Here is a 576,716-nt window from a genome sequence, read left to right on the forward strand (position 1 = left end):
GAACTTAGTTGTCCACGCTGCTCTCCTTACAACGGCACCCAGAGTGTCAGTGCCATCGCCCAATGCTCCATTTCACAGATGGGGAAACTGAGGCCCAGAGTGGCGGCCCCAAATAATTTCTTGGGGAAGTAGTGCTTGGTCCACAGTCTTCCAAGAGGAAAAGAGAGGCTTGGGGAGTCTTAGTTAAGAAGAGTAAAACCACTGGGTCCTAGTCTCTAAGATCATAGAGCATGTGTGAGGCAGCGACCTTTAGAAAGGGGTGGGGGACTGGAAGAGAAAATGGGTGCAGCCAGGTGTTCCTGGAGATGTGACTGTCCCTTGGCACTTGGTAGGAGAGCCAGACTCTGTCCTTTTTGGGGAAGCCACTGGGACCTGGACTGGAGCCCAGAGACCTCCCGGTAAATTCAACCACCAGCAGCAGCCCCCTAGGCCAGTGCTTCCCTAGTCTTGTGCTAGATGAGGTGCACTGGGGCAAATGCAAGGGAGCAGCTCCTTCCTCCCCTTAGCCCTAAGCAGAGCCACCTGGGAGCTGGATAACCTGGAAGCAGCTTCAGGTGTCCCTCATCAGACTTCCTGGAGGGGGAGGGGGAGAGTTGGGAGGTAGAGTCAGGCTGGTGGTGTGTTACGACTGTGCATGATAAATTCCTCAGGTAAAGCCTAAATACATAAAGTTTGAGAATTACCATGTAAAGTTTCTCAGCTAGCAAGTATCAGAATTTAACATGTGTGCATCCTTTAAGCCAGTAAATCCACTTCTTGGAATCTCATGAAAAATCTCAGAACAAAGATAAATGCTAATCCAAGATTATTTTTTGCAACACTCTTCAATCTACAGGAAAAACTGCAAACAACTCACACTGGGAGCTCCCATCACCGGATGATGACTGCTTACAGCAACTCTGGGACCTCCATACAGAGAATGTTGTAATGAGGTAAGTCTGTGCACACTTAACCTGCGGGGTGGCCAAGGTATATTTAATAGGACAGTTTGCAGTGTCCCAGCAAGAAGGGGCTTTGGATATACTCGGTGAGGACTTTCATGGGAAAACCTCCAACTGGGAAGTTATTTTTATTGTCATTTTCCTCCATCCAATTTTGCCACCCCCTCCCCCCTTTTCACATAGAACAATAAATGGGTCTTGAGAGAAGAAGGGACTTGCTTGATAATGAACCTGGGGTTTCATTGGTCTTCGCCAACCCTACAACTCCTGGGACAGAACTGAGGTGGGGCTAGAAGGGGGCAGGAAAGGTGGGCATGCATCAGAGCCCAGGCTTACCCCGGTTGGTTGCCCCCAGGGGGCCCTTTGAGGACGAGTCCCAGGAACTCACAGCCCTTCAGGCCAGAAAAGGGACTGGATGGGGTGCATGGGCAGTTCCTGCCTCTATACTGTGAAGCCCAAAATGGAGGCCCTGATGATTGTGCCTGTTTCTAGTGAACTTGTTATCACAAAGGTTCAAATGAATGTCATGTAAATCCACTGTAATTAAAAAAAAAAAAAAGCTACCGCTGCCCTTTTTACCTAGGAAGTGGGAAAAGGGACCATTACTATTCAGCAGGAGCCAACATGAGCCAAAGCTCGATCTAGCAGCATAAAGGAGATGGGATTCTGTGGGGCATGGGGACGGCCCAGCCAAGGCCAGGGTCAGCAAGTAATTCAGGAAATAGCCACTCAGTGGGCTGGTAGGGCCTCAAAGGCCAGGGTGAAGAATTTATGTTTGGAAGTGTGAGCAGTAGGCAGTGTGTTTGTGTGGGGTGCAGTGTCCGGCTGGGGAAACTTTCCCCTCACCCCTTTAGTTCTTCTCTAGTATTGCAAATGACATACAGTAGATTCACTGGAAAACCTCAGATTCAAATTTTAATAAACGCATGGGGCACTCAGAAGCACTAACGTTCCAAAGACAGTGAGGCCAAATGAGGTATATATGTCATCTTGGACCAAGGAGGGGGAGGTAGGCAATTCATAAGCAGATGAGAAAGAGCAAAAAGCTGGCCAATTCCTGCAGGGTCACCCAGAAACAATGGGACAGGGGCACAGATTTTTGCTTGGCTCCTCCCTGTCTGTCACACTTCATTCATATGTGCTAAGGTGAATATGCCAAGGTGAATAAACATGTCAAAGTTCCCTTCCTGAAGCCGGTTTTTCTATCTGAATGTCTTTAGGCAGGAAAGGGGGAGGTACCAAACTCTGCCTGAGCTTGTTAGGCTTTAATTGTTTTCAGCTCAGAATAATCTGCAGGGCAGGCTCGCACATTCCGGGGAGACTCCGGACCCACACAGGAGCCCTTGCAGGCTCCTGAGATGGCACCTGAGGAGAGGTGGGAAGAGACTGGAGGTCGAGGGATCAGCTGATGCAGCTCTGGGAAACTGAGGCCAGACAGGTGGAGACCTGTCTCTGAGGTCTTGAAACTCTGTGTGGCTTTCTCACATGAGGTTCTGCGTTTTCATCTAATGTGGCTTTTGGCTTATCAGCATCTTAAAAGCCTGTAGTATCTTGTTGGTCAACCACAATTTGTTTGGCTTTCTCCTCGTTGTTGGGTATCCACTCATTCATTTGGTTTTTGAGTTTCTGGTGCACGTCAGGCTGTGTGCTGAGGATGGGGAACCCACCGCTGAGGCCATCACAAAGGGTTTGGGCAACAGCATGGGGTGGTGGAAAGGGTATGTCTGGGTTTTGGCATTTGGAGCTACTCGCCAGGTAAGGTAGGCAAGTCATCCAGACCCTTCTGAGCCTCCGTTTTCTCATCTGTGGAAACTTCGGCTTTGATGAGAGTCAAAGAAAATAATGGCTGTGGAAGCCCGTTTTGAGTGACGTTCAGTGCTTAGAGAAAAGCTGACACCAATATCAGGGTGTCTTCGCTCTGCTTCTAATAGCTGTGTGGCATTTGACAATCTGAGTTCCAGTGTCTTTAGCTGAGAAATTAGAGGGTTGGGCATGACAGTCCTCAGGGTCCCTGTCATGCAGGGAGTCACGTGGAGTGGCATGCGGGGCCTCTGGTCCCGCTCCCCGCATAAAAATGCAGGATATGGCGAGGCCAAAAAGGGACACCCACGGAGCCATAAATAGGGGAGTCATACCACTGTAGTCTCACTGGCGACTGGGTTGGAGACACAGGAAGCAGGAGCCACAGAATCCGCATTCCACACTCCGCCACATTCCGCCGCTTGCTAGCTCAGCCACCATCTTCTTGCCAGCCCCCATTTTCCTAGCGTAGCCACGGCAGTTATATTAGTGGCCAATGGCTCACTGGTTACAGCTGACGGCCAACTAGCCACAGCTGATGGCCATTCAATCACCGTTGATGGCCATTTACTACCTGAGCCAGCACCTTTCCACATGAGGGCAAGAGCCTGGAAACTGCACTCCTGGCTCTGTCCCCACAGTGCCTCTCTTGACATTCTGCCATCTTAGGTTGACATTTTTTGAAAGTAACACATATGTAAATGTAAATGCCTGTTTGCCCACAGCTTAGGGGTTTATCTTTATTTTATCGTTTTGCTGGTGTAAGGGGTGAGGAATATTACCTAAAAGTTGTATATATCTGCATGGCTTTCTTAAACAGCCAGACTAAGCTGTGTTCTAGTTATGCTTAATTATCTGATTTTCTTCCTGTGCAAACAGTTGGCATGACAAGGATATTTCAGATGGGCCCGAGTTATAGCATATTAACTTGGGGGTGTCAGTGTGGCCCAGATGTGGTGGTGATCTGCAGGTAGGGGTGCCACAGTCTTTTCTATTGATGCCTTCTGGCTTCTGGACACAGATTAAATCGTTGAGTGCTGTGCTTTTAACTAGGGGATTTAAAAAGATCCCTTTTGAGTTTCTGGTAGTCTGCCCTCCTCTCTGTAAGCCACTGGGTCCTGGCACCTGTAAACCATGGCTGTAGAAATCAGCTGGCTATCGAAATCAGCCCATAAGAGTTGGCTGTTGTGGGATTGGGGAGACTTAATGACCGTATTTTAAGTCATTCTTTTTATTAGGGTCCTGGTGATAGGATAGATGGGGATCAGATTCCATTTGGCATGGTTTTATCTTTTTTTATATGTGGGAATTTTTTTCTTATCTCCTGGACTATCTTTTAATTACAAAAGCAAACACACCATGTTAATTATGGCAATTTAAACGCTGCAGAGGCATATAAAGAAAAAGTAAATAACCTTTCTTTTCATTCCCACCTTCCAGCATTAGCAGTCATAACAGGTGGGTATTCTTCCTCACCTTTCTCCATGTTCTTGTAAACACGTAAATATACACACATCCTGAGAGGTGTTTTCTCCCCTCCCTCTTATTTACATTTTCTCCAATTTTCAAAAGGGTTGCAATTAACATTTGCTACATAAATATCATTGCAATTCTGAGAATTTCCTGAAATAGATTATCTGAAATGCAATTACTGGGCCAGAGTGAGTATTTTTAAGGCATATTATGGAAATGCTTTCCATGATAGCATTTATAGAGTTCGAGTGTTTGTCTCACTCAGTCCTTAGCCATATCAAGTGTTGGCAATTTTGAGTTAATCGTTGCTCATTTGGTGGCCGAAGAATAGCCTTTGGTTCTTTTACTCTGCATATTTTATTATTACTATGGGTGATAATTTTAAAATTTCATAATTATTGGATATTTGTCACCTGTGAATTATCTCCACATCTTTTGGGGTCTGCATGAGTTTCTGATGTTGGCCTGGGGAAACTTTCCCCTTCCTCCTTTAGTTTTTCTGGTCAAATAATTCAAATGACATGTAGCAGATTAACAGGAGGAAATCAAATTTTAATACATGCCCACGGAGAATTCACAGAAGCATGAATGTTCCAAAGACAGTGAGGCCAAATGAGATATTTCTGTCATCTTGGACCAAGGAGGGGGAGGTAGGCAATTCATAGGCAGATGAGAAAGCAAACATTTGGCAGACAAATTCCTGCAGGGTCACCCAGAAACAATGGGATAGGGGAACAGATTTTTGCTTGGCTCCTCCCTGTCTGTCACACTTCATTCATATGTGCTAAGGTGAATATGCTAAGGTTCCTTTCTATTTGAATGTCTTTAGGCAGGAAAGAGGGTGGTACTCAACTCTGCCTGTGTTTGTTGGGCTTTAATTGTTTTCAGCTTGAAATAGTCTACTTGGCAGGGTAGCAGGTTCTGGGGAGACTGGCTCCCATCCTGCCCCTGACTTGCAAAGCTGCTTAACCCTTGTTTGTCATAGTTGTTGCAGGTAGGTTCTTCCCGCCCCCCCTCCCCAAGATTATTGTTTGCCTTACTTTTTACTAAGCGGATTTTTTTTTTTTTTTAAACATTTAAGCTTTTTGCTTGGTCAAATGTCAATCTGCGATGTCCATTGTTTTTAGGTTCAGAAAGAATACCGGTGATCAAAGTGTATTCATCTACACTTTCTTTTTTACTTTGTTTTTTAATGGCTTAATTTTTAACATTTAAGCCTTTACTGTGTCTGGAATTTATTTTGGTTTACAGTATGTGATAAGAATCCCGATAATTTGTTTTCTGAATGGCATACCACTTCTTATCATCTTTCCCGTCTTCATGGATGTGTGGTGCCACCTTTTCCAAGGCAGTGAGTTCTTACACTATTTTTCATGGACTGTTTTTCATGTTCTATCCCAAGGAGGGGGTATCTTGAGACTCCTACTTTAGAGGATGAAAGGACAGATTTTGGTCAGGGAAGGAAAGACTTTGAACTTCTGTAGTGGAGATAGATTGCCTTCCATGCAGCTAATGACACTTGTGCATTAAGGACCCTTACTTGCCCTTGTCTCTTCCATGACCCTGGAAGAGGTATATATTTTTCTGAAATGTACAAAATTAAGACATTTTCATTATAATCAGTTAAGACCACTGTCTTATTCCACTGTGACTTCCCTCATTGTTCCCCTCCTATTGAGTGGCCTTGTATTGGCCTGGATCTTTTTTTCTCTCTCTTTTTTCTTTTTTTTGGATCTGGCTAAAGGTTGAGTTAGAATACATTTAGTTTGTGTTTTCTATTTGTGCTTTGCAATCACTTCCATGGATAGTTCAAATACTGACAACTGTCCTGGTATAGGAAAGGCTACCGTGACACAAAGTTGCAGGAACAGGGTAGTATCACCATGTGAAGGTGTCATAGCATCTGTGCTGGAAATACATAAGGAAGGGAAACAAGATTTGAAACATTTGGAGTCAGAAGTTGGTCTATGGAAAATTCTTGTAATCATAAAGACTGTAAAAATGGAAGCAGAGCATTCAGTTCTTCCCACCATTTTTTTTATATAGTTTTTATTGGGGAATAGTGGGGAACAGTGTGTTTTTCCAGGACCCATCAGCTCCATGTTAAGTCGTTGTTTTCAGTCTAGCTGGGGGTGGGGGGCACAGCTCAGCTCCAGGTCAAATTGTTTTCAATCTAGTTGTGGAGGGCGCAGCTCACTGGCCCATGTGGGAATCGAACCGGCGACCTTGGTGTTATGAACACAGCACTCTAACCACTGAGCCTACCGGCTGCCCACCGGCAGCTCAGCTCCAAGCCCAAGCTATTGTTTCTCACTGGTCCATATGAGAATCCAACCGGCGACCTTGGTGTTATGAGCACTGCGCTCTAACCATTGAGCAAACAGGCCACTCATCCCACCAATTTTTAAAGATGAAAGTTTTCTTTTGCCAAGAATGTACTTGATAATGCAGTGCATACTAGTATAAATGTACCTATTAGATGAAAGACTGGGACGTATTTAGTTTTTCTCTATGAAATGATATTACAAAACCCTTGTCATATGAAGGACAAAGAACATGCCCCCAAAAGTAGGACAAAAGACTTATAAGGATGTTTCAGGCAGTTATGAAGAATGCTATGGTATTTTTTTTTTTTTACGCAAAGTACATTTTAAATTACCATTTAATACATTTGCTTTATATTACATTTGAAAATTGAAGTTACACTGTCTTGAAAAGCATAAAAAGCAAAACTCTATCACTTAGCTGGAATTCCAGAATACGTGCCTTGTCTAGGATCTACTGAATTGCATTCACCCATCACCCTGAAATCTGTTAGCCTGTGCATAAATGGTAATACCCGCAGTGCTGCATGCAACTGTTTCTTCTTTTAAAAATTTTTAAAAATTTTTCAATTGCAGATGACATTATTAGTTTCAGGTGTACAACATAGTGATAAGACATTTATATAACTTACGATGTGATCACCCCTATTAGTCTAGTACCCAAATGCTATGTTTTTCCCCCCTGAATTTGTGATATTCATATTTGTTAGTTTTTTTAAAATTAAAGTTTATTGGGGTGACAATTGTTAGTAAAGTTACATAGATTCAGGTGTACAATTCTGTATTACATCATCTATAAATCCCATTGTGTGTTCACCACCGAGTCAGTTCTCCTTCCATCACCATATATTTGATGTTAGTTTTTTAAACAACTGGTTTGTCATAATTTTTTTCTCATTTTGAATAAATATTCACATTGTGCCAAATTTTGGATATTTAATTTTATATTCTTAATGAAGGCTTCCCAAATTATATAAATTTCATGTTCCATAAAACCTGGGTCTGCCTTCAACCCTTAGGGTGAGTACCTTGGCAAAGATTAAACCCCACCCATTTAGAAGATGTGGTTGTAATTTGTCCCCTCTGGCCCTTTGCAAAATGAAGTTTCTTGCCCTTTACTCTGATTTTGATACTGAAATAAAACTTTTATTTACAAAGACAATACCATGTTAATAAAGTATTCAATTTGCAACCCTTAAAACATTGTTTTGAAAGGGGTCATTAAATGAATGCTACTTGAGGCCCTGTTTTTCATCTTGCCTTTTTCACTTATCAGTATATCTTAAAGACCTTTTCTCTCTTCATGCATGAAAAGCTTCCGCTTCCTCATTCTTCTCAGCAATTACCTCGTATTCCTTTGTATGAATATACCACATATATCTTACTGCTGTCCTTGGATTGTCATTTGAGTTGCTGGTGTAAGTAACCTTACACATATATCATTCACATGACTACAACCATAGGATAAATTCTCAGTTGTACTCCCATGTGTGTATGAGAAAAGTTTAGGTTGGAAATAAACAATTTTTTTCATATTTTTTTTTATAGTGGAAAAATATACATAACATAAAATTGACCATTTTAAGCATTTTTAGGTGTTAAGTCCTTTGACGTTGTGCCACCATCACCACCGTTTATCTCCAGAACTTTTCCATCTTCTCAAACTGAAAATCTCCCCATAAGCAATAACTCCCCATTCCTCCCTCTCTCCCATCCCCTGGCAGCCACCATTTTCCTTTTGGTAAGTATCAATCTGACAACTCTAGGTACCTCATATAAGTGGAATCAGACAGTATTTGCCCTTTTGTGTCTGGCTTATTTCACTTCACATAATACCTTCCGGGTTCATCCATGTTGTGTAGCCCGTATCAGAATGGCCTTCCTTTTTAAGGCTGAATAATAATAATTGTGTGTATATATATCACATTTTGTTTATTTATTGTTTATCCATTTATTCATCAATAGACACTTGTGTTGTTTCCACCTTTTGGCTATTGTGAATAATGCTGCTATGAACATGGGTTTTCGAGCCCCCGTTTTCAGTTCTTTTGGGTAAATAGACAGAAGTTTCATCAGCTTTTGAAGGCATTTCTCTGTTGTTCCTCAGCTTTCAGTAGTGCCGTTAGGAAGTCCCGAGTTCTTTCTGAATACTGATACTTTGTGTATTACCTAATTTTTCTTCTCTAGGAATCTCCTCATCCTTAGTGAACTGGAATTTCTTGATAATATGCCCTGACAGGCGTCTGTTTTTCCCATTGTTCTAGGAGTTCTTGGAGTTAAGTGAGGGATGAAAGCCTGGGTTGGGAGGGTCTCACCATAGAGTATTATGAGCTTTGTGCCTTGCTGGCCGTGTTCCCAGAGCTGAGTGGAGGGAGAGGGCTGAGGGCCTGGACAGCGTCAACAGTTAGTACATGAACTTTCGTATAATCCCTCTGTGGTTGATATCTTCTCTGTCTCCTGCATCTAGTATCCACCTGTCCAGGGATCTTCTTCTACCCTCTCCAAAAAATAAAGTTCTGATCTGCCAAGTTCTGGGTTGCAGCCATGGGGACATAGGGGTAGTGTAGGGAGGGGATCTAGGAGTCTGCTGTTTCATTTTTTAAGCTGCTTTAAAAACCCTCTTCTATCAATCTTCCTATAGCAGCTCACCCCCGACCTCACCTTCATGCCTCCTTCTAGTAGTACCACTCATTTCTGAGCCTCTTAAGGATTCTGTGGTATAAATCAGGTTAAGTTTTCACCTTTTTTTACTGCCTGCTTGGCTTTGCTGTCAGATAGCACTTGTCCATTTACTTTCTATCCTCAAAAATTTTGTCCTTTCTCCCATTCTCTTCTTTCTTGTGGATTTATGCATTTTGAAAGTGGAGTTTCAGGAGGGAGCCAGGTTACATGCCTGTGATAAATCCACCATCTTCAACTTAATTTGCCCCCCCACATGGCTTCCCAGTGGTCCCAATACCCTACATAGACTAGTCTGCCTTTCTCCCTATAGTTTGAGATGCCACCTTTATCCTACACCAAACACAAAGTCCCATTTGTCTGTGGGTGGGTCCTATTGCTGAGCTTTTGTTTCTGTTTCAACCGATATTGAATGCATTCTCTATGCCAGGCTCTGATCTGGGCTCTGGAGGTAAAAGCAGTTTGTAAAGCAAAGCCCCCGCCTCATGAAGAGTACATTCTAGTGAAGGGTGACAGGTAATAAACAGATGATGTCAGATAGAGTTAAGTACCAGGGAGAGAAGTCAAGCAGAGTACAGCATAGAGAGTCAGAGGTTGAGCTACTGTAGATAAGTTGGTCAGAAGAGCGCCGTCTCAGGAGGGGACATTGAGTATACTCCTTAATGAACCGTAAACTCCAGACATGCATGGGTCTTTAGAGGAGGGTGTTGCAGGCAGAGGAAATATGAAGAGGAAAGACCCTGAGACAGAAACAAGCTGGACGAGTTTGAGGAATGACAAGAACAGGGTGGTGCTGGAGCCCTGCAGGCAGACCAAGGGGAGCGTGGTGCATGGGGCCAGGGTGTGCAGCGCCTGGGAGGCCGTGGAAGAGAGTGTGTATTTTACGCCACATGCAATGGGAAGTCATTGGAGAGTTGAGAGCCGGAGAATGGAGACACAAGCATCATTACATTGGAAAAGCATGGCTGTGGTTGTCGTGTGGAGAACAATGGGTGGAGGCAAGTGTAGTAACAGGAGGCTGTGACGTAATCCAGGCAAAGAGAATGGTAAGTTGGACTTACTAGGGCTGGGGTGGATGAGGTGAAGAAGCAGTTGGTTCTGGAATAAATTTTGAAGGTAGAGGCAACAAGGCAGATCGGCTGAAGGACTGGATGGTGAGGGGAGGAAAAGAGGGCATGGCAGTGATTAATTGAGCTTGACTAGGTGCTTGACAGAAATTCTTTTATTTATTCTTCATAATTATTGGAGAAAAATGATGTCTTTTTGAAGAGGAGGGGAAATGGAGGCAGGTTATATAAACTGTTATGTAACCTGCCTGCAATTACACACTGGTCTTTGGAGAAGATAAGATTTTATTTCTCTAAGGTCAGTAGTAATGTCCCCTCTTCCATTTCTAATTCTGGTGATTTTGAGTCTTCTCCCTTTTTTTTGGTCGGTCTAGCTAAGGGTTTGTCAATTTTGAAAAAATCAAAGAACAAAATTTTGGTTTTGTTCATTTTTTTCCGTTGTTTTTCTGTTCTCTTTTTCATTAATTTCTGCTCTGATCTTTATTATTTGATTGATTTGATTTAGGTTTTGTTTGCTCGACTTTTCTTCTTTTCCAGTATTTTAAGGTGGAAGGTTGGGTTATTGATTTGAGATCTTTTTTTTTTTTTTTAAAGAGGGTGTAGCTTACAGTGGCCCATGTGGGGATCAAACTGGCAACCTTGGTGTTATCAGCACCACAGTCTAACCAACTGAGCTAACTGGCCACCCCCGAAATCTTCATTTTTAAAAAATAAGCATTTACAGCTGTGAATTTCCCTTTAAGCACTGCTTTAGCTACATCTAAAGTTTTGGTATTTTCATTCATTTCGTAGTATTTTCTAATTTCCCTTGTGATTTCTTCTTTGCATCGTTCATTGGTTATTTAGGAGTATGTTGTTTAATTTCCACATATTTTTTTGTTATTGTTTTCAAATTTTATTCCATTGTGCTCAGAGAACATACTTTGTATTATTTCAGTCTTTTAAAATCTATTGAGGTTTGTTTTATGGCCTAGCATATGGTCTCTTCTAGAGAATGGTCCATATGTACTTGAGAAGAATGTGTATTGAGGTTGCTGGGTGGAGAGTTCTATAGATGTCTGTTAGGTAAAGGTGGTTTATAGTGGTGGTCAGGTCTTCTATTTCCTTATTGATCTTCTGCCTAGTTATTCTATCCATTATTGAAAGTAGGGTGTTGAAACGTCCAACTATTTTTATTGAATTGTCTACTTTTCCCTGCATTTCTATCAGTTTTGCTTTATATATTTTGGTGCTCTGTTGTTAGGTGAATATATGTTTAAAATTTTTATATTTTTCTGAAGGATTGACCCTTTTAATCATTGAAAAATGCCCCTCTTCAAATATATGGTGATGGAAGGAGAACTGACTCTGGGTGGTGAACACACAATGGGATTTATAGATGATGTAATACAGAATTGTACACCTGAAATCTATGTAATTTTACTAACAATTGTCACCCCAATAAATTAAAAGAAAAAATGCAAAAAAATAAAAATTAAAAATAAAATGCCCCTCTTTATCTCTGGTAGGGGATAGTATTTTAAGCCCAGGCAGTCTGACCCCTAAGCCCAGGCTCCTCACCCCACACCGTTGCTTTGCCTCTGAAGATGCATCCTCAGGTGTTCCTCCAGCTCCTGTTTTCCAGACCCACCCAGGTATTCTGTGTCAGCTAAATCTTCCTGCCCTTGGACTTGATAAGAACAGCTGAAATTCTATTCTGTATTCCGGGACAGTCCCAAGCCCTGTTCAAAATGCCTGCGGATTGCTAGAAGTTCTCATTCTCCATCGTCTTGGGCCCTGCAGCTTGCTTGCCCACAAGCACATTCCTGGTTCTGCAGTCTTCACGTTTCACTTTCCCTTGTGCTTCTCCCAGAACCCCTCAGTCTCCTCACCGCTCAGCAAACCTTGCTAACACAAGTGTAATAAGCCATTTACCACAGGCGGTGAGAGGAAAGGCATACTTCACAGAAACACAGAAGACTTCCAGGTTCCACATTCCCCATCCATGGGCATCCTTTGGTGTCTCAGCTACTGGAAGATTCGTCATGGTCCACACCAAACCTTCCATCGCCTGCTCCTGGCTCTGGTCTCCTCTCCCCTCCATATCGAGGCCCTCCTTTCCTCTCTGGAGCAAAAATAAATCTTTCTGCTTTCTGCAGAGCCATTTAATGGCTGCTTTTGTTGTCTTTGTTTCTTTGGCTTCTCAAGGGACAGGCTCTAACTGCCCACTTTGGTCAAACCCTCAAGGTATTTCCCTAAACTCAGTCTAACTTAAGAGTAGTGTGAGGCCAGCAGTTAGATAAGAACACTGCCCACCTGATTCTGCTTTGCTGCGTTATTGTCCTGACTTTCTTCTGTGACTGGGTGAAATGTTGGGATTTCCTGGACATTTTGATTATTTGTGAGAACAGAATATTTGAAGCCACGACTTTCCAGAAGAGTCTCAGAGATCTGTGATGCTGAGTAAATCATCAAACTGAGGTCCAGGAAGAGCCTACACCAAGCAAGTGGTGGAGGCAGTCCTCAAGCCCCTGCCCTGGGATGGACCTTGACCCTGGGGGACTCTGATGCTGGGTGTACCTTGGGTCATCCCCTTCCCCTCCCTGAGCCCGACCTCCTATATGGGGAATAACGGCACTATCTCACTCATCCCAGGGCTATTTCAGAGATAAATGACAAAATGCTTATGCCATGCTCTGCCTAGTGCCTGGCAAGTAGTAAGAGAAAATTATACAAAAGAATCTTCATTAGTTTCATTTTATCACTTCCTACAATTTTGTAATGTGTGTTTCACAACTCTGTGTGTGTGTGTGTGTGTGTGTGTGTGTGTTTCATATGGGAAAGACAAGCTTCTGTAATAAATCAATAGCAAGAGAATATATATATTTTTTGCATGGAGTAGCAGGAAGCACCACAGAGAAATCTGTCATTTTGGGTAGAGAACAAAGTGTATGTCCACACAAAAACGTGTGCATGACTGTTCATAGCAACTTTAGTCATAGTAGCCCCAAACTGTAAGCAACCCAAATATTCATCAGCTGGTAAAAATATAAATTGTGTTATATCCTTACAGTGGAATACTACTCAGCAGTGAAAACAAACTACAGATACATGAATGAGCATAAATGAATCTCAAAAATATGCCAAGTGAAAGAAGCCAGGCACAGAAGAGTAAATATTATATTCATATAAAATTCTAGAAAAGGCAAAGGAATCTATAAACACATCACTGGTTGCCTGGACTGAGAGGAGGGGAGAAGGACTCGACCAAAAATGGGAATGAGAGAACATTTGCCAAAATTAATTTCATTTTGCACTTTAAAGTGGGTAAATTTTATTAACAACTATGGGCCATGGACAAAGCAATAATGAAGAGAAACAAATGCAACAACAATCAATGGTTAAATATAACCACACATTAAATTTAAGTTGATCTTCAGCTTACATACACAACTAAACTATGCTCTCTGTGCAGTGGGTTGTAAATTTACTTTCTCATCATCCCAGATGGAGACATTTTGCAGCTCAGCATCTGGATAAACAGAATCCTTGAAGGTCCAGTACCGTGTGCCTAGCAGCTGCCTTTTAACTGAAACGAATTCCTTTCTTAAGGGTGGATTTCTATCTGACTGTATTTTTCTGTCTCCATGGCCAAAAGTGCTTATATTCTGTTTCTATAGAAGGGGAAGCTGCTGGAGGGTTTTGTCGGGGGCAGTGACATGACCCTTGAATGACACGTGTTTGAACCACGTGGGTCCACTTTTCCGTGGATTTTGCAATTGACCCGCATGGGTTCAAACCCGTGTTATTCAAGGGTCAACTCTTTTTTTTTTTTCAGGATTTCATGAAGGGGAACAGGACTTTATTGGGGAACAGTGTGTATTTCCAGGAGTTTTTGTTGGGGAACAGTAATGTGTTTTTCCCAAGACTCGTCAGCTCCATCCAAGTCAAGTTGTCCTTTCAATCTTGGTTGTGGAGGGCGCAGCTCAGCTCCAGGTCCAGTTGCTGTTGTTAGTTGCAGGGGGCGCAGCCCACCATCCCTTGTGGGAGTTGAACCGGCAGCCTTGTGGCTGAGAGCCCGCGCTCCAACCAACTGAGCCATCTGGCCACCCGGGAGCTCAGCTGCAGCTCATTGACTTCATTCTAGTTGCAGAGGGCGCAGCTCGCTTGCCCATGGGGGAATCGAACTGGCAGCCCCGTTGCCCAGAGCTCACGTTCTAACCACTGAGCAACCCGTCCGCCCCTATACACAGATTTTTGACTGCAGGAGGTCAGTGCCCTTAACCCCACATTGTGCAAGGGTCAACTGTACTTGAAAGAGCAACCCCTAGCTGCCCCGTGGGGGATGATGGGAGGCGGGTCAGAAAAGAGTCAGGATGCCAGTTAAGAGGCGGGTATAGTTCATGGAGCTGTATGCTTAAAATGTGTGCATTTTTCTCTCTATATAAATTAACTTCAGTTTTAAAATAGAACAAAAGACCGTCAGTGGTCCACATGAAGTCCCAAGACCAGAGAAAGGGGCTCCAGGCCAGGCTGGGAGCAGTGGGACAAGTCTAGGGACTTGAGTGGGATTTTGGTTGTAGAACTGACAGGGTTTGAGGAGAGACTGGGAAACTGAGAGGAGGCCCTGGGGGGAGGAGGGGGACCAGGGCAGGGAGAGAATCAAGTCATGTTTGAGCCCTGAAGATGATGAGCATTTCTGAGTGGGGCACAGGGTCCCTGACTTAGTGAATAAACTGACTCTGGGATTGTGCCCCGATGGGGAGCCCCATCCTGATGTGTCATGGCTCAGTGGGCACAGGGGGCAGCCTTCTTGGTTCAGTTAGGGAGGCATGGAGAGAATTTGGGGGAGGAAGCAGCCATCCCTTCATGAGCCCTCCTACACACGTTCTCCTTACTTGTTTGTCTCTTCTCCCTGACCCATGTGAGGGTGGAGGGTTAGTAACCAAGTGGCAAAGGTCTGACCCACCTGGTGTGTGTGAATTCTGGTTCTGAAGTTCCCTAGGGGTGTGACCCTGGACAGGTTGCTTAAGCTTGTTGAACCTCAATTTCTTCATTTGTAAAAAGGGGATAAATATCCTGTTTGCTGGCATGTGACTTTTGCTCCCTTTCTCCCTTCCTAAAAATGCAATTAGCAATTGTCCTGTTACCTTGTAATGTGCCCATATTGTGGATGGAAGGTGATGGTGCGAAGTGTGGTTCTTGGGTTCCCTGGGCTGAAGAATCCCTTTATTTAAGCTCTAGAGGGCCCCATGGGCCCGGGGCAACCGGTTCCTTGAGCATCTTAGAACTGGAGGCACTTTATAGGTCCTAGAGGCAGCTGGTTTGTAGAAAAAAAGCAGACTGGGCTGGGAATTGAATTCTTTGTCCCCGATTCCCTGGGTGACCTTGAGTGACCCCTTGTGGGGAAGTGTGACAGCACACAACATCCCTACAAGGATGGGTTTGCAGTTTTGTACCAGATTTTTGATATATTTACTTTTGCTGCAGGTACCACATAGAAATTCCTTCAGTGTATTTTGTATTGTATTTTGCATATTTTTGTATTATTCACCTAGATGCAGTCCTAGTACTTTCTTTTCCATCATTGTGTGCATAGAATGAGGCTTCATTACCAGCAAATCCAGTGTATCTTGTTAACTTACAATGTATCACTATTCACTGATATCATTTTTTCTTAGCTTGGGGATTTTTGTTCTTTCCAGAGCTTGTGAATTCCTACTAGAATCCTCTGAATTATATTTACAGAACCAAAGTGTTTCTCTCCTAGAAAACCACTTTTAGATTACATTCAATACATGTATTTTAAAATTCGTTTTATGTAATAATAACTTTTTTAAAAGGGGCACTTTCTGTGTACCAAGCACTGTTCTATATATTTTATAACTATAAACTTATTTAATCCTCATAACTATGAGGTGAATGTTACCGTATTTCGCTGTGTATAATGCACACCTTTTTGCCCAAATTTGTGAAGGAAAAACAAGGATGCTCATTATACATGGATAGTACTAATTCCGTACCTATATAAATGTTTTTAATTCTTTTATTTATGTTTATGAGTTAAAGTGTACCTCTAGAAATCAATAACGATATCTGTATGCAAAATAATACCCTGGAATATGATGATCAGTTTTGTTGAATTTACGACAGCTATCTGTGATATGTAAATATCATAAATTTGTTATCGGTACATAACATTTCTTGTATCTTGTATCTGTTCTTCTGTTTTGTAATTATTTATTACATAAAATTTCCTGTACCATACTTTGTAAAAAAAATAAATGCTAAAATTCCTTTATAATACAAAAAAGTACCTAAATATAAACAAATAAAAATTTGAATTAAAAAATTAAAACGAGGGGCTGGCCGGTTAGCTCAGTTGGTTAGAGTGTGGTGCTAATAACACCAAGGTTGCCGGTTCAATCCCCACATGGGCCAGTGTGAGCTGCACCCTCCTTAAAAAAAAAAATTAAAGATTTTTTTCCCCCTGAAAGTTTGGGCCAAAAACGTGTCTGTGCATTATACACGGGAGTGCATTATACTGGCAAAATATGGTACTTTGCCCATTTGCCTGTTAGATTCTCCAACTTCTTGTAATATTTTAGATATTAATTCTTTGTTTCATTTTTAATACAGTAAAATTTCACCCTTAAAAAATGAGTTTTAACAAACATTTGCTATCATAATCACCACCACAATCAAGATATAGAACAGTTCCATCACCCCATCCCAACCCCAGAATTCCCTCATGCCCCTTTTACAGTCAGTCTCTCTTCCCGCCCCTAGCGCCTGGCAGTAGCTAACCTATTTTTCTGCCCTACGGATTTGCCATATCCAGACTGTCATATAAATGGAATCACAGAATAGTCTTGTGAATCACGTAGCCTTTGGAAGCTGTTTGCTTTTAGTGTAATGCCTTTGAGATTCACTCATGCTGTGTACCAGTAGGGAGTTGGTCCGTTTTTTATTGATGGCTAGCATTCCATTGGATGAATGTACCACAGTTTGTTTATCCACTTACTGTTTGAAGGACATTTGCCTTGTTTCCAAATTTGTCAGTTCGTTTTTGAAGACCCCGACAGTTTTGAGTAGTACAGGTCAGGTATTTTGTAGAATGCCCGAGAGTCATGTCTAACTTCTTGGAAAGTATGCGTTGAGTTTTGGCACACATCCCAAATGTAATGCTCAGTGGACTTACCTGCCAGGGCCAATTAAACTGTTGTCTGTCTGTGAATGGGGTGTCATAGGTTAAGGCACACCTTTTTCTGCCCCAGGAGTGAATTTTAAGCATTAATAAAACCACTTTCACTGACTCTATGTTTACCCCACATACCATCCCCCTCTCTCCCTCCCTCGTTTCTTCCCTCCCTCCCTCCGTCCCTCCTTCTCTCTTTCTCTCTTTTCCTTTCCTCCCTCCCTTTTGAATTTCTGACTGTTTTGGTTTAAGTTCTTGGCCAAGGTATCTTCCATTGTTGGAAGCAATGATTGACAATTGGTTTTATGGTCTATTTGTTGATCTTCATCAGGACAGTGGAGGTCTATTCTCTATCCAATGGGATACAAGAGAGAATCACATATTAGTCTTTTTTTGATAGTTTGCTTGTCTATTTGTGAGCTCAAATCAATTAAGAAACTATTGAGAGAAGTAGAATTAGGAAAGCATTAAAAGGAGAACAGCCCATCGAGATACAGGCCAGTGGGTTTTTGTGTTTCTTGATTTACTTCGGCCCATGGCTGAGGTTGTAGAACTGAAGCTGAAAGTTTTCAGTGTGTATGAGTCTGAAATATTTTCTTACCTCCATCGTATGCTAATTAGTACGTGAAATTGTAACATCTCTAAAATTTAAGGAGGTTTATTTTGAATGGTTTATTGGACATAATGGAGCGTAAATACAAGGAAATATAAACATTTCCAGAAAACAAAGAAATGGAAGTTCTAATAGTTTAAACGTGCTAGTCTTTGAAGAGAAAAAAATACAAACCTTACAAAAACATTAGTTTAGGAGGGATTATTTCTTTTTACTAGTTACTATTTGTTTTAACAGGTTTATTGAAAATGTAATTTACATACCATAAAATGCACCCATTTAAAGTATACAATTCAATTAATTTTAGTATATTTAAAGAATTGTGCAACCATCAGCATAATCTAATCTCATTTGCCACCTATATATTCTCCCTACCCCAGCCATAGGCCAACACTAATCTACCTTATTCTCTATGGATTTGCCGATTTTAGACATTTCATATAGATAGAATCATGCAATATGTGGTCTTTTGTTACATAGTTTTTTCACAGCACGGTGGTGTATTTGAGGTGTATCCATGTAATAGCATGGACCAGCACTTCATTCTTTTTGCTGTTGTTTAGTGCCTCAATCTACCACATTTACTTAACTACTCCTCAGTTGACAGACATTTGGTGGTTGTTCTATTTTTTTGGCTATTTTGAATAATGCTGCTATGAACATTTGTGTGTGTAAGTTTTTGTGAATGTATGTTTTTATTTTCTTGGGCATATACCTAGGAGTAGCAATACTGGGTCATCTGGGAACTCTCTGTCTAACATTTTGAGGAACTGTCAGACTATTTTCCAAAATAGCTACACCAGTTTACATTTCCTCCAACAGTGTGTGAGGGTTCTGATTTCTCCACATCATCCCTAACACTTGTATTATTATTTTATTATTATTGTTGCTATTGCCATCCATTTCCCAGGGCGTAGTTATGTTGCGCGTCTTTCAGTTTGCTGATTGGCTGTTTGCATATCTTCTTTGGAGAAATGTCTCCTCATGTCCTTTGCCCATTTTCAAACTGGGTTATTTCTCTTTGTTGAGTTTGTGAGAGTTCTTTATATATGTCTCGTATCAGATATGATTTGAAAATATTTTGTTTTCACTTTCTTCATGTGGATCAGTCTATTCAAATTTTCTGTTGTTTCTTGTATTTCCACTCATACTGTCAAATTGCTTGTGGTCTCTCTTTTTTTTAAAATTTATTGGGGTGACAATTGTTAGTAAAGTTACATATTCAGGTGTACAATTCTGTATTACATCATCTATAAATCCCATTGTGTGTTCACCACCCAGAGTCAGTTCTCCTTCCATCACCATATATTTGATTTGTGTTCTCTTTTTACCCTTTCAGTTACCTAATTAAAACTTTATACCTAGTTGACAGTTATTTAAATAATCTCTGTTGAAATAATTTGAAATAACCAGTGTGGTTTCTATCCCGCGATTGAATCCTGATACAAATGTGTACTCTTTTGTGTCCGATTTTTTTTTTTTTCATTTTATTGGGGAATATTGGGGAACAGTGTAGTGTGTTTCTCCAGGGCCCATCAGCTCCAAGTCGTTGTCCTTCAATCTAACGGTGGAGGGCGCAGCTCAGCTCCAAGTCCAGTCACCGTTTTCAATCTTTAGTTGTAGGGAGTGCAGCCAACCATCCCATGTGGGAATGGAACTGGCAACCTTGTTGTTGAGAGCTCACGCTGTAAGCAACTGAGCCATCTGGCCGCCCCTCAACCTCAGCGGCAGCTCGTTGTCTTCAATCTAGTTGTGGAGGGTGCAGCTCATTGGCCCATGTGGGAATCGAACAGGCAACCCCTCCCAGCTGCCCTGTCTGGTTTTTATGCTTGAGATATATCCATGTTGATGCATGGAACTGTAGTTCACTGTCATTTCTTTGTTCGTTCTACTGGTGAGATTGGGTTGTTACTGAGATTGGGTTGTTTCTAGTATGGGGCTGTTACAGTGGAGCTCCTGTGAACATTCTTGCACCTGCCTTTTGGGCAACGTGTGTCCACATTTCTGTTGGGTATGTACCTACCTAGGAGAGGAATTGCTGAGTCCTGGGGTAGGCACCTGTTTATCTTTAGTAGATATTGCCGAAGTTTTCCAAACTGGTGGTAGTACCTGGTTGCACTCCCCGTCATGTATGAGAATTCTACATGCTCCCCGTTCTCACCCTCACCATTATGTGGCATTGAGAGTTTTTTGCATTGTAGCCCCTTCAGTGGGTATCAGCTCCATTGATTTAGTCCCTCCTTTCCCCTCTGATCTGATACAGCACCTTTGTCATATAGAAAGTTCCACAAATGTGTGGGTCTGTTTCTGGACTCTTTGTTCCACTGACCAATTTGCCTCTCTCTCCACCAATGTCCCTAACCACGTCCCTGCCTTCTTCCATGAAGGCCTTTGGTGCCACCATGGCTCTGCAGAAAGACCTGTGACCCTGGTGTCGGGCATGCATGGCCAGTGCTCTGGGACTCCCTCAGGGCCAGCTGCAGAGTGGGTGGCCAGGTTCAGCGTTGGGTTGAGCTGAGGGTCGCTCAGGGCCCATAGTCTGGGGCTGGGGTCAAAGGTATGGTTAGGACTGAGTCTGGGGCAGTATTTAGGGTCTGGTTGGAACCTGTTCAAAGCAGCTCTGTCTGGAGTTGATCAGGTACTCGTGGGGCTCAATCTGGAGGCAAGAGGAGGGGTTTCATGGGCCTCTGATCAGGACCTGGTTGGGAAGCCTGGCGCCAAGGTCGGGGCAGGTTAGGGTTGGAGTTGAGGGCCTTCTGGGCCATTGCAGATTCCTAGTGCTCAGTCCTCCCTTTTGGTGCTGCTGTTGGACCTTGGCCATGTGCTGTGGCTGCCTGGTTCTGGGTAACCCTCAGGGAGGGCAGCAGGACCAAGCTGGGCCCAGCACCTGCTCCCTGACCCTCGTTGCAATCAGGTGGAGTGTGTCCAACCACAGCCTGAGCGCTGTGTCCAGTCCAGAGGCCCGGGTCCAGCTCTCCCTCTGCGTGCCCCACACTGGCTGACCTCAGGCTGTCCTTGCCCCTCTTGGCTCACTGTGGAACCAATATTTCTGCTCCTCGTACGCCCTAGGCGCTGTTGTCGGTGTCCCCATCACTCAGATCAACAGGAACCCCAGCCCTGCCTGTCTTGTGTGCATGTGGGATATAAAAAGCTGTGACCTGCTGCATTGCTGGTCGTGCGGCCGAACTGACCCTCCAGCTGTGGAGGGTGCAGCCCAGAGCACCCCTGGCGGCTGCCTGGAGCTGACCTCAGAATCCGTGAAACCTCCACCTCTGAGTTACTGGATGCGCCCTCTTCACTGTTCCTGAAGTCTCCATTTTCCTAGGAGCACTGAGGGGACCCTGGAGATCCAGGCTCTAGTCCTGAAGGTCATGTTACCTTGACCCTTGCCCCTCCAGAGGCTCAGAACCCCTCATCAGGATTTGCTATGGTGATTCCCATGGGCCCTCCCCACTTTGCCCTCTCCCTCCCAGGACGGCCATTTCCCTCAGCACCTCTGTCCACTCCCCACTGCAGGTCTGGTCTCAGCTGAACCTTGGGGTCGGGGAGGATAGGGCAGCCACTAGCGATGGGAAGAGAGGGCGGCAGGGTGTTTGGGGCCTTGGGGTGCCCTTATTTCACTGAACACAGACACACGGACCCAAAGCAGTGCTCAGCCTTCTATTAGAGACTCTGCCTCCCCTGGGACCAGTGCCACCCTGCATCTTCTGGAGCACACACCCAGTGGGGTGGGGGGTGTTCTGGGGGCAGGGCGGGCGGAGGGCAGGGTTCTGGCATCCTGCCTCTGAGAAGGACCGTGGTGAGGTTCGTGTGTTTGTGGCAGTGGCTGGGAAAGGGCTTTCATGCCCTGCAAGGGGTGGATGTGAAGTGGTGTCCCAGAGCGGGACACGGGCTCTTTCTGTGGGGCCAGCCCTGGACTGGGCACGCAGCAGCCGCGGCCTGGGCTCTCTGCTGGGGACTCCCCTTGGTGCCTCCAGGCCCCGCCCTCTGGCCCAGCTCCCTAGAGCCTTTCTTGGAGGGTCACAGTGGGCACACCTGCCTCACGTTGGCTGTGACCCCTGCCTGGCACTGTGCCCTCTTGGCCCATTTCCTCTACTGGGAGCTGGGTCCCTAACCCCTCAGAGGGAGGATCCCGTGAGAGGGTCCTGTGGGCATGGGAGCTGGTGCAGACAGTGTGTGTGGGGAGCAGGTGACTGGGACAGGGGCTTGGGCATGGGAGGGTGGGGACGGGGTGCTAGTCGTCTTTCTCCTTGGCTCCATGTTTGAGGATGCGGGTAAACTCCACGTAGTTGAAGTTGCCTTTCTTATCAATGGGTGCCTCGCGGTACATCTCGTCCACTTCCTCATCTGTGAAGCGGTCGCCCATGGTGGTGAGCAGCTCCCGGAGATGGTCCTCATGGATGAAACCTGGGCCAGGGCCAAGGTGCATGAGGCAGGGACTCAGGCGGGGACATCCCAACGTCCCCTACCCCTCGGCCCCCCCACTGGTCTTTGCAGAACTTGTAGTGAGGGGATGGGGCCAGGAAAAGACACAGCCTTAGTCTCTGGTCGGTTTGAACTCACCAGAGCCCCAGAAGGAAGAGTTCTGCAGGGGGACTCTCTGGAGGTGTCTCTGTGGGGAACCTGGGGCTGTCAGTGCTGGGGGGCTGCGTATGTCTTGCTTTAAGAGCAGGAGCCCGAGTTCTACTGCCTGGATTTGAATACTGATCACCCTTCTTCCTAGCTGTGTGACGTTGGGCAAGTTACTTGCACTCTCTGTGCCTGTCTGAACTGGAAAATGGGGATGAAAATAATGCCAACCTGGTAGGGGACCGTGAAAGTCATCAGGAAAATGTTCTCAGGGAACATACTAGGCCTGTGGCCCCTGAGAAACTACTGAAACGACTACTGCCAGCGTCACTTTGGCCTGGGCCTGGGCAAAACTAGCTATGGGACTGGAAGACTTGAGGATGGTGGCTGGTTTCTGTACCTGTTGGCCATGAAGGCCTGAAATGGTTTGGTTTCTGGAAAGGTCTAATGCAGAGGTAGAGTGTGTTGGAGCAACAGGTGAAGTCAAGAAGGGAGCCTTGGCAGATATGGACAGTTTGGGTCTAGCATTTGGGGGAGAGAACAAGGAAACAGCGTATCTTTTACAGTTCTGGCACCAGAAACCAGCAGGTGGGTGGGTGACTTATGTTCTGGCCGGTGCAGACAGGGGCCCCGACGTCCCAGTGTGGCCTGGCGCACACGGGGGCACCCGGCCGAGATGCTCAGCCCCAGCCCTGACCAGGCCACGGGAGGCTGCTGACCTGAGGCCTCCTCATCGAAGCAGGCGAAAGCGTTGCGGATCACGTCCTCGGGGTCCGTGCCATTCAGCTTCTCCCCAAACATGGTGAGGAACATGGTGAAGTTGATGGGCCCCGGGGCCTCGCTCATCATGCCTTCCAGGTACTCATCAGTGGGGTTCTTTCCTGCGGTGGGTGGGGCATTCGTGCCTATTGTCATCACCTGTCCCCTCCTGCCTCCCTTACCCTTCCCTTCATAGTCTGGTGTGAGAGGCTACAGATAGGAGATAGGAAGTTCTGCAAACTGTTGAGCATCTTGCTGGGCAGCCAGCTGTCTGCCTGCTCCCTCCCTCCAGTTCCCCTGGCTGCCTGGACCAGTTTCCTCCTCTGGGCTGGGTACCTGAGATCTGTTGTGCTCTCTGGAGTGTAAGAGCCACCGCCCACTGACTGCTCACTGCGTCTGGGGCTCCATGTGCCTTACTGCATGTAACTTGCCCCACCTGTGAGGTCAGCATTCCTGCACCCATTTCACAGGTTTGGACCCTGAGGCGCAGAGGTGAGGTGACTTGTCAGAGGTTACATGGCGAGTAAGGAGTGGAGCTGGCGTTTGAACTCAGGCAGGCAGGCCCCAGATTCCAGGCAGAGTTTTGAAAGTGGTTAAATCAGTGAGCTTTGGTGTCACAGAGGCCGGGATTTAAATCCCAGCTCTGTGCTTTGGTTTCCCCTGCCTCTTAGGAAGGAGAATTATGAAGATGAAGAAGGCAATGGTTGTAAAACACACATAATGATTAGCACAGCCCTGTGGACTTGAGTCAACTGCTGGGTTCAAATCCCAGCTCTACCACTTAGTAGCTGTGTGACATTGGGCAAATTACTTAACCTCTCTGAGCCTTTGTTTCCTCATTTGTAAAGTGGGAATGATAATCACATCTACCCAATAGGATTGCTTTGAGATTTAAGATTTAAAACCTGCAGAGCTGCTTCTTATTTTATTTGCTGTTCTTGTTTTTAACTTGAGGATTATGTTCTTAACCAAAAAGACCATGACTGATCAGTGGATCAACTAACATGAGCTACAAACAGGAGTGTGGGTTTTTCTGGGTAGACGCCCATCAAGTCTCTGGGCTTTAGGGTCCTGGGTGCAGGGCGCTGCCTCATAAATGGGACGGAGTCTTCGTGTTCCTGTCTCCTCCGACCTGCACTCACCCTGCTGAGGCCTGAGAGGAGCTGTGACCTCAGGACCCACAGCCCCTCCTCCCCCACCAGGCCTCAGTCCTCCTTCCTGCTGGGTGACCTCTTGAGGGGGTGCCCACAAGGGCCTCAGTCACCATTGCACAGGAAGGGAAACGGGCACTAAGTGGGGCCACCCGGCTGGGAGGGGTAGTGCCAGGGACGGCCTTGGGCATATCTGGGCCCCAGCGCTCGGGGCTTGACCACAGGCTGCCTTCTCTGCTGCCAGAAGCTCACCCGCTTCCAGTGTCTGGCCTGGATGAAGGGGGTGCCAGGAACTGGGGCTGAGGGTGGTTGTCCGGCCAGCACATGGGGAGGGCTGTGGAGGCAGGGCCACAGGCCGGGTGGTGGTGTCTGGAGGCCTGGCCTTTGGGCCTCAGTTTCCCCATCTGAGCAATGGTGAATTGTACTAGATTCCTGAGCCCTTTCAGCTCTAAGATTCTGATTCTGGGGAAGGCACTGGAGTCAGAGAGGCTCTGAGAGCCTGGCACAGGTGACCTCTGAAGGACAGGAGGTGCTCTGGCTTCCGCTCTAGGCCTCAGTTTCCCCATCTGTACAATGGAAAGCCTATGCAGTTCAAACTTTAGTCATTGATCCCTGTCTTTAAATGACAGAACTGGGCAGCCCAATCCACACCTCTGCCTGAGGCAGTCCTGCCCTGGTTCATATCCAGTGCCAAACTGCTCTGTGCCTCAGTTTCCCTATTTGTTAAATGGGGAAAGTAATGGCACCTCCTACCCAGGGTGGGTACCGCATGTCACTCCACAGGAAGTGCCCCCTAAGTGGTGAGTGGCCCCACAGCCTGCTCCAGTTGCAGCCCTTCCCAGACCCACTCAGACCCCACCCAGCCCTGCCCTGCTCACCCAGTGAGGCCAGCATGTCGTGCAGGTCCTCCTTGTCGATGAAGCCGTCCCGGTTCTGGTCGATCATGTTGAAGGCCTCCTTAAACTCCTGGATCTGGGACTGGTCAAACATGGCGAAGACATTGGATGTGGCCCGCTGCGGGCGCTTCTTGGTGGTCTTGGCCTTGGCTCGCTTACTGGACATCTTGGCTTCTGGTGGGTGGGGCTTCCCTGCAGGAAGTGGGTGTGGGGGGAGAGAGAGCCTGTGACACTGGGCAGGGGCATCCTGCCCACCCCAGACCGGCTGTCAGTGCCTGGGCCTGGCATTGAAGGCCTCCCACAGGCTTGGGACTCCTGCCACCCAGCTCATGCAGAGCCGCAAGGCTTTAACTTCCTCTGCCTCTCTGAGTGAGTTTCCTCAGCTGGGAATGGGCACGTGAGGAGGGCCCAGCGGTAGAGATTGACTGACTTAGTGCCCAAAAAAGGCCCTGGAATAGGGTCGGGCACGGAGGAAGCTATTTTCACTGTTTGGGTAAAACGCTTAGGATTGTGTCCCATGCCCGTCATTTCCGTGCTTATCTCCTTTAATCCTTAATAGCATTTACACACTGTCCATCTCTCTCTGCACGTGACAAGATGGGTCGACATGTGGGAGGCTCTGAGGCTCCCTGTCTCCCTCCCACAGTAGGAAGGCGCTGGATCAGTGGCCCTGCATTCCTGACATTCCTCTTCCTCCCCATCCCTCTGAGCTCCCTGCTGGGGTTCTGGAAGGTTCTAGAAGGCCCTGCTCTGGCCAGTCTCCCCTCCCCCCAGCTGCCCACACTTGACCAGCCCCTAAGTGGGTGATAGACCTGATTTGGTCCCTACTCCTGGTTCTCACTCCTCAGTGCTTATTGGGGTATGAGGCTCCCCCAGGCTGAGAACCTCAACTTCTTGTCACCCTTGTTTAGACCTGGCCTCCGAGCCTCCAGCCGGTCTCTCTCATCCCATACAGATCCAGACCTGCACCTGTCACTCTGCCTTGAAGCCCTCGAAGATTCCTGCCACCACCTGGAGCAAGTCTGGGCCCATCAGCCTAGCATTCCAGGCCCTTCTCTCTGGCTGACCCTGGCACCCCATACTGTCCTTCCTGCCGTCCGTGATTTTGCCAAGCTGGACTGTTAGCTGTTCCCTAGACACCCCCAGACTTTCCTCCTTGGCCTCTCCCCCTGGGATGCCCTTCCTTCTCCAGCCCAGTCCTCGAGGAACAGTTTTCCCACCTTTGCTTTGACAATAAACACTTAAAGGTCTCTCACAGTCAATGCCCCCACTGTTCGGATGGAGAAACTGAGGCCCAGCAAGGGGCTCTTTCCCTGAACCCTTGCCGTGGCTTGTGGGGACTGTGCCCCTGAACACCTTGCGCTGTGTGTTCCTTGGCTGGGGAAGTTGTGGGCCTGGCTGAGTCCTGAATCCCTTGGTCCAGGGCCTTCAGAAAGCCTTCTCTGTCCATTTTTCCCCCCAAATTGTGTGGTTGTAAGTGTTCCTTGAATTGTCTCCAGGCCTCTATCCCATGTGTATTTAAGTCATTTTCGGGCTTTGGCCTTTGAGTCTTAAACCCTCAGCTGGGATCCTGGCCAGCCCCCCCCCTCCCAGGGCTACAGCTGCCTGTAGTCATGAAGACACTGGCTGCTCAGATACCCTCCTGGCCCTCGGTGTTTCTCACATGACCTACAGTAGGTGGACAAAAGCCCCTCTCTATGGTCTGGGTGCGATGGTGCCGTGGGCAGGGAGTGCCAATATCTCCTGTGGTTTAGGCTTCATGGGGCCCAGTCCTGCTCTGAGCCCGATGTTCTCTAGGAACTTGGACTCACAGCACCCACAGAAGGCAGCTGAGGAGAAGTCCACTGTACCCAGCAGAGGCCATGATGGTCATCCTCACTGATGTCTGCAAAACTCTAGGGCAGACATGGCGAGGAGGAAACCAGGACCAGAGGCAGGAAGGGCTGGGAGCTCACCCACTGCTCTGACACTGGCTGGGCCGCTCGGGGGCCCGCTGCCTCCCTATCCCTGTTCTCTCTATTGGGGTGGGGGAGGTGGTGTGTGACATGGCTGAGAGCGCTGAACTTTACAGTTCGTCCATCCCAGCAATCTTGGGAAACGGTGGGGATGGTGGGGTGCCCCGCACCATGCAGGTAAAAGAGGCCCAAGAAGAGAAATGGAGTGCCCATGACAGGGGCAGAGTCCAGTCAGAAGCCAGGGCCCCTGGACTCGGCTTGGGTCACTGGGTAGCAGTGTTCAGGCCTTCGTGCCTTCAAGGCGTAAACACAGAAGGAAGCATCTACCGTAAGAGGCTCGTGGTGGGCCTGCGGCAGCTGAGGGCTCTATGAGCAGGGGCAGTTGTTAGGCTTGGTTGAGGCACTGGGGTCAGAAACAGACTGGGCCCTTACCCCTGCAGCCAGCGCCTCCCCCTCCTGGGGGTTCTAGACAGCAGGGGTCAGATATGGCTGGTATTTGGCCTGGCTGCAACCAGGTGACTGAAAACCCATCGTAAGGGCAAAGATAAGGCCTGTGTCCCGAATTACCTTACGGTCCTTGTGGCTGACAGAGCCAGGTGCCTGGCTCGTGAACTTCCCTCGTCTGAGGCTGAGTTATCTCTTTCCTGAGAGCAGCCAGCACAGCTAGAGGGCTGGGGAGGAGCTGGCGGGAGTTTCCCCCCAGCCCAGGTTCTTGTCTGGCCCCCAGGGCTGAGCTCCCAGGGCCCTTGGCAGACCTTCCCCACCCATCAGGCACTGATGGGCAGATGGCCCAGCGTGGGGAAGCCCCGGTGCATGGCACATAGCCTTGGTGTGTGTGCAAGGTTACCCCATCCATCCCTCTCCTGCCCCAGGAAGTGTGTGTGTGTGGGGGGCACGGATACTCAGGAGGAGTTTTGAGCCTGACAGGGCTCAGTTTCCAGTCTGTGACACACAGGGATCTACTGGGGCAGGGAACACCTGCGACTACAACCCCCTTTTCTCCTCTTGGGCATCCCAGAGCTCTGAGCTTGGCTCTCTAACTCCACAGCAGAGGGGCAGGGCCTGGACACTCTTACATTGCCAAACGACCACTGGTTCCTAGACCCGGGAACAGTCATTCTGCTGCCCGCCCCGGCCAGAATCCCTGTGGGACCCGTGCCACCTCACAGCCCCGGCCCCACGACCGCTGTCCCTGCCCAGACACCCTCCGACATCCTCCTCCGTGAGACCTGTCCCAAGTTCCAGCCCCAGCCGTCACACAGCCTACTCTATACCACCGGGGCCAGCCGGCGGCTCCCACCTGGTACGAAGAAGACGCTCTTTCCGGGTGCGGAGCCGGGTGCGGTGCGGTGCGGTGCGGGGTGCGGAGCGCGCTGTCTGTGGGGCAGGAGCTGGACTGGGCGGGGGCGGGGCGCAGCGCCCGGCCTTACAAGGCAGAAGAATGTGCGCGCGGCGGGGCGGGGCCTCGGCAGCTAGCCCGGCCTTATTTGGCCTCCACCCACTGGCTGGGAGGTCGGGGCGCTCCTGGTGATTCCCCCAATCCCGGCGAAGGCCTCCCCCATTGCAGGCAGGGGGAGGTGATGGGGTGAGTGGGGGCTTCGGACAGCCTGGCGAGGGGGATTTTATCTGGGCCGTCCCCTCCTCTCCAGCGACGCAGGCAGAACATCCAGTTCTCAGATCCTACCCCCAGCTTTCCACCCAAGGGCCCCCTGCCTGGCGCCGGTTCCCAGGGGAAGCCTTCCTTCCACCAGGCCAAGTATGGCTTTTTTTTCCAGTCCAGAGAGAAGAGGCACGTCAGAGAGGACACTCTGTCCTCATGCAAAGGGCCACCAGTCAGGCCCCTGCCAGTGTGGTGCGCACATAGCATTTGGATAGGACCACAGTGGGTATGGTCCACCTCAGCCAAGTCATTCTCCTCTCCACCTGTCCTCAGTTTCCTCACCTGTAAAATGGGAGGGTGGTGGTGAGGGTTCAGTGAAAGAATAGCCAGAAAGAGCCACGTAGCAACGCCGCACCAGCGGGAGCGGCAGGGGGACATGGGTGCATTCTCAAAGTGGCAACTCCCCCTACCCACCTCTTGTTGGCCTTTGTGAAAGGATGGAGTCTGGGAGGACAGACCCCTCCCCTCCCCTCCACTCCACTCCCCTCCACTCCCCAATCAGGCATCAGATCCTGTCCATCGCTTTGAACCCGGAAGGAACACCTTACCCATCAACCCCCACCTGGACTCCACCCCAACTTTCTTTCCCCAGTCCCCTTTGGTCCAACACAGACGTTCCCAAGGGAACTTTCCAACACCCAATTATGTTATAAATATTAACTAACATCTACTACCTGCCAGGCACTGTGCTGTTTGATGGGGTAACAGCAATGAACTGAGGCATCGCACTCAGAAAGCAACTTGTGGAGGGAAGTACCATGAACAAGTAGCTACATGGCTTGGGGAGTAGAAATAAGTGCCTCGAAGGAGAATAAAGCAGGGTGAGGGGAGAGAGCATAACGAGTGTGTGTGTGGGGGTGCCTCCCGTGCACGTGGCATTTGGGCAGACCTGAAGGAAAGCCATGCCCAGTGAGCGGGCATGGCTTTGTAGCCCTGTAGGGGGCGCTTGTACAGCTCCTGGTTAAGGGGCAGTCAGAGGTCAGTGTGATTGTGGGGAGGGAGTGAGGGGAGAGGGGTGGGAGATGAGGGTGGGGAAGCTGCAGGGACCAAGCCTCTGGCTCCTTGTAGACCACCATAAGACATCCGAGTTCTGAGCAGAAGGGTGACACGATGAGGCTTAGGTTTCTACTGAATCCCTCTGGGTGTGATGTTAAAAATGGACGGAAGGGGCCAAGGGCGGAAGCGGGGAGACCAGTGAGCAGCTCCTCAGCAAGATGATATGTTTAGACTAGTGTGGGAGCAGTGGAGGGGGGCGATTCTGGTAGTATTTTGAAGTTGCATCCAATAGGATTTGCACATGGGGTGGAATGTGTGTGAGAGAGCCGCACGGATGACTCCGAAGGCTTTGGTCTGAGCAAGGGGAGAAGTAGGGCTGCCACTTTCTAGGACGGGTCAGCTATGGAAGGAGCAGGTTTGTGGAGAGATCAAAAGTTCTGTTTGGGACATATTAATTTTTTAAAACTTTATTTTGAAATAATTTCAAACTTACAATGAAGTTATAAAAACTGTACAAAGAGCTCCTGTATACCTTCATCCAGATTCTCCCGTTGTTAACATTTGGCTTTGTTATGTTCTCCCCTCCATGCGTGTATGGTAAAATAACATAAAATTTACCATTTTAACCCTCTTTAAGTGTACAGCTCAGTGGCATTAAGTACATTCACATTATTGTACAACCATCACCGCCATCCTTCTCCAGAACCTTTCCATCTTCCCCAGCTGAAATTCTGTCCCCATTACACAGTAACTCCCTCTTCTCTTCCCTGTACCCCTGGGCAGCCACTGCTCTACTTTCCCAGTATGAATTTGACTGCTCTGGCTGCCTCGTGTAAGTGGAGTCACACAGTATGTGTCCTATTGTGTCTGGCTTATTTCATTTGGCATAGTGTCCTCAGGTTCATGCATGTTGGAGCTTGTGTCAGAATTTCCTTCCTTCTTAAGGCTGAATAATAATATTCCATTGTATGGAAGGACCACAGTTACTTATCCATTCACCTGCTGGTGGACTCTGGGTTGTTTCCACCTGTTGGCTACTGTGTGACTAATGCTGATGCGAACATGGGTGTACAAGTATCTTTCGAGTACCTGCTTTTGATTCTTTGGGGAATATACCTGGAAGTGAAATTGCCTGATCATTTGGCAATTCTGTTTTTAATTTTTTGGAGGAACTGCCATACTGTTTTCCACAGAAGCTGCACCATTTTCCGTTCCCACCAGTAGTGCACAAGGGTTCCGATTTCTCTACATCCTCTCCAACACTTATTTTCTGTTTTGTTTGTTTGTTTCTTTTTTAGAAATAGCTTTCCTAATGGGTGTGGTCTCTCGTTGTGGCTTTGATCTGCTTTCTCCTAGTAACTAATGTTAAACATCTTTTCATGTGCTTAGTGACCATCTGTCTATCTTCTTTGGAGAAATGTCTGTTCAAATTCTTTGCTTACTTAAAAAATCAGGTTATGTTTTTGTTGTTGAGTTGTAAGAGTTCTTTATATATTCTGGATATGAATCCCTTACCACGTGTGTGATTTGTAAAAATTTTCTCCCATTCTGTGGGCTTCTCTGTTTACATTTTTAAAACAAATTTATGACTTACATACCATAAAATTTACCCTTTTCAAGTATACAATTTAGTGGTTTTAGAATATGCACAGTTATACAACCATCAGCATGACGTCTTTCCAGAACATTTTCATCACCCCCAGAAGAAACTCTGAACTCATTAACAGTCACTCCTCACCCCCTTTTCTTCCCATCCCCGGCAAACAGTGATCTACCTTCTGTCTCTGGATTTGTTTACTCTGGAAATGGAATGTAAATGGAGGCATACAATATGTAGCCTTGTGTCTGGCTTGTGTCACTTAGCATAATGGTGTCCAGGTTCATCCGTGTAGCATGTAACAATTCTTTATTCTTTTCATTGCTGAATAGTATTCCCTTCTATTGATACACCACATTGTGTTTATTTATTCATCAGTTGGTGGACCCTTGGGTTGTTTCTACTTTGTGGCTATTATGAATGCTGCAGCTCTGAACAGTGGGGTCCAAGTTTATGTGTGGATGTGTTTTCATTTTTTTTTGATGTATTATCTAGGAGTGGAATTGCTGGGTCCTTTGGTAACTCTATTTTTGAACTTTTGAGGGACTCCCAAAGTGTTTGTCACCATGCTGCTCCATTTTACATTCTCACCAGCAATGTATGAGGGTTCCCGTTTCTCCACATCCTCACTAGCGCTTGTTTCTAGCCAGCCTATTGGGTGTGAAGTGGTGTCTCATTGTGGTTTTAATGAGCATTTCCCTAATGACTAGTTATGTTGAATATCTTTTCATGTGCTTGTTGGACATTTATATATCTTCTTTGCAGAAATGATTCTTCAGATGTTTTTCCCATTACAAAAATTTTGTTGTTGGGTTGCAAAAGTGCTTTGTATTTTCTAGCTATGACACCAGTACCAGATATGTGATTTGCAAATATTTGCTCCCATTCTGTGGATTATCGTTTCATTTTTTTGATATTTTCAAGAAGTACAAGTATTTCTAACTTTGATGAAGTTTCTTATGCTCTTGGTACCATATTCAAGACACTTGTGCCTCAGCCAAGGTCATGAAGATTTACACTTACCGTATGTTTTACTCTAAGAGTTTTATAGTTTTAGCTCTTAAATTTGGGTCTCTAATATTAGGGAACTCCGTAAGGCTTGGGGACCCACAACCCTGGGGGAGCAGGGGTCTAGAAGGGGAACCTCCCTCCTGACTGACCCACAGCCCTGTGGATGGTTCTCAGGGACCCAGTGACAGTGAAGTCTCCTGCTCCCTCTCTCTGCCTCCTCCCAGCACCCTGCAGCCTTCAGGGGGCTGCTTCCTGTCTCTCTATCCTGGTCCTTTCTGTTCCCCCAAGGGCTGGGTTTTGGAACTGCACACACCGAGGACTCATTCCCAGCTTCTCTGGGAAACTGCTGTCAACCTTTCCCTGAAGTGACAAATATCTCCTTGATAGAACAAAGTATAGGAGATGGGACATCATCTAGTCATATTCTTGTTCAAATTGTTCAATCTGAATCTGGTCATGAGGAAACATAAATCCAAATTTTACAATATTCAACGAGATGCTTGGACACTTAAAAAATGTCCGTGTCATGAAATACAAAAAAAGGTGGGGAAACAGTTTTTGATTCGGTGACTACAGAGACATGATAAAGCAATGAAAGGTCTTGGATCCTGGATGGATACAACGGAAAAGCCATAGAGGACTTTACTGGGCGTTTGGAGTGTGGCTGTGCTTTAGCTGGTGTTCACGTCTGGGCCCCGAGTACCCTCCTAAGTGAGGTGCTCGAGTCCACTGGTTTGTTAAGTTAGCGGGTGATAATGGTATTGTTATACAGGCATGTACGTACTTATTCTTAGGAGTTGTGTGGTGTATATGGGAGTGAAGGAGCATGGCATATGCAGCTTACTTGCAGATGGCTCCAAAAAAAAAAAAGTGTATGTACCTGAGAGGGATAATGCAAATATGACGAAATGTTGACAATTGGTGATTCTGGGTAAAGGACAGGGTGTGGTGTTCATTGTACTAGTCTCTCAACTCAGGACAGGGGGTCCCTCCACTGCTATGCCAGTGGGGCTGGGAATGAGGCCCAGATTCTGCACATCAGATGCTTCCATCCCCGCTGTGCTGATACGGGGAGTACAGGTTCCCTCCAGGAGGCCCTGATCTAACCAAGGCCCCTCATGAAGATTTACACCTACCATATGTTTTACTCTAAGAGTTTTATAGTTTTAGCTCTTAAATTTGGGTCTCCCCTGCTGTACACCTCCCCTGCTGTAGCAGAAACACTCAGGCTCAGAAGGGGTAACAGACAACCCACTACTGGTCCATGGCCCGTCAGGAGGAGAGCTGGGCTGCTAGCTGGGTGGTGGCCCTTAAGTCCAGCCTGGCCGCCTCCTGCATTCACTCACACCTCTGAGTATCTGGTTCAGTGCCCCAGGCAACCAGAAACTTCTTCACTTACCCTTCACGTCAACCCCACCCCGTCACAGGGAAGTGGTAGGACCAGGAGTTAATCAGAGCCACCCATGGTCCCTGAACACTCAGCTGTCACTAACAGGGTCCAGAGATGAAAGCAGGCGGCCCTGAGGGCAGGGGGTGCGGCCCGCAGGGTTGGGCTGAGTTCTGAGGGGCTCCACTGAACAAAGTTCCTGGGAAGGTGGTTCTGTGCATCCCCTGGGCCTGCGGTCACTGGGAGACCAGGGCCCAAGAACTTTCTAAGGGGCACGTTCTTACCACTGGGCATTGGAGTCTACTGTTCCTGCCTAGAATGCACTTTCCCCAGGCTCTCCCGTGCATGCCACTCCCACTCACCAAAGCTGGTTACCACCCACTGTCCTTCTGGGCTTGCCCAGCACGTTCCTACCCTGCCCAGTTAGGAGGTGCTGTCAGTTGCCACAGCCACACTGCGTGACGCCACCTTTTCTCCACCTACTGTGGACTTGAAGTCATCTGTGGCATGTTCGGTGTCTGTCTGCCCCACCGGAGCGTGAGCTCTGAGCGACCTGCAGGCACTGGGCCTGGGAGAGCCGCTGCTCAGGAAGTGCACACGTGGCTGTCAGGGTGGAGGCAGCTCCTGGGGAGGGGTACTAAGTACCCCGTCAGAAGATGTGCAAAGACTCGGTGTGTGTTGTCAGCAAGGGCAGCCCGTCTTGGCTCCCACATAGCAGCTATTAAGCATTTAATTCTCAGAGGAAGCTGGTAAGGTATTGGATTGTTGAAAAACTAATTGTGGTTTTTCCAAATTCTTTTTAACCCTTTAAACCGCAATTACTTGTGCACCAACCTAATAGATGTTGCACACATTTTCCATGTTGAGGGAACTGAGCTTAGTTTTCTCACCCAGGATCCCAGAGCTGGTCTCACAATCGGTGCTCTAGTCACCCTGTTTCCATAGCGTGGCCCTTTGAAAGGGGTCTGGCTCAGTCTCCAGGGGAGTCCACTCCCCCCGCCTCACCCCAACCTGGCCCCTCCCAGCCCAATAACACCATGAGCCCTGGTACACGTTACCTCATTTATTCTCACAACATGCCTGTGAGGTAGGGAGGGGCAGGGACTGTCCCCATTTTACAGAGGAGGAAGTTGAGGCACACAGAGGTCAAGTGACTTGCCCATGGTCACAGACGGCGGCCAAGCTGGAATGGGGCCCCAGAGCAGGCCCGCGGGTCACCCATGGCCCCCCCCGCAGCAAGTGCCGGACACAAGGTGTCTCCAGTGCTTAGTCCGTAGAGAGCAGCCCTCGTGCACTGAGCTCGCTGCCTGCTGGGCCTCGCCTTCCCCCTGCCCTCCCCACCTGCCCCGTAGGCCTGGGCCACTGCAGCTCAGGGCTCATGACACCCTGGGAGTGGGGCTGGGGAAAGCGAAGGATGGTCGGGGTTAAAAAAAAAAAAAAAAAAAAGAACAGAACACTCAGAGGCTGGGCAGATGGGCCCATGGTGGGGGGCAGGTGGGAGACCAAAAAAAAAAAAAAGAGGGGGGCTGCTTACACACAAGGTATATATTTTTACACACACTTGTACACACACCTAGATATAGTACATGTAAAAATATATGCTATTCACACACCCGCCTCCTGCCAGGTGCCCCGAGAGCCAGCGGTGGCGCTGGTGGGCATGGGTGAGCAGATGGGCGTTTGTTAAATATACACTCTAAGGTCTATGTGCATATGTACACATACGTACAGACAGCCGCCCGCCCCTCGGGTACTGTACACAGGCTCGGCCAGGGACAAATGGGGTCGCTCTCTCTCGAGTGTCCCCTGCACGTCACTCTGAATCATACATTTTGCTGAAGGAAGAAGGGGCTGGAGAGACGAAAAAGGCGGGAGTCTGGAGTGTGCTAACTGGCTTTTATCTCATTCCCCCCCCCAGTCTTAGACCCTCATCTTCTCAGAGCGGTGCGTCACCCGCCTGACCCTGCCTAGGGCTGGTGGGACGCAGGGGGAGGGCTGCTTCTGCTGAGAGGAACCTCCATCTGTGTGTGTGCGCGTGTGCGGGGTGTGAGCACTTGGCAGGCGAGGGGATGCGTGTCCATCTCTCTGTCCCCTGGGATCTCAACCACAAAAAAGCGCTGAGAACCAGAGAGCCGCCGGCCAGGATGGTGACCCCTGTGTGAGCTCTGAAGGGGAAAGAGAAACGTAAGAATGAAAATTCCGAGGTCAGAGCGGGGGTAGCTGGGAAAAGGAAGGACATGGCAGGTGCCCAAGGCTTGCCCTTGGACTGTCGTCGTCTTGTAAACAAGCTAGTTTAAGTTCTCATTAGATAGAACAAGTAAAAAGACCGCAGTCTGGAGGCTGGGCCGGGGAGTTGCCGAAGTCCACCTATCTAGTCCACCGCGGCCAGCAAGAGAAAAAAAAAGTTTCACTTTTGTGTTTTTGTTGACGTTTTTGTGTGTGACGTCTTCATAACCTAAAGCTGGGCGGGACCCAAAAAAGCCAAATTGTGAGCCCTTATATGCATCAATTTGAAAGTTGGCTCAGGGTCTCTAGATAGAATAACCATACTAAAGGTTGAGAAAATATTTGTTCCATTCGCATTTAGTTTGTGTGTTTTTAAATGACTTAAAATGATTTGCTTCCTGGTCTCAGAGCCGGGTCTGAGCCTCAGGGACATAAATCTCGATGCTGTCCGCGCTCTCTGTGGCTGAGTTCTGCCTCACGGAAGCCGCCCGCTTTGCTGCCAGGAGTCTCTTGCGGGCCTCCTGACGCTGCTTGTCCCCGGCGTCAGAGGCCTTGTCGCGGCTCACTGCTGGCTTGGATTTGGCTGGCTTCTTGGGGACCGGAGGGGGTGGTTTCTTCTCTTCCTTTAGTGAGACAGTGAGGAGGGAAGAAAAATAAAATAAAGGTGCCACCTTTTGTGTGGCACTACCACCCCCTATATGCTGGCAGCTGGAGTGCCCCCCCCGCCCCCCCCACCCCACCCCAGCATCAGGCACAAGCAACACACATTTGGAATCAGGAAGCCACAAGAAGTGATGATAGTGGGAATAGCACAAGGCATAGGAACCAAAAGCAAGCTTAGCATCCTGGAATGCTCTAGCAGGAGAGGATGGACAGGTCACCTGTTCCCACCCATGCTTTGAACCTTTGGGAGCCTGAGTCACACAGCCAGTGATGAGAGTTAAATTCAGGGCCTCTCACTCCCAGGTGCCATTTCACATGCTCTTCTAGAGGATCAGAACTTACAAGGCCCACCGTCCAGTAACCATAGGGGTCACTGGGGGTCCCCGCATACTCCTGGCAGTGCGGCCCCAGGAAAAGGACCGTTTTTCTGCCTCCAGAGTTCTAACAGTCTTGTCTACACGCGTGCTCAGGCTGTGGGCATGTCCCCCCGGAGCCCCATCTTCTGAACATGCAGGTCAGGACGGCATGCTTCAGGGGGCAGCCTCAACTACACGGCGCGAGCGGCATGCTGGACGAGTGCTGAGCATGGACCCCGCGCATGGATGGATGTGAGCCCCCAGCTCAGACGACACACGGAGAAGGGAGCCAAGCAGCACTGACCGATGTGGGCAGCGTTATTGCCGACCAGGAATTTGTCCCTGGACTTCCCCTCCGCACTGCTCCATGCTCACCTTCCTCTTCTCGGGGGTCTCCACCAGCTGCCAGCTGTTGGCCTTGAGGTGGTAGAGCTCATCGAACTTCATGCTGATGTCCTCGATGGACAGCTGCAGCAGGTCCCAGAACCCTGCCAGGTCCTGGGCTGTTGGACGTGGGTTGGCATCAGGGTTCTGTGGGGCAGAGGAGGATCAGTGGGGCAAGCAGGGCAGAGGCTTTCCTGCACTCCACAACAGTGTGGGCTCTAGGCCCTGGTTGGGGGGTCCTAAGGCCTCGTCTCACTCCTCTGTTCCCAGGGTATCGGGATGAATGAAGACACTCCCTGGTCACTGCCAGCCCTGATAGTGGAGCTCTTTGGGGGAACACTCCCATCACGAGAGTAGGCCCTGCACATACGTGGGGGGACTGATGCCTTTGCCCCCAGGGCTACAGTGAGGAAGGCCCTTGGACCCCTAATGCGTGCCAGGCAGACAATGTTCTCATTTACAGGGAGGAAACAGAAGTTCCATAATCTGTCAGGTGGGGAGAAGCCAGGACCCCTCCCCGGTGGGTATGATCACAGGATCCACGTGGTTTTCCTCCTTGTATCATTCTCTTCTCTGACAACACATTCCTCCTCATGACGCCCCAAGGTCTTGGAGACAAACACTCTGACATCGTCCTCTGCCCCTGGCTAGTCAGAGGGCAGATGCCACACTCCCAGCATGTAGCGGGGAGGAAACCCACCAAGCCTAGTGGTGGTATTTTGTAATTTCTTACCTTGACAGTCTTCTTAGATATAGAACATGTCTTATATAAATAAATCAGTTTAACTTTGGCTATTTTTACATCGAACTCACTTTGCCATTTCAAAAGGTATTAGCAATCTGCAAGGACCACTCCGGGCCCCCTTCTTGTGCCAGACACTGATATGCATTGCCATCACCTTCCTAATAGCGCGAGGAGGCCACACAGGCTTCGAGGGGCTTATCTGGCAGGCAAGGCAGCCAAAGGCCTCCTAGAAGCCCTGCTGTGAAGGAAAGAATCACACTCACCAAGTTTTGCTCACAGAGGCCCCGGAACTGCTGGAATTTCTGGGACATCAGTAGCTGGGCACTGCCCACAGCACTGAGGACTTTTCCTAAGACTGAGAAAGAGAAGGTGGAATAAGGCTGATGGAGCACAGGGCTTGTTGGGGTGGAAGGCAGGATCAGGGGCTGGCTTTCATCTTCCCGCCTACCTTCGGATTCCAATCAGTATTTGGTGATGGCAGGTGGTCCTCATTTTATATAGTAATACATTCTCATTGTGAAAAATACAAGTACATATATATAAAGTGACCCTATCCCCTAGTTCCTAAGGACATTTTATGGCAATACATTTGAAAACTGGATTTAAATGGAAAAATTTTCCAGAAAAATGTAAATTATGATCATAGACTCAAGGAGAAATAGAAAATCTGATTAGAATAATAACTGTTTTTAAAAACTGAAGCAGAACTTAAAAATCTTCCCAGAAAAAGGAACCAGATTATATAGTTTTACAAAACCTTCAAGAACAGATGAATCCCTGTCTTATATTCAAATTCTTTGAGAGTAAATAAAGATAGAAAGTGATGAGCTAGCCCCGTGGCTCAGGTGGTTGGAGCGCCAGGCTCGTGCTCTTAACGCTCGTGCTCTTAACGCTGAAGTCGCCGGTTCAATTCCCACATGGGCCAGTGAGCTGCACCCTCTACAGCTGAGATTGTAAACAACAGCTCTCCCTGGAGCTGGGCTGCTGTGAGCAGCCGGAAGTTGGTGTGAGCTGCCGTGGGCTACTATGAGCTGCTGTGAGTGGCCAACACCGACTGCCTCAGCCAGGGGATCGCAAGGCTCATCATACCAGCATGAGCCAGGGAGCTGTGTCCTACACAACTAGACTGAGAAACAATGGCTTGAAGAGCCCTGAGAGCAGACAGGACATGCCAAGCATAAATCACTTTCATTATGAACACAAATGTAAAAGTCTTAAATAAGATATAAGCAAGTAGAACCCAACAAAGGAGTTAACCATGAAGTATTTAGCCAGGAATATAGGTTGAACTTTTAGTGTGACTTCCAGTTTTAAACTATCTCTCATTCCCCTCAGAAATCCCTGAAATGCATATCATTTTGACAGAGCTCTGGAGCACAGTAAGGAAAGCTGTCACATGCAGTGACAGCCACACAAAGAAGGTTCTTGGAGTTGAAGAAGTTGGCAGTTTTAAGTTCCCCACAGGACTCCTTAAGGGGAGAGGCCAATAATCTCTCATTTGAAATAAAAAGGGGGTGTGGCCTGCAGCAGCAGCTTTCCGGAACCTGGTTCTGCACCAAGGACAAAGGGTGGGGGCGCTCTGCATTGTAAGCAGCCCAGTAGTTGCCTGGGAAGAAGACAGGCTGAAGGGACAGTCCTGGCCCCTCCCACAATGATCTACTGAGAAGAGCTCATCAAGGAAGAATTTCACCTCATTAAGAAATTAGTAATTAAAAAGGAACCAACACAGGAGGTAAACAAGTATTACAGGAACAGCAAATGGCAGATGAACATTCACCAGAAAATTGTTGCCAGGGAACAGATGAAAAATGTGACATTAGCCATGAATGTGTAGAACAGTAGTTCAAAGCATAGATGGAGGTGCTTCGAAAACAGATGCCAGGCAATGGAAGGAGATACAGCACGAGTTCTGGAACTAGTGCAAGGGAAAAACCAGGTCAGCACAGAAACAAGGGCCACACTGGAAGCAGCACAGAGAATAAACCCTGCTGAAAACTAGGAAGGACAGGCTAACTAGAAGTGAAAAAGCTCCTGGTGTAAAACATTTAAACTGCTTAATTAAGAAAACATTTTAAAAAATAAATAGCTAAGCTACTTGGAATAAAATGAGCTCCTCCCCTCTCCCAAGGTAGGCAGTGGGATGTGCCTGGCTTGGTCTAAAGTAGAGTGGGAATAAAGGGAAAAGTCTCTCCTGAGAATTCCTAACCATAAGACTGTACTTGGGTACCTTAACTTTTTAAGAAATAAAAGCAACTAAATATTTTAAAAAGAAGAGACTATCAAAAAGAAAGCAATTGAGGGGCATGGAAGAGAGCATGAGATTCTATTAGAGTTCTAAAAGAATAGAGCGAATGGAAGAAAAATATTCAGAGATCATGATTTAGAATTGTACAGAAATGGCTAACACCAGTCCTACGAGTCAGGAAGCCAAATGGATCCCAAGCAAATCCACACTTACTTACAGCAAAACTAAACAGAAACTCTTAAAAGGCAGCCAAAGGGAAGTAAAGATTACTGCCAAAGGAATGAATTAAATAGCAAACTTCTCAACTACAACAATGGATGAAAACGAAATATGGTACTGAGAGAAAAATATTAACTTAGAATTCTAAACCCAGAGAAATCATCATTCAAGAATAAGGAAAGGACAGTCTCTTTAACAAATGGTGCTGGGAATACTAAATGTCCAATGCGAAAGACTGGACTCTTACCATATACCATATGAAATAATTAACTCAGAATGGATCAAAGACCTAAATGTAAGCTAAAACTGTAAAACTCTTAGATAAAAATAGGAGCAAATCTTCATGACATTGGATTTGGCAGTAGTTTCTTAAGTAAGAAACCAAAAGCATAGGCAACAAAAGAAAAAAGATAAATCTGACTTCATTAAAATGGAAACTTTTATGCATCAAAATATACCAGGAAGAGAGCAAACAACCCATAGAATAGGAAAATTACTTGCGAATCGTATCTGATAAGGATTTAATATCCAGACTATATAAAGAACTCCTATAACTCAACAAAAAACCCCACGAATAATCCAACTAATAAATGGGCAGGAACTTGAATAGACATTTCTCCAAAGATATACAAACGGTCAGTAAGCATGCTCAACATCATTAGTCATTAGGGAAATGCAAATCAAAACCACAATGAGATACCACTTCATACCCACTAGGATGGCTACCATAAAAAAGCAACAGCCAAAAAAACCCCAGAAAACAAGAGAGTGTTGACAAAGATGCGGGGAATTTCAGCAACTCTACTCCTAGGTATACAGTGACTTAAACTGATACTTATATACCAACATTCATAGCAGCATTTATTCATAATAGTCAAAGGTGGAAACAACCCAAGTGTGTATCAACAGATGAATGGCTAAACAAAATGTGGTGTATACACACAACAGAATATTACTCAGCCATAAAAAGGAATGAAGTTCTGATATAGGCTACAACACGGATGAACCCTGAAAACATGATCCTAAGGGAAAGAAGCCAGACACAAAAGGCCAACTATTGTATGATTTCACTTACATGAAATACCTAGAACAGGCAAATGTAGAGAGACAAAGTACATTAGAAGTTACTAGGGACTGTAGGTAAGAGCGGGAATGAGGAGTTATTGCTGCATAGGTACCGAATTTCTTTGGTAATGAGTTTGGGAATTACATAGTGGTGACAGGTGCAAAGATTAATGTCACTGAACTGTATACTTAAAAATGGTTAAAATGTTAATCTTCTGTTAATTAAATGGTAGAAATTAATCCAAATATATTAGTAATTACAATCTTTACAAATGAACTAAATTTCCAATGTTACAAATAAGGAAATGGAAAATGGTATACTAGGAAATACTGGGGAGAAAAAAAAAAGAATTCTGGCATAGTTTATACTAATATAAGAATGGACTGTGGGGCTGGCCCGGTGGCTCAGGTGGTTGGAGTGCCGTGCAGGAGCCTAATGCCGAGGTCGCCGGTTTGATTCCCACATGGGCCAGTGAGCTGTGCCCTCTACAGCTAAGATTGTGAACAACAGCTCTCCCTGGAGCTGGGCTGCTGTGAGCCGGGTTGCTGTGAGCTGCCATGGGCTGCTGTGTGCTACCATGTGCTGCCATGAGTGGCAGGTCGCCAGCGTGCGTGGACGGCAGCCGGCGAGAGCTGCTGTGAGATGCTGTGAGCGGCCAACCAACTGCCCCAGCCGGGGAGAGTGCAAGGCTCATAATACCAGCATGGGCCAGGGAGCTGTGTCCTACACAACTAGACTGAGAAACAATGGCTTGAACCGGAGTATGTGTGGGGAGGGAGGTGGAAGAAGTGGGGTGGGGGGAGAATGGACTCTAAGCCAAAAGGTAGAAATAAAGAAGATCATTAAATATTGATAAAAAGTTCAATTCACCAGGAAAATTAAAGTGATTTTATAGGCATTTAATAACAAAGTTTCAAATGTGTAAAACAAAAAGTGACAGCAGACTGTAAGGAGAAACTGACAAATCTGCCATCAGAGTGGAAGACCTTAACATACTTCTCTGAGTAGCGAACAGGCAAAGCAGACCAAAAAATTCAGTAAGGTCAGAGAATAATACATGATTCACTTACGTAATGAACACGATCTAAAAGATGTAACCTAGAACCCTATACCCACTAACTGTAAAATACACTTTCTTTTCACACATTTGTGGAACCTCCTCTAATACTACATTGTAGGCCACACAATACATCTCAACAAATTTCAAAGAACTGGGTATCCTACAGATCATGATTTTTGACAATATAATTAGGTTAGAAACCAGTAATGGAAACATAACTAATAAACCCTCATATATTTAAAGGCAAACAAAAACATACACTTCTAAATAAACCACTGGTCAAAGAAATCACAGTGGAAGTTGGAAATATATTATATGACTGTTAGATATCCTTAAAGTAGTACTTAAAGGGAAACCCACAGACTTCAAAACTTTAATTTTGAAAAGGACAGGATGAAAAACAAATGAGCTAAGTATCCAATTTAAGACATTAGTGAAGGAACAATAAAATTAACCCAAAGAGAGGAGAAATTAATAAAGTAATAAAACAACATATAATAGAGGATTGATAAAATTAAGGACTCCTGCCAGACTGATCAAGATAAAAAAGAAAAAGTTACAAAAATAAAAAAAGATTAGGAATACAAAAAGGACCATATGCTATAACCATACTGGAAAATATATTTTAAAAAAGAGAGTTCTACAAAACAATGAAGTAAAAGATAATTTTGTTTTTGAAAAAGGAACATGAATAGAGGCAACATCCTAAACTCATTTTATGAAGTTAGATAACCTTGATACGACAGGACAAAGATGAGCAAGGAAAATTATCAGCCAATTTTTCATGAGCAAAGGCAAAATTATTAAATCAGATACTAACAAATCAAGTCCAACACTGTACTAAAACGATACTATATACTATATCATAATTCAGCTGGGTTTATTCTGGTAATACAAGACTGACTCAATGTAAGAAAATTCTAATGACTTCTGATTCTGGCCGTGAAAAACAGTTGTATCAGACAACTGAACCCAGCAAGAACAAGTAAAAAAATAAAAATAAAAAATAAAAAATCGAAATAAAATCACCAAAACAACAAAAATTCTATTTCAAGGCATTAAAAATTATCAAAGCAACCAGAATTTGAGAGGCTAAGATCCCAGTGAGAAGGGAAACAATATTTAGGTGTGTCTGATACTCGATACTGCTTTTACCCCAAGGAATCTCCCAGCTTATAAGCAGCACAAGGCTAAGAGGCTAAGAAGCAAAGTAGAAGGTGGTAGTTAAAAGGCTGAGCTGAGCCAAGCTTGTGGCAGTTTCATGGGGACAGGAAGACCAAAATTGGAATTCAGAGTGACTAAGGCAGACAGGGCTTAAAGAAAGTGCTTTAAGTTGAGTGAAGCTTCCAGCAGGCTTAAGGTGTGGGAGAGACAAAAACTGGAGCTCAGGGTCTGCCGAGGAGGATCTTGGTAAAGACCACAGTCTGTCATTGGGATTCTCTGAAGGATGCGCACCAGGATACGGGCAAACTAGAAATAGACCAGCTGTCACAAAAAACTAGCTTTGAATCAGTTCAATTCCATACTGGCTTTGGCTTAAGTTGGTCTGGCCCTACTCTTAATTGCCTGCAAGAAATAAAAGTACATGCTTTCTTGAAGAATAAAAAATATCATCCCTGGGGCCGGCCCAGTGGATCAGGTGGTTGGAGCTCCATGCTCCTAACGCCGAAGGCTGCCAGTTCAATTCCCACATGGGCCAGTGGGCTCTCAACTACAAGGTTGCCAGTTTGATTCCTCGACTCCTGCAAGGGATGGTGGGCTGCGCCCCCTGCAACTAGGATGGAACACGGCACCCTGAGCTTAGCTGCCGCTGAGCTCCCAGATGGCTCAGTTGGTTGCAGCGCGTCCTCTCAACCACAAGGTTGCCAGTTCGACTCCCGCAAGGGATGGTGGGCTGTGCCCCCTGCAACTAACAACGGCAACTGGACCTGGAGCTGAGCTGCGCCCTCCACAACTAGGATTGAAAGGACAACAACTTGACTTGGAAGTACATACTGTTCTCCAATAAAGTCTTATTCCCTTTCCCCAATTAAAAAAAAATTCTTTAAAAAAGAAATATCATCCTGAGCGTCAAATTATCTCTGTAGTTTTTGCATACGGTTTCTGATATTGAATAAAAATTACCAACCATACCAGGAGATAGGACCAAACAACTGCACACCAAAAAAGAAAACAAAACAAAACAGAAAAAAGACCTACAGGTGCTATACATACTAGTTATTGGACAAGGGCTTTAAAATAAATCTGACTATATCCAAGAACATACACGACAAGATGAAGAATTTCAGAATCTAACAAGGAGAATCAAATGGAAATTCTAGAACTAAAAAATACAGTAACTGAAATTAAGACAACAATAGATGGGTTTAATAGATTAGACACAGCTGAATTATACAATAATCCAACAGGAAATACCAGACTGAGGCCCAAAGGAGGAAAAACAAAGGAAAATACAGGAGAGAGCACGAAAAAAGAAACATTATAACATGGCAATCTAACGTGTAATGGGAGGTCACAAGAAGAGAAGAAATAAAATGGGGCAGAAATTTGGAAATAATGGTCAAGACTTTCCTGAAACTGGTGAAAGTTATTAAAGCCAAAGATTCAGGAAATACTGTAAACATCAAGCTGGAAAAATACAAAGACAATCATACCTAGGTGTCACAGTAAAATTGCAGAAACTTGAACACAAGGAGAAAAATCTTAAAAACAGAGAGAGGTGGAAAAACAAATTATTCTTCAAAGGAGCAGCAGGAAAACTGGCAGCAGTTGACTTTTCAGTAGAAAGGCTGGAAACCAGAACATAGTCAAAAACATATTTACAAAAAGTGTTGAAAGAAGCTCAATACTAACCTAGTATTTCACACTTAGCAAAAATACTATTCAAAATAAGAAGGAAAAATACAGACATTTTAAGATAATACATTAAAATAAATACTAAAGGGAATTCTTTAGGCAGAAAAAAAAGATCCTGAGTAGAAGCATGAAATAAAGGAGTGAAAAGCAATAAAAAGGGTAAATATGTGGGTAAAGCTAAGTAAATATTGATTGTAATATTGATTGTATAAAACAAAAATGCCTGTGGCAGTCAGAATATAGAACTAAAATACTTCACAGCAATAGCACACAAGTCAGAAGGGAATAAAAGTGTTCTTAGGTTCTGCATCATCTCTGAAATGGTAAAGGTACTAATTTAGATTAGTCTTTACAAAGTCAAGGATGCAGGATATAATCTTTAGATTTAATGACTAAAAGAATAAGAAGCTAACATGAAAAAAGTGGAAATACTTGATTAATCTAAAAAGGCAAGAAAGGAGAAAAATCTATTAATAAAATTTACCTCATTACTGGATTAAAAAAGAGAAACCACATGATTAAATAGATACAGTAAAAAACTCCATTAAATTCAACAATTTTCTTAACCATAATAAGAGTATCTACAATACACCTACAGTAAATATCATATTCAATGGTACAATTCCTTATTTATGGATAAAAATAATAAGAATATAGCAAGGTTTCCAGGTATAAGATCAACATAAAGGTCAAGAGCATCTCATCAAGAACAAATAGAAAATGTAAGAAAAACACCATTTATATCCCTCTTAAATTAAAATACTAATCTAATAAATCTTAAAAATATACACAACACTTTTATATAGAAAAAATTTAAATCTAATGGAAAGACACTACAGAAGACTTAAATAAATGGAGAGAGATAATTACGTTCTTGGATAGAAAAGACTCAATTCATAAAGATGTCAATTTTCCCTCAAATTGACCTACAGATTTACTATAATTCCAATCAAAATATCAACATGGAACTTGTAAAGCTGATTCTAAAATTTGTATGGAGGGGCAAACAGCCAAGATTAATTAGCCAAGCCATTCTAGAAGATGAATAAGGTTCGGGGAACATGTGCTTCTAATTATCAAGATCCATTATACACTTACAACAAAGAAGAAAATATGATTTGGACCTAGGGATAGACTAATGAACAGAATAGAAAGCTCAGAAACAGGGCCACTTGCGTAGGAAACCTGATTATTTGTCAGAACTGTATTGCATATCAATAGGATAAGGATGAACATTTTAATATATTATTATCCAATAAGAAAAAATTAAGAGAGTCCTATCTCACTCCATGCAGACAAATCAATTCCAAGGGATCAAGGAATTAAATGTGGAAGACAAAACTTGAAAACTGTTACGAGAAAACAGTAAAATATCCTTTTGACTTTGGGAGGATAGATTTCTTAAGATACAAAAAAGTACAAACCATAAAGGAAAAGAGTGATAAATTTAACTACATTAAAATCAAGAATATCTGCTCATTTAAAATAAATCATAAAAGACAAGTCACAAACTGGGAGAAGATATTTACAATACATATAATTGACAAAGTTTCCAGAGTCAGATATATAAAGATCACCTATGAGGCAATAAGAAAAAGACAACAGAAAAATGAGTAAAAAACGTCAGAGGCCTTTCACAGAGGAAGAAACATAAATGGCTAATAGGTGAAAATATGCTCAATGTCATTAGTAACCAACGAAATGCAAATTATAACCACTACTTCATATTTATAAGTAAAGTTGTAGGGCACTGGGTCCTCTCAGAGTGCTGAGGTAATAATAAATTGATATAATCACCTTGGAAAACAGTTTGATAGTTCTTGTAAATCTGAACATATGCATACCCTATTGCCAAGCATTTCCACTCCTAGTACATACCTTAGAGAACTCCGCTATGTGTACACTGGAGACAGGGTAACCCGCAGCTTACATCTTAATGGTGTGAGACGGAATGATTTCTCCCCAAGATCAGGAATGATACAAAAAGAAGGATGTGTGCTCTTCTACTTCTATTCAATATTATATTGGAGCCAGGGCCATTAGGCAAAAAACAAAATATAGGAATCCAGATTGGAAAGAAAAAAATAAAACCATCTCTATTCTCAGATGAAAGGATCTTGTATGTAAGATATCCTAAGGGATTCCCCCCACCCCCACACACAAAAAGACTTAGAACTAATAAACAAGTTCGGCAAGGTAGCAGCATACAAGATCAATATATAAATATCAATTGTATTTCTGTACACTAACAATGCAAATCTTAAAATTAAATTAAGAAAACAATTTCTCTTACAATAGTATCAAAAAGAATAAAATACTTAGGGATAAATTTAACAAAAGAAACAAAAGAAAGGGAAAGAAAAATTTAAAAACCCAAATAAATGGAAAGATATTCCCTGTTCATAGATCAGAAGACTTAATGGTGAGGTGACAATGCCCCTCACATTGAATTAGATTTAACACTGTCCCTGTCAAAATAAAAACCTGGCTGCCTTTTTTGCAGAAATTGACAAGATGATTTTAAAATTACTATGGAAATGCAAGAATGATTAGAACTTTCTTTAGTTATTATAGAACCTGAGAGCTGTCCATCAACAACTTTTATTTGTATTTTTATTTGAAGAATAGAGTTGGAGGCTTCACACTTCCCAATTTCAAAACATATTACAAAGCTAGAGTAATCCTGACAGTGTGGTACTGATGTAAGTATACACATGTATATCACTGCAATGGAACAGACTTGAGAGTCTGGAAATAAATCCTTATGTTTATGGTCCACTGATTTTTGACAAGGGTACCAAGACCACTCAACGGGGAAAGAATAGTCTCTAGCAAATGATGGTGGGACAAGTGAATATCCAAATGTAAAAGAAGGAAGGTGGACCCATACCTCACACCATATATGAAAATTACCTCAAAATGGATCACAGACTTCAATGTAATAGCTAAAACGATAAAACTCTTAGAAGGAAACAGGAGTAAACCTTCATGACCCGGGATTAGGCAATGGTTTCTCAGACTTGACACAAAAGCACACATGACGAAAGAAAAAACCAATTGGACTTCACTAAAATCAAACATTTGTGTTTCAAAGAATATCTAATAGCCAAAAAGTAGATACAACTGATGAACAGATAAGCAAAATGCAATACACCCATACAATGGAATATTATTCAGCAGTAAAAAGGAATGAAGTACCAATACATGCTACAACATGGATAAATCTCAAAAACATTATGCTCAGTTAAAGAAATCAAACACAAGAGAGGCTACATATTGTATGATTCCATTTATATGAAATATCCAGAACAGGCAAATCTATAAATAATAAGGTAGACTAGTGTTTGCCTAGAGCTGAGGGAAGAGAGAGAAAGGGAATGATGGCTAAATTAGTACAAGGTTTCTTTTTGGGGTGATGAAAATGTTCCAAAATTAGGTAGCAATGATGTTTGCACAATGCTGTGAATATACTAAAAACCACTGAATTGTATATTTTAAAGGACTGAATTTTATGGTATGTAAATTATATCTCAACACTGTTATAAAAAATTGCTCACAACCAAAAACTAGAAACAATTCAAATGCTCATGAGTGGAATGGATAAGCAATAGCATGTTTACATGGTGGGACGGTACATATCAATGAGAAGAATGAACTACAGGTACAGGCATTTACATGGATGAATCTCAAAAACAGCGTTGAATAACAAAAGGCAAATCTCAGAAAAATACATACGTTATGCTTCAATTAATACAAATTTTAAAAAGAGTCAAAACTAAACAATATATACCTTAGGGATGCACGTATTTAAAAAAAAGCAAGGTATAATTCACACAAAATTCAGGACAGCGCTTACTGCTGTGGCAGAAGAAGATGGTATCACCGGACTTCAAAGATATTGGCAACATCTACTTTGTAAACAGGTGGTGGGTACATGAATGTTCTTTTTATTTTTCTTTATGCTGTCTACTCTTTGCATATGTACTTCACAATAAAAATAAAGGTTAACAAGAAGAATGAGAGCAAAATAAAGATTGTCAGATAAATATAGAGTTAATGTCAACTCTCAGGTACTCACTAAAGGAAGTTCTAAAGAATGTACTCAGCAAAGAAAATGATCCAAGAAGGAGGAGATGAGATATGAGAAGGAAGGTTGAGCAAAGAAAACAATACACATATAGATAAACCTAAATAAATAACTATAATTATCATAATTACAAATTGAAAATCATAATAATTATTATTCGTCAGGTTTTAACAATAAGATTAATCATATTTTAAGATTCTTGTGTTATTTGGCAGAAAGGTAAAGATGTTGAGTAACTTCATGTTAAATTTTAAGGGTTTAAGAATAGAAATATGGTATATAGCGTCTGTGGCAGAGACGGCTAGTTGTCCTCAATATTTTTTTCTACTTTTCTCTTAGAACTTTTGATTCTTTTTTTCTTCATGTCAAACAGAAACTCTATTCAGATGAAGTGAAAACACAGAAATTTCTTAATGTAAATTTTCTGGGATGAAGTATTATCAAATGGAAAATGTGAGCTACGGTATGCAAAATATAACAAGTTCCACCAGAATCAGAATTAGAATAAGGACCTCTGTTGTTAGTTAGCATCATATCACACCTCTGTGATGTACACACTCTTATCTACTAAGCACAGCACAGGCTTCTGAAAACAAGTGATCTGTGGGGACCTTCCATTTTTAACTGCACACATAGCAGCCTGTAATCAAGTATTTCCTAGGTTCCCTCACAAGATAGTAAGTAGCTATATGTTTAAATTCTGGTCAAAGGGGTAGAGGCTGAAGTGATGTGTGGGGCCAGCTTGCTCTTTTTTGCTACTGGTTCCTTTGCTGGCTGGAATGCTGTTGGGATTCTGGTGAAATCCAGCAGCCACTTTGAAGAATGAGAAGACTTTGTGCATAGTAGCCAATTATGACATCAAACCTCAAGAAAAAGGAAGTCTGGAGCTCTAGCTTTACTATCGCAGACATTCTTGAACTTTAAAGAAACAGTCTTGTTCAAACTACTCTTTTTTTTAATGTTATTTATATGCAAACCTAAACCAATTAATACAGCCTCAAATCTAGTAAAGGTAATGGGGAGAGGAATGCTTAATCCAAAAGAAGGCAAGAAAAGAAGGAAAAAATAAACCTTAAAAAAGTAGAACAAATACCATAAAGTAAAAGAATAAAGTATAATAAACCGAAATATATAGAAATAATATATTTTGGTAAGAATAAACCAAAATATATAGAAATCCCATTGTAAATGGACTACACTGTCTACTTCTGAAATAAAGACAAAACACAAAATCCAGGTATATGCTGATTGTTAAGAGACATGATGATAAGGACAGTGACAGGCTGAAAGTAAAAGGATGGAAACAGGCATTATACCAGCAAAACACTAACCAAAGGAAAGCTGGCACAGCAGTACTCCTAACACATAAAATAAGGCTTTAAGGCAAAACACAAATACATGTCTGGAAAACCAGAGCAAATGAATCACAAAACATTCACTAGGAATATTACAATTCCAAACTTGATGCATCTGAGATATCTTCAGAATAACATAAAGTAAAATTTAACATCCTTTAAGGAGAAATGGACAAACTCACCATCATATAGAACGTGGTGTGGTATAGTCACATTCCCTAAACACAAAACAATAAAAAACGAGCTGATCTTTTGGATTAACACGTTCCTGCTTCACTCCTTTCCTCCCTCTGCAGCCTCCTCTCGGTGGCCCTGCACCCGCCTGGATGGCCATTTCAGGTGTCTGCTTAAACCTAAGCCTCCTCCTACTTGTCACTGCAGTGATGTCCTCACCAGTAGCAGCATGTGACACAGTTGAGTCTCGTTTCCTGAAACTCTTATTCCGTTGGGTTCCAGCGGCCTTTTTGCATCTCACTGGCCACTCCTCCCTTCCCACCATGAAGTATTAGTGTTTGGGAGCTCAGTCCTTGCATTATGTCTCTTCTCTACTCATTTTCTCCTCATTTTTGGCCTTATCTATACTCTGACGACTCCCAAATATAATCTTCAACCTGGACCTCTCCCCAGACTCCTATATGTCCAACTGCCTGCGTGGGGTCTCCACTCTGACACCTAATGATATCGTCAAATTTAACACGTTGCGTACGGATCACAAGAATCTTCACGAGGGATTTAAACCCCGCCGTATGCAACGTGTTAAGATGTTCACAACGCAGCTCCTGACTTTCCTCCTGACACCTGTCTACTCTGCTCTCCCCAGCTCAGGGGCAACTTCATCCTTTTCGTCACTCAGAATCCAAGCCATTTTTTGACTCCTTTCCCTCTTACGTCATACCCAATCCATCAGGAAATCCTGCTCTACCTTCCCAATATATCCAGAATCGGACCCTCCCTTAAATGCTCCATGGCCACCAACTTCTCTGACCCAGATTATGGTTATATCCTCCTGACTCATCTCCCAACTTCCACTTGTGTCTCTCCCTCTACTCTCCTTTGAGAAATCAGATTGATCCTTTTAAAAAGAATGTCAAGTTGCAGCCCTCCCAGTTCTTCTGGGAGTAAAAGCCAAGGCTTTCATAACACTTCTGAGGCCTCTGTGATCTGGAGTGCCACTCTGATGTCCTCTGTCCTCCTGCTCACTCACTGCTGCAGCCACACCGGCCACCTTCCCCAGGCCTGGAACATGCCAAACACTTGCCCACCACAGGGGTTCTCTGCTCCTGCCCTTACCTCTGATCTCCAGATCTCTAAGACCTCTCTCCCTTCCTTCCGGTTTCTGCTCCAGGATCAGCTGATCAGGGAGACCTTCCCTGACCTCCCTACGTGGGCCAGCAACACTGCGTCCACCCCTGCAGCACTCATTACCCGGCTCTTAGTGTGCTTTAGTTGATCTGTTGCACATCGAACTGTCTTATATATTATATGTTTACTTGTTTATTTGGTTATTTTCTGTCTCTCCCCATGAGACTATAAGCTCCACGCAGGCAGGGACTTTGTTTTGTTCACTGCTAAACCCCAGAAGCTAGCACAGGGCCTGGCATCTGGTGGGTATCCAGTAACTGTTCGCTGCATGAATGAAGGTCAGCAGCAAGGGAGGGATGCTGCTTTCTTCCTACTATTCCACGATGCTCTGTAGCTCTTGCAGTTAGACAAGATATGCATGAGACACAGTAAGATTAGAAAGAGACACACAAGTGCCATTTTAGCAGACAGTATGATCATTTATGATATGAATCCAAGAGAACTGAATTATACAGGTTGTTGGACACAAGATCAACATACAAGGATCAAACATCTACTAGCAATAACTAATTGGAATATACAAATATTAAAAAAATTCATTTTAGTATCAAAACAAAAACTATAAACTACCAAGGAATAAACCTAGTAAAAAATATGTAGGACCTTCACATACAAATTAATCAAACTTGAATAAACTTGAATAGAAGGATATAAAGGAGATGTGAATAAATGGAGAGATAATATAAACTTTATTCATAGGTAAGAAGATGCAATATTTTATAGGTATGAGTTCTTCCCAAATTAATCTATAAACTATTTCCAGTCAATGTCCCAGAAAATTTTTTTTGAGGAACTTGATATACTAATTCTAAAGTTAGTCTTGGAAGAATGAAGATATAAGTAGAGTTTTCTTTTTTAGACAAAAAGAATAAGGAAGAAGGATTCACTCTATTCGATACCAAGGCATGTTATAAAGCTATGGTAATTAAAAGTTGTATTAAACACAGAAATAGACAAAAAGCGCTACGGCAGAATAGAACCCAGAAACACACCCCTGTGTACATGGAAATCTGGCAGAGGTTATGACTGACTAGCATTACTAATCAGTGAGGAAAGTAGAGACTTCAATAACTGGCTTCCCATATAAAAAGACACCTGGCTTTCCATATAAACAAAATAAAATGAGATCCTACAATGTACAAATATAAACTGCAGATGGATTAAACATGTACATATGAAAAAACACACAAAACTTTGAAACCATGGAAAATTCTCTATGCCATTGGAATACAGAAAGTGTTCTTAAGAATCAATGGTACTTTCAATACAGCAAGAAGATACAAGTATAAACATACACACCTAATGACAGACCATACAAATATATGAAGCAAAAGCTTCAGAACTGAAGAGAGAAATAGCTCTACAATAACAGTGGGAGACTTCAACACCCCACTCACATAATGGACTTAAGCAACACAATAAACTAATCAGATCTAACAGACACATACAGAACACTCTACCCAGCAATAACAGAATACACATTCTTCTCAAGTATTCATAGGACGTTTTCCAGGACAGATGATACAGTAGGCAACAAATTAAGTCTCAATAGATTTTTTAAAAGATAGATATACAAAGTATCTTCTCTGACCACATGGGATGAAGTTAGAAATCAATAACAAAAGGATAACTGGAAAATTCACAAAATTGTGGAAATTAACACACTTTTGAAAAACCAGTGGATCAAAGAAGAAATCACAAGGGAAAACAGAAAATACTTAGAAATGAGTGAAAACAAAAGCACTACATACCAAACCTATGAGATACAGCAAAAGCAGTGCTAAGGGGGTAAAACTTAGACCTATAAATACTTACATTAAAAAACAAGGAAGACGTTGCTTGTCAGCTTTTTGGTTAAAATCAAGTGTAAAAAAGAAGAAAGGTTTCAAATCAACAACCTAAATAACCTTACTACTACTTAAGGAACTATAAAAAGAAGAACAGGGCCAGCCCGGTGGCTCAGGTGGTTGGAGCACGGTGCTCCTAACACTGAGGTCGCTAGTTTGATTCCCACATGGGCCAGTGAGCTGCGCCCTCCACAGCTAAGATTGTGAACAACAGCTCTGCCTGGAGCTGGGCTGCGGTGAGCAGCAGGAGTTTGGCGTGAGCTGCTGCCATGGGCTACCGTGTGCTTGGCAGCCAGCGTGAGTGGACGACAGCCAGCAAGAGCTGCTGTGAGTGGCCGACCAGAGTCGGTGCGGAGCGCAAGGCTCATAATACCAGCAAGGGCCAGGGAGCTGTGTCCTACACAACTAGACTGAGAAACAACGGCTTGAACCGGAGGTGGGACGGGGAGGTGGAAGAAGGGGGAAAAAATTACAAAAAAAAGAACAAACTAAACCTAAAGCTAGCAGAAGAAATAATAATAAAAGTTAGAGCAGAGATAAATGAAATAGAAACTAGAAAAATAATAGGAAAATAAAAAAATCAACAAAACCAAAAGTTGTTTCTTTGAAAAACTCAACAAAATGGACAAACTTTAGCTAGCCAGACTAAGGAAAAAAAAAACATTCAAATTACTAAAATCAGAAGTACAAGTGAGGACTTGACTACCAATTCTACAGAAATTAAAAGGATTATAAGAGTACTATGAACCACTGTATGGCAACAGATTGGAAAACGTAAATGAAATGGACATTTTCCTAGAAACACAAACCCTACCAAGACTAAATCACAAAGAAATAGAAAATCTGAATAAATCTGTAACTGGTAAGGAGATTGAATTAGTAGTCAAAAATCTCCTAACAAAGAACAGCCCTGGATCTGATGGCATCACTGGTGAATTCTGCCAAACATTTAAAGTACTAATACAACCTTCTCAAACTTTTCCAAAAACTTGAAGAGGGAATACTTCCTAACTCATTCTTTTTTTTTTTTTTTTTTTAACTTTAAAAACTTTAAGTATGTTTTTCCAGGACAGCTCCAAGTCAAGTAGTTGTTTCAATCTAGTTGTGGAGGGTGCAGCTCACAGTGGCCCATGTGGTGATCGAACCAGCAACTTTGTTGTTGAGAGCACCGTGCTCTTACCAATTGAGCTAACCGGCCACGCCAACTCATTCTTATGAACCAGTATTACCCTGATACCAAAGCCAGACAGAGACACTACTAGAAAACTACAGACCAATATCCCTTATGAATACTGATGCAAAAAAACCTCAACAAAATACTAGCAAGCAGAATTCAGCAGCATGCACAATCCCATGACAAAGTAGGATTTATTCCTGGAACGCAAGGGTGGTTCAACATATAAAAATTGATCAATGTAATACACTACATCAACAAAATGAAGGAAAAACTCACATGATCATCTAAACCAGGGGTGTCCAAACTTTTTTCAACGTTTTTCACCAAGGGCCATATGCGGTAAAATACACAAACAGCTGGGCCACTCACTCGAGGTAAAGTATGTATTGCCTCACCTGGTTTATTTAAGTAAACTAAATATATTTTTGGAATTTGCTGTGGGCCAATTAAAAATGGATTGCGGGCTGCAGTTGGCCCGTGGGCCGCAGTTTGGACACCCCTGATCTAAACTGATGCAGAGAAAGCAGTTGATAAACACTTTTCTATGATATAAACACACAAAAAATATGAATAGAAGGAAACTACCTGAGCATAATAAAAAAGCCATATATGAAAAACTCACAGTGAACACCACAATCAATGGTGAAAGACAAAGTGTTTTCTCTAAGATCAGGTACATGGCAAGGATGCCTGCTTTCACCACTTTTATTCAACATAGCAGTGGAAATTCCAGCCGGAGCAATTAGGCAAGAAAACAAATAAATGCCATCTAAATTGGAAAAGGAAGAAGTGAAATGATCTCTGTTTGGAGATGACATGATTTTATATGTAGGAAACCTTAAATATTTCACAAAAATATTTAGAGCTAATAAATGAATTCAGCAAAGTAGCAGGATATAAAGTCAACACAAAAACCAGCTACATTTCTATACACAAACAATTAAAACAAAATTTCATTTACAATAGTACCAAAAAGAATAAGATATTTAGGAATTAACTTATCAAGAAGGAGAAAGACTTGTACAATGAAAACTACAAAATACTGCTAAAACAAATTAAAATAAATGGAATAAATGGAAACCATGTTCATGGACAGGGAGACAATATTGTTAAAATGTCAATACCACCCAAAGTGACCTACAGAGACAGTGTGATCCTATCAAAATCCCAATGACTTTTTTATAGAAAAGAGAAAAGAATCCATCCCTACAATTCATATGTATTCTCAAGGGACCTCGAATAGCTGAAACAATCTTGAGAAAGAAGAATAAAGTAGGATTTGCACTTCCTGATTTCAATACTTACTACAAAGCTACAGTCATCAAAACAGTGTGGTACTGGAATAAAGAGACAAATAGGCCAATGGAATAAAGAGCCCAGAAATTCACGTATGTGGCCAAATGGCTTTTGACAAGGGTGCCAAGACCATTCAATGGGGGAATGGACAGGTCTTTTCAACAAATGGTGCTGGGAAAACATGATACTCACATGTAAAAGAATGAAGCTGTGCCCTTATCTAAAACTACATACAAAAATTAACTCAATGGATCAAGGACCTAAATATAAGTCCTAAAACAATAGAAGAAAATATAGGAGAAAAAATAGGAGAAAAGCATCATGACATTGGATTTGGCAACAATTTCTTGGATATGGCATCAAAGGCACAGGTAACAAAGAAAAAATAGACAAATTGGACTTCATGAAAATTTTAAATTCTTGTGCATCAAAAGACACAATCCACAGAGTAAAAAAGGCAACCCACAGAATGAGAAGAAATATTTGCAAATCATATATCTGATAAGGAATTAATATTAAGAATATATAGAGATCTAAAACTCAACAACAAAAAAAAACCCGATTTAACATGGGCAAAAGATTTGAATAGACATTTCTCCGAAGAAGATATACTAATGGCCAACAAGCCCATGAAAAGATGCTCAACATCACTAATCATTAGGGAAATGCAAATCAAAACTATGAGATACCGCCTCACACGCATTAGGATGGATATATAAAAAATAAAAATCAGAAAAGAATGTTGGTGAGGATATGGAGGAAGCTTTGTTTACTGTTGGTGAGAATGTAAAATGGTACAGCTGCTATGGAAAACAGTACAGTGGTTTCTCAAAAAAATTAAAAATACTGTACGATCCAGCAATTCCACTTCTGGGTATATACCCAAAAGAATTAAAAGCAGAGTCTCAAAGAGGTATTTGTGCACTGCTATGTTCATAGCAACATTGTTCATAATAGCTAACACGGAAGCAACCCAGGTGTCCACTGACAGATGAATGCATAAGCAAAATGTGGTACATACATACATAAAATGGAATGTTATTCAGCCTTAAAAAGGAAGGAAATTCTATGCTATAATATGGAAGAAACTTGAGGTCATGGCCTAAATGAAATAAAACAATCACAAAAAGACAAATACTGTACAATTCCACTTATATGAGGTACTTAAGTCAGTACAAATAAAAAAGACAAAGTATAATGGTGGTTGCCAGGGGCTGCAGGGAGGGGGAATGGAGAGTTAGTGTTTAATGAGTCTACAGTTTCAGTTCTACAACATGAAAAGTGTTAAGGGGATGGTGGCGATGGCTGCAGAGTATGAATGCATAGTATTTAATACCTCTAACTGTACATTTAAAAATGGGTAAGGCGGGGGTGGCAGGTTAGTTCAGTTGGTTAGAGTGCGGTGCTCATAACACCAAGGTTGCTGGTTTGATCCCCGCATGGGCCACTGTGAGCTGCGCCCTCCACAACTAGATTGAAACAACTTGGAGCTTATGGATCATGGAAAAACACACTTAATAAAAAAAAAAGTTAAAATTTTTTTTTTAAAAAATGGGTAAGATGGCAAATGTTGTGTATTTTATTTACCACAATAAAAAATTTTAAAAAGTGAAAAACAAAAGATCAACAGATATGAACCTATCAATTAAAATTATAGTGATAAAAACATTAATTTTTAAAAGCCAAGCAATAAAATGAGAAAACACTGCCCTCTAGAGAAACTAGTGGATTGTTTCCTGAAGGACTCCAGAGAAGACAGTGACATTTCAATCAAGGTCTTCTTCTGTGGAAAGGGCCAGTTTGTCACCCTATCACCCTTGAGCAGGATATCTTTAAACTTAGGTTGGCAACAAACCACTTTAATGTTAGCAGTACCTGTCACTTTGTCATTGATAGAAATCACAGATTTCATGTCACATTACAGTAGTCATAGTTATCTTGAAATATTTACTGTCATCAATACTTTCAAATTGAAGCAATTAGACTGACTGCTAGACATTGTTATTTAATGCCTTAACAAAGAAATGCACATTACTATATCACAAATTTATTTAATATTTTGATAACTGTACATTAATGTAATTGGTTTCCTTTGTTATCTTGATATAATTTTTACTTTATTTAAAACCAATTTTTGAGGTGTCCATAGAAGCCTACCTTTCAACAAGCCCTGCCTACACAGAGCTACATATTAGCTTCTTGGTGACTCAATCTTTTTATCCTAATTTTAATTTTTAATATATGTTCATAACTTAAAAAATTAGTGGAAATACAGCAATAAAAGACATAGAAAACTTGGACTTTATCAAAATTAAAAACTTTCGTGCATCAAAGGATACTATCAAGAAAGTGCAAAGACAACCTACAGAATGGGAGAAAATATTTGCAAATCATACATCTGATGAGGGTCTATCATCCAGAATAAAGAACTCTTACAACTCAACAACAAAAAGACAAACCCAATTAAAAAGTGGGAAAAAGATTTGATTAGCTATCCCTAAAGAAGATATCCAAATGACCAATAAGAACATTAAAAATGCTCAACATCAGTCATTAGGGAAATGCAAATCAAAACGAGATACCACTTCATACCTACTATAATGACTATAATATTTTTAAAAAATGGGAAATAATAATTGTTCGCAAGGATGTGGAGAAACTGGAACCCTTGCGTCTTGCTGGTGGAATGTAAAATGGTGCAACCACTGTGGAAAACAGTTTGGGGGTTCCTCAAAAATAGACATAGATTACCATATGACCCAGCAATTCTCCTCCCAGGTATATATATTCCAAAGAATTGAGAACAGGGACTGAAACAAATACTTGAATGCCAATGTTCTTTATGAAGCATTATTCATAATAGTCAAAGGTAGAAACAACCCAAGTGTCCATCAACAGATGAATGGATAAACAAAATATCTACATATAATAACTACATATAATGGAAGTATTATTTAGCCATAAAAGGAAAGAAGTTCTAATATATGCTACAACATGGATGTACCTTGAAAACATGCCAAACATAAAAGGACAAACTAACATCCCGCCTATATGAAATATCTAGAATAGGCAAATTCACAGTGACAGAAAGGAGATTAGAGGTTACAGGGGCTGGGTGGAGGCGGGGGAGTTATTGCTTAATGGGTACGTAATTTCTGTTAGGGTGATGCACAAGTTTTGGAAATAAATGTTGGTGATAAGCAACATTGTGAATGTAAGTAATGCCACTGATTTATGCATTTAATAGTGATTAAAATGGCAATTTTTTTGTTATATATATTTTATCACAATAAAAAAAATGAAAAAAGTTAAACATAAACCTACCATGTGGTCCAGAAATTCTGCTAGGTATATACTAAGAAGAGTTGAACACAGCATTATTCATAATAGCTTTCATCCTGCTATTAAGGAGTTTTGATCCTGATGCTTAAATAATGATTTCTTCATCTTTGATGTTATTACCATATATAACTAACATACCAGCATATTACCATGACTTTTGCTATTTTTATTGCTTTACATAGTTTTTGGAAACTCTAAAATTAAATTTTATTTTAACTTAAATCATAAAATTAAAAACCAAGTGGAACCACTAGGCTTAGAACAAAAGCAGCAATCTCCTGCTTCACCCCTTCTTACTCCTGAGTCAATCCTCACTTTTAAATATGAATAAACAACCAAAGATCACTGGACATTCCAGGAAAGCCTCCAATCCAAAAGACAAATAGAAAAAAGGAACTTAAAGGAAACAAGAGACAACACAGGATCAAATGAAAAGTTAAAAAAATATATGTAAGTCTCAGAGAGGTAGGAGATTATCCATAAAACAAGAACAAAATGTTATGAAAAAGGAACAATAAGAAAGAGCTCTTATATGGAGAGTCAAGAAAAACTGTAAATAGGTTCCCCCAACAAACACATGCAAGATGCTCAACACCATTAGCCATCAGGGAAATACAAATCAAACCCACAATGAGATATCACTTCATACTCACTAGGATGGCTGTAATCAGAAAGACCAATAAAAATTGTTAAGCGCTGATCAGGATGTGGAGAAATTAGAACCCTCATATATTGATGGTGGGAATGTTAAATGTGCAGCCATTGTGGAAAACAGTTTGACAGGTTCCTCAAAAAAGTAAGTGTAGAGTTACCAAATGACCCAGCAATTCCACTCCTAGGTATATATCCAAAAGAAATGAACATATATCCACATAAAAACTTGCACACAAATGATCACAGCAGCATTATTCATAGTAGCCCCCCAATGGAAACAACCCAAATGTCCACCAACAGATGAAATGTATACAGAAAATATTATTCAGCAATAAGAAATTAAATACTGATACATGCTACAACACAGATGAAACTTGAAAACATTATGTAAAGCAAAAGAAGCCAGACACAATACCACGTTATTGTATGATTCCATTTACATAAAGGTCCAGAACAGGCAAATCCACAGAGACAGAATTAGTGGTTGCTAAGAGCTAGCGGGGAGGAGTGACTGCTTATGGGGTTTCTTTTTTGGAGTGATGGCAATGTTCTGAAATTAGGTAGTAGCGATGGGTGCACCCTGTGTGTGGGCTAACCTGCCACTGAACTGTACACTTTCAAGGGGTGAATCTTAGGGCACGTGAGTTATATTTCAATGAAGTTGTTATAACGTGGGAAAAAAGAAAAAGAAAAAGGCTTCCAGAAAGAGACAACAAGTAGATAACGAGGAAGAGAAGAACAGAGACTGAGGATCATTCCAGCAGGTCCAACATCGGAGTGACAAGAATTTCAGAGAGAGAAGACAAATGAAGTGAGGAGATTTTTTATTTTATTTTATGTATTTTAAGTGTGTTTTTCCAGGACCCATCAGCTCCAAGTCAAGAAGTTGTTTCAATCTAGTTGTGGAGGGTGCAGCTCACAGTGGGCCATGGGGGGATCGAACCAGCAACCTTATTATAAGAGTACCGCGCTTTAACCAACTGAGCTAACCGGCTGCCCCGAGGAGATTATTTAAAAAAAATTAATGCAAGTCTATTCTCAGAAATGGAAGACCTGAGCCTCCACACAGAAATGGCCTAGTCACTACTGGCACAATAAATGGACAAAGACTAATTTCACGGCACATCACAGAAATTTCACCAGAGAAGTGAAGTGAAGATCCTCACAGCTTCCAAAGATAAACAAATACAAAGGACTGAGAACTGCAATGGCAAGAAACTTTTCAGTACAAGTAATGGAAACTAACAAAATACAGCTTTTAAGATTCTGAGGGAAAACTATTTTCAACTTTATTTATTTTCATGTTTATATATAAATTATATATACATTTATATACAGATATAAATAATTTACATTTATTATTTTCAAATTCACACCTAGCCAAACTATGTGAGGTCTGAATAAAGACACGGCAGTTTCCAACAGTTTATCTCCAGATGAAGATGTGCTCCAGTAAAATGAGGGCCTGAAACCAAGAAAGCAGAAGACCATGTGGTCCAAAAAGCAGGGTGTCCATCATGGGAAAGTGGCCAAGGGCAGTCCCAGGTGACGAAAAGGGAAGTCACTGGAAAGCAGCTAGGCAGGAGGCCCAGAAAGCAGCCTGGCCAGAGCAGAGGGCAGACAGAGGACACCAGGAAAAATACAAAATCATGAGATGTGATATGTTTGCACATCTGCAGGGTTTGCAGATCAGGTGGAACATGTAAAAAAATTACTAATATGAGCTTAGAAAATAAAATGTATAAAAAAAGATGAGGCAACTACTCATTCTTGGAAAACAAACTGTAAAATAAAATGAAATCATAATATATTATTAGGCTCTGCAGTGAACAATGTTTACATGTTCATAGTAAACAGAAATACTGGTTGTTACTTAACCCAAAACTGTGATGTAATAGATGGAGGGTGAGGCACAGGAGGTGGAGGTGACAGAGCTAGTCATCTATGACAGCAGGAAATCAGTGTATAATGATGATTAATTTTAGAGATGAAATAAAAGGTAATCACATTAAAAAAATGAATATGAAAGTAAATATAAGTACCAGAATATACAGCTGATGGAGCTGAAAGTGGGGAAGGCTGAGAAGGTAGGCAGTGGCCTGAATGGTTAGAAGCCTTTCAGAGTTTTCATTGATCCTTGCCTCCATTCCAATTTTTAAATACTGTTATTATCAAAAGTTATTAGGTATATACCTCATGACAGTTCCCTGCATACACACACAGTGCGTGTGACATCAAAGCTGGGAACGGGCCTAGCGGGCAGTGAAAACAGTGACTCTGAGGCACTCTCCGAATCAGCAAAGGGTGCTTCCTCAGGCCCTACCCCATCAGGGGTCAGTGGGATGCCGGCTCCATCCCTTCTGGATACTCTGGACACCTGTCCTTCCCGGACGTTCTATGGAGGGGGACATTCTGTGGGAACTGGAGCTTTGGCTGGACCAGGCCAGCACAGGCTGTGGCTCGTGGGGCCGTGACCTGGAGCTTCCCAGGGGCCTGCCTCCAAACCACCACTCCTCCTATACATCAACCACCTGTGATGTGAATCTAGGCTCCCTACATACTTCTAGCTCTAATTCCTCGGCGGGATTTTTAGAACTAGGCATGGTATAGATAGGAACATAAGAGGAAAGGTAGATGAATTCTGCCTCACCCATTCATAGTTCCTCACACCCTGCTGAGGCCCCCAGTTAGATCCCAGTGCTTGGTACACAGGAGGTGCTCAGTACGGAGCGCTGAAGGCACAACTACGGTCTCACTTTCTCTGGGTCTGACACTTGGTTGGGTCCTTTACATGCACTGCCATGTGTAATCCTCCAATATGCTGTTGCAGTTAGAGGGTAGGATTAGCTCTACATTACGGTAAGGAAAGTGAGGCCCAGAGCAATCTGACCAAGGTCGCTTCACTGGTAAGGGAAGAGCTGGGATTCAAACCCTGGTGTGGCTGACCCCACAGCCTATACAACTAGTAGCTGCTGCCACAAATCCTTTCTGGAAAAAGGTTTGGCTAAGTAGATGATGAACGGAAGAAAGGAAAGAGTGAAAATAAGACGCAGGTTCACGGCTGATCCAAGAGAACCTGAAAGGCCCTCCCTTCTTAGAGCCTCCTAGGCCGTCTGGCCAGAAGCCGGAGAACTCACTGTGTACCCCTTCTCCCCTCACCCCTGGGGCCGTCCGTGCAGCACCCACCTTCTTCAGAGAGGTTGTTCTCTTTGGTCTCCTTGTCCATCTGGCAGCACCAGCCTTCCAGCCGCTCTGTTTCTGCCTGCAGTAGCTTCAAGAACCAGTAGCCATCTCGGCGGCAGGCGCCTGGCTGCGCTGGCTCGGCGGGGGAGCTGGAGGACGTCTCCAGCCAGGGGTCGGGTGGGGGCAGCGAGGAGGCCTCTAGGGCAGGGTCGCTGTTGTCTCCATAGGAGAGGTTGCGCTTGATCTGGGCAATCTTGGGGACCTGCCGAGGGCCGGCATCGATGCTGATGGAGTTGGGGTGTGGGGTACAGTCCGGGAGGCTCCTCTCAGATGACTTACAGCTCGAGTCATTGGCATCCTGGGTATCTGAGTCGGTGTCCCGTCGGGAGGACATGCTGTGAGAGGGGGCGCTGCTTCTGTGGGTGGGGGTAGAATGGGGCGGGGACAGGAAGAGGTGAGGGTCACCAAGAGGGCCAGAGACCAGAGGCCACCCCGACCCGGACACACGGGAGACAGAGAAACGGATGCATCATCTGCTCCCCATGCGCCTGAAGCGGGTCCCACAGCCCCCGTCTCATTCTCTGCTCAGCCCTGGCCTCGCCCCACCCACCCGCGCCCACACACACGCACACACACATGGACAACGTCATAAGGTTGCCTGTTTACTGCAGTGGGGCCAGGGAGACCACCAACATCGGGGTAACTCATAGCTCAGCCCGGCGTGGCCCCCTGCGGGCGGATTCATCTCACAGAGCAAGTGCTCATAGGCCCGCCCGCCCGCCTGGCTGCCCAGCCTCCCATGCCTGGGCCACAGCCCGCACCCCAAACCCAGCTTGGTTATTAGAAATCCAGCAAGGAGGCGTGGGTTAGGGAGAGCGGGAGGAGAAGGCGCTGGGGAGGTGAGAGCAGAGGGAGGGAGAGGAGCGGGGAGAAGCAGCCACCACCTCCATACGACTTACCGCCAGTCGTCCTCTACCTGAACCCCGATGGACTGGAATTTGGTAGCGGGACAGGGCTCCTCTTTTGGCACTGGCTGAGTGCAGTCAACCTTATTGAAGGACAACGACAGCAACGGCACGGAGACAAAGACAAAAATAAAAAACAAACACCACACTTGCTGCTGAAATTCACATTAGTGGAACGACGCAAACAGACGCGTGGACAGACGAACACGAGGCATGCGGACACTGCACGTGGGCCCAAGGCTGGACCAGGTGAAGCCGGGCACTGCTCATTCGCGCGGAGGCAGGTGGGAAGGTGGGCAGGAGGTGGCATGGGGTGGAGATGACTGGCTTTCCCTACTCTGAGGAGGGTGCCATCACATCGATCGCTTTGGGTCCGTTGTCCTCCGAGAGGTGGGAACCGTTCCTTCTAGTCCTCTCCTTTACACGCATCAGAGGGAAGAAAAAGAAAGGACAACGAAAGAGAAAGAAAACACACACACACAAAGCCACAGCCGTTATCTGGTGTAGTTGAAGGTGGGGCTGTCTCGAGGCAAAGATCACTCCCCCAACCCTGCAGCTGAAAGGCAGGCTGGAGGCGCCTGTACTAGGGGCAGACCTTGAACTGCAGTTCTGGGTTTGAAACTGCCACCAAAGTCCCTGGACACTATGGGACGCCATCTCTGGGCCTTGATCACACTTGGCTGAGGTTACTTTCAGCACTGGCTGGGCTCAGGGAGCAGTCAGAAGGATCAATGCAAGGGCCAAGTGCAAAGCTAGCCCTTTCTCTGTACTCCTGCGAAGTGGAAGGAAACATGGCAACAGTGATGCCCTGGGCCTGCCTTTCTTTTCTGGAACAAAGGTGGCTGACCATGGAACAACCAGGCCAGCCGTTCCACCACTGCTCATGAGTGAGGAAGAACCCACACTTGTCCTAGGACTTGAGGCACAAAGGGGTAGGACAAGGTTGTCGGGTTATCCTTGGAAATTGGGGACTCCCCAGTCTCTTGGCTTCACGGAAGCAGCAGGGGCCCAGGGAGGCTTTCAGGGCAGGGGTCCAAGCACCAGACTCCTTGCCATGGGGGTGCATTTCTCCTTCAGCAAGAGCCAGCTCAGGAAATACAGCATCACTGGGCGAGAGCATGGAATGGGGTTGTGGGGTGAATCCAGGGAAGGTGAAGCCCAGGATGGGCCCGAGAGCTAGAGCCCTTATCCCTGTGTGAACTTCTGGGTGAAAGGACTCAAGGCTGAGCCCAACTTTCAGGCCTGGAAAGAGCATCTGGTTTGGCCAAGGAGAGGGTCGGGCTGCCCAAAGAAAGACCTTGGGTGGTCAGGACCAAGGGCCACAGACCAGGCTACTTTCTGTGCTCCTAAGAATCCTCCCTGGAGTGCTGTACAGGACAGGGGCTGGACCCTTGAGGAAGGAGCCCGGAAAACAGAGAGAGCGTCTACTAGCAAACTCTCTGCTTATATATGTGCGGAAACTGAAATCCAGAGTGGCCTCTTGGGGGGAAAAGGTTCAGGCAAGTACGAGAAATTGTCTGGGCCATTCAGTCTCCCTTTGTGTCCCATGTTCCTCTGCATTCTAGTGCTTTGTCATCTACTTGCCCAAGTCCAGTTGCTCTGGGGAAATGGAGATACCTTCCAACCCTAAGGCACAATGCACACCACCAATGACCTTGAGTGCCCACAAGCTCTCGGCCCCCTGCCGCTGCCATCCGCTGTCCTGAGTGCGCTCCACATTAGTCTGGAGGTCCAGCCGGGGCAGGGAGTCTTCTCTCCCTGGATTTAGAATAACTCTTGAAAACTGCAAGGCAGGGCCCAAGTCTGCCCAGCGCTGCTAATGGAAGACAGATTACCGAGGCTGGGTGCGTGCAGGGGGGCGCACTGAAGCAGTGGAGCAGACGTGGGTGCATCCTGCCTTGCTGTGAGCCATGGCCATGGGTGCACAGTGAACTGGGCTTCCAGGAGGAGGGTCTGCTGGCTTTGGTCATATGGTCCTAGAGAGCTATCTGCCCTGGATCCTTTCCCAGGGAGGGAGGCCTCTGTTAGCATCGCACTTCTCAATTTGACACGGGCCTGGTGCCTTGAACCACCTACCTGTCCGCAAGGCCTGAGAGGGCTCTGGGCAAAGTTCCCCTCGAGCAACCCCTATGGCTCAAGGGCCCTGGGTCCTGGGCCCCTGGCCCATCCGCGTCTATGCTCCATGCTGCTCCCACTGCCAAGTGGGGCTGTGGCCTCCGCACCCGAACTGACCTTGGATTAGAGAACTGTTAGGCCAGTCCCGCCTCCCATACGTCGGCTGGCAGGGCAAAAGGTGGAGTGGACAGACAGACAGTGGACAAACAGCGGACAGGAGATGGCTGGCTGAGTGTAACTACATTCACTGGACGACCCATCAGAGGAACAGGGACAGGTGCCCACGGTTGCAGATTTTGCAGCACATGTGGGTGAACTCAAGGAAGGTGTGATTAGGGGTGGAATTTGGTATGGCCACTTGGGACGATTCCCCCAAAATACACAAACCACTTTTGCCCAGGAGACCTAGTGGGCGTCCACCAGATGTAATTACACACAGGCAGGTGTACGGAGCGGGCTGAGACACAGAGTGCAAAAGGGACCCCTACTTGTATTCCTATAGATGACAGTTTCCTTTTGGGGATGGCCTCAGAGTGCGTTTCGATGCTGGTCAGCGTCCCTTGTTCACTCTTCAGAGCTGCATGTTTTGGGAGTGGTTCTGGGGCCTCTGAGGCTGGGGTGACTCCGCCCCGTGTCACGCTGGGGGGTCGGGTACTGCTGTCCAGGCTGTCTGACGAGTTGCTCAGGCCCGACTGGCTCGTCACCTCACTCTTGTGGTCCTGGCTGTCTAGGTAGGTGTCCTGGGCAGACTCAGTACTGCTCTGGACCGTGACTGAGATGAACGGCTTGGACGTGGTGCGTGGAGGGACCGGTGGTGGGGTCTTCTTATATGCCACTAGGCATGACGAACCTGCAGATGGGTGAGAGGAGGGCAGGGGAGAAGGTGAGGCCCCCAACTCCCTTAAGCCCCTTTCAAGTCTGAGGCCCTACCTGACCTGGCCCTCACTCTGGTCTCAGCTGTTCCCTCAGCAAGGATTTCTGGAGTAGGAGAATGAGGGTCAGACACAGCGATGACCAAGACAGACACAGGCCCTGGCCATCCTCACACTAGGCCAAGGCCAAGTTTAGTGGGGACACCAGCATGGACCAAAGACACCCTCCCCCTCAAAGTCACACACAGGTATTACCCAGCGAGGGCATGGGCTACACAGTGTAGTTATGCGGCTCCAGGTTGTGACAGCCTGTCCCACGCCCAGGGAGGCAGGGACAGGAGAGTGGCGGTCAGGGCAGCTAAGGAATGGTTGACCTCACTTCCTTCAGGCTCACTGAGACCTCCTACCCTCCCCCTACTGCTCCTTTCCTTCTGCTCTACCTTCCCTTGACCCCCGTTCCCTTTACTTGGGTGCCCCCTCCCTATCTGGTCAAAGACCAACACATCTTTCAGGGCCCAGCTAATCCTTCCCCCCTCTTGCTATTTCCACCCCTTCCCCCCCTCACTGTGTAAAAACTCTGTCTGCCTTCCCCAAGACTCCATCATACCTGGTCTGACTCCCTATTCTCCACCAATAGGAAACCAGGAAACCAGGACCTGCCATGGCTGGGAGCTGGGGTCATCTCTAAATCCCGTTCCCAGCCTGGCCTGGGGCTGTCCCACAGCAGGGCACGGGACACCAAAGGCCCAAAGCCAGCTTAATGCTGAACTTTTTGTCTGAAACAGACGGTGCTTTTCAAATAGCTGTGGCTACTTGCTGTCAGGGGCTGGGTCAGATCCAGTGGCTTTTTTCAGCATCTTAACTCCAACGGCCCTTTTCCCAGTGAGGACTGAAAGAAGCCTCTTCCAGGGTCGGGGCCCAGGGTAGGAGCAGGAGCCAAGAGTGAGGTTAAAGCCCTGCCTTCAAGGGGCTACCAATTATGGAGACGCGACAGCCTAATGGAAACCCAAAACGAGGCCCAGTGCCACAGGGGCTGCGGACAAGGCACAGAAGCCATCCGTCACTGTGAGTTATCACTAAACAAACCTGACAGAATGGCCAAACTACAACACAGTGACACCACCAAATGCTGGCAACGATGCGGAGAAACTGAATCACTCATAGACTGCTAGTGGAAATGTAATGATATAACCACCCTGGAAAAAGTTTGGCTGTTTCTTTTAAAATTAAACATGCAACCTAGCAATGTACTCTTGGGCATTTATCCCACAGAAATGGTAACATGTTCACAAAAACTTATACATGAATGTTCACTGTAGCTTTATTTGTGATCACCAAAAACTGGAAATAGCCTAGATGTTCTTCAGTGGGTGAATGGTGAGACAAACTGTAGCACATCCAGACTATGGACTACTACTCAGCAATAAAAAGAAATGAACTATTGATATAAGCAACAATTTGGATGAATCTCATGCAAATTATGCCGAGACAAAAAAGCAATCTCAAAAAGTTATGTACTGTATAATCCCATTTATAAAACATTCTTGAAATCACCTAAAGGTAGAGATGGGGAACAGGAACAGATGGTGGTTGGTGGGGAGGCCAGGGGGATAGGGTGACAGGAAGGCCAGGAGGGCTGTGGCTGTGGTTATAAGAGCGCGACAAGAAGAATACTTGTGTGTGCTAATTGAGGGAACTGTTTGTATCTTTACTGTGGTGGTGGATACATGAACCGACACGTGATTAAACTGCAAAAGACTGAATACATGCACACAAGAGTGATTACACAGGCTGTATCACGGAGGTTACGGCTCAGATAGGCCCAGGGCTGGCATTTCTCCTGTTGGTTTTTGGTACAGAGGGAGCTAGGCCTGGAGGGGGAGGGGTGAGCCAAAATTCTACCACTCCCCAGCCACTGGTGGGAAGGACGGGATGGTTCTCTGATTAGTCTAGGGGTAGTTTCCCCCAAGAGCTGGGCATTTAGAGCAGCCTGACGAAGCCAGTGGCCACCGGCATCCAGCAAAGACAGGATGCACTGGGGATTTCAGGTATTGATTTGTTTGGCCTAAATATCCCCCAAAAAAGCAGGGCTTCACTGGTGTTTTCTGCCTTAGATCAAAAGAGTGAAGCCCCAATCTGTTCAAAATGTTGATGGGGGAATACCCCCCAAAGGGAGCAGCAGTGAGTAGGAGGAACCAGAATTAGGCTGTAAGGCTGGCTGAGGTGGTATGACCCGTCATGGTCCTCGTCCCCATCTGTGGGGGGCTGACACTGGCCTGGAGGAGGGATCTCTGTGGAAGGGGCACCCGATCCTCACTCCTCGCTGCCCAGGAGGCAATGAGGTTGCCGCTGCCAGGGGTCTGACAAAGGACTAATTCTCCAATCTGTCAGGGTTGTGTAGGCCCAGAATCCTGCGGACGCACACGCAGAGGCTCTGTACCTGGCTGAGGCAGCCACTCATTAGAGGGAAAGTGAACTAGTTAGAGGCCAGGCCAGATGGCCAGATATGATAAGAGGAAGAGTGAACTTATCTTGAATTCTCTATGTCTCCCGGGGCACAGGTCACAGGCAGATAAGTGGTGTGACTAACAGAGAGGATTTTGGGGCCTCATGGGCTCCCCGGGTGGCAGGCATCCCTCTGCTCTGAGCACTGCCCCTCACCTGCTTTGGGCAAGGGTATGGGACCCGACTGCATAGGACAGCTCTCATTTCATACGCGTGAAATGCCAGGAAACATAGGCCATCACCTCCCCGGTCCCTTTGGCCCCTTTCAACGTTCCGCTCCAGGCCCTCTGGGTTTTTCATTCCCATCGCACTTCTTCCCACCGTGGGGCCTTTATACACGGTCCTTCTACCTGGAAAGCTTCTCTTAGCGCCTCACGTTTCAAATGTCACTTCATCAGAGAGTCCTCCCGACTGCCTTTGACTCTTGTATCACTCGGGATCTCCCTCAGGCCACCTATCACATCTGTCACTCGCTCATTTAAGGATTTACTTGATGGTTATAGGCCCAGGGAGTTGGGGGAACTCTGTCTGTCTTGGCACAGCAGGTCATAGCCTTGGCCCAGGGTAGTATCTCACACACAGAAAGCGCTCAATAAATATTTGTTGAATGAGAAAACGAACCTCATCATCGCTATAGAAACCCCAGTTGCCAAAAATCATGCTCCTTTAGCCACAGTGAAGGCTCCCAACACTTCAGTGTTCGAAGTTCTAGTCCCCTCCCCGATTTGAAGCCCTCCCGGCTGGGTCCTGCCCACCCACCTCTGCAGCTTCTCTCCTGCCCTCCCAGCCCCTAGCAGGCCCCTTGCAGCTTTAGAGAACCAGACGCACGTTCCCAAACACACCACACTCTTCATGCACCAAAGCCTCTGCACATGCACTTGTTTCTGCCAGAATCCCTTTCATGTGCTCCATGCTCTCACCCTCCACGAGTCCCTCCACCCCCAGCTCCTTCTGGCCCAGGCAGCGCCTGCCCGTCTTTTCTCCGTGGATCAGATGTTAGACCTGGATCCTCCAGGATGTCACCGTGGCCCTCCCTGCCCTGCGGAGATGTTCTGCGTGCCACGATTTACAATACAAGACATTTCGGTCCAACTCTGTCCATTCACTCTGGAAAACTCCCAGGTTTTCCGGGGAAGCTTGGAGGCCAGCATCCCTCCAGGGTGACTGTCTCTTCCAGTTGGTCCTTGTGCGTATTTTCAAAGATCCTGAGCGCAGCACTGCTGACACACAGCAGCACAAACACACTGAACCACCACCCACCCTCGGAGCCACATGCTTCCCTGCCCCCTTCTCGGCCATGCCAGTCCCTCGTGCCAAGGCTCAGGCAAAGCAGTAGTACGATGCCTCCTCCACGAAGCCTGCCCTGGCGCCAGACATCCAGCCCAACCTCCCTGCCCTGTAATGAGCAAGTACTTGCTTCTTCTAAGTAGAAGCTCTCTTTGTCTCATTTCTGCCTTCCACCCCAAGATTTTATCCAGCAAACTCTATTTATCAGGTCAGAATGAACGTGTCTCTGCATTTTGTTTTTTAATGTCAAGGTGTGCAAGATGGCCAAACAGAGCTTCAGCTGCTCTGAGGAATGGCTGGGACTCCATCTCTTGAGAGATCTGGAGGACACAGCAACCCCAGGAAGCTCGTCCTCTGCCAGTGCCTTGGAGGCCGAGATGGACCCGGTCCTTGCCGGCTCCCAGGGGCCTGCGCTTGGCGGGGGGCTGAAGAAGAGGCCGAGACTGCTGAACAGGAATGAACGCAGGGGGCCACAGACTGGGAGTCATGGCAGCAGCCTTTACAGAAGAGGCAGTGGAGTCCACTGAGGCTCCACATGAAGCGACGGAGCGGAGGTGGCCTCGGAGCCAGAACCCTCTGAGCTCTCTGCTGGCTCTGCCACGCTTAGGAAAAGGCTCGTCAGAGGCAGGGCTGCGCTCCTATTCCCTCTCTCACCGGAGTAATCTGTCAAACATGCAACTAAATTGAGCTACTCATTTGTGTACGGTGAAAACAGAGCTCAAGGCTCCCCCCACACCCAGCCTCCAATTCCTCCCTCCTACCCTGTTTCTGCCCCCAAAGCAGGGGAAGCTGTGGGAGAATTCCAAGCAGCTGGGTCAGGATCAGCCACTTTCCTGTTGGCAGTCCATGTGACCCCCCCTTTCCTACTCCGTCAGTCTGGAAGTCACCCCCCTCGCTGTGCCTCAGGACTTAGCTTCCAGTTGACAAACTTTAATTTCAAAGTCAGGCAAGAGGGCCTGGCAGTGCCACTCACCCCAACATCCTCCTGGGGATCCTCCAGCGCTCCCCACGTCAGGTGCTCCCTCACTGACCTCGAGCCCGCCTCCCCTAGACCACCCACACCACGACTCCCTTGCCCCCCAGCCTTCCGTCCTGCCCTTCCTGTCCCACTGCCACCGCTACGGTTTGAGAAATCCAGCCTCACTGCTTTGTTTGAAACCCTTCAATGGTGCCACAACCATCCAGTGGCCGTGGAACAAACCCCTCAGTGGGGGCCTCCGGAGTCTGCACCTGCCTCAGACCCCGAAGTCCACAGGAGCCGGTGAGAAAGGTGGCAGGCTGCAGAAGACAAAGCCACAGACCTCAGGCCGCCCGGCCCTTCCTCGGAGCCTGATCTGAAGCCAGGAGGCCTCCTGTTGGTAACGGCTCCAGTGCTGACAGCGGACCTTCCTGAGCACTGACTGGGCCAGCACTTCACACAGTCAAGCCTTGTTCTTTACGATTCAGTACCTGCAAATGCACCTCCTCGCTCATTTATTTGTAACCCCCAAATCAGTACTACTCACGGGGCTTGCACAGTCACCCTGACATGTGTAAGGCCTGCAAATTTGAGTCGCCCAACACACAGGCCCCCAGAGGAGGCTGAGCAGTGATGATCTGCCTTCTTGGGGCAGCTCCCGTGCAGTAAACAAGTGTCTTTTCTCTGGTCTCTTCAATGCTACGATTTTCACATTTTTGTGCTTTTTGTTGGTGATTTCTCCGTTTAAAATGGCTCCCAAGTGTAGTACTGAAGTGCTGGCTAGTGTTCCTGAGTGGAAGAAGGCTGTGATGTGCCTTATGGAGGAAATACGTGTTAGGTAAGCTTTGTTCAGGCGTGAGTTACAGTGCTGTTGGCTAGGTCCAATGTTAATAAATCAACAATATAGTAAACACGGTGTCTTTACAGAAGCACACATAAAACAAGGCTGACTGGCTGGTGGAAATGCTGTGAGCAGAGGCGCAAGGACCCTGGATTTCCCATAGGAGCAAAGGTTCAGTATTTGCTAACTCAGTGCTTGTGAGACTTTATGTACATAACTACCGCAAATAATGAGAATTGACTGTACTTTGGCCAATGGAATCCTCAAAATGGGTACATGTGAGCCATCGCCCCACTTTACAGTGAGGCTCAGAGAGGTGGTGTTACTCACCCTGGCTCACCCCCAGCAAGGCCATGCTGGGGCCAGGGCTTGAACCCAGGCTGCCTGAAGGCTGACCACTACCCTAGTCCCCATCCACTGCACTAACTTGGTGAGGGTCACGTGGAGGCAGCAGGCTCGGGCACGTTTTACTCAGAAAATGGGATGTGACACCCAGTGTGCTGAGTCTGAGTAGGAGCCAAGGAGATGACAGACATGACGATCTTTGCAATCATGGGGTGGGCTCCTGTAACTCCTGTTACCATGATTTCTGGATGAAGGAGAGGGCTCAGCCCCTGGCGGACAGCCTGGGGCAGCCTTTCTGGAAGACATGAAGGCTGGTGATTGGGTCTGGAAGGATGGACCAGAGTACTGAGTGGCAAGGAAAGGCAGGGCTTTCAGGTGAAGGGATCCTCCGTGAGCAAAGCAACAGGGCAGGACAGCCCAAGGCATGGGCACGACTTGGCAAAGTGGAATTTAGGCAATTTAGCTGGTGGAGGGAAAATAGGGACAGGGCAAGGAGGCCTGAGAGAGGGCTGCCTCCTCTCAGACGGGGTCCTTGCCTTCCTGGGGACACCTGGGCAGTGGAAACAGAGACATTTTCCTGCATGCAGCATCCCTCACAAAGTCCCTCAAAAATGGCCTGCAGTCGGAGGAGTTTACAGCACGCAGGCCTGACAGCAGCTGGGAGGGCGGACTGCCTTGCACCCCAGGAGCCCAGGGCACTCGGCAGCTCTGCGAAAGTGCCAAGGCCGTCGCAAGTGAGCATCTACTGCGTGAATCTGAATCCTCTGCTCCCGCACACTGGCCTTGCGCTCCCAGAGGGGAGCCCCTGCACTCAGGTACACACTCCAGAAGCCTGAGAATTCTCACCCCCTCTTCCCACCCTCCCACACAAAAGCACATCTTACAGAGACCTGCTTCTCTTATCCCCACGAGCCCGGTCTAGGTTTCCATGTTCTATCCCCCCTGGTCTGCCTACTTTGTTCAATTCACCCACAATTGCTCTCCAAACAGCAGCCTGAGGAATTTTTTTCAAGTACAAACTGGGTTACTTCCTCCCTTTTCTAAAGCTTTTCAAAGGCTCCCCACTCCACAAAGAATCAAATCCACATTGCCCACCTTGGCCTACGATAGAACTGGCCCCGGGCCCCCCTTCTCTAGCCTCAGTTCCTGGACTTTCCCCGCTCATCCCACTGCAGCCCTCCCAGCTTGAGCTATTCCTCAGACACTCCACGCATGCCCCCCCCCCCCCCAGGGCCTCTGAGCCTGTTCCTGTCGGATTCCTACCAGGGACCCCTGAAGCTACTCCTCCTCACACGGATTTCAAGTCTCAGGTCAGGCGTCACGTCCTCAGTGAGCGCCTCCCTGACCACCCTCTCTAAAGCTGCTCTTTTTTCTCTGAGAACCCTGTTTGCTTTTATTCAAGCATTGATCAACTTATTGTTTCACTTGTCTTTTGTGTCTCTCCCCTACCACATAGGGATCCTGAGTATTTTAATACAGGTCCTCGAGGGTGGGGACCCTGACTATCTCATAAAATTATGACGCCTTCCCAGCACCATGCTGAATCTCAGTAAATACTGAATGAATGAACAACTCCCTATTTGACACCAGGGTAAAATGAGGCTTAGGGAAACAATGATTTACTCCCGACTGAGTTGGAATCTAATGACCAAGGCCACTGAACTCCCTTGGGTCAGCGTCCAACACACAGAGACACACACAGTGTGGTGGGAGGCAGAGCCCTTAGCAACTCTGCTTGAAGTTGGGGAGTGAGACCATGGGAATGAGAGCTCAACAAACCCTAAGCACTGAGCATCAGACATTATTTGAAAACTAATCATTTTTGAAAGGTGGCAGTGAAAGAAAGTAAGAAGTGCTTCCAGCAACATTTTCCAAGCAAGGCATATCACATGTGCAGATTTAAAAGAACTGTTGCTGAGTGAGTCGGGGCCAGGTGAGCTACTTCATTCCAGACACAGGCGTGGAGGGGCGATAATTACCACTGCTGACTTACAGATGAGAGGACAGGCTTTTTCCGGTCAAGAGTGGCAGTGTACAGAAGCTCTGCTCTGTGAGGCCACGGGGCCAGGTTCTAAACTCCACACTAGCCATGGTGGGCTGTGTACCCGGCACAGGGCCTGATGCTTTCTGAACTTTAGTTTCCCCAGCTATCAACTAAGTGGGTTGGCCTTAAATGGAGGTCACAAGTTCAAATGTTTACAGGAGACCAGGCATCTAAACACCTGTGGCCCAAAGCTGCCACATGAAGACCTGGGCCCAGCATTGTTAGAGACAACAAATGTGTGAAAAGCCAGAAATGTGGACTTATTTTAAATAGAGCTAGTTAATTCAAAGTTTTAAAAAAACACTATACAGACACATGCTTAACTGCCAGCTACTGTGCCCTGTGGCATATAACGTGTGACTGCTGGGACAGCTGTCCTCAGACTTCCTTGCTCCTTCTGGAGCTCCAGCTCCTCTCTCCCTGCTCCCAGGTAGTCTTTCCATAAGAGCCTCCCCCTTGGAAAGGCAGGAGACCCTTGAAAACCTTGAAATTGAGGCAGCTGGGAGGTCCTTCTGGCAGTGTCTCGAGTCCAGCTGGGCAAAAGCAGAGCAAGCCCCTCCTGGTGAGCAGGCCAGGTCTGGTTTCAGGCTCTTGGCACCAGAGCACAGGTGGCAGGAGAGCCCGATCCAGAGTGCAGATGGCCATTGCCCTTCATGGTCTGGGGGCAGCTGCCTGAGAGGGACTTGCTTGGTTGCCAGGGCAACATTCTCTGCCCCTCCAGAGGCAGCTGTTCCTTAGAAGGGCTGTTCACACCCCAGTTGGGGTCTAGGGTGTGAGGGGGGTTTTGTCCTGGTATGTTCAGGCCAGAGGGGCTAGAGGAAGGGGTTAAGCAATGCCTTCCAGATGGACCCCAGTTCAGGTCAGCGGCTTCTCAGAGGATGGGGAGCTATACGTCAACAGACTTCACAAGCTGCAGGGCACTGCCCTTGACTGAGGGCTGCCCATGAACTGGCCTTGCATGAAGCGCTTTAACTGTATCAGCTCACCAACTCTTCACTAGGCGGATCCTTTCCATTTCAAAGAGGAGAAAAGGACGGCTCAGAGAAGGGACAGGCCTAAGGTCACAAGCCATATCTGAGCTCAGCCTTTCTGCCTGGAGCCAGCCTCTGAGACTGCTTCACCACAGTGCCCGAGGCTAGAATTAGGTGCCACCTAGCCGGGCCTGGCTGGGATCTTGGCCAGTCCAGTTCTCTAGTTGGAGCTACACGGGCCCCTATATTTGGGGTCCTCACGCAGGGTTTGACAATCTCCTGAGTAGGTTAGATGACGGCAGCCTCGGGCTCTGCTGGCCATGAGGGCAGAGACCTGGTGTCCCTTGGACCTGAACCCCAGCACATTGAAGAGAAAGGTGTCCTGCCCTGCCTGTGACCCCTGCTGCCCACTGCCCTTCCTCAGGCCCTTCTCCTCCAGAAGTGTGACCCCAGACACTCTGACCCGCTTACCACAAACACCAGAATCCTTGACATGGGTTTACCAGTCTCCTAGGACTTCCCAAGCTTGGCTAAGTCTCACTACAACCTCTAAGTAAAGCCCAGAGAGGTGAGGCCACTTGTTCCAGGTCACACAGCTAGCTGGTTGATGAGCACTGAGATTGGAACAAGTATGTGGAGCTTCCAAATTCCAGGGATAGAAGGGGTGGTTTAGCAGATGGCAATTCCAGTGACTTTCAAAACAGGTTTTAGGGCCCCTGAAGGGATCCTGCGGAAGGCTTTTTCATTCCAACCCATTCCAGGTCCCTCAGAACAGCTCCATTTTCCTTTTTTTCTCCATCTAGAACTCCCACATGGTATTCTGAGACCCAGTAGACTAACAAACGAGAAGCCTGAGGATCAGAAAGGCAAACGCATTCCCTGAGGATTAGGTGGCAGAGCAGGGGCGCTTGTCTGGGGCTCTGAGTGTGGGTGTGTTCCCTGTTCCCCCAACAATGAGGAAGGAAGATGCCTCCAGGTTCCCCAGCCTGGGGCTCCAGCATTTAGGGAGGCACCCACCTGTGGCTGAGCCCCACTTTCTCCAGCCCCTGACCAGGGGCCCCCAAATAGCATGCTGTTTTTCAAAAACCATTTCCACCACCACTGCAACCATATCCAGTAAGTGACCTGTTAGGCACCATTCACCCCTCACCCGCTCTGTGTTGGAATCTGCCACAGACACCGTAGTATTTGTCCTTAGAAAACTGCCTGCAAAGTTGGCTCTGCCAGCAGCTCTGCTCAGGGGTCCCTGCCCTATGCTCCACGATGCCTTATTACCACCATCCCCAGGAGTCTAAGCTTTAAATAGATGCCAGCTTCCAAGCTGTGGTTACTGAATCATGATTTTCTCACATATTAAAGCTATAACCACTAGTAGGGGTGCTGATGAGCAGAAAAAAGCTAGAGTTACTGGCTGCGACGGCTCCAGTCCAATGCAAAAATTTGACGTGTATGGCCCGTCTGGCCTAGTGGGCAGTGGGAGGGGAGTAGAGAATGCAGGATTTGGCTTTTAAAATACTATTTGGCTTTTCAAATACTGGTTCTAACATGTGGACCTTGTTGCTGCTGTCAAAAGCCCTAAGGTCCCAGGAGCCCCGCCTAGGAGGTACGACTTATAAGAGCCTCAAAAACACCCCCTCACTTCTGGAGGGTTGACGTCAAACCCTGGTGATGGGTCGCAAAAGCCTGGCTCTTTACAAGCTGTCACAGGCCCGTGTCCAGTGTGCAAAGCCAGACACTGCCAAGTCTGCACACCGTGATTGCTGGCCTCTTTCATCACTTTGAATGACCAAGCGGATCCCAGAATAGAAAGACAGTGTTAACGGGCTCATTCACTATGCCTGGAGTGACAGGTGGTATATTGGGTGACAGAATCAGGAGCCAAGAACCCTGGGTAGCCGAGAGATGGGATGAAATGAACAGTGCAGAATTGAATGGGGAAAACCATGAGTTCAGTTCAGGTCGACACAAGCAGTGCTGCTGCCTCAATGCCAGGGCTGGGGACAGAGACGTAGGAAGGGGGAGGGCCCTGTCCTCAGTGCTTATAGTAAGATCCTGGGTTTGGGGTTCCAAGTAAGACAATTACACAAGAAAGTAGTACATGTAGAAAAGTGCCTTAGTGACTTCAGCCGATCACAGAAGACTCAGTCTGAAGCCGCACTAGCAGAGAAAGATGCAGGCCAGGGAGGGGGAGCCTCTCCGACCTCTGCATAATTCCGTGGGTGCTGCTGGCGATTCCGGACAAGCGATATGGCCAAACGTGAGCCTGACAAGAAGAGGGCAATCTGTACGGGAAGAAGTCTCCAATCTATCCCATCACGACAAGTGCTTATTTCACAGAGGGGAAGACATGCATCGGGCCGTGGGTGGGAACTCGGGACCCAGGGAGAGTAGACCTGATCCTCCAGAAATTCACGAGAAAGTGCAGAAGCCACAGTGAAACGCCTCCTCTACTGCCTGGGGGAAGCCACACGGAGCAGCACTGCAGGAGAAAGCCCGGGACGCACTGAATGAGCGAGCTGTGACTGACGAGTAATGTCTGTCACAGGTTTGCTACAAATGCAGTGTGACACATGTGTACCATGAGTCACACCTAGTCTAACACAGGGTGGGCTGAGAGGGGCTGCGACAGTGGCCTGGAAGAGACTGGCAGTTCAGAAAGGCATGGCTATTGTCCTCAAATACCTAGGATCCTGTCACACATACACGTAGTTCGGTTGTCACACAACCAGAGCGGGACAGGAAGGTGGGAGTTAAGGAGAAGCAGATTTTTCCGTCATTATTAGGGGGTGCTTTCTAAGACGCAGAGCCGCCTACGAGGTGGCCAGTGAGGCCGGACACAGGCCTAATGGATGCCAGGGAGGAGGGACTTGCGCGCCCATGGGTGTGACCTGTAAGACTTCTTCCAGGCCAGAGATGTCTGTTCTTCCTTTGCCCTCCTACTTCACATCTAGTTCTGGATGTGACATTCAATGTCACTTGTGTGTGTGACATTCATAGTTCAAACTTTATTTTGTTGCCTCCAGAGAATTGTTATCAACAAGCAGAAAAGACAGAGAACATTCATGCAGCCTAGCTACACAGGAACTGAGGAGAGGACAAATACCAGGGCTTGGAACGCCTTTGTCTGCGAAGCCTGACACACGGAGCCCACCTGCGCTGATAAACCCAGCCTCAGAGTATGAGCGCCATCGGCACTTGCCTCCCCTTCTGCCCCACGTACACACCTGCTGCTCAGCTACAGATGCGGCCTGTAAGTTAAGAGCCCCTGAGCGGGAGCGCTGGTTCCCCCACTCACTCACTGTACGACGGACCTCAGGTTCTCTCATCTATAAAATGTGAACAACGCTGGCTTGCCCTGCCCACCGCCCTAGGGCTGCTGTGAGAGTCTCTTGAGAACACAGGTGGGAAAGGGCTTGGCAGGTGAGGAACTGCCATTACGATCGCTTGAGAGGCCCACACATCTCCTGAGCAAGGGGCCCACAGAGCTGCCTCCCAATCCCAGGTTCTCCAGGGACTCCACAGACCAGAGGCTGGGGCAGAAGTGAGGGGTCACGTCCCTCCAGGGGGCCGGGTAAGCAAGGCCAGTGCCTGGCCTGAGGCCCCACAGCTGTCACCCACTCCATGCTATGCTTGCATCACCCTTCTAGTATTTTAGGGTGACACTGGCATGCGTGTCTTGCCAAGCACCCCTCTAACTTCTCTCCACCACCCTCTTCGTGCCCGCACACCATGCTCTCAGCTTCCAGGCGTTTGTACCGGCCGCGCCCTGCCTACACCACCTGCCTAATTCCATCTCCTCCTTCAGATCTCAGGTCCAGCATTACTGTCTCCAAAAAGCCCTCTCTGACTGTCCCTCAGGCCCTGCCCTGGCTCCCCTCACTGGGTCAACACCCCATGTCCTGACGTGCCACAGGCCCTCGCCACCACAGTTTTACAGGCCTCTCCTTTTAGACCTGAGCCGCTGAAGGAAGGGACCATGTGGTTCCCATCCCTGAGGCCCTATCCTGGCCCAGCAGAGGTACCCAGGCGAATGCCTACTGACACTTACAAAACAGGACCCATCTCTGACTCTGCCTAAAAAGGGGTACAAGACTGCCGGGCCACCCCAGGGAAGGCTCCACGAATACAACCGCAGAGCAGAGTCTGTAAGAAGCGCCTTAGCTAGCAGAACACAGGACAAGTCGTGACCATAGGCCTCCCCCTTACGCCCCTGTACCGCTCCCTACTTTTCTCCTAACCACCTCTGAAAACATAACATGGTGACATCTGGGACAATCTCTTTGAAAGAAGGTCATCAACGTCCCCCCATCCACCCCGGTCTACGGAACCGTGCCCCAACAATGGCAGTGCTAGGCACACCATAAGAACTGGCTGAAAAGTCGCGCCCAAGAGTCAGAGTTACCGTGTAACGTCTGCTCAGCTATCGGTGGCTGCGGCAGTGGCCCAGTCACTGTCCAAGGTCCTTATACGTGAGTCTTGTATTTGATCCCCACAAGATGTTTTCATCATCTCCACTCATGCTGCTGAGGAAACGGAGGCTCAGAGAGGCTGCCGGATCTGCTCAGCATCACACAGCCAGTCACGATCTGTCTGCTAAGTGAGCGCGAACCCTACAGGCTTCCATCTCCAGGAGCCAACCTCACAGCATCCAGTGTCACGCGTAATATAAATACAAGCTCACCGACAAGACTAAAACGCTTAGAAGCCTCTATGAAAGACAGTTTGGCCTCTCCTTTCTGCCGGAGGAGTCTGACTAGAATGCACTCGCACACAGACGTCCAGCCCAAGTCGCATCCCAAACAGCACCTGGAGAAAGCAGACTTTACCTTGACAACCTCTACCCCTCTGGGCGATGCTCCGCCGCGATGTTTCTGCAAGCACACTCATCACCTCCCCAGGCTGGACTGTCCTGCGACACTCTCTTCCACTCTCACAAAGAGACCTGTGACATCACTTACCCTCCCACAGTCGCTTCCCCTCCCAGGACTGCCACCCATTTGTAGAAGCTGGGGACTGCACTGGGTTGGGGATGGCACAGGTCCCACTGGCTGTGCTACTTCTGGTTGGTAATGCCCATCTCTGTTAAGAAGGATCCTAAAGCTGTGTCTGGACTCAGTGGGAGTGCTGTGATTGATTGGTGCTGTCTGCCACGGGCCTAGTATGGGAAGCAACTGTCAAGTGCAAGGTATTTGTTGTCCTTGGGCAAGGTGAGTACTAGAGAAATGCTTTAGGACTCTATTTCCATAATGCAGAATCACTATCCTGATCCCCCACCAAAACCTTTACCCCCTGTCCTCCCTTGCATGCCCACTGACACCAGAGCTTTTTGGGCAATGTTTTAAATCCAGTAAGATGGGAAAGCAACCATCTGTTTCATAGTCTACTGTCCTCAGAAAGCCTGACCACAAGGAACACTACATAGCTGCAACTTGTAGAATGAGGGAGGCTGGGTTTCAGCCAATTTTGTCACTGAAGTGCTGAGTGACCTTGGGCAAATCACTTCTAAGTCTCTGCTACTTCTGTAAAATGGGGATCAGGAGCCCTATTTTCCTTGCATTTAACCACATTTGAACAGTGTGCTAGGGTTCTCAAGGTTGCAAAGGGAAGTCCGTTATCTGTCTCACTGATTTGGGGAGGTACACATGACAGGGAGTATTATCCCATTTCTCAGAGGAGAAAGCCGAGGCTGACAGAGGTGGAGGAACTTGGCCCAAATCCCATAGAAAGAAAGCAGCTAACTGAGGCATTCTGCCTGAGTCCTATGATTAAATTCACAGTCCTCCCCATTCCGTCACCCCGCCTCCACAGGGGGGTGTAGCCAGGCTCTGCGCAGCCACCCTCCAAAACCACCCTGGTCTTTGGAACCAAGGCTGCCTCTTTGGAGAAATCCCTCCCAGGACATGTCTTTTTAACAACTTCGCAGGAACATTGCCACATAAAGCTTAGATTTACAGTGTGTAGTAACTTGGAGAATGAATTAATCACCACCAAAAGAGTTAATTATTCAGAGATATCACCTCCTCCTCCTTTCAAATATACCTCCTTAAAGTGAGCTGGTGAATGAGATACCCAGAACGGTCAAATTCCTTCGGACAGAAAGCAGAATGGTGGTTGCTAGGGGCTGGGGAAAGAATGGGGAGGAGTTGTTTAATGGGTACAGAGTTTCAGTTTTGCAAGACAAATAGCGTTCTAGAGATGGATGGTGGTGACAGCTGTAAAACAATTTTGAGTGTACTTAATGGCACTGAACTGTACACTTAAAAAGAGTTAAAATGGTATTATTTTTGTGATGTCTATTTTATAACACCACAATTTTAAAAAAATGGAGTCCACTGAGGAGTCCACTGAAGAATTCTCTACAAATGAACCCGTTATCAAATTGTTTTGATTCTTTTCACCCCAAATCCAAGTCACAAAATACAATCTTTAAAACTACTTTAAACATGGAGTTTTTTAATTTTCTGATTTGAGTTAAATGTATTTGTGAGCAGAGGCTGATGTATGACCTGCCTACAATCTCTTTCCTGAGATTCAAGCAATAGAAATAAAAGAAAAATAATTCAGATAGAAAATAAAACAGATTGAAGGTCTGCAAGGGCAGTGATGATGTGTTAGAATCACAGAACTTTGGAAAGGAGCTAGATGGGAGATTGTGTGGAGATAAAAAAATCAATACTTAAGAAAAAGAATCAACTATAAATATATTGCATAACTTACAGAAAATAGATAAAAAGTCATTTTAATTCCATTACCCTAATGCAATTACTACTGTATCATTCTATAAGAAAACTTTTTTCAATTTTCTTCATTTTTCAATTATAGTTGACATTCAATATTATTTTATATTAGTTTCAGGTATACAGCATAGCAGTTAGACCAGTTATACAAGTATTATTTATGAAGTGATTCCCCACATAAGTCTAGTACCCATCCGGTACAATAATTATTACAATATTTTTGACTATATTTCCTACGCTGTACTTTACATCCTTATGACTATTTTGTGACTACCAATTTGTACTTCTTAATCCCTTCATTTTTTTCAGCCTAACCCCCTTCCATCTGGTAACCATCAGTTTGTTCTCTGTACCTATAAGTCTGATTCTATTTTTTTTCTGTAACTAAACTTTTTAACTGTGATCATTTTGGAATGGCAACCTTGCTAAAAAGAAATAGAAACTTCTCCTTCGACCTTCTTAAACAGAGGCAGTATGGTAGAAGAGAAAAAAACAGTGAACCAGGACTTCAAATTTTGATTAAGCTGTGTTACTTTGGGCAAGTCACTCAGCTCTGTTTTATCACCTCTAAAAACATCAATAACAACTGCAACCTACCTCCCTCAGCAGCAAAAACAACAGGGCTTTGTAGTAGTACATGAAGCAGTACGTGAAAGAAACAATACATTGGGAGCGCAGAAGAAGCCTTTCCTTCCATATACCAAGCACTTCCCACCTCAGGGTCCTGACCCCTGCTGTTCCCCGTCTCCCCTCGACTGCCTCCCCCATCCTGTCTGAATAGGTCCCTCTCGGCACTGATTTGTTTCCTTCAAGGCTCTTATCTCAATTAGACAGTATCTTGTATATCTGTTACCTGCTTGGATGGGGACTCCAAGCTCGATGGAAGCTCCAAGAGGAAAGAGACCAAGTCGTCTTGTATCTACTCTCCCAGTGGCTGGGCACCTGGCACTCTGAGAACATGAATGGCTGGAAGAAGCGGAGGTGTGGTGGAGGGGAGGGAAGAGCTGCTGGGATGAACCAAACCCTCCTCCACGGGGCTGCTCCCACATACTGCTTCCCGTGCCCCTATGAAGAAAGTGCTGTGGCAGCAGTAGCCCTGATAGCCCTGCCTTTACAGGTGCTGTCAGACAAGCCGGGCTCCTATCCCACCCTGGCCCACACTGTCTGTGGGCAGGCAGGCACCTCCTGACTGCTACCACACCCCTGCGCTGGGCAACAGCCTTGTCATGAAGCGTGGGAAGTTTGGGAAAGCAAGAAAGTTCCAGGAGAGGTTGGAACGATCAAGTCTATTCACAGCACACTCAATAATGGGCTCCTCATCGAGGCCCCCAGCTGGAAACTGCCCTATGGAGTGACGACCCTGCTGAGACAAACCCAGCTGAGTGCCTGGCTGACGGAGGCCCTAGGAAGGCCTCTAGCTTGATCTCGGCTCTCCTGGCCACTGGACAGCCAACTTCTGCCATCCCCTCTCCCACTCAGGCATCACTCTCCTACCCAGGGTGTCTGCCCCTCAAAATCTCTGCTCACCGGGAGCCTATCCAGATTTTGAAGTCCTGAAGATCACCTCCTCTTTAAAGCCTATCTAGATTCACCCCATATTTGCCATCAGAACACTAAACTCAGCAAATGGCCATCAAATGACCAACTCCCCTCCAGACAGCTACCCAAGCCCACCTACACTTGCCCAGCCGTGGGACATGGACAGTCTTTACTTATTTCAAGTTCTCCCTCCCCCAGGATATCAATAATAGCAGCAGCTCACATTTCCTCAGTGGTTTCTCTGTACCAGGCACTGTGCTTAGTGCTTTACCCACATTCTCTTTCGTTTTCATGCTGAGCCTGTCAGGTAATAGTACTGTCTCTATTTAGCAGGTGAAGAAACTGAGGCACAGAGAGGTTAAGCAACTTGCCCCAAGTCTCACAGCTCTAGGTGGCAGCCCAGGCTCGGAACCCCAACAGTATGACTCTAGAGCTATGCTCTTAACGACAAGTCTGCGTGACCTTTGGGGTGCCGGCTTCTCCGCGCTATGCCTGGCTTAGCCATACACAGGGGGGCTTTACACATGCCAGCTTTCTGCATTCCCAGGGCACAGCCTGGCCAGGCGTGGATCAGTGCAGTCATTCCACAACTTTCAGATCACCTACTGTGAGCCCTCAGGGAGTAGACTTGAACCAAACCAGCTCTGTGCCTGGGGACACTGTAATTGTGACCTGTAATAGGGGACCTTGTGATTGTGCAGAGAAGTACACAGAAATCATATTTGTTGAAGCAACAATACTGATACCATATCTGCTTTGGCAAGTCTGAGAATTTACTTAGAAAAAGCAGAGAAACAGGAACTTAAGACCCCAACTTGTTAGATAACAGCTAATCTCTGAATACAGAAGCCAACTAAACCAGGTGTTATGATACTCTCTCACTAGCTTCCGAAGGACCAGGATCGATTTACCCCAACAGCGTGAACAGCACGGCTGGAAGAAACACCCTCCTAACAAAAAGCAACTGAGGAATGTGAGGTTCAGAGTCAAAAGATTTCTTGCCTGAGGGCACCTGTCACGGGAAGCCATGGCTGCTGCTCTCCCATCCCATCCTCTCCAAGGCCCTGGGGCTGGGACTGGAACAGGGCAAAAAGGCTTGCAAACCATCGGGTCCTTAAGAAGAGATGGACCAGCAAGGGTTGAGGTCCGTGCCCACAGTGGCTGCAAGTTTTCAAGTCTTCACAGTGGAGCCGGGACTCCAGCTCTTACCTTCAGGGAGAGTGGAACTGTCCTGGGAAAGCTGGACACGGGAGGCCAGGACTTCTTTCCCAGGCCGACACAGGCCCAGCTCCAGCTCAGCCCTGCCCCGGAAGGACCGGGAGTTTAAAAGGCAGCAGCTCTCCACCTGGGGCCACACCCCGGGAAGGCTGACTTCACCAGGGAACCCGTTGGACGGGCCTGTCTGCAGCCTGGCGCCTCTCCCTCAGGGCCCCACCCAGCCCCCAGAATGAGGGTGGGAGCCAGGGGGAAGAGGCTAGCTCCTCTCCTGCTGAGGCCAGCTAGGTCTGGGTCCCCCAGGGCCCGCCCCAGCCTGGGCTGGGTCTGAAGCAGCTGCTTCCTGCTTTGCCTTTTTCTTTCACTTTGGTTTTTAACCCCAAAGTGAAACTACAGACTGGGACGCTGCGGGGAAAGACGGTGAGAGTTAAGACCCCAGAGGGTTGAAAACCTGGCTTCTAATCCCGGTAAGCCTGCTGACAAACTTACAAACTGGGAAACTTGGGATGAGGTCCTCAACTCTAGGCCTCAGTTTCCCCATTGATAACATGCGCTGAAGGAACTAGGCTAGTGATTTTAAATGTCATTTTAAACTTGAAAAACAACAGAACTTCCCTTTCCTCACCCCTACTACCACTGAGGACTGAAAAAGGAGCTAGAGCAAGACCCACAGAGGACCAAAACGGGCCTTCCTGGTGGCTGGGAGAGGGAGGCAAAACTCTGGCTGCAGTGAGGAGACCCCCCTGCTCTCCCTGACACCTCTCCTCTCCTCCACCTGTCATCTGAACACCTCTTATCATGACGGCCCAGGAGTCCCAGAAACCTGGGGCAGTCAATTCAGGAAGCCCCCAGGCACCAGCCTGAGCAAGAGGAGATACTGCCAGGCGGAGGGCTGACCAGGCCGTCTGCTAAGAGTGACAGCAGCTCATCCAGGATTGGTCCAAACTTCAGACTCTGCTGACCCCAGGATGCTGGCACAGTGTCCACCAGCTAAGACCACTCAAATCTGTTTTATGGTGTTTTGTGGTGTTTTCCCACTGGCTGGTTTAGCAAATCTTCTCACCAGCCTGGTGACACGGGAAAGGCAGGGATGAACCTCCCTACCTTTCAGATGAGTAAAACTGAGGCTCAGAGACGGGCAGGGACGTAGCGGCCAAGCCAGCCCTGGGATTCAGGAGCTCAGTAAATATTTGCTGGACGAAAGAGCTCACCAGCCCAGCCGTTGCCAAGCAGGTGCAGCAAATGCCAACTTCAGGAAGGCTACAGGCGAGAGGAGGGACGCCTCTCCCTGGAGACCGAGTCACAAACAGGTCCCAAGGTACCTGGGACAGAGTCTCCTTCTCCCCAATCCTGGCTCCACTCCTGCTGCGCCCTTCAGCCCAATTTCTTCCCTTCATTCCTCGCTTCCACCAACTGTACTGTCTGGAGACACCGCAGTGGTTGAGGACTGCTGAGTGACACGAGCCAACCCCTTTCCCCTCTCTGGGCTGGGTGAGAATAGGGATTCTTAACCATGGAAATGAATTTGAATGCAGGGGTGGGGACAGGGTGCTTTTAAAAATATACACTGTCAGAATGAAAAGGAGGAAATTTGAAAATATTCAACAAAATGTGAGGTGCACAGATTCCTTGAAACAGCAATTCCACTTGCAGGAATGGCTCTCACATATGGACAGGTGGGGAAGGGCGCTCGCTGAAGCACTGTACATAGCAGCAAGACTGAACAACCTAAATACACTTGAGTAGAGGGCTAGACAAACAACTGGTGGTCCATCCATTTGATGGACTGTCACACAGTTAAGGAAAAAGAGACCATGGGTCTGTGTGCATCCACAGGGAATAACCTACAACAGAGACAGACTTGTGTGAAGAAGACACAGAAGAGTAGGCAGTAGGCAGAGACTATGCCACCGTTTGTATAATAAAAAGGGATGTTAGTGACATAGCAGCCTGCGTATACAGAGTATTTCTGGAAGGAAACATCAAGACTGTTCACAGTGGTTATCTAGGAGCCTAGATGAGACACTCATTTTTCACTGGGCACTTTTTTCTACAAAGCCTGAAATATTTAACCAAATACATGTATTGCTTGTTCAATAAAAATACAATTTTTACACACAAAAATAACCTCAGCAAAATGTACCCCGAGAAGCCTCCCTCTAGGTCTCAGGCATCAGACTCCCTGGGGGCAGGGCCCAGGCACCTGGCTTTTGGAGGCTCCTCAAAGGCTGCTAGTCTAGCTTGTAGAACAGGTGGTCAGCCTCTGCGAGTAGACGGGGGCCAGCCTGGGTACTGTGGGGCTCTGGGCAAGGGAGCAAGTATCAGGAAGACTCAGGAAAAACTTGGCCTTAAGGTATAGGAAGGATCTGAAGAGGGTTTTGAATGTGGAACAGGTACAACTGGGAGGAGGGGGTTCCTACCGGAAGGGCTGGGGAAAGATAGAGTCAGACTGGCAAGATAGAGAAAAAGGAAAGAATGTCTTTCAATATGTGATCCTGGCAAGTTCCTTCCCCTCCCACGCTTGGTTCCCACTCATGGAAGTGAGGAGGCTGGGCCAGAGTCCTCTGCAGACCCGATATCCTAGGATCTGCCTTTATTTTAAGTCATTTAATATTAAAGTAGGCAGGGAGGGTCCCCAGCTCTGCACATGGCCACAGGGCTCCACATCTGTGCAGACTGTAATCAAATATTTGGAGGCTGCAGGAAATTCAGGCCAGGATCTGAGGCACAGCAGCCCTTGGGCGACTTCCCCTGGGGGAGAGGGAGCAGATGGCCTTCTGTTGAGATGCCCTTCCTCACCTTCTTGTTAATAATTAAGTGATTGCTGAAGACTTCTTTTGTCACTTTTGAAGTTCAGTTTGCAGAGACCTGCTGTCTTGGCACGCTTTCGCCCGCTCTAGGCTGAGGGCTGGCACGCTGCAGCAGTCTAGATCTAAGCCACAGGCCCAAAGTATAGGCCAGTGTCTGGGATGGGAAGAGCGCCAGAGGGGATCCTGGCCCTCGATGATACTGTGGGCTCTGGGAGGTCAGAAACTAGGTCTCTAAGACAGCTCTACTTGCCGCTGGACCCCCAGGGCCAGCTCACTGCCGGGTACACAGCAGGCACTTAATAAATATTTGCTGAATAAATGAGCAGCTCAGCCAGTGAATTCCAGAGTGACCTTGGTCAAGACATTCACTGGAAAACAAGGATGACAAGAATAGTAATGATTTCCCAGGGTTGTATAAGGATCTACTGAGAAAAGGTGCATAAAAGTGCTTTGCAAATTAAAAATAAGCTAAACAAATTTGAAGGACCCAGAACCCATGTACTGAAAACAAAATAAAATGAATACACAGGAGAAGGATCACATTTATGAGAAAGCATTTGGTAAAGGGCAAAGCGTTAATCAAATGAATTACTACAATTGAAAGGGACAGCACGGGTTGCTCTAGTCCACTGTTCCAAAGCAGCACAAAAATCCCCCATCAAAACCTTTGTCCAGATTTTGGTATGAAAAACATGGGTGCAGTTACAATAGTACCTGCATACAGCTGGACTCAGAAAGTATTCGCCAAGGTAGACTGGCATGTGGATCCTGCGGGTGATGGCTGGAGGCAAAGGAGGAATGGGGGAGATGAGCATGGAGGCTATGCCCACCGTGTGGTTGCTCTGCCTCACAACCTGAGGCTGAGCCCCTGCTCGGGGGGCACAGAGAATGGCCAAACCTTCAGTTTCCTAGCTGCCCACTGGACCAACCATTGTTGCCTCCTACGGTAGCTGCTCGGTAAGGACCCGTCCCCTCCCCTTCCCTGTCCAATGGGTATCCCTGGCTACAGTCTGGGAAATGGGAACTGGGCTCCATCACCTGGCTCTCCTATGTGGAGGGCACCTTGGGACAAGTCCTTTCCTGCCTTTGTGGGTGACTAATCCTCTGGCTGGGCTAGGGAACACCCTCTCTGGTGGGGGTTGGCTAAAAATCCCAATGGGCCCACATGCCCACTATTGGACCAGACACATATGAGGCTCAACTCTGGAGGCTGCTCACAGCCTGGCCAGTAAAATTGCTGATGTGAAGGCCCCTCACTTCCCTGACTCTCCACCTTGAAGAAATTCTAAGTTGGCACCCAGCCCTGGCTTTCCAGATCTTTAGAAAGCAGGGTTTGTGGGCTTTAGAAGATGTATTTGTGTGCCCCAATTCAAGGGGCAAAAAGGCTCAGATTCCTGGGACCCTAACAGGAGTTTCCTTTTCAAGAAGCAGAGCCAGGGTTCGCAGACAGTCAGCCTTGGGTCTGAGCCACATTTTCCTTATCTGTAAAGTCCACCTGCCTCAGGCTTGTTGTCAGGATTTCGGGAGAGCACCTGTGGAGGCCCTGGCACAGAGCCTGGCATAGAGCAGGTGTACAAGCAATGTGCTTAGACTATTATTTCTTGCCCCAAATCAGCAACACCGAACAACTTCTCTCTGCCCCCCCCCCCCCCCCAGCTCTCCTCAGGGAGCACAACATCCTGTCATCCCAATTGGCCCTTCCCACCCCCATGGGCTCCACCCGAACCTCACCCTCTTCTGTCATCTGGATGCCTGGAAAGTTTCCTCCCTGTAGTCAATTTCATTCATTACAATTCACCCAGCCTGATTCATCTTCTTGAAAAAAATCCTCTCGTTGTACTACCAGTCCTCTGAAACCTTCCATGGCTCCCCAAAGCCTCTGTTTTTCAGCTGATGCTCAACCAACGCTTCCTACAACCTCCCGGTCCCTCCCAGATTTTTTACTCAGAGCCCTGACGCAGAAGCAAAACAAGTCTACTCACTGGTTTCCTAAGTAAGTGTTTACCTTCCAGACCCCTCACCTCTCACTGCACAAACCATTCCCTGGGATGTCAGCCCCACCCTCTTTGAATCCAGTCCCCCATCAAGAGGACTCTTGTTTACTCTGGCTCACGCTCACTTCTTCCTTCTCAGACAATGCTTTTCCTCAGCACACGCTTAATTACAGACTGTCACACAGTCTCTCATTATTGTAGCTGTGTCTCTCTTGTCAGACTAAGTTCCCAGGGGCGGCGGCCCTGTCTGTTCTTTCCCATCCTCTGAGAGCCTGGCCAGGGCTAGGAGGGCAGACCCCTGGTCAGGAAGTGTTTTCCAAGCCTAGTTCGACTCTAGGCTGAGCCGAGTCTAGCTCCGACCACTTAGGACCACTTCTCTTGATCTTGTCCTGTAAGGAAACTGTTCACTGGCCACACCAGACCTTGGTGCTCTGCTCTGCACTGGGCCGGTGATTTACAGAAATGCAGGAAACCTGCGTGATGAGGCAGGGCCCTGGCATGGTCTTGCTCTGGGATCCTAGACACATCTCTGTCTGCCCCCTCCCTGGGCCCGTTTCCTTATTGTGAAATAAGAAACAATGATCTTTTAGCACTAGAATATGGCTTTTATTTGTCTTTAAGGGAGCCTTGTTTCCCAGGAGTGGGTGGGTGAGAAACCAGCTGATTCCCACACAGGCTGAGGAAGGGGAGGCAGCCACAGTCAAGACTGGGCAACCTGCAGCCTCAGCAGCACCCACACCGCACACCTCATCAACTGCATTCAATTGCTGCTGACGACTGGATCGCATCCCTGCTCAGGTGTTCAATTCCACAGCCCTTACCCTGGCCAGGTCTGACTATCTGCTGCCAGAGCTAAGCAGGGGAAGGGTCACTTGCTTTTGGAAACAACCAATTCTGCCAAAACAAAGACAATAACCGGAGGCCAGTTTCCTCAGCTGTAAGCTGGGGATCATATTGGTACCGCATCAAAGGCTTGCTGCAAATAATGCAGAGGTGATGCCATTATCTGCTTAGCACAGACCTGCAGACCCAGTGAACAGCCGTGTAGCAGACAGGTTCCCACTTCTTGAGGGCCTTTACCACATGAGTTCTCATCCTCACAGCAACCTGTGAGGTAGGTATTTCCACCCCAATTTGACAAGGAAGAAAACCGAGGCACAAAAAGTTGACCAATTCAAGGTCACACAGCAGGCAAGCCAAGCTGTAATAGAAACACAGGAAACTCTCAGTTCAGCTTTTCCCAGACTGTGGCCCACAGGCTCTCAGCAGCAGACCCCACTGGAGGGCTGGTTTAAAAAGCTGATTCCTGCCCTCAGACCTGCCAAATGAGAGTCTTTGGGGATGCAACTCAGGAACATGAACTTGATAAAGATGAGGAACCTAAATTGGATATATGAGGAAATTGATGCCCAGCGGTAAAGTGACCTGTGAAGGTCACACTTTCAGTAAGTGTGGACCTGGGACTGAATTCACAGTCTGACTCCAGAAGCAGCAGACACTTCCTGGGGGAGGTGGAATTTGACAATGTGGGCCCTGAAGGGGAGAGCACCATAGGGGGAGGGTACAGCACAGATAAAGGCTTAGAGCAAGAAAGGCCAGGCCAATGTGGCTTGTGCTTCCAGATCCTTGGGGAATGAAAAAATACATAGGGCACCACTGTAGCCTCCTGGCTTCCCAGGAGCCCAGGGAGACATTCCTGAGCTCATCTGAGCTCTGGGAGGAAAGCCTGTGGTGTTTTCTACAACCAGCACGCTCTGGCAGTGGCCCTCTGGGTGTGTCTGGTTGGTTGCTACTCAGGATGAGAAAGCCAGGGAAGGTGGTGACTCAGTCCCCACCCAGCCTCCAGCTAGTCCCGTTAAATATGAGATGAGCTCAGAGGCTGGGAAAATGTCAAGCAAACCCTCCTTGCAGAACAGATGCCAGACCCAGAGAAGGCGCCCTGAGGGATAGGCTACCAGGCAGAAACAATGTGGATCAATGCTGTGGGCTGTGGGTGAAGAAAAGAGGCTTGGCTCAAGCCTGCCTCCTTCCACACTGCCATGCTGTGGAACCCTGAGCAGGTCCCCGTTCCTCTCTGGGCCCCCTATTCTTCATTCACCTATGAAATGGAGAACTCCTCAGGCTTCTGACTTCCTCCTAGGACTGTTGTGGGGAACAATGGTCAGGAAAGAGCCTGGCAGATTATACAAAGCCTCACACAGCCAGTGAGAGATCAGAGGATTACTCCTATTTATTAACACAGACAGAAGGTGCTTTCCAAGTTACCTGAACCCCAACCACAGGGGGTGGGGGGAGAGGCTGGGCCCCATCTTGTTCCCACAAAAAGGGATGTGATCCAGATATCATTGGGAGGTGAAAGCTCATGTTTATTAAGTGCCTACTGTGTACTAGATGTTTCATATATATAATCTCACTTAATCCTCACCACAATCCTACAGTGTAAGTATGATAATCTTGAGTCCAGATAAGGAAACTGAAGCTCAAAGAAAGTAACTTGACCAAGATTACACAGGCAGCGAGTGATGGAGACTGATTAAAACCACGTGTTTGTGGCTCTAAAATCGACACTATTTCTACTCTCTGGAAAAGTGTGTACAGGTACACCTCATTTTATTGCACTTCACAGATGTTACACTTTTTACAATTAAACGTAAGACCCTCCACCAACAAAAAGATTATGACTATCTTTACTGCAATGGTCTGCGATTGAACCCACAATATCCAAGGTAGCCTGGGTAAGAGGCAGAAGCACATGCCTGTATAGAGGCCCAGCTCAAGTACTGCCTTCTCTTGGTTTCCTTTCTGATCCAGACAGAACTTCTCTCCTATGAAACCCCACAGCACATCCTCAGCACCCATCTGGGAGCAGTCGGTCCATTCTCCTTACTCTGTGATTAAGCACATTTGTAACAGGTAAGATGAGACGCAGGTACAAATAGGTGACCTTTGAGTTATCTTAGAATCCTTAAATGTCAGAGCTGGAAGCAACTAAGAGACCGCGTCCAACTCCCTAATTTTTCAGAAGGAAAAATACAGAGAGGAGGACTGTTGTCTAAAGTCACACAGCATCTTAGCATTAGAGCCAGGAACAGAGCCTTGGCATTCTCCCTCACAGAATTTCTTTCGGAATTCCATGATTTCAGAACCAGTCTTAGGACAAGGATTATTATCCCTGTTTTACAGGCAGGGAAGCTGAAGGCCAGAGGAAAGTGGCTTCCTGAGAGTGCGTGAGATATGGATGGGGACCAGAACTCTCATCCCTCACGTCTAGGCCAGGAACCAAGCCCCCTCTCCTCTCCGCTGCAAGCAGTCTGTGTAGTGTGCCAGCACAGGCCCACAGTGAAAGGTCAATGGGTGTTACCAATTGTCATTACACAACTGTGGGCAGGTGGCACCAGCCTGACAGTGACCTCCTCAGAGGCAGTGCCATGGAACAGGACCCAGGAGTCCTGGCTTGATCCTCTACGGGTCCCTGGCCCTTCTGGGCCTCATCCATAAGACAAGGGGGCTACAAGAGCAGATCTCATCTCCTGCTCCAAAGTTCTGGGACATCCCAGGCTTCCTGACAACAGATCCCAGCCGTCTACTGTGGGTCTGTGAGCTTCTGTGAGCCTCTACTGTGAGCCTCTCTCGACGGGGGTCTTTGTTTTCCCACTCTATAGGGAAGCAGGAAAAACAGCCAGGGCTTACAGCTACAAAATGGCTATTCCCAAATGTCACGGGCCAAGCAGGGCCCACCTTAAATAATAATGGGACAGAACATGGAAAATCCAGCTGTCTCCCAGCACAGACATCCAGCTGGGCACACCTGCCTATCTTTACAAACGAACAAAGAACCAGGAATCAGGGTATAAATAAGGGACAGCCTATCTGCTGTCCTATCAGCAGGGCAGGTGTATTCCTGAATAAGATGGCAATGGAGTGGATGGTAAAGAACTCTGGATGGGCATTCCCGGGTCCGCTCTCTGTCCCAGCTCTGCCACGAACTAGCTGTGTACTCTGGGGAAGTGGCTTTTTCTTTGTGGGGCTCCGTTTAGACAGGGTGCCAGTTCACAAAGCATATCTACAGATGTTTCATTTGATCAAGGCAACCTTGGGAGGCTGGCACAATTACCCCCTTTTTACAGATGGGAAAACTGAGGCTTGGAGACATCAAGTCTCACTCAAGGTCACACAGCCTGAAGCTGGCAGAACCAAGGCCCCAGAGTTCTTGAACTCCCCAACCCAATATTCAAGGGGGTTAGATGACGAACACCTTTCCCCTCCTCCTCACGGACAGTTTCAACCACACCAGGGCAGCACAGATCCTTGTTCACCTGCCCAGTCTGGTGGCCTGCAAAGTTCTGGTCACAAACCCCCACTGCCCAGCTGCCTAGGAGGCCACAGCTCCTTACAAAATTTCATTACTCAAGTTGGCAAGAACGCAGCCCCCACCCTCAGCTGGGTCTAAATAAGCGCCCAAGTGATATCACATCCTGCCGGCTCCAAAATAGCCCAGGCCTGCCCACCAGCGATCACAAAGTGCCAGGCCATGCAGGGCCAAGCGGGCAGGGAGGCCCAGCCCATGGCACCCTCCACACACTCAAGCAACCAAAGCAGAAGCCTCAGAGCAGGAAGGCCCCCCACTCCCACCTCTGCCAGATGGCCTGGCCCCTCCCTCCTTGCCCCCTTCGTTGGGAGGCCCAGAGCCCCCTGCCCCAGTGCCAGCCCTCGCCCCAGCGCCAACCCCACGGAGCCTTGGCCGCGGCCAGCCTGCGGGCGGACTCCGGCCCGACCCGGACACCCCACCACTCACATTGCTTCAAGAGCTCCAGACACAAAGCCATGAGGGCCGGATGGGGGTCAGAGACCCAGAGACCGGCAAAGACAGAAAAAGGGGGAAAGGGAGAGACACGGGTGCAGAAAGAAGGGGAGACAGGGGGCTGGGGCAGAGAAAGCGTGGGGAGCAAGAGCTCTGGGCAAAGGAGCAGGTTCAAAAGGGGGCCTTCAGCGCAAGAGACAGCGAGTGGTGAGACCACCGAGACAGACGTGGGGGCGGACAGAAGCAGGGAGAGCAAAGCAGGGGACCCGATCCAGAGAAATGGGAGCGGGGTTCGCAGAGGCCTGAGAGAGAACAAGGAGAGACAGCGACAGGGGACAAACCCAGGGAAGGGAGGGGCGGTGAAGTCGGGGACCTGGGCAGCTTTTGGGGGTCCCAAGGAGAGAGACCCCAAGGGATCTCGGAGGTCCCAGCGTATGGGGGAGACACCAAAAGAGGGAAAATCCTGAGGAAATGAGGGCTAAGAGGAGGCAAGACCCCAGGGGTCTGGGGGTGCAGATGGAAGGGAAAGCACCCAAAGGATGTGCGGGAAGCTCAAAGGGGCGCCCTGGGGGTGTGGAGGGTGTTCTGAAGGAAAAGCCCCAAAGATGTGGGGATGCTCTGAGGGGAGTCCTGACGAATGGGGGCGCTCAGAAAGGGAGGCTCTGAGGGATGAGAGGAGAGCGCTGAAGGGGACCCGAGATCCGGGAGTGAGGGAGGGGCTGCGAGGCAGCGTGAGGGCAGAGACAAAGAGACAGCGAGCCAGGGAGAGACAAAGCGAGCAGAGCGGGGAGACGGGCCCGAGGGCTGGCGGCCGGATAGAGGGACGGAAATGCGAGCGGGCGGGTGGACGGACGGACGGACAGACGGGGAGGAGGGCGGGGGCAGGGCCGGGCGGGGGCGGCGCCCGTCTCCTCGCGGGGCCGCGGCTGCTCCGGGCGGCGCTGGGCGGGCCCCGGGCGTCCGGGCTGAGGAGGCGGCGGCGACGACGTGGACCGGACAGACGGACGGAGTGACGGACGGGCTGGCGGCAGCTGCGGCCAGCGGCGGGCACTCACCCTCCTCCCTCACGCGGCCCGGCCCGAGGCTCCGGTTTTGTACGCCCGAGGGGCGGGGCCTCTGAGTTAAAGCCCCGCGTCGGCCCCGCCTCGCCCCGCCCCTCGCGTCAGCCGCGCTCGCGCGTCGCCCAGGACTCTCGGGGGCTAGCGGGGGCGCGCGCAGGCCGCTCGGCACGTGGCCCGTCGCGCGCCCGGGGCTGGGCTGGTACGCACGCGCGCGGGGCGCTCAGCCCCAGTCGACCGACCGTGAGAGGGAGCGCGCCCCCACGTCGGCACAGGGAGCTCCGCCCCTCACGCTGTCCCGCCAAACCAGTTCCAGCTGGAATGGGACGCATGCTCAGTGCGGGAGGCGGATCGGGAGAGTTCGGATCCGGGGAGTTCGCCCCCGTTTACCACTGCGACATGTTGCCGCTCCTGGGGGAAACCGAGGCTCAGAGCAAGCAGCCTGAGGTGGTCTTTCTACCCCTGTACGGTAAAATTAGACCTCAAGTACTACCGATTCTATGTCCTAAGTGTTTTTAGTTGTCCCCGCTGCTCCATCCTCACTTTGTCTTTCTCATCCGTAATCCTCCAGGTTGGGTTCGAGTCGCAGCTCAGCCTCTGGAGGGCTGTGTGACCTTGGATGCTCATTTAACCTCCCTGAGCCTTCGTGTCCTCCTTGGCAAAATAAACCCAGCACACCTACGGTGCCCTGGAGGGCACGTGCAGTAGTAGGCGCTGCCTGACTTCATAAATCATTTTCTTCTAGCCTCATGGCCCTGCCAGTACCCTGCTTCTCCCCTGCGAGTTACCCCCTCCTCACAGCCCCGGCCCAGAGCTGTTTCCTTGCGGGCCTCATCCCCCAGGCTGCACTACAGTAGGTCTGCCATCCACAGACCCAGCTCCTGTACCCCAACCTGCCTTGCTGGGTGGCCTAGGCACCTCCCTTCCCTTCTCTCTGCATCTCTTTTCCAAATGGAAGATGGAAAAAAAAAAATCTTACTGAAGATGATAATGTTTTTGAAACCACTCGTGATTTCTGCATAAAGGCCTAATAATAATAACAAAGGCAACTGAGGGTTATTGGGCCAATTTGATGCCAGGCGCAGCCCTAAGACCGAAAATGCTCGCTTACTTCGTCCTAGTCCCAGTCACTATGCTACACCTGTACTATTCACTTCGTGTTTATCTTTAAATTGATGTACTTAGAAAAAATTCATGAAGCCCATACACATGAGCCTGACTCGGGCTTGCTCTGCCCCAGCCCCGCTGGCCCCTGCTCCTCTTCCAACACACCAGGCACCCTCCTACCGCAGGCCTTTGTACCACTCCTCCCCCCGCCTGGCATCCGTCCTCAGCACAACTGGTTCCCTCACTTCACGTCTGCTCAGACGTCTTTCTCAATGTTCTACCCTAGTTACCCCTGTTTATGCTACAATACCCCTCCCCGCACCCTACCGGCGCTCCCACACTCCTTACCCTACATGCTACTTCCCAAGAAACTACATACTTACTTGTGTTACTTATGCTTATGGTTTTGTCTGCCTCTCCCCTCACCCCCATGTACTTTGAGGCAGGGGTTTCTGTTTTGTTCACCTACGTGTCTGGTGCCTAGAGCTCAGCGTGGCCCATTGTAGGTGATCAATAAGCATCTAGTTAGTAAATGGTCTGATTGCAAGGCTCATGTCCTCAATGACCACACCGTAGGGCCTCCAAGGTGGGATTTAAACACTTTAGTTCCTCCTCGTTTGCTGTGATTTCTCTACCCCTCAAGTAGTGTAAGGACTGCCTCTGTCTTGTCCAAGAATTTCAAACCTGGGGTTCCTGGCCTACCCATCAGCCCTCAAACCCAATCACTATTTCTGCCAGAAGGCTCAATGGGTCTAAAAATGGGATTTAGAAGAGTGACTATCCATGCAGTGAGCATATAGTAGATACTCAATTAACCAGGACTGTCCTAGTCCGAGGCCTAGTGGAGCCTGGAGAGGAAGCTGCTTCTGCCCCGTGCCCTCTGTGGAGAGTGCCTATTTCAGCATTAGGGGATTCCGGCTCCTTATCATGCACCCTGGGAAGACCTCCTAGGTCTTCCCATTACTCTCAGACCTTGTGGCCCCTGCCCAGACCTCACTGTGTCTTGCCTGGACCACTATACCAGCCTCCAATCCCTCCTGCCAATGTTGCCACATAATTCTCCATGAAACTCTGTGACCATACTGCACCTCTTTACCAGGACCTTGGGTGGCTCCCCCGCACACACGATAATGGCGAACTCAGATCAGGCAGACCCAGGTGGAAAACAACTGCTTGACCTACTAACTGGGTGATCTTGACTTGACACTCACCTTTTCTCGGCTGCAGAGTCTGTGTAAAATCTCTGCAAACGTGTATATGCACGTGTGTATGTGAGAGGTTAATGGTTAAATCAGGAATGTCAGATATGCGCAACTATCCTGGCAGACATCACCAATCGATGGTGGCACACTTCTCTGATTAACTAAATCTCAGTCCTGAGCTCCATGGATCAGAGATGACACATGAATTGAAGTCTATTTGCATCTTTGGACATGATGGTATTTGAGGTTGCTGTCAGCCCTGACACTGGGGATTGGAGTGTCCAATGTGACAGGAGGCTGTGGTGTAATAACCAGAGATTGCAGAGGGCCTGGCCTGGGAGAGGGTTTGAGGACAGGCTGACTGGGCGGGTTGACTGCTTAACAGAATCTTGTCAGCCTCCTTTCTTGTGGCTATGGAGGCGGAGTGAATCAGAGGAGAAACTGGGAGAATTCTGGGGGAGTAGAAAGGGGACAAAGAGGGGAGGACAAAGCATTTTGTGACTCAGATAGGAGGTGTTCAAGGATCCCCAAACCCACGCCTCACAATATAGATGGAGAATTTGAGGCACAGGAAGGGGCCGGGACCCGCCCAGAGTGACACAACAGAGGTAAAACTAGAACACAGGGCCCCTCAGCAAGGGTGTTTCCCAGGCCAGGAATACCCAGCTCAGCCTAGAGCTGCAAGCCTGCCAGGGAGTGACCCCAAGTGTGTGGACCTGTGTGTGTGTGTACACACGTGTACCCAGGTGCAGAGAATGCAGCTGGCAAGAATGAGGGTGTCCCCGCAGCAGCACCACGCTTGAGGTGATGTCACAGCCTCCCTTGTGGCTCAGTGGGAGTGGTAGAGAGACAAGGAGGCTGGGGAGGGAGGAGGGCTAGAAGCTGTGAGGAAAGAAATGGCGAAAGGATGAGGGGAGAAACAGCTACGGGGCACAGAAGGCTAAGATGGTGGAGACAGAGATGGGAGGGCGGAGACGGGCAGATGGAAGAAAGGGATGGAGAAAGGGAGGAGGGAGAGGAGAATGAGCACGACTGGGAGACGGGCAGAGGAAGAGAAGGGAGGGAGTGGGAGGGAGGGTTTTCTCTGTTCTTTCTCAGGCAGAGAGAGGAGGCAGGATGAGGCCGACTGAGGGGTGATGGCACCCCTGTAGCGCCTCCCAGGTAGGGCCTTTGACTCGGGAGGGGCATATAGATGAGCAAAACTGCTGCTTCCCCCACTATCCCAGCTGGAGCTGACCCAGCCTGCCAGTCACCTGCCAGAGCTATTTCTGGAACGTGGAATCTGGGTCAGAAAGGGGGAGGGAAGGAGAGGGTGGCAGTGGCAGTACTAGCAGCTGGGAAGCTGGCCAGCTCTGAATGGGTGGGTGGGTGGGCACTCCATGCCCTGCCCATGGCCATTCCAGGGGGGCCGCCCGTCCAGGCTCTCACTGCCTCATTACCATCCCCCACACCTACCCGCCTGCCTGCATATGTGCCCATGTGAGAATAACAAAGAGCTTCCACGCCCCTCAGCAACTTGGGGGCTCAGAACAGCCCTAGGTGGTGGTGGTGATGGTGGTGGCGGCCCAGACTGTTTACTTCTTGGGGACAGATGCTGAGGAGAGCCGGCGCTTTGAGCAGGGTGACCTCTGTGGGGAGACTGGCTGAGTGAGGGTGTGCCTGGGTGCTGGTGTGTATCCGTATGGAGGGAGGTGCTTATGAGCCGGACTGCCATGTATGGCTGTGCAAGTTTTACACTGATTAAGGATGCCATATGTGAGGGGGTGTGTCGTTCACAACGAAGACATAATTGAATTATATATTTATTATGACAAATCTCTGGCAGATGGCAGTAAAGGACCTTACTCTAATGAAAATTGTACATCATGACAATTTTTCAAGAGATAGGAGTTAAGTGTTTGGGCAGGAGGCACCCTTTCCTAACCCGACACAAAGGTACCAGCTGCAACTCTGGGTACAGTTTTGAAAATCTGGTGGCTTTGGTTTTCCCCGTGAGGTAGATGAGTTTAGGAGCATGAGGGGATCAGAGGGGGGAGGGGAGAGCAGCAAGTATGTGCGGTCACTGCGGAGACCTGGGGGAGGGCTGACTGGGGAAACACTGGGGAAACTTTACGGTGGCTCCACTCTGCTAGAGGCATGATTTTCTCATAGGTGTGGAGATGGCATGAGCTTTGAAGGCGGGACACGTGTGTGAGCACATGTGCGGGTGTATGTAGAGATGCTGTGTACCTATGAGAATATCAGTGTGCATGCGTTTTTATGTATGTTATGTATAGGTCTAAGGGTGCAAAACTTTATACAGTCTAAGTAGGTGCATGTATGCACACATGCCTGGGTGGGGGTCCGATGTCACTATGATATTTTCTTGAGTGTTCTGGTTTGGGCTAAAGCCCCAACTGAGAATCGCTGGAGGCCCACATCCCTCCTACATTTATAGCCAGGGGCTGGATCGCCCTTGTGGATGTTGAGGTGGGGTTCGGTGCGGGGGTGGGGATGTGTGTGTCTATGACTGACTGAATTATTGGCCTCAGTTCCTAGTCTTTCCCTAAATTCATGCCCTTTGCCATGTAACTGTAGTTTCTCCCACAAAAGGTGGCATGTATTTCCTTGGACCTTGGCCTCATGTGAGTTCCTTTGACCAACCAAATGTGACCCAGAGATTTGAAACGTGCTTGTCAAGTGGGGTTTGCCCTCTTATACTTCTGCACCTCCATGAGAAGAGCATGCCCTGGCTAGGCCAGTGATTCCAGGAGCATCCTTTGGTTCCAGGGGAGGATGTAGGACATGCAGAGCAGAACCAGCCGACATAAACATTCATGAATGAGAACAAATGTGTTATCGTGTACCACTGAAATTATGTGCCTGTTTGTTACACAGCATGATTGTGATAATAGCTGATGGATACCGAAATTGGTACCAAGAGTGGCATGTGTTAGCAACAAAAATATGTAGCATTAGGACCAAGTGGTGAGCAGTAGGTAAAATGTTACAGGAGGCTTGAAAAGAAGGTGACCCATATTATGTAGAGATGAAATGCTTGGTAAAACTGTCAGTCTTCAACAGTAACCTGAAGAGAGCAAGTAGATCTGGGCAAGATAGTTTCCCAGCAAAATTCTGAAAGCCAAAGCTGGCTCCTGTGGGCTGCATTTGATAAGGACTACAAGAACGTGAACTCATAAAAGAAATAGGGATTGTCACAGGGCAGAGAGTGTTTAAAGAAATACAGAGGGCCCAGAACCTGCTGAGTTGGAAAATACATGTCAACTCCAGCTTCTCCTGCCAGTAAATCATTCTCAAATTAAGACAGATCAAACCAAGGTCATGGCTAGTTAAGATGCAGCATGTGGACCAGATCAAATCAAGGGTGTGGCTGTAACATCTTTTATTAATATTCTAAAATAATAAGCTACCATCTAAGAGATGCTCTCAGCTGCTCAAAAGGGCTTCCAAGAAAGCTTAAAGGGCTTGGCCCCATAGAAGCCTGATGTACCCAAAGTAGTCATAATTGAATCTAGAGAGACTGGTATGACAAAAATAATTGTGGGTGTGGTTTTTGGCATACGGAGTTAAGTGGAATCAAATACATAGAAAACCCATGAAGTGTTTGAGGTAGGTGTGTAGCCAAAACTGCGATCAACTTAGGCTAAAGGGACTGAGACCATTCGGGATATAAAGAGATACCTGGGTCCCTAACTCTCTTCAGGGAGGAAGCAGGCTAAGAAAGCTGTTCAGCTGCCCAAAGGGCATATCCTTCACTGTTCTCTTCAGAAGTAGCCAAAAAGGCTACTAGAAAAGGAAGGGCTTTCAGAGAGCAGAGCCAAGAGCTCCAGAGAACAATGGAACAATGGATTAGGGGAGTCAGCTCCAGGGAATAGAGCACGGAGCTAATCAAGGAATATTCCCTATCCTAGAATGTTTGCCCAACATTTGCCCAGAAGGACTGCAGAATTACCATGGATCGGTGTCTGAATTCCTGCTCCCTTTCTGAACAGGGGTGTGAATTGCAGTTATCCTGTCCCTACTTCACCAATGTGTGCTGGATGTGTGTGGGGTGGGAGGTGGATAATTTTCTGTTTAGAATTTGGGTCACTCAGTCAGGAGGAGTCATATCCAGACCTGATATAAATCATAAGATCTTTATGTTATGATTAGATGAGACTTTGGGGGGTCTTGAGGATAAGCATATTTTCTGAATAAATGTGGCCAAGAGAGTGGGCTGTGATAGATTGAATTACCCTGATTCTTCACTCCTCCCTGTATCCACACCCCTTGCCATATAAATACAGTTTCTGACACAAAGGTGGGAGGGTACTCTTCCATCCCTAGTCTTTGAGCTCAGTCACATGACTTGTGTTAGCCAATAGGATTTTAGCAGATATTATGCAAGCAGAGGCCTTGAAATGTGCTTGTGTTGTTAGGCTTGCTCTCTTGTGCTTCTGCCATCACCATGAGAAGAACATGCCCTGGCTAGGCTACTGATCCCAGGAGGACCCTTCAGTCCCAGGAAGAAGATGAGGGACCATATGGAACACACCTGTCCCAGCTGATTCACAAACTTGGGAGCAAGAAATAAATGTTAACTGTTGTATTGCGCCAATTTTGTGGTTGTTTGTTATATGGCACTAGTCTAGCAACAGCTGACCAATACAGGGACCTAAACAGTTCTGGGACATGTAGCCCATTCTCATCCTCAGCCCATTCATGAGCGACTCGGGTTGGGGGAGATCGGTGAATGAGGGTTTATTTGAAGAAAATTGCTGGGGTGCTATGTCCCCCCAGGCCCACCTCGTGCTTAGAGAACTTCTCATGGGCCTGATGATGTGGGAAATCTAATCCTTTAACCTGAGGCTCCTATGGGACATTAGAGGGCTGCCTGGGAGAACCTGGCAGGGATCCCCTAGATTTGGAGATCACAGAACCTGGTCCTCAACACCTGCTTGGAGACATCAAAAATGGAGAGGCTGGCAGGGCAACCTATATGTGGCAGCAGGTCTAGAAGGAAGGCTGTAGCCGACCAGGCCATACCTTCACAGGGCCACAAGGCAAAGGCCTCATTTCACACAGATTCAGTGGGAGCCAAAGAAGAAAGTAGGGCCGGAGTTGTCGCCAGAGGATCCTGCCCAACACACCTACCTGCCTCGCAAAGCCAGGTTTCCCAGTAAAAAGAGGCTGCGTGGGGGGGAAGGGGAGGGACACCAGGTGGAGGAGAAGAGGGGGAATAAGAAACAGTGGGCCGGAGGGAGGCTGCCCATGATGCCAGGAAAGAAGGTACCATGCGGGCCCTGCAGGATAGGAAAAACTCCTAAAACACCACGTAGGAGAAAGCCAGCACGTGGCATCTGTCGTACAGACAGTCCTGATGCCAGACAACACCTGCACTAGCTACCTTCCCCTCCCACCTGGAGGGACCTGAAACAGCCACTCGTGAACACGGAACACAGAAGACACCGACCACCATGCCCAGCCCCAGGCAGGCCCTAGCTGCAGGTGCATGAGATTTGAGGAAGGCCAGACTGGACTCTCAATACCTGAAAACAAGACTGTTCCTTACAGTCTAAAAGTGACTGGAAAAGCTCAGGGATCTGCCCAGCTATCACCAAGGGTTTGAAGACAACAGTGAAACAAAGCGGTTTCTTGCTCTACCGCCTGTAAACACCAGTTCATTCAGTCAATAAGCTGGTTTCCTGTGTGTAGACTACCACAGGATTCAGGTTCATTTATGAACAGCAAACACCAGTTGAGCACTTGAAACAGCTGTTTCTCTTCCTGCAATCCAACCCCAAGTGGCTTCGACGGTTAGGAAGCTCAGAGTCAAGTCTGAAACGAGTGATAACAGCTACCACTTGTCAGCTTTTACCATGTGCAAGGCCCCGCTAAACACTTCTATGCTCAGTCTAATTTCACCTTCCGAAGAGCCTCCTGCGGTCTGGCTTATGCCTCAGTTTATTTAAAGATGGGGAAATTGAGGCTCAGGGAGGAGAACCAGCTAGCCAGAGTCAGCTCAAAACTCTCTCTACTAAACCAGAAATTATGCTATGATTTTCCCCGGTCTTGATTTTCTTGATTTTCATGGCTTGTTCTTGTGACATAGGGTCCTTTTTACCCTCTGATCCTGCATGAGTTATCGTCAAAGGATTTAGAGCAAGTATCAGGAAGGGTAGTTTGTCCCTGATGGTGACTATGAGAGAAACCTGCAAACTCACTCCTTTGAGAAGGCTCAATGTAGATTCCATCTTCTCCCCGCGGGCTCTGCCTTCCCTGCAGGTTTCAGGCTTTCGTCACAGGTTTGCCTACGTGAACTAATCCAAACAGGTACCAGTAGGTAGGGCTTCAGTGAGCTCCGCCTACCAGCAGGGGTCAGCTCTGAGCCAGTGTCTGGACAGTCAGAGGCCACCACGTACTATTCCACAACCTGGAGCCTTCTCCATCCCCCTCACCTCGGCCACCAGTGCTGGCATCTGCAGCTGTGTCCCCATTGGAGCTCCAGTTTGCCAATTGGTGGGAAGTTCAGCCCCAAGGCCTCCTGCTTTTGCTCCTAACCATCCCTCCAGGCCTGACTAGCCCACCGCAGATTCCTCCCCAGCATTTCCCACTGCCTATTCCCTCCACCCTCAACAAAACAAAACAAAATAGCATACCCTCCCCTCACTGCGGTACTCACTCGGAAGCGTGCGACTGTTGCTGAGGCTACTGGTGCTGGGCGGTGGGGAAAGGGACTGCAGGGACACACTGTCCTCCTCCTGCGAGCAGCCGGCCTGGATGGCGCGCAGGTAGCTGTGGCTGCGGGAGCGGAAGTAGCTCGGCAGAGGCAAGTCAAGTGCCTCAGCTGCTGCCGACTCTGCTTCGCTGCAGGCGGACTCGCAGGCCGCCTCATACTGGTCGCTCAGATCTGCCTCCCGTACCTGTCCAGGCCAAGACAGGCGTCAGGGGCCAGCTTTGCCTCTTCTGGAGGGGCGGAGAACTTGGTGGTCGGTCCAGTTATAGGGCTGTTGAGTCTATGGGGCCGCAACTCAGCCCAACTTCTCCCTCCCACCTCACTCAGAGTATGGGATGGGCAAATGGAGTCCTTAGGAAATATACAGCCCCTCTCACCTCTCTGGGCTTCCCCTTTCCCATCTCTACAATGGAGAAACTATTAAGGAGAGTTTATAGGATATTAACTAGATTACATTAACTAGATTTCTTTTGTGTGTCCATATTGATGGACTGATAGATTTTGAGGTCATATTTGAATTCAGCAGGAAAGAAGGCTAAAATCAGTAATATCTGCCCTGAATGTTGGAATAGAGGGTGGCAGTAGGTGTGCTAGATAGTTACTGTCTTATTATTTATAGATATTAACCATCTATAAAATGGGGGCTAGTTACAGACCAAATTTTACAGGACTGTTGTTAAGATTGAGATAATTCATACCACATGCAGTGAGGGGAAGACATGAGCCAGGAGTACCCAGTGAGTAAGTGGTAGAGTCAGCACTCAGGTGTGTATGTAAGGAAGATGAACCTAGCCCTGGTATATAGAGTAGCTCTTGGGGAGGGAGTCTGGAATGGAGGCAGAGGCCAGAGGTGAAGCTGATGCAATAGTCTGGTGAGAGAAGGTAAGACTGGAATGAGGGTAGTGGCAGTGAGGATTGATTAGTGATGCCTGCCATGGGCAGTATGGTGAAAGCCGACACGCATGCTATTTGCCATCTCACATCTAGTTCAACCTCATTTAGATGGCTTCTAAATGTCTCTCCAAAGATGATCGTCCGAGAACCTACAAATCTGTAGCTTGGGGGTGTGAGCATAGAGGGGCCTCACCATACATACATTCTCTAAAGGTTCTGGAAGGGTCTGTCTGAGCCATGGCTCAGGCCATGTTTGTAACTGGGGATCACAGAGTATAAGCTGAGGAATCAGCTGGCCAAAGATGGACACTGGGTGGAGGTCCTGGGGGAGGTCTGGGCTACAGGGGAGGGGGCCGAAGTTGACTGAGCACCATGAGGAGGAAAAGACGGAGCTGGGCCTGGGGCCAGCTCTGCTCTGGACCAAGCTGCGTGACTGCAAGCCATCATCATCCTCTGGGGCAGTGTTTCCTCATCTAAATGACATGGAATGCCTGTGTACTTGTCTGACACTTTATCAGGTAAAATGATGAGCTGGGTCATCATCCAGTTTGGAGCATATGTTTGGAAAGGTTTAAATATGTGCTGGCCAATATGGTAGTAACTAACCATGTGTGGCTATTTGGGTTTAAATTAATTAAAATTTAGAAAGTCATTTCCTTCGTCACATTTCACGTGCTCATGCTACCTTATGGGACAGTGTGGATTACAAAACATTTCTATCATTGCAGAAAGTTCTACTGGATGTGCTGATAAATTAAAAGGCTGTGTGGCATATTCAAAATTCACTTGGAGGGGATATTAAAGAGATAGGTGTTTATTCTCCAAAGCTGCAACCTGACGTATACTGAGGGGCTCTTGTAACTGCCAAGGGCAATGAAGTCTTGCTTCGGGATTACACAGTCATGGCATAGCTCTGGAGCTGGACTGCCAGGATTTCAACCATTTCCTCGCAATAGGATGTGGGTAAGTCACTTAATTGCTCTGTGCCTCAGTTTCCCTATCTATAAAATGGGGGCTAGATATAGACCACATTTTATAGGATTGTTATCAAGATTAAATAATTCATATCACATGCTTAGAATAGTATCTGGGAGGGAAAGCACCTGCTAACCTGTACCTATTATTACGGGCAGTTCCCTGGCGGTGACTGCAGAGATTTGTAAATGTTAAGATGCTCCCAAGCTCGGTGTGTGTGTGTGTGTGTGTGTGTGTGTGTGTGTGTGTGTGTGTGGCAGCTGGCCAATGCTGCTGGTATGTGGATCACTGAGGACACACTGTGTGCAGGGTACTGGCCTGGGGGTTTGGTATGTGAACACATCACATCCTTACCATAAGCCTATTGAAGTTAGAGGAAAAAGAGGTCACTGGGCCCACTGTATACTCTCCAAAGACCTTCTGGAATAACGTGTTCAAGGGGAACTATGATATGGGGGTGGGGGCACATCAGGCACCCACATCTGGCAGCAGGTAATGTGAGGCCAGTCCTAGTTAGTTTTGCCCCCGTAGGACGTGTGGCTTTGGACAAGTCCCTTGCCCACTCCCGGCCACAATGAGGGGTTGAACTTAGAGCACCTTCCCTGCACCATTTTCTGGTCTTGGGGCTGGAACCTGGAAGGGAGGCGAGGGCCACTTCCAGGGGCAGGATGAGTGAGAGCTCCTTTAGGGCAGCCAAACAGTACCAGGACTGGCACTGCCTCCAACCGCTTTCCTAAAATTGAAAAGTCTCTGCATTCATTCAAACATCCTTAAAGGTCTTGTTGGAGGCCCCAAAAAGAGAAAAGTCAGGGGATCTGGGGGCTGGAAAATACCGCCAGCCCCTAGCCTGTCCAAATAAAACAGTCTCCCCAGGCCTTTCCCAGGCTTTGGGGGAGATGAGGAGCCAGAAGACTCTGAGGGAATGTCTTCCTTTATCCTGGGATTATTTCTTACCCCATCCATAGAACCTAGCTCATTCTTTCCCATTTTTGAGAAGAAACTGAGGCACAGGGAAGTGAAGTGACAGGGCCAGGGAATGGAAAGTCAGGGTACCAACATGAGTTGGACTCCACCCTCACCAGTGATGGCTTTCCTACTGTGTGTACCTGCCCAGGCTGGGAGCTGGGGTTACTCAGACGTCAGGTCTAAGTCCCAGCCCTGGACTCTGGGATTGGGGGACCAGAGAATGGCAAACATACTGACCTGCTGCTCATGGCCAAACAACTGGGGGATCAGGGAGGCCTGTCCAAAAATCTGTAGGAAAGAGAGGGGGAGGGTTATGGGAGATCAAGGCTGGGGGCGGAGGTGGGGTATTCAAGCTCGACTGCAAGAGAACTTGTGGCTGGCTGGTTTATTTAACCTCCTCCTCAGACTAGCTGAGGCCCAAGTGCGAGGCCTCACTTGGCTTCCTCCAGGAATGGGGCGCTCACTCCTTCTGGGGCTGAGTGTCACTGAGGACTTGTAATCTGCTATATATGTCTTGCTCTTGGTCTGGCTCCTGGGACCATGGATGCCCTGTCTGCTGCCTCTCACCTGGGCAGACAGCCCCCTGGGATCTACAGATCAGGGACAGAGCCCAGAGCCTTCTCTTCTCTGGCCAGGGCCTACACAGTCCAGTGCCTGGTGGGAAGGGGGGGGGAAGGAGTCAAGGCCTCAGAGACACAGCTAGAGCTGAGACATCTCTGAATCTGGGGCCACATATGTGGCTCAGGTTACTCAAGCTTCTGGGGTGAGGGTTTGGGGGTTAAGAGGACCCTGGGCTAGGAGAGGGCCAGGCAGGGGGTCGTGGGAGAGACCTGTTAGTGATTAGCCTTGCTGATACCTTGTGTCTTTTTGTGTAGCCAAAGGACAAAAGTGTTCCAGGTGCCAGGCCAGGCAGGGGATGAAAATGGGGTGTGAGAGAGAGACAGACAAACGCAGAAAGAAACATGGAGATGAGACACACTAGAGCAGGGGTGTCCAAACTGCGGCCCGCGATCCATTTTTTACTGGCCCACAGCAAATTCCAAAAATATATTTAGTTTACTTAAATAAACCAGGTGAGGCAATACGTACTTCACCTCAAGTGAGTGGCCCGGCTGTTTGTGTATTTTACTGCATATGGCCCTTGGTGAAAAACATTGAAAAAAGTTTGGACACCCCTGCACTAGAGAATCAGAGAAAAATATGAATGAGGGGAAAGAAAAAACAGGGAGACAGATGTAGACGGATGTAGTCAAGACTGAGAGATGAGAGAATGTGGTAGCATGGGAGAGACAGGAAGGGAAGCCGTCCATTCAGCAAACACCTACGTGTCCTGCGCCATGTGGGGAGCCAGACAGCAAGGTCCCCACCATAGGGAGCTCCCAGTTTAAGAGCAAGACAGACATCAAGTAAATAAACAAACAAACGTAATTCCAGATAGTGGTAAGTGCTGTCAAGACAATTAAGCAGGGTAGGGGAGCAGTGCCCTGGGGGCTCCTTTAGAAAGACTGATAGGGCAGTCCCTCTGAGGAGGTGACATTTGAGCCAAGACCTGAAATGCAGGGAAGAGCTAGCTGTGCAAAGATTTTAGGGAAGGGTGATCCTGGGAGAGTGAGCAGCAAATGCAGTGACCTGTGGCAGAAATAAAGTCTGACAAGCCAAGAGGAGGCCAGCATGGTTGGAGCAGGGTGAGTGACAGCAAGTCCAGATCATGGCCCCGAGGGAGGCGGGGCCTCACGGGTCTGCGTAAGGACTCTGGCTCTCACCTGGGTGAGGTGGGAACCATGGGAAGGTTTGGAGCAGGGGTGTGATGATCTCTGATTTAAGTCTTTTATAAGCTCCCTCCGGCCACCGAGAACACATGGCAGGTGGCAGTCATGCAGGCCAGGACACTTGTTCAGATGAAACTTAGTGGGGCCTGGATGAGGTGGGCAGGGGCAGAGGATCGCACGGCTGGGGTGGTCTACCCCTCCGCACACCTGAGGTCAGTCTCCTTGGAGTCTGGGAATGACAGTGCTGGGGAGGGCTCGGCCAGGCTAGGAATAATGGCCTGGGGAGGAGTTGGGGTCCCAAAGCCTCCGGGCTCTAAGCAGTCCATCAGCCTGGGCCGTGGGGCTGCACACAGTGGGACCCAGGATGTGTTCCTGCCCAGACAGAAGGCTGCGTCTGCACCTGGCTGCCTGCACTGCCTCACTGTGCAACTACTGGCAGATGTCTGCCTCTCTGGGCCTTGTCTCCAAATCCACACCATGGGGGGAACACTCAAGCCTTGGCTGGGCCTTCCTTTCCAAACTCTAAAGCACCATGCACATGGCAGGGGCTGGGGTCCAGGTCTGGTTCTGACAGCCCTGGATCCCTGCCCAGCTCTGCCTCCTCCTAGCTGTGTGACCGTGCCTCTCTGAGCCTCAGTGTCCTCATCTGTGAAATGGGTATATGAATAATAAGGCCCCCTCTGGGGTAGCCGTGAGGGTTCAAGGAGTTGATGGGTGAGAGTATTAAAAGTGCAGCACAGCGTGCTTATTTGCTGTTAGTGGTCCAGAATGGAGAAGCAATTTACATGAGGTTATACAGCAATAAGAACCATAAGGACCATAAAGGTAGCTACCCTTTGCTGAGCACTTTATATTCATTATCTCATTGATTCCTCACAACCCTTTGAAATAGGAATTATTACCATCCTGTGGTAAATCAGGAAACTGAGGCTCAGGGAGGGGGTGACGTGTTCTGAGTTTCTGCTGTCAGTGACACAATTGGGACTCAAGCCTCAGTTTCCTGCTCCCAATCCTCAGGGCTCCTGGGTCTACAGCAGTGATGCGGCCCCTCCCTCAGGCTCTTCAGCTTAGGCTACGCAACGTCAGGCCCTGTGACTACTCCCCTGCCACAAGACAGTCAGTGAGGCAGAGAGACACACATAGGCAGCTTCGAGAACAAAGACGGAACAGAAACACAGTACAGACCACTCAACAGGGCTTGGGCCTGGACATCTGTCCGTCTCCTGGGTGGGAGCTGGGGCTCTCCCAAGCCCACTGACCTAGCTGCCCATCACCCTCACCTGGCTGATGCAGCTGGAGTCGTTGAGGCTGTCGCTGATGGGGTTGTAGTCTTCCTCCCAGCTTGGACACTTGGAGGGCAGCAGCATGTCCACAGAATCCAGGCGGTCCAGACTCCTGGTGGGGGTGGGGAGCAGACAGGGCTTAGCCCGCCCATTATTCAGCCTGGGAAACTGAGGCCCAGAGGGGAAAAGACTGGCCGTTTATCCAGTGGCAGAGGGAAAAATGGCAGCCACTGCCAGCCCAGGTGGTGGTGGTGGTGATGGTGGTGTGCCATGACCACCAAGGGGTGAGCTCCCAGCTTTTGGAAGCTTTGTGAATCTGGAGGACACAGGCAACTCTTGCCTGTCATGCAGGCTATAGCCACCAGGTGGCAGCACAAGCTTGCTTTTGACCCTTTCAAACTTGAGGTGGCCCACACCAGCTCAGTTCTACAACCCATTTTCCTGCCGGTCTGGGGTAATTCCAGGGGAAGGACAGAAAAGATGGGTCAAGACCTATAGCACTAACCTCAGACTAAAGCTGCTCAAAGGGCATCAGTTTCAACATAATGTCCAGGTAGCCCCTGAAGACTCACCACTTCTTCCCAAGGCCCCTGATCTTCAATCTTTCTCACATCTACCTGACCCTGGGCCTCTTCCCAACTCTGCACGGGGGATAAGGTCCAAGCAGACAACAGCTCACGCTCTTCATATAAAGGGGCTTGGAGTGAAATCCAGCTTCCTTGCGGGGTGACCCTGGGCAAGTCACCACCCTTTGCTTAAGTGTCAGTTTCCTCACTTATTAAGTGGAAATGACGCTATGCCTACCTGCTGGGGCTGGGACCAGGTGGATTCAGTGGTGCAGATTAAAGTGCACTGGGGCAGTAGAACCCAGAGTACAGCAAGAGCTAACGGACGGTGGTGCCCATAACTATTGCTACTACATTATTATTGATTCCCTCTCATTCAAAACCTGTGCCCTGGGCCTGACCACCTCTCCCACTTCAGTGCCCACTGGTCACTCACAGAACTGTAGGATTTTAGGCTTAAAGGGGGTCTTAGAGATCATTCAGCTCAGGCTCCTCAATTAAAGATCGGGAAACTGAGGCTGACAGACATACCTGGGACTGGTCGGTGGGGTCCAGGATTCCCACCTGCAGGCCATTCCCTGCCTTCTGTCCCCGCCAGTGAGACTCTGGGCTTCCTCCTCCCTGCCTCAGCCCTGCTGCTCTCCTTCCTCTGTCTCAGTCCTCCCAAACTATGTCCTCCAGGAAGCCTTGGTTCACGCCCCCAGGAGCTGGAGAATGAGGACTAAGCTTGTGTCCTTTACCTCTTCTAAGTCTTTCGGTTTGTTTCTGATTTGCTTTTGTTTTTCTTCCTCGGTGGACTTTGAATCCCCTATACCAAGTTTCATATGTTCTGTACTCATTTGATAGACTTTCTCTAACTTGCCTTTCATTTCTTTCTGTTCTACGTTCCACGGTGACTTCGCCATGTGGAAGTATCACCTCTTTCTCTTACATTTTAATTGTTGCTTTCTGTGCACATGCGTTTCGTTTGTTCATACGTTCACTAACTCTTCTGAGTCTTAAAGCAACGGAATAAGGCTTGAATGGTGGAATTCCAGGCAGGGTGATGGGACAGGTGAAGGCTCTCTCTCTCTCTCTCTCTCTGAGTTCTGGATCTTCCCTCCTCCCCAGTCTTGGAGCTCAGGGATCAATTACAGAAGCATGTGCAGAGAGGGCTCTGACCTTTCCTGGGCAGTGCTGGCACAAGTGTTGGGCTTGGTTCTTCTAACCTGAAGTAGTGGGTCCGCTGGGGCATTTCCCCTGTGGGAGTGGAACTCACCTGGGGACGTAGTTCCTATGGGCAGGGTTTACCTGGGCCACTTACTCGAGAACCTCTCCTGGTTTACCAAAGGATGAGGCTCACCTGTGGTCAGAACTTTACTGTGGGGGACTTATGGGGTCGCATTCATCCAGTGGCGGAGCTCTCCTTAGTCAATTCTTCAAAGTGCAAGGGCCACCCTAAGGACGGGAGTCTCAGAAAGGGAGCTAACCTGAAGGTGAGTTCCCCTAGGGGGACTGGGGTCATTGTGGGCGCAGGTTCACCTGGATCTGGGGCAAGATTCACCAGTGCGGCTGGGCTCTCCGGGGGCGGCCAAAGAGGAGGAAGACGAAGTTCCCGGGAATGGGGCATACCTATGAGGGACTCGCCTAGGGGGCAAGGCTTGCTTGTGGGCGGGGCTTGTACCCGTGTTAAGAGGCTTTCCGAGGGGAGCGCTCCTGTGCAGGCGGGGCTTACCTGATGGAGCGGAGCTCCAATGGAGCAGGGTTATTTGTGGGCGGGGCTCACCTCCTGGGGCGGGGCTTGGACGTCTGAGAGGATCTCCCAGCGGCGGGATTCCCGGGGGCAGGGCTTTCCTGGGGGCCGGGACTCTAGAGGGAGGGACTGCGTGCTAACCTGCGGGGGTTACTCTGCTCTCCCAGCGACTGCTGCGTGGCCCTCAGGTAGCTCTGGCGCCGTGCCGCAGTTTTGGGTGAGGGCTTGGGACTGCCGCCAGACTCGTCACTGTCCTCGTCGCCCATCGCCTTGATGTAGCTGCCGCTGCGCATGCGCCGGCACGGGATGTGGCCTTCAGCTGTGGTGTCCGCCTCGCGCGGGGACAGCAGGGCGGTGCTCCACTCACCTCCGCCGCCGGGCACCTGGGGATGGGAGGAAAGGCCTCAGCGAGGGTGGCGCGGGGGGCAGCGCGCACTTCCAGCAGACGGTCCAGCCTCGGGTCAGAGCTTCGGGCCCTGACAGTATGGCCTTCCATGTCTGGTACTGCCACTGAAGCCATCCCGCAGCCAGGCAGAGGCCTAGGCTGAGAAGGATGGCTGGCTTCCAGAGCTGGCTCAGCCACAGCTTCACTATGTGGCCTTAAGCAAGTCCCTGCCCCTTTCCGACCTCAGATTTCTCCATGGATCCCAGGATAGGTGCCCCAGCAAAACCGCCCAGGCCACATGATCACAAAGGCCTCCAATGCAGCTGCCTTTCTGAGAGGCCACCATGTTCCCATCACTTCCCCTGCTATCGCAGAGGATGGCTTACGATCCCTCTGCATAGATGAGAACATCAGGCCTGAGGGAGGTCTCCAGACCTGACACCAAGAGCTTGGCCCTAGGAGGGGGAGGAGGACAGGTCAGAGGACTCAAGCACATCAGTATGGGGGCAGGGTCCTTCAAGCCAATCACAATTCCTCATCCCACAGGTGGGTAAACTGAGGTACACAGAGCAGAGTGGCTTTCAGGGGCAGCCACACAGTGAGCTGGAAAAAGGTTTCGTTTTTCCATCTGAACCTCAGGGACCCCACTTGTGGAAGGGGGCTATGATATGGGCAAGTGAGTCACAGCCTAGTCCCCAGTGGTTATGGTGGCAGAAACCAACCAAGGGGACCTCCCGCACCCTCCAAGGCCAGGATCTGCCAGCTGCGCCAGGGCAGCACGCACAGCCTACGTCCCTTGTTCTCCTAATACACACTGACATGGTGATGAATGAGTGTGCACATCTCGGCACTTAACGCCCCTCAGCCTGAACACAGGGTGCATGCACCTTACCATGTACACACATCTCAGAGAACAAGCTACCTCCCCCCACATTCACCTCACCAAGGACGCACGCCGGCAGCCACTTCATCATCCACGCACCCCTCACTGTGTACACAATGTGAACACACAGCATACTCACATACCTCCTTACATCCACGCTAGCCACCCCTGCACTGCGGACACATCTCAGCATGTCCCCAGCTCACTGTTTTCTCCTCCGCACATACAGAGGGCACCCCCTTACTAGGTCTACACTGCACCATGGATGCCCAGGTACACACATTTCTCAGTGTACACAACATACCCATTCTTCACTATGTGCACAGATGCACACCTCCCAAATCACCATGTCTACACAGATACCACATTCCTCTCAGTGCCCACCTTGCCAGCGGCCAATTCCCAGCTGAGGGAGAGTCCCTGTCTGGGATTCCCACCCCACGAGCTCCCCTCAGCCTTCCCATAACCCCCTTCCCCAGCTGACTGCCCAGCCAGTCACTCGGGCCTGCACATTCTACCCCCAAAACCATTTACTAGTCCATCCTCCCTACTTCCACCTGTCCCTTGGGAAGGTGGCCTTGTATATCTCTGCTCAAAACCTGTTGCTACCCCAGCCCCCACCCACCTACCTCCTGTCACACAAGCACAACACAGGGCCTGCAGGGCCACCCTTTCATGGTGTTTCTGAAGCATTTTCACATGATCGGACCAAAACGTACCATTTTGAGAGGAAGCCAGGTCACACACCACTCTCACTGATATTTCTAAACGAGTAAGTGGATTCAGAGCCACAAAAGCCTTAAATATACAAAATACTGCCTGGATTTCATTTTCTTTCTATTGAAAAAAAAAGAAAAAGCCTTTTCCCCCATAGTCTGTCTTTGGAATTTTATACAGAATGACAAGAACTCAGGGCTTTGTCAGACTTTGATGCTCATCTGGTTCATAATGCATGTAATGTGTTCCCAAAGTCTGGCCCGGCCTGCGCTGGCATACCCCCCAGGACGAAGCGCTCACTACCTACAGAAGCAGCCCCTTCCATCTTGACGTGGACTGAAAGTCGCTTCCTGTACCTTCCACCCACAGCTTGGGCTCTGCCCCCGGGAGTCACCCAGTACATACACAGCCACTCTCTCTGCCCGTGAAAAACCTGGGGGATGTGTAGCAGCAGAGATGTCTGAGCCTTCTGTCACTTTCCTTGACTATGGCCTCGGTGCATAGTAAGTGCTTCAATAAACACTAGCATTTGAAGGAAGCAAGGTAGTCCCCCAAACTGGGTTAGGGCCTCTGGACTCCTGCAGTCCTCTGCGCTCATCTCCAGCACATGCTGCTCAAACACTGACGTGACTGCTCAGGGGTCCTTTTCTCCCAGCATCCTGATAATTGGGGCTATGTCTTACTCACTTCCAGCTCTGTTCATTTAAGTGTCCATCTGTTCAGCGGTCCCTCTCTCCTCTCACATTTCCTAAGCACTTCCTCTATACCAGACCCCGTCCTGGGTCTTGGGGACACACAACTACATCATATATGGTCCCTGTCCTCAAGGATTCCCCAGTCTGGTGGGAGTAGCAGGCAGGAGGCTGGCAAGTAGAATGCTATGCAATTGGACCTATGAGGAGGGTGGATGGCACAGCTTCCAGATTTGTCTTCTAAAGGGCAAGGACATGTTTTAGTCTCTACTCAGGGCTGGTCTCAGAACGGTCCTACTCAATGTCTGCTGAGAGCATGACCAATGGAAGGAATCCCTTTACTAGCAGGTACTATCAGCCATGCATTTCCTAGGCGTGTAAACAGAGGCCAGAGTAAAGCAAGTTTCCAAGGGAATCTGTGGGACATCTGGGCCTCACAACTGATGTCTTCCCTGCACCCCTCATGCCACCCTGACCCTGGCAGGGACCCACCTGAAGGTAGTGGTAGGCTAGTCCCTGGTGGCAGGATTTGGACTTTAGCATGCTCTTATCCAAAGTGGCAGAGGTCTTCTGGCAGACCTCGTGGGCATGGCTGAGGGTCAGAGTGGACCAGGAGCCCCGCTTGACATAGTTGGTGTCGGTGCCCACCCCAAGGCTGGGGCAGGAGGCTGGGGGTGCGGGCGGGGGTGGCGGAGCAGTCAGCTCAGTGGTATTGTTCTTGGCAGCCTTGAGCATGTGCCCGCTGATGGTATTGTAGGCGTGCATGAAGTAACGTGGCTGGCTGCGTTCTGCCTGGCGGCCCAGCGTCATCAGCCCGGAGGCTGGCCCACTGCTGCGGAAGGCACCCCCCTCGCCGTCCAAGTTGTCATCAGAGCTCCACCACCCTGAGATGTTGGAGCGGCTCCGCCGTTTGGGCTCCCCAGCCTTGGCCCGCTCCTTGCTCTTGGCCCTCCGGCCCTTGCCGTCCTCCAGGCCACTTTTCTTGCTGCCATTGCCACCGACCTTGCCTGCTGTGCCCTCCAGTGAGGGAGCCTTGGTGAAGAAGAGCCTCTGGACGGAGTGGACCAGGTGGCGGATGCGGCCAGGGCTCTCGCCACGGGCCTTAGCCTCACCGCGGGGGAACTGGAGCGTGCTGAAGCCATCACGGTGGATGGGCAGCTGCTTCTCAAACTGGTCCAGGAGGTTGGCAGGCAGCCGGTTGATCTTGGTGGCCTGGGCATGGCTGGGGAAGGGGCTCTCCTCTGGCACCTCGAAGTGGGAGTTATAATGGATGCGGGGGAAGGTACTGCTGGGTGGTGGCAGCTGGTTGTTGAGCGGGAAGAGACCATCGCCGGGCAGAGCATTCTGCCCAGGGAAGCGAGCCTCGCGGGCGAAGGCCTCCGTGGGCGACAGCAGGTAGGGGTTGCGGTCAGGCCCTGCAAACAGGGGCTCGTGTGGTGAGTCCAGGCTGTCGGAGAGATGGCGGGGGCGACTGTCACCGAGGCCTTTCATGATCCCGGCCCTGGGGGCAGGGGCCGTTGCCCTAGCAGGGCGCCCGGGTCACCTCTCCCGGGCAGCAGCTATCCTGGGGAGAGAAGACAGAGAGGGGTCAGCTGGATTTGGGGGGGACACGGTGCCAGATCCCAGTGGTGGGAGGATTTTTGAAGAGTCCCGGCCTGCCCTTAACATGGTGGGGGCAGAGGGCAAGAGTACAAACAAACAGAGCCACATACTATATGTATGAAGGAAAGTTGCAATTCAGGCTAGCAAACTGTTAAACAAAATAGGTGCTACTCTACTACCCTGAGGACTATATCTTCAGAATAACTTGGAAAGGCAGGTTTGAACTCAGACTTCTTGGTCTCCTCTGAATTCCAGGGTGGAATATGGTGGGGGGAGCTGTCTGCCCTCTATTTTCCTCCTATCTCACCACAAAGAGCTGCACACACGTGCACCCCAAGCTCACTCCACACACCCCCAAAAACAACCACCCTTTGGGCTTACCACTGGCAGTGTAGGCCACCCATGGGAAGATCCCATACTGGCCTTAGGAGCAGGCCTGCGGTCATTTGGGCAGAGAATTTCAGGATCCCTACTATCCAGAGTGTAATCTAAAGAGGGGATACAGGCTCCGGGTGGGCGTGTTCCCTTGGCCCCCAAACATTCCTTGCCTCATGGGGAAGAACATAGTTGAAAGAGGGCCAGAGAGGCCTTCTAAAGAGTGGGGCCCTTCTTACCTGGGTCTGAAGGCAGTACTTCCCAGCTCTTTATTTTAGCAAAGGAATCCTTACATCATGTAAACCCTCTGCAAAAACCTGCTCTGTCCTCAACAAGAGCCTATCAAGTGTGACCTCTGGGCTATCGCTGGGGACTATAGACCTCAGAGAGGCCAACAAACCCATTAGCCCATCACTTCCAACTGGGATAAATCAATGATGGCCAACCTGGAACCAAGTTCTCAGCGTCGATACAGGCGCACATCCGCAGGACTGGGTGGAGAGGGCTAGGCCTGAGGAGAGGACAGCATTTAGGTGGAACCACTGGGCCTCAGTAAAATGGGGGCAGGCGGACTAGCTGCGTCTTCCAGCCAGGACCATCCTGGAAATACCAGTCTCACACTTAGGCAAGTCCCTTCCCTTGCTGGATCTCAGTCCTCCCATCTCTAACATGGAGCAGAAGGGAGGTCAGTGAGGTTTCTAAGCCCTGCACCCCACTAGCCCTGCTCGGAGGAGTCCCAAGGCTTGGTCTGGCCTGGGTACCTGGTGTTCTGAGAATCGGTGTGGCTGGAACAGAGCAAGTGAGGGCAAGGGCAGTGGGGGAAGAGCTCTCGGAGGGGCGGGGTCAGGTCAGAGCGGACAGGCTCCAACTGAAGCCAGGTGTGGCAGGTAGAATGATGCCTTTCAAAGTTGCCCATATCCTAATCCCCAGAATCTGTGATTATGTTACTTTGCATGATAAAAGGGACTTTGCAAACATGATTAAGGATCTTGAGATGGGGAGATTATCCTGGATTACCTGGATGGGTACAACCTAATCACATGGGTCCTTAAAAGAAGGAGACATGAGGGTTGGAGTCGAGAGGGAGATGTGATCACGGAAGCAGAGGTCAGACTGGTGCGGGGTCATGAGCCAAGGGCTGTGGGCAGGCCTTAGAAGCTGGAAGACGAAAGGAGTCAGAGCCTCCCCTTGAGCCTCCAGGAGGAATGCAGCCCTGTGACCCATGTTGGACTTCTGACCTCTAGAACTGTAAGACAATAAATCTGTGTTGCTTTAAGCCACTAAGTTGGTGGTAATTTGTTATAGTGGCAATAGGAAACTAACACACCAAGCATGAGTTTGGGTGTCCGAGACCTTTGCATCTTTCAGAGGAGCTCTTACGGCAAATCCCAGACCCCAAAGAACACTGGGTGAAAAGCAGTGGCCTAGGTGAAACCCCCATCTTCTAGATGGGGAACCCGAGGCCCTCAAAGGGGAAGAACATCCCCAAGACCACACAGTGGGCCCAGTGTCTGAGGCAGGACTGGGGCCCAGAGTTCTTCCTCTTCCTCGATGTAGCTATCTTGCAACTGTCACCCAGAGCGGGCTGGCCCTGACACTCAAGGATCTGGAATTATTTCCTTGGATCTAGCCAATTTCATGACCAACAGTGCCCTAAGCCTCTCTGAGACTGCTGCAGAGTTCCCCTGGCTCTAATTCTCCCCATTCTTTGCCAGAGACACTCCTTGGGTCTAGGAGTCTGATGGACCCCACTCCTGGAGTCCAGAGCACTTTAGTGACGGTCCTTGTGGCTGAGCAGCCCCCTCAGAAGCATTTCCGCTTCCACCAGGAGGCGTGTCAGAGCATTTCTCCCCAGCCTGGAGAGGAAGTCTGCCGCCTAACATCTTGATCTTCACACCATGGCCTCACAACAGCCACATGAGTTGGGGGACTATTATCTCCATTTTACAGATGGGAAAACTGAGGCTGGGAGAAGGAGTTCTAGCCACGGTGAAATAGGTGACTCAGACTTCATCTACCCCACCAGTATCCTCGACAGTCAAGGATCCCCCTCCATTCCAGCCAGCAGCAGTACCCTCTGGGCTAACCTCTTCTTGAAGACAATTTCAGGCAAATGCAAGACCACCCCCATAACCCTCCTCCCCAGCCTTTTCTTGGCCTCCTCGCATCCCCTTGGGGCCATAGGGATCTCTGGGTCAAGGGGACCCAGAGCTCCTGCTGGAGCTCTTGCCGGAGAACTGTGTGTGCAGTGATGCCCACTAAAGTAGTCAGTGAGACTGAAAACAGAACATTGTTTGCAAGCACAGCCCCACTCGCTCTGCAGGGGCCTGACTCCCTAGAAATGCTGTAGGTGGAGAGGGCCGGTCGCCAGGAACAGAAGACAGCTGCAGGCCCTGCCCCAGAAGGGCACGCCTCACTCAGTTCTCCCAGCCAAGACACCTTCTCCAGAGCCCCCAGGAAGAAGCTGGCTTTAATTTGACATCACAGGTACTCCTGAGCTCTGGAGTCCAGGGTTGCTCCAGGAGGACTGTGTGAGCCGGGGCCTCTGGCCTCCCCTCTGAGTCGCAGGCTGAATGGAGCCAGGAGGGAGCAGCGAGGGAAAGAGTGGGAAAGTGCTCAGTGAACTGTAAAATGCTGGCACATGCTGTCCCCTGGGCAATAAAACACTGCCATGAGTCCCGAAGGTCTTAACTGACGATGCCCCTTAACTGATAGGTCCCTGCCTTGGAGGTGCCTCTGGGAATATAGGAGGGAGAGTGGGGGCTGGCACCTTCAGGGAGACCTCTAGAGATCAGTTAGACACTATAACGACCACAAATGACTTCCTAACTCTTTTCTTCCTGTATCTGGGCCCTCATTATTAAAAGAATCTCTTCCTCTGACTTCTGGGGCTCTGAATATCTATCCTTCTACCCCACCTTAGATGCTGGTGCATCCCAGAGTTGTGAGCAGGCCCATAGTGTCCCCATATCAGTCACTGTCACCCAGTTGTGTCACTGTCACCCAGTTGGGGGCTCAAGCCAGACACCTGGGCATCTCCTTGAATTTTTCCTTCTCTTGGCCTTTCATGTCCTTCTACCAGTAATAGCCCCCACTGTGCCTGGAAAATGATTCTGCGCCCCCGTCTCAGTTCCTGTGTCTAGGTGGAGCCAGTCCTATCCCAGATACCCAGGGGTGGAAACATGACCCAGGCTTGGCCAATCGGAGCCCTGCATCCCTGAGTACTGACTGGCTCAGAGATGAAAACAGGATCCCTTCTAGCCAACGAGAGTTGGCCCTGGAATAATGGCTGAACTCTTAGAGAAGAGGCACCTTCCTTTCTGTTAGGGCTGCTGTGCTTGACAGAGTGTCAGCCTAGAGTCCTTCACCAAGATCTTGTCTGATGTCTCAGATATGAGAGTTAAGAGACATCTTGCTTAAGTCTGAGTTGGGTTTCTGTGTTTTTCAACTGATACTGTCCAGCCTCCTGTCCAGTTGGTCACTACAGCAGTGGCTGTGGGTGCCCTGCCCACATCTCCTGTGGCCTCATCACTGTGGTGCCTAACGCGCTGACTTCCAGCTGTCAGCATCTTCACATCCCTTGGAGAAGGGGAGCTTTCTCTAGCTCACACCTGGCCTGGCTGGCAGAGACTGCCAGAGGATTAACACCCCCCCCACCCCCCCGGAGTTGGTATATAAACACCCCAGCTCCTCCACCCCTCAGGTGGGACACCTGAGGGAGGGGCTCTACAGACACCTGGCGAGCTGCCCAGTGGGACTGAGCTGAGTTGTCCATAGTGGTTACTTCTTGATAATGCTCCCTTCACTGGCTGCCTGACTTCCCTGCCTTACCTCCCCCCTCCCACACTGTGCTGTCTGTTCCCAACGGAAGTACTTGTATTTGAATCCTTGTTCTGGGCATGCTTCTGGGGAATCCCAGCTATGACAGTCACCGAGTCACAGTGATTCTGCCTTAATTATGTCTCCTGATGCCATTCTCTCTGTGTATGCTCTGCCTGTGTCACTCTGACCCCTTACCTGAACAACTGTGGCACCAGCCTCCTCCCTCTGCATCCACTCTAAGACCCCTATAATCCAGGTTCCACACTGCAGCTGGAGTGATATTTCTCACATGCCAAAGCAATAGAGCTCTTCCCCTGCTGTGGCTCCCTGTGGCTCTTGGGACAAATGTGCGACTCCTGAGCCTGGCATAATGCCATTGGAGAGCTAGTCTATGCAGACCTCTAACACTTGGCTCTAGTCACATGACTTGCTGGAGCTAAAGGAACTGTGAGACAAAAGAGTATCAGCCTGGGGAAGGGACAGCATAAGGCCTTGCAACAAGGCCCCTCTAGGCCTGGAACTCAGGTCTCTTGACTCTTACGCAGGCCCCAGCCCATCAGCCCTCCTGAACTGGAGGGTCTGCAAAGGAAGTACTGGGGCTGCATCACCGGCTGAGGAGCAGAGGGTGAGGTGCATGGGACAGCATAAGAAGGAGCCTTAGCAAAGAGTGGAGGTCCAGAAATCCCAGAAAATTGTCAGCCTCTCCAGCCTCATCCCCATCCACCAGACTCTTGCCAACCAATCCCATTGCCCTGCTGGATTGTCTTTAGTTCTCATCACTCTTGGAAACTCTCCCATGTTATTTGCTTGCTAGTTTATTGTCCATTGTCCCCTGCGTCTGTGGTGTCTAATATGGTAGCCGCTAGCCACATATGGGTATACAGCACTTGAAATGCAGCTAGTGCAACTGAAGAACTCAATTTTTAATTTTAATTCATTTTAATTAACAAATTTAAATAGTCACATGTGGAAAGTGGCTACCATATTGGACAGTACAATTCTAGAACTTCACACCCACCTCCTGGAAGGAGCCTCCCCCATCACCCGCTTCTCAAGCTGGGGTCTAGGATATTCTCTTTCCTCTAACATCTTGTCCACCTTTTTGAGTTGGAAACCTAATTCATTTATTTTCTGACTTTCTTAGATCTAATAAATGTGTCATTGGAAAGGCTACATATTTCCCCCTGAGTACCTATTTGGCTGCATCTCATAGATTTCATTTCCCCAGAGGTTTTTTTTCTCCCTTAAAAAAAATTGAGATGAAATTCACACGACATAATATTAACAATTTTAAAGTGTACAATTTGGTGACAGTTAGTACATTCACAGTGCTGTGTAACCACTACCTCCATCTAGCTCCAAAACGTTTTCTTAACCCCATAAGAAAACCCTGTACCCAATAAGCAGTCACTCCCTCTTCCCTTTACCTTCCAGCCCCTGGCAACCACCAATCTGCTGTCTCTATGGATTTACCTACTTCCCACAGATTTTATTTTTATTCTGGTAAAATATACATAAGATAAAATTCACCACTTCAACCATTTTTAAGTGTGCAGTAAGTTCAGTAGCTTTAATTACATTCACAATGTTGTACAACTACCACCATTATCTATGTCCAAAACTTTTCATCACCCCAAACAGAAACTCTATAACCATAATGGCTATAGAATGGTTATGAAATAACTCCTTATTTTCCCTCCTCCCCCAGCGAGTCCCTGGTACTCGCTAATCTACTTTCTGTTTCTATGAATTTGTTTATTCTAGGTATTTCATATGAATGGAATCATATACATTTGTTCTTTTGTATCTGGCTTCTTTTTCTTAGCATTATGTTTTTAAGGTTCATCCATGTTGTAGCATATATCAGAACTCCATTCCCTTGTATGAGTGAGTAAATACTCCATTATATGTATATGACACATTTTGTTTGTCCATTCATCTATTGATGGACATTTGGGTTGTTTCTGCCTTTTGGCTATTGTGAATAATGCTACAATGAACAGTGGCATACAAGTATCTGTTTGAGTCCGTGCTTTCGATTCTTTGGGGTACATATATCTAGAAGTGGAATTGCTGGATTACCTGGTAATTCTGTGTTTCACTTTTTGAGGAACTACCGAAGTGTTTTCGACAGTGGCCATACATTTTACATTCCCACCAGCAATGTATGGAGTTCCAATTTCTCCACGTCCTCACCAACACTTACTATTTTCTTTTCTTACCAGATACGTGATTTGCAAATATTTTCTCCTACTCTGTCCCTATAGGTTTTTAATAGGTAGTGTTTTTCAACTTTTCCTGGACCAGCCATTCACTCTTTCCTTCCTCATTAGCCCTGATGGTCTTCCCTGCCCACAGCACCGCCTTGCCTGTCAGTTCCATTATGTTCCCATAACCTCCTTGTGGTTCTTCTCATCTGAGGGGCAGAGGCATGAGGAAGGATCTGGAGATGGGCATGTATTGGATGCTGCGGTGGCAGTTCACGTCCCCTCATGTCCCCAGTTGCCACGAGCACCAGCTGCTGGCAGTGCACATCTGGGTACCTGCTAGGACTTGCTCTCAGCCGACAGGAGATGCCTCACCAGGGTTACGCACCTTCCCTAGGGCCAGCCTGCGTGCAGTAACTGGCTGATGTGCGGGCACCAAGGCCTGGCTCTCTTGCCCAATTCAGAACAACCCTGAGTGGTCGTCCCAGCTCCAGAGCTCCCCATGGGATTAGCTGAGACCTTTGTTGTGATTGTATCTCCCTTCAGCTCCTCCTTCTGCCCAATCCTGCACCCTTCACCCGTCACAGGTGTGCCCAACAGACTGCCCATGCCAACCTCCGTTTGTTTCCTGGGGAACCTGACTCTAAGGCAGAACATAACTGGGTTCTACTTCTTTCTCTCCTTATCGCAGGACATTTGTTAATTTAATTACTCTTCCTAAACCTCAGTTTCCTTTTCTATAGCATGGGGATGAGAACCGTTACTTTTCAATTATGATGAAGATTAATTGTGACGTCCTACAGAAAGCCTCTGGCACTTAGGCACTCGGTAAATATCAGTCACGCTCCCCGCCCCTCACCTCACCGTGCTTCCTCGGGGACAGGCCAAGTCTTCCAGTGTAGGGATGCCGCACAGCACAGTGGAAAGTGCATGCAGGTGGACCTGGATTCAAATTCTGGCTCTGTTCTTTACTTGCTGTGACCTTAGACTGGTCCCTCTCTCGGGGCCTCAGTATCCACCCCCGGGGGGTTTGAGTGAGGGTGGTCTGGGCCCACGGTCACAGTGAGTCCCTCTGAGTGCTCTTGGTCAGGGTTTCTGGAACACTGGGTGTTAGCCCCAGCCACCCAACACCCAGGGGTGGCAAGAGCCTCCCTTTGGGGAGGTCTTAAAATAGGCAGGCCTCGGCCTGGCAGGGGAAGCAGCTGGCTGCCTCGGCTGCCTCTGTCTCTGAGCTACACTTAGGCCCATCCGGGCGCCCACAATTACCTCTCATTAATATAAGCCTCATTGCCCTCATGGAAACATGGAGGAACCAGGGGAGCTGTTGCCTCCCGGGAGCCCTCCCTGCTCCGTGGTGCCTCTGTCTGCAGCCATACCCCCATCTGCACAAAGTGGGGCCCCCTTGCCCTATCCCAGTTCCTCCTGGAGTCAGAGTTGGCCTGTGAGCATGGGAGAGCCAATCAGGGACAAGGCCAGGAACAGTACCCAGCATGGTTCTTCCTGAGGCAAAACTCACCTGACTGTGTCCTTTCCCTAATCTAGAACCTTCTGTGGATCCTCTTCCATACTCAGTCCATGAGGAGGGGTGGGTGGCAGTCAAGACCCTCACTGATCTAACCCTAAATACTTTATCAGACATTACCAATCCCATTTCCCTTCTTCACAGCCCCTCCCTTTAACCAGCCCAGATCCCTTACTATTTCCGACTTCTATCTTTTGTATTTGGTGCTGTTAGAAAGGCTGGTTTTGTCTAACGTTGCCTTAACAAAGATAGAGAGGTTAAATGAAAGGAGGGGACAGTCTTGTTTGATGCTGAGCCATTGTTGAGAGAGAGAGAGACGACTACAATGGGGCATGGGAGGGTGAGTCGAATGAGGAAAGGCTGGAAATGATGTGGGTGGAATGGCTGAACATTCTGGGGATGTCTGAACAGGCCATTGCTTCAGGCCTCTGAAGGGATGACGTGTGGAAGGGGAAGGATGGCACTCTGTGGGGCTTCCAGGGCTTTGGTGTTGCCTGGGATAGGGGTAGAGGCAGAGAGAGTCCAGCTACGTTACGCTGTGACTTCGTCTCTGGGTACCCATCCCATTTTCCTTCCACATCTCTTGCCATCCCTGCTCCATCTCTTACTGGCCCCGCCTCCTCGGACCTCTAAACGCTAGCAGAACTGGGCGCTCTTTGCTTCTCTCCTGCTGAGCTCATCCGGACTTGTGGCTGAAACACCACCTATCGCTGACAACTCCTAAATTTACATCTTCCACTCAATCTCTCTCTCAAACACCAGACTCGTATCTCTAACTGTGTCCTTGACATCTTGCCCTGGATGTCTGACAGGTCCAAAATCAAATGACTGATCTCCCCCCCACCCTGACCTGTTCCTCCCACAGTCTGCCCCGATTCCGCTCCTGACGACGTTCTCCTCCTGCTTGCTCAGGTTAGAAACCGTGGTATCATCCTTGCCTCCTCTTTCTCTCACCTGCTACATCCCATTCAACAGCACATCCTTCAAAAACAACTCTACCTTCAAGATATCTCAGAACCCCACGACTTCGCACCACGTCCACAGCCCTGCCCAGGGCCAGAATCCCCTCATCTCTCACCCAGATAACAAGACTCCCGTGGCCTTTAGTCTAAAAGCTAATCTAGCTCCTCTTCTTGCTTTCCCGACTTCATTTCCTGCCCCTGCTCCCCTGGGTCTCCATTCTGTTCCTTGAATTAACAGGAATTGTTAACTCCCATCTTGGGGCTTTTGCTCTTACTGGTGCATCTGTCTGAAATACTCTACCTGCCCCTCCCCTTCGACCACACAAATGCTCCTTCGCTTCATAGAGGTCTTGGCACACCGGCTACCTCTACAGAGAGACGGGCCAAAGCAGCCCCCTCACCTGCCGCCCTCTCTGCTCTATCACCTGGATTTATGTCCGGTGGAGCCTGGAACAGCAGGGTCAAGGGCTGTCTTTGTCACTGCTGTGTCACTAGCATCCAGCACAGGGCCCGGATATGACGGAGACTCATAGGTTTTGCTAAATGAGGCAGTGGCAGGAGGTCTTGGGGATGCCTAGAAATCATGCAGAAAACGAGGCAGCTATAGTGTGGTAAGTTTCCAGCTCAAGCTAATCAGGGAGATCCTTTATTGAGCACTTACTATACACTAGACACTTTCCATATGTGAGTTCATTTCACTCTACCTGCAGCTCTTCCTGGTAGGGATGACGAGTCCACTGTGGTAGTCAGCCTCCAATATGCACCCCAGTGATCCCCACCTCCTGCCTCCTAGTATGCGTGCGCTTGTGAACAGCCCCCCTCCTCCATGTGAGCAGGGCTGACTGACCAATACGATATTGTAGAAATGACCAAGTGTGACTTGTGGTAGGTCAGAGAGGATATTGTTGCTTCTGCCTTCCATTCTTGGCTCACCGGCTCTGGGGGCAGTAGGCCGCCATGTTGTGAGGCCACTCAAGCAGCCCGAAGGAGAGGACCACGGGGGGAGGAGCTGAGGGCGCCTGCCGACAGCCGGCACTAACTTGCCAGCCACGTGGGTGAGCCAGCTTGGAAGCAGCTCCTCCAGTCCCAGTGAGGACGTCAGATGGCTGACACTATAGCTGACCTCAACCTCATGAGACAGCCTGGGCCACCAGCACCCACTGAGGTCGCTCCTGGGTTCCTGACTCTCAGAAAGTGTGTGAGATAATACACGTGTATTGTTTTAAGCTGCTGCTTAGTTTGGGTATAATTACTTTGTGCAGAAATAGGTAACTAACACACCCATGTTAAAGCACAAAAAAACAGCTCAGATGGCTAAAGTCCCCTGTCCGAGGCCCCACAGCCAGTAGTGGGTGGAGTCTGGGGTGAATCAATCTAAGCTCACATTCCATGGCTGTGCCCACCAGGCTAGGATTCCAGGATCCTTTTCATCTATGACAGCTCCGTTATTCTGATGGATTCAAGGTCCAAAGTGTTTCCAGCCTAACTCTGTGTCCATAGCAACTGTTTGAAAAGCATAACATTCAGTCCACTGGTTGTTTGGTCAACAGGATGGTAGGCAACGGCTCAAGCAGATACCCCTGGATCGGGCTGCTTGGATGTGTGGCCACCACTGTCCCCACCTCAGGCCCGCTCCTCCATTTGGAACCAATTCCTGTGTCACCCATCCTGAAAGTGAATTCTGAACACAGGGCCCAGGATGTGGGTGCTGCAGCTCCTCTGGGGTGAGGGGTACAGATTTGGGGCTGAGCGATTCAGGGGGGATAGGGCTGCTTATCAGGCCTCCCTGACACCATTAAACCTGCCTGGCCTCTGCTGAGGCTTCAGAGGTCACAACCCTCCTGCCTCCCTGCCGCCCACACCCAGGCTCAGCATCCATCTTTGTGTTACAGACATGAAAAAGAGGAAAACACAGACCTCAAAACACCGGGACTACGGAGGGATCCTTTAAAAAAGCCGAATAGAATCTCTTCACCCAGTTCCCTTAAATCCCTTCAAGGTCTTCCCTTAACCTCAGGCAAACTGCCAGTCTCTTGATTCGTTGTTTCTCCATCATCCTCCCTCCCCCAGCTCTTTCCTGCCACAAGGCCTTTCACATGCTGTTCCCTCTGCCTGAACTGTTCTTCCTTTCAACGCTTCACACATTCAGCTGTTTCTGTGGATTCTAGTCTCTCCTTAAACGTTACCTCCTCAGAGGCCTTCCCTCAGCCCTGTGTCTAAGATGCTTCCTGCGTCCCACCCTGCTCTCTCTCGACCCCTTTTTTTATTTCCTTTAAAGCACTTACCAGGTTCTCTAGTCGCCTGCTTGGTTCCTTGTGTACTTAATCAATATCTGTCTCTCCATACTCGGTAGGCTCTGAGAGTGGGGGGTGGACCACATCTGTTTCATTTTCCACTGTGTCCCCAATACTAAGCACAGAGTGATCACATAGTAGGTGCACAATAAGCAGTTGTTCAATGAATGAGGTAGTCAGACAAACAGAGCCTCAGGAGGAGAGGAACTGGGGAGGGCTGGAGCTGCCCGACAAGGGGAAAAGGAGTTGGTTGTTGGGCTGTCCCAGTCCCCTTTCTTGTTTCTTCTCCATGTCTGGGTCCCAGATGGGCTGGGCTGGTGTTTCAGTTCCTCAGAACCTTCCCGAAAAGCACTATCCCTAGCCTCTTTCCTTGCTTAATACACTTGAAGCTCAGAAGAGCTAGTCCCTCCTCCAAGGAGTCTTCCCTGACCTTGCAGGTGGGGGTAAGGCCTCCTTGGTTCTCCGTGATGGGAGCTACCAACCTAAGGAATCGCAGAGTGTCCCTCTGTACCAGGAACAAGGACCCTGAACAGAGCTGGCTCTCGTAAATGTTCCTGCATGAAGAGGGTGACATACATCTTGGTTTGCCCGGGCTCTACCTATTGTCCTAGAATCCCTGATGGCTAGTGCCTGTTTCATTCTGAAAAGTGTCATGGTTTAGATGATGAGTTAGATGCTCACCCCATGTTAGAAGGAACGTGGGGTCACAGTGCAGAGAAAGAGGGGTCTATGGCTGAGCTGGAGTAAATGAGGTCTGATCTGAGCTTCTGCCCCAGATTTCTAAGCCAGGTCTCCCTCAGTCGTCATCTAGGATGAGCCTAAGTTTGGGGCTCAGAGGGTGAGGATCATGATTGTCCCCTACCTCTCCACCACCAGGCCTCATCTTGGGGCCACTACTTAGCACTTCAGCCTAGGCTGTCCTGCTCTAGCCACTCCCTACGGTGGCCCCAGGGACAGTGGATGATACAGCCCTGCCCCTGTAGGCAGTGCAGAATAGAGACTGAGCATGTGGGCTTTGGAACCAGCCTCCTCAAGTCTGAATCCTGGTGCTGTGTGACCTTGAGCCAGTTACTGAACTTCTCTGAATCCAGTGTTCTCAAGGGGTTGATGGGAGATAGAAACTCATTAACACAGGTGGTTTGGCCCAGCACTTGGCACACAGTGAACACTCTGTGTCTGCAGTTGCTATCGTCACCAACAGGACCTAACCACAGGCAGGCAGTCCCTGTTTAGCCCCTTAGAAGTTCAGAGGAGGGAATGGGGTTTGGTCTGGATCACACAGCATGTTGCTGACAGCTGGGATTTGAACCCAGGCCTCTGGACTCCTCGGCCAGTACTCTCTGGAGGTCTTAAACCAACAAGGGCTTGCTGTGTGCTGGGCGGTGGGCACTTTCTGAGTGGTCTCTGCCCCTCCCCATGTCCCCAGAACCCAACTGCCTAGACCTGCTCTAGACATTTAATTAAACTTAAATAGAATTAATTGAAAATTACAATTCAGTTTCTCAGTTGCACTAGCTGCATTTCCAGCGCTCAAAGGCCACATTTGGCTGGTGGCTACCACATGCACAGTGCAATACAGACCATTTCCAGCAGCACAGACAGCTCCACGGGACAGAGCTGGCCTAGAACGTGATCACTGCATGTGGCTGTTGTCATCATGCTCACATGGGACTGGAGGGGGATCGTGATGGGGTCTCTACCCTCTTAAATTTCCATACAAGCCTCTCTAACGCCTACGAATCATTGAATACTGTTCAGCACTGAAGCTGTCGTATCTTGTCCAACCCTCTCCTGCTACGCTTTGCTGACTGGGTTCAGGCAGGGGCTGGGACTTGCCCAAGGTCACACGGCAGGCAGAAGCTGCAAGGGGCTCAGGTCTCCTGACTCTGCACTTGCCGTGCCCCAGCAGCCCGCTGCCCAGACTGGGCAGTCAGCAGGCAGCACGCTCGGTGAAGGTCAACGGAAATCATTTTTTTGCTGATGAACAAAAGCCAAAAAAACTGCCCTGGGGTGACAGCAGGGGGACAGCTGGCCGCAGCTGCAGAGCGGGCTCCCATCAGTCCCCGGAACAGCTCCCTGGTCACCACTGGGATGACAACAGGGCTGGGAAGTGGGCAGAGGCAGGGCTCATCTCCCTGTCCCCTTCCAGCAGGGACTGGAGGGACCTCAGTAACCTACCGGGTACCATTTCGAAGCAATACTAGTGCTCGTGGGGGTTGGGACCCTCAGCCTGGCTGACACACTGTGTATCTTCAGGCAAGCCACCTCTCCCCCTCAGTTTCCCCATGTGCAAAATGGAGATTATCCCAACTGTGTGGGGCCCTTGTGAAGGGCCAATGGGACTAGTTGGCAGGAAGAGTGTTTGTCAACCAGGCAGCACTAAGGGAGGAAGAGAACAGGTATTGGAACCTGTCCAACTTGGGTTTGAATCCAGCTCCACCTCTTCCCAGCGTTGTGACTTTGGGCAGGTCAGCTGGCCTCTCCGAGTCCAGGTTTCTTCACCTGGGAAGCATGGATAAGACCCTTCACTCACTATACAGTGGAATATTATGCAGCCAGAGAAAAAAGTAAAGTTCACTAGGTGAAAGCCACACACAAAAGCCCACATACAGTATGATTCCGTTTATATGAAATGTCCAGAATAGACAAATTAATAGAGACAGAAAGCAGATCTGTGGCTGCCAGGAGCTGGCAGGAGAGGGGAGAGAGGAGTGATTGTTTAATGGGTACAAGAGTTCTGCTAGGGGTCATGAAAGAGTTCCAGAAGTAGAGAGAGGTGATGGCTGCACAACCTTATAAATGCACTTAATGCCACTGAATTGTACACTTTTAAGGGTTAAGATGGTAAATTTTATGTGTATTCTACCACAATTTAAAAAAGTAAGTTTTCACTTATAGAGCACCTAGTAAAGTCTCTGGTAGGTGCTCAATAAAGGAGAGCTACGGTTGGTACAGAACCCCCCAAAACCCTTCAAGACCAGTCCAGGCTTACTTATCAAGTGCTTCCTACTTACACATAAACACTATGTGGAATGTCTCACTGAATCCTCACATCAGCGCTGTGAAGTGCATCCTGCCATTAGTCCCATTTAACAGAGGGAGCACTGAGGCGCCATGCCTCTAGCCAACTCCCTGAGCGACTGTCAGCTTTCATGTAACAGTGTCCTGTAGACCACCACCTCAGGAGGGCCCTGAGCTTGAGCTATGTCAGGGGACACAACCTCTAACTGCCTGCTCACCACGACCTTCCTGAGAGAGGACTATTGCAGGGAGGTCATTCAGGGGACACACTGCCCCGCTCTCTGGTCTCAGAGCTCTGACCATGGGGCAGACAGGCCTCGGAGATCACCTGCCTCAGGCTGTTTCATTCTGACCTCCGCAGAGGGACCATCCTGGAAGGGTCTGTAGGCAAACGACAGAACAAAATGGTCAAGATGCATCAATTGCCAGCACATTTAATTCAATTCCTCCAACATTAATGGGAACTGCTCTGTGACTCAGATGGTTCCAGCCCTTAAAGAGCATATGGCCAAGTGCAGGAGGCAGAAATACACACGGCAATTAGACAACACATAAAAATAAATTCCAGGAAGCGTCAAAGCCAGGGTGTGCAGCCCAGTGAAAGGAGGGATTAATACTCTCTGGGGTACCAGGAAGGCTCCCTGGAGGAAGTGGTATTTCAGCCAGCTCTCTGAGGACCAGTAAGATTTCAACAGGTAAAGGTATAGGGAAGAGCATTTCATAAAAGGGAAAGGCATAGACAAATCATGGTCAGAGGTGAGAGATGGAGGCAGTATTGGAAACAAGTTGTCCCTATGAGGGAGTGGGCTTTGAGGGGGTGGGGGAGAAGAATCATGGAGGTCCTTCGGGCCCCTCTAAGGACACTAAATTTAAACTGTGGGTCATCCACCACCAAACGAGAGCAGGGCCCCAAAGACCACTGGGACCAGCAGTTCCGCTTCTGGGAATTCTCCAGCAGCCTTGCCTTACACACATTAGCAAGGGGGGCGGGGTGCCCAGAGTTCTAGGAACATAGTTTGTACTAGCATTGCTTGGACAACCCAAATGTCCATTAGGAAACTGGATAAGCAAACTGTGATCCAGCACACTATGGAGTACTATGCAGCTGTGAAAAAAAGAATACGGTGGCTCTAAGTCCTGCCATGAAAAGCTCTACAACATACACTGTTAGGTGAAAATAACAAGGGGCACAACAGGATTATGGGATCTGCCTTAGTTTGGGTTCTCTCAGAAGCAGATCGCTAGCCAAAGATTTGAGTCTATTTGGAGGGTGATTCCAGGAGGCATAGTGAGGAAACAAGGAAAGGCAATAGAAGACACACTCCTGAGCTGTGGGCAACTGAGCTCAGTCCTGCTGGGGATTCGGCCCCACACTGGCTGACGGCTGCCCTGGGGGGAGGGCACTAACTCCCCAGCACTTCCATCTGCTCATGCAGGCTGAGACTCAGTCCTCAGCTAGAGAGTTGTAGGTGTTTCCAGAAGGAAGCAGTGGGCATGAACCAGACAGGGAGGTGATACTAGAGGGCAGGGCACCCCTGGCATGTGCTACAGGATGGTACTAATCGTCTAAAAAGGAGTGGGGGGGGAGGGCAAAAGCATATTACTCATATTTGCTTATCTGTGGAAGGCTCTCTGAAAAACGAGGAACAGGGTGGATGGAAGAAAGGGTAGGAGGGGGACTTTTACCATATTGTTTAGAACTTTAAAAAAAAAGGCCTTTTATTTTGGAATAATTTTAGATTATTCCAGGTTGCAAAGACAGTATAGAGTTCCCGTATAACCTTCACCCAGTTTCCTCTAATGTTGTTAACATTTTACATAACCATGGGACATGTGTCAAAACTAAGAACTTAACATTCATACATTACTATGGCCTAAACTCCAGACTGTATTTGGAGAGAACCAATTCCATTAATGTCTTTTTTTCTGTTTCAGGATCCCATCCAGGACACCACATCCTTTAAAATTTTGATTCATGCAAATGTATTTTCTATTCCAAAACGTTATTAAAATATAATAAACGCAGGCTGCCGGGAGTTATCAAAGGCTTCTGGGCAGGCATGACCCGACCTGGGGTAAGTGGACCGAGTCTCAGCACAGGATGCCCACAGAAAGGTGAGCCTGGGCTATGCAAGCAGCACACCGGGGCTGGGGTCCCCAGCACTGATCCCTCTTCCCCCAAAGACAACAGAAAGATGAAATCTGTAGCAAATGCCGATGGAGCCCTGCCCATATCCCCTGGGCACTCACCTCTACCTGCCAAAGGCTGCCTCCTGTAAATACTTGTGACTCTGTTTATAGGAGCAAGCTCAGCCCATGCACAGAGCAAGCAGGAAATATCAGGGAGCTGATGCCCCAAGAAGTCGCCCTCATCCCACGATGGATGGGGAACTGGTGGGTAAAATCCCCACTTCCTCACCCCGGGAGTGCCAGTAACTCTGAGTTGTGTGTTCTACTCTATTTCTGGGGGTCTCCAATCATCCATGAGGGTTCCTGCCTGGATAACAACCCTTTACCAACTCTCTCTTTTTAAAAAAAAAAAATTTTTTTTTTCAGTTACAGTTGACATTCAATATTAATTTATATTAGTTTCTGATGTACAGCATAGTGGTTAGTTACAAAATAGTGATGGGGATGTCAAGTAACATAGTCAATAATGTTGCAACAACTGTATACAATGCCAGGTGGGTATTAGACTAATCAGGGGGAATCACTGCATAAATTATATAAATGTCTGACCAACTCCCTTTTCTTCCCTTCCTCACATCCGTACCAGGCTTTCCTAGGATCACCCCCCAAAAGATCCCCCTGCAATCCTTATCTCTGGGTCTCCAGGAAAACCCGAGCCGAGATAAAACCCAAGCCCTCTGGCCTGATTCCTATGCTACCCGCTATCGGTGCTCAGACGCCTGCCTCCCCCTACTCAGCAGCCTCCCACCTGGAAGCCACACACACAGAGGGCCCTTCAGGGCTCCAAGAACATAGCAGTTTCTGAAGTCCATGACTTCGCACGTGCCGTTCCCTCTGCCTGGAATGTCCTCCCTCTCCTTGACTGCCAGGGAACTCCTGCTCATCCCAGGGGCCCAGCCCGAACGCCATCTTCTCCAGGAGTATTTCTCTGACCCTCAGGAGTCACCCCTCCGGCCAATCTGGATTCCTCTCTCCCGTACTCTACGAGCGCCTTGAGGGCAGAGGTCCTGAGTCTGATATACCTCCTAGAGCCTGGTATATAGCAGGTGCTTCATAAAAGTCTGGTGAATTAATGGATGAATGAAACAAAGTGGGAAGAAGTGACAACCACTTAGGACCTCATTTTACAGGCACCACCACTTCCCGAGGGACTCCTGTGCACCAGGCCCTTTAGGACACGGTATCATTGGACCTCCCCACAGCTCTAAGACTGAGGTATCATTAATTTTGATTGAAAGATGAGGAAACTGAGGCTCAGAGGTGAGAGGACTTGTCCGGTAAGTAGCAGAGCTGGGATTCAAACTCTGGTCTGTCGAACTGTTGTAGGCTTTCCACTGTCCCCCGCACCCCACTCTGGCAAGCTGGAGCACAGAGCCTGCTAACTGGTCCTGGCTGGGCCCCTAGCCCATAGTGTGAGCTCAGGCTGGCCCCTGCTGGCTTTTGGGTCTCAGTTTCCCCATTTGCACAATGTGGACTGGTTGGAAAAGGAAGTCTTAAGGTCTCTTCCATCTCACACAGTCTGGGATTCTAGGGGCTGCCAGCCGACTGCCCTAGGTGAAGGGGACTCAGCCCTGTCCCCTCCTCTTTCAGCCATGGGCAGGGGAGGGCGTCAGGCACAGTACTCAGTAATCACAAAACTGTGTTCAAGGTCAAGAACCATCCGTGGTATCCAAACATACTGTTATGAGCTACACTGCCCCCTCCAGGTCACCCCTTCCCAGCCCTGACCAAGCCAAGCAGGGTGTCTGCACCTTGGAGTGGAGGTGACTCACCCGACGTGACTTCAAGGGTGAACGTTTCACCTCCACCCAACGCCTCGCCAAGGTGAGGGCCTGAATGGGTGGAACAAGGGCCCAGCTCCCCACAGTGACCTCCATGGTCAGGGCCCATGTCCCCAGCATCCCTGTGGACACCAATAATTTACCCTGATCATTGTCTCAGCACCTTTGGGGAAGCATCCCTGGGCCCCATGGGCTGTTCTTACCTTGGACCCTCGTCTCCATGACACACTTTCTTGATCCCCTTCCATGGAGGCCCTGACTTAGTGTCCTTTGGGGCTTGGATGTCCCCATATGGGTGTGCCAACTTTGGGGTGCCCTCATTCCATCTTCTCCTCTCTCCTATATTTAATAGGTCAGTAGGCTGTTCTAAGGTGGCGGCATCCAACACCCTAATCAAATCCTCCCCACGTACTCTGCACGCCCCTCATCAGCTCTGGTCCCACCAGTCCCCAGCCCCCTGCAGCCTCCCTGTCCCATCCACCACCATTAGTAAAACACATGTCCAGGATGTGTTCAAAGCCATAGCAGGTCTCCCTCCCACCTAGGCCCCCACCCTGGAATTTCTTGGGTGGTCTTTCAGAAATGCCCCATGCCTCCCTCATATATATGTACAGTACTTTACAATAACTAACATTCATACAGCCTCACTATGGATCAGATTCTGTTCCAAGCACTTTAAGCACGCATATTAACTCATGTGAACAGCCCCATGGGGTAGTTACCTACTATGAGCACCCCCATTTTACAGATGAGGGGTAATTTGCCCAAGGTCACAGAGGCTGCTGGTAGGAGAGCTGGGATTTGAACCCAGGCTGACTGACTCCAGAGTGTCTGCTCTTAACCATTCTACACGTCTCCTGACTCCACTCATGTCTTCTTTTACTAAAGACCCCTCTCTGGTTGCTCTGCTCCTCTCGGCATTCGAGGCCCTTTGCAATCCTGCCCCTGCCCACTTTATAATAGGAGCAGGCTGCCAGAGGGGCGTGCATAGCAGCATCTCCACCCAGCGCCGTCCACTCTTCCCAGGACACACTCCCTCCAGGCCGTTGTGTGTGCTGTTCCCTCTGCCTTGCACGCCTTTCTCCTCCCCTGGGTCTGGAGCAAGGCCTGACTCACGCACCACCTTGTCTAGAGGTGCTCCCTGACCTGCTTACCAACTGCCCCTCTTGTGTGCAGCCCAGACACCTGTCTTTCCCTCTAGGCACTCCTGCACCTTTCAGAGGCTGCTAGAGCATCTTGCACACTGCGCTGGAATGAGTTCTCAGGGTCCCTATTGACTGGGGACTCCCCACAAGCTGGGATGGCAGCTTACTCATTTTTGTATCTCATTCATTCATTCATCCAAAAAATATTTGTAAACACCTCCTATGAGGTAGCCTAGTGCTAACCAGCAGAGGTGTCTTGTGGGGGAGACCAACATCACACGCAGAAGCCATCGATGGAATTGCTCGTGTGGTCTTCCAGAAATGGCCCATGCCTCCCTTGCACGTGTATACAGTACTTAAAACAACTAATGCTTAACACAGCTTCATTATGTGTCAGACTCTGTTCCAAGCACTTCAAGCACAGATAATAACTCATTTCAACAGCCCAGTCCCCTCTGCTCCCCTCAGTCCACTCCACCCCCTCACACACTGTCTCTCCAGAGATGCCTTCAGGAAAAGCTCTCTGAAAGGGGAAATGGATGAAAGAGGATCCAATCTGTGCGGGTTTTTCTGGAGCGAGGGGATACGAAGGTTGCAGACCACCTGCCTGTGATGCCTCTTTGCCACATCAGAGGTGGCCTGGTCCTTGGACATGGCACCCTCCGGGGGGAATGTCCTGCAGCCTACCTCAGTGCCCCTTGGGGGCACTGGTGTGACCATGGGCCTCCGATGTCCCCTCTGGCATGCCCTGCTCCTCAGTTCTATCACTTGGGGCTCTGCAGCTGAGCTGACATACTGACCCTGTGTTCGCCCTACCACAGATCTGCAGGAACTCTTACAAATCACCAAGTCCACTGCCCACTGTACAGATGGAGCAACTGAGGCCTGCAGGGGACACCTGACGCTGGAGGGTATAGTCACCTACTGTTAAGGATTCCTATCCGATCTGGGATAGCCGGCCTCCAAGACGGCCCCCAGTGAGACTTGTCTTCCCGTACGGATACCCCTCGCTAGTCAGTCCCCTCCCATACTGACTAGGGTTGACCTGTCAGTAGGAAATTGTGAAAATGACAGTATGTGACTTTTAGAACAAGGTTATAAAAAACACTGCAGTTTCCATCTTGCCCCCTTGGATCTCTTGCTCTGGGGGGAGCCAGCCACCATGCCATAAAGGCACTCACCCTATGGCATGGTCCACGTGACAAGGACGTGAGGCCTCCTACCAACAGCCCTATAAGTGAGCTTAGCTTGGAAGCAAATTCTCCCACCCCAGTCACGTGTTTAGATGACTGCAACCTCATAAGAGACCCCTGATCCAGAACCACCTTGCTCAGCTGCTCCCAAATTTCTGACCCAGAGAAACCATGTGATAATACATATTTATTGCTGTTTTACGCTGTTCATTTGGGGGTACTTCATTATGTAGCAGTAGATAACCAATACACATCTCCTCTGGAAACATGTTAATTTTTGGCTTGCATACTTCCAGGGATGAGCAGCTCACTACCTCACAAAGCCATCTTCTCTACCACTGGGCAGCTCAGACATTCTGTCTCTCTGGGGTTTCCTCCTTGGTCCCAGTTTTGCCTGCTGGGATTACAGAAGATCCTAGCTCTCTCTGTCCTGGGCTGGCCATGCAGGGATTGCATCTCCTTTGGCCTCTTCCCCTGCCAGCTGCACAACAACCCCTCTTTCTGCCTTCCTTTCTCAGAGGATGACACTCCAGCTTCCCACCCACTCTCTGCTCTCTCTTCAAGCCACAGTCCAGATGGTCACAGACCTGAATGGCCAAAAGGAAGCAATACCAGCTACAGAATCCGGCAGACCCAGGTCTGAATCCCAGTTCCTCCACCTGGGTGACCTTGAATAAGTTGCTTCCCCTCTCTGAGCCACTGTAAAATGTAGGTCATAATAGAGGGTCACCGAGAGAAGTGAATGAGTTAATGTAATGGAGATGACAGCATAATAACAGCAACTATTTCATTCATTCGGCACGTATGATGCATCAGACACTTGACACACATTAGCGCATTTCACAGTCCTGCAGTACAAGCAAGACTATGCCTCATTTTACAGAGGAGAAAAGTGAGCCCGGAGAGGTGAAGTGACTTGTCCAGCTGGTAAATGGTGGAGCTGAGACTTGAACCCCAAATAACTCTGCCCATGTCGAGAGATATCCTAGGTAAGGGGCAGTTCTTTTCTGCCAGCCTGTTTTTATCAGCAGGGCTCCCGCAGGGAACCTGGACCCAAATGCACTGACTCGGTGCCCCTCCCACAGGGGTGACGCATGTCTTCCTGGCCCTGCTCATTTGCAGTTGTGAACAGCTTCACAATTCATCTGCTGAGCAGAGATGCAGCATGAACCCGGTCTCCTCCTCGGGCCCTGCTGCTGTTTCTAGCTTCCTCTTACACCTCTCTCCCCCTCAGTCACTTCACTCCAGCCACACTGGTGTTCCTGACCCTCCAATTCACCTAGCACTTTCCCACCACAGAGCCCGTGCACCTGCTGAGCCCTCTGTCTGGAACACTTCCCCCAGTTCAGATCCTGGCACAAGCCTCCGGGAGGTCTTCCCTGACCCTTCAAGTCTATAGTAGGTGCTCCCTATATTTTTTCCAATACAGCAACCTGACTGTGTCCTTTGCAAACCTCATCTCTGTCAAAAATGGTCTTTGTTTACACATTTATTTCTGTCCCTCCCTCTGCAAGGGTGGAAACTGGCCTGCCATGTATACCAACCACTATGCTGGCTGCAGCATCTTGTCAGATGAATGAACATGAGCTTCCGGTGTGCCCAGCACCATCGGGGGAGGAGAGAAGCAGGACGGGGTGGGGGTGGGGTTGTTGTAAACCCATTTGCAAGTGCAGCCATGCAATTCCGAGAAAGGAAGAGCTATCTGCCCGAGGTCACGGGAGGCCTAAAGCAACACAAATTCAGGAGTTGGTGTTTCCACTCAGAACCCCTCATCGGCCAGGACTGTCTGGATCCGCCAGGGAACGGCTGGATGCTGCTTGATATTCTGCCTGGAACTGCTTGGAATGGAATAAAATATTTATCTGTGGCTGGAGGTTTGCAGAGGACATTTGAGATGGATTGCATTTTCATGCGCCTATGAAATCTAATTGGGTTCATTGTAGGATATTTGGTTTCTCGGAACAGACACATCATTTTCCCAGGGAGCGGAAGCCTCTGCCACCCAGGATTAAGCGGGAGCTGGTACGGCCTCAAACTGCCCCATTAGCTGGGCCTAGTTTGGGTCTCTGGTTGCTCTGGGGACAAGTGGCAGGAGGGGACCTGTCTCTTCTCTCTGTGGGGCGGCCTGATTTCCTCTGAGGTTCCCAGCCAGAGACGGCCAGCTCCTCTGGCAAAGGGAAGAATTCCTCAAGAAAGAACTAAAGGCACATTGCCGCCCCACCCCCAACCAGTGCCCTGTGACACATGCCTGCCTGGCCTCCAAATCATCTCAGTGCTGTACTCTTCATCCCCAATACCACAGCCAACCCCCCCCACCCCCATTCTACTGCCCCAGGTACTTCACTGGTCTCCTGCCTCCATGTTCTCCACCCCCCTCACTCCCCCAACTACAAAGGGAGACAAAGGTTCCTAAAATATAAGCTTCAAGTTCTGCCTCCCATATGAACGGAGGCAAGCCTCTTCCCTCCCTGGGCCTCAGTTTCCCCACCTGAAAGGAAGGGACTGGGGTACAGCGATAGTTCTCAAGCCCATCCAAACCCATCCAACCCTCAATCCTGTTTATATAGCAAATATTTGGTAATGTCCCCTTTTATTATCCTGAAATGAAATTCAGATACTATTACCTACGTACACACATAATTTAAAAAAATACAATGCCCTAACGGCAACATAAAGGAGCAGCGAAAGGAAAGCAATTTATAATATAATGTACTGTAAAGCCTAAGTGCTGGGACCCAGCTCCGCTAGAAGGCATAATAAAGGAATCCGATGCTGGCACCTACACAGAGAATCAGTGACAGTGACGAATGCAGAGAAAGATGTGCTGTTGAGTCAGCTACTCAAATACCACCAATACCACCAGCTGGAGGGGGTGTGATTTTTCTAATATGGCCACCGACTCTTGGTAAAAATCTGACCAGGCAAAGCATATTTTTCCTTGGCATACAGGATCGTTATCTTCCTGGGTAGATTAAGACTGCACAGGAATACTTCATACACGTATATGAAATACAGTGAGGGGACAGTCTCCGGGAATTAGAAACAGATTGATTTTTTTTGCCTGCTGGGATGGCTGGCAGAACATTGGCAAGTCATGTGAGATGCAGGTGGGATAATTCTTCATTGTGAGGGGCTGGCCAGAGCATTCCCAGTTCTCTGCCCTCTCAATGTCAGTAGTGCCTGCCCAATTACTGTGTGGTAGCAAAATGGTCCCTGGGGGACAGTGCTGTCCCCTTGAGAGCCTCTGGACGAAAGCCCGAATGCCAGACATACAACTTCCTACCATTGCTGTTTCCTGTACGCGTGGCAGACATGGCTAATCAAAAGCTCACTTTCTCACTGAATGGATAAGGCCCAGAATCCTCAAATCAGCACTCCACACAATCTACTGGAATTGGTTCATGAGCTGAAACTTGGCTCAGCATTGAAACCCATTCAATTCTCACCAATATTTACTGAATTTGACAGAGCTGAGTGAAGGATCTGTGAAGTTCTTTTCAGCTTCAGGCTCAGGATTCCCTGCCCCTCCCCATCCCAAAGCCCACCCATGGCTCTCCCCCGCTGACAGAAGGCAGCCCTGCTCCCTCGGCATGACGTTTTGAGCTCTCTCTGACTTGGCTCAACAATGACACACATGTGCAGAGCACTTCAGAGTCTGCAAAGCACTGTGAGGCAGGCAGGGCAGAGGGCATCAGGCCCACTTTATAGGTGAGGAAACCAAGGCTCTTTGAATAGAAGTGACTTGCTCCAGGTCACAGAGCTGGGAAGCAGTCATCCGTGGAACCTGGTTCTCTTGAGTGTAAAACCTTCATTTTGTCAAGCTTGTGCTTTTCAGCCCCATTCTATCTCAAGTAATCCAAGCCCGTCACAGTGGGCCACATGTCACTCCCCAGCAACGCCCCTCATACCTAGGAAACAGCAGTGTGATGCCTACGAGCATGAGAGCTAGTCAGCCTGTATCCAGCTGGCTTCGAATCCTGGCTCCACCGCGTAGAGCTGTGTCACCTGGGACAAGTTACTGCTCAGGCTTCCGTCTCTCATCTGTAAAATGGATGGAGATGATAATGGCATCAGAGTTGCTGGCGAGATTAAATGCATCCATCCATGTAGAACATTTAGCACAGAGCCAGGCAAGAAGTAAGAACTCAATAGATGTTCGCTGGAATTCATATGATAATCCTCGTAGTTCTTGCCACCTGACATGCCTTTCTGCACGGCTGTGTTAGTTAACCCCGGCCACCATCCTAGGCTCTCTATGTCCTCCAATAAACATCACTCCCTGACCCTGGCACCTCAGTCAGATTCATCTTATCTCCCTGGATTCCTAATAAGTTCTATCAGTGTCTCCTTTTTTTCTGCAAATTATTCCCTACCTCCATGATTTTGCCAATGCTTTTCCCTCTGGGTGAAATGCTCTTCCTGTCTTGCATACCAGGCTAACACATCTTTAACTATCACCTCTCCCAAGAGGCCTTCCCTGAGACACACAGTTGGGCCAAGAGTCTCCTCCTGGCTTCCATGGCCCTCAATTCTTCTTTCTAATACATCAGCTTTAACACTGAACATTAAGAATATATAGAAGGGCCAGCCGAGTGGCTCAGGTGGTTGGAGCTCCGTGCTCCTAACGCCGAAGGCTGCCGGTTCAATTCCCACATAGGCCAGTGGGCTCTCAACCACAAGGTTGCCAGTTCGATTCATCGAGTCCCGCAAGGGATGGTGGGCAGCGCCCCCTGCAACTAAAGATTGAACATGGCACCTTGAGCTGAGCTGCCGCTGAGCTCCCAGATGGCTCAGTTGGTTGGAGCGCGTCCTCTCAACCACAAGGTTGCCGTTCGACTCCCGCAAGGAATAGTGGGCTGCGCCCCCTGCAACTAGAAAATGGCAACTGGACCTGGAGCTGAGCTGCGCCCTCCACAACTAAGACTGAAAGGACAACAACTTGACTTGGAAAAAAGTCCTAGAAGTACACAGTGTTCCTCAATAAAGTCCTGTTAAAAAAAAAAAAGAATATATAGAAAATCCTGGGGGTGGCCAGATGGTTCAGTTGGTTGGAGTGCAAGTTCTGGGCAGCAGGGTTGCCAGTTCGATTCCCACATGGGCCAGTGAGCTACACCCTCCACAACTAGATTGAAGACAGCGAGCTGCCGCTGAGCTTCTGGAGGGGTGGCTGGATGGCTCAGTTGGTTAGAACGCAAGCTCTCAACAACAAGGTTGCTGGTTCAATTCCCACATGGGATGATGGGCTGTGCCCCCTGCAACTAAAGACTGAAAACGGTCACTGGACTTGCAGCTGAGCTGCACCCTCTGCAACTAGACTGAAGGACAACAACTTGGAGCTGATGGGCCCTGGAGAAACACACTGTTCCCCAATATTCCCCAAGAAAGTTTATTTAAAAAATATATAGAAAGTCCTGACCCCAATAATTAGAAAATACATGTTCTTTGCAAACATGTATGCAACGTTTACAAAGCTGGCTATGTTTTAGGCTACAAAGCAAGTTTTAACAAATACCAAAGAAACAGTATCATACATACATTATTTTAAAAAACCATAAAGCAGTAATAAAAGATAACTTAAAATCGCCCATAGGTTTGAAAATTTTAAAATACATACTTCTAAATAACTCATGTGTTGAAAAAGACACCAAAAGGGAAATGAGAAAATATTTAGAACTCAATGATAATGAAAATAAAATACATCAAAATTTGTGGGATGCAGCTAAAGCAGTATCCAGAGAGACATGGATAGCCTTAACGGCTTCTATTAGAAAAGACAAAAGTAATATAAGTTCCCAACTCAAGAAATTAGAAAAAGAACATCAGGAAAAAAATCCAAAAAATGTAGAAGGGAGGTGTGCTGGGGGCATATCAGGATCCCCAGCACAGTCTGGCTCAGGGCTTGGCACTGGAGGGTCGTAGTAAGTGTCAGTTGAATAAATGCTGTGGATAGAATGGTTTTGGTTTCTCACTGTTCCATTTTCTGTGTCAGGGTTTCTCAAGTTGGGTTCCCAGACCCACTTCATCAGATCACGTGGGCCCACCCAAGTCTAAATGGGATGAGATTCCATGACCTACATTTTCTAACACAGTCCCGTGTGCACTGACTTGAGACCCCAAGTGAGGGAGGGCAGAGCAGCTTCAGGGAAAAGTGTGAGGTCAGGTTTGTCTGTCCATGGAACCCACCCTCACCTTAGCGACCCTCCTCCCCACTTATGTTTTCATAACCTGCTTCATACCACTTTAGAGAGATCATGTCCCAAATCCAAGCGTCAGTTTACTTGCCTGTAGTATGGGAATAAAGACAGTTATTCCCCTGTACCTCCAGAGCCTCAGGGTTTTTCTTTCCAGCAACTCCTTTCTGGGGCACACAGGTCAGCTTCCTATTACAAGGGTATCACTGCTGGTAAGCTGTCCTTCCTCAAAAGGGCACAGCTCACCTCTTCTGAGTCATTTAAATACAACAGCCCTGGGACAGTGGGCAGGGCTTGTTAGGGTTTCTGTTTTATAGATGAAGGAACTGAGGCTGATTAAGGGCGCCTTCAGGGTGCAAGGTCTTCAATGGGCCCCCGGAATTACCCCAGAAGTTCAAACCTCCTCATCCCTACCCCTCTCGGGGTCGTGGTGTGCGTGTGTGTGAATGCGCCTGCATGCTGGGTGAGGGGCCTGGGAGGCCCCCGGCCCCATGCTCTCCGGTTGCTCTTAGACTTGGGAATATTAGGCCTGGACAAGGTCTCAAGCTGGCTGAGTGAGCTCATTAACTGCACTCTTGGGGTATGGAGGGGCAGATGCTGGCCAGAGGTCACCCAGATGCTGGCCAGAGGTCACCCAACAAGGAGGTCTACCTGGGACTGGAATTCAGGGCTCCAGCCCCCGGGGCCTGGCCTCTTTCCTTGGCATGGAGCTGCCTCCTCCCTCAGTGGGCTGGAGTGCCCGCTGCCATGATGCTATTTCAGTGGGGCTGCCAGGATTGCTGCGTTTGCAGGTGGTGACATAGGAGCTGGCAGCAAGCACTGGGCTTGGAGCCTGGGACAAGGCAGGCCTGGGCTCTAACCCCATCAGCCTAGCCAGCTTCAGGGACCCCAGGTACCTTGTGAAGCCTCCTACCCTCATCTGGACAGTGTGAATAATAATATTTGTTCCTGCTTCACGGAACTCACTGAGAGGGTCGCAAGTGATAAGATGTGTGGAGTGTCAGCTCGGAGCTGGGTAACATCCATCAAGCTCCTACTATGCGCCGGGGTTAAGAACAGTGGCAATGTGGTCACCAAGGCCAGGCTCTGGGCTAAGGGCTTTAGGCTCATTCATGTAACAGGTATGTACTGAGCACCTACTATGTGTCAGGCAATCAAGTCTCGGGGATAAGGCAGCGCAGACCAGGTTCCTACCCTTATAGAGCTCACATTCTACAAGGAGACAGACAACAGAGAAATTGAAGATAATGCAACGTCAGGTAACAATACCTTCTTAGAAACAAATTAGAATGAATTTGATGAATGGTGAAGCATGAGTGTGACGGCTGGCCGGGACAGGCTTCCTGGAAAAGCAGTATCTGGACAGAGGTGAGGGTCGATTGACCCTTGGGGATACTTGGGGAAAGAACATTCCAGGCAGAGGAACAGCAGGTGCAAAAGTAGGAGTGCAGCTGGTGTGTATGCGTGTGTGTGTGTGTGTGTGTGTGTGTGAGAGAGAGAGTATGAGAATATGTGGGAGTGTGTCAGAGTGTGTGAGTCTGAATGTGTGAATGTCAGTGTGTGTTGGGTGAGGGGCTAAGTGCAAGGGGGACAGTGTGGCAGGAGCAGAGGGAGAGAGGGGGAGTGTGGAAGAGGAGGCACCAATCACGTGGGGTCCTGCGGGCCACAGTAAAGACTGGATCCTCCAAATAAGCTGTCATTCTCCTCAGGCCACACAGCCAGGGTGGAGGAACCGGGTTCCAAGCCAGGCATTCCCTGGCCAGTTCCCACTCTCTTTCCATGTGGCTCCAACAAGTGTCACTGGAACCTGGAGCTGATCTTGAATGAGAGGTGTCTGTGGAGAGGTCTGTGAACCCTGAGCTTGCTAGAGCCCCACGGATGTGGGAGATAAGGCAGGTCGAATGTGGGTCAGGGAGAAGCCGGGAGGGGAGCCAGAAGGGGTGGCAGAGGCAAGCCACCTGGGGCTGGGGCGGGTGGGGGCGGCCTCTCCATGGAGACAGCGTTTGGAAGCACCACTGGAATTACTCACGGAGGCCCATGTGCACATGTGCGTGCACCCAGGGCCACGTGCACACACTCACAGACCACAGAGCCCACGCAATCATGGCTCATCTCAGAAGCCACTTAATAAAAGACGTCACACGCTAGAGGGGACGAGGGCCATGGAGTTTGTCTCAGGAGCACGGAGGGAGACAGGCATCCAGGAAGACCAGCAGGGCCCCTGTAGCCTCAGACCCCCGCAGGGCAGAGGCACAGAGCAGCTCACGAATCAGCCAGCCCAGCAGTGGCCTGTTCTGGGTTAGGTCCCGTGGAAACCACAAGAAATATGGTCCCTGCTCTTAGGGGCAACCAGTCAGACCAATCAGTCTCTCAGGGGTGAGAGATCACAGATGGATAACCATACAGAGAAATGAAAATGACAGCAGTGATCAGAGCTTGGGAGATGGGGTAGGTGGGTCAAGGAGAGCACTTAAGGAAAGAAAGTCAGACAAGGCTTTCTGGAGAAAGTAAGCTTTGATCTGAGGTCTGAAAGCTGAGTAGGAAGTGACAGGATGAGATGGTGTGTGTGTGTGTGTGTGTGTGTGTGTGTGAGAGAGAGAGAGAGAGAGAGAGAGAGAGAGAGAGAGAGAGAGAGTTCTACACAGGGGACAACAAGTGCAAAGGCCCTGAGGCTGGACAAAGATTCCCAGGTTCAGGGAAACAGAGACAAGGCCAGCATAGCGTGGGGGGTGAAGGACGCCACCAAAGCCAGCCTTCCCTATGTGTACAGCAGGGCCCAGGGCACGGCTGTGGGCTGGTGAGGGGGAGTCCCTGAGGCCCCTCCACAGCTGCCGCAGGACTGGCTGAGAGACAGACCGGGGTTGGGACGCACTCATTCACTGCGTGACTTTGGCAGGTCACCTCCCTTGGTTCCTTATCGGAACAATTTCAAGACAACACGTGTCACGTGCCGCAAAGGGAACAGGTTCATAGCAGCTACTGGATAAATGGAGCCTCCCTCCCTTTCCTTCTCACATCACTAGCTTCTGCCTCAGTCTCTCCCTTTGCTCACCACCTCCTTTAAGGGGCTGGGATTGCGTCTGTCTCCAGGCTGTGGCTGGAACAAGCTGTCGCCGGTCAGTGCTCCCAGCAGCCAGCCCACCCAGACTTGCTCTCCCAGGTCCCACTGAGCTGGGCTCTGTCTGCAGTGCCCTCCAGAAGCTCCACCTTTGGAGACTTCCACGGATGGGAGTGCGCAGGGGAAACATGTCCAGGAATCCAGGCTCGCTCTGCCCTCCCAGCTCACCAAGAGGGGCTGGCCTTCCACATACCACAGCTGCCTCCCAAATGCACAGCTCTTCCCGGTTCAGCAGCCCTTTCCCCCGCCATCTTCACCCTCTAGGAGACAACGTTGTTATTATTATTTAACAGATGAGAAGCTCATCGAAAGGAGACCTCTCCGGAGCACATGGTGAGTAGAGAGATCAGGGTTCTCACTCAGACCTCTGACCCCAGGGCCCAGGTGGCACTTTCATGCCTCCTCAGGCTCTTGACCAGGCCACTGGTCCCCATTCAACACTCCTTCCCTGGTGTACCCCCTCCCTCTTAGGATTTTAATCACCCTTTCTGCCCTGACGACTCAGCTCTCCGGTCCCACCCCAACTTCACCTCTGAGTTCTTGACCAAAACCAAGCTCCTCAGGAGGGCACACACTCCTTCCTGACCACCCCTGTGCCCCGTTCACAGCCTCAGCCAGCCTGGCCTCCTCTTCCTTCCTGAGACATGGCAAGCTCTCTCCTGCCTCAGGGACCCTGCCCTCGCTGTTTCCTCCACCAGGAATGCTCTGGCCCAGACTCCCACGTGGCTGCTCCCTCCCTTCATTCAAGGCTCAGCCCCAATGTCACCTCCTCAGAGAGGCCTCCTGGACTACCTCTCTATCTAGGTGGTGGCCCTCTCTCACTCCCATGTCACCCAGGTTGGTTTTCTTCAGAGTATCTGTTCATTTATTTTGCTTATTGTCTCTTCTTCCATAGACTGAGAACCTCATGAAAGCTGGGGCTGGGTCCTGTCCATTGCAATATCACGGCGCCTGATACAGTGCCTGAAATATACTGTGTTTCCCTGAAAATAAGACCCAGCTGGACCATCAGCTCTAACGTGTCTTTTGGAGCAAAAAAAAAATTATTTTAATATAATATAAGACTGGGTCTGCATAACATAATATAATATAATACAATACCAGGTAATATAATATAATACTGGATATAATATAATATAGTGTAAGACTGAGTCTTATATTAATTTTTGTTCCAAAAGACGCGTTAGAGCTGATGGTCCAGCTAGGTCTTATTTTCGGGGAAACACGGTAGGAGGTGCTTAATAAACATATATTGAATGAATAAATGCATGAATGAATGAGTAAATGAATGAATGAATGACCAGTGACCCTGAGGACCCATTGCCACCTGGCTGCCTCGCCCCAACATGTGAACCAGGCATCTGAGACTCAACACATTTGAACTGAATTCCAGATCTCATCTGGCAGACTTGTTCCTTCCATGTCCCCACCCGAGTGGCAGCTCCTAGCACCTAAGCTGGATGCTGAGGTCCACCTGCTTCCCTTCCTGCTCCAACAGCCCCGCTTCCCCGCTGGCCCATTGCCAGGTCTAGCAGTTCTGCCTCTGGGCCTTTTCATCCCTGCTGCCTCAGCCCGGGACCTGTCAGGAGGGTCATACAGCCCAGCCCCTTCCGTCCACGACACATGACCATGCCTCCTAACCCCTCACTGCCTCCACGGTGACCACAGCTGCAGCCCAAACTGCAGCCCAGTAACAAGGGTCCTTTGTGACATGACTCAGGTATTTTCCCCAGCTTCCACTTCCACTATAAACCCAGGCTTCTGCCACCACGATAGCCTGGGGGCGTCAAGCCTACGGACTTCAGCAGTTCCCATTGGCAGGAGAGCCTTCCCCTCTCTGTCTGCCGGGCTGCCCACGTCCTGGCACCACGTCCCGGCTTTGCATCACCTCCTGAGACATGCCCCTGCCTGAGCGTGGCCTCTCCCTTACTCGGCAGGTGTCCACTGCAGCCTAGGCCATCCTGCCCTCAGCCTGCATCCTGCAACCAACCACTGATGAGGTTCCGACCACGTCAGACCCTGTTCTACATGCCTCACCTACATCCTCTCCTATCCTCTTCTGGAATTACAGATGAAGGCACAGAGGTTACCTGACCTGCCCAAGGTCACACAGCAATGAACAGTTAGGATTTGAACCCAGGTCCACCTGACTGTAAAACTGGATTGTGAACTCCTCAGCAGCAGGGATCCTGCCGGGCTTTCTTCCTGTGGGTCTTCCAAGCCCAATGCACAGGGATGAGCTCAAGAGCAAATGTTCCAAGGGGAAGCATCTGGATAAGAGGGAGGAAATTACAGGGAAAGAGACTTTGGCACAATCTAAGAAAAATCCCAGAGGTGTCAGGAGCTGCCTGAGGATGAACTTGAATGCAAGCATAGGGCAGAGGAGCGCTGCAGAATGCGAGGAGGGGGTACTGCCCTGGGAAGGGGTGGCATGGAAGACCTCTGAGGTCTCTAACCTACTGGGGAAGGTGGTGTTGGTACAGGGGACCTCTCAGGGGCACAACCCCAAACCCTCCCTTTCTGCCCCCCAGGCCCTGAGGCTCACCATGTGAAGTCAGAATGTTCCCGGGAGCGTTTGCAACTTCTCCAAAGGGCAGCCTTAAGCTGCCTCCCTTCCAGGGTGACCTACACTTGAATTGAGATTCTAGACAACCCAAACGGAGCACCTACAGGCACTGTACAGGCTGAGGTGAACTGAGAGCCAGTCCTGCCCACTTGCTCACAGGGCACTGGTTATGGTGGGGACAGTATAGCGGCTCCTCTCTGCTGGGGTGAAGCTGGGGGCTTTGAACCTCACTGAACCCCATTTCCCAGCCCATGGACTTAGGGGCCACTGTTCATTTGCAAGACAAAGAGACTGGCACTTAGAGATGGGTAGTGACTCATGGGCAGGCAGGCAGGCAGGCACCCAGTGGGAAGCTGAGCTTGCTGCCTGCCTCCAGCGTCCTGCCCCTTCCACTCAGCCAGGCTTGGAGGCTGTAGGGAACAGAGTTCCAAGTCTGGGAGGTGCAAGACAGGGGGCAGCTCTGAAATGCAGGGGCTATGACTTCAATTGGTGACAGTAGACTGTGACGAGGGCTCTGTGGGGTGGATGTGGTTTGAAGCTTTATGGGCTTCAGAGGATGAATAGAGCTGCTCTGGCCCTGGTCCCTGGGGCTGGCTTTATCATGAAGGACACAGATTTTATAAATATCTCAGCCCTCACCGTGGATCACATGGCATGGGGAATTAGCTAGGAGGCAAATTAAGAGGGGGAGGGAGGGTTTGAGCTGTGCTGGCAGCCCATTGGGGGATGCAGAGGTCATGGTCAGAGAAGGTGGGACTAAATGGCTTGTCTACTATCTGCCGCTACCCTCAGGTCACTGAGGCCAAAGCCAGGGCGTGGGGGGCAGGTGTTTGAGACAGAACCTTCGGGGCACAATCTGAGTCAGAACCACTGGCCTTTAATTTCGGGGAGAGGTGATCCTCGGCTGAGTTTCTAGCAGTTATGGGGGAGGGGCTGACCCCAACTATTCATGTCCCCGACTACCAACCGCCTGGGCCAAGATCAGAACTCGGTCTGGGGCCAGGGTCAGTGATTTAGGCCAGGATCAAAGCTGGGGCTCAGTGTGCCTAAAGGACTCCCCAGGTGGGAACTTCACCTCTTATACCCGAGTCTAACTTAGGGACAAGCCAGCTCTCTTGCAATGGCACAGAGGCCCAGGATCCAGGACTCTGCTCTGTGTTGGGGAAGGAGATGTGATCAAGAAAAGTTCAGTGAGACTAAAGCGGAGAGCACAGGAGGCATGCCCCCCCCCCCCCCTTCCAGGGCTGCTATTCTGTGCCTCTGTAAGTCACAACGTGGGAATCAAATATAAGGGGCACCACGTGGCAGGTAGTAGGTGGTTAGTGACCCAACAGGAGGCGAGTCAGAACCCAGAGCAGGAGCCATGGTGGGTGGGGGAGAACTAGCCTTGGTCAGGGAGGCAGAAGGCTTGGGTGTGAGGCCTGTTATGTTCCCACCTCTCTGTATGACTGCAGTTCATCCCTGCCTTCCCTGGGCCGCAGTTTTCCCATCATGGGGAGGGCAGTTGATTAACTCAAATCTCTAAGTTCCCTTTATCTGTGAGAGGCCATGATCAGATGCTCCTTCCCCAGGCAGGACCTGGTGGGGATCTCATGACCTCTGCCTTCATCTCCAGGGGTCAAGTTTTACTTGGTCTCTGAAGCCCAGGGCAGATACCACCTCCTCCATGAAGCCTTCCCCCAGCTGAAATTCACTGACACTTGGTCCAGTTTGCACACACTTCCGAGCCCCCACTGTGCCCTGCGGGAGGGTGGGTGTGGTCCTGGCTGTCTCCCCCACCAGAAGGCCAGGAGCTCAGACTCCACTACCCACCCCCTGGTGTCCTGGCCCCCAGGGCCCCACTGCACCTCAGGTCCTTTGGAGATCAGAGTTGTCGCAGCCCCACCATTCCTGTATTTAGCATGGAGTGGCACTGAAGACCTGGTGACTGCACACACCTGGACGATGAATTGCCCTCTTTTCCTTTCAGCAGCACATTGTGAGTCGTGCTACTGCTTATATTTCCCTTTTTCCTTTGTCTACTAGGAAGCTCCGAGGCAAATTTATAGCCTACGTTTAGCAAAATATAAACTGAATTATCTCATTCCGGTCTTCATTTTCTCTTCTCCTAATCCCCTACTTATTTCTTTTCCTTACTCATATAAGGGAATACAAAAAATGAGGAAGAAAAGGAACAAAGCAATGAAATGAATGGGGGAATCTTCACAGCTTAGACTCACAGCTGTAACTGATAACGAGTAGAGTTCGTATCGAGAGAGGGCTTAGCCCTGACGGCCTCAGCTAAGCCCCTGACTTGGCATTTATTATCTCCTAATAACCCCACCACTCCTATACAGGAGAGGTGGGTCTGTGCTGTGGATGGGAAAGCAGAGGCTTAGAGAACGGAAATCACTGCCCAGGACACAGGGTGGGAAAGAGCCTGGAGTTGGGACTTGAACCTTTGATTCCCAAATCAGCCTACTTAATTAATATGCTTTCTTACACCCCCACCCCACTCCCACCCAGAATGCTGGGATCTCCAGTGTGTCCATGGTTGCAAACTCGGGCCCAGTTCCAGGCTTGACTCAATAGATATTTGTTTTCAAACTTCCCAAAGGAACTTTTAAAACAAACCCTCAGGTAGTGGCCAAATACGTATTACAAATGAGTAAGCCTGGAGCTATCAATAGCAACTCCACAGCCCCAAGGCAAAGCCAAAGCAACTTTATCCACCTGCCCGAGGAGACCTGTACAACATTGCTCACAGTGCAGTGAGTGAGAGAGGAGGGCAAGAAATAACCAGTGTCCAACAGTGGGGAAATGGGGACATAATTTTCATCCATCTATGCTGTGGAATATTATGCAGCCATGAAAAAGAGTGAAGTCTGTCTATGCACTGACCTGAAGAAAACAACAAAACTTCAAACCATAGGATACATGAAAAAAGCAGGCTACAGATCAGGGTAACTAAAGTAGGGTTCTATAATACTTATGAGAAAAGCACAGAAGGTAAAACATCTTTGCAATTGTAGAGAAAAAGATCTGGGAAGGTCTGATGATTCCCACATTTACATCTGTAACCTGGATCCCTCCCCTGAAATCCAGATTCATGCATTCAATTGCCCACTCACCATCTCCCCTTAGACATCTAACAGGCATCTCGACCGTGACGTGGCCAAACCTGCACTCTGACCCTGCAAACCGCTCTTCTCAGTCTCCCCATCCCAGCAGCTCCACCCTCCTAACCGACCAGACCAAAACCTTGAGTTCAGCCTGCCTTCTCTTTGTCACCCCACAACCAGCCCAGCAGCAAACCCTGTCAACTCAGTTTCTCAGACAGGGGAGACGACAGTGGTCTTTGCCCTGGCCAGAGCCCACTCGGGTGCTTCTTTCAACTCTGGGCACCTCTCCTGATGGGTTGGCATGGGACAGTGACCACCACGAGAGGCACGGAGAAGTAGTAATCACGGGAACAATGCTAAGAGCTCTCACTTCTTGAGCAACCCCACTATGCCCAGGACTTGTCAAGCTCTGAATCATTTGCATCTCTCATGGACCCTGGGAGGCTGAGGACCTATTGTCTCCACTTGAAAAATGAGGCACAGAGAAGTTGACTTTCTCAGAGTCACATGACTAATACGTAGGAGAGCAGGTTTTCTAACCCAGTGTGTCCAGCTCAAGCTCAGATGTGCCCCGCTGCCTGTCACGGAAGCCAAGTGGGAACATTGGCGGGAACTAGAGCTTGGGCGTTTGGGAGTCTGGGGAGAAGAGTTGAGGGGAAGGGACATGTCTGCTCTCTGAGGTCAAGGAGGAGAGATTTGTGTTCTGTGGGCGCAGGATCTGGGAAGGAAGTGTGTCATGGGGGGCGCCAACTTCAGTTCAATGTAAGACAGTAATTTCTAATAATCAGAGCAACCCGCCCCCAAAGGAGTGGACCGCGTGGTCAAAGGGAGTCCCAGCTTCAGGGGTGCCTGACAGGGCGTCATGCGAGCATTCCATTCCTGGCAGCAAAGCAGACTGGAAAGAGATATTAAAAAAAGAAGAAGAAGAAGAAGATGAAGAATCAAGAAGCAGGGGAGAGAACTGTCCATCAGACATTAAACCACAGCAGACAGCTATTTGTGGTGGTTCTCAATAGCCAGGCAGGACTGACCTCCTAGGGCGCCTTCGGAAATGATGGGGGCATTTTCAGTGTAACAATGACTGGGGTGGGGGAAGGGGGGTGCTTCTACTAGCATTGAATGCCAAGGATTGGATCAGGGCTACTAGAGATCGTACAACGAGCGGGACAGTCCAAGCCAAGACAGAAGTGTCTTACCCCTAGTGCCAATATATCCCTGTTGAAAAAACAATGAGACACAGTAATGAGTGTAGAATTGGAATAGACAAAGAGATCTGTGAGACAGAACAGAGTTCCCCGAAATAGGTCCATCACTACATGGGCACTTATACATAAAACAAGGATGGTATTTCAAATCAGCGAGAAAAGGATAAACTAGTCCATTAATGCTGTTGGGACAATGGGCTTTCCGTATAAAAATAAAACTAGATCCCTACTTCATACCACATGCAAAAATAAACTTTCAGGTAGACTAAAGACCTAAATATGAAACATAAGAGGAAAACAACCTTTTTAAAACTATTTGAAGGAAATACAGTGTATTTTTATAACCTTGGGTGGGAAAGGCCTTCTTAAATAAGTTGCAAAGAAGTAAAAGCCAATAAAGGGAAATATGATGTTACTACATCCCCAAATTAAACTTCTAAATGAGAAAGACACAAAATGAAAACACAAGCAATGCACGTGGAGAAAATATTTGCAACGGGATAACAAGGAATAATATCCACACATAAAAACATATTTAACAAATTAATAAGAAAAAGATAAGTGACCGATAAAAAGTTGGGCAAATATGTGAAAGGGCATTTTGCAAAAGCGGCAATTCAGATGACCATTAAACATATAAGGAAGCTCAGCCTTTCTAATAGTTGGTGAAGCTAATGAACACGACATGCTTTCGTCCAGCAGATTGGCAAAATTAAAGAGGGATAAATCAACTGATGGTGAGGTACTGAGCTAATGGGAACTCAGATATATCACCAACAGGAGCGCAAAGTGGCATAACTGCCTTGGAGAGCAATTTGGCAGAGTTTGTTAAAACAGAAAATCTTGCTTCTAGAGAAACACTAATGCACGTCGATGAGGAAGGAAGTTCATTGGAACACTGCTTATGGTGAAGAACTGGAACCATTAAAATGTCCGCAAGCAGGAGGATGGACAAAACGTGTTATCAACATACAATGGAATACTGCTCAGCAGAGAAATGAATGAACTGCAGCTACACTTGTGCTTGGCTAGATATCAAACACATGATCTGTGAAAAAAGCAAAATGCAAAGATAATTAATTTCTTATGATATAATTTATCTAAGAAAACCCTTCAAATGACTCTCCTGAGCCTGCGTTTGTGAAAGTTCCCTCTAGCTGAAAAACCTTGCAGCCAGCCCGCCTGCCGTCCCTCCCTCCTTTCCTTCATTCCCTCTCTTCTTTAGACATGCTTGCTCTGTGCGGACGGCGCTGGAGATGAGGCCATGGCCCCAAGAGGTCTCCCTGCCATGAAAAGCATTCCCTATGGTTCCAGCCCCAGAATGACCTCTGACCCTAGCCCACACTAAGCCCTCACCTCAGACCCTGTTACAGCATCTCTCAGGGTCTGTGACATGGGGATGATTCTGTGTCCTGGCTGCACAGGCTGCTGAAAGCTTCACAGGAGAGCGTGGACGAGGCAGGCTTATGTCTCGTAAAGTACATGTGGCAGGGGCGGGTGCTATGGCTGACAGCAGCCTCAGTTTTCGAGGCTGGCTGGTGGTGCTAAGTCCCCTGCTTTCCTTTCCCCCTGTTCTTCTCCATTATCTGCCATCTTTCCCTCCTTTCCTCTTTCACTTTGCTTTAGTGCCAGGCCTTGGAGCCAGGGTAAGGGGTGTGTGTGTGGGGGGGAGGGGTGCGGTTGGTGCAGCCAAATCTCTGGGCCCAGGAGCTAAGGCCTCCTGGGCTGGGCTGGGGAGTCAGCTCTCTAAGGTCCCAGGTGACCACAAGAGCAGGTGGCTACCTCCTCCCTAAAGTCCAACAGCTGCCAAGGGGAGTAGTCATGATTACATCCAGGGCCTCATATGGTCACAACAGGGCCCTGGAGAGAAGGTGGCCCAGGACAGCCTAATTGGGCATGACGGCAGCCCTGTGAGGCTCACTAAGCTTGGAGCTGTTAGGGTGGCTGGTGAAGGAACAGCCAGTGCTGGCCTGGCCCCCGACCCCCACAGGGACACTTGGCTCTGGGGCTTGAGTCTGCCTGCCTGAAGATATGTCTGTCAGCTGGCACTGCCAGGTGCTGCCCCAGCCTGGCTGCCAGTCCTGCTGGGAAGTGGCACTGGTGGCTCAGGATGGCAGTTCTAGGCTCCTCTCTGTATCTTCTGATACTTGGTATGGTTCCTTGGGGGGGCTTCCCTCCATTCTCTGGGTCTTATTTCTACTAACAACAACGAACCTGTTGGCCATTTCCCACCCACTACCTATTCTGATCCTCCAAACAACCCTGCAGGGCAGCGATTCCAGTGTCTTTCTGCTCTGCTAGAGATGGAAAAACTGGCCCAGAGAGGGTAAGTGACTTCTATGAAGCCACACAGCTCACAGATGGCAGATCCAGGATTTGAATTTCAGGCCTCTTTGACACCTAGCCCCTGTTTGTGACACAACACCAATTTCTCATCTCCCTGAAGCCTAGGCCAGTGGTGAGGGGAGAGTGGCAGTGCCACAGTCCTGGGAGAGGAAAGATGCTAATGATAGCCAAATCCAGTCTGAATCCTGCTGTAGACACATCACACCCCTTCTCTGGGCTGTACCCAATGACACCCAGGATTCTTCCCAGCCTTGATGTCCAAGTCTGTGGTTTCCAGTCTTTAAGGCTTTCTCAACTCCATCACTTTCTAGCTAAGTGATCTTGGGAAGTCTCCTCTCTCCTTCCATATCTGTAACAAGGAACTAGTTACTCCTCTCACTGTGCTTGAGGAGGTCGACTGCTCAGGTTTTTCAAGTGGCCAGCACAGGGCCTGGCACATAGCAGGTGCTCAGTAAATGGGCATTCTCTTGTTTTCCATACCATCCCTGAGCCTCGTGCACCCTAACTCAAATCTCGCACCTTCCAGGAAACCCCATGAGATCCTAGGAGCCTATGTTTCACAATTCCTGCATGCCTTCCTCTGTCTGTAAAACAGCCCATCCCTGCATTAGTTTACAAAGCTTGACTCCACCCATCACTTTGTGTAATGCTTACCAACAGCTTTCCTACTACGACTGAGGAAACTGAGAGATATAGAGTTCTCAGGTCACTTAAATTCTCTACACTTCAGTTTGCTCACATTTAAAACTAGTCCCTTCCAGAGAAGAGGTGTGGCCTGCTGGGGGCATACATATCAGTACCGTGCCTACAGGTTGATGTTTAGAAATAAATGGCATAATACATTAAAATTTCTTAAAAGGGTGTCTAGACAATAACATGGGCCCTCACTCTACCTCAGATATTGCTTGGATTTGCTCAATCCCAGGGCCAAAGCCTCTGACCTCCAAGCCGGGTCCCCCAAAACCCAAAGTCCTGGAAATGATTCATGAGAACTCTGAAGACAGAACCATGGACAGCACCCCCAGATGCTGGGACGGACCCAAACCCTCTCTTCAGCACCACGGACAACGCCCCTGCAATCAACACCAGGGACAGGGTGGGCCACCGCTTGTGAGCACCCAAACAGCCCCATGCCAAGGTCGCTGTCAAAATCCCCTCCTCCCACGCTGGGGTGGCACTGAAAGTCTCTTATTTCCAGCTAGTTACCTGCTCCGCTATTTGTAACTCCCAGAATGGGCCACTTCCATTTCTCTTTCCATTTGCAGTCTTTTATTTCGAAGGCTCATTTTCCTGTTTTTCACCCAGTGATTGGGGTACCTCAGGGAGACTTTCTAGGGGTACTAGACTGGGAAAAGCCACCTCCTCAGACCAGGAGAGCCTCCCAAGCTCTCCCTTTTTTTCACTCCTGGCCTCATTTCAGAAACAAGTAGTGATCGCCTCTGGGCAGAGTGTCATGGCCAAGGTGGCAGCAAGGGACAGGCCTGCTGCCACCTCATCTCAAGGGCTGGGCTCGTGCCCTGTTCTCAAGACACTGAATAAAGAGGCAAAAGCATTTTCAGCCTGTCCCATACCATCACTCATCCCTGAGGCCATCTTTTTTTTTTTTTAACTTTTAAATTTATTTTAAGTGTGTTTTTCCAGGACCCATCAGCTCCAAGTCAAGTAGTTGTTTCAATCTAGTTGTGGAGGGCGCAGCTCACACTGGTCCATGTGGGGATCGAACCGGCAACCTTGTTGTTAAGAGCACCACACTCTAACCAACTGAGCTAACCGGCCGACCCGTCTGAGGCCATCTTTTAATGGCTCTTCGCTCATTTGATGACGGCTAGATTCCTGCCCTGACTGCCTCCATCTACGACCTCACTGGCCACCTGTGCGGCCTCACAGCAAACACCTTGTGCTGCCTTCTTCAAGGACGCCCAGGGCTTTAGTTCAGCAGGAACCCCAGCAAAGCCAGCCACTTAGTCCTCCTGAGACAAAAGGGGAAGACGAAGTGCACAAAAATACCAGTGTCTCCCTCTGATAAATGAGAATAAGGCTACCTCCTCAGGATTGTCATAAAACAAGATGGTATGTCTAGCACCAAACCTGGGAATATAATAGGGGCTCAGTAAATGTCTGCCCCCTTCCCAACAAGGAAAATATAATGATGGAAATGATGATTACTATATGGGCCTACTATGTGCCAGGTGCTGGGTCTAGGTTTGCAGGGTTAGGGAAGCATTATTATACCCATTTTGTTGATAAGAAAATCAAGGCTCAGAAGGGTCAAAAAATGTGCCAAACATCACAGAGCTGAGCAAGCAACAGAACCAGATCTCCACCCTCCAATTCCAGGCTGCTTCTCCATCTCCAGAAGATCTCTGATAACTACAATCATCCTTACTTCTTAGCTGGGGGACCCAGCATAGCCCATTCTCTGTTTGCTCACACCCAGTGCTGGAAGATCCATGTCCAGCTGGTTGGCTGTTCACAAGCTTTCAGGCCCAGATATTGGAGCAGCTGAGGTAGAAGTAGAGCACAGAATCCTCACCCTCCCAGGTCCCCAGGAGATGTCAAGGGGCTCAGATGCAGTCCCTCCAATCTTTGCCACAGTTGCCTCCTCTCCTAATGTGGCAAGCTGGCAACTAGCCCACCTGCCTCCGTATGTCTACATGCGCAGTGGAGCAGGGCTCATGAAGCCCCCACCATAGTCCCCAGCATCACTGATCTCCCACACAGGGTCCCTCGTACCTATCTATCCTACAGATGGGGACACTGAGGCCCAGGGAAGGGACAGGACTTAGCCAAGGACACATGAACAGATGTGCTCTCAGACCTCCATCATCTTTCTCCAGTGCTCATGCCCCTACAGCAGGGGCTCAGTGGGGGCAGGAGCCACAACACTTGTTCACTGCTGGGGCCCTAGCACCCACCTTAGGGCCTGGGCAGTAGTAATTTTCTCTCTTCACTTCCTCTTTGGGGAGGGGTGATGTGTCACCCACTTTCTCTGTCTCACCCAAAGAGCCTTCCTTGTACACAGTAGTCCCCTAATAAATATTACGTTATTTCATTCATTCCATAACGATTTTATTGAAGGCTTAATGTGTGGCAGGCATTGTTCTGGGTGGTAGGACCACAGCAGTAAGAAAAAAAGACACAAATAAATGGACATTCCAATCCTCTTATGACACTGATTGGAACGAATCTTCCTGTTTCTCCACCCACTGTGAATGCCAAAAGGATGGGGCCTGTCCTGTCACTGCCTCCAGGACTGTATACAGTGCCCAGAACACAATATATGCTTGCTGAATGAAAGTACGAGCGAGTGAATGCAGGTAGAGCGGTACAATAAAGGCAGTCACCATTTACTGAGAGGTGGCTCTATGCCAGGTGCTAAATGTTTTACGTACATTAATTATCTCATAGAAACTTCCCAACAGCCTCTGTGAGTGGGCACTTCAAAGGGGATCCTGCTAGCCATTCTTTCCTTTTGCCCAATTAACAGAAGTGCCGAGTTAGAAGTAGTCACTTCAGCAGCTTCCCTTGAAGGGTGGCCACGTGACCACACCTGGCAAATAAGATGTAGGCAAACGTCCACTGAGTGGGGCTTCTAAGAAATCTATTGTTTTCCTGATAAGAAGGACCAAGTCAGAGAGCATGTCATTTTTACTTTCTTTGTCCTGGAATTCAGATATAACATCTGGAGGTGGAGCTGCCATTTTGTAGCCATGAGAATGAAAGATGCATGGTAAGGATGGCAGGGATCTGGGCCCTTGATCAATGGGCTTCCGTCATTGCTCTGGCCCTGGACTCCCTGCCTCCGGAATCTTTGTTATATGAGAAGAATAACCTCCTGGGTGTTTATATGACTATTATTTTTTTCTGTTGTTACATGCAGCCAAATGCAATTCCAACTGATCCAGTATTGTAACAAGTGAAGCTCAGAGAGGTCAAGTGATTCCCCCAGTCACACAGCAGGTAAACAGATCTGAAATTGGCCTCTGGGTCTAGTGTAGGTCAGTGTATCAGCCTGAGCTCACTCTACCACCTGTGTGCTGTCATTCCCACCTGCAGATTCAGGTTTTTCCTGGGGAAGCCCTTCCCCAAACCCAGCACTTGGCTTTCCTCTAAGACTCTTTCTGACCACTCTGAGGTCTCCTCTCTGAGGACTCCATCTCCAGCTACACACAGGTCCAGACCCTCCCTTCAAAACTTGCCTGTCTCAAGTCCCAGGATTCTGTTCAGATCCCGATCCAGGGAAGTGCTCTCTCCTCTCTGCTCACCCACCTCGACCTGGTCCACAATCTCCCACTGACTGCCCCCAACAGTGAGCACAGCAGGCTCTCAATCCATCTTTGCAGATAGGTCTCCTGCTTCCCATCTCTTCCCCACCAGGGAGGGTCCTGCACCCACCACCAGAATAACCTTCCTCAAGAGCAGTTCTGACTGAACCAGCATTCCAGGCCTCCAAGATCATGCTTCTGCCACCTTCCCATGGAATTCAAGGGAATTGCCTCTTGCTGTTCCCTCTGCCCTCCGCCCTTTCACCCCAATCAGCATTTGTAGGGGCAGCTCCAACTTCAGGTCACAGAAAGGACCCCTCTGACCACCCTGCCTAGAACAAATACCCCCCACCCCGTGCCAACCCCTCCCTCAGCCTGTAGGTCTCTTTGAGCACAGCTGAGAATCTTGTTAATTCACTGTTTGCATGTTTGTCATCTACCCCCCCCCCCCAACACACACACGCACCAGAACCAGTGCTTCTTGAGGGCAGGAAGCAAACCTATCTTTTCCACCAGTTCCCCAGCACCTGGCGTGAGGCCTCGTGCTCAGGCTCAATCAGAAGGTGCTGAATGAAGCTCAAACTCACTTCCTGCTCCTTCCCGCGCCTTCTCGCCACCCACTTTCTACTCCAGCCAAACAGAACTACGCGAGCTTCCCCGAACCCTCCTACCGCAGCCGGTGCCCAGAGCCTCCCCCAACGCTGCCTCCAGCCAGGCCTTCCTCTCCCTTCCGTCCATCAAAACCAAGCTGTTCTGTGTCTCATGTGCTTGGGATGTGGCTTAGATCTCAGCATCAACAGAATTCAAGCAGATGGGCATTCCAGACTCTGGCGGGGGTGAATGGAACTTTGGGACAGAGAGAGCGTGCTGTGTGTGTGTGTGTGTGTGTGTGTGTGTGTGTGTGTGTCGGGGGGACTGGCCACCTACACTCTACCCTGGACATGGCAGCCCCTGTATGCCCTTATTCTTGCATTTCTGCCTCTGGTTACCCCCACTTGAGCTGATTCTGAAAGGCTCCAGTAGTCCCTAAGTAGCCACAACTGTAAGAAAGCAGAAGAGGAAAAAAACCTAATATTTACTGATCTTCTATTATGTACCAGCCATTGTTCTTGGCCAAATAATAACAATGACGATGACGGTGATGGTAGGAATAGTGGCGAGTCTTTGTTGCGCACTTAGCGTGAGCCTGACACCACCCTAAGGGCTTTTAATCAGACAGGTCCTACTATCATCCTCCTCATTTTACACATGAAGAAAAAGAGGCTCAGAGAGATGGAGACACCTGCCCAAGGTCACAGAGACATAAACAGTCTTGGACTCAGGCCTCTAATTCAAAACCTGCTCCTCTTCCAAGTTGAGCTGGGCAACACCCAGGTATCTTGGGGTGGGGGCAGGAGGCACTACTTTGTCTCGTAAACTCCTCCTGCCTCTGAATGCAAAGCTGGAAGCCACAAGTCCCCGACCAGGGGCTCTCCTGAGGGCAGTCTGAGCTGGTAGGACTTACCCCCACTGCAAGGCTGTAGGACAGTGCTCCAGGCCCCCAGAGAACCGGGCCTGAGGAGTCGCGGGGTGGACGGAAGGCAGTGAGCTTGGGCTCTGCTTCCCCAGGAAGGCTGAAGATTTTCCCAACAGCCAGGGCCAAATTTATCTGCCAATCCCCCGAAGAGCTGATTCCAGCGTCTGTCTGGAAATGTCAGCCCGTGTGGTTGGAGGAACGTGGGGAGAGTTTTCCTCTAAATAGCAGGAAGCATATGGGAGGCGGATGGCACCCGCCACCCCAACTTGCCAGCTCTCGCTCAAGCGGAGCTAAAAGGGGCCCAGAGGGTCTGGAATTCCTACCACCTCTGGGGGTGGGGGCGGGGTTGGAGACAGAGACAGTGGCAATAACAAGGGCAGAGAGTGGGTGCTGAAAGGCGGGCAGGCAGGAGCACCGGACTGACAGACAATCAACCTGTGGCAACTCAGACGAAAGTGACACACCCAAGAATTTAGCATAGTATCAACAACTGTAATGACTGTCAGTCGCCATGCAGGGAGCACTTTACGATGTGACAAGTGTGGGTTAAGCACTTTATTTGGAAGATTTCACTTAAACTTTACAACCGGCTCTTAGGGGCTGCTATTTCCCCCATGTTACAGATGAGGAAACAGGCTCAGAGAAGGAAAAACATGAAATCAGACACTCTGGGGTAGAAAGGACCTTCCAGATCCTCAGCTGAATCACAAATACTCTACAGACTTTTCTGTCAAGTTGTGGTGCAGCTGTTGCTTGAATACACCCAGTGATGGAGAGCTCACTACCACCCGTTAGCCCATGTGTGGAGAGCAATTTGTATCCAAAGGTTTTCCTAGTCTAAGATGGAATCGCTTTCCCCAAAACTTTTCCCCCAGGTCTGACTGACAGACCCAGACCCTGCCTTCCCCCACAGAGACAGAAAGACAGGGAGCAAGGGCCCTCGAGGTCTCTGGTTTTCCCTCTGCAGGTGACACAGCCCAGTTCCCTTGGCCACCTCTGTACCCCTGTCCACGGTAACCAACGCAGCCCCTAGTCACTTACAGTGTGCCAGGCACCATGCAACGCCTGCCCCATACACAGCCTCCTCCAATCCTCCCCTCAATCCCTAAGGAGGCTCTGTCATCACCCCATTTTACAGAGGAGCAAACAGGCACCATGAAGGCAAGAGACTTGCCCCAGACATTGGGCGGGAATGTGGGAACACTGGCGGTCTCACTGGGCCGCTGCTCTAAGTCTCACGACAGCTGAAGAGGTCCCTGCTGGCCCCACCTGGGGACGCTCTCACTGCCACTTGACCCAACCTTTGCCAGGATTCACTTTGACACTGGTCCACAGAACCCCCAACCCCCACCAGCCCCTCTGGGATCAAACTTAACCTTCTTTCCCCCTCTGCAGCTGCCACTAAGTCCCCAAGTCCAACGAAATCTCCGCTTTAAACAATTCAGCACCACCCTCGTGGTCCTGCCCTGCCCGCTGTCACCCCCAACTCTCACCAGCCCAATGTGTGGACCTTTCTAACACCCAGATCTGCCCCACCCTGGGCTCCCTCCGACTCTAAGGATCAAATGCAAATTCCTCGGCCCCATTGTCGAGGCCTTCCAAGCTGTGGCCTGAGCTGAACTCTCCAGCTTCTCGCCCCGACAAGCCCTCCTGCCCATGGCCTAAAGGCTTAGAGGGAGGCAGGTGAGAGCTTTGCATAGCCCAGGTCCTCTACCTGATTCACACTTCACAGTTGTTTCTCCTGAGGAACCCCTCTTCATCCTTCAAGACTCTGTTCAGAGGGCCAGAATCAATTGGTCTGGCCCCAGAGATCCCAGAGTGATTGGCACCCCCCCTGATTTGCCATGTGTCGCTTGCACCTCTTTCCTTGGCTGAACCGTGAACTACCCCTGGGAGGAGCTACTCTAATGCTTCTTTGTAGCACAGGGCCTGGCCCAGGGTAGGTGCTAATAAATGTTTGTGGAGTGTGAGAATGAATGATTAAATGGAGACCCTGGGGCACCATGAAGTATTAGAGACAATCCATAAAACATGGCTCGTGCACGTCACAGCTTTGATGTATCAGAAACAAAAAGTGCTGCTGTCAAAATAAATAGTCACAATACATTTGATTAATGAGGACTTTGCTGGCTGCCTCCAAATTTAGAAGGACATCAGGGGACAATCTGGGCTGTTTGGAGCATCCATAAAAAAAGCTGTCCCAGTCTGAGGAGATGAAGTAACCAGGACTCACCTGAAGGGTGGAAGGAGGCCAGCAGGAGGGCCACGGAGGGGGGAGGGTAGAAGAGACCGGGTCCATGTTCCAGACCTGCCTCTAACTTGCTCTGGGTTGTTGCACAGGGGGCTTGGCCTCTTTGAACGTCCGTCTCTTGTTTGTAAAATGCAAAGGGCATTTGGAAAACTGATGGAGGCAGATGTGTGTCCGTCCCAAGGCCTCAGCACTCCCTCTGCTGTCAGGTCTTTACGCTTCTTCCCACACACCTGCCCACCCTTCTCCATTCAAGCTCCCAGCAGGGTATGCAGACACCCAGGGCTCCCTGGTCTTGGGACCCTCTGGCCTGAAAATGCAGGCCCCTGCTAGCCCTCCTGGCAGGTCATTTGGCAGAGAGACCTTGGTGGAAGGTGTGTGGGAAGTATTCTAGGTGTGCCTCAGGCAGTGGCAAGATTATGGACTTGATCCCGTGAAGGAGCTTTCTAACCAGCGGTGGAGGGAATAGAGAGTGAGGCCCCCATCTCGAGGTATGCAAGCAGTGGCTGACACCTCGCGACTGGGAATTCTGACCCAGGGTGGAAAAGAATTTAGAGCAGTCGCTATAGAAGACCCCCTTGAGGGATCACTGGGTCTCTTCTCTCCTTCCCCACGTGGGACCTTGACCTGACTCCTCCAAGGCTGGGCTCTCAGTACCAGCCAGACTGAGCTTGCTCACACTTCTCTCCTCCCACAATATCCCTCAAAGATTCCCCACTGTCTTCAAGATCAAGCCCAAGCTCTTATTCTGGCATCAAGGCCCCTGTGGTCTGAGCCTGTTGCTGTGTATCCACTGGTTGTTCCCCCTACCACATGCTTCGGGGCCCTTGACGTGTTTCTCCTTCCTGTGCTCTTTTTGACTACTCAGCTTAGGTGTCACCTTCTCCAGGAAGCCTTCCTTGCTCTCATGCTGGCCTTGTGTTCCCTCAGCCGCTGTATGCACACCCACATCTGTGGTGAATCATCTGTGGGATCCTCTCACTCTCCCCAGAACTGCAAGACCCTTGGGGGCCAGTACAGCTCCCTCTCAGGCCCAGCACAGGCCCTGACCGAGAGGACGATGTCTGTTGAGCTGGACTGGCACTTCAGAGATTCTGATATCCTGATTTTAAGTCTCAAGCTGCCTCAGTGAGCTTCTGACTGTAAGATCTGGGCTCAGAACTCCTTTCATTAGTTGTACTGTTTTTTATGATTATGAAAGTCATGTACCTTGGGAAATTCAGGTTAATATAGGACGGGGAGTTTGCTGTGTTTGGCCACTGTTTAGCCTACTTTTAGGCCCCAACCTACGTTTTTGTGTTTGTTTGGGGGGAGCTACCTTTTCTCACTCTCCACTGGTGACGTTCCAGTGGTGCTGACTCCATCCCCAGCTGGGGGCACGGGCAGTGCATAGGTCCAGGCTGCCAACCAGAGCCATGAAGTGAGGGGTGGGCACACCCACCAATTTGAGCAATCAATGCAGGACTTCATTGCAGGACTTGTGTTTGAGCTATCTGGGAGGAAGTCTGCATATTTCCCTGGACAGGCATCTTAGCTCCTGTATGCGAGAGCCCTGTAAAAACAGGGGAACAACCCAGAGAAACAGGGCTGAAAATGGTGAGAGAAATTGGGTCCTGGTGACAGTGTCGGAGGCCCTGGATCCAGCTGAGCCTGAAGCTGTTACTTCTGGACATGACACTTCTAAGCCAATCAATTTCATTTCTGTTCAAGCCAGTGTGGGCTAGGTTTTCTGTCACTTGTACGTGAAAAGCACCTGAATGATACAAGTATATCTCACCATCCCGAGGAAACCCCTCTGAACAGTGTGATGGTGGTTCTGGGTGTTTCTCTGGACAGAAGCATGCATATGTTTATATAGTTTTCCTAACAAAAATGAGATCATACAATATACACCATTTTGTAACCTCCTATTTTTTCCCCTCAACAGTGCACCACGGACGTGTTTCCATGTCAACAGTATAGATCCACGGCACTGTTTCCACAGCCACTGAGAACACCATTGTCTGGCTGGACCGCAATTTATTGAACCATCTCTCGCTCATAGATAATTGGGGAGTTTCTAATTTATCACTGTCATCAAGAAAGTACAGTGAACTTACTTGTAAAATGCATATGTTTGCTCTTGTTGAATTATTTATGACTAAGATTCCAAGAGTTTGACTTCACGAGTGTATGTTTCTCTGCCTGAGATTTCAGATTCTCTCGGTGTCTGTGAGGTAGTATCTGTTTTTCCCGGAAAGTTTAGTGGTTATCAAAAACAAGCAAATCCAGGGCCAGGGGGTCCCCATAACAGCATCTCTGGTGAGAGGGCTAATTAGGATTGCAAGTCAGTTGGTGGGGAAGTGCTGGGGCTCGGGGTGGCGGCAGTCCTGGCCTGGGGTCCAGCGGCCGTGTACACCCAGCTGACCTGTCCAGCGACCTGGGCCTCATCCTCCAACTGGATGTAACTCTCAGTAACTAAGAGGAGAGGCAAGCCTGGGGGAAAGTCAGCACGGAGAGCCCAGGCAGGACCTGAGAGCACACAGTAGGTGCCACCTCTGGCAGTCACGGTGATAACAGCAGCAGCTACTAGTGATGTAACACTGATGGTTCTAGCCCTCCACATGTGTTAACTCACTAAAGCCCCAAAACCACCCTCGGACACTATTCTTGTCTCTTGTTTCACAGAAGGGAAAACTCAGACTCAGAGAGGGCGAGTGGCTTGTCCCAGGTCACACAGGCAAGAAGTGCTACCACTGAGGTATGCGGATTCCCCGGCTCACACCTTCTCCCGCTTTACTGGAGGAGGTCGCAGGAGAGGAGCGCCGCCCCAGGCAGGACTGCGGGAGTCCTGCAACTCCTGTTCGTCCTCCCAGGTCCTGACACTCAGGAAAGACTCCAAACCCAGACAGGTATAAAGACGACACTGCTCTCCCATGCCCCAAGCCCCAGAAGAAACCACTGGGAACGGTTTTCAGAAACACACACTGTTCTTATAAAAATGATGTCATGCCACCTATGCTGTTTTATAACCTCTCCCTTTTCAACTCTCCAACACCCTATGAAGTTCTTTCTGCAACGGGAAATTTAGACCATGGCCCCATTTCCAACAGCTGCAGTGGGTGCCACTGTCTGGCTGCAGTAAATGGATTTAACTAAGCCCCTGGTGACATCCAAATGGATTCCCAATTGTCCTTCTACTTATCAATAATGCTACAGTGAACACTGTCCAGCGTGGCTGGATCCCTGTCACCTTTCAGGTCCCGGCTCGAATGCCACCTTCTTAGAGAAGCTTTCTCAGACCGTCCCATGGCGTGTAGGGTCCCCTACCCTGTTAGTCTTCATAACGTCCCCACGCTCATTTCCTTCGCTGCACAGATGCAGTCTCTGCTTATTCCGTTTATTTATTTGGGTAGTTGTTTAATATTTGTCTCTCCCCTAGGCCATGTGCTCTCTGAGGGGCAGACAGCAGGGATTAGCACTCGATAAATGTCTTGGGAATGCAGGAATGCCTCTGGGGCTGGTGCTGTTTGCAGAGCAGACGCCCCTGCTTCAGGGCTTGGAGACACCTCTGCATGCCACCATCCCCAGCGCCAGTTCAGGGACCCACAGATCTGCCTTAAAACTCGATTCCAGTCAGGGATTGCTTGGAGCTTCCATGCCAGGTGCCAGCCCTGACAGAAACCCAGCTCCGAGCAGTGCTTGCTGAACACAGGAGACAGGGCAGTGGAGACTGGGAGAGTGGGCAGGGCAGCTCCACTACTCATTGGCTGTGTGGCCTTGGGCCAGTCGCTTCCTCTCGCAAGGCCTTAATCTCCTCATCTGTAAAATGGGGCCAGTACCACTGATTTCACGGGCTTGTTCTGAAGACTAAGGAAGATAATGGCTGTGTTTAGCACATAGTAGGTCCTCAGGAAACAGCAGTTTGGCCTCACATGCAGTTAGTTCAGAGGCTGGGTCTGATCGTCTCACCTTGAATGATTCCTGGCTGCCTCCCCTGGCCTCCTCCGCGGGTCTGTCCCAGTCCTATCCTTTAACACTTGTTAAGTGGCAAAATGCGTTGCTCTGACCCCTTGTCTCATCCATTGCCTCTGCCCACAGAAACCTGCCTGGCCTCCCAAACCTTAAGAATGCAAGAGCCACTCACAGGTGTCTCAGGAACAAATGGAAGAATCCCTGCCCTTTGGGGGGAATTTCTTGGCCCCCAATCCTCCAACACGGGACAGTGATGCCAGCCTGAGTCAGCCTGTTTAGCTTCTCATCCCATCTCCCCCACCTGAGCTTTGAGCGCATGGCAAATAACTACCTCTCTAAGCCTCACTTTCCTCTTCTGTAAAATGGGAAGAATAAAATCCATGAGGATTCAATGAGATAAGCCAAAATGCTTAGCAAGAGCCTGGCCTTCAGTATATGCTCAATAAATATGAACTATTATTGTTATAATTGCTTTTTAGTCTTTTTACTGTGAAATATAATACATAGAGGGAAGTACATAAAACAAAGATGTTTACTGCAATAAACTATCATGAAACAAAGAGTTGTGTAACCACCCCCTGGGCCAATGAAAAGAACACTGCCAGCCCCTTAGGAACCTTTCCTGCCCCTCCCGATTATTATAACCTCTTCCCTTCACAAAGGTAATCCTTTCCGGACTTTTATAGTACTGCTAGAATTATTAATAATAATAAGCAAGTGAAAAGAAATGAGTGTGGCTACCCTGCCCCGACCCAGACGGGCTCCCGGACCCCTGTCTGTCTCTGCCCTGGGCACAGAGACTCCCCGTCCAATTTCCGGACTTCGGCTATGGCTGTTCTTTAAATAACCAGCTTGTTAGCAAAATAGCAGCAGTAACACCTCCCTCGCTGCCGCCCAGTCCTCCATCTTTCTGTGCAACGCTGACGGCTGCTCTCCCAGCTCCTGCCAAGGAATCCCGTTCTATGTCACTGAGCCACACATGCCAAGGGCTGCCAGCTACGCTGTGTTCTCAGTGGCCATATCCTTCCCGTCTGGCTGTGCCCTGGGCCTGGGGGTGAAGGGGTAAGGTGGGCACTGAATGGCAGGCATTTTCAGGAAAGACTGGGAAGTTGACAGCTGAGTCCTCTCCCCCAGACCCATAGCGCAATCTCTGCATCAGCCTCCCACAGGGTCATCGGGAGTTTAACTGAGATGATGAGGATAAGGGAGCACTTAGTACAATGCGAAGCACATAACGATCGCTCAAGAAATGCTCACACTTATTCAGGTTGCTCCTGTTACATATTTAGTCTCTGGGGAGGACAGGCTCCCCGGGGAGGACAGGACGCAGGGACGAGGGCACAACCAGGAGTTTGCAAAGGATTAAATCCCACAGACATAGTTTTCAAACCGAGATGTCCTCATCACTTCTTTTCCTGCAAAAGCTTCTCAGCCAAATGCGACTGCTGTCTACGGTCCCTACGACAAGAGGGGACAGACCAGGGTTGCTGGGCTGGGGGCAGCTCATTAACGGCTCTTTTAATGGTTCTTAATGATAAGGCTGGCACCACATGAGTATGTGGCTCCTCGTTCTTGAAAAAGCACTTCTACTTTCATTATCTACAACGAAGGAAGTTCATGGGGTTTTTCTTATCCTTGACATTTGCATATTATACATATTCACGAGTCTTTTCCCTTCTCATAACCATCCCATCAGGGAGGCTGGGCACTGTTGGCAGATGAGAGAATTGAGACCAGAGGGGCTGGCCACCCTGCTGAAGGCCTGAGCTGACGGCATGCTCTCTGGGGTCCGCAGGGACCAGCAGCTAAAAGCCCCTGAGTAGCTCATGGGTCCTAATGCAGTCTGGGTGGAGGGAGGTGACAGAGCCTTTCCTCTTCTCCTTCCTTCCTTCCTCTCACAACTATTTGCCATGTGCCCACTACATGCCAGGCACCGTGCCAGCTGCTGGCTGTCCAGTGGGGGGATGGAGCAGTTATTTCTCACCTGTGGGGAGCTAAGGCCTCCTCATGTGGCCTTAGCTCCCCACAGGTGAGAAATAACTGATCGTAAACCAACGGTGCCATGTAGCGCTGAGTACTTGCTGGGTGACGCCGGGCAAGCCGCTTGAGCCCCTTGGCTTCCTTGTCCGTGAACTAGACTAGTCATGCCTGCGTGGCCCCGGGAGGTGGTGGTCGGATGAGATGCTGGAACAAGGTGAGTGTCAGGTGCCACGCTGGCACCGAGTGGGGGCATGCCGTTAGGATCATAGTTGGGGGGAATACGATGGGATCAGGGTTGGGGTGGGGTGGGCAGGGGCGGGCTGCAGAATTCTCAAGTGGGTGGTCAGGGATGCTGATGGGCCCTGCACCTCATACCATGTTGGCGTTAGGCCAGGAGGGAACTAGATGAGTATGAGTGGGGCAGGCTGGAGGGACAGGAGCAACAGGGCTCCCCCAGATTCAGGAACTCTGATGGCCTCACCTGAGCCCCAGCATGGCTCACCACTCCCCTTCCCTTCCTGAGCCTCTGTCACCAGCTGCCCCAACTCCTTGGGGGTGGCAAGGGCTGGCCTTTGAGGTGGACAGACCAGGGCTTGCTGTGTATCCTCAGGCAAGTGGCTGCCCCTCTCTGAGACTGTTTCCTCTGTAAAAAGGGCGTAATCACCATGCCCACCTTTTGGTTTGTTGGGAGGACTGCATAAGACAAGCAATTAAACTATAAATTGAACCCAGACATATAAAAACTCTCACTGAGATCCCTTCTCCAGCATGTGGGCGCCACTGGGTGGGAAAGCTGGGCATTTCCCAACTGTGCCAAGCATGGGTGGGCGGGTGAGCTGCCCTGATTCCGTGTGCCCAGTCCGGCGGACGTAGCTACTTACCAACCAGGGAGCTACGTGCAGAGGGAAAATAGGAACCAGTCGGGAACCAGCAGGCGTCACCTCGGGAGCGGGCGCTGGACTTAGGGCTGGCACACACATTCCTCCGAGCACGTAATCAGAGATGCTGGCAGCAAGCAGCGTGCGACAGGGACCCTCCAGTGCCCAGAGTGACCACGTTCTGACCACCAGGCACCCAGGAGAGAAGAGGTACCAGTGCCTGCAGGAATGTGGGAGAATGTCAGTTAGTAGGCCCCCAGGACGATCTTCCACCTTTAGACCCTGGACTGGCCCTCGGGGTGCTGGGGCGGGAGACAGCATGCAGCAACCAGAGAAACCCAAGTGTTTGTACAACACTACATTTTCCAAAGCACGATGGCACCCCTGCTCGTGTGAGCCCCATATTGTTTTTCAGAGGCTATCTGCATGTCATGCATATTTACAATGCCTTTCCCACCACCCACAGAATCCCCACAGCAGCTGGGAAGCTGGGTTCCAAAGGCTCCAGTCTTCCCTGTCTTGCTTCTCCCTCCTTTTCCCTGGATGGGGGCAGTCAGGAAAGCCACACAGTTCTGAGTTCTGATCCCAGCTTAGCCCCTCACTCGATGAACAACACTGGGCAGGCAGCTGCCCTGTTCTGAGCCTCAGTTTCCCTACTTGTCAAATGGGAATAAGAGTGCCTCCTCGGAGTGCTGCCGTGAGGATTACAAAGATAATGCAGATAGAATACTTGGCACAAAGCATGTGCCTGATAAAGATCGTTCAGAGAGGCTCTGCCCATGTCCCCTGCACTCAGAGCAGGAGGCCCTTCATTGCATCACACCCCCCGCCATCACCTCCCACATAACACGTCTTGTGCAAGAGGCAAAGAGAAGCCAGGTGTCCCTCTCCACCCACCTCTCCTGAACAGGTGCCACGGCTCCGCTTGGATCTTTACATCAGCAGGAACGCGGCCCTCCTGGGAGAAGACAAGGGCTCCTCTATTCCACGCCCCCCTCCCAGGAGCCTCTCGGCTGCCTTGGAGGCGTTAGTGGAAACCCCCAGCCCTCCACCCTCTCATTCTACAGGTGGAGAAACTGAGACACAGTGGAAACCAAGCTGATGTGGAGGCACAGAATCCAAGAGGGTGGGCCAGGATCTGAGCCCAGGATCCACCTCTCAGCCCTGGGAGGGGAGGTACAGGGGTCAGTTCATATGAGGAATATGGAGAAAGGGGCCATGATGGTGGGGGAGGGTCACCTTTCTCTCCAGGTTACCCCACGGTCCTGGAAAGCGCTCACACCTCTAACCTCTCTGTATCCAAGCCTGTAACAGGTTTCCCTGCATTCCCTCTTCCCCACAGCCCTATAATGTTATCCCTATTTTTCAAAGGGAGAAACTGAGGCTCAGGGAGCTTCAGTAATTACCCAGGCAAAGCAAACACAAACACTGAGGAAGAGGCGGGGCATCCAATTCCAACACCTCACACTTAACCTCATGCTGCTCTACCTCAGCCCCCCCAGCCCCAGGGAAAATCACCAACCAAAACAAACAGGCAAAACCTTCTGGACAAAAAGTGTTTAAGTAGCAGGAAAAGAAAATACCAAACTCCAAAAAATTCTGAATTAGTGGGCACAAATTCTTAAAGATGCATAAAAGATTTCAGATGTACCATGGGGCGTGAAAATTGCTAGGGCATAAAAATCCAGTGCTTGGGAGGATACGTTCCCAGCCAAGTTGTCACTTTTAGCCAAAATTAGCCGGATCCCAAAGATGAAGGAAAAGAGGTGACAACAGAGGGAGGTGTCCTGTGCAGGGCAGTGGGGCAATAGCTCTGATCTGGGGGTCCTGAGACTCATCGGGAGTCCCCCCACTTCCTTGCTGGGGGACCGGAACAAGTCTCCTCCACAATTCCCCACTTTCCAACAGGTGGGAGAAGCACACAAGGCAGTCTGTTAGGTCCCTGCCAGCTCTGATGGTATTTAAGATTTTGGGGACTTCCAACATGGATGAACCCCAAGAACATTATGTGAAATGGAAGAAGCCACAGAGACCAGAGTGTATGATCTCACTTCTATGAAATGTCCACAACAGGCAATTCTGCAGGGACAGAAAGCAGATCAGTGGTTGCCAGTGGGAGGACTGGGAGGGAAGGGGTGACAGCTAAGGGGTTCGTGGTTTCCTTTTAGGATAATGAAAATGTTCAACATGGATTGTGGTGATGGATGCACAACTCTGAATATAGTAAAAACCACTGAATTGTACACTTTAAAAGAATGAATGGTATGGTAGGTGACTTCTATCTCAATAGATCTGTTACAATAATCCAACACTAGAAAAGAAGATTTTTTGACTTCCAAATGGGCAGCTGTCTTCTGGGACTCTGTGGTCCCCATGAGGTTCTTCTGCTATGGTCTGGGAAACCAGGGAGCATTGCCCAAGAAGCCCCCCATGTCCCTCCAGACCCTCTATCCCAGAAGCCTTTGCACTTCACGTTCATCTCCTCCAGGAAACCCTCCCTGATCTCCCAGCTAGAAAGGTCCTCTGTCACTGGCGCCTACGGCTCCCCCGGTTTCTTCTTTTAGCCACTTTCATGCTGATGTGAGGAACTTTCCATGATTATTGGTTGATGTTGCCTCCTCCATCAGACTGGGAGCTCCATGAGGACAGGGACCATCATCATTGGTCATCGTTGTCAACACTTAGGGCAGTGCCTGGCACACAGTAGGTGCTCCAGAAATGTTTGCTGATGGAATGAATGAATCACAGTTCCAAACTTTACGATGTACACTTGGTTTCTGGTCCTGGCTCCACCATGTTCTGGCGGAGTGATACTGGGCAAGTCACGCAACCTATGAGAGTCTCAACACCTACTTCAGAGAGAAGCCAGGGGACTAAAAGGGATAATAGACAGGGAAAGTACTTTACGAAGTGGCCCCTCCCACAGCTGCCCCTATGTCGGTCAGTGGAACCCCGTCCCTTGCAGCTACTCAGGTCCAAGCCCTGGAGTCATCCTTGACGCCTCTTTCCCTCACCCGCCACATCCGAGCCATCAGCAGCACCTCCCGGATCCACCTTCACAATGTATCAAGAAGCTGATGGACGACCTGCACTGCGACCCCACCGTGGACTGAGCCATCGCCGTCCCTTCCCTAGATTATTCATATCCGCTCATCTCCTGCCTTTGCTCCTGACACAGAATCCAGAGGAATCAGGTTCAAATGCAGGTCAGATCCTGGCCCTCATCTGCTCTAAACCCTCCAGGGACTCACTTCACCTCAAGTGAATGCTGATGGCGCTCTACAGAAGACACAGGTGGCCCCTCCCCCACCTCCAATTCTCCCCTTTACTCTCTTACTCCCTTTGTCCCAGCTACACTGGCCTCCGTACTGGGCCCTAAATATGCATCTGGGCTCCTGCCTCAGGACCTTTGCACTTGCTCTTCCTCTGCCTGGAATGTTGGCTGCCCAGATCTGTGAGCCTTACCCCCCCACTCCCTTCAGATCTTTGCTGAGACCTGACCTTATCAACGAGAGGTATTCAGACTCTTAACTGGAGAGTATGGGCTCCAGGTAAAATCCAGGCTCTGCCAGTTACATAGTTGAGTGACCTTGGGCAAGTTTCTTAACATCTCTGTGACTCAGTTGCTCATTTCTAAAATGGGACTCATGATAACACCTTCCTCATAGGGTTGTTGTGAAGCTTAATCAGTGAAGCAACCTCCATGTCTGCTGATACCATTACCCCCTAATCCACTCCACCTAACATTCCCAGGGCCCGTCCCTCCCTGCTTTATTGTTCTCCTTGGCACATATCACAATGTAACAGGATATGTAAATGAGTAATTTATCCTGATTATTGCCTGCCTCTCCCACTAAAATGTCATTCCGGGAGGCAGAGTTTTGTCTCTTGGATTTATTGCCAGATCCCCAGTGCCTAGCATAGCACCTGGCCCGCGGAGGTGCTCAGTGAAGACGTCACGCAAATACTTTCAATGCTGAACAGTTATTGACTAAATTGTCACGAGCCCTGGGTTTCCCCGCCTTCCCTGTCACAGACATGCCTCTCTCCAGCCCAGCTTGCCCCTCCCAACTCCAGGTCCACGTAGCCTAATTCCTATGGGCCTGCCTCCTTGGGGACACCTCACCCCTACATTTCCAGGGCCCAGTTTATGGCCTTCCCCAGAGCCCTTGCCCTCATGCAGCGTTGCTAACCTGGTACCTGGCACCAGCTCACCCTCCTCAGTAACTAAGAAGCCAGGAGGCTCCCGTGCTCCTTCCTCCTTCTCCTTCCTCCCCTCATACATAAAACCCAAGACCATGTCCTATATTTTTTAAACCTCCTACATCTCTCTCAAATCTCTTTCTTTTCATCTCCATTCGCCCCCCTGTCTGGGCCACCAGGATCCCTCGTTCAGGCCACTGCACTGGCCTCCACCCTGGGCGCCCTGCTGCCTTCTGTCTGTCTTCTGTGTAGCAGCCAGGAAGATCTTTCAAAACACACATGGAACAAATGAAAGCCTCGCTTTGCAAGCTTGAAACGTCAAAAAGCTCGTCACTCAAAAAACAAAATGACCGGAGCTTTTCGGAAGAATTTGACTCAGGCCTTCTCTAATAACGGGCCTCCCCAGGCCCAGGGAAAATGGTATTGGCTGTACAAAACTTTAATTTACAAAGTGGATTTACACAGAAGCTTTTAGCTCAATACGTATTTCTGGAGTTGAATTGAAATGGAAAAATAGTTTTTCAAAATAGCATGTGTGGTGTTCCCTCACACACTGGGGGCTTTTCACACCCCCACATCTCGTTTACTCCTCTCAGCAAACCAGGTAGGTGGCACTGACTCAGGTTTTCAGATGAGGCAGCTGAGATGGAGAGGGGAGGTGACTGGTCCAAAGTAACACAGCTCCCAGATTCCGCCAGAGTCTTCCCAGATTCTGGAGGTTGTGGCCACAGGGTGCTAGCTGGGACAGACAGGCCGCGATGTTGGCTGGGACGGGGAAAAGCAACTGAACCTCTTGTTCTCCAGCTGACGGCTGCAGGCTCCAAGGCTCTCAGAGACCGTGGACGTAACTTGCTCATTTCCTGCTCCCTGCCTCTGCCTGTGTGTTTTCCCTGCCCAGGGTAATGGCTCCCCAGGATGGTCTCAACCTTGCCACCCTTTCTGGCTCACGTCCAGCACTGAGTCTCCTGCTTGCACCCCTTGGCTCTGGCTGCCCTGATGCACCACCTGCAGTGATTTATGGACAGTCCCGTCTGGCAGTGCCGTCCACCCTTGTGCTGTGCCCTCCTGGCTCTTCTACCCCGGGGACTGTGGTTCCTCCCTTCAACCCGACAAGACTCATCTTCCCAGCTAAAATCCCCGATCTGCCTCCATAGTCCCCCACGCTCCCATGTCCAAAAGGGACCTTATCGCCTTCTGCCCCAAACCTACCCCTCCCTGGTAACACTGTGATCCTCCCAGGTCCCCAAGCTAGAAACCTGGGCCTTGCTCTGGACCCCTCCCTGCCCCTCAGCCCTCCCCGAGCCCTGCTGCTTCTGCCCCAATATGTCTCTCAAACCACGACTTCTCTCCATGCCCACCACCCTGTGCTCAGTTCAGACCCCACTCCTCAGGGTGCTTGAGCACAAGCCACCCACCCATCTACCCACAAACCTTCCACACCACCCACACACCAGCCACCCACTTTTCCAACCATCCACCAACCATCTACTCACCCCCTGACTCACTCCACCCACTCCATCCACCCCTCCATTTATTCACTCCACCAATCCATCACCCATATTTACGGAGGCCTCCACTGTGCCAAGCCACTGTGCTGGTCATTATGACACAACAATGCCTTAGGCCCAGAGTCCCTGGCCTCAAGATGCTGGCACCAGAACTGGGTCTTGAAGGGTGAACAGGAATCTGTGGAGGGTGGAGGGGAGGCGGGGAGAGCATCTAGGTAGAGGGATAAACAGACACAGGAAGGAGACCCCTGGGTGACGGAGGAACTCGACCAGAGAAATGGGGAGTGACAGAGGTGAATGTGTAAGGGCTGACGGAGGCTGGCTCTGCAGGGGCCTTCAGGGCCAGGTACATAAAAAGCTTGGACTTTAGCCAAAGCGTGGACCCTGGTGGAGCGCAGTTCCCCCACCTTGTAGTCATATGACCCTGAACAAACGAACTCAGTGTTCCCTGTCTGTAAAATGGGAATAATAATATACCTATTACAAAGGGCTGTGTGAGGACTACATGAGCCAATGCATATACATGTCTCTTAGAACAGTGCCTGGTATACAGAAAATGCATAGGAAATATAGTTGCTATTAGTGCTCATATTATTAATAGTTTCTAGTCAGCTAGTGGACAGCAGAGAGTTTTCCATAAAATACATACGAAGCTGGACTGCAAAGCAGCTGGGGGCCCTGGAGTGAACTTCTTTGCTCCTACTCAGGGTTTCCCAGGCTCTGGCCAGTACCAACCCCACCAGCTCTAGCCTTGTCCTCACCTACTGACTGCCCCCAGCCAGCCATGCCCACCGGCCACAGCCCCAGACCAACCCCCAGGGCCTGGATGAACTCTGTATGCCCTGACCCTAGTTTTAATGAGTATGGGCAGCCGAACTCCAAGTTCCAAGAGCTTTCTGACACATGCAGCCTGTTTGCTCTCTCACAGCTCACGGGACACCACCCTGTGGATAACAGCAGGCCCTCACAGCTCCTCTCATCAAAACACTGAGAAGCCCTTGATATAGCTTTGTCCAGTAACCCTTACAGCTCGGGGCTGGTGTACAGTCACCCATTCTACAGATGAGGACACTGCATCTTAGGGAGAAGACGGAAGTTCCTTTGCCTCAGGCTACACAACAAGCAAATGGCTGAGCAGTGATTCAAACACTGGAATCCTGGAAGCCCCCCAAATTATCAGGTCCCAAGATAAGGCATGATCGTGAATTTTCAAGGTACTGAGGAGCGCTGTCCAAGAGAACTGTGTGCAAGGATGGAAGAAATGCTCCTATCTGGACGGTCCACCAGGAGGCAGGAGCCACGTGTGGCTACTGAGCACCCAGAACAGGACTAGTGCCACGAAAGACTAGATTTTAAATTTCATTTAATTCAAATAGCCACATGGGACTTGTGGCTACCCTAGCATGAGACCAGACAGCTTTTAATATTCTCAACCCTGACACTGCATTTCCAAATGCTCACACTTTTTTGAGCCACAACTCAAAACATTTTGTCGTTTTATTAGAGAGATTTCTACCATGTACCACCTGGTCTTTGCTTTGATAAACCAAGGCTACCCAGAACCCACAAGTTAATTGCTGTTTTCACAATTCAAGGTCATTCAAGAACGAGTTGCCAAACTCCTGCTCTGCGCCAGGCGCTGAGCCAGAGGTGGAAGACTGAGTGGCACATTTGTCCCCGAGGAGCCCAATCTGCTTGGGGGACATGTCCTACATTAGGGTCTGTGACAGAGAGGATAGGTGCCAGAATGAGGTTTATACACAGTCTGGGGAGCCAGGGTGTGGACAGGGTGACTAGCTCAGCTTGGAGGGTCTGGGATGGCTGCACAGAGGAGGGGACACTGACAGGGTGTTACAACACTGCACGGTTTGCGAGGCCCTTTCACAAACACCTCACTACAGCCTGATGATGGAGTCTGGGCCTGGTCTGGTTTCTGGTTTTCTGTGTACTGAATTCACATCAGCATGCACTTCTGGAAAGGGCACTGAGTGTGGGCCACAGCTGTAAACCCTGGGAGGTGGGAGCCAAGACCCCCACCGTGAGTGAGGGCACAGCTGGCTCGGACTCCCAGGCCCGTGCTCCCCTAAATCCCCGACAGCTGCTTCTTGGGAAGGTTCACCCAGGACCCAGCCAGCTGGCGCCCAGATTTTTTGCAGTTGAGGACTTGGAAATCAGATGTTCCCTAAATCCTCCAAAGGGTCAATCTTGTAAATCCCTAAACCTGCCGCAGTTCTGACAGGACCCAGCAGCCCCCTCACAGGTCATCTGGCCTGCTCTCGCTGCTGGCCCGCTGACTTCCAGAGGCCACGGAAAATCTTCATTTAATGACATTCCCCTGTAATCCCTTCATTTCCATTCCGTACTCCCGGGGCCCGCTGCAGTGGCCCACTCTCACCTGCCCTACTTTTCCTTTCTCTGAATCCTCGGAGCTCATGCTTGGTTCATCTTGTCCTTTTTGGAAGGCGTTTCTCTGCACTTCCTCAAGGCGCTCCTACCTGGGGGGCTCAGGCAGTTCCAGCGCTTCCATCTCCGCTGTTAACACCAAACCCAGGTGGTCCCTCATTCAAAGCCTGGAGCCCCTCTGATTCCTCAAAGTGGCTTTGGAGCAAAAGGCAGGGAGCCCCTACTCAGCACCCCACAAACATACATTTCTTGAGCCCCAACTCTATGCACAGCCCCAAGCTGGGCCATACGGAAGGCAAAGAGATGAATTAGTCAGTGGAGGTGGCAAATATATAAATAGAGATGGCAGTTCAAGATGGTGGTAGCTGCCCTGGAAGAAGTCCAGGGGCCCATGGAATTCTCTAATTCCCCCTGAACAGCCTGGGGGAATTAGAGAAATATCAAAAAGGAGGTGAGGCTCTGGCTGGGCTTTGGAGGATGCTGAGGAGTGGAGAGAGTAGGGAAAGGCATCAGAAGCAGAAGGAGAGGGACGAAGTATACCATGTCTGGGGAACTGCAAGAACTTCTGCAAAGGTGGGGAGCTGGTCTGTGTGCCGTGGGGAAGAAGGGGAGGAGGGAGAGGGGAGAGACAGGGCTGGAAATACAGGTGGGGGCTCCGTCAGGAGTGTTTTGCAATGCCAGTCCAGGGAGAGGGGCCTTTACCGTGGGAGCAGTGGGGAGCCCAAGGGCTTGGTCAGATTTGGGTGGGAGGAAGATCACCCAGCAGCTTTGTGAGGCAGCCTAGAGGTGGCGGTGTGATCCAGGCGAGAGCTGCCAGTGGTCTACCTAGGGAAGGGACACTGGGGCAGGGGGGTGGCAGACAGATTCAGGTAACTCCCAGGTTTTTGTCCTGAGTGACTGGGGAGATATAGTGAATATAGTGTTCCCCCCTTATCCTTGGGGGGTACATTCCAAAACCCTCGGTGGATGCCTAAAACCATGGATAGTACCAAACCCTATACATACAGTGCTTTTTCCTACACATAAATACCTATGATAAAGTTTAATTTATAAATTAGGCACAGTAAGAGATGAATAATAACTCATAATAAAATACAACAATTATAACAATATATTGTAATCAAAATTATGTGAATGTGGTCTCTTTTTCAAAATATCTCTTTGTACTGTATTCACCTTTTCTCTTAAGGGAAGCACTTTACAGCTTCTCTTTGGCATATCTGAATTGCCAGCATCACTATTCTTGCACTTTGGGGCCATTAGTAAGTAAAATAAGGGTTACTTGAACAAGCACTGCAATATCACAACAGTTGATCTAATAATCAAGACAGCTACTAAGTGACTAATGGGCGGGTAGCATATAGAGCATAGAGATACTGGACAAAGGGATGAGTCACGTCCCAGATGGGACAGAGTGGGACAGCATGGGATTTCATCATACTACTCAGAATGACATGCAATTTAAAACATGGATTGTTTATTCTTGGAATGCTCTATTTAATATTTTTGGAACATGGCTGACCGTGGGTAACTGAAACTGCAGAAAGCAAAACCGTGGATAAGGGGGGAATAATATACTAAGCTTTTGGCTATAAGAAGAGTCAGCAAACTTTTCCTTAAAGGATGGTAAATGGTAAATATTTTAGGCTTGAGGGACATTCAGTGCTCCGAAGCTGCCACAGACAATACATAAGTGAGGGGGTGTGGCTGTGTTCCAACCAATTTCTGTTTTAATAAGAACAGGCAGGCCATGGCCATAGTTTGCTGGCCCCTGAGATATAAACAACAACAACAAAAGCCATATCAAGCTGGCTTTAATAATACAGGGAATTGATTAACCTATATAACTGAAAAAGTCCAGCATTTTGGTGGACTTCAGGCACAGTTCAATCAGGGTTCCAGCTGTGTTTCACTTACGTTTTCTCATCCCAGTTCTTCTCCATATGTCAGCCCTAAGTCTGGCTTCCCTCATGTATGAAAAATGACTGTAGCTGTTCCAGACAAATCACACGATCGGGGCATAAGGAAGGACCTCTCTTCTAGCTCAAGTCCTAAGTCACTCTGATTGGACTTGCTTATGTCACATGCCCATCCAGGAACCAATCATTGTACCTGGAGAATGGAACACACTCATTGGCTTAACCAGGGTCACCTGCTCTACCTGAGTGAGGAAGGTAGAGTCAGTTTCCCTGGGACCACATGGCTCCCCAGTGAAAATCAGGGTCTGGTTGGATAGTGGGAAAAAGGGAGGAATGCAAGAAAAACCAAAGCATACTCGTACGTCCCCACAGAGACTTGTATATGAATGTTCATAGCAGCATCATTCCTAATAGCCTGGCTGCCTGGGGTCTGGGACGTGAGTGGGGATTGACTGCAAATGCACACAAGGAAACTTTGGCATTGTGGTGATGGTTGTACAACTGCATACATTTATTAAAACTCAGCAAAATGAGTACTTAAAATAAGTGAACTTTATGGTATGTAAACTACACCTCAATAAAGCTGTTATTTTGAGAGGTTGAAAGGGGACAAAAGGGATGCTGGGGTGTGGCCATCAGGGTCCATGCAGAGGACGGGGTGTCCCTCACTAGTCAGGCGACAGAGTGACAGGGGAAGGCCTGAGAGCAAATGCCGGTATCACTTTGGACATGCTGAGTAAGAGGTGCTTCTGAGGCATAAGAAATGCCATCCCTGAGAGCTCCAGGGAAAGGCCAACGATGGAGCTGAAGGGCTGGGGATTGTGGTTGTTCGGAAGGACAGTGAAGTGGTGACAGATGATGAGGCCTGGAAAGGGTGTGGTCTGAGAAGAAAGGGAGGCCAGGACAGAGCCCTGAGAAACAGAAACATTAAGGGACCAATGGAGGAAGAGAAGCCAGTGAAGGTGGTGAGATGGAGCAGCCAGAGAGGCAGGGGGCTGGCAGAGGTCCAGCCAGCCATGGAGGGGTGGTCAGGGGCCTGGGCCCCTGCGTGGAGCCTGGGGGAGGTGAGGACTGATGTGGCCACCAGGTGAACCCAGGAGGTCCTGGTGGCCTTGGTGAGAACAATGACCACGGAGGGGTGGGATGGGATGCAGGCCACAGAGGATGAGGAATAAATGGAGTCGGTGAGCACGATCCACACCCCTGAGAAGCTCAGCTGGGCAGGGAAGGAGGGCGTGGCGGGGTAGCTGGGCGCAGTGTGGAAACAAAAGGCAGACGCAGTAGGTTGAGGAGTAAATGGAGGCAGTGGGCATGGTCTACACTCTTGATTGGTGCAGCTGGGACGAGGAGACACAGCAGTGAGGGGGCAGACGCAGCCACTCCGAGCTCTGTCCCACGCTCCTGGAACCAGGCAGCCTGCCTGATGCCAATGCTGCCACATCCTAGGCAGCTGCTACTCACACCGGGGAGATGGCTCTTGCTGGGGCTAACTCCTGACCCGCCTGGGCCACTGGCCACCAACCAGGACAGTGATGGCTCCATTGCAAGGTCCCAGCACCCAGGGCCAGGCTGGGCGTGGCTGAGGTGGCACTGAATGGAGCACAGGATGGCCTTCCATCTCCCAGGCACTGGAGTTCTGGCCTTTTCTCCAGACATGGTCCAGAGGGTCCTGGCCCTCTGAGACAAGTTCTGTGTGCTTTGTGTGCGTGAAGTACCAAGTGGCAATGTTCTCGGCATTCCCTCCACTTAAGCTCTGGGCGTCTCCTCCCACTGGATAACCCAGATGTCCATCAGCCCCAGGGCATGAAACTGTCACTTGTCAAGGGCTTCCTGTTGGTCCAATTCTACAGACAGTGTCCAGTTTGCTTTTCCCCACAGCCCTGACAGGTTGTCATCATGACATCCATCTGGCTCACAAGAAGACTGAGACTCAGAGAGGTCGAGCAACTCACCTAAGATCACACAGCAAATGAGTGTCAGACGTGGGTTTGACACACAGGTCAGCCTGCCTTAAGAACTTGCTCCCTTTTCCTTACCTACCCTTGACGAAGAGCATGGAAAACGAAAGAAGGAGACAGAAAGGGTGGGGGTGGGGAGGAGAGTTCAGAATGGCAAAGTGGTGGACCCAGGTTCCAGCCCCATCTCCTGTGGCCAGGCCAAGTCACTGTCCCACTCTCAGTTTCCCCAGCTGTACAATGAGCTCTTAGGCCCCCTTTGGCTGCCATGTGCTGCGTTCTGTGACTGGGTGCTTACTGGGGACACTTGTGCCCTCTGTGGTGGAAACGCAGAGAAAGGTCAGTGTGGGGAGAAGGCAAACGGGACCTCCTCTGTCACGCCCTGGAGGAGCTAGCTGCACCTGGGAAATATAGCCACGCCAAGGCCAGATGCTGGCTCAGCCACTTTGCTTGGCCGAGGCCCAGTGTGAGGTCACTGTGCCTCCTGCAGGAGCCTCGCCTTCTCAGTCATCCCAGCCAGGGCCGGCCATGGGGCAGGGGATGGGGGAATGGCAGCAGGGGGACCTGCATGGATCCCTCCTCACGCAGCCATGGATGCCGTGTCTGCAAACTCCTCCAAGTAGCTCTGTGGGCCCAGCTTTTCCCCACCCCCAGCTCTGAGCTCCCCGGGACCCCTGCCCATCCCTTCTCCCCATCTTCCACAACTGCAGGGTCCTGGAGCCTCATGGCTGCCCCAGCACCTCCAGGGGAGACGCCTAAAGGACAACCCATCAGGGTCAGAGTCCAGATCTTCCAAAAGGCATTGAGGGCCCAGAGAGGGTAGGTGTCTAGGCAAGGTCACACAGAGGACGGAGGAGGCCAGCTGGGCCTCTTGACTCCCCAGCTCATTTCTGTGGCTCCTTCCAATAGTGTTTATGACAGAAACACTATTCTTTACATCTTTGTTCTGTTCTGTTTATAACTGAGACTGATCCTGATTTTCAGTGTACCTGACACGTCCAGTCATCCAAACATTGTTCCCTGAAGTGACCACGGAGTGACCCTGGCTCATTTGCCTTTCTGCCAACACAGGTGACCTCTTCCACTTCAGGGCTTTGAACACCAACTTCTCTCTCTCTCTCTGTCCCCCTCCCTCTTCTCATTCTCTCTTGCCCCCCATTCTACCCATCAGGAAATCCTGTTGTCCCACCTTCAAAACATCGGCAGAATCCAACCAGCCCTCACCACTTCTACTCCTGCCACCTGGTCCAGCCACCATCATCTCTCTCCAGGACTAAAGCAAAGGCCTCCCCACCTCTGCTCTTGATCCCTTCAGCCTGGTTTCCACACAGCAGCCAGAGGGTCCTGTTAAGACGCAAGTCTCTGCTCAAAGGCCTTGGTGACTGTCGTCTCACTCAGGGTAAGGGTCCTACAAGTCTGGCCTCCAGGAGCCCCTCTGGCCTCTTCTCCAGCCATTCTCCCCATCAAGCCCTCTGGTTCCCTCCACACTGGCCTCCCAGTTGAGTCACAACTTACTCCCACCCCAGGCCCTTTGCACTTGCTGTTCCCACAACCAAGAGCAATCTTCCCTGGATATCCCTACAACTCCTGCCGTCATTTCCTTGAGGTCGCTATTAAAAGTCACCTCCTAGAGAGGCAGTCTTGGCCCTGGACCCCAGACCCCCCTTCTAACCCTGCCTACACTCTCTATCCCTTTGCCCGGCTGTATAGCACGTGCCATTGCCTGACATTGTAGTACATCATACCTGCTGGCTGGCTCAGATGAGTCCTAGCCTTCAAGTAAGCCAGGTGGGAAGACACTGCCTCTTTTCCCTACTGATGCATCCACAGCCCTCAACCCCGTGACTGGGACATAGTAGGTGCTCAATAATTATTTGTCAAGCATCTGCCCTACTGTCTTGTAGGGGGTCTGCAGTTTACAGCACCATTACCACAACAGTCCAGGTCCTGCCCCCGGGTAATCCCAGCAGCAGTAGCAGGTGTTACTGGTTCCTCTGTGCCAGGCACTTGGGTTCCCCGAACTCTGTGAGCTCTTCTATTATCTTCACTTTATAGACAGGGAACCAGAAGCTTCAAGAGGAGAAATGACTTGCCTGAGGTCAGACAGCCAGCATGTGTTAGAGTTGGGATTAGAACTTAGATCTATTGGTCCCGCAGACCCTCACCCCTCAATCTAGCTGCCCTGGCCTGGTATTTGACCCCCAGGCCTTCAGGGTTCCTGAGTTAGAGACTCACGGTGCTGTCAGGTGACAAGAAGGGTGGGGTCACCCTGGGGACAGGGACAGTGCCCCCCCCCACTCAAGACTAGCCTCTGGGGGCAGCAGAGGCCTCACAACCAAAAGGAGGAAGAGTCAGGCAGTGAGTGACTGCTCTCCACTCTGGCCTCTGCAAAAGGAAGACAGAGGCCCTCCTTGCCATCTGCTCCTGAGAAGCACTTAGTAATCACCTAGTGTGTGCAGAGGCCTCTGCTGATGCTTGTGGGAACAAAGGGATGTAATCATCCACCCCCCTCCCCGCCTGCTGGTACAGTGGACAAGCCCCTTGTCAGCCATCATGCCATCTGATTCTCCCCCACAGATATAACAGGTGAGTAATATCAAGCCCATTTTACAGACCAGGAAAGTGAGGAATATATTTAAAAAAAATTTTTTTTTTTAATGTGTGAGTTTCCAGGACCCATCAGTTAGTTCCAAGTCAAGTAGTTGTTTCAATCTATTTGTGGAGGGCGCAGCTCACAGTGAGCCATCGGGAGATCGAACCAGCAACCTTGTTATTAAGAGCACGGTGCTCTAACCAACTGAGCTAACCGGTCGCCCCTGAGGCACATATTTTTATCAAGCACCTGCAAATCCAGGTTTGTGTGCAAGCTGAATTCTGAGTCTCAGGAAGGTCAGAATGGGGCAGCTGCTGAGCACGGAGAGGGAACGTCCCTAGAGCCAGGAGGATGGATGAGATGGAAGCCTCCTTCCCCCACTGCCCCGCCCAGGAGGGACTGCCCTCACCATGACCCAGGCACTTGCTCCCTCCTCCCGCAGACCCCTGAGCTACTCATCTACTAGGGGCATCATTTGTGCCCCTACATCTACAAAGGGACTGTCTCTCCAGCACACAAGAAACGGTTGCCAAGAGTGGGTGGGGCTAGACAGGCCCAAGGTCAAGCTGAGCGAGGGGGACAAACTGGGCTTGGCCCATGCCAGTCTCCTGCCTCCCTGGGAAGATTGCTTTCCTGTCTCCAGGCATCTCCCCCAGACACACATCTGGGGAAATCAAACAGCCACCCGGGACCCACAGGCTGAAAATGTGGCCACTGTGAGATGCTGGTACACTCCCTCTCTTGGGAGCCCGTGGGGATGAGGGGCTGCGTGGGCACCACTGTGGCCAGTGGGGCTGCTCCTCCAGGGTCAGGAAAGTGGGGCTGGGTGGGGAGGACATCGGTGTAGGGAAGGCAGCTCATTTTCTGGGGATGCTGCTTTCCCAGCATTACCTTGGGGGATTTAGCTTCCCAGGAAACAGCTATTATTTATTGATGTGATGACCATATGCTTTATCATCCAAACCAGGATACATATAAAATTGAAAGGGAAGCTGTTAATTACTCCAGAACTGACCTGGGGAAATCATGACATGTGGGTACATTATTTATTGAACATCTACTATGTGCCAGGATGAATGATGGACACTTTCTATCCATCGTCACTTTTTATCCTCACAATGACCCATGATAAAGTACTGCAGGCGCCCTGGCCTCCTCCCTGTTCCTCCATTCTGCCTGAGTTTCCACCACTGGCATCCCTGCCTTGGGCTAAGGTGCAGAAAACCCGTTACAAGACACACCTCCTCACCCCGAGGTCTCCATCTCCACTATAATCAACCCATTTTTGGCCTCTGTGACTTCAACAGGGATTCATTTCATGAGAACAGATTTCAAGGTCAGGGTGTGAATGAGTTTTGAGACGAAAGAGTTGGGAAGAAAAGAACTGGTGGGGGGTGATAATTGGGGTCTGGAAGTGGAACAAATGGGTCCCCAGCGCTTCAAGAGATGGAAGAAAAACAGAAAGGAAGTAAAGGGGCCTGTATAAGACATAGCATTTGAGGCCCTTGACAATCCAGACAAACCCCACCTACTTCTCTGAATATATCATCTACTAGCTCATCCTACACCACACACCAGGCACAACCTGTTTTTCCTGCCTCCACCATTTTATGCGTACTGCTCCCCCATGCACGATGCCATCTGTCAATCTCAGCTGGGCAATGTCCTCCCTACTCTTCAAGGCCTGGCTGAGACACGACGGCCTCCAGGATGCCTTCCCTGATGGTTCCTCTCTGGGTTTCACCCTTCCCTCCCCTGGGCCCAGCACCTTGCTCAGGCTTCCAGTGCTGCAGCCATGACAGACTCTGGCTACTGATGACACGCACTGGGTGCCCATAATGATGCAGACCCTGGAGTCTGCCCACAGAGGATTGGATCCCAGGGGTCTCGATGGGGCCAGGCGTCTGCATCATCAGGTCCTTCCAGGGAATCCAAGGTGTGCTGAAGTTCAAGGCCCTCTGACAAGGCAGGAGAGGAGTAGATGTCTGCTGGAATGAAAAACCTATAGAGGCAGCTGCCCCTGATATCCCGAAGGAAAGCCCTTACAGTGGGGCTGGCGGGTGAACCCCACTCATTCATTCACCATTTATCAAGCACCCCTCAACCAGTAACAAAGACAACAGCTGACATGGGCTGGCACTCACCACACTCAAGGCTCAGTGCATGTACCATCTAAGCAAATCTTCAAAACAACCCCATGAGGCAGGTGCCATCACTCTTTCCATTTCACAGATGAAGAAACTGAGCCCCAGAGGGGAGAAGTGATCTGCCTAAGGTCTCACAGCTGGCAGGTGGCAGAGCTGGGATTTGAATCCAGGTCAATGGGACTCAGAGTCCACACTCTAACCACCATGCCCTGGGATATGACCTGGCTCTGGTTCATTTACCAGCAGGGAAGAGAGACCAAACACACAAACAAAACGCACTTTCAAATTATGGCAATGATGAAGGAAAAGAAGTGATTCCTCCAGAAGACAACTGCAGGGGGCACCTATTGCCGGTCTCCCTGAGGATAGTCCCTTTGACTCAGTTTTCTCATCTATATAATGGCACAGTGGAGCCAGCTGACCCGTAGGAACCTTCCAGCGGGTACATCCCAGGAATCCAGTCTTCCTTTCTCTGAGCCTCAGTTTCTCTATCTGTACCATGGGCTGGAGGGAAAACAGAGCCAGTGGTGACCCCATGTCCCTTCAAACTCAGCCCCTGGGCTTCCCGAGGCCAAGTCAGCCTGGGGTTCCTGAAACGAGGTCTTCAGAAGTTCATCCTCCACCCATTGCCACGGTGACACTGGAGCCTAGGATGAGGATGTGGTAATGCTGGGACCTGGAAGTGGCACCCTGGCTCCTTCCTTCCCAGGAGGAAGGGCCCCTGAGTCCAGCGGACTCTGAGTCAGGGGAAGGGGTGAACCCCTTTGCTGGCTCACCCAGAGCCCTGCTGTCTCCATGTAGTGAAAATGAGGCGAAGGGTCCCACCCTCCTGAAAAGGACCTGCCATCCAGGGCCCCAGGCACAGCTGAGGCTCAGTTCTCTTCCTTCAGCCCCTGCTAGGCGACCACTGAGCGCTGTCTGCGGTGCTGAAACACCAGCTGGGCTACCAAGACTGGGACCCCCTTGGCAAACACTTCCAGGAACCAGCTCTGCTGGGGGCTGGGAATTCAGGAAGGAAGATTAGGACTTGGGGACAAGCATGGAACCATGGCCATTTAGGGTCCACATTTCCCAGCAGTGTGACCTTGGGACGGCCTCAGTTCCCTCAATGTAAAATGGGGACAATAACCATACTACCTCGTGGGTCTGTAGTGAAGAGTGAATGCGGTATGTGGTGCATGGAGAGGCCCAGTGAATGCCAGCTATTATTGTTAGATGGTGTACGTATTATTTCGGGAGGCTAACTTTGAGTGGGTGCCTGGTCTTCTAAGAGATTTTCCTGCTTCTACTCACCAAAGCCCTGTAAAGTAAGTACTAAAATGGGTATAAAAATACAGGTGAATATTCTCAGGCTCAGAGAAGTGAAGTCAGTAGTCCAAGGTCACACAGCTAGTGAAGTGGGGAGCAGAGATTTCAGTGAAACTTTGAAATCACTGAATCTATTCAACCCCATTCCCAAAGTCCAGATGGGGAAACTAAGGACCAGAGAGGGACCTGACTTACTACTACAAGTCACCCAGGAAACCCAGGGTCCCACCTCCCAGTGCAGACCTCTTCCCCTTGCTCCAAGCCAGGCTTCCCCTGGCAAGGTGAACAGGACTTCTCCACTCCGAGGCAGGCAAGCAGCTTCCCCCATGGTGATTCCTCTCCCCTGCTGGAGGGTCCTCCCTCAAAGGCAGGGACGTGAAGTGGCCTGCAGGCAACGTGTGTCAGCGGCAGCCACAGGCCAGTGGCCACTCAGTGCCCACCAGTGTCCTTGCCAGGAGGTATCTGAGTGCCAGGGAGAGAGTGGGGCGGGGGCAGCGCTGCTGGGGCCCCTCCAGCTCTGGCCTGGTTTCTCAGCAAAGAGAAGGCCCAGACATACACCCAAGCTGCTCCTGTCCCAAATTTCCTGCTGAGTGGAGCACGTGCACACGCAGATATAATTCAAATCCACCCAATAGGGGGCTCCTGGCAGCCTCAGAAACCCAATTTTTTTCCCTTGAGGAGGTGCAGCCTTGATCTCCAGTGGGAGATGAGGGGCGAGTGAAGCATGAAAGAGTGGTGGAGCCCAGAAGCCTGGCTTCCCACTCCAGCTCTGCTCCTTCCAAGCTGGTGACCTTGAGCAAGTCATAAAGTTGATCTGATGTGGTGATGCCTCTACAAAATGGGGTTCCCAGGCCTTGGTGTGAGGCATCCAGGGGATCATGGATTAGAACAGGCTTTGAGATACGTATTAGGATTGGACACTGCCCACAGTGGGTGAGAGGCTTACATTAGAACCCCAGGGACAAATCCCAGCCCCAGGGTTGGCTCCTTCTTGGCCACCTTTGCCCTGACATCTGCAGCAGCTGCCATCCCAGGCTCCCTGTTTCCCTATGTGCCCCCTAAGTCACTTTCACATAGAGGTGGGAGGGGTCTTTGGACAATGTAAAGCAGAGCTGCTGGCACACCTTCAGCGTCTTCCCGGAACATTCAGAAAGGGTTCAAAACCCTGGCTGAGACCCATAAGACCCCTGGGGGTCTAATCAGCTGCCCCACTCAGCCCCAGCACCCACCCTGCCCTTCTTGCTCTTCTCTGATCGCACAAGCCTGTGTCTCTCCAAGCTCCTGCCCCCACCAAGCCCCCTCCCAAGCTCGCTGTCCCTCAGCATTCACACAACTGGCTCCCTCTCATTCCTCAGGGCTAGCACAAATGTCATCTCCTCCGAGAGGCCCTGCCCTCCCTGAAGTCTAAAGTGCCTCCCAGAATTGCACACGGGCTCTGGCTTTTGGTTTCTGCTGCCGATGAATGGAAGAAGCCACTCTGCCGGCAAACAACAGGGGCCCAAAATGTGTGCGCCAGGCAGCTTCGGGTGTGCCTCTTGGGCTGAAAGTGTCCAAGTAACAAGTCCTGACATTGAGGAATCCCGCTGCGGAGTGACTCTGGGCATGTCACCTGTGCTCTGTGGGCCTCAGTTACCCCACTAGGACCATGGGTCAGAGGAGTCTGTCTCTGAGACCTTCTAGTTGGCCGTGGTTGCCTCTATCCAGGCCCCACCCTACAATGACCCATTTTTCTGAGGCTTCTCTGAGCTCAGACAGTTGCTCCCTGAGGGCCCCAGTCCTATAAATCACAGCTGATTCCACTGAGTGGGGCGGCTGCTGGCGCCCAGGCATTTTGTGGCCATTAATCAACATCAGCGGTACTGAGGCTGTCGCAAAGTGGCTTTGGCAGGAGCTGGGCCTGGCCTTCAAGGCTGGGGAACCTGCCAGGCTGAGACCCGCAGATCCTCATAGACTCCCCTTGCCCTGACAGGTCCCCACTCAGCTGCACGCAGCCACCTGCCTACTCTGCCTATCCTCCTCCTCCCCATTCAGTTGACAAATGCTCCCCCTGCTTCCTCTGGACGCATATCCTCAGCTTCCCAGGTCCGCACAGTGTACAAAGCGACTACAGCCATCCTACATCCCATTTTATCAAAGAGGAGTCTGAGGCACAGAGAGGAGGAGTGCCTTGCCCAAGGTCACACAGCAAGTGTGTGGAGGCCGCAGCTCTAAAGCTTCTGGTTTTTGCCCCTTTCACCAGGGAGATCCCAGGGAGAAGGTGTGGGGAGCTGAGCCACCACTCAGTTCCATCCCACCCTGGGAAGACCCGGGCTGGCTGCCGCGCCTCTGCCAACCTCAGGGGTCTGCTACAGCCTCCAAGCGGCTCCTGGGAAATTAAACCTCTCGTCCCCCAAGTCCCAGTACAACAAGCTGCCTCTGTTCCCACTCTTCAATCTGCTCAAAGAAATGAGGAGAAAATTGAATGAGGTGTCTGCGGGGAGCTGAGCCTGTACTGGCAGCAGGCAGGAAGACAGGAGGCTGTCAGGGCGCCCACTGGGTGCAGTGGACAATGCCCCAGTAGCGTCTGAAAATGCTGGGAGGTGGAAGCTAGGATGACAGGCTGGTTCTTCCCTCAATGTCTGGATGACCCTGGGAGAAGACTGTCCCCCCATATGTCCAGCCAAGCGAGAGTCATCAAGTGCCTACTGTGTGCATTAGAGGACATAAAGGGGCAGAGCCCCATGGCCTATAGGAAAGCACAGGCTCTGGGCAGATTGCCCGAGACCAAACCCTGCCTATTTCCTGCGGGAGCGATTCCTTATCTCTAAAATGGGAATGGTGGAAATTGTGCCTTTCTCAAAGGGCTACAGCAGATCAAAGGCCTGTGAGGGTGGATGTCTTGAGCCTGGTACATAGGACACACTCAGTAAGTGCCAGGTACTTTTATTGTCATTGTTGTTCGATGCCAGGCGCTGGGTTAGAACACTGGCAAGACGAGCTCACGGAGCAAGGGTGACAGACAAAACCGGTAAAACAATTATAAATCGTGGTAAGTGTCCCAGGGCCTGGGAGAGAGAAAACCAGGGGGCCAAGCAGGGTTACAGGGGACCCCCTTCAAAGGAGCGCCGGTGGCGAAGCTTGGTGGGTAAGAACTGGGTCAGTGTTCCAGGCCGATGGGAAAGCCGAGCAAAAGCCCTGAGGTACGAGCACCCTGGTGAGTGTTCAAGGGCCTGCAGAGAGACCTGTGTAAGAGGCAGAGGACTGAGTAAGGGGGAGTGTGGTCTTCTCTGGGCCTGTTTCCCTCTCTATGTAAGGAAGGCGATGGACGTGCCTCCAGGCTCTCCTCAGAGCTCCCCTGGAGCAGGCCCTGTGTGCCCCAGGAGGAGCCCGGGGGGGGGGGGGGGCGTGGGAGGGGCTCAGGAGGCCTGGCCCAAACTGCTGCCATGTGACCTTGGCCTTGTCCCCTTCCCCTTCACTCCCTGGGGCTGACTCAAAGATAAGAGCAGTGCCTGACTCACTACTTCAGTGACAACTAATTATGCCACCCCTTCCACCTGCTGGGTCCCAGCACCCACATTGGAGCACTCTGGCTCCTGGCCCCGCCCCCAGGCTCCTGACAGCGCCCTGAGGGGACAGGCCTAGCTGGAACGACTACTGGGAGTCTCAGGCCCAGTCTGGGAAGCAGCTTCTCCCCCTTTTTTGACCACAGGGATCGAAGTGCCCTGAGACCAGTGGAGACCCCTGACCTAAGCTTGGGTCCCATGTCCAGGAGCACTGGGCATGGGGCTGGTGGTTGTAGGGAGCCCCTGGGAGGGACCTCCCGAGCAACCCCCACCCCTTCATGTGCCCCTGGAAGGGGAGTCATTGAAGCCTCTGCTTTTGTGCAGCCAGCCATGGTCAGGCAAATCACAAGAGGGCGCCTAGTCTTCAGTGTGTGGGGGGTGGCCCACAGACACCCCTCTTCCATATCATCCCCCCACTTCCAGAACACCTAGAATTTCCTGACAGAGAGGATGTTCAGGGACTGGCAGGCAGGAGAAGTGGGTAGATACACTGGGGATGTGAGTGTCCCCCACTCCACCCCTACTTGGGGCTCCATTCCCAGGAGACAGTATTGGGAACTTCGGCCTCCCTCTACCACAGAAGGAAGACACGCCCGATCTACCGCTCACCAGACTCATTCGCATATTCATCAGGGTTGTCTTGATAATGAATATGCTAATCAGACCCCACTGGCTACTCCAGGTTCCTTTGCCTTCCCTACTCCAGCTTCCAGCTCTGCTGTTGCCATAGGCTCCCCCACTTCCCCACTCAGCCTCATCCCTCTGCCTTACCTTGGGCCAGCCTCCCAGCCTTTTCCCAGGCCTTCAAACTTGCTCCCAACTATCCCAGTTCTGGCCTTACTGTTCCCCCTGCCCAGAATGCTCTTCCCCTGTCCTCACCTGGGTAGCTGTCACTCATTCTTCAGAGCTTAGCTCAAATCTCTCACACACATACACACACACACACATACACACACACACCTGCTCTGGCTCATTTGGGACCCTCCACTTTACTGCACGGTTGCATTTATTTATTTCTGTGGTCATTTGATGACTGGCTCCCCCACTAGACTGGCTCCCTGAGGGCAGAGCATGCACGCGGCTCTCAATAAATGTTTACTGAATGAATGACTGGTGGTTTTTACTAACGTTCCCCACAGACTCCCGACGGGCCTCCCTGCCTCCCTCCTGTACTCGTGGCTGATTCTCCGCCAGCACCCAGCTCTGAACAGACGGGCTTTCCACTGCACCCAGCACATCACACACAGTTTCAGAAGCTTCTCCCTCACGCCTCTGACCATCCGGCTTCCTGGACAGCCTGCGACCACGAGGCTCAGGGGCATAAGCTGAGGGCCTACACCGTGTGGGCCATGGAGCCAGGGTAAGAACCCAGGCCTGCCAGACCCCGCGGCCCTCTGTCTTGGGGACTCAGCTTCCTCATATCGGAACAGCCAGTGCCTACACCCCCTTGGTCTAGTGATGTGGATGAAGAGAGATCGGGTGGGGTAAGGGCCTCCGGGGGCCTGACTGGGTCACTGGTTCCCCCTCAATCCCAGGTGGCAGGCAACAACCAGCCCAGGCCTTGTTCCACTTCGAGAAGCCAAAAGGGCACAGAGGTAGATGAGTGGGCCCTACCTGTGGGCCCTCAGGGGACACAGGAGGAAAGGTAAGTCCAGGCTTAAAACATCCTGGGTGTGGATGCTTCGCTTCAGAGGGGAGGTATTATTTTACAACTCCTTCCACTGCCACAGCAATCAACCCTTAGGATCCCAGAGCCAGGAGAGCCGGAAGAGCCCATGTCCCCCACTCCCGTCTAGGCCTGAACCCTTCCCTCAGCCCCCTGTAGCAGCCACAGAAGGGGCTGCTGACCCACCTTCCCCATGGACATCTCCATTTCATGCTGACTGGTGCTGAATGGCTTAAGCATCCCTTTTACCTGGACTTGCCCAGTCCCTCAACTGCTGGGGGCCATCAGCTCATCCTTTAAGCCCCAAATGTGGCCGGGCTTCTCAGGGCCCACCTCCAGTGGTTTCAGTCCCCCCTACACCACTGGTACAACTGCCGTCCCATCCCAACACACAGCATGGTGCAGGACACAACGTCCTTTGAATGAATTCTTGGACGACTAACCCCTAAGACACTCTTAGACACTCTTGGGGGTTCTAGCTTTGCCCACAGGGCCGGAAAAGGTCTGACCTCCCATGGGTATGTGAATAATTTGGGGGTTGAATCGGGCTCTGTCCCTTGGGCAAGTAACTTAACCTTTCTGAGCCTCAGTTTCTAATCTGCAAAATGGGTTCAGCTGTCCCTACCCAGAATGGGGGAAATGCTGGTGCTGCTGCTGGGCTTCGTCCACCTTTACTCCCCCATTCTCCCGGCTCCCCTGGCTGCAGCTTCCATTTATTCCCCAAGTCCAAAAGCTTCCAATGGATTCAGTTACAAGGAAGCAAGGGCTGTAGTCACAGCATAGAGAGGGCAGAAACAGGGTGCTGGTGGGGGAGCCCACGTGGGGTCTACTGGGCTCCAGCAGCCCGAGGAAGGAGAAGGGGGTGTGTCTGCAGCAGGCAGGAGCAAAGTTGGACCGAGTTCTGGTTGAACTCAGGGCCACAGTCAGGGCACACTGACGGAGTCAAAGAAATCAGAGGAAGGAGACAGGCTGATGGCGGGGTTTCCCTTGGGGCAGAGAAGGGCCCTCCAGTTACCCTGCCCTGGGGATTGTTGGACTCCAATACTGCCCCTCAGTCCCACCCACATGTCACATGTCAGGAGAGTCTGCAAACCAAGAGAATCACTCAGCCACAATACCGATTGGTTCTGTATGCCAGCCACCACTCCAGGAGCTGGGGACAAGAAGCGAGCAAACCAAATGTGGTTGCTGACCTTGAAGTCCAGTGGGAAAGACGGAAATTAAACAAACGAAAGCAGGATAAGAGGTGGGACAAAGGGCTCTTTGAGGAGGTGACATTTGGGCTCAGGCCTGAGTGAAGTAAGAGAGGAAGCTCTGCAGGTGTCTGAGGGGCAGAAAGTTCTAGGCAGAAGGAACAGCAAGTGCAAAGGCCCTGGGGCAGAAATGTGATATTGATGGAGCTGCCAGCACTGGTCAAGGGAGTGGGCACAGTATGGGGCATCAACAGTTGTCAACTGGTTGACCTCGGAGGTGAGAAACTTCAGCTCTGTAGCCTTTGTCTTCTTATCAAATGGTCATGGAAAGATGTCATAGGTGGTTATGAAGATGAAAATGGAGGAAGTCATTGGAGAAAGTTCCCTGTAGTTCCGGGTGACACACAGTGGATGCTCAATAAATGCGGACTGACTGGCAAACTCTCCGAAGGGAACAGGCGGAGAGAGGGAGTAGGGGTGGGCGCAGAGCCTGGCCACAGGATGGGAGCAGCTCTTAGAAACAGAATTCTTACAAAATGGCTGCAGTCCTTCTCTTCACAACATTCCTCTTTGACCTGATCTGCTGGGTCCTGCAGGCACCTCTGTTTGCAACCCCTGGGAGTAAATCAGCAACTAAAGTCCTCTAAGAACGAATGCTTAGGCAGCTCTGAGAACCCAGGTCCTAGGGAGAAGGTGGAAGGTTTCCTAGGGGAGGCCCCTCCCCACATCTGGGTCTGGAAGGATGTCCAGGTGAGAAAGGGGGGAGGGAGGCACCACAGATGGAGAAACAGCATGTGCAAAGGTAAAGAGTGGGTCACGTCTCCTGTATGTTCCGGGACAGGAGGAGGAGAGGGGACGGAAGGATAAGGCAGGGACAACATCTGTGACAAGAGCAGCTAATGTTTCCAGAGCACCTGCGATGTGATCCTCACAATCTTGTAACCACAACACCATAACTTCCATTTACAGAGTGCTCAGTATGGGGCCAGATGTTTCAATCTCCTCTGGATTCCTCTTAGCAACCCTACAAGGTAGGAAGTCAACATTCCCAGTTTACAGATGACCAAACTGAGGCTGTGGGCTTTAAGAAACTTGCCCAAGGTTCTGTAGCCAGTATGTGGCAGACACCCACATGAGTCCCACAAGCTCTCCACCACCAGGCCCACAGCCTCCTGCAGGAGGGGAGGCATGGGAGGTTTTGAACAGGAAACTAACGTCATGTGACCTGTTCTGGGAAAATCTTTTGGGTGCATCACAGGACGTGCTGCCATGGTCTCAGTGGCAGGGTCCCCTGCCTTCGTTCCCCGAGGAAGGGGCTGCAGAACCCAAAGAAGAAGTTCCCAGCTCTGCAAGGGGTGGAGTGAGCACCAGGCAAGGCCTCCTCCTACCCACCCCAGGGGCTCAGGCGACAGCTCCAACCTGTAGCTTTAATTAAAAGGCCTTTTCAAACCATTAGCAGCAATAATAATAAAACCCCAAATAGAAACAATAAAACAGTACGACTGTCGGAGAATTAAAATGGGCACCTGGAGTTCTGCCACCCCCAGGGGGCAATTTGGGGCACAGGCGGGAGGCATGATTTTCACCTCCAGTAGACACACCAGTCCCACACACTGGCTGGGAGGGGAAGGCTTCGGGAAAAGGGACCATGCTGTGCCAGGGACCCAGCCACCGCTGGGCCACTTTGGGGCCCATCACAAGGAGGGCTTTATGTGTCCCAGCCCCCTCTCAGAGCCGGCATCCCCCACCTCCAGGGCTCAGCCAGACCTCCCTCCTCTCCCTTCACTCCAGCTAAGCACAAAAGCCACTGGGACGTGCCACTAAAATCTAACTGGTCTCTTGCCTCCTTGTTTCCCGCCCCTGTCCTACCTCAGTCCACTTGCATCTCCCCTGAAAACCTTACTAGCTTCTTATATAGGGCCTCCATGTTTATTTGAGCCCCTGCAAACTGCACTCAAACCAAACCCTGCCTCCACTACCACCCCCCTCAGATGCCACCCATGGCTCCCTACCTCCTCTGGCATGCTCCCCTTTCCCTGGCCCTTGAGTCACAGTCCATCTCATTTGTTCCCAGAGTGAGCCCAGGCTTTCTCCACCTCAGGGCCTTTGCACAGTCTGCCTGGAAGACACTGCAGTCCACACCTCCCTGACGGGCTCCCTCTTTATCCAGTAGCGCTCAGCCTCAATAACACCTCCCCAAAAGCCTCCAATACTCACCCCCCAGGCCCGTCCCATAACCCTTTTCGACATTTTAGCATTTTTATCAATTTCTTATCTGTCTACCCTCTGACCTTCATATGAGGGCCCTGTGAGAGCAAGGACTGGGTCTGGCTTGTTCACGGCTGTGCCCCAGTGCCCAGCATTGGGCCTGGCACACAGTAAGTGCGCAATCAATGCTTGCTGAACAGTCCAGCAAACATGACTTCCTGCTGTCCACGGAGCCTTGCCTTCCCTTCCTGTAGTCCACGCTGCTGCTGCTCCCCAGTCTTTCTGGTCATCCCTGTGGGTAGGTGGAGGCGGTGGCTTTCCAACCTCCCTGGGTTCTCTGTGCCCAAGGCCTCTCCAGGCAGGCCCCATGAGACTTCCAAGCCTTTGCCTTCGCTCCATAATGGCAGGGACCAGGGAAGATGGTCTCTAAGATTTTGGATCTAGGTTTTTGCCCATTTGCCAAACACCTGTTGGTGCCTTCTTGGTGCCAGCCCTGAACTGGGTACACAGGATCCAGAGCCAGGGACTTATCCTTGGGGGGCTTCCAGGCCAGCAGGGAGACCCAGCCAGAAAGACCTGTGCTACAAAGTGCTGTGTGATGTGCAGGGCAGAGGGGGGAGAACCACACGGCCACACACTCATTCGAATCCTCACTTCACTGCTCACCTTGGGCAAGTGACCTCACCTCTCTGAGCCTATTTCCTCATGAACATGTGGGATAACCCTGCCTCATGGGACCACAAGGAATCAATGCCATACCCTGGGGAAAGAACAGAACATAGCGCCTAAAGCATTATTTCTGCACTGGCCAGAAGGCTTAATTTCCTTTTTTCCCCCACTAGTTAGTAAAAGAAAGCTGCTACCTCCAGCTCTGATGACTAAACACGGTTGGTTCAGACTCTTTTGGTGAGGGAAGATGGACAAGGGACTCTGAGAGAGGCAGGCATGACTGCCAGAAGGAATCAGGGAAGGCTTCCGAGAGGAGGTGACTTTGGAACTAAGTCTTAAATAATAAACTGAAGTCCAGGAGGCATGGACAAAGCACGAGCAGAGGGTGGAGCCAGGAGCATGGGGAGCAGAGAGCAGACTTTCCTGTGGCCGCAGCATTACAGAAGCCTGACTATGAAGGAGAGGGCAGCCCTCACCCCTAGGACACCAGCCTGCAGAATGTGTTTTTGTTTCTGGTGTGTGTTTTTTAAGACTCCTTTGTTAACTCTTTATTATGAAAATTTCAAACATACACAAGTGCAGGGATAAGAGCTGCATTTACATGGTGCATTCTAAGCAGGGTGGGTGGGTTGCCCTGATCCCCATGCCCTTTGGGAATTCTGTCCCCAACGCTCTGTGACTCCAAAGTGAGACCAGACAGCCGAGGAGGATGCTGAAAGGCCAGCAGCTCTGAAGCTCTTACACCCTCTGCAAGCAGGCAGAGTCTGAACCAACCATGTTCAGTCGTCAGAGCTGGAGGAAGCAGCCTTCTTTTACTAACTAGTAAAAAAAGAAAAAGAAATTACGTCTTTTTCTAGCCAGACTGCATTTCCAGCATCAGAGAGGGTGAGAATTTGCTCTTGGAAGGAAAGAGTCTCCTGTCTGGAGCTTCCTCTTTGAAGCTCCATGAATATACATGGCAGCAGGCAGAGAGGGTTCTGTGAGATGCTAACAAGCTGCCTTACCTTGGGAAATTGAGATCACTGGCTTTGAGGGGGCCTTGACAGGTGGGGGGCTGGGGTGGGACAGGAGGTGCTGGAGAGACTGGAGACGTGGGTGGTCTGGCTCTGACTTTGGGCTACTCCATTCCCCTCTGAGCCTTCATTTTCTCGCCTGTGAAATGGGGACACTCCCTCCTGGGGCTGCCAGGGACAGAAAAGGATGCAAAGTGATGGACCCAACATGGCACCTGGTCCAGAGTAGGCACTCAGTACTTCCTGGTGCTTATTTCTCAGAACTCCAGGACTGGGAGGGACCAATGCAGCAGTTAAAAGTGGAGAAAGATGAGTCTGGAAATCCATCAGCCCTAGGTTTTGAATCCTTGCTGTCTGCCACTAGTTCTATGCCCTTGGGCAAAAAAACTTCTGAGCCTCAGTCTCCTCATCAGTAAAATGGAAAGAATTCTGTTTATCTCTCATGGGTGCTGGGAGGAGGAAATGAGCTAAGATGTAAGAAAACCTCTCATTGACTCTAAGATACAAAGCATATTTTAGTGAGGTTCATGTCAGCCTCACGATCGTATCAGCTGTCAGCTTTCGCCCCTCCCTGCAGCCAAGGCCTGAGGTGAGTGGACAGAAGGTGATGAGGGAGGCATGGTCAGAGCAGGGGAAAGGCTGCAGGTTGTCAGGAGAAGGGCCTTGGCGATCAGCCCCTCTCTTGGTAAAGAAGATGAGGCTAAAAGGCTGAGAAGGACTCTCTGGGAGGATATGAACCCTTTGCCCTGCCCAGCCCCTGATTCATGCCTCAGCCCCAAGCCAACTGCACTCCTCAGCTCCTCTCAGGCCAGCCTCTACCTTCTCCAGGATGGCTGGCCCAGTCTGCTCATAGCACCCCTTCTCCAGATGAAAAGTCTCATGAAATGTAAATGTGATCACATCACCTCCTCCAAGTTCTCCAATGACTCTGGCTTGACTCAGGGAAAAGCCCAAGTCCTTCCCACAGCATATGCCCCCCTATTTCTATGACCTCATCTGCTCCTTGCTCCCCATTCTTTTCCAGCCACACCTAAACACAGCAGGCACAATCTCCTTGGCACATAGTAGGTGCTCAGGCAACATCCATGAATGACTGGGAGTGAGTACGAGAACAGACGCCAACGAGCCCTGCTGCCAAAAAAAAACAAAACGCTTCTCTGGCTCCTCTCCCCAGGGACAGAGAGAGTGGCCGGCAGAAGTTGGGCAGGCAGGGTGCCAACAGCCTGGGTGACCCCTGCCCGGCTCCTAATGCTGCCCAGACTGCAGGGTTTAATTGCTACAACTCTGGAGCAAAGTGAGTTAATGAGGCAGGCTAATGTTCCCATGTTGCTCCTGTTCCCACCGCAGCCGCCAGAGAGCTGGAGGAGGGGCAGCTGGGCTTCGGGGGACAGGCCTTTGGGCGGCTGAGGCACCTGACCCCAACCCAGCCTGGCCATCTGGCCTCTCCCACTCTTCTCCTTGCTCTCTGACACCATGGGTCATCCACAAAGGGAAGGGAACAAACATTAGGTACCTTTGGTGTGTGGACACTGGACACAGGGACCATTTATTCTTCACAAGGTGGAAATTACTGTCCACATTGGTGAGAGGGGGTATCTGAAGCCCAGGGAGATGGGGTGGCCTGCTCAAGGGCCCCCAGCTGTGCTGAGCTATCTCTCTCACATGGCCAGTCCCCTTTGTTCACCACCTACATTGGAGGCAATGATGGATGACAACAATAATAACAACAGTAACAATAGCTAACATTTATTATCTACTGGGCACTGTGCTAAAAACTAAAAGTCACGGAAGCCTCAACAACCCTATCAGGTAGATCTTATTACATGCCCATTTTACAGATGTGGAAACCAAGGCATATAGAGTTGAAGGTGCTTAGCTGAGGTCACACAGTGAGTGATTGGCTCTGGTCCTAAAATCTACGTTCTCCACCACCTCCCTCCATGGTTTCCATTCCAATTCCAACCCAGGCTCTGGTCTCAGGGGTGGGGGACTGGTCTCCTCGACCTTCTCCGGCCCTGCCGCCCCCTCCTCTGTCCTGGCCCATGGCACTCCTCTCTGCCTTCAAAGGTAGGCTGTGGAAGAATGACACATATTGTGTGTTAACTGTCATCGCTTTTTTCCTTATTACAAAAGAAATACACGTTCGCTGTAGAAAACTGGAAGAAAACAAAAAGGCTTTTGGAAAATAAAATTCCTTTCCCAGACAGAAATGACCACTTCTGATATTTGGTGCATGTCCTCCTAGTCTTTCTATTCTCCACATGTACTAATCACCAAGACCTCCCCTAGCTGCACGAGATTTGCTCTGTGTTTGGCTCTGTGCTGAGTATCGTGCACACATTATTTCATTTAACCCTTACAGGAGCTCATTTCACCCTCACTACAACCAGATAATAACATATAGATAAAAATCCCTATTTTATTGATAAGCTAATACAGGTTCAGAGAGGCAAAGTAACTTTTCCAAGGTCACACAGCTGGTCATTGGTACAGCCAGGTTCAAGCTTACATCTTTTGGTTCCAATAATCTAAACTGTTTAATTATGATAACTTCCTGGAGCTGGAATTGCCAGCTCAAGCTTATGCAAAATTCTAAGTTTTGTGATAATTCTGTACCAACGTGCCCTTAAAAAGGGGGTCCTGATCTACACCCTTGCCAACAGAGTCTAGGAAGGCCTATTTCCCCATTCCCTTGTACATGCTGAACTTTATTTTTTTAAAAAGCTCCCAGTTTGATATATATGCGCCATCAATATTTCTGATTTAATTTGACTGTACGTTTTTAGACTCATACTATGGATCTGGGGCCCAACTGGCCAGAGCCTGATGCCCAATGTCTCAGCACAGGAGGTACCAGGAGTAGCTCAGTCATTAAATTATACTCAGGCACCTGACATCTTGGCTACTCTGCCATTGCATATTTTGACCTTAGAAGCAATTTACCTTTCTTGCCTGGAAAACAGAATGTCCTCAAATGCAGGTATCCCTCGGCCTATCTGACAGATAGGGAAACTGAGTCAGGAGTGGCCTCCACCAAGCTTTTGGCCCTGATACTTCCTCTCTGTCCATGAATCTCACTGTACTATGTGAAAAATGATAAATTTTTTGGGGGGGGCAAGAAATATGAAGAAAACTGCACCAAGGGAAATCATAATCAAATTGTTCAAAACCAGTGATAAAGAGAAAAATCTTAAAAGCAGTCAGGTAAAAACATAAATAAAAAGACGTTACACACTGAGGAACAAAGATAAGAATGACAGCAGATTTTTTTGTCAAAAACAATGCAAGTGAGAAGATAGTATCTTTAAACTACTAAAAGACAAAAAAAAAATCTGTCAATTTAGAATTCTATGTTCAGGAAAAATAACTTTCAAAAATGAAGGTTAAAATAAAGACTTTTTCAGACTTAAGAAAGTTGAAAGAATTCATCACCAGTAGACCCATATTACAAGAAATGTTAAAGTCCTTCAGACTTAAGGAAATTGATATCAGAAAGAAATACGGATTTACAAAAGGAATGAAGAACACTAAAAATGGTAACTACCTGGGTAAATATATACGATTATTTTCTTCATCATTTAAATCTCTTTATAAGATAACTGATTTGACAGAAATAATAATGTAGTATTGTGTTTGTAATATATGTGAAATTAAATGAAATGCTTAATAATAGCATGAGAATATAATATTCTTATACATGAAATGATACAATAGCACTTGAAAGTAGATTGTGATAAGTTAAAGATGTATAATATAAACCATACAGTAATCACTAAAATAACAAAACAGAGTTATAGCTAATAATTAACAAGGGAGAAATAAAATCATAAAAACATTCAATCTTAAGGAAGTCAGAAAAAGAGAAAAGGGGAAACAAAGAACAGACAGGACAAATAGAAAAAAAAAAAAGCAAGGTAAAATATTTAAACCTAACCATATTAATAATCACATTAAATGTAAATAGTCTAAATATCCCAACTAAAAGACAGAGGTTTTCAGATTGAATGAAAAACAGACACAACTAAATGCTGTCTAAAAGAAATGTACTTGAAATATAAAAACACAATGGGTTACAAGCAAAAGGATGGAAAAATATAGACTATTTTAACACTAATCAAAAGAAAACTGGAAGGCTATATTAACATCAGAAAAAGTATGTTTCAGGGGGTAAAGAAAGTTATTTCCCATGATAAAGAGGTCAATCCATCATGAGGGACAATGATCCCAAATATGTATGCATTTAATAACAAAGCTTTGAAATATATGAAGCAAACAGTGATAGATAATGCAGGAGAAATAGACAAATCCCCAATTATAGTCACAGGTTTTTATACCCTTTTCTTAATAATTGCTAGAACAAGTAAACAGAAAATAAATAAGGATGTGGAAGATTTGAACAACACTACCAGTATCAACTAACTTGATCTAACTAACATTTACGGAACATTCCACCCAATAACAGCAGAATACATATTCTTTTCATGGAACACATACCAAAATAGACCATATTCTGGGCCATTAAAGTCTCAATACATTTAAAAAGATTCAAGTCATATAAATATGTTTTATGATCACAATGGAATTAAAGTAAACATTAATTAACAGCAAAGTTCCCAAAAAATCCCCAAGTATTTGGAAACAAAATAACACACTTCTAAATGACCCACAGGTCAAAGGGAAATCAAAAGGGAAATCAGAAAATATTTTGAACTGAATGAAAATAAAAACATGACAACATGCAATTTGTGGACTGCTGCTAAAGAAGTATTTAGGGGAAACTTTGTAACATTAAAGGCCTGTATCAATAAAGAAGACAGGTTTCAAATCAATGACCTCAGCTTTCACCTTAAAAAACTAAAGAACAAATTAAACCAAACTTAGTAGGAGAAAGGAAATAATAAAGATCAGAATAAAAATCAATAAGAGAAAACAAAAAGCAATAGATATAAATGTCTAACCACTATGTTGTACACCTGAAACTAATATAAATTAATACTGAGTGTCAACTGTAACTGAAAAAACAATTATTTTTAAAAAAGCAATAGAGAAAAATCAGTGACACCAAAGACCGGTTCTTCAAAAAGATCAACAAAATTGATCAATCTCTAGCCAGACTGATTGCATAAATAAAAGTTTTTTATTAAAAATTTGATATATAAAAATATATACGGGGGAGGGGAGGAGACACAAATTAACATCAGGAATGAAAGAGGTGACATCACTACAGATTTACAGATAATAACAGGATAATAAGATTCACTACAAAGCTACAGTAATAAAGTTAGTGTGGTATTGTCATAAGAATAGATCAATGGAACAGAATTGGGAGTCCAGAAAAAAATGACCATCACATTTATGGTCAGTTGATTTTCAACAAAGGTGCCAAGACCATTCAATGGGGAAAGAACTGTCTTTTCAACAAATGGTGATGGCACAACTGAATATCCACATGAGGTTAGATCACTGCTTCACACCACGTACAAAAAGTTAACTCAAAGTAGAGCAAAGGCCTAAATGTAAACCATAAACTCTTATAAGAAAACCTAGGTATAAATCTTCATGACCTTGAATTAGGCAATAATTTCCTTAGATATGACACCAAAAACATGCACAAAAGAAAAATAAACAGATAAATTGGACTTCCATCAAAATTTTAAAAACTATAAAAGGACACTATTTTTGCGCTAAAAGGGACACTATCAAGAATGTGAAAAGACGACCCAGAGAATGAAATAAAATATTTGCAAATCATATATCTGACAATAGCTCTGCATTCAAAATATATAAAGAACTCTTACAACTCAATAATAAGAAGACAAGTAGTCCAATTTAAAAATTGGCCAAGGATTTGAATGGACCTTTTTTTGAAAGAAGAAATACAAATGCTCCATAAACACATGAAAAGATGCTCAACATCAGGGACATGAGCCATCAGGTAAACGCAAATCAAAATCCTGAGATACTACTTCATATCCACTTAAAAAGATCATAACAAATGTTGGTGAGGACCGGGGAAAATCGGAACCCTCATACACTGCTGTGGAAATGTAAAATGGTGCAGCCACTTTGAAACAGTCTGGCTGTTTTTCAAAAGATTAAACATAGACCTTATGAACCAGTGATTCCACTCCTAGATATACACCCAAGAAGAACGAAAACACATATCCACACAAAAACTTGTACACAGTGTTCATAGCAGCTTTATTCATAATAGCCAAAAAGAGGATACAACCCAAGTGTCTATAAATTGATGAGTGGATAGAGAAAATATGGATAAATGCAATAGAATACCATTCAACAGTAAAAAAGAATGAAGTACTATTACATGCTACAACTTGTATGAACCTCGGAAACATTATGCTAAGTGAAAAAAGCCAGTCACAAAAGGCCACATATAGTATGATTCCATGTATATGAAATGTCCAGAATAAGCAAATCTATAGAAATAGAAAGTTGATTAGTGGTTGCCTAAGGTTACGGGCAGGGGAGTGTGTAGGGGAAAAGGAAGCGGCTGCTAATAAGTATGGAGTTTTTGAGGGGAGTTTTGACGGGAGTGATGAAAAGGTTCTAAAATGGATGTGGTAGTGGTTGTACCACTCTGTGTATAATGGTATTAAAAACCATCAACTGTACACTTTAATTGGTAAAATGTATAGTACGTAAATTATATCTCAATAAAGCTGTTATTTTTTTTTTAAGAAGGGATAACAGGAATGTTATGAACAACTTTACGCCAATAAATTTGACAACTTAGATGAAATGGACAAATTCCTTGAAGATACAAATTACCAAAGCTCAAGCAAGAAGATATAGATAACTCGAATAGTCCTATATTCATTAAAGAAATTGAATTTATAGATAAAACTTTCCCATAAGGAAAACTCACAGCGCAGATGGCTTCACTGGTGATTCTACCAAACATTTGGAAGAAATAATGCTAATTCTATACAAATTCTTGTGAAAGATTGAAGAGAAGGAAATACTTCCCACCTCACTTTATGGGGCCCTGATACCAAAACCAGACAAATCTAATATAATCAATGAAAACGACACAACAATATCCCTCAGGAACTAAAATCCTAAACTAAATTTTAGCAAATCTAATACAACAATACTATACATTAAAAGGCCAAATAGGAGTCACCCTAGGAGTGCAGGGTTAGTTAAGATTTGAAAACCAATCAATGTAACTAACTATATTAACAGACTAAAGAGAAAACTATGTGATCATCCCAAAAGACACAGAAAAAGCACTTGACAAAAATCCAACATCCATTCCTGATTTAAAAAATTCTCTGCAAACTAAGAAGGGAACTTCCTCAACTCGATGTGGGCATCTACAAAAACCCCGCAGCTGCTAACATCACACTCAATGGTGAAAGACTGAAAACTTTCCAAGATAAGAATGTCCACTGCCACCAGTTCAATTGGAGGTTCCAACTGAGGTTGGAGGTTCCAGCCAGGGCAATTAGGCAAGAAAAGGAAACAAAAGGCACCCAGTCTGGAAATAAATAAAACTATTTTTATTTGCAGACGCCATGATCACCTATATAGAAAATCCAATAGAATCCACACAGAAGAAAGCTATTATAACTAATAAGCAAGCTTCCCAAGGTTCAGGATACATGGTCAACATATAAAAATCAATTTTATTTCAATATACTAGCTAAAAACAATTGGAAATTTAAAATACCATTTGTAATAGCATAAAAATATGTTAATACTTAGGAATAAATATGACAAAAGATGGGCAAGACCCAGATGTGGGACATTAAATTATTGAGATAAGTTTAGAAAAGACATCTAAATAGAGATACTTTGCTCATGGGTTAGAAGACTCAATATTGTTAAGATGTTCATTCTCCCCAAATTGATCTATATATTCAAACCAATCTCAACCAGAATCCCAACAGACATTTTTGTAGAAATTGATATGCTAATTCTAAAATGCACGTGGAAATGCAAATAACATACAACAGCCAAAACAACTTTGAAAAAGAAGAGAAAAGTTGGAGGGCATGATTTCAAAACAGTGTGATACTGATGAAAAGCTAGACAAATAGATTAACACATTGCGGACGGCGGGGTTTAAATCCCTCATACCCCTCTGTTCCGGCAGGTTTTTAAAACAAACTACTTTAAAATGCACTCTTCTCTTTATAGCGTAAATGCTTCTATGTCATTTATTATTTTTCTATGGAATTTTTTAGGATTTACTCACCTATGACGTTAGTAATCCCTCCTGGTGTGATACTGCAGAAAGCAGCTTCCTTTGTTATTAACGAAACACAAATAATTCAATAAAATGTGCAAAGTAAAAAGAGTCAACAGTAAAAACGAGAATTCTCGTTATCTGTCCTTAACGCATGGCTCAGAAAAAAACGAAGATTCTCGTGATCCGTACGCAACGTGTTAATGGAATGGACGAGAGAGTCCAGAAATAGACCCCCCCACATACATATGGACGGCTGATTTTTGACAAAGAAGCACAGACAATGTAGTACGGCCATTGTTTTCAATAAATGGTGCTGGAATGAATGCATATTTATATGCAAAAAGTGAAATTTAATCCACTCCTCACATTATGTACAAAATTAACTCAAAATGGATCACAGTTCTAATATGAAACCTAAAATTTTCTTTCAAGAAGAAAACAAAGAGTAAACCTTTGTGATCTTGAGTTAGGTAAAGATGTCTTAGATGTGACAACACCAAACGCAATCCACAAAAGAACAAATTTATACATTGGACTTCATCAAAATTAAAAATGACTGTGCTTCAAAAGACACTCTTAAGGAAATGAAAAGACAAGCCACAGACTGGGGGGAAATATTTGCAAAACATAGATCCTTTATAGGACTTGTATCGAGAATACAAAAAGAGCCCTCAAAACTCAATAATAAGAAAACAAACAACCCAATTTAAAAATTGGTAAAAGATTGAAAGAAACACTTCAGCAAAGCAAATACTCATGTATAGGTGGCAAATAAGCACATGAAAAGATGCTCGACATCATTGGTCATTAAGGAATTGCAAATTAACACCAAAACGTGATATCACACCTACTAGAATGCTTAACATTAGAAGGACTGACTATGCCAAGTGTTGGTGAGGAGTGGAGGAACTGAAACTTTCATACACTGTGGGAATTTAAAAGGGTATACCCACCAACTTTGGAAAACACTGACAAAACCAGCTTCTTAAAAAGTTAAACATACGAGTACCCCTACCAGATCGTTCAGTCATTCATCTCCTAGGTATTCACCCAAGAGAAATGGAAACATGTTCATTCAAAGACTTGTACACATACATTCACAGAAGCTTTATTGCAACAGCTCTAACTGGAAACAAACCCAAAGGTCCATCAACAAGTAAATGAATAAACAAACTGTGGCATATCCATACTGTGGAGTACTACCCAGCAATAAAAAAAGAGTGAACCACTGGTACATGCTACAACATGGATGAAACGCCAAAGAATTATGCTGAATGAAAGTAGCCAAACAAAAGGAGTATGTAAGATTCCATTTATATAGAATTCTAGGAACACAAATGAATACTTGCCTGGGGCAAGAGTAGAGTGGGAGAGTGGGAGAGGGTGAAAAGGGAGCATGAGAGAGGATTAGCAAGGGCCATGGAGAAATCTTTGGGAATGATGGATACGTTCATTATCTTGATTGCGGTGATGATTTCACAGGTGTATACATTTGTCAAAACCTATCAATTTGAATACTTTAAATATGTGTGATTTATTGTGTATCAATTATACCTCAATAAAAGCCATTTTTTAAAAAAGGAAAATCAAGTTACACTAGGAAAAAAAAAAGGATTAAGCTAGAATACCTTAAACTAAGAGGTTCTAAAAGTCTTTTGAGTCTTGAAGTGTTAAGGCTCATCTGTTCCGAGATCCATCATCATTTATTTCCAGAATGTAAACACACCTCATTCTGTCATTTGAAGATACCTGTACTGAGATTCTGAGATGTACTGGCACCAAGTAAGAAGCGGTAATTCTAAATCACTTCTAAAATGTAATGTCCATAATCTGAGATGCCATGATTCCATCACTTTATCAATCTCCTTTTTTTTTTTTCTCCAAACACAATGGCTCCTATGCCATCATCAGAATTTAAATCTCCTCCTGTTCTAGGGAGCCATTAAACACAATGTCTAAGAAGAGTTTTAAGTTTATGGGGATGTGCTTCCACCATAAGAATGAACAGGGATGGAGGGAACAGGAGTGAAACACAAAAGTGTTCTGGGTGTCATCCCCACCATGATAAAGAAAACCATCCCCAGAGAGGACAACCAATGGCACAGAGCTGCAACACTACAGGGGACACCTCTACTGATTTCTATTTTCGTCTTTTTCCTTTTGAATATTTTTACATTTTAATTGTATTATTTATTTATTTTTAAATTAATAAGCTTTATTATTTTTTTGGCGCAATGTTAAGTTCACCAAAAAATTGAGCAGAAAGTACAAGAGTTCCCATGTATCCCTTCTCCTCCCCTATAAAATCTTGCATTAGTGTGGTATATTTGTTACAATTGATGAACCACTATTGAAACATTATTAACTAACGTCCATAGTTTACATTAGGGTTCGCTCTTCATATGGCAAAGTTCTATGGGTTTTGGCAAATGTATAACGTCATGGATTTCAGTGTCATACAGAAGAGTGTCACTGCCCTAAAATCCTCTGTGCTCTACCTATTTATTCATCCCTCCCTCCCTTCTTTCCCCCAAATCCCTGGCAACCGCTGAGCTTGTTCCTGTCTCTCTAGTTTTACCTTTTCCAGAATGTCATATAGTTGGAATCAGACAGTATGTACTCTTTTCAGACTGGCTTCTTTCACTTAGTGATTGTGTTTAAAGCTCCTCCATGTCTTCCAGCGGCTTGAGAGTTCATTTCTTTTAATTGCCGAATAATAACATTCCATTAAATGGATGTACCACAATTCGTTTATTCATCCGTCTACTGAAGGACATCTTGACTGCTTCCATTATCTTTGTTTTTTAATTTTTATTTTGGCGCTTTCTCTTTGTTTTTTAATTTTTTAAAAGTCACGTAAATGTTGGCAAAAACCTAAACGTCCATCATTCAGGACCTGGTTCGAGGTGGTCTGACCGCAAAGCAGAGCTCCCTGCAGCTCTTAGAAATGATCTGTAGTCTGCGTGGTGGTGAGGTCTGGAGCTCCTGCAACTCTCAGACCAGCTGGTGGGACTGTAAGTCGGTACTCACTTTAGAAGACTGACGTTATCTCCTAAACCTGAACACGTTCACTCTCTATGACCCAGAAATCCCACTCCTGGGCATAGATCCAACAGAAAGAACTTCATACGTTCCCCCAAAAGGTATGTATAAGAAAGTCCAAAGTAGCACTATCCATTTTATAGACAGAAACTGGAAACAATCCAAATGTCTATCAACAATAGAATGGATCAAGGATGAACTATTCACTTAGTGGAACAGTAGGCAGCCATGTAAAAGAATGAACCACCAATCACACGACGATATGCATGACTCTCTCAATAATGAGCACAAGAAGCTGGATACAGAAGAGACAGCTGGCGTGATGCCGTTTATAGAAAAATCCAGAACAGGCCAGACTAAGCTATGGTGTTAGAAGTCAGAACCCTGGTCATCTCTAGGGCTGGGAAGGTAACTGGGGAAAGACATGACAGAGCCTTCTGGGGGAGCTGGAAATATCCTCTATCTTGATCTGAGTGGGTGTTATAGGGAAGATATATACGTGTGTGTGTGTGTGTGTGTGTGTGTGTAAGTCAAGCTATACTATATACTTAAGATTAGTGCACTCTACAACAACACGTTACACCTCTACACAAACATTTAAGTCTAACATTTAAGTCTAATGTTCTATAGTTATTGACTGAGAAGGATGGCCAGCATCAAGGGGAAAAGTACAGACAAACAGGACTAATATGACCCGATTTATGCAAAATCTTCTACATATACGCACTTCATCTACAGATGAATTCAGAATTCTATGAGCTGCCATTTGTGAGCACTTGCTGTATGCCAAGTGCTTTCCTAAGTACTTCATTACACATTCTCATCCTCAGGAGAGTCTTTGAACCCAGGCCTTGTGGGACCCAGAGCCCATGCGCTCATGTAAATCCCCGAACCCTGACCACAGGCCATGAGACCCCACGTGGTCTGGTTCCTGCCAGCCCCTCACACGTCACCTCATCCTCCTTCCTCTACCCAGCAGTCCAGCCTCCCCATCTTTCTCTTCCCTGGAAACACTACTGGCCTCACACCACGGGGTTTGTACATTTGCCGTTCCCTCCACTAGGACGGATTTCCCCCAGCTCCTCTTTGCTCGGACAACTTCCCCTCATCATTCAGCCCAAGTGTCACCTCCTCCAGGAAGCCTTCCTGACCCCCAGCCTGTGCTGGGACCTCTCGTTTGTTCCCATAGTTCCCATGACCCTTCCCCGTGGGCCTCATTGCTGTTTTACTTGTTTCTTAAGTTCTCTAAGAGTAAGGAAGTGTCTGTTTCATTCAGAGCCATGTCCCCTCTGACCACCACAGGGGCTGGCATGGAGTAAACACTCAACAGATATGTGGTGAGTGAATGAATGAATGAACGAATGAATCCATCTACCAGAGCAGATCATCTTAGACACCTGGAAGGCTGACATTAAATCCGTAATGGTGGTCACCACAGGGAGGTGGATTCCAGGAAAGTCACATGTATTTTTGTACTTTTGGGGTTTATTTGGCTGGATAGTGTTCTGGTGGGCAGGTGTCATTTTTCCAGCTCCTCAGCATGTCCCCTGCCAGGGGCCCCCTGTGTGCCACCCTCCCCACCCGCTGCACACACTCTCCCAGCTCTGCCTGCAGCCCCAGTGGGCCGTGTATTAATAAACGGAGGGAGAAGGTCACCCAGCTCGCAAGCACTGAGCTGTCCTTGACTCGGATGCAGATAAAATGCGCTGAGGTGGTGGGGGGGAGCCGCTTCACCAAGCGCTGAGCACGTGTGAGCTATTTCTGATTCCCACCCGGCCAGGCTGGGCACAGCGCATCTGCCATGGGAGCCGAAGCAAGACTGGCGAGCAGTGGGTGAAACTACTGACCAGCCCCACCAAATGCTTACACCAGACCCAGCTGCTGCCCTGCTGAAAACTCTCCCACGGTTCTCCAGTGCCCAGGGCGGGGGGATGGGAGGGCGAGACCCTCAGCCTGGCACTCAGAGCTCATGAGATCTGGTCCCTGCCCACCTCCCTGCTTTCTACTGTCCCAAGTGTAGCCAGGTCCTTACTCAACTCCTGGCCTTTTCATATGCTGTTCCTGCTGCCAGGAGTGACTGCTGTTCCCAATGTTGGCTCACTCCCACTTAACCTATAGGTTTCAGCGTGGACCATTCCATCCTCCAAAAAGCCTTCCCTGATCATGGCCCTAGCTCGGTGTCCCTCATCCTAGGGCTCCCTGCTATCCTCTCATGTATTTCGATTTTGTCTTAGTAGTGGCCTGTGATCCCTCTCCCAGACCGTGATGTGGCCACCGTGAGGTCCCTCATTAGTCATCTCCATGTCCCCTGCGTCCAGCAAGGGCGTGGCCCACAGCAGACACAAATCCACGTTTGATGACGGACCATGCAAGGCAGGAAAGGACGGAGCTACTCAGAGGAAATGGAGGCACGGGAGCAGAAGGAGAGCAAATCGTCAAGTTTGGCTGTGACTTAGAGGCCACAGGTCAGAGAGGACAGGGAGGTGGAGAGGAAGACCCATCATCAGTCAGCAGAGGGCCAAGGCCCGTCTGATCGCTGTGCCCTCATCTGGCCAGCAGCCCTCAGCGCTCCAAGGTGGCACAGACTCCAGGTATAGGTGGGGCTGTTCGCAGGCCCTGCCTCCCCCTGCCCTGACAAGAGCAGTGGATGTGAAATCTGTACAGAACAAAGCATTTTGTCTAAATATATCTGCTTCCCAATGCAGGACATGCAGGGAGGGAGTGGGGGGCATGGTGGGCCTGCAGTGCCCGGAGAACCTTTACCGGAGCACCTGCCAACAGGCCCACAGCTGCCTGTCCTGGCAGAGGGAGTCCACCCTGGGGCCTAGCACCAGGGGTGGGCTTCGGTGGGCCTCTCCAAGCAGGATTATCACTGCCTGATCTCCCACCCAAAAGCTGCTGCCTTGAATGTGGGCCATGCACAAACCAGGCCAACAGAGGAGGGAGGGGAGACACAGAAGTGTCTGGGGGGGTCTGGGGGAGAGGGACACAGAAGTAGGCCTGGGGGAGGTGACACAGAAGTCGGGCCTGGGGGAGGAGAACACAGAGGTGGGCCTAGGGGAGGGTGACACAGAAGCATGCCTGGGGGACACAGAGGTAGTCCAGAGTCCAGACTCTCCCCACCACCTCATTGTAACAAAGGGAGGCAACTCCAACAGGGTCACACAGGGACCTGAGGGCAGCGAGGGGTGAAAGACTGGAGTGTCCTGGCTCCCAGGCACCCTAAGGGTTCCTAGAATTCTCTTCAGCTACTTGAGATTCTCCTTAGATCCTTCAAAGTGGGACAGCAGGAAGAGCACTAGATTCAGAATCAAGAGGCTTGCGATTCAGTCCCATCTTCACCACTGAGGCCGTCAGGCCAGTCATCTCTGGGCCTCGGTTTGCCCATCTGTAAAGTGGGGATAAGAGTATCTCCCTCTGTATGTAAGTGCTCTGCATATAGGAGTGCTCATTTCTTGGCCCTCTCTCCCAGGCTGGTCTCTCCCAGGCCGACCTTCTGTGAGCTGATCTGGACTAGGACATGGGGAGGGAGCGCCAGAGGGCTCCCGTGTGTGCGGGGGGGCTCATAAGAGAGCACAACAACAGTAGGTGCATTTTCTTGAGCACCTATTATGTGCCAGGCCCTGTCGTAGGTACTTTAACATACAGAATCTCACTGCACTCTCACATCAAATGCCCAAGGCAGGCAGTGACACTGTTATCCCATGGGGGGACAAATGGAGAAACTGAGGTTCAAAGAGGTTTCTGTGACCTACTCAAGGCCACACAGCTGTTGAGCAGAGCCAGGAATTAATCTTGGACCAACCCTCAGCGTTGACTCCCTCCCTCCCGTAGGTGGACAAGCTTGCTGGTGGCCACCCCAGGGAGGGCCCTTCCTTGGGTCCTTGGGACGGAGGCAGTCACCACCCTCCCATTCAGTTTTGCTCTTTCAATTCAAAATGAAAGCAGAAAAAAAATACAACCTGTTCATTAAAACAGCTGGACATACATACTCACTGCCATTAACACCTCATTTTAAAACAGGCACTAAGGCCCCACACAGCCAGAACCTCCCTCCCTACCCTCACCCACTCTCACCCAAGGCAGGACGGTGCAGTAATTAAAGAGCCTGGGCCTGGAGGATGGTCAGTCTGGTCTCAAACTCCAGCTCCACCAGCTCCACCAGGCTGGGTGACCTTAGGAGTGTGACTCTCCCTCTCCATGCCTTGTTTCCGCACCTGTGAGGGGACAGTGATTCCCTCCTACCCAGAGTCACTGGGCATGCCGGAGAGACAGCTGAGGTCAAGTTCTGGCTCAGGCCTCATTGGACACAGCTGGCATCACTCCCGATTAACCTACCGATGAGTCTGAACCAGATTCCTTTAAAGTGGCTCCTGGAGATAGACTGTGTGTGTGTGTGTGTGTGTGTGTGTGTGTGTGTGTGTAAGAGATAATAAATGTCTACTACTGTTTTAACCTACAAAGTTTAGGGATAATTTGTTACGCAGCAATAGAGAGCTAACACAAAAGCTGAGCCTTGAGATGGGATAGAAGAGATGCGAAGGAGCGACCAGGAGCTGGTCCCAGATGATGCAATTCACCATGCTCCCGGGCTGGGCATACAGGGGCTGCTTCCTCCAGTGGCCCCCGATCTGTCCCAAGGTCATCCCTCCCATCCTCAGCCTTCCCTAGACGGCTACCCGTTATGACCATTTCTAGACATAAGAACGGACCTGAAGCAACTCATCTAGCCCACAGAGCCTACTGTGTGTCAGCACAAAGCTAAAGGCTTTCACACATCACTTTTCATTAAATTCTCACAATAGCCCTTCAGAGGTGAATATTATTATCCCCAGTGCCTAGGATAATGTCTGGCACATTGTAGGTATTTGTATTAGTCAGTGCAGACTAGACTGTGGTAATAAATAGACCCCAAAGTTTTAGGAGCTTAAAGAATGAGAAATGTTACACCTGAAACAAATATAAAATAATATTGAATGTCAACTATAATTGAAAAAAAAAAAAGAGAAACATATTACTTTCAAACAGTTGGGCCTCTCCTTAGGTTGGCAAAAAAAACCCCATAACAAACCAGCCCTGGTGGGTCTGCCAGCTCTAAGAGGGTCACCAACCAGGCAACTTCCCGCTTGTTCAGTCTCTGGGCACCCCAACAGCACCCCAATGGCACCCTGGTTGTGCTCACACAGCCACAGCACCCGTCCTGGGGCTGGGGGAGGAAAAAAGTAAGGAGTCACAAGGGGACACATGCCTGGCTCTTGTCTGAGACAACTGCCATCTGACCTGGGCCTTCTGTGGGAAAGGGGCAGGAGGGGCACAGGCTGAACTCTGGCTACCGGGCTCAGCCGACACTCATGAGCTGTGTACCCACTGTGTGTCAGGCTCCAGGGTGGGCACTGCCAGGGGTGCCAAGAGGCACCTGCCTGGCCCGTGCCTGGAGAGGCCTCTGCCTGGGGGGAGGCAGACACTGAGTGGCCCTCACCGTCCACAGGCCTGTGGAGTCCAGGTGAGGCGACTACGTGGGACGAGAGGGCAGGTGTCCCAGAAGGGAGGGGACAGAGCTCCGCGGTAAATAACAAATAGGAGTTACCCAGCAAAGACTTTGAGGAAGGGCTTTCCAGGCAGAGGGAACCGTAAACGCCGAGGCTGGAGACCGAGGGCATGGTGTGCTCTGGGAGTCCCGAGTCCTTTAGCTGAGCTGCCTGTGAGGGCATGACAGGGGCAGGAAGGGGCTATAGAATGCACAGAGGCAGGTGACAGAGGTCTCAACTGCTCCGGGCTCTGGGCCAGGACAGGGTGAAAGGGGCCAGTGTGGTTTCTGGATCCATCACTTTGCCTGCGTGTGGAAGGTGCATGAGCAGGGGCTGGGGGCTGGGACAGTCATTCTGGTTAGAGGCCATGAAAAGTGGAGCCAAAAGACCCCCGAGAAGGGGAGGTGGGGTGAAGAAGCCCAAATTCTGCTTTGTAGCCAAAGCCCCAGACCCACCCCAAGGGCTTCAGGCACAAAGCGACCTGGCCACCAGCCTACAAGAATGGCCTTTTCATTTATCAAACCCAGCCTGGCAACTAGTTCCTGGAAGTTTCAGGGCTGCTGGCTGTTGGGGCCCCCCTGCCCACCACCACCCCACTCCAGGCTGCCCACTGCCTTTGCCCCTCCCCCGTCCAGCATCAGCAGAGGGTGGTGACACACTGGGTCAGCAGAGGTCAGTTGGCTCAGCCAGCAGACAGCCAACCCTCCATACCAGTGCCGGGAAGGCCTGGGGCGTGGCGGGCCGGGAGAGCACTGTGGGTCAGCTCTGCTCCGGGACCCTCTGAGGCTCCTCAGTTTCTTTCCACGGGAAGCACCCAGGCAGGGGGAGGTTGAGAGGCTGGGGAGGCTTTGCTGCAGGACCCGAGGCAAGTTGCTCAAATGTCCTGAGTTGGACCCAGTGGTGGCCAAGGGCTCTGCAGCTACAGCCAGGGCAGCCCCTCCAGGAACCCTTCAGGGATCAGATCCACACCAGGTCAAGTTCCCAGCCCCACCCAGGCAGCTGCTTCACCTCTGTGAGCCTCATACATCGGCAGTTCACCCTGTAGCCCAACGGGCCCAGGTTCCTCCTCACGCCCAGCTCCTCCTCTCTCGGTTCAGACCCTCACGCTCTCCAGGCCCCCCTAACCTCCCACCACAGGGCCTCTGCACCGGCTGTTCCACCCAGGTAACTCCTTCTCACTTTCAGTCAGCTCCAGGCTCCCCTCCTTGAGGCAGCCCTCCCTAACCCCCAGGCTGGTCAGGTGTCCCGTATTTCTGTGATAGCAGCACCTATCACCGATGTAAGTTTACATTCACCTGCGAGGTTACCGTGTTTCCTTGAAAACAAGACCTAGCCGGACCATCTGCTCTAATGCATCTTTTGGAACAAAAATTAATATAACACCCAGTCTTATTTTATTTTAATATAAGACCCAGTCTTTAATATAATATAATATAATATAATATAATATAATATAATACAATACAAGACCGGATCTTATATTAATTTTTGCACCAAAAGACGCATTAGAGCAGATTGTCCAGCTAGGTTTGATTTTCGGGGAAACACGGTACATGCCCAGCACTTTCTCTGGGCACACAGCAGGCACGTAATGTGTGCTTGTTGAATGAATACTACTTAGAAAATGAAAGAGAGGGAGGGAAGGTAAGTCCAGAGGGTGATGATAGTATCTACCTCCTAGTGTTGAGAGGATCTGACAATATATTAAAACAAAAGGCCTGGCCTCAGCGGGGCAATCACACACACGCGCACACACCACCCCACACATGTCCACGGATGGACGTGGGAAAGGCCCAAGGGTGGCCCCACTTCCCTGTCCATTCTATACTCTCCCTGGTGAACCAGATACACGAGGGTGAGATGCACAGACAGGCAGAGGGCCTGCCTTCGTGGCTAGCCAAGGCCCACAGGCTGCCCAGCGTCAACCAGCCTCTGTCCTGCCCACATTGTCCCTGGAAGGCTTCGCACACACCCCGCCCTCCAGGAATCTCTCACACCCAAAGGTGGCAGGTCCCCTGGTGGAGAGGCACAGAGATGCTGACACCTCCAGCCTGCCTTCACACCTCAGCCTCAAGGACGGGAGCGGGAGGTTGGTGAGGAGGCTCAGAAAATTCTCAGCAGTGCCTAGTGAGGCCCAGAGATGGGCAGGGGCAGCCCCAACCCCTCCCCTCACAGTTACCACACAGATGGGAAAACTGAGACCCAGAGAGGGCACGGGAGGCTCACAGTCCCCCAGCTGGCGTCTTGCCTGAGGCCTGCTTTCCCACCTGGATGCCTGAGTCACACTGACCTGGCTTCAAATCCTCACTCTATCACCCTGCCTCAGTTTCCTGAGTTTCCTCAATGTAAGATGGGGAACACAGCACCTCGCTCCCTCCACTGTGGGACACACACATGGAGGACATAGGTGGATGACAGCCCTGTGACTTTGGAGGAGAGTCCTGTCCCTCCAAATCGCAGGTCGAGTCCACTCGGGAGCTCTTCCCAAGTCACAAGTGACAGACTCCCGCAAAGCCATTACTGCAAAGCTGCCCATTCAGCCTCAGAATCCCAAAGCCCACCCCTCACAGTACACACTGCCCAGAAAAGGCAGGCAACCATGCCAGGGTCACACAGCAAGGCCCCAGCATACAAAGACTTTAACTTGAGCCTCCAGCCTCGAGTCTCCCACCCCCCCAATGGATCTGGGAGAGCTGAGGAGATGCCAGGGCTTAGCAGCAGCCGGGGGAGGGAGGGAGGCAGGCAGGCAGCTGGGGGTGGTGGGAAGAACTTTTCTTTCCCCGTCTTTAGCAAACCCCATCCCTGTTTCCAAGCTGCGCTCCAGAGTCCTCGCTTGCTGCGTCACCGAACGCAGTCAGCCCGCAGTGGGTGGAAGGAAAGGCTCCCTCCTTTTGGCAGGGAACAGGGAAAGAGGTGAGGACAGTGAAGGCTCCCTGACACCTCCCAGAAGGAAGTCCAGCTCCGTTCACCCCTGGGGTCAGAGAAGGCTGAGCTGGGAGAGCTCTGGAGACTACACCCCAACACCCCATCGAATAGAGGCCCTGAGGCCCAGAGAGGCGCTGGGACTCAGTCGGGACACAGCAGCAAATCAGCTCCCCACGCTTACTCCAATCCTCATCTCCTGGCAGCTACAAAGCGAAAGCCTCCTGGACCTACCTCTGTCATCACAGGCTCATCTGTCACTGCAGAAAGAAAAATACCTGGACCCAGAGGCCAAGTTCTTATTCCCCAGCCCTGGCACCAGGGGGCCCAGAGACACCCCTCTCACCCACCCCACCCCACCCCACCCCCACACAATCACAAGTACCTGGTCAAGCTCCTGCTGTGGGCACAGTGCTAGGTACATAGCAAGTGCTCAATAAACAGTCTTGTGCTCCATTTATACTCCAGGATGCCCACCCCATTTCTATTATCAAAGACAGAACCCACCCACATCATGTGTTTCCTAACAATGACCCCTCACACACCAAATGTCATTTTAGCCATTTTTGAAGCAAACTCTCAGAGGTGGATTACCTGCACAGGCCTTCTTACACTGAGGGCAGGAAGACACCCGCCTTCTCACGAGCGTCTGCACCCCTGTGACTGAGCCCTGGGGGCTGCTGTGGGGGTCTGCGCCTTCATTGAATGGTCCCAGGAATGAAGCATTTTATTCTCCCTCTGTTCTGCAGGCACGGTCACTTCTCAGCACCCATGTCACCTCCCAGCTGCCCCCTGCCCCCCAGGAAGCCTGAGAGATGGGTTGCCTACCTGAACTGCGTGTGAGTGAAGAGTAAAGGAGCTGGGAGAGGCCCGGGCTCTCCTCTTATTAAAACCCATGTATTCCACCAAAGCTTCTGGCGGGACCTCAGACATGAGGCACCAATAAGTGGGCACTGACATCCGGGGCACTGTTGAGGTCATTCTCTCACATCAGGCCGACCTCTGCCTCCAGTGTGTGTCCAGGCTCCCCAAGCCAGGATCTGGCTCTGCTACATTTGATTCTCACGGGCCTGACACCCAACCTCCATCCCCACCCATCACTTCTGTTGAATAAATGGGAACTTCGGAATTTCCAGAACATGGGGCTAAGACCAGACTCTAAACGCTAACCGACTTGGATTTATACCCTGGTGCGACCACTTCACCATCTGTGGGGGCATTGGACAACTTACTATAGCTTTCTGTGCCCCCCGTTTCCTCATCTGTAAAATGGGGATAATAATAATAATAGGGTGTGAGAGGACTAGAGGACAGGCCTGATTTAAGGTGCTTAGATCTGGTGCTCACTGAACAGAGGGCCCAGCCCTCTGCTGGCTCCTGGGATGGTCAGTGATACTTTGCTGAATGAATGGACATTAGCCAAGCATCCTGTTGTTGTTATCACATCGACATCAGCAGGGATCCCCAAGCCTGGTTTTGCAACCAGCCCTGGCGAAGGGTGTAGCAAAATTCTCCAAACAAAATTTGCTTCCATTCATTTTGGGTTTTTGAAAAGGCCACGTCAGACAGTTCGAGGAGGCGGCATTGCAAAACCCAGCAGAGAGGGATCCGGGACCCCACTCCTCAGCTCAGGAAGTGTGCGATCAGTGAACAGAGGGCCCTACACAGTGGCACCCCCAGGGCCCGGTGGCAGAGGGCTCTGGGCTCTGGGTTCACACACACCCCCTTTCTCAGTGATCTTGGACAGATATCCAACTGCTTTGAGCCTCAGTTTTCTCATCTGTCAAATGGAGAAAATACCTCTTTTCATTCCTACCCCTGGGGATGGATGGAAAATGAGGGGATTAAATGTGTTAAGCAAACTATAGAGTGCTGCACACACTCTAAGGCTTCAGTCCTGGTCAGGAGACACTGTGGAGGGGGGTGTAGTAAAACAGGCCCCCCCCACCACCACCACCATAAGACACAACGAAAGTCTCGTCACATCATGTGAGTTCTAAAGGGCCTTCCACAGAATCTGACGAAGCAGGGGGTGGGCTTGTCTTCAGTCTGACACGGGAAGACTTTCCTCAGTGATAGCCTTTCTCAAAAAGGGTGCAGTGAGAGTTTGCCTAACAGGGCGCTCCCTCCCAATGAAGCCAGCCCCTGAACTCCCTTAATTTCCAGGGTCATCTCTTAGAATGTCTGAGCCTCCTCAGAACCCTGTTGACCCCACCCTGAGTCCCAACACACTACCCTCCAAAGCCACTAAGGCAAACCAAGCCCTGTGACAGCCCCTCACATGCCCAAAGAAGAGGCAGGGGTCTTGAGGCCTCCCTTCCTAGACTCTCAGGTTCACAGACTCAGACTGTGTGAATGCAGAGAGATCCAAGCATTCATTTTATCAAGAGAACCCAGAGAGGGGACACATCTCATCCAGGCCACACCGCAAAGGGCTCCTAGCACAGACTGGATACCCACCATGAGCACACACTGCCCACCTCCCTGACCAGCCTCCCTGTGGCCCATTCAGGAGGACCACCTCCCCCCTTGTGGACACATGACCCACCATCCCTAAGCCTGCCCAGCACTTGGCTGCCTCCCTGCCTTTATCCAGGCCATCCTCTCAGCCAGCAGTGCCCCTCCCCGCCATTCTCCATCCACCCAAATCCCTCTAATCCTCCAAAATCCACTCCAGATCTCATGCCCGTCCTCCAGGAACTTCCTACAGATCCAAACTAGTGGGCCCTTCCCAGGGCTAGGACAGCACCAGCCTCCATCGCTGGGAGGGGCCTGAAAGGATGACCGCCGTTTACAGAGCAGGGCCCCATGGTTTTGACTCTGTCCCCAGGCCTGCCACACGGCTGGGCACTTAGTGGCACTTAGGAAGCACTGGTGGCCCAAAGAAGGAATAGAAGACTAAGAAACGGAGGAGCGAACAGCTGGTAACCTAGTCAATGACAGAAGGGATGAAAAAGTAAGCAGGTGATGACGTGAGCAAATGAACTGGTGCGGGAACAAATTCCTAACCAGACGGGCACAGTAAACACACCCCAAAGACATAGGGTCCTGCTCACACGTAGCCCTTCACCCTCTTTCTTCTAAAGCCTCTGGGGTCCCATAGACACACTGGGATTTTAGAGGCCATGGGCCTCTAACTCCAACAGAGCCCAGACAAATGCCTCTGGGTTTACAGACCCATTTGGAGGCCAGGAACTCAGAGGCACGGTTGCGTTGGCAACCTCCACGCCCTACCACCCAGCCCTCAATTCAGAACAGCCCAGACCATGCCCACCCATTCATCTGGCCAAGAAGAAAAAAATGGAGTGAGGACCCAGAAGGAGCCAACACCTGTCCTCAACAGCACGGTAAGGAAATGAAGAGGCAGATGCGACCCCGCCCCTCCCCACACCAACCACACAAAGAAGCGTCCAGTGATAAGGAGCAGTGACTGGGTAGTGAAGGCAGAGGCCCACAGGGCTGTGATGGTGGTGACTGGGGCACAACCTGGCCGGGGGCTTTCTTCTGGAAGTGCTGCCTAAGGTGAGACCTGGACAATAAGCAGGAGTTAAGTAGGCAAAGGTGGGAAGTTCAGGCAGAGGCCCCAGCACGTGCAAAGACCCTGAGTGTGGACGGAACATAGACTGTTCCAGCAACTGAATGCAAATCAGAGGACTGGAGCCAAAGACGAGGAAGGGGGTACAAGATGTGGCTAGACAGTTAGCTAGGCAGGGGGAGAAGGCTGGGCCTCCTCCTGGGAGCCGAGGGCATTTATTGAGTACTGACTGTGTGCTTCAAAAAAAAATCTGAATTCAAAATTTCATTAATTCACATTTAGAATGTTTAAGTGGCAGTGTTTCAATGCACTGTAGTCATAACGCTATTTTTAATGCTTTTTTGAACGAATGAATGAATGAATGAATGAATCTATCAATCAATCATAGATGTAGGAAAGGGTAGAGACCACCTGCTTCCTGTCACGTAGAGTGCCAAGCACAATTTCTCAGAGCGTTCCCATCGTGTAGAGATGCTGGCATTTATAAAGCCAGTGGCCCATAAACCACACGAGAACCTAATGAGATGCCAGTGGGTACTCCTGGTACATCCAAGACGTCACTGAGTCTTCCGAAAGCTCCAAAGTACACAATCTACCTTAGTTCCTAAGTGCTGCACGGGCTCTCTTCAAAAACACCAACTCAGTTGCCTAGGGCACAGCACTCAAACCTGCAGCTCCATCTCAAGGCTGGCAGCAGCTGGATGCTACCCTGGGTCACACATAATTCAGCCACCAGGCTCGCTCTACCCGACACTTTCTCTCCAGTCAGGCCCTATACTGTCCCCATTGCAAAGCACAGACTGCCTCCCAGCACAAACAGGCTCCTTGAGGGTGGGGACCCCATCCAGTTATCACATGTCCCCAGCACCCAGCAAAGGCCTAGCACAGCCTCTGATGGATGAACGAGGGGAGGGTACCATGAACGCCACACACAGGCACTCTCAAAGTTATGCTGTCTCGCTCTAGGACAACCCAGAAGCCCTGGCATACCCCTGCCACAGCACAGGCACACGCGCGCGCGCGCACACACACGGGCCTGCCCCATGTGCACAGCCAGTGTCTCCAGGAGCTGCTGAGAACACATTCAATGTCTGCTGATAACTGGCTGTCAGCAGCCGGCTCTGGGCCTGGCAGTGGCTCCCAACACTCCAGCCACCAATAAGCCACCCAGCTCTGCAGCCCCACCCAGCTCGGCTGCTCACAGGAGTCTGGCTCAGGCCCCTCAGGGCACCCTGGGACCAGGCAGCCCATGGTCCTCTCTGTGGGACAGAAACTGTGCTCCTCCAACAGCCACTCTCTGAGATGGTCTTGTACAACCTCACTCCACCACCACCTCAAGTCTGGCAGACACAGCCCCCTCCCATGGTGAAGGCGCAGAGGCAGAGAGAGCCAGGACCTCAGGAACTGGGCAGGGAGGAGCAGTCTAGCCTCAGTCCCAGGCCCCAGTCTAGCCACCCTTGGGGCCAGGGACTGCAGCCCCCTCTCCCTCTGTCATTTCCACTTCCAGGCAGGTGGGGGTGCAGGAACCCTCCCCCCATGAATGCTGCCCTCCAAGACTGAGGCTTCCATCCTCAGAGCACCTCCTTCACCCCTCACCCTCACCCCTACAACTGGCCTTGGCCAACCCATAATCCCTTCCCCATTTCATTTTTCCCCACAATATCAACAGTCTCTGGCAGCCCTTCTGCAACACTGGCAATGGGGAGGAAGAGGGGGAGAAGGGTGAGGGATGAAGGCAGAGAGGAATGGAAGGATGGAGGAGAATCGTAGGAGGTAGGTTCCGTAGAAAGAGGCCAGGGGCCATCACATGTCCAGATAGCACATGTCCCTCCCAGAAGGCCCGGCACATCTGGACCCAGCTGGCTTCGCTGGCCACCTGGTCCACCTGCCACCCGCTCTGAACACGAACCCCTTTCACCGTGGGGCGCCGCACGTGGGGGCCTCCCGTAGCCATGTGAGAGCCCCCCCCAGCCCAGGTGCCGGGTCAGCCCGGCCCCTCCTGGGCACGCAAACAGAGAGGGGGAACTATGCAGCACTGGAGGGTGGGGTTACCCTCGCTCCCTCCCAAGATGCCAGGACCAGGGGAAAGAGCTCCGGAAGGGGGGAGCCGGCTGGGCATGCTCCCCGAGCTACTGAGGTGGGATGGAGGAATGCCCCGGCTGGCTGGCAGAGCCCTCCCTCTTCTTAGCTGCAAGGCTGGTGGGCAGTAGAGGGGTCTGCCTAACCCCATGGCTGCCCTGTAGATTGGGGGTCGGACATGAAGAGGGGCTTCCCAGCTTTGGCAGCCCCTTGACATAGGGGAGTCTGCGGGAATAAGAGCTGAAACGGGGGTCTGGCCCTGGATACGGGGTCCGGGCCCCAGCGCTACTGCCCCCAGGTTTGAGGCTCCAATGAGACCTAGATTGGGGATCCAACCAAGAGAAGGGGGCTTCCCAGCCGCAGAGCCGCCCCCTCGGATGAGGGGCTCAGAAGACGGAACTGGCAGGGGGAGGGGGCTTTTCTGCGCCAGCACCGCCCCTCGGTTTAGGGAGGTCTGTCCCAGAGGAGACCCAGATTTGGGGATGCTGCGGAGGGACGGGGCATACCAGCCCCGGACAGGGGATCCGGGCCACGGCGCGCGCGCCACCCCCGCGCCCTCACCTGCGCCCGGCGCCTCCGGCCCACTCGTCCACTGTGCTGCACCGCTGCCGCTCGGGTCCCTTAGCGGGTCCGTTCGCAGTTCCGCCCGCTTAGGCCCTGGCCCCAGCCTCGGCCCGCGGGTGCCCCATGCCTCTCTTCTGGCCGGCACGGCGCCCCAGATGCGGCTGCGGGAGGAGGAGCCGCGCGGCCCGGCTCCCCAAGAGCAAGAGCAGCGGGGAGGGGGCGGGAGGCGGGGAGATGCGCGCGGGGGAGGGGGGCGCGCGGCTGCGCTCAAAACCAGGCGCGGATTCGGCCACTGGCCTGGGTGGGGGGCGCCGTACCCAGCGCCCACCCACATCCACACCCCCGCAACCCGGGGGAGGGGGAGTGTCTCCGTAGCCAGCTACGCTTGGTCGCGAGCCGGAAGGGCGCTTAGAGATCCGCGGTTGGACGCCCAGAGAGTGTGGGCTACTGGCACAAGGTCACACAGCACAGGCTGCGGTAGCGTAGAAACCTGGAACCCCAGACTACAGCGCTGGTCAGCAGGAACCTTTGTTGATGATGGCCGGCCAGTGGAGAAAGAAAACTGAGGCCCACACCAGACAAAACAGGCCCAGGTCACACCAGCAAGTCAGGAGGCCCCTGGGATTTGAACTTGGGGGTTCCTGCCTCTGGAAATGTATGCCCCCTTCCTGGTGACCAGTTTTCTGCAGAACCCTCTTCCAGGTACTTTCTCGCGCATGGCCACACAGGGGTTAAAAACAACCCCTGGAGTCGGATAGACCTGGGCTGAGTACCCATCCTATTTTTCCTGGGGCTCGGTGATCATAGACTAGATACTGCTCCTTCCGAGCCCTAGTTTGCCCACCTGTAAAATGGGACAACAGCAGTATAATACTATCCCCAACTTGGGTTGAGGACCCAAAGAGATAAGGAATGTCAGCTCCTTGTTGGTGCCTGGCGTTATAGGTATCACGTGAATTTGCTCACCCTCCTGGCTCCCACATACAGCCGTCCCCTAAGAATGCTAGTTGAATGCAAACAGTCAGAACAATGTTAAAGGGTAGCATTTATGGCTTCTCACAGACCTTTTTCCATCCATTCATTCCCTACCATCCATTCACCCTGCCCACATTCCCCATCCCAGAAATTTCTGTTCCAGTGCTTCTCTGCCTTTCCCTGTGCCTGTGTTGCCCTCCCACCTTCTCTACCAGACAACTCCTATACATTCACGGAGGCCCAGCGCAATCTGTTGCATACCCCAGCGGCTCCCATTCCCTAAGTGTCCGCCCATGCTTCCCTTCTCCATTCCCAGTGTGTGGTCTAGGTTTGTCTCTGTCTTTGGGGGCCTTGACACCTGTGGTGAGAGGATGTCACTCAAAGGAGATGATCAAGCAGGACCAACACTGCCTAAGAGAGTTCCCTGGAGGAGGTGGGGCTTCAGCCGGACCTGGAAGGAGAGGTGAGTTTGGAGCTCTGTGGGGAGGAAGGAGAGTATATGGCAGGCAAAGAAGGGGTTGTATGTTTGGGCAGGGTGTCAGGAGGGAGGAGAATAGACTGCCTAGAGCAGCTGAGAAGACCTTATCATCCGAGCTGGGAGGCAGCGAGAGCCAGGGGCTGGACAGCAACCTGGTGATATAAGGTCAGGTCGAAATGAGCAGGCTTTGCCCTTGAGAACACCTCTCACAAGGGTCCCAGGAGACTTCTACAAAGATGTTTATAGCAGCATCATTGGTAATAGTGAAAAACTGAACACAGCCTAACTGTCCATCATCCAGAGACTAGATAAATAGTGATGAATTCAGACAATGGAAAACTCTCCACGCAGCAATCCTCAAAATAGCTGAATTCAAGCCACGCACATCCATGAGGATAAACCTCAAAAACACACTGTTGATTCAGTTTGTGAAAATTCGGAGTTGTACACTTATGATCTGTGTACTCTTTGTATGAATTTTATACTTCATACAATTTTTTTAAAATAAAAAATATACATTGATGGATAAAAAACCAAGTTGCACATGGAAAACACAGTTTGACGCCAGACGCATGAAATTTGAAAATATGCAGCACAATACTACTATTGTTTAGGGACACATACATATGTAATACAAGTGTAAACACACGTATGAGAGTGATAAATAGCAAATTCAAGAAAGAAGTGACCCTTAGGAAGAGAGGAAAGGGAATGTAAAAGGGGCTTCAAATATACTTGAAATGGTTTATTTCTTAAGCTGGATGGTGGGTACATGGGTGTTTGTTATGTTATGTTGATCTCTCGACTTAGACATTTTTGTGAACATGAAATATTCAATAATGTAATAATACTTTTTTTTAAAATCAGGGGGTGCCTGTAAAGGCAGTGGGGAGCCATTGCTGGTTCTTGAGCAGGGTTGTGATATGGTCAGAGATTGAAGGGGCAAGACTAGACAAGAAAGGTCAGGGAGGCTGGTGTGACAGTCCAGATACGAAGTTCGAAGGACTGAGCAATGGGGACCGAGACAGAGTTATGAGAGCGAGAGGAAAGATGGGAGAGGTTTAGAGGAGTCAACAACCAGCAAGGAACACAATTTAAATGCTGACAGGGCCTAAGCAGGGCGTGAGCATGGAGTCATGGGGACCGTGACACATGGTCTGGCAGGGGCAGCCCCTACTCAGCGCCAGCTGATTGTTGCCATGTAGGAAAGGAGGCCCAATGGGAACACATCTTCTCATAGTTTTTCAAGAGAAATAAGCAATTCAAAATTTTTTAAATGCAAAATCTCCTACATTTTGAATGATGGCAACTAAATAGAAAAAAATTTTTTTTTTTATTCTGTCGGGGCCAAGTTGTACAGATTTGCAATCTCTTCAGTGAGGACGAGGCTCTAAGAGACGCAATGAAGGGACAGTAACACCAGATTTTCCTGCCTGTGAGGCTGAATAGTCTCACAACCAGCAGTCAGGGAGGGCTTCCTGGAAGAACTGCCACTGGGCAGTGAAGGGGGAAGCTATTTCAGACTGAGAAAACAGCAAATGCAAAGGCAGGGGTTGAGTTGAGTGAGCCCAAGAGAGAGATGCAAAAACCAGTAGGGCTTTTCACAGAAGGGAAACCGATGTCCAGGAAATGCATGAGGGGATGCCTGACCTCATCGGTCATCAGGGAAATGCAAATCAAGACCATGATGCTATGCTAAGTCACACCCTCTCAATTGGAAAAAACAAGAAAGGCTGACAATACCCAGTGTCAGGGAAGCTGGAGGTCCCTGCAGCTCTTCCCTACTGCTGAGGGGAGGGTGCACCAGTGTACACAGTGACCCAGCAAATCTCCCAGATCCGTGTGCTCAGGAGACACCTGTGCACGCGTACCCTCAGCCAGTGCTTCCCAAACTTTAGCATGGGTAGGAATCCCCCAAGGACCTTGTTGAAAGGCAGATTCTGATTCAGCGGATCTAGGGCAGGGCCCAAGATTCTGCATTTCTAACAAGTTTCCAGATGATGCCGAGGCTGTGGGTCCCTGGACCACATTTTGCAGAATGTTAGGAGCAATGCAGAACATCCAGAGCAGCAGTGTTTGTCAAGGCAGAAAACCTGAACACAATCCAATTATCTATTGACAGGAGAATGAACAAATAAATCGTGGAATAGTCACAGGGCCCTCAAAACAAAAGAATTGCAATGACACACATAACATGGACAGACTCTCACCAACATAGCACGGAGTTAAAAAAAGAGAAGACTGTACACAGCATACCTTTTAAGATAAAATTAATAAATGAGTAAAAACAAACAAGAAATTGTTTAGGCACTCATACATGTAAGAGAACAAAAAAACAAAGAAATTAGGGAAGGATAAACTCAGAATGCAGAATATTAGTGACCTCTGCGGTGGAGTGCAGAGGTGGATGTCAGATTTTGGTTCTGTTCTAGTTCTTGGGGTGGGCAGTGGTTACAGGTGTACATGTTATGTTATGTTATGTTTATACTATATTGTATTATATCACAGACATAAGGCCATGCATGGACTAATGCTGAGATCACGTCATGAGCCAAGGAGACTTGAAATTCAGTTGTGTGGACCTGAGGTCCATATTTTAATGGGGAGAGAGACTCACAGAGACTCAAAGAGAGCTGGTGAGACTGAGAGAGATGAGAGAGTTGAGTACAGGGTGTTCAAACACAAGCACAGCATGGAGTGCTCAGGGCGCTGAGGGGAGAGGTTGTGGGACGAGGGGATGATTGCCCGACCCGGCCCAGAGACAAGGAGGAAGCTGATGCGGCCAGAGGAGGCTGTGGCATCCTGGGCGGCAGATTCTCAGCCACTCCCTGCCATCAGCCCACTAGCTCAGACTGTGCAGGGACCAGAGATGTGGGCTTCAGGAAGGACCCTGGAAGAGGATGGAATGACTCAAACCAAGTGGAGAGAGTCCACTTGGCAGCAGGTGGCCTCCAGCAGCCCTGGGTAATAAATGACCAGCTCTGAGAATGACCAGATCCAGGGAGTGACCACATCGAGCTAATGATAAGACTTGGCTTATAACCAAACCAGACAATGTCCAGATCCGTCAAGATTGGAACAGGGGATGCCTGGCCCCAAATCAGGTCAGGCTGGGCCAGCCCCTGGGGAAATGGAGAGGAAGGAGTATCCAGGGCCCCTGCAGCCAGGATGGGTTGGCCTCCCTCTCCAGGCCCCATCCCTCTCACGGAACTTTCTCTCCCCTAAAGAGCCATTGGGTCTGACCCCTCCTTGCCGTCACTCCCCCTGCCCTGGCTCAGCCTCTGCATCTCCTGACTGGACTATCTTGGCAGCCTCCTTCCAGGGCTCCTGTTCCAGTGCCCCCCTTACCACACCTGTCCCAGTGACATCTTTCTATTACACAGATCTGACTGTGTCCCGCCTCTGCTGAGAATCCTGCATTGTCTCCCTATCACCTGGGGAGAGAGCTGGAACTGCTTGGCCTGGTATTTGAAGCCCTTCAACATTTGGCCCTGTACCCTCTCCTAATTCAGTTCTGCTCAAATCCCACCCCTTAGGTACAGGCTCTGCGGTCTCTCCTGAAGATAAGAGGTTTCCCATCCCAGCCTGGGCAGGCCCTTTTTCCTGGCATGCCTGTTCCCCACTGAAGACTCACATTTCAAAATTCAACTCAAATGTCACCTATTCTATGGAAATTTTCCCTGACTTCTACACCCCACTCTCCAGTCCTAGTTTGTCATCCCCCCAAATTCTTCATTCCCCCCCTTGGTATCATCAAGCATTTCTTTCTTTTTCCTTTAGCTTTACTGGGGCATAATCGACAAATACAAATTGTATATATTTAAGTTGTACTACTTGATGTTTTGATATATGTACACCTTGTGGAATGATCACCACAGTCAAGCTTCTTCACACACCCATCACTTCACAGAGTTTTGGGTTTTTTCCATGTGGTAAGAACACATAAGATCTACCCGCTTAGTACATTTCAAGTATACAATACAGTGTTGTAAACTACATATTCCCAAAACACTTCTGGTGACAAAGACACACTACGTCTCAAACCCCTTAGAGCAAACGTTCTTGGCACCCACCCTGGAGTCCAGCTGCAGCTGCAGTGGACAGCTCCCACACACTGGTGCCCCACAAACACTCACCAGATCTCCCACTTTTCTGGATTTTCTGAAGTCGCAAGAGCTTTCTCAGCCCCAGCACAGGACAACTTGGGAACTTAGGGGAGTTGACACCCTCGGGGTCAAACTTCAGTCATGGGGGATGGGAGTCAGGGGGTAAATGCCCAGCCTCGCTTACTTCAGGGAAACAGTTCTGAGGCGTCTTCTCCACTGTTTCTCCAAAGGTCCCCAACATGATGGAGTTCCAGTGACCGCTTGCTAATGCATCTTTTATTGATTTTCTCTCCTTCCGTCTTACTCTCCACACTCTCTCCTTCCTGCTTCCTAGGATTACCTCCCCAAAAAACAACCCGCATTCAAGTCCCTATCTCAGGAACTGCTTTTGGGGGAACCCAAACTAACACCTGTTTGCTTCTATCTCTCCTATAAGACTGGAAATAGCTCCTTGAGATGCAGGCCACGTTGAATTCGCCTCGAATTGTGGCATCCAATAGTCTGGCATCCCGACTATGCTGCTTGCATTTGTGTGACCTTGGCCAGATCACTTCCTTACACCCATAGGCTCAGCCAAAATAAGTAGGAGATTCCCAACCTGTTAATGAAATATATCCTGTGGGGGGTAGGTAGGACTTCCTCCCTTCCTTCTTCCCTGCATTTTCCAGTAATTCTGAGTATTCGTGTATTCTTTTGCTTTGTTTTCACAGTGTGGAAGGAGTGTGGGAAGGGAGTGAGTAGGCCTGGGTTCAAATCTTGGCTTTGTTGCATACTGGCTGTGACTGGGCAAATCACACTCTCTGGGTCTCAGTTTCCACATCGGGAAAATGGACACAAGCACAAACATCTACTTTGGTTGTGACTTTGACCATGGGAACACTTTGTAAACCACAAAGTGAATTGGAAGCCTGAGTTGTTGTCATCCCTGGGCTGGCATCAGGCCTGGCATTGAGGAAATGCCTGGGAAATGTTTGGAGAATAAAATGAGCTCAGCTAGTAGTGGAAACCCCACAGTGCTCCTTCTCTCCTCCATTCATTCAGTGTTCACTGCCACCCACTTGGGCCAAGCCCTGTGCTGGGCACTGGGGATGCAAAGTTGCAGGAGGAACATCTCTGGCCTGAGGAGGCTTGCCCTCTTCAGGGGAGACCCAAGAAAACCCACCATTCCCAGAGAGGCCCTGACCGAGTATAGGGGAAATATAGGAAGGCCTCTAGGAAGAGGTGATGCCCGAGCTGCACAGGATTTAGTCTGATGAGCAAAGGGAGAACAGAGAGGACATCCCAGCATGAGGGAACCGTGTGCACAAAGGCCAGACTGGGCCCATGAAGCCACTACGGGCAGATCATTGGGGCCGAAGCCTCAAGAGTTCACAGGTGAAGCCAGAAAGGTCAGCAAGGGCTGGATCATCACAAACTTGAGATCCTCCGAGGAGTCACGAGTTTCAACGTTTCAAGGTGATGGGCAGCTATGGAAAATGAGAACGAGCCTGGAAAGAATCCTTGATTTTCTTTGTGAACCAGGGCAACTCATTTAGCCTCTCAGAGCCTCAGTTTCCTCATCTGTACAATGGGGGGAAATGTCACAAGAGGATGTTGGAAGGAGGACTTGAAATCAAGTGAGTTTGTTGCCTGGCACAGGACGATGCTCAGTGGATATGAACTGAGTGAGTGAGTGAGTGAGTGAGTGATGAAGTCCTGCCAGGCCAGGAGCACCTTCACTCACACTGTCCTAAGCCTAGGATTCAGTTCCCTCCTCTAATCCTACCTTCTCCTTTCCCAGCCCCTTGTCGCAGTGCCTCCTACTTGCCCACAGGACAACAGCCTGGAGGGCTGGGACTTTTCTAGGGTCGTCAAGTGAGTCAAACACACCGCCAGGTCCAGTGTTCAGTCCCTGCTCCGTGATGCCAGAAATGCTTTTTCTCTGCCCCTTGATATAGATTTACTTCCAGGCCCTGGCTGGTGTTTTGTGGGATGGGGAGGCGCTTGGGTTCCATTGTTTCCTTGATGGACCAGAGCCACCTGCCTCTGGCTCCAGATGCCCAAGCCACCATCTGTTCCCACCAGAGCCCTCGGCTCTTTTCTTAAAATAATTTCTCCCGTTTCCTTGGAGACATCTCTCACATGGAAGAATGGAAGGGAGGGAGGGAAGGAGGGCAGGCTGGATCCCATTTCCTGAGCACCTACTGTGTGTCAGGCCTGGCTCTCATCACACCCCTTTGAGCTGGGAATCACTCCACGCCCCTTTTCAGATGAGGACTGAGGCTTGGAGACCCGTGATCACATGCCCTGGACCTCACAGCAGGTAAGAGCAGAGTCAGGATTTTAACCCGGGTCTGTAGGACTCAAAAGTGAAAGCCCGTGTGACATGACGGGGAGGTGTACTTGGGGCTGCCCTTACCCCATGTCCAAATAACCCTGGCCAGACACTGCCCATCCCCCCAGATTGCTCTCCTTCACTTGATTCAATTCAGGAAACACTAAAGGTCCTGTTGTGTGTGTTAGGCCCTGGGCCAGGCATGGGTTAGGAGGAGTGTCTCAGATATGAATAAGACAAAGTCTTCTCCCTTGAAATATTCACAGAGTGTGGGGGAAGTGAGAAGGGTGAAAGGACGGATAAAAAGGCACCACTGGCCCATATATTTCAGTACCAAAGGCTTCAGAGGGGCCATTTCGACAGATCCTCCCAATATCCCAGCCCCATTTTTCAGAGATGAAACTGAGGCCCAAGGAGTAAATTCACATATCCAAGACTATAAAAGGAGCAATTGGTGGAACCAGACTAAAGTCCCAGATTATGCTAAAATCACAGAAGACAACTTGCTGAATTGCCCCAGAGACCTGAGCAGAGTGCTGCTACGGGGTGTGGCCAGGAGTGTGGCTGGGACCCCAAGGACCCTGAGTGGAGGGGGAGAGATGAAAGGATGAGACCGATGGGTCTCAGCCCCTTTCTGACCTCAGCCCTCTCAGGCCAGCTCCGAGGCTGATATCACCAGGATACTGACACCATCAGCCCAAGCAGAGGGACAACCAAAGCCACTCAGAGCATCTCATAGACATACCTGACCCCGCAGACATCTGGTCCACCTGATGCCCGTGTGTCCTCGGCTTGGCCCTACCCACGCAGCCCATCTGTTAAACCCACCAGTCCAAATCTTGGGTTTAGAGGCGGCTCTCATATCTGATAGCTAAGCCTAGCAGAGGTCATTTCCAAAGGTGTCTGGCAGAAGTAGGCTCACCATCACATCAACACACCTCCGAGCTGTGTGGGCACAGGTTACACTCTGCCTTTCATTCTCCCACTCTGAAGCGCGGGTCTTACTACAGGGGCTGTGGCAACCCCATCACAGGCAGGGAAAGAGGGCAGGGAGTTGTAGGTGGAGGGACTGGCATGAACAAAAGGAAGGAGGCACAGGGGATTCAAGGAGAAGCAAACGGCAGAGCTGAGGCCAGAGCAGGGGCCTCGAGAGGAAAGACCTTGAGAAACAGGGGAACAGCCTGGCCTTCATCGTAGAGGCCAAGGTGAGCTGGCGGGTTTCAGAGCCCAGGGAAGATGTGATCAGACATTGTGTAATGAAAAACCCCCTGGTGGTCAGTGTGGAAGTCGGCCGTCAAGAGAGGGTGAAAGGGGAGGCAGGGAGGCCAGTGAGGAGGCCACCCCAACTGTCCAGAGGAAAGATGATGGAGCCTGGGCTGGGTGGGAGCTGTGAAAAGAGACAGGAAGGAGGCAGGTGGGAGAGCAGTCAGAGGCAGAATCAACAGTTGTTGCTGATGGATCCTAATGTGGGGCGAGGGAAGGAGAGGAGGCAAAAATGGGGCTCACGTTTCTGGTGTGGGTGGCTGGTATGGCTGCCCTTGAGATTGGAGGTCAGGCAAAGGGAAAAGGGGAGGCAGGAGGAGGCAGCCCCACCTATGGACTTGTCATGTCAGATGTCCCTGGGACACGCAGTACTGCTGATTCTAGGGGCCCCGTGTTTTACAGTCTACAAAGAGTTGTTGTCATGCGGGAGACCCTGCTCGCTGCACCATTTGTCGTGCGGGGTGGCCTGCGGGGTCTCTGCTCCCACTCCCCACACAAGAACGCAGGATATGGTGAGGCCAAAAAGGAACACCCACGGAGCCATAAGTAGGGGAGTCATACCACTATATTCTCGCTGGCGGCATTATACTCTCACTGGAGGCTGGATCCACACTGTCCGCAAACTGCCATCCACGCTTGCCAGCCCAGCCGCCATCTTCTTGCTAGCCCCCATTCTTCTCTCTCTCTCTCTCCTAGTGTAGCCACAGCAGTTATATTAGTGGCCAATGGCTCACTGGTTACAGCTGACAGCCAACTAGCCACAGCTGATGGCCATCCAATCACAGTTCATGGCCATTTACTACCTGAGCCAGCACCTTTCTATGTGAGGCCGAGAGCCTGGAAACTACTTTCTGGGGCTCTGTCCCCAAAGTTGTCAACCCAACGCTTTGGTTGGATTGCAGCCAAGAAGGTTCCAATCCTGGAATCGTCCAACAACCCTAGGAGGTCAACACTATTTTTTCTCAGAGAGAAAATTCCAGGCTCAGAGAGTGGTGATGACTGAGCCAACGGTTCACTGTGGGGGTAATGGAGCCAGCGACTCTGTCTTCAAGGTCAAGGCTTTTCTCCTGCACCCAAGGAGCTTCCCGGTCATCCCAAGGTTTGTAAGAAGATGTCCAGGAAAATGTTCAATCCCAGGAGACACTGGGATCGGAGAGAGAGTGATTGAAAGCACAGAATGGACAAGGTCTTTCAAAGAGAGGACATCAAGGGAAATAAGAAAATGACCTGGGAAGAACCTCAAGAAACAGCAGTCTTCCAGAGGTGAGCAGACGAGGCTGTGAGCAGAGAAGCAGAAGGAAAACCAAGAGAATGCTTTGGGACAGAGCCGAGGATGACTATGCTTCCAGAAGGAGAAAGTGGCCCACAGTGTTATGAAATGAAGACTGTTTTTCCTCCCTGCCCACACTGGGGGCCTGGGGCAAGGCTGCAAGGAGACAATGAATGTACTTCAAAACTGTAATGTGCTCACTACAGGCCACGGATAATTGCTGTGGTCCTGGCTCTGCCATCCCCTCTCCAGGTGACCTGGACAAATCCGTTTCCCTCTCTAGACCCCGGTTCCTCCTTCTGTCCAAGAAGAGGGTTTGAGTTCCCGGAAGCATTCCTTTATTCACTCAGTTAATTCAGGGAATATTTACTGAGAACCTTCTATGTGCCAGACACTGTTCTAGGAATTGGGGAGACTTCCGTAATCAAAACAGAAAAAGATCCAGCCCTCCTAGAGCTTACATCTAGAAAATGGAACTGTCAATACACAAAAAGCATAATTAACAAGTAAGTGATACAGTATATTAGATGGTTATAAGTTCTCTGAAAGAAAGAAAAAAGTAGGAATAGGGAGTGCTAGAGTTGGTGCAGACTATTCATTTTAAACAGTGTAGTCAGGTAGCACTCACTGAAAAGGAAATTTTTGAGGAAAAGAGTGAAGGCAACGTCTCTGCAGCTACCTGGGAGAAAGCATTCCAGATGGAGGGAACAGCCAATGCAAAGACGTAAGGTGAGTGATACTAAAATCCCCCACTATGAAATATTTTAAAATGCTAGATTTCAGAAAATTATATGGAAATGGGTAAATCTGAAAGCAAAGCAGAGAAATCTTCCCATGCCAGCAACCAAACAGGAACACAAGACCAAGGAGCTCAACCTACACTGGAGCTGTGGGATGTCATGCAGACATCTGCAGTTCAGGTAACGCAATGTCTAAGAACCATGTACGGCACAGAGCCAGATGAGTCAGGAATCATCCTGCATAAATTATGGACTAAGGAAGGGCTGCAAGCTAAGCAATGAAAAAGGGATTCTTTTTTTTATTTTATTTTAATCCTGCTTCACTGCGGCAGACAGCAGAGACAATTCTCCGGGGAGGTTTTTCTATAATCCCACCCAGGTCCCTCAGCCTGGGAACCAACTTTTAGCTTTGTTAACTTTCGAGTTCACTTTAAATTGAAATTTTCAGCTTGAATTTTTTTTTTTGTATCACATCAATACTTAAAATTCAGTCCTAAAACCCATGGGGGCCAGTCAATGTCCAGACCTTCTCCGGGGAGGTGGGTGGGATTATAGAAAAACCTCCCCGGAGAAGGTCTGGACATTGACTGGCCCCGACATGGGTTTTAGGACTGAATTTTAAGTATTGATGTGATACAAAAAAAAATTCAAGCTGAAAATTTCAATTTAAAGTGAACTCGAAAGTTAATAAAGCTAAAAGTTGGTTCCTTAAAAAAAGATGAAGAAGAGAAAGAGAAAAAACAAGAATTAGATAACACAAGTTATCAACATCAGTAATGAAAAAAGGACATCAATACATATGCTACAGACATTTAAGAGGTAATAAGAGAATGTTATAAATGCTTTTATGTCCAAAATTGGATAATTTTATTGAAATGGACAAATTCCTTGAAAACAGACCAAAACAGACCATTGCTTATCAAAACAGACACAAGGAGAAATAAAAGTTCTGAATAGTCCTAATTAAAGAAATTGAGTCTGTATTTTAAAACATACCCATAAAGAAAACTCTAAGCTCAGATGATCTTACTGGTGAATTATTCCAAAAATTTACAGAATAAAAAACATTAATCCTACAAATCCTTCTAGAGAATAGAACAGGATTTCCTGACTTTATGATTTCAGCCTGAATTTGTTACCAAACTCTGAGAAGGACATTACAAGAAAGAAAAACTGTAATCCAGTAGCTCCATGAATGTAGATGCAAAAATACTAAACAAAATATTGACATAACCTAGTGATATATAAAAAGCATAATACATCATGACCAAATGTGATTTATTTTATGAATGCAAAATTGGTTTGGCATTCAAAAACCTATCAACATAATTCACCACTTTAACAGATATTTTTTAATGATCACCTCAAAAAATGTGGAAAATAGAGTTGATAAAATTCAATACCCATCCATAATAAAAACTCTTGGCAAACTAGGAATAGAAGGCATCTTCGTTACTCTTATAGATGGTATCTACAAAACTCTACAGCTAACATCATACTTATTAGTGAAAATTTGAATGCTTTTTCCTTTAGATTAACTGTCCACAGAATAGCCAGTAGAATAAGGCAGGAAAAAAAGTGTACAAAATTGGAACAGGAGAATTAAAAATGTCATTATTCACAGGTGTCACATATTGTGCCTGTGGAAAATCTAAAAGAATCAACAAGCAATTAGCATTAGAATTAATAAGTGAATTTAGTGAGGTCTCTGTATGCAAAGTCAATATTCAAAAATTAATTGCATTTACATATACAAGCAGCAAGCAATTAAAAATAAAATGTAAATAAACAATATCATTTACAATAGCATCAAAACCCAACAAAGATCAAGGAATAACTCTTAACAAAAAATATACAAGACTTCTTACACTGAAAATTACAAAACTCTGAAGAGAGAAATTAAGGAAGACTTGAACAAATGGAGAGACATGCCATGTTCATGGATTGGAAGATGTCAGTTTTCCCAACATGGATCTATAGATCCCAATCCCAGTCAAAATCCTCACAAGGTTTAGATAAGCTTATTCTAAAATTTTTATGAAAATTCAAAGGGATTTCAATTGTAGAGACTACAACTGGCCCTTGACCAACATGAGTTTGCACTGCACAGGTTCACTTACATGCAATTTTTTTTTCAATTGACCCAGGCAGTTCAAACCTGAGTTGTTTAAGGGTCAACTCCACAGTTGGAAATCTGTATATGCGGAGGGCCATCCGTAGTCACACGCAGATTTCTGACTGTGTGGGAGATTGGCACTTCTAACCTCCGCATTGTTCAAGGGTCCACTGTATATTGAAGAAGAATAAACCTGTAGGACTAACATTACTAGATTTCAGGGTATATTGAAAACTATAGTTTGGAGAAAATATGTGCAACAAAGGACTAGTAACTAGAAAATATAAAAGAAATCTCAAAACTCGACAGAAAAAAAAAAGCAAACTAGAAAATGGACAAAAGACATTTTACCGAAGCAGATATGCAGATGGCAAATAATCACATGAAAAGATGTTCGGAGCGGCCCGTGGCTCAGCTGGTTGGAGCTCCATGCTCCTAACTCCGAAGGCTGCCGGTTAGCTTCCCACATGGGCCAGTGGGCTCTCAACCACAAGGTTGCCAGTTCAACTCCTCAAGTTCTGCAAGGGATGGTGGGCTCTGCCCCCTGCAACTAAGATTGAACACAGCACTTTGAGCTGAGCTGCCTCCCGGATGGCTCAGTTGGTTGGAGTGCGGGCTCTCAACCACAAGGTTGCCAGTTCGATTCCTCGAGTCCTGCAAGGGATGGTGGGCTGCGGGGCGCAACTAGCAACTAGCAACTAGCAACTGGCAACTGGACCTGGAGCTGAGCTGCGCCCTCCACAACTAAGATTAAAAGGACAACAACTTGACTTGGCAAAAAAAAAAAGTCCTGGAAGAAAAAAGTGTTCCCCAATAAAGTCCTGTTCCCCTTCCCCAGTAAATTCTTTAAAAAAAAGAAAAAGAAAAGAAAAGATGTTCAACATCATTAGCCATTAGGGAAATGCAAATTAAAACTATAAGAAATATGACTCCATGCTTATTGAAATGGCTAAAGTAAAAAGTAGTGACAACACCAAATGCTGGCAAGGATGCAGAGAAACTGGATCACTAATACATTGCTGGTGGAAATGTAAAATGGTACAGCCCCTGTGGAAAACAGTTTGACAGTTTTTTATAAAACTAAACATGAACTCCTGGAACTAGTAAGCGACTATAGCAAAGCTGCAGGATACAAGGTTAATATACAAAAGTCAATTGATTTCCTATATACCAGCAATGAACAAGCGGAATTTGAAATTAAAAACACAATATCATTTACATTAGCATCCTCCAAAATGGAACACTTAGGTATAAATCTAACCTAAGGTATAAGTATTTTATAAATACTTAACCTAAGGTACAAAATACTTTATACTTAGATATAAATAAAATATGTACAAGATCTGTATGAGGAAAACTATGCAACTCTGATGAAAAGAAATCAAAGAAGAACTAAATGAAAAATGGAGCTATAGTCCACATTCATGGATAGGAAGACGCAACATGGACAAGATATCAGTTCTTCCCAACTTGATCCATAGGTTCAGTGCAATTCCAATCAAAACCCCAGCAAGTTATTTTGTGGATATTAACAAACTGATTCTAAAGTTTATAGGGAGAGGGAAAAGACTCAGACTAGCCAACACACTATTGCAGAAGAACGAGTCAGAAGACTGCTACCCAACTTCAAGACTTCCTATAAAGCTACAGTAATCAAGACAGTGCAGTATTGGTGAAAGAATCGATTCACGGAACAGAGCTGAAAGCCCAGCAATAGATCCACATTAACATAGTTAAGGTAATACAATGGAGTTAAAGGTAGTCTCTTCAACAAATAGTGCTGGAACTGGACATAAAATATACAATAAATTAATATAGACACAAACCTTATACCCTTCACAAAAACATTAACTTGAAATGGATCATAGACCTAAATATAAAATGCAAAACTATACAACTCCAGAAGACAACATGGGAGAAAACTGAGATGACCTTGGGTATAGTGATGACTTTTTAAATATGATACCAAAGTCATGATCAATGAAAGAAATCATTGATAAGATGGACCTCATTGAAAGTAAAAGCTTTTGCTCTGTGAAAGACAATGTCAAGAGAATGAGAAGACAAGCCATAGACTGAGAGAAAATATTTGCAAAAAGACATATCTGATAAAGCACTGTTATCTAAAATATGCAAAGAACGCTAAAAACTTAACAATAAGAAAACAAACAACCCAATTATAAAAATGTGCAAAAGACCTGAACAGACACCTCATCAAAGAAGATATACTGATGGCAAGTAAGCATATGAAAAGATGTTCAACATCTTATGTCATTAGGCAGTTGCTAATTAAAACAACAATGATGGGGAAGGGGGGGTTATCACTTGTGAGGGGAGTAAATCTCTAACTATTACATTGTTTTGTACACCTGAAACAAAAACAAAAACAAACAATGAGTCTAATAGACTACACATCTATTAGAACAGCCAAAGTACAAAATACTGAAAACACCAAATGATGGCCAAGATGTGGAGCGACAGAAATTCTTATTTCATTGCTAATGGGAGTGTAAAATGATATAGCCACTTTGGAAGACAGCTTCTTACCATATGACCCAGCAATTATGCTCCTTGGTATTTACCCAAATGAGTTGAAAAGTTCTGTCCATACAGAAACATGCACAGGAATGTTTATAGCAGCTTTAGTCATAATTGCCAAAACTTGGAAGCAACCAATCTGTCCTTCTGTACGTGAATGGATAAACCGGCAGGTACATCCAGGCAATGGCATATTATTCAATGCAAAAAAGAAATGAGCTATCAAGCCATGAAAAGACATGAATGAACCTTAAATGAATATTACTAAGTGAAAGAAACCAATGTGAAAAGGCTTCCTATGTACGGTTCCAATTGTGTGACATTCCGGAAAAGACAAAACTACGGGTAAAGTAAAAGGATCAGTGGTTGCCGGACATTAGTGGAGTGGGAAGGATGAATGATTAGGCAGAGCAGAAAGAAGTTTTAGGGCAGTGAAAGCACTGTTTATGATGCTACAATGGTGGATACATTCTCGTATTATACATTTGCTCAAGCCCATACAATGTGCAACACCAGAGTGAAACCTAATGTAAACTATGGACTTTGGTTGACAATGATGTGTCACTATAGATTCATAGACTGTAACAAATGTCCCATTCTGGTGAGGGATGTTCATAATAGGGGAGACTGTGCAAATGTGGGGACGGGGGTATGTGGGAAATCTCTGTATCTTTCACTCAATTTTGCTGTGAACCTAACATTGCTGTAAAAAATAAAGTATATATATATAATCTCTCTATATATATTAAACATAAAGTATATATATATAATCTCTCTATATATATTAAACATACAATTCCCATACAACCCAGAAATTGCACTCTTGGGCACTCGAGAGACTAGAAATTGATATTTACACAAACACCTGCATGTGAGTGTTCATAGCAACTTTATTAATAACAGCTGAAAACTGGAAAGAACCCAGATGTCCCTCACTGGGTGAACGGTTAAATTGGTACATCCCTATCATGGAATACTACTTGCCCATAAAAATGAGGAAACTATTGAGACACATAACGTGGGTGGCTTTCAGGTGAATTGACGGTGAGCGAAAGAAGTCAATTGTAAAAGGTCACATACTGTGCGATTCCATTAATATAACATTTTTGAAATGGCGAAATGATGGCAATGGAGAACAGATTAGTGATTGCCAGGGGTTAGGGATGACAGATGTGTGGCACGGAGAGAATGTGGGAGGGAGATGGGTGTGGCTACCAAAGGGAGGGGTTATTGTGATGGAAATGTTCTGTATCTTGACTGTGGTAGTGGATAGAGGAACCTACATGTGCGATAAAATTGTATAGAAACACACACGTCACACACACGTACACACAGGTACAAGTAAAACTGGGGAAATCTGACTGAGGTTGGTAGAGTGCATCAATGTCGATGTCCTGGTTGTCTTATTGTACTATAGTTTTGCAAGATGTACCACAGGGAGAATCTGGGTACAGTACGTGGGATCTCTCTGCATTATTTCTTACAACTGTATGTGAATCTACAATTATTTTAAAATAAAAAGGTTATTTTTAAAAATAAGCTATAGTAATTAAGACAGTGTGGCCTTAGTGCAAAGGTAAACAAATAGGCCCAGAGTACAGAATAGTCCCAACACAGACTCACACATATATGACCCCCTGGCTAGGGAGGTGCCTCTGCAATTCTATGGGCGGAAAGATGGTCTTTTCAATAAATGGTGCTGTCAAAACTAGATATCTACCTGAAAAAAATTTTTTTTAACTCTTACCTCACATCATACACAAAAATTAATACAAGATGGATCGTAGGTCTGTATGTGGAAACTAAAACAAAAGTTCTAGAAGAAAACATGAGTAAATATCTTCATTTCTTCAAGATTTCTTAAAAGATAAAAGAAAGACTACGGATAAAAGAAAAAAATGATAAACTAGACTTCATTAAAATTGAAATCTTCATTTAGGAGAGATCAAAGGCAAGCCTCAGACTGGGACAAAGTATGTTTTCAATACGTGTACCCACCCAAGAGCTCATATGCAGAACATACAAAGCGCTCCTACGAATCTGTAACAAAAAGACGAGACAACCTAATCTGAAGACTACACATCACTGAGTTGAATGATGAAGGTCTGACTGGAGGGGCCACTGGCTATGCTCACACCTCCTCTCAGCCACACAAACCTCCACCCCCACCCCTGCCGAGTAGGCTCCCCTTGGACCTGGCAGTACAGGACACGATCCATCATAGCTTCCAATGCCCTTCAGAGAGAGGAGACAGATCTAAATCACGGTACTCCAGATGGGCTCTAGAGGAAGAAAAAGACGTAAGAAACCGTGTCTGACATATCTCACAGTGGTAGATTTCAAACATTTGTCAGGGTTGGGGAAGGCTTGGGACAAGATGTTTCTCTGTAGGCACAGGATTTCCTGAGGGAGGGGATTGGCCTTGGGCCTGAGCACCACTGACCAAGCAGCTGCCCTAACCAGCCACTGTGGGCACGGACTACCAAAGGAGAAAGATAGGGAAGACACCCCTACTCCAAGTGTGGGCAATGTTAGGTCCTATTGTTGCCACTAAAAACTGTCCGTCCTACACACACCAACTCTGACTGCCCCAGACACTTGACAAGATTTGAGGTCCAGGTGTGAGGAAGCCCCCAGCAGGCAGCTCAGTGATGGTCCCCAAGAATTCCATTTTTTGTAACCTCGGTTTTCATGATCAGATGAGGAAACGGAGGTACCGAGGGGCTTAACTTCACCCAAAATCAAAGAGAAAGTAAGGGGTGGAGCCAAGGTTGGAACCTAGGCAGCCTGACTCCAGAACCTTTTGTGGGAAGAGCTATATAGTTAACTCTGGGTTCACTAGCTCCCTCCAGAAGTCACATTTCCAAAGAATCTATTCCACAGCAATGCTGAAATCTAATAAAGCAAAGTGGATAATTAATGGAATATTTCTTTAATTTTTAGCTGTAGACTTCCAGAACTAGAAGGGACCTTGAAGGTCAGTTAGCTCAAAATCACGGATCACTCCTGTACACACACAAGTTCAGGAGGATTTCCTGTGGTACCCCAACAACTTCAGCAAATCTGCAATCAGTGGGCTAGAAGCCGATACAGACCCACAATCTTTTACATGCACTGTGAAAATCCAAAGAGCTCTGTAAATGGAAAGTTCTTCTTTTATTGTTAATTGGTGGTTGTCTCATTGCAGGCAAAAATCTGAATGGATGTGAGTCTGTTTCATACCAATTAGTGTGAATATTTACATATTTTGCTACAGAACTATCAGTTAGTTTCAGGAGAGGCACTACTCCAGACCGTGTATTGGCTCATGGGAGCCATTTGCTAAATATTCAGGAACTTTGTGAGCCATTCAGGTGGTAGCTTGAAATTGGCCATGGTTGGAGTATTTACACGGAAGGCAGAAAATACTACAAATTTCTAAGAGCCAGTTTACTAGAGCACCACTGCTCTACTCTCTGCTGGAGTTATCATGTACCGTGTTTCCGCGAAAATAAGCCCTAACCTGAAAATATGCGCTAGCATAATTCTTCAGGATGACATCCCCTGCATAAGCCCTAATGCATCTTTTGGAGCACAACTTAATATAAGACTCAGCTTATTTTCAGGGAAACACAGTATGAGGAACATGTACCACTTTACTTTCCCAGTGAATTCAAATTCATTCTTTAAAAAAAAAAAAGGAGGGAACAGCTTTGAACATGCATCAATAGGATATCTAAAGAGCCGATAAACATAAAAGGTGCTCCGCATCATTAATCATCAGGAAAATACAAATTAAAGCCACAGTGAAATACCACTACATCCCCATCACAATGGCAAAAATGAAAAACACACCATGCCACGTGCTCATGAGGATGCAGAGCCCTTGGGACTCTCATAGGTGGCTTGTGGGAGAGTAAATTGGCACATTCGTTTCAGAAAACTGTTTGGCAGAATCTATGAAAGCCAAACATCCATATATTGTATCGCCCAATAATTTCACTCCTGGGAGTCTACCCAATAAAAATAAGTGTTTATCTTCATCAAAAGTTAATAGACAAGAACGTTCATAGCAGCTTCATTCATAATATCACCAAACTGGAAACAACCCAAATGTCCCTAACAAGAGAATGGATACATGAACTGCGGTACATTCACTCAAAGAAATACTCCTCAGCTAATTATTATATACAATAACAGGGGTGAATCTCACAAATATTACATCAAGATAAAGAATCCTGCATTATTCAATTCGTATAAAGTTTCAGTACTAATCAGTGATAGCAGAATATAGGCTAATGTTTCCCTCTAATGTCTTGTAGACTTTACTTTTTTTAGGAAACAGCTCAATTTTTAAAAGTATAAAAAACACAATTAAGTCGGTGGTGTTCCCAGGCGCTCAACAAAAGCAAAATCAAATTCTCCCAGAAGAAAACATCCTCAACCCAGGCCTCAGGGAATTCCCACAGACATAGGTCTCACTGACAATCTGAAAAAATTCAAAGCATTCAAGAAACACGCCACCCCGAGCAAGACAGAAGAAATAACAAACAACAGAATCAAATCCTCCAAAGTCTTCCAATGTCTGTATTATAGAATTGGAAACATAAAATAAATACACACACATTAAAAAAAAAAGTGTGTTGGAGAAATAATAGGGGAAGTTGAAAGAGACTCTCCAAAGAGAATAAGCAGATTTGAAAGAGAACCAAGTCAACCTTCCAGAAATGAAAAATACAATAACTGGAATTTTAAGACTCTTAGAAAGGCTAAATAGCAAGTTAACCTCAGATAAAGAGAAAAAGATGTAACCTGAAATCTGAAGAAATTAACCAGAACATAGTAGAGAGAGAAGGAGAGCGAGAGAGAGAAAAAGGAAAATACAAGACACAAAGGACAGACTGCGAAGGTATCACAAATGTCTACTTGGAGTTCTAAGAAGAGAAAATAGAAGGGGGGAGAGGTAGTACTTGAAGAATTTTCCAGACCCGATGAAAGATGAGTCAACATGTGGATCGAGGTTAGAAATAAGCTGAGAAGACTTGGAAGGGCTTTGAGAAATTCACCATTCAAGACACACTGATTGAGCACTTAGGGTATACACGGCACAGTGTTAGGCCCTGTGGATGGAAGAGATACTCTCTACAGCCATACTCCGCTTAGAAATAAGGAAAGGTAATTGACATTCATTGAGCTTCTACTGTGTGCCAGGCACCCAGTAGGGTGCTCTCCATGGTTCATCTCATTTCTTCCCACAACAAACCCATGAGGTGGCAGCTATTCTTCTCCTCGCTACACAGGAGAGGCCCAGAAGGGTGATGTAACTTACAAGACCACAGGACTGGTAAGTGGCAGAGCTGGGATTCAACCTAGATCTGTTAGATTCCCAGCCCCCAATACTATTTTTTCCCCTAGAATCAGACCGAGGTCTGTGGTTTTTGTCTTAAATACCCACTGAGTGAACCAGTTTTAAAAAGAACAAAACCTGGAAGCAAACCAGGCCAGTCTCAGATGGAGCCAGAACAAGCTTTGGCTGGGGTCGCGCTCCTGCTCTGAGGCCTGCTTCACCAACAGGGACCCCAGCCTGGTCTTGACCCCTGTCTGCAGGGAATCCAGGACACCTGGAAGTGACCTCATTCCACCCTGAAGAGCCAGGGAAGGAGGGCTTCGTAGAGGCTCGCTCGCCATGCCCACTGGGCCTCACATGTGGACTGATACAGGATTCAGTGCAGCCACGGGCTCAGACCCTCCCATCACATCCCCAACAGGGCCTGGCTGGTGGGGGAGGGTGTTCCAGTTACTATTATTGCAAAACTATCCTGTGCAGGGACACGGTGGAAACCCCTGGGGTGCACAGTGCTAGCTCCCACCTGGTGGAAGGAGAACACTGTAGCTTTTCTGGGGTACCCTGAAGGCCACAAGGCGAGGGGACCACCCCACCCCAACTCTGAGACCTCCCTACCTTAATGCCAATTTTCCTGTTGGGGAGGGGCAATACAGAGGGTGCCCAAAAAATGTATACACATTTTAAGAAAGGAAAAAACTGTATTCAAATTGTAATACTCATTAAATACCGATAACAAAAGATGAATCTAAGTCATGTGCATACATTGTTCTGGTACCCCCGGTAGTTATTGGTTGTAAATGTTAGAATAGAATGTTATAGTGAAGTTGTTTCTCTTAAAAAAAAAAAAAGCACTCTAAAACTTAGTGATATAAAAACTAACCAATAGATACTGGCCTTCCCAGGGGCAAGGACACTCACTCTTATTCACCTTTTTAATCCTCAGCACATAGTAGGTGCTTCATTGATGACGACTAAAACAAATCAAGTGCTTCCCTGGTTTAGCTCAGAGTTCTCAGTTTAAGATCTGTGTCGGGCTCCTGATGAGACTGACTTGAGGCCGCCCCCATAACGTTCTCTGCTACCCGGCTTTTGCACTTACCCTCAGCTTCTATTTACCAGAACCATCTGCTGACCAGCATTTCCCACCTAGAGCCTCAGGTCCCCACATTTTGGTCATCACAGCCCAGCTGACAGAGCGCTCCTGAGCCTACCCACAGGCTTTGACACCTCTTAAAAATGTTGTAGGTCAAGAAAACACACACAACTTTGGAGGGTGCTTTAGGCTGAGTTCCCCCTGGAAGGATGGGGGCTGAGCGGAATGAGCCAGGAAAGGGAGGGAAGCCAAGAACGGTGCCTGTACTTGTTACCGCTGGGGGCGATTGCCCACTGAGGGGCGAGGGGGTCCTTCTCCACACACCCCCAGCTCCTGGGGCACGAAAGGGTGACTGCATGTGCTCCCACAGCAGAGGACACTTTTAGGCAGCGTCAGAGCAGCCACCAGCAGGCACCTCCAGCATGTGGGCCGGGCACACCAGCCTCTGACGCAGCGCAATATTCAGGCAGCATGTATGTCATAGGTGAATGACGCTTAGCAGACATCAGTTACCTGTGGCTTGAGACACAGGTGAGACGGAGAGGGGTTCTGGGAGCTCCAGGTAACTCTGTTCCTTTATCTTCCACTCGAGAATGTAAGTGACTGGGGGCAACTCCATTATAGGGAGCACTTTGAATCCACTCAAACCGGCCACATTTCAAGTAAATCATTTGGAGAATCTAGGATTTTATATTTGTGTAATAAACCTCAGAGCCCACGGGAGAGGTTGGAAACCACTGCCCCACAGGACAAACCTAATAATGACCTCTAATGCCCTCGGAGCCACCAAAGGCAGATTGCCCAGATCCATCCTGCTTGAAGTGGGCTGCAGGCTCCAGACCATGGATCTCTCTGCAAGTCCAAAGCCCCCCAGATGACAAGAGGAAGGGGGTCTTCCAGCCCTGCTGCCGGCTTGGGCTTGCTGGGTAGACCAGAGGTTTCTACAGTTGTCCCCAGTGGTCCCCTCCAGAAGCCAGTCTCCTCCAATCTGCTCATTTACCTCTTAGCAGCTCCTTACCTGTGAATTGAGGCTCTCTGCATATTTCTAGAAAAAAGTCTAGACGTTTCCTGAACCCATTTCAGGAAGGACCAGCACAGAACAGCAGACTTGGGACATGGCAGTGATAGGAACAAAGCTACCGACGACGACGACAATACTTGTCTCCTTGAATCCTTTTTAGAACAAAGCAGAACAGAGAGAAAATCGTATCTAATATTTCTTCAGCAGTTTGCAGCTTACCAAACATTGTCTCAGGTACTAACGTTTACTGAACACGACCACGTGACAGGTGCTGGGTCACAGTAATGAACAAGATGGACATAATCTCTGTCCTCAGGGAGCCCACATTCTAGTGAGAAAGATGGACAAGAAACAAGCAGTTAAAACAAAACGTGATCATAAGTTGTAGCGTTTGACGAGCACTTGCTGAGTGCCAAACACTGTGCTAAAGTCTTTGCCTGGATTGCCTCATTCTTTTTTTTTTTTTTTTTTTCTGGATCAGAATATGAGTATAATTGAAATACAGCACTATATAAGGTGTACAGCATAATGACTTGACTTACATATATTACAAAATGATTACTGCAATAAGTTTAGTTAATTGGATTGCGTCATTCAATCCTTACAATAATACTTTGAAGGGAAAGGGTTTTGTTCCCAATATACAGATGAAGAAGCTGAGAAACAGAGAGGGTAGGCAATCTGCCTGAGGCCACAAAGCTGGCAAGAGGCACATCTAGGTATTCTGAACATAAGATTTTCTGATTTTAAGACCCGTGTACTTATTAACCAGGCTATTTCACCCTTTTGCTCTCTGCACCTTAGTTTCTCCATCTCTAAAATGGGAGCAAATAATAGTACCTCATTGTCATGATTAACAAAGATAGTGATGGGAACATTCTGTAAATGGCCGTGTGTAAGGTTCGGGTTTTCTCATTCCTGGCTGAAGTTCTGGCCTCCTATGCCTGCCCCTCGCCCCTGATGGCTGCTCGTGCATAGCGTTGGCCACAGCCACCTGGCAGGGCTCTTCGTTTACAGAGATATCATTGTTTGCCTTTCCCAGCTCTCTAATGTGGCCCCATGACATCTGTGCTGATTTAATTATAGATTAATCAGGAGACCCAGGACGGGAGTTCTCCCCTTTTCTCCAGAAAGCTGGAACGTGAGCCCTGCAGGCACACATGCATGTGAAGGACAGAGGTGAGCCCCTTCCAGCTCCTTGCTTCAGTGGCTGGCTGTCGTAAGGCAGGACCCCTGGGGCTCATGGTTCGCCCAGGCTTCATCTGGCCAACACCTCCCAGCAGAGTTCCCATTGCCAGGCCTTCACCCTTGCTATCCCAAATGTCATTCTTATTTATCTCATCTTTTTACAGCCACGTTTTCAATAGTCCACCTAAATGCCGCCTCCTGCAGGAAGCCTTCCCTGATGCCCCAGCTGGGATGACTTCCTCTTCTGAATTTCCACAGAAGTTGATCTGGCTTCATCGGAAGGGCCTGACCATCTCCTACCTTGAGCTCACCTCCTTCCTGGAATGAGATCTTCTTGAGGACAAGTGTGTCCTCAGTGCTCAGCATGGGATTGGTATCAGAAAACTGACAGAATGAATAAGTGAGTGGAGTGAATCTACATGGAAATTCCATGGGCCAGAAGAACCTGGAGCCAAGAGCCTCACAGCCAGGTGATCCCTGTGGCCCTTCCTCAGAGGCTGGATGCTTCCCTGGGCTTCTCCTGCCTTCCTGGGGAGTGGCCTTCAGATGCTCACTCAAAGGGAGCTCGAATCAGAAGGCAGGCACGGGCCAGAGAGAAACACCCTCCACACGCATCCTCCCCCACAGCAGCACAGAACTATGCCTCATCCTGCTGCCTTACTTCTCCCCCACAAACCAGACGAGATGAACCACTGCTTAGCAGCAACTATAATGATGCCAGTGAAATGGTGCTGATCACTGACAGCCTCCCTGTGACCTTCTACTTATTATCCCAGTCAATATTCACGTGACCCAGGGCAGCAGCCTTACTGTTCCCTTTTGCAGGAGTAAACTGAGAGGTGAAGTGAACTTCATTAGCGATCGCAAAGAAGGATTTAAACCCAGTTTAAACCCACAGTCTGCTACCAGACACGCCTTACACATGCTGTACTCTATGCCACCTGCCTGGCTCTAGCTGGGCTCCTTGACCCCGGACCCTGGGTCACCCTTGCAGCTGGCATGATCCGTGGATCCAGGCTGCTGCCCATGGGGCCTGGCACCTGGCATCCTCTTGGGTGGCATGAATGAATTGGCTCATGAATATGCAGGCTGGCCCCGCGGTGCGCTGAGCGCTCTCGGCTAAATCTGATCACAATGCTGGATAAATTAAGCGCAGCATAAATGTAGTAGAAACACAGTCGGAGGAACATGCTGTTCAGGGAGGGGTCTGGGGAGGGGGGAGGGGGGAGGAGCAGTGGGAGAAGCTCACCAGGCACTGCCAGCCGCTCCCAAACAGCCCCAAATGAAGTTCCCTTCCGTGGGGGAGGACCCTCCCCCACCTCTACCCTCCCCTGGTTCCTATGGAAACAGAGGGAGTTTAGGAGGGAAAATGCCTGTGGATGAACCGTGTGGGGAGGGACTAAGAATAGCAGCTGGGGCTGGGAACAGGTGTCCACAGGGTCTCTTTCCTGACATGGGGTGAAGGGAAGGGCTCGGTCCAGCCCAGTACCCCCTCAGGCCCCCGGCAGCATCCTGAAAGTGGGTATGGGAGAGAGCCAGGTGTAGCCAGACCCAGGGTCAGATGCTGGTGGAGTCGTTGGGTGATAACATAATATTAACAGCAGTTAAATACCCATGAGCATTTGTCCAGTGCCCCACAAGGGGAGGAAGGCACTATATCTCTTTCTTACAGGTGGGGAAAGTGAAGCTCAGAGGTGTGAAGTGACTGCTCCAGCATCACACAGGTGGGATTGGCCAGGCAGCCTGGCTCCAGGTCTCTCTCTTAATGGCACCACTCTGTCATAATAATGCCTTCTGCACAGGGAAAATCCTGTTCCTTCACCCCACAATGATTTACTGAGCAGCTACGATGTTGCAAGCACTTATTCTAGGAAGTGGGGATGTGGCCAGGAGTAGGACCAAGCGAGAGTATTCAGGGAGCGTATTCCTATCCAGGGTGGAGATGGGTGGCTTACGGACTTCCTGTATCTCAGACAGGGGGTGGGTTCCAGGGTCCAGGCCAAAGAAAGGTTTTGGGAAACCAAGGACAGACTTGAGGGCTTCAGAGAGCTCACATGATACAGAGCCTAATATGATTAGAGTTTGGCTATGTGACAAGCATGAGCCTAAATCCAGCTCTGCCACCTGCTGGCTATGAGATCTTGGGTTAAGAGAGTTACTTAACCTCTCTGTAGCTCACTTTTTGCATCTATAGAATGCGAATGATAATGGCACCCACCTCTTGTGACTAGTGAGGTACTGCATTTAAATACTTAGGACAGTGCCAGGTATGTATCGAGTGCTCTTAAATGTTAGCTATTGATAGTTTTATTATTAGACCATTTAGGCGAGAGCACTGCTCTCCCCACGCCCCCCCCCCCCCCAGCTGAAGGGGCCACAGGTGTGCTCTGTCCTTTCTCCAAGTCCCTCCAACTTCAGTCTCCCAGAAGCTGCCCCCCTGGGTACAGAGGGGTGGCCAACAAGCTCACAGGTCACTGCCCACCCTGCCTCCCACTATCAGGCTTGGGCACGCGTGGGTGTTTTGGAGGGAAGCACACCACTGCCCACCCACTACTCCCAACAGCCCCAGCACAGAGTGGGAGAAAGAAATAGAGGAAAGAGGCCACTGAGGGGTGAACTCTCCCTGAATCAAGTCACAGAAAGGGACCTAGTTGGGGCAGGGACACTGGGCAGAGCCCAGATCAAAGAAATGTCTCCCTGGCCAGTGCCACAGAGTGGGCTGCCCCATCTCACTGTCCTCACTGGGCAGCTCTGACGTTCTAACTCGTCCCCCAGCATGGACTGGCTCCATGGTGCTCTAGAGCAATTAACAAACAGGACTTCAGGGGGCAACAAGAGTTAAAAGAACGAGAAATGCCTGAGCTTGACACAGACCCTCATCTCCAGCTGCTGTCAGATCTTGGCCTCCCCTTCGTACAGAGCACCTGCCACGCCTTTCAGAGTCCGGTCGCCGCTGAACTCTGCCTGCTCAGGGTGCCCAGCTTGGAGATCAGCAATGCGCGGGGACCGGGAAAGCTGCAAAGGGCTGTATCACCCTGAGGGATGGTTTGTAGCTGCCTGAAAACTTGCTCGCCCAGCTGGAAGGTCTGACTCAGCCCCTTCTGCATGACCACTGGGAGGGTCTTCATTTAGACCCTCGTGCTGGCCCATCAAGAGCCCTGGTGGCATGGCCTCCTCTCTGGAGTGGCTGCCTCCTGTCCCTTCCGTTCTCCTCCGTCCTTCTCTCTCCACCCCCTTCTTCCTCTGTTTCTGGTGAGCTCTACGCTTGCTTGTTCCTCAGGTGGCTGTTTCTTCTCCCAAGTCTGAACTGAGAGAGACCCCAGAACACAGAGCGGGGCCATGAAGGACGGAGAGGCCCACCATGAAAAAAGACAGTCTCAACCGGCCTGGCCGCCAGCCCCAGGCAGCTCTGGGCAGACCCTCCCCTTGCCTCCGTGGGCTTGTTCTTCCCCATTTTCCAGTGTGGTCTCCCACCCTTCCTGTTCCGAGCACCTGTTACGCGGTGACACCTCCCTTCTGTATGGGCCACCCCCATTCTCTCCTCTGTCCAGGCTGACCTTTAGCCTTCGTGCATCTTCAGGCCTGCGGCTCACACCCGCTCTCCAGTTTCTAAGCACCAAGTGTCCTGGCACTATCTTGGCTGTGTCCTTCCTCAGGATAAGGAAGATTCGGGCAACCTGTCTCTTTTGCTCCCCAGCTGCCATGGTCTCAGGAGAGCGGGGATTTGGAAGCACAGAGAGGGCACATGACCTGTCCAGGATATACAGGAAGACGGCTGGGAGAGGCCTCAAAACTGGCTTATGAGCTCAGGGCCTCTGTGAGCCTGGTGTTGAGCCTGGCTTCCTGGGAGGAGCTGGAAGCACAGATGAGCCTTCCTGGGCAAAGGCCCCGTTCAAGGCCAAGGGCTTTCTCGAAGCAACCAGCCTGGAGAGCAGGAGATGCAGCGCAAGCTCCCTGCCTGGTCTGCAGACGGCGGGTTCTTCCCATAGACACCAGTGGAGTGTGGCCGAGCCTCACTGCCAGCTTGGGGTTTAGACTTACAGTCGGAAATGCTGCGATATCAACGCCAGGAAGCCCCTTCTCCCGGCAATTCCACTACTATCGGGCCTAAGGATACATGTGGACAAGAAGCAAAGACGCTTCTCCGAGTGTGTTCATGACAGAACTGTTCAGACTTGAGCAAAACCAGAAATCGGTTCCCCAGCAACAGGAGGTGGTTATGCCCAGGTACATACACACAGGGAAATACTGTGCGGCTGCTACAGGTAATGCTGTTTATGGAAATTTACTGACATGAACAAAGGGTCAAAATTTTACAAAACGGCATGTACAGTGGAATCCCATTATATGTGTATGCATATTCACACACACACACACACACACTTTTACATGAAAAAGCCTAGGTGTTTTATAGCAAGAGCTATAATTTTGCATTTATTATTATTATTTTTAAGTGTAAACACTTTGCCCAATAATTCCAATTCCAGGAAGTTGTCCTAAGGAAATAATTAGGATACACACGAAGATTTAGAGGAACAGATGATGCATTGTTTTTCATAGGGGAAAACAGACAGTAGAGTTTTCCGCAGGAGGGATTGGCTGAATAAAGTACGGTGGAGTCGCCTGTAGGGTGCTATGCAGACACTAAAAATCACGTTAGAGAAGCACAGTTGTTGATGGGGAGAGACGTTTGTGAACATATGATTAAAAGAAAAAGACAGGTTTTGGAATATCGTGTACCAAGTCAGCCACCCTTTGTGCTTGGTCCAAACTCTGGAAGGATCTACGTATAGATGTGAATGGTTGTTTCATTTAGAGGAGTTGATTACAGGTGATCTTAATTTTCTTCTTTACACTTTCCTGATTATTTTACGATAACTATGCATTACTACATCATTTTTAAAAAGTCATGTTTAATAAGGACAAATAGATCTATTCTGAGAAGTCAGGCAGTGAGTGGTAGGAAATGGACCCCACACTCTCCTCAGGGCAGGGAGGGGCCAAAGCACCAGGGCTGGCACTAGGGGCAGCCAGCTCTGAGCTGGAGACTCCCTGCGCCTGCGCCAGCTAAGGAAGCACCCCCTACACCTACCCCCCATCCCCCACCCCAGGCCTGCTCTCTGCCATTCACCCTCTGGAATTAGCTTGCAGAGACCATTTTAGGAAGCCTGTGGGCGGTTGGAAGCAGCTTGTGAGCAGAGCTGGAGGCCGGCTGAGAGCTGCCGAGAATGAGTGCCCAGAGGAAGACAAGGCAGAAAATAAAGGGAAACCAGTACCCTTTCCCAATATTCTTTTTGGTTTGATTTTTTAAAATGTTCTCTGGAAAATCCTCGCTTTGATCCAAATGTTTCCCCCTCTGCCTTCCCTCATCTCTTCCAGGCCTCCAGAGAGGGGCCAAGTCTAAGCTTATGAGACCAGAACCAGGGTTCTAATTTCAACACTGCCACAAACCTGCTGTGCAACTTTGCATCAGTTGCTCACCCTCTCTGGGCCTGTTTTATCTCCTGTCAAATTGGGCTGGAATGGACTCAATGTCTTTTTCCCACTCTGAGGCTCCATACTTCTGGGATTCTGTCTCGGGAGCGAAGCAGTTGGACCAAATGTCTCCAAGGCCTCTTTATAACTCCGAGATTCTGAGATTTGTGCTTTGAGATCCTAGAGAGTCTAAAATATGCTTACAAGAGCCTCTGGATTTTGCAGTCCATGGTTCTAAAATGTAATGGTGTTAAATTGCTAAGATTCTAGTCCAGGTTCTATCTGAGGGGCTGCTCACTGTTCAATATCAAAGACCCCCAACACCAGGCTGAGCCCAGCCTTCACCAGAAGGGTTAGGGGCTGTCTTCACCAGCGTGGCCACAGACACTTGCAGTCTTGGGTCCTTGCAAGCGAGATATGTGGCTTCAAACCCCAGGTAGCCTTCTGAAGCAGGCATGGAAATGACAGCTCACGAATGTGGTGGCCTCACTGTGTGCCAGGCTGCAATCGGTGAGCTGAGTGAGACCATTTGTGAGCTGAGCCTCTGTCCCAAGGCAATAGCAACAGTTTCCGTTTACTCAACACCCACTATGGGCCAGGCCTGGGGAATTCAGAGATGATGGGATCTAAGAGGTGTTACTGTTTACGCCCACTTTCCAGATGAGGAAACTGAGGCTCCAGAGAGGTCCAATGACTTGCTAAGGTCACAGGGCTAGAAGGTGGTAGAGCTAAAACCTGAACCCGGATTAGCTGACGCTGAGCCCTCGGAACTGCTCTGCCACCTCTCTACAGAACCCAGCCCTGCTGACCTCCAGGGGGCAGAGTCAGACGTGGGGACAGGCAGGAAATGGCTTCCATATAACCAGACTTCCTGAATTAGGACCCAGCATACACATCCCACTCTGCCCACTGTCCTCAGCCAGAGGGGCTGAGCAGGGGCTTTATAAGCGGGTGGGACCATGTTCACGCCTGCATTTACGTCGGTGTGTGTGTGACTCGGGAGGGTATGCCTCTGTGTCTCTGTGTCTCTGTGTGGGTGTCCCCTGCGCCTGACGTCTGTGCGCATCTGATATGGATGAGCGGTTTGGATGTGTGTGCTGCTGTGTCTGTCCTGGAGCATGTGACAGAGACAGAGGAGTGTGAGAGGGAAGCAGGGTGTGGGAGAGTTCCATGCCTGCTCCCTCCTGCCCTCCTCGGAGGGTGGGGTATACAGGCTTTCAGAGTTCCATGGCTTCGGGCCCCTAAAACGCTGTGCCCCAGGTATCCCTGTAGCTTGCTAATTTGAATCCGAAGCCCCCACCTGGTGGCTGGAGACACCACCTGAGCACCATTGTGGGAACCTTTTAGCTCAGATTAGGGTCTCGCATCAGCCTTGGCCTGGATCCACAGAGGACCAATGAAGCCTCTGCAAAAAGGCAGCTGGACTCCAGGGTCCCTGGTCCTGAGCCCAGCTGTATGTTCACGAACAACTCGCCTTTCGCCTCTGGACTCCCCTTTCCTCTGCCCTCAATCAGGTCTGCTAATCCTGTCTGTCTTGAGGATGGCTTGGGAAGAAAATCCTAGAAACAAGGAAATTTGTGGTCTAAGAACTGCAATGGAACTTCACAGTCACCGAGTAAAGCTACTTTCCTGGTAGATGTGTTAGCCCCCTTAAACTGCCTAGGTTTTACTTGCATACCTCTGGGAATAGTGAACTCACTACTTCCAAAGAGCCCATTCCATTCTGAGCAGCTTTGACTACATGTTGTACCTCATGCTGAGGTTTTGGAGCTGCCCCTCATAGATTCACCCAACTAGTGTCAGACCTGCCTTCTGGGGTCCATGAGGCGCAACTTCGATTATTCCTGCCGTGGGGGCGGGTGCAGGGTGGGTGGAGTCATCAGTACAAAGCCAAGTAGGAACCCTCAGCCAAGAAGCTGTTTCTGAGGCCAGGTGACGGGTCAAGAACCCAAGCTAAACAGACGCAGGGGGGCCAAGGTATGATTATCCTACTGGCAGCCAATCTCAGGGCTGGGGAGCCGAGAGCCCCCGTCCTGCTAGGCCAAGGATGTGGGGCAAGGCTGCTAATGCCTCAGGAAAGCTTGGGGGTGGCTGCTTTGGCTGCGCTGGGGTCAGGGTCTTGGGGACAGCGCTGGGCTCTGGGGAGATTTGGGAAGCACAGCCTGGAGAGAAGGGTGTGCGCACATAGTGAGATGATGGGGGCTGGCTGTGGCTCCCCCCACCGGGATGAATGTTGACATGTACCAGAAGCTTGGCACACGGAGGGGATATTATTCATCCATCAACCCATCCATTCACTGACTGTCCTTCTCTGTGCCAGGCCCAGGGCTGAGGGCTGGTGACGCAGAGATGCAGCAGGTGCAGCCCCCTGACTCCCAGCCCCACCTCCAGCCCCTGCCCTGGGAGGAGCAGACAGGAGTGGGGACACACTCAGCTCTGGCATGTCATCGTGACGCAGAGCATACCCGGCCCACAGGCCCTGGATCCAGATGCAGCACACAGAGGGGGACGCAAGTATCTTCAGCTCAGTCCCCTGCTCCTGGAGGTGGGGAGCACGCAGCCCCCTACCCGTCAGGGACTGGGCACTGGGGTTTCACAGGAGTCTGGGGCAGAGCCAATACCACTATTTTACAGAAGAGAGAACTGAGCCCCCAAAAGCTCAAGGACTTGTCCAAGGGACAGTCTCCCAAGGGGTCAAGACTCCCAATACTCTTGCAGAGCTACGGCTTCTTGGTGGGGAAGGAGGCCCCTGCACGCAGCTCTTGAGCGAGGCGCAGATGAGGCCAAAGGGACACCTGCCCTACCGAGCGGCCTCAGCCCCACAGAGCCCGCACGCACTCCAGGCTGGACACGGGACAGCTTGGATGCCAACCCTGACACGAACATGCTAGGTGGCCTTAGAGAAAGCCTTTGCCCTCCCTGGGCCTGTGTCTCCCAGCTCTAAGATGAGGGCACTTGAAGTGGATTGAAAAAGACAAACAGGTTTTCTCTCACATGCTAGCTCTGCCCAGTGTGCAGAGGCTGCCTGGGGCACAGCATTGAGAAGGAAAGTGTGTCACTATCAATTCACCCATCACCACCATTACACAGCCCGGCCATCACCCGCCCCCGCTCCCCAGTCCCTTCTCCTCTAATGGAGTCCGACAGATGACCGAGCTTGTGTTCAGTGTGGAGGGAACAAGAGCAAAGAATCTGAGTCAAGGCATGAAGGACTGCACTGTAAGTGATATGCATGGAAGAGGTCTTTTCTCCACCTCCCCGGCCCCCATGTCCTGGATAGAAGGGGAAGAAAAAGGCTTCATTGACCTATGTTTCCGGCACTTTCACATTCTCATTTCGTTTGCTCTTCACTCTTATCTGAGAGGTGGTTATGGCCCCCATTTAACAGGCAAGGAAACTGAGTCTCAGAGAGCTTCAATGACTTCTCTAATATCATCATTGGGCAAGGCTGGTTTTCTGGCATGTCCCAGGTGTTTCCTCTTCCTAGCCAATGGCCATCAGCTGGGTAATACGGCGAGCAGAGCACCACACCTGTGGCTCAGGAAAGACCCCCCCTGATCTAGGCCTAGCAGCTCCTTCACTGAGTTACTGTGGGACATGGACCATCACATGGCCTCAGTTTCCTCACCTGCAAAATTGGATAAGTCTTGTCTGCTCTCTTGGGGCTTCCACACAACCCCTACACTGCCCCCGCTTCTGGTGTCTTGGCTTTGAGACACACTTGAGAATGAATGAGTGCGGGGGCAGGGCTGAGTCTAACAACATCCGGTCACTCATCCAGGTGGGTCAATTCTCCTGCCAGGGGTGGGCAGAGACCCCCGAGGATTAGAACATCGTCCTCCAGCCATACGAGAATATAGTGAAGCAGAAAAGTTGCAATCCACTGACTTGTAAATATGCGTTTGGTTGGCTTGCAGTGTTGCTTTTTGGGGTTTTTTTTTTTTAAAGTCTGAATTTGTTGCCAACATTTAAAAATAGAGAAGTTTCACATAGAAATCCAGATTTCCAGCTTCTCTTAGAAAACTGGAAGCTCTGACAAGTCTGCCTTGAATTGGCCGCCCTGGGCGGGCACTGGGAAACAGAGACATACTCTCTGTCCACTCAGCCACATGGCCTGCCTGACCCCTTCTGGCATCCGAGTTTGCCTCCCCTGAAGCAAGGGGTAAAACCTTAGGCTCTGGAGTTAGGCCACCAAAGTTAGTCAAAGCAATTGACTCAACTACACTGTGACCACTGGAAAGTTCCTGATTTCTCTGGGCCTGCCTCCTCACTGGTAAAACGGGGATTCCCACAGTACCACCTTCATAGAGTTGCTGCAAGATTTCAAAGAGCGAATGTTTGTAAAGCTACTGCTATGGCTTACCCTGCTGCCTGGCATATAGAGGGACGTCAGTAAATGGCAGCCATGGTCGTGACCCCTGTCGTGTGCGGAGGCCTGCTCGCCGTGCCATCTTTCAGGTGGGGTGGCCTGCGGGGTCTCTGCTCCCGCTCCCCACACAAGAACGCAGGATATGGCGAGGCCGAAAAGGAACACCCACGGAGCCATAGGTAGGGGAGTCATACCACTATGGTCTCACTGGAGGCTGGGCCCACCGGACGCCGACCTGCCGTCCGCTTTTCCGCCAACCGACCGACCGACGACTCTTCTCCACTCTCTCCTCTGTTCCTCTCTCTCGGCTCTCCTCTTCCGCTCTCCTCGGCCCTCCTCTTCCGCTCTCTTCGGCTCTGCTCGGCTCTGCTCGGCTCCTCGGCAATCCTTCGTAGCCGCAGCAGTTATACCAGCGGCCAATCGGCTAACCAGCCACAGCCGACGGCCATTCACCACCCGAGCCAGCACCCTTCCACGTGAGGCCAAGAGCCTGTAAACTACTTTCTGGGGCTCTGTCCCCACACCCCCATCACCCCTCTCCTGACAGAGGCAAAGAAGTCAGGAGCAGCTGTAGCAGCGGCGCTCGATGCCCTCCCCACCTGGCTCTGGCCCATCCTGGAGCTCTCCCGTGGCTGCACACACTCTTGGGGGACAGCGGCAATCCCATCTGGGTGATGCATCCAGAAACAACAGATCAATAGCCTCTTAGCGCTCCAGTGCCATCACTAAGGCCCATGGCACTGTCCAGGCTGCTGGCCAGTGAGTGCAAGCTTTTTCCCCTCTTTGGGCATCAAACAACTCATCATGTGACTTTAGATGGGTTCTTTTACCCTCCGGGGATCTCGGTTGCACTAACTGCTGGATGAGCCTGGGGTCTCTAGGTCTCCTTTGAACTCTGACATCTTAGGAGTTTTGAAGGTGGGCAGGTGATGAAGGCCAAAGTCTCATATTGGGGGGAGTGAATTAATCAGGCATCTTTTCGCTGCAAGGGCGGAAACCTGTGGCAAAAGCGCTTAAAGGAAAAGGCACTGTATTTGTCTTTCTGTGTCTGGCTTATTTCACTCAGCATAATGTCCTCAAGGTTCATCCATGTTGTCACATATTGCAGAATTTCCTTCCTTTTTAAAGATGAATAATGTGCCATTGTAGGATAGACCACGTTTTCTTTATCCAGTCATCTGTCGATGGATAGTTTGGTGGTTTCCACATCTTGACGATTGTGAATAGTATAATATGGCTAAACTAGTCAGAGTCATGGAATCAAAGAATGGAATGGTAGTTGCCAGGGGCTAGGAGAAGGGAAAATGAGGAGTTACTAATCAACGGACGAATTTCAGTTAAGCAAGAGGAGTAAGTTCTAGAGAACTGATGTATAACACTGTACCAATAGTCAACACTACTGTATTGTACTTAAAAATCTGCTGAGAGGCTAGATCTCATGTTAAATGTTCTTAACACAATAAAATAAAATCTAAAAAAGTACTATATTGGCTCGTGTAGGAGGAAGCCTGGGATTATGGGCTGTAGGTAGGGCTGTAGGTAGGTGCTCCCATGAGGTTGGCTGTCTCTCACTCTCATTTCTTAGCTGCGCTTCCTTCTGTGTTTCCTTCATCGTCATTTCTGGCACAGGGATTTTTTTTTTTTTATGGGGATGATGAGCCTATTAGGTCCAAATGAGAGTCCTCTAGCACCATAACTCCAAAAGCAGGTGGTATCCTTCTGCATCTTCTAGAAGCAGCATTCCAGGGAAGATGCCCAGGGGCCTAGCAGGAGTTGTGTGTCTGTCCATGTGGTTGGAAGGATGGGGTGAGGGACTGTCATTGGCACTTCTACTAAGGATGGCATGGAGTAGAAGAAATCTTCCTCAGCAAAGGGGGCCTGACAGCAGGAGAGAAGTGAACAGAAATGAGTTGTGCAGTCGACAATAACAGCAACCAGTGCCATTCCAAGGAGTGTTAGTGCAGAGACAGAGCCTTCTCAGAGAGGGAGGTGGACTCTTCCAATCAAGAAAGCATTTACGGGGGATGGCCGGATGGCTCAGTTGGTTAGACCAAGAGCTCTTAACAACAAGGTTGCCGGTTCAATTCCGCATGGGATGGTAGGCTGCGCCCCCTGCCACTAAAGAGTGAAAACGTCGACTGGACTTGGAGCTGAGCTGCACCCTCCACAACTAGATTGAAGGACAATGACTTGGAGCTGATGGGCCCTGGAAAAACACACTGTTCCCCAATATTTCCCAATTAAAAAAAGAAAGCATTTATGCACTTGGCCCCGTGCTCGGAGCAGTGCGGTGCAGAATCATGAGCAAATGATCCTAACCCCTGAGAAGCAACAGGAAAAGCACTGTGCACCACCAGACTGTGGTAGCAAGGGCCAGCTACGTGTACGGTTCTGGCTGTAAAGGCCAGGGATCAGGAGGCTTGTGAGAAAGAAGCCCTTGGTGGCTGAGGAAAGGACAAAGATGGAGGCATGAGACGGTGTGTCAGGACTGAAAACCTGGAGAGGAAAGATTGAGAACAGACGTGAAAGGTAGGAGTGGGAATGGATCAAATGGGGCAAAGGACACACGGTTTTGACTGTGGCGAAATAGAAAATAAAAAAGCATAACACGCTGGGAAAAACCAGATCAAAATATAGGTTCGTATATATTTCATCTTGATACGGGAATGGACTTTGAAGCATTAAAGGCAATGAGAATAAGTCAAATCAAGAAGAACAAACTTGGGGGCAGCAGGATAGCTCAGTTGGTTAGAGCTCCGTGCTCTTAACCACAAGGTTGCTGGTTCGATCCCCACATGGGCCACTGTGAGCTGTGCCCTCCACAACTAGATTGAAACAACTACTTGACTTGGAGCTGATGGGTCCCAGAAAAACACTCTTAAATAAAAAAGAAAGTTAAAAAAAGAAAAAGAACAAACTCAACATATTTGACACAAAAAGTAAAGCATATATTTCAAAACATCATAAAATTAAAAGGCAGATTGGAGGAAATATTTCTAATATTAAGATATATTATGATAAGATAACTGCGTATTTAAAAAACACACAAAGATCCAACAGAAAAATGAGCAAAGGAGATACATGAACAATGGTGTAGCCTTCTTCATTTAAAATGTACCATGGAGATCCCCCAAACCCCCACATACTGTTCTCTCATGTTCTCTAAACCAGCCCCTCAGAGGCCCCACATCTGGCAGAATCTTTCTCTAAAGCAGATGCCTTTGCAAACTCAACAGTAATTCTGGTTGGACAGGGTGGGAGAGGCCTCTGTTCAGTTACACCCCAGATGGGGCAGCCCGTCAGTGGCCGTGGTGGTCCACAGGACAGCAGAAGCAGCCTCTTCTGGACCAGGTGCTGCTTCCCCTCCTCCGACACCAGGTGCCACCTCACCCGAGCCAGGTCGGTCCAGGGTGCTCACAGGGCAGATCTGGACACAAAGGGTCTGGGCAGAAACATGAGCAAGTTGTCATAAACCAAAAGGCCAAGTGCGGCCTGCCCACCTTCACCCCTGTAAGTGGTTGACATTGCCAGTTGTCAGCTGGCAGGCTTGGATCCACTGGTAATTATCACAGATTATGTAACTGTCCTGGTTAGGGAGTGCCGCGTGGGGGCGGGGCAGTGCTGGACGCAGACGGGTGGGCTGGAATTCTGAGGCACGCTAGCCTGTGCCTGGCCGTTCCGAGCTTTCATTTCCTCATTTATACGATGAGGAATGATGCCTTCCCTGAAGACCTCGTACTCCACCCGAATAAGGGAAGGGAAGGACCACACAGTGCCCAGCAGCGAGGAGAGAGGCCCTACTATGTGCTAGCTCAGATTAATCACCTCAGAGTCCAAGAAAATTCCACAGTGGAAGCGGGTGCATGAATGATTCTTGGTCGGGACAAATTAGTATAATACCAACAGGTGCTTCACATGCCTCAACTCTGTTAATCATGAGAACTGAACATCAAGTGGAACCCTCCTCGTTCCCATCGGCAGCAAGACAACCCACATGGGTGCTGGCGGTGTGACCACAGCCTATCAGGGGGCCTCTGACTCACCCTCCACATCTTATAGGCCCTCACAAGTCCCCCGCTCCCCCCCGCTCCCCGCCCAGGTTCTTGTGCAGCCCTCCCCCATACTTCATCATTGCCCCCCCTTACCCAAATGTACCATGGACATTTGGGGACAGGAAGGGCTAACAGATCCCAGGATGGAACAGTAGAGAGGGGACTCCTGAGTGTGGAGGACCACAACAAGTCACTATTCTGAGACGTAAGAGAAGTAGGGGTTATCAGGCTAGAAAGCTACCCAGTCCATCCTTATCTGAATCACGAATAGTGTGCACACCTGACACCACTCTGATCTGAATCACCGTCTGCTCTCACCTGGATCATTGCATCAGCCTCCTTAGTGGCCTCCCTGCTTCCACCTGGCTCGTGCAGTCGATATCCAACACAGCAGCTTGTGATCCTGTTAAAACAAAAGTCAGAGCACATCACTCTTCTACTGAAAACCCTCTAATGGGTCCGCATTTCACTGAGTACAATGCACCGTTCTTACAATAGCCTTCCCTGGACAATCTGATGCCTCCTCTGTAACTTCCATATTTCCTCTCCTGTCATTCTCCCCTTTAATCACGCCACTCTCAGCACACTGACCCCTGAGGCTCCTCCATCACACCAGACATGCTCCTGTCCCAGGGCCTTTGCTCCCACTGTTCATTCTGCCTGGAACATTCTTCCCCCAGACCTCCACATGGCTCACTCGCTCAAATTCCTTCAAATCTTTGCTCCTCTCACCCTGCCAGACTCTCAGTTTCCCTTATCCTGCTCTATTTTTTTCCAGAACGTTTCTCATAACTAACACACTCTATAAGCTACTTATTATGCTTATTGTCTGCCTCCCCCTACTAGAATGTAAGCTCATGGGGGCAGGTTGGGTGAAGAAGGAACGGAGCCGACGTCTGCCTCCCTGTAACTTACCCCGTAAGTCCTAACTCTACACTGAAGGATGCAGAGACCCCCCCCCCCCCCCCATCTTTTCCAGCTCTCTCAGCCTCTCAGCTCTTTGGTGAAGTTTCTGGATTTTTCTCCAACTGCTTCTCACTTGGCAGCTCCCTTTCCTCAAGATGTAACTCCATCTGTCAGCAGCTCCCTGAAAGTGCCCAGACTTGAGGCAGGTAAAAATGTTTGGAGGTCGACAGAGGGAAAATGGAGCAGTGTGGGGAGGGAAGAAGCAAACAAAGATCCAAGGGAGAGAGACCTGCGGAGTTGCTTTCGCACAGGCCATCTGCCATTGGACTACTCCACTGAGGGGCCTCTGCTTCTCCTACATCCCTCCCTCCAAGCATTTTAACTGACAGCCTGACAACCCTCAGGATCCCCGTTTTCCAGAGAAATCTAGTGAGTCCACCGAGGTGAGCACCAGCTCCAGGACACAGGACAGAAGGCCTGGTGGGTGGGGGAGGCGCGGGACACTCCCCCACTTCAGCAGGGAGGCCAGTCCACAGCAGGAGTCCAGGATTAGGGGGGAGAATCAATCCTCAGATACCCTGGAGCTAGAAGTCTAGAAGGGTTTTAATGAAAACAAAGCCTGCTTGGGCCAGATGTGGTAAACTCCAAGGTGAGGAAGCGCCGTCTGTGGTTAGCAGGGGACTAAAGAGGATTGTTTGGAATTCCAGGACCACACGGCCCCCGGGATTAGCAGGTGGCTCAGTTGAGCTCCCATCCTGAGGACGGGACTCAGTGATGGCCCTGCCCATGGCACACACTGCATTCCCAGCCCCCATCTCAGCGGGGGGCAACATCTTGGTCAAGCCAACGTCTGATTAGTCGGAGAGGCCAACATGTCACAGCACTCTGGGAATGTTCAATATTTACAAGGGGATGACGTTGGGAAAATAATTACTGATGGTAAGAGGCAATCAGCAGCGGGGAACTCCTCCACTGCTCAAGTGGTGAGAAATTAGGATGGGGCTCAGAGCAGCGAGGGTTTGTCAGGGGGACAGCGGAAGGGGTTGGAAAGTCACTACCTCTGCTGATTCTGTTAATAGGATAAAGCAGCCTCGCAAATAAGATCCAGACCCCAGGAGGCCTGCATTTGAGGGGATTTAAAAATCAGGCCAGGTCCTGCACTTGTAGATGTGTTAGAACTGGAAGGGAGCTTAGAAACCAGCAGCGCCCCTGGTTCTGTTTGGAAGGTTTCTGCCTTCCCAAACTACTGCAAGTATTAAGTAATAATTAATTTGTTTTCACATTTTTTATTCATCAAAGACACATAGAGGACTGCCAGCTGGGACAAGCAGAAGACACGGGGTTGATGTCACTTCAGCCCCAATGAAGAGCCCTATTGTTTTTTTGTCAGCCCAGACATACTATCCAGTGTAAATGGAGTTTCCCTTTGAAAACATTTCACATAACACAAGGGTCCATTTTGAAATACCTGAGGGAGCCTGGAGAATCTGTATCAGAAACCCCATTTTATACAGAAGCAGACTGAGGCCCAGAGAAGGTAAGTGGCTTGCCCCAGGTCACACAGCTGGCTGTCAACAGGGCCAAAGTTAGATCTGGGGAAGCAGGAATGGGGAAAGGCTGTCTTGGCCATGCAAGGGCAAGGAAAGAGTAAGGCATGGCAGGGCATGCAGTGGCTGGGCGTGGGCTATGGACGCCACCGCACTTGGGTTTGGCTCTTATCCTCAGGCCTTACCAGCTGTGGGACCCTGGCAAAAATGACAGAAGCTCCGAGCCCATTCTCACATTGGTTGGATGGGGTAATAGTACTTACCACATATTGTTGTGAGGATTACTTAACAGAACTACTGCTTTTCCTTAACCCTTTTGTGTGTATGGTGGTACTGATGGGGAGTGGTCTGTGTAAACCTAAGATAAACAAGCTTGGAGAAAAGGTCACATGACCCAACTTCCAGGTGCTGCCCTAACAATGCCAGTGGGAGACAAATCCTGTCCCAGTGGAGCTCTGAGCACTCAATTGCAACGTTGTCACTTCTAGGTAGTTACTCAAAACTGACGGTGCCTCAGAACCCAGGCCATATCCAGGTTTACTACCTCTCACTCCCTGCAGGGTGGGACTTGGGAATCTGCACTTTTAAAAATTCTTATTGATGTAATTTGTGCACCGTAAAATTCACCGTTTTAAAGTGTATACTTTTACTGGTCTTTAGTATATTCATAAAGCTGTGCAACCATTATCACTAATTCCAGAACCTTGCATCACCCCAAAAAGAAACCCCGTACCCAGGAGCAGTCACTCCCCATTCCCCACCCTCCCGTTCCCTGGCAACCACTAATCTGTCTGACTCGCCTATTCTGGACAATTCATACGAATGGAATCATATAACGTGTCCTTTTATGTCTGTCTTCTTTCACTCGGCACAGTGTCTTCAAGGTTCTTGATGGTGTAGCACGGATCAGGGCTTCGTTCTTTCGGAATCTGCACTTTTAACAAGCTCCCCAGGTAGTTCTGATGAGTGGGTTTCGGGGAGGAAAAGAATAGCAAATGCACACAGGGAGAAACTTCCGGTTATCACACAGGTCCACGGCCTCAGTGCCAGGTGTGCCTGTCTCGGAAGCCCCACTGGTAACGGGCAATGCGGGCTGCTTGCCTCCTCTAGACTGCAGAGGTTGGGCAGGGTCTCCTGGAGCTCTGGGGGCAGATGTGTGTCTATGGACTGTAGCCTGGCTGCTCTGGGAACTGGGCAGATTAACTGCAAGAGAGACTCACACAAGGGGATTTGGTCTCAACTCAAAGACTTTAATGCACATTACGCTCTTGAAAAACCATCTCCAAGGAAACAAGTGACCAAAAGTCTTAACCAGCAGGAATTCTCATTCAGAAACCTGGTGTGAGCCATAGCCTTGGGAAAGAACAGCACGGGGGCTGTGATCATAGTACAACAGCTTGAAGTCAGGGTGGCAGGGCCTGTGTGCAGGATGGGCACCCCTTAGAACCCCCAGGAAACCAGGGTATCAATACCCCTGTGACCGACAGCACCACCGCAGGACTGGGAAGAACTAAGCTTACCGGGCATCTCTAGAGCTCTGAACTCCAACAGGGCCAAAGAAGCCTGTCCGGAGCAAGAACCTTTCTCTTTGTGGTTGAATCTCCAGGTCATCAGAAATAGTCATGGCGGCTCTGGCGAGGAAAGGGGCCGTACAGGAGGGTTGCCTAGTCCCACTTCTGGGTCTGAGGCCTCAGAATGGAACAGATGGGAGAGGCGTGGCACCAGCAAGGCCCCTGGGGTCAGGGGTCACAACAATCTTGGAAGATTACCCACTGGGACCTCTGGACAGGAGGAGAAAGGGACTTAGATGGACAAAGCAAAAGCTGATGATGTGTCACACTCAACTCAACTGTCTTCTGTTACGCCCCTCCCAATCCGGGGCTCTTGAGCAGTCACATGCCCACGTGTTCTGTGATGTATTCCCATTCAACAAGGGGCAGGCAGAAATTCTGGCTCATCTCCCTACTGCCCTGTTTAACTTTTAAAAAGTCACTGATATTGCAGACCCCTCAGCAGTCCAGGGTTTCTTGTTTTATAACCATCCTGTGGAATCAGCCGTCAGTTCTCTTGGGCTTTCAGCTCAGTTTCTTTTCAGAAGGAAGCGGGCTGCTGTTGAGGCAGGTCTCTCCCAAGAGTTTCTATGAGAGTCCATCTGGAATTCAGTCAGGTGAGCACCGAGGCCAGGCTGACAGGGAACCCACGAATGTGCCTTCAGGATGGTACAGCCTCTTTGGCACGGAAGGAACAGATTTGCTGGTGAAGGAGGGATCTTTGCAGGTCCCAGCAGGGAGGGGTAGGGTGCAGAGGCCAGGCCTGCAGCCGTGTGGGAGGGGGTGTCCCCGGGCGGAGGGTGTCCCCGTTAGCCGGTCTCCACACCCTCGGGCAGCTCCACCACCACTGGGGCGCAGTCCTCAGGCTCTGCCTCAAAGTCCCACCGAAACTTCTTGGTCAAGTGCGCCTGGAACTTCTCAGCTTTCCGCCTCAGGGTGGCATCCACGGCAATGCTGCGGGCGGAGGAAAAGAAAACCTACAGAGAACAGAGGATAAGTCACTCCTGAGAACACAGAGGGAGCCGAGAAAGCTGTGGAAATTTCCTCATGGTGTTCAGCTCTCTGGGATTGGTAGATCAGCTGCTGGTGGCACAGGCCCAGGACACCTGCTGTGCTCCCCCCAAACCAAGAAGGAAGGTCCAAACACAGCTGAGAAGCTGGGGCAGGACTAGAATGGAAAATTACTATCTTGGGCAGAGATGCCCCACTGAGAGTAAGGCCAGTGGGGCCACCATCACTATGGCCCTGCCCTCCGAGGAGATCTACTGGGCACCTGGGCAGTAACTCAGAGGAAGGGGTAGTAGCTACACCAACTAGTACTAAAAAGACGTGGGTGGAAGCCCCTGGATCCCATACAGTCCCAGGCGCTAAGCCAATGAGGCTGAATGGCTGCTCTAAACCCAATGGCCACAGGCTGCCAGTCTGAGGCCTCTATTCCCCTTAAAAGCTGTCTTTGATGTTCTTTTAAAAAAATTGTGGGGGCCAGCCCGGTGGCTCCGGGGGTTAGAGCTCCGTGCTCCTAACTCCAAAGGCTGCCGGTTCGATTCCCAAATGGGCCAGTGGGCTCTCAACTACAAGGTTGCCGGTTCAATTCCTCAAGTCCCGCAAGGGATGGTGGGCAGCACCCCCTGCAACTAAGATTGAACACGGTACCTTGAGCTGAGCTGCCTCCCGGATGGCTCAGTTGGTTGGAGCGCATCCTCTCAACCACAAGGTTGTCTGTTCGACTCCCGCAAGGGATGGTGGGCTGTGCCCCCTGCAACTAGCAACGGCAACTGGACCTGGAGCTGAGCTGCGCCCTCCACAACTAAGACTGAAAAGACAACAACTTGAAGCTGAACGGCACCCTCCACAACTAAGATCGAAAGGACAACAACTTGACTTGGGGGAAATAAATAAATAAATATAATAATAAAAAAATTGTGGTAACATACTAACTCAAAATCTACCACTTTAACCAATTTTTTACATTATCATTTAATAAACTGTTAAATATGCGTAACAATATTTATAATTTTAACCATTTTTAAGTGTACAGTTCAATGGCATTAAGTATATTCTCAGTTATGCAACCACCACCACTATCCAGCTCTAGAACTTTTTCCATCTTCCCAACCTAAAACTCTGTACCCATTAAATAATAACTCCTTTCCTCCTTTCCCCAGCCCCGGGCAGCCACCACTCTTTCTATGAATTTGACTGCTCCAGGTACCTCGTGGAAGTGGCATCATTTCACTTAGCATAATGTCCTCAAGGTTCATTCATGTTGTAGCCTGTGTCAGAATTTCTCTCTTCTTAATGCTGAATGATATTCTATTGTATGTCTATACCACATTTTGTTTTCCACTAGTCCGTCAATGGTTATTTGGGCTGTTTCTACCTTTTGGCTATTATAAATACTACTACTATGAACATGGGTGTAAAAATATCTCGAGTCCTTGCTTTCAATCCTTTGGGGTATATACCCCAAAGTGGAGCTCCTGGATCATAACGCAATTGTTTAATGTTTAGAGGAATCCCCATACTGTTGTCCACAGCAGCTGTGCCATTTCACTTTCCTATCGGCTGCGAATGAGGCTCCCATTTCTCCACATCCCTGTCAACGTCTGTTATTTCGTGGTTTTTGGATAATAGCCATCATGATGCGTGTGAAGTGGTATCTCATTGTGGTTTTGATTTGCATTTCCCTAATAATTAGCGATGTTGAACATCTTTTCGTGTATTTATTTGGCCATTTGTGTATCTTCTTTACAGAAATGTCTATTCAAGCCCTTCACCCATTTTTAATCAGGTTTTTTGTTGTTGAGTTACTGGAGTTTATATATTCTGGAAATTAATCCCGTTTTGATGTTCTTTTTAATTCAGTTTTCTCTAAAACAAACATGGGCAGGGGCAGAAGAGTAATTTTTCTCTACATCTGAAATTCCATTCCCGGATGTCCCAGATCCCAACCCTTTCTAAGAATAACAGCAAACCCATTACTCCTCCTCATACTGTTTTACTGTTTTCAAAGAAGTTTCACACAGCGTCCCAGTGGATCCTCCAAATGCCCTGGGAAGACATACCAGATGCCTATTTTCTAGAAACCGAGGCTGAGAGGAATTCAGTGATGGAACCAAAGCTATCCAGAAAGGAAGGTTTTTCCCAGACTCCTCGATGGCTCCCCGCGGTACCACCCCACAGACCCAGGAGCAGGACGGTGGGAGGAGCTCTTTGATCTCCATCACCCTCACGCCTTAGCTGGCCTGCAGACCACCCTGGAAGGAATTTGCGCTCCAGGGTCTTGACCTGACAGGTGTTCTCTGTGGCTGATTCCTTGGACGACATCCATCCCTCCTGCTTCTCCATTATCTCTCGGTGAGCAGGAGGAATGAGGCTCGTTCTCAGTGGTCTTTGTTTGGAGCCATTTTGTTACAGTGATAGCAGGGACCGAAGTGATGGGAGGGGTGTGGAAACAGAAGGGGATTTACAGAATTTGGTTTCATTCACTTGGGAATTGACTAAATACGGGAGTGGGAAGCATAGCCACAACGAAGTACCAGATCAATAACTAATTAGAGGGGCTGCGTGAGCTTGGTGGCGAAAGGGCAGTGGGGAAGCTGGTGGCCTAGCTGATGGAGCTTACCCTGGAGCGCTGAACACAGAGCCCAGCTGAACTCTGGGGAGGGACCTGGTCTGGGAGGCAGAGAAATCATGTTTCATACAGCATTAGTTCCAGAGGCCCTGCACACCCACGAGTCTGTCCCCAGAGGTCTTGGGAAACCTGCTAACTAAATTAGCAAAAGCTTTTTCCTGTCCCCCTTCCTTACTTGGTAAATTGAACTACTCTCTACACAGCCCCTCGTCTCCAGCCACATTGAACAGCTGCCCAATGCTCTACAGCCTCTTCCGTGACTATACACACAGGCTTCTCCCTCTGCTTATAATACCCCCCCACCCGTTTTCCCCTCTTCAGCATAGCTAATTTCTACTAATAATTCAGATTCAGCTCAGACATCACCTCCTTTAAGATGCCTTCCCAGACCAAGGAATGAACAGGTGCTCCTCTATGCTCCCCCAGCGCCCAGGGTTACCTCGATCATAGCCTCAATCTCAATTAGGTAACAGGCCATTTATAGTTAAGCTCTCCGGAGAGACGAGGAGCAACTCCAAAGAAGTGCCTCTTTCTCACACCTGCATTCCACACTCCTGGCAGAATCTGACATATAAAAAAGACCCATTAGGGGTGGCTGGTTAGCTCAGTTGGTTAGAGCGTGGTGCTAATAACACCAAGGTTGCTGGTTCGATCCGCGCATGGGCCACTGTGAGCTCTGTCCTCCTTGGGAAAAAAAAAAAGAGTAAAACGGACCCACTAATTTTGGGTTCACTTTTGTACAGTGCTTAGCACCAAACAATTGCTCGATAATTACGTGATGGTGCTGGACAGAACAGGGGTCTCATCCGAGGGAGGAGGTGGCTTATTCACCAGGCCCCTGCATGCCAGCAGCTCCCAGCCACCTACCTCCTTGTGACTCCTATAAAAAGCCCGAGTTGAAATGAATGCTCTACCCTGTCCCCCCAGCACTGCGCCTGAGCTTCCCTTCTGGCACTTCTCACTCACGCTGTGCTTGCATCACAGTCATCTGTGCTCCTTAAGGGAAGGGAATGAGTCCGAATTATCAGTGTGTCCAATACAGCATATCACCCAGGGCCAGGCATAGAGTTGGGACCCATAGGACAGTCACTGAAAGGGTGAAAATGAAGTGTAGGGATTGCCCTGCATTTGGCAATGGCCAGCAGCGAGAGGTTAGAACAGGCTGGGCTCAGACTCATCACTCATCCTTCCCACCCATCTCTCAAACACTTCTGGTAGTAAAATCAACCAGAAGCAGGTATACCAGAAGCCTTCAGTCTGAAAAGTGCTTTTTCTAATTTGAAAAGTGCTTTGTCTTTTTTAAAGAACTTGTCAATCTAATCTTTACTACAAACCTGAGAGGTAGGAGGACAGGAAATTGCTATTCCCATTGTACAGATGAGAACAGCGATAATGCTGAGCAAGTAATAAAGGTCTAGCAAGAGCCAGTCCAAGAAGGGAAATCGCAACCCTTTTCCCCCACCACAATCTTCTTCTTGCATTGACACAGACGTAATACATCCGTCATATTTTCAGCATTGCCCTGTGGGGAGCCAAGGGGCTTGGAGACCAGGTGCTTCTGGAACTGTCTTCTCTGCAGGCCTCCAGGATCCAGAGTATAGCCCAGGTTAACTTTGTAAAAAAATCAACTTCACTGAACTGTAATTTACATACAATTAAATTCACCCATTTAAGTGTTCGATTCATTCCGACAAATGTATACACTCATGCAACCACTATGTGATATAATCAAGATAGACCTATGCTTATAGTTTTTTCTTTTGGTATCCAATTCTACGAGTGTGAAGGACCATGTACCATTCCAATCAGGATACTGAATAGTTCCATCACTTTACGAAACTCCCTCGTGCTGCCCCTTAGTGGTCAAACCTTCCCCTATTCTTCACCCCTGGCATTCACTCATCTATTTTACTTTTGTCCCTATAGTTTACACACTTAATATTTTAAAACCTCACAGTTTAGAAAAGGAGATGTTTAGACAATACTTAGTTTTTAAGCAATAATTTACTTTGATTCTGTTAGTTTTTGATTAATTTTATGCATTTTTCAGGAAACTGAGAATTGATCTGGTTATTTCATTTACTGAAATAAAATCAACTAAACACTTTTTAACATCACTGAGAAATGAATCATCTTAATATAGGAAGATTAATCCTGGATATTTCAAAAGTACTTTGACATAGGATAACATTTCACAAACAACTGCATTTATTTAAAACTAAAAGCACACCCATTGGGTATTTATCTTTAAATATAAAAATTACTACTTTCATCATTAAGTCTGTGTATTCTTAAATTGTGAATTACTTTAGTCAGAAATGTAAAAGCTTTCTTTTAAACCCAAGTTAAATAGAGTTCCGTCAGGTCACCTTGAGAAACTTAAAATATCAAGGTACATTGCTGAGTCACTGTCTTATCCTACTTTTTGGCTAGACATAAAAGATGAAACTTCCTAATTTTTTCAATCCCCAAATGATTATCAACTTAGAATGACACTAGCCAGAGGTAGAACATTTTCTTTCCACTTGCATAAGAAGAAAGTGGTGTTAAAAGCAAGACTATCACTTAGCAGGATTAGCAGGAAAGTGAAAAGCAGTAGGAGTCATGTCTGAGGTCAGTTTAAAGAATTTGGGATGTTTCATCCGGGGCTCTAAGACTGACAGCCCACCACAGGCGTTAGAAACAAAGCTCAGCCCTGCTGTGCGCTAGCTCTGGTGCGCTTGGGCAAAATTATGTGCCCTCTCTGACCCTGTTTTCTCATCTGTAAAATGGGATTATATCCTTGATTTTGAGCATTGTTTTGAGGGCTAAAGGAGACAGGGCACAGTATGTGTGCAAAGGTGATAGAGGATGGCAGGAGCACGTAGGTGAAGCTTATCATAGCTGGTATTATGATAAAATACTATAGACATCTTGTCAGAGGCAATGATTTCCCTCAAGACTTAAAGATGGACGCTGGCATTTAGAATACTAGCATGAGGGGTAGCCGGTTAGCTCAGTGGGTTAAGAGTGTGATGCTGATAACACCAAGGTTGCCGGTTCATTCCTGACTTGGACCACTGTGAGCTGCACCCTCCTTAAAAAAAAAAAAAAAAAAAAGAATACTTGCAAGAAATGAAGCTGGAAAGCATACATGGCTCATTTTGACTAAAAGTATTAAAAAAAACACACGTTATGTGACTATATGCTTAAATGCTACGCAATCAGCAGTAGGAATCCTTATTTTGTACGTAACTCACTTTCTAACATACTATTAAATTCAGATTACTTTTATGGGTCTTAAGCAAACTGTGATGACTCAAGTTGCTTTCAATAAAGAAAAAACTGTATCTATTTTTGTAAAACAAATAATTTTTATTCAAACTCAATCTAGGGGATTTGTAAACACCAGTGGCATCTATTCAAAAGGGCTTCCAATGGCAGAGGCCATTACGTGGCTGATTTTACAGAAGCTAATGTGGTTGCTTTTAAGTGCTTATACATACAAACACCAGTCCCTCTCCATGGGTAGTAGCCATTTAAGCTCCTCAGTAAGAAAGCCAGTTCCACTTACTCAACTACCTGGGGGGAAAGCAGGTGGCTGGCTGAGGAAGGCTTTTATGGGCTGATTCATTCCCTCATAAACACCCCGAGTGAGGGCCTGCATGTGGAGGAACTGGATTCTCACCGCCAAGATGGCACCAACGTAACTCTCCATTACAAAAAAAAAAATTTGTAATATTCTTTTCTACATAGTGCCGGCTGAAATCTGTCATCCTTTAAGCTCACGGTCAAACGCCCCCCTTTACAAGTCCTTCCTGATCCTCTGGCCCTCAAATCTCAACCCCAGTGTGAAGGACCCAACCCCTCTTTGGCTCTCCTAATGTCCTTTGATCAGACTTCACTGTTTACACCAATCATATGAGGGTCGTCCGTTTACACTGCCACGGGAATTATGCGCGCTAGTCATCAAAAAACACCCAGTAACATAAAGCTAGGCCTTGACTAGGTGCTGAAAATAACCAGATGAATAAAATTAGGCTTCGGGTAAAACTTCAGGGCTCAGTGGGGGAAGTTAGCCAGACAATGCATGAATTTCAGCAAGGACAGCCTGTGCAATACAAAGTGACAAGTATAAAGCAGGCTCACAGCATGGAAAGGAGAGAGATCAGGAATGGCTTCATGGAAAGGCATGACTTGAGAGCATCTCGTAGGATAAGGAAGCAGATACCAGGCAGAGGGAATATCAGGTTCAGTTAAGAAGACACGAAACAGTTAAGGCACAAAACTTTATACCCGTTTTCATCAGCCATGCCGGATGAAAAAGGTCGAGAGAGCTGCTGTGCTTACAGTTACCAATATTGTACTGTACACTTAGAAAACGTTAGGAGGGTAGACTTCATGTGATGTGTTTTTTACCACAATTAAAAAAAACAACAGGGGCGGCCGGATGGCTCAGTGGCTAGAGCGCTGTGCTTATAACACCAAGGTCTCTGGTTCGATTCCCACATGGGCCAGTGAGCTGCGCCCTCCACAACCAGATTGAAGACAATGAGCTGCCACTGAGCTTCCAGAGGAGCGGCTGGATGGCTCAGTTGGTTAGAACGTGAGCTCTCAACAACAAGGTTGCCAGTTCAATTCCCGCAGGGGATGGTGGGCTGCGCCCCCTGCAACTAAAGATTGAAAACGGCGACTGGACTTGGAGCTGATGGGCCCTGGAGAAACACACTGTCCCCCAATATTCCCCAATTAAAAAACAATACAAAACAACAACAAGAAGGCATGAAACAGCGCCCATGTCTGGGAACTTGCAAGGAGACCACCGCTGCTGGAGCCGATGGGGGAAAACAGGGAGAAGAAGAAGCTGGAGAACTGGTTAGGAGCCAGGGCAGAATGAGCCTTGTGACCCATGTTTGGGCTTTGAACTTTCTAGGCAATGAAGAGCTGCAGAGAAATAGGATCACATGTGCATTTTAGAGCAGCAACTCAGGTAGCAGCAGGGAGACAGATGGACTGACGGGTAGGCATGGAAGCTCTAGTGTAGTCTGGATGAGGCCTGGGTTAGGGAAATGGTACCAGGGCAGGCAGGACCGCCTTCTAAAACACTGCACGCTTTCTCAAGTTATTTGGTCAATTCATTTACTTTCCCTCCAAAAGATAAGCTGCCAAGTCAGGGACTCTGTCTTACTCACACTATATTCCCAGTCTTAGAACAGAGCCTTGTATACAGCAGGTGCTCAGAAAATACTTGCTAATTCAATGAACCAATCTCTTGAGGGCAGGAACCCTTTGGTGAAAAGTCCAAAGACAGAATTCTTCCGACCATTGCTTTGCTACCCCTCCTGGGCTCTAGCAATCCAGCTGGGCCCTTTCTGCTTCGTAAATCATTGCTGGCAACAAAGGCTCAGCAATTAGAGCTCAGCATTGGTTGCGCTGCCAGTGGTCGGGACAGCCAGCAACACAGTGTGGCCCTCCTGTGTCTGTGCAACGGCACTGATGCACATTGTGAGAGTTGCACACATTCCCGTGGGCTGCAGCCACTGCCAGAGGCGAGTTCGCCTCCTACTCCTCTGCCACCCACAACCCAGTCACGTTTTATACCTCTGCTGAAGTGGAATACACCAGGCTCCAGCCATCAGCTTGACTCATCCCCACGGTCTACCCAAGTCCTCCAGCTGCCAGAGTTTTAAGTCAGCTGCCTGCTCACAGGAACTCTTCCAAAAGCACGTTGCTTTTAGAAAAGTGTTCTGGACCTCCTGAGAAGCAGGCACGATGGTGTCTCCTCTATTAATCAAGGATCCTTTTGGGGGGATCTACATTGTGTTCAGTATGATAGGGCATAAGCACAGGCTGTAAACCAAAACTCAAGCCTGGGCACAAAGCCTGACTCTGTCCTTACTGCTGTGTGACCTTACATAAATGACTTAACCCTTCTGAGTCTCAGTGTTCTCATTTGTAAAATGGGAATAATCCTCCCTAATTTACAGCGTTCCAGTGAGATTAAATGAGGAAACCCACACAGTATGGTAAACAGGTGCCTGATAGCCAACAGGCACTCAATGAATGTTCGTGCCTTCCCTTACCACGGGTGGGAGTGGGAGGTCTGTGACTAGCCACCTTGTAAGGAGCAGGCCTTGTGGGGAACACACACAGGGAGAAGCAGCTCGTAAACAGGAAATATGGAAACTGACAGCGGCTGTCCCAAGAACATAAAGAAAGCCAATCTGTTTGCAAAGGGAGGAAATAGCACAGGATGAAGACTGTAAGTTGTTTGAAGCTTCTTCCCTAATTACCACTCAGAATGAAAATTTAATTGCCAAGTTAAAAGCAAATTTCACTATTTCTGTCAGAGAATCTCTGCAGAAACTGACACATTTTGTTTGAACAGGAAATCAAAGTTACTTTAATGCCTAAATGAGATCTAAGGAGCTGCAGATGTTTCCCTGGGAGTCACAAGCTTCCCGACTCTGTCCTATTGGGTTGCGGCGATGGCTACAGGGAAAAAGACTGTTTTGAGCTGAGTAACTCAAAGAAGCAGAGGGTTGCGATTCCAAGCACCCCAGAGCAAGGCACTAGGCACTCTGGGGGTGACGCAGGTACAGGGTGGTCCAGAGAGAGGGTCTCTGGCATCAATAAGCTTACAGTCGAGTAGGAGAGAGAGAACCAGGACACAACGTAAGGTTGGCGAACTGATATCAATAAAACTTTGGGTTATGAAAGAACAGCAAGAAACCGAAAGGTAACCCTCCTGAGGGTGCAGAAGACTGCTCACCTGTAAGGTGCTGGTGAGGAAGTTGTCCTGGGAGACAATGTCCACAAAGAAGTCGGCAGGAATCTCGCTGAGCTGGTGGTACAGGATGGAAATGAGGTTCACGTAGAGAGCGTGGTGCTTCCCCATAGCTTCCTCCGACCGGCACAGGAGGTTCAGGAGCTGCTTCCAGTGCTCAAACGCTTCATACACATTCCCCAGCAGGAAGCATACAAAGGCAAACTGAAGTTCACCTGAAAGGTAGAGGGAAGAAATGATTCTGAGGGAAAGGAGTACCAGCTGACTCTCTAAGGCCATCAAGTACACTGGACCTCAGCCAGCAATGGCCTTTTCTCCTTGTCACTCCTGCAGAGACTAGCCTGGGGTCTTGTACCAAGCGGGTGCTCAACAGAAGTTTGCTAAACTGCTATAAATTCATGCCATGAAAAACCAAACCGTGGTTTTGGATTTCTGTAAAATCAGACTGCAAGAGAAGAGGTACACCTAGTATTTGCCTGGTATTTAAAGAATTTACAAACTATGTCTATGGATATTATGCCAAGTGGATCCCAAACCCGGCTGCCTATCAGAACTACTAGGAGAGCAGGAGAGCCTGCTAAAAATAGCTGCCCAAGCCTCATTCCCTAGCTAAGGATGGATGATGGGGCCTCAGTATTTGTAGCTCTAATTCTGATGCAGATGGTCTGCCCCTGGGTCAGGAAAATGCTGTATTACACCACGTAACTCTCAGCCCAACCCTACAAGCTGCTCAGGGAAGATGGTATTTGTCTCGTTTTGTAGATGAGGTGAAGAGACTTGCCCAAGATCACACACCTAATGTCGGTGATGTGAAAAATGGAAAAATAAAATAGGTTTCCTATTGGGTGGGAATAGATCTAGAGCCTACCAGAACAGGAAAACTTATGAGTACTTGTTCCAGGGTTAGCCTGCCAGCCAGATTATTTTTGTTTGATTAATCACAGGGCTCTGTGATTTAATCTCTGTGAGCAGGGTGGTGGCTAAGAGCATGGGCTCTGGAGCCAAACTGCCTGTGTGCAAATCTCAGCTCCACTGCTTAGCAGCTGTGCGACCTTGGGGCAGGTGACTTAATCTGTGAATGCTTCCATTTCCTTATTGGAAGGTTTTAGTGAAGGTTTGAATGAATTAATATAGTATATGTAAAGCATTTAGAATAACGTATGGCACAAAGTAGCACCAAGCAATATTAGTTATTGTTCCCACATTTCCACTGGAAGCCTGACTCAGACAAAGAGAACTGATGATCCTGAACCCATTGTCCTTGGACAGGCAACTGGCTCCCTGGTTACTGTTGCTGATCAAAGATGCTCTCTCTGGCTTCCAGTTTAATGAGGGCTTCTGTGGACCTACATGTGGGCCATAAAAAGAACAGATGCATTCAACACCAAATACCTCTTTCAATGCACGGTGTTTGATCTCTGTCACCCCCAGATACCTGGGAAAACTAGTTCCCTGTCCCCAGGCTTGTAACTATGTTTGATTTGTGTGACTAGCTAGCTACGGGGTCTACATATGTTAGATGTTTGACCAACATTTTCAAAATACATGTAGTCAAATTTCTTCGTATGACAGATCTTAATGATGTGCTTCTTCAGTTGGCTTTTCCTGGTTAGTCTGTGAAAATATGAGCTTATTCTCTGAATTTAGGGCATTTATTTAAATTCATGCATTTCTGGCCTAGTCTAAAATTAAATTATGAGATCAGAAATAATTTCAAAGAGCTGTCATGAACGTACAAAGTTATCCCTGCAACAGACCTTTTCACAAGATTACTCTGAAGAATTGAAATATTTAAGAGGTAGAAAATATGATTTCTGTTCAATTTTAAGCCAGAATTTCAAGTGTTACTTATTAAATGAAAATAGTGTGTAATGCATTAAGATGCACTCATTAAAATGTCCCTTTTTATTAGCTGAGCCAATGATATAAAAGACCCTATATTTAAATTTCTCATTGACCTTCCAGTAGAAAAATATGCAAATACCTGGACAAGAAAAAAATATAAATAGCTGTTAAAGATATCATGAATGTTTGCTGTCACTAGTAATCAAAGAAATATACAGTTGACCCTTGAACACGGGGGTTGGGGTGCTGACCCCCTGTGCAGTCAAAAATCCGTGTATAACTTCTGACTCCCCCAAAACTTAGCTGTTCCTTGGTATCTGCAGGGGATTGGTTCCAGGACCCCCCACCCCTGCAGATACCAAATTCAGTGGATGTCCAAGTCCCCCATATAAAATGGCATGGATCAAATGTATACAGTCGGCCCTCTGCCATCTGGGGACTCCCACCTGGGGATCAAAAACAGTACAGGTATGTATTGAAACAAATCCCATGTAAGCGGACCCACACAGTTCACACCTGTGTAGTTCAAAGGTGAACTGTAAATTGAAGTGAGACGTCATTCTCCAACCATCCAGCTGGAAGAGGCCTTTGCTAAACTGCCATGTCAAAGGTGATGGGCAATAGCCACCCAGCAGCTGGTGAGGACGCATAACCTTCTCCTGGTTGGTTGCACGCTCTGACCCAACAATTTCAAGCCGAAACATATGCAGAATTACATATAAGGATGTTCATTAGAAAACACACATAATAGGTAAAATGGTAACATCTTAAAGGTCCATCAGCAAAGGGCTGGTTCATTAACTATGGAACTTAAGCAGCCACTAAAGTGGAGAGACTGTTTTAGTGACACAGAAAAATGTTTATATGAAAGTAGATTACAAAATAATATACTGCAATTCTGTTTTTATAAAAAATCACACATATATATATACACAAACATATATCATTTTAAAAAGACTAAAAGGAAACACACAGAAATATATAAGGAATGAAATACATATACAGAGGTTGCAAAAAAATGTATACATATTTTAAGAAAGGAAAAAACTGTATTAAAATTGTAATACTCACTATATACCGATAACAACAGATGAACACAAGTCATGTGTATACATTTTTTGGGCACCCCCAGTATATATAAAAGATGGAAAGTAAATACACCAAAATGTAAAAAACAATTAGTTCCAGGGTGTGAAAACTGGAAAGCATTTTTTTCCTATGCTGAAACCCATATGATGTGTGTAATAAGGAGGGAAAACAACATAGAAACTATAGTAATTTTTTTAAAAGTTACTGTGCTGGTCTAAACCAGTAAAAAGACCAAACAACACCTGGGGAGACTCAGGGGCAAACTGAGGAGGGAGGTGGGATCCCTGGAACCGGCAGCCTGGGGCTTTGGTCTCATTCCCACCACTTCATCGGCCAAATCCCTTCCCTCTATGGACCTCAATCTGTAAAATGAGGGGCTGGGTCACACCAGTGGTTCCCAAACACAGGACTGTTTGCAGCAGGCTCACCTAGGGTTCTTGTTTCATTACACAAACAGACAGATAAATTGCTGGGGCCCCACTCCAAATCTCTTGAATCAGTCTCCAGGAGCGAGGCCTGGACATCTGTATTTTAATGAGTGTGCTGGCATGGCTGCCTCCTAGCCAGCTTTAGGAACCACTGGACTAGATAAGCCAAGAGGTACCCCCGACTCCAAAGCCCCCCTACTATGTACCCCTCCCCTAGCCCACTCCCGAAGAGCCTTGTTCCTGCTCACCGAGCACATCCTGGGGGCTGCTGGGGAACTGCTTGCTGAGCACAGTCTCCAGGGCATAGCTCAGGTCCATGCTGTGCCTGGTTATCTCTGCTGGCGTGGCACCTGCCGGGAACATCTGGGTGGGCAGCTCTGAGAAGCGGATCTCTGTCCCGGCTTTGGGCTTCATCTCAGGCAGTCGAGCCAGGCCTTCCTGGTAGCTTTTGCACTCGGTGCCGCAGCGGGGTAGATTCTGCCCCACACGGTCCTTGGTATGCCTCATGGAGAGCACAGGCAGCATCTCCGAGAAGGCACAGATCTGCCGGCTCTCAGGCTGCAGCCTCTCCATTGTGGCCTCAGTGATGAAGCTGGTGAGTGAGACCCACTTCTTGAGCGTGGCGTATGGGTAAGGTCCCAGGAACGGGTCCAGCTCCTGGAGGTTGGCCCTCATGGCCTCCACCTCAGCCTCTGGGGCAGGGGAGAGGTCTACCTCTTCCAGGACTGCGTTCCAGCGCAGGACCATCAGCCCCCGCTGCTGCAGGCTAAGGAAGAAGCCCATCCGAGGGCCCACCTCCCTGGGGTTGGCCTTGTCCACAGAGCTGTAGTGGAGGAAATGGATGCCTGGTGGGATCATTTTCACACCGCGGAACTTGGGCCCCACCTCCCAGGAGTTGTAGTCAATGCCAAACTCTGTCCCCTTGGGCACATTCAGGATGACCACGGTGGCCCCTTCAAAGAAGAGGTGCTTGGCAAGCTCAGGATCCATCTGCATAGCAGCCATGGACCAGTGGTGGGCGACCAAAAGGAGAACCCCTCTTGTCTTTCAGAATAACTGAAAAAAGAAAGAAATCAGAGTTCATCAGAACTTGGGGAAGAATGCTTCATTTGCTGAGCATTCTCTATGTGTCACATACTGAACTAGACTCCTGACATAATTATCTCCCAGAAGTTATCTCCTCACCACAACCCTACATCAGCTTTATAAATGAGAAAAATGAGAAAGAGAGAAGAGGATTTTCGGGTTTTGGTTTAATGAGCAAGAACACTCACTTTACAGCTGCAAAGGCATCAAAGAGAAGTGACATGTTCAAGGTCACACAAATTAGAACCTGGGTACCCTGCCCTCCAGGCCAGTGTTCTTTTCATTGTCCACTTAGGATCTGCTCTCAGATCACTCTCACAACAGAGGATGAAGGTGGAGAAAGCCTGCATGGTCCATCCTAAACTATAACTCTGCCTAACCTATTGCTGGAGAGTCCCAGGAGGTGAGAAGGATGATTAAATCCAGCATACACCCAGTTTCCCACAAACCTCAGGGAAGGCCCAGAAATGGACAGAGGTGGAAAGTGGAGGCTCAGCATCTAAAATTCACACTAGATGGGGGAGGTGAAGAGCCTGTTAACCACAAACCTCCCCTTCTCCTTTTATGCATAAAAACCTAAAGTCTAAGGAGTGAAACAACTTCTCAAAGGGCCCAGTCAGTGGCAGCTCCGGACCACTAGCCCAGAATGGATTCAGGTGGCATGGCTGGCCTAGGACCAGTATTTAGAAGAGAAAGAGCTCAGAACATTTATTTTACCTACCTCTGGACAACCCATGAGGACACACTGTAAAAATTCTGTAGGCAGACAAACACTGCCTGCGTGGTATTTATTTATAAGACTGGTTCCAACATGAACTAACTTAAACCAAACAATTATCTAACCTTCTAGTCCCAAGACACCTACCTATTCGGTTTAACAAATAATCACTAAATGCCTGCACTGTGCCAGGATCTTTACCAGGCACTTAATAAAACATCCAGTGGAAGATGGTCACTGCCCTGTAGGTACTTCCAATCTAGCCAGACATACGAACAAGAGCCCAAAATTTCATAAACAGAAGAACCAACTGCCTGTTTAATTCTCTTTACTTTTTCTTTTAACAAACAAAACAGTGAGGAACAGAAGACTAACCCTTTTCCAAAAATGTTAAGGGCATATTTTACCGTCTTAACTTAAAAAACACCACAAATGACTCTCATTCTACATCAGCAATTGTTTTTTCAGACTTCACGTCACACCTCATTAATGGGTTAAGAAATCAATTTAGAGAGTCTCAACCAGCATTATTTTTTTAAAAACAAAAAGAACAGAAGTTTAAAAAATCAAAGGGTATCAGGTGTAGTATAAATCACTGTTTTTTGAAGCTTTGTGGGTTTGTACGTCCTCTTGGTTGCAACGTAAAATGTATTCGTTCCTGTAGGTCACAGTCAAAAAAGTCTGAAAGTCACTGTTCTAAATAATTTATATCATCATCTTCCTATTCCCAAACCTGATTTCAAAAGGTACTTAAACAAATACTTGCTAAATGGACAGCTCCTGCTTTTAGAGTAATTGCTCATCGATTAGCGACTTTCCCTTGTGGCATCTGTATGCTCCTCCTTGATAATGACATTCTTCTTGTTCTAATTCCACCAGCCTGTACTAGTCATTATAGCTTCAGCAGCTGACACACGTCCTGGCACAGAGAAGCCCTAGAATGCAGAAAGTCACATCCACCCACTTCTCTCCACCACCTCCTTAATCTAAGCTACCACATCCCTCACCCAGAGTGCTTGCCCCTCCAATCCATTCTCCATCCAACAGCCAGAGTGACCTTTACAAAATGCCAATCTAAGCATGTCACCCCCCACACTTAATACCCTCTGAGTGGCTTCCCATGTGGCTCTTGGAGAACCAAAATTCTTACCATGACCTCCAAGGCCTGCATGGTCTGCTTCCTGGCAACGCCTCCAGCTTGTTCCAGAACATGCTCCCCCCACAGGCTCTGTTCCAGTCACATCTCTTTCAGACACTCAAACAGGAGGCTCCTCTGGATAGATAACTCTTCGCTCCCCTCTCTGTCAAATTGTTTATCTGATCTCCACTCAATATTCCCTCCTCGGTAAAGCTTCCTTGACGCTGGGCTAGATCAGGTTTCCTGTGTGATACACTCTCATGGCGTCTTGCACCTTTACATTTCACTTATCAAGGTTGCAATTTTGCCTACATTTAATAGAGGGCTGTCACCTCCACGAGACTTGAGTCTCTTTGTAGCTCTAGCACATATTAGACGCTTTAATAATAAAAGCACGATATCCGTTTTGCAGTTGAGAAACAAAGGCTCAGCTCGGGGAAAGACCTTGCCTAAGTTACAGAGAATCGGACAGAATCGCGTCGGACGCAGCCAATGTGTCGGGCCCCCAAGTTCTAAAGTTAAGAAAAAAGCGAAGTTACGCCGGGTGCCCTAGGAAGTACTGGCGACGGTTTCTCGGGGACAGGCCTGCAGAGACATCGGGGTCCCACCACTGACCCACAGATCGGGACGCGGCTGTCCCAGCGAGACGCCCTAGTTCAGGGCACTCCGTGATCCGGAGCGGGACAGAGGGGTGGCCCCGCCAAATGCCAACGAAAGCAGAGAAGTTAAACCACACCGCACTCACCAGCTTCGGTGTCTCCCCGCGCAGACACCGCGGAAACGCCCCGGAAGTTGTACCGCTTAGGCGTAGGACAGGAGCTACGGGAAAAGCGGCCCGGCAGAGCTCTCGGCCACGGAAGGAACGGTCCGCGCCTGCAGATTCCGCCTCATAAAACCTTTCGCTTTGCGTTAACTCGTTTTAGCTCCTGAGCCGTGGAGGACAACTTTCGCCAAACTGTGCATTTTTATATCCCGCTCCAGAAACACATTCACCAGCCATGGTCCTTTGATGTCAGTCATGGTCACTGAAGCTGGGGTCAAGGTCATGGCTGCTCAGTAGCTACAGTCAGATGCTCAGTTATGGTCCTGGTCAGCCAATCTCTACCTGAGTGACAGTGTCACAGCTGGCTCATTATCACCCAGTCTCAGCTTCCCACCACACTCAGGACTAAGAGAGAGCCTTAGAAACCCAGCTCCCAAACTAGAGAGAACCAGTCTCAGCCGTAGTAGCCACCATATCAATCTCTCCATCCGTAATCACCCAGTGTCCTCTGGCAGGACAGACCTAGCTGATAACTCAGTTAGGCTATATCGGTGCCCTGAGGGTGGTAACCTGCCTGTCTTGTTCTCTACTGTTTCCCCGGAACCTAGCACAAAACAGGCACAAAGATTCAGCTCAGTATATATGTTATGCATTTAATTAATGACAGTAATTTGGTATCAATAAATGGCTTCTATTTTGGGGCCTAGCCCTGTGCTGAGTGGTTGTACCACTCAGGGTCCAACCAAAGAAGCAGAGCCAATAGGAGATATATATTAAGAGACTTATTGCAAGGAATTGACTCATGTGATTGTGAGGGCTGGCTGCGTAAGTCCAAAATCCATAGGGCAGGCCATTCGCATATGATTTCTAAACCTTACACTACCCTAATAAGCAGGTATTAGTATTCCCAACTTACAGAAGAGAAAACTGAGGCTCAGAGAGGTTACACAGTCACAGTGGTGGAGCTAGGATGCAAACCAAGGTCTGACTGGCTGTTCTCGTCCTTGTGCGGCTACTCCTTAGCTTGTCTGTCACACTTCCTCAGCGACAGCTGGACACGCCAATCTGTCTCAGTCAAAATTCATCTCTTAGTGGGTATAGACTAGACTGGACCCTGCGGTCATGGTTAATCACCATGAGCTGCTGCAGGATTAACCAGAGATGGCTTCCATTAGTCACAGTCATGCATGCCAATCTCAGCCTGTTGTGTCAGTTCCACTTCCTGCATGAAGAAGCTCAGCTCTCTCCTCGCCCCTCCCTATTTCCAGTCTCAGGTGCTGAGCTCTATGGTCTGGTTGTCAGAGCTCCCTGTTCCAGCCAGGCTCGCCATCATCTCAGAGACTCCAGGGGACTATATTATGGGCATGGAAGCTGTGGATGGTGGCCCGGAAATCCCACCTTATGGGTCCTAGGTCCATCCAGATCAGGTTTCTCAGCCTTGGTACTACTGATATTTGGGGCCAGATAACTCTTTGTTATGGGGGTTGTCCCGTCATTGTAGGATGTTTAGCAGCACCCCTGGCCTCTACCCAGCAGATGCCAGTAGCACCCCTCAGTGTGTCAACCAAAAATGTCTCCAGATATTGCTAAATGTTCCCTGGGGGGCAAAACACACACATACCCACTCACGTTAAGAACCACTGATACAGATGAAACACAGTTTACTCCCAGGCAGCACAGAGGCTGACTCTGTATTTATGGGAGAGATACAGATCCAGGGCGTGTGGGGACCCAATGTTTGCAAACCAAATCCTATTGCAGAACCCCAAGTGTGACAGATAGCTAAAGGAAACCTGGGAAAATTCAGGGAAGGAGTAACAAAGCTCCTGGAAGGAATTGCCTTTAGCAAGACAGCTGTCTGGAGAGGGCTGAGGAATTGCTTTTCACTGCATAGCATTTTGTATAATTTAATGAAGAAATAGTATTAGTATTTGAAATTCCCACAGGGAAGTGCTCGGGATTTAAGTTTTAAAAAGTATTTAGAATGGTATGTACAAGGTAACTTCAACTCTGGAAAAAATACTTGGACGTGGAAAAAGTCTGGAAGAAAATGCACCAAATGATTACCAGTGGTTCTTGCTTGTGAAATTTGGGGCAATAAAGAAAGGCAGTCTGGTGTGAGTGGCTTAGTGGAATAAAAAGGAAAGTGCTGGTGCGTGCACCTCAGGTAGTCCAAGGGGTGAGTTTAAGTTTTACATGGATTACTTTTAATATTAATATTTTTGCATTTCTTTTTATGAAGACCTCCTTTCTTTGGCAAATGACAATAGTTTTCCATTTGTGGAAGTAATGTAGTTTCTTTTTTAAATAAACATTTTTTTACACAATTTAAAGAAAAATGGTAAGTCAGTAACAAGCCAGGTGGCACGTATGGGGTGAAGGCAGTGGGCAAAGGCTGGAGTTGAGGGTGGCTGTATACATTATCCACTAGGCTCCCATGGAGTGGGTTGCAGGAAGAGCCCCTGAGGTAGGTGTTCTTCTTTCAGGGAGGAGAGACTCTGCTGTTTCTCCACACACCGAGCCCTATGTCCTGGGGCACCCCCGCATGCTTACTGTTCCTTCCGCCTAGAAGGCTCTTGCCCAAGTTCTTCACCTTCCTGGATATTTCTCTTCATTCAGCTCACAAATATAACCTCCCTAGGGAGCCTGTAATTGGCCACCTTATTGAAGATGGTTTCCTTCAGTGACCATCCCCCCATGTGCATTTCCTTCCTGGTGCCCATGCCTCACTTGGGTATTGTCTCTGCCCTCCTGTTGTGTTCTGTTTCCTCCACTAGCCTCTGGGTTCCTGGAGGACGGACTTTGTCTTATTTGCTGTTGCACCTGCAAAGCCTAATGCAAGGACTGGACCACACTGGGAGCTACAAACTGGTTGAATGAAACTGTTCTAGGTTGGGATCTCTGCACTCCAGTTTCAGCCCTACTCGAAATGCGGACTTGTACTGGTAGTCAAGGGGGGGGGGGGAGAGAAAGAGATAGAGAGGGAGGGAGAGAAAGGGTGGGGGGAGAGAGATGTGCGCCAAGGCAGTTGTGGTTCAGCATCAAACACATTTATTTCACTTTTATTGAGTATACAAGAACAGAGAGCACACGCATACAGCACGGAGCACTGAGGTGGGGGAGCGCGGGGACCAGAGAGGAGAGAGGGGTGTGAGTAAAAAGGAACAGGACAGCATTGCAGTTGGTTGGTAAGGAGCTTTGGGGAAAAAAAAAAAAATTGGAATGATGTTGCTCATGCAATTTCAGGCCAGTCTTGGAATGTGCTTGCAGGATTCGAAAACTGAGACAGGTCCTGGCACTTCCTGTACCCTCAGACTGAAAAGATTCTGAGAAAGCAAAATAAAATGAAAATCTGTAGGATGGCAGAGGGGGGAAAAGACCCTGGAGAGCATCTGGTTTATCTTCTTCATTTCATAAGTGGGGAAACTGAGGCCCCAGATGGGGCACAGGACTAGCTCCATGTCACAGGGTGAGTTAGGGGCTAAGCCAGAATGGCCGCCCAGAACTCCTGACTGCCCTCTGGGACTTTTTTCACTATGCTACATGGGCTCCTGGGTGGAAAGGCAGCACAGAAAAGATGAGAAATATAAAAAAGAAAAGTAGGTTGAAGACAGACAAGACAAATGTCTATATTCCATGAAGAGGAGGATGGGGAGAAACAGTGTCCTAGATTTCAGTTTGGCACCTCCCCTCCTCCCTGGTGGCGCTGCCTGCCTCTCCGTGGAAGGAAAGTCAGAGCATCTGTGGGACGGAGATCGCCACCAACCCTGGCTGGCCCATGAGCTACGCCGGGTCACTTCATCCCTGCACTGAAGCCACACACCCCGGGTCTGCAGGCAAGTGTAGAACCCAGAAAAAAATATCCTCCCTCCGAAGGATGTCCAGTGTGTTCAGATGCCTGGTTCCAGCAAAGACAAGGGTGCCTGAGCCAAATTCTGGGTAGCCCAGAGGGTGAAGCCACTCTGGCTCTTGACCCAGAAAGAATGGAAGCTCTCAGGTTGAGCAGGGCAGGAAGGAGGTTCTGTGGCTTCTTTACCAGGATTGTAAAAAGAACGTGCTGCATAGAAAGTGTGCTGTCACACTTGAGGGGAGTTGGGGAGGACGACCGACCTGCTGGGGGTGGCGGTGGGGGTGGGGGAATGCGGGGACTCTGCCACCTGATGCCCAGGTTCAGGGCTCTCTGCCCTCCGTCCCATGTGGCCCACAGACGCACACTATTCTCATCCTGCCTCAGGCGAGCACCAGCTAAACAGCTAAGCGTACATAACCTCGGGGTTACTGATAAGCAAGCGTGCGCCCTCTAGAGGACATCCCTGGGCAATGTCCCAGAATTGCGAGACAATGTGGAAATGCGCTCAGAGGGGGCAGCCATGGTTAGAAATGTAAGGCTTGCTCAGGGGACTTCCCAGGGCCCTCCCTCCCCCGCCCCCCCACTCTCTCTAGTCCAAGAATAGTGCCTGGCATCAGTAGGTACTCAATAGTTGTTGAATGACTTTATTGACTGCTTTAGAAGCAGGACTAGGGAGGTGAGATGGGACTGAGAAATTAAAATGCAGTGGGGACATACTTGCTCACAGGAGACTCACTGAGCTCAGGGAAGCAGCCTGTGGCAGGAAAGCCTGGGAAAGCCCGTGTGCCGGAGATCAATGCCAAGCTTTTCATAGGGTGTTTCCGAGGGTTTCTGTGGTCTCGAGGCAATTTCTGGGACTCTGAGGGCACAGACTCAGAGCTCAGATGCTGACTGAAGGGGAGGTCTCCAAAGCCAGGGTCTTCTACATCGATAGAGACTGAGCAGCACCACCTCTCATCCACAGCTTGTTCTGGGGGAGGTGAAGCCTTCGGGAATACACTTTTGACCTGTTAGGGTTTACCCTGTGTTCACGGTCTCTGCCGTGGCTGCTTTGGCCCAGGAAGAGGAAAATGATTCAGACAGAATACAGACGTGGTAAAAGAAAAGAGCTGGGGATTTCCAGACATCCAGGTTAAAGCCACCATCCGCTACAGTGGCTGGGGCATCACCTCCCTTGGGATGGGGAGTTCGCTATCACAATTTGGTCAGGGAAAGGCAAGACATGTGGCAAACAAAATAGACGACTGAAAACAGAAGCAAGCCCCTAGGGAGGTAGGGGGATTGAGCCAGGGGACCTCTGCAGCAAAATCCTAACTCTGGACCCCACACGTGAGCTCAGACCAGGTCCTGGTTGCTACTGCCCAGGCGGAAAAGGCATCTTGGACTACATCTATGTTGCTTCCTTCTTGCCAAACCCCTGCCTCTCCATTTGGGGACCCCACTCCTCCCCACCAATCAACCAAGGACAAACACCACACACTGTATTACTACACTGAACCGTCAGCTCCTACTGTGAGCAACTCACAGCCAGAGGCTAGGTCTCCTTGGCTGGGCCGGCTCAGTGAGATCTAGGAACCTTGGGATACATCAATCACAGATAATTATAATTTTAAAATGTCAGCTTCATACTTACCAGCACTGTTTATTTTAATATTTGTTTCCCGTTATATGTAATATACATAACTTAAAAGCACATCCATACAAATCTCCTACAAGCTGCACTTTCATAATGAGAACCCAGAACTTGCCTTCCTGTGGCTTGGTTTTCTGTTCTTGCTTTCTTTTCTTTTTCTCGTTTCAAATGAGAGTCATCTGCAGTGGCCCTCAGCAGGACCAGGACACAGAGGGCGTGGGGTGCAGGGTCGGGAGAGAGGGAGGAGAGAGCCGAGACAGAAATGACAAGACTTCTGAGTGGGGGGGAGGGGAGGTGGAAGAAAGGAAAGTGGATTTTGCAGCCCAGTGTCAAGACCCAAAAAATAATAGTCCAGTGTTCCTCCTCCTCCTTTCCAAGTAGGGAATTCACTTTCTTTCTCGGAAAATGGTTGACGGTGTGTGTCTTGCTGCTGCAACTTATCTTGCTTTGCTGCAAAAGGGTTTTTTCCTTTGCACTTGAGTGGGCAACAGATACTGGAGAAGAACAAATGGAATGTCCACCCACCAGATGTAATGTGCAGAACCAGGGTCATACTGTACTTCTACAATCATCGTGGCCTGGCTTGCTTTTGCCGTTTTGTTGGGCTTCGAAGTGGGGGGAGCAAGGGATTATTGTCATTATAATGAGTTTTCCTGAAAACTCCCACCAATTCTTCAATTTGTCTGCAAAGGAAATGTAGGTGTTCAGATGTTGGTTGTTGCTGTTTGGTCGACTGCTCGGCCAGCCCCGGCAGCAGTGCAAGGACGCAGTGTTTCCTGTATATATATCTATATCTCTATATATCTATATATATATATGCTTCTTCTTTCCCAGTCTCTTATCAGTGACAGTACGTCGCAGCTGGGATGTTGGTGTTGAGTCGGAGAATCCAGAATGAAGGCCCCTTCTTAACGGTTCTCTGGCTTGGGTTGGACCAGAAACGCTAGCATCTCTTCACAGAGGTCAGGAGTCCTGGAGCCAGAGTCATGGGGGGAAGGGGACACAAAGGAAGGAGGAGGATAAGAAAAGTTAGTAACATTGTCACCCATCTTTAAATACATGGCAAGAGGCTGTTTCAGCTAGTCTTTATCACATGTCCTTTACTACGGCTCAGGAAGACAGCGTGATTTGTCTAAAGCCACTCAGCTTGTAAGTGGCAGCTGAGATCTGAACCCACATCGAGCTGATCTAGCCAAAGCCCCTGTGTATTTGCTTGTGTGTTTCTGGGGAGGTGATTTCTTTTCTTTTGGCCTGAAAATGTATTCAAGTTTCCTTTAACACTGAGAAGCTAGGATCACACTCGTTGCATTTTTTCTCCCTACCTTCTCTCAGTTCTAAGAAATGTCTAGTCGTGATTGCAGACGTTCTTTTCTTCTTTGTTTTTCCTTTCAGTTCTCCATGGGCCTGCTGTGTCCTGGGGATTAATCCCCAGGGAGCAATGTTTAAATAAAGAAATGAGCCTGGATCCCAACTCAGGTTCGACTCCAAAACTTAGTGGTTAAGGGGTGTGGGCTCTGCAATCCTGAATCCTGAGTTCAAATCCCACTCCATGACCTACTAGCTCTGTAATCATGGGCAAGTTTCTTAACCTCTTTATACCTCAGGTGCTCCCTCTGTAAAATGGGCCCTGCCTTATGCAGTTATAGGGATTTAAAACAAGGATCAACATATAGTAAGTGCTAAATAAATACTGGCTGTTCTTATTACAATTGTTGTTAATTAATTAATTAATTAAAAATTTTTACCAATCTTAAGTCAGTGGTTTTATATATATATATACTTTTTTTTTTTTTTTTTTTTTTTTAAGGCTGGTGCAGCTCACAGTAGCCCATGTGGGGATTGAACCAGCAACCTTGGTGTTATTAGCACCACGCTCTAACCGACTGAGCTAACCGGCCACCCCCTGTCATTGTTAATTTAACCACATACTACTCTGGTCTTCTGAGGTCAAGAGCTGTCTCTTCCTTATCATGCCTTTCCAGTGCCCAACACTAGGCCTAGCACATAGCAACTACCCAAAACTATCCAACAGGCGGCATATTATTCCTGCCTTTTATCACTCACATCTGGCCAAATGCTAATAAAGTCATATAAGATCATTTGACAGATGGGAAAACTGAGGCCCAGGTTCAATGACTTAGCAAGTTGGTTAGAACCCAAGGCTCCTGCTTTGGAAGAAGTCAATGACTTTTTCCCCATTTAATTAACATTTTGAAGGTAAGAAAGCTCTAGGAAGCTGGGTGAATGCTACCCTCTTGCTGGCAGGGTTTGGAAGACAGGTCCTGCCTGAAGGAGGTGGGCCAGTGGGAGATGATGGAGCAGAAACCACTCATCTTGCCCGTGAGTCTGCAGAGAAAAGACTCTGTGTGAGATGAGCGTGCCTTCCACACTCACAGAACTTCCAGGAGGAAGGACTTCCAGAAGGAAGGCTGAATCAACTGGAGCAGGGACACATTTCTGGAGGATCCAGGGAGGGAAGAGAAGATGAAGACCAGTAAGATGGACACCCACATGGAAACAGCGTCTTGTGCACCAGGCTGGGGGTGGAGGTTTATGGTCTGACTTGCTCAGGACTCTCGTCATCCCTAAACACGGCAAAACCCCGGGGGTCAGCGGAATGCCTGGGATTGGAGCCAGGTCCCTGGATTCCCAGCACAGAGTTCTTTGCATCAGTAGCTCCTCTACCTGGCTGCGCATGGGCTTACGAAGGACCAAGGTATAACTAAATCCCCAGGTCCCGGCCCAGTGCTTCTAAATCAGACTTTATGGCACTAGTTCTCTACTACCTGTATCCCCAGGTGATACTGCCAGCTCAGCATCAGCTTGGTAAGTGACCTACACTCTACCACTCTGAGGTCTGGAGGACCAAAAGCAAGAATAATTGGACCACTGAGGAGACAGAAGTGACAGTCACTTGCATGAAAGTCTGAGGGAAGCTGGAAAACAGGCTCTGCCCATGACCACCTGAAGACCAACGCTGTCCAATAGAAATCGAGTGAGAGCCACATACGGAATTTTTAATTTTCTAGATAACAGATTTTCTAGACAATTTTATTTTAATTTTCAGATATTTCTAGTTTTCTAAAATTTTTAGATAAATAAAAAATTGTAACTTCTATTAAAAACAGTATAAAGAGGTAAAATTAGTTTTAATAATATATTTTACTTAACCCAGCATATCCATTATCATTTCAACATGTGATCAAAATGAAAATTATTGAGATATTTTAGTTTTTTCATATTAAATCTTCAAAATCCTGCATGTATTATATTTTCCCCTTACAGCACGTCTCATTTTGGATTAGCCAATTTCAAGTGCTCAATAGCCTAGGCTCATGGCTCCTATTCTGCAAGCACAGAAAAACCATTTCCATCATTCCAGAAGGTTCTATTGGACAGCACAGTCTAGACCAGGATTTAGCAGTCTTTCAAAGTGGAAGGAAAATGTTTCAGTGCTTTTTCTGACACAAAGTGGGTGGTAAACAAAGGACTAGAAAGACATACTCTTGTATCTTTCTAGAAGGTATTGCATTCATTCATCAGGGGAGAGGGCAAAAGGAGCCCTGTTGTTTGTGAGGGTCTTTAAGACAGATTTTTGTTTCCATTGTGGTATAACGTGAAATGTGTCAAGTGCACAAATCTAAGTGTAGAGCTCGACAAATTTTTATACAGTGGTACCTCGGTTTTTTAACGTAATCTGTTCCAGAAGACTGTTCGAGTTCTGAAACATTCGAAAACCGAGGCACGGTTTCCCCATAGAAAGTAATGCAAAATGGATTAATCCATTCCAGACTTTTAAAATCAACCCCTGAAACTGCAAATTTAGCATGCATTTTACTATCTAATAATACCATAGATCCGTAAAATTTATGGCATTCGTAAACCGAAATGTTTGTCAACGGAGACGTTAGAAAACCAAGGTACCACTGTATATGTATAAAACCATGTAACCCACCCAGTTCAAGATGCTGATATTTCCAGCACCCCAGAAGGTTCCCCTGTAACTCTGCACTATCAATATCACATCCTAGAAGTAACCACTATTCTGATTTTTATCATTGTTGGTTAGTTTTGTTTGTTTCTGAACTTCCTATGAATGGATTCAAACAGTATGTACCTTCTGTGTCTGACTTATTTCGGTGAACTCAATGTCTGTGAGATTTTGTTTTATAGGTCTGATGAATGTCAGTAAATTTCCAGAGGGACCAGAAGAACTCCTTGAATTTATACCAATGACAGCCCTATCTGCTCTAGCACCATCTCTCATTCCTCTTATTCACCAAAGTCCTGATGGCCCATAAGGAGACAAAAACATGGGGGCACCTAGGATTCTGGCCCCAGGTGCCTGAGAAGTCAAGAGTTTGCAATCCGGCAAGACAGATGGGACCATGGGCTCTGGTCATCACAACCCCTGCTGCCTTAGCAACAATCCAGTGACCTGTGATGGAGACAGAAACTCTGGGATAGGAATGCCCCCTACCAGGCACTGGGCTTGGTAGGACTTTTTCTGATTTCAAACTCCTAGGCAGTGGCCAGGGAGGTTCCGCTTGCTTCCATCTGTCCCACTTCAGTACCCACTGTCAATCCTTCTCACCTTTTCTTACCACTTCTAGATTCACTTTACTGGATCTGGGGCCTGAAACCCCAGAGAAGCCAAGGAACTAGGCTTCTTCTCCACTGTGATTCGTTGTATCTGGTGGAGGGGTCAAAGCTGTGCCAGGGACCAAGCCACGTGATGGGTTCTCAGATGGAAATGACCCTTCGAGGACCTTGCCACACTTCCCTCCTCCTCATGGCTGCTGGAGCCTCACCTGTGACTTCTTGTCCCTCTCCTCCGGGGATGGGTCTGTTTCTCTGTATACGACAGCTTTGGTTACCAGCATGTCAGGATGCTGCAGTTTGGCCTCCTTGATGGCCAAAGCCAGGGCCTGGTGGAAAAGAAGAGCAAAGTGAGGAACCACCGAATATCAAATATGGAACAGACCATGGAGACCAACAAGCAGCTCAGTGCACAGCTGGGGAAACAGAGGCCTAAGAGTTAAAGGAAAAGACTAGAGCTTGGGGCTTCTGGCTCCTTCTGGCTTCCATTCAATGCCCCTTGCTTCAGGGCCCCTTGTCTGGACAAGGTCAGCAGGAAGTGGACATCTTCTCAGCCCACAAGGGCAGCCATCCATGGGTAACTCAATATGGCGGGGATTGGGGACCGGGCATTGCTGCTGTGAATACGACTCCTTATCTCCATACCTGGTCTTGATCAACATCTTCATCCCCAGTAATAATGATTCGCTTCTCGATCCTCGTCTCAGAAAACCCTCCTTTCACAGTCTGCAGTGGGAGAGGAAGGCAAGGTCAGCCGTCGGTGCTCCTGGGGCAGCAGCCGCAACAGGGGAGCTAACCAAAGATCCCTGCGGGGCACAGCTGGAAGCAGCAGTCACCTTCTCTCCTGGCTCCCTCAGGTTTTTCCTTTTCTGGTTTTGGGACTTCAGACTACAGATCTTGCCTGAGGGCCACCACTGTCCCAACTACTAAACTGCCCCCTCCAGGTCTTCCAAGCCCAGATCTCATGCCTGCCTCTGTCTCCCTGGTTGGTGACCCTTCTGCCTTCCTGCCTCGGTACTTCCTGAGCACCACGTTCATCTCGCTCACGGTTCTGGGACTCTCTACCCTGTGCTGACCTTGGGTGCGGGACCTGGCCTTGCTCGGTAGGCTGCAGCTCTTGAAGGCAGAGGCTATCTTTTGTTCATTGCTCTATCCCCTCTTCCCCCACGCCTCTGCCAACCTGACCAGGGCAGGTGCTAAATGCCGATTTGCTGAATGAACACATGAATGAAATGTGAATGGTGACAAGGTTCTACCTTCCAACAACACTAGAAATTTCGTGGGTGATACTGATCACCACCAATGTTTTCGGAAGAGGTGGATTTGGGTGTGAGTTTAGAAGTAGAAACGGGGCAGGACCTAATTGCTTGGCATATTGAAGGAGGGTGGCGGATGAGGGAAGTCCTAGCTGGAGTCAGGAGTGGACAGAAAAAAGAAGAGGTTCCCAGTTGGCAGGGCCAGGAGGGCCTTGGGGAAGAAGAGTTTTCTGAGCTGTATGCAGTGGGGTGTGTGATGGAAAACCTTCCCATAAAGCTTTCAGTGAAGTCAACATTGCTCACTAATGCTTTTGGTGACAGCGGGTGCTCTCTGGGGACTGTGCAGAAGTGCTGAGTCCTACATAGGAGGGGGCAGGGCTAAGAATGTGTTGTAAAGTGCCAATGCCACCTTCCAGACTTCTTTGGATGGCTCAGTAGAACCTACAACTCAACCTGGCTCCCTGGCCTCTCTCCTTCAGGTCTCCATCTCTGGTCTAGGACCCCTTCTGCCTCCCCCTGGCCACTGCAGCACGGATGTGCCAGCCTGTCCTCAGCCCTGTTTCCTTGGCTGCATCACGGCTGATACATCAGGAATGCTGTCCTTTCTTGGCCCTTCCTCTTCCTTCCCCAACTCTGTCCCCCACCCTGGTCCAGGCCCTCTATCCCTTGTCTATCTATAAATCACTCTCTCCTTTCTCTCATCTACCTGCACATCCTGGGGGACCCAATCTCCTCTCCTTAAACCTCTTCTCACTGGGTCACTCCCCAGTTAAGACACCTTGATAGCTTTCCAATGGTTCTCAGACTCAGGCCACATTTGTCTTGGAATGCGTCTTATTTGTCTCTATTCTGCTTCCCCTGGCCCCAGTCCAACCTGATTTCCCACAGATACATCTCTACATGCTGCTTCTTCCTGGCAGAGACCACTGCTCCCATTTCCCACTACATGCATTGCTTACAGCCCCTCAAGCGGCCCCTCGCACAGAGGCCAGCGTAAGGTGGACGCTTAGTAACATTTGCTCAGCGAACAGAGAAGCAAACACACGATGTTTCTGCTGCATTGTGTAGAACGTCTGCCTCTGCCTTCTCCTCCCTCTCAAGTCCTACCTGCTTTCCAAGACCCTGCACAAACCCACTTTTTCCAGAAGACCATTCCTCACACATTGAGCCTTCCTTACGTCACCCCCCTCGAAATCCCTCCAGCACTTAATGTCTATAAGGTGCAAACACCAGTGGTTCACAGTTCTGTCCAAGGAGACGGCCTCATCCCCCAAGCCTGGCTGTCAACGCTGAAAGGTAGGTCCGTGCATAGGACAACCGTATCAGAACAAAGCGCACAGCACTCTAGGAACTGGGAACACCACGGGTCTTCTCTGTCCATGTTGTAAGGCAGAGCAATGGCAATGACCTTCCCGAGCCCCACAGCCAGGCTAGGGGCAGATGACACCCTGCTGCTACTCACTTTGGTAACATGGGTGGTGGTGGAGGTGGAGAGGGTTTCCGCAGTGGCGCCGTAGGTGCTGGTGAGGACATCTTTCCCGATGATCTGCAGAATATAACCACCCCCACCCCGGGGTCAGGTGAGGATGCTGGGCTCTGCGGGGTGGAGGCGGGGTGGGGTACACCAAGGGACGAGCAGGGGTCCCATGGAGGTGAAGTTTGGAAGCCAAGATGCTACGAACCATTGAATCTAAGAATTCAGGAATACTGGAATCTTCAGAATGTTAGAGCCACGAAATTCTCAAAGCCTGGAATCTAAGATTCCTAGAACCTGAGATTCCTAAGGCCCAGAATCTTAAGAAGACCTGGCTTCTAGAAGAATGAACCGAGGGATCCAAGGGAAACCTCTTGGCTCCCCACCTTGTCAGAGCTGGGAACACGCTCTCTGTGGGGCTAAATGATGACAACGACAGATCAGGAGGAGGCAGGAGCTGCAAGAGACCTCAAAGGGGGCAGACTCGGGCTCACGGGGCAACCACTAACAGAGCCAGGTCCAGAATCCAAGCCTCTGGACTCCTAGTCCATAGCGTCTCCTGGTCAGTAAGGAGAGCAGAGCTGTCACATCACAGGTGCTGCCAAGGGGAGGAGTCACTTCACCCCCACACTACCACTGCCCTGCCGTGTGTGTGTGTGTGTGTGTGTGTGTGTGTGTGTGTGTGTGTGTTGGAGGGCAATGGGCAAGACTCTGGTGGACACCAGAAACCCTGTGGGCCTCTGAAAACAATGCACTTCAAAGGGCAGCCTTCTGGGCTCCACGCTGCCCTTGCTGCGGCCTGGTGGTGGACCTGGGTCCATTCTCCGTGTGGAGTCCCCTAACCTGAGCTGGCCCTGCCCACTTACCGGAGAAAGAGAACGGATTTCCGTGGCCACCGTCTGTGGGCCTGGGATCATGGCAGCTGCCCCCTTCCCGGACTTGAGACTGTTCTCCTGGGAAAACAATAGTGCTCAGATGGCCAGGTCTCAGGTGGGCGGGCCCCCAGGATGGCCAGAGCACATGGCCATGCAGCTCTCATGGCCACAGGTGGAGTTGTGACGTTAGAAGCAGAGAGCCGAAGGCATGATTCAGGTCAGTCTCCTCTCATTTGTCACGCACTCACTTACTCATTTACACACTTACACACTCGCTCGCTCACATGCTTACACACTGACTCACACACTCATTCACTGCACAAACATTTACAGAGTGCCTGGCATTAGGGACACCGTGGTGAACAAGACACAGGACTGTTTTCTGGAAGTACTAACAAAAGAGTTGAGACGTTCAGGTTCTCACCCTGGCCTTGCCACATTCTAGCCACATGACCTGGGGCACAGCCACTTCCCCTCCATGGGCCTCATGGATTTACCTATAGAAAGGGACCCCCGCAATAGAGAGGTTATCCGTGGTAACCAATGCCCCACTCTGGCGGGCAATGCTGATCATGGGGGGAAATGTGCAAAAGTGGGGGCAGGGGGCAGTGGGAAATCTCTGTACCTTCCTCTCAATTTCGCTGTGAATCTAAAACTGCTCTAAAAAAATAAAGTCTTTAAGTTTGTTTTTTAAAGGGACCCCTGCCCCACTCCCACAGGGACATAATGAGGATAACAGAGGAGAAAGGGCTTTGCAAACAGAAACCTATAGGATAAATATGAGAGTATAGATTAGCTATTAATAACATAATAACTATTGCTTTCTGACTACTTGCTATGTACTAGGTATTATCCTAAGGATGCATTATCTCATTTAATCCTCAGAATGAATCATCTGAATACTCTTGTTTTATTGATGAGAAACTACAGGGCCAGAGAACGTTAAGTGGCGTGTGTAAGTCCTCCAGCACGTTAGTGCTAGAACCCGGATTCAGGTCCACGTTCATCAGACTCCACGCCTGACGCCCTCCTTCAGCCACATCACTCTGCCCTCAGAATCCTTACCCGTGAGCCACTTCTCCTGGTCCTACATTGGCTTCTGACTACTAGATAATCCTGGAAGTGGCCCCAGACTTACTGGCCCGTATCTGGCAAGGGGCCTAGCTGACTGCCTGACTTACCTCCCACTTTCTGCACCATCTCAGGGCTCAGCCTTGTCTGTCCAGGGCCCAGAGCTGTGTCCATTCTGCAGGTGCCCAGCAGGCTGGTCCTGGCCCTGGTCTGTGTGTGGTACTAGACCTGGACCTCTGCCTGCCCGGGGATGGGTGAGGACAGAGCCCTGTGCCTTTGCCCTGCCTGCTCCCCATGCCTTCCTCCAGCTGAGGTCATCAGTGACCTGGCCACCTGGCCCTCCATCCACGAGCAACTTCCTCAGATGGAGTCCCAAAATATGGCAGCAGCAGCAGGTCTTAAAAGGACGGCCTTCCTTCCAAGTGCAACGCTTTCTTTCTCCCGGCTCAGGAAACGGCCATGAGCCACTTTGAGTCCTGCTGTCACGCCAGGCCAGTCTCCTCCACAGCCCTGTATGCCACTGCTTCCTTTCCCCAGGCAAAGCCTCACCTCTGCCTCCACGATGAAAACAGAGGCCACTAATGAGGACCCAGGTCGTTCAAAACAAGGCAGCATCTGTTCCATCTGTTCCCCTGGCCTCTCCTGCATCTCGGACAGTCCTCTCTCCTGCCTCAAGGAGGAGCAGCAACTCTCCTGACCAGGGCAATGTCACCATCTCTGCTCTGGGCCCTTCCTTCCAGGTACGCAGGGCTCTCCTCCTCGCCACCCACTCTGGGCCAAATCAGCCACTCCAGGCTCCCTCATCAAGGCCACCGTCCCCCTAACCCTTTAGCTGTAGCCCAGATCTTTCTTGAACCCTGGCCTTTAAAACAAATTGTGTCCTAGACATTTTCCCCTGGAAACGTCCACCGGGCATCTCAGACTCAGCAGATCCAAAATGAAATTTGCAGCCTCCTCCTACTCCCGACCCAGACCTGCCACAGGGCACTCCCTCCAATGCTCTCAGTGCTTCTCCCACTAGAGGGGCATCCCCTGTGAAAGCACAGACACTGCCTTCCCCCCCCGGGAGTTTCTGAGGGGTGGGGCCGGCCTGAGAATTTGCCTTTCTAACAGGCTCCCGGGACGGGACCGTATTTTGGGAAGAGCTGGGCTGGGGAGCAGTGTCACCAGCCCATCGTTTCTCCTGTCATCTGAAGAGTCTATCAATGACCAAAGCCTGTGCTTTCCGCCTCCAGGCACCCCTGAACCCTGTCCCTCCCTCAGCACCTGACTCCTCATGCTCTGGTCCTGCAGCAGCCCCTAAACTAGTTCCCTGCCTTCTCTTTCGGTTTCTCCTAATAGCACGTGGGCTCAGGCACATTGTCTGTCTCCTTCAGTGCTGGATTCACACAGCGTGGGTGTTCTGTAAATATGTGCTGAAGGGAGCAGGGAGGGAGGAAAGGAGGGCAGAAGGAAAAAAAAAGAGAGACCCATGTCCCCGAGGGAAGAGATTTTTGCTTTAGTCATGTTCCACACAGGCTGCTAGCGTCATCTTCCCCAAACACAGACACACATATTTTGATGACATCATGCCCCTATTCAAAAAAGTGACTTTCCATGATCTCCAGGATGAAGTCTGAACTTCATACGTGACTGGGGAGGCCCTGCAAGCCCTGGCCCAGCCTTCCTTTCCAGCCGCTTCGCCCGCTGCCCCTCCCCCACAAACCTGACCTCTCCCTTTACTGACCAAGGGCTGTGCTCCTTCACACCTTGCCTCTGTACCTGCTGTTTCCACTGCCTGGAACACCTTCTCCCATGATTGCACCTTAATTTATCCTTCAAGCATAGCTCAGATGTCCCTGCTTAAAACCTTCTCCGGCTTCTATGATGTCACCCATACCTCTTCTCCCTGTGCTCCCTACGAAAGCATATATGACACTGTTCCGTAAAGGCAGGACAAAAACAACAGCCGCACACATTACAGACTACGTCCTAGGTTGCCAAGCTCTCTTCTGAGAGCTTTGCACAGACTACCTTCCTCTTCACATCAATCCTTTGAAGGATATGCTATTATTGCCCCTCACCCCATTTTATAGAAGTGGAAACTGAGGTCTGGAGAGGTTCAGGTAACTTGCCCAAGGAAGTCATCAAGCCAGGAAGTGGGAGAGCTGGGCCTTGTTCACCACTGTGTGCCCAGGACCTAAACCCAGGGGCACAGCACATGGCATGTGCCCATGGTTATTATTTGGACAAATGAATTCTAGCAAGCAGTATCTTTTCTTCAACTCCGTATCCCCATACTGGGCAGATAGTAGAGATTAATAAGTGTTTTTGGAACAAATGAATGGATGGGTGGACGGATGGATGGACGGATGGATGACTAAATGAATGATGAAACTGCCTGCTGACCATAGCACAAATTTAAATTTAGCCCTTTAAGCATCCCGATGCCACGTGGTGAAGGGTTGAGTGGAGAGGAGGAACTGAGTGACCAGGGAAAAAAGTGTGTAAGCTGGTAACTGGTTTGGGTTTATTTCTCTTAAAATCTTTGTTTACTCAAAACCTACCTGGAAGATAGTCTAAATTAATGTAATTCTTTTCCTATGTGTATATCAGGGGTTTGGCAAGAGAAAGCATTGGAAAACAACTTCCCAACCACTCAAGACAGATCTGGCCCAGGCACCGATACCTGCCCCTGCCCCAGCCCCAGCCCCAGCCCCTACCCCAGCCCCAGGCCCGTGTGGCCAGTATTCACAATGGTCAGGATGAGGGAACAGAGCAGAACGGCTGAGGTGGACAGCAGGCTCCTGGAGTCAGAATGCCTGGGTTTGACCTGGCTCTACCACTTATTGGTTGTGTGACCTTGGGTAAGTCACTTTACCTCTCTGACCTTCAGTTTCCTCATCTGTAAAGGGCAGGGACAAAAAAGAGCATTTACCTCACAGTTTGTTTGTTTTTGAGGACTAATGAAATCATTGCCTGGCACCAAAACCTGTGTGACAAATGCTATCTGTTCTGTGTCATCATTAAAGGATCTGATGTTACTGAACTCTCTCAAGAACCCGTGAACCAGACAGAATGGGGATTATTCCCATTTTACAGATGAGGACACCTGAGGCCAAGGACCTCCCCTTCATGGGTCAGACAGCAAATAGGTAGCAGAACCACAGGGTCCCGCAGGAAAAGGTCCAAAATCCTGAGCTTCCAACTTAGGTTCACCACACGCCATCTACTGACCAAGGTAAGGAAGTGGCTCAATACGTGAGAAAATGCACAGCTGCTACGGTAGGCGGACTGGTGCTCAGGAAGGACTTTCGGGCACAATCCTCAGGCATTGCTAATAATCAAATAGTACCATCCTCCCTTTATCTCAGCTGTTGCTGAGATGGTCCGGATAACTGAGACCCAGGGATTCTACCTCCCACATTATTCAATTTGGAAAACTGACGTCTGACTGGATGTCCTGTGGCAACTACAGGGGCAGACAATTTGACTGTATGTCCCAGGCCTGACGCAGCAAGGCCGATGAGGGCTTCCAGAAGCAACTGGCAGTGTTAGCTTGTTATCTGGCTATTTTGGGGGTAAGGGGGCTGGTCAGAGAGGGAAGCCACCTGGTCCCACTTACCATGGTGGTGGATATGGTCTCCGTGGTGATGGAGGGAGCAGTTGTTATGAACTCTTTCCCCATGGGGGCAGTGCCGTCAACCTGCTGGCCAGAGGAGGAGTCATGAGAGAGAGAGAGAGAGAGAGAGAGAGAGAGAGAGAGAGAGAGAGAACGAACCAGATACACCTGCACTATCTGTCACCTGGGCTCATAGTATTCCTAGTTACAAAGTGACAGGCTGTGTGAATGAACATGCACTTGGTGGATGGGTGGCCACACAGAGACCGAATTGTAGGGGGGCCTCACAAGTCCTCCAGTTCATTTCAATTGTCTTCTTTGACAAAGGAAAAATAATCCCAGACAATTTGACCGATTCCATCCAAATTTCAAGGCATGTATTCTTTGACCTGGTGACCTCATTGCTAGGAATTCACCCTTTGGATGTAAACTTTGTCAAGAAGTATGAACAAAGAAGTTCACTGCCGTACTCATTATTAACTGCCAAAGACAAAACGGCACAAGCCCATCGATGGGAGAGCCTGTGAAAAATTAGGGTCCACTTCTGAGTGGGACTAAGGAGTAAGGTGGGTCCATTTATGCTAGCAAGAAGTGATCACCAAGAAAATTATTTTTAAAAGGTTAAGGTGTAAAAGAGAATCTCTTTTCTGTAAAATTTTCAAATATCTAGAGATATTAAGTATATATGTTGGTAAATATAGACATATTTTTCTGGGAGGAAATCACAAGAAAAATTTCATTTTGTTCCATTTGCCTTTCCTAACTGTGAACATTTTGCTGTTGTCTAGATGTCAAGTAAGGGTTACTGAGCTGTGGAATTTGGGGCTATTTTTAGTTTTCTTTACATTTCTCTGTGTAAAAACAGTTGTTTCAGTTACACACGTTACTGAAACAAAATAAACCAGAGAGGGAGCATGTGCCTGAGTTCACACAGCTCATCAGAACTCTAGGGTCTCGACTGTACTAGTAGCTTCATAAACCCCTATGCATGTTATAAAAGTGGGAGGAAAAAAATCTGGAAATGAGCAAGTTGCCCACGTTGTGTTGGTTTGTATCTTCTTTTAGTCTTTGAGACAAAGACTGGTCTCCAGAGCAAGAAAGCCCCCAGCACAGTAGCACCTTTGGCCAGGAAGAACCAAGACCCACAATCTTAATTTTCAAAACTTAAAAACCACAAAAGGAACTTAGGAAATGCACTGTAAGTAGTACACCTATGTAAATTCATGACAGCCTTCTCCAAGGTACTAAGTATGTTCCATCTTGCTAAAACAAATGATTTTGGGTTTTTGATTTTGTTTTTTTTAGTTTGTTCATCTCGCCAATCTGATGTGGAACCCCCATGCATAAACAAATAAACCAATGGGAGCCATTCTGGCTGAAGCTGGGTTGGGTTCTTATCCCTTCTCTCCCCAAGCAGCCCCTGGGGTACTTGGGGTACAGGAAACCCCTCCAAGTCCTTCAAACAATCTAAAGCCACGGTACTAATCCACTAGCCACTAGTCCCTATAAAAACTCCCAGGAGGACAGGGGAGACACGATCATCCCCATTTTACAGATGGGGAAGTTGAGGCTTTACTAGGTGTAGTCTGCCCAGGACAGGAACCCATTCCACCGCCCACTTCTAGAGCTCAGAGAGGACAATGAAGCTCTGAAGAGTATCAGGGTTAAAATAGGGGCTCTGGGGAAGCCAAGGTGGCAAGGGTTGACCAAGGGACTTGTCCATGGGGAGATCCCATCCCCAAATGCCTAATACCTGTGCTCTGGGGAGTGTGGTAGGAGGTAGGCTGGGGCTGGAAGAGATGAGGGAGCAAAGGAATAACGTGAACAAAGATCCTCTGAAGGGAGGACACAGGGTGGAGAGGCCCTGTGCTCTGGAAGGGTACACTGGAAGGCTCAGGTTACCTGGGTATCCACAGTGGTGACTCTGGTCTGCAGTACAGCCTCTGGCTCGATCTTCTTCCTGATGGCCAGGCTGCTGACAGTCATGGTTTCCGTTTTCACGGGCTGTAGGGAGATGAGGGAAAATACTTCATAACTCAAGCCCAGGCATGACTCCTGCTCACAAGCAGCTGTGGTGTCGGGTCAGCAGGTTGTCTCCCACCCCTGCAGCTGGCCAAGTCTCCAGAAGGGTACGCAGGTCAGGGCAAAAGAAAAGGCATGGTGTAAGGGTCACAGATGAACAGCCCAAGAGGAGAGCCAGAACAGCGAGCAGCACCCAGCTAGGCCTGCCCATGACCCTGCACACACAACCTTGTGGGCGCTATATGCTGTTTCTAGGTTACCATCAACAGAACATCTACTATTCAGTGAGTATTCTGAGCTGGGCCCCACGGTAAGTGCTTTCCATCTACACATAATGTCACTGAATCGTGAATAACTCCAATGGTTATGCCACCACCTCCCAGCTGCTTCATGTGAACGGTTCTTTAGAGCGCAGTCACATCCCTGGAGGCCCACAGGGGCCAGGCAGCAGATATAAACAAGTGAAGTGGGCTTGTTGAGGACTGGGGTAAATTGGAGAGCACATGGGGTTTCACTCAGGTTTGGCCAAATCTGGCCATGGCTTGAGTGACAGAATCATCTGATCTTTTTAAATGATATTAAAAAAAAACACACAAAAAACCCTGGATTTTATATTCAATGTCCTGATTTTAAATCAAGGTCAAAGGAAACACATCTGCTAGCCAGACCCGGCCGAAAGCCCCAGTTTACAACCTCTACTCTAGAAGGCTTAAGTAAAATGATCAGTTTTCTGAGTCCTCCATTGAGCCTGGCTCATAGCAACGCACACAGCAGGTATTAACATATGTGAGTTGAATGAATGAATGAATGAATGAATGAATGAAAGCTAGCTTGTCATCTGGTTGGGAGGGTGGTGAGAGGGCATTCTAATAGATGGTTGTAACCTGGAGATCTAGCCATTCATTTAATTAATCATCTGTTAGTGCCCGGTATGTGAAGGCTTAGAGGAACTGCCATCTGGTAGGAGAGCGGACCTGTCAGCCACAAACCTGACTACTTGGGATACTGCCAAGGGCAGAAGCATGACCGAGCAAGGGGGCTATGGAGGGGATAATACTTCTGCCCAGGGCAGTCAGGAAAGGGTTTGCTTGGGAAGGGACCTCTGAACTCTGTCCTGGAACATGACACGTTTGCAAGGCAGAGAAAAGGAGGATAAACCTTCTACCCAGAGGGTACAGTATGATGTGAAAGCCCAGAGTGGATGAGCTCATGTTTCAATGCCTGGAAGATGGGGAATGGGGAGTGTGGTAGGAGGTAGGCTGGGGCTGGAAGAGATGAGGGAGCAAAGGAATAACGTGAACAAAGATCCTCTGAAGGGAGGACACAGGGTGGAGAGGCCCAGACACAGTCTAGCCCTGTGTCGCCCTCAGTGACGCTGTCGCCTCTTCTCTAGGAGTTTCCACGGCTACCCCAGGGCCAGATGGACTCAGACTGCTGCCCCTTCCCGAGGAAGCCCAGGCCCCAGGGAGAGGAGGCCAGGCCAGGATCAGGGAAAACCACTGACTTTCAGACCAGGCCGCAGGAGGCCCCGCGAGGCCGCAGCACACGCTCTCTGCAGCGCCATGCAACACAGGCAGGGAGAGGAGGATTCGAGGAAGACCAGACTGCCGGCCATCACTTGACCTCAGGCAAGCGATGGGGTCACAGGGTTAAAAACGCCAAGGAGTGAAGGTTAGGGGTAAACCCGCGTTGACACACATGCGAGCACAGAACCATGCTGTTCTGCAGAGGGGCAGTCATGCAACACGAGACAGAGCTTCATTCAGGCGGAGGGACTCTGGGCTGCAGGCTGGCGACTTAAGTCTTCTCAAAGATGACCCAGGGCCCTCGGAACATGCAGTGCCCAGTGGGCCCGGTCTCGATGAGGCTCCACTGTACCTCAAACTGGGGCATATCCGGGGTGGAGCAGGCCCCTCGATCCGGGCTGTCCTCGATGCCCCCGGACTCGTCATCCTGGCTGGGGCCCCTCTTGCTGAGATCCCGGGAGAACACCAGGCCCTCAGTTTCCGAGTCGCTCTTCTCTCGGTCCAGCTCAGGCAGACTGCGGGAGAAGTCTTCGAAGGCGCTGCCGTGGTAGTCCCCAATGACGGTGAAGTCAACCTCAGCCTCCAGGCTGGACGTGGAGCTGACGGTGATGCTGGAGCACTTCCGCTCAATTGCCAGGTGGTTGTCCTTCAGGAACACCGCGTCCCTCTCCTGGTCCTGCTCCTCGTCGCCTGTGTCACTCTCTGGGGCTCTGGGACGTGGCGCTTTGACTTTCTCTTCCAAGCCCTCCCTCAGCCCTGCTCTCTATGGCCAGATAAAATCAAAGGAACGGGGGCGTGGGGCGAGAGGGAGAGAGGGAGGGAGAGAGAGAGATATCAAGATGGTGAATGACAGAAGGCATCTTGGGGCCATGTTGATGTCCCAAATGGAAGAGCAGGTCAGGAAACAAAAAACCCCCCAGGAAAGGTTCCCTGGCATCATAACAAGCATAAAAAAACCCGAAAACTTCTCAAGAGTCGGGATGTTCCTTTTTGAGGGTCTCCTGCTGATGGCAAAGCAAGTACAAAGCAAACATCCTGCCAGTGGGTCCTGGACAGGGGCTCCATCCAACGTTTGGATCTGAGAGCCTATCAGAAGCAGCATTGCGCACAAGGCAGGGATGGGGGCCTGGGTCCCAGGCCCATCCGCGCAGGCTGGCATCGACACACAGAAACCAAGGAGGGAGACCCAGGGATCAAGGAAACCCAGGAGGGGAAAGGCAGAGAGGCTGGATGGAGCCAAGAGCTTTGAGGAACAAAGAGGAAGCCATCACGGTTTGTCAATTCCACTGAGTCTCCATGGGAGGGGATCAGCATTATCTTGAGGGAGGAACAATATGGGGTGATTCCTGGGTGTTACATAGGTTCAACCCAGAGCTCCATGAGTGGGCTGGCGGGCAGGCCACAGAGTGGAGGCTCTGGTCCCATCAGTGTAATTGACAACAGCAGGCCAAGGAAATGCCTGAGGGCAACTCTTGTCTGACATATACATACCTCTCAACTGGCCTGTCAGGGATTAAACACCGCACACACATTTGGGGCCGGTTCATGACACCTCCTTTTTAAAATCAATCTAACACCCACCAAATATTTTTAAAGTACTTGGCTTCAGGTTCGAGAGATTCAGTGCGCTTAAAAGATTCACTTGCTTAATAAGCGTCCATTTAGCCAGTTTCTGGAAGGCTGAGAGGTGTGAGGACACATTCCAGACAAGCCAGAGTTGAGCTGCCCCAAGAAGCACTGCCAGAGCAGGTGGGAATCTGAGGCAGTGATGCACCCTGGGTCATCAGGGCACCAAGGGGGCTACAGAGACCTGAGGGCCTGAGGGGCTGGCGAATCTCAGGCGCCCCCCTTTCCCAGGGGGGTTCGCTGCTAAACTGGTGACGTGCTTCTCTTCCCTGACCGCATCTCCGGATTTGTTCTGGATTAGAGAAGATAGTTAGTCTTAAGGAGGCAGAAAGGAACTTGACACGGGGAACGAGAGGGAACCAGAAGTGAAAGATGGAAACCTCTGGACTGTCAGCTTCCCCAAGGCAGGAGAACCAGGGAAGGGAAAGGAAGAAGGAAGGTCATCGGACAAGCCAGGCAAAACAAGTAGGAACCCAGCAGGTGGGGGCAGCAAGGCAAAGCAAGTGTGTAGTTTGTTGGTGGTGGTGCCACCCTCTCCACTGGGGCTATGTGACCCTCTGGGTACCAGGTCACACCAAAAGCCAAGGGTCTTTGTGACTAAGCTCACATGGGCAGAGCAGATGAACCCATCATTCTGCATGGGCATTTAGGGCGCATTTAGGGAAAAGAACTCACAGGGATAGACAAGCAGCCTCTCACTGCACTAATGACGAAGGGCTACTAAAACATGCTTCTAATAAGCTATGCAGCATGCTGTCAGCTCCCCTGGCTGGGGGCAGAGGTGGGGGTGGGGGCTCACGTGGCCAGTTCCCCCAGTAGCTTCCTCCAGCGTAGTTTCACAGCCTGAATCTGGGGACACGAGTTCGAGTTCCATGCGTCCTTCATGGTGGGATGTGGTAGAAATGCCCTCCCGGAAGTGTCTGGTAGCAGGCGGCATCACTGAGAAATCGGTGGCCTGAGGGCTGGCAATGTCGCCCAGGGGCTGGAGGTGGACGAAGCCCAGGTCTAAAAGCTTATTCCGCTGTTGCTCTACCTGCCCCAGGGAGGCCTCTGAAGACAACTCATTTGGAAGGACCCTTGTTTCACCCTGACTCACTCGACAAGTTTCAGCTCCTTGAGTCTCAAAGATCCGAATTTTGTTGGCCACTGAGGTCTTGCTAATATCTTCCAGGGAGCCCTCTTGGCCCCCAGCCTGGAAATGGGTCATCTCCTTTTGCTTCCCTGAAGGGAACCCCAACCCCAGGGGTACACCCCCCTCGACTTCTTCGAGGACAACTCTGGGCTTTCTGCTGGTGACAGGAGGCGCCCTGCGCTCACCTCCGTCCAGAGTCCTGACTGGCTCGACTCGGTCCTTGGGATCTGGGCATTCTTTAGGAGGATGGACAAGTTTGAGAAACATAGGGGATTCTTCTCCAAAAGGGTCACCGAGCTGCAAAGGCTCCCGTGACCCACAAGGGGCTGTGCTTGGAGAAGCTTCCTCTGGAGGTGTCTGAGCATGAAAGGGACGAGGGGAGGTTGGGGGTGGGTTGATCACCTCCATCTGAAGAAATGTCATTTGAACCTTGCTGTCCTCTGTCACAGGTTCTCCTATTTGGGTGTGAACCAGTCCCCTGTCTTTGGACAGGAAGTTACCTCTGTCCAGTCTGGCTGGCTTCCACGGAACGGCGTAGGCCGGGAGGTCTCGGCACACACCCTCTCGTTTGTGAGGTGAGTGCTTCTTCCATCCCGCTGGGGGACTTTTCTCAGCCTTTCTCATCGAGTCTCCACTCCTGGAGACCTCTTCCTCTGCGGCGATGGTGGATGCTGGGTGGGTAAACTCTCCTTCCACCCCCCACCCAGCTTCTTCCCAGACCTCAGCAAACGTCTGCCCTGGAGAACATCCCTTACCAAGCTGCTCGACAAAGGCCTCCAGCTCATCCAGTCTTCTGTGGTTCCTGGGGGGTCCTGCCCCCTCCTCCAAGGAAGCTGTATGGGCTTCACAGTCTTGGTCCTTGCTCCTGTCAGAAGGTGCAGGAGAGCCCCACGGGTCTGAGGGATTCAGCTCAGAGCTCTCTGCCAACTCCTCTGAGAGCTCCGGCCTGGTCTCGTCTCCTGGAGGGGCTTCCAGGGGCTCTTCTCTCTTCTCCAGTGGCGGAGGGAGGATATGGTCTTCAAAATCTTTCTCTCCGTAGTTTAAATAGAAACTTCTCTCTGCAAAGGAAGTATCGGTTTCATCACTCGAGTCGGCTCTGGCTTCCACGTGGGCTGGATCCAGCAGAAACGACTGGAGTCCTCCTTTGTCAGAGGCTGGCGAGGGGACATCCACCTCTGCTGGCCTGGTCCCCGGGACAGTGGGTCTTCCACAAGCCTGGGACTCCTCCAGCTCCTTCGTCAGCTCCATCTGGCCCTCCAGCTGACCACCTGAGACCCGAGGCTCTCTGATGGTTGCCTCCCCAGCGCCCACCCTGAACTGACTGCTCTCAAGCTTTTCTGCCAGCGTGCATTCTGCAGCCAGAGAAGCCCCTCCTGGGCCTTTCCTGACCCAGGGGCCTTCCTCCCACACTGACTCAAAGTCTTCAGGGCTTGCGATCATTCTTCCTTTTTGCTGGGTATTTGCTCTTCTGGCTCCCACCATTTCTTCTGTGGCCACTTCCACTTTGAACTTGTCCACCAGCACATCTACTTTGGAGAGTCTGCCATCGGCAAGGATATCTGCAAGGCCTGCCTCACATTCTTCCTGCTGCGTGGTGGCCACTTTTACAAGTCTGAGTTCTTCTGGCCTAGTGTACTCTCTTTCAATAAGTACCCAATGCTCTGAACCCTGTGTTTCAATCGGAGCAAGAAGAATTAACATGAAATGTCAGGCACCTGAAGAACGGGGCAGCTTTTTCCCTCTGCAAGAAGGGACCAATCTACCACTGAAAGGTCAACACGTCCCCAGAACGGACTGGGGAGAGGAAGGCATGACAATGCTAGTCAGCCGCATCAAGGCTCCCCTTCCCATCAAAGCACCCCACAAATTATTTACCAACTCCCTTCAACCACCGCCCCAACTTGGTCAAATGGGATGAGATTTCCTTCCCTCTCTGTGTTAACCATGAGGAAATGGAGATCCAATGGATGGGCCAGGACTCGAACGCTGCCTCTTTTAATAATGTTAACTGCCACTGTCAGAAGGGAAAGTAGCTGACATCTCATGGAATCTTTGAATGTCAGAGCTAAAAGAACTCCTAAGCCACTTCCAGTCTAATCTCCTCATTGTGCAAATGGGTACGCTGAGGCTGAGAGAAAGTCAGTGACTTACCCAAGGTCACTGTCAGTTGATGGTAGAGTCAGGAAAAGAGTGCTTGATTTTTGATGCCTGAGATCCTTGCTGACTTTATCTCCCAACCTATGGAATATGGGTCCCAACTGTGGTTTAAGGTCAAGTTGAAGGGAAGCACTGAGTTAAGTTCCATAGGCCTCAGCCTGAAATCTGACCTTTCTCCAAGGGCTTCTGGGAAGGAAAGCGATTAGAACAAAAAGTACCAAACGGCCAGCTTCTAGAGGTTAGTGCCAGTCACTATGGCCTGAACTTTGTAGGGGTTCATTCCCAAAGAAACAGATATAAGGCCTCTTCTTGAGGAATTCTAACAAAATCCACAAAAAGAAAAGGACTGACCAGAACACATCACAGGAGAAAATCTAAATATCCAGGCATCATCATGGGTCAAAAGCACCAACGAGAGGGTAGCACTGTCAAGCCATCAACAAAACAGCCCTCTACCTCCCGTGTAGGGTCCTCCAAACACTGCGTAGGAGGGGATGATGGACCTCCAGAATCATTCAAAAAGCAAAAAGACCGTTGGGATTTTGATCTTCTTACAGCTACAGTATACGTTATTCACACAAAATCTGAATGGAAGTCTAATAAGAAATAAGGGGCTGCCCTGTTAAAGTTGGGGGCCTGGGATGTCCTAGTGACCCGAGGTACCTCCCTCCTTTGAAATCACTGCTCTGAATCAAGCTCCTGGTGGTACAGATGTGGAAACTGAGGCCTAGAAAAGGTAAGCACCGTGCCCAAGGTCAGAGAGTGAGCTAGCGGTAAAGGTAAGGCCTGATCTCTGACCCCAAGTTCTGTGAGGTGCATTCGTGGTAAGAGGTGCCCCAAACTGCTCCCAAACATGGGCGGGGGTTAGGTTTATATGACCTTGGGCTCCGATTCAGGTTATGACTTGGTGTCTGTCGGATCCCACAATATCTAAAGAATTCTGAAGGATCAAGGAAGCACTGTAAACCCTCTCCCCCACTCCATTCCACTCCCCCACTCCATTTCAGTGAGACCTCCATGACTGTCAGGGAAGCAAACCTCAGTAAGAGAATCTCGCCAACAGAACAGACAGATAAAAGGAAGGGGGAAGGCCCAGACAAAGTCAGACGTAGTTTTCGGAGATTTCGCTTCAGCTTGGTAAGCCTTCGGGACAGCAGCATTTGAACCAGCCCGGAGAGAAGTGCCTCGAGAGCCTGCGGAAGCCAGGTCTCTCTTCTCCTTGGGAAGCTGGTGCCTTTAGCTGCTCCCATTTCGGTTTGTACTGCATCATCAGCCTGGCAACGATGGCCAAAGATGGTCAGTGAGACCCTTTCAAGAACATTCCTGCCCCAAATCTAACTAGAAACTCGTTTCTAGAAACTAGAGGCTTAGGAACTAGGCTGAGTGGGGTGGGAGCTGGCACAGAACAGAGAAAGAAAGGTTGTGTAGGAAGAAAAACGGAAACATGTACTTATATTTAGTTACTCTGTGCCAGGCAATGTCAGCCCTTTGTCTAAGTTATTCAACTGAATCCAAATGGTAACCTGTGAGGCAGGTACTGTTACCCGTATTTCAGAAGGGGAAACTGAGGCACCCAGCGAGGAGGTGACTTACACAGATGGCAGAGTGAGCACTGAGGGAAGAAGTAGCAGCTTTGCATCTAACAAGTGCAAGTAGACATATAGGATCCTAAAGAGAAAAAAAAAAGACTGAACAAAAATAGAGACAAGCTTTGCTGGCACCAAGACACTGGCAGAGCCGCACCTGGCGCTAGCGACTGGTATGAAAGTTGTTCTGACCAGATTACAGGATGGCATGATGTCAAGGTGGCCCCACAGCCATTCTTTCCACTTAGCCAAGGGACCCTCAGTGCCTGCTCAGAGCGCCCCCAGCTATCAAATGGAGGCACTGTGGCAAGACCGGCCATGAAACAGAAGCTGGGAGCGGAAGTGGAGCCACTTCTGTTCCCACAGAAGCCACCACCAAGGAGAAAATCTCCAGCCAGGCAGTTCAGCTGCCTCTGGGTGGTTCAGGCCCCACCTGGAGCTCTCGGCCACATTTTGGGCCCTGCTCTTTACAGGAGACCCCCAGAGGGCTGTCCAGGACGAGGAACCCTCTAGAAGTCATGCCCTGGAAGGAGTTGTTGAAGAGGGGAGGTTGGTGCTCAGCTCCTAAGGGCCTTCTTGGAGGAGGACACAGAGCAGATCTAAGGGTGCCTGGGGACAGGGCGAGGCCCACAGGCCGCTGATTCAGAAGGGCAGAGAATCCAATATGAAAACTTCCCAGTGATGACTGAAGATGAAATGAGCTGCCACTAAGAACCGCGAGAGCCACGTGCGGAAGGGCCTGGACAGACGACGTCCAGGAATGCTGAGGAAGGGCACACGTCCTCCCCCGCCCCAGTATGGACCCGTCCTTGGCTATAGGAGCTTCTCTGTTCCCCTCACCCTGGGATTCTGTTGACTGCTGTCCAACTTCTCTCAAGACAGTGCTGGCCGTTTCCTTTTTATTTTTTACATTGAGGAAAAATCAGAGTACAACTATGATTTATGTTTTATCACTTATGTAGTTGACTCATGTCTCTTTTACAGTTCCAGTGTGTGTTCAGCAGCTACAAACTTTTTCTCTGGGAATTGAGAAAGGTACATGCGCTCACATACGCTGTGTCAACAGAGGAGGGTCAGATATCGGGGAAACGGAAGTTTCGCCCAAATGACTGGTCAGTAACTTCCAGTCCTGATGGCCTATGATGTCCCAGCAGAGAGGGAGGATGCAGGCCCCTGCTCCCTGGGCCTGGATTCCACTTAGCCTCCAGGCGGGGGGAGGGAGGGCAGGGGAGTCCCAGGAGCCCCCGACCTGCTGCCGTCCTGGGAGCAGAAGCAATGCCTCCTCACTTAGGAGCAATGCCTCTTCACTTAGGAGCAATGCCTCCTCAATTAGGAGCAATGCCTCCTCACTTAGAAGCAATGCCTCCTCACTTAGAAGCAATGCCTCCTCACTTAGAATGCTTGCCAGACCAACATCTCTACCACTCCAAGGATGCTCCCTGGGGCAAGACGCCCACTTCGCCTGCCTGGAGACCCTGAAAGACCCAAGCTCCGAGGGGAGTTTAGAGAAGATGGAGGTGGGGGATGGATGGGATGCTATTCCCTAATGAGCCAAGACTAGACCTTACTCGGGCCTCTGAACAAAGTCGAGACCTCAGGGCAGAAGGCATTTAGGTTTCATGAACCCTGTCCCAAGCTAAGAAGGCAGACCCTGCCTTTCGTCACCTGTCTCAGCAGGGCCTGAAGGGAGATCATCTCTGCCTCCCTTCAAAGCCAGAGGTAACTCAGGCTGTTCTGTCTTCACTGCATTTCAGTCCTGATTCCTGGTAAGCACTGGATGATGGAGGCCCTTTATGGACTCCTGGAACGAGGATGTGCACTTGTCACAGCGTGGGGACAATATGGGCTACCCACTGTACCCATCTGTATGAGAGAGTCTGGTCCATCCCCCTCGCCCCAGAGAAAGGACTGTCTTAAGACCATTGGGTGGTTCTGGGTGGGCGGGGAGATAATGACAGTAACCTCAGGAGACGCTGCGAGGCTTTTCTGAGTGAACACTTCCAAGCCTGTGGCCATCCCAGGCTCAGGTGCCAAGTCCTGCTGAGAGGTGTCCTGGGTCCTCTGGGACTGCAGGGGAGGCCCAAGGCCGGAGGAAAGGGAAAGAGGGAAAAAGGGAAGGAGAGACAGAGAGGGAGAGAGAGAAAGCAGGAGAGACACACACACAGAATCTGTAAATAGCCCAGCTTTGTAAATCCCACATCCTTAGGGTTTATAGATTAGGTAGGAAGGAGCCACGCTGCCGTGGGGAGGAATAGAAAGGAACTGCCCCTCAAACCATTCAAGGTACAGAGGCCCAGGTCAGCTGCCGGGCCAGTTGGCACTCTGGCTTTGGGACTTTTCTCATCGCCTGCCCACTCTCATTCAAGAGGTTTTGGAGCCATACCACTTACACTCTGGTTCCAAGTCTTCTCTGGTTTAGAGAATGGTTCAATCCTGTAATTTGGGTCTTAGCCCCGTTTAAAAAATTATCTTTGAAACGAAAAGCTGGGCTTGGCAAATGGGAGCTCTGCTTTACAGTTTGGGGTCCCGAGTTTGGTTTAAGTTCCTACCGCTTTCCCCTTGACCCAGATGAGGTCCAACAATTTATGAGGAATCGACTAGGAACTCTGGATGAAACACCCCTGCAGGACATCCCCCACAAAGCCCTTATGTGGGTCAGCGATTCTAATCACCATCAGCCATGGCCCCGTGACTACCCACACTCCACACTTGCCAATGAATAAAGTATATTTATATCCATTATTCTGCTCAACCTTCCCAACAACCCTATGGAGGGGCTATTTTGGTTCCCTTTAGGTGAATTGACTAGCCAGTGAGGCTCAGAGAGGTGAGGTTATTTGTCCAAGACCTGGTCCAGTCTCTGGCTATGGCTCCTCCCTATCTCCCAAGTCTTCAAGGGCATCTGAATGCTGATGGGACCTGTAAGCCAGTTAAATGGTCCATTGCTCCAAGGTGAGCTTCTGGACCAGACTTCTTTCCTGCAGTGGAAAGACGGGAGGTGGAGCAGATGCCACCTTTTAATGACCCACCTTCTAGCAGTTCCAGCTGTCACCAGCAGGTGGGGTACGTCCCTAAGCCAGGCTGCTCTGAGGCAGCGCTATGCCCCAGAGCCCATCTCCCCAGGACTCACCGTGCCCTTCTCTGCTGGAGTCCGACCCTTTCGGAAACCTCTGCACCCCATTTCACCCACTTCAGGACTGCACAGAGCTCAAGTCTCTCCCCCGGGCAGGAAGAGCAGGACGTGTAACTGGATCACCAGTCCCCACGGCCCCCTCCAGAGTCTTCAGGGTCTTGTTAGTGCCGGGGTGACTTGTGGGCTTGTTAGAAGCCCACAGTGGGTGAAGGGATCCGCCTTCCTCCATGGCACCAGCCTTAAAGGCCCCCAAAGCATCCCTAACTTTGAGAATCACCAGCCAGCGAGCTACCACCGCAGCCACACTGGACAAGGCCATCTGTTACCCGGCAAGCCGAGGCCACGGGGCGTGCTGAGTCCATCAAATGCTCTGCTTATTAGATCACGGCTGCATCGCCAATTGTCAAAGCATTAGAGGGCAGCACACATGCAGTTGACTCAATGCCTAGTCTTCACAGGCTTGTCTTACTCCCAGGCATCTGTGATTTCATAGCAAATACAATGCCTGGGAGAAAAGAAATTCGGGTCCTGGCTCCTCTTCTATCAACCATGACACTAAACAAGTCCTTCCCCTTCAGGGCCTCAGGGCCCCATCTGTAAAATGATGACCTGAACCAAGCAGGTTCCGAGGGTCCTTTCAACTTTAAAAGAGATTCTGATGTGCAGTTAACCTTCTGTGTGAGAGTCCCAGGATTCTCAAAATGAAACAACAGTAACTCACACCGAGCACTTAGGTACTCTGCTGGCCCCTCCATGCTTCATCTCATTTGATCGTCACAATATTCCTAACCAGTAGGTACTTTTATTACCTCCTAACAGAGGCTCAGAGAGGTTAAGTAACAAGCCCAGAGTCATCCAGCCAGCAGGAAGCAGAGCCAACATTCAAACCCAGGTGGCGTAAGTCTAGAGCCCAGTCGGTTTTGGGCACAGTAATTAAGCAGCAGCGCTAGAGAGAAAACACCTCAGTATAAGTGGGGTAAATATTGCCAAGATTCAGCAGTGGTAACAATAACAGCTTGGGATTATAAATACAGGAATTCTCAAGATCCTGTCTTTCTCATTTTCAATTGAGAAACACCCATGCTTTCCACTCTGAAAGGCAGGTCGTGTGGGATCCTTTTCTGAAGCAACAGGAGCAGCTCTGACTTTCTTGGAGGATCCGTTCCCCTCCAGTGAGCTCTAAGGATCCTTCCGGGAGAGAACACCCCCTGCCCCCATTTGTGTTTTCACAATAGGCATGAAAGGATCTGGTTACTAGATGGAACTACCCCATTCTTAAAGTTTAGTGTACATGAGACTCGCCTGGGGCACTTATTTCAAATGCTGATTCCAGGGCTCTACCTCCTATATTTTGATTCAGGTCTGATATGGGGCCCAGAACCTGCATTTCTAGTAAGCACCCCTTCCCCCTTATACTCTGGTTGATGGAAGGGGAATGCACCAAGCTACCATGAGTCTTATTTTTCAAGGTGGTCCCTGGGACCCCAGATTCCAAGATTTAGTGAGCGTCTGTCTCAGCCTAAGCCCCCACCCTATCTCCATCATCACTTTATGCAGCAGTGAGGTGAGGGGTACATAGGTGTGGAGAACGAGAGTAAGTCAGTACATAGCAACTTTCCCCACCCTCTTTATCCAAGGCCTCTGTGGAGGGGTTTGGGGTGAGACCTACCTCGTTGGCTTTCTCAGGGGTGCCCTTGGGGGAGGGGGAGGCGGGCGAGGATGGCAGCCTGCGCTCCCGCTCCCAGTCTCGATCCCGGTGGATCAGCTTGCTGTTGGGTTCTTTCAGGGTCCTCTTGAGCTCATTGATGCTGGCCTGGTGCTTCAGTAAGACGTCCTCGGGCTTGTCTAAGAACTAGGGGGGATGGAGAGGACAGCCAGGCATTAGAGGGACGGGACACAGGGTGTGTGAAGATGGCAACAGTCACCATCGCTGCCCTACATCAGCAAGGTGACTCCCACCCATGACCCTGCATCACCCTCACGGCGCCCCACGAGCCAAGCAGGGCAGGGGTGTTAGCCCCAAGAAGTGCACAAAGCCCTTAAGATTAAAAAGCATTGACCTCTGGTCAAGCACCACCTTTTCTTCTCCTCTGCCTGGCTCCCGGCCTCGGAACACCCAGGTCAGCACAAATCCCACAGGGCTGGGTGAGTTCCCTTTGGTGCCGTGAGCCAGTCTTAGCCACAGAGGTGACTTCCCTTTGCTCACAACGAAGCACAGTGAGAACTTGCCCACCCTGTTCACTGGGCAGCTCGGGCCCACTCCCTGGATTCCGGATCCTGGTCCCCACCTCTGGCTGAGACCTCGACCACTGCGCTTAGCAGGATGCCCAGTCTAGGCCCCTCCTAACCCAATGTGTGCAGTTGCTCAGGATCTCTGGGGCCCTTCTAAGACCAGCGATGTCCAGAAAAATGTGCCCTGCTCCCAAAGCAGGGACCAGGGGCCAGGAAAAGATTGTGTTCGGAATTCTCTACTGTGAGCTACTACCCTCCCCAACCACCCAGCAACTTCCAGATACCTTGTGGGTACCAACTCCTCAAGAGCAGATAGGGTGAGAGACAGCCAGGTAGAGAAAGTAGGATGCTGTGGGATGTTCAGGAGCATCAGGAGACTTAGAGACCAGACGGAAGAGAGGTAAGTCCCAAGGCGGGACATGAGAACTGAGCCAGGTATAGCTGCAGTCAGAGGTGTGTTCCCCATTAAACAGCCAAGTTTGAGCTCTGGCCAGTGCAGTATAAGAGAGTAATCTGCCCCTAGGTCAAGTGAGGTCCAGTCTTTGCACAGGAGACAGCAGCGACCTGCCCAAGCACTTGTCTGCCTACTTCTGGGGGCAGGGTGGGTAGGTTGGCAGCCCAAGAACACTTATCTGCAAGGCTGTTTGAGGATTCACGTCGACTCAATGCATGGCAAGAAATGGACAATCTCAGCTTATTATAAAGTCAGATTAGGTGATCCTAGAAGAACCACCTGGAAGGTAAGCTTGCCCTTGGTCAAACTAGCGCCTTCCCCTGGGCTCATCTTTGGCATCCAAGGATCCACTCTGATGGACTCCTAGGTGACCTCAGGGAAACTGATGCTATTGAGGCTTTCGCTTTCCCTCCAATATCTGTCTGTACCTCCAGCATCCTTTCCTGAGCTGAGCTGTTTCAGGACAATGTCTGTCTGAGAAATCAAATCTGAGAGTTTGCATGGGGGACGGGGGGGTTGGGGCTGAAATGGACCCAAGATGTGGCTTGTGACCTATCCTGCACCTGCCACTCTGGCTCTGTGGGCATGTTGTGTTCCCAAAGGCTGGAGGGAGCAGTGCAACCCTGATAGACTTGAAGGTCATTGGGGAACCTAGTCTCAATGCCTTGCCGTGCAGATGGGGGCTGGGGCCTAGGGGACTGCGCCTAAACCCTCAGAGTCAGTGGCAGAACCGGGGCTGAAACCCAGACCACAGGACTCCAAGCCTTCTTACACCCCAGCCTCTGGCCCTTTCCCTCAGGCCCAAGAATAAACCCACTTCTCTCACAGTGAAGGTTCAAATGAAGACTTGGAGACTGCGAATGGGAAGAAGTGGTTAACACAGGAGGAATAAGATGAGAGAAGCAACAGTAGGAAGAGGAAGAGGGAAGGGAGGAGGAGAAAAAGGAAGGAGGCTTTCCTGACAGAGCTGGAGAAGCAGCGGGCAAACCCACAGGGAGGTGCAAAGGAGTCTGGGAAATGCAGATGTGCTCCAAGGCTCCTCCCTCTCACCCCCCCCCCATCTGGTTGCCAATAGATACAAAATGAAGCTTGGGATGAGGACTCAGGGGACACAGATGAGCTGGAGGTATGACCACACATCGGTGTGGGGAGGAGATGAGCCAAAGGAAGGGTTTGCGGGTGGGCGTGGAAGAGATGAGCTCAATGAAAGCACAGAATGGCCTGGAATTACCGGGGAACCCAAGTGGGAGGGTCAGCAGGAGGGGGGGGGAGCAAGCATGGGTGGTCTGGGGAGGCAGAATGTGAGCGGGGAGAGGGGTGGGGGAAACGCGGCTGGGCATGGAGTCTGAGCAGGGAGCTGAGAGGTGAACTTAACAAGGGAGGTGTGTGTGTGTGGGGGGTGGCACGAGGAGCAGGATGGCGGCGGGAGGAGGACGGCCAGGGAGCAAAGGTGAAGTTAAAGCTGAGATGGCCCCAGGATCTGAGCCTGGGACGACGGCGGGATGGTGACACATGAGCTGGGATTTGAATGGCGGGGACGGAGGGATGTGTCCCATGCAGTACCTCCTGCTTGTGTCTCGGCGTGGTTTCTTGCTCCGGCTGGCAGACGCGAGAGGAGGGAAAGGAACCAGCAGGGTAAGTAGAGCCAATGGATTAGAGACACCGCGACTGGCCCGGTCCAGCGGGCAGCCCAGAGCACTCTCACCCACGCAGCAGAGGCCAGGGAAGCTGGGTGGGCCACCCAGGGGGCAGTGAGTAATCAGAAGGTGTGGGGCATAAAGCAAGGAGCTGGCCCACGGAGGCATGAAGGGGCTGGGCGGACTGAAGGCAAAGCCAGCAGGCACACTCAGCAGATGGACGTGAGCGTTCTGGGTAACCCTGTTTCTTGCAGTCAACACGTGTGTCCAAGGGCCTTCGCCCCCAAGTGGGACTATATGATGGAAACAGCCCCGTGTATGCACACGTTTGTTTGCATGTTTGGGTGCATAACCCGAGGGGTGAGGACGGTACATCTGTAAGTGAACACGTGTGAGTCTGAGGCCGTGCGTGCCTGTGTGAGTATGTGGGAAATGGGCTGGGCAGCAGGAGGGGCACACCTGTCAGGGCCTGCAGGGACACCCCATCATGCTCTGGGAGGAAGGGACCCTCTAGATCCAAATCATCGTCAAAGGGGCAAACTGGGAGTAGGTAAGAGGAGGCCAGAGGCCCTAGGGGACAAAGCGCCCTTCTGGGAAAGCAGGGCAAAAGCAGGGGAGGGTGTAGGGTGAGTAGCACGCCCTCCACCACCGCGGGCATGTCCAGGCATTGGGCACAGCTCAGGGCAAGGAGCTAAGCTTGGTACACCCCACAGCAAGGGCGCCTGAACACAGCTGGGGGCGCCCGAACGCCAAGACTGAGGCTCGCCCCAGGATCTGCCTCCTGATCCTCAGGCCAGAGGGGATGAGAAAGCCAGGCTCTTACCTTTAGCTCCTTGATCTTGGTGGGGGTCCTGACCTCTCCCTCCTCGGCCTCTGACCGCCGCCCCCCAGACTCGCCATCATCTTCCCGCTTGTCACCGTCAGGTTCTGCGTCGTGATTCTCACTGACGGAGGCCGGGCGGGAGAACTCTGCTAAAGTGGAAACAGGCAGCAGCCAGGTGAGACATCTCCCAGGTACAGGGACAGGCAGCCAGCCCTGCCTCTTGCTCAGCCATGTTTGGAGTGGAGCAGACGTTCCTGCACCCCCATGTTAGGGATAAGATGCCAAAGCCCAGAGGAGTGAAGCAGCAGCTTTCCCCAGGTCAGTGGACTGCCTCCCAGCCCCAGACCTCCTTCTGATTTCGATAGCACTAGACCCCAGGGTCAGGTCTCAAATCCATCTCTTCTTGGCTGTGTGACCTTATGTAAGTTATACAACCTCTCTGGGCCTCAGTTTTCTCACCTATACACAGTACCTACTTCAGACAGTTGAGAGGAGGACCAAATAAGCTAATGTGAGTAAGCGGAAGAGCGGCTGACACAGAGAGAGCCAATTCAATCCGTGCTGGCCCACAAATGTGATTTTCTTGTTGTTGCATTTGTGGCAGAATACTCACTTAACCATTATGTAGCAATACACAAATATTGTGAGATTAGCTTTTACAAGTGAAAGCTAAAGTCCTGAGGTTTGCAAATGACTTAGTTTCTTTATAATTTAGGGAAAATTCAAGGGGACCCCTGCAATGACATCTTTCTCACTCGCTGGCATCCCAAAGTATTTTTCTGGATAGGAAGAAAGGGTTGGAATCACAGACATTACACCAGGCACTGGGCATAACCCAGGCTATGCCCAAGGACTGTGTCTTGGTGGGGAAAAAAAACGGCTGGAAAACCCTGAATAAAAATGACCAGAGCACAGATTACCCTTGAGATTGGCCTAAATTTAAAAAGAGAGAATAATTACCCTTTCCACTCATATATATTAACTCTGCAAAGTGCCCATTCATGCACGCTATTTCATTTGAGCCATACAATGCTCTGTGTTGATGGCTAGAATGGGAATTATTATCCTCATTTTAAAGAGGATAAACTGAGACTCAGACCTTTCAATGAATCAGGCCAGGGACCCAGGCCCAATGGCTTAGAATCCAGGCTTCCAGTCGCCTCAGGATGAGCCTCGCAGCTCTGGGCTAATCTTTGCTGCCCTGTACAATCTGGGTTTCCTTTAGCCCCTGGCATGGTAACAGAAGCTGCAGGGGAGGATAGAGGAATAGTATAGGCCCATCTTCCCTTTGCACCAATCTGAGCTCTCTGCTCTGTGTCCGCTCGAGGAGAATAAGGAGCCTCCTCAGCCCCAAATGGACCCTTGCAAAACTGCGTATCCTTCGAACATGGTCAGGGAGTCCTGGGACGGGTCTCACCTTGATACTGCAGGAAAAGTATCAGACCAGGCTCTTCCTGATCCCCTGGAAAACTCCTAAGTATCCTTCAAAACCCTGACTCATTGCCACCCTCTCTGCAAAGCCCTTGGTGCCCCTCCTAGACAGAATTAATCCCTCTCTCCTCAAGACTGCTCTGTCTTCTGTACATACTTCTCCCATTGCTTGAATCACATTGAATGCTTATAAGACTAATCCATGAGTTCCTTAAAGGAAAGGGCCAGACATTCTAACCCTGAGAAAATATTTGTTAAGCAGAACTAACTTACCCAGAGACCTGCCCCAATGTGTTCTGGGAGTATCCACTGTTCCCCCACCCAAGTCCCTACCTCCTACCTTAAGCCACCCTCAACAAACCTAAAAGCAATAATAATTTATTATTGCTACCATAAGCAATAATTTATTATTGGGTATAATTTATTAAGGTCCCACTATGTACCAGGAATTGTTTCGGGTGTTGGAGAGGCATTATTTCATTTCACTATCCCCACAACACAGTTAAGTAGGTCTTCTTTGTTCTGTAGAAGAGGACGTAGGCACAGGGGAATTAAGTTGCTCAAGACCTCCTATCCATTCATTTGGATATTTACGGAGTTCTTCCTGTGTCAACTGAGCAGCTGGTGAGTGGCAAGGCTGAGATTTGAACTCAGATCTGGCGAACTCTGAATCTCTCCAGGACCCCACGCGGCTTCTGAGCCTCTACTACAAATTCCAGTGTGCATATCCTGGGGACAGTCCTGGGCCCTGAGGAGTGCCAACTGAGCAGGTCTGGGCCAGGGCCTGGGAACCTTCATGTCTAACAAGCTCCCAGGTGATTCTGACCCAGGTGGTCTACAGACCACATTTTGAGAAGCCCTAGTCAGCTTGAAAAAGGACAGGGTAGGGCCAGTTCTCACTGATGTTAAGGGCACCTGTCAGCCCTACAGGAATGAGGGCAGTGAAGAGGGCCATGTGGTTGGATGGTAATCGGTTCTATGGAACCAAAAGAATGACCAGGAATACCCCTCCACTGCTGGTGGGAGGCATCACCAGCTCCACGTACAGGCACAATACACTATTTTCCTGGTCCCATAATCTGTGACTCACGAAGCATCTTGGGCAGGGGGCCAGAAAACCACAGGGCTGAACCTGGGACCCCAGAAGGCTCACTCAGGGAAATCTCGGGAAGTCCAGAGAGTGACGGTGTCACAGTGTCACAGCAGGAGTGATGCTGTAGGTTGAGGCCAACCCACCGAGAGCTGCCCAGGTGCAGCAGTGCTCTCGGTCCACCAGGCCTGGTGCAAATTACCCTGTGATATGTCCACCAACTTCACTGCTCATTCTGCAGAACCTGGCATGCCCCCTGCCAACTTCCCTCTGGACACTACTCTTCCCCCACCTCCAATGTGGGGCGTACCTCCATCAAGGCTGCGAGACATGGTGTACCGTTTGCTGGAGGAACGCTCAAAGAAGGGTGCAGGCCGGTCGATGAGGGCACTGGCCTGGCGGGTCTGTGCCTGGGTCCTCCCGCTATACCGGAATTTGGAGCCCATCACCAGGAAGCCCTTGGGTGGGGGCTCGGGGGACACCAGCCTGCAGTGGAGGAATAGAAGTGAGGAGGCGGGGTCAGGCCTGCATTGCCCGGCCCAAGGCTGGACCGTAGCTGGCCTTTCATTCCATTGTCCCATCAGCTAGGACAACTCTAAGTCGTCCAGGAGGGGAGAGACTAGAGGAAAGAGGAGGGGGCCCTTTCTTAGGGTCCCTGCAAGCTCCTCCACCTGTTCTCCCCACCTCATGAAACACAGACATCACCCACACATACACTCACGGCCTCTGTCTCAACCCCGGTTACGCCACCCCAGGGTCAGGCTCACCGGAAGAACGTGTGGTGCTCGATGCAGACCTTCCACAGTCTCTTGGCTGACCGGTGGTTTGGGAGCTTAAAGCCAATCGTGCTCTCAAACTGCTCATACTGCAAAACCAAGGAGGGTGGGTTAGAAGCAAGACCTGGGCCCACTCTCATCACCAACCCATCCTTTCATCCTTTCTGCACCCCTTCCTTCGCAGGCATATGCAACTCTGTTCTGGTCATCACTTATTCATTCATTCATTATTATTTAAAAAGAGATCATTTTGGATACTGACAAGGTTACGAAGGGAATGAACAGAGATGTGTGATGTGACAGAGAATACCTGTGTAGGCACAGGGGTTGGGTACTTTTTTAGAAAGAGTGATCAGGGAATGCCCTCTAAATAGGTGATCTTCGAGCAGACATCTGAAGGATGGGGAAGGAACCAGCTATCTGAGAAGGTGGGGAAGAGAATTCCAAGTAGAGCGAAGATCAACAGCAAAGGGCGCAAGTTGGGAAAGAGCTTGCTTTTTCAAGGATTTCAGAGAAGGCCAAAGGGGCAGGGGGCAGTCAGGTGGAGATGTGTGGGAAAGGCAGGTAGCCTGAGACAGCACAAAAGCTAAAAAGAGCTTTTAGAGTGTTTAAGCAAGGAGTGGGGGTGGGTTTGACACGCCTGATGGAAGGGACTTTTAAACTCTCTTTAGCAGCTACGAGGGAAATGACCTGGCGTGACAATGGAAGCAGGGAGACCAGTGAGAAAGGCATTGTAGAGCTGTGGAGAAGAGACGGTGGCTGTTGGTGGCTGGGGCAGTGGAAAGAAAGAAGCAGATGGGTTTGCATTCATTCTAGAGATAGAACCAAATGGACCTTATGGTGGGTGAGATGTGGAGGTTGGACAAATACACGTTTGCATGTGTGTGTCTATGTGTAGTACTGCAGTACTACACGTAAGCAAATACATGGACATGTATTCATTGATCTATGGAACCTGAATATATATGGTGATCTTGATGTGTGCTCGTGTGTGTGCGCGCACGCACATGCGTGTGCAGGCACATACCTAAGATGTCAAGTCTATGGAGAGAGCCCCAGCAGAAGCGGGATCTCTCCCTTCCCAGCACCCCATGCATCGTGGGTAGGAAAAAACTCAGGCCCACATGCCAGGGTCTTTTCTGTTCTAGTGAATTCCAGTGAGGGGAGGGGTTCCCAAGGCACTCACCTCCCCGGGCCGGATCTTAATGTAAAAGTTACTCCTCTTGTAAGATATCTTGAGAATCTTGGGCCAGGCGAAGCGGTTGATCCTCAGGCGGTCCCGGTAGATGAGCAGGCCATTGGCACAGACTCCTAACATAATGTCAATGCCCTCAGAGTCCTGCATGAGAAGGGACCATGGAACCGCAGGCCTGGACTGCACACCTGGTGCACCCGGCCACCCACCCCCAAAATCTCTCCCTGGGCACTGATGATAAATGAGCCCTCAGGTGCAGGGTGACTTCCAGCCTCCAGGCTGGAGTCCACTGACCAATCCCTCACACATTCAGTCATTCACTCTTCCGTTTTGTCATTTATTCATCCACTTACTTGTTCTATCATTTTCTCTGTCTATCACTCAAGCACGTATTCACCCAGCAAACATTTAATGGTACGTATTCAGTGCTGGGCCATACGCTACATGCTAGGGATATGGAAATAAATTAAGGCCTTGTCTTTCCCTCATGACGCTCCCAATCTAGTGGTGGCATACACCTGTTCATAAATTAATATAAGGAGAAAATGACAAAGATCATGATAAAGGATGATGGAACTTCATTTCTCATAGAAATGAGAAAAGGCTTCAGCTTGGCAGGAACACAGGGTCTGGCTCACCAAGCCCCCCAGAAAGACCTGGCAGTTCACCAGGGGCACCTCCCAGATTCTAGGGGGACCCTGGCACCCAGTGGTACCTTAGCATGGTGCAGGTCTACTCCATACATGGAAAGTTTCTTGGCGTTCTCTAGGAAGTGGATTTCTGCTTCTCCTGGGGTCATGCCCCTAAGGGAAAGAAAGTGATCACAGGTGGTTGTGGGAAAGGCCCAGCCCTGAGTTCTGCTGCCTGAAGGGGGCCACAATCAGAACCTGTGATTCTGGGATGGCGGAAGTGGGAGTGGGCATATAGCTAGGCCTCACCCAGTCCCTGCCCTCTATTCTCAGTGCAGGACGGTGCACCCTCAGGCCCCACTTCAATTCACCCAACCCCCGTCTCCCACCAAAGCTCAAGTTCAATCTTGTTTCCTCCAGGAAGCATTCATGGGCTGAGGGGGGGAGTCAGGATTTTTGCATCATTCTGCCACTGAGTTAAGTGTGAGCCATAAATTCTGCTTCTCCATGACTGTGAAGCCATTGTGGAAGACTTTGTTCATTATAATCACCCAGGGGCTCCTAAATTAACTACCTGCATAAGATATTTGTCTCAGAATATTGTATCAGAAACCACTTAAGATCCCCCGAGGAACAGGTGCACGTTCTTCTCTCTGAAAAGAAGGGTTATGTAATCCAAGTTCCTTCTTTGCTTTGGCTGCCAGGAAACCATACATTTTACACTTAGTCACAGCTAACATTTATTGAGTACTACGTGTGGTTACTGTTCCAAGCACTTTACATGTCTGAACTCACTGAATCCTCAAAACAATTCTATAAGGTTATTATCATTATTCCCATTTTACAGATGAGGAAGCTGTGGCACAGAGAGATCGAGTAAGTTGCCTAAGGAACGTCAGCATTTGAATCTAGACAATGTACCTCCAGAGTTTTTATTCCCAGCCACTACACTTACATCTATCTCATACCCTCTGGGCCTCAGTTTCCTCTGCTCTGTCGACCTCAGTGAGCTTCTGTGTGGCACATCTGCACGCTATCTGTCAATGTGCTCTAAGCCAAAAGAGCTGTCAAAGCTAAAAGGATGGGGGGCGGCCGGCTGGCTCAGTTGGTTAGAGCGCGAGCTCTTAACAACAAGGTTGCCGGTTCAATTCCCACATGGGATGGTGGGCTGTGCACCCTGCAACTAAAGAATGAAAGCGGCAACTGGACTTGGAGCTGAGCTGCGCCCTCCACAACTAGACTGAAGGAAAACGACTTGGAGCTGATGGGCCCTGGAGAAACACACTGTCCCCCAATATTCCCCAATAAAATTAAAAAAAAAAAAAAAGCTAAAGAAATGGCCATTGGCATTTCTCTAGCCCATACGGATCTGAACTTCTTTCTCTGAATTACAGGCTCTGATATTGCAGGCCAGATATTCCAGGCCACTGCAATGAAACGAACATCGCACTAAAGCGAGTCCCACATGGTTTTTGGTTTCCCAGTGCATACAAAAGTTCTGTTTACACTATACTGTAGTCTATTAAATGTGAAATAGCATTATATCTAAAAAAAATGTACATGGCTTAATTAAAAATATTGTATTGCTAAAAAATGCTATCATCTGAGCCTTCAGCAAATCATAATCTCTTTGCTGGTGGAGAGTCTTACCTCCAATTTGTAAAAAATGCAGTGTCTGGGAAGTGCAGTAAAGCGAGGTATGCCTGTATCCTAACTCTTGCAAATCCCTAATGCATCTTACAAGGTACAACAAGGAAGACAAAGAGATGGCAGGCAGGCCCTCACTCTCTAGTCCTGAGCCAGGCGGACACTGCTAACCATTTGTACAGTTTCAGCATCTTACTCAATACAACGACAGCCATTGCTAACCAATCAGAATTGGTGTGCAAGTCTGAGAGAGACGCATTTGCCACCTGACCTAGCATTCCATCACACCCCAGCAGGCTTTCTTCTCCACATACATGATCCCTCCACATCTGGCCCTGGGCCCCCAGGACACAAACTTCCTCATTCCCTCCCTCCTCGTTAGCAATGAGATGACACCACCATATCCCTCCCACATGCACAGCACTTTATAGTTTATAATGCGCTTTCACATCCTTGACCACATTGGGTTCCCATAACAACCCCGGGTTGGGCTCGGAGCCCAAAGCACTTCCAGCTTGAAAGGACCCTTGAGACCATTTAGTTCCAATGGTCCCCCCCCCCCGGGGGTGGTACCACCCTTAGTGTGGGCATTTGGAACTGGGGGAGGGGTATTTTGGTTGTGACAGTGACTAAGGGGGCTGTTGTGGGCATTTAATGCCTAAGGCCCAGGGAGGCCAAACACCCTGCACAATGAATTCTCCAGCCCCAAATACCGATAGTTAAGAAACACTGATAATTTAAGTCTATACATGTGCCAGTGAAAAATGGGGCTGATAAGTTAAATAGCCAGCCCACAACCACACATCTAGTTAATTATCGGCTAACTCCTAGAACAAGGTGCTTTCCTCTGCACAATCAGCTATTCAAGCGCTGGAATCACAGAGAGCAACAATTACAGTCGACAGGCGGTGTGTCTTTACTATGTGCCACTCAGTCCTTCCCAAACCCTCCAAGACAGGCTTCATTAGCCCCCACATTGAACAGATGAGGAAACTAAAGTGTAGGGAAGTGAAAGGACCTTTCTAAGATCCCCTGGTTAAAAAGTGGCAGAGCCAGGGGCCGGCCCGGTGGCTCAGGCGGTTAGAGCTCCATGCTCCTAACTCCAAAGGCTGCCGGTTCGATTCCCACATGGGTCAGTGGGCTCTCAACCACAAGGTTGCCAGTTCAACTCCTCGAGTCCCACAAGGGATGGTGGGCTCCGCCCCCTGCAACTAGCAACAGCAACTGGACCTGGAGCTAAGCTGCGCCCTCCACAACTAAGATTGAAAGAACAACAACTTGACTTGGAAAAAAATCCTGGAAGTACACACTGTTCCCCAATAAAGTCCCCTTCCCCAATAAAATCTTTAAAAAAAAAAAAAAAATGGTGGCAGAGCCAGAAGGTGAACCCAGGCAGTCCGGCTTTATAGTGCAAGCTTTTTTAACTGTTATGCCATCACTGAGACATCAGGACGCTTACTTACCCAAGGACACACGATCGTTACTATTATCTCCAGTTGGGAGATAAAGAGACTGATTCTCAGAGGCCGAGGATGGGGAATGATCACCCTCAGAGGAGCTAAGAACCTGAGGTCCCAAGAGGTCCTTTAAGGTCACACAGAGAGTTACTGGCATTCCCATTTGATGAGATGACTTGACCTCACTTTTGCACCTCAGATTAGCAGCAGAGCCAGGTGGGAAACTTACAGCAGAGCATCTGGGGGCCTCGCGGGGAAGGTTCTGGGAGCCAGGGAAGGCCCTCTCACCTGTACGTTTTGTGCAGCTCCATGATCCTCTCTTCCAGCTCACGGGTCTGGTTTGGGGCGAAGCGGAGCTCACTGACATAGTTGCCCACATGTTCCTCAGCGTCATAGTCCCCCAGCTCAGCCTGCACGGCGTAGGAGCCCAGCAGGGCATGCGTGACGAAGGAGCAGGGAAGCCGGCCTGTGATGATGTCCGCCCGCAGCTGCAGGCACAGGTAGTATCTGGAGATAGGGGAGAGTGGCCATGGGCACGGCGCCCCCTTCCCCCCAGATGCCCGCAAGCACCGCTGTCCACCGATCGATCCATCAGAACTCAGCTGATCGACCCTCAGCTCAGGAGAAAAGGAATGATCCTCCACCCCGGCATGTCACGTGTCGGTCACTTGGGTGTGTCCAATGAGACGGTTTTGCACCGTTTCATATGACTCGAAGCATTTCTGTTCATGTCTCAATTTGAGGGATTTTTCCTACTGTGGGATTAGTTTCAATCTCTAACTCAGTTTCAAGATAAATAGGATTACTTTGGCCATTTTTTTTTAATGTCATATACTTTTGTTTATACAATTAATGTATTTCTTATTGTGGAAAAAAATGTAAACTTTAGAGGTGACTCTAAACTTCCTCCCGATGTCCGTTCTCTGTCCTACTCCTCTCCCCCAGAGGTCATCCCTGTTATCTGTGCTGTGCTAGACCTTTTTCCTCCATGGACACAGAGAAATGCACGTGGCTTTGATTCATGGGCATGGTCTCAAATGCTACCTCTGATTGGACAGCGAGCTCTCACACCCGACTCGGGGCCTTAGCGCCCCTCCCAGGTTAGCATGCGACTTGACTCATTCGTTTTAACTTCTGTACAGCACGTCCACAGCCCAGACGGGCCCATTTGCCAATGTTTTCTCAACACTTTTTATTTTGCCTCTAGCTCTAAGTGAATTGTCTAAAAATAAATTGGTTTAAAAGAAACATTTCCAACCACCAGGCCATGATTTTTTATAACTTTTATGCATGCTTGGATGATTTTACAATTTTTAGAACCATTTAAAACCATTTTTTATTGCTTTTTCGGTTATAGTGTATTAAAAAAAAAAGTTTCGGTCCATTCTCCGCCAGCGATGACTCCTTGCCCATTTTGCTGTTTCACCTTTTTTTTTTTCCATTGCCTGTTTTTTATTTTCTTTTAAGTGGATTTTACTTAATATAATTTTTCCTGCTCGTGACATTATTTTGCAGTCTGAACTGAAGCGCTGGCAAAAAGTACGTGCAGCCCCAGTGTGTGCTTCGGGCTAAGGCAGAATCAGCAGCAAACTCAAATATCACACACCCCAAATGTGGACCTATGGGCATTTTGTTCAAGTCTAAACATTCAGAAATTACTGCCCAACATTCTAACCAATATTTCATTTCAATCAATTTGTCATTTTGATCAGTTTATTTAGGGCCTGAATATTTTTTACTAAATATAAATCATCTCCATCCCCTGGGGTCATACACGCTGGGCAAGGCTAACTTCTTCCCTTCTGGGAACTCTGGAAGCCCCATGCCCAGGGACTGGCACAAAGAGACACCGGTGGGCGAGACCAGGGGTGTGGGGGCTGAGCTGGTCTAAAACTCTCAATCCCCTTGGGAATGGAGTTCAGACTCGGCTGCTTGAATCTTGGCCCCACGCCACCCTCAGGGCTAATGAGGCCCTTCCATTCCAGGGACAACTATCTTATCTCCCAAGGCCAAAGTCAGCATCTTGACCTTGGAGGTTGCCTGGTAAACAGGCAGCTGAATTAAGGAGGGACCCAATGGGAGAGAGGGGCTGCTTCAGTGGCCCCTCCCCTGCTGTAGGAATAACTCTAAGCCCACATCTTATTGTTGATGGACGTGCACGTCCCAGCACGTGGATGACACAGCCCCAAGATATCATGAAGTGAGGCTCTCTCTTTGGACGGGGCTTAAAGAGAAGGGCCTCTCCCTGTTCTGGTTTGCAGAGGCAGGATGAGCCCCACAGAAGCTCTCCTCCTGGAGGATGCTTTGCACCCTCTTTCAATCTTCAAGCCCCATTATCTACCGGCCTTAAGGCACAATGAGACTGCATATACAATCCATGTACAGCCCAGCAGCCAGGCTTGCCTCCGGGGGGAGGTCGCATGCCTGTTTGACCCCCACATGCCTGATATATGCACAGAACAGCACATAGGACCAAACGCCCACATGCAAAGGCAGCTGCACACTAATCTCCGCTTATTCCCAAAGTAAAAAACTGGTGGCGCACCAAGCACATCAGATCTTCAGATGTGTTTGGCTGGTCCCACCCAGAGATGACCCACACCACGTTTTTAAAAAAGTTAGGGGTGGCCAGCTGGCTCAGCTGGTTAGAGCACGAGCTCTAAGCAACAGGGTTGCTGGTTCAATTCCCACATGGGATGGTGGGCTGCGCCCCCTGCAACTAAAGATTGAAAACAGCAACTGGACTTGGAGCTGAGGTGTGCCCTCCACAACTAGATTGAAGGACAACTACTTGACTTGGAGCTGATGGGTCCTGGGAAAAACACACTGTTTCCCAATAAAGCCCTGGAAATACACACTGTTCCCCTTCCCCAATAAAAACCTTTAAAAAATAAAAAGTTTGAATTAGTTGCCAACATATAAAAATTGTAACTTTCACTCTCCAATCTCTAGCTTCACTTCAACCATCGGGCCCAATTCCCACATGGCTGTGATTGCCTGAGTTGACGGCATCTGGCCTCTCGATTCACATTGGTCCCCACTGCTCCCTGTAACCCCTCCCACTCAGAAGTCAAGGGCCAGCTGCCATTGACCACTGTGTTTGCGTCCCTTTCTCTTGCACTGAGTCACTTCCTTTGTTGATGCTGTCTGTCTGGCCTTGGCAGGAACCTGAGTTTGCAACTGGCATCATATGCCACCCCACGTCTCCCATGGCCAGCCACCCGCTCCTCCCTCCACAGCCCTCACCTCGTTATGTCTTCTGTCAGCTGAGCAGGGTCCGGGGGGTAGAACTTGACTGTGAAGGCAAAATTCCAGGGGCTGCCTGAGAGAAGATGGGGGAAAGCTCAGAGAGTATCACTCCAGTGGATGGCCCAAACAAACCATCCCATCAGCAATTTCCAAATCTTCTAGCTATAATCTCGGGACAATCCAATCAAGGAACCTGGAACATTATTTCACTTGACAGCTGAGAAGACTGAGGCTCAGGTTAAGACTTGTGAATTAGGTAGAAAGACAGAAAACCAACGGTGCATGCCAGGCATACCAGGCACACTGTTAATTACTTGACCAATATTGCTTCGTTACACGTCCCAACAACCCTGTGAGTAAATCTTATGATTAGCCCTGTTTTGCAAATGAGGACAGTGAGGCCCAGTAAAGTGGCCAACCCAAGGTCACCCAGCTAGGAAGTGGTGGTGCTGGGATTCAGACCCAGGTCCCCTAGCTCCAGGGCCCTTGTTTCCTCCTCTTCACCACAGTCTATGCCACAGGATGTTAATGGGATGACTAGAGAGTCCCACATTCAACAGGTTTCCTAACATCAGACTTCTCAGAGCTCTCATGCTGCCTTTGTACATCGTACCTCTCTAAAGGGGACGTGCATTCAAGAGTTTCCAAAACTTATTTGACGTGCTGTCTCCATTTTTTATAAGGCAGATTAATGTTCCCCAAAACACACTTTGGAAAACACTGCCCTATACCATTTTAACTCCATCTCAGATGGCAGACTTGGATTATAAACAAGACCGAAAAGGCAAAGAGGATGGATTAAAAGTAACAAAGGACATGTCACAGGGATAAATGTTAACCTCCACATGTAGATATGACAAATTAATGGTACATATATGGAAAACAGAGAGAATTAAAGACTGAGATTTTAGCTGGCAATAAACTCTGCAAGCCAAGGGAAGGGATGACCGCTTAAGAAAGGGAGAAAAGTTGGTGGGGGTAGATGGGGACATGGTGGGAGAGGGGAGAGAGGAGGGAAGAAAGAGAGAGAGAGAGAGAGAGAGAGAGAGAGAGAGAGAGACAGAGACAGAGACAGAGACAGAGAGACAGAGAGACAGAGAGGTGTTGATGAAAGGCTACAATCCAGAACAATGGGTAGACCACCTCTGGGATATTTCGGGCTCCTCGCTCTAAAAAGGACCCTGACAAAGTGAAAAAGCAAGGCCCATCCAGGGCTGGGCAGAGGTCATGAAGGGCTGGAGGCCATGCTGTTACTACCAAGCTTATCCCTGTGGTCATCACCATCTTCACCAGAGCTGTCACGTCTCCAACACTTACCAAGCGCTGGGCTAAGAATGTTACACGCATGTATAGGAATTTAATCTTCATCATGAAAATCATCCTGAGGTTGACTTTCCTTCACGTAGATGAAGATTGTGAGAGGTTAAGTCACTCTTCCAGGGTCACTCAGCTAGTCAGCGGTAGAAACCAGAGGTCTAACCTCTGGTCATTTGATCCCAGAACCCAGGCCCCTGACCACAGCTGAGTCCTTGGAAAAAGTAGCCTCGCTTCAAATAACCCCTCTCTTGGAAATAACAACAACTAATACATACTGGATGCTACTTGTGCAGGTACCATTTTAGGTGTTGTGCACATAATAACTCATTTCATCCTTACAACAACCCTAAAGGTAAGTACTGTGATTCCTCCCACTTTATAGATGAGGAGACTGAGGCACAGAACAGGTAAATAACACAAGAAGTAGTGATGGAGTCAGGAATCAAATCCTGGCAGTCTGGGCTCTCTGTCTCTTCTTTTAACCATCACGCCAGACTGCCTCGGGAAGCCCCTGCTATGTGCCAGGTACTGTCGACCCATGCGTCATTTGTCACCCCCACCTTGTAAGGCAGACATCAATAATCCACTTGACAAGGAGAAGCAGGAGACCAGAGAGGTGGAGGAATTGCCCCCAGTGCCCTAGGTGATGGGTGCAAAGATATCAGAGGTAATACACCCAACAAGACACAAGGACTGTGGTGCTACCTTCAGAAGCCTGGGGGCCCTGTCTCAAAGAAAGAAAGGGGGTAAATAACTGCTCCATGGGATTCCCAATAAACAGAACTGGAAAACGAGAGAATGAAAGGAGGCAGCACTGTTCTTTGCTGACTTGAGGGGACTGACTGCCTGCCCTGGGGAGGGAGCTGAGACTCCACGATTCTGTCAGCTGCTTCTCTTTTCCAAGCTCCGGGTCCTTCTCAAACACTGCACACTGTATGTGGTCTGGTTCTTTCAAGCATGAGAGCCAGGCCTCCCAGGCAGGCTGGGGCTCCCGGGGACAGCCTGAAGCCCAGGCCTTGGGCCCTGTCGGCTCCAGAGGAGCGTGCTCCATCTGTGTGCCTGCCTCTTTGTCTCCAAGTGACAGGAAGAATTCCTCGAGCCCCCTCCTGCAGAGTCAGCTGGCAGCCCTGGGCCCAGCTGCCTGCTGTCATGGCAACAGGCTCGCTATAGCTTTTTAGCCAAGGGACCAGAGAGTCCAAGCAAGGGAGAAGGCTGTGTAGGCTTCAGATCTCCACTTACTGTGTGGCCCCTGGCTAAGGCCACCGACCTACCCCTTCTGCCATGTGAAGGCTGCCCCATCCCTCCCAGCCAACGTAAAGGACAGGTGGTTAGCCTGCTCATCTGTCTTCGCCCCAGGCCTTGAAAACATGGCAGGATGGTGTTGGGAGGCCAGAGATCAAGACTTGGCTCAGCCGTGCTCTGTGACCTTGGGTAAGGAACTGGCTCACTCTCTAGGCCTCAGTCACCCTCCGTTAAATACAGGAGACGGCTAAAATCAGGGATGGGTAGGGCAGCCGGTTGGCTCAATGGTTAGAGCGTAGTACTCATAACACCAAGGTCGCCAGTTCGATTCCCACATGGGCCAGTGAGCTGCACCCTCTACAACTAGATTGAAAATGACAAGTTGACATGGAGTTGATGGGTCCTGGAAAAACACACTGTTCCCCAATAAATAAATAAAAATTAAAAAATTAGGATGGGCCTAACTTTCTCCTGACACATTCACTCTTGTTAGCCTGAAGTGGCCTTTGGCGCTGTTTGGGCCAGGATTTTGAGCTGAGTCAACGGTCACTGCTCACTGAAGCCTTCACCGGCCCTGGACAGGAGAGCGGCTGTTTTCAGGCCATCAGCTTGCCGCCTCGTCCTAGATGACTCTGCAGGTCCCTTCCAGGGTTGACATCCTGAAGGCATCTGTGAACCCACTGCCAACCTGCTGTGTGACTCGGAACAGTCATTTCTCTTGTCCAAGCCTCAGGCTCCTCATCTATAAAACAACGACCTGCCTTCCCGAAGGCTTCCACGAGGAGCAAAGGAACTCACGGGTCTGAACGCACTTCCCAAAGTAGGAGGGGGCAGCACACTCGGCCCTCGGGCCTGGAGCCCTTGCCCACCCTCCCACCTCATTTCCAACCACTGCAGGCCACTCACTCCGGATCTGCTTCTTGATTTCCTTGGAGGGGTCCAGCCAGTTCTGCAAGAGAAGATAGAGTTTCTTTAGAGTAAAGAAGGAGAAGAGGACCCGGACAGGGTTAGGAGAGAGAAACATTCTGAAATGGCCCCGATAGCCCCTGGCAGGGAACACCCTTCCCCGGCTGAACGTTCTGGGTCCTTTTCCTTGGGACTGGGGAGTGAGGGAATGAGGTCTGGATTCACCACCGGGCCCTGAGGCGGGCATTCTCCTGAGACAGCACGGTGAACGGGTAATGCAGCTGCGGTGAGACTACTTGGAAGGAAGAAATTCACACTGGAGCCTCCCAAGAGTGGGGGGATGTGCCTCAGCTCCCCCAGAAAGCTGAACCATGGCTCTCCAGATAGCCATCTGGGGGTGACTTGCGGGTCCCAAAAAAAGGACTATGGTGAAATGGGGTGGAGACAGAGAACTGAGGAGAAATAGGACCTTGGGGACGTGCAAACAGAAGGCGTCTAACGAAGATCTGAGGACTGAGGGAAGCTATGAGACGCCAACCGGACCATGGGGCCGAAGGGAAGAGGCCTCCCCTGCCAGCCCTGCGCCCCAGCCCAGGTACCTTCTGGCTGTCAGCGTCACAGAAGGTCAGGCCGAAGTAATCCTTCTCCAGGAGGTTGAGGTGCTCGCAGACCAGATCAAACAGCACCTGGCCCCGGCCATGTTTCTGAAGAGGAGAACAAAGCTGCTGTGAGGCCAGAGCATACCTCGGGGGTGGGGGGAGGGCAGGGAAACACCCCCAGCTCCACCAAGACAACCTGAAAACCCCAAGAGCCTTCCGATGACCTGGCTCTCACCCCAACACCCAGCCCTATTGGGGTCCCTCCTAGACCTCAGAACTGCTGGGGGCTTGGGGGCAGTTGGAGGGGGTGTGTGTGGGGGCCGTGACTGATTTCTCCTTCCTTTACAGCAATTAAGAGAAGGCGCTAACTTAGACCCAAGGAGCAGAGAACGAAAAGTCTAAGCTTTGGGTATGAAAAGAACAGAAGAGCCTCTGGAAAAGCCACATGGTCCCAGGACTTAGCGTCACCGTGTGACTCACCTCTCTAGCCCTTCCCCTTAACTAAGTCGGAGCGCAATCCAGGGCAGCCCAGCCTAGAGTTCCAGCCCCACGTGGGCCGCAGGTAAGGTTTTACAGGAGTTCACGGGGTCTACATCAGCCTCAGGTGGAAGCAGCCCTGTTAGAGCCACCTTCTCCCACTCCCATAAGCCAGACTTGGTACCTCTCTGAACACCATCTGGGCCCGAGGATTCCGAATGGCGAAGCCCAGAACCTGGCTGGATACCCCAACCCACAGGGGTGAAGATGAGCCCAATAAAGGGGCCCCAGGACAGGAGGAGTATGAAGCAGTCACCACTCAAAGAGGCAGGGGCCTCCAGAGGGACGGTGAGGTCCCTGCAAGGTCTAGCTCGGTCCGGGGGACCGAGACCAGGCCTGACTGTGGAGAGCAGCTGTGGGAAGTCAAGCTTCCTGGGCCAGGAGGAGTTCTTCAGGGAGAGTGGGCCTGGCACAGCCAAACCCTCTGCGCTCTTCCAGCGCAGGCTGACAGAGCATCTTGGGGCCAGTGTGGGCAGCAGAAGAGGCAGAAGAGATCCCTTTCTTTCTTATGCCCAGGAGTAGGCAAGATGTTCATCCTGAAACCCTTCTACAGAAGAAATCGACATTAAAAAAAGAAGAAAAGGAAAAAAAAGAAAACCAACCCTGCTAAGAAGAGGGACCCAGCCACCCAGGGCTCAGACGTAAGTCCTGTCCCTTCAGACCAGGGCAACGGGCAGAAAGGGAGATGGCTCCTGTAACTCCTGGCAGCCTGCCCAGCCTGTGGACACTTCCATACACATGGAGACGGCTAGGAATGGTGCCTAGACTGGGGAAAAACCCTCTAAGGCAGCAAGCGAGAGTGCAGAATTAGGGTGGGAGTCTGGGCCTATACAGGAAAGGGGAGACGCTAAATGCAGGGCCAGAAGGGCTGACCCCAGAGAGGAGGTGTATGCCCTGCCACCTACTGTGGGACCGGACCATGCCACTGGGTTTCTACACAGCCTGGGCGAATGTGTCCTTCCAACGGCTGCCTCCCTATGCCTGAAGGACACCCTTACCATGGAACCTCAAGTGGCCAGTTTGTCCTGAAGACCAGAGGCGGTGTCCTGGACAGGGTGGGTTCACAAGGGAGGACCCCTCTCTCCACCCAACAAATACATACAAATGGTTCTGGTTAAAACAGTATCTGCTTGGTGAGATTGCAGAGCCTGGTTCCTCGGCATACCAGGCACCAGGTCTGCCTTTGATGGTGGCTCCTTGCCAAGGTACAGTTACCCTGAAAAACCTTTTCCTGGCACCAGCCTGGTGCCTCGTCTAATTCTATTTGCAATCATAACGGGCCTCTCCGGGCCTCGGTGCCACCATCTGTACAAAGGAGAGCTGGTCAGGTCATCGCTCTGGGACGCTGCAGTGGGTCCAGGACTCCATGAAAAATGGATGCCCTCTGGCTTGGCCCAGGCTGAGTGCACCCAGAAGCCTGCCCTGGCTCGCAGGCCAGCTGGCCGGGGACAGGGCATGTGGTGTTGGGTGCTTCCTACCTCCACTTCACACTCATACTCAGAGGCATCGAGCAGAGTGACTCGGCAGATGGCACTCTTGTATTTCTTGGTGATCTTCTGGGGCGATTTCTGGGCCTTGCTGGGCGTGGTCCTCTCTGACAGGCCATCGGCCTCCCCGTAATCCTTCTCCTCCATGTCTAGGCTCTATAGGTCCAACCAGGGGAAGAGTGTTGTTAGCCGCCTTGAAATCTTAGCCTGTCATCTAAATGAGATGCGATAGGAGGCAGCTGGGGCTAAGACGGACCCCACCATCAGAGCCACTGCCCTTCAAGTTCCCGGGGTGACCAGGGTCTATGGTGGGTTGTGTAGGAGGAGAGACAGCCCTTCCGGGTATAAGGTGGTGGCTCACGTGAGGGGTCCACTGCTTTCCCACAGGCCCCTGCTCCTGTGGGCAGCCTCTGCAGGCGGGAGCACCCCACAAAACCAAACCCGGTGGCGAGAGCTGTCCTGTCTCCCTAGAACAGTGCACGAGTTATCAGGGCCTCCATCTGCTCTCCTCCTTCTTGCTCTGTCATTGGGTCTAGCGCGAGGCTGGGAACTTATGGACTGATGTCACAGAGGAAAGAGGTCAGAGTCCTGCCCTGTCGTCCTAACTCTACCACTGATAACCTCAATGACCTTGGCCAAGTCCCTGCCCTCTCTGGGCCTGTCGTGAAGGAAGGGAAGTGTGAATTCAATGGCTCGGGGATTCCTCCAGTCCCCTACAGCTTCAGGGCGATGAACTGTACTCCGGGGCCACACTGGGCTTGCCAAGCTAGAATGGACAGGCTCAGTGGGCAGGAGAATAAGGTTGAAAGAACACGGGTTTTCGAAATCAGACTTCCACCTCCGTCACTTCATAGCAATGTGACTTCGGGTAACTCACTTCGTTCTGTTGCGCCTGTTATCCCCAAGTGTCAAATGGGGAAATTAATAGCTACTGTCAGGTTTGGGAGAACGAAATATACAAACGAACACAACGCCCCTGGCGCAGGGCTTGGCAGGTAACGGGTCAGTAATAATTCTTTGTTTCCTCCTCTCCTCCCTCCTAAGGACTGGCCGCGGGGCACGGGCTGGGCAGGAGGAGCGATGCCCACGCTCTCAGGCACACACCTGTTCAGCAGGCCGAGTGTCCTGCTGGGGCGGCGGCTTCTCATTGGAGTTGGCCTCTGGGTGGCCGTGGCCTGCAGGGGTCACGGGGGTGGTTGCAGCAGCAGCAGCAGCAGCAGCCTCAGACGGCTGCGGGGCCTCCTCCTGAGCCTTCTTCACCTCAGAATCAGGGCCTGTCTCTGTTGTCATGGCGCCCAGAACGCCTGCATTGGCATGAAGGAGAACATGTGATGGGGAAAGGGGCAGCGATAGTATGACAGCACAGAGCAAGAGGGGCAGGAACCTCATGCAGAGAGAGACAGATGGAGACAAATGGACAAAGAGCCACAGAGAGAAGGAAGGAAGGAGGGAGGGAGGGAGGGAGGGAGAGACAGGAAGTAGGGGTGAGGAGAGAGTCATGAGAAGTGAGGGGTTGGTGAGTGGAGGCAGCTGAGGTCACAGACTCCTCCCTCCCAACCTTGTGTCCATATAGCTCCTGGGGACTCTAATCTCTTGTCCCAGGTCTGGAATGTGGACCTTTCCTACGGATGATGCGAATCTCTCCAGTGAGCCCCACTCTGCCAAGAGCACAAGAGACCATCAGTGACCACCTCCAGGCAGGGCCTCGGCCAGGCTGTCTCTCTAACCACAGCAGGCCCTGAGCCCCCCACTAGGCTACTGGCACACAACAGCCCCTCAATAAAGGCTGGATCAATTGAACGCAATTCAACCCAAAGAACGCTGGGCTCCAGGCCCTTCCCAGCACTGACTTTAGGCAAGGCGCTTCATGGCCCAAGCCTCAGTCATTCCTGCCCCTCTGACTTCACAGGGATGGTGTGAGGATGGACCTAAAGGGTCAGACAGGAAGACACTCTTAACAGATGCGTAGCCCTGACAATGTAAATGCCAGGGCAACTGGGCTCTGGCCCCAGGCTGGCCACAAATCGGGCAGTCACTTCACCTCTCTAGGATTCATTCAAAAGGCGAGGGACTTGGAGAAATTATCTCTAGGACAGGCTATTCTTAGCACTTTCCCCTCGGAGGAGGAAATGAGATTTCAGAGAATCAACGTACCAGTGCCCAGCTAGTCTGTGGAATAAGCAAAGTGCAAAGACAGAAAGGGAGGGAGAATGGCATGGTCCCATGGCACTTGTTAAAAAACAAAACAATAACCTGAACAATGCATGTCTGTGTTTGTACACACGTAGTGAAAGATCTCAAAGGACACTCACCAAACTGTGAAGAGAGGTTAATAATTCAGAAGTGGACAAAGGAAAATGAGAGAGCTCCGTGGGGTAGGACAAGAGAGGAAACCTCATTTCCTACTTCATACTTACTTTGGAGTTACTTGTATAATTTTAAATATACATATATCTTTTTTAACTCACAAGTTGGGTTTTTTTCAAGCAGGTGAAAGCACCCATTCTGACCCCAATCAGTGGATCCTCCAAAAAAAAAAGTTTGGAACTGAAACCCAGGGAACAGAGAAATAGGCAGGAACCCTCACCCCTGAGTCCAGAGCCTTCCTCCAAATCCATCTGTCACTTATGTGACACCAAATGCTGACTCTGTGCTAGAACATAAATGAGAAAGATCAAGTCTAAGCCTCGTAGGCCCTCCCTGAGCCCATCCACAACGGGAGGCCTCTGACGGGCAGACAGACAGACAGACACTGGGTCCACCCTGGAGTCCCTCCCTGACCCCAACCACCATGGGAGGCCTCTGATGGGCAGACAGACAGACCACTGGTCTACTCATCAACACAGCAACCACCTCCAGGGGCACACAACACTGCCCCACACTTCCTTCTTGTGTTTCAGTTTCTCTCCCTGCATTCCAGGGGGCACCAGCCCAGCCCAAAGCAAACAACACCAGACAGAAAGTCAGGGGCAGTAAGCGCCCCACAAGAGCTCTAGGCCCCTGGACAGATCACAGGCATCCTTCAACCCCCCCAAGTGGATAATGAGGGGAACGCTTGGTAAGCTGGAGCTCGCAGCACCCATGAGAGTTTGTTGTTACTGACGTGCTATTAAGGTGTACGAGGAGGAGGAAGGCAAGGCCTTCATCCACACCGCCTCATCTCCACCCAGAAATGCTCACCACTCATGTCATTACCCTGGGCTTTACGGGGATAACTGAACGCCATAGTTAAATAAAGGCTCTCTGTCGCTTACATGACACCAAGTGCCAACTCTGTGCCAGGACACAAAGCAACAAGAGCTGCTCCACGGGAGCTCCCAGTCTTGTAAGGTCCAACTGAGACTTGTCTGCCTGGTTCAGGATCTCTTGTTAGCCTGTACTGGAGAATATCAGCTGTGATGCTAGATAAGGCCTATAGGGAAGAACCCTCAAAATAAATGCCTACTTACTTTTGCTTAAGGAAAGAAAAAGAATCCACAGACTAATCTGTATGTTTTTGCTGTAAGAAGCAAAATCCACATGACCCTCATGGGCCCAGGCCCAGAGATTCTGGTGCATCTACTCCTCCCCTCTGCTTCAGTCTGGTTTCAGCCGGTACTCCCTGAACCTTCCCGGGTCTGCGTCTTCTAGCAAATAGCCCGGAGAGCAATCTTAAATAAATACCCATCTTCCGCTGCCCGGTTCTCCACAGAGCCTGCCGACAGTGAACGCCTGGTGAGGGCAGACCCACAGGCGAGAGGAGCTAGGAGGAATCTTTTAAGATAACTCAATCTCCTCTTCTTCTTTTACAGGTGAGACCCAGAGAGCAGAAGAGACTTGAGTGGCAGTCATTTCCTCAGACAGGTTTTCCCTGGCTGCTCCGGCCCACTCCCCTCCCCACCCAGGCTCCTGACTCCACAGTTCCTAGCTCTGGGTCCATTCTTCCTTCCACTGCACTTGCCTGAAGAAAACCTCAGCAGAATCTCCTCGAAGGAGGACGCTCTGAGGTCCGAGGAGGTGGCATAAGCCACCAGTGAGGGCCATAGCCAGGAGCTGCTTAGATAAATGATGGCTCATTCACTCAAGAGAGTTAAAAAAGGTGATGGACACAATCATGGAAAATATCAGAATGAAAAAGCATGATGCACAATAGTTTGTACAGATTGGCCTTATTTTGATTAATATCTATCTATCTATCTATCTATCTATCTATCTATCTACAGATACAGAAAGTGCAGCAAAGTATTAACTGTGGTTGTTTCCAGATAGTGAGAGTACAGAGTCTTTTCTTCTTCTTTCTGTTTAACTATAGTTCTCAGTTTTTCTAGTAGGAGATTTTTTGATTTTCAAAAATTAGAGGTTAAAAAATAAAAATTTCCCAATGTAACAGCTTGGTATAACAGGATGAGAAAGAGATAAAGTCTGATTAAATTAAAAAAAAATTTTTCTTACTAACTAAAAAGAAAGATAGCATTATTATATTTTTAAACCTAAGATAAGAGCCTTCTTTATTTCACAAGTCAAGGGATAACGGCATGGTTCTCTCACTAGGCCGCAAAAAGCGAGCCAAGACACAGGCTGTGGCTTCTGCTACAGCCAGTCACGTGGGCATAGTTCTGCCCAGGCCCAGGCCAGCACAGACTGATGGAGCCCGCTGGGCAGCCAGGCTGGCCTGGCACCATAGGGGACCCCGGGGGAAACATGTGCTGATTCCGTAGAGCTCACTGCAATGGGGGAGAATGATGCTCACCAAGGAAATGGTTAAACACTGGGCACGATGTGACTTAGATTTGCTAGTATCTGTCTCAGCCCCTAGAAGATTCTGGATACCTGGTGATAGAGACAATGGCTGGGAGTTGTCAAAGCAGGGCTTAGAGGGTGAAGTGCAGTCAGATTTTGAGAAAAGGGAGAATTTAGACAGCAGATGGCTGGAAGGGCATTTGGGCTGAGTCACCGTGTGAGCAAACGTCTAGAGATGGGAACAGGTAGTGCTGTGCGGAGGACAGACAGGAGGCCTTGACAGCCAGAACAAGAAGCCTATACAGGTGAGCTTCAAGCGGCCTGGCAAGAAGGACAGGATGGAGTTGGGGAGAAGGGAAGGAGCTGGGGGTGGTGCCGGCGTCAGAAGTGTGAGTCTGCTGGAAAAGATGGAAAGGGCAAGGCTGCGGCCAGGGACTCGTCATCTGGTGGATCCCTTGCAGGACAGCAGGGCAGGGACAGACCTGAAGCCGGGCTCCATCCACCTCTAGCTTGCTCTGTGAGCTTGGGCAAGTGATTCCACTTCTCTGAGACTAGGTACCCTTGTCTAGAAAACAGAGATATGCTTCTCTCCCTCTCAAGGTGGTGATGGAAATTCAGGAAAATGACATCGAGAGAGCACTTAGCCTGGCTGGTACCCAATAAGACAACCCAGAGAAGGTCTATAATTATAAGCAGTAATGAGAAGCCGCAGTTGGGAGGGGTCTGAGGACCAGGAGTCAGAAGTGCCCGCCCAGAGCAAGAGATGCTTTCAGAGACAGAGGCCAGCAAGGCCTAATGACACTAACACATGAAAACCAGAAGGCACAGGATCAGCAAAGGGAGCGAGGTCAGCCAGAGAAGTAAGTGCTGACGGTGCCCGCGCCAGGCCTGTCTGGAGGAAGGGGGCCTGCTGAGGTCCAGCATGCTCACCTGGCCGGTATGGGGCCCGCCCCGCAGGTTGTCAGCATCTGATGCTCTTCAACATTGCAATCACCTGCTGGTCCGCCCTTCAGGGGCACTAAGCAGCCTTCACACACTTTTGTTGTTCCCTCTGCGTGGCCTGCCAGGAGAGGGTGTCCTAGCCCAGCTGAGGTAATATCCATTTGGACTGCTGTTATACCTCTCGTTAAAAATGAGATGACAGGTTTATATATCAGGCCCTCCAGCCTGGGTTAGCATGAGTCAGCATCCCTGAGTCCGGTGACTTGTACTGGTTCTTCTTCTCTATTCCCACAGCCACTGCTCAGGTCCAAGCCCTTCTCCCCTTGTGTCCGCATGGCAGCCCCAGCCTCCTCCATGGACTCCTGTGGCCACTGGGTCCGCCCTAGGGTTTATTCTCCACAGAGGAGCCACAGGGACCTTTTTCAAAACTCCAATTGGATGCCCTCCTTAACACCTCCAATGACTTCCCATCAAAAGTAAACACAAACTCCTTATCAAACTACAGGTCCCTGCATATGGCACCTGCATCAGATCCCTCCGTTGCCATTACCACGCTGCCACCATCACTGCGAACCTGACACGCTGGTTTTCCGTCTGCTCCTCAACCACACCAAGCTCGTCCCTGCTATGGGGCTTTGTCCTTAAGTACTAGCTCCGTATGGACAGGGGGTTTGTCCCCTGTCTCTTGGCCACAGCAGCTGTCACTCTTGCGATCTCAATCTATGCGCCCTTGACACTCTGTCTAAAGTGGGTCCCTCCCCCTAGTTCTTTTGGTTACAGCATGCCAATTTTTTTGTTTGGTTTTTGCCATTTTAACCATTTTTAAGTATAATAACTCAGGGTGATTAACTCCGTTCTCAATGTTGTGCAACAATTACCCCTACCTATTTCCAAAATTTTTCATCACAGAAACTCTATATCCATTAAGCGAGCATGCTGGATTTTTTTTTTTTTCATAGTAACAACCACAAATGGAACTTACATTGATTGATTGATTGATTGATTGATTGATTGATTTGTTTCTACTCCTCCTCTAGAATATAAACTCCACAAAGACAAAACTTTACCTGTCTCATTTGCCATTGCCCCCAGGGCTTAGCGCAGTTTCAATAAATAACAACAAAGCTAACATCTATAGAGTTCGCTATTTGCCAGGCACTGATCTAAGCTCTTTACATCAATTAACTCATTTAATCTTCATAATCACCTATAATACTCTTATTATCTCCACTTTACAAAAGAAGAAACTGAAGCACTGAGACGTTAAATAAACTTGCCCAAAGATCATATAGCCAGGAAACGGCAGTGCCAGAATTTAAACCCAGGGGCCTGGTGTCAGATGGATGGGTAGACGGACAAATGGGCAAATATAGGGGTGATGGGTGGATGGAATACCAATGTGACAGTTTTTAAGTCTTCTCAACTACAGACTAGAGACCTGGGCTGCACTCACCTCAGGAGCCATCTGGCTACCCGCCAGCCGGTCCTGGGGACCGATCAGCCCTTAAGCACCTGACGTGTCCATCCAAACTCCTGATATTATCATCCTCATTTTACTGAGGAGGACACACAGGCCAAGAGGGGCATACAGTTTGCCTGAGGTCATAAGCTGTGCCAAGTCTCTCTGACTCTCAAGTCCATCTCGCTATGTGGCATTTCAGCAGCCGCAGGGGGGTCGGTCCTGTACTGATTTCTGCCAGAGGTGAGGCTAGCTATGGAAAAACTTCCCAAGACTGAAAGGCAAATACACTGGGTGGAGACGAACTCAGATCAGGACCACTGTTGGTTTCAGTTCTGCTACTTCCTATCTGGTGGGTTTGGGGCAAGTCATTTCCCCTTTCTCAGCATCAGTTTCCTCATTTGTCAAACAGGGATGAGAGGCCCCGTCCTCCCACTGTAGAGAAGGGGCATGTAGATAAGGATATTACCGAGAAGGAAAGCTCTTTGAAACACAAAAGTTGAAGTCACAGTAAATGCAGGGAGGGTATATTATAGATGTTTATGACATGTAGGTGGTCAGACAATTAAGTTTGCAAACTCATCCTAGAAAAGTGCTACATATTCATTGCTGAATATCACTACGGTCACCTTTGAAGTACTCCCCTTGGGAAGCTATGCACTGACGCCAGCGCCTAGTCCACCCTTCAAAGCAATTTTGGAACTCTTTTTCTGGAACGGCCATCAGAGATGTCATCGTATTACCCTTGATGTCCTGAATGTCATCAAAATGTCTTCCTTTCAATATTTCCTTTATCTTCGGGTAAAGAAAGACGTCATTGGGGGCCAGATCAGGTGAGTAGGGAGGGTGTTCCAATACAGTTATTTGTTTACTGGCTATAAAATCCCTCACAGACAGTGCCGTGTGAGCTGATGCATTGTCGTGATGCAAGAGCCATGAATTGTTGGTGAAAAGTTCAGGTCGTCTAACTTTTTCACGGAGCCTTTTCAGCATTTCCAAATAGTAAACTTGGTTAACTGTCCGGTTGGTACAAATTCATAATAATCCCTCTGATAGCAAAAAAGGTTAGCAACATCATTGCAGCAAGTTCGCGAACTTAATTGTCACACCTCGTGTGCCAGGAGTATGTCTTTGCACGCACATGTGTCGCAGTGGAGCAACATGAGGGCACACACAGCCACATGTGTCCACGACCATGAACAATTACTCCCTAGACAATAAGGCTGTCTCTTCTAAATCTTGGACACTGACGACATTTGCCCAGGCATTTTGGGGAATTGTGAACCACGTAGAAACTAATAGTAGGAAGCAGCTGAAAGAGGGAGCCATGGACAGGGTGTGGGAGACACCAAGACACCAGGAGAATGTGAGACAGAAAGTGCAACTCCTCTGTTCTGAACGATGTTTCCATAGTCACAGTTACCAAGATAACCACTCTTCCTTTTTGGGAAGTCAGAGGGCATGTCTGCCCTACCCCCCTCTATCCATGCCTCCTGGACTGTGAGTCTCCATTTGCAGCCCCAGATCCATGCCTTGTTCAAAGAAGCAGGAGGCTAACCCATTGGACCATCCCTTGAGCTCCCTTGCCTGCTGGCTTCTGGTTGGGTTTGGCCAATGAGAGGCGCTAGCACGAGGTCAGAGGATGGAAGGAGAGAGAGAGGTCAGGGTATTATCGGTCCAATTTCCCTGTCTGTGGTCCTGGTGGTGGCTAAGCTCCTCTGTGCCAGCTCCTTGTACAGGACCAGCCATCACGAATTCTGGGAACACCGTCACCTCCCTCTGCTCCTTCAGGCTGAGGGAGGCAACAGCTTCTGTCACTGTTAGTTTGTGGGTACCCCTTGTAGGTTCCTTTAACCTTACCCCCACTTTTATTACCAATTAACTCAGCTGAAGCATCTGAGTGGAATTCTATTTTCTGCCCAAATCTGACAGATACACCTCCTGACACTAAATAGAATATGAATTAGAGAGGGAAGGAAGGAGAAACTTGGGAAGAATCGGTATAATCTAGTGGTTAAGGATAAAATGGGAAACAAGGAAACCTTGAAGAAGTCCCTTAACCTCTGTGCCTTTGTCTTCATCTGTAAAATCATAATGACAATGTTACCTACCTCACAGGTTTACTGAGAAACTGAATGGGATCATGCCTCTAACGCACTTAATATGCGCCAAAACCCACACTCAGTGCTCAGGAAATATGACATATTTTCTTCTTCCGTATTAAATCTAAAGGCTGAAAGGTTAATAACAGTATTCCCCTAGAGAAAGAATTACGGACCCTTTTATAGGGCGTTCTCTGTATTTTGCAATATTTCTACTATTAACACGTATACTTTTGGAGTCAGAAAATAAAAAGAAAAGAATTAAACGAAAAACCAGAAAGAGAGAGAGCCTGTTAAGACTGAGTCTTCCCTCTGGAGGTGATGTTACTTCCCATTGGGATTTCCCCAGCACGGAACATTCACTTCCTCGAGTGACAATCTCCAGGTGGATATGAATGAAATGACTGCCTGCGATGAAGGAGGAAGGGTACAGGCTGAGAGAGCTGCCTCTGGGGCCCTGTGCCACCCTCCCAGCCAGGCCCGGGAGATACCTGATGGATGCAGAGGGGTTGAAATGGGAGCGGGGCCTGCAGGGGTCCTTACTGCTGCTCAGGTCCGAAGCGGCAATGAGGAGGTGGCAATTTGTCAGAGGCTTGTGATACCCATGGGCACCGCATTAAATAAAACCAAGCAACATGAAAAGGCTGCCACCCGTCAGCACTGGCTTCTTGCCCAAAGGTTTCACGTGCCACCATGGAGCCACAGACTGACATGCGGTTGTGGGCCGGGGATCACGTGACATGCCCAGAACTGCAGAGTAACAGCATCAGAAAGGAGACATGCCTCCCACTTGGACCACACTGATGAGTGCAGAGGCAGAGAGACCGCCCTGTAACGGGGCAGCCTCTGAGAGCCGGCTGTGAGCTGGCTCTCTTCCAGGCTTCGTCTCATTGGAGCTGCACAAGGGACAAATGGGACAGGTGGGCTTATTCTCCAGGCTGACGTGGCTGGCCAAGGTCACGGCCAGTGAGGTCGGGAATAGCTAGGACTAGGACCCAGGTCTGCTGGCTCATGGTCCCATGCTTTCCCCCCCCCAATCCTGCTACATCCCACGACCTCCAACTTGCTGTCAAGCACGTAACCAAAGCTACCGTTGCTCTGGATGTAGAAATAATAACAGCAGTCAGTATCAACCCCTCCCACATGCAAGGCACTTGACAATTGAAAGGATCCTTTTATAATCATCATTTCTCATGGACCTCACTGATCCGCGGTTGGTGAGGGGGAGCATAGAACAGTAGTAATTAACGTGGGCTTTGGACCAGAGTTTGAATCCTGGCTCCACTGGCTTGGGGACTTTGGGTTTGTTCCTTAACCTCTTTGAGAGATAGTTTGAGCCTGCAAAATGAGAGTAACACCCCCTACACCTCAAAGGCACTTTGAGAATGAATGGAGAAAATGCATGCCAAGGTCACTTGGGCACTGTGTTTGCTATATGGTAGACACTCAAGGGGTAGTGATGGCTCTCGTCAGTAAGGCTGTCACGACCAGACAGATGGGCAAACTGAGGTCTGGAGAAGGTAAAGAATTTGCCCAGGGAAACTCAGCGTGTAAGTAGTAGCAGGGCGCAGGCAGCCATTTACAGTGTTCAAAGAGAATTGGAAAATTTCACAGGTAGCTCCATACTAGATGAGTGAAAGACGGGTTTCCCTCAGACATCCCAACCATTTGAGGGTGACAGGGACAGGGTCCCCTCCCAGCAGGTCAGCCCTCCGTGTCCTTGTCCCCTCAGGAAGGAGAGGAGGAGAAAGGAGAAGGGAGAAGCAGCAGATCTTCATGGGCACCTCTCACGGTCTGTTTCTGAGTCTTTCTCTCGCCTGATTTTCTTTAATTGTTTAAAGACCATTAGCGTTCACTGTCGGCTTTATTTAGAATAGAGTAAAATTGGAAACTACTTTGAATGTCCATCAACAGAGGATTGGTCAAATTAACGAGGATTTACCCATTGCATTAATTATAAAAGTATTACATACCTATTGCGAACATTTTTAAGATAGATTTTATATATACTGACATGGAAAGATGTCGATATGTCATCAAGTGAAAAAATGCACGTTGTAAAACAATAATGCAATTTTTGATCCCATTCTGGAGTGTATGCTTATGTAAGCATAGAAAATATTCTGGAAGGAAACACACCACACTGTTATCATTGGCTACTTCTAGAGAGAGGATTTTGGTTGGGGAGCCAAGGAGAGAATACACTTCTGAATTACTAGGATTTTTCACATATTTCTTTTGTAATTAAAACTAAAGAAAAAATAAATATAATATTTTTAAAGATTTATTTTGGTCAGTCTTACGTCCCATAGTACCTGCTGTAACTCTATTTCTGTCTGTTCTCTTCCAATCTCTATCTATGGTCATACCTAATTTTACACCACTTTAATCTCAGGCTCATAATTTTCTGGGTTTTTTTTTTCCCATTTAACATTAACTGTATCAGAAATAGTTCCACATTATTTTATCATCATTATCAGAACAGCTAATATTCATGGGTGCTGTACTATGTGCTAATTACCATGCTAAGAGTTCTACATGCTTTAAATCATATAGTCTTGATGACAATCCTAAAAGAAGGTACTTGGGCTATTCACATTAGCGATGGGGAAACCAAGGCTTAAAAAGATGAAATGATTTGCCAACACCTCACCGTTAGTAATAACAGAAGCGAGACTTGGGCCCTGGCCTGTGTGTATCCCAAGCCCTTGTTGGGAACCTCTCTCCTCTGCTCCCCTCATGGATACTGAGTGGTAAGTGAGAAGAATCTGGCAAGTAGGGATGAGGAGACTCAGGTCCTGGGTCTTACCATTTGCATGACCTTGGACAAGTCACTTCCCCTCTGCTTTGTTCACTCAAAACAATTATTTCAGCAGACAAGCATTTGCAAATCACTGAGCTACATGCTGAGGATAGAACAATGAATAAAATATGAGCCCTGTCCTCATGGAAATTACAGCCTCGCCTGAGTCTCTTCATGCTCAGGAAGGCTCTAACCCCTGTCCCACCTCTGTCACAGGGACATGAATGAAATGAATAAAGGATGCAAAGCAACTTCACAAATGCACAGCTCCATATGCTGCAAGGTAAGTATTTCTGTGGCTGTTCACGGCTGCATATTACTTTACCCACTGGATGTTCCAAAATGTTCTCAATCATCTTGCTATTGTCAGGCACTTAGTCCCAATTTGATGCTATTATAGAGGAAGCTCTGATGGGGATTCATCCAAAGAAAATCATTCAAAAGACAAAAAAAAAAAAAGCCAGATATACAAATATGTTGCACAATCTTCGAATGACTGAAGGAAGACAGTCCTTCATCTTAAACTCACAAGGCCTCAAACTGAAGGCATGACCCTGGTGGCCCTCCACCGCCACCCCAAGCTGCTCCTTCCCCAACCAGCTGAGCCACCCACCACCCGAGGGGACAGACATCTTACTGTAGTTTCAACTCCTTCCTGCCCCAGCCTCCAGTCCACAGGGCTCGTTCTTTCCTGCAAGGCTGCGGTCCACATCCTCCTCATGGTTCTTACTGTAGCCAAAGGGACCTTCCCAAATAGTTCTGACAGGCCCCAGCGCATGACCCATGCCGACCAAACACCTGCAAAGGTTCCCGAAGCCTCCAGGCTCCTGTCAAGTGCAAACAACTGGGCCTGACATTTTAGAGAGATGGAGGGCGCATAGAAGTAATGTTTACTGAGTCCCTGTGAAGCGCCAGCACTGCGCCAGTCCACTACCTAAAACCACCAAACGTGGTCTCTATGAGATAGGTGTCTTTATTCACATTTTACAGAGGAGGAAACGGGCTCAGACCAGTGACGTGAGGTGCCCAAGGCCACGTGGCGAGTACACAGCAGAGCTAGAGCCTGGCTCTGGAGGATTTGAGAGCTTTGCCAGAGACCCAAACACAAGCTGACTTTCTGAGTCACCTCCCAGCGTCCCCAGCCCTCTGCACCATCCGCTCCATGCACACCAGACCACTTGTTCGTCTTCAAAGGCATCCCGATTTCCTTCCCCTCTGACTTGGGGAAGTGGGTTGCCCTTCCCCCCAAACTATCAAAATTCCACTTGGCCTCTGGTGCCCAGAAACCTTCTCTGATCACCAAAATAGGAACACATGTTTAGCATATGCATGGGTTTCCCTTTCCCCACCACCCCTGCAGGGACATGGCTCCTATCCACAGGGCCTGGATTTAAATCCCAGCTCCCCCATGACCTAGCTGTGCGACCTTGAGCACCTGCCTTCCCCTCACTAAGCTTCAGTTCCCTCAATCTGTAAAATGTGAATAATTCCTATCTCACAAGGTTTTGTGAAGATTGCATGAGTTGTACAGGTAAGCCCTTAAAACAGTGCCTGGCATGTAATAAGTGCTCAATAAATGCTGGTTGCTACTATTCTTATTCACAAGCCTCCCACCCACAAGGCAGTGGTGCCAGCCTGCTCTCACTCCAAGCCATCCACCTAGGCTCAGGTCCCCTTCACGCATGGCCCCCTCTACACAGTCCTAGCTGGTACCCTGCATGCTCACCCTTCTGTTTACTGGTCATTAGGGCCCTACCAAATGTGGCAGGGAGCGAGGGTCAGGGCCAGCCAGTCTTCCCTGGTAGCCAATGGGAGCAGAGATTCCAGAGCATCCCCACTTCTAGGGAAACCTGGCCAGGAAGCAGAAGGTCAAGGCCAACCCCTCTCTCAGGCCTCCCTGCTAGTACCTCTCTGCCCCTACCCCTCGGGAGCACTCAGGCCACAGAAGCACCCTGGCCTCACAGACCTGACAAACACACCTCTCCACCTGGGTCAATCCTGGCAAATCAGTCATCTGGCTCTGCTGGACACCAAGTCAGTGCTCCCAGACACTGTCCCAGGTACAATGTCATGGTAGAGAGAAGTGCCCTGGACTCAGACAGCCCCACCGTGTCCAGCTGTGTAACCTCAAGCAGGTGCCACAACCTCTCTGAGCCTACTTCCCACCTGTAAAAACTGGATAATAATAGCATCTACCTGACAGGGTTGCTGTGAGATGGTGCAAAGCACTTATCTATCACAGCGCATGGCATAGAGTAAGTGCTCAATTAACACTGTGACTCTGATTGTGTAATCATCGGTCTTCCTCCAAATAGAGAACATTATCCCCTTTCAGTCAATGGGGACACACAAGCCCAGAGATGTCCATGCTGGAGCTAATACAGACACTTCTCACCTCAGCCAGTCTAGTCAGGAGACCCTCTCCACTGACCCTGGAGGCTCAGGCCCAGAACAACCCCAGGCACGCAGCACCCTCTTGGCTCCGTACATTTCCAAGAGGGTCTAGTGCTACCATCTGCCTGTTGCCTCCACCCTGGTCCATTATCTGTGAGGCATCCTGGCGTCTCCTCCTCACCTTCTGGGAGCAAGGATTAGGAGGCCAATGTAAGGCCCCTCCTAAGCGTAGCCTTGGGCTCCAGGCTATAATGTCCACAGAGTTCTGGGTATGGGACAGCCAGCTGCAGCGCCAGAGAAGCAGGCATTTGGGCTGCAAGAACCCCAAACCAAGAGACAGAAGGCGTGGTACACTAGTACTGGCTTTCCCGCTTGGTTGCTATGTGACCTTGGGTAAGTCAATTTCCTCTCTAGACTTCATTCAACCTTTCAACATTTACCGAGTGAGGATTACAGGACCAAATATTGTTCTCATGTGAGTTCCGTGGAAGCAACCCAACACGAAGCTCCCAGAGCTGGGCCCAGAGAACTGCCATGTGGCCCAGGAAAGGTCTCAATAAGAACCCCTGCACTGATCTCCTCCAGGACTGCCTTGAGGTGCCCCTCAAGGGACCGTACCCTGCACACCACAAATACTGTACGTGGTGTCCCAGCCTATGACCTCAGGCTGGCCAGCAGAAGCCAGCTCCATCCCTGCGTAGAGCTGGCAGAGCCTCCCTGGGCCACGGTAGCTCAGAAAGGAGGCTGGCACAGGCTGCCTCTGCTGCAGGCTCCATTTGGAAGAATGGGTGGGCAGGCGGGCACACAGCCACTTCTATTCTCCATACCCTTGCCCAGGACAGGCAGCACGAGTCTTCCAGGAGCTTCTGAGGGTACCACCCCAGTCCCCGGCTCTCAACCTGGCCCAACTGATGCTGATTCTGAAAGAATCCTAATGCTGGGGGCTGGTGGGGAGCTGGAGCAGCTGGACCCCACACGGCCCCAGAGAGGCCATAAATCCAGCCCTCTTATGCTCCCACCTTTGGCAGCACAGGAGGCACAGTGCAGTTCCAGAAGTGACGGCAGGTACACGTTGCCGTGTCACCCCCCACCAATGCATCCTCAGAGCTCCGGAGGGAAATGAAGGACCACGGCCGGCCTCTGAGGGAGACCAGCATCCTCAGAACTCCCTTCCTATTCTTGGTCCAGCCCCTCAAGGTCCGCAGAGACCATCCTGGGCCATAGCTCTGCCTGGCTGTGGCCTCAATACCCGGTCAGTACCCTGGTTGATATAGTCACTTGGCCCCTGCTATCCCCAAGACCCCAGCCTCTTGGACCCCAGGGATCCCCGCCTCTTGGGTCCCAGAGATCCCCAAGTGTGAAGGTGCCAGACACAACTGGGAGGTGCGAGTCCTCTCTCTCTAATCAGTGGGGGGCAACGGCTGCCAAAACAACACCAAGCAAGAACCACAGAGGTCCTGGGGCTAAGGCCCATCCCCCAGCTTTGGTATACTTGGAAGGGGGGCTGGATGGGAAGCAAGCCTGGAGTAGGGAAAGGTCTGTAACCAGGGGGTGAGGGAGAGGGCAGAAGCTCCCCAGCACCCCTGCCTCCAGCCAAGCCAAGGAACTGCCTTGCAGCATCTGGAGCAGGACTGGAGAGACCCAGAGAGCCCTCCACCTCCACGGAGGCGGCAAAAGTGGTCTCGGAGAACAGAGTGGACCAGCCAGGGACAGCCCAGCACCCAGCAACCTTCATCCCTCCAGCAAGCACCCATCAGTCCACCGCCTTCCTGCCTCTCTCTCTCCAGGCCTTAGGGAGGCTGCAGAGCGGGGAGGTTGGGAGGTACCAGCAAGGACCACCCCCATACTGGCCAGGGGTCCAACAGCCTGCAAAGTCAGTTCCTCCCGGTCTGGCCCCCAGGATTCCGCTGGGGCTGGAGTCCGGGGCTGGAGCCCGCAGCTCCCCCCACCAACCCCCGCGTGCCATCTAATCTCCCCCATTGCCTACCTGGGCCTGGGGGTCCCCATCTCGGGTAGGCTGGGCGAGGGACGGCCCCTCAGCTCCTGCGGGTGGCAGGCCGCGGGGCGGGGCAGGCGCGCCGGGCAGCCCCGGGCTCTGCGGAGCAGCCTGTTCCACGACACCCCCGCCCGCTGATGGATGCCGACTGCAGCAGCGGCGGCGGCGGCTCGGCGTGCGCCGGGGTCTGGGCGCTGTGCCCGCAGCCCCGGGCCTGGCGCCCGACGCGCGGCCAGCCCCCGCCCCCGCCCCCGCCCAGCCCGCGCCCAGCCCAGGGGCGGCCTCCGCGCGCCTGCCTGCTCCCTCGGGCCGCCCTGCCCCTGCCTCCGCCTCCTCTCTGCTGGTCTCCCTCTCCCTCTCCCCTTCTCTATCGCTCAGGCTCCCAGGCCACCTCCTCCCCGGGCTGCCACAGCGGCAGTTCCCGGAACAGCGCCGGACCATGCATCAAAAACCAACTGTTCCGCGGCTGCTGCCTCCAGCCCAGCCCAGGCCAGCCTCTGCCCTCCTAGCTGAGCCAACCCCTCTTGGGGGCTCAGCAGGGAGAGAGGGAAGGGGAAGAGAAGGGGGGAGGATCCCTGACTCAGAAGAGGTGACTCAGCCTCAGTGGGCCTTCCAGCCCACCGAGCCGGATACCCTCACCTCCCAGGCAGCACAGCCGGGCAGTCTGTCACCCTGGGACTCAGGGCTTCTCTCCCATCAGGAGGAGGTATGTGCAAATGTCTCCTGGGATCCTGTGTGTCTCTGAGTGTGTGTGTGTGTATACATTTGTCCATATGTGCTTCGGTGACAGTGACTACACATAACAGTGGGGATTGGGCCCGTGTACAAACGTGTTTCTCTTCTGGATATGTGTGAGTACATCCTGGGCCCGCACCGGGCTCCAGGAAGTTGGTGGTCGGGGCCAACGGGCCTAGGGCACCAAGGTCATGGGTCAAACCCAAGCAAAGCCCTGTATCTCCCCTCTAGCAGCACTAATTCAAAAGACTGGTCCCAACCACTGCACTTCCATTTTAGTGGATCAATAGGCCGGGACCTGAAGCAGCAAAGGACTCTGGGAGACAGAGGGCCTGGGTTCCAGTCCAGCTCTGCCACTGGCTCTTGCCAGCACCTTTGGGCAAGTTGCTCTCCTGCTCTGGGCTTCAGTTTGTGAACGATGAAAGAAAGGTTGTACGTGCCTATCTGTAGGAGTCCCAGTTTGTGGGGAAGGCCTCAGAGAAAATGGTGGGTAATCCACAACATGATTCCCAAAGATTTCTACCCATGGGTCTGCATTTGCAGCCCACATAACCCCTATTCCCTAACCATCCCCACCCCCTGGCATCCACATCTATTCTTTCAATTCTTCAAATGATTCCTCAGTGCCTTCTATGTGCCAGCCACAGTTCTAGGCACCACAGAATCCACTGCACTCGAAACCACAGAGGCCCAAAGCTGGGAAGCAGCCCAGATGTGAGCAGAGCCATGCGTCCCCCCATGCTGCCGTCCCCTCACTGGGTTGTGTCGCTGTGTCAAACTCACCAGTATCCATCTCTACTCCCACCTTCCAGGGACAGGTAACTCCTCCCCATTCCTCCCTCCCAAGTGGCTGTTCCATCCTGGTGACCTTACAGCCTAGGACCTACCACCAACCCTTGGGCCTCCACAGAAAGAGCCTACGCCCTCTCCCCGGCACCCCTCAGAGAATCCAAGATAGCAACTGTGTCCCTTCTCCCCACCCCCAAACCAAGCCTTCTCTTTTCCAAGTTAAACACGACAAACTCCTTCACCAGATGTTCCCAAGACACAGCTTCCGGTCCTGTTCCTGTCCCTCTGTCCACTAGGCTCAGGAGTGGGCAGAGAGCAGAAGGAAGCCAGCTCTCCTAATCCCAGAGAACGCGCTGCCCCTCTAGACAGAAGAGGCAAAGATGGACAAATCAGCCCAGGGCCAATTCACAGAAGGACCAGAGTCCTGCTGGGCAGACTTCCTTACAGATTTCCTCTGGTGCCTTTGGTCTTTCTAGTCCCCTGCCTCCCCAATTCAGTTCTTCCCAGGAACTCCCCAGGCCCTCGGGGTATGGCCTTGAGGAAGTCACTTTGCCACTGGGGGGTGCTCTGAGTTCAGTTCACTATACATTTAGTCAAATAAAGGAGTGAAAGCATCAGAAAACTCAGGTGTTACACCAGATGAACTTACTGTTTCATATGCACATCTGCTGAGAGATTCCTGACTGCCTGCCTTTAAGTATTTTTATTCCAAATTGACTCTCAACCTCCTCCGCTCTCTGGCTTTCCCAACCCTGGGCTCCTGTGGCAGGACAGAGCTGCACGGCCAAAGCCTTCCTAGTTCAACTCTCCTTTCCTGGACCCTCCTCCCCTCCCTTCCTTCCCCCAGGCAGGAGCCCTCCCCCTCTTCCCCAGGGGCAGAGCCACTTTCCCACCCCCCTCAGCTGGATGGAGCCTCTCACTTTCCCAGACAAATCCAGGCTACATTCCAAAGACCAAGGCAGGACGTTCCCAGACATCATTCTGGATTTATACCCAAAGGGCCCAATTCACTTCAGGTCAGTGGGACCACACAGAAAAATCGGGCTTCTTCTACTATTGTTATTTCTGTGTCGTCATTATTATTATTATTGACTAACATTTCTATTAGCACTTTCCAGTTTGCAAAGTATTTGCACGTGCAATCTTCACATCTCATAAGAGACACGATCACCCTTCAATTTATAAATAGGCAGGCTGAGTCGCAGAGTGGTGAGTGACTTGTCCAAGGTTACACTTGCACAGTGACACTGGCTCTCTGAACCAGACACTTTCCACTCTGCCCTACAATAACTTTTTCTAGAGATATCTAGTTTGGGGGTAGGGGGTGGGTTGGGGGCACTCTCTGAAGTACACATGGCCCCTACAGGCATCAGGTGAAATCACTACCCCAGTTACTTGGCCGCCTTCATTCCCCAGGCAGGGAAACTGAGGCAGGGGGCCAGCACACAGCTCTAGCTCATGAAAGCCACCGTGGAGAAATGCTAGAAGGAAGAGGAGTACTCCCAATGAACAGGGGCTCTTCAGTTCCCTTAGTGCTGAATTCTGCTTCCAGCCCCAGCTCTAGCACTTCTTTCTGTGTTACTTGACCTCTCTGAGCCTCACCTGTAAAATGGGAAGAATTCTTCCTGCCCCACTTCTGTTACTGGGTTGCTGTGATGGGATGTCAGCAAGTGCTGGCAGAAGAGAAGGGACAGGACCCTTCATCCCCTCTCTGGTCTGCCTCTAAGGTAGGAGAAATTCTCTCCTCTTACATTTTAACTGCAGGGAACTTGGTGCAAAAGTGCCCAGGATATAGGAAAGCCAGAAAAAGGATGGAAATGATTCACTCTGTTGGCCGGGAAGGCAAAGGACATAGTGTGAGCCACAGCCCCCCAAGGCCACCAGTGTGGCAGAGACTAAACCAAACACTTCAGGCAACGCCCCTCCCACCCCCACCCCCTTATATCTTTTGAATGAGAAAACCAAGGTCCTAAACAAAGCAGACACTTGTCAAAGTCACCCCATGTAGTCAGTGGTCTCTGACTCCCAGCTACCAGGGGCCCCTTGATTCCTGGGTGGGCAGAGAGGATAACAGCACTCCTAGCCCAAGGATTTAATCTTTCATTCGGAAAACAGTTGATATTCACACTGAACTTGGGCCTTGGGGGAGGGGCGAGGACTTGGGTAGCCTCTGCCCTTGAATTCACAATCAGTGGGAAACATGGCCCATAAACCAGTATATGGGAGACCACTGTTAAGAGGAATCGCCATCATTTTCTGAGCACTTACTCCGTGTCCGGCATCAGACATACATTCCTTTGCTTAATCCTTACAGAATTCTCCAGCATCGAAATGATTAACTCCTTTCACAGTGGAAGTAATGGAGACTCGAAGGGGTTCATGAATTCCCAAAGTTCGCCCAGCTAATAAATGGCAGGGCCAGGTCTGTCTGAGGCCAAGCCCTGAGCTTCCATCCTTATGCTGTTCTCCCTGCCTCTGGGACTGTGGCGACCCTGATGGTCACCACTAGCCACGGGTGGCAACTGAGCACTTGAAAAATGGCACCTGAAAAGGGAGATGTGCCGTAAGTGTAAAATTCTCATAGATTTTGAAGATTCAATTAAAGAAATGTAATATAGCTCATTAATAACTTTTTATTGAAATGATAACATTTCGGATGTACTGGGTTAAAATAAATCATTAGAATAATTTCATCTGGTTCTTTTTGCTTTTTTTTAATGTGGCTACGAGAACATTTCTTAATTACATATGTGGCTCACGTGCGTAGCTCACATTATATTTCTTTTGGTCAGCACATGTTTAGATACTCTGAAGTCCTAACCAGCCCCTAGGGCTCAGAAAAGGCTTCCTGGAGGGGGGAACGCATAAACTGAGCTAGGATAAAGGCAAGATCAGGAGAAGAGGGTATTCCAGGGCAAAAGATCCACGGGGCGTCTGGTTTTGGCCCCAGTGGGCTGCAGGGCCTGGGTGGGCTGAGCTGAAGCCCCAGGCAGCTCAAAGCTGGGCCATCCTCCGGAGGAAGCTACCAGAGCCAAACTTTCCAGAGCAGCGTGACCCACAAGCCTGGGAAGTTCTGCCAGGCAAGGCTGTTCTCACCAGTCCTTGACTCTGGAAGGCACTACAAGGCAGCTATGTCTAGGTGGAGGGAGGGGGCAGGGTGGACAGGTGGTAACACCCACCTGGCAGGGACCTCTCCCCTAAGCTGCCTCCTTCCGTCTCCTCCAGGAAGCCTCCCAGAGCACTGCAGTCCCCAGGGATCTTCCAGCCCAGACCGTGGGAACCATATGTTCCTGCATTAGGTCATATTGTAGCGGGGAATGATGACGGAGCTGCACAGTGGGTCACACGGGACAAAGCACTTTTCCACACCTAGTATTGTGGTGGTGGAGAGCCAGAGGGCAACAGTTACCTCTGGGGAGGGGGCTACAGGCAAGGATGGGGGAGGTTCATTCATCAGTACAGGAGCTGCATGACCTTGGACAGGGCATTAACCTCTCTGAGCCTCAGTTCCCGAATCTCCAGGAGCTAGTCCTGCTCTGCTTCCTCAGTGGAAGAACCTTCAGGGATAAAGCAAACACCTCAGCCTGACTCTCCGGACTGTTCACAGCCTGGTCTTACCTGGCTCTTCAGCCTCATGACCTCAGGCTCTGTGTGGGTAGCTCTGTCAAACTGGAAGGTTCTGGGCCTCCAAGGGCACAACATCTGCCTCTCTGCTTTTGCACATGTTCTTTTCTCTGCCTGGGAGATCCTCTTTCCAGAGGCCAGGGGGGCAAGCCAGAGTCAGGAGTTCACCAGGATGCCAGGACATTCCTAAGGCTGAGTTCTCCTGACTCTGACTCCACCTCTGCTACTCTGCTCAATGGATCCCCACGCTCTGGCTGCCCCTGGGAAATCAGCCCTCCCCTAGGAGATCTGGGAGCCATACTCGTGGGGCCTTGAACACGAAAGATCTGGCCACTTTCCCCCTGAATACAGATGTCCACACAGCCACCCAGCCGGAGCCTGGAGTATCAGCTGAGATTTGCATCATCACAGCATCACAGATTCCGTGCAGTCAGAAGAGACCTTAGAGAGCATCATACAGAGGCTGGGAGCTGTGAGAGACAATGGGAAAAAAAGCTCTGCGGGTACGTCTGTGGCCCGTGTGTCAGAAGATGCTGCAGCAACAGCATTAATCAATATCGTCACAGAGAGCACTTGAGACCACATTACGTGCTGGCGCTGTGCCGAGCAATTTGCATACATTTTTGGTTTTTAATTTCGTACTGCTCTATAAGGCAGAGATGACATATTCCACCTTGATTTTACAGGGAAGTAAACTGAAGCCCAGAACAGTTAAGTCACTAGTCTAATTACATACTGCTAGTGGGTAAGGGGGCCAGGATTCAGTCCCAGACATGCCTGACTATAGAGCCTGGGTTTTCCACCATTAATCCTGGATCGTTTGCTTTCTTAACACACATTTACTGTGGAGATGCTGACTGTGTTTTAGTTCTTGTCTGGGGGTAGTTACACAAGTTATGTGTAAACTTATGATCGTGTACTTTTCCGCATTTATATAACTTCAATAAATTTTATTTTTTTTAAATGCTTTTGTCCCAGAGATGAATCCATGCTAGAGATTTTTGGGGTGTAACGTATTCTTAGTATTAGAGTCTGAAGCCAGAAAACTGTTTATTTTCTCTTTTCAATCATCTTTTCATGTCCACAGAGACTGATCTAAAGAACTCATAACCCACTCCCCACCCCCACCCGCCGCAAGCCAGACGCAGCAAAATTTCACCTGCTATCTGTCCATTGTTCAGATCACAAACATTTTCTTACAGTTGCATTCCCAGCCCCGGTGCCGCCCAGCCAAAACACCATTTCCAGAAGCTGCCACCTTGTCCTCATTGAGCCATCTGTGGAGACCAGACGGCTAGCCCAGCCGCTGCCTCACCGGGTAAATCCCAGCTTCATGAGGCGGGCCAGGCAGCAGCATCTGGACGGTCCCCTCTCCTCGTACCAGGCCAGGCTCGGCCGAGAAGCCGCCTATGTGTGTAAACACAGCCTTCTGCTTGGGCAGCTCCTGCTGGACTCGCCTCGCCAACTGGGCCCTCTGTGGCTTTTATCTTTCTGCCCAAAAATAACCATTGGCTTCGATGGTGCTCTGGGCATGAATCGGACGACTCTCATGAGAGCCTGTGGCAGCTTGAGAACAGGAAGGGCATGTTCTCCATCTCTGTTTCCCCAATGCACCAGGGCAAAGGATGGTGGGATTTAGTGAGCTCCTTTGTGTGCCTGGAAGGACCTGTGCTCCCGAGCAAGGGCTCACTGGGAAACAGTCACAGTCTCCGAAAGCTCACTGTTTAGGGAAAGAAATATAACACCCACACCAGCCAACGGCCACAGAAGGCAAAAAGTACTAGAGGTTGTAAGAAAAGGATAAAGCGCTTTGGGAGTTCAGAGGAGAAAAAGATTAGAGGGAAGCAGATGTCACAGAAAGTTCCAAGGCAGAGGTAGCATTTGAGTTGAGCATCAAAGACAGGGCAAAGGACAGTCTAGACAGAGGAGATCGCATCAAACAAGGGCTGCGAGGCGCAGGAAAGACTCAGGAAATACCTCGAATGGCCCGGAGCCTGGGCTGAGGCTGAGGCTGGGGCTGGAATGGCATATGGTGCCCATGAGAGCTTCGGCTAGCATACCAAGCGGTTCCCTGCACTGTCTAGCAACTGGCTGCACGGGACTATTTCAAGTTTAATTTAAATTGAGAAAAGGTAAAATTCACAGCCACATGTGGTTAATAGACGTGCAGGTAGATAACTTTTCCTTCCCTACAGACACTTCTACTGGACAGCACCGGTACACACGGCAGAGAATCCAGAAGGCACTGAGCCGAGGCGTGACATGATCAGAGCTGGGCTGTAGGAAGATTAGTTTGTCCCCAGTGAGGAGTAGGTGGCAGGAGGGTGGGTGAGGCCTGCACCCAGGGGGAACACTGCAAAGATACAGGCAAAATCAACCACCACCTCTCTTCCCTCTGTTCACTCTTCCTATGGATAAGCAGGAAAGCAGAGGGTCATGGTTCCACCAGTGGGCTCCCTGGTCCAGCAGCGTCACCTGGGATGTCCTTAGTGCGCAAGTCCTCGGGCCCCACCCCAGACCCGCTGAATCAGAAACTGGGGGTTCAGAGTAGCCGCTTGTGCTTCCGTCAGCCCTCTCATGACTCTGAGGCACACTCCAGTGTGAGATGGCCAGTACAGAGTTTAATTTAAGGTCACCAGGACTTCATGTCGCAGCTCAGCCATTTACTAGCTGTGCTTAATCTCGTCGTGCCTCAGTTTCCTTATAAAGCCCTATGTGGCTGTTACAAAGATTAAAGGAGTTAATACATGCACATTTCTTAGAATTGAGTGCCTGGCACACAGGAAGTGCTCAATGAATGTTAGCTATCATTTTTAACCCTTATGTGTCACTTTATCTAAACTCCTATGGTACCAAGTTGAATTCCAGCGACATACAGTGGACCAGCATCTGTCTCTTATCATTAGCTGTGCCCTCCTGCTTGTCCATCATATAATTGGCTTGGCCCACTCCCCCATAGCACCATTTACTTTTCTCTAGGCCCAGTGTCAGAAGGGGCAGGGGCACTTCCTGTGTCAAGGGGGCATTTCTGCCAGGGGAGAATAGCAAGGCACAAGAGGTGGATTTAATGTCTTGAGCTAACATGCCCTCTCAGGGAGTGAGTCAGGAGATGTCCCATCAGTCTTGGGAACATGCCCCAAGACCACCTGGGAACAGGAATGTCTGCAGGTGAGTGCTCAGCTGCTCACTGCCATTGAAAGCCTGAAGCGTCTTCAGTCAGATCCATGCCAGCCAAGAGGGCATGGGAAACAGTATCTGGAGTTCTGCCTCCTGCAGGTAGCTGGATCCTGATTCAGGGAACCAGCCAGGGGTGGACGGTGTCAAGACACCTGGAGTTTGATTTTGGCTGTGAGATCGCAGGCAGACATTTTCCTCTCTGGATTTGATTTCCTCACCTATAATGTGAGGGGGTTGGACGAGTATGGTTCTTAACCTTTTATGGGTCATTGTTTCCTTTGAAAATACAATGAACACCACAGAGCTTCTCCCTGGAAAAATGCACATGGGCACACAGTTCATACATACACATACACAAGACCTCACTATAATTTCAGGCACCAAGAGACATCGCGAAGCCCATGCAGATGTCACCCCCTGGGGCCATGGACACTTGGTTAAGACGCCTTCGCTGGATGGTTTCTAACCATCCATGATAAGAAGTCAACTGTATTTGCGTCTAATTTAAAGGATCCCTAAGGATGAGATTTGAAATGGGCTGCCCTAGGATTCAATTGTTCATCAGCTAGATGCTATGCACCCCTCCCAGGGCCTGCCCCCACCCTGTCATATTGCTTCTCCAGTCTCCCTCCCCTTCCGGATCTCCCCCTGCTCAGCAGTGAGTTGAGCACATAGTCCTGAAAGATACTCCTGCCCCCACCAGCTGTCTCTGCCGCTTCCCAAAGAGTAGACAGATTGTCCCCAGCTGACAGAGGGCAGAAGAAGAGGGGCCCGGCCTGCCTCTCATTTCCGCACTCCATATCCCTGATCCAGATGCCAACCCAAAGAGAGACTCCCGGATGGCACCCGTCACCCCCGACACACACACACGCACACACACGCACACACGCGTGCGCACTTGGCCCCCCTCACTTAGCCACAGCCAAGGGACTGTGCCTCCAGATACTTGGTGATGCGGTCACTCAGAAGAGGCAAGAGGTATTTTCAGAGGCTGAGTGACAGGATGGGTGCGAGCTGCTCCACTCTGTCAGAGCTACTGCTGCCACCACCAGCTCTGATGAATCACTACCCACTGTGTGAATGCACACGTCTGTGGGCTGGTCAGGGGCGCTGCGCCGGCTTCAAGAATGAATGCCTTAGACTGGGGACTATGCTGAGCACACCAGGCTGGGCCCAGGATCACACCAGGGCGAGACAGCAAGACCACCCTGCCTGAGCCAGCGCAGCCTACCAGACCAACAGCTCAGCCCACCAGCACATCCTCCCCTGACGAGTACAAGCCAGACTAGCACAGCCCATGCCGGGTAAGCCCCTCCACCAGGCCGCCCAGGGGCCCCTCTCTACAAAAGTCCCTTTAGAGTGGCTATCATTACCTCTCTCCCATCCCCACTCCACGTGAGTGAGCCTCCTACCCCCCCCCACTCCGCCAGTAATCAAGGCAATGAGAACACAGTAAATCGGACAGGCTTGGACGGAGTCAATGCAGTGATCAACTGGTCTCATCTTTCTAGAGGGCACTTTGGAAAAGTGCAGGATAAGTCTTAAAAGTGTGCACTCCTTTTAACCCAGAAATTCCTCTTCTACTAATTTTTCCTGCAGAAATAATGGATATACACAAAGATACAGCTATAAGCTATACACAGAGCGATAGCTATACGAACATTTGCCTGTGGTATACAAGAGTTTGTCTTGTACATCAGAGTGAAGTGGAACTAATATAAATGTCCAAAAATAGTGGCCACATTATAGTCAAGCATACATATCCTGATATACTACACAACTGTTAAAATATAATGTCATGGCTTTATATGCTTCTATGTAATAATGTTCATAACAAACTGAGTGAAAAAAGCAGGTACAAAATGCTATAAAATATGTGCTGTGTTTCCCCAAAAATAAGACCTAGCCGGACCATCAGCTCTAATGCGTCTTTTGGAGCAAAAATTAATATAAGACCTGGTCTTTTTAATAGAATATAAGACCCAGTCTTATTTTAATATAAGACCCGGTCTTATTTTAATATAAGAAACAGTCTTATATAATATAAGACCCAGTCTTATTTTAATATAATATAAGACCTAGTCTTATATAAGACCCGGTCTTATTTTAACATAAGACCGGGTCTTATAATATGATATTATATAACATAAGACCCGGTTTTATATTATTTTTTTGCTCCAAAACACACAGTAGAGCTGATGGTCCAGCTAGGTCTTATTTTTGGGGAAACATGGTATATGTGTGAACATACACAGAAAAAACTAATCTGGAAGGAAATACGTGTATACCCCCAAAAATGTTCCCAGTGGTTGTTCTGGGATAGTGGAATTATTTCTTTTGTGCTTCTTTGGGTTTTGTTTTGTTTCACTGCTTATTTTCTGGCGTGTGTGTGTGTGTGTACATATATTATTTATACAAGAAAAACAACAAGCAAGGCCCATTACCCTCGTCTCACAGCTTCTGGCCTGAATCATTCAAAGCCCTTCCTGGCATCTCATTAGAGACCTCACCCCTTCAGCCACCACTCTTATCAAGTCTCCCTCTGGCTTTGAACTTTGCTGGCCTTCTCAGTTGCCCCCTGCAGTTTCACTAATTGGGGGCCCCACTGCCAATGCCCACAGCCCTCTGACACAGGCCTCCACAGTGGAAGTCCCACCTCCAGGGCTCCGTGTCCATGAGCCTCATCCTGACGGAGAGAGTCCAATCCTCCCATGTTACAGTAAGGGAAATAATTATTACAATAAAGATAAGAGTGGTAGTAAATCTTCAGATTTATACTTTGTCTTCCCTTTTCTAGAGAACTTTAAATACACATTTCACTTCACCTTCGCAATGGCCTGTGAGACAGGCATTCTTACACCCATTGTATAGATGGGGAAACTAAGACCCAGAAAGTGCAATAGCACAACACTTGCAAAAGTTTACACAGTGAGTTAGGATTCGAACACAGATCTTACTTTGGCATATAAGGAGTTAAAGGGAAGAAACTCACACTGGAGCCATATTCTACAGAGCCCTTCCTCCCAGAGGAGCTCACAGTTGCTACACCACCATCCCCTGCCCAAAACCCCACAAAAGCCCATCTAGGCCCACATGCTCTCCACACTAGCCCATCATTCCCTCCCAGCTCTGGCAGTGGGTCCTTGCTGCCTCCTGGGGTCTCCTAGCAACAAGACATCCTACAGTGCCACTCTCTCTACCTCTGGGCTCTTCCAGCTGAGGCCTGTCTCATGGAGGGAGGATGCAGCCAGTAGGTTCCTCTCATGGGGGTTATAGCACCCACATGGAGGGGGGAAGGGAGGAGTGGAGACGGAATCAGCCTGCATGGCCCCACTCTGGGCCTGCTTCCAGCTCTACATTTGGGGCACTGGCTTTGGCTGCACTGTCCTTTTCTTGAGCTTCTGACTATCTGCTGACTGGGACAAAAAAAGAAGCTGAATCCTAGGGCTTGAATGGTAGTCATTTCCAATTTACTTTTATACTTTTGAAATACATGGAATCTTCCCAACAGAATATTAATATTAAAAACAGCAATAATAAAAGTACCAGCAACAAAAAAGCTACTTTATCTTTATTCAATGCTCACAACCACCCCCCTGAAAAGTAAGAGTTAGTACCCCATTTTACAGATGAGAAAACTGAGATGTAACTTGCCTAAAGACACCTAGCTAATGAATAGCAGCACAAGGATTTGAACAAGTGCATCTGACACCAAAGTATACGCTCTGACCACTGGACCACAGTGCATGTCTTAGAAATCATCTGATCCTACCCCCTGACCACACAGATGGGGAAACTGATACCCAGAGAAGAGAAAGGATTTGTAATTAACCAGCATGTGTTTATTTCCTGAGCAACTACTATGTGTGATGCACTGAGCTAGTTCTGTCAACGATAAAATGTTTCTACTTCCGTGCTATTGGATAGATGGGCGATGAGGACAGATTGATAATTTCAAAACTGAGCAATGGGTTCATGGAAGTTCATTATACGAGTCTCTACTTTTCTGTATGTTTGAAATTTTCCATAATAAGAAAGGTTAAAGAAAAAAGGACAACAGAAAGATGGCTGATGAATATGTAAATTTTAAGTCTGGCTTGAATTTAGAGAATCAGTAAAGCCACCCAAACTTAGGGTGATAGTTCTGATAGTTCTTAGGGTGAAGGTCAGAAAAACTTGTTCTGATAGTTTTGAAGGTCAGAAAAAGGCAAGTGTACTGGAAACCACTTAGCAGCCTCTCTTTCTCCATCTTTCTATCAAATTTCTGCCTCTGTGTTGTTGCTGGGAAACCCGAGAGCCAGGAGAACCCCAGTCTGGCTGGCTAGGCCCTCATCTTTCCCACATGGCCCCTCTGACGGGGAGCTGATCTATTAGGTGGGCTCTCTGTGGATCCACCAGCCACGTAACAACAGAATGACATCCCATCAGCTGCTGGAAGAGATGCAGCTATAGATCCAGAGAACTCCGATTAGAAAGCAAATTCTAGAACTCTGTCGGTAGGTTTCCAACTCACAAAAACTTCTAGCAGTCAGAGGGCCTTTACTCGGTTCTCAAAGTTCCCAGAGAGGGAAAACACGGTTTTCCGAGACAGCGAACACACACAAGGCAGGAGAAAGGAGGGCAATGCCAGCATGAATGAGAGGGAAACAACACAACAGAGGCAGAAAATCTGACAGACGGTTGGAGAAAGAGAAGCCACTGGGAGGCAGTACAGCGTGATGGGCAAGGAGTCTGGCAGCAGGTCAGAGCTCTAATCGCTGCTGCAACGCTGCCGAGATGGGGAACTTGGAGCAAGTAACTTCCACCTCTTTGAGCCTTTATTTCCTCAGATACAAATTGGGGATAATTCTACCTCCCATATAGAGTGGATGAAGATATTGAATGAGTCAGTATATGGCAAGTGTTTAACCCAGTTTCTGGAACACTGTAAGCACACAATAGATGGTGGCTTAAAAAAGTGCTGACTATATGACCCAGCAGTTCCACTTCTGGGAATACACCCAAAAGAATTGAAAGCAGGGACTTGAAAAGATATTTGCACGTCTGTGTTCATAGAATTGTTCACAATAGCCAAGAAGTGGAAGCAACACAGTGTCCGGTGACAGACGAATGGACAAACAAAATGTGGTCTATACATACAATGGAATATTATTCGACCTTAAAAAGAAAGGAAATTCTGACACATGCTCCAACATGGATGAACCTTGAGGACATTATACTAAATGAAATAAGCCAAGCACAGAAGGACAAATACTATGATTCCACTCATATGAGGTACTTAGATTAGTCAAATTCTTGGTTCGGAAAGCAGGAGCTGGGGGGAGAGAGCAATGGAGAATTACTGTTTAATGGGTGTAGAGTTTCAGTTTTGCATGACAAAAAAGTTCTGGAGATGGAGGAGGTGATGGTAATACAATGTGAATATACTGAACTGAACTGTACACTTACAAATGGTGAGGATGGTAAATTTTATGTTATGTGTATTTTCACCACAATAAAAAAAATTGTTAATTAAAAAAAGTGTCAGAAAACCAGAAAAAGAATAAAAGACTAAGAGATGAAGCTGGAGAAACAGGAAGAACTGAAAAAGTGAGACCATAGTAAGGTGGAAATGGAGTGAGTGACCTGAAGGAGAGACACATACTTCGCATGTACATCTTTTCTAAGCCACCAGGTACAGGTGGAGGCAATTTTCAGCAGGGGTTTGCATTTCCTGCCCTCTACCCTCAATTCTACCTCCACTGCCGGGCTGTTCTGCAAATCACAGGCCTGTGGGAGAATCTGGCCTCACTGTTCTTCGCCTTCCTGGAATCCTCAGGGAAACGGAGAAGGATCAAAGCCCTGAAGGCATTTAAAGTAATCCTAAGCGGCTGGTATTACTGTACCCATTTTGTGGAAAAAGAAAGGAAAATTCAGAGAGATAAAGTAACTTGCCAGAGGAAGCAGATGGTAAGTAGAGAGTAGGGATTCAAACACCAGCTGACTCCCAACCTCATGCTTATTTCTTCAGCTCATGGATATCAGTACCTGAGGCCACGCTGTGGGCTCTGGAGTCAGAATCCCAAATCCCACTCTGTCCCTCACTAGCTGTGTGATTTGGAGAAAATTACCTAACCTTCTGAGTATCAGTTTCCTCAGCTGTAAAGCGGGATGAGCATAGCACCTCCCTCAAGGGAACTGAAGAGAACTAAAGGCAATATTGCCAGGAAGGCGCGTTGCATATAGTGATGCCAGAAAGAAAAAGTAGCTGTTATTATTCACTATGCTTAGGCCTCTAGGTACCCCCCGCCCCACAGGCCTCACAGGCCCCACAGACAGACTTGCAGCCATTGCTTGTCCCTGGCCCTGGCTGTGGAGCAAGACAGAACCCAGGCCCAACCCAAGAGAGCGAAGAGCCTAGGCTGGGCAATAATCTTGCAGGAGCAGCAGGAACATCCTGGAAATGACCTCGTCCACCCTCTGTTCTTGACTCCATGGCCTGGGAAGGTTGTTCTGCAGACGCTCAGTGGGACGCAGACTAAGCAATCTGTTCTCATGGAGGTGAGCCTAATAGAAACAACCAGGGCTACCAACTCACCTACCCACTGGCCTCCACCATGGCTGGGACCCCTACCACACAGCATCTTCTGGGACCAGGTGATTCATGACCGCAGAGTATCCACACCAGGAAGGTCTTGGGAGACCATCTAATTCCACCTTCCTAATACAGATGGAAACACTGAGGCCTGGAGATAAGGTCACACTGCGAGCCAGTAGCAAAGCTAGAAAGCACCCCTGGGCCACCCAACTCCCTGGTCTGCTGGAGTTTCCAATTTAGTTTATTACCCTTATTTGCTGTATCAAGTTTAAGTTCCTATATTCAAATTTCAAGAGGCTTTGTCACCCCTACAAGCCTAACTCTGGGAGGCTGGCTTTATGGAAAAGGCAAGAACTCTGGGGACAGACAGGCCCGGGTTACTACTTTCTAACTCTGTCATTCCTGGTGGGCAAGTCACTTTACCAATCACTGCTTCAACTTCCTCTTCTGTGAAGTCCGCCTCAGAGAATCATTTGAATATAGAATGAGAAAAATATAAAGGAGGTAGTACAACGCTTGCTATGGAGTAAGCATGCAATAAATGACGTCTATTGTTAACACTATTACCTTTAATGCTATGATTAGAGTATGCTGCCAGTCGGTAGCAAGAAGTTACCTCAGTCTCAGAGTTTTAGTTCTCTCCCTTCCTGTCATGGGATCGCAAGTGTTAAGGCTGGCGAGGGCCCCATTTTACAGATGACATCATTGAGACCCAGAGAGAAATGACTTGCTCAAGGAGCAAGTTAACAAGAGAGTTGAACTAGAACCCAGATCTCTTGACTCTTACTCAATTCCCAAAGTACGATCTCTTACTGTCCAGGCAGCTGTGTTCTGTACCTAAATTTGAAGGAGAGGGAGGATGGTCTTTCAGACCCCAAATACCAGGTGTCGCTGGCCTCAGCCAGAATGGAACCGCAGCAACCTTGCTGTCATGGCAGGCCAAAGCCAGAAGCCAGGCGGGCTCCATGCTGGCAGAGAAGGCCAACTGGGCCAGCAGCCAAAGTGGGGCCATAGGCACAGCTTGGGGCTCTCTCACCAGCTACATAATAAAGTAATTATGGGATTAGGGATAAAATTAGTCACTTGTGTAATTATTTTGCTTAGAATAAGAACAGAAAAGGCCTTTTTAAAGAGTTGCTCCTTGGCCCCTCCCAGGAGTGTTGCTGCAGAGACGCAGATGAGTGAACACACACATAAACACATATACACGCGGCAGTGATGGCAGTGGATGAGCTGGGCTGCTTGGTTTCCTGTGGCAGTGCCTCACCTACCAGTCCTAACCCTGAAGGCATTTGTCTCATGGGACACTTCTGTCACACTGTCACAGGGTATACTGCCTCCCCTCAGGGCCCTTCATCGTGGAGAATCTGGTGGCACAGTCTCATGGCCCTTACTAGACCTGGGTTCCCCTGGCCCTTCCTCCACTGCTGGTATAATTCCAGCAGTACCTGGGAGTCTACTGATCCAGAAAGACCCCTGGAGCTGGCCACTGCGGTAGACAGCATAACCACCCCCTCCCCAATAATGTCCGTGTCCTAATCCCTAAAACCCGTGAAATATGTTACCTTGCATGACACAAGGGACTGTCCATATGTGATTAGATTAAGAATTTTGAGGTGGGGAGCTTACCCTGGATTACCCAAGTGGGCCCAATGTAATCAGTCACAAGGTCCCTCTAAGTGAAAGAGGAAAACAGGGAACTAAGAGTCAGAGAAGGAAGTGTGATGATGGAAGCAGAGGTTGGAGTGATGCCACTGCTGGAAGGGGACCACGAAGAAAGTAATGTAGGCAGCCTCTAGAAGCTGGAACAGGTAAGTTACACATTCTCCCCTGGAGCCTCTAGAAGGAACACAGGTCTGTCAACTCCTTGGTTTTAGCCCCATAAGGCCCACTTCCAAACTTCTGACCCCCAGAAGGTAATAAATTTGGGGTTTTTTAAGCCAGTACGTGTGTGGTAATTTGTTACACCAACAATAGGAAACTAAATAACCACTTAAGGAGGGATATTTGGAGCCCACCTTTCCTACCAGGATTAAAGCCCTGAATGAAACTCTCTCAAGGGCCAGAATGTATCCTAAATGCATCTCTAGGGTACCCAAACTCTAACCCAGAGAGACACCTTTGGGGGAAACAGCACAACAGGAAAAGGGGGTGGCTCTGGGAGGAAAGGAAGAGGCCCCACCTTACAGCTCCACCCCAGGGACTCAGGCCCTCTACCAAATTCTCCAGCAGAAGGACAACAGCCCCCATAAACCATCCATCCCCAGGGGTAGGCTGGCAGCAGGGAAGGAGACCATCCGGAAGGCAAGAAGCCTGGATTCTGGCCTCAGCTCGGCCTGAGTCATTAGGCGCTTCCTGTCTCTGGGCCTCGCCACTGTCATCATGGCTCAGCATCTATCTAGTGCCAGGTTGTGTGCTTCCACGCTTTATATGGATGATACAGCCTCATGACGACCCTGGGGGACAGTCGCTCACATCATGCCCATTTGACTACAGAGGATACAGACACAGCGGGGGGAGAGAGGAGCCTAGTGTGAACCGAGGCGGCATCACTCCACAGCCCTACCCTGCTCCCCCTCATCTTAGAGCGAAAGGGGGGCTAGATAGAGGATGGTCTGAGGAACAGGCTGTTGGGACCTGAGAGGAATCAAAACCAGGTCCTGCCCCTTCGCCAAAAACGCTGGGGCTTTAAAGCAGCACAGCAGTCTGGCAAGATGTCCCAAGCACTGAAAAGGCACCTGCAGCCTTTGACCCAGAATTCCCCTCTTGGACCCCTCCCTGAGAGACATCACCTGAAATACAGAAAAAGCACGTTATGCAATGTTCAGCTTTGCAAACACCGCAAACAGCCTGAATGTCCATGGACAGGAAAAGGGGTGGGGGATCGTGTATTTGATGGAATCCTCTGTAATGACAGAGAAGGCAGCTTTACACACACTGTTAAGGGGAAAACGCAGGACAGCCCTGAAAATGAACTGCAGAGGGCTATGGCCTTGTGAGAAAAGAGCAAAGGAACAAAAGTGGAAGGAAGCACGCCAACCCCCCACAATTCTCAGAAGTCATATTTTTCCTCCTCCTGTTTTCCAAAACCTCTGTACTACGTTATTGCTTTCATAATTTACAAAACCCACAGTATTATTAAAAAAACAACAATAACTGCAATGGAGCCCTGAGGAACCCCACACACTGAGCAATCAAGGAGAGAAGGGAGAACTGGCGAATGAGAGCCGGCCAGAGAGATTGTGGGAGAGATGGAAAGAAGGGTATTGTGTCGTAGAGACCAAGGAAAGAGACGGACCTGGGGATCCCCGGGGTCAGTGTGACCTGGGAGGCGCTGGTGACCCAACTCTTGGCCCTGTGCCCCCAACCGCATTCACAAGGCAAGCCAGGCACCAAGAAGGCTGTAATGATCGACTGCCACAGATGCCCCCCTGAGGAACATCCCCACCATGACCAATGTCCCCAGGACCGGCATTTCCAATGCAAACCAGGCACCCAGGAGAAGGAATGACACATCACCCCCATGACCATCCACTCCCATCCCAGCCTAAGCAACGCAGAGGCAGCCTCCCAGAGAAGGGTTTGGTCAGGATTTTCTCGTGTCTTCAAGACAAGGCTCTCCTGGTCCATGGCCACTCACCAGTTCTACCACCTGTGTTTCCACGGGGACATGCACATGTATGTGCATGCGTGCACACACATACACACACACACACCTCTTGGGCCCTTCCTCAGCCTCATTAACACATGTCCCTCAGACTGTGTGCCTCTTTGATGTAAGCAGAGCCACAAGTATGCCCAGAGTCACATCCCCCACCCACACCCCCAGCCTGCTTTCATCTCCTGAATATCCCTGTCCTCCTGCTCTCCATCCTCCTCATCACAGACCCCAGACAAACCTGAGCACAGGAGGGAAGGGCCCCCAGCAGTTCGTGTTTGACTTCACTGTCCCATGCCTGCCTCCCACCACACCGAGAGCAGGCAGTGGCCACGTCCGGGCCAGCCCAGAGGTGGAGGGAGGCTGGGTCACAGAGTTAAAAGCTCTACCAGGTTCTGAAGGTCAATGCCCTAAGAAGCCACCTCTGACACTTGATCTAGTGAGTCAACAAGAAGCAGGCCCAAGTCACCACCAGATGTCCCCCAGATGTCAGCCTAGCAGATGACATCGCTTGCTTCAGTCTACAGCCCAATGTAGGGCCATCCCTCCGATCAGCCTGTGGTAATCGGTGTGGTGGGGCCAAGTGAAGGCCAGTACCAATTAGGCCACCCCCTTTCCTGCCAGTGAGCTCAGCCTCATTACTTTGCCCCATTTTCAGCTCATCTGAAAAATCTTCATTTGAGGTCCCTGGAGGATCTTAAAAGTGTTATTTAAACATTAACTCTGACACATGCTTCCCCCACTCAGACATTACCCACCCAAGCCCACATTTTGCTCTCTGCTCTGTGGCACTGCCAAGAATGAGAAGTATCTCCAGTCTGCCCCATGGCACCACAGGTCAAACGCTTCTCAATCAGGCATTTTTTAGGGGAGAGATCGGGGAAGTGGAGTTGGTTCCTCCTGTATGGCAAACGTCTCATCTTGTTCGACTTTTGCAACAACACTGACGTGGCATTTGAATTCCTGGGTCACAGATGCAGAAACTGAAGGTGAGCAGCATTTCCAAGGTCACCTCGCCAGCATGTGGCCGAGTCGGGGCTGGAACCCAGGTCTGCTGAGCTCCAGGGCTCACCCACCCCACCCTGCCCAGCAAATTTTGTTCTGCATGTTGCCCAACCCCGCCCTGAGCAGAGATGGGGCATCCATCATTCTCTGTCCTTGGCTTATTACCCTGAGCCTGGGTCCAGGGGGAAGGGCTGAGACAAGAGAGGCTGCAGGATTTGGGGCTTCTAGGGGAGGCTTCAGAGAACACACTGTTCCTAGGGACAAAAGAAAACAATGCTAAGATCTGGTGCAACTCCCTAGTCTGTCCTGTATCTTACAGGGGCGCCTACAACAGGGAACATGGTCAGAGCCCAGCAAGCGGTCAGATGGGAGGACGGGAAGTCAAAAGGGAGAGGCCGGGGACTGCACAGTCAGGGAAATCAGAGCTGGAAGGACCAGAGAGTTTAGCCCCATGCCTTTGTTTTTACAGGTAGGGAAACTGAGGCTCAAGGAGGGGAAGGGACCCACCCAAGGCCAAGAGTGAGTCTGTGGTTATGCCAGGATTCAATTGCAAGTCCTCTGACTCCTAAGTTAGCTTTTCTGGCCCCAGAAGAAAGAAGGGCCTGGAGCACGTACTGCCTGGGATAAATGAATTGAGTGAATGAACAAGGGGACCCATCACCTCTAGAGCTGAGGGGGTGGAGCACAGAAACCTACATGCTTCCCCACAGACCCCAGCCTCGCTCTAGTCTCTGCACCTGGGGAAGATGTAGGCAGAAGGAGGCCCTTCCATTCACCAAAGCTCAGGCTCCACCAGGAGCCAATCACAGCCTTGGAAGGAGGCAGAAACTTTGGTTCCCCTGGCAACGCAGACAAAGGCCTCTCAGCACAGCAATCAGCTGGAGTAGAGATGTGGCTTGTACTCCACCCCATCCAGATGGGGCACTGCTCTCCTTTTCTCATCGGGAGGGAACCAACCCAATCCTTCTGGTTCAGTCCCCAACCCCCAACCATGCCTCTGCAGGTCGGGGAAGGGATGTGGATGGGCTTCTGCGTGGGGCCTTGGGACAATAGCTGAGACCCGCCCAGTCTGTGGGGGTCCGCTGTCAGCAGGTGTGTGCCTCTCAGTTGGGATGGGGGCCTGTGTACCTAGATGTTCGTCTCCCCCATGTTCCTCTAAGAGGCAGTGCCAACTGCAGAAGCAGGAGAGCCTAGAGCTAGAAGGCAGGCACCCCGCCCCGGCCCGGCTCTGGCATCAATTCACAACTGGATCTGAGCAAGTCTCATCTGCTTTCTCTTGGGGCCTCATTTCCCCCCATCTATAAAGTATAAAATCTAAGACCTGGGGTTTTCTAGAATAACAGCTCCCAGTCCACACTCACCAAAAGAAAAATGAAGAGACGGGACAAGCAGGAGCTTACCTTATACCGCTTTCAAAAGGTGGCCTAGCCCTGCTCCCAGCTTTGGAATACACAACACATTCCACTAACCGGCATTGCCTCTTTCTACACACTTTAAGAAGGAAGAAAATCACAAGAAAACGGATGGACTCAAAAACAGCTTCCAAATAAGATCTCGGGTTCTGGCCACCTACAAGCCAAGCCACCAATCCCTCCCTCGCCCAGTCCCCAGCATGACAGGGAGGAGGTGTGCAGTGTCCCGGGCGGGGGTGGGCTCTCCCATCACTAGGGGAGGAGTCAATCACTCAGAGATTTTAGAAAGATATTCCACACTGAGAGTTGGAACAAAAAGAGAGGTCTCTCAGGAAGTTTCTCAATTCCCAGAAGAGTCAAACTATTGACATCAAAACCCACACGCACTCGCCATGCTTTCAGCTCTAGAATCCCTCAGCCACCCTACATATAACAGAAACCCAGCAGCCATCCAGGATGCGGCTGCTTTCCCGCCCCCTTCATTCCCCCACACCGTCAGGCCCCACGCTCTGTCCACTCTCCCTCTTCGCCCATTCTCTGACCTGTTCCCTCTCTTCCACTTTTTCGTGCCTGAGTTCAGGCCCATCCTTCTCACTGAGGCTGTACCAACAGCTTGTCCATTGGTCTCTGGGCCTCCACCCATTGGCCCTGCAACCCATCCTCGCACTGCCAGAACTGGATCACTTCATTCCCAACCTGATACCCTGCAGTGGCCCTCATCACCCCTGCCCCGCCCCCCCACCGCACCCCCCAATAACGTTCCAGCTCCTGGCCCAACACATACATGCTGCAGGATCTGGGCCCGCCTGCCGCTCCACTTTCTTTTCTTGCTCTGCCCAACGTGCACAGCAAACTCCCACCACATCAAGGCACCCTCCTGTGTCATCCCTTTGCATTTTTATCTTTGCACTTGTGCTTCCCTCGGCCTGGAATGCCCTTTCTGATTCCCCACTGTTGAATGAAGATAACAGCTCACCTTTACTGAGTGTTCAGTATGTGCCAGGCGCTCTGCTAAGCCCTTTGCATGCACTACAGTCCTTCGTTTATCTATGAGGCAGGCACTAAATGTAGCCTGTTTACAGATGAACAAAGGGAATCAGAGAGGTGAATGAACCTGGCAGAAGTCACATGGTTGATAAGGGGAGGAGCCAGAATAGAAATCCGAGCATCTGAGTCTTAGGTGGCCCCAATCCTCTGCCACCCCCACAACAGTGCAGTGGCAATGTGGAATCCGAAAGCACAGCAAGCACCCAACAGCGCCCCTTCCTTTGGGCCCTTCGGGAATAGCCAGCTTCAGAGAGTGCCTCAGGAGAAGGCCCAGCCTTTCTGAGTTTGCCCCCGACCTTGCACTTCCTCTAACCACACAGCATGGCCTCTTCGAGGGCACCAAGTGCCTGAGCCCACACCTCAGAAGTAGGGCTCTATAGTTACAATTAATGCCCCGGCAGTGACTCCCAGCAGAATCTTTCTAAAGTCTAAACTCCCTGGCCAAGCACCAGGGACCGTTAGGATTTGGAACCAGCTCATCTTTTCAACTTGAATTGCCCTCTGCACCTCCTGCCCCATGCATGAGTGCTCCAGCCGCAATAAATTGGTGGGTATTTACCATCCATGTAGGTTCTCACCAAAAGCTGCCATTTACTGAGCACCTACTGAGAGCTATGCCGTGAGCCAGGCCCTCAACTAGCACTCTCATTTCCCCACGCTCAGTCACTCATCCAACAAATACTTACTGAATACCGACTCTGCCATGCAATGTGGAGTCAAGAGTGAATACGACATTAAAAATAAAAGACAAGTGGTTACAAATTGTGATAAGCGTGAGGACTCAGAGGCAGAGGCAGAAAGCAGTGTAGTGGGGCAGGGGAGGGAAGTGTCCAATTAGCTGAGTTGTAAAGGATAAGAAGGACCCAAGGCTGCCAACAGCCAGGGAAAGAGAATTCTAGGCAGAGGGAACAGCAACAGCACATGTAAAGGTTCTGAGGTAGGGAAGAATTTGTTAAATAAACCAAAGACTCCCGTAGCTGACGTAAATGACCAATGGGGAGACATATAACTGAGAGGGGGAGGCAGGGACCCGCTAATTCAGGGCTCTGTAGGCCGTGGTCAGGAGTTTAGAGTTTATCCTAAGGGCAGAGGACAGACACGGAGTGACATGGTCTGATTTGTGTTTTACAAAGACCACACTGGCTGCCACCTGGAAATGAGACTTGAGAATATAGGATATATACCGGGAGTGCCAAAAACATGTGGACACTTTGGTCAACGTTGCTTAAGCAGTAGTTCACCGTAGTCAGAAGTGTCTGGACGCTGATGGTAACCACTCTGCGCACCTCTTGTAATTGCAGCAGTCAGATGTGACTTGTATTCATCTTTTGTTATCGGTATATATTGAGTGTTACAATTTTAATACAGTTTTCCTTTCTTAAAATGTGTATACATCATGGACAGCGTAGATGCCTGACCTCTGCAGTGTACACCTGAAGCTGAATAATACTGAATGTCAACTATAATTTAATATATATAGTCATGGGATGTGGAGTACAGCATAGGGACTAGAGTCAATGGAATTGTAACAGCTATATACGATGTCAGAGGGGTAATAGATTGGGGGACGGGGGGGTTATCACTTTGTGCGGGGTGTAAATGTCTAACTATTACATTGTTTTGTACACCTGAAACTAATAAAAAAAAAGTATACACATTTTTTTTGACACCGTGTGTGTGTGTATAATAACATGGTAGGTACTCAATAAATGTTCATTCCCTTTTGCCTTCTCTCTCTACCTCCACCCCAGGCTGGGAATGTCCTCTTTATCTAACTCCTCTTCCTCCTTCTGATCTACATACATTGTCAGAACTTAGATTTTCTGAGGACATTTGCTGTGTATACTCTTCATTGTTACGTAAGGAAGCTGTGGTCCTCCTCCAAGGCACCCGCTGCCTTCCCTCCTTCCCCTGAACTGGGCCCTGGGTTGACCTGAAAGCCAGAAGCAAGTGCTGAGGCCTTCCTCCTGGGGTCCCGTTCTCCTCTGACCGCTTCCTGGAGAAGAGCAGAAGGCTTGGTTCCCAGGCAATTATGGGCTCAGGATAAAGGGGGAGAAGGGGAAATTGGAGTGAGCCCCACCTCTAGGTATATTCTCTCCTGCTTGGGCCAGACTCCAGAAAGAAAACACTTCCAGTGAAGACTGGATACTAGCTCAGTTTTTAGTTGATCCTATCACCACCCCCAGGAAGCAAGCAAGGGTCACGGCCCTCACTTCACCCATTCAGAACCTGAGGCACTAGGTGTGCTACGACTTGCCCAGGAGTGGAGAGCAAATGGCAGAGTTCTAACTAGCACCCCAGAATGCGGCTGTGGGCAGAATTACTGATCCCAAAGCCCCCCTGTACAGATGAAGACACGGAGGTCCAGGAAGAGAAAGGAACTTGCCCATGGCCACCTGCTGAGTAAGCAGCAGAATGGGGAAAAGAAGTCCCAGGGACTTGTGCTTTCCAGCTCCCGCTCCCCATGCAGCTGCTCTTGAGACAGGTGGGAAACGGGGGCTGGGGGTGGGGCGGCAAGGACAGCACTGCCTCCTCAGGCCTGCCCTGCCCCAGCTCCTAGCTGCTCATGGGTGCGGTGAAACCTGTCAGACCAGTCCCCGTGCCAGGGCCAAGTGGCAGAGCCTAGAGCTGCAGGGATGTGAGTAGCAGAGCCCAGAGATGCAGCGACATAGGAAGGCTGCAGACAGCAAGGGCTGGGGGGCAGGGAGGACACACTCGTCCTTGGCCTGCCTGCCAGGCCACATGGACACCGCCCCAGGGCCAGGATGGGTTCTCACAGCTAAACCACTGCTTCACCCAGAATCAGGCACAGCCAGGACTCACCAGGCCTCCTGTCCCCATCGGGCACAAGGGCCTGCCGTCTGATTCCCTCTCTCTTCTGGACACTCAACATGTCAGCTGTCAATGCCACTAGGGCAAGAGACCAAGGAACTTATCTGGGAAACATGACAGAAGACAGGGAAATACGACAAACACGACAGACACGTCTCCCCTCCCAGCCACAGCCTGTTGGATGAAGTCCTACCACCCTCTTCCTTGTGGGATCCACACAAGCTCTACCCCTTGCAACCTCAGTGACCAAAGCCCAGGAAACAGCTAAGCACAGATGCAGCTGTCAGAGGAAGGGGTCAGGAGTTCTGCGTTCGGGTAGCTCGGTGACAGCTCTGTGACACTCAGTGTAGATGTGGGAAAACCTGCCCTTCTCAGTTTTCAATTGCATCACCCTTCCTGTGGAGGGGCTGAGTCAACTCCATATTTTCAGGGGGCCTTGAAGTTGTGCTCTCAACACCTCCTGGAAAGGAAAGCATCAGAGGGTACACCCACCAGTGTGCAGGGCCACTGCCGGGCAGGGCTGGCGTATATGTCAGGAGCTGCCTTACTGGAACCTGTTCCCTCAGCAGTAGTGCCGGCTGAGGAAGCTGGGCCCACAGGCCAGCAGGAGGCTTCTCAGGATGGACTATGGGGGAGCTGATGCTCCTACCAACTCTTCCCCAGTTCAGAAGCCACTCCCAAGGCAGGAAGGGACCTTGGCATCAGCCTGGGCTCCTGTGAGCATGGGACATGTGGGCCAGGCAAGTGCCTCACAAACATCAGGGACTATTCTCATATTGTAAGCAATCCTCACCTTTGGAAGATGGGGAAGAGGAGGACCAGAGAGAGGCAGGGACCTGCCCAAGGTCACACAGCAAGGCCGTGGCAGAGGTGGAAGCACCGCCTAGGTCTGAGCCGCCAGCTCACGGCCCCTAGCACGTGCTGCCTACCACAACAGAGACATTTTTCCAAATTCAAAATCATGCCTCCCAGGGGGGAACTAAGACACCGTCCTCACTGCCCCCGGGGCACTGCAGAGACTGCTAAAAGTTCTGCTGCTCAACACCAACCATGTGTTTCCCTGCTGTGCTCACCTCTGTATCCTAGCCCGTGGGGCAGTGCCTGCTGTATGGCAGGAATTCAAGGAAACTTGGCCTCCTCAGTCAAGGCTCGATGGAGGAATGACTGGCAGAGGAATCTACTTCAGGCCCAAACACTGGGATGGGGTGGACGAGCAGGAAACAGCAGAGAGGAGATATGAATCTGGCTTTCCGGGGCTCAGGATCCAGCCGGACCATCCTGAACAAGCAGGGACACTGTTGGCCCAGAGCTTCAGAAATCCTGGGCCCCAAAGCGAGAGACAGGTTGCCCCCAACATACTGAGAGTATGGACTTCAAGGCCTGTGTGTCAGTGACTTGGCAAGGTCTCTAAGCCAGCCAGCCACTCTGTCCTTCGTTCCGTCACTCCCTCACTCGCTCTCCAAAACTTACAGAGCGAAAATCAGCGTGAGTCACCATCATCCCCCACTTCCCTTCGGTGCTGCCTGATTCAGAGGCTCATCCCGCAGCATCTGTGGCCAGGAGTGGGGCTCCCAAAGCATGATGACCCAAGCTAAAATCGGGAACTACTTCTCCTCTTTGAAGACTCACAACCACATTTGTAAAGTGGAGATGGTGACACCTTCCTGCCTCCCTTGAGGAGGGCTCTGAAAGCCACCTACAGTGATGCTACTTTGTAAAGTACCAAACAGATACAAGAGAATCTTAACAAGAATTAACGTTACCATCATTAGCCTAGCTGGCCCTCATAGAATCCCAGTCTCTAAATGTCATTATCGCCATTAGGATAATCAACAACACAGTAACACCTACCACTTGGAAAGCACTAGAGTGTGTGCCAGGCACGGTGACAGGCACGTTGCCGGCATTCTCATTGGGGCTCCATTAATCTCTGAAGGAAGAACCATTATTGTCTCCATTTTACAGATAGTAAAACTAAGGCACAGAAAGGAAGTATCTCGTTCCAGTTCACACAGTAGGTGGTAGAGCAAGCTCTTTTCCGCTTCACGCCACTGCCAGGGCGGGAGCATGTCACCTGTTACAGAGACTCATTTGCCAACGCCTCACATGGCCCTAAAGTGCTGGGATTGCTTCATTGACCCTTCAGCAGTAATCCTTGAGGATAGGACTGATTTTGTTGTCCCTGTTTGACAAACGAGGCAACTGAGTCCCTAGAAAGAACTGGCAACCATGCGTCTCAACTCATTGATGACAGAACACCAGGGATCCAAAGGACCGTAGAGTCTGGATCCAGAGCAGGAAACAGAGGCCCAGGGAGGGAAAGGATCTGCCCAGGTCATTCATTCAGACCTTTCCCGAGACCTTCTCAGGAACATATAAGAAGGCAATGTTTGCTCTTCTGGTTTTGTAACGCTGCCCCCACTCCACTGCTAGCTTCCCCCTTTTGCATCCAGGGCTGGCTACAGCTGGCAACTGGCGTCAAGTACTTTCCGCGTCTGAGTCTTAGTTTCCCCAAGTACCACCTGGGGAAACTAACCTTGGTCAGTAACAAGTGCTAGAAGCCAACACTGTTGTCACAGGCCAACATGAAGCCCAGGAGGCCAGTCTCAGTGCCTTTGCTCACTGCTGCCAACTACAGGGATGTCTGCAGGTAAAGAACATGCCAACACTATATTCAGAGTTGTATAACCATCACCGCTCATTCCAGAATCCCAACCATTAGCCAGCGCTGAGCTGCAGCCCCCAATGCGCCTCAGGAACCCTTGGTTTGGTCCAGATGCCATTTTTCTGGGAAAGCCCAGGGTGCCCGTAGGAAGAATTTCTCTGGGGCAGAAGTTGAACAAAATGTAAACACTCAGTGGACAATGTGTTCCACTTAGTGAAACCAAGTTGTGGATTTTCTGGAAAAGAGGCCCATCCAATCAGCCCAGCCCAGCCCAAATCCAAGCCTTTTCCAGGCCTTGTCTCTCTAGCGGCCATGAATGCAGTAACTGTCGACCCTGGCCTCAGTTTCCCCGTCTGCTTCCAGGGCAGCAGGCTGGAACACGTGCCTCCAACATCCCTCAGAGGGATCCTCCCCCAGCAAGTGGCTAATCCCATCCACCTTGTAGGAAGAAAAAGGCCAGCCTGTTAGTCGCCAAGATTGGCAAGAACAGTTGGATGCGGCTGGACTGGGGAACGCTTAGATTCAGAACTGGTGAGTGAGGTTTTATTCTGCAGAACTTAGGAAGCTCAGGAAAGTTTGAACTGGGGACAGGGTCCCTACAAACTGGGCTGGACTGAAAAACAGAGTCCCAGAGGCTGTCCCAATAGCCGTCAGCACTGGGCAGTGGGAAGAAAAATCAGGATTCGCAGACACTGGCTTCTGTCTTCTAGCTCTGCCACTCATCAGCTGTGTGACCTTGGAGAAGTCACTTACCTTGTCTGAGTCTCAATTAACCCACCCACCAAATGGGGATTATTATACCCTCCCTGCCTTACCTCTCAGGATTATAGGGAAAATCTGATGAGACGATGAATAGAAAAGACCTTTGCAGGAAAAATGTAAGGAACTTAGATTCTAGTCCAGGTGTGAGCTAGGTGAGAAAGGCCATAGGGATGAAGAACCCCCTCACTGAAAGAACTCCCCTAACCTTCTCCACCTCTTTACCCCCTACAGCAATGCTGGAATCTCTCCAAGAAGGATGAGAGAAATCCCAGAGACAACAAGGGTTACAGAAGGAATGCTGGACATCTGGGTCTTATCTGGGTGATATTTGTGAATGTCCCCCCTGCCCCCCCTCCCAGAGACAGCCCCTCTTGCTCTCAGGCAGGCAGCAAGCCAGTGGGAATGATCTGTATCCATGCAGAGGCGAGGATGGGAAGAGGCAGGGTAGCCAGAGTCAGCATTTCAGAGCCACTTCTAAGGAGGAAGTCAGTGGGCAAGGTGGGGGAACAGTTCTCCTTGTTGAGTCTCCCACACTTACATCCTTCCTGCAAGAGACAGTGACACAGCCACCTTTCATGCGACAACTGCACCTGGGTCATTTTCCTCCTCTGACCCTCAGCTTCCTCATCTGTGAAATGGGTTGATAAAGCCTCTGACAGTGTGAGTCCAGTTCAATAAATATGAATGCCATTCTTCCATCCTTTGAAATCAAGGAGGCACCCAGCACTAACATCCTACTCTTCCCCCCGATGATCCCTCTGAGTTGTTTGAAGGAAAATCTGAGAGTACTTTCAGGATAGAACCCAGGCTCTGAGGGCATTACCCATCTTCTGACAAAGTGGATGAGATCAGCTGTGTGTGGAAGGGGAAGGAGAAAAGGGGAAGGGAAGAGAGTCCCTCATAGGTGAGAGGCATATGCTTCAGCCTGCTTCCCAGGGAAGGGACGCGGTATCCTATCACTCACCAAGGCTGCTGGAAACCATCCTGGTTCCTTGAGCTCTGTGCTGTCTGGAGGAAGGGTTGACCCCGGGGTGACGGACCACAGGGGAACACTTTTCCCTCCATTCGCCATCAGGAGGTGAATGAAGGACTGACACCTGTTCGTGCCCAGGTCCCCTTATCCTCCATCCAGCTGGGGCCTGCCCTCCTCACACTGGGGGAGAAAAGGTGAAGGAACTAGGCACCTACAGGCAGCTGGAAACTATCCAACCTCTTCACATCTCTGAAGAGAATAGCATGGAAGGAAGGGACTCCTGTGAAGCTGAAAGACCGCTAGCCATGCTCCCTGCACACCCAGCTCTTTAGTCCTGGCCCAACCGAACTGCTCCTGCTTCTCCCTTCCATGCCTTTTCTCAGGCAGCTCCCTCCTCCTGGAGCGTGCTCCTGAATCAAATGGCCAAGTCCTAGCCCCCTTCAAGGCCCAGACCAAATGTCCCCACACTTCAACTGCTATGCCCCATGCTCCCCACCCCCCTTTCCCTGAGCGCTCTCCTCTGAATGTCAGTTGCACGTTTCCCCGTCTCTCTCCAATGGCAATTTGCACTGTTGACTGGGTCACAGCCACACCTGCACACTTTACTTCCCCTTTGGGGAACACAAGGGACTGCAGTGGTTTCTAGCACAGTCTCTGGAGCTGGACAGACCTGAACTCAAATACCAGCTCTAGCTATCTGACCGTGGGTAAGTCACTTCTCCTCTCTGAGCTGCAGCTTCCTCTGGAAAACGGCGGCAATAATAAACAGCACCTACTCCATAGAGTTGTTGCAGTGAAATGAGATCATGCACATTAAGCGTTCAGCACAGAGCCTGGCACGAAGTGAGAGCTCAGTAATGTGACTTATTTGTTATGGTGACCTTAAGAGGTTCATAGCAGGTTCATGGGTGGTTTTTCTTTACATTTCCTGAAATGCCTACGACACAAGTACACACTGAATGGATGCCTTCATATGGAGGCAGATCTGGAAAGAAGCCCTTTCCAATAGACAGAGCAGTGTAACCTGGACCTGGGCAGGTAGTGAGCTCTGTGTCATGGAGCAGCATGCAAACAGATGTTGGACAGTCACTTGAACTACCGACCAGAGGCAGTAGACACAGTGATCAGAGCATGGGCTCTGAAGCCAGACTACCGGGACTTGAACCCCTGCTCCTCCTCTTATTCAATGTGTGACCTTCAGTAGCTGTGCCTCAGTTTCCTCATCTATAAAATGGGGATAGTAATAGTGCCTACCCAAAGGACTGTCATGAAGATTAAATGAACTAACAATACACGTAAAGCAATAGAACATGCTCAGCACAGGGAGAATAATTCAATAAACATTACCTATTATCGTATTTTGCCGCATATAATACACTCCCATGTATAATGCGCACCCACGTTTTAGGCCCAAACTTTCCAGGGAAAAAAGTCTTTTGTTTTAATTTTCCAATATTTTGTGTAAAAATATCAGCTAGATTGCTAGCTCCTGCCTAAACTGTACAAAGAGAACTGTCACGCTGTTCATGCTGTGGTAATAAAGTCAGCATCGCCTGTCTTATCAAGTCAGTCACCTCCTCTGTGGACAACAAGACGTCACTTTTCATTTCATTTCATTGAATCATTGGCCGAAATTACTTTCACTGCAAGTTCGTTATAAGTTCAACAAAACCGATTATCATATTCCAGGGTATTATTTTGCATATGGATATCGTTATTGATTTCTAGAGTTACACTTTTAACGCATAAGCATAAATAAAAGAATTAAACTTTCGTGAGTTATATAAATGTCTAATCACTGTGTTGTACACCTGAAACTAATATAATATTGTACATCAACTGTAATTGAAAAATTATTTTTAAAAAGATATTTTTGTGTATTGAAAGCTGTGGAGAGGTAAACTTATTCTATGATTTGTAATCATAACCCTTGTTTTCTAGAAGGCAAAAACAACATAGTGCAGCTAAACTTAACTCGTAAGAAGGCCCAGTCTCATATTAGTAAGAAGAGGCCTATAAGTTTACGTATATTGTGAGAGAACAGAAACCTAGCAAGGGAGAAAGAAAGACAGGACCACTGGTCCAATCAAGCATTTCTTGCTCAGAGACTGTACGCTTTTTTGTGTGTGTGTGTGAAGATAGTATTACTTACTCTACTTACATCACAAAAATGTTTGAAGATCAATTGAAACAATCTATATAAGAGATTTTTATTAAAATACCATACATATAAAAACAAAAAAATTAAAAACATTTATATAGATACGGAATTAGTACTACCCATGTATAATGCGCATCCTTATTTTTGCCTCACAAATTTGGGCCAAAAAGTGCGCATTATACATGGCAAAATACGGTATTATCACAGTTGGTATTTGTATTGCTATTACTGAAAAGGGGAGTTATGGTCCCTTGCAGGCCTATGAGCTATTCTTCTCCTATAACCGAAGACTCTACTAATATCCTAGTGCATTCTTGTGGTTCTGTCTGCAGAGCAGCCTTTTACTCCCCCTTCTTCTGGTGACAGCTCTGCTCCAGAAGAGGCTGTCTCTTAGCTACGTGGGTAAGCACGTGACCCAGGCCTGGCCACTCAGAACGTCTCTATCCCCCACAGCAACAACGATTGAACCAATCAGAGTCCTTCCCTTAGATTGATATATAGATCCTGGCAGAAAAATAGTTCCCTCTTTCTTTTTGGGTTGCTAAGCTGGGGCAGTGGACAGCCAGTTCCTAATAAGGGCATAAAGGAGCGACAAGCAGTGATGGGAGACAGATGGAGAGTCAACTGCGTTCCTCATCCTTCAATCTCATGACCTGTCCCAGGAGCTATTAAAGTCCGTTTCTGGTTTAAGCCACTTTGAGATGACTTTCTGTCTCTTGTTTCTGAAAAAAGCCATGCCCATCATAGAGGCCCTCACCAAGATAAGGTCTGTGCTGGCCATGGGCACAGCCAGGCAGAAGCCAGCATTATATTAGGTTGGTGCAAAAGTAATTGCGGTTTTTGCAATTATTTTTAACCTTTAAACCACAATTACTTTTGCACCAGCCTAATAACTGCTCCTGTGCATTTCAACACAATCCCTGTCACCTGGCCTGTAAGGGACAAAGCATGTTCTCAAGAATCACCCAACCCAGGAGTCTTCAGACACTACTTCCAGAGCCCTGGGAATCTGCGGAGGCACCTCCAAAAACATCCACAGAACAAAGGGCAGGAAGGAGGCAGCAAGATCCTGAATAAACTACTCCCAATTCAACGAGAGCAATTCTGTTACAAATGCTTCCTGTTGGGATTCTGTTGCCCCCAAAGACTTGAAATACCCTATTCTAACCGATGCTGAGAAGAGCATTAAGAAGCAGCTAGGGTTGATGTGTCCATCCCCATTCTGCAGAAGAGGAAACTGAGGCCCAGAAAGGGGAAGCGATGAGGCCAAAGCCACAGAGCCAGTCAGTGTCAGAGCAAGGACACGAACACAGAGTTCTGGACTTGCCGTCCAAACGACTTCCCCTGCACCAGGCGGCCTGGGAAAATCTGTCGTCTCTCCCATTTCCTATCTCCTCCAGTAAACCGATGGTGGTTAACATCCAGAGTCTCACCTTTCATGACTCTGACCCCTACTGAGTTGCCTGGCTTCTTGGAGGGCTTCCGGAAGCGCAAGGAACTTGTGCAGTAATAAATGTAGGAACCAAGCTCTGCCTCCCCTACCCACGCTCCCCCACTCCATGCACACATCCACTTAGTTCCACTTCTCCCCATCCATTTGCCCAAATGTCAGGAAAAGACCAGCAGGCCCCTTCCTGGGAACTGCGAATCCACCTCTTCTGTCCTGGCTGTGCTGTGGCTGTGGACAGAGGGGTCCTTGTTCCCAGTGCTTCCTGCCCAGAGATCTCCATGGGGCCCATGTGCTGGCAGGAAGGAGCCAAATCGTTCCTTTTAACTGGAGCTAAAGCCACCCCCTACCCCCACCAGACCTAGGAGCAACATGCTCTCAGCTCTGTTTGGCATTTCTTCTACCTGCCCCAGCCTGGCGCTGCTCCCCCCACCCCCCACAGCCCCTGCTCCTTACACACACACACACACACACACACACACACACACGCATGCACGCACACACTGATGAGTTCCCCTGGGGTACAGAGGTGCCTCACATCTAATCGAAAATAAAAATCAGAGGATTCTAGCATGACAACATCACAGCCCTAGCAGCCATGCCTTATTAATAAGGCCACAATGACATTTGCATATTACTTCGAAATTTCCCCACCAGCGGAACTTCACTGCCTCAGTTCCCTCTCTATGTCACCACTTGCCAGTCCCTAGTTAGAAGGGTGCTTTGACATGCCCTGGGCCAGTGTTTGTAATTACCTGCCCAGAGCCAAGATGGTTCCCTGTCAGTGTATGGGGGCGGCTGGGGGCTAAGGAATTAGCCAGTTAGAATCCCCCAGCCCTACCCTAACTGCAACCACCGCCGTTTGCAACCCCTTTGGCTGTTTCATACATTCAGATTTTTTTGGGTTCATTTGAATTTCCCTGCGAGAAAGTTTGAAAACAACTCATTTACTCTGACGCCACCTTCCCCCACTCCTGCCCTGACAGTGTATATATGACCCTAAGGCCAACGGAAAGGATGGTGCTGCCTAACTAAGCTCGCTTAGTCATCAGTGGCAGAACCAGAATGAAACCGCCTCTCCTGAATGGAGTCTACAACCTAGGAGTGGCTAAGCGAGAGAAAACAAGGGCTCCAGGGTCAGCTAATCCGGCTTCCAGGTCTAAGGCCATCCGTCACTAGCCATGCTGACCCGGATAAGCAATATAGGCCAAGCACGTTGTCTAACACAGAGCTGTTTAATGAATAATGTGTTTCAGTCCCTACCTCAAAATAAGCCCAAACCAGAGAGGCCCAGCAGCACTGCCTCCCCCATCCCCCTTTTCAAACCCACCAGAAATCTGTGGCCTAGACAAACCCTCAGGCGTCCCCAGCTGTAAAATATATCAAAACAGAGAGCCTGAGGGCCTGGAAGATCAATTTGTCCAACCTGAGCAGAAGGAGGCAAGTTAGGCTGTGCCAGTGTTCACACTCACCCGTCCTGCGTCCACACCGGCTCCCTCGGGGTAAGGCCGTCAGTCAGGCACCTAGAAGGAGGAAGCGGTGTTAGCTCCTCTGATCTGAGTTCATGGGCCCAGCATGCAGCTGGAAACTGAGAGGCTGGCATTTGACTCTCTGAGGAACTTGGGGAAGTTGCTGAACCTGTTAAACAGAACGGGCCCGTGTGACTATGCAGAGAGCAAAAGGGAAAGGAACAAATCTGAAGCTGGCGCAGCCAACGCAGGCCAGGCCCAGGCCGTGAAGGGCCTCGGAGGCCAAGGTAAAGAGCTCAGTCTTGATTCTAAGAGCAGCGGGCAATCACTGATTCATAGGGTACAGAATGGCCTGGACACGGGCAAGAAGAGCGTTAGGTGTATGAATTAGGGGGCTGTTGTGGTTGTCCGGGGGGCACGTAACAAGGGCTCAGACTGGGTGGTCGCAGTAGAGCTAGAAAAAGTAGGTGGAGTCAAGGATATTTAAGCGGTGGTATCCACAGAACATGGTGGTGGACTGGATCTGGGGACAACGGAGAGCAGAGGCCTGCCTACCCCTCAGGCGCTTCTTTCCATGTCAGTCCCATGGTCTCCAAACCCAGGAAAAACACACCTATTGCTCTCTCACATTGGCTTATCCCTGCCTCAGTCTCTCCATCTGTAAAATAAATGTGGTTGGACGCATTGGTCCCTAAGGTCTTTTTAGCATTAATAGTCTGCTTTGTTCTAATTCACTCACAAAGTATTTAAGCCCCCTTTCAATCCTCTTTAAGCCCCAACTGCAGGCCCAGCCTGATACACAATGGGGCAGCATTGTTGCAGGGAGAAACTTCAGGCCCCCTGGACTCACACACTCAGAACGGTAAATCTCCAAGGGGGCTAAGGTGTTTCCACCTTACACAGAATGCAAGAATCAGACGAACAGGAAGGTAACTCTGGCTGAGGTTAGAACAGCAGAAGTGGACGGTGTGTGCCCGAGCCCCATGGGCCTCAGGACACGGCCACTCCAGCTGTAACATCAGTCACCCGGCAACCTGCTTCCCCATCCATGCTTCCTAGCACCTGGATGAACTTTGGGAGGCCAGGTAGGGAGCATGCCTGGGAGTCAGTGCAGCACCATGGTTCTAAGCTTGGGCTCTACAGTCACACAGACCTGGTTTGAATTATGGCTCCCCCAAATCTAGCTGTGTGGCCTGGGGCAAGTCACTTCACTTCTCTGAGCACTAGTCTCATTTGGAAAACAAGAGTAATAGTGTCTGCTTCCGGGGCTTAAGGGAGGATTCAATGAGATGATGAATGTGGAGAGCTCAGCACAGAGCCTGACCACAACAACCCAGGAGGTAACAGCGTCCAATACAGATGCGGGAACTGACACCCAGAGAGGTGAAATGATGCCCTGAAGGCTAACACAGTGGAGAGTGCAGGGGTGAGACCCAGAGCCCAGGTTCTTAACCACTAAGTTATATGCAGAGCATTTCAGTTCCTTCTTTTCAGATGAAAAATTGAGACTAAAAAATGACAAGTGACTTGACGAAGGCTACAGAGAATTAAGGGTAGAAGAGGGATCTGAACCCAGACCTCCTTGATGAAAAAGCCCAAGGTCTCCCCCATGTGCGTCCAGAAAGCAGATGTATGTGGAAACCAGATTGCAGGGCCCTTTAAACCTGTAACAGGAACAAATACAAATCTGGGCAGATTTGGGGGCGGGGGGTGGGGGGAGCTACCTTGAGAGGAAACCAGAAGGAGCTGGTGAAACAAAAGCCTCTTTCTCAGAAGCCCTCCCTCGGGACTGGGCAGGAGAGGAGGGGGCTGACAAGCAGTCCATCCGTCCTGCCAGGGCTGAGCTGAAGGCTGGATCTAAACAAATAGAAACAGTTCCAGCTTGGCCACCAACTTGCTGTGTGATCCTAGGCAAGACACACACACACACACACACACACACACACACACACACACACAGAGTTCTGTTTCTTCTACTCAAGAATGAGACGGTTGTACTGAATGGTGTTGAGATCCCTTCCAGTTATAGGTGACTAATAATAACCATTTCTCACAAGCTCCCAACTCCTGGTCAGGCCCTGCTCCTACAACCCCAAAACGTGGCCTCTTAACTCTGGCTCCAATATTACTACAGTAGGGTTGGGAACTCCTGCACTCATGTTCTGGCTGCATAGCCAGGTTACTTCCCCACAACAGGCCTTGGCTTCCTCATCTATAAAATGGGTACATATCTTTGCCCAGTCACCTACTGAACGGGAAGATCCAAGGAGCTACCTCAAGGGCAAGAAATCCCCTGAGATAACGCACAAAGCATCCCTGAGTCCCCATCCCAAATCCACCCTCAAGCTCTTTAACTTCTCCTTTCCCTCTGGTCCAGGTCACTTTTGCACAAATGGAACAAGACAATCCAAGGTGACGGATGCAACAGCAGTAGCAACTACCCCCACAACTAACAGTAGTAGCAACCACAGCTAATACCTGAGTAACTGACACCAATTTGCTAATACCTAATTCCCTAGTCACACGGGCCAGACACTCTGCTTAAGTGAGGCATGCACATGGACTAGATCTCAGCGAATCCCCTCAGTCAACGAGGTAAATTCCACTGTTAGTCTAGATTTACAGATGACAGACTAAGTAAGGTTCAGCAGAGTTAAGAGACTTGCCCAAGGTCACACACACAGCAAGTGAGTAGCATGGCCACCCAGACACAGGCTGTTCATCTGACCTCAGAAGTTGTCAACTTATCCTTGAAGCTACGGGGTTTCCAGGGTAACATTCCACCATGGGGCATGGCCCAGATCTAGGGGGGCAGTGAGTGGGAAGTATCTGAGCTTCGCCTCCCCAAATAACTAGTCTTTATAGTCTTGTATTATTATTCAAATGTGTCTAACTCAACTCTGGCTAGAACAGTGCTGTCCAATAGAAACACAAAAATGCAAGCCACATATGTAATTTAAAATTTTCCAATAGCCGCATTTTAAAGAATACAAAGGAATGGATAAAATTAATTTTAATAGTGTATTTATTTAACCCAATATATCCATTTCAACATGAAACTGATGTAAAAATACTATTGAGGTATTTTACATTCTTTTTTTCATGCCAAGTCTTCTAAATCCAGTGTGCATCTTACATTTGGAGCCCATCTCAATTCTGACACTATATTTTCATTGGATATTTAGATTCTCTTGGTCTTTACGATTGAAAAAGTATATTCATGAACCTAAGTTCCCAAACGTACGTGGTTTTCTGATAAGTGAATGGAGTACTTTTTAAATTTTAAATTAATCAAATCAAGTAAGATTAAAAATTCAGTTCCTCAGTGGCACTCGCCACATTTCAAGTGCTCAATGGCCACATGTGGCTGGTGGCTGCTGTAGGGGGCAGCGCAGCTCTAGACATCAAGCCTAGAGGATGGGATGGTGGCCTCGAAGGCCCGAAGGCAGAGCTAGGCCCCCCAAAGTGAGTCAAATCTGAATAGAATGCTATCTACTCACTCAACACACCTCTGCTGAGCCTAACATTAATATCTATACCTATCTACAGCCTGAAAACTCAAACACTGAGCCTAATATTAATATCTACATCTGGGGCCTATTATATTCATAGTGATGGTAACAAAGGGATCAGAGAACCCATTGTTCAGAGGCTGACACAGTGGCTCAGAGAAGTGGGCCACCTGCCCAAGATCACCCAGCTCTGACCCTGGGCCTGGCTGACTAAGAGGCCTGAGCTCTGTCCCTAAAGCTTGATAGGGGCCCCACCTAAAACTCTGCCTTCTAAAGAAATAAGCCTTGGCCACTATTCTCAGGGACCCCTCTTTCCCCAGGCTAGTGGCAGAGAATGGCCTAGAATAGGACACCCAGTGAAGAGAGTAAAATAGAAGGAGAGCAGGAGAAAGGTATGGCACGGCCTGCACTGGGTGACGGGTCTGTGTACAGGCCTTAGGCCACTGTAGCACCGTCCCTACCACCCCCCAGCCCTTCCCTGCAGGAGGCAAAGCCAGCAAGGTCCACTGGCTGCCTGCCTTCTGGGTGGGTCCTGGGGCTTGGCACCATGCCCTCCCTGCACCTCTCCCAAGAGCACTCACCCAGAGGCCACTGGACTAGGGCCAGAGCCACTACTCACCTCCCAGGGTCACCTCAGCTGGAGTCCAGGGAAAGGGTCCAAAAGGCAGCCCTCCCGCTAGAAGGAGGGGAGGAGCAGATTCTGGAGACAGATTCCAGTGCAGGGAAAAGGTGGCAGGCACAGGCCAGAAAAACCTGGGTGGCTCCGCCCCTCTCCGGGTGAGCACAGCTAGCTCTCAGCCCAGCAGGGCGGGGAGACGCTCACCAGCCATTAGGTTTAACAATTAACTTCGATTTCTATTTCTGCAGGAGGCAGTTCCAGCAAAAAGTCCCATCCGGGGGTAGGGGGCCTTGGAGAGGAGCAGAAGGAGAAAGGGACAGATAGAAGGTGTGAAGGAAGGAAGGGGGTGTTAGTCCCTTCCCCTCCTCCTTCCCAGCATATCATACGAATGTGGGACAGCCCTCATGCTAAGGCATAAGTTCCATAAGGTCAGAGGCAGTGACCCGGCACATAGTAGGTGCTCAATAAATATTTTTTTTATTAATGAACAAGGGGGCAGGTGAACTAGAATAAAGCAGGCCAGATAGGTGGGCAGACTGACGGAGAAGAAGTGCAGGACGGCAAAAGGTGGCTTGCCCTGGGATGGGGACCTTCCTGGCTCCTCTGACCCAGGTCCTCACTGAAACCAGGCCTGACTGAGGACTGAGATGGCAGCCACCCAGGGCATGCCAGGAACGTGGCTTTAAAGTGCCCCCCTCCCTGGGTCTGCTCTTCCCAGCTGTGACCTTTGGAGCCCTCATTTCTTCCCCCATAAAATGAGGGTGCTACCACTGTGGCTCACAGATGCTGGATGCTCGGTGCTGGTGTAATACGGGTGTGTCTCTGGTTGCTTGGCAACAGCCTCCTCTTCTCAGGCCACCCCCTGCACTCCCCCACCTCCCAGTATTCCCCTGGCTCCCACCGATGCGGCCCTTCTTCCTTTCTGGGAAGGAAAGCCCGGAAGGATGACAGCTTCAGCCCACTCGCATCCCACTCACCTGGGATCACACGTACACACCTTGGCAACAGATTGCTCCCAATCTGACATCTGCTTGTCATTTAGATCCCTCCTTGGGATCCCCCTCCTCACCCTCTTCCCTTAACCCCTGACACAGACCTAGGTCCACAGCTCACCTGGGGCTGGCGCTGAACTCACTGCGGCCGTTTACTCAGTGTTTCTAGGCGGGGTCTCCCACTTCTGGGCCTCTGCTTCCCCGATGTGTAATAGAGGGGTGAGGAGGGTGGATCAGGAGATGGCTTCTCCTGCCGGCCACCTCTGATATTTACAGATTCTGACATTTCTGGGATCAATTTGCACTTCTACTTCACACAGACCAGAGTTCGGATCTCATCCTTGGGCAGGTAAACAAGGGGCCCTATTACTATGGAGCAGTCTCCATGGCGAGCCGGCAGAGGCCTGGGGCTACAGCCCACCCCCGGCCTTTCTCAGCTCAAGCCTGGGCAGAGGGACCAAGGCCCTGCCTGCTCACCTCCGCCAGAAAGTCCTAACTTTTCTGCCCTACCTTTCTAGTCTTGTGTCCAAATTCTTCTTAGCAAAACGAGGCTTGAAGCTCCCCCTCCACCTGGGGTGCTGACCCCAAGCCCCTTCTGTGTGAAGATTCTGGGGCTGTCTCTGCTCCGCCCTGCTCATCCCTGCATCCTCCCTGCAACACTTCCCGTCTCCAGGCTGGAAGTCGCCTCCTTTCCCTCCACAGCGAACACCTGCCTCCCTGCCTCCTGTCATTCAGCCACATCCCTACCAGACACTATTACTCATAGTAGAGTCTTACTTGACCTTAAGGACCTGAAGACCGAGGAACTCCTACAATGATTTTTCTCTCTCACGCTCACCCCCCCAGCACGACACTCAAAACAAAACAGGTGTCTGCTGAAACACCAATGATAATAACCATTAACTGAAAAGTAATGAATTAAAATTGTTTATTGACCATTTGTTCTGTACAATGCCCAGGTCTCAGCATTTTACACATATCATTTCAGTGAATCCTCCCAAGCCCACAACAGACGTGTCATCCCTACCCTTGGTTTTAAGCTGAGGCAATTGAGGCTCAGAGAGGTGCAGTGATTTGCCCAAGGTCACACAGCCAGGAAACGGCAGAGTCAAGACTGGAATTTAAGTTCTTACCCACTGCCCAACTTGGCCTCCTCCGATCCACAAATAAAGGGGATATGTGAGAAGTTGTGGCCTGCCAGCGATGGGGCCACAGGGCCTCCAAAGAAACCAGCCCAGCCCAGGGCCAGAGACAGATTCTGCAAATAGAACTTAATAATCTTCCATGAAGCAACTGCTCTGTGCCAAGCCCTGTGTTACATACTGGGGAGCAAAGAATGATCCATGAGACATCCATCCTAGGGCTCACAATCCAGCAAGAGAGACCAGCGACATCCTAGGATAAAGCGAAGACCAAGCAGAACTTGTCCCCAGAGACTAGATAAGGTGCTAAGGGAATGCAGAGGAGGAAGAGACAAATTCTCATTGTAGGGGTGAGGATGGGAGGCCTCACACGGTTTTGTGGGACAGAGGTTGGCATCTGAGCTGAGCCTTGAAAAGGCTTACAGGATTTCAACAGTGACTGGGGAAGGAGGGTGGCATTCCTGGCAGGGAGGAACCCAGGAACCTGGGGCAAAGACACAGGTAAGCACTGGGCGTGTCCTAGGAACCTCAGGAAACACATTCTCCGAGGCCCTCCCCTTGGCACTGGCCCCAGGGGCGGCCCTGAAGAGGCCACCTTCAGCATCCCCAGACTCACAGGCACCTGGTTGTTTATGGTGAGTGGGCCCGGAAAGAGAGAAAGGGCTGCGCAATTAGGCCTGTGATCTGACAAGAGGGACTCAAGGAGCAAGGATCCAGGCTCTGTATGAAATCTCTGAAGATGGGAGACACTAAAGGGGGGGGGTGTCTCACCAGAGGGGTGTGAAGCTGGGGAGACAGCAAGAAAAAGGGCAAAGAACGTGAATTGGGAAGCAGGACACCTGGCTTCCAGAACCACAGATCGAAGCTCCGTGGGATCGTGGGCTTATACTGTCCAATCCCATTTTACAGCTGGTAAAACTGAAGCCCAGACGGGCGGAGGGACGGACCTGCAGCCCCTCAGCACCATCACTTAAAACCAGCTATGTGCTGTGGGGTAGGGAAGATCTGCCTTCCACGCCCGACTCTGCCGGTGGCTCCTGGGTGACCCTTCTCCAGGCATTAGGCTCCCTCTCTATAAAACCACCCAACTTTTACGGGTAGTGACTCAGAGACTCAGAGGGTACCTGTGGATCCTCTCCCGAGATCAAAGTGCACACTCAAAGGTGTGCATGCTGTTTCAGAAGTTCATGAACATTCGAGACCAGCATTCTTTAAGGGCAATCTGAGAACCCTCTGTCTCCCAATCACCTTGACTCTGAACTTGTTCAAACGGGCTGATTCCAGCACCTACCATGGATCCCACCTGCTGCCAGGGAGCAGCTGAGTTTGACTCTCTGGGGTGAGTCCTGGTAGAGTGTTTTCCTAGCAAGCTCCTCTCTTCTGCTCTTGGGGAAGCAAAGTTTGAGAAGCCTTGCCTTAGGGAACCCTCAGAGGTGGGGGGAGTGTTGAGAGCTCTCGTTTGAGCAGTTTCATGTACTGAATTTCTGCTTCCTTGTGTACGAAGAGAGGGCTCTGTAGCTAAAAGTTTTAAAGCCACTGCTCATTAATCAAGGCCACATGCTCAAGGTGACCCTGGTCATGGCCATGGTGGGACTTGGGGGAGGGCCAGCAAGCCTCCTGCAGCTGCCCAATTTCTGAAGCGACATTCTGAGATCGGCAGCGCCGCCTGGGAGGGAGTCTGGACTCCTAGGCTGAACATGGGGTGAGAGGAGGTTTCTAATCAATCCAGCCTCAAGGCTCCTTTCCTCTCTCCAGTCTTACCCTGGCACTCGGCCAGCTCCGGCTTCCTTCCTTTTTTCTTTCTAGCATAAGTGTACTCCTGAACCACGGTCTCCTGGCTCCAGCCTCTGCCTCCCTGCCTTCCCCTCCACCCATCACGAAGCCTGACAGAGAGGATCTCCGAGCCCCCAAACTCCCAAGCACCCTTCTGAAGAGACCAAACTATCACTCTCTGCAGAGCAGAAGCTTATTTCCCTGGAAGACTCAAGATAATCTATGAAAAACTAAGGGGGCCAGTGACAAAACAATATTTTGGAAAAAAGCCAAAGTGCCATCAGACCTGTTCTGTCACCTGCCCCTGAGGCAGCGTCTCTCCCACAAGTGGATAGCTGCCTGGACCCTGCTGGGCTCAGAGCCGTGGCCTGCCCTGGGGCTGACACTGAAGGAAGGCCAGTCTCTGAGGGGGTAACAGTGCAGCCTGGAAGACAGGAAACCTGGATTGCAGACCCTGCTCTCCGAGCCAAGAATCTGTTCTCCGAATCTGAACACATGGACATCCTTCTGCGAACCCCTCAACATTCTCATAGGCTCTATCCAGGGCAGTGCAGGAAAGACTCAAGAGCGCCTGCCAACTTCGGAGGGATGTAGACGTCAGTCCCGGCTGTGTTGCTTGCTGGCTGAGGACTGAGTAGGCCTGGGGTGAGTTACTTAGCCTCCTTTAACAAAATGGGGGTGTAACCTGTGCCTCGCAGGGTAGGCGCAAGGATTAAAAGACGGAGGCATGAAAAGAGTTTAGCACAGGGCCTGGCACATGATAAGCCAATAAACGTAAGCGGTTATTTATCAGTCACTGGAGTGAGCCTCTGACTAGGCTTTCTCATTCTTAGGTGGCCTGAAGCAACCCCGAAACCACCCACCTCAACTGGGTCTGGAGGCTTTATCTTTAGAGCTTCAATCTGGACAGAAGAGGGAGGAGGGGAAGGCAAGAGAAGGAAGCGAGAGAAAACTGAGGAGTAGGGAAGGTAAAAGAAAATCAAGGCGTGAAGAAGAGCCTGGCTCCCTAGCTTGGGAGAAAAGAAGATGACTTCAAGGAAACTGCCAAGACGGGATAAGCCTGCTCTCCTTTCTAGAACCTTCCCTAGGCCCACCAAGGCAAGACTTAGAGGGACACAGCCTGCTGAGAGCACTGCCCTGGCTGGCAATAGGGACACTGAAGCCTTGGGTTACGGCACCTCCAAGCTGCACTACCGGCCCGTGGTGGCCTCCGCCGGCTGCAGCAGACAGAGAGGGCCAGAGCCAGGCTGAGAACAAAACGACCTGCCCATGTAGCCTGCGAAGGCAGTGCCCGCTCATGCAGGACTCAGGGAGCCCCCTGCTTGGGATTCTGATCCGGACTCAGCAGGACTCTCCCCCACTGGCTTCCAGCTCCAAGCCCTGGGCAGAGCTCACTCTAGGCCTCTGCCGGCCCCAAGCTCCTGCTTCTGGGGCTCAAGTTGCAACTGGGGGAAAAGCACTGTTCGGACTGTAAACAGGAGCCACAGACAAGCTGTCCCATTGCCACTGACCAGCTGTGTGACCTTCGGGGTGTCACTCCTCTCAGAGCGCATTTCCCTCCTCTGGCCAATGAGGGCAAGGACCCTGTGTAAGGTTCTCCCAGCTCTCACAGGGGTGACACTTCGCAGGATCCCTCTGAGCACAAAGGGGCGAAAAGGACTCACTCAGTAAAGGAGAGGGCTGGGCTGGGCTCTGCTGAGAAGGCAGGAGATGTGGCAATGGCCAAGCGTTATTGTGATGATGACGATTATAATTAAAAATTTCAGCAACAAACTCTTAAGCTCATTATCCCCCGGGATTCACAATCTGGTGAGAGAGGTAGAGCTGAATGATGGCAGATGAGGAAAGTGAAGCAAGAGCGAAGTGACTTGTCCCAGCTAAGCGCAGAGAGCGGGGAGCCTAAGAGGAGGTCGTCAGTACTGTGTGCCTACTACGTACCACCTGACCGAGTTTGCCCCTCTCTGTTATCTTGACTGAGGCTCACCACCACAACATGGCATCGATGGCAGGTGCTACTGTCCTTGTTTCATAGAAGAGGAAACTGAGGCTAAGAAAGAAATAACGGATTTACTCGAAGCCTCATGGCTGTTCCATTGCAAAGCATGGATAGGAACCTGGGCTTGTGGGGCTCGAAGACCTGAACTCTTTTCATCTTCCTGGATGTACTGGGATGAATAGTGCCCTCCCCCCAAATTCACGCCTACCCAGAACCTCAAAATGTGACCTTATTTGGAAATAGAGTCATTGCAGATATAATTAGTTAAAATAAAATGAGGTCATACTGGATTAGGGTGGGTCCTAAATCTAATATGACTGGTGTCCTTATAAGAAGAGGAGACGACACAGACACACAGGGACAAAGGGGAAGAAGCCATGTGACAACAGGCAGATGCAGCTGCAGGACAAGGAGCACGGTGTGTGTGTGTGTGTGTGTGTGTGTGTGGAACAGACGCCCCCCCCTCCCCGCCCCCAGAAGGAGCCAACCTTGCCGACACCTTGATTTCTAACTTGTAGCTCCAGAATTGTGAGAGAATACATTTCTACATTTTTAAGCCACCTAGATTGCAGTACTTCGTTAAGCAGCCCTAGGAAATTAATACACTATGAGTCCATTAGTAGCAGACCTCGGATTCAAATTCCAATCTTCAGATTCCCACTCATTAGCCCTGGAGGTTAATGGGGGGTTAGGGGGCTGTGAAAAGTCATTCTCATCCCTCCTTCATCTCCCTGACCCAGGCTGGCCTGAATCCATCAACTGTGCTTCCGTGTTCTAGGTCTCTATCTACCCGCACTGGGCCTTTTCATCAATGCAAACAAGCCTGAGCCCAGTCTCCGGGCCCGCCCCCTCCTCCAGGCCTTCCTCTAACACCACCTGGAGAGCTGTGGTTTTGAAATGCAAATCTGATCCTTCCAGGCTACCTTCTTCCCCTTCCCTTGCTCCCCACAACCTGTAGGTCTCACTCAAGATTTTCAGCCCGTGACAGACGTGGCCCCAACCTTCCTCTCAGGCCGAATCTCCAGCCACTCACTCTACCCACCCCCACCACTCACCACCTTCTGCTCTAACCGCATGGAACTCTTTGGAGTTCCCCTAACAACCCACAGGGCCTTTGCACCTGCTGCTCCAACTACCTGGAAGACAAAATCCAGCCCAAGCACCATCTCTCTCCTCCGTGAAGAATTTTCCTCCAGGAACAGTCGCACCCTGGCACCTCGTACATTGTACATCTTTACATGTCTGCCCCCATGCCCAGCTGGTGAGCACTGTTGTATTCATTTCTATTTCTGTAGGCTTAGGGTTGGCAAAAGGCATTCAAGAATGTTACGTTGAACTGTGGAGAAGCATAATAGTAATAGTCGCTAACATTTACCAAGTGTTTACTATGTGCTCAGCACTGTGCAAAGCATTCCATGTATCGTACCTCATTTCATTCTCAAAACAGCCCCGTGAAACAGATTGGTCCTGTTTTACAGGCGAGGAAATGAAGAGATGAAGTCACTTGCCCGAGCCCACCTGACTCGTATGGGGCAAAGCCCAAAGGACTGTAGAGCCAGTGTTAGTAACCAATGCCAGGTGTACAGTCCATCCCAATACTCTCATTTTACAAAGGAGGAAACAAGCAAGAAAGGGAAAGTGACGTGCCCACAGTCAGTAATAAGGCATGGACTCTGACGTTTAGATTCCTTATTCAACGCTTTTCCTCTTCTCATTCTTGCAGGATCCTAACCCAGGAGGACACAGAAGACAATCTAGGCTGTGTCTCCTGAAGAGCTTTCTCCTGCCTCCCCTACAGCAGAGCCCAGCATGGGTCTGGGCACAGTGGGGGCTCAAATGTATGGCCATGAGATACAGCAGTAAAAAGACAAATCTACTTCCAAAAATGTCTAAGGCCTGCTTAGACGTTACAGTGTCAGGAGAGGAAACTTTGGGTACCATTTAGTACCATCTCCCATTTTATAGTTATCCACTCAAGAAATTTATTGAACACCAATCACAAGCCGGGCACTGAGTGGAGGCACCAGGGAGACTGATAAACAAGTTCCTGCCCAGATGGCATTTGCAATCGAGTGAGGGGAGACAGACAAACAACTATCAAGTTCATGTATAATTACAAACTCTCATAAGTACTATGAAAGTTCTGAGGGAGCGCTAAGAATGGTTCACAGAAAAAACCGACTTAGCCTAGAGAGTTGGTGAAGGGCCTCCTGACAAAGTAACTCTTGAGCTGAAAGCTGAAGAGTGTAAGTTAACCAAGATAAGAAGCAGGGGAAGAGTATGCTGGACAGAAGGGAACAGCATGTGCAAAATTCCAGAGGCGAAGGAGTTCCTGTTGCCTGGGTGAACTAAAAGAAGGTCCGAGTGGCTGGTTTCCAGAGACGTGGGCAGGGGCTCCATCCCACAGGTCAAGGTAAGGAGTGAAGAAACTAAGCAGAGCAGACACCCCTTTGTTCAGAACCTGGCCCCGAGTTGACACTGTCAATGAGTCATTGCATTATGCAGTGAAGGAGTGATTTGTCCAAGGAAGACCTGGGACTGGAAACCAGAATCGCTACCTTCCAGGCGAGGGCTGCTACTTCAGGTATGTGTCTGGGAAGGAGCACGAGAGGCTTTCCAGGTGTTCCAGAACCTATACAAGGTTCTGGCTCCCTGGCTACACTTTTCTCGAGCTCTGGCGTACATCAGAATCACTTGTGTTTGGTAAAACATAGACTGCTGGGCTCCACCCCCAAAGTTATTGATTCAGTAGGTCTGGTGTGAGGCTCAAGAATTTGCATTTCTAACAAAATCCCAGGTGACCCTGCTGCTGGTGGTGGAGTGACCACACTTTGAGAACCATTGCTCTAGACTAGAGTACATGGGGGCTAGGGGAAATGGTGAGTGGGGACCGTGGGCAGGATCTTTGGGGGCTGGAAAGGTGGATTCCTAACTCTGGGTAACAATGAGACAAACTCGAGCACTCTGAGAAAGGGAAGGGGCCTCAAATTCCCAGAATCTAGCCTACTAGCTGCTCAGCTAGGGAAACTGAGGCTTAGGGGGTTTAGACTCTGACATAAGGGAAGTTCAATAAAAATGTGTTCAGTAAACAGGTAAACACATCAAGGGTTTGAGCAAAGACAAAAAGAGACTCCTGAGCTCCAGGCCAGAGCCTTTCCTGTCACGGGAGAGACATTCAGGAAAGGGGACCGCAAGCTCAGCTTTTCCCAGCTCTGCTGCCTTGGGCAGTGAAACATTTTAAGAATTGCAGAAATCTGCTGTTGGCCTCCAATCCTGTCACCCATCCTTTCACACTCCCCGCTCTCTCCCTTTACACTCCAAATCCTGTGTACTTTATCCTGGCAAGCCCGCAGCAGAGGGGGAGGGGAGGTTATAGAGAAAAAGCACTGGAAGTGGAGGAAGAATTCTTGACTTGAATATACTTCTTCCAGAACAACTCATTCCTCCTATCAGAGTCTCAGTTTGTCTTTATCCTTGTAGCCAGTCTTACCCTAACCTACCAACATTTCAGCACCAGCATCGGAAACCCACAAAGCCAGGCACTAAATTTCCAAACTACCCTTTCACCCAGTTTTTCTAAAATAGAGTGCCCATGCACAAAATTTTTCTGTCCTACTCCAGTTGGCACCAAAATGCCACTTCTCTTGCAAACCTACATGCACAGTCTTACTGATACACAATCAGCTATATGTAAATAAAAGCAAACATACCAGAACTTATAAAAACACGTATACATCAAGACATACATTATTTACTGTTCACTGATAAGACATACCTATGCACCCAAATGCACAAGAAATACACAGAACACACACATGCACACAGACTACAGATCTAGAAATGCATGCCCTGCATCAACAAATGGGGGAAGGGGTACAGACACACCCAGACACCTCTCTCAAAGTAGAGGTCTCCTGATGGAGAGATTCCTTGGGGGTGGGCTGGACCTTTAAGAGAGTGGTTCTCCCGCCTCCTTTCAGAACACCTAAGATGTGAGTCTACGCTCAGTGCAGGGGTGAGGGTGGGAGTGCGGCTAACCTGGCAAGGCCCAGTCTGGCTCTGGAGGACGGTCCCCGCGACGCGACAGGAAATGGATCCCTGAACTGACTGGGTCAAGAGCCTGGGGACTGCTGCCGCTGCGGCCAGCAACACCCCACACCCACATCCACACCCCCCACTCACACCCTGGCTTCAGGCAGGACACGCCCTCCGCTCCCGCTCTGCCGGGTACTCGGCTCCGCTGTCAGCCCAGCTCCCGCAGGCCCCCGGGGTGTGGCCGCCCACCTGCCAGCAAGGCGTCTCCGCCGCGCCGGGACTCTCGCGCCACCGCCCCCACACTCTGCCCCAGCCTGGTGCCCGGCTCTCGGCGACCGCAGCGCCTCGGCCGCTGCCCTCACCCCATCCTCCTGGCAGTGCGGAGACAAAGCCGCGCACACGCACACGGGGGCTACGCGGGTGCACACCCGCCCTCGCACGCGCACTCACGGAGAGTCACACTGGCGTTCACACAGCGACACACACACACACACACACACACACACACAGCCACAGGCTCCAGCCACAAGCTAAGCCACTGGCACACAACCTTATCCAGATGTACACACACTCAGCTACACATTCGGACACACCCTCTCATAGACACATTCACGGACAGACACACGCAGACACACACCACCCAGCCTTCGGAGATATGCAGGGCACACACCCTCACAGATGCACACCCCGCGCACACACGCACGCGCGCATACACCGAGCATCCACTTGCACAGATTCACGGGCACACGCGCGCTCACACCCAACACACACCCGGCGACGTGGACTCCACCACACATAGCCACGCTGGTGTGAAGTCAAACGAACCCAGGCCAGGATTCCTGGCTCCGGCGCCCCCCGCAACACCCCCTTCCCCCTCCCCCGCCCCAATGGTGTCTGGCCCCCAGGAGCCTGCCCGCGGGCCTGTCAGTACTCAAGGACCCGGGACCGAGCCCGGAGCCCTCGGTAATACCCCCCCCACACACACACACACACACACGGGCTGGACGCCGCGGGGTCCTCGGGGCCCGGAGGAGGGTGGCGAGGGCAGCGAGGGCAGCTAACCTGGCGGCGGACGCGGCTTCCGGGCGCTGTCTGTCCCCAGTCGGTGCGTCCGGCGGCCGCCCCGGCGGGCTCCGTGGCGCGCTGGAGCTGCGCAGAAATGCCCCGCTCGCTCGCCTGCTCCCACTCTCCCTCCCACGGCGCAAAGCCCCCTCCCCGCCCGCCCCCCACGCTCGGCCTCCCCGCTCCGCCCCGCCCCGGCCGGCTCCCCCGAGGAGGAGGAGGAGGCGATCCCGGCCGCCTAGGCAGCCGCGGCGAGCCGCGAAGAGCCGGGGGAGCGCCGGAGCCGCCGGAGCCGCGCGTCGGGAGGAGCCGCGTCGCCGCGGGGAGGGGAGGAGGGGAGGGGAGGGGGCTGAGCCCCGGGAGCCCGCCTGGCTCTCGAGGCCCGCGCCCGCTCCCCCACGTGGGCCCCGCGCCTGGCGCCTACCTGAGCCGCACGGAGCTCAGAGGCCAGGGGGGAGGAAAAAGACACCCCACCCCGGGCCTCCTCAACCTCGGGCTCCCGGCCGGGTGGGCTAGGGCCCCGCCCCCGCCTCCTCCCGGGTCCCCGCCAGCTCCGACCTCGGTTTTCCCTGGCTACGACGCCTCGGCTCTGGGCCCGGTGCCCCGGGCTAACCCCACGGGCAGGCGCTCAGCTCGCCGGCCTCCTCCACCTCCAGCCGGGACCTGGCCGACGCCCACCAGCTTCCCCGCCGCCCTCCCATTGTTCCCGCGGCGGGAGCTCACGGAAGATCGCGCCACGCATTCTAGCCCCTCTCAGGTGGTAATACCTCTGGACTCCGGGGACTCTCCAAGGGCTGGCCCCAGGCTCCTGGATCCTGACACTCACCCTCCAGAGGCGCAGGCACACCCAAAGTAAAGAAAAAGCTTTTCTAAATTTGTGTCCTAACCACCATGGCCCTAATAGACGCTTCTTCAGGGAGAGAGGAACTATAACCCAAGTCCAGCAAGCCCGAGATAGCAGCAGGGAGAGGTAGGGTACCGGTTAGGTGCCCCCATTCCATAGATGAAGAAACTGAGGGAATTCCTGTCTCAGGGCTCCTGGGAAGTGCAGGGCCCTGTAGAAGCACAGGGAATAATGAGCCTAGCCTCCTTTGTTAGGCACTGAACAAAGCTCAGAGAGGTAGGGGAAGAAGTATGTGTCATGCACTTTCAAGGGTTTTACTGGGAGTCAGGGAATAAGAAAAGGCCTACTAAGTGCGAGAGCTTTCACCCACTTTGTCTCACTTAGCCCTGAACACTTCTATGTAGCAGCTGGGATTATCCCCACTTTCCTGATGAGAAGCTTGTCTTAGGTCTCTCCACCAGGCAGCACAGAGACAAGATAAAGTCCAACAGTATTTGTAGTTCACTGTGCTCCCCACTCCAGTGAGGATACAAGTAAGCATCTGAGAACATAGGAAATCTAGGAGGAGAGGCCTAGTTTGGCCTCCAAGGGCTTCCACAAACTAAGAAACGGCAAAACTGAGGGAGCTGACGCCCCAAAGCAGGACTGAGCATGGCTTGTCCAGGGAGGGACATTATAATTAATAAGAACTAATGATAACTAATGTATTTGGAGCACTTACTATATTCCAGGCACTATTGTAAGAGCTTTACTTGTGCTAACTCATTTAATCCCACAATAACATTGTGGGAAAGAGGTTATACTTATCCCCACTTTATACATTAGGAAACTGAAACACAAAGGTGCTACATAGCTGGTAAAGTGGCAGAGCCAGGATCCAAAGCCAGGAAGCTGATTCCCATGCCTGTACATTTAACTACCGCAGGCAGGACAGAAGCAGCCCTGAATTCAAGGTAGACGTTTGAATGACTAGAGCATCCACCACAGCAGGACTCTTTACTTGCCATCTTCTGTCTCCCTGTGTGTACCCGGTGCCCAGCACACAGGGCCTGATATGCAGCCTTAATGGGTTAACGATGGCATGACTGCCACATGAGGCTGGAGTGCCACGTGCAGGGTTCCGTTGCAGCCCTCTGCTCTGCTGGGCATTTTTATCAGTGGTTTTAGATGAAACAGAGGAAGGCGTGAAACGCTAATCATATCTATAGCTGTCATGAAGTTGGGAAGGGCAGCAAACACTCTGGAAACCAAAATTTGTTTCCAAAAGATCTCAGCAGCTTTGGGGCTGAGCTGGAACTAAAATGAAGTGCCACACAGAATAAATGTAAACCCTGCCCTTCAGTCCAAACCAGAGCAGGCCCACAGAACTTTCTGTGATGCTGGAAAAGTCCTGAATCTGCATTGTCTGTTATAGCAGCCAGTGGCTGCCTGTGGCTGTTGAGCACTTGAAATGTGGCTAATACAAGTGAGAAACTAAAATTTTCATTTCATTTCATCTGTAAGGACTTTAAATTGCCACATGGGGCGAGTGGCTGCCATATTGGACAGCACAGTTCCAAAAGATCAAGTGCCCAAAATACAGGATAGAAAGAATCTAGATTAAGAGCAGTTTCAGTGAAAATGACTTAAAGGTTGGAGTTCACCTCAAGCTCAAACATGCAATGTCGCTGCAAAAAAAAAAAAAAAGAAAGAAAGAAAGAAAAGAAAAAGGAAGGGCGGGAGGGAGGGAAAGAGGAAAAAAAAAAAGGAAGAGAGGAAAAAGTGAACCATGATATGCTGTATCAACAGAAACCAGGGGTGAGATCTCTACAGTCAGCCTCTGCTAGAAGTTCTATGCTGCCTGGGGCCCATCACAGCTGGACCACAGGGGTCAGCTCTGGGCCCCACATTCTGAGGGGCCATCGTCACCCTGGAGCAAATCTAGAGGAGGAGACCAGAACGCGGAGGACCTAGATGCCAGGTTGTGTGGTGAATGATGTAAACAGCCTGGAAAAGGAAACGCACAAAGGGGATAGAGGAGGTGTCTCCAAATTTCTCAAGAGCTATCATACAGAAAGGGGATTTGTTTTGTTTCTTATTATTTAGGTCTAATAAACAAGACAAAAATTCTGTGAACCCCCCCCCCCCAAGCCAAGCACCCTGAGGGCAGGCTCCATGTCTACTTCCTCTTTCTGTTTTCCTCAGCAACTAGTCTACCCAGGACCTGGCCCATATTAAACATTGACTACAAATGTGCTGACAAATGGATATGAAAGAATTCCATTCAGTTCCAGTGGGTGGACGTCCCGGACAATTTCAGCTTACAAATAAAGAACTTTCTAACAGCCAAAGCTATTCAAGAATGGAATGGACCCGCAGGGTGGACAGTGGCTTCTATCCCACCAGTTCCTGCATCAAAGGCAGTCAGTTCAGTCCTTTCCTGCATGTCTTTGGGCCTCCCAAGCTGCTACCCCCTCTGCCACAGACCAGAATGCTGCCTTAAGTCCCCTGTGCTCTGAGGAAATCAAGCTAGCCCCCTGAAAACATCTCATAGAGAAGAACCAAGATACCCCAACAGACACCCCCAGCTGAGCCCAGCCCCCAGGTGACCCACCGGGCCATCCCTTTATCAGCCTATATCTCATGGAGCAGAAAAACCACACTGCCAACACATGCCATGACAATCATCATGGCAATTCATGAAAAATTGTCAGAATTAATAAATCATTGTTTTAAGGGAAAAAATGGAATGGGCCACCTTGGGAGTTGAGCTCCCTGACAATAAATGTATTTAAAGAAAGATTGGTTTTCATTTGGGGCCTGAATCAGGAACCACATGACCTTTCAAGTTGAAAGAATGAGCAAGTTCTATTAGGAGAGGAAACACAAGATCAAGACCATGCTTGCAGACAACGATCTGGCTTTATGTAGAGAACAAATTGATGTGGAGAGACCGAGGCAAGGTGGCCAGTTAGGAACCACCGTAGTGGTCCAGCAGATAAGAGAATAGGCTGAGTGGCAGTGAGAATGAAAGCCAAGAAGGGTGGCGACAAGAGCACTGCTACAAGTTTTAGTCCTACTTCTGTCATTAACCTCTTATAGGGGCTCAGATAAATCCCTCCCCTTCTCCGGATTTCAGTTTCCCCATCTGTGAAATACAGAATAATCTCCAAGTCTCTTCGAACACTGGATTCTGTTTATGGGAGAGAGATGAGGGATAACTGGGATAATGTATTAGATAGACTTTATCAGCTTCAAAGTAACAATATCACTGGTCTCATTACTATTATTATGATTACAAAGGAAGCCTTCCCTGGACTTGGTGACTCGATTGGAAGGAGGGAACAAGAAGGAGTCAATAGATTGCATCTGTAGTGGTGGGAGTGGGGACCAAGGACCTCTGCTCTTTTGGGAGGGTCGGCTATCCTCTCTACCCCTCCCCCAAGATCTGTGAAGACAAACTGTTCTGTGTCCTGTCGCCTCAAGAACTGCTTCCTCATTCCTTTGAGCCACACCCCAGAGTTGGCTAAAGGAAGCAACCAGTTCTAGGAAAAATGAGACCCTTTCCCTCTCCTTTTAATATTCACAAATGACACCTGGCGTTGTCCCTTCTTTAAATAATAAGTATCATCATCTCATATGACAATGGCCAATATTATTGAGCTCTATGTGCTAAGCACTTTACTTTCATAATTTCCTCACCCTGGTAGGTAGCTATAATTTTTATTCCCATTTTCTAGATGAGGGCACAATGGCTCATGGAGAGTACAATTCTCCCACAGACACATTGCTTATGGTGAGTGAGGCAGGGGTGAGGTTGGGGGATTCCAACACATGTCTGTGTGCTTTCAAGGCTGCTTCCCCAAAGGATTCCAGCATTTTACTATGTATTTCTACAACAACTTAGGGAGGAGGGCAAGATCAGTATATGGTCTCCAATTTACAGCTAGGGAAACTAAGCTCAGAGAGGTTAAATCAAATCACGTGGACAAGTTAGTGAAGTCTTCCCACGCGCAGTTCAGCACTGTTTCCAGTTCTCTGCTGCTTTTCTGTGACCCACCAGGGCTCTCCTCCTTCCCCTGCACCATCCTGGGCCTCCCCAGTCCTCCTTGGTCTGATGCCCAGCCCTCTTAAGAGAAAGACTTTCACTTTTCCTGGGACAGGATAAGGAAAGGATTTCTGAAAGTCAAAAGGTAATTCCCTCCCCCTGCCACCGCCACCACCAGCACATATACCCCAGCCCAAGGCCTTGAGGTGAAGGTGCTGAAGGCTGACACAGTGAGTCACACGGAGCTGACCAGCAGTCACCTGAGCACCGGATGCTAAGGTTTAGAGGGGTGGAACAGTAGGCCAAATCACACCTCGCACCCCCTTACTGATCTCATCCCCAAGTTCTGCAAACATGGAGGGAACACTGTGCAAGGCTTTGGAGGCAGAGTGGACACATGACACATAACAGTGTGTCTGCACCCTTCAGAGGGAAGAAAACAGTGAGTACGAAATAACATACACTTACGCAGTGATGGGGGCACATGGGGATTCATTCTGAGAAGTTCACCAAGGAGTTGAATCAGAGTGGAGGCTTAAAGTGTAAGCTGAGTGTGCAGGGGCACTCCAGGCTTCCGGAATGGTCATGCAGAAATACTAAAGCTTAAATATATTTGGACTCCAGGGAGCAGGCAATAGGGAGCCACGAAGTGCACTATGGCTTTGGAGAAAGACTGACGGAATTTGAATCCTGGCTCTGTCCTTTCCCAGCTGTTGGACCTTGGGCAAGTGATTTAACCCCTGTGATAGATATTATTATTCCCCATCCTTTGCGCTTCCCCTTCCCAGTAAGCTGATAGATTCTAGCCGGTTGGCATGTGACTTGAATACCCTCCAGAGGAAGGAGTGCACTTCCCCAGCCCAGTGTCAGGCTTAACCACAGAACTTTGGCCAATGAAATTTGGGCTGGAGATGTATGCCAGTTCTAAGCAGACACTTGAGGTGCCACTGCATGTTTCAATCTAAAATCATCCTCTTTTTATCTCTGCCACTGGAATGGCATGTCCTAGATAGGCATTATGCCATCAGCCTGGACCTTGGAGTGGAAAGATACAGAGGGCAGAGCTCTAGCCGATCCATAGCTGTCCCACAGCTATGGATGTGTAATGTAAGGGAGAAACCTTTGTTGTTTAAGCCACTGAGAGTTGGGGGTTATTATCACGTCACAATTTAGCATAACTTTTAGTAGTACCTACCTCAGTGATTTGCATTATAAAATGATCACTCTGCCCACACATATAGGGAAATTTGATATATGACAGAAATGACATTTGCAAAAGATCAGTAAAGGATGGTGTAGTGGGTTGACTAGTGTCCACTCCAAAGTTCATGTCCACTTACGAAGCCTGACAATTAAGTTTGTGAACTTGCTGCAACGATGTTGCTCACCTTTTTTTGATATCAGCGGGATTAGTCATTATGAATTTGTACCAACTGGAGAAACAAACAAGTTTACTATTTGGAAGTGCTGAAAAGGCTGCATGAAAAAGTTAGACGACCTGAACTTTTCACCAACAATTCATGGCTCTTGCATCACCACAATGCACCAGCTCACACGGCACTGTCTGTGAGAGAGTTTTAAGCCCGTTAACAAATATTAATAACTGTATTGGAACATGCTCCCTACTCACCTGATTTGGCCCCTAATGAATTCTTTTTTTACCCAAAGCTAAAGGAAATATTGAAAGGAAGACATTTTGATGACAAGAGTAATCTGATGACAGCTCTGATGGCCATTCCAGAAAAAGAGTTCCAAAATTGCTCTGAAAGGTGGATTAGGCACTGGCATCAGTGCATAGCTTCCCAAGGGGAGTACTTCGAAGGTGACCGTAGTGATATTCAGCAATGAAGTATGTAACACATTTCCTAGGATGAGTTTGCGAACTTAATTGTCAGAACTCATACACAAAGAAGAAAGTGATATGAAAATCAAGGCAGAGACTAAGTGATGTGTATACAAGCCAAGGAACTCCACGGATTACTGGCAACCACCAGAAGCTAGGAGGGATGCATGGGACGTTTTCTCCCTCAGTGTCTCCAGAAGGAATCAATCCTGCCAACACCTTGATTTTTGACTTCTGGACTCCTGAACTGTGAGAGAATAAATTTCTGTTGTTTTAAGTACCCTGTTTGTGGTAATTTGTTATGACAGCCCTAGGAGGCTAATACAGATGGATTACTTTTAAAATGATACTGAACAATTGGCTATTCATTTGGAAAAAAATAAAATTAGATTCCTACCTCATAGCACACACACAAAAATAACCTTCAGTTGGATTAAAGACCTAAATTCAAAAAGCAAAACTTTTAATATCTTTAGAAGTAACTGAAAATCAGCTTTCGGACCTGAGGGTAGGGAAGAATTCCTTAACAAGACACAAAAATCACGAATGGTATTAGTCTGAGTTCTCCAGCAACACAGAACCAATAGGATATCTGCATCTATATAAATAAGAAGATTTATTATCAGGAATTAGCTCAAGTGGTTATGGAGGCTAAGAAGTTCTAAGATCTGCAGTCAGCAAGATGGGGACTCAAGAGAGTCGACGCTGTAAGCTCTAGTTCGAGTCAGAAGGCAGAAGACCTACTGTGCAGCTGGAAGACAGGCAGAGAGAGCAAATTCTCCCTTACTCCACCTTTTTGTTCCACTCAGGCCTTCAAAAGATCGGATAAGGCCCACTCACAAAGGGTTTGATTTACTTAGTTTACCCATTCAAATGTTAATTTCATATAAGAACATTCACACAGACACACCTAAAACAATGTTTCACCAACTATCTGAGCAATCCATGGCCCAGTCAGATTGATGCACAAAAATTAATCATCATAGAAATAAAAAAATGAAAAGCACTGATATAGTCAATTACATTAAATGCAGAACTTCCACGTGTCAAAAGATGCCACAAAGAAAGGGAAAAGAGAAACCACTCACTGGGAGAAACCTCTGCAATGTTTTTAGCTGACAAAGTATGAGAATCCAAAATATATAAACAATGCATAACAATCTATATTGGAAAAACAGACAAAGAATATGAACAAGAAATCCACAGAAGAAATGTGAATGGCCAATAAACATATGAAAGTGCTCCACCTCTCCAGTCATCAGGGAAACACAAATTAAAACTTCAGTGAAATGTCAATTCCATCTGACAAAGAAAATGTCTTACAATACCCAGTATTGGTGAAAATGTAGAAAACTGGACTGTCTCATACCCGGATGGTGGAACTGTAACTTGCTGTACCTTTTAGAGAGAACTGTGGCCATTGTAAGAAATTACCACAAACTTGGAGCCTTAAAACAATACACGTTTATTCTCTCACATTTCTACAGGCCTGAAATCCTAAATCAGTACCATTGGGCTGTGCTCCTCCACAGGCTGTAGGGGAGAACCAGTCCCTTGCCTCTTTCAGCTTCTGGTGGCTGTTGGCATTCCTTGGCTTGTGGCTGCATCACTCTAATCTCTGCCTCAGTAGTCACACTGCCTTGGCTTCTGTGATAGCAAAATCTCCCTTGGTCTCCCTCTTACTATGATTCCATTTGGGGCCCACCCTCATAATCCAGGATAATCTCTCTGTCTCAAGATCTTTAATCACACCTGGAAAATCTTTGCCATACAAATTAATAGAGTCCAGAGATCAGGACCTGTTGTCTTGGGTGGGGGACATTATACATTGAATGGATAAAATACTGTTCTACTCTAATGTTCTACTCTAATTCCACTCTAATGTTCTTAGCAGTTTTAGTCACAATAAGCAAAGAGTGAAAACAACCCAAGTGTTCATCAGTAACAGATGAATGGAAAAACAACATGTAGTATATACATACAATGGAATACCATTTAAGCCATGAGAAGGAAAGAAATTCGGATATATGCTAAAACATGATGAATCTTGAAAACATAACGCTAAGTGAAGGAAGCCAGATACAAAAGGACAAATATTGTACGATTCCACTTGTATGATGTCTCTAGAATAGGCAAATTAATAGAGACAAGAAGTAGAAGAGGTTACCAGGGGCTGAGAGAGAAGTAGTTATTTTTTATTGGGTACAGAATTTCTGTTTGGGGTGATGAAAAAGTTCTGGAAAAACTGGTAATGGTTACACAACATTGTGAATGTACTTATGCCACTGAATTATACGCTTAAAGTGGTTAAAATAGTAAATTTTATGCTATGTATATTTTGCCACAGTAAAAATAACAAATAATACCTACTAAAAAAATTAAGCGGAGTAAAAAGAAATATGCATAATTGTATTTATTCCTTAGCTTATCCAAGAATAATTACGATCAGCTTCCTTCAGATATTCCAGGATTGCTGACTTTATTTAGGATTTGCCTATAAACCTCCCACATATTTCTGATCACTTTTGAGTATGGTACACTAATTGATCACACCTTTGGCAGAGCAAAGAATAAATGATGGGCAAAGCTTTTCAGGGGAGGGGAATGGAGGAGTCAAAATATCCTTTTAGGGATGGGTTTAGAACTCATTTAGGGTTTGTGTAGGTATAAGCAGAGGGGAGACATCAGCTCTCTGCTTCTTGTGAGGACGAAATCAACAGATATTGCAACAGGAAAGATTTAGAGATTAGACACTGGGAGTCCTCTCATCCCTGTAGAATGAGAGGATTGGATCAGTAATTTCTAAGACCCCTCCAGCTCTAACAGTACATAGCTCTGTTACTAAAAAATGAATAGGAATTCACATTTGCCCAGTGCCTGCGGCTTATGTGGCACTGTGCCAAGTGCTTTTTTAGCTTTAGCTTATTCAACCCTCACAACAACTCTATGTGGTTGATATTACGACCCTATTTTCAGACAAAGAAATAAGGGCTCGGATAACTTACATAACTTACTCAAAACGCCAGAGCTTGGAGGTAGCACAGCTGAGAACGGAGGCCAGGAATGTCTGACTCCATAGTTTTATGCTCCCGACTAGGCCATGCGATGGGTCTCCTTTGTGGAGATATTTGGAACAAGGAGAGAGTTGACTCTGGGCTACAGGCTTGGGCCACCCCCTGCTCAAAAGCAAAAGCCTAAATCCCTTGGAGCCTTTGTTATGTCAGGGAGCTGCCAATACTGCCACTATCCAGAAGTTTGGCTAGAAACTGCCCAACAAGTTTTAAAGATTATAAACTTTACAAGTGTTCAACTGCCCGTGTCCGTGTAAATCACTGGAGCACCCACTTCTTAGGGGAAGTGCTTAGAGCCCTGAGAGAGGGAGTGGGAACTACTTTTGGTAGAGGTGTGACCTAGAAAAGGCAGAACAAAAAACAAACCAAGTTACAATGTAAAGTGCACTGATGTGGGGGAAGAATCTTGCACATGGGTTTTATCAGAAAACATGCTGGAATAATCTGGCCTCCAGTCCATTCAATACCTCAGTGGCCTGATTCATTCTCCCACAGCTCAGCTCCAACAAGCACCCTGTCCAGCTCAAGAGACACGTCCAAAGTCCTTAGTTTGGTATTTAAGGTCTGTGGGGTGCATCTCTATCTCTATTTCCAACTCCTACCAAACTTGTACCGAGCCCTACCCACTCACCGTTCCCCATACCTGCCTTACCTTTTCCCACTCTGGTGGACTGTGACAGCCACACCTGGTCCTAATTTCCCTTCTCTGGGAATAATCTTCCCCCTTCCCCTTCTCTTTGAAGAACGCTTTGCTCTTCACTCATACACAGAACCCTGTATCCACCAATGGGATCTAGCTTCCTGGCCACATGGATTATTAATTCAAGGTTGGGTATGTGACCTAAAAAGACCCCATTACTAATCTTCTGGGGGACTTTCATGCACTAGGTAGCAGGGAGCGCTGCCTCGTTTTCCTCTGATCTCCCGTAACTCTGATGGGGCTCCTCTTAGGGTGCCTCGCACTTTCTAGCTTGTACTACAGTTCTTCTTGTATCCTCTGTGCCATTGTCTCAGCTCCTGCCTTCTCCATGTGCTCTGCTCTTTTTTTTCTAGTGCTCGATTTTAACAGGCATTTCCTGACTGCTTCTTATGTGCGGACGTTGTGTTCTGCTCTGGTGATACGGAGTTGGATAAGACACAGTCCCTTGCTGAACGGATGGAGGAATGAAAAAGCTCCTCTGGGTCTCACCCAGCTTATCACAGGGGATTTAAGCAGCAGCAAACAGTAGATATAAAATCCAAAGTTGTCATCCGGGCATTCCAGACCTTCCAAAATCCGGTTCTAATTTTGTCTCTTACCGCCAGCCAAACTGAACTGTTCCCTAGCCTAGAACACCCCGAGATGTCCCCACCTGTGTGTGTTTGCCCAGGCTGTGGTCACCTCCCACAGCCTCCCTTCCTGTTTTCCTCTCTCATTCATACCTTCCTCTTTCCTCATCTCATTTTACCCTCACTTTTTCCTCCTCTCCCACTGCTCCCCCCTTCACCATCTCTCCCTTCCCTTTTCTTCCCTCTTAGCTCTCCCTGAGTTCGCTTTCACCATTTCCCTCCATCCCACCCACTTCTTAATTGTCCTCTCTTTGATGTCCTGACCCCCTTCCTGCTCTGTGTGCAGTCCCTCCCCCGGGGGACAAAATATAGGATAAGACAACCCAAATGAAACATCTAGATCTCCTCACAAGTCTTCAAAGTGGGATGGAAAGGAGAGGAGAAACCGAAGTGGAAGGGGATCCTGGAGGCAGAGAAGAGACCGCCTAGCGACCACCTAGAGGCTTGTGAATCAACAGAGAATCCTGTCAGTTATGTACCTCCAGCCCACCCCTAGCTCTTGCCTTCCGCAGAATTATGAAAAATCTGAACTGCAAAAACCCTTCACATTCATCTATTCTGTCTCCATAATTTTGCAGCTGGGAAAGTGAGAGACACAGCTAGGAAAACAGAGGCACAGAAAAGGGAAGCAATTAGCTAATATCACCCAGCAAATCCATGGCTCAGCAGGGACTGGAGGCCTCGGTCTCCTGCCCCCCAGATCAGTGAATGCCCTTTCACCTATACCACGCTACATTCCCTCCATTCGTCACTAGTCCCTACCTCTGATTCCTACCCCACCGGGCTTGGGATTACATCTAAGAATTCCCAATACTCTCCTACCCCGAATAAGTGTAGGCCCCAGTGAAAGAGAGGCAGAAGGAACAAACCACATCAGAAGGCCCAGCTCTACATCTGAGGGGCATATTTGGTGGTCGTGGGACGGTGACAGTGTCAATCTGCCCTGTAGGGGGACCAGTCGCCTCCTCAGAGAGCTCCATTAGAAGCAGCCTCTATTAAGGGAAGAGATGCTCTGCTTCAGCAGGCCATCTTGGCAGGACCCCTTCTCACTCTCCCAGCCCAGCTGGCTGCCTGGAGACCTTCCCTCATTCCTGCAGCCACCAGCCTCCAGCCTCCAGCCATAGACTTAGAACAGAGACCACCCAGGCGGAAGATGGTCCATGGCTGCTGGTGGAAGTGGCTGGAGGCAGAGGGGAGGGAAGGGTTTCCAGCGGCTCCACTTTCAGTCCTGTTCCTCCGCTGCACAAAGGGCCACTGTCTGAGCACAGAGGGACCCTGGAGGGAAGCCTCCCAAGGTGCTCGGCAACAGGGCCAGGTTTCATCACACTGGGCCTCCAAGCCAAGTAAACATCAGAGGAGGAACAGGCCCAGCAGTTTCTGCAGACAGGCTCTTGGCTCCATGCAAGGTCAGTGGCATCCTCACCCAGGGCTTCCCTGAGACAATAAAGAAGGCCATGGTCATTTGCCCAATTTTCTCCAGAAATGGAGAGTCCGGATGAGAAACTGGCTCTATCCTAGTCCACTTCCCATTGCTCAACGAGCATAGAACCATCCTATTCCCCCTCTTCAGGAGCAAAAGTTTTACAAGAACTTTTTAAATTAGTTCAGAAGAAAAAGAGCTCGGTGAGCTTGAGTAATCAGGGAAGACTTCCTGGAGGAAGCGCAATTTAAGTGTGATCTCCCTCCACGTTTAGGTAGAATCTCCACAAATGAACAGGAAGGAGAAAGGCATTTCAGGCAGAGAGTCCAGCACTGACAAGTTGTGGTGTCTGGAAAGCAGGAGCATTTGGGGTCAATGAAGAGACATATCTGGCCAGGGTAGAGAATTCACATAGGAGAAGGTAGAAAACAAGGCTGGACAGTTTGGTTGGTAGTTAAACTATTACTACTCTTAACAGCCAGGTGGAGCAGTCATTACAATTTCTGAGCAGAGCAGTGATGAAGTGAAAGCAGAAGTTTAGCAAGCTTAGTCTTAGGATGTTATAAAAGAGGCCTTAGATTCAGCCCCAAACCTCTGGATAACCTTGGGCTGGTTATGGCCTATCTCTGCGATTGGTTTCTTCATCTTTAAAATAAAAGGGTTACATCAGAGAATCTCAAAGCCGCTTTCGAGCTCTAAAATGCAAGGATGAAGAGAGAGACAAGGGGTTGTGGCCATATGCCAGATATCTCTGGGCTGCATTTCTACAATGAATCACCTGCTTAGAGCTGTGGAATGGCCATCACCACTACTGCCACCAGTAGGCACTAAGCTAAGGACTCTCCCCTTTTTTTAAACTTCATTTTTGTGAATAAGAAATGCATATACATACTACAATTCGTGAAAATCTATAAGTATGGTAAAAATAAGTTTCCCTCTTTCCCCTATTTTCAGCCACCCATTTCTTCTCCCACTGTTACTAGTTTCATGAGTATTCTTTCGGAGACAACCTATGTATATATAAAGATTCTATACAGATTCTTTTTCTTTACACAAATGGGAGCATAGTAGACTTGGAAATTCTGGAGATCTTTTCATATAAAGAGCTGCCTCATTCTTTGCACGGCAGGACCATGACTTATTAAACAAGTTCCTTATGGATAAATATCTAGGGTGTTTCTTTTCTATTTTAAACAATGCATCCGTGAATATCCTGAGCATACAGCATTCAGCACATGCTGGAATAAGTAAGTCCACAGAATACATTCTCAGAATTGAAATTATGTGCTAATCTCTTTATATGACTTAATAATCACGACAGTAGTTTAAAGCAATCATAGTTATACTGACTATGCAAACGCGAAAACTGAAGCACAGAAAGATTCATTGACTTGCTCAGAGTCACACAGCTCTTCTATAGTAGAGCAGAGATTCTAATGAGGAAAGTCTAGAACCAGAGCCAACACACTCAATCATTCGATTAGTGGTTCTTAAACTTTAGTACACATCAACAGCACCCAGGGGGCTTGTTCAAACACAGATGACTATGCTCCACCATAAAAGTTTCTGATTCATTTCATCTATAGTGGTGCCCAAGAATTTGCATCTCTAACAAGTTCCCAGGTGGTCACTCTTTGAGAACCACGGCACTGTACTAGTTCTCCCACCTTCAGCTGTGCAGTTCGTCCAAAAAGAAAGCAGTTGGTACTCAGCACCTGGCTGGGACAGGACCCACGTTGAAGGGGCACAGGAAAGCTTCCCTGGAGCTCATAAACCTAAGCTCCACGAGGGCAGGGAGAGATCATAGCACAGTGCCTGGCACATAGTACTCAATAAATACTTATTGGATAAATGAATAAATAAATGAGCTCCTGCCCTAGAGAAGCCCCAATGCTCACATTGTCTGAGATTCAACTTCATGTTGTAAGAGCCTGCTATATAGACTGAATGCTTGTGTTCCCCCCAAAAAACAAAAATTTATATGCTGAAGTGCTAACCGCTCCCCCTTCAACGTGATGGTATTTAGAGCTGGGGCCTTTGGGAGGTTATGAGGATGAGGCCCCCATGATGGGATTAGTTTCCTTATAAGAAAAAGAAGAGACCAGAGCTCGCTCTCTCCACTATGTGAGGGTACAGTAAGAAGGCAGCTCTCCACAGGCCAGGAGGAGGACCTCACCAGAAACCAAATTGGCTTGTACCTTGGTCTTGGACTTCCTAGCCTCTAGAACTTTGGGAAATAAATGTCTGTTTCAGTCCCCTAGTCTATGGTATTTTGTTATAGCAGCCCAAGCTGACTAAGACAGAGCCCTTGGGAGTGGAGCTGTTTATTTCCTCCCATTCCTCCCTTGGCTTATAATGAAATCAATGAGGCAGCCAGGCCTCTGTTATTGATGGAGAGATGGCATCCGCGAATGCTAGAGCTCGATCAAGATAAGTTACTCCAATGCTCTCATTTATTATTATTAATAGTAATAGCTATAGTTCACAGCATACCCGTTCAATTGACATGCTTTCTTTTGTTTAAACTCCCCCTAATCAGTACGTATATTTCCTTCCCCTTATTCTCATACACAGCCTCTCTTTCCTGAGGGTAAGTCATTCAATGTGGTTGATGTGGCCAGTCCACACACGCACACACATAAACGATGAGAAAGATTTAAATTCAGGAGGAGGTGCAAGGTCTGGGGGATGCCCCTTCTGCAGAGCAGCAAGGCACTGATGGAGATTTTTCACGAGCACGGAGGAACGAAGTTTTCAGTGTCATGCTTTCTTGTCCTCAGGCACCCACACACCAGCCCAACGCGTCAAGATGCTAACGGTTACAGACTTGGATCCCTGAGCTCAGGAGCCCTGAGGACCCCCACGGCTTCTTCCAGCTGTTCCCCAGCTGGCCTCGAGTCCTGTTGCTGCTGCCTGCCTCACCCACAAGCCACTGTCTTGTTGGTGCCCTTGCTTTGGTCCCCCCAAGGTCCAGACTTGTAGCTGACGATGCCCAGGCTCCAGACCTCTACACAAGCCATTCGTTGAGCAGCTGGAATGACAGAGGCCATTAGTCAGAGAGAGAATTTCCGATTCAGTTGATCAGCTGCACGTCAGGCAGGCAATCTGATTCAAGCACCAGTTATTAAATGCAGTGGTGGGCGGCCATCAGAGAAGTCAGACAGGCCTAGTCAGACACAGATGCTGCTGGTCAAGCTGTCAGACAGAGCTGGTCAGGAAGGGACAGTGGGTCTGACTCAGTCATTCAGAAACCCAGTCCCTGAGGTAGCTGACTCAGAGGGTCACGCAGAATGGGCCAGCCATGCAGATTCAGTCATACAGTCTGGCGGATGTGGTCGGTCCAGACTTTGGGCAGGCGGATCCACCTTTCAGACGCCCAGTCCGGTGGACCCCACCAGGTAGAGGCTGTAGTGCCGCCACCTCAGCCAGGATCGTCGGCAAGTGTTGGGACGCCCGCCAGATTCAGTCAGCCAGCTAGTCAGGGGACTCAGACAGATGCGCTCAGGCCCAAGTATAGCCCGAAACAGAGGGCCAGTCAGTCTCAGGCCGCTTCGCCCATTCAGCAGAGACGAGGTCCAACCAACGGTGCAGAGGAATCAGTCATTAAAATGGTCAGAGAATGTCGGTCGGTCAGACACAGCTTGTCGAGCACAGATGGAGTCTGGTCAGTCAGAGGCAGTTAGATCCACTCAGTCAGACACGCCTTGTCAGGCCCAGATGTCATCAGCCAGGTATGGGCAGCCAGCCAGCCAGCTGTGGTCAGGCTGACAGATCACCGGTCTTGGTCCGTCAGGCATCCATGAAATCTGTGTTCAGTCAGACACAGCCAGAGAGACTCGGATTATCAGGTGGTGATGGCGTGTGTGGCCAGTCAGACACAGTCGGTCCGTCAGATGCAGCCTGTCAGGTGCTCAGGAAATCAGTAAGAGCACCACATTGCCCCGCAATCCCGAGACTGAGGCCCCTGGTCTCGTTCTGGGCGGAGCCTTGGCTGGGGGTGGGGCCTCAGGGAGGGCCAGCCCCGCCCCTCCGCTCCCCGCAGCCTCTGGGCGTTGCCGGGGCAGTTGCGGCGGGGACACACGGCTTCTTTCCCCTACCCGCCTGCGCCTCTAGCCGTGGAACAGCGGGTGGGTTGGGCAGGCTGCGCTCTGCACAGCAGCAGAATCCCCACTGCGGGCTCAGCACTTTTGTACCCCTGGTACAGACAGGGATGATTGGGACACTGGGAATAACTTGCGTCAGGCTACACAGCAAGACACCGAGAGACTCAGAACCTCCGGATCCAGTGCTCTTCGCCTCAGGAGGAATCAAATTTCTCTAGGCAGAGGGGGCGTATCAAGAAGAAAGAACAGCCCATGCAATAATGTGTTTAGGGATCCCTGGGCTTACTAACGACTAGAACGAGCACTCACCTTGTACCACGCGCTGTAATAAATACTTTATGTACAGTCATTCACTTGAATCTCATAATTTTCCTTTGAGGTTCTATAATTATCTCCCTTTTATATATGAGGAAACAGAAGCACCAAAGCGTTTGGTGACTTGCCCAGGGTCAGGAGGCTGTGAGGTGGGGGAGCCAGGATGGGAACCCAAGCAGCCTAACCCCACGTTGGCATGTGGGCCCTCAACATCCCCTCTGGCCCTCTCCTTGTGACCTTTGCAGGCAGACCATGAAGCCCCTTCAGCAGGCCTCTCTGGTCTGCTTCAGGACACCCAGTCTATAATGGCCCCTGCAGTGTGAGGGTCCTGTTAGAGTCTCTGCTTCAAGGACTCAGAATCAGGAACTATCAAACCAGGAACCTGGCAAACTACAGAGGACAAACCATGGGTCTGTCTCACAGGGTTTGGAGAAGGGGAAGCCTGTGAGATCAGAGAAGCCAGGGCCAAGAGGCCACTGAAAGCTGTCATTGGGGAACCTCATGAGCATGGCTTCAAGTCCAAAGATCTGTGATGCCATTCCAGCAATGTGAGCCCAGAATTAGAAACATATCATGGGTAATAAACTCAAATGCCTACCGAGGCCAGAAAGGTGATGAAAGTCATGAAAATGAGTCCAGCAACCAGATTGCCAAACCTGCCCCATCTAAAGGGGACTTTGCCTCTCAGCTCCTGCCCATTGTGTTGCCAGTCACTCCCTGTGTCTAGTCTTCTAGTTGGGAGACACTGTCTAAGTCAATTAACATCAACTCTCAGTTTCTCCACGTGTATAATGGGAAGGAAAAATTGGCTTTATCTCATGGTGAAATTTTATGGGGATCAAACATGTTATTGCACGTTGAAAATAGCTGTAGCATACTCCATAAAGTGGAGGGGGGAGGAAGAGAACGTCTGCTACATCGTCTATGAGTTCTGAAAGCATTCCTTTGAGGCAGCGCTTAGCATCCCTCCTGTACGTAAGAGAATGCCCTTCAAGGAGTATGTTGACTTACTCAAGGTCACAAGCTTGTATGAAGTGGAGCCTGATTTGGAATTTAGGATTGTCTGACTTCTAAGACTAGTCTCTTGCACCAATTATTTTTCAAAGTGTGGCTTGGGTCCCACTGGTCACACCCAAATGATTTCAGGTGAAACCCAGATGAACATTTTTAAAAATAGTTATATAGTTTTTGTTATTTTCAATTTTAGAGGAGGCTTATTGATACTACCAACGTCCTAAATTTCACACAGCCAGGCTATGGTAGGCTGTATAATGGCCACTCAAAGATACAGAGACCAAATACCTGGAACCTGTAGATGTTACCTTATTTGGGAAAAGGGCCTTTGCTGATGTGATTAACTTAAGGGTGTTGAGATGAAGAGATCATCCAGGATTATCCGAGTGGCCATCACAAATATCCTTATAAGAGAGAGGCAGAGAGATGTTAGATAGACACACAAAGGATAGGAGGAGGCAATATGACTACAGAGGCAGGGATTGGAGTGATGTGCCACAAGCCAAGGAATGGCAGCAGCCACCACAAGTTGAAAGACACAAGGACAGATTCTTCCTTAGAGCTCTGAGAGCCTCTGGAGGGAGCATGGCCCTGTCAACACTTCAATTTCAGCCCAATGAGACTAATTGTTGAACTTCTGGCCTCCAGGACAATGAGAAAATAAATTTCTGTTGCTCTAAGCTACCAGGTTTGTGGTCATTTGTTTCACAGCCACAGGAAACAAATACACAGTTCTACATAACTTCAAAATTCATGCTACAAACCACTAGGATACAACCCCCTCTCTTTAAAAAAAAAAAAAATGTCACGGGATGGCTCAGTTGGCTAGAGCGCAAGCTCTTGACAACAAGGTTGCCGGTTCAATTCCCATATGGGATGGTGGGCTGCGCCCTCTGCAACTAAGACTGAGGACAGTGACAGAACTTGGAGCTGAGCTGCGCCCTCTACAAGTAGACTGAAGGACAACAACTTGGAGCTGAAGGGCCCTGGAGAAACACACTGTTCCCCAATATTCCCCAATTAAAAAAAAATTTTTTTTTAAGAAACCACTTAAAATGTCAATCCTTATTTCATAAATGTCAATCTTTGATTTAAAGACTACAGCGATTTCCCAGAGCACAGAGAGTTCCCATATACCCCCTCCCCCAGTTTCCCTTACAGTTCACATCTTACATGGCTGTGGTGCATTTGTTACAACTGAGAAACCAACCTGGGTACATTCCTATTAACTAAACTCCACACTTTATTTTGATTTCACTAGTCTTTCCACTTTTCTGTTCCAGCAATCCATCCAAGATGTTACATCATATTTAGTCATTTGCCTCTTTAGTCTCCTCTGGCCTAGGACAGCTTCTCAGACTTTCCTTGTTTTTCAGGACCTTGACAGTTCTGAGAAACACTAGTCAGGTATTTTATAGACTGTCCCTCCATTTGAGTTTCTCTACTGTTTTTTCATGGTTAGACTGGGATTCTGGGTTTTGGTGAAGGAAACCACAGAAGTAAGTGCCCTGCTCATGACATCAGGTCAGAGGTACATGCTATCAACGTGACTTGATTACCTTGAGTACCTGGCCACGGAAGTGTTTCCCAGGTCTCTCCCCTGTGAAGTTACGTACTTTTCTCCCTTTCTACTATTTGGAAGCAAGTCACTAAGTGCAGCCCACACTCAAAGGGGGAATTAAACTCTTCGTCTTGGAGGGGATAAATTATTTGGAATTCTTCTATAAGGAAGATTAGTCTCTTAGCCCCCATTTATTTATTCATTCAATGCTTTATTTATATTAGTGTGGACTCATGGATATTTAGTTTATACTTCGGGTCATAACCTAATAACATGTTATCTATACTGTTGCTCAAAGTGTTCCAGCTTTGGCCATTGGGGCTCGTTCAGGTCGTCTCTTGTGTCCCTTCGACACCAATTGTTTTGCATCTTGGTTGTACCAAGATGATTTCTAGTGGAACTCAGAGGAACTTTTTTTTTTTTAAGAGTTGTACTTTATTTTAATAGACATTAGGAAAACATATAACCAGCACGTCAAATTGGTGATTTCATCAATACTGCTGAGGACACAGCTAATAGTCATGCTAAGTGAGTCAACTCACAGACACGTATTAAGTAAAACCTGGTAGTAGATATGGAGGAAGTTGTTAAGCTGAATTGGGAACAATTCACATTTGAGAAACTCTGTACTAGGGCCGAACTGAGTCCCAAATTCAAGCAATGATGATAACGACGATAACGATGAGGATGACGAGCAGCCTCTCCGGGACACACCCACACACAATCCATTTTCAGGGCCCTGCTGCCAACCAGATCTGCCTTCTTGCAGAGGCCTGCTGATGTCTATAACGGTGGGACTGTGCCCAGGCCTGGGAGGGAGGGATGCTGCACTGTGTTTGTTTCCCAAGCAAGCTGTGTGGGTGGCTCGCAGCTCGGCATCATTCCTGCTAATGAGCTTGGAGCCTCTGGCCTAACAAACACCGTTTCGTGTCACAGGCCTGACATGTGATGTTTCCCAAGAAGAAGTGCCAGGAAGTCTCATTATTTTTACTTTTTTTTACCTTTTTTTTTTTTTTTTTTGGTCTCATCCTTGATGTGAGACCGGCAGAAAGTCACGGTGGCGTCAGTGGTCAGACTGGGTGCACCTTTGACTCAATGTCTTGTCTGGGGTCTCCAGGCCAGCCCCCCAGCCTCACTGAGGATGCTCAGAATTGAACTAGAGCATTTAGCTCACCCCACTCTACACAATTCTGAGACTTAACCCAGGGCTGCCTCCCAGTTGAGCAGTGACACCCCGGAATCTCTGGTCTGATCTGAAATGGAAAGCCTTTCAAGAAGGCAGTCTTTTAGTTCCCTGCTTCTAGTCTGAGCTGTGGGTGGCTACAGGCTGGTGTGTGCTCAAGCCTCTAAACCCTCTATAGTATCTTCCCAGGGAGCTCCGGAGTCAGATGACCTGGATTACACTCCGAGTTCTTCTTGTGAACTAGACAAGTTACATAGCCTCTTACCTATAAAAGGAAGATTGTAATAGTACCTACATCACAGAATTGCTGTGCAAGTTAAATGAGACAATATATATAAAATGCTTAGTTCAGTGCCTGGCCCACATTAAATGCTCAATAAATTCGTTCATTTATTTAACAATTATTAATGTCTACTGTATCGCAGGCACAGTACTTGGTGCCAGGGACATAGTGGAAAAGAAGAAGAAAATAAACTATTAATAAATAAGATAAAGCATATAAAGTAGTACCTTGCACATAAGTACACAGAAATTTTCATTATTAATACCATAATGAAATATTATGATGAAGGAAGGAAATTAATAGGATGATGTGATGATAAATGGAAGAAACCTCCTTGAGACCAGAAGGTCAGGAAAGACCCTCTAAAGATATAATATTGGAATGGAGACCTAAGATGAGAAGAAATTTAGCTTTGTCAAGAACCCGGTAAAGAGCCTTCCAGGCAGAGGAAGCATGTGTAAAGGCCCTGAGGTTGATAGAGCTTGGGGAGTGGAAAGAACAGCAGGGTGGCCAGTGTGGCTGGGATGTAATGACAGAGGGCAGTAGGCGACAGTAAGAAGTTTGGATTTTGTTCAAAGTGTGATAAAAAGCCACTGAGGGCTTAAACAAGAGAGTAACGAGATCTGATTTCTGATTAAAAACTCTGGCTTCTGGAAGGAGAATGGATCAGAAAGGAAGAATAAAAGAAAACAGAACAACAATTAAGAGGCTATTAGTATCATCCAGACTAGAGATGTTGCAGGTTTGTACTAGGTTATAGATCAGCACCGTCCTGTGATTTTCTGGGATGATGGAAATATTCTATATCTGTGTTCATATGGCAGCCGCTTGCACCTGTGGCTCTTGAGCACTTGGAATGTAGCTAGTGCAGATGAAGAATTGAATTTTTAGTTTTATGTTATTTTAATTAAAATTTAAATGCCTTCTTGTAGCCAATGGCTACTATATTGAACAGCATAGGAAACTCGCTGAATTTTAGATATACTGAGGAGGAAGATAGAATTGTGATGATTGAGGGATGGGGAGTGAGAGAAAGCGTGGAATCAAGGAATGCCTAGTTTTAATTTGGGCACTGGGTGAATGATACTACCATTTACTGAGTTGGGGAAAAACAGGCTCTGGGGAGATAACAAGAGTTCTGTTTTGCACAAGAGGAGTTTAAGATACTGTTGGAACATTCAAGTTGAGATAACAAGTAGAAAGCAAGATGTAGACATGTTTGTCATCATTGATTGTCATCTTAGCTTCCAGGGATACCAACTCTTTGGCTGCTTAGGAGGTAGGGAGTGCAGAAAGGGGACCAGGTAATGAGCACAGTGGCTTCTTCCTTTGCAAAACTAGAAACCCTCACCTCACTTGTTTTCTACTCCTAGAGCCACTCCTGCAGCTTAGGACTTTGTCATCTCATCGTGGACTAGAGCCTGTGTCCAGAGCCCCTGGCCTTCTCACCATTCCTCCTTTCTGCTTTCAGTTCAGGGTTCTTTCTAATTGTAAGATTTTTGTCCTGGGAATCCTGTCTGAATCCGCATCAAGAGTCTTCAACCAGGACCAATGCTTTGATCTTTCTTTCCATTTCTAGAATGGTATCCAAAGGAAACCAGAAGCCCCCACAAAGTTTGAAAAGTCACAAGAAAGTTCTTCACAGCGTTAATTACAAAAGCTAGACGTATAACAATTCTCAACCACATCTTACGTGACCTATCAGCAATGTTTGGCACTATTGATAACTCTCCTTTGAAACACTTTCTTCATTTACTTCCAGGACACCACACTCTTGTGGTTGTTCTCCTACCACTCTGTCATTCCTCAGTCTCCTTTGCTGGTTCCTTCTCATCACCCTGACCTCTATGTGTGCCCCAGATATATATACAGGGGATGTATATACAAGTGGACACTCTGGTCAACGTTGCTCAAGCAGTAGTTCGCCATAATCAGAAGTGCCTGGCCGCTGATGGTAACCACTTTGAGCACCTCTTGTAATTGCAGAAGTCAAATGTCACTTGTATTCATCTTTTGTTATTGGTATATATTGAGTATTACAATTTTAATACAGTTTTCCTTTCTTAAAATGCATATACATTTTTTTGGCACCCTCTGTATATATCTACTTCCTTGGTTCTCTCACGCAGCTTCACAGCTTAAAGACATCCATATGCTGATGACTCCCAAATGTCTATGTCCAGCTCAGACTCTCCCCGGAATGCCACTCATCAATCCAGCTGTCTACTTGACACCTCCACTTGAATGTCAAGCAGGCATCTCAAATTGATCACGTCCAAAACGGAATTCCTGACCTTTCCCAAAACTTGCTCATCCCATGGCCTCTCCCATCTTAGTTAATGGCAATTCCCTCCTTCATTTGCTCAGGCCAAAAGCCTTGGAGTCTATCAGCAAATCCTGCAGACTCATCTATACTTATCTTGAATTCAACCACGTTTTGCCACCTTTGCTGCCATCATCCTGGTACAATCCTATATCCTATTTCACCTGAAGGCAATAGCCTACTGTTAGGTCTCTCTGCTTCCACCCCTGGCCACACTTCAGCTGTTCTCCATGTCACAGTTCAAAGTACTTCAGTGGCTCCCATTTCACTCAGAAAAAACACCTAATTCCTTATTCCATCCTTCACACTACATGGCCTGGTCTAACCTCTACAATCTTGCCTGTTCACTCTGCTCCAGCCTCTTTGCTGTTCCTAGAAGAGATCAGGCCCATATGGTTCAGCTTTAGGGCTTGTGCACTGGCTGTTCCCCTCTGCCAGGAGAGCTCTTCGGCCCAACATCACCATGTATGGCTCATTTGCTCACCTCCTTCAGATATCTGCTCAAAAGTGTCATGACCCCCATCTAAAACATTCCACACTCACAGTTCCTATTCCCCTTCTCTGCTTTTTATTTTCCCACAGCACGTTCGCTATCTGCCCTTTTACGCATTTTAAGGATTGAATATTTTCACTACTAGAATGCTAATTTCAGGGCAGAAATTTTCGTGCAGTTTTTCTCCTTCACTACTGCATTCCCCAGTGCTTATGTGGCACAGAGTAGGTGCTTAATAAACAGGTGGTGAATGAGTGAATAAAAAAGAGCCTACTTGTCGAACAGTGGGAGTGAAGGGACCGAGAAATACGCATGCTCTGGATAACACTCACCGTCGCGAACGACGTGACAGGAAGGCGCCCTGACCCCACGTGACACCTCCCTTGCCCCACCCCCTGCCGGAACGTTTCAGTCCCGGAACCTTGGCTCGCGGGTCCCGGTGCAGGGCACTTCCGGTGCCCCTCCTCGCTCGCCTGCGTAGAGAACTGCCAAGTCAGTTCCGGCAGAGAACGTGGTGAGAAGCGGAGCACGGCTTTCTATTCTGGGCCCCTCCAGGCCCTCCGGCCTCGGGCTGGGAGGTGAGCTGGGGGGGCCCAGGGACAGGCCGCAGGCTCTGTCCTGCAGAGACCCAGACCCCTCCCCGCGGTAGCCCACTGGCTGGGCCCAGGCCTTGAAGCAGCAGCGATCCTCTCGCCCTACCCCCACCTCCATCTCCGCGACCCGATGGCGGCGGCTTCTCGGATCGCACATCCCACCGACCGCCCGGTCTCCTGGCCCAACCCTGCGGGGCCTAGGCGAAGCCTCGCCAAGCGGCGGACGACGCCGAGCATTTGAGCGAAGGGCGTGGAGGGGCGAAAAGAATGGCGGCCACTCGAATGCCGCGGAGGGCCGTTAGGACCTTCGGGGGTCCGAGAAGGCGGGTCTACGTGGTCGCAAGCTGGCCCACCCTTAGGCCTTCGAGCCGCGCAGATGCAGGACCTGGGGTAACTCCTCTGACCCAGATGGACGAGATCTCACCGCACAGACAACGACGGACAAAGGCCATAATGGGCCCGGAAGGTGAGCAGAAAGAACCCAGTCGACGACTGGTGGAAGGGTTAGTGGGCCATCGGGCGGTTGGTCTTCGTTCTACTAGACCTTGATTACGGAAGAAAGAAAAGGCACAACAATATACCACAGTTGGCCAACAGGAAGTGCCCACCACCCTTTGGGAAGATTTACTGGCCGTATATAGAAGGCCTGTGTATATAATATGAAAAAGCTGCTCTCAACTTTACCCCCCAACCTTTCAAAAGAAAACTGCTACATCTAGGCCTTTAGATGTAAAGAGGTTGCCGACGTATGATAAAGAAGAGTTAAAAAATCACACGTCTTGCAAATGCACATTTGTGGTTTTTTTTTTGGTTCTTCTTTTTTTTTAATCGAAGAAATGTCTTCTGGAAATGACTTTGAAATAGAATTGTTAGACTACCCCTAGAAGCGACATCAGGAGCAACACACGTTCACGTTTGTTCAGTGGGGTAGAGGACGTGGAGAAGACCTTGAGGAGGAAGATAAGAAGGTTCTATGCCAACTGGTCTTATTTAGAAGACATTTTCAGAGTATAATTATTGTTTGTGTATGTATTTCATTCCTCACTACTGTATAATAGTTGAAAACGCTAAGTACTTTTTTGAAATATCTATCTTGCTAGATGTTCTGAAGTGCCTGATAAAAGTAGACGTAGTAAAATTAAAATTCATGTGAAATATTGTTATTTTGGGGAATCGCCAAACCACCTCTTTTGAACAGTACACACTGAATTTGTGCACTGGTTCGAGGGAGGAGGGAGAAAGAAGTGCAAAGAGCTCTATGCCAGTGTGTTAGTGAGGTAAGATAAACCGTTGTCCCTTATGTTCATGCATTTTGTTTTACTTTGCTGTGTATATAGTGTATATAATGGACAAATAAGTCCTAATTTACAACATCTAGTCTTTCTAGATGTTAAAGAGGTTGCCAGTGTATGACAAAAGTAGAGTTAGTAAACTAATAGATTTTGTACATTTTGTGTTAAAAATCCCTAGAAAGACTGTCTTGAAAATTTGAGCATTATAGCCCACTTGGTTAGTAGAGGAGGGGGAGAAGGGAAGGGTTGATCTTGGACTAGAATGTTCCTATTTGGAAGACACTTTCAGATTATAACTGTTACATGTGTGCAGTTTATTCAAATCTGCTGTGTATATAGTGGACAAAGTAAGTCCTTATTTGAAACATCTAGTCCATCTAGATGTTTAGAAGTGCCCGACGTATGTTAAATGTAGAGGTAGTAAAATAACACTTTGTAAATATCTTTTTGCTAAAATTCATAGGAAATACTGTCTTGGGAATGGAATTGTTAAAACCATCTCTGAGCAATATATTATATACTTGTTCAGTGGTTTGGAGGAGGTGGGAGGGAAATTGCAAAAGGTAATATGCAAGTGTGTTCATACTTGGACATTTTCAGACAAAACCATTTTTGTATGTTATGTGAGTTTCGTTTTGCTGTGTATATAGTGTATATAATGGACAAGTAAGTCCTAATTTTGCAACATCTAGTCTCTAGATGTTAAAAGAGGTTGCCAATGTATGACAAAGTAGTTAAATTAGCACATTTTGTACAGTTTGTGTTGCAATTCATAGAAAGCTTGTCTTGTGTAAATGACTTTTGGATGTGAATTTGTTCAACCACCTCTGAGCATTACATATATCTGTACTTGTCCACTGGATTGGTGGTGGCGAGAAGGGAGTGAGAGGGAGAATGGTTCCGGCCAACGCGGTCATATTTAGAAGATACCTCAGACTAACCATTGTTACATGTGTGCAATTTTAACAGTGCTATGTACATAGTGGCCAAGTAAGTTTGTATATTAAATATCTTTGTAGATATTTAGAAGTGCTTGATGTATTTAAAAGTTAGGAGTAGTAGAATAACGCTTCTTATAAATAACTTTTAAAAACTGTCTCGGGAAATACTGTCTCTGGAAATGGAATTGTTAAACCACCTCTCTGAACAGTGTGTACTCTTGTACTTGTTCATTGGGTTGAGGGAGGTGGGAAGGAAGAAATTTCAAAATACGTTTTGCTAGTGTGTACTAGAAATTTTTAGCTTATCCATTGCCCTGTTATATGCATTTCATTTAACTTTATATATTGTGTATATACTGGACAAATGGGTCCTAATTTTATAATATCTAATCTCTAGATAGTAAGAGGTTGCCAATGTATGACAAAAGTAGAGTTAGTAAACTAACACATTTTGTATACTTTGTGTTAAAAGTCACTGAAAGGCCGTCTTCAGAAAAGGACTTTTGAAAATGAAATTGTGATACACGTGCCTATACTCAACCCCCTGGATTGATGGTAGACAGGAGGAATTGGGAGAAATGGAGGGTTCTAGACTAGAATGTTCCTATGTAGAAGACACTTTCAGATATAACCATTGTTACATGTGTGTAGTTTATTCAACACTACTCTGTATATAGTGGACAAACTTGAGTCCTTATTTGAAACATCTAGTATTTCTAGATGTTTAGAAGTGCACAAAGTATGTTAAAAGTAGAGTTAGTAAAATAACACATTTTGTAGATCCCCTTTTGTTAAAATTCATCTGAAATACTGTGTTTTGGAAGTGGGATGATCAAAATGATCAAACCACCTCTCTGAGCAGTACATGTTACTATATTTGTGTAGGTTCGGGGAGGAAGGAGAAGAAAATGCAAAGCGCTTTATGCCGGTATGTTTATAGTTTGGCAAGATTAACCACTGTCCCCCTATGTCTGCATTTTGTTTTAGTTAGCTGTGTATATAGTGTATATAAAGGATGAACATCCTAATTTGAACATCTAGTCTTTCCAGATGTTAAAGAGGTTGCCAGTGTATGACAGAAGTAGAGTTAATAAACATACATTATATACAGTTTGTATTAAAATTCCTAGGAAAGACTATTCTGAAAATGTGAGGAAGTGGCATTTTAAAAATCCCCTCTAAGCATTACAGATGCTTATTATACTTGCCCACTGGGTTGACAGATGAGAAGGGGAAGGGCTCTAGGCCAGAATATTCCTTCCTATTTAGAAGACACTTTCAGATTATAGCCTTTGTGTGAAGTTTATTCAATGCTACTTGGTGTATAGTGGCCAAACTTAAATCCTTATTTGAAACATCTAGTCTTTTCTAGATGTTTAAAAGTGTTCAACATGTCAAAAAGAGTTAATGCCCTTTAAGTTTTTGGGTTAGTTTTTTTTCCTAGGAGTGATTGTATTTGGTGAATGCAGTCTTCATGTCTTGGAGCAGATGCTGACTGTTCACAGGGTGAGGGGAGGGAAGGAAGTACAGAGACAGGTTCTGTGCCCAGCAGTTTTCAGACAAGTTCAGATTGTCTAACCATTGTTATAAATGTGCATTTTAGTTAATAGTGCTATGTATTCAAGGATAAACAAGTCCTAATGCCCAAAGTAGATCAAAAGTAGAGGTAGTGAAATAATCCTTTTACAAATGCCCTTTTGTTAGTTTTTAGGAAGGACTGTCTTCTGGGAGTGTCTTTGTTAATCCACCTCTTGGAGCTACTAGATGTAGGCCTGTGCTTAGTCATTGACGTGGTGGAAGAGGAAGGGGAAGGGTGACAGGAAGGGCTCTTGACTAGGATCCCCACATCTAGAAGACAGGTTTAGGTTAGAATCATATATCCATGTGCATTTTTGTAAAGTACCTGTGTTGTGGACAAGGTTCATTATTTTGCAATAGCTGCGCTTTTTAGCTGTCCTGAGGTAACTGTGATAAAAAGTAGAGCTAGTGAATTAACCAATTTGTAAATATCTTTTTGCTACAATTGCTAGAAAAGAGGCAGCTTGGACATGGAATTGTTAAACCATCTCTGAGAAATGGGTGTCCCGACTTGTTCTTGAGGTTGGCGGCAGAGGGGCAGAAGGAAGGATAGAGGGAGGGATGTATGCAGATGTGTTCGTATTTACATTGTGATGATAACCACCGATGTGCGTGCATCTGTTGGCTTTACTATCGAAATACACTTAAGTATTTCCGTGGAAATTTGCCTCATTAATATTTTAAAAGTGTAGATCATAATGAATTCTCTTAGAATACTTTGTGTACTCTGTTGCTTTATGTCTCATTTTTAATTGAACATTAAGGGAATGCAGTATTTTAATTGTAACTCTGCCAATATCTTTATCATAGAGGCCTGTTGCCGTTTTTATCCTTTATGAAATTTTTGTCGCCAAGAAAGGTAGGATTACATTTTTTTTCTTCCAGATTGAGTGGGTGTAGTGTGTTCTTGGTTATCAAAATACTCAATAGTTTTGGGATTTTGAAATAGTAAATATTCACGTGTGAAAAAGCTTGATACACGACTATACAATCTTAATTACATAAAAATGGAAGCTTAGTTGTGTAGATACACACAGGACCTAAAAGGACACATCAAACTAAACTGCTTGTGATTATGACTTTGTCTTATGTTTTCCCTTTCTTATTATATGCACATGTTAACTTTTAAAAAATAAATGTTATTTCCAAAACCTACATGAAGTCTTCAAAGCTTGTAAAGTTAGCATACTCTATAGAAGCACCATTTTCGTGCCCTTCATTTCCGGGCCCTAAGGTATCTTACGACATCTTCGCACTCGCGTGATTCCAACTTTGTTCATGCTGTTCCTTCTGCCTATAGTGTCCTTCCTACGTTTTTCACTTAGCAACTCAAATTGCCCAACTCATATACTAATTTACATAGTCTTTGAGAACCTGACACCTGAGAATTAAAATGCCAGAACCAAATGTCAGAAGTCACGCTCTTCCCGTTGCGGCCCCTACTTGTGCCTTTGATATGGAACCCACTTGAACCATCATTGTTACTTGAAAGTCTGCTGGACTGAGCTCAGGCTTAAATCATCTCTGTACCACAGGATGCAGCATAATGCCTGACGCCCGGTGCTTAGGAAATGTCTTGAATACAAAGGAGACAAAAGCTCAGCTTTTCAGACTGACTTGTTTGGCACTGCTGCTACCGACACTGGTTATATAGTCAGGGATTCCCAGGCTGGAAGTTGATTTCACAGCTGACCAGACCAGAGTATAGGTCAGATGCAGCACCCCCCGCCCCCAGGTCAGGTACAGAAAACCTAATGGAATACCAGAGGGGTTACCCCAAACTTGTGAGGTGAGGCTCAAGAGATTCCTCCAAATGTGGGGAGGTAGCGTTTCTAGTGGTGCCCTGGGTGCTGTTGGTATAACCTGGGTGGGCTGGGAGCCAGTGAGGGAAGGTAGAGGAGGCCCTTCCCAACCCTGGATCAGGCCTGCACCCCATCTCTTCTGCTGATGCCCCTATGAGACAGGTGTTATCTGACTGAGATGGACTTCAGGGAGGCACACAGGCTTTAAATCCCTGGCCTGGAAGGAGAGAACCAGGTGTACGTGGGCAAGTCCCAGGCTGAGACCTGTCTGCAAGCCCCAAATCCTCCAGAGCTGGAGATAAAAGCTGAAGATCTGCAATTTAAGATGGATTCACCCACAAAGGTGTCCAGAAGGGGTAAGGCTCAGAGCTAAGAGACGAGGTTAGCTCTCAGAAAGACTGTCCTGGACCCCCAAGGAAAGCTAATCCTCAGTGGACAGAAGAGGAAAGTGAGGTCCAGAATGGGGCCACTGGGATCACACCTCATAGCTCGCAATGTGTATTGCTAGGGAAAGAGCACTGGGCAGGTAATCAGAGGCCTCAGCACTCCTCTAAGCTCTTGCTAACTGAGGAACATTGGCCAAATGAGCCCATCTGGGCCTCAGTCTCATCTGTAAATGGGGTTCATTCTGGTGGGTTGAATGAGGCATGCTTATCCAGATCTGATGCTGGGCCTTTCAAAACCACAAATTTCATCATCAGCAGAGCCGAGGCCAGAAGCTTCTAAATACCATTCTCTACTAAAAGGAACCAGGGTCCTTGGAGAAATGGCTAATGCTAGGGTTGCGGCCGGGAAACTACAACATGATCCTGGAATATCGTGGCAGAAAACAGTGCTTAGAGAATGACAGGAACTTGTCAAAAGGACAACAAGCCACCTGGAAGTAGCTTCTACTGACCAAATCTGATAATTTGTGTGTCAAAATATAGAATGATAAAAACATAACACATTGAATAAAATAGGAAGCCATGAGTCCAATGCTGATATAAATAATGAATAATGAATAAATAATGAATAAATGTAAAGTATGATAAGTGGATATTCGAAGTACCTTCACACAAAGTACTTATTAAAAGAATAAGACACAACCAACAATGCAAAGGCAACCTATGGAATGGGAGAAAATATTTGCAAATCATATGTCTGATAAGAGGTTGACATCTAGAATAAAAAAAACACAAAAAAAAACACACCCTGATTTCGAAATGGACAAAGGACTTGAATAGACATTTTTCCAAAGATGGTATACAAAAGGCCAGCAAGCATCTGAAAAGATGCTCAACCTCACTAATAACTAGGGAAATGCAAATCAAAACCACAATGAGATACCACCTCATACGCATTAGAATGGCTACTAACAAAAAACAGAATAATAAGTGTTGACAGGGATGTGGAGAAATTGGACCACTTGTGCACTGTTGGTGGGATTGTAACTGCTATGAAAAACAAGATGACAAGTTTCTCAAACCAAACCATGTGATCCAGCAACCCCGTCTTCTGGGTTTCTGCTTTTAAAAAAAATTGAAAGCAGGGTCTCAAAGAGATACTTGCACACCCATTTCAAAGCAGCACTAGTCACAGAAGCCAAGAGGTGGAAACAACACAATTTTCTATCAACAGATGAATGGATAAACAAAATGTGGTATATACATGCAATGGGATATTATTCAGCCTTAAAAAGGAAGGAAATCCTGCCACATGCTACAACATGGAGGAAGCTTAAGAATATTGTGCTAAGTGAAATAAGCCAGTCACAAAAAGACAATGTATGATTCTACTTATGAGGTATTTAAAATAGTTAATTCATAGAGACAAAGTAGAATAGTGGTTACCAGGGGCTGGTGGAAAGGGGAAAGGTGGAGTTGTTTAATTGGTATTGAGTTTCAAATTTTGCAGGATGATAAAGTTCTGAAGATCTGTTTCACAACAATGTAAATATACTTAGCACTACTGAATTATACACCTGAAATGGTTAAGGTGGTAAATTTTATGTTACGTGTTTTTTCCACAACATATATATATATGTTACTTTTCCCTTTTTATTTTAAAAATGATGTATGCATATATCATTTTTAAAATAAAAAGGGAAAAGTAACAAGAGTCCTTTACAATGGAGACACCATTTTAATCCAATAATCAAAATTATCGCCAGTAATGAGACAAATTGAAATCTTGTAAACCTGATAGCATCCAATGAGAAGAACACAGCATCCCTTCCGTGATTTCCTGCCAAACATGCGTAACAAATCTAATCATGAGAAAACATCCAACAATCCCGAACTGAAGGACATTCTACAAAATAACTGGTCTATAATCTTCAAAAGTGTCAAGGTCATCAATGTAAAAAAACAGGCTGAGAACTGTATCAGGCAGAAGGAAACCAAAGAGGCACGACAACCAAGCGCAATTTACGATTAGGAACTGGATCCTTTGCTACAAAGGCCATCACTGGAGCAACTGGCAAACTGTGAATGGGCTCTGACGATTAGATGGTTGTAATGTGTCAATGCTAATTTCCTGATTTTGACGGGTGCATTGTGGCTTGTATGAGAATGTCCTTGTTTGAAGGAAATAAGCACGAAATTATTTGGGGGAGATGACGTTTCAGGTCCCGACTTACTCCCAAATGGCTCAGGGGAAAAACTTTTTTATACTGTCACTGCAACTCTTCTGTGAGATTATTTCAAAATTTATAAAGTTACACCAAAAAAGTCCATGATATTCCGTTAAGTTAAAAAAACACAAAATGTACTATCCATTATGGGAGCTACTAACGACATGTAGCTATTTAATTAATTTAAAAATTCAGTCCTTAGGCACACTAGCCACGTGTGTGGCTGGTGACATGAAGGTAACATAAACTAGAACATTGCCAGCATTGCAGAAAATGCTATAGGACAGCACTGAGATAGCATAATTCCATTTTTTAAAAATAATAAATACAGAGATGGGTATGAGTATGTGACCTTTGGGAAGGTTAAGTAAGGTTAATTGTTAATTGGGTTATCCGTGGGAGGTGAGATTAGATGGGTGACGTGGTGGAAAATTTTCAGTTCTCATTACATATATTTAAAATGTGGGATTATGAAACATTAAAATATTTTTAGAATTTTTAAAATATTTATATATCTAAATAGCCATGTGTCCCTACCTAGTACCTGCCTGTATTTTTAAAAGCATGTTTTAGGAATTACCTGATGACAGTGAAGTTTTGAATGACCTTTCTTGTGACTAGGACCTAGAAAAAGGAAATTTAAATTTCACGGCTCTACCAATAATGCTTGAAGAGGCAAAGAGCTCATGACTGCCCCCTGCTTCACCGCCTCCCAAAGCAAGATCTTGCTCTCCTCACCTGACAACCCAAGAGTCCCAAACCAAGAATTGGGCTCTAACTGCAATAGGACAGACTGCTGTTAAACATGAGGAAGAAAATGTTGACAGTATCGACGTGTCACCATAAGGACAACAGATCATAAAAGGCTGAGGATGTTTAAAAAGAGAAGCGAACCCAGGTTTAGAGCCAAAGACCCAGGTTTGAATCCTGGCTTTTCTATCAAACCAGCAGTGTGACAACAGATGAGTTCACTTGACCGTTGGAGCTTCAACCTTCTCATTTTAAAAATGAGGATAAGATCGACCTCGTATGAATGTGCATGAAGTGTCACATACTGTTCTAACTCCTTTATGTATATTCGGTCACTTTATCCTTAAATCGTTTTTCTTTAAACTGTTGAAACTTCTGACATTCACCCCAAAATGTGCTTCTCCTACAGCCTTCTCTATCTCAGGAAATGGCTACTCCACCTGCCACTTGCTCAAACCAAAATCTTTGGGGTCATCCCTGACTCCCCTCTCTTCTTCCTCACATTCAGTCCATCAGCAAACCCTCATCAGTTCTACCTTCAAAATAGGTCCAGGCGTAGCCCCACTGCGACACTTCCCCCACAGTCACTCTGATCCCAGCCACCATCACCTCTTACTTGGGTCATGACACTGGCTTCCCAACTGCCCCTCTCCCCTGCCCCCCTCCACCTCCTGCTTAAACCCCACGTCAGTACAGGTCATATTACTCTGCTAAGAACCTTCCAAATGCTCCCTTCGCATGATCATGAGCTGGCCCTAGTCCCCCGCTGCCCTTGTCTCCATTCATTTCTCTCTCCTCTGACTCCATTCTAGCCACACCAGCCTCTGACTGTTATTTAGCCACGCTGCGCATGCTGTCTCTCTGCCTGAAACATTCTTCCCTGGGTATCCACACAGCTCATTCCCTCACTCCCTGTACTCACCAATATGAGTCTTGGAGAAGGCTTCTCTCACTACCCCTCACAAAGTAGTAACCTCTAACCTGCCTCCGTCTCCCACTTATCCCAATTTTTCTTGTTCATTTTTTGTGTTCTTTAACCACCGACCCAGAATAGAAGCTCCTTAATGCCAAGGACTTTTTGGTTTGGTGTTGTATCTGTAAACCCTGACCAAACTCCCTCTCCCCCGAGCATATGTGCTGATTGGAAATACGCTGGTTGAATTCATCTACATTTCAGTTCAGCCCTGTCAGCTCCCATACACCTCTCTACCTAATGGAGATGCCAGTTGCCAGAAAGCTGAGGACAGAAGATAAGCATTGGCATAAAGGGAGTGGGAGCAGGTAGGCAGCCATCAGAGAAGCTCCAGGGATCTTCTCTCAAAGAGGCAAAGGACCCCATGAGCTGGTAATCATTGTATGATAATGGAACAATGTGTAAATGCAGAATGATTCGCTGATGAGAGCTCCTTATATGTGAAAATCCCCCAACTACTGTGATCTGTTAAACTGAGAAATGCCCATATGCAGGATTTTTCAATTTGACCTCTGTGGGCAGGGCTATCCTCCCTATTGGTCTGCGGCTCACGGATCTCCTACCTGTACGACTTTGTCCATGGTTGCCCCTTTTTCTCTCACCTCCAGCATCTGCTTTCTGATAGTCAACCTCTGAATTTAGTGTTTTATATAGACGACTTAAGTTAATCTTCATGACTTTATGAAACAGATGTTTTATCATTACCATATTACCGACGGGGAAACTGAGGCAAAGAGCAGTCATTTACCTAATGTCATACAGCTGGTCTGCAGCAGAGCAGCCTAAATCCAGAACTCCCACTCCTCCTGCTCTGTGATGTCAGTAAAATCAGACAGACCTGCAGGGAAAGGGCTGGCTTCACTGGTAGGAGGCCTCCAGAAGAGAGCTGAGCAGTTCCTCTCCATCTCCACCTTACACACAACAAGAGAAAGTCTTTAATGGTAGCATGAATTTTAAGTTATGACAGGAATGAGGATTTCCTAACAGTATCTTTCAAGATAAAAACCTGCTCTCAGGAAAAGATATGGTGCCAGCTTCTATGCATGAAAATCACAGATGCTCATTATTGTCAGGGCTTAAACACCATGAGTCCGCTGCCTCCTTCCGTGTGACAAGCCTTCAATAAGGGAGCGAGGGGGGCACAGCCCTCACCTGCAGCCAACCATTCACATGCCAACTTCGGAGTATCAGAAAGGCCCTGAGGCTGAGAAGTTTAGAGCCAAGTAGAACAGGCAGATCCCTAACTTAAGGTACTCCCAAAGAAGGGAGCACACAATAAACTGAGTAGAAGGCCCATATGAAAGAGAAGGGAGTGAGGACAAACTTCCCCAACCTCCTAGGGTGACAAAAACTTTGTTACTCTCCTGAGGAACTGATCAGATTCTTCCTTTTAAATAATAAAACCACATTTCTCTTTCTTGCCTTGGCCTGCAGGGAGCTAAAAGCCAGGTTTCATAATCATCACAGTTAATGCTTATGTAAATCTATACTGACTTCTTCCATCTTCTTGGTCTTAATTGTGTACTTTCTAGTGAAACAACATGTTTCCCTTTTCACCCTGGATATTAGAGAGCTTATCGCCAGGTTTAAAAATCCATCATCACCTAATTATAAAGTCAATTAGAGCTAATATTTATGCCTATCAATATTCACTTCCCCTCTTTTCTTTTCAGTTGTAAGTTTTATTTTGAAATAATTTCACACTAAAATTTCAAAAATGGTACAGCTGCCATAGAAAATGGTATGGCAATTTCCCCAAAAGTTAAAAATGGAATTACCATATGATCCAGCTATTCCATTTCTGAGCATATATATACCAAAAGAACTGAAAACAGGATCTTGAAGATATTTATACGCCCATGTTCACAGCAACGTTATTCACAATAGCCAGAAGGTGGAAACAACCCAATATCCACCGACAGATGAATGGACAAACAGTGCAATAGATACATATAATGGAATATTATTTCACCTTAAAAAGGAAGGAAATTTTGACACACGCTACAACATGGATGATCCCCGAGCGCATTATGCTAAGTGAAATAAGACATTTACAAAAAGACAAATATTGTATAATTCCACTTACACTGTGTGATCAAATAATACAGTGCATGCTGCTGCCCAGTGCCATCCAACGGAAAGTCAGGATCTTCAATACAGGAAGCGGCATGTCGAACCTTAGTAACAGTGTGTGACAAGTTTCAACTTGCTCAACGCAGTCAGGTGTGAGCTACGGTGAGAGAAGGTGTGTTTTACATGCGCCGTAAATCATGGATCACGAACAACACATTAACATGAAATGGGCAAATGGTTTCATCCTCCATCATGACAATGCTCCGTGTCACACATCGCTTCTGGTACGGCAATTTCTGTCAAATAAAAATACTACAGCATGTCCTCATCTGCCTTATTCACCGGATCTGGCACCATGTGACTTCTGGCTCTTCCCCAAAGTCAAAATGACCATGAAAGGTAAACGTTTTCAATCGATTCAGGACATCGAGGCAGCCACGACAGCGCAACTAAAGACACTCATGAAAGAGGACTTCCAGAACTGCTTCAGAAAGTGGCAAGAACAATGGGATAAGTGTGTTTGAAGCGAGGGGGACTATTTTGAGGGGGATTAATGGCAATGGGTATTTTACTATAATAATTATTTTTAATTTAAACATTCACCATATTGTTTGATCACACCTCATATATAAGGTATCTAAAGTAGTCAAATTCATAGTGACAGAAAGTAAAATAGTCATGTCCAGAGGATGGGAGAGAGGGGAATGGGGAGTTATTATTTAATGTGTACACACTTTCAGTTTTACACAATGAAAAGATTTGGAGATGGATGGTGGTGATGGTTGCACAACACTATGAAAGTATTTAATGCCACTGAACTGTACACTTAAAAAATGGCTGAGAGGATAAATTTTATGTGTACTATACAATTAATTTTTTTCAATTGCAAAAATGGTTCAAAGAACTCCTAAGTACCCTTCACCCAGATTCGCCAATTGTTATGTTTGTATTTGCTTTGCCATTCTAAATATACACATAATATATCTCTGTATCATTTGAAAGTTGAAGAAATCATCTCCCTTAATTATCAAGTATTTAAGTGTGTATTTCTTAAGAACAAGGAGATTCTCCTACATAACCACAGTACAATTGCTAACATCAGGACATTTAAATTAATACAATACTATTATCTCATCGGCAGTTCATTTTCACACTTCACCAAAGGTCTCAATAATTCATTTGCTTCTTGACTCTGATTTTCTGTTAGGGATGGGGAGGCTTCAGAAGTAGAACAAGAGAGTGGGTCGGGGCCCTGCACAGCCCTGGGTTTAGGGGGAGGCTAGAAGAACGACTAGACCCCTCAAATTTTACAAATGATAGTAGTAAAGCTCCAGAAAGGGAAGGAGGCTGGCTGAAAGTCACGCAGCATATATGCCAGTGTGCCACCTTCCCACTGCCCCCAGCTCTGTCCCCTAGGCTAATGCCCACACTGCCTTCAGCAGCCATGAAAAACCCTTATTCCAGCTTTCTGCTGCTTCTCAGCCACCTAGAAACAACTCGTCCTCATTGTTAGCTCTGAACCTGTGATTACAGATTCTGCAACTCAACACTCTGGTGGTTAAGCGCCTAAATTCCCAAACAACAAAATGGCATCACAGCAAAATGGCCTCTGGTGGTACTATGGAAGTTGCAAAGTGACCCACCTCACCCCTTAGACTTCCCATAACCGGAATTTAAGATTTTTCCATGAGTTATACAAAAGGAATAGAGGATTTAAAGAATGCTTTTGCTTTCAATCCCAAGATGGGACTCTTATACACTTCCTATAACAAATACTGGCAACATCTCCCGTGTTTATTTTTCAAATGGGTTTTTTCATTTTCTCCCAACAGTGGAAGCTGTGAGTGCTGGGGGCTGTATTTTTGGCGCAAGTGGTCTGGGTGTGCCTCTTCAAGTATGACTGCGTTTATTTACATATGGAAAATCATTCCAGGAGGTGATTATATTCTCTAGCACAGTTCCGGGTTGTGAGTGCAGGATTTCTTTTATGAAAACAGGTGGCTCATTTGGGATAGATGAGTAACATGGTGTAACAGTAAACACAGAGTGATGCTGACTGCCTCCGAGGATGCCGGGCTGCGGGAAAAGCACACGGATTTCCTGAAACAACCACATGGTAGCCAGATGAACTTAGACAAGGCTCTTGCCTCTCTGGGCCTCAGGTTCTTCATCTGTCAAATGGGGATAACGCCCCCTCGTTAGTGGCCAGGAAATATTTTCAGGATAAATGATGGCCTCTGTCGAATGCCTCACACCAGGCCTGGCACCTGAGGGGCACTCAGTACCTGAGCCCAGGCCTTTCTCCTTTGTGGCAGATCACTGTGGGGTTCCCAACTCATGGATCTGTGCCCAGGTGGGCGATGAGGTCCTCTGTAGCACTGAAAACATAGTTTGCTGCTAACACATGTGCTAAAAGGTGTCACATTTGCTCCTTCTGAATGAGCTGCTCTCCTAAATACATCCTGATCTGTCCTCCCTTCCTGATTTGACCCGTGCTGCGTGCTGCAGAACGTCTTGAGAACCACTCTTCATGCTGACGCTCACAGCCTGGAAGCGAGGAGGCTCTCACACACTTACAAGCAACCACAAGCCCTCCCCATGCTCCCACCCACCCTTTCAACAGTAGCCCACCCACAGTGCATGTTAATGCTTCGACCTGCCTCTGCTCTCTCCCTCCAAAGCTGACATTAACCATGTCACTTAGTGATGAGTGTGGCAAGATGTCAGCCAGGACAGTTCCACCCCAAATCTCTTGGAGATGGCCTTTATCACTGATAATGAAAGCTTAGTGTTCCAAAGCCCCAGTTTCCTATTCCATTAAAAGAGGAAGAATCTCCGATGCCATATTGATCTCGGTCAAAAAGGTGCTGATAGCATCTAATGTGTATTGAGCACTTACTAAGTACCTGGTACTTTACATGTGTAACCCAAATGTAACTGGGGCCTCGTGCTGCCCACTCTCGGCTTGATTACAAAATTCAAAGAAACAGCAGTACTGCATAAAACCTAATTAACGGCCGGCCTGGTGTCTCAGGCGGTTGGAGCTCTGTGCTTCTAACTCCGAAGGCTGCCGGTTCGATTCCCACATGGGCCAGTGGGCTCTCAACCACAAGGTTGCCAGTTCAATTCCTCAAGTCCCGCAAGGGATGGTCCCTGCAACTAAAACTGAACACAGCACCTTGAGCTGAGCTGCCTCCCAGATGGCTCAGTTGGTTGGAGCATGGGCTCTCAACCATAAAGTTGCCGGTTCGACTCCCACAAGGGATGGTGTGGTGGGCTGCGCCCCCTGCAACTAGCAACGGCAACTGGACCTGGAGCTGAGCTGCGCCCTCCACAACTAAGATTGAAAGGACAACAACTTGACTTGGAAAAAAGTCCTAGAAGTACACACTGTTCCCCAATAAAGTCCTGTACCCCTTCCCCAATAAAAAAATCTTAAAAAAAAAAAAAAAAACCTAATTAAGAGCAATTTGAATGTTTATTTGGTTTCTCAAGAAAATGCCAAAGGAGAAACACATTCTTAATGCACAGAAAAGCTCTTTAAAGTCCTCTTTGGACGTTTCTCATTCTCAGGTTCTTCAGTTGCACAGTGGCTTCAGAAAAAGGCTTTACTCTTTCTCTACACCCAAGACTTACCGAAGCCCAGCCCCCCCAATCCCTCCCCACACACAGCGCCGCCACTCCCAGGTTGCTCTTCTGGTCTATTTTCTCACCCACCACTCCCCTATGATCTGCCTCCTATTCTGGAAGTTTTTTCTCTCACTTCACAGGAAGCGGAACCCAGAGGCCTTGGTGAGTACAATCCACCTTGTTGTACATGTACTTCTTTCAATCCTCAACAGCCAGTAAGTGGTGGAGCTGTGATCCTAGCCCAAAGGTCATCAGATTCCACAGTGAGAGACTTAGCAAGATGGCTGTCATAGAATAAGTGCTCAATAATAAGCTTCTCTCCCCTGCTCTGGTCCCATCATGTCTGCTTAAGAACCTTCAAAGGCTCCTTATTGCCTGGAGCAGGGATAAGCAAACTATGGCCTTCAGGCCAAATTTGGCCTGCCACCTGTTTTTGTAAATAAAGTTTTATTGGAACACTAAAGCTGCTTTCACCACACAGAGTTGAGTAGTTACAACAGAGACTGTATGGGTGGTAAAACCTAAAATATTTGTTATTTGGCTCTTTACAGAAAGGGTTTGCTGACCCCTGGTCTAGGGAACGGGGACTGCCTGCCTCTTATCCTCCTTTGGACCTGCTCGGAGCAAGTGCTTAATAAATACATTTTGAATGAACAAGATGTCCACACCATCACCTTGGAGCCACAGCCCTAAATGCAGACAGATCCCAAATTGAGTCACACTCTCTAACTTACCTGGTTCCAGAACAGTGCCACCCTGTCCTTGTAGGTCACAGACAGCCCTTCCAGGACGGCCACAGATGTCTCAGACTCCTTGACCCTTTGGAGCTATCGGGGAAGTTGAGATGATCACGTCCACTGCTTCTCTACCCTTTTACTTCCATATTCCGCTCTGATGGAAAAATTCCTACTCCTCCTTCTTTGCTGTACAACATAAAACGTTTTCTTTCAAATTCAACAAACAAAATTATAATGTTGAATGTGCTTTTCGAACTATACTCACCCCTCACTCATGAAAACTACTGACCTTGTCCAACTGGCTCATTTTGACACTGGGGAAACTCGGGTACAAGAAAGGACTCAAGGAGGTCCAGTGAGAGGGAGACAGAGCAAGTCTCTCCAGCTCAGTGCCCAGGTGTCCCCCAGACTCCACTCCTTGCCAGGGGTGGGGTAGGGGAGTGTTCAAGTGTGTGGAGTGGGGGAGGGCTCCTGCCTCTACTGGTGGCCCCAGGCCAGGCACTTGTGCTATCGTGGCCTCTCCCGGGCCCCTCAGAACTCTCAAAGCTAAACTATGGGGTTTCCCAGGGGAGAGAGGTGACTGAGCGCTGGGTGTGTGGTGCTGAGGCTGGAGGGAGACAGGAACCCTGAGTTCTAGGCCCAGCTCAGTGACAGGTGGCTGGAGATTCAGGGCCCCCCACAGGGATTGAGGAGCCCTCTTTAAGTCCAAACAACCGCCTCCTGTCTCTGGCCTGCCTCCTCTCCCTCAGGCTGCTCATTCCTCATCCTTGACCCTGGATGCCGCTCCTGTCACGCTGCCCATCTGTCTCTCTCTGGCTCCTTATACCTCTCCCCACCCCCACTTATGCCTCACTCTAGCCTCTGGCAACGCTCTGTCAGAGGTGCTTGATGAGCACTGGCAAAACAGCAGCCACACAGCCCACATATGTGTTTTGTTTGCCTAACACAGTACTTCAAAAACAATCTGAGGGCGGCTGGTTGGCTCAGTTGGTTAGAGCACCGTGCTCCTAACACCAAGGTCGCCGATTCGATTTCCACGTGGGCCAGTGAGCTGCACTCTCCACAACTAGACTGAAGACAACGACTTAACTTGGAGCTGATGGGAAAAACACACCGTTCCCCAATATTCCCTAATAAAAATTTTTTAAAAATAAATAAATAAACCCAACCCATCTGAATTAGTCGCTCACATTTAAAAACCAGTAGGCATCATCTTAAACATTGGGTTTCTTGGCTCTTTTGACAAATAGACTGGCAGTACTGGGCCTGCATTATTTCCTGGCATGGGGGCTAAGGAGCAGCTGTTTTCTGGATGGGAATGTGCACAGTCCCCACCATTCCCTGTTGCCTCCCCAGCCCTTCTGCTATGTTCCTTTAGCTGACCTGTGTGGCCTTGGAAGGCATTTGAGTTTGCAACCCATCTTGCTCACTTTGGTGTGAGCCCCACTTTGCCTCCCCATCCATCTCATCAGATAACACCCTCCCCACCCTGAGACCATCCCCAGTGAGACCATCCACACTTAGCCTCCTGCTGCCCCCAAACCTCTCTCCAGATCTACAGCTCAGCCCCCAGGAGGCCCCACTCCAAGCCCCACACCCCCATGGTGGTAATTCAGGAAACATGGTGGCCAACCCAGCATCCTTTATTGGGTCTAAACAAGGACCCCTGCATTCTTATACTGAGGTAGGAGCTCTTGGATTTTATACCGGGGTGCTATGATGGCTTGGACGACCCTCAGTGGGGGGAGGTACTTCTGGCGTGCCATAAAAATGGGGTAGCCTTTAGTTTTCTTGTGGAAGCTACACAAATCCAGCATCACAGACTTGGGGCTGTAGATCTCTTTCTTCTTGGGCCGGACTGGAGTGAATGGTGGCCGTTGGCGAGGCTCCACCAGCAGGCGCACCAGGTCCTTCCGGAAGATATTCCAGCTGTTCTCCATGAGGAACTTCTGACACATATCTGCATCGCTGAAGGTAAGGCACAAAGGCTGAGGTTCCCATGCCAGCCCCTGCCCCTCCAGCCTTGCCTCCTGCCACTCTTTGCCATCCCTAAACACCACGTGCTCTATCCCACCTCTGTGCCTGTTCCCAGTCTCTTCTCCCTGCCTCCTTTGCCTTTTCACACTTTCCTCCCCTGGTCCTGTGCTGTTCCACGCAGTGGCCAGAGCCACATGTGGCTACTGAGCACTGAAGTGTGGCCAGTCTGAATCAGAGATGTGCTGCGAGCCTAAAATACACACCTGATTTCAAAGACTGAGAACAAAAAAAGGAATGTAGACTGTCTCATTAATAACTTTTATGTTGAAATGATAATATTTTAGATATACTGAATTCAATAAAACGTATTAAAATTAATTCCACCCATTTCTATTTACTTCTTTAATGTGTTTACTGAAATTTTAAATTACATATGTGACTATTAGCCATCAGGGAAATGTAAATCAAAGCTACAGTAAAATAGCACTGACGCCCACTAGGATGGCTATAATTAAAAAGACAGTAAGTATTGATGAGGATGTGAAAATATTGGAATGAGGGTTCAATATATCGCTGGCGGGAATGTAAACTGGTGCAGCCACTTTGGAAAACAGTCTGGCAGTTCCTCAAAAGGTTAAACAGAGTTAACTTATGACTCAGAAAGCCTACTCCTAGGTATATACCCAAGAGAAAGGGAAACATATTTCCCACAAAAACTTCCACAAGAATGGTCATAGCAGCATTATTCATAATAGCCAAAAAGTAGAAACAACCCAAATGTCCATCATCTGACGAATGGTAAATAAAGTGTGGCATATACATGCCATGGAATGCTATTTGACAAGAAAAAGGAATGAAATATTGATACATGCTACAACATGGATGAACCTTGAAAATATTATGCAAAGAAAGCAGTCACAAAAGACCACATATTGTAAGATTCCACGTATATGAAATGTCTAGAACAGGCAAATCTATACACAGAAAGCAGATTGGTAGCTGCCTTGGACTGGTCATTGTGCTCTGGCTCTACTCTGCCCCTGCCCTCACAGCCTGAGAGGGTGGGGCAAATGGAGGAGGGTGGCATGGACTCAGCACTCACTGGCTTATGCACTTCTGAGACCACAGCAAAGGACGGGCATGTTCAACTTCCATTGACTCACCTGTGCTCTCACCGAAGGAGGGAAGCCTAATAAATCACTATCAGATTAAAACATTCTTCTGGCTAGATTATATTGACCAGGGCTGAGTCAACTTTGATCCATAGAGATCAAATTAATAAAAAATCCAGAGGTCAGAGTGGGCCACAAGCTAGTAGTATACCAAAGGCAGCTCCTACCACCTTACGAGAGTTGATTGTTGCATCTCTTCTCAACTCCATATTCAGTGACATCAGGTTGGTAGCTCAAAACTGGCCATGGTGGGAGTGTGCACACCACAGAAACTGGCATACACTTCAAATCAAGGTTACCTGCCACCTCCAGTTGTTAAACATTCACCAGCACAACACTGGAGAGTCTCTACTTTAAAAGTTCCATTAACTCCAATAACAACAACAATTTCTTACATAATAACAACAATACTATCTGACCTAGCACTTACCATGTGCCAAGCACTTTACATTTGTTGACTCATTTAATCCTCACCACCACCTTATTTCACAAACACTGAAACTGGGGCTCCAAGAGGCTAAGGGACTCACCACATTCTATGAGGGGACAAGCAGGTCTTTACAGATTTTTAGGGGTCTTTTTTCCAAGTTAAGACAGACAAGATTCTATGTCACTTCCTGATGCTGAGGGGCCTACTGATTTCTACGTAGTACAGTTTTTCACAAAGCAGGCTAGCTCTTTAGTTCCAATCCCTGCCTCACTTGCACTGAAAATTTCACCTGTCCTTGTAGGCTGTACAACTCCAACCCATGATTCCTGCTAATCCCCATCCTCGCTGGGCAATCCCAGCACTAAATCCCACTCTGTGCTTTGGTTTTTAGGCTCTTCTTCACTTTGACTCTTGGAGATGCCCCTTCTTGTGAACTCAGCTATTGATCCTATTTTCCATGGCACTCTCTGTGTTGTTTAGGGTGAGAGGTTTCAGGGTATCTTGCCCATGGCATTCACAGGACAGGTGTCTCAGCCACTGACTGTGTGATCTTCAGGATGTCATAGCTCCTTTCCTAGGCCTCACGGTCCTCAGTTAACACATGGAGGGTTTGAGCTAGAAAATGGATATGATTTCTGCCTGCTTTAGCAGCCTAAAAAACCATGAGTTCAACAATTAATGAATGAGCCAGAATTCAACCTGTCAGCATTATGGATGCCTGCAGCCAAGTGCTGACTGAGCAGTACAGATGCTGAACGCCCAAACATCTGCCAGCCCCAAGTCTATGTAAACCTTTCCTGAATTTCAATTCAACAGACATAAACTGATACTCATCATGTGCCAGGCATTATGGGAGGAGCTAAGGCTCCTTAAATCCTTCCTTGGGTAGGTAGGTGGCTCTGAACAGCCATTTTCTATATTGGTAGTATGGAGGAATCAGAGAACTATGGCATCTTTGAAGGGCAAGGAACCACCAGTGTTTCCCAACTTGCTTTTCTCACAAAACTGCCCCAATTTGGGCCATATTTACAGATTATCTGTTCTTTAATTTACTAATGATTTTTCTTAAATCTACTAGTTTCTTTTATTAAATATTTACTTTGGCTTTGTTCTAAGCAATAAGATCTGTCAGAGGATGGGTTTAATGAGCTGTAAAAGCTAGTCAAGTTATATTTCTAATTCACACTAGAATAAATACATAGCTGTTAAAACTAACAATGCCAAATCGTGTGCCACCTAAAATCATCTTGTAAACCTTCTGTGATTATGTTCCAAACTTTGGGAAACACAATCTAGTCTAATTTTCTTGTTTTGCAGATTGGAGTCTGAAGCTTCGAGGAGGGGAAATGACTTATCCCAGGTCCTATAGCTCCCACATCAAATCTTCTCATGTGCTTATGGGACATCGCCGCAGTAACTCAACAGAGCTGCTTGACTTTACTCCTCTTTCTCTACCTGGAATCACTTGCTTCCCACACCTGTCAGCAAAACCACGTCTGATCACAATATCACCACAGGAAAAGAACAAAGGGGAGGATGTAAAATTGTACAATCAGTATGAGCCCCATTATGAAACTCTGTGGGCCTATTTGGCACATGTCCACGTGGAAAAAAAACTAGAAGGAAATACACAAAATGCTCATTGGGATTGTTGGAGAAATGCAAATGATCTTGGTTTTTGCCTTTTTAGATGTTCAGCATTTTTCCGCACTGAGTATGCCCCATTCAGTCAACATTTATTGAGCACCTACCAGGTACTGGACTGGGGCGAGAGATGACAAGCGGATAAAGCCTTTATGATACAATTAATCAAGTGGTGGTGAAAGAGCTGTACAAATTACACGGCTCCCAACAGCTGTAATACAACATGTACAGCCAGTGACAGAGCCGAGGAGGGAGCATGACGAGTGTACAGAAAGGGCTACTTACCCCACCGAGGATCAGTCAGGAAAAGTTCTCTGAAGGAGATGAAGCTTAAAGAATAAGCAGGAATTTATTGGAAAAAGAGGGGCAGGCTTGGGGGATGACAGAAGGGCCTGCACTGACAAAGGTGAATCTGAGCAGGGGCCAGGAGGTGATCTGCCTGGGTTGTTGGAATGGGTTAGCGGTGGCAGGAGGTGCTGCAGGGGAGTTGAGGGGTCAGACTATGAAGGGCCACTTATGTGGCATTGAGTCTGCACTATATGCTATAAGCAGTGAGATACCACTGAAAGGTTTTAAGCAAGAATGGAACACGGCCAGATAGGGTTTCACCAAGAGCACAGTATGCAGAAAAAATCTGGCGAGGGGGAGACTGAGGCAGGGGGACCTGTTGCAGGAGTCTAGGATGGGGGTCCCAAAGTGGGGGTGGGGAGCACGTCACCCAGGGAGGTGAATAAGATGAAGAAAGTAGTAGGGGGTGTATAAAGAAAATAGTAGGACTTCATTTATATTTGTCTTTGTCTTATTCTTTCTAAATATCCATTTTTGTATGTTGATAATGTACGTGATACATTATTAGTACAGCAATATATAGATATAAGTAAAAATAAATGAAATAATATGTTATTTGTATTACATATATATTCTTAGAGAGAATATGCTCAAACATTTTTTAGTAAGAGTGTGAGATCAACATAGTTTTTTGACCATTGTTGTGGGCAATAGATTAATTTTTACATAAAAAAAAATTAGGTTTTTTTTCCACATGATAAAAGTATTCACTCTGGAAAATTTGGAAATGAGAGAAAAGTAAAAAAATGTTTTATTGACTCTCATAATTTAATTTTTAAAAATTATAAAACTAATATAGCATCATTACCAAAAACTTGAATAAAGAAAAAAATCCATTTGAAATGTCACTACCCTGACCCAAGTTTTACGAAATATCTTTTTTCCCTCTTTATAAAAGCAATGCATACTCACTGCAAAAAACAAACATAAGAAGAATATATAACTAAAACTACAAAGTCCCTTATGGTCCCACCTTCCAGAGAGAATCTCTCTGGCATAGTCATTACCACAGCAATTATCATTTTTGCTTATTTCCTCCTACATTTTTTTCCATGTAAGTGTTTTACAAAGTCATACTCATAGTAGATACATAATTTTATACCCTGTCCTTTTCATTATCATTATATTACCCATTTTACCCTCCTGCTGTAGAACCATTAAACTTAGGATTTTTAATAAAATAGTTATAGTCTATCAAGGGAATGGACCATAATTTTCTAACTATCCTCTTAGTGTGACATGTGTGGGTGGTGGTTGCTTTTCTATTGTGAATATGGCTGCTCTGAACATCCTAATACATGTAGTTTTCCCCATAATTTAGTTATATAAAGATATATTCACAGGTGGACATAGTTTCAAAGGGTAGGAACAGTTTTATGGCCCTTGAAACATGATGCTAAAATTATCATCAAAAAGATTGAGCCCATTTAGAATATAACAACAACTACCAGTTTCATTCCACCCTTGTCAACATTAGGTTATTCTTTTCTGTCTTTTACTAAAATAACAGGTGAAAATGTGTTCATTTGATCTGGTGAGGTGTACGCACATATCCAGTACTGACCTGGGGTACTCGATCTTGAACTTGGACAACTTTTCTGTTATCTCACTATCCATCAGTTCACAGAATTTTTCTTTCCTCACCCTTATCACCTCAGTTCCCAGGCTCACTAGGATCAAGGGCCGAGTGTCTTGTTGGTTCTCCGGGAGGAGGATCTGGTGAAGGCCCTAGAGAAAAGAAGTCGCAGAAAATTCCCCCTCAGAGACCATCCACTTCTACCAGATTTTCGAGATGGGAAAAACAAGACCCCAGACAGGAAGTGAACCCATCTGAGGTCATTCAGCAAGTGGTGGGGAGAAGTCCAGGGCTCCTTTTGCTACATGACATTGAATCCTCTGACTCCTCAAATGAGAAGAGCCCTTACGGCACTTTGTCCACACCTTACCTCCAGGCAGCAGGCTCTCCAAGAATCTCACTCAGAAAGCTGCTCTCCAGAGGACAGAATTTTACGTTTTCCCCAGTGTTCTCCTTTTCCTTGTGCCAAATAAGCCCATTTTTCTCTTCCTTGGGACTATGACGAAAATCAAATAGCTAGAGCTAGTCCTCCTCTCTAGACCTTCCCTTTTGGAGCCTCCACACCCTCCCCTTTCCTTTGCTGCAGGCCTTCGCCCATAAGTGCATGTCCCTGCTGAGCCTCAGTTCTTTCTCCATCCCGTACCGACTTTGGGGGCCAGTGGCCTCCTCTCTGCAGCTTATGATGCCCCTTTGGCTCCCTGGCATGGATTCTTATTTGGTTGTATCTGGAGGGGGGATGGAGATCAACAGGCATACGTGTTTGTTCTACAGAGAGCGTAACCCCTTTTGAAGAAGAGACCCAGAGATGGGGCAAAGCCAGGACTAGAACCCTTGTTGCTGAATGCTCAATCCAGTGCTCACGCCTCAGCCTTGCAGCTACTAATTAAGATTCAGGTAAGAAGGGAAGTGGAGGTCAGTGGCCCCAGAGCCCATAATGCCCTTCTGTCTTGGGCTTAAGAAGAAAGGAGGCCACAAACCAAGAGGTCTGTTCTACAGAGGCCATGTGGGATTGGAAATAATCCTGGCTTCAGAAGGAAGATCCAATTGTTTACTTGTTATGTAACTTTGGGCAAGTTACACCTCCCTGGGCCACTGCTTTCTCATTTATGAACCGGAGGTGAGACTACCTGCCCACGTCTCCAAGGGATTCTGAATTTGAGGGATGTGAAGTGGTGTCACATCCAGCACGATGAGGGTTGTGGGGAGCGAGGAGGGAGGCACAGGGTTAAGAAAAGACAGTAGCCAGGAATAGAGTTTAAGTGCGAGGGCCAAGGGACCAGCAACCTCAAAGACTGGGCTGGGGTGCCTAATCAGGCCTACGCATTAGCTTTTATTAGTTAGGAGGGGAAGCAAAGGAGATAGAGCTTGTCAATCTCAAGGTCTGTGAATTCCATACACTATAATAGAAAACTGATTCAAGCCAATCACCCTTGCCTGCAGGCAGCTGCACCGTAAGTCTCAGGATGTTTGTACTTCCCCAAGGGACCAAACATACATACATATGAATAGATGGAGAGCACATCATTGAATTTCTTCCCTGCAGGTTTTGGGAAGGAATGCAGTCACAGAGGCAGAGGCTTTTCTTAGCCTGGGGAAGGTGGGGGCTGTGCCCACCTCTATCAACCCCGTGGATTCTCTTGTTCCCCACACGACTGTGCCTGGCTTGAGTTGTCCCCCACATGGGGACTTTTACTTGTCATTGGCTGACCAGCCATCTTTTTGGGGCCAAACAGGGAGACATGAGGTGCAAACACAAAGGTTTAGCAAAGTCCCTGAAAGGATCCGTCTCACAGACTCTTTTCTTTGGGGGCAAGTACAAGGAGACAGATGGGTAGGCTGCTGCGTGACGACAAAATGGGACTTGGAACAGCTGCCCCCCCACCCACCACCACCATTTGGGTTCTAGACCTTGAAGTCTGACCATCTGCAAACCCTTCGGTGCTGAGCCCTGGCCTTGTCTCTCCTTGGTAAGACTGGAATGGAGATACGTTATCTTTTTCACGAAGCTGCTGAAGGTCCAAACAAGATGGCGTGTGAGGACATTCTGGGAGACAAAGCACCTCACACATCAGCTGTGCTCAGTATAGAGGACATGCAGGCCCTTCTAACGAGCGCCAGGTCTTGCACAGAAACCAAAATGGCTGCCCTTTAGCCAGTTTCTACTGTGTGGTGAAAATATACAATGTATATAAATTTAATCTTCCCGGGCACTCTAGGGTATAGGGATTATCATCCTCAGATGTGGAAAATGAAGCTTAGGAAAGGAAATTTACTTGTCAAACGTCATACATTTTGTAATTACAATACAAAAGCGTGGGCCTTACCAAAGGTACATCATGAGACATCCACAACCATTTAAAAACAGTCATGTTAACAAATACTTGTGTGGGGCCTTCTACGCACTGCGCCCCGTGTGGTGAACGAGGCAGTTGGGTCTTTGCTCTGAGCCCTACCCAAAGCCTGGCAGATCTTCCTTGAGAATTCAGTCCAAAGTCCCTATTCCGACATTGCAGGCCTTCTTCCGCTGTATGAATCCTGTGGTTCTTATTCCATCTTACACAGCCTCCTGCTCCTCTCACCACCTACAAAACTGGGTAACGCCTTCCCTATCCTCTGGTGCCTCCATTCTGCTCAGGCTGCCAAGCTCCTGTGCCTTGCCATGTGCCAGGCTGCATTCAGAGGCCCAGGCACCTGGCTTCTGGTGACCTGTATTCAGTCCTGGGCACCTCACCTGGAAACAGTGACATGAGAAGGCTGGAAACTACATCACATGAAGACTGACTGAAGGAATGGAGGATGTTTTGCCCGAATAAGAAAATAAGTAACAGAGCATTGGCACTGGGCCCGGCTCCATAAATGCTCAATGAAAACGAAAACAGCATTCTTTAAATACCTAGGGGCCATCACATGGCAAGGAAGCTGATTTCTTCCATTTTGTTCTTGGGGAGTGGGGTAAGGTGGGGAGAGGAACTAGTGAAAAGTTGCAGAAGGCAGAGTTTTACAGAAGACAAGGAAATGCTTCCCAAGAGCTCGAAAATATTCCACTGGCATTGACCGAGGGCCATGAGAGGGCCTGGGCTCCAAGACAACACTGGGCTGACTCTCCTGACTCCCAAGACACACAATCCACAGGGCAAAAGCATGAAAAGCCCACGACACAGGGTGAGAGGGGCGTAAGAGGCCCCTGCAGACACTAACGTGTCTGAGGAACAGTGGAAAGGGCATGTGAAAGGAGCAGCTTCCCTGACTAGGACCACCACACACAGGGCTCCAGAAGACAGCCCTCCCCAGGCAGATAGGGGCCCACTGCTGCTCTCCAGAAAGCCCTCATGCCCTCTCCATGCTGCTCACCCTGCCACCCAGCTCCAGCACCTATCACGCAGCTCCTACAACAATCAACTCACCGCCACACTTGTTTCATCCATATGTCCCCCTCCACTACTGGATAATTTTTTGAATAGACTATATTTTTTAGACTTTCAGAAAAATTGAGAAGATAGTACAGAGTTCCCACATAGCCTGCACCCAGTTTCCCATTATTACCATCTTACATTAGAATACCTTAAAATTAATGAACTGATTTGATGCATTATTAGCTAAAGCCAATGAGTTATTTAGATTTCCTGTTTTCACCTAATGTCCTTTTTCTGTTCCACAATCCAATCCAGGATACACATTACATTAAGATGTCATGGAACTTTAGGCTCCTCTGGGCTGTGGCGGTTTCTCAGGCTTACTTTGTTTATGATGACCTTGACAGGTTTGCAAGGTACTGGCCAGGTATTTTGCAGGATGCCCCAGTGTTAGAATTTGTCTGATTTTTTTCTCATGATTAGACTGGGGTCATGGGTTATCGGGAAGAGAACCACAGAGATAAAGTGCCATTTTTATCACATATGCCATTTTTATGACATGTCAAGGGGACATACTAGCGACATGATTTATTACTGTTGAGGTTGGCATTGATCACCTGGCTGTGGCAATTTACAGGTTTCCTCACTGCAAATTTATTTATATTTTCCCCCAACACTTCCTTACTTCCTGGCACTACAAAATACTCCAGGCTCCTCTTGTCTATTTCTTGCCCTAGTCCTAGAATCGATCATTTCCCAAGGAGCCCTTGTTGCTTTTATTGAAGAACCACGATATGGGTTCTTGCTGTGCTCAATGCTCTAGGAGTGTCAAATACATGTATATAAACATATATCTTTTGTGACAGAGCAAAACATACCTGTTTATACATACATATATTTATACATATTTCTACATGTAACCATCTGTATCAATATTTAGCTAAACATGAATGCATACTGATGTCCTCAACTCTAATCCATTACCACATGGATCCTTCTGGCCTCCTGCCCTTGCTTATCTGTAGATTTCCATCCCAATGGTGAGAAACTTGGCTCTTACCATCTGCCATTCATTTACTTATACTTAATTGATTCGTTTCAGTACACAGGTATAATGTTGTCAGAACTGTTAATTCATACATCCTTGGGAAACAGCTTTATCAACTAGAGTACAATGCTCATATGCAGTTCCTTTTGCTTTTAGTCTTACAGACTTGTCATCTCCAAACATTTAGGTCAGCATATTTTTCTCCCATCCCCTTCACTGAGGTTGTTTCATGCATCTGCGGTGTCCTTAGATTCTCTTGTCATAGGATGTGTTCCTTCCTGGGATACCCCTGACTTCCCAGATGATTTTTTTTTTCATTTGTACAAATTACATACATTAAGGTTCACTCTTTGTGCGGTAAAGTTCTATGGGTTTTGACAAATGCTTAATGTTTTTAATCCATCATTACGTTATCATATAGAATAATTTTACTGTCCTAAAAATCCTGTGTGTTTTACCTGTTCATCCTTCCCCCTGAACTCCAAACCTCTGGCGACCACAGATCATTTAACTACCTCTACAGTTTTGCCTTTTCCAGAATGTCATAGAATTGGAATCACACAATCCATGAAATGAATGGAGACTATTTCTCCATTTATTTAAATCTTTGAATTCTTTCATTATAGTTTATAGTTTTCTGAATATGGATCCTGAACACATTTTGTTCGATTTATACCTAAGTATTTCATTTTTTGGTGCTATTGTAAATGGTACTGTGTTTTTAATTTCAAATTCCAATTGTTCATTGCCTTATCCCTGTGACCTTGCTATAATCAGAAGGGTTTTGTTAGTGTTTTTGTTTTTATTCTTCGGAATTGTTTATACAATCACGTCATCTGCAGACAAAGACACCTTTATTTTTCCTTCCCAATCTGCATGCATTTGATTTCCTCTTCTTATCTCTGTGCACCAGTGAGGGCTTCCAGTACAATGCTGAACAGGAGTGGTGAGAGGGGACATCCTTGCCTTGTTCCTGAATTATTTTACAGCAAGTCCCAGATGTCATATCATTTTATCTGTAAATATTCTGACATGTATCTCTTAAATATAAGGACTCTTAAAAAACATAACCACGATATGATCATTTTAATGATCATATCTAAAAAAAAAAATCAATAATATTCCTTTCTATCACCACAATGAGTGAGGTGTTTTTAAACATTTACTCTCACGACTTAACTCCGCCCGCCCACCACGTCACACACTGTATCATGAACGAGGCTCTTTGCACACTTACAATGGCTTCTCCTTCTTCCACAGTGTGGATCTTGACATAGGCCCCCACTGCAGCCTCCACGGGGAGATCGCCATACTTGGTATTGATCATGGGACACTCGAGCAAACGAGGACGCCTGGATCTGAAAGGTGACAACTTGTCAAAAAGAATTCATTTGTAACACAGCCAGTTTGTGAGGCTGTGAGTAATCAGCCCCAACCCTCCGGCATATGGAGATCTCCCGCCCTTCTCCCAGAAGGTGAGAAAACAACATCAAGCACGAGGAGAGACTGACTGTGTCAGGAATCAGAGAAGTTTAACGGGGGCGGAGAGCAGACTTGGAACGGAAGATAGGACCCCTCTAAACACCTGAAGGCTGTTATGTGGAAGAAGGACGTGAGGATCTCACACAGCTGAGCTAGGTCTACTGCGTGAGAACTCCAGGCTGGCTACTTTATGCTCATCATGAGGAAAGAATTTCTAAGTCAGAGCTGTCTGAAAATGGAGCAGACTAACAGAGAGTAAGCTCTGTGCCCCTGGGGACACAACAGAAGCCGGGGCTTGTCTTCTTGACAGGAAAGCAGAGAAGAAATGGCTTTGTGTGTTTGTTTACAGAGACAGGTTTCCCTGGGTGGCCTGGAGACTCTATACTTTGTTCATGTTGGGGCTGATTTTATACAGGCAATGCTGTTGTGCTTTCTTTGGTCTCAGGCGAGGGAGAAGGCTATGCTATTTGGATTAGAGGCAGGGGAAAGACTGTTTACCAGCTGAGACTATAGCTGAACTTAACCAACACATAAGAAAGGCAGGCTTCTCTTCGCACCACCCCCGGGACATATACATCAGTGGCACATGCCCAGCAGGTCCTTTATTTGTCACTTCTGTGTCTAATCTGGCCCTTCTCCCTTATTGACTTTGTCATGCAGGGTCTTATGCGGGGTCTCTGATCTCGCTCCCCACATAAGAACGCAGGACATGGCGAGGCCAAAAAGGAACACCCATGGAGCCATAGATAGGGGAGTCATATCGCTATAGTCTCGCTGGCGGCTGGGTTGGAGACACAGGAAGCAGGAGCCACATGATCCGCAACCTGCTGTTCGCTTCTCTGCCAACCAACCAACCCCTTGCTAACTGCACTCTGCCTGATGCTCCTGCCGTTGCCAGAGGGATTTTGGTCCCAATTATGGAAAGGAGTCAGTCGGTTGGCAGGCAGAAAAGTGGACAGCAGGTTGCACATTGTGTGAATCCAGCCTCCAGTGAGACTATAGTGGTATGACTCCCCTACCTACGGCTCCGTGGGTGTTCTTTTTGGCCTAGCCACATCCTGCGTTCTTATGTGGGGAGCGGGAGCTGAGACCCCGCAGGCCGCCCCGCATGACAGACTTACAGCAGAGAAATGGGGTTTGTTTCATCTCTAACTGCAGAAGAACGGGGATTAGGATTTCAAGCACTGGGTCCCTTGGGAAGAACGTCCACCTGAGGAAAAAACCACTCGGAAGTCATGGGATGCTCATTATGGAGGCGAGCAGGCTGGACATGTTCGTAGGCAAAGGACTAGGGAAGTGGCGCTATGGCAATACGGAGATTGGGACACTAAGGCCATTATCAGTATCACTGTGATCTTTCTATTTTAGATTTAATGGGGGATGGGGCTGTTATGTTGCTCTGGGCCCAGCCTTGGGCTGCCTCTAGGCTGGTGCCCACTGAGTGCTTTCCTGTTATTCGGCCTCTCTGGGCTGAGGCAAAACTGCAGCCCTTGTGCATCCATCTTGTTTCCATTGCGACAATCGTACCAGATAACAAGACTGAGCACTAACAAGCGGCTTAGGCTAGAATCCTGGCAGCCACTTCCTACCTGTGTGACCTCGAACAAGTAACAGTCTCTCTCTGTTCAGGTGTTTTCTCACCTGAAAAATGGGAGTGATAATCGTAGTACTTACACTTACTTCATAGGGTTTTTGTGAGGATTAAATTAGATAATCCAGTATCAGGAACAGAGTATTAGCTGTAATTATCATTATCTCATTTACTTGCTGGTTTACAACAACCTCGAGACTTAGATACTGCTATTATATACAGACAAGAAAACTAAGGCTTACAGAGGTCAAATCCCTTCCCAAGGACGCAGAACTAAAATAAGTGGCCAAGCCAGGATTTGAACCTGGGTTGGACTTCAAAGCCCAGGCTCTTATCTACTGCCTCCCTTAGATGGGTAGAATTTTCTGAGGAGGCTGAGGGTCAAAAAGGCCCAGGGACACACAGAGTATCCGAGCTGGAAGATGTGTCTTGCCCTTCTTTCTCAAATGGGTTCCCTGAGGAAGGAAGTAACTGACCACCTCCAGTGGCCCTGTAAATTAGAGGCAGAGAATGCAGCTCCTGGATATCAAACTTAGCACCTTTCTAGGCTGCCTTCCCCCTATACCCCAACTTTTGGGGGTGGAGCTAGAACCTCTGGCCCCTCCCCAGCATCCCTGACCTTCTGCCCTGTAAGTTACATCACCCTTTTCAACCAGAATCTGGACCCTTCTATCTGCCAAGAGCTAAGCTTACTTGATCTTTGCGCCCAAAGTCCTTGGGAGACTATTTTCTGAGGTATTAATCTTCCTGCTGAAGCTGGTCCCCTGTTGCTCCCAGGCTTTCTGGAGACGCAGAAGTTTCAGAGAGCTAAAGTCCTGTACAGGATATGATTTTATCCGGAATTTCTTAAATCTCTCCACAGTAGGAGGTTCTGTTAGAGAAAGGACAAGAAAACACATTAACGGGTCTTTGTATATGTGAGCGCCGTGGTGGTGGCGATTGGAGGTATATCACAGTCCCCTGCTTAGCTAGTCTGGTGCATGGGGGAAATTAAGAAAAACAGAAAAGGAAAACACTGTGCCTTCTTTCCATGTATTGTCCCTCTGTGTCAGGCCCTGAGCTGGAGCCTTTACATCCATTACATCCAGACAAGTGTCACTGGCCTAATTTAAGAGGGAAAATGAGCAGCAGTGAGTTTAAGTTGCCCAGGCAGGGGCTGAAGCTTGGATTTGAACTCAGGTCTACCTGATTCAAAGGTCATGTCTTTTAGCAAGATCACATTTATCTGGGCTTTCAAACTGCGTCTGGGGTAGGCCAGCATTAAAGATGCCCAGCCATAGAACCTTGCACAAGTGGGACTAATGTAAGAAATCCAGATAAAAGTATCTGCTATCACCTAGCACAGTGCCCAGCACATAGCAGGCTCTCATGAGAGTTAGTAACAAGTTCTCCAAGAGAATATTACTCAGGAATAAAGAGTAAACCAACTACCCCAAAACACTATGCTGAGTGAAAGGAGCCAGACACGAAAGAGTACCTACTGTATGATGGCATTTACATAAAACCCTAGGGAAGACAAATGTACCTTATACTGATTGGTGGTTGCCTAGGGCCTGGGGTGAAGGGTAGGGATCGACTGGGAAAGGTCACAAGGAAACTTTTGGGGGTGATGGAACCTATAACTTGACTCTGGTGGTTGCAACAGATATAAATTTGTCAAAATTCATTGAACTACACATTTTAAATGTGTGCATTTTATTGCATGAAAATTAAACCTCAATAACAGTTTTAAAAACAGATCTCCAAGTGTTAGAATCAACTATTAAAATTAATGATAGTAGAAATAAGTCCACAAGCTGCATAAAGAATAGGGCCTAGATTAACAGAGCACGTATAAAAAAGCCTGAGTACAACCTTTTTGGAAGGCATTTTGGCAACATCTATCAGCATTTTAGATGTGCATTCACACTGGATTAATTACTTAATCCAGTAATTCTAAGACTGTATCCAATATGTTTCCTAGCACAAGGATGCAGAGATAAACACCAGGAAATTCACCATAGGACAGTAATAGTGAAAAATTGGAAATAACCCTAAATATCTATAAAAGACAATTGGTTTAATTAATTATGGTATACCCACATAGTAGAATAAAACTTGGCTATTGAGAAATAGATATCTAGACTTCTGATTCCAGCCAAATGGACTAACACAGACTAGATTTACTCTCCCACCTGAAACTACTAAAATATCAGGCTACACATATGAAAAAGTGGTTTTCAAGACAAGGGCCATCGGGCCACAAAGAACAATGATTCCTGAAAGAAAATAAAGAGGTGAGCCATATTTATTGCCCTAGCTTATGCCTGGAGATTTTCTAGGACGCAGTGCAGGGAAGGGAAACCCAGTGGTCTCTCTGAATTGATAAGATAGAATTGAGATGCCCAGGGAGAACAAAGCAGGTAAGGGTTCACAGGGCAGGGTACCAGGAAGGAGAGAGCTGTGAAAGAACTGTGAGGATCTCCCTTCAAAGTTGAGCTTCTCAGCTGAGCACTGAGCAGCACATGTACGATGTTAGCAAACCACCAGTTGTTGGCAGCCTCTGAGATGGTCCCCCACTATCCCCACACCTCCTGGTATTCACACATTGTGTAATATCCTGCCATTAAGTGTGGGTTGGACTTGATTCTAACAAATAGAATACAGAAGAAGTAATGGGATGTCACTTTGGATTAGGTTTAAAAGATTGTAGCTTCAACCTTGGGCATACCCTGTGTTGCTCTCTCATCCCTGGTGGGGGAAGCAAGCTGCCATGTCATAAAACAACCCTGTAGAGACTCCCATGAGGCGAGGGACTAAGGCTTGCAAATACCCATGTGGAAGTGGCTCCTTCCCAACTGAAGCTTCAGATAAGATCACAACCCTGGCAGACAGCTGCAACCTCACGAGAGAACTTAAGCCAAAGGCATCTAGCTAAGCCATGCTCAAATTTCTGATCCACAGAAACCGAGAGATAGTATTTGTTCTTTTAATTCAATACATTGTGGGATAATTTGTTACATGGTAATAGATACTAATATAGTACCCAAGACTGGGGAAAGAACCACCCAAAATAATTAGAAGTATAAATCATCAGAGCTCACAGAGGACCAGAAGTAGTTCCCATTCCCAATAGCTAGAACAGAAAACCTCTCAAGTCACGGGGCACTGTGATATATTCAAAATGGTTTTGCCTTATGAATGGGGCAAAATTTTCTCTAGATTGAACACTGCTCTGATCCCATCTAACAAAGCTTAAATGCCCGTCTCCAAAAAATCAAAATATTTCCAAGTAACTTAAATGCATCCCAGAACAAAGCTCAGGAATATTTATAGGAACAACAACAACAAAAAATGTACCATCCAAAATGCAGTTTCTAGCATCCTATGAAAGATTACCAGGTACGCAAAGAAGTAGGAAAGTATGAACCATATAACAAGAAAAAATGACTTGAAATTGACCCAGAATTGACCCAGAAGACAAAATTAATATAGGACATTAAAACAGTAGTTATAATTATATTCCAAAGTGGAAATTTTGTGTATATTAAGCAGAGACATGAAAGTTATAAAAAAGAGACATAAATCAAATTTCTAAATATGAAACCTATAAGGTCTGAAATTAAAAATACACTAGATGGGATTAACAGTAGATTAGACAATGCAGAAGATTAGTGAACTTGATGACATAGCAATAAAAACTATCCAAAATCAGAGAACCATATGATTTCACTGATATGTGGTATATAAACCAAAAACAACAAAAGAACAAGACAAACAAATGAGAAACAGAAACTCATAGACACAGACAATAGTTTAGTGGTTACCAGAGGGTAAGGGGTGTGGGGGGTGGGAGATGAGGGTAAGGGGGATCAAATATATGGTGATGGAAGGAGAACTGACTCTGGGTGGTGAACACACAATGGGATTTATAGATGATATAATACAGAATTGTACACCTGAAATCTATGTAATTTTACTAACGATTGTCACCCCAATAAATTAAAAAAAAAAAAACTATCCAAAATCACAGAGAGAAAAAAGACTAAAACATAAAAAAAAAATTAACAAGCATCAGTGAAACAACTTCAAGCAGTCCAATTTACGTGTAATTAGAGTCCCCAAAGTGTAGGAAAGGGAAAGGCAGAAAATCTTTTGAAAATTAATGGCCAAAAATTTCCAAATATGATGAAAAACATAAAGCGAAAGATCCAAGAAATTAAATTAACCTCACACAGAGAAACATGACAGAAAGTATCCCAAGGCACAACATAATCAAATTGCTTAAAACTATTCATACCAAAAAAAATTTTAAATCACCCAGAAAAAAATGCACAGTATGTACAGAGGATATACAAAATTATGCAAAGAGGTTATACAAAGATAAGAATGTTGGCAGACATTTTACTGAAAACAATGCAAACCAAGGGTCAGAGTTTAATATATCTTTAAAGTACTGAACAAAAAAAAATCTGTTAACCTAGAATGCTATATACCCAGTGAAAATTTCTTTCAAAGGTAAAAACGGAATCATTTTCAGACATAGAAAAGCTGAAAGAATTCATCACCAGATGTTCTGAACTATAAGAAATGTTAAAGGAAGTACTTCAGGCAGAAGGAATGGTACTATGGAAATCTGAATCTATACAAAGGAATGAAGAACATCAGAAATGATAACTACATAGGTAAATATAAAAGCCTTTTGTTTTTATTACTTAAGTATATTTAAAGGATAATTGTTTAAACAAAAGTAATAACCATGTATTGTAAAGTTTTTAACATGTGAAAGTAGAATATATCACAATAGCAGAAAACCTGGGAAGGGAGAAATGGAAGTATACTTTTGTAAAGTTCTGATTCTACAAAGTGGTATAATATCACTTGAAGGTAGACTGATAAATTAAAGATATATACAATATATTATAAAGCAACCACTAAAATAATACAACAAGGAATTATAGCTAATGAGCCAACAAAGAAAATAAAATGGAATCATACATACAGAATAATCAAAAGATGGCAGAAAAAAAGGAAAAGCGGAATAAAGAACAGATGGAGAATAGATAGGATAAATAAAAAATAGAAGGAGGATAGATTTAAACCCAACCATAATCAATAACAACATTAAATTGTAAATGGTTCAGAAATCTCAATAAAAGGCAGAGATTGTCAGATTGGACTAAAAAAAAAAAAGCAAGAACCAACTATCTGATGCCTTTAAGAAACCCACTTTAAGTATAAAGATAGATATAGGTTAAATGTAAAAGGATGGAAAAAGATACACCAAACTAATATTAACCAAAAGGAGTGACTAAATTAATATCAGAAAAAGTGGGTTTTAGAGCAAAAAATATTACCAGGGATAAAGAAGTTTATAATGAGTAAGAATTCAATCCTAAATATCTATATACCTAATAAGAAACCTTCAAAATACATAAAGTAAAAACTGGTAGAAATGCAGAGGAAAACATATCTACAATTGTACTTGAAGATTTTAACAACTCTCTTTATTAATAATTGACAAAAAGGGGTGAAAGGGTGGCTCAGTTGGTTAGAGCGCAAGCTCTGGGAAATGGGGCTGCTGGTTCGATTCCCACATGGGCCAGCGAGCTGCGCTCTCCGCAACTAGAATGAAGTCAATGAGCTGCCGCTCAGCTCCCAGGTGGCCAGTTGGTTCAGTTGGTTGGAGCACAGGCTCTCAGCCACAAGGCTGCCGGTTGGACTCCTCGACTCCTGCAAGGGATGGTTAGCTGCGCCCCCTGCAACTAACAATGGCAACTAGACCTGGAGCTGAGCTGTGCCCTCCACAACTAAGATTGAAAGGACAACAGCTTGACTTGGAAAAGTCCCGGAAGTACACACTGTTCCCCAATAAAAAGTCCTGTTCCCCTTCCCCAATAAAAATCTTAAAAAAAAAAAAATTGATAAAGGAAGTAGACAGAATATCAGTAAGGCTATGGATAACTTGAACACTATCAACCAATTTTACCTAATTGACATTCATAGAACACCACACCCATTTCCAAATGCAAATGAACAATTACCAAGAGAGACTAATTCTGAGACATGAAACAAGTTTTAATACATTTAAGAGGATTCAAGTCATAAAAAGTATGTTCTCTTAGAAATGAGTAACAGAAAGATAGCTGGATAATCTCCAAATGTTTGGAAACTAAATAACACCATTCTAAATATTCAATGGGCCAATGGGTTCTTTTCTTTCAAAAAGAAATCAAAAGGGAAATTTGACACTATTATGAACTGAAGACTATGAAAACACAACATATCAAAATTTGTGTAGAAAACCCTAAAAATTCCGTGATAAAACTTTTGGAGTTAATAAATGAATTCAGCAAAGTAGCAGGATACAAAGTCACCACAAAAATCAGTGGTATTTCTATATACTAACAATGAGCAATCTAAAAAGGAAATTACAAAAACGATTTCATTTACAATACCATCAACAGAATAACATACTTACGTAGGAAGTAACTTAACCAAGGAATGAAAAATTACAAAACACTGCTGATAAAGAAGACTAATGAATGGAAACACATCCCATGTTCAATGGATTGGAAGACAATATTGTCAAGATGTCAATACTACCCAAACAGTCTACAGATTCAATGCAATTCCTATCAAAAACCCAGTAACTTTTTTGCAAAAATAGAAAAAGCCATCCTAAAATTCATAAGAAATCTCAAGGGACCCCAAATAGCCAAAACAATCTTGAAAAAGAACAAAGCTGGAGGACTCACACCTACTGACTGATTTCAAAACTTACTACAAAGCTACAGTAATCAAAACAGTGTGGTACTGGCATAAAGACAGACATACAGACCAATGGAACAGAATAGAACGCCCAGAAATAAACCCTTCTATATATGGTCAAATGATTTTAGACAAGGGTACCAAGACCATTCAATGGGAAAAGGACAGTCTTTCCAATAAATGGTGCTAGAAAAAGTAGAGACCCAGATGCACAAAAAATGAAGCTGGACCCTTATCTAACACCATAAAGAAAGTAGGCAGAAAATCAGTAAGGATATAGATAATACAAAAATTAATTCAAAATGGATTAAAGACTTAAATGTGAGATCTAAAACTATAAAACTCCTAGAACAAAACATAAAGCAAAAGCTTCATGACATTGGATTTGGCAATGACTTCTTGAATATAAACCAAAGGCACAGGTAACAAAAGAAAAAATAGACAAAATGGACTTCATGAAAATTTAAAAATTTTATACATCAAAAGACAAAATCAATACAGTAAAAAGGTGAACCACAAAATGAGATAAAATATTTGTAAATCCTATGTCTGATAAAGGATTAATGTCCAGAATATATAAAGAACTCTTAAATCTTAACAAAGAACAAACAACCAGATTTTAAAATGGGGAAGGGACTTGAATAGACATTCCTCCAAAGAAGATAGAAAAATGGCCAACAAGCATTTGAAAAGATGCTCCACACATCACTAATCATTAGGGAAAAGCAAATCAAAACTACAATGAGATACCACCTTGTGCCCATTAGGATGGAAACATTAAAATAATAACAAGTGTTGGTGAGGATGTGGAGAAATTGGAAACTTTGTGCATTGTTAGTAGTAATGTAAAATGATAAAGCCACTATGTAAAACAGTAAGGTAATTACCCAAAAAATTAAAAATAGAATTACCTTCTGATATAGCAATTCAATTTCTGGGTATATATTCAAAAGAAAAAAAGGGTCTCAAAAAGATATTTGTACACCCATGTTCATAGCAGCATTATTCACTACAGCTAAAACATGGAAGCAACTCAAATGTCCGTTGACAGATGAATTGATAAGCAAAATGTAGTATACATGTACATACAATGGAATATTATTCAGCCTTAAAAAGGAAGGACACTGTATACTACAACAGACAGAATTTGAGGACATCTTGCTAAGTGGAATAAGCTGGCCATAAAAAAACAAGTACTATAGGATTCCACTTACATGAGGTACTTAGAGTAGTCAAAGTCACAGAGACAGACAGAATGGTGGTTGCTCGAGGCTAAGGGGAGGAGAAACGGGAATTACTATTTAATGGGTACAGAGCTTCAGTTTTACAAGATGAAGAGTTACGGAAATGGATGGTAGTGATGGTTGCACAACATGATGAATATATTTAATACTGCTGAATTGTATGCTTAAAAATGGGTAAGACAGTAAATTTTATGTTATGTGTATTTTACCACAATTAAAAAAAACTGGGGAAAATAATTCATGGGATGCAGCTTTTTCTTTGGTGGATTAGAAGTAGAAAAGAGAGAAAAAATAATTGACATGAGAAGAGAACTGACATTTACTGAGCACCTACCAGGCCCCATGCTACATGATCTCACTTAGTTTTCTTAATAACCTGTGTGATAATGACAGTGAACATCTATGTACTATATACTAATGCATCCAAGTAGTGTTCTGAGAGCTTTATACATTTATCTGCTTAATTTCGTACCACGTCTGAGGTACGGATCATGATTAACATTTTACAGACTCTAAGGGTACTGACAAAGGGACACAGAGTGACTTGTCTAGAATCAACCAACCAGCTGGTAAGAAATGGACCCTGGATTCAAATGCAAACAGTTTGGTTCCTGGGTCTGTGCTCTTAAGCTCAACACTACCGTGACGATGCGAAGTCTACTCAGCTCACTCAGCTAATCAGTGGGATGCAAACCCAGCTCTGTCTAGTTTCAAAGTCTCTTTTTCCTACCCTCGCCCTGGGAGAACCTGAAGCAAAGGGAAAAGGCTGGAAAAGAGGAGCGGGAGAGGTGGGCCAGAGCACAACCTGGCCGGGCCATGTGGACCAGGTTTCCACAGCTGGTAGAAGAAGAGATCAATCCAGACAACCTGTCAGGTCTTTCTAGCTCCGGATTTCTAAGACTCTATGGACTGGGAACTGGAAACAGGACTGTCCAGGCGCCCCCTGCTGTGCTGCCAGATGGGGACAGCCACTTACCTTTGAGGTGGGTCTCTAGAGGTCTGTCGTCTATCAGCTGCAGATGCTGCCAGATCCACTTATAGTAGAAAGGCGAGGCCCCAAGGTCTATCAACCGCAGGACTTCACAGCTGCCCTGGACACATCAAGGGACATACGCAAAAGGCTTAACCCCCTAAGCCCTAAGCTCTAGTCAGGCTAGGCTTTGAAGATAAGCTCTCTGTACCCCCTTTTGTTTTACTTGTTTAATGAAAGTGGTTTCAGGTCCCCCCTTTTTTAAAAAATGACAATGTTATCTACTTATAAAAAATTCAAATAGCTGGCTGGCCGGGTGGCTCAGCTGGTTAGAGCGTGAGCTCTGAACAACAGGGTTGCCTGTTCGATTCCCACATGGGCTAGTGGGCTGCGCCATCCACAATTAGATTGAAGACAACGAGCTGCAGCTGAGCTTCCAGAGGGGCAGCCCGATGGCTCAATTGGTTAGAACGTGAGCTCTGAACAACAGGGTTGCCACTTCAATTCCTGCATGGGATGGTGGGCTGCACTCCCTGCAACTAAGATTGAAAACGGCGACTGGACTTGGAGCTGAGCTGCGCCCTCCACAACTAGATTGAAGGACAACTTGGAGCTGATGGGCCCTGGAGAAACACACTGTTCCCCAATATTCCCCAATAAAATTTATTTTTAAAAAATTCAAATAGCTAAAGAGGTATGAGAACTAAATACAATGCTGGCACTGGAAAAATAATCACCATTGTGGATGATACTGGGACAACTGGTGAAATTAATTATGGACCATAGATTATAAGTTATATCAATGTTAAATGCCTGGAGATATATATATATATATATATATATATATATGAAATGTTAACAATTAGTGAATCCAGGTTAAGATTCTACAGGAGTTCTTTGTACTGTTCTTGCAAATTTTCTATAAATATAAAATCATTCCAAATTAAAAGTTTAAAAAACTATTCAAACCAAACAGAAGAACATAGAGAAAAATAAAACAATGTTAATCCTAACATCCAGAAATAACAAGTAATAACATTTTGGTGCGAATTATTTCAAACTTTTCACTATAAACATATAAGATATCTGTATACAATTTTTCATAAATTAGTCCATTTATGTAAAACAGACTTTTGTAACCTTTATAAAAACTCAGTAATACATCAAGGACATCTTTTCATGATAAGCAATATTGTTCTACATTATTGCTTTTAATGATTGCTTATTATTCTATATATGCCATAATTGACATAAAATTGAAAATAACAAATATTCAGTTGAGCAAAAGACACATAACTGATAATTCCATTTATATGAAGTTCAAGAACAGGCAAAAGTAATCTACGATGACAGAAGTGAGAAGAGTGGTTACCTTTCTTGGGGGATTTTTTCTGGGAAAGGGAATAAAAGAACCTTCTGAGGAGCTGGAAATGTGCTCTATCTTGATTTGGGTGATGATTAGACAGGTGAATACATATGTAAAACTTCATCAAGCTGTACAGTTTTTATTTGACTTTTTTATTGCATATATGTTATAGCTCAAGAAAATATTTTTGAAGATTTAGTTGTTTCTAATTTGTCAGTATGGTATATAACTCTGATTTTGCTCAGGACAGCAAAATCCCCAGTTAAAAAAACTCTCCACCTTCCCAGACTCTCCATCAGTGGATGGGCAGTGACCCAGTTCTGGCTAATGAAATATAAGTGGAGGACTGACTGATGGATAAAACTCCCAGGAAAGCTATGGTTGTCCTTCCACCTTCCCTCTGCCTGAAACGCAGATGTGATGGCTGGAGGTGGAATAGCCATATTGTGATCATCAGGATGAAAGCCATAAGCTGTGGATGATAAAGGGAGAAGCTAGAAGGGGCCTGAATGCTTCCTAGAACAGTTCTTCTAGCCCTGGATTGCTTAATTCTAGACTCTCTACTGCATGAGAAAAATAAATTCCTACTCATTAAGCCACTGCAGTTGGGTTTCTGTGACTTGCAGTGGATAGCAACTGTAAGTGATAATCTCGTACAGACATCTTTAATGCCTAGGGTGGTTATTAAGGCAGTTCACAAATACTTGAGTTCACCTCTCAGGCACATGGCAGGATTGTATTTTTCCACCCTTTGCATTAGGCATGGCCTCTTTCTTGCTTTGGCCAATTTCCATTAGCAAAGTGACTTGTGATACTCTGAGTGGAAACTTTAAAAGCTAGTGCTTGATTCTCAGCATTCCCTTCCCCTGTCCTATTGATCATGGGAGCATGGGTCAAGATAGAGTGTCCAGTGGCCTGGGTCCCTGAGTGACGATAGGAGCAAGCCCTGGGGCATGCTCTGATTAAGTAGTGGGATGAAGGAACAAATCTTTGTTAGTTAATCCATTTTTAAAAATAATTGCAGCAGAATCTAATTTACCTAATAGAATACCCATGTTTGATTATCTACCTGTATTAATTCCTAAAGGTATGCATGTTTTAAAAACACGTTGCCAAACTGCCCTCCAGAAATGTTAGGTTAGTTTACACCCTCTCACAATGCTTAACAGAGCCCGTGGTAATACATCTTTGTATTACACTGACAACTGGGTCAAGCCTTTTAATCTCTTCTAATCTGATAGGCAAGAAAGATATGTCATTTTTCTTTTATATTTCGTATCTTTGTAACATCTTACCCTTTTTTAGTAGGAACTCTAAGAAATACATAAAAAGGGTTAAAGATCAAGACATGTTACTATTGAAGAGGAAGGAGAAGAAGGGATCAAATGTTTCGTAAGCCCTTATTAAATGCCAGGCCGTGTGCTTGGAACTTTAGTCAACATTCATTCAACAAACATTTATCAACCAGGAACTGCAGATGCTAGAGAAAAACACTAACAGTTTCCTCTTGGAAAGTCTCTCATGGGTCTTTAATCACATCTCTATCTGTGGAGAAAACAATTTCAACATGTGTCCCCAAGTGATAAACTGCTCAAAATGAGTTGATTATAGGCATTAATTGTGTTTGTGATGCCAGCAGGAAATCAGGTTCTCCAACTTTCTTGGGTCCCAAGGACTCCCAGCTCCCCGCTGCTGATTTCGCCCTCTAGTGGCTATATGTATAAACTACAGGAGTCAGGATAGCCTGGTCTCAGCAGATCGACGTCACTCCTTGAGCTGGCCAGATTTAAATCAGCTTTTAATTAAATACTGTAAGGGACAAACTAAACTCATCTGCTGGCCAGGAGGCCCCTTACATACTGTCACTTTGTGACATCTGTATTATTCTTCTCAGAATGAAGTTCAAGCACCCCTGCACCTGCTACACTTACTCAAATGCAGATTTCCAAAGTTAACGAATTTTAAGGGAAAAATTTTAGGAAAAAGAATTTTAGGAAAGAGGACACAGATATCAGGGAGGAGTAGGACTTGCAAATTACTCAGGTTAGCCTTCAGGGCTGTCCACTACCAGTTCCTCTTTTAAGCTCTCTCCCACCTCTTCTCATTTGACCATCAGGATGCTCCAAACTTATCATATAAACCACAGGCACATCCCTACTGTGTGCTTGGCTTCCCACTATTCCCCTCAGCTGGCAAGGACGTCATCCTCATCCCCCCCCTCCTCTGGGTCACATCCTATGCCACCAAATCCCCATTTGTGTGTAGAGGCTGGAAGCCAAACACTGCATTTCCTAAGTTCCCTGGCAGCTAAGGCTCTAGATGTGATTTGGGCTCCACGAATCCGATGTACTTGGGCAAGGCTTGGTTTTGGAACTGCCCAACATCCACTTGGTTAGTGGCTGTAGAAGTGGCTTCCTGATCGTGGCAGGAGCAGCAGCACCTATGGCAGTTCGGTTCTGGACTCTGATCTGGAGTTGTTTGGGAGTCATTTTCAGTCTAGGTCTGTTTCCTCAGGCCTCCCTACCCACTCCCCCCCCAACCCCCACCCCCGTAAATGTTAGCCATTTAACATCCTGCAATAAATCCCTTTCTCCTTACATTAGCTAGATTTGACTCTGTTCTCTAGGACGGAATCCAGAATAATAACACAAACACACCCCTGGTGCTGGTAAATTTAACACCCAGCCCTCTGGGAAAAGTCCATAAGTTTTACTGTTCTAAAGTGTGTGTTACACAATTTATAAATAACAAAATATACCATACTCTTATTGGAAATTCCATATAGCCAATTGAGTCTCACAAAATGCTTTTGTTGACTTTGGCTGAACTCTTGTGTTTATGGCCAATCTATAGTCATAGTTCAACCATGATTTCACAATTGAATTTGTATTCCAATCCACTCTTTGCCCCATAAATTTCATATTATTAAATCTGATTTGTAATTTACTGGGAAACTATTTGTCACTCTTAAATTATATTCATTATATTTAAACCTTTTTTAGCTTTGTCATTATGTATATCAGAACTTCACTGTTTATCAATGATATTCATCATTTCTATCATGAATCAGATAATAACTTTTTAAACACAGACAAATATTTTCTCAATTTTCGTATCTTCATAGTGTAATGGCTACAGACCCTGTCCACTATTAAATTTCACCTGCATTATAAACATTTTCTCTATAGCTTTCTTAAGACAATGAAGACCTGTCTTAGAGTGCCTGCCAATTTCGCCATGTAAATACTCCCACTGTGCCAGATTTTAAGCTACCAATGTGAAGTCACTGAACATGGAATTGAGAAGAGATGTGTACAATTGTATAGTATTTCTGCCATACAAATACAACAGACATAAATAACGTCAAGAGCATAGATAATACTAAAATGCAGTAACATCATTAGGAAATTATGAGTTTTCAGCATTTATTACTCTTATTTTCAATATAATGTATTTAATTATAGGTTTATATAATTTAATTTTTAATAATTACAGTGTTTAGCAACTCATAGAATTCCTGAAAACTTAATCAGATCTTGAAGGCCACAGGGAGCCAGCTCCAGCACACAACCAATTTTTCCCCTCCTTTTGTCTACTGGTCCAATACTTCAAGGCTCATCTCCCACCTCACCTCTTCCAGGAAGACTTCCTTAAAGCCTCTAGCCTTTAGAGAGCTCTCCTTCCTGAATTCTTATAACTCACAGACTTTGCACTAATCACCTGGTAGTTGGCATTGACAACTTTGTCTGTGCTCAGAATGTAGGGGAGAAGATACATAAGGAGAGAGAACCAGTCTTTTCCATCTTTGTATGCCTCCCAAGCCTGGACCAATGTGTCATGACCTTGGCAAAAACTTGACAAATGTCTGTGGTGACTTAACATGCAAACAATAGGGATAGGGAGATGCTAAAAGTTTGGGGGCAGAACTCTGGCTCTGCACCTTACTAGCTGGGTGGCCTTTCTTAAGGTGTCTTAGCGTCAACTTCCTCCTCTGTAAACTTGGATACTAATATCTTCCTTGTAGAGCTATGATAAAAATGTATGGTGAAATAAGACTCACCATATCGTAAAGATTTATGGTGAAATGGTTACTCACAAAACACTGAAATAGCAAAAGATTGAGGTAACCTAAATATCCATCAATATGAAGCTGATTAAATAAATTAAAGTACAACCATACAGTAAAATACTACTCAAGTGGGAAAAAATTATGAACAGTTCTTTATGTACTAATATGGAACAACCTACAGAAATTCTTAAATGAAACAGCAAAGTACAGAATAGTCTGTGTAGTATGACACCATTTATGAAAAAAAGTGAAAAACATACACACATGCATTTGCCTACACGTGCATGATAGTCACGTAGGAAATTGGTGACAGTGGTTCCCTCTAGGGGGGAATATTGGGTGGCAGGGGAAAGAACTGAAAGGGAGAATTATCACTTTTGAACCTTTTTAAATTTTGAACCATGTGAATGTACTACCTATTCCAAAATAAACCAAAAAGAAAAATAAAAAAAAATAAATGATGCTAGTAGAACCCCTGGCACTAGAGCAAAAAGCCTAAAAACAAAATGGTGGTGATGGAGGAAGAAGGGAGGAAGGGGGAGAGGAGAAGGAGGGGAGAAGAAAGGGAGGGGAGGGGAATACTAGGGGAGGAGATGGGGAAGGGAAGGGGAGAGCTATTATTTAGGGTTTGAGCAGAGTCAACAATTGCCAGAAAGGCCCAAACCAAAGGGAGGACTGAAGGGCTAGGAGGCAGAGTAAGTAGTAAGTTGAAGTGAGGCACTCTTGGGGTGTTCCTTAGAATAAAATAGCTTAGTGAGCCACAAAGTTGGGGGGCATGGAGCCACAGAGAGGCTCCTGGAAAAACAGAAACGAGAGAATCACAGCTGGTGGATTACACAGGTGTATGTGAGGCATAGTAGAGGGGAGCGGCTGGAGGCGAGGGCCTTGAGAAGAGGGCGGAGGGACCCTGTGGGGACAGCCCCAGAGAGCAGTTTCCAGGCTCTCGGCCTCACGTGGAAAGGTGCTGGCTCAGGTAGTAAATGGCCATCAGCTGTGGCTAGTTGGCCGTCAGCTGTACCCAGTGAGCCACTGGCCACTAATATAACTGTCATGGCTACGCTAGCAGAAAATGGGGGCTAGCAAGAAGCTGGTGGCTGAGCTAGCAAGCACAGATTGCAGAGAAGTGGATGCCGCCAGCCAGAATATAGTGGTATGACTCCCCATCTATGGCTCCATGGGTGTTCCTTTTTGGCCTCACCATGTCCTGCGTTCTTATGTGGGGAGTGGGACCAGAGACCCCGCAGGCCACTCTGCATGACAGACCCAATGGTATGTGATAGGAGATTGGCTACAGGCTAGGTGACTGCAGGGCGTGTGAAGTCTTTGAAATCAGACAAACCTAGGCTGAACCCTGCTTCCGTCCCTCAGCAACTGTGTGACTTTGGACAAGCCACTTCCTGTGCCTCAGTTTCCTCCTCTGTAAAAAAGGAATAATGACAATACCAACCTCCTTTGCACTGTTGTGAGACTGAAATGAAATAAAGCAAGTGAAACACACAGCCTGCTACACAGTAAGCTCTCAATAAATGTGAGATTTTCTTTTCAACCAACGGGAGCTGGCAAAGGACATGAAACAATTTGCAAAAGATAAAATTTAGATAGTAAACAAACATGATTAATCTCACTAGTCATCAGAAAAAATATAAATTAAATCCTCAATGAGGCATCAACTGCCACCTATTAAATTAGAAAACTTCTGAAAGAATGACTGGCAAGGCTGGCAGAGGTGTGGTGGCACTGGTGAAGCTGACCGTGCTGGGAATTAGATAAAAGTATAATAGGTTGATCCTTCCTTTTGGAAAGCAATTTGTTCCATGAGCCATAAAAATAATGAAAACCTGAGGTGATGAGCTTATGGTGATTTCTCCCCTCTTTCCAGAAAGTTTTATAATGTGGTCATATAACTTTTACAATGTAAAGATCATAATTTTAAAAAATATATAATTTTAAAATTCTTAAGATTCAAGAGCCAAATGTCTAATTTAAATACCATGTTGCCCCCAAAATAAGACCTAGACGGACAATCAGCTCTAATGCATCTTTTGGAGCAAAAATTAACATAAGACCCGGTCTTATTTTACTATAATATAAGACAGGAAATATAATATAATGCAATGTAATATAATATAATGTAATACAATATAATATAAAATAATATCATACAATACAATAATACAAGACCAAGTCTTATATTAATTTTTGCTCCACAAGACACATTAGAGCTGATTGTCCGGCTAGGTCTCATTTTTGGGGAAACACGGTATGTATCTTACGTAAATAGACACATACATGAGCTCAAGGTGTGGGTTTCCTATCGGCCCTAATATAACAACTCTGTATCTTAACGTTCACAGCAACTCTCTGAGGGAGGAAGGGTGTCATTTGCCTTTTGTATCCAGAACACAGAAACTCAGAAAAGGCAGTGAGTTGCGGTGCTGCGGAACAGAGCTCAGCCCCTGTCTGTTTGGCCACCGGACGGACGTTGTATCAGGCGCACCCTTCCCAGCTTCACATCCCCAACCCAGACCTCTTACCCTGCAGACAAACATAATGGAGGATGATTCAACAAAGTCTTCTGAGATCAGCTGCCCATACGAGAACTTCTCTACATTCCCCACGGCTACGAGCTTCCAAAGCTTCTCATCAGACCATGACCGAAACAGATCCATCTCCCTGAGGGGAAAGGCCTGTTAGAATGCACTGCCCTCCATCACAGAAGGTGCACAGCTCTTAGCAATTTCCCGAAAAGGAGCATGTTCTCCTGCTCTTGCCAATGCCGGAGGTGGAAGGCTTCCCACGCCCTCCAATCACCTAGCCTGTAGCCAATCTCCTATCACATACCACACTCTTTATTATGAGGGGAGGGTAGGTGGGGTTGGTTAGTGAGGTGGAGCAGAGAGGCCCAGGGACTTCGGAATCAGACATTCTGGGACATCCCCATCCTGAGTTGCCTCAGCCATAAACCGGGGAGAATGAGACAAACATCCTCACAGGACTGAATGTGAGATTAGATAAAGCAAGTGGTCAAGTACATGTTAGCCATTCTAGTATTTCTGTTCCATGGGGAAGGGATGTTTGAGCTGAGACCTGAAGGTACAGTAGGAGTTGGCTAGACAGAGAAATTGGGAGGGAGGTGGGTGCCAAAAGACATTTCAGGCAGCAAGAATGGCACCTAGAGTTTCCCAGCGGGCCTGGAGCCAAGTTAGGCACCTAGCAATATACACCCAGGGGGAAGAACGCCAGCTGAGGATGGAGGTACCTGAAAAATGCAAACCGATGCTGATAATCCTTTTTAACTTCCTTGTCCAGCTTATAAGCAAGAAAATCTTCTTTGTCGACAACCAAGAACTCCGTTTCTTCCATACAAACCACGGTGGACTTCCTTACCGAAGAACTCAGAAGACCCATTTCCTGTTGGGTGGACAAGGGCAAAGGCAGGTGAGAGGCCACCTCCCGCTTCCTGCTTGTGGCCCTCCCCACCTCTTTCCTACTTTCATCTCCACCCCCACATCCCGGAAATCTCTGCTCCCCAGACTGCAGTTTCCCTGGCCCACCCTGTGTTGCTGCTCATTCCCCCTTCTGCGGGCCCATTTCTCCCTCTTAATATGCTGCCTGCAGAAAAAGCATCTTGACGAGGCCAGAGAGAGGGCACTGGAGAGGCCTCCCTGAGCAGGCGCTGAATCTCTAAGGGGTCATATAGGGAACAAACTCCTTAAACAGCACAAATGAAAAGGTTGGCCTTGGACATCACTTGGTCCAACTCAAATAGGCATTTGACAGGTAAGGATGCTGGGCAGTGACTTACACAGAGTATAAGGCAGGAGGGGGCCCAGCTGAGAGGTTCTATCAGCTGTCCTCTCATAGCCCAACCCCACCCCAGGAAGCCAGGCCCTTCCCCCACACTTACCCCAAAACAGTCGCCCTTGCACAGCAAAAATGGGTGGGGGTCGAGGAAGGCACTGCTCCCATCCTCATCGTCGGTCACTGCGACTCTGCCCAGGTAGATGAAATAAAGGCTGTTGCCCCTTTGCCCCTTCTTTATGATCACACGCCTGCGACCAAACCTGGAAAAAGACCACGGCCAGTTGATCTGGGAGCAACACAGAGCCCGGTCCATGCTGGGAGATCGGGACTGGTTGTGCTCTTTGCTCTGGAATATGAAAGCACAGACTGGGACGAGAAGGGACCTCAAAAGAGTGCAGTCCCAGCCCCATCAAGCTTGACTTCTTCACCAACATTTATCTAGTTGCCCACCTCTGGTAGATTGAAGCTTCCTGAGAGCAGAGATTTTGGCAGTCTACTTAGGCACATAGTAAATGCTCAATGAACAGTCATGGAATAAATGCGTGGACAAACGCTGAAAGCAATGGGTGAGTAGTCGCTAAATGATTAAGAGCATTGGCTTTAGAGTCAGACCAGGATCCTAACTCTGGTTCTCTGTCCCTAGCTATGTGCCACTGGGCAACTCATATCCCCTTTCTGAGCTCCAGTTTCTCTTGTCTGTAAAATACGGATGAGTATGCCTAGAAAGAGACAGAGAAATGATCTTATTATATCCCCAAGAACTCATTAGCCAACTGGGAACCCTTAAGGTAGAAGTACCCAGGTCCAGAGCAAACTGAGAGTTAGTGCCTAAGTTCAGAGGGAAGTTTCTGTGTTTCAAATGCAAGCTCAAATCTCACTCCTTTCAGTTTGCTTCCTTCATTCAGTAAGTTAAATAAATGCCAACAGTGTCTGTCAAGCACAATGATAAAAGACACAGATTTCATTCTCAAAATTATGGTGAAGTACAGGAGGCAAATAAAGTTTAAATATGCTTTAAGAGAGAGAAGCACAAGAAGGAGCATTTAACCCAACTTTGGAAGGCCAGAAAAAGCTCTAGGATGGTGTGCAGAGTCATCCACGTAGAGAGATGGAAGAGCATTCCAGGCAGAGGGACCGCCACGTCCAAAGGCACAGAGATGGCAGGCAGCATGGCCCATTCAAAGGAATGGCCGTAAGTTCCATTAGAGAGGAAAATGGGAAATAGGGAGGAGGTCACGGGCGTCGTGGGAGAGAAATGTGGCTCGGTCCAATCACAAAGGACTCCAAAAGTGGGCTAAGTTTGGATTTTACCAAGAAGACAATGGGGAGCCCAAAGTCTGCCTTTTGTCTCTGCCAAGGTCTGATGGGTCAGTGGCCTTTGTAGAAGTGCCCCAATGGCAGGATTTAGTGTTTTGCAGACTGCTGCCATTTCCCTCAACTCCAATCTCTCTGCACTTGTCTCAGCAGGTCCCCCTCTCCTCCTCCCTTGCCTCACTGAGCTACCAGCAGCAGAAGAGCCAACCCTCTGCACAGGCCAAGTGTTACTCCTTTGTTCCATCAGTTTGTCCATACTGCTCCCGCTGCCTGGAACAGCCTTTGCTCTCTTACCCACCTATTCAATCCTTTCAAGGAGCTCAAGGTCCAGCACAGATCCTACCTCCTCTAGGACGCCCTCCCTGACTCAGCCCGTAGCAGCATCTCCCTTTCTGAGCTTCCAGTGCACCCACTCATGACACTACGGCAAACTCCTGGGAGCAGGGATCAGAGAATAAATGCCCCGAGGACTGCAGCATTAGGCTGGAGTCAGTAGCTGTGGGTTTGTTCAGATACAAACCAGAGGCTTTGTCAATGTAGGAAAGAGGAGATGGCCCAGATGACAATGACTAGATGGGAGAAGGCAGGCATATTCAGCCAGGAATTAAGACTCCAGGGACAAAAGAGCATAGTCAGTGTTCATTCAAGTGTAGACTCCTAGAACTGGAGCTAGAAAGCCCATCAGAGACCATCTAGCTCAATCGACATTTTGGGGATAAGGAAAGTGGAGCCTGGGGAGCCCACGGCTTGCTGAAGGTCACACAGTGAGTCACACTTATGTCTGCACTAGAACCTGAATCTCCCATAGCAGACATCTATTGCTTTTGCTGCCAACCATCTGGTCACCTTTTTCTACCACCTGCACGCTGATTTTCCTTTGGGGGAAACACCCTTTCTTTACTCCCAATCAGAGCATCACTGCCCACTGATGATTCAAGCAAAGCCAATCTGGTTTAGAAAGAACTAATCCCAAGGCTCTGACTTGAAGAAATGGAAGGAGCTATTCCCTCTTTCCCAACAGACTGAAACCAGAAGGATGGAAGTTTGGAGCTGTGGCTGGAGGAGCCATCTTGCCACCGTGAGAAGAGAATCTAGCTGAGACGGTGGCTTATGCTATGAAGTGCCAACAGATGGAAACAGACAGACAGGCAGACACTGGATCCTAGTGACTTGGAGTCCCTGAATCCAGCTGAACTTACTGGAGAACTATCCCAGGACTTTTCAGATACATGAGCCACCAATGCATTCCCTTGGGCTGTGTTTTCTGTCACTTGTAACTGGAAGGATTCTATATATAATCTACTAATTCCTAGTCCTAGCAATAATCAACAACTGGCTTTAATAATCACCACCTCTTGATCTATATAAAAATCCGTATGATCCTCGTTTCACTGATGAGGTTACCAGGCTCAGAAAAGTTAAGTGGTTTGCCTGAGGTCACAGCAAGGCAGACATGGCATTAAATTCCAGAGCTTCTAGCTCCATGATTCTTTTTCTTTCCAGGACACCATTCTGCATGCCATGGAATCTTCCTTTAAGACAGTAGCAACTCACTCTTCTTCACTAGGCTAGAACAAAGCAGATGGTTCCCGCTGCCCGGAATGTCCTCATCTGTCTACACTTCCACCTGTCAAATTCACCAGCTCAAATGCCACCTCTGCTGTGAAACTCCCCCTGGCTTATTACCTGTGGAATGGATCCTGGATAGTTCATCAAAGGTCATAATCTGTAATTAGTTGTGATTATGTCCTAAACTGTGACCTCCATAAAGGAAAATATCAGGGTACAAACTTATGACCTTACATCCTATCTTTTCAAGACAGGCCTTACCTCAAATATTCTGCTAGTCTGTCCCCCGTAAGCCATTGAAATGTCCTGGAAATGGCAATATTTTCACACACACCTCTTAAACTTTTTCAGTACAAGGCATTTACATGGTGCTTTTTGTGCCATGGACCCTTTGACAATCTGGTGAAGCCTTCACAGAATAACATTTTAAATGTATAAAATAAAATACAGCAGAATTACAGTTAACAAAAATCCAAATTTGTGACACAGCAATAGATGTGCATCTTTATTAAGGCGCTGAATAATAAGATCTAGCAGCATATCTAATAACTATCATATTTTCGAAGATGTGATAAACAAACTATTTTTCAAGAAATCTACAACAACTTGAATATGATGTCAAAATATCTGTGATTTCTTTGGGTGAAAAAAGTCACAAAAATGTCTAATACTACAGTAGTTTGTAACCTACATCCATGATTAAAGGACATAATAAATTTCAGTTAGAGGTTAATGAAAATACAGATATAATGTTTTTCTCATCCAAGTTCAAGACCCTTGCCCTAGTTCCTATCTGGACATAGTACAATCACCTGTGATCCATTCTGGCTTTTAAGGGCCTGTGTTTGAGTCTCAGCTCTACCACTTATTATCTGGTTGATCTAGGATGAGTCATTTCCCCCTTCTGAGCCTCAGTTTTCTCATCTGAAAAATGAGGGAATTGGACCAGATCCTTTCTGAGGTCCCTACCAGATTCTCTCCAGATTCAGTGGCTCCTTAATTCTGGGTAGACTCTCAATAAATGGATGAGATAAACTGGGCTGCAACCATAACAGTGAGCACTAAGGTGAACTGATAGATGGCTTTCCATGGCTGGCATTCCTCAGAGAGAGCAGCAGACCCGCCGTGGCCTTCTTAGCCAGGCTCTTCCTGCCCAGCCCAGCCCCAGCCCAGGGGCCAAGGGCCGTCCCCCTCACTGACCTTTCAAAGCGCATGACTTTAGCCAGGAGCAGCTGCAGGGTCTCCGAGTAGTTCCGGTAGCTCCCCAGAACCTGCAAGATGTTACAGAGAGCCTGTATATCCTTCTCCGTCCTCCAAGAAGGCTTCTTCCGTGTTATCTCAATGGCTTTCGGAGGGAAGTAACCCTGGGGAGAGAGAGCCAGAGTGACACACAGGACCCCACAGTTTCCCCCTGGGCCAGCAGGCAACTCCCCACACTCCTGCTTTTATACTTTCCCATACGCCCCAGTCACAATAGTGGCTGACATGGAGTTAAGTGCTTACTGTGTGCCCTGGGGGGTAAGGATACCCCCCTTACACACACCGTCTCACTGCATCTCTGCCCAGCCCAAGCAGCAAGGCACAATTATTATTCCCATTTGACAGAGGAAGACAGGCAGGATTAGAACCAAGATCTGCTACATGCCACAGCCTATATCCCCAGCCACTGACCATACTGCCACTGCCATTCACTGACACCCCCCTCCCAGGCAATATGGGCTGCCTGGGCTCCAGGGGCCCCTCAGCACATGCACACTGCAGCCAGAGGAGACCTCCCTTGGCTCAGCCTCTACCTCTGCATGCTACTGAAGACTAAGGACTGGAGAACCTACAGAGACTATTGGCTAACCCTCATGAACCGGGACTCAAGGACCCACCGATTTACCCACCATTCCCACCTGCTGTGGAAATGGTACGTACTTAGGTTGTTAGCACTGCCACTGGCTGCCCGCTGCACTTAGGATAAAATCCTAACTCCACACCACAGCTGAGGGGCCCAGGTGGTCTGACTCCCTACCTCCCTATCCCCCTCCAACCTCACCTCCTGCCGCAACCCTTCATTCTCTAGTCTCTAGCCTTCTATCCATCTCTTACAGGTGCCAAGCTCACTTCTGTCTTGTGGTCTTTGCTTAGGCTGTTTCCTCTGCCTGGAATGTTCTTCCCCTGATTTTCCTATGGCTATGACTGTTTTCTCCTCCTCATTCTGCTCTCAGTGTCTATGTCTCCGGTAGTCCCTACTGAATCAGCTGAGCTAAAATAAAAATAGCAGAGCCCCTATCCCAGCACCTTATAAGCTCTGGATCCTTTTCTTCAAAGCATTTAATACTTCCTGAAATTATCTTATTCCTATTATTAATGTGTCTATTGTCTATCATTTCCCCTCACACACACAAGCACACACATAATCTAGAACTGCAGTGTCCAATATGGCATCCAACAGCCACTTTAAATCTAAGTAAGATAAAAAATACGTTCCTCAGTCACACAAGTGCTCAATGGCTACACGTGTCTGCTGACTACTGCAAGGGACAACACGGACTATTGAGCAAAAAGTTCTATGGGACAAAGATGCTCTAGAATATAAGTCCCAACGTAAACATGACAGTGACTTTGTCTGTCTTGTTTCCCACTCTAGAATAATGTCTCACATGTAGCGGCCACTCAGCAAACCATTTACGGAAACGATGAATGAATGTGCTAGTGTTACAGAACAGTAATTGTCACAAAAACAAAATGAAAGTGGGATGTGATGAACAATTCTGGACGAAAAAAGAAAATATATTAGTGGTTGCCTAGGGCTGCGGAGGGCTGAGGGGGTAGGCGGAGTGATTGCTAATACTATGAGGTTTCCTTTTGGGGTGATGAAAACGTTCTGGAATTAGTAGTGATGGTTGTACAACTCTGTGAATATACTAAAAACCACTGATTTGTATGCTTTAAAAGAGTGAATTTATGGTATGCAAATTATATCTCAATTTAAAAAAAAAAAACAATCAAAAGGAGGGAAAGAGAAGAATCCCACCAAGTGCTGGCAAAGAGACAGAGGAACTGGGACTCAGAAATTGCTGGTGGAAATGCAAAATATCATAGTCACTAGAAAACAGTTTGGGAGTTTCTCAAGTTAAACATACATTTAACATACTCATATGTATAAGTGTGTGTGTGTGTGTGTGTGTGTGAGCTTGATTGAGAAATAATTCACATACCATATGATTCACCATTTAAAGTGTACAATTCAGTGATTTTTAGTGTATTCATAGAGTTGTGAAACGATCACCACAATGGATTTTAGAACCTTTTCATCACCCTAAAAAGAAACCAGTACCCGTAAGCAGTCACTCAAAGGGGAGGTTTTTAAATTGGGTCTCTAGTCTTCGTCTCCGTTTTGGAGCCAGAGTTAAACACAACTCATTCAAGAGGCCGCGAGGTCTTGTCTGTGTGACGGATTTGTCCTTCATGCCCTCTTCTCTCCCTCTATTGTTAGGTGCAGAATTGTTTTCATCTCTCAAGTTCTGTGGCTCTCAGAGAGGCCTCTAGTCTCTCCTGTCGGAAGGGCAAAACTTGGGTAAACTTCAATGCCCAATGTCAGACACTGGCCAGTCTAGAAAGTTGAAGAAACCCAGAAATTGGATGACTTAACTGTGCTTCATAGATAATGGGGGACGAGAAATTAGATTATGCCCAGCAGAGGCAGGCAACAGGAGCCACGCCTTGGCTCCAAGGGGGAAGGGCAGGGTGGCACAAGTGGTCCTGGTAACAGTTATAAAACTTTGTCTTAGGCCCCCTTTCCCTGAGACAAAAACCGACATGGCTACTCCAGGCCAGGGTCAAGTCAGGTCTACATGGGTAAGAACTTCAAATCCTCTCTATAAATAGGTAGGTCCCTTTAAAATTTAAATTAAATTTTAAATTTTAATTAATGTCCAGATTTGGTAGGGAGATGCTGGGAAGATAACCATGATTCTTGGAATTCAGAGAACAAGACACCCAATCCAAACCCTCACCCAGATGTAAGGCATTTCCTCATCAGAATGGCCGTCCACAGCCAGGCTGGGGACAAGTGTGCCAGCATCTCTCGGAGAGCTTGGGACAGAGGCAAAATTCTCACACCAGCCCGGGCTTCTGCCACCACTCTGATTATCTATCCTCCATCTAGGGCTCTCACACCCTCTGCTCTGCCTTCTGCTGTTTTCCGCGGGGTCCCAGAGCAGGAGTGCTCTCTCCTGGTGCTGCTCAGCTATAAACCAACAGTGAGTGAGTTCAGGGGGACTCACAGTCTTCAAAGGCCAGGACTAGCAGGGATCACCGAGATCAGCTATTTCATAGATGAGGAAACTAAGTGGCCAGCTCAGGGTGACACACTGGGTTGGTGGCATTGACAGGACTGAACCCAGCTATCCTGGTGCCCAGCCCAGTGCTTCTTCCACGCCATGAGGCCGAAAGAAAATTCCCAATATCAAGGTCAAAGCTATGCATACCGACTGTGTAACGAAGTCCATGGTATCAAAGGTGATTCGGCCTTGCTTCTTTTCCTGGAAAAAAAAAAAAAGGCAGTACAGGAGAGAAAGGAGAATTGGCATGACTGCTTCCAAAATTCTGCTCTGAAACTCTTCTGCACACCTGGACCACCATAGCAGACAGGAAGCCATGGGAAACCTCCTCCGGCTGGGCCTCTCATGTCCACTTCAGCTCAAAAGCCCCAACGCAGCATGAGCCCTGGGCACAGCAGTGACTATATACTAGTGTGAAGGGAGAGAAAGATGGGGTGGGGTGAGAGAGATGGGGGTGGGGAGAGGGAAAGAAAGATAAAGGATGGAGAGGGAAAAGAAGCAAACAAATGGGAAATTAGAGGGGGAAAAAACAGAAACTGGGATACAATGGAAGGAACCAACCTTCACTGAGAGCCTACATAACGAGCCAGGCACAGTGCACCTGCCTCATTTTATTCCATTACATCTTTAGGACGAAGCAGGTCTCATTAAGCCCCATTTCGGACTCGAGGGGAGTGAAGGAACTTGCGCAAGCATCACACGCCAAGTAAATGGTCCTTGTCTAGAGGACAGCCAGGAGGAGGAGGTGTCAGAGGTCTTAGGGATAATCTAATCCAACCCCACCTCCTAAAAGATGCAGAGAGGATGTGGAAAGAGTAGAGAAAGGGGCAGAGAAAGAGGGGACAATATGTAGGAGGAGGTAGGGGTAAGGAAAGGGACAAAAAAGGCCCTGACCACCATCCTGGGCCAACAAGGACCCCCCTTCATCTCTCTAGGCACACCTCATGTCCTTCCCCAGAGCCCACGCAGATCCCTGTCTTCTCCCCTATTTTATAGTTTGGGTATCCACATGGTGCTTCTCAGGGGGTGGGGGTGGGGGCAATGAAGGAAAGAGGTGGTGTTCAAAACGATCTGGACTCACATACTCCCCTGAAAACCAGTCTATGGCTCTCTCCACCCGCTTATGCCACAGCCCTCCCAGCTCTCTGCCCAGCAGCCATATGACCCCCAAAAGCGGCCCTTGAGAGGCTTCTGCTCTACTCAAAGCCGCCCTGACTGGGTAATGTTGTAAAGTTCAGCTTCACACTCCCCTGATGACTAGCCTGGCTCTGGTCGTCAGCTCTCCAACCGCCCAGGCATCAGCCCAGGTCTGCTGGTAACCAAAGACTCCTGGTCTCCAGGGCCCTTCACGTCATCAATGCATGGCAGCCTGTGTCAGCCCGTCCTTCCTGAGAGCTAATTTGAGTCTCTCAGGTTACAGTTCTTCTACTCCATCCCTTCCTGTCTCATGGCCTAAATACAGGGCAGAATCTGGCTGCAGATTTATTTGGTTCAGCCAGCATAATGTCTTCAAAATATACGAATTTGAACATCTTTAGATGGGGCACGCCCTTTCTCTGTAGCTGGCCCATAGGCCTCTACTTAAACTCAGTACATCTTAAACTCAGCCACATCCACATAGTTACATTACCTGCTGGCCCCTTCGAAACCAATCTAAGACCACCCTCCTTTCCCCCATCACCAGCCCCACTACCACCACCACCTCCTTGGCTACTACCCTTCAAAAACCATTGTGGGAAATTTCTTGGAGTGAATCACTGGATGCAGGGTAGGGGGCTGCATCTAGTCACTCTTGGCATAACAGGAAAATGGGCAGGATTTGTCCAGGTATTGGCTGGGGGAACTTTGGAGGCCTGGATAGTAATGAAGACAACTTTAGGGAACCAGAACAAGTTAACAAAATGGTGAGCAACTTTTCTGAGCCAAAAAGGAGCTCATGATGTATGATTGGGATAAAATACTTGAAATTGGGACCTTCTAGAAAGTCTAGAAACTATGGTCACCAGAGCAAACAGGCCCTGCAAATGTTCCCTTCTTGTTTAAGTGAGAGAATAGGAAAAAAGACAGAGAAAATGAACAGAGATGGGCATTCGGAAAGCCCCAACTAGACTTCTTCTGGCTCTTTTGATCACTGTTGGAATGGTGATAGCTTCTTCCACACTCCTGATGTTTCTTTCCACCTGGAGGAAGCTGTTCTAGTCAAATACTACTAGCCCCTCTCCTCCTTCCACACTTATAAGGAGTGACAAACTCCTTAGTGGATTTGGAAGCAGAAACTGGGCATATTCACTCCCTCCCCTTTCCCTCTGAGACCACTTCCCACTCTGCCCTTCTCCGCTGGGAGCTTAGGGCAAGAGGCCCTGCTGCTGCAGGGGAGGTCTGCAGTGGTCCAGCACTGCCTGTGACAATGTGCAAGTCTGTCTAATTCTGGGGTTCAGTATTAGGTAACTCTCCCGCTTGGTGCTACAAGTCATCTTGTCCAATATAAATCTCTTTATTAATAAAAGCAACAGTTGAGTCTCCCATCTGCTTTACCCTTTGTCTTCTCTCTCTGTTGGTACAGAACTTGGGCTGGGAAGTAGGGTGCTAATTATAGTACTCCTTTAAACCCTCCTACTCCTGCTGAGCCTAGCTACTTACATCCCAGAAGGAGAAGGCAGGGTGCCTTCTGTAAGCAGTCTCCACGATCAAATATTCCCGGAATCCCCTGAGGCCTTGGCGGAACATTTTACACACTCGAGTCATGATGAGGATATCCAGGATGAGCTGGTACAGCCCCTGTGGAAACAAAATAAACAAGAGCAGTGGAAACCATCTATTTTCAACCATCAGCAGCAGGCTGGATGGTGCTGAATAAGGTGAAATGTAATACAATTAAATGCAGTGACGTGCTGGAGCAATGGTTACATTTTCAGGATGCTTTCAAGACTGTTGAAATCATGTTGGTAGCTTGAAATTGCCCACAGTGGGAATATTTATGCCACATAAATACTGGCAATTACTACAAATGGGGGCATCCCTCTCCCCAAGAGCCAGTTGTTGAAACATTTACCAGCCCAGCTCTAATGAAATGTCAAGCCTTTCCACTTTGGTCCAGAAAATAAAGAACACAAGTAGTGGCAGGAAGTGAGGGGTGATGCAGAGAGCCTGAACGTGGGAATCAGACAGATCTGAGGGAAGAGCAGTCAGAGAGATGCAACATTGTTGGCTTTGAAGACAGAAGAAGGGAGCCATGAGCTAAGGAATATGGGTGGTGTCTAGAAGCTAGAAAAGTCAAAGAAATGAATTAATGAATTTTTCCCTAGAACCTCGAGAAAGGAACGCAGCACTGCTGACACCTTGATTTTAGCCCAGGGAGACCCATGCCAGACTTCTAGACTACACAGGATAATAACTTTGCATTGTTTTAAGCCACTAAATTGTGGTAATATGTTAGAGCAGCAGCAATAGAAAACTAACATAACATAACACCTAATCCAAGATGGGTCATCCAATCTTTTCCCTGGGAATTTGAAATTAAAACTGAGAACAAATTCCAACTATGAATTTGGGAAAGGGCAGTCACCCTCTACCTGCCAAGTAAAGACAGGGGATAAGGAAGCAAGTTCAATACCAAGAGACAAATCCAAATGTGAAACAATCTACAAATCACTAACCCAGTTTCTTCAAAAAGTCAATTTCATGAAGAAAAAAGAAAAAGGTGTGGGGGCTCTTCTAGATTAAGACTCAAGAGACATACAAACAAATGCAAAATATGAACCTTTACTGGATCCTAATTCATCATAATAAGCTGAACAACACATTTTAGGAAAAAATAAGGAAATTGAATATGACTGGATATTAGATGTTAGAGGGAATTAGTATTAGTTTTCATATTATCATGATGGTGATATTGTGTTGTGTTCTTATTTTTAAGAGAGTGTCATAAAGTATGCAACTTTCAAATGATTCAGCAAACACAGACCCGCGCACACAGACAAATACACAAAGCCAATATGGCAAATGTTGATTGTTAGATCAAAGGGGCAACCATTATATATATTTCAACTTTTACATTTGAAAATTTCCATAATTTAAAAAATGCAAAAACTTGTGTTTATTAACTTTTGATAGTAAGAATATCATAAACAAAATGAAAAGACAAACTGAAGACTAGAAGAATATATTTGCCCTGCATATAATCAACAAAGGATTACTCTCCAGAATTACAAGGTATTACTATTACAAGGATAGCTAGCCACAATTTTTTTTAATTTAAAAAATTCTACAAATCTAAAAAACCACAAATAACCCAATAGAAAAATGAGCAAAAAATATGAACAGGTAATTCAAAGGGAAAATTCAAATCACCTATAAATAATGAAAAGATTCTGAATACCACTGGAATTAATGAAAATGGAAATTAAAGCAACAACAAGATACCATTTTACACTTATCAGATTGGGGAAATGAAAAACGTGGCACAACTATGTTAAAGATCAACTTGGCACTACAGTAGTACCTCAGTTTTCGAACGTCTCCACTGACGCACATTTCAGTTTACGAACACTGTAAACCCAGAAGTAAATGCTTCAATTTTTGAACATGCCTCGGAAGTCAAACATGTCACGTGGCTTCTGCTGAGTGCAAGATCCTGAGGCCTCGCTGTCGGCTGTTTTCGAACGTTTCAGAACTTGAATGGTCTTCCAGAACGGATTACGTTCGAAAACCGAGGTACCACTGTATTTTTAAAAGTTGAGTATGTGTGTCCTTTACAATCAAGGAATTGTAGGCATCTCATGTATATTTTAGAGAAGCTTACACATGTGCACAAGGAGATGACCATGAGGGTGACCACGACACACTGTTCCAGTGGAAAGCTGAAAACAACGGAAGTGGCCACCAGTAGGGGACTGCATCAGCATGTCACAACACAGCCACAGGACTGAACACAGCACTAGAGCTGTGTATGCCAATGTGGGTAAAGCTCACTCATAATTTTGAGTGGAAAAAAGGTAAAATACAATGCCCTTCACAGTACCATTTAGAAAATAGGCTGTCTACTATACAGTTGTTTATAGATACTTAGCATTGCTATGTATACATGCACATGTAATAATCTTTAAAAATATAGATAGGAAGGGTATACATCAACCTCAGGAAAGGCGTTACCAGTGAGGAGAATGGGAGCGGGATGGTAAGGAGTTTTACCTGTAAGTCTAAGATTTTCTTTAAAAATTATATATGGAAATCTGGGGAAAGGCTTTATTAATAAAATTAATACTTATTGAAAACAATATGCCACTATGCTAAGTCCTTTATGTGTACTAACTCATGTAATCCTCAACAATAAATCTACACAGTAGTTATTATCATCACCCTGTACAGAGGAAAACACAGGCACAGAAAATCAAGTAATGTTCCTAATACTAATGTTAGTCACATGACTAATAAGGGATAGGGATTTGAACTCAGGCAGTCTGGCTCCCGAGTCCATAAATTTAACCTATTACTTTACCCTACTGCTGTGCTTTATTTTCTCTGGATCTCATAATAGCAGGAAAGGTGGGTACAGAGCAGGACTTAGGGGCTCAGTGGGTAACCTGTGACTTGCCCAGTGTTGGGAAGGAGGGGTGGGGGTAGTAGGCTACAGAGCAGGGCTCAGAAGTCAGTCTTTCTGAACCCCAATCTGGAACTCTTTCCTTTGTGACCATGCTGTGACTCCAAAAGGTACAGGGTGGCCACATGCCCTGGAGGCCCCCTCCTACACCTGCCTCTCCCTTCCTCAAAATACCTGTCTGCTCAAGCGTCCCCTCTTTCCTCCCAGGGCTTTTGACACTCCCCACCAGTTCCTTCTTCAGAACCTTCCAGGAATGAGATACCATAGATCTCCTCGTGGTTCCTGAGTTGGCAAATGACACAATGAGCCTCTTTGCCTTTCAAGGGTAGGACCACAAGTCCTTCCTTCCCCAGGTATCTGCTTATATTAGAAGTGAAGAGCTTCCCTCTGTAGTAAGGTAAATGCTCTTCTCCACTCCTCACACCCTACCAACAGCTGCGAGAAGCCTTGTTCTGAGAAAATCTCATCCTCAGCATCTCCTATGTCTCAATTAAGGATTCTGGAAGACAGAAACCAGATTCTGAAAATCTAACATTTACTGAACACTCAGAGGCATTATCTTAGATATTGTATTTTGCCGCATATAATGCACTCCCATGTATGATGTGCATCCAAGTTTTCCCCAAACTTTCAGGGGGGAAAATCTTTCGTTTTAATTTTTTTTTTTTACTGAAAACAAGTTTTATTTAAATAAGGGTTTAAATACATTACATAACATTAAAACTGAAGGGGAAAAAAAATCAGTTTACTTCACGTGGCATTGGGCAGCTATTGCCAGTAAGTTGCAAGCTCCACAGCTAGTTACATAACTGACGTATCAGTTTGAAATTTGTTCCCTTGTCAAAAGTTTAACTCTGATAGAAGGTTGGCCTCACATTCTGGTGTCTGGACATCAAATAACTAGGATATGTCTGGTCAAAAAGCCCTTGGTGAGAAACCAGATGTCCTATCACCTCACTAGAGGGAAGGCGGCTGCTTTAAGCTCCGCCCACTGGGCCAAATGGGAGACACCAAGGGATCTTTGACCACCGAAGGCTCCCTCTAGTGGTACAGTTGCCGTTGCTCCCTCATCCCCGCCTCTCTCCTCTCAGCTTTACGGAAGGAATTCCGATGGTGGTGACAATCTCTTAGGGCAGGGAACTCTGCAGGGGGACAGCGAAGGAGCTTCTGGCCAGACATAGCCATCTGTGATCTTGGGGCTCTGGGCTTGGCTGAAACACCACGTTATTGCTCTCTTTCAGGCTGGACACTGCCGGGCGCCTACTGCTTGACCTCAGTTTAAAGGAGGGACTTCAAGACTAGGCAGCATGACTCTTTTCAGTTTACTGCATGAAGGAGTTACACTAGTCCAAGTTAAAAGCAGGCCCCAAATGGTTACATCATACAAGCTGTGAGGTTTTTAAACTTGTGACAAGGGACAGAAGGGAGATTCTACTCGTTGCAAGGAAATCTTCACTTAAGCTTCAGCAAGCCAAAAGCACGTAAAACCTGGTCCTCCTTAGCCAGTCCAGTCTCTATGAGGAACTGGCATATGTTCTTGCACTGGTCGCCCTGAACCTGAATTATTTCTCCATATTCTGGATGCTCAATTACCGTACCACTGCAGGCAAATTTCATCTCAAATGCCTTCACTAGTTCATTTTTATTGTAATCATCAGTGGTCCCTTGGACAGTAGTAAGGGTCTTCCTGCTGTTTCTCTGTGGAATTCTTGTATGGATATAATCCTCAGTGCCTGCAGGACGCAGATCATCACCCTCACTTGCATCAGCAAAGGGGTCGGAAAGGGGTCGAAAAGTGGAGGTTCTGGGTAGCGGACATAAGATAGATTCCTTTTCCTCGGTGGAAACGGCCTGTGGAAGGCAGCAGCAGGAGAAGGCGGGCAGGAGGGATGGACCCTCGGGAAGCGACGGGGCTCAAGTGGGAGGCTGCTGAGTCCTCGGGGGCAGCTCGGTGACTGGGGTCTCATTTTAATTTTTCAATTCAAATTTTTATTTGTTTACATTTAGGTACTTTTTTTGTATTATAAAGGAATTTTGGCATTTATTTTTTAACATATGATACAAGAAATTTTATGTACCAGTAACAAACTTATGATATTTACGCATCATAGAAGACCAAGAACTCTTTGTCATTGCAAATTCATCAAAAGTTCTATAAAATCGATTATCGTGTTCCAGAGTATTATTTTGCATATGGATATCATTATTGATTTCTAGAGTTACACTTTTAACTCATGAGCATAAATAAAAGAATCTAAAACATTTATATAGATATGGAATTAGTACTACCCATGTATAATGAGCCTCCTTATTTTTCCCTTATAAGTTTGGGCAAAAAAGTGTGCATTATACACGGCAAAATATGGTAATCCTCATAAGTACCACAAGGCGAGGGACCTTACACCCACTCCATACATGAGGAGACTGAGGCTCAAAGTGGTGCAATGACTGCCAGAGCCAAGGGGCCATCTTAAAGAAAGTAGGGGGCTCCTGGGGTTGGGTCAGGGCATCCAAGACGTCAGCCTGGGGACCACTCTGAGACTGAGAGCTTGGAGACCTTGGAATGTAGGTATATGGCACTGTCCTACAAATCTTGTTAAATCAGTATATCAGGAACACTCAGAAAATTGGAAGTCCTCAAACAAACGGGGTATCAAATGTTGAAAGGAACTTAGTGACTGAAACTCAATGACTCTGGGGTCCTTTCAAAAGTAGAGATGAACATAGGGTCTAAAGTACTTTTTTCTACTAAAGATGGCAGTTGATAATCCCAATTTGCTCTTGTACAAGAATCTTCAGTGAAAAACTATGACTTCACGTATCGCCTGATTTGCCATTCCTATTCAGCTAGGCCTGTCTGCCAACCCTTCCCCAACTGACCCCAAATGGAAGGGCACTGAATGCAGTGAAGACAGATGGACAGCTGAGAACAAAGACCCAGGCTCTGAATTACTAAACTAAAAAGCCACCACTCCTGGGGTGAGACACTAACCACTTACTGACGTGAGCATAGACAGAACTGGTTTCTTCCCCCTTACCTGATGAAAAGATGCAAAGGACTTACAGACAGAGAAAGAGAGAGTTTCAGAGGGAGAGAAGCAGTGTGCAGTTTTTGCCTCCTTCACCACAGACCTGGTCTTGAGGAAAGAAATACAAGAAGATCCCCTGCAAAAGTTTAGGGGGTTTCTGAGAGAAACTACTGCACATGGGGAAGGTAAGAGAGATGGTGGGAGGTGGCTATGGACACGAGGGTGTCCCATCAATCCCTGAGTTGCCTGAGGATCCAAGTGACATGGAGAGGGCCCAGACTAACGAGGGGCATCAGAGGATGCCAGTAAGTAGGACCAAAGACCTGATGAGACCCCAAAAGTAGACACTCCCAACCTCATCTCCTGCCAGCTGTGGCTGTATAATTCCCCTGAGAACTGGATCAGTGTTGGGGAGGAAGAGGCAGGAAGTTTGGAGAGCTGTGAATTGGCCTAAGATGAGTCACTAAACCTGAAATGACACACTCAAAACTACTGGATTGAATCTCCATTTACTTGAAGACACGTAAATTAAGTTGTCTGCTAGGAGGCAGACTGGGGACTCAGAGTCAGGCATTAAAGTCAGTTCTAGAAATTAAGAAAGTGGCATTTCTGTCCTAGTTCCTTATCTTATAATTGAACTGCTACAGAGTAGAAGTTCAGAAAGAGCAGTGGTCCTATTCCTATGTGATCTTGGGTAAATCACTTAACCACAAAGGGCCTCATTTTACTTCTTATAAAAAGGAGTTAAAGTCAATTCCACAAATAATTTATTTGCAAGGTAAGATCCTTATTGCTTTGCTAATTATCAAATGTATGTGTCAAATGTTTATAGAGCTCCAACATGTAGTTGGAAAAAGCATGAAAAGGTGAGTAGGATATAGTCTCTGCTATCAAGTGCACAATACGATGGGGAAGAAAAATGCTTCCACCACCGTAAGAGAAAGTCTCTCTAAATAAAGTTATAAACACATAGGAAGAAGGGGCAGGGCCTGTTCAGGGAGGAGGAGATGTGGCTGGAATGTGCCCACAAAGCATGGCAGGAAGTGATGCTGGGCTGGCAGAGGCCACAAACTAGCCATCCATGGACCAAACTGAGCTTGCAGACTGCTTTTTTAGACCTGCATGGTATTTTGGTTCAAACTTGCTTATCTCTAGTTTGGGAATGGGCTCTCCAATTCATCAATGTCCTCATCTCACACAACTGTGTTACCTGCCAGGCACGTTATTTACAACCCCCTGTATAGGACCTATATGGTCTCTTTCAGATCTAAAATCCTTTGACTATAATCAGTGGTTGCAAAATTGGGGTCCACAGGCCATATTTAGCCTGCTGGCATGTTTTGACAGAGTTTTTTTTTTTAATTTTGAATTAGTTGGCAATAGCTAAATACTGGGGATTTTATAGATAATTTTCTAGGAAAGTATAATTTACCAAGGTGACCCCAATAGAAACCATCTAAATAGACTAGTTTCCATAGAAAAAATAGAGGAAGTTGTAAAAGAACTCTCACCACCACTACCACCAAAATTGAAAAAAGTACCAGATCCTGAAGTTTTCACAGGCAACTTCAGATAATGCTGATGTTTCTTAAACTGTCCGAGAGCATGAAAAGAAGGAAAATACCAAATTCTTTTTATGAAGTAAGGAGAATACTGACACTTAAAATATGATAAAGACTGCATAAAAAGAGAAAGCTAGAGATTCATCTCATTTATGAGTATGTATTGTTTTTAAAATCATAAATATAATACAAGCAAACAGAATTTAGTAGCACATTTAAAAATAACATATCATCCCAGGAATGCAAATATGGTTAGCAGAGAATCCATAAACATAATCTGTTATGTTAGCACGGCTAAGGGGAAAAAAATCATCTCATCTGCATACATTAAAAAAATTGTTTTTGACAAAAGCACATTAATGAACATGTCACTCTTGTGGGTACCTCGGCCTCCAATGTGCTTGGGACCTTATTAAGACCTCACAGAGCAGGCCTGAGAGCCACCCCATTGGCTGGGGGCTGTTCCTGGAGGCATTCACTCACTAGCATTTCTGGGCGGAACAATTCAGAGGCCAGAGAAAGCCCTCGGCAAAGGTGCTTAGAGTTCCAGGAGGTCATCACGCAGAGCTGTGCAGAAATGGCATGTACCCAAGAGACCATAAAGCCAACAGAAAATGCCTGGGGCTGCAGGTCTCAGGGAGAGCTGGCAGAGTTCGGAGTTCTCCAAAGGCCACGTACCTTGAAAGCAGAACTAAGAGCACCTTCTGTAGAACACTGGAATCATGATACCAGGGCTGGCTCTGGGAGCTTCCCTGGTGCCACTGGTACCAAGGAGAATCAGGGCATGTGGGCTGACCAAGGGAACACACAGACATGCCATTTTTGCAGCCCTGCAGCTCCCAGGTGCTGTCTTCCAGGAAGAGAAAGGGCTAAACCAACTCACTCACACAAAACCCTTGTCATATGGAACTTCACTATCCCTGCCAACCTAGAATTCTATCTCTAGTCCCCTCTCCACACACAACTCCAACAAATAGCTGGTCCAGGAAGAAATCACTTCATTTAAAGGGGAGTTATAGTAAAAAATAAATAGCACCAGACCTATACATTACTCCAAAAGTGGGAGAGGGAAGCAGGGAACAAGAAAAACAAATGGCAGATGAAAGGCTCTCACCAGAAAAATATTAACATGAAACAGATGATAATCATGAACAGCAAAGAATTCAAAGGGCTGAGTGAATTTTAAAATAAGAGATCAAAGCAAAGATGACATAGTTCAAAGAGGAGATGGTGAGACAACTGGAGGATATCGCATTTGCAGAGCTCAGGAACGAAGTGTTTTTTAAAAAACCATCTCAGCAGTGAAAGTCATTTTAGAAACATCAAAAAAGAAGCAAGCCTTGCTAAATACAGAGGATAAGGTTGCAAAAAGCAAGTGATGGAATTGGAAATAAACAACTAAAAAGGAACCAGAAATACACCTGAAACTAATAAAAAAAGAAAAAAAAAAAACAGGAACCAGAAAATAATATAGCTAACAAGTATGGAGATAATACAGGGATGTGAGGCAACATTGGTTTATCAGGAATGAGAACTACTAACAACTGAGTTAATTACAAACATAGTCCAGCTAGATTAAGCACCCTAGAGACCTGTTATCTGTAGTTCATCAAAACATCAAAAGACAAAACGATCTTCACCCCAAGATCAAACATATTTGATAAAATAGGTTATCAAAAAGAAGTGAATCTCAGTAATCATCAGAGAAATGCAAATAAAAACCACAATGAGGTAACACCTCATATCAGTCAGAATGGCTATTGTCAACAAAACAAATAGTAACAAGTGTTGGAGAGGCTGTGGAGAAAAAGGAACCCTAATACACTGTTGGTGGGAATGCAGATTGGTGCCCTCTATGGAAGGCAATGTGCAGGTACCTCAAAAAATTAAGAGTAGGGGGCAGCTGGATGGCTCAGTTGGTTAGAGTGCAAGCTCTGAACAACAGGATTGCCGGTTCAATTCCCACATGGGCCAGTGAGCTGCGCCCTCTACAGCTAAGATTGTGAACAACAGCTCTCCCTGGAGCTGGGCTGCCGTGGGCTGCCTTGGGCTGCCGTGGGCTGCCGTGGGCTGCTGTACGCTGCCATGAGCGGGCAGCCATGGTGAGCGGCCGGCAGCCGGCAAGAGCTGCTGTGAGCGGCCGACTGCTTCAGCCTGCGGGAGCGCAGGGCTCATAATACCAGCAGGGGCCAGGGAGCTGTGTCCTACAACTGGACTGAGAAACAACGGCTTGAACTGGAGTGGACGGGGGGGAGGCAGAAGAAGGGGGGAAAAAAGTGAATAAAGTCAGCAGAGAGACCAGAGCAAGCTTCTTAGACTACATATAAAATTTTCAAATGCAGAAAAAGGAACGTCCTGGAAGCTTTATATCCAAACCACCTCATTAGCTGAACCTGCGTCTTCTTCACCATGAGCACAGCTGGCCCCCTGGAATGATGTACATACTGTGTGGTGTGTGCAAATGAAATTATAGAATTACTAATTCTGTTGAAAATCTGAATTTCTTGTCCACTTGTAACTTCTCTTAAAATTTTCTATTTAATATCTCACATTAAAAAAAATAATGCAAAAACACCAGTGTTGGTGAGGATGTGGAGAAACTGGAACCCCTTTGTCTTGCTGAGAGGAATGTAAAATGGCGGAGCTGCTGTGGACAACAGCGTGTGGTTCCTCAAAAAAGTAAACATACATTTACCACGTGATCCAGCAATTCCACTTCAGGGTATGTGGAATGGACCACAGGGACTCAAAAGAGGTATCTGTCAACCAGTGTTCATAGCATTATTCACAACAGCCAAGAGGTGAAAACAGCCCAAACGTCCATCAATAAAGGAACAGATATTCAAAATATGATATTACATACAATGAAATATTAGTCAGCCTTAAAAAGGAATGAAATTCTGATACACAGTACAACATGGATGAACCTTGAAGACAATATGCTAAGTGGAATAAGCCAAACACCAACGGGCAATATTGCATGATTCCACTTACAGGAGGGGCCTAGAGGAGCCAAATTCAAAGAGACAGAAAGTAGAACGGTGATTGCCAGAGACTGGGGGGTGGGGAGTTATTGTTTAAGGGTATAAAGTTTCAATTTGAGAAGATGAAAAAGTTCTGGAGATGGCTGGTGATGATGGCTGCACAACAATGTGAATGTACTTAGTGCCCCTGAACAGTACACTTAGAAATGGTTAAAATAGTACATTTGATGTTACGTATATTTTAGCACAATTTTTAAAAACTGCATTAAGATAAGTAAAAAACAAAACCCGAAAACCCTCAACAATAAGAAAAAAATTTTCAAATGTGTAAAAGATTTGAACAAATATTTTACAAAAAAAGATTAAAATATGACAAGATACCCCATACCATTAGATTTTTTAAAAATTCAAATTAAAACCACAATGAACTACTATTAAACATTGACTAGAATTGGTTTTTAAAATCTGACAGTACCAAGTGCTGGTGAGGATGCAGAGCAAAACTTTCATACATGAAATTGCTGGGCCCTGGATTCTATCCTGGCTATCCTTATCCTCTCTGAACTTTCGTGTGCACATCTATGAAGTAAAGTTCTGAGGCTCTATGAATCAAACACACCTCTATGGACAGCAAGGTGGAAATATCTATCAAAAGATTTAATTCAGTCATTTCTCTATTGGGACTATAGCTTAAGGAAGTCCAGGTCTCCCTTACTATCCAAACTCTTGCTTTTCAAACTCAGAAATCAAATAGATTTGTTAGCAACCGACATTTGTAATCCAAAATACAGAAAGAGCTTAAAGCACGAGGTGATTGTCATTCTTTTAATAGTGAAAAATCAGAAAGAATCCAAGTATTCAGCAATAATGCAATATTCTTTACACTGCATCCAGAGTGAGTCTCCTAAAACACCATCTGAACACAGGCTTCCCCTGCCTAAAGTCCTTCCACAGTTCCCTCTTAGCTCTAGGTGAAACCCGGGTTTGAATCCCAATCCTGCCCCTCATTAGCTAAACCTAGGCCAGTTAATCACTCACTCTAGACCTGAATTTCCTATCTGTAAAGTGTCACATACATACAGATGGCCAAGAATGGCTAATAATAGCAACGCCTATGACTTTTTTCAATGCCACACACTAGAACTTATACATTCCATTAAGTGCTAGTCCTTCATAACTATTACCATTTTAAAATCCTATGTGCATACTCTGTATCAGACCTGGTACCACTTCCTTTACATCTATTTCCTCATTGACTCTTCAGAGCCATTCTCTGTGGTAGTTATTATTTCCAGGCTTAGAAAGAGTGAATGACTTACCTAAGGCCATATCATAAAATAATTCAGAACAGCTTTCTTTGTTTTAGGCCAAAATTGTACATAACTCAAATATCCTTCAATGGATGACTGTTTAAACAAACCATGGTACATCCATGCCACGGATTATTATGCAGCAATAAAATCAACAAACTATTGATACATGCAATAACCTGGATGAACCTCCAGGGAATTCTTTTCAGTAAAAAAAGCCAATCCCAAAAGGTTATGTATTGTATCATTGCATTTATATAACACTTTTGAAATGACAAAATTACAGAAATGGAGGACAGATTACTGGTGGCCTGCAATTGGGGATGGGGTACAGAGGAAAGGAATGGGTATAATTATAAAGCAATAGCACGAGAGATCTTTGTGGTGATCAAACATTTCTAGATATTGATTTGGTAGTAGTTGAACGCATCTACATGTGATAAAATTGCACAGGCCTACACACATACACAAATGAGTGCATATAAAAGGTGAGATCTGAATAAGCTCTGTGAAGTGTATCAATGTCTATTTCCTGGTTTTGGTATTGTACTATAGTTATATAAGATGTTACCATTGGGGAAAACTGGATGAAGGGTGCATGAGACCTCTCTGTACTATTTTCACAAGTTTTTATGAATCTGTACTTCCAAATAAAAAGCATTTTAAAAAAAGTATCCAAAGCCTCTGTCTGAACGAGTCATATTAGATCTCTCCCTTCATAGGGATGGTCTGCAAGCCACTGCTTGTCCTCTTTCCTTTAATCAACACTTACTGAGGGTCAGCAGGGAGTTGCGCCTTGCATTGGAAGCTAAGTGATACAAGATGAATGACTTATGATCCCTTCCCAAGTGAGTTCCCAGCCTAGTGCTAATAAAAAAGCCTAATAAGAAAAGAGCATTGGACTAGAAGTCAAAAGAATTCTGTCCTCGTGGAACTACTTACCAGCTTTTTTATTTTGGAGCAATCCTTTGCCTCTTGCTGGCTAGACTTCTTAATCTGCAAAATTCAGAATAGAGTACATATAAACATATATTTTAAACTTACCCTGCATTCAAGGATATCTGGAAATTACCTGAAATTGTATGCAGAAGTATGTAAGTGGATCACTCTTCTAGGAAGAGGTATTAGTATAATTATTTTCCCCCAGATTCTGGGGGTTGACTGACCCATAGAGTTTAGAATAACTGAACCCGATTTTCGGATTTAATCTGAAAGGCCCCTTCCATGCTAACATTCCACAATTCTAAGAGATCTCTAAGATGTCTCCTTCCATCTCTAATATTCTGATTCCAACAGAGATGGAAGAAATGTCCTCTCAGGAAAGGGAATGAACTCTTGTGGTACTTGGAATCATGGAATATTAAGATTTCCAGTCCATTTCTTCTGTGATTCCAAGTACCACAAGAGTTCATTCTCTTTCCCAAGATCCCAAGAGGACAAGGATTCAATTTTTCAACATGGAATTCTAGGCTCTTCATGATTTAACTTCCAATTGACCTCACAACCTCAGCTTTCATCCCTTCCCCACATCCTAACCACTACTCCGTCTAGCCCGCAGTTTGGCCAGCTCATCCACTTTCAAGAAAATCCAGACTGCATGTGAAATCCCCCAATTTTTACATGGCAGTCACTACAAAATATTAAAGACCCACTGCAATTTCCATCAAGGGTTTCAGACTCTGGAAACTGTTCTGTGAGGATCCACTTCAACCTCACAGGATGTGCAGAGAGCACGTCCTCTGGGAGAGACAAGTTTTATATCAGGGCCACTGGTATGTCGATGGTTGTTAAACAGGCCCACTCATTCTGCACAGAGCTCAAAGGGACTGCAAGGGCCATACAAAACCTTCTATATGGGGCCCTTGTTTGTCTCCAGGCGTTAATTTCCCTCTCTGTAAAATGGGGATACAAAACATATTTGAGAGTCAGCTGTCAAACAGAATGTATCACTTACTGAAGGGCTGTCAGAACTACATGCTTTTGCCTGTGTCATCTCACTGAATTCTCATAGTAACTTCTATGAGAGAAGTTCTATCACATACACATTTTACAGAGAAGAAAACTGTAGCTTGGAAATAGCAAACAATTTATCTAATGAAGACAACAGCAAACTTTTAAAAAGCCCGGTCCTTCCAAGGGCTTTACTGATTTAATCCCCTCAGTAACCCTGGCCTAAGGCAAATCAACCCTGCATGGGGATTCCACCATAGAATACTGACATCTATTTAATGCAAAAATAATGTAAACAAATAGTATATATAATTTAAAACTTTTAGTACCACATTTAAAAAGTAAAATGACACAAGTGAAGTTAATTTTAATATATTTTATTTGCCCCAATATATGCAAAATATTACCATTCCAACGTGTAATCAATATAAAAAATTATTGAGATATTGGTTTTCGGTGGTTTTTTTTTGGGGGGTTGGTACTAAGACTCATGTGTATTTTAGATTCAGCACATATCCATGCCAACTAGCCACCTCTCAAGGGCTCAGTAAGCACAGAGTGGCCACTGGCCACTATACGAAGCAACACATTTAGTGTATTTACTAATCCTAAAGTTAAAAGCCGAACCCAGAGAGTCCCTTGGTTTCAGAGGATACACAAGAAATAATGGCAGAGTTCTTAAGCATTTACTTTGTGACATGAGAATGGCAGTGTTACCACGTTTGCTGGGGATCTTATGTTATAGTTTGTCTCCCTCGCATTAAGACGGGGATGCACTCCCCTTTTGACGGTGCGAGAGAACTTTCTCGAGTCGGGCACTCCGTCAGTGCCGGACCGCCATCCCGCTGTCCCGCTCCGTTCCCCTGCCGGGCGCCAGCCCCCGCGAGCCCGTGGCTCCCCAACATCCTAACCAGGATGAGGCGCGAGGGCAGGGGCAGGCGCAGGTCACCTGCGGACGGGAGCGATCAGAGCGGATAACCCCTTTGGGCTCCGGCTCCTCCTCTTCTTCCTGCTGCTCCTCCTGCTGCTCCTCCTGCCGCTCCTCCGACTCCTCCCCCTCCTCCGACTCCTGCTCACACTGGGACATTGAGGCAACATTGGCCGGTGACTGCGCGCTCCCTGTCACCTCCTGACTCGACTCGCCAACGCGAGGGGGCGCCGCTTCCTGGAGCCCGGACTCCGCTTCCGGGTGCTCGCGGGCCGACCTCATCTTAGAAACGCCAGCGAAAACTTCCGCTTCCGCCCGTCCCCGGCGCCTGGCTGGCACAGGTGAGCTCTGTGCGCTCTCGGTGAGCCCCGCGTCCGCCTTCCTGGAAGTCGTGCGGGCTCTGCCCTGTCGCGGGAAACGTCTCCCTCCTCACCCCGCCCCCGCGCAGACGCAGTGCTGAGCACACAGCCGCGGAACAAAGGGTGACGTTCAGAGCCGGAGTCATGGCGGCGACCGAGCCGGTCTTGGCGGCCCCTGGGAGCCCGGCGCCGCCACGGGAGAAGGCAGAAGAAGGAGCCGGGCCGAGCTCAGGCCCGGAGAGTAACCCTGCGGGCTCCTTGTCGACTCCTGAGGCGCCTCCGCCAGCCCCCGAACACTCCAACCAAAATGCCGCCGACCCCGAAGCGGTTCCTCCGCCTCCCGCGGCGGCGTCCCCGGCCCTGGAGCTGCCTCTCCATCCTGCACCCCTGGGCTCCGCGCCCCTTGCTGAAGCCGCTCCACGCTCCCCCTCAGGCCCTGGCGGCCTTGGCAGCTCCCGGCCCGGCCCGGAGACGTTCCGCCAGCGTTTCCGACAGTTCCGCTACCAAGACGCTGCGGGCCCGCGGGAGGCGTTTCGGCAGCTGCGGGAGCTCTCCCGCCAGTGGCTGCGGCCTGACATCCGCACGAAGGAGCAGATCGTGGAGATGCTGGTGCAGGAGCAGCTGTTCGCCATCCTACCGGAGGCGGCGCGGGCCCGACGGCTTCGTCGCCGCACGGATGTGCGCATCACCGGCTGAGCCTGGAGCTGCGGGCGGCCTGGTCCGGAGGCTCCCTGGACTTGGAGCCGTGATGGAGTCTGGGAGCGTGAGCCTGCTCCCCAGTCCGCATTAATGAAAAACGAGTTTGTGTAGCTCCTGTCGTCTGGTGTGTCCCTTTCGTTCGTTTTTTACTGGGTTTATTTTCCCAAGCCTATTTTCAGCCTCCTGGCTAAACCTAGTTGGGAGCCCATGAGAATAAAACCTGTTAATAATCACTTGGCCTTCGTTGGATCATTACGCGTTGGCTAGCCCTGGGCCTGCACATGTGGGAAGTATTTCTGCGCGCTCCCCAGGACGCCACTTGGGACTCCTTTGTTTAGTTGGAGTCTAAATAGGCTTCCATAGTCGCCCCTGATTCTCACTAGCTAGAATCTGAACTTGTTTTCCTACCTGAAAAAATAGATGGTAGTGATAAGTCTTGCCTTCTAATTGGTTTTGGGATCGTTCTGGCCAATAACTGGCTCTATTAAGTGCTTGCTTTTAACTACCTGTATACCAACACTGCCAACTTACTCCACTAGCCTGCCCTTTGGGCACCAGCTTCCCAAAAGGCCCAAACTACGGTATAGGGCTATTTTAAGTTTCAGTGCGGGTCCTTATGTAGTTCCTGTTTGTGAGCTCTGGTTTAAGCCTCCAGCCTCACCTTCCTTAAAATTTTAGGCCTCTAGGACTTCAGCAGGACAATGTGAGCCAATGGATTTTTTTTATATTGCTGGAGCTATGCATTTTAAGTATCTCCAACTGCCTGCATTTTTTAAAAATAAGCGTTTGTTTAGAAAAGGGGGAGGGGGGTTACTTTCTGAGGGGTGTAAATGTCTATTACGTTGCTTTGTACACCTGAAACTGGAAAAAAAAAAAGAATTTGGGACGTAAAAGGGAAGCTTTGCTATGAAATCTAAAGCCTACATGAGATTTGAGTCTTCTGGTCAACCAGGAAGGAGCTAAGGGGTCCATAAGCAGCTTGGATTGGTCTCAGAAGAGTCCTAATTCCAGTGGGTGCCATCTCAATATAAGGCCAAAAACTGTCCTGTGCACTGTTTTCAACAATCAAAATCTAATAAGCCTACAGCTCACATCACAAAAACATGAGCCAGACTGGGCTGCAGGCTGGTGTGGGACGTTTTACTTTTGCATATTAAAAACAAATGAATTCCAAAGTATTTTGCATACTTTCTTGGGCTTTAGAGTCTTGAGCTTGCATCCATCTACCTCCCTGCAGAAGATAAACCTGTTTAGAATGTAAAAGCAGACTTCCTTTAAAAGATATTTATACAAAAGTAATACATATTAAGAATAGAGAACTTTATTATACAGTAACATTGTAAGGATAATACTGTATCTTCTATTTTGAGACTTAAACCACTAGTGTAATTTAACACTAGTTGAGCTTGGGTCTTTTTGAAAGTTTTTCTCTTTCTCCCCTCCCTGTTAAACCTTAATGACTCTGTTTACTATGCATACCAGTTTCAATGATTCTATTTTCCCCAGGCCAGTTTCAAGGACTGTTTACTCTGGGCCAATACCACCTCCCCCTCCACCTTTTTCCTTTGTTCTGCCTCTTACAAGCCCATAAAATCTTTTGGCCAGGCTGAGAGGCGGGGGTGGGGGTGGAGGGATGGCCTTTGGACCCGAGTCCCAGCATCCTCCCAGAATGCCAGAATTTTGAATAAACCTGCTTTTCTTTCCATCAACCAAGTCTTGAGTTTTGGCTTTCGTGTGGTAACAATATGACAAACAGAGCAACAAAAACCTGTTTTATTTTTTCCAAATACAGATACAGAAGTTTGCATGTTTTGTAAATATTGCTTCAAAGCAACATTTCTATATACAGGGCCTTCTGTTCTAATAGCGCGTAAACATAGATATGTATCCACAGTGCAATGTTGGCTCATCAAGGGTCCACCTTGCATAAACTCATCACATAAAGAAACAAAATGTTTAGTCAAACCAGAACTGTTTTTGTCAAGGCAATTTTTTAAAAGGTGGATAGTTTTTCTCAAAAGAAAACTTAGGTAGTGTACATATTTCTAAATGGTAACAGTAATACTTGCAAATAACAGTTTCCAGTGCTCCAACTTGGGGTTAATTCAACTTGACCCAGGAATGAGGATGGAGCCCCTCAACATGGCTTTAAATTAGGGAAACACACTGAGGTTATCAGAATTAGGAGTCATCCCTGCTTCCCTAAGGATAAAAGTCACAATGAGTGATATGGGATCATTTCTTTACAAAATAAACAATAAACCCAATAACAGGCAAAATTAGGGTAATTCAGTTTCTGCTTCCATCTTTGAAAAAGACATGAGACTGACTAAAGTTACAGCTTCCCCAGATGTGACACTCAAATTTATTTTCAGGAAAAAAATCAGTAATCTAATGCTAAGAAACACCGCACAGTTGTGGCTACAGAAAACCATCCTGTTTCTTCCCTTTTCAGACAAGTATCACACAATTCTGAAAATGTGGCTGTCTGATAAATTATGCAAAACACGGATGCGACGCACGCTCCTTGAGCATTTCTTCCCATTTCAGAAACACCAACGTTAGCAACTGGAAACAGCCTCTTATAGAGGAATTGTGTCAGCTTTATTACGGATGTCACATCTACATGTATGCCTTCTGATGGATAAGCTACAGCAGGTCAACTTGTCCTAAATTCATTTTATAATCACATGGTGAACAAATCACTAGACAGCGTTCCCTGAAACAGATCTTGGTACAGAGGCTTTCGTGACCACAATGACCTGTGCCTTAAAGCCTAACCATTCCACAGATCACTGGACATATGGTCATTGCTACTGAGATATTGGCTACTTCACGTTTACATAGTAAATATTTGCAGCATATAACATTACAGATTCAAAAACCCATAATTAACTTGTGTTAATGGACAACTGTGCTTTGATTTTTGCCTTTAGTGATAAGAAAACTAAACGGTGAAACGGGTCACTCCTCAAAGCATGGAACATTTTCTTTAACTTTGCCTAGTAAGGAAAAACAATAATATAGCAATTACACGTGGAACCGTAACCTGTGAGAGTAACAAATATTGTCTCAAAAGGTACAAATTGTACCTGGACCTTAAGCAGCATAATAATCACCTTTATCTCACAAAATAATACAAACAGGATATTTAAACTGTTAAAGTATATTAACACAATTCTGAAAATGCCACTACTGAACATATACCCTTCAGAGAAGGAGGAAAGCGGCACATGTAGAATCTGAAGTTTGTGTACAATATAAAATAAGGTAGATCCCCAAACCACATTCTTTGTAACAAATCTTTACAGTGAAAGAGTTCAAAATTTTGGGAAACATTTTTTGGACATTAAATAGAACTGGGAAGCTGTCAATATTAAGAAGTAGGTAGAAAACGATGTCCTTTGGGTTCCAGACCTTGCCTGCTTCAGCTTGGCATTCCTCCTAGATTCTTATTACAGTGAGATTCGAGTTTCTCCACAGGCTGTGTGGGTTCTGCTACAGAAGACACAACCCAGCCAACTGTGGGATGAAAGCATATAAAACTTGTCCCCGGTACCATGAAGTCATGCAAGAGATGTGGTGAGAAAAGTGAAGTCCTAAGAAGACAGGGCAGCCAAGGCCTCTGCTCCTTTCCAACCTCCACAGAATGGTGAAGTCACGACATTCTGGAAAAATGAAAATGATGCCTTCTGCCTAAATTCATGCCAGGCAGAAACCAAATGGCTTGGCATGTGTCCCAACCTAACAGAAAAGTCAATTAAATAAGCTGCAAGTTGAATTTATAACTTGTTTCCGACGAAACTTTTTTGGCTCTCACTCTATTTATCATCAGTGGCACAATTTCAAGTGAAGTTTGTGCAAAAAGACTCACTCTCCATCCAACAACGTGCACAGAAGAAGGGAATCCCAGGAGTCTATTTGCTACCTTCCTGGTAGGCTTTGAGATCAGTGCCCAGCCCTCCAGCAGTCAAATGGCCTCTTTGTCCAATGTCCATCACACCCCCTGCCCAGATCCCTGAAGTCGGTCGGTGTCACGTGCATTCAGCATGCTAGGTTTATTTATTTAAATATGCGAAGTTCCTCCTGCAGGGGCCCCGGGCTTGAGCCCCCATTAGTTTTGGGAGCCCACTTTCATGTGGAGCAGCAGAGTGCGATCTGCTGCACCTTGCCCAGGTCCGTCAGCAGCTGCTTGATGCAGTGCTTGAGCTGCGGGAGCCTGGCCAGCGGCTCCGGGGGCTCCAGTTCCCCGGTGTAGTCCAGCCAGCTCTCCAACACTGTGGGCAGAACAGAGAGAGAGGACTCAGTGACTCCCCAACACTTGATTCATAAGACTGTCAACAACAATTCAGGCACCAAATCCCATCTGAGCATTCCTGGGAGGCGGGAAGGGAGGGCAACACTGTCTGATCACCCTCTCCGGAGAGGATTAACTCCTAGGACAAAGCTCAAAAGCTTTGGAGCAGCACAGAACAATAGAACTTTCTGCAACAATGGAAATGGTGTATGTCTGTGTTGTCTAGTACAGTAGCCATAGGTAGTTACTGAGCACCTACAATGTGACTAGTGCAAATGAGGAACTGAATTTAAATTGTATTCAATCTTAATTAAACAGCCACACATAGCCAGTGACTGCTGTCACTCTAAAGCTTACCCACCCATGTTGGAAATCAGAGTCTGGTATTTTAGCCTCCTGTTAAGAAAAATGAGAATTTAAAGGGACTTGAAATGGTCTATTTTTATCACCATAAATTCTGATTTGCTTGCTTCATATTAATTCCTATCATCAGTAGTACAGAATACTCTGATTTTATTTTCTCTTGAAGTATTTAGTATAAGATGTCCAGGTACTAATGCACTTGATTATAATTGGTTCCCTATCTAAAAAGCTGTCGTGCTTTTCTGAGAGCAGGGATTTCTCTTTAGGAAGATGTCTGTTCTTCCCCAGGCAACTCCCTGAAGCTCTGGCATTTGGGGAGAAGCCATCTTGGAATGCTGCATCTTTGACAAAAGCCAGCCCCTCCAGGTAGGCCCTGTGCTTACCCCAGCCTGCCTATAGCCTTTCTAGTCCTGTACCGAGCACCTTCTGGACCCTGGAGCCAGAGGTGCAGAAAGAGGACGACTCATCCAGTGCCTGTTCCTCAAGCAGCTCACAGTCTCGCACACAATCCTGTTCCTTGCTCAGACTCAGCCCTCCACCTTCTTTCCCACCTTTTAAAATCCTGTATTTCCTACAAGTTATTTCTCAGAGAAGCCTTCCCCAACTCTACACCTGGAATCCAGTCCCTGTGTTATGGGTGCTACGCTATCACACGTTCTTCTCTGGAGCACTAACCATAGTTTGTAATCATATATAATGGGACGATTTGATTATTATCTGTCTCGACCACAACACCAAGCTCCTTGAAGGCAGAGGCCGAGGTGGCCTTGCTCACCATTAGACCCCTAACACTCAGTTGTCCCTGGAACATAGCAGGCATTCAGCCACTCAACAAAGGCGGTGAGAGCATGTGGGAATGCTCTGGCGGAATGCCCAGTGACTGCTCGGGCTCCACGGAACTCACCTTCCTCCCTGTATCATATTTCTTGTTGGCCCTTGGGGGTTCTAAGGCGGAGGAACCTACCCCCTTCCTGATCCCAACTAGTAGAGGGACTTAAAAATAAGAAAAATAAAGAGTGCTCAGACTTGAACTTGAAAACCAAGAGTAAAGGACCAAAGTCACATGAGAGGGACTAGCGACCTCCTGAGAAAGAAAAAACTCCATAGTGACCAGTTCCAATACAGCAGTAAGTTAAAAAAAAAGAAAGAAAGAAACTCGGAGACAAGCCACTGCTCAACAAAAGGGCACAAGAATAGATGATGGAGCAAAGACCCAAAGCCAATGCTGGAAGAGCCCATCTGAGGAAGAGGCAGTCAGGGCTGGCGGGGTCGATTCTGAGAAAGTGAGAATGTCAATCAGCAAGATGACCCTACAATTGACGAGAGGCCCCTCTCTTAAGGTCACCGTAACTACCTCAGATCTGGTTTCAGGCTCACCGAAGACCTCTCCCAACACTGTGACCCAAGAGGCCAGCACCAGGAGAAAGAGCTCCAGTGTGCGAACAGCATTGTCTGAGCGTGGTTAAGAGGATTGGTTAGAGCCCCGAAGCTGAAGCCTTCTCTAAACCTGTAGGTCTGAAGACCAGGCCCAGGACTGGGAGCCAACAGCCTCTCCTCTGGACCCAGGATCCAGCAGGCCAGCCTTTTCTCCACACCAGGTGCTGGAGCTAAGTCGCTCTTTGAAGGAAGCTCAACAGCTTCTCAGCAGTATGACGACTGCAAACAAGGGAAAGGGTTTCATTTCAAATACACTCTCCCAGACCATCTGGATAGAGGCCAATGTGCTCTAAAGTAACACATTTTCTTAAAATAATAATTTCTAATGCAAAAAGATTCAGTATTTTCATGGTCATTAAACATCTTTTGTCTTTTAGTTTTACAAAACTATTCACACAACTACCTCAATTATTAAATAATGGTTAATATTAAAACAATGACATTTTAAAACATATTTATCAGTCAATATAACAGCTTACTAGGCTTTTTATAAAGTAAATTGTCTCCCAATTCCTATACAAGCTTAGCTTATCTTGATGGTCTTTAGATGAACTGAAGAGTTCACTCCTCACTGTAGTAGAAATAAAACAGGATTCTTATGAATAAATTAAATACAATGCAAAAGTATGTTTATCTGAATAAAATCTTTAAACTTTATAATTGATTTTCGTGCTTCCCTGGTATCTCTCAGGGCCTTGAGTAGCAGGTCACCGGCAGAGCATGTGGCCCCAGAGCAGCAAGACACAGAAGAGGCCACTGGAGGCTGGAGAGGGGGCCTCGGCTCATCATCCTTACCACCGCCATGCGGGGCCGGAGGGGTGAGTCGGTGAGTAAAAAGTACATAGGCTCCGACTTCTCCCCATAGGGCAGGTTCCTTTGACAACAACAGAATGTTCGCCCTGTTTCCACCGGTGCCAGGCCTCCCCTCAGGGACCCAGAGCCACTCCTACTGCCATTCTTCCAAAATCTGTCATTTTCAGTCTGGCATTCGATCCCCTTTCAGCCATCTACAAGCAGGGTTTTCATAGACAGTGACATCAGTTGCAATTCTAAGGAGCCCAAGCAAACCCTTTAGGAGTAAAGGAGACAGAAACACGCCCCCTTTCAGAAATGCCCTCACAATGGACCCTGCATTAGCATCCTATTCCCACAGAAGCTTGAAGGCAAGGACTAGGTATCTGTTTCTCTCTGCCCTCCAGTAGGGCAAGCCCTTTTCCAACCGAGCTAGTCCTCTTTCACCCACTCTTGAGTCACCCCCTCTCCAGCAAACAACACCATCCTCCAGGCTCCACTTCAGTCCCGGGGTTCCAGGAAGCTCCGTTACCGCTTCCCCTTACAACAGCTCTTCTCTGGCACGGCCTCCGCCATACATATGTCCTGGCCATACCTCATGAATCTAGCCTGGGTAACATATGGCATTGTTCTGAGTTATTTCGTGTTAAGTATGTTTTATATCCCCAATTAAAGCACTAATAGCTTGCCTGTACTCAGAAATTCTCAAACTGAACATTTATTTCTTAATCAGGCCCCATTTTAAGAATGAAAACAAATAACTCGGAAATAAGTGAATAATCAAGAGGGAATTCTGTCTTCGTAAACCAAACCGGCAACTTCCTGGGAATCAAAAGGGACTGAACTTGACCATGTACATCATCACAAGTTCCGTTTTCCAAACCCATCTGCTAGTACCACTAACATCTGGGAGAAATACCCAGGGGCTACACAAACGACTAAGTCAAGTTCTTAAATCTCTACTGATATGGAGGAGACGGCTTCATTTTAGGTTTATCAAAAGTTGAAATAAAAGGTTTTTTTCAGATTAATCCTCAGATACCCTAAAAACTCAATTGAGAACTTGGTTTCTGAGATGTTCAGCTCGCACATGGCCTGCAGGCAGAGTTCAGTTGCTCATCTGTACATTCTCCTTTGCAGAAGGGATGGGGCAGATCTTAGACATGCATGATAAATACTCAAAGTAAGGCCGGCCCATCTGGAGGGGAGCATGGAGGTGGGCAAGACTGAAAAAAACAGAAGGCAAGAACACAGCTGTCCCTGGAGAGCTAGATTGGGGGTTCAGAAAGCGGCTCGTCCCGGCGGACTCACAGTGCCTACTAATGGGCAGAGAGCCAGGGAAGGAGCCCTACCGTCCAGCTCCTTCTCAATGGAGTCCATCCTGTGCGTGACTTCGTCCTGAAGAGATTCCACGTGAGTCAGCAGGTTGAACTGCCACTGGTGCTGGGAGCTCAGCAGCCCCTCTCCGCCTCTGTCCAGCAGCTTCCGAGCAGGGGCTTCCTCTGGTAGGACCTTTTTGGAGACGTAGTCCCTCACCTGGTGATGCAATGGCATTTAAGTTACTGAGTGGAGACAGCTCCCAGCCCCTTCTCCAACCAGCCAGTGTTTGCAACTATTTGAAAAACCAGCTGCAGCGTGAATATTCCAAATCTCTACCTCCCTTTCCTCCCTCTCTCGGGCACTGGGCAGAAGTGTGCCTGCTGTGCCAACTGCAACCACCTCAGGGCAGCACAGACCTCTGGCTCAAAGGGCCCCACAGCAGCTTTCCAGTGACTGGCCAATGCCCGAGGCCTGAAGTAGGCCTCCCAGAATGGCTTCCAGAGCCCTGAGATCAGAATAGAGCTGGGCGAGTGTATATCAGGATTAGTATATGGGAGTCAGAAAAATTAGTTTTAAGTCCTAGCTCCGTGTCTTACTGAACATATGAACCTGGATGAGTTACTTCACTTCTCTGAGCCTCTGTTGCTTTATGGGAAAGATGGAAATAGTAAAACCTACTTTTAAGGTTCATCAGGATAAAATGGGATAAGGTTTATGAAACACAGTGTCAGCCTATAGTCAGCCTGCCATCGATGAAAGGAATTTTTAACCCTGGCTGCCTTGTTTAGGCCCAGTATTTTCTGCCTCGCCTGCAGGAGCACAAACCTTTTCTGGGGTTGGTGATCGCAACTTTTCATTCATTCATTTGAAATGAAATAAATTCTAGCTGGTATTTACTTAGAACTTACTATGTGCAAAGCCATGTGCTGAGAGCTTTTCACAGATGCACTGCACAATAACTGAAAGGGCACTGTCACTGACTCCATTCTACAGGCGGGTGAGGAGACACATCTGAGGACGAAAGTGACCTTCTCAGAATCACAGCAAATCGCTGAATCCAGACTTGAACCTGGGTCTGTCTCCAAAGACTGTCCTTACCAGCCTTACCCAACACTCTTGAGACACTGGCAAGGGCACAGGCTTAATGAGGTGCAATGGCCACCCTTGGGCGGCTATAATCTAGGACACTCCCTCACTCTCAGCAATGAGCAGCAATGTACCCAATGCTGGTGATACCGACCCACAGGGTCAATCAAGTCTGTGAAAGTGAGGATGACATGGTGGGGAAGCTCTCCAATCCCCTAAAGCCTCACTGACAACTGAGGACAGGGCTGGACGAGGCCAGTGAACAGTTACAGATGACAACGTTGGCAAGAGGATGACTCAGGGGGCTCCAGAAGAGAATGACAGGAATAATGAAACAAAAATGAGAATGGCTCTTGGGAAACTGATGAAACCTACAAATGTTTTGACCAAACAGACTGTTCTTATGTCAGGGCTGAGAAGTTAAAGGTCAGAGTAAAGCTATCATAGAATTGTATTGAAAAACATATGCCTAACACAACACTTGACTCATTCTTTCCTCATGCTAAGAATTAGCACCTAGGTGCAATTATAATGTAACTTGTGTTAAAGAAAAACTCATTTTCCTAACTTGGTTTCATTACCAAGTCCGAAGCAAACCTTTCCTCCTTGCTACTTCCCACCTTTCCACCCCACCCCACTGACTATGCCATTTTGTGGGTACCTCCCAGAACCAAATCAAGTGGGCTCTCCTGACTTTGCACCCATTTTAGCAGACCAAAAAAGCACCTCTGAAGGCAAATTTAAATATAATTCTACAATAAATACAATTTCACACTAATCATCTTCCACAGAACATTTAGCCCTAGAACTTACAAGCACCCCCACAAAGAACAATAAAAGTGAGCCACATACCTTTGGGGAGCTGGGTTTGGGGTCACTGTCACCCCTGCTCCTGTCTTGGTCTAGAGGCCAGCCCAGGCGCGTGGAGAGGGAGTTGTCGCCATTCTCGTGCAGGGGGTTGACTGCATCCTCGAGGGCAGAGCCCCGGGTCTCCACCACCAGCTTCTGCTCCACAGCAGGGTAGTAGGCGCGGGGCTTCTGGTAGCAGTGCTCGCTGGTTATGTAGGACTCCTCCACAGACCGGGGCAGGGGCAGCGGCAGGGGCTTCTCCAGCGCCCCGTTCAAAGTTCTATAGCTTGGGGCTTCCTCCTTGCTCTTGGCTTCCGTGACATGGATGTGTTTGGAATGAGGCCTCCCGTCCCCTGAGCGCTGTTTCCAAGGCTGACACCACAGCTGCAGGTCAGGGTGCTCCCTGTTTCTGTGGGGAGGGGGACAAGGAGAGGGCACTGGAGTAACCGGAACCACTCAAGGGGCTTCGCAGTTCCCAACACTCTCCCAGCAGGGAGAGAAGCTCCCCACTGGGCCATCTGGTCACAAACCGTCCTATGCCAAGCAACAAGGAAATGAAAACCTGCGGTGTCTGAGGGGACCACTTCCAGGCAAGCTCCCGTCTAGACACTCGTGGCGAGTGGAGCAGACCTGCAGTCAGAAGACCTGACTGCATTTCACTCAGCTGCTGCTGAGCCACGCATCTGGGACGAGTCACCCAGCCAGCCTTGCTGCCATTTCCTCCTCTGCCAAACGGGGCTAACCATCTGTCTGCCATCACCCACTGAGTTTGGTGAAGATTAAGTGAATTAATTCAAATGCAAGGACTTTGTTGGTGGCCAAGTGCTCTGCAAATGTGACTGACTAAAAATAACCCTAACTTATTAATAAACCATGACATTCAATTATAAAAATGCAATGATGACACAGGGAGGGGGGAAAGACACCAAAAGTCATCTGTGTATAGGTCACTAATAAGAAAGTTTTAAAAAATTCTTCTAAAATCTTCTGTTCTCACCATTCCAAAGAGAAAAGTTTGCTATTAAAGAATAGGGATTCTGATCCTTTTCTGGGCCCTGCCAATCAGGAAGAAGGTAGGCATAGCCATGTATGCTACTTTTTAAATGACAGCAGATGCTCTGAAGTTATTCCCAGTTTTGTTTGCCTTTGAAAATAGATCGGCCAGGCCACTTAGGAACAATATGTCTGAGCATGAAGTCCCAGAGCCTGTGAGAGCAGAGACTATCCATGTGTACATAGACATACTGGGACCACGTCCCATATTCCAGGACCTTTTCTCCACATGAATGACTACATGATCCCCTTTACACCCTCTTCTAAACTGCTCAGAGAAGTCAGACTTAATTCCAGTACGAAGTCACTACGACAAAGAGGAAGGATCTAAACAGGGATTCAGAAGAGACAAGGTTCCTGAATATGGAACACAGGCAGGAGCTCTGGCATCTCAGTGAGAAGAAAGAGAACCACCATCTGACTGAATCCTCAGATGAAGAGAAATGTAGCAAAGGTCACAATGAGCAGCATCACCTGAGTGTTTTAGGCTCTCACGTGGACCACCTTCTACCTACCTCAGTCAATTTCTGGCAGCTCATTAAGAAGAAATTCATTTGGTTGAAATGTGGCAAAATTTTCCAACTTTATAAAATGTGACAGAATAGCTAGTCTCTGACATTCTATCCAGGGCTGTCACCTGATTCAGTTCCCCTCAACAATAATGGCTATTTTCCCCTCAGCAGCTATCCTTCCCTTCCCTCATACCCACCTCCACCCTCACTCCTGAGTTTCCGCAGGGCACAGGCCACCTGCAGTTAGGTGTATCCATGAAACTGCTTGTTCCCCCTTTTTCCCTTCTTCTCATCCTGGGGTTAGAGCCGAGTTGAGGTACAGATGCCACTCCTTCAACCACGCAGATGAGGATAATCCCAAGAGACTGCCAGAGCAATAAGACAGAAGGAGCCCAAATCCCCAAGACCGCAGCCAGAATCCTGAAGAAAAGTCACCTACCTGGCCTGGACCCCTGCCTTCTTCTGAACCATGCATTATGTGAGAAAGAAAATTCCATTTTCTTTTAGCCTCTATTTTTGTCTGCTTCGTCTTTGTTATAGCACCTTAGCTTTTACCCAAACTAATATATACCCCTACTGAACAAGCCCTGCTCAACCTCTCCTGGTCATGCCAGTACTTGGAGCCAGGCCTCTGTGTGACGCCAGAATCCCAGAGACAGCAGACCCTCATGCTGCCACCTCAGGGCTGCGACGCTCTGCCTGACTCCAAGAGGCCTCCAGGACTAGTCAGCACAAAGAAAACCTCATCGAAGGGTAGTCTGTCAGGCCTAACTCACTCAAGGCACCAGTTTGCTATTGTTGATGAGAGACTTTTACAGAAGAGAAGCTGTCTCTGCCACAGACTGTGCTAATACCAAAAGAAAATTCACGGAACCGCTAAGGAGAGGCAGTTAGAAAGGCTAGGACAAGTACTTGACGGGAGCCAGGGTCTACCCCCAGAAACCACAGGAATGGCTGCCCCACTCAAGGTCTAGTTGTCCTGTTTGGTAAAGTGGGGGTAGGTTATAAAGCCAAAGACTCCAATAAGAGCCACATTTCTTTCTCAGAGCTTACGTGAACTTGGGTCACCTGAGACGTAGAATGCAACCACAGAAGGGAATTCACACTCAATTTAAATCCAGACTCTGGCCACTAAAAGCCAGAAATCCAGCTCCAAAAGGCCTAAAGCTTTTCTGTATGAGCAAACCATCCGCAGACATACTTATTAAGCAATCCCTATGCTAAGGGCAGGCTTGCTAACAGCATTTCTTCCAATACCTTCCAATTTTACTTTGTTTACGAATCAAGAATGTTTAGGATGAATGGATAAACAGAAGTGGTATTAGGTTGCTACAAAAGTAACTGCAGCTTTCACAATTATTTTTAACCTTTTAAACCTACTTTTGCACCAACCTAATACATACAATGGAATATTATTCAGCCTTAAAAAGAAAGGAAATTCAATGCAGGCTACAGAATAGATGAACCTTATGCTCAGTGAAGAGAGCCAGTCGTAAAAAGACAAATATTGTAGGAGCCCATTTATACGAGGTACCTGCAGTAGTCAAATTCATAGAGGCAGAAAGTGGAATGGTGGTTGCCAGGGGCTGGGCGGGGGGGAAATGGAGAGGAGTCATTTAATGGGTAAAGAGTTTCAGTTTTACAAGATACAAAGAGTTCTGGAGATTGGCTGCACAACAAGGTGAATGTACCTGACTCTTACTGAACTGTACACTTAAAATCAGTTCAGATGGTAATTTTTACATTATGTATATCTTATCATGATTTTAAGAACAAAAACAAAAAAAACTCAGAACTGTACAGCAAAACAAAAACAAACTGAACTACAAACACATACATCATTATCTTGATTATGGTGGTGGCTGTAAGGGTGTAGAGATCTGTCAAAAACTCAATAAATGTGAACCTCATTTATGTAAGCATACCTCAAAAAAGTTGATTTTTTTTTTAAAGAATGTTTTATAACAGAATTTTTAGTAAAGGTCTCAAACTCATCTCTTTCTTATCAGTGATCTTGTGGCTTTCCAATTTCTCAAACTTATCCTGCCTCCAGACCCGGCCCACCAGAGCCGGCCCCAAGGCCACGGCTGCCGCACTTACTGCAGGATGCTCATCTTGAGCTGCAGGCCGTGCAGAACCTCGATCACTCTCTGCACGTCACCGAGAAGCTGGTGGGTGGCCACAATCTTCTTGGCATTCTGTTGGGAGTAGTTCTCTTCTAGAAATGCCAGGCCGTGCATGTGACCCCTACTCAGCCACTCCTTGTCATACCAGTACTTGAAGCTAGGCCTCTGACCTGAAACAGTGACAATGACAGTGTTAATACTTGGCCTGAAGGAAACCCCGGCCATTTCATCATTGTACAGCTATCACACAAACTACTGGAAGGATGCATTGGTGTGTTCATTTTGTTCATTTATTCCCCCAATATACATTTACTTGGCACCTACTATATACTAGGCTCTCTACTAGGTGTTAGGGACCAGGTAGGGAGTAAGGAATGGAAATTTCCTGATCTCCTGGAACGGCCAGAGATGCAGTGGGAACATGGGTATCTCCTTACATTTAAATCACGGCACCCCTCTCCTACTTAAAACCTGCAAAGACTTCCTAGCACGCACAAAAGAAACCCAAGCCCTAACTCGGGCCTCCTGAGGCCTGCGGGACTGGATCCTTCCTTCCCTCCTGGCCCTACCCTTCCAGGGGCCTCCTTTCCGTTTCTGGAACACATCAAGCTCTCTCTGGTCTACGGTCCTGGCTCTAGCACCCGCCCTGTCTGGAGCACTCTTCTCCAAGGCCTTTGCCGGACTGAGTCCTTACCACCTCTCCTCAGAGAGGCCTTCTGTCATCTCCCGATGTAAAAGAGTCTCTTCAGTGCCTCCTAGTCGTTCACCATCTCATCGTTTTTGCCCCTCACAGCATTCATCCCTAGCTAACAAGTTCTTGCTTGACTGATTTTGACATCTGTTTCTGGCCCCAACTCCACTAAGAGCCAGAAGAATAGGAACCATCTTGTTGACAGTTGTATCCCCAGTGCCTTGCAAAAGGCATCTTGAATGGATTCATCAAATGGAAAAGAGCCCCAAGTCCCCCTCCAACTGTCACCTACCACCTAACTAAACAATGGTCAGGCCCCCTCCCTTCTCTGGACCTCTGCTTCCCATCTGTTACAACAACAGATGAACTGGATGGCTTCAGTGGTCTTGTTCATTACAGGGATCCTTAGGAAGGACTGAAAACACAACCACATGTAACTTGGCAGTGTTTCCTGCTCCAAAAGCCCAGGGAACAGCTTTCAACCAGACTGCTGTTCACCTCTTAATACCTAAAAACCCTGAAATACCCTGGGTTATCCCCATGAAAGTCCTTGGGCTCTTTCTCTTTCTGGCTTTACCACCATGTGTGGTGGGGATGCACCCTGACTCTGTAAAAAACAGCTTTAAGTAACCTCTAAAGAATAAATCTGTTAGGTTAAACTTCGGGCCCAAGTCACTGCAGAGTCAAACACAGTCTATAAATGTGACAGACACTGAGTGCTCAATGCAAAGAGGAATCTATTCATAGTCTTGGCAGTTAGAGTTATAAAAATTCAGAGAGTGTGTAGGAATTGACAAAGACGGTGTATATGATTTCTAAAAAGAGAAAGAATGAGAGACAACCAAGTAGACAGAAGAGATTTTTAAGCAGTGCCCCCAAGGAGCCCTAAGAATGACGTGCGGGATCTCAGAGGCAGCTGCTACTGCAGCAGTGGCCTGAGCTGCAGGACTCAGGGCTGCACTACCTGTTTTACATGACAAAGGCCAGAGACACTGGTTCTCCTTCTCTGTCACGTCCTTTCTGGGCCTGTATTAGCTCACTTGTCAAATGCTGGTCTCTGAGATACTGCCCATTGATAATATTCTATGACTCACAGACTAATCTGACCATATTTTTCCTTGGGATAAAGGGAAAACAGGCAGATTCCTCTCTGCCTGTGGACTAATCTAGCGCAAGGAAATATAGTGTCACAACAAAGGTTATCAGGGGACCTGCTTGCTGGAAAATGAACTACAGTGGCCCGCCCCTCCATACACAACCAGCAAAATCAAGAAATGTGGCCCCACAAGCCAGTTCTAATTCCAATTTGCTTTATGAGATTAGAAAAGTCATTCATATCCCTGAGAGTCAATTTCTTTCTCATAAGCAAAAACGGGAACAGGAGCTCCGACCAGGCCCCTCAGAGCACTAAAAGGAATAACAGAAGCAGAGGCTCTCAAGAACTATCTAACTGTACGGGGATCATGGGAATGGAGCTGAGGGGAGACCTTACAAGTGGTAAAGGGAGATGTCACCATCCTATTGACAGCAAGACAAGAACCACAGATTTATTATCCACCCCTCAGACTTCTGGAAAGGGGCACCCAAGAGCCACAGGCTAGCCCTGTGGCCATGGAACAATGAAACTAACTGATTCTGCTACAGAATTAATTCACTGCTCCGGGTGGCAGACCAGCTCTTTGAAACCACACCTTTCCTGTACCTTCAAGAGCGTATCTCCCTTCCTAGTGGCAATGAAGCAATGAAGGGCGATGCCACCAGAGGGAGCAGCGGCAGGTTTCTAACCCTCCAACAGCCTCAAAAAGCCAAGGACAGAGCCCACATACATCCTCATGATCTGCCAAGCAAAGGAAAAGGTGCTGCTTGGGCAGCACATATTGTGAAACTGGAGTGATACAGAGAAGATTAGCATGGCCCCTACACAAGGATGAGACGCACATTTGTAGTGTTCCATAGTTTTTACAGAGGCTCAGTCATGCAAGATGAAAAAGTTCTAGAGATCTACTGTACAACAGTGCTTAGTTTACAAACGATACTGTACCATACACTTAAAAATCACTGTACCATACACTTAAAAATCTGTAAAGAGGGTAGATCTTATGTTACATGATTTTTACCACAATAAAAATTTTAAAATTCTAGTTCAAGGCTAGGTCTTCCACTAGGTGAACCTCTTCACACATGGCCTCTTACTGCTAAGTTCAGGACAGCTGGCCACCAGGTGAGTGAGTGACAAAGGCGACGAGTTGTCAGAGTCTAGCCGATGCTGAAGAAACGAGTCTCAAGACCACAGACACTTAGGCTACTTCACAGGCAGCTGTGCTCAGGAAAAGGCTACATACTGTTAAGATCCCTGACTCTAGAAATCTCTACCTGGAGGGTCTTGGCAAACATAACAGGTGTATTTCTCAGGCACATTTTCTTCCAGTAATCCCATGCAGACCCCATGCTGCCAGCACTGGCACTCTTCACACTGTCAGAATTAAAGAAGCAATAAAAATTAAACTCAGAAGGTATCCTCCGTCCAAAAATAAGACCCACCTGTGGGGGAAGGGGACAGGGGGATGTAGAAGGAGAGGGGAGGGTGAGCACCCCCAACTGACTTCCACAGGAACTGGCTGCAACCACTCATCTAGAACTGAGCCAGCGTATGGAAGCCACTGGCCACCTGTGGCTCTTTGCATTTATTTACATTAACAAATTAAGTTAACATTCAGTTCCTTAGTTCCACCAGCCACATCTTAAGTGCTCAATAACTACATAAGGCTAGTGGCTACTGTACTGAACAGCACAGATGAAGAACATTTAAACAGTGCTGGTCTCAGAAAAATGACAATTTTCGTTTCCATTTCTATAGGCTTTCGTTGTTCTGATCACTTTATGAGGACAGACAAAAACTGTTCAAGTCCTTAATGGAAGGTTAACAGGGAATGACAAAAACCTGAGTTTGAATTATGGCTCATTCATTCATTAGCTAAGTGACCTTGCACAGGTCACTTCTCCACCCTGGGCTTCAGTTTCCCCATCTGCAAAATGGGATACTAGTCCTACCGACCAACCACATGGGGCTGTTTATGAGGAATCAATGGGTCATGTACAGCAGCTCCTATCTCAGAGCCCAGAAAACAGCTTTAATGTATTAAGAGCCTATTACTACTACTACCAATGGGCAAGCTAATTCACTTTGATGCCTCCTGGAATAACCATGGGCTGGCACTTCGCATTTATTCTCTCTAAACCTTACCAAAGGTCACACAGCGGAAGAGAAGCAACAGTGAATCAGAACACAAGCCAGGCAACTTGCAAAGCTAGTTCTTTTAACTCCTAGACTCCACTGCCTTCCCTGGGCAATGGGAGAGGAAGGAGAAGGAGGGACAGGAGGCACAGAAGGAAAGAAAGGGACAGACAATGCGGGCAGTCTTGGGAGACCTGAGGACAGTAAGCAAGCCTGAGAGCTAAAGGTCCAGAGGAGGAAATGAAAAGGAAAAAACAAATACCAACACGGATACTAAGGTACTTGAAGCAATTCAAAAACATGACCCTAAATCTTTGTACCCAACCAAAAGCATAGCTCTGGAAGGTGGACAGTGAGCTTCCTGACATGGCCTTATGGGTCGACCACCAGCCTGGACACAAGGGACTAAAAGGCCAAAGCTCAGCAAGTCTTCAGCCACTTGGAGTCAGCAGTCCCCGTCATCAAGAGGTCTGTCGTGGGCAGACAGAAACCCTCTAGAAAGCTGATCATATCAGAGTCAACAGGGCAGAGCTGGAAGAGAGGCTTCAGATGACGATCAGGTCCAGAGTCTTCAATTTCCAATGAGGACACTAAGGCTTGTTCAGAGGGAAAGTAAAGAGTGCCCGACAACAAAAGCTGTTAATAGCACACAAAAAACACAGACTAATAATAAGAATGAAAGTCTCTCTCAGCAATGACTTTGTAAGTGTCTTAAGAACTAGGATTCCAAATATATGGTGATGGAAGGAGAACTGACTCTGGGTGGTGAACACACAATGGGATTTATAGATGATGTAATACAGAATTGTACACCTGAAATCTATGTAACTTTACTAACAATTGTCATCCCAATAAACTTTAATTGAAAAAAAAAAGAAAGAAAGATATCTGGAGGAAGCAGTTCAAAAAAAGAAAAAAGAACTAGGATTCACCACAATTGAATCAAATACAGCCAAGTTGAAAATTTCAGAATAACTTTTTTCATGTGGGTCTGGCTAAAATACATTACTCATTTTTTAAAAGTTTAAATTTAGAAATGAACAAGAATAATAACAGAAAAAATAAAATAAGAATAAATCTAAGACTATCTAAGAATAAAACATCTAAGATAAAATATCTAGGAATAAAACATGCAAGATCTCTATGAAGAGTTTTAAAAAGTTTTAAAATACTATTTCGAGGACACAGAGACTTATTAAGTCAATGGTGAGTTGTACTTTATTCCTGAACAGCAAGAGTCATTATCATAAGGATGTCATTTCTCCTTGGGTTAATCTATAAAAATAATGCAGTGCCAATAAAATAATAAATGAATAGCTTTGGAACTAGATAAGAGCTGATTTTAAAATTAATAGCCAGAAAATATATAAAAAATAAGAGGGTACCAGCCCTACAAGGTATTTTAAAAATATTATAAAGATACAGTAATTAAAATAGAATTATACAAGCAAATATATGGACAGATGGATCGACGGAAAAGAAGAGAGAATCCAGAAAAGATCCAAATACATACAGAAAGAGTAAATAAAGGTGGAACTGGTGGGGCATAATGTTGGGACAACTGGGTAGTCATAGGCCTCACCTTATACCAGGATAAATTCCAGGTGGCTCAAATATTTATATGGTTAAAAAAGAAAAAACAAACCTTAAAAGTACCAGAAGAAACCGAGAGAAAATTCTTTTAATTAACCGTTCTATAAACTTTTATGAACTTCCAATGAGGAAGCAACTATTATTCAAATTTCAGAAGCCACTGAAGAAAAGTTAATATACTTGACCTCACAAAAACAAAAAAATCTGTAAGGCAAGTCAAAATAGAGGTGACAAAGTGGGTATAAATATTTCTAACTATTCTCAGTTAGAAATACAAAAAGATACTACAAAAAGCTTATTCAAATTAGTAAAATCACCAACCATTCAACAAAAAAATGAAAAAGGACATGAACAGACAAGTCAAAGGAAAAAACCTAATTCTTAAATAAAAAGATGTTCAAATGAACCATCCAAAGAATAAATTAATGTACAACAACCTGAATTAATATAAATTAATGTGAAATAAAACGAGACTAATAAACACATACACAGTATTCGGGGATTACATGTAAACATCAATCAGTTCTTTTTACCATTATGTACTGCCTGAAGTTTTTCTAACAAACATTTACTACTTTCACCACGAAAGTGTTATTCTCATGAAAAACTGTTTATAGAGCATAATTTTCATTTATACAGAGGGTGCCAAAAAAATGTATACACATTTTAAGAAAGGAAAAACTTGTATTAAAATTGTAATACTCGATATATACCAATAACAAAAGATGAACACAAGTCATGTGTACGCATTTTTGGGCACCCCTGGTATATGCATGTGTATGTGTGTATTCCAAAATACGTATTAACTGGTTATCCCAAGGCAAAAATAATCTGGGCAATTCTTGCTTTCTTTTTTGTGATTTTCTGCATTTTCCAATGCTACAATTATGAAATTTTTTAAAAGTTTATTTAAAAATAAATCATGAAATGGCTATACTAATAAACTGTTTTTTCCCACTTCTCTGAAAAGCCAAGATAAAAAAGTTCAACAGTACCTTGTACTTATAAGGGTGCTGGTGAGACTGTTCTTTGGTTCTGCCTCCGGGGGGAGGCTTTACATCATACTATGACAAATAGTAGTATTTGTCAAAATTATAAATGCACATATCCTTTAGCCCAGGAATTCCACTTCCAAAACTTGGTCCCACAGATATACTTACAGAAAATTATTCATTACATCACTTTTAAGATAAGAAACAATCCAAATGTCCATCAACAGAGGAAGGGTTAAATAAATGATCATCCATCCATTCATTATGCAGCCATAAAAAACAAAAAATGAGGAAGCTTTTTTATGTTTGAAAATGGAATGGTCTTCAAAAAAAGATATTGAAAATACTACATATAACATTTGTGTTTAAAAAGAAATATGGTTGCATAGCAATATGAATGTACTCAATGCCAATTCACTTAATTCCACATACACTTAAAAATGATATATATATATACTTTGCGGAAAAAAAGGGAGGAAAAATGGAAAGAATATATTTGTTAATGCTTGTGTAGCCACAGAATGTTTCTGGAATGATATACAAAAAGGTGATGAGGCTGCCTACAGGGCAGGGTAGTTGAGGGACACAGGTGAGGGGGCTGCTTTGCTCTGTATACCTATGTTTACTTTTTAGACTTTGAACTATGTGAATACATTCGCTAGCAACAAATAAACAATATGAATTTCAAAACAAACAACACTTTTTAAATGGGCTCCTTGTTAAAACTGGTACCCAATCTTTACTGGGGTTTGGCACCTAATATATATTTGTTGGCCTAGGGCAATGTCCAGCAAACTACAGCCCACAAATCAGCTGGAGTCCTGTTTTTATAAATAAAGTATTATGTGAACATGCTCACGCATGCTCATTCATTTTACATATTGCTGACAGCTGCTTGGGGCAGAGTTGAGTAGTTAGGACAGAGACCGTATGGCCCTCAAGGCCTAAAAGATTTATTATCTGGTCCTTCAAGAAAAAGTTTGCCCTGGAGCAATTAAAATCAATGCACGTATCTTCTAGAAAACAAACTTTCAATGTATTCTAGGGTTGTACAAATTATCAAAGTTAAAAATTTATTTTAAGAAAAGATTATTTGACCCTTCCTAGATGATGAATACATTTAACACTAGACGATGAATAAATTGAAAAAGTTTTAAATGTGTTAGCTCCTTCTAAATTTATGCCTTTTGCTAAAAGTTACTCAGTAGAAAACGTACATTGCTCATAATGATCGGGAAAAGTAAGAACCTGTCCCGCTGTAACACAATGCCAGCTGGACAGCAGGCAGAAAAAGCCTACAACACAACACAACAAGTCCTGAAGTGAGCTCATCACCACGATGCCAGATAGGAAGGCACAGTGTGAGCTGAGCTGAGGGGATGGCTCTGGGAAGCAGGAGATGGAGCTCAGTTCCTGACTCTGCCATGTGACAGCTGGTGTGGCCTCACTAGCTCCTGACTTCGTTTCTTTATATAGCACAGAATGGCACACCAAGCTCTACCCCCCAAACACCCTGCAATCCCTGCTACTTATAGAAAAGTCAACAGAGAAAGGACCACAGAGGGTCAGCACTGGGTCTCATGCTAATTAGCCGGAATAGCCTTGGCAGAGCTGCCTCCATTACTCACTCACTAAAGATGTCTAGGGACAAACGAGGACCAAATCAGGCTTCCAAGTCCTGGAACAAAGCACACATCCAGAGGCAGGATAAAAACTAACAATCTGTAACATCCTTTTAAAATGCACAGGGAAACGTGTTCCAAGCTTAATGTTATAATTGTGCACTGCTAGGCTAGCTCAGTATTACGTTGTCCTTGGAACAAAGCTTTTCCTCGCATCCTGATTAATCACAGTGACTACACAGCATGCTGCTTAGGAAAAGTCACCCATACAAAGGCCACGTGCATCAGGCTTATCTCACAAAAAAAGAAAAACAACTAAGCGATTGAAATGCGCCAAGTCGTCAACTATCACAACCGTGGCTGCGCATCCGACCTCATGGGACAGGCCCACCACTCGTACTTCTGAACTTCAAAGTGCAGATTATCCATTTGGAACTTTCAAAACTACCGCTTTCCCCAGTTATACATTTTGGGTTTCTGTGAGAGTCCAGTTCCTCTTTCTGTGAAAGAGGAAAGGGGGTTCTGATGCTGAAAATGTTTGAAAACTACTGACCTAGGCATCCTCAGGGTCATCATATCAGGTAGTATTTGAGACCATTCATGTATGTACCCAGAATTCCCAGAGGTTATCATGAAGGCGATTCAAAAGGAAAGACACTCCCCAAAAAGCCTAACCAGTATAACCAGGATTTACTAAAAAACTCTGCTTCTCTGGACAATCAGGCAGCTGCCAAGACACGGAGGGTATTTCTGACAGCCCTGGCAGTCAGCCAGAGAGGAGCCACCTCCACCAGAACTGTGATTAAGAGCAAGAGAAGGGCCAGAGGCAAGCAGACAGGGAGGCCCACCCCACAGGCACATTCCAGAGATGGAAATGATAGATACAAGTGTCAGCAAAATAAAAAACAAGAAACAGACAGGTTATAAAACTGGCCTCCATGTCTTTAGGCCATAAAGAAAATTCCCCTCAGAGAGAAGGTATGGGTCTGCAGGAAGATTAAACTGCCAGAGATTCGGGGAGCTGCTATTCAACTCCTTCCTCACTGTGTGACCACAGGCAAGGCTCTTCCCAGTTACGGGTCCCCACCGCCCCAAGCAGAGAACGAGAGGTGTAGACTCAGTGATCCCTCAAGTCCACTCTTCTTCTATTAACAGGCTATTGACACCAGCCTGAGATTCAGAGGAAGCTGAACCAAAAAAGCAAAACTCCATGTACTGCTGATAACACTGCCTATCTGGGGCTTCTGACGTGACCTGTTATTTTTGCAGGCCTCAAACTGCAGTCCCTCGAAATTCCCTCCAAGGACCAACTTGTGCTTCTCTATACCTGTCTCCTGGAAGCTCTACCTACCTGAATCATGAAGTCATTTTCCTCCTGAACCTCGCAGATGCAGCGGACCACTTCAAAATCATAGCGGTCGTCCCCATCAAGTTCCTCGTCTGGGTTGGTGGTCACATCGACGTCCTGCCCGTACTCCTCATCGCTCCAAAGAAAGCTCTCGGAAGAGGACTCACTCAGATTATCCTCCTCTGGGAAGAAAGGGAAAACAACAGTCACTATTTTAAATTCTGTTATAAGATTTTTAAACTCCTAGATTGCCAACAGTGGAAATGACCTTACAGACTTACTCTATGAACTTTCAGAGCTGGGAAATGGAGACTCCAATCTGTTCCTAGGGCCTGTCATCTAGTAATAGCCCAAACAATATGTGCTGCCTAGCTCCACTTCCTCATTTTACTGAGAAGCTCAAGGTAAGTGGCTGCTCAAGGTCACAGAGCTCTTCGTCTCAAAAGCTGCAACTCCTCACGAACATACATGTCATCATCCCTCAGGACTCTCATATGTTCTTCAACCTCATCCCAGCCAACCAACCAGGACCTGGCTTACAGTCAGGTCTGTATCCAGAGTCACCTTTAAAACTCTGTAGATGGTGGGGAGTGAAGAAGGAGCAGATTCCAGGGGTAATGAGAACTAGAATCTGATTAGTCAGTTACAGCTCACCTTCATTGATCACTTACTCTAGACCAGATACTGTTCTAAGTATTTTCTACGTTTATTAATTCCTTTTAAATTCACAATCACCCTGTAAGTTGCTAGAGAAGGTGTAGCTTCAAGGTTGACTCAGATTTCCCTGAGCAACCAGGTCAGACGCAGAGGCCATCAGACAAGAAATGGAGGAAAGCGAGGGCAGGGGTGCAAGGGGATGGGGATAATGGATTTGGTTACGGACGCACTGGCTTGGAGGTCCCTAAAAGGCATTCAACTAAGAGCAAAGTTGGAAAGGGAAGTTCAGAGAAGGTACAGAATGGCCCTTGTTTCATGTAATGTACTTCTTATTTTAAAAATATAACAGATTATGCTTGCAGAGAGCCTAGGGAGTAGATTGCAGTACCCACATAAACCCAGCCTTCTCTGACTGCAGTGCGATGGAAATGATCAAGCCAGCAGGGCCTCCTTACCAGATACTTTCACTTTCCCTTTGTGGTTTCCGGATTCTGAGCCATGGAGCTGTGGGCTCATATGGACCCCGGGCTTGTGTGAAGACGCACACCTGGTGACAGCAAATGCTTTGGGTGGAGAGGGTTCCTGGGAGGTGTCACTGATCTCCTCGCTGCAGGGGCATTCTGGAAGAACAGGATCAGGAAGGCATTAGCACCCCCAGACATCATCAGGGCATTCCAGAATCAATCCCATCCAACCAACAGCTCCACTGTTCAAACAGCTCAAAGGTTTGAGCGCAATTCCAGTACAAAGGGGTGTGGAGGAGCGATTTAGGGATTAACTCCTCTGGCTACCTCTGAGCACCTCAAAACCAAAAGATTCCTCCTCATCATCACCTTTCTTCCCCCTTTTCTGGTAAGACTGTTCTTCTAAGCCACAGATACACTGAGAATAAAATGTGGTGTCCCTTTAGCCACATTTGAAAGGTTGAAACACTGATTTTCTTAAAAACCCAACATTTCTGTGAGGGCTAGACATATTCTTTTCAAGAAGTGCATCCTTTCCTCAAAGGGTTCAGACATGTGTTTGAGTTACGTCTGTACCCACAGCCCTATCCTCTGCTACTACGAGGCTGTCACACGCACTGCCCTGTGACAGGGCACACTGGCCAGTGCAGCCCAAGGGAGGGCTTCTCTAAACGCCAGTGGCCTTGTAACTCCGGGGTGAGTGGGCTCCTCCCCTGCCAGGGCCCATGCTCGGCTGAGCCCACAAGCTCCATTAAAGGGCTGCTGGCCCTTCCTCTCCTCAGTGCAGGCCGGGAGGCCAGGCCTGGGGAGAAAGCAACCCCGTGGCCCACCCATGCATGGTAAGGAAACCCAAGGGAAACATTACCAGGTTTGGTTTTCTTTTTCTTTTTCTTTTTCTTCTTTGGCTTCACTCTCACAAACTCTTTGAATTTCTTCTCTTTATTCTTTTCCTTGTCTTTTGCAGCTAGAAATAAATACAAGTATAAGTATTGGCATTCTAACGCTTTGTTTTCTACTCTGGGTATTTACTGTTAACTAAGTAAGCATGTCCAACATGATGAATGAAAATAGGTGGTAGAACAGAGTTCCGGGTCTGTTCTGCCTGGGAGGTCACCTTCCACCCACCTCACGGCTCTGGATCCCCTCCTCCATCATTTAGCCTTCAGACCTGGAGTCAGCAAATTCTGGCCACCGCCTGTTATTGTGCCTGAATTTTACTGAAACACACCACGCTCATTCATTATATGCTGACTATGGCTGCTGTCATGCTTCAACAGCAGATCTGAGTAGTGAAGACAGAGACCTTGTGGCTCTCAAAGCTGAATATTCATTGTCTGACCCTTTACAGAAAAAGTTTACTGACCTTACTTAGATCAATGCTTCTCAATACTGGTGTATCACATACTGCAATCACTGGGGGAGACTTTTAAAAAGTGAATGCCCAGGTCCCACCCCCAGAGATTCTGATTTAATTGGCTTCAGGTGTGACCTGGGTGTCAGGATTTTTTTTAACTCTTTTTTTTTTCCCTTTTTAATTTAGGTACAATTCACAAAACATAAAATTACCCATGAAAAAGGACCAATTCAAACCTTCCAAATACCACAACTTCATTCTCTGCTACTCTCCACAGCAAAACTCCTTAAGTTATTGATACCCCCATCCAAACTTTTTGTCCCTGCTCAACATCATACTAAACATCCTAGCTAGTACAATAAAATACAGACTGGAAAAGGAAGAAATAAAGCTGTTTGCATAGACATAACTGGCTATGTGGTAAACCCCAAAGAATTCACACAAAAACAAAAATTGGAACTAACAGTAGTTATAGCAGGGTTACAAGATATAAGGTTAATATACAAAAGTCCATTGCTTTCCCATATATTAACAATGAACAGTTGGAACTTGAAATCAGTAAGTAGCAAGGAGGCCTGTATGTCTGCATTGGAATTGAAATTAGAATTAGGTAGAGGGAAAGATGATGATGTGGGCTAGAGGCAGATCACGCAGGACCTTATAAGGAAGTTGGCCTCTACCATGAGTGACTTAGGGGGCTTCTCGAAGGATCTGAGTAAAGGAGTAATAGGATTTGATGTACCTTCACCCACACACCTACAGAAACTGTTGCCCAATCCAGTTCTTAATTTGTGAATTCAGGTCTTGAGAGCCTCTAAACTAAAGTAACCATATGCATTAGTTCAGTGAAATGTGAACAGCAGTAACCCAGTCAGTAGCAGAACGGGCTGAAGAAAAGGTGTCACCTAGGTCCTGGATCCCTGAGATCAAGGTGAAGATGTAAGGTCTAAACTGCCAAAGCCAGGGCAGACTCCACTGGCACCTAAGTATGGGAGTGCCTTTGGGCTTCTCTAAAAACAATCTTTTTTGCATTTCACATTTTATAATACAGCATCACATCCTTTAGGGAACAACAGGCAGTAAGAGAAGGATGGGGCAGTTCATTCCATATAAGGGATTCCTGAAGACCCCACATTATTCAAATTCACATAATTTGTGATTAATATTCTCATAAAATAAAGGTATAATGAACACACTCTCATTGGCCTACCAACTTTCAAATCATGTAGTTGATGAATTTTCTCAATTTCTTGGGGTCTGCATTAATTCAGATTTTGTACATAAAACTTTTTATAATTCACAACTTCAAACTGGTAAACTTCAATTTTGCATAAAATACAAATACTTTACCCTCATTACCACTTTATAGAGGAGAAGTGCAATTCAGAGAATCTGCAAGATCACATAAGTGAGTGTACAGAAAAGGAGAACTGAGACCTGTCAGAACCCTTGGGCCTCCAAGTCGTGAGCCCCGTAACAGGAAACAAGCACAGGGCATGGGTCAGCTCTATAGCTCAGCCCCCACCACCCTTCCCTGGCGGGGCACGTTTCTCCTTTCACGTAGTGCTTGCTGGGGGAGTAGACATGGTGGACACCTCCAGAACCTTTCCTACCCCTACCTCACTGTGCAGCATCTAAAGGGTTTGGACAGCACTGACTCCACACTCAGTAAACCAGTAAGAGTAATCCCATGCCCCGTGTGTCACAGTGACAGGCTTAGACAGCCTGAGCCTGGGGCAACTGGTTCCGAAGGCAGGAACAGGAATGGACTATTCCGACCCAAACTTAGGACTCTGGTCCAATGTTTATAAAAAGGGTATGCTCTTACTCTCGTTAGGTTTGAAGGAAGCAGCACGGAGCCTTAAATGATACTGGCTACCATGTATGGCCCCAAGGGTATTCAACCTGAAAACCGCAGTGGCAGGCGAGAGGGAGAGACACTGGGTCCTCAATCAGCAGGCCTGGAGTTGTACCTCCCCTGGACTCCCCTTTATTGTGGAGTCAATTCAAATTGGGTTTCCTGTTACGTGTAACTAAAAGCATCCCAAGTGTTACAGTGGGTCAGAAACATGGCCATATTAAGCTTTAAAGAGGCCCCTCCTGAGGCTTCAATGAGAGGAGTAAGCGATGAAGATAAAAAGAATAGATATTCCAGTTGTTCTATAGAAGCCCATGTTCCCTGAACGCAAGGGAAGAGAGAAGCCTTCAGAGGCTCACCCTGGCTTCTGGCTGAAGACTGTGAAGTCGTATGTGGCCTTAGGTGGCAGAGCTCACAGGGAGAATTGCCCATCAGGGACTAAGGTAACCCACGTGCGTCCCTGAGGAACAGGGGCAGACAAGGGGACCACAGGCAGCGCTCATTCAGACTACCCAGGTGCACAGGAAGTCTCGTGCAGGGAGGCATTCCTATTTCCCCCTCCAGGGCCCAGGGGCAGAGTATCCTTCCCTTAAATACAGCAGAGCCTAGAGGTGAGAGTATGGGCTCTACAACTAGATTCAAACCGTGGCTCCACCACCTGCTGAATATGTAGACATTGCTTCAGGTGACTCCATCTCATCTGCACCTCAGTTCCAATCTAGAGTAGAAACAATAGCACTCGTCTCCTAGCATTTGTTTTAAGGATTAAATAAGACCCTGCAAGTAAAGAACGTGGCACGCTGCCCAACACCTGGCAAGTATTCAAACAGTAGCTGTTATTATCTTGTTTGCGACATTCTGCCCAGAAGTGGTGTTGGTCTGCTGTCAGCTCTCTCTTCAAATAGCTTAGCCAACTGTTTCGCGACCCACAGAACATGTACCTGGCTGTAGGGCTTCATCCCAAATGCCCAGACTCAGTTGGACCAAGAGCGACTTCCTGCCAGTCCTCTGGATCAGAGAACAGCTTGTCACCTGAGGAGGGCCAGGCTTTCCCAGGATGGCCACTTGTCCTCTCGTCAGGCTGCAGGCGCCCATCAAGAGAAATACCTTCTTGCTCCCTCTGCACAGCCTGCTCCCTATCTCTCCATCAGATCATCACTCCAGCCTGCTGCTTCCAGGAGGGAAGAGGAAACAGTAACATCCCCCTCCCCCGTGGGCAAACCGCTTGTACACCACAGAGCGCGGCCACAGAGCTGGAGCAAGCGCAGACCAGATCGTGTCTGACCTGCACGAGGGGCAGAGATGACTCGCCATGCTCCTGAGCTTCTCACTGCCCATCGGAGAATTGATGCGCACGGCCTAACACAGCGTGTCACCATGTCCACCTTCCTGGCCTCATCTCCCGTAAGTCCCCGACCCCACACATCAGCCCAAAAGGACTGATAAACCCTCCCTCGAGCCCTGCATTTTCTTTTCTTTTTCTTTTTTGCTTTAGCTCATGGCAGAGACTGCTATGCCTTTCCCAATACCCATTTCTCCACTTAATGCACAGGAAAAGAGAACACGTTCCCAGCTGCCCCTGACTGAGGGATAGCCAAGTACAGAGGTTCAGGATATGAACAGAAGGGAGGTGGGGTAGTCTAGGTTATACCCTTACGAAAAGAGGCATGCTCTCCCTTTCCCTGCCCAGCAGCTGGAGGACAGGCAAGGTGGTGAGCAATTATGGACCATGCAGAGGAAAGCAACACCTCGGGCCTGCTGGGACAATGAGAAGGCTGGCCTCAGACAACTCACACAGCCGCAGCACAGAGGTTCTGTGACTTTAAGTGAAGAGCTTGCAGTCTGGACCGAGAGGGAAATAAACCTGTCATGTTGAAGCAGCTACTTTAGCATCGTAATCTGTACCCTAATTAAGCTCATACTGCTCTCTTCCCATTAAGGGGACAGAGGGCACATCCCTGTGAGAAGGCCAGTCTAGTACCACAAGAAAAGGTACAGATGGCGACAAAGAAGTACCCACTTTGGTGCCCCAGGGCTCATTCTGGCCTAAAGTCAAGGTTTATCCAGAGGTAGAATATGAACCAAATGGATGTGACAACAGGTAAGAAGCACAGGTGAGGTTCCCGTTGATCCTAGAATGTTCTTTCTGGGCCAAACCTCTAATCAGGACTGAACGCATTTATGCAGAATCAGACCCAAATACCAAGGAAGCCCAAACTTGCCCCTGAAGAGAATTTATTAAATACATTCTGATATTCTGAGAAAGTTCATTTGGAAAAGCAAATCTAAATTGACCTTCCAAATTCCCTTACGGGACTGAAGGCCTAGCTGAGGGAAGAGGAAACCCATGAAGGCCCGAGTCAGAGGGGCACCTTCGGGACAGACGATCATGCCAGTTTGCTGCTCTCAATACCCCTGAACCTTTGCTCTGCTTGTTCCCAGCACAGGGTACCTTTTCCCATCCTCCTGCCTTCTGGTCCTACCCTCACCCTTTCAGGCCTAACTCAAATGTCACCTCCTCCTCTCAACACCCCACCCTTGCTCTACAGGCAAAATCTGAATCTGTGTTCCGACAGCACTTTATGTGTCCCTAATATAAGACTTAGCCCTTTTCACTGTATCTGTTTATGTGCTTTTCTCCCCACGTGAAAGGGCTTTGTCTCGTTAATGCCTAGTCTGACATCATCACTTTAGAAATGAGGAAATGAGATCTGTGAAGAGCTCAGATCACAAGCAGACAGGAGCAGGACTGCTACTAAGATTTGCTCTATAGACTCTCAGATCACGACTGCTTCTCCTGCTCAAGGTTATCAGCAGGAAAAAAAAAAATCTCTGCAGAGCGTTTTCTGGTCCTGATGGACTAGAAGAGCCAGGAGTCTCCATCTGAGAAATCCATCAGAACCCAAGCTTCCATTTGCCATAATCAGAGCACTCAGCATAACAGGGGTACTTTTTTTTTTTTTACAGTAATTATCCCCAAGCAGCACAAATCCTATAATATTTTGTCTTCTACTTAAGCATAATGTCAAGTTCAGGACACAGGCTGCCTGGTGTCAGAGTCTCACTTTGAAATATGTGCTCAACTGAACTCCCCACAACTGTCTGAAATGCTACTCCTAAAAGATAAAGGCTTTCTTAGAAATCTGAAGAGAAACCTAGGTATGCCAAGAAAACAGGCGAGCGACTGAGCTGGTTTTATTCTTTCAAATCTTAAAAAATTTAGTTATTGGATTAGTCAAGTACCAGCAAAACCATGAGGAAACAGACAGAGGCTTTGATGGGAGAAAAGCGAGGGGAGATGCCTGGAACAGGGGGGTGCCTTCTGCAGCGCTGGGGCCTGTGGAATCTTAACCCCCTGCTGTTTGCTCTCACTGATAGCCAGAAGCATGATGAGGGTCTAGACCCCAGTACACAGATGATAATAACCGAGGCACCTGCTGGTGAGTGGCAGAAACAGGACTTAACTCTTCTTTAGATCAATCAGCCTATGGTAAAATTGGCTTTGTTATACACCCTTTCACTTAAAGTCTCAGAATCTATCGACGACATTAAGTGAGGACTTACTGTATATTAGTATGAGATCCAAGGACAGTACATAAAAGTAGAAAATCAATCACCCAGGCTTATTAATTATACCAAATGGCAACTTTTGTCTATTTCACACACAGGGTCAGAGACCACCTTAGTCTGCATGGCCCTGACCTACCATCCTGAAACCTGATTTTATACCTGCTGTCAGATGACCCAGAGTTCTACATGCCATCTAATAACTAGTGTATTTTAATGGAGAAGCTAGAAGCTTCCAACATATATCATAATGTTACAATTTCAGGTAAAAAGACGCTGAGAAGCTCATAGAATTTACAGGAAACTCGTTAATTCTTCTGCAGTTCCCCAGAAATGTGTAATTTTTCAATTTCTATAAGTTTCAGAAGAAATCTTCAAAACAGGATATCTGTAATAAAACATAACCCTTACTACCACCATTGTAGTTTCTATGTAAAATATACAGTACTGTACTGTTGGTGGGATTGCAAATTGGTGCAGCCACTATGGAAAACAGTTACTCAAAAAATTAAAAATAGAACTACCTTATGACTCAGTAATGCCACTTCTGGGTATTTATCTGAAGAAATCCAAAACACTAATACGAAAAGATATCTGCACCCCTATGTTCACTGCAGCATTGTCTACAATAGCCAAGATATGGACATAACCTAAGTGTCCATCATAGAAGATTGGATAAAGAAGACATGATACGTATCTACAATGGAGTATTACTCAGTCATAAAAAGGATGAAATCTTACCATTTGCAACAACATGGGTGGACTTATAGGGTATTGTACTAAGTGAAATTAAGTCAGAGAAAGACAAATACCATATATTCTCACTTACACGTGGAATCTAAAGAACAAAACAAACAACAACAAAAAACAATCCCCAGAAACAGATACAGAGAACAAACTGATGGTTACCAGACAGGAGGGAGTTTGGGGGGCTGGGTGAAAAAGGTGAAGAGATTAAGAAGTACAAAATGGTAGTTACAAAACAGTCACAGGGATGTAAAGCAAAGCATAGGAATACAGTCAATAATGTTATAAAAACTATGTATAGTGCCAGGTGGGTACTAAACTAACTGGGGTGGGGTCACTTCATAAATTATATAAATGTCTAACTATGCTGTACACCTGAAACTAATATAAAATAATAATGAATGTCAACTATAACTGAAAAATAAACAGTGCTACAGGGAAACATCTTCAGTTGCAATTATGTTGAAATCAGACTCAAATTTGGACCTCATAAAAAAATCATACGTCACCTTTTAGTTCTTTTGTTCCTTTTGTCCTGCTGGCCGGGATGGGCAATGGATGATTGCATCCATGCTGCTCTGAGCACAAGCTGAGCTGGCTTTGGAAGGAGCTCTCTTTCCTTGACTGTCCCCACTTTATACGGGGAGTATCAAGGCCTTCACAGGCTAAGCGACATTCTCAAGGTTAACTTGAGGAGCAAGACACTGAGGTAAGAACAACAGTTAGGCACCTCTGCTTCCTCCAGGAGGGCCACAGCTCCATGATGGAACTCCTGAGGATCACTTGTCATTTTCAGTCTTTTGGGATTCAGCTGGACCAGACCAACCTAATACCTGCTTTCTGTGTCGGAAATGCAAGCACTGTGACCCAAGCAGCAGAACTACCCTCTGTGATATAGACACAACACAAAATGAAAACACTTACTTGGGGAACTGGCAGAGACTCGCTTCCTGGTCAGGCTTTCCTGGCTGGCCTTGTCTGAAGCTGAAGAGCCTCTCGTTTGGACATGCCTCTTTCCTGGGTTCTCCTCTGGCTCTGGAGACTTCTCCATTCCGTGGAAATACTTCATGTGATAGTGCAACAGTTTGGCTTTGCGGAAAAATTTTAAACAATCCACAACCTTGCACCTAAATTTGTGGTCTAGGTCGATAGCTGGTGCTTTAGATGTCACGAAGTCATCTGTTTTCTTAAAAGTATTTGTTACTGAAAAACAAAAACAAAGATCCCTTGTGTTTACCTAATTATTACAACATACACATTAACACATGGCAATACAATGTGAAAGAGTAGCATACATACAAAGCTGAGGCATCAATCAGACTGCCATTACCTCCCAAGATTACTCTTTGGAGAGAATGGATATAACATCAGGGTAAATAACAGAGATTCAACTGTGATACAACTTTTGAAAAAAGCGACCAACTTTGTTTCCTTGTTTGTTTATTTGTTTGTATAAAGCGGCCATACAAGTTCTCATGGTTTCAGACTTAGGGAAAAGAACAAGGGAAAATACTAAAAACAAAAATCAGGACCTCAACCCAGCACTTGTTATTCATGAGTTGGACCAGATTCAGACTCAACACCATTCTGGTACCTCTCTGTGTAGACAAAACTAGGGGTCATTCTGACGGGATCTCTTTATTAAACCTAAAGGATCTTACGACAGTTTTTGAACAAAGAGAGTGTAACTGTTACAAAGGTTTTGGTATTGAGCTTTTTTGAGATTTCACTAACATGTACTTTGATCAAAATGACTCAGAGACTATAAGGGGGAAAAAAGAAAGACGACCAACTGAATGGAGCTAGAAAGCATGAGAAGAACTTGGAGGACTCAATGATTAAATTCAAGAGACAAAAAAGTTTAAGTCTCCCAAAACCAAATAAACAGAAGTCAATGGTCTGTCTATGCTTCAATGACAAAAAGTAAAGCTGTCAAAAGGCCTTCACATGTGTTAGAAAATCAGTTTAATTATGGCCAGTAACAGTGTAATAATTATATATGGTGTCAAATGGGTACTGGACTTGGGGTGATCAATTCCTAAGTTATATAACTGTCTAATCACAATGCTGTCACATGAGACTAATATTATATTGTATGTCAATTGTAATTGAAATTTTTTAAAAAAATTTTAATCAGTTTATTGAAGACTCCCTCCACAATGCCCTCACCCTAATGAGAGCAAAGACCTTAAACTCAAGTAAGTCACTCCTACTCTACAGAATAGGTCACCCAAGAATAGCCTTTCTTGGGTGCATCAAATTTTTCCTAAATGCAATGACAGAAGTTCCATTAGAAGCAGATAGTGTGCTGAACCTCTGGTAAATGTTATGATTATTTTTTCAAGTACCATTCCAGAATCAAAAGGAATTTAAAAAATTCGTAAACTCAATCTAAATCATACTCTATTTCCAATGCAGCACTAGGGAATGATCTGATAGATGCTGTAATGATATATGGGCAATTTTAAAGTACAATATTCTACACACAGACACACACATCCCAAAGCAAAACTCCTTAAAATCACGTTCTATCCATGACAAGAGATTTAAGAAGCTCAAAACAGTTAGAAGCAGTTAAGAGAACAAAAAGCAACAAAGTAAAATGGAATGCATACTTCTCAGACTAACAGTTGTACAGGACAAGGATGTCAGTGGAGAAATTCAAAACGCAAACTTCCAACATATCCTAAAATTCTTTCTGAAAACTAAATACAAATGGTTTCTCTGGAATTTCCTCTTCGTGGGCCAATGAGGTTGAACCATAGAGATGTCACTTTTTTAGGTTAAAAAGGTTAAATATTGGCCATTTCATAAGCTACAACCTAATAATTCCTCTTCCATATGACACAGTCTTTCAAAAATTATCCCAGACAACTCCACTTCCTGCCATGTGAACAAAGCGAAGGGCTGAGAGAGAGTAGTAATGCCTGCCACCACCTGACTACAGCAATCCAGTTTACGTAAACTCAGCCATCCTCTGACTCGTGTTTAAGACCTAAGTTTGTGACATACTTATTTATAATGCAAAAAAAGAATACTAAAATATAAGTATCTTTGAATTTTTAAAAAACGTTAAGAATTGAAAACGATCTCCAACAAGTGGTGTTGGGAAAACTGAGCATTTACATGCAAAAAATGAAATCGGACCACACTCTTACTCCATATACAAAAATCAACTCAGGATGGATTAAAGACTTAAAACATTAAGTCCTAAAACCATAAGACTCCTGGAAGAAAACATAGGTAGGAAACTATTTGACACCAGCCTGAGTAATATCTTTTTGGATATGTCCCCTCTAGCAAGGGAAACAAAGCAAAAATAAACAAATGGGAGTTCATCAAACCGAAAAGTTTCTGCACAGCTATGGAATCTATAAACAAAACCAAAAGACTGAATGGGAAAATAGATTTGCAAATGATATATCAATAAGGGGCTGATATCCAAAATATATAAGGAACTCATACAACTCAATAACAAAAAAATAATCCGACCCAAAAGTGAGCAGAGGACACGAAAAGATGTCTCTCCAAAGAAGACATACAGATGGCCAATAGACATATAAAAAGATGCTCAACATCGCAAATCATCAGGGAAATGCACATCAAAATCACAATGAGATACCATTTCACACCAGTCAGAACGGCTATTATCAAAGAGTCAACAAATAGCATGTGTTGGTGAGGATGTGGATAAAAAAGGGAGCCCTTGTGTACTGCTGGTGGGACTGAAAATTGGTTGCAGCCACCATGGAAAACAGGATGGAGAGTCCTCAAAAAACTAAAAATAGATTTACTATACAATCCAGCAATTCCACTTCTGGGTATTTATCAGATGAAAACAAAAACACTAATTTGAAAAGATATATACACCCTATATTCACTGCAGTGTTATTTACAATAGCCAAGATATGGAAGCAACCTAGGTGTCCATCGATAGATGACTAGATAAAACAAGATGTGACACGCACACACGGAATATTACTCAGCAATAAAAAAGACTAAAATCTTGCCATTTGTGACAACATGGATGGACCTAGAAGGTATGAAGCTAAGTGAAATAAGTTAAAGAAAGAATATCATATGGTTTCACTTATATGTGGAATCTAAGAAAACAAATGAACAAACAAAACAAAAACAGACTCAGAAACAGAGACCACAGGGATGGTTGCCAGAGAACCACGGAGTAGGGGGTGAAAAACGTGAAGGGAGATAGTCTGTAATACTGTGATAAGTTTGCATGGTTGACAGACAATTACTAAGAATTACTGGAGTGAGCACATTGTAAGGCATAAAAATGTTGAATCACTCACTTTATTGTACACCTGAAACTAATATAACTAATATTGTATATCAATTATACTTAAAGAAAAAATAAAAATAGTGTACATAAAAAAAAAAGAGTTGAAAATGAAAACTTTGGACCAATTCTACAAAGACTTTGCATCCTGGGTGCACATGCTGATCGTGGGGAGAAGGCAAAGACAGGGCAGTAATTAAAAGTGTGGACTCGGTGCTGGACAGCCTGGTTCAACTCCTGGCTCCTCTACTTATGTCTCCTGCCTGTTTCCTCATGTGCAGGATGCAGATAATAATGGTAACTTCTTCACTGAGTTGTGAGAATTAAATAAATTACATGTGAAGATCCTAGGAAAGTGTCTGGCATGTAAGTGTCATCATTTTGGGTTTATGAACAAATGGGAACAGCCGTTCAGGAATTAACCTGTTCATCAGCAGGAGAGCAGAAGGCCCCACCACTCCCAGCCTCACCGCATGCCCATGCCGGAGGCAGCATGCTAGCATGGAAACAGCCCAACTTTAACTCCTAGCTCTAGCCTTCCTTAGCTGCGTAAATAAGCTGTGCATATTTTTTTTTAACTAATCTGATTATTCAACTTCTCATCTACAAAAGGGGAATAATACCACCTATTTCAAAGAGCTGCCAAGGAGCCGAAAGACAACATATACATGTGGCACAAAGCAGACCATTTCAAATATAAAATACACCTTATAAATAAATAGGCTTACGTCATTTATGGAGCAGCTGGAGACAGCTATTATAATTATCAACCAAGGTGAAACACACCTTGAACCAGCCCTCATAAGCTCTGGCTGGGAGACAAAGCACTATGTAAGCACTCAGTTTTGTCTACATCCTTCTAAAAATGTGAAATCCAAACCAATCACAAGATTTCTAGTATGGCTCTTCAGTGGGATTATTACCTCCACTGTTTAAGACATTTTACTTTTACTAATGCAACCAAATCATATTATACGATGCTGGAAAGCAACAAGCTTAGGCCCTCAAAATCCTAAACTCTGTGTTGTCTTTGCATTTCCACTTTCCCCAAAGAGTTTTCTCAAACTATACATTGGAAGTTACATTTATCCCTAATAAAGTCCATCTGATTATTTCAGTCCAAGGATCTCATAATTCTCAACTCTGTAATCCTGTGTATTCTTAGGTCTTTTTCCAAATTGTTGATAAAGATCCAGTAGGACAGAGCTGAGGATGGCCATTAGAACACCTTTCGGGCTGACACCAACCAATTAATCTACACCATCTAGGCAGAGTTGCCTAAGCCAATTCAATCTCATCTATGAAGATCACCAACGCACTCATGTAGCTATTTCCTGCGTCCACAGATTGTTTTCAAGAGAAATGTGGTCAAACCATCTGCTGAAATGAAGATATATCTGGTCTGATAGTGCTATAGATCCCCAAAATGTGTATGTTAAAAACATTATCTCCAATATGATGGTATTTGGAGGTGGGGCTTTTGAGAGGTGACTAGGTTATGAATGCAACTAGTGCTCTTATAAAAGAGACCCCAAAGACTCCCCTGCCCCTTCCACCATGTGAGGACACAGTGAGAACAATATGAACTAGGAAGTGGGTCCTCACCAGACACTGAATCTGCTGGAGCCTTGATCTCAGACTTCCCGGCCTCCACAACTGTGAGAAATAAATTCCTGTTGTTTATCAGCCACCCAGTCTGGGGTATTCTGTTATAGCAGCACAAATGGACTAAGATAGATAGTTTTCCAATCTGGTAAGCCTCTCAAAAGAAAGTTTAGTTTGGCAGGATAAAAACTCCTCCCTCCAAAAGCCAAACTTGAGTCCTTACAGCTAAGCAGAAGGTGAGAGCAGCAGGGCCTCCAAAGGTGAGCAAGCTTGGCACGTAGTGGGCCACCTGCCTCTGTGAAGCAGCCTAGGATCACAGAGGCTCAGGTGAACAGAGAAACTCCCCAACAGAGAAGACACTTCCAGGTGTCACTGTCGCCAAGCCCCTGGCCAAACCAAGAGCCCCTTTCAAGACAGCAACATAGATAAGACAAAAATCAGTTGCTGGTTTTTGCCTGAAGGAGTAAACATTAAAAGAAGATTTAAGAATTATGAATCTTCAACCATGGAAATTCTGAAAGATTCCCCCATAAATTCAACTCAGTGAAGTATAACTCATTGATATGCAAGCCCTTCTGAGTATAAGCCTGCCAGTAACCCACTGTCGGGGGAAAAACAATCAACACAAGCACCAGGGTGAGAAAAGCAGCAAATAGGGTATAAATCAGTTACGAATAGTCTATGACAAAATCTGATAATTTCAGACCCACAAATCAAAAAGTAGATAAAAAGTATTCTACAGTAATAAAAGTGTTTATGTTAACTTTTTAATAATGAGAGTTGTATGTTAAATTAAAACGCAAACAGCAAAAAAAGATATATAAACACCCCAAGACTTAAGTATTTGTTCTTTTCATGAAGGTGCTGCAAACTGTACTAATTTTGAACCCAACAAGTTTTCAGAGGTATGAAAAATTTTCCAGACTTCACAATTTTATCCGACTTTTCCCTGACAACAGCCACAACGAGCTGTCTGTATGCACAATGAAAGCTGCCAGGTCAGCCTGTACAGTCCGCGTGGTTCCCTGCTTGGCACATTTCTCCCATATGCAAACCAAGCCGTACTCATCCTTCAAATCACCCCCTTGCTTTCTCCTTGGCTTCTCGGCAGAAAAGATTCTGTTCTGCCTTCTCTGAATTCCCATAAGAATGTCATGGGGAATAAATCTTGTAGTATCTGTCCCTTCCTATTTGTATTACAGTTGGTTCTGTTCACTCCTTATTCCAAAATGAAACAGAAAATGTGCTCCTTTCTTTTCTTCTTACAGTGCTTATTGTGTACTTCTACATCAAACAAGAGAGCCTCTCCAAGACTGTTTCCTCATCAAGTGGGAATAAAAATACTTATTTCACAAGGCTCCCACATGTTTCCATGAGGTAACAGAAGAGAATACCCATTATTAACTGCAACAGGTCACTTGAGCATTAGTTGTCATCCTGGTTGTCTGACCTCACAGTAATTTACCTAAAACAATCAAAATTATGCATACTCCCAGCCAGGAACCCATGTATCAGTGGCATAACCTGCAAAATTTTAACACCTAATTGCCCATTTTATTAATCAAAAACTGGATATTAATGGTAATTAATAAAAGCACAACAGGAACAGTAAAATGATATAACCAGCAAAAGTGTTTTACATTTTAAAAGGAAGAATTAAAAAAATAAAATATGCACAGCATAACTATGCTCAAAACACCCCACAAAATACGTTATAAGCAAAACATAAGAATACGTATAAAAATAATATATAAATATAATAGTATATATGAGTTTTTTTGGAATTGTAAGAATGTAAATAATGGCAACTTTTTGGTTAAGGGATTTTAAGTAAAAAAAAAAAAATCAGTTTGATGGTTGCCTTATGGGAAGGAGGTTGGTGGGCTGGGTGACAAAGGTGAAGGGATTAAAAAGTACAAATTGATAGTTATAAAATAGTCACGGAGATGTAAAGTACAGCATAGAGAATATAGTCAATAATATTGTAATAACTACTGTGTTTCCCCAAAAATAAGACCTAGCTGGACAATCAGCTCTAATGCATATGTCGGAGCAAAAATTAATATAAGATCCGGTCTTATTTTACTATAAGATCCGATCTTATATTAATTTTTGCTCCAAAAGATGCATGAGCTGATTGTCCGGCTAGGTCTTATTTTTGGGGAAACATGCACAGTATGTGTGTTGTCAGGTGGGTACTAGACTTACTGGGGGACCACTTCGTAAATTATATAAATGTTTAACCAATAAAAATTAAAAAATAAATGAGAAATGTTTAAAGAATCAGTTTTCTTTACTTTTCCATATTTTCTAATTTTTATAATAGCCATATTATTTTCATAGTAGAAAAAAAATTCTTTTATATTTTCATATTACACTCCTCTTCAGAAAGATGTTCCAGTGACAAAAGAAACATGGTGGTGGAAGCATGGTCGAGAAACTAGGAGAGCCTCTGGTTGCCAAAAGGGCCTACTGGCCACTGTCTATATGAATTCCAAGTCTCACATATAGGTGTGTATTTCCCAAGGGGAGGATAGTTCATTTGGAACTTATGTCACTGATGGCACCAGCTAAGTGACGTCATCCACTCTTGGAATACTATGGTCCTTGTCAAGATGGGAGCAGTTACTAGGACAGAGAGCAGAAAATACGTACATTAAAACCTCGTGGGATCGGGCCAGCCCAGTGGCTCAGGCGGTTAGAGCTCCATGCTCCTAACTCTGAAGGCTGCCGGTTCAATTCCCACATGGGCCAGTGGGCTCTTAACCGCAAGGTTGCCAGTTCAATTCCTCAAGTCCCACAAGCGATGGTGGGCAGCGCGCCCTGCAACTAAGATTGAACACGGCGGCACCTTGAGCTGAGCTGCCTCCCGGATGGCTGTTGGTTGGAGCGCATCCTCTCAACCACAAGGTTGCCGGTTCGACGCCTGCAAGGGATGATGGGCTGCGCCCCCTGCAACTAGAAAACGGGAACTGGACCTGGAGCTGAGCTGCGCCCTCCACAACTAAGACTGAAAGGACAACAACTTGAAGCTGAATGGTACCCTCCACAACTATGATTGAAAGGACAACAACTTGACTTGGAAAAAAGTCCTAGAAGTACACACTGTTCCTCAATAAAGTCCTGTTCCCCTTCCCCAATAAAATCTTAAATATATGGTGATGGAAGGAGAACTGACTCTGGGTGGTGAACACACAATGGGATTTATAGATGATGTAATACAGAATTGTTCACCTGAAATCTATGTAACTGAAATCTACGTAACTACTAACAATTGTCACCCCAATAAACTTTAAAAACAAACAAACAAACAAACAAACAAACAAACAAAAAAAACCCATGGAAGCCCAGTTCAAAAGCTAGGGATAATGGAATTTGCCCCTGGGGTAGAAACCCATTTATTCCTGTTTTAGAAAGTCATATGGAAATCAATCTTTGCAAACAGTTACTGGTATTACTATTTCCATGCTCTGTGCTCTTCCTCATGATTAACAGATGTTTGAAGGAATCAAAGCATAGAGCTCTTCCCTGGCTCCCAGGCACCCTTTGCTCTTGCCTCTCCCAAATTACTACTAGACAGAGAAAAACAGTGCACAGAATTTGAATTTGGTTTTAATAATGGTAACTCTAAGGAATGTTTGTTTTATTTTTGTATTTTTCAATTTTTTTGGTGGTGAAAGTGGGGACAGACTATAAAATGTCTCTTAATAATCCCTGCCTTCTGGTACTGACACCCATGTATAAATCCCCTCCCCTTGAGTATGGGCAGGACTGGTCACTTGCCTCTAATAGAATATGGCAAAGGTGACAGTTTGTCACTTTCCTGATCATTTTATGTAAGATTGTAATGTCCATCTTACTAGTTAGCACAGCCTCTTGCTAGCTTGATGAAACAAGCTGTTATGTTGTGAGCTACTCTACGGAGAGGACCATGTGGCAAGGAGCTGAGAATGCCAGCAAAAAACTGTGGCCATCAGTCTGACTTCCTGCAGGAACTGAAAGCTGCCAACAATCATGTGAGCCTAGAAGCAGATCCTTCCCCAGTAGTTTTCAGCTGAGAACACAGCCCTGGCCAACTCCTTGATTGAAGCCTTGCAGAGAATCCAGTGAAGCTATACCTGGGCTCCTCATCCACAGAAACTGAGAAAACAAATGCGTTGTTTTAAGCCACTATGTTTGTGCTAATATTGTTACACGGCAATAGATAATACAGAGTAGGATCAGAAGCCCTCTCATTTTCTATATGCTTGGATAATGCTTTATAGTTTCTTTTTTTATAGTAAGCATACATTACTTTTATACTAAAAAAGTTTTTTAACTATGTTTTCTGAAACTTGGCTTAGAAATAAATGTCCTATTTCACTCTTTTTTCGTGTGTATCCATTGCCAGTACCTCAAAACCGCACAGTTAGATGACTGTGATGGTTATATTCAGTCTGATTGGCAATACTCGGTCTGGCATTCTAAGCCCATGTCAATCTAAGTACCATCCTGCTTTCCCAGCTTATCTCCCATGAATCCACCACGGTGAGGCCTCAGGTCTGCCCCAGCCTACTGCTGGCCCCCGCAACCGCTCATGCTCCCACAGCTCACACCTCTGCTCTTACTGTGCCCTCTCCCTGCCATCCCCCCCGGGCTCAGCCAACTCTTCACTTCCACCCAGACCCAGCTCACTCCATGTGCAGGAAGACGTCCAGATGGCCCTGGCTCTCAAGAACCACATGCCATCGACTCCTGGCACAAATGACTGACTATCTGCTGCACCCCATCTTTAGCACTTTGGATCTGCTCCTGGATCCTGTCATTTGTCACTTCTCCAGCCAGAGGATAAGGGCCACTTCTCATTGTCTTGTGTTCCCTCAGCAACAAGCCCTAATACGGTCAGTATCCTAGTCAAGTAACAGCACCACATGAACCCAGGAGTTGAATACTTTTTTGACATGTACTTTAAATACTGTAATATAATGAATAAAACATTTTCCAAGTCTGTGAAGGAATAACTTTCTCAGCTTTGAAGCAACAAAAGCAATCAAAGAGAAACAGGAACAGCTTTAAATATTCACAGCAAGTTCACTCAAATGCTTAGAATTAAAAAATAAACAATCAAAATATCCACAGTGGAACAGTTAAAAAAAATTATGGGAAGTCTGCATTTTGCAATTCTAACCAGCCACTTAAAAGAATGAAGTAGCTCTGTACTTACTGATACGAATAATCTCAAGATACAATGTTAAGTGAAAACAGGAAATTGCCCAGTACGTACTGTACAACTCCATTGTAAAACTGCACAGAAAGGAAACCAGAGGATAGAAATCAAACTGTTGACAGTAGTTACCTCTGGAGAGGGGCTTGGGCTAGGAAGGCAGGTGGTAAAGAAGAACTTCCACATTTTCTCTGTATACCCCAAAACAAGGAGCACACCTAGCACCCAGATTTCGGTTTCCAAATACAATTCTCCACTTAAAAAAAATATATGGCTTCTTGGAGAAATAGCTGAATCCAGGATTGGATAAGTATAAGATGAGCTTAGAACATCTTGTTATGCCAAAAAGTAAGTAAGTGCTCAATTATGATAAAGACATAGGAACCAGTTTGAAGGGTTCCCACTGGCCAAATATGGGACGATATGGGTATTAAAATAAGTAAATGATACTAACAGATTATAACTCATAGAACAAAGTAAGAATCCATGAGTCCATGTGGCTATAAATAAATAAAATAAATAAAAAAGGGAAAGCTCTTCCTTACAATAAAATACAAACTAATAAATGTAAAAGGAATGAGGAGAGTTAGAAATCACCATTTGGCAGCCATCATATTTATAGTTGTTTCAGGCAATATCAATGGATGTTAAAATGTCTGCAACATTTAATGAAGAAACAAAATATTTACACAGTCTCAAAGTATTCTCTCACAAGACACTTTTTAATTACAAAGGGAAAAATAATAGCTTTATAGCAGAGAAACCCGATAGCTACTACCTTAGCCAAGTGGCAGAATTAACATCAAGCAATAAATGGGACAAACAGATATCATGTGCCTCCTGAAACAATGCACCTGAAAAGGACACATCACTTATATGCTATTTCTGCTAAAAGTGAGTAATCTAAATCTAATCATGAGGATACATCAGAAAACCCCAAATTGAGGAACATCTTATTCTTTAGAAATGTCAAGGTCATGAAAGACAAACAAAACCTGAAGAACTGTTTCAGATGAAAGGAGACTAAAGAAACAAAACAATTACATCCAATGTGTCACCTAGGACTGGATCCGACCAGGAAAAATAATGCTTTTCCCACTTTTGCTATAAAGAATATTATTATAATAACTGACAAACCTTTAATAAGGTCCTGATTTTGATAATTATATTGTGGTAATGTAAGAGAATGTCCTTGTTTTTAGGAAATATGCACTGAAGTATTTAGGGGTAAAGGTCTGCAACTTATCTGTAAACAATTCAGAAAGAAATATTTTTTTAAAAACAGAACAAAAAAGCAAACATGGGAAATTGCTAACAAGTGGGGAATCTGGTTAAAGACGTACATGCACACCTCGTTTTATTGCGCTTCATTTTACTGCACTTCACAGATGTTGCGTTTTTTACAAACTGAAGGCAAGACCCTCCACAAGCAAAAAGATTACAACTCACTTTATTGTATACTCGCTTTATTACAGTGGCCTATAACTGAACCCGCAAAATCTCAGAGGTTTGCCTGTACAGAAATTCTTTGTACTATTTTTGCAACCTTTTTTATAAGTCTGAAATTATTTCAAAATAAAAACGTCTTAAAAATATATGCAGGAAAAATATTTTGAGGCCACAGAATATTCAAGTAGGAGGAAAGAAACCTTGCCAAAGCCATCCCCTAGATTGCAAATGTCTGCACTCAGCCCTCACAAAAATCACTGAGCATTTATTCCACAAGATGGCAGAGCTGCCCCAAATGCCAGAGCTGCGTTTAGAACAGCTAATCCTTCCTCTCTCCTCTGGACTAGACGTGTTGCCTTCCCTAGCGTCTCCTCCTGCTGCCCAAGCGCCTCCTTCACACTGATTTCTCAGATCGTGACTCCAAACCAGGTTAGAAATTCCATGACAGGCACCAGCTTAGGACAACAATCACTAAACAATGACTAAACACCGAAGCATCCTGGCCTCCAGGGGCCTTGCTGGATGTTTCTGATGATGATACCGCCCTCCTTCCTGCTTACTTACAAAACACATTCCTGGTGGATGAGTTCTCAACAACCCCTGTTTCTCTCCCAGCAATCTTTCTGGATCGTCCTGTACTTACCACTAAGCCCTGTTCCAAAAGAACACCAGGAACACCATTCAGATTCCAGATCAAATTGGAGAATTCCAAAGGCACCAGCGTGTCTGGCGTACTGACATCACTGTCCCACACTGCTCTTCCAGATTGACCACCCAACTTAATAAGCCTCTTACTCAGAGTGTACACAACGCTTTCACAAGTGCCCACAGAGCAGTGGGAGTTATACATCACATAGGTACAACTTCCCTAAAGGCAGGGATTGTGTTCACTTCACTTCATTTTATAGCAGCCGGCATCTCAACAGATGGCATCAGGCACTCATTCGGGGCATGGGAGTCAGAGACCCTGCATCACCAGCTATAAAGAAGTGTACAACTCTGGCTAAGTCACTCTTTCTTGGCCAAGTATTAGGCTCTTTGCCTATAAAACAGGAAGAATTAATAGTGAAAAATTAGAAATAACTTAAATGTCTGTCAGCAGGGGATAGTTAAATAAATTATGAAATACCCATACAAGGAAATAAATTACATGCAATTGTGAAAAGAGATATGAACTGGCATGGGAAAATACCACAAATGAAAATGGCAATCCATTGAATAACACAAGAATATGATTCTATTGTTGTGTTTTTTTAAAGCTATATGAGTGTATATAGGCTTGCATATGCACAGATCCATGACTGGAAGGGTGGAAAGCTACACACCAAATTGTACCATGGTTCTTTCGAGAATGAGAAGGTGATAAAAGGAGGACTTTTCACTTTTTTTTTTCTTTTACTTGGTTTTAATTTTTCCCAGCATGTATTGGTTTTGAAATTTATAGGAAAAACAAACAGCAACATGACTCTTTATAAAATACTTTTTAAAATATGGATCTCAGATGCCTTTGAGAGTAGTTGTGAAAATTCAAGAACTAGTACTTATAAAGATCTAGTAATTCCTTGGTGTTCTGATTGTGAAAAATCAAATTTCACTTAAAAATCAACATTAAACAAAACTTGCTATTGTTATCAGGCTCAAAAATGATGAGGATACTAAATCTACAAAGTCTGAGATTACTAAATTCCTGCCATGTTACGTTTTTCAATGAAGAAATTAATGAGCAACTGATGTGATTTAACTTGTAATACCTTAGAAAACGTACCAAAAAAATACCTTCTCACATTAATTTTCAAAACATTCTTTATTTGGCCATATATGTTGAGTTTTTTAAATCCCCATATCCAACAGGAATCCTGGAAAAAGAATCACTGTATTAAAAAACAGGACTTATTTAAAATTTTGTTTGGATAAAAGAATTGTCAACATTATGACAGATCTAGAAATATTTAAACTGGGCAATGATCAATCAATAATGCTATTCAACATTTATCAACTGGAAATATGTAGGACAACCCATTCTTATAAGTAAATCCTCCCTAAAGTCAAGGAGATAATTTATTCATTTTTGTGTATTTTCCTAACTCTCTACAGGTTTCCTTTCTCCCTCTCAAAGTTGTGGTACATAAGAAATGCTCAAGTCACTGTTGAGGAAATGGCACAATGAATTAAATATTACCTACTACTGAACTGATGAAATAACTTTTCCAATGGATCTGTTTGCTCTGGTTGGGAATAAAAGGTATTCAATAAAAGTGTGCTGAATGAAAGCCCAGAGACGCAAGTGTACCTGCTGTATTTGCAGAACAGCAAGGAGGCCACGTGCCTGGAACAGTCAACAGGAAGGAGAGTGAGGAAAGATGAAGTTGGAGAGGTAGCAGGTGGCCAGAAGAAGCAGGCCCACTGCAGGCACTTATGAACAAATACCAAAAGTTTTGCGCAGTGGGAGATGTGACTGCTAGTTTTATTTTTGTTATTTTCTAGCTTTCTTTTCAAATGTATAAATATAAAAAAGTAAGGTACCAAATGAATGAAGACAAGATCACTTCCATAAATGAGGTAAAAGTTACCAACAAAATCCCTGGTGAAGTTTAAATAAGATCCTGATTTTGATAATCACATTGTGGTAATGTAAGAGAATGTCCTTGTTCTTAGGAAATATATACCAAAGTATTTAAGGGTAAAAGTCGGCAAACAGTTCAGAAAAAATATTTAAGACATCTTTAGGCCACAGCTTAGCTAAATAGGAGGAAAGCAACCTTACCGACACAACACAGAGAGCCAACATTTCAGGGCTCTCTCCCTGTCCTACAAACAAAGCAATTTCAGTAGCTCCATAAACTCCTCAAAGCCACTGACCTTAGTCTGGGAGCAACTTCCCTGCTCAGCCTTAACCCACTTCCGGAAACCTGCAATTAAGTCAGAAAGCACACCCGACAGCCTCCGACAAGACCCTCTGATGATGCTGTTGACCCTGCTCTGTGTCCACCTCCAAATGCCTAACTGCTTACAGGCCCTGCGCAAGTACCACCTTCTTCCACCCATGTCCCCAAACCATCAACCTAAATTTCACCTTTCTCCCAAAGTCAGATCCAAAAAGCATTTAATGAACACAAAGACCAAGAGCGCCCCGTTCATCTTTGTGTATTCAACAGTTAGCAGAGCTCCTGGGCATGTATTACTGGGCTCAACAAGTGAGTCCTGAGTTCAACATCCACGTGGCAGGCAGACAACATCACTGTCAGTCTTCTCTTCCATACTTTTGTTCTAAGTATTTCTCATGACACCACCTTACTTTATCTCTCTCGTGTTACAGGTACCTGCAGTCTTATTCATTCCTCTGGACAAAAAGACCGAGACAGGCATTGACCAGATGTCTCACTCATCTCTCTAACCCCTAGAACAATGAATTCTCAACCAATTTTCCACCACAGCACACGCCTGATGGCAGACCATAGACAACACAGCTTCCCAGAATACAATGGCTATAACCCTATGACTCTCCTGTCAAGAAAGCATAGAGAACACAAGTGCATAAAAGCTAAAGTACTGTAGCATTACACAGACCTGGTTGTTTTCAAAGTCGTTTGCGAAAACTATTATAGATATTAGTCTGAAACTACTCTGGTTAATTTTAAAGTAAATCACTTGTAAACATTTGATACTTTGACAAATAACTTCCTATTCATTTTATAACTGACTACACATGGGTTAAAATCATTGATCTAGACCACATGGCAAAGTGTCCCATTTCTAATAAGTACTTAATAAAATTATACATACCAAGGGTGCCCACAAAATGTATACACATTTTAAGAAAGGAATAAACTGTATTAAAATTGTAATACTCAATATATACCAAAATGAAAGATGAATACAAGTCACGTTTGACTTGTGCAATTACAAGAGGTGCTCAAAGTGGTTACCAACAGGATAATTTTAATACAGTTTTTTCCTTTCTTAAAATGTGTATACATTTTTTTGGCACCCCCTGTATATACACTGAGGCTGTACTTCTGTTAGGTCTTCTCTTGTTTAACCTGTGTTTCATGTAGAACATTCACAAATGAAACAGCTTAGAATAGAGTCTATCACTTAGTAGGCACTTGCTAAAATTTGTTGACTAAAACGAATGGACTGCAGTCCATTTTCTAACAGCCCTGGTTATCTGTGAATGGTCAATAGGCTGGGCCCAGATTTAGAGAAAAACCTGAGATCTCTGAACTTCTAAGGGCATCTACTCTAATTTCTGTTTTACAGCATAAATAAATGCCTACCCAGGTAGAACAATTTCAACTGGATTCTCCTCTGGCTTTTAAGTCAACAAGGCCAATAGCTTAGAGCCTACTTCAAGAGTACAGTCAGGGCTTGCATGCTGCAATTAGTCCTCCCAGCTCAGGCTCAAGGTAATATGACCGCTACCATTCCTCAAACTCTCTTGGAAAATGAGCAGCGCTTCAGTTAGTTGTAGTGGTTTCAGGATTATTCCCTAGAAAATCCTCTGTGCAACCTAAAGAAGCAAAAGACATGAAATCTTACCACCATCCTTTCCCAAGACTGTCCCATCCTCACTTTACCTTATTTCTGTCCTCTACACAAACCAGAAACACAACTAAATTAACCGACACAAGACAGATATTATATGTGAGTGTTTTGGAAAGAGGTAGCCCAAGACTCCACAAAATATGCTGCGTTTAGCCTCTAGCCTAGTCTCCACTCGTCTCTCCTGCACAGCATATCTTCTAGTGGAGTAGGAATAATTCACCGCCATTTTCAGGTGAGGTCTAACATAACACCACCCTGAAGACAACATAATGAAGAGCTTAGTCTGCGGGGTTCTAAGGGACGTGGCTGTCAGCTAGAGCTCTCCCTACCAAAACAGACAACTACGTTCTGAGAATAAATTTCCACCTCATCTGTACATCAACTCTAATAATTCCTCTCACATGACAGAAAAGCAGGCTGGGGGGAGAGGAGCCCTGCCACCGAGAGGAGGCTCGGCAAGAAAAGGGAGATCACTTGCACCCACAAGCCCCGGAGGCTGAGCTACAACACTCTGGACCCACTGGGTCAAAAGACCAACCGAATGGCACCAAAAATGAGCCAGGAGTGAATACTTGAGAACTCTCAGTTCACTATTTTATAAGTGTTGCTCTGCTACAGTATTTATGTTAACTACATGGCATCTGTCAAGACAAAAAGAAAAAAAATCTACCCCTCCCCTCAAAATTGAAATCATCCAAATAGAAGTATTCAATTCTGTAGACATGTAGACATTATGGTGTAAAAGCCTTATAAATAGTCACATTAAAAACAAAACTATTTAAATACCATTAACCTTTTAACAATGCAAAATTTTCTATTTATAATTTAAATTACTATTTGGAATTTGCCTTTCTACAAGGCAAAAAAATCTCAAATCTTATATTCATTGTTAAATATACAAATTAGATTTACATTTGTGTAACACAACTGAGGATATAGATTTCATGACAGTTAATATTAAATAAAGTCGCAAGTATGTAGTGTCAAAATACAGAATCACTAAATATTCGACCACCTTCTCTGCATCTGAAATAGCCTACGAGGAAATGCGCTATACCTTTGGTCATCTTGCTCCCTCTGCTAGAATACCAGCCCCATCTGTCACTCGTGGAACACTGCTATTCATCCACCAAGATTCAGCTTCAATGTCAAGTCTCCCAAGTTAAGATACCTTTGGTTAGCACTAAATCTGACTGATCTCGTATCAGTGATGCTTATTAGCACAGGCCCTGGTACTTAGGAAGTTCACAGGATGCTGTAACTGAACTGAGCAAAAAAAAGATGTGCAGCCACGACCTCCACAACCACATGTGCCGCACCTCCTCTCACGTGTGATGATGCCCTTGTTGCCGGAAGACAATTTCATTTCACCTTTAGTATTTCCCCGAGTTGCTCTGTAAAAGAACTTGCCGGCATATTCTTCCCCAGAGAACAAGAAGCAACCCACAAAAATCTCCACAAGCTGCTTAATTTGTCCTCTGGGGTTATAGGTACCCACAAACCTCTCTACATACTGGGAAGGAAGAAATTTACAGACCATCCATATATACCAAAGAAAATGTCCCAGGTCCAGAACCATGTAATGAATAATATCTCATGAGATTTGATTCCACACATTGTTTATGGATAAACTCTCCCATAAGGCCATGTCTTCCCACAGTTAAGTTGGCCTTAGTCCAGAATATAGCTGAGTCTAGAAGGAAGCTATCCTACAAGGCCTTAAACTTTCATGGATATTTAGAAAATGCCAGAATTTACCGACACTAATTCCCTGCTCCCCTACTCGACCCTTCTCAATTCGTGATAACTTAAACTTCACAAAACTTTTTAAAGATGGATGTTAATCAAGAACCATGGGACATGAGCTATGGGTGGGAGACAGACAACCTCATCAAAATATTTAAAGAGTGGCTTATACTATAATTAAAATGACTTTTTAAATATGGGGTTTAGAATATGGGAAAATACATGTGAATAGCGACTGCACTCATATTATGATCGTAACATTTTTTAAATAGGAAAAAAGACAGTAATTTAAATTTTTTAATTTCACTATTATGAAATACAATAATAAAAGTAAAAGACAAGTGATAGACCAAGAGAAAATATAATACAATGTATATAAAAGATAAAGGATCAGTATCAATAATATACAAAGAAAATGTGACAAATCAATAGTAAAAACAACCCAACAAGAAGTGGGCAAAGAGTAAGAAAAGACAGTTCACAGAAAAACAGATAAAAATATTCAATAAACACATGGAAAACACTTCTATTTCATTAAAAAAAGAACTCAAAAAATGAAATCTTGTTTCCAATCTTAACATAAATTAGAGAAAATTTAAGAGATGAGTAATAGCCATAGATGGTAAAGATGTAAGGGAAAAGACCATACTTTTGGTCAAATTATAAAGTGGGATGGTTTTTTTGGAGGTGATTTGTCAGTGCAATTTAAAATGTACATTCCCTTTGAATCCAGCACTTATACTCACTGAAACATCCTTATAGGGCTATTCACCAAGTGGTTAAAAATACATGTTCAAGGAATACCACTCTATCATTATTTGAAATACTTACTGCTCAGAAATACCCTAAATGTCCATCAAAAAGGAAATGGTTAAATGTATGTTGGAACATTTTTACGAGAGACAAATATTCAACCACTAAAAAGAGTAAGACAGTGCACTGCCATGAATAGATCTCAAAAAATACTGTAAAATTAAATAGAGAACAACAAGCCTAGAATTAACCCAAATAAGACTAAAAGAACCCAATTATATTTAGAAATAATAAAACCTTAATTTCTTCCCTACCTATGTAAATGTATATAGAAAAGGGTCTGGAAGAAAAAAAAAATCACAAACTAGTAACAGAGGTCTACCCCAGTGGAAAGGAGCGATACAGCGGAGGCTTTTCACTTTTACTCCTAATGCTTCCATATTGTTTGGCTTTTTTATGATCAATATGTATTATTTCATACTGCTTTTTTTAAGGAAAATAAAACATAAATATACATACACACAATACAAGGGGCTTAGATGTTCTTCACTTTAAAAGGAAATCACGGTCAGCACCAGCCTGGACTCTGACCAGTTACCACCACCATCAGTAAAACTAAGAGTATGCATTACCAATTACATCCATAGAGGTATTAATGCAACAAGCAATCACTACTTGAGAGAAAAAAAACCCCTCCCTTATGTGCTCATAAATGTGCATAACTTCCTAAAGCTGTCTGTTAACATAAGATAGGGTTTTCTTTTTCAATATGGTAGAATCACTCATATTGAAATAACACTTTTGTATGCAACCCTATTATAAACTCTACAAAAAACATGTAAAAAAACCCCAAATATCTAAAGGCAGTGAAGAGCAACAAAACGCAGGCGGAAACAGGAGTCAGATACTTGGAATAGAGAAGGGCACTAGATGAGTTTCCCATTTTTTAATGTTTTTCACCTAAAGTCAGGTTCCAGTCAGTAGCACTGAGTAGCTAAAACTCAGAAACTTTTAGTCTTATTGATTGAAGAAACAGAAGATAAAGTTCAGTACAACTACTGGAAAGTGAGGGACAAAATCCTAGAAAGAAGACAGCCACGAAAGGGTGGCCCCAATTTCTGCATAAAAACTTTGCCTAAGTCTCTGGCTGATCTCTGAATGTACACAGTTTCAAGCAGCCCAACTAAGGCAAATATAACTGAACAGAGGTTTCAACTGCTGCCCATTGCAGAGGAAAAGAATTTGGAGTTTGAGTTTGGCCAAACTAATTGCCCTTTATAACAAAGAAAACAGTCTTTTTTTAAGGAACCTAACATAATCCAAACTCTACAACGTATCAGTCACAGTACCCAAGATACAATCCAAAAATATTAGACATGAAGAAAAGGGAAGAATGTGACCTGTGGTCAAAAGTCAAACAATGAAGATTAGCCTCAAAATAATCTAGACATTGAACCTGGTAGACAAGAACTTTAAAGCAGCTATTAAAACTATGCTCATAATGAAGAAATCGATTGAAAATCTCAGCAGAAGATTTAGAAAAAAAATGGGAATTCTAGAATTAAAAAGGTATCAAAATAAAAATTCAGTGGATGGGCTTAAAAGCAGATTAGAATTGAGGAGCTGAAAACACTAAAATAAATTATTCAATCTGAAAATGCTCATAATGAATAAACAGACTGAAAAATCTCAGCAGAGAATGTAGAAAAAAAGGGAATTCTAGAATTTTTTTGGGGGGGGTGATCTTTTTTTTTTTTTTCTATATTTTTATCAAAACAAAAAATTCAGTGGACAAGCTTAACAGCAGATTGGAGTTGAGAGAAGAAAAGAATTTGAGAACAGATCAAAAGAAATTTTTTAATCTGAAAAAGAAAGGGTTAAAGATTGAAAAAAAACAAAAAAGTAAAGAGTCCCAGTGACCTGTGGAACAATACCAAAAGGCCTAACATAAGTCTAATGTAAATTTCAAAATTAGAAGACAGAGAAAATGGAATAATAAAGAATATTCAAAGATATAATGGCTGAAATTTGATGAAAGACATCAATTTTCATGTTCAAGCTCAGTGAAACTTAAGCAGGTTAAATACAAAAATAAAACAAACCTAAACACATCACAGTCAAACTGCTAAAAATCAAAAATAAGAAGAAAAGCTTTTGAAAGTAGCCAAAAAGAAAACAACACATTTCAAACAGGGTAACAATGATATAAATGATCACTAACTTCCCTCCAGAAATAAGAGAGGGCAGAGAACCATGAATAACATCTTTAGAGTACTTAAAGAAAAAAAACGAAACCCACAATCTTATATCCAGTGAAAATATCCTTCAAGAATGAAAGTTAAATAAAGTCATGTTCAGATAAACAAAAGCCAAGAGAATTTTTTACCAGGAAACCTGTATTACAAGAAAAATTAAAGGACATTTTTCAGGCTGAAAAGAAATCTTCAGGAAGAAATGAAGAACACTAAAAATAGTAAATATGTATATAAATAAGACTACCTCTTTTATCTTCTTTAAAATATATAATTGTTTACAGCAAAAATTATAATACTGTATTGTGGATTTTATAGCATATGCAGATATAATTCATGTGATGACTAGAGCATAAAGAGGGAGAGTTAATGGAACTATGCAACATTTTACATAAAGTGATTCAACATTAATTAAATTGCGAAAACTTAAGGACATACAGAAGGTGACAAAAAAATGTATACACATTTTAAGAAAGGAAAAAACTGCATTAAAATTACGCTGATGGTAACCACTTGAGCACCTCTTGTAACTGCAGAGTCAAACATGACTTGTATTTATCTTCTGTTATCGGTATATATTGAGCATTACAATTTTAATACAGTTTTCTTCCTTTCTTAAAATGTGTATATATATTTTTAGCACCCTCTGTATATCACAATTCCTAGGGTAACCTCTAAAACAAATGCTAGTAAGTACAGATAAAACCTAATAGCTGAATTAAAATGGAATTCTTAAAAAGTATTCAATTAAAATATAGGAAGGGAGAAAAAGAATAAAACATAGAAAGGATAAGCAGAAAACAAAAAGCAAACGGTAGACCTAAAAGCAGCCATATTACACTTAATATGACTAAACATTGCAGTTAAAAGCTAAACCTAACTATTTGCTATCTACAAAAGATACACTTTGAATTTAAAGGCACACTTAGGTTGACAGAAAGTGATAGAAATAGATATACCATGCATATAGTAAGTAAAAGAAAATTGGAGTATCTATACTAGTATCAGATAAAGTAAACTTCAAGTCAAATACTATTACCAAAGACAGAGTGATATATCATATTACAAAGGGGACAATTCATCAGAAGGACATAATAATAAACGTGTATGCACCTAATAAGAGACCTTCAAAATACATGAAGCAAAACTGGCAGATTTAAAAAGAGAAATAGACAAATCTACAACCATGGTTAAGAGAGTTTTAACACTCCTCTTTTGCTAACTGATAGAACTAAACAAAAAACCAACATCAACGGAGATATATATCAGAAAAACACCATCAAACACCTTGACAGATATAGAATAGATATACAACAATGGCAGATTTTTTTCAAGTGCATATATAATAGAAAATTCACCAAGACAAATCATAAAATAAGTCTCAGCAAAGTTTAAGACTGAAATCCTACACAGTACATTCTATGAGCACAATGGAATTACATTAAAAATCAGTAACAATAATGTATCTATAAAAACCCCAATACTTAGAAATGAGTTACTTCCTAAGTAGCCCATGATCAACAAAGAAGTCACAAGATAGTTGAAGTGAATGAAAATGAAAATACAAGATCCCAGTACTTGGTGGGACATTTATAACTTCAAATCAATGACCTCAGTTTGTAGAAAAATTTAAAGGAAGAAATAGAAATCAATGATATTTTAAAGACAAATAGAGAACATCACATAGGTTGGTTTTTTGAAAGTATCAAACAAAATTGATAAATTCCTAGCAATACTAATAAAGAAAGAAAACACAAATTAGCAATATGAGAAATGAAAAGGGTATAACATTAAAGTGATAAGGGAATATTATTAATAAAAGGTGGAAAAACATCATTAGAAAAGTCCATTAATTGTAGCTCAGAATCAAAGCAGAAGCAAAAGTATATATTAGAAGAGAATTATGTTAACTCTAAATATGAACCTGCCACAGTAGAAATCTCTTGTAACTCAGCAAGAGGAGTAGCCGGTTCTGTTTTCATAGCGTTTTCTCCCATTGACTTGCAGTTCAACTCTGCGCCTGCAGCTCCCACTCCATGCCCAAAGGGGTGGCAAGTTAGTGCAGATGAGACCTGGCCAGCTTCCAAGGGAGATTTCAACTGACCTAGAAGGAAAAAAGAAAACTTGGGAAACATATACATGTATATAATCTAGGAACCAAAACTATCTCAGCAGACTAAGAAAACCAGGGACTTTTTAGAGGAAGCCATTCATCTTACACAATACAAGAATATATCCACAGGTTCCACCACATACAGCCAGCGTTGTGAGCATCTTAAGAAAGAGGCTAATAAGAGGCTAAAATGAAGGGAGGATTTGCCAAAAGCATCAACAACAAAAGCAAAGACACTGGAGTGAATTAGCACCAGAAAGACAGAGACAGGGGCAGGGCTCTTCAAGTATCACACCTCAACCCCACATTCAGACATACATAAGCAAACCAATCTCAAGCTTGTCTACTGAACCATCAGTGAAGAACAATATAAGAAACACTGCAGCCCATTCAATAACTTGATTTCAAGACCATCTAAAACTTGTGGAAGGCAGTAGACAACGATTTAGATTGCTTGTCACTAGACAGGCATCAGGTTGGCAAGACAATTCCAGAACAGACTTTGACTCACCTTCTTCAGATTCCTTGGTACTGGATGATGTGTGCTGCAAAGGACCAGTACTAACTGTATCAACCAAATCTGATACAACCAAGTCAGGATCTAGGATCTCGTGGGGCCCATTAGTGGACAGCCTGGAGGACCGTCTCCTCGATAGGTCTTTATCAGTGTTTTCTGAGTAGTTTTTTGACTTTTCCTGGGCTATAAACCATTAAGAGAGTTGTAGTCAAGAGACCAGAAGAAATAACTCTACTATTACAGATTTCTGGACTGGCTGTCCTCTGTACAGGCTTTACAGAGACTTATGGACTATTAGACCAGTAATAAAAGGAAATGTCCTTTCCTAGTTTACAGTTTTAAGTAAAGGCACAGTCTCTCTGCCAGGACAGAATTTTCTTTATTGAAGGATTCATGGTCTGAAAATATGTGCCAAGATCATGTCCCAATTTTAAAAACTAAGTTCTATGTTGGGGCTTCCCAATATAAAAGTCTATGTACTAACTTTGAAAGTCAGTAAGATTTATAAAGCTTAGAGCCATCACAAATCCTTTTTGGAGCCAACAGCATTACTTTTTTAAAAAATCAATAAATAGTATTTTCAAAGTTTCACTCATCATAGGAAATCCATCCCTTCCTAAGCCATTAAATTTCCAAATCAAATGTAGTTTATGGGTATGTAGATGACACTGCTGAACCCAACAGTAATGGAGTTTGTGCTCTGAGATTTATTTCTTCTAGCAAAACTTCTTCTAATCCAACCACATCCCACACACACTAGCTCCTGCAATTAAGGACAAGCCTTAGAGCCTACAGGGATAGAGGGGAGGCTAACCTAATCCACGTCAAGTTCTAGCCACACATACACAAACTGAAGACTCACGTGAATTTTTGTCAAGCCGAGGGCGTTTTAACGGGACTTCACTTCCTTTTGATATTTTCCGTTTTCTCAACTCCAATGTTATTGGTTGCAAAGTTTGAGAGTTTGAATCCACAGCTACAATATAAATAAAACCACACAAAAAAAGGCGTGTAATTTCTTAGTGTCCAATCCTCGTTATTATATATAAATAACAGAGATCCTTGCGTGATAAACAGACCAAGAGGCTTTCTTAATTAAGTGAAAAGAAAAGTGAAATGGGTGAGAAAGTACTTCCTTATAGGAGATACTTACACCTTGCAGACTGACTTCCTAAATCTCTTTTTCTTGGTCTGTCTTAAGACCCAGCTCTAGTCATATACCTCTCTCCTGAAACCCTCTCTTTAAAACACTGTACCTCAACATGAAGGTGCAAGAGCAATAGAAAAATCATTTTTATCAACATCAAATCTTTTCATCAATACTCAGGAAATCCACCATGCAGGCTAATTCCTAAAATATGTTCCCTGGAACTACAGCTTGACTATTGTTTCCAATCTCTACTTGCTAAATTAGTTAGCTTGGCATTGGTCCTAGCTTTGAGGAACCAAAAAGAATGTCAATATTTATAATCTCTTAAAAACAATTCCAGAAAAGTCTCAGGAGACCACGTTATTTGGTAGTCAGTGTTCCAGGCAAGGCTGCTGATCACTAGCAAATCCAGCTCCAACAAAACTTAGCAGTGCAGGCGCTAAACCCTTGGACAGTACTCACTCTTTATTTTTAAGTCTAACACTTAAGAAGCTCTCGCCCAATCAGGAAAGATGAGAATATGAAAGGCAGGCAAAAGAAAAAACAAAAGAAAAAAACTGGGACGCTTTGGGTGAAGGCAGGGCTAAAGGGTCTAATGAAGGTTGGGAGGAGAGGGAGGGGGAAAGGGGAAGAGGGAGGAAGGAGAAGAAATGGGAGCGGAAGGGGAGAAAAGACTCATCTAACACCAGTAGCTTCAGAGCTGCCATCACAAATGGCCAAACAAGAAACTGGGCTGAGCTCTGAGGAGGCTGACCTGCTGAGGGCTGAAATCCTTGGCTCTTCCTGTGTTCAGTCTTCCCAATGTGCCAACACTATTTTGTTCCACGTGGTGGGAACTTGGAGATCACACACATTCCAAATTAAACACAAAGACAAACAATCCTTAAATAGCTCAGATCCTGTTCCCAATCAAATCTGTACAATCCAGACAGCTCAAGGACCCACGGAGTCAATGAACTTATCCCAAGCAATTTTTAAAGGGGACTTGAACTACATCAGATATTTGGCAAGACTTCTTCACTTTGATACAAACTGGGGCTGACTATACAGAACTTCAGCGTTGCCCAAACTTGTCTTACAACAATAATAATAACCTGGGCAAGTTGTTTAACAAGTCACATTCTCAGACCCTAATCCAGATTCTGACTGCGGAGGAAAGCCTCAGACAAGTGTTAACAGTAAATTTGGAATACACCATTTCTCTATTAAATTGATCCTACCTGGTATGAAATCTTACATTTACAAAATAAAAGCGATACACTGAATGGCCTTTATTTTATCTGAATGAAATCATGTGGCTTCATAAGAGCAGTTTGGAAAGTGAAGTGCAACTACTCCAGTACACACTCCAGAAGGTACAAGCCAAAGCATGAATAGCTAAAGAGGAATCAGTTTCAGAAAACTCAATTCCCACATATACTCTTTTCCTAAACTGAGATGGGGACACATTAGATTTCTGCCAGTTCACATTTCCCACCTCTCCTCGCGTAAGTGTCCTTCTCCCACTTACATAAAAAGGTCTGCCTCTCACTCATCCCACATCTTAACACGGTACACTGTCCAGAGGTCCCAAACCCCTAGACCTTCTCAACTAGGGTCCTCATGTGAACACCAAACACACAGGTTATTTCCTGAATTCAGCCAAGGTGGTTTATAACTATGCTCAATGCACAGGAGAGAAGTCAATTCAACCCAGATAACGGATGCCTTGAACATTTGGGATTAATTCTCTCCCAGAACTCTGCTGAGAAAGCCAGTGAGTGAATTCAGGCTAGTGCTGTCCAACAGAAATATAATAAGAGACACAAATGTAAGCCATGAATGTAGCTTTCGTCACATTAAGAAGTTAAAACGAAATTAATTTTAAGACTGTATTTCATTTAATCCAATGTATCTAAAAGTATTCAACATGTAATCGATATAAAAATTATTGTGATATTTTAAATTCTTGCTTTTTTGTTTTTTGTTGGGTTGTTTTTTTTGGTACTATTTAAAATCCGCTGTGTATTTTACACACTTACAGCACATCTCAATTTAGACTAGCCACTTTTCAAGTGGTCAATAGCCAAATGTGGCTAGTGGCTACCATACTGGACAGCACATGTCTAGGCCCTAGATTTGTCTAGGGACAATTCCAGCATGTTCAGCTTTTTCTTTTTTATTTTAGCAAAATAAATGTGTATTTTTATATTATTTATTCCATAGATAAGGTTATTAATTATCCCAGATATAAGGTCCACAGCATGCTCAGCTCTTGAGGGCGAAATCCAGTTACAACCACTGAAAGGGGAGGTAGGTGCCTTATTTCATCTGTAAAGAAATCAATCTACCTCTTTTCATACCTTAAAATTAGAACTCAGATGTGAGAAGCTGCCTACAGGGAATGAGTCGTAATACATTCATTCCAAGTAAATTAAGGTAGACTTTTTGTCACAGAAATTAAGTCTGATGATCTAGTGTAGCTGTCTGGATCGATGGGACTAACTTTGCGTTCTACAGCATATGGAAACAATGAAAGAGCTACCTCTAGTTTTGCTGAAAATAAATTTTATATTATATACATATACATACATATACATATATATACACACACACACACACACACACACACACACACACACATATATATCTTTTGCAACTATTTAAACTTGTGAGAAAAAATAGGTATCACTTTAGACTGTGCTAGGGGCTTCAGAGTTTTTCCAAATTCATGTATGCAAGCAACAATGTTTGAAGACCACTGCCAATAGGTGGCGCTCAGTCTAGAGATCCTGGGGCTCTTCATGCCACTGAATCAATCTAGAGGACTGTTTGGCTTAGGAAGAAATTCAGGTGTGTTTCATTCTTGATTAGAATAATTTCAAATTTCAAATTTTTTAAAAGAGCTGTGCATTCTTCCCTAAATCTGTGCCCTCTAACCTTGACTCTTACCAAGTAACCATCTCAGCTTATTTAGACTAAAAATTCCCAATCAGTAATCACTCTCCAGAGCTCCATTTCAAATGCACCCATGTCTTCCAGTGTTCTCTGGCTCCACCTCCTTCAGACGTCCACACCTATTTTACTTCTCCTTTTCTCTTTCATGTCTCTCATGAAAACTGTATTTCTTGATCTCAGGTTCTATTAAGCTTACTTAAACTGAGATCATTTAAATAGCCACAAGCAGAAGGTCTCAGCTCATTAGGTTTTATGATATAAGCTGAAGTATCTAGTGGACAGTTATCTATCACCCTAGAAGCTCAGTCACAGACATATTTCCCAACTTATGTTCACGTGGATATGAATCACCCTTAAAATTTGGCTCCACAGATACAACTTGATTTCAGATCACAGGACAATTCCAAGTTAGCCACAAAAACGAAGGCCTGACTTATAGAAGTGAAAAAGAACCACAAAAGGCCACAGAAGAACACTTTGGCACTGCCCATTGCAGAGCCCACTTGGGAAACTCACCAGTAGGAGCTATGGAAGGGGGTCTGCCTCGTTTTCTTTTCGGCTCCCTCAAGTTTTCTTGCGGACTCTTCACAATGTCATGTTCAGGTTTCTTATCCACTTGAGTATCTCCCGAGTACTCTCTGTCGTTTTCTGAAATGTTCTCCTTGTCTTCCTTCTCGTTCTTGGGAAGGCTTTTCTCGGACACCTTCCCCTTTTCAGAACAGATTAACTTTCCTTCTTTATCAGGCTGCTTGGGTCGCTTTTCTGTCTTTAAGGCTTTGTCCTCTTTGTCTTTCTTCACATTGACTGTGGCTTTTCTCTGCTCTTTAAACTTCTCTCGTTTATCAGGAGATGACGAAAGACTTTTGTGATCTGTTTCTTTAGGCCTAGCATTACCCACAATATTCTAAAATGAGCAAAATAGCGATGAAACACATTTTGTGATTACTTGAAAATATAAAATCAGATGGTTTTTTGCAAACTTACGAAAAAAAACAAAGAAATTTAAAGAGGACATACGCCAGGTCACATAATGGAAAGCACCACTGAAAATTATCCACCCACACTCTGGGGCTTGAGAATCAATCTTAGGTTTAAAGAAAACAATGGTCATGTTCAATTTCTTCTGAGACAGAGCTATCTCCCTTATGATTAATAAGTCACTAGAAAATAATTAAAGGAACATACAATTACCCCAGGGACCTCTTGTGGAAAGCAATCTTTCTGACAGAGATATTCTAAGAAAATGACTTCATGCCCCATCCTTCTCATCCCAAGCATGACTACACTGAAACAGGGCCTTTCAGAGGTCTGGCTCTGTTTGCCAGTGGATACTGATTCCCTGTGTGAAGAAGAACCCAAACTGGTAACTGGAGGCTGAACAGGAAAGCTATAAAGATTTTCCAACCCAGAAACAGGGTCTTTGTTTTCTCTACTGGGTAAAAGCTACGCTCTGTCCAACCAGCCACCTACTGTGTCTCTGAGCTACTGAGGCTTTGTCCATCAGGAAGAAGTACTGCTTCTTGATTACTTTCCTCCTGAATTACTGCCTTTAAAATTCACCCTAAAAATCCTGTGTCCTGTTATGATTGGCTCATAATAAAGCCAGCTCTGAAAGCTCTGACGTTTCCAGTACAATTAAATTTATTCGTATGCGCATCTCTCTTTCGCGACCTCAGTCTCTACCGTATCAGGTTCATATGAGACCCCCAGCACCTAGCACACACTAGGCACACAGATCGTTCCCAGAAGCAGGAAGGAGCGCCCAAACACTCACTGACTGAAAGTTTAATTTGTCCCATAGGGAAAACTAATAAACAAGGAGAATCCTTGTGGTTAGAGCCTAGACAGAAATATTTTTTCAAGTCCCAGAAATTTTCTGAAAGCAGCGAGGTTTGAGAACAAGCATTCCTCATAACTGCTGGCAGAAATAGAAACTGGAACCACCTGGGTGGGGGGCAGGGGTACTGGCAATTTGTGTGAAAGACTTCAGTTTATATTTTTGAACTAGAATGAATTCCTAGAAATGGAATCTGCTAACAGAATAATCAGACTTGTGCACCCAGATTTACAAATATTCCTTAAATGACCATTAGGGAATTGGTTACACAAAGCAGTATTACATACATACTATAGAATACTACATAGCTATTAAAAGCCGTATTCTCATACAGCCTTAAGGAGCTTGGAAAATGTTATTTCATTAAAAGAGCAAGTTAATGCTCTTTTATGTAATATGCTACATGACTCAAATTTTGAAAAGAATACGTATACACTTAAATACTTAACAAAAAGCACAGAAGGATATACATCAAAATGTTAACAGTCAACAGCAATTGGATCTAGATGATAAAATTAAGTTTTTACTGTTTTGTGCTTTTCTGTATTTTCTTAATTTTCTAGAGCAAATATGTATTATTTTTACAACTTCAAAGAAAGATAAATGTTCCTAAAACACAGTTTATCAAAATATTTAGGACAGTTTAATCCTACAGAAGCAACCTCAATCTAGTCTAATACTATATGAAAAAAAACTTTAAAAATTGTCTGACAGATATTTCAAAGAAGTTTTGCTTTGTAAGTGGCCAATACAGAACCCTAGATTATTAGGGTTGAAAAGAGCTGAGAAGTCATTTATCCAAACTATTGTGTCCTCCCGGAAAAGAAAACCAAGCAAACAGGCACCATGGCCTGTGCCTGATCACCTGCCAGGTCTGAGATGAGGTGAGACACTTAGAGGCATCTGGGAAATGAGAACTGAAGCGCACCCACAGATCCACACTAGGTAAGGTGCCCAGCTCCAAGCCAAAGCACCGCGAATGCAGCAGAGTAAATAGTTGACAGTTTGTTATATGGTGACCTGGACTTCCTTTGGGGGAGGTTCTGGATACAATCTGACAATTCTGAACAAGTTCTTAATATGGTCCTCTATCTATACTAATTCTTTCCACAAACGGAACACACAAAAATGCCAAACCGAACGCTAAAATAACGTTTTAGGGTATAGTGTATCTCCTTAGATGTCTGAGAGGCAAATCATCAAAGAGAAAACATCTTTGGGGCTGAAGCTTTATAATTTTGTCAATTTTCTGAAGAGGTAAAAATGTCTTGAGGCTACCTTTAAAGATATCCTGTTCATGATCCTTGGAAATTGCTAAATATATGTACAGAAGAATTTACAAAAGTCTGTGATAAGTAGGAGCATTTGATAATCATAAGAAAAGACACAACAGGTTGCAGCATCACCAAACACTGTTACATCAACAACCACCAAAGAGGTGAGTAACAATTAGTAACAGCTTTTAAAAACATCAATATCCAAATTTTGATCTCTCTTTCTCCTCAATTACTTCATTAAGACATAAACATGAAAAAGATTAAAGGAGAAAAACATCATGACGAAAGCAGGCAGCACTTCCAGATGGCCCATATACGTATGCACAATATTTCCAGTATCAAAACTCAGTCCCGTGCTCAGGCAAATATATGCCTGCGACAACAGGAAACAAAATTTTCAACGTCGGCACATCTAGCACCAAGCAACTGCCAAATCCCACTGAACTGTAGCTCTGTAACCCCTGTGTCATGGTCCTGAGCTTAAAGACAAAGTTAGTGAGATGAGGAGGCAACATACTTAGATCTCCTCAAGCAGTTTGGCAAGTTCCCTGCGATGGATAACAGCTTTGGCGACAGGGCACATGGAGAGAGAAAAATAACGACATTTCTGAGAAAAGATGAGGAAAACAGAACAGGTAATGGTATCCAAGTGTTTGGTGCTTTTGAAAAGAAGAAACTGTGTTAAAAGGAAATGGCAGAGAGAGACAAATATTTACAATTTCTGAAAATCTGAGTATTGCTTTCTGGTGAAATCGTGTCAGATAGAGGAAACAAAGACTTTGCATCATAAACAAATGTAATGTTTTATTTGAGAAACAAAAGTACAATGTTAGCATTATTCATACCACAAAGCACAAAAACCACATTTCTCACCTGATCTTTGGAAAAAGCTTTGACATGAATATGTTTGACAGTCTGAACTACTCCATCATAAAATTTCACAGTGTAAGTACCTAAAATTCAAGAAGATATCATGATTTTAACTTGCAGTTTCATGAAGGTGACAAAACTTTTCAAAGCATAAACACAAGGGAGATCCAACCACAATAACAAACTTATGGAAATTTAAAAACTGAGAATCACACACACACACACACACAAAAATTGAGAATCACATCAGTCTTACCTATGTCTAAGATAATAGTATGTTTGCCTTTCTTTTTATCTATACAGATTAAAATCCATCAAAAACAACTCATTTTTATGATGCTTCAATAAAATAAAATAAAATAAAAATTGCACTGAATTTAAACCAAGAACAAAGAGGAGTAAAACAATGGAAAAGGTGAGGAAAATGAAGATTTATCTATTTACTGGTGAATTATTAAATTTTATCATTTAATCTTTATTTTCTGGGCTTAATAGCTTTTCAACTTTCAAGGAAACATGACCGTCTACTAAAGGTATTATGTTTTTAGAGGTCACATTAATCAAGATCCATACGAATTACCTTCATGTTAGAATATTTAAAAATAGAGACTTGGCCAAAACATTCAATGGTGCCTGCTTCATTACCAGTTTTATTCCATTAGAAAACAAATGTCCAACAAAAATCACTCTCTGCTAAAAAGTAATAAAGCTGGAAATCCAAATAACCTTTATCTTCCCAAATAAGGCACCCGACCACAAAAGTTCTCATTAGTTGCACCCAAACCAACTTTCAAACTTCTGCATCTTAGAACCCACTGATGTCCCTTTTCTTTTTTTTGTCCCAGGGATTAAAAAAAAAAAAAAACTCAGTTATTGTTGTCAAGATTACCAGTGAACCAGTGGTAATTACATAATGGTTTACCATTAGTAAACATGGTCAATTTTCAGGATCAAGTTTCCACCCAACAAGGAAGGAAAAAAATAAAATCCCAAAGACAGAGAGCAGAAGAATGCAACAGGAAAATTAAAAACAGGCTGGTTACCTCCTTATACATTCTCTGCCCACCCCACCTCTCCTCCAATCCTAAATAGGGCCCTGTCAATGGCTAGCCACCTCTATTAAAAGTCTTCCTCGCTAGTGTTCAAAGTAAAATGCAACATGAACCCAATTATTTGCCAAAACTTATTTCTCATACCCACGAACTAAAACTGCCTTGTGATATTTCTACCTTCATATGTATATTTATCGAGTGTTTTCCTGCCTGGAATGTGCCACTCATTGATCCTTAAGCCTCCCACTCAGATGACAAACAGTTCTGTAAAAGCTTCCTGACTACCTAGCTACTGGAGATTTCTCCCTGCTCCGAGCTTCTCGCCTCATTTGGCACCCAGCCTGCACAGCCTCTCACTCAGATCTGCCTTAATATAGAAGGCAGATCCCAACTCAAAGGCAGGCTCTGCAAGGCCAGAGACCACATTTCACACCCGTTTCTCCCTCACGTAGCATCTGGCTCACTGCAGACCAGTGCTTCTCAAAGTTTGGTCCCCAGACCAGCAGCAGCAGCAATTCCTGTAACTTGTTAGAAATGCAAGTTACCAGCCCCACCCCCAATACACTGAATCAAAAACTCTGGGAATGCGACACAGAAATGTGTGTTTTAACAAGCCCTTCAGGTGTTCTAGTGCACACTAAAGTCTGAGAACCCCGGGCAGAGACAATTAGTATACTTACTGATCTTTATCCTAATAATTATAAAAGTGATTATTTGTCATAAGAGTCACCAACACAGAAAGAAAATGGCTAGCACACAAGCTAGATATTAAGGATACATAGCTGTGCTTGGATGGTATGGTAAAGGATTCTTGTGTAGATCAGGCAGCTCAGCGCTGACTGATGAGTAATCATAACAAAAGTCTGCGTTCCTGTCTTCCTGCCTCTATGGTGAAGGTGTTGGCAAGCAACAGAGCAATCACAGGTGATGCTACGGAACTCTCAACAGACCCTTTACATGTAATCATGGGGCAGCTCTGACCAGCCTGGCGGATGGGGGTGGGGGCCTTAAGCACCCAATTCTCATGAAATCTTAACGATTAAGAGTGCCAACAAGCCACCCAAGCCTATCCTTTCAATTATTTTATCAACAAAGGAAATTCAGCATCAGCTACATCAAAATGAAAACTGTCGATTTTTACAGACTTGTCAAATATCAGAAGGACGTCATTAAGTAATACTATCCAACAGTACCTTTTCAGCTATTTGAGGTCAATTTTGAAGCTTACTCTTGACGACAGGCTCAGAAAGGACAGCTTAGATGAAGGGCTGTGCCCCAAGTTCCATGATAAGTCTGAAGCAGAGCTACGATTAGGATACAAGCCTATCTGCTGACCTCTGACCAATTCTCCTCCCACCTCCCCACACTGCCTATTCCCCAGGTCCTTTAGCCGAAAGTCCAAACCACAGACCCAGAGCACAACTGGCCACTTGCAAATGACCCAAACTATAGCCAGAGGTGCTCAGGGCCACTGTCCTTAGACGGCAATATCCCAACCCTGACCGTTTTCACTTCCAAAGGACTACAAGGGATCATCTTGAAACTTTCTCCCTTGATCATACACACTCTCTAACTTGGACTTTGGGAACAAAACAACACATCCCATGGACAACGGTGGCCTAGAGAGGCCCCAAATCTACCTTAATGGTTTCATACATAACTAAAATAATGTCTTCCCATTGAACTCTCCCATGGATGGCTGACAATAAAGCTCTCCCATGGCCATAAACAACATCTAAACAATAACATGTAAACGACAGAATTCAAAATAAGCGTGTCCTTAACACAAAGGCCTCCTGGCTCAGGCTCCCTTAAGAAGCCCCTGTCCAGGCCGGCCCGGTGGCCCAGGTGGTTAGAGCTCCATGCTCCTAACTCCAAAGGCTGCCAGTTCGATTCCCACATGGGCCAGGGGGCTCTCAACCACAAGGTTGCCAGTTCAACTCTTCGAGTCCCGCAAGGGATGTTGGGCTCTGCCCCCTGCAACTAAGGTTGAACACGGCACCTTGAGCTGAGCTGCCTCCCAGATGGCTCAGTTGGTTGGAGCGCGTTCTCTCAACCACAAGGTTGCCGGTTCGACTCCCACAAGGGATGGTGGGCTGTACCCCCTGCAACTAGCAAGGGCAACTGTACCTGGAGCTGAGCTGCGCCCTCCACAACTAAGACTGAAAGAACAACAACTTGAAGCTGAACAGCACCCTCCACAACTGAGATTGAAAGGACAACAACTTGAGTTGGAAAAAAAAAAAGGCCTGGAAGTAGAGTGTTCCCCAATAAAGTCCTGTTAAAAAATAAATAAATAAATAAAGAGAAGCCCCTGTCCTTACATTACCAAGTGAAACAAAGCTTCCCAGCCTTGCCTCTCCGGAAGTTAAGAACTCAGCATATCAGACAAATTATAGCAATCAGTAATAGCAGAAGGGATGTAAGGACCAAACTGGAGATGTTATCGCAAGCTCATCTTCTCTAGGACCAAGGGATACACAGGTCACTCTGGATAGGACAGAGTTCTGTTGCTCTTGAAATCTACCATACCTGTGACTCCAGGGCCTTTTCTCTATCCCACTCCTTCTCCAGGAATCAGAGAATTCCAGAATGTCATGGATGGGAGACTCAGAGTTTTCAAACATGGTTTCTCAAAGTACTGATGTTTCCACAGATGTGCCTCAGTGGGTGGGCAGAGGGATGTGCACCCATCTGCAGGCACACTTTCCCTTCCCGTAGTCTTTTCTTCTCAGCAATTTTTATATAATGGGCTTAGGTTCTGTGGCCAACAATTTCAAAAAATGCTCATGTAGTCCGATTTCTTCTTCAGCTTCTAATTGCTCAAATGAGTCCAGAGCAAGGACGGTGAATTGCCTATAATCACCAAGCAGGGACTGGACTAGAGACTGTCTCCCAGTCAAGGCTCTAAAGGCACCACCAGACTCCAGAAAGTACAGACCATCTACACCCACCTACCCTACCACTATCTCAGGCGCATGCGTGCATAAGCATTCCCTCTCCCTCTCCCTCTCCCTCTCCCTCTCTCTCTCTTCTCCTCCCCCCTCCCTCCCTCCCTCAGTTCAGTGAACACCTGCCCTAACTGACAAGTCCTGCTGTTTAGAAACACCCTGCTTCCCAGAGGCAGCGTGGTACTATGGGCACTGAAGTTCAGGAATTCTGGCGTCACACAGCCCTCCATTCAGATCCTAGCTCTACCATTTATGTATGTGCTCTGTAACCTCAAGCATTTTTCTTGTGAGCTTAGTTCCTCATCTTTAAAAGGAGGATGAAGTTGATGGCAACAACCTTTCCACGTTTGTGTGAAGAACAAACTGAGATCAGATATGGACATTGCTTAGCAAAGGGTCTGTCACAGAGCAAGGGATCAATAAGTGGTTCTAATTATCATCATCCCCAAGTCACTTTAAAACGGAAGCACCAACCTCTCTCCTCCACGGAAGATAAGAGCCAAGCTAGCACTGGCATAAGTGGGCCTAAATCTTCCTTTTATCTCTGGGCAAAGCTGTTCGCATAGTCCCAACATGCCCATGTTTCAAATGAATCAGTCACAGACAGCATGAAGAAAACAAAAAATAGCAACTGCTTCAACCACAGACTCTAGAAATAAAACCATTTCCACAGAATCTCTCATTATACAGACTTCACGCACTACGTCAAAGAAACTGACCTGGGACGAGGGTGGGACGCACAAGGTCTAAGAATACGCATAACGGTAAGGAAGGGGGACCTGATTAGCCCGCTCACTCAGAGCTAAAGAACCACAGATCAACAGGAAGGAACAATTCCTCATTTTGTTGTAAATGTGAACCTACTTTCAGTTTCCCCCAGAGACAACACTTTGCAGAGCAAAGTCCTCCACGGCTGGGGGCACAAAGCCCTGACAGAAAAGTGGCTCTGCCACCCCCAGTGTAAAAAAAGGGGGAGCTGAGTAGCCGCAGCAAACAACTGAGGTCAACTCACCAGAGATGGCTTCGGAACAAAGATTCCCTAGAAGCAGAATTCCATCTTTCACTCCAACACAGACTGAGGGTCTACAAAGCTACCAGGTGTGACTGCCTTCACACTAACCGATGCTTAACTACCACTGCCAAAGAACCATTCCAGGTGAAAAGAGCTAAATAACATGGCATGGCCCTCCTCCCCAGTTTCCCAGGGCTAAATAAATAACTCCCTTAAGAAACTCTCAAGTCACTATTCAGTTGTAATTCAATCATGCCAGGCTCCCCATGCCAGCAGCCACTGCTCTCCACTCCGGCTAGAGCCCCCCGTCCAGCACCCTGCTCAGTCAATGCTCAGCCTCAGCAAAACCACCAAGGAGATTAAGAGTGGCAAGAAAACCAGACCAAACCTTCCAAAGATGAATCTACACAGTGTGACTTCGCTACATCCCGGACCTACTCCTGGCAGCGCCAACAAGACAGAACGACTTTTACAGGAAATAAAGGGGCACCGTGCCAGCAGAGCTTCTACTCACAGCACCATTAAGCTGTGGTGGCCCCTGTTACAGATGAAATGGAGGCAGGACAGAAAATACCAGAAAAAGAGTGAAAAGAGAGCCCAGCATTGTCCCTCCCAATTCTGCAATTGCTAGAGCAACGCATGATGAACTAGAAACTGTCCGCTTGCTCCCAGATAAAATCTAACCCAAAGGCAGCACCCAAGAGTCATAACCTCACCTCAGAATATCTGAGCTCCCACAAAGACTACCTCTCCCTCACAACACCACCCAGCCAGTTCCACTAACTTTCAGGACTTCCCCTCCCCTACATCCTTTCGCTCCTCCCCTTTCCAATTTGTCTCCAGAACCAGTAAGGGTAGCAGCTTAATACAGGACTTCAGACTCAAGAACTCAGGAAAACAGGTTCTGGCAGAAATCTCCCCTCTCTTCCAGCGTCCTTCAATTAACTAAAATTCAAGGGACAAAATTTGGAGCTTATAGAACCAATGTATTAGGAGAGCAAATGACCTTTTAAGGAACAAATAACCATTACCTCAAGACTCTCCCTCCTATAATTTTAGCTCATGGAGGAAATAAACTGAAAAGAGTTTTAAAACAACTTGTAAAGCTCTGGTTGCCCCAATTTAAAAGACATTTAAAAACCTTAATTAACTATGGCTGATAATGTGGCCAATGACTTTTAGTCCTTAAAGGATTATTTC

At 47.4% G+C, this 576,716-nt stretch overlaps 7 protein-coding genes, 1 non-coding gene and 1 pseudogene across 44 annotated transcripts in view; 2 read left to right on the forward strand and 7 right to left on the reverse strand.

Annotated features, from left to right (window-relative positions):
- Window positions 1-21,720: 21,720 nt before the first annotated feature.
- MYL9 (myosin light chain 9) lies at window positions 21,721-29,071 on the reverse strand. The gene is made up of 4 exons (XM_019732744.2): window positions 28,705-29,071; window positions 25,432-25,641; window positions 23,363-23,524; window positions 21,721-22,481 (listed from the first exon to the last, which is right to left on the reverse strand). The coding sequence occupies exons 2-4, from the start codon at window positions 25,613-25,615 to the stop codon at window positions 22,309-22,311; spliced, it is 519 nt and encodes a 172-aa protein (XP_019588303.1). The 5' UTR covers window positions 25,616-25,641; window positions 28,705-29,071; the 3' UTR covers window positions 21,721-22,308.
- Window positions 29,072-35,103: 6,032 nt separating this feature from the next.
- On the reverse strand, window positions 35,104-269,166 carry DLGAP4 (DLG associated protein 4). 12 transcript variants are annotated; one of them, XM_074317780.1, is made up of 15 exons: window positions 269,113-269,166; window positions 265,458-265,542; window positions 172,607-172,823; window positions 143,144-143,276; window positions 117,614-118,685; window positions 114,586-114,827; window positions 112,144-112,258; window positions 109,332-109,382; window positions 106,206-106,446; window positions 67,747-68,108; window positions 65,138-65,226; window positions 64,182-64,594; window positions 38,693-38,784; window positions 37,676-37,831; window positions 35,104-36,904 (listed from the first exon to the last, which is right to left on the reverse strand). In XM_074317780.1, exons 5-15 carry the CDS (start codon window positions 118,610-118,612, stop codon window positions 36,686-36,688), a joined length of 2,979 nt encoding a protein of 992 aa, XP_074173881.1. In that variant the 5' UTR covers window positions 118,613-118,685; window positions 143,144-143,276; window positions 172,607-172,823; window positions 265,458-265,542; window positions 269,113-269,166; the 3' UTR covers window positions 35,104-36,685. The 12 variants fall into 12 exon arrangements, with proteins under 12 accessions (XP_074173881.1, XP_019588334.2, XP_019588316.2 ...); XM_019732775.2 differs by lacking the exons at window positions 65,138-65,226; window positions 265,458-265,542; window positions 269,113-269,166 and adding exons at window positions 65,481-65,560; window positions 226,813-227,042; XM_019732757.2 differs by lacking the exons at window positions 265,458-265,542; window positions 269,113-269,166 and adding an exon at window positions 226,813-227,040.
- Window positions 268,822-286,701, reverse strand: AAR2 (AAR2 splicing factor). 3 transcript variants are annotated; one of them, XM_074317788.1, is made up of 5 exons: window positions 286,592-286,624; window positions 285,859-286,358; window positions 283,153-283,960; window positions 279,528-279,757; window positions 268,822-270,119 (listed from the first exon to the last, which is right to left on the reverse strand). In XM_074317788.1, exons 3-5 carry the CDS (start codon window positions 283,907-283,909, stop codon window positions 269,952-269,954), a joined length of 1,155 nt encoding a protein of 384 aa, XP_074173889.1. In that variant the 5' UTR covers window positions 283,910-283,960; window positions 285,859-286,358; window positions 286,592-286,624; the 3' UTR covers window positions 268,822-269,951. The 3 variants fall into 3 exon arrangements, with proteins under 3 accessions (XP_074173889.1, XP_019588570.2, XP_074173888.1); XM_019733011.2 differs by lacking the exon at window positions 285,859-286,358 and having other exon boundaries at window positions 286,592-286,701; XM_074317787.1 differs by lacking the exon at window positions 286,592-286,624 and having other exon boundaries at window positions 285,859-286,585.
- A 2,936-nt stretch (window positions 286,702-289,637) lies between these two features.
- EPB41L1 (erythrocyte membrane protein band 4.1 like 1) lies at window positions 289,638-406,891 on the reverse strand. 19 transcript variants are annotated; one of them, XM_019732848.2, is made up of 26 exons: window positions 406,738-406,891; window positions 391,610-391,660; window positions 341,963-342,162; window positions 340,850-341,014; window positions 338,835-338,939; window positions 338,236-338,278; window positions 334,768-334,843; window positions 331,810-332,028; window positions 328,504-328,591; window positions 327,780-327,932; window positions 326,585-326,682; window positions 326,128-326,303; window positions 323,297-323,445; window positions 322,400-322,435; window positions 319,820-320,002; window positions 316,980-317,084; window positions 310,942-312,942; window positions 310,327-310,434; window positions 308,869-309,279; window positions 306,871-306,972; window positions 304,972-305,055; window positions 300,288-300,374; window positions 299,410-299,493; window positions 297,337-297,417; window positions 296,904-297,020; window positions 289,638-293,064 (listed from the first exon to the last, which is right to left on the reverse strand). In XM_019732848.2, the coding sequence occupies exons 3-26, from the start codon at window positions 342,146-342,148 to the stop codon at window positions 293,056-293,058; spliced, it is 4,866 nt and encodes a 1,621-aa protein (XP_019588407.2). In that variant the 5' UTR covers window positions 342,149-342,162; window positions 391,610-391,660; window positions 406,738-406,891; the 3' UTR covers window positions 289,638-293,055. The 19 variants fall into 19 exon arrangements, with proteins under 19 accessions (XP_019588407.2, XP_019588432.2, XP_074173904.1 ...); XM_019732873.2 differs by lacking the exon at window positions 391,610-391,660 and having other exon boundaries at window positions 406,738-406,824; XM_074317803.1 differs by lacking the exon at window positions 391,610-391,660 and having other exon boundaries at window positions 323,297-323,442; window positions 406,738-406,815.
- Window positions 406,892-449,156: 42,265 nt separating this feature from the next.
- Window positions 449,157-505,211, reverse strand: CNBD2 (cyclic nucleotide binding domain containing 2). The gene is made up of 13 exons (XM_019733030.2): window positions 504,951-505,211; window positions 502,994-503,047; window positions 490,208-490,345; window positions 487,715-487,768; window positions 484,437-484,600; window positions 480,457-480,613; window positions 479,809-479,960; window positions 479,084-479,222; window positions 471,121-471,235; window positions 462,844-463,021; window positions 460,315-460,435; window positions 454,665-454,828; window positions 449,157-449,497 (listed from the first exon to the last, which is right to left on the reverse strand). The coding sequence occupies exons 1-13, from the start codon at window positions 505,209-505,211 to the stop codon at window positions 449,182-449,184; spliced, it is 2,013 nt and encodes a 670-aa protein (XP_019588589.2). The 3' UTR covers window positions 449,157-449,181.
- Window positions 494,619-494,985, reverse strand: LOC109447738 (eukaryotic translation initiation factor 1; annotated as a pseudogene).
- SCAND1 (SCAN domain containing 1) lies at window positions 505,082-506,220 on the forward strand. The gene has a single exon (XM_019733042.2). It carries the CDS (start codon window positions 505,433-505,435, stop codon window positions 505,982-505,984), a length of 552 nt encoding a protein of 183 aa, XP_019588601.2. The 5' UTR covers window positions 505,082-505,432; the 3' UTR covers window positions 505,985-506,220.
- Window positions 506,221-507,744: 1,524 nt separating this feature from the next.
- Window positions 507,745-576,716, reverse strand: part of PHF20 (PHD finger protein 20) — a 116,270-nt gene continuing 47,298 nt past the window's right edge. For 2 of the 6 annotated variants that reach the window (XM_019733056.2, XM_074317597.1), the window contains exons 5-18: window positions 570,505-570,584; window positions 567,034-567,421; window positions 563,293-563,406; window positions 562,425-562,613; window positions 561,725-561,904; window positions 538,875-539,153; window positions 531,290-531,388; window positions 530,416-530,580; window positions 529,307-529,485; window positions 522,887-522,986; window positions 519,797-519,992; window positions 516,135-516,540; window positions 514,229-514,412; window positions 507,745-510,264 (exon numbers count right to left, since the gene is read on the reverse strand). In XM_019733056.2, coding sequence (XP_019588615.2) covers window positions 510,122-510,264; window positions 514,229-514,412; window positions 516,135-516,540; window positions 519,797-519,992; window positions 522,887-522,986; window positions 529,307-529,485; window positions 530,416-530,580; window positions 531,290-531,388; window positions 538,875-539,153; window positions 561,725-561,904; window positions 562,425-562,613; window positions 563,293-563,406; window positions 567,034-567,421; window positions 570,505-570,584 — 2,702 coding nt within the window. In that variant the 3' untranslated portion in view covers window positions 507,745-510,121. The remainder of the gene's footprint in view (window positions 510,265-514,228; window positions 514,413-516,134; window positions 516,541-519,796; window positions 519,993-522,886; window positions 522,987-529,306; window positions 529,486-530,415; window positions 530,581-531,289; window positions 531,389-538,874; window positions 539,154-561,724; window positions 561,905-562,424; window positions 562,614-563,292; window positions 563,407-567,033; window positions 567,422-570,504; window positions 570,585-576,716) is intronic. The other 4 variants (XM_074317598.1, XM_074317599.1, XM_019733064.2 and 1 more) reach the window with 3 other exon arrangements.
- LOC141568332 (U6 spliceosomal RNA) lies at window positions 522,370-522,473 on the forward strand. Its single transcript, XR_012491483.1, has one exon. It is a non-coding gene; the product is annotated as a U6 spliceosomal RNA (small nuclear RNA).

Source organism: Rhinolophus sinicus, linkage group LG13, assembly GCF_036562045.2.
Source record: "Rhinolophus sinicus isolate RSC01 linkage group LG13, ASM3656204v1, whole genome shotgun sequence".
In the NCBI taxonomy this organism is placed as follows: Eukaryota; Metazoa; Chordata; class Mammalia; order Chiroptera; family Rhinolophidae; genus Rhinolophus; species Rhinolophus sinicus.

What these genes read in the sequence shown, in the direction of transcription:
- MYL9 (XM_019732744.2), bottom strand. Translation starts at nt 25,615, where the DNA reads ATGTCCAGTAAGCGAGCCAAGGCCAAGACCACCAAGAAGCGCCCGCAG. An exon ending in CGACATGCTGGCCTCACTGG is followed by an intron (nt 23,525 to 25,431) that starts GTGAGCAGGGCA and finishes CACCCACCGCAG; the next exon opens with GAAAGAACCCCACTGATGAG. An exon ending in CTTCGATGAGGAGGCCTCAG is followed by an intron (nt 22,482 to 23,362) that starts GTCAGCAGCCTC and finishes GCCCTGGCCCAG; the next exon opens with GTTTCATCCATGAGGACCAT.
- DLGAP4 (XM_074317780.1), bottom strand. Translation starts at nt 118,612, where the DNA reads ATGAAAGGCCTCGGTGACAGTCGCCCCCGCCATCTCTCCGACAGCCTG. An exon ending in TAGCCTACCACTACCTTCAG is followed by an intron (nt 114,828 to 117,613) that starts GTGGGTCCCTGC and finishes TCCCATCCCCAG; the next exon opens with GTGCCCGGCGGCGGAGGTGA. An exon ending in AGACCCCCGAGAAGAGGAAG is followed by an intron (nt 36,905 to 37,675) that starts GTGAGCATGGAG and finishes GTCTCACTAAAG; the next exon opens with GAAGAGAAGAAACCACCCCC.
- AAR2 (XM_019733011.2), bottom strand. Translation starts at nt 283,909, where the DNA reads ATGGCTGCTATGCAGATGGATCCTGAGCTTGCCAAGCACCTCTTCTTT. An exon ending in CAGCCCCCAGGATGTGCTCG is followed by an intron (nt 279,758 to 283,152) that starts GTGAGCAGGAAC and finishes TCTACCTTTCAG; the next exon opens with GTGAACTTCAGTTTGCCTTT. An exon ending in TCCTCACCAGCACCTTACAG is followed by an intron (nt 270,120 to 279,527) that starts GTGAGCAGTCTT and finishes TGTTCTCTGTAG; the next exon opens with GTTTTCTTTTCCTCCGCCCG.
- EPB41L1 (XM_019732848.2), bottom strand. Translation starts at nt 342,148, where the DNA reads ATGACAACAGAGACAGGCCCTGATTCTGAGGTGAAGAAGGCTCAGGAG. An exon ending in CCAAGATCAAGGAGCTAAAG is followed by an intron (nt 322,436 to 323,296) that starts GTAAGAGCCTGG and finishes CGCGTCTGCCAG; the next exon opens with CCGGAGCAAGAAACCACGCC. An exon ending in CGCCGAGACACAAGCAGGAG is followed by an intron (nt 320,003 to 322,399) that starts GTACTGCATGGG and finishes CATCCCCCCTAG; the next exon opens with TTCTTAGACAAGCCCGAGGA.
- CNBD2 (XM_019733030.2), bottom strand. Translation starts at nt 505,211, where the DNA reads ATGAGGTCGGCCCGCGAGCACCCGGAAGCGGAGTCCGGGCTCCAGGAA. An exon ending in GCTCCAAAATAAAAAAGCTG is followed by an intron (nt 490,346 to 502,993) that starts GTAAGTAGTTCC and finishes TTGTTTCCACAG; the next exon opens with GGGCTGTACCAGCTCATCCT. An exon ending in TCTAGAGACCCACCTCAAAG is followed by an intron (nt 463,022 to 471,120) that starts GTAAGTGGCTGT and finishes TTTCTCTAACAG; the next exon opens with AACCTCCTACTGTGGAGAGA.
- SCAND1 (XM_019733042.2), top strand. Translation starts at nt 505,433, where the DNA reads ATGGCGGCGACCGAGCCGGTCTTGGCGGCCCCTGGGAGCCCGGCGCCG.